The 543593-nt window shown below is 44.4% G+C and overlaps 1 protein-coding gene across 1 annotated transcript; it reads right to left on the minus strand.

The window, feature by feature from the left end:
• Window positions 1-80924: 80924 nt before the first annotated feature.
• Window positions 80925-438560, minus strand: LOC309889652 (netrin receptor DCC; the record flags this gene model as incomplete). Its single annotated transcript, XM_082782596.1, has 29 exons — window positions 80925-81014; window positions 81619-81761; window positions 90136-90348; window positions 95022-95177; window positions 97786-97902; window positions 100426-100652; window positions 106062-106224; window positions 107733-107798; window positions 115235-115267; window positions 119635-119829; window positions 122519-122626; window positions 124613-124751; window positions 128347-128585; window positions 132347-132442; window positions 145912-146106; window positions 150074-150184; window positions 152462-152603; window positions 184776-184825; window positions 190162-190300; window positions 190779-190927; window positions 201331-201485; window positions 206853-207009; window positions 238671-238791; window positions 240621-240775; window positions 288403-288539; window positions 288916-289066; window positions 299547-299831; window positions 333784-334104; window positions 438476-438560. 29 exons carry the CDS (start codon window positions 438558-438560, stop codon window positions 80925-80927), a joined length of 4338 nt encoding a protein of 1445 aa, XP_082638722.1.
• Window positions 438561-543593: the final 105033 nt, after the last annotated feature.

The following is a 543593-nucleotide window of genomic DNA, read 5'->3' on the forward strand; positions in this document are numbered from 1 at the left end:
ATCAGCCCAGGTAAGGGCAAAGGGTGTGAGCACTCACCTGGGAAGCTACAGCCAGGACAGAGCCTCGGGAAACCCGTATGGATGATTTTAGCCCGTACTCATTCCTTATGACTGCAGCTTAAAACAGAAGCATCGATTCCTGGCCCAGGACTCATTTTAGTCTCTGAATAATTACATTCACATTTGTCTCTGGGGAAAATTCATAGTAAAAAGTAAGCCCAAGCTTCTCCCCATCAACAATGACTTCTTCTCCAAGGTTTCCATCGAAGGAAAGGCCCTCAGATTCGCATCCTCAAATCCCGAGATCAGCAGTTCAGCAGGCCATTTAGCATGGCTCTATTTTCACGAAGGATCCCAAATCGCTGGCAGTTTTATGGCCCTCAATCCTGCTTATTTCAATCCTGAAGCTCTGTCAGCTCCTGTTAAACGTCAAAGAGTTGCCAGTTTAGCAAGAACTAGTTTTACGATGCCTTCTTGCTTCCCGGCATCCTCTTAATCCATCTCCAACCACTGCAGTGGCCCACATCTGTCATTCCTGGTAATTTAGTCGTTTTATGGAGAGAAAGCTTGCAACCTTGTTGGCCTCCAGCCAAAGCACCTTGCTGGTTGTGCAAGGAGAGGTGGCAGGCTGGCTCAGCACCTGACGCCGAAATCGCCGCTGGGGGTGAGGAGGTGGGGTGCTGTGTCATATTCCCACCCATCCTGTCACCTCTGAACGAGTAATAACGAGGGTAGAGGTCTCTCAGTCCTCAAAATGCCGCTGTGAGGTTGGGATCGCAGACGAAATTGGGTGTGCTGCCTGTTCCCGGGCACTTTGCCACCACGCTGGGTCCCTCCAGCTCCAGCAGCCTCCTTCCCGTCTGCGCTGCTGGCACGTGCTGCTTTCTGCCAAAGAGGAGAAATCAAAATAATCTATTAAGTATTTAATGGAGAGATTACTGTGCTGGGGGTCCAGAAGGAGCAGCGTTTGGCTGTTACGATTAAAATCACTAGTGATAACTTCCATCCTTAACACAGCTCACATCTGCAGCTACCGGAGAAAATGAAGCACTTGGGTGCTGAGCAAGGTCAGGAAGCGAAGAAAAGCCCTACAACTTGTCTTCTGACCTACCTAGGGCTTCTTAGGGCTGCAGGTTGGCACCGTGGCGCCCTAAACACTGGCTTTGCACCCACCTGAGAGCTCAGCTCCAGCTCCCGGCCCCGCTGCAGGGCTCCCCGTGGGCACTGCCGTCCGCATTCGGTCCCAGCACTGACCGAATTCATCCTTGGCGAACGAATGAAGCAGCACCCTACAAGGGCTTCACCACGCCGGGAAGTTTGCCAACAGACCGGCAATAGACTAATTATTTCCCAAAAAAGTTATTCCGCTGCAAGCCCCCTGTGGAAATTTGTTCCAGATTGTAATGATTATTTTTTTTTTATTATTATTATTTTTTCAAATTTAGCTCAATCCACCTCCAGATGGGGAAAAATTAATGATTTCAGATTGAGAGAGTTCACGCAGGGGTAGATACCAAAATAACTCGTAGGGAACAATTATTCCGACACATCTATTTGGGGAAATTTCCCAGAGCAGCACAACACGGGGAGCGCGAGTGGTACCCGGGTGAGCGCAGAGCACACGGAGCCTCCCGGGGACAGCTGGACACCACATTTTGGAGGGACAAAACAAACACAGATCTATATTATTTTTTCCCTTAGTAGAAGAATGAAGTTACAATGAAAAGATTAAAATGAGAACATGAAAAATATAAGGAAAAAAAAATACGAAAGGAAGCAGGACAGGTTCCTGGGGAGAATTTTTATCACCACATTTATAAACACGGTGTCAGTGCTTTGCATTTCCAAGAAAAAAAAAAAAAAACAATTTCCAATATCTCTCATTCTGTGAGTCTCAAGCAAGATGTAATGAATATAATAAAATGTTTTGCGCCGAACCTGATGTTTGCTCAGGACTCGCAGTTAAGCTCATGCCATCGGAAACTCTTTGTTCCCGGCACAGATTAATGGGAAGCGTTTATTTGCAGGGAAAAATCCTGTAGAATTTTTATAATCTATAAACGGTTTTATAGAGGTTTAATCAATAAATGTGACTGCAGTTTTTGTAATGCCGTGCTGTAAAATATAATTTTTTAAAACGACACTTTATGTACGCCCAAAAATATTTTTTTCAATTCAAACCCTGGAAGCCTTTCAGGGATGTCTTTAGCAGGCAGTTTTTTAAACCCCCAAATTCAGTGTTTAGCAGAGGACTTAAACCCTTCCATTTTAAGCTGTTGCAAGCTTCTGGAACTTCAAAAATAAAGCTCGAATGTCACAGATTTACTGTCACCAACGCAGAGCCTCCAAAGAAGTGCTCTGGCAGTACCTTGGCCGTGGGTCCCAGCCGGACACCCCCGTCCTGATGCAGGAGCTTTGCATCCCTGAGGGGCCTGAAACAAGTCAGGCATTGAAAAATCTGCAGGGCTGTTGTCCCCGCAACTGTTTTCACTGCGTGGTTTTGTAGAGACCGTAATTCTGCGTGACAGTTTGAATTCCAGCACTGGATCATATAGGCTTGTCTCTATTTAAAGCTACACAAAGTGTTCTTTTTCAATTTATTTATTTGTTTTTCTGACCCTGTCTCCTTCCTTCAGCATTCACAGCCTGATTTTATCCTTCAGTGCATTTTCCAGCCTGGACCTCCGTGTGGATGCCATGCGTTTGCTGTCTTTTGTCCTATTAAAACCGACACCAGAGAGCACACTTTTCCACAATTACGTCTCACCTTGGGTTTTCTGAGGTTAAATCCGGCTGCCATGTCCATGGAGCCACTCGCTGACGGGATCTGTCTGCATACATCCGAGGGATGAATCTGTCCCCGAAATGAGTGAGCGCAAAGAAACTGCGTGAGAGTGTTTTATTAATGAGCCCTCCGATTTCTTGCTCATTTTTATACCTGGAGTTCACGACCGGGAAAGTTATGGGGCAATAACTATCGAATTATTAAAAACGAAACGAGCTTGTGCAGTGGGCTTATTTTACAGCGTAGCTTAGGGACAGGAGAACCGTACAGCTTTATAAGGTTACAGACTTCAAAGTGCTTTAGAACTTCTCTGAAAGTTTTACTGTTTCATAAAAGGAGGAGAATGCAAAAAATTTCTCTGCAGAGACACGTGGCTGTCTAACTGAAGAGCTGGGCATGTCTCTGCTGTTTAAAGAGAAAAAAGAAAGAAAAGAGGGGATAAAAAAAAAGAGAAGGTGTCGTCTGTAATGGGAACAAGATCAGTCCCTTTCTCTTCTGGTTTGACTGTGAAGATTCTGCTCCTACCACAGTATCTTGCACGTTGGCCAGCTGAATATTTAATTCTTTTGTCATGAAAAGCCCTTTGAGATGGCAGTCCATCGGCTCCTCCTTCTTATGTCATGGGATTGAGTCGTCAAGGGCTGAACTACTGAGTTTCCTGAAGTCATGTCAACGTTTTATGTTTTTTTTTTATTTTATTTTATTTTTCAATTTCTCTCCCTGGATTTGTGCTTTCGAAAGCCACCGCTAGGAGGAAGATCAGGGCTATTCATTTCTCGGTGAAACAGGCACTGAGGCGCAGGGGTTCAGTGACTACTTTTTTTTTTTCAAGCACAGGCTTTAACTTTTGCTCCGAACAGTCTGAAGCTATTTTTTTTTCCTGAGAATCTGCGCAATTCGATTGCAGTGTGTTTGTCTGGCCGAAATACCATTCGTCGGATGCTCAAAATGAGCATCTCTATCTGTTAACATTCACTACTACCAGCAACGGAATAAAATCTTGCTTTGAATGATTTATTTGCATACATTTGTTCTCGTTATTTGTCTGGCTGGGTTTGAAACATTCCTCCTACCAGCGAGGAACGGTTTATGCAGCAGCTCCCGGGCTCGGATGCTATCTTGATGGACAACCAAGCTGCTGCTTTCAAAAGACAGCCTGAATCAGGATTTACAAAATGATGAGTGTCACAACTTGCAGTAAGAGGAAGAAAGAGGCTTTTTTTTTTTTTTTTTTCCCTAGAAAGCCAGCACTGGGAGAAGGAACTAAAGGATTATAAGGGAACTTTTTTTCACATGAGCAGCCTTACCAGAAAACAAAAATAAAAGACAGAAAAAAATAACAGAGTAAACAAAAGCAGAAGCTTGTACGTAAGGTTTAGAAGCACCTGGAAGCACAAAGCAATTTTCATGTAGGCAGCGAAAGGCAGAGACCTGCACAGGCCCCTGCTGGTGACTGGCTGGCTTTGAAAGCTACAACGATCAGTTTAGGCAAAGGCTCCTGTCAGTCTCGCACAGAGGCCGTAAATCTGAAAAAAAAAAAAAAAAGAGGAGCTGACTCTTACTCAAATCAAGTCTCAGAGCTCCCCGTCTTCTGCAAACGTCTTCCCATCAGCAGCAGTTCAGCAGGCACGCGTTCCTCTAAGTAGGTGGTACTGGCTGATAAGATAGCAGGCAAGAAGCTATTTTCTGATTTAAAGATTGTTTATCTCCCCTGACAGTTTTCGTGGCAGTTGTGAAAGTTTTAACAAGGTGTTTGGCATAGCTGCTGGAATTTGGATTGTACGGGGGCAGATAAAGACTGCTGAACGCTACAAATCTGAAATAACTGCTCGCAGTTTTGAGCTTTTGGCTAGCGCTCGTCCTCAAGTGCCCGCTCTGAATAAATGTGAATTTATCCTGAGCCAGCTGTGAGAACGAGTGAGGAGGGGATCGTGGGGAGTGGTACCAAACGGCATCGTGTCCCTCCTCTAGGTGTCTGTGTGCTTTCTGCTTCATTTATGTCGAAACCCCCGAAATTAAGGCACTGGGTGACCTTGCGGGTTTCTTACCAACCCCCTGCTGATGTTGAGCAGTTAATTCAGGAGAAGGGGGCAAGGTTGCTGAAGTGTCACGAAGGCAGAGGTGTGTCAGCTGAAGACAAGGGGTAACTTCATAATTTTGTGTACCTCAAAACAATATCCATGAGAAAAAGCAACCACGTCGTTACTGCTGGTCTGGATTTGACACCAGGGATCTGACTCCTGTGGCCAAGTCTTGGTATTGATATAAAAGTGTCAGTGGCCAAGGTATGCAGCCAAAAAGAAGTTAAAAAAGCCAATAAATGTCAGCGGTGGAGCGCTGGGGACCCAGTGGGTCCCACTGAGTTAGTACCTCGTGGAATTGATCGTCTGATCTGGAAGACTGAGACTAGCACCCATCGCTTTTACAGCACGTAGAGGTGTTTACAAACAGAAGTGGGATAAATTCTGCAGGCAACAGCAAAGGATCTCACCAGGGAAGAGTCACAAATAGGTACATTTGTGTTTAAAACAGCGTAATTTGCTCTCTCCTCTACTTGCTATTCCTTTCAGCTCCCTTAAACAATAAGGGCCCCTTAGACTATTTTCTGGATTGGCAAGGACATTCATTATCTCCTCTGGCAGAATACCCCTTTCTCTGTCGCACACTTGATTACGCTGCAAGTTCAGCCTCCCGCGGGGGCTGATTTTTATGCTAGTGGACAGGAGTGAGAGCAAATGTTGTGTATCACGGGTCTGGACTAGGAGCACATAATGGGAAGCCTGCCTAGTCCCTGGTTTGCACAGCTTGGGGACTTAAGGCTGCTCCATTAACTTATTATACCGCTGAATGCTTTGTGCCAAAAGCTATTACTAGTTCGTTCCTATTTATGTAATGCGTTCACATTTTCATAATTAGGACGCTGTCTATTCAAACTCATCAGTCTATTCGCGGTATTTATAGGCCAACCGGTATCACAATGTGAAAACCGTGTCTTGCATCTTGTACCTTCGCAGTGCTATTAAACGGCACGCAGCGACACGATTGGTACCCATTCATCTCTGCCAGAGCAGCTCCTCTGTACCTGAGGTTATTTCTCGGGGTTTTGCCATCCTTCCTAATTGTTCCTTCTTCTTTATTGTGCTTCTGTCATCAAAGACACCGGCTGAAGGAGTGCAGCCCTTGTCCATGCGGCACTCATTTCATCCTCTGATGTCTCTGTTAGTGCCTCTGTTTTCTCCTAGCAGTCATGGAAGACAACACCAGACTTAAATGCCAAAGAAAATAGCAATAGATAAAAATAAATAAATAAATAATAAATAAATAAATAAATAAAACCCTCCTGGATTCCTTGCATCTCACTGGGTTGCCCTCCCAAAAGACATTTGGGTGGTTAAGTCCTATAAAGATGAGGGGGACTTCCTCGAGATGACGTTTTCACCATCTGTGCTGTCCTTTCAGGCTTTTCTGTCCAGCTGAATGATGCATGTATTTAAAATATCTGTAATTTACTCCCGTTTCAGTAGGACCAGGACTCATCTGGACACAAATGATTTCTTGATATTGTTCCTAAACATTAAGTCAACAGTGATTATCTTGACTGAAAGACGAAGACAGGCTGAAGACAGAAAAGAACAGAACGAACACAGGCGCTGTATCTGAAGGAAAAGCTAATTTGTTTTTATGTTATTGTTCAAAAGAATGACTTGGAAGCCATTTAACAGTAGCCTCGAACTGGTTTCATATATCACACATCTGATTTTATCCTTTCTAAGTGAACGCAGTTGTTCTCAGCAGGATTACGTACCAAGCTGGTGAAAGAATATTCAATAACGATCACAGGGGAGCATCTGAGGGGCTTGGGGGGAAGACAGGGAATATTCAGTTTAATTACATTTGTTCAATCCCACAAAGACAGCGGGAGCTTAGCACATGGGTTAAATACTCCAGAAACTTTCCTTCATTAAGGTAAGCGACTTCGCGAGGATGCTCTGGGATTACAGAACTACAGGGCAAGTAAGAACCAGGGCCGGATCCTAAGTAGATGATATTTTCAATAAATTTTCTGTAAAGACAACCCTAAACAATAAATGAAAGGCACAAGACAGAGTCGCAGTAATTCACTTCGTATCCCATGTGTTTTGTGGCTTCCTCAAGGCTTCTTAATTGTTCTGGTATTGAATAGCAAAGTCTCTTTAGCACAGAGGAGTAGAGTATTTCATAATGAGCAAGTTCTCCAAATTAGTGCTTTTAGCCCACGTCAGAAAGCCAGCCACCACGGGTTGACTGCAGGAAAAAATGAGCAAAGAGCAGCAGCAAAAAATGGCACGAGGAAATTCGCTATAATCAACTTGATGTGAATTATTGATGGGGAATAATAATGTCAGCATTAGCTATATTAAGGCAAGGGCTTTTGCCGTGGAGAGAAATGAAGACGTGGATTTTTTTTTTTTTCCTAATGCACCAGAAAGTATACATTATTAACAAATGTATAAATGTCTGAAAATCTGTTATTAACAACTGTATCACCGTGGTGGTGTGATCTGATCCCCAGCCCCCTGCCTGGGACACCGCAGCGATCTCACAGCGCGACCGCCGGGAATTTTACCTGAGTTTCTTTCAAGTAGACATTTAAATTGCCTTTCGGTTAAGAGTGGGTCTACTACAATCCCACTCTATCAAAAAATAGATTGGGATAAATGAGTAATGAAGTTGTTCTGGTTAGAAGAACGGATTTGAAATGCGTTTTCTGGAGGATGCCATCTGAGGTGAGCAGGCCCTGAGCTCACCTTCGCCTCAGCTCCATCCTCCGGGGGGGTTTGCTCCACGTTTACTGCTGACTGGACTTAAACTCCTCCGGATTTGCCTTTTCAATGCTTGCTTGTCCCAGCATGAGGTGTTTTTGACCTGAATTTTAATCCACGTTTTGAGCTGAATTACCTGAAGAACCCACGGCTCTCTTCACAGAGAACAAAAACACCCTCAAAGATCAGAGCCTGGAACAAAATAAGATGCCAATAGCCTTGAAATGGATAAATATATTAATTATGAATTCATATATGCCAAATACACCACACACAGGTTTGGGGAGCCAAATTTTTCACTGAATCAGCTGAAAAACAGAGGAATTTTTCAGAACTTCAGTCAGGCCTGTTCTTTGTTAATCTATTTTCAGCTGTATAACTGTCACAGGGAGTCCTGCCTCCTCAGCACATGCCCTGGTGACTTCTAGCAGTCACATCACCTAGCCTGAAGTTATCTATGTCACATTTAGGTTACAGATTAAGGTACTTTGTGCCTTTTTAGCCATTCTGCAGAATCTGGTCTTCTAGCTGTTACCACAGACAGCTACGGGGATCCCTTAGGCCTTGTGTCATGCCTACCTCCATTTTGGGCGTCTCTAATACACCAGAGCACACCAAACAGCAAAAATTACCACCAGAAGAGCAGCTGAACAAACACAAATTGAAAATCAAAATGGAGCAAACACCATCAGCTCTTCTGCTGCCAGGAACTGGCATGAAACTGAGCCGAAACAGCTCCCCAGGCTCCAGTGAACTCAGTCCCCATTGAGGACTGTGAAAGTTTGGATACCTCACTGCCACACAGGTAGGTATTTAGGCATCTTCATCCGTAAATTGAAATCAGCTTCGAATTATTATTCACTTCTATTGTCAGAAATTTACTCATAATAGTGCTAGCAAGAAATAGTGATGAAACATAACCATTAGAGTGCATTATGCCAAGCGAATGAATACAAACAAGGGCTGCTATGAGCTTCGTGCTCACAATTTTAGTCTTCAGGGGCATTCCTCCACACCTGGTATGCTCACGTAGCTGTACAAATGGGTAAGACACAGGTTACAGTCACTTTGCACTTTTGCCTGCCTTTATTTGCTAGTGCAAGCGACTCGCGCTAACTGAAGACCCAAATTAAATCAAGGACAATAGGAGTTTTCAAAGCAAAGAAGCATGATGACTAATTAAGCCATTGTACCTCTCTTAGTCATTCATTTTAATAATCAATGCACTTATCTTTAACACACAGAAAGCATTCACAGCTTTGTTCATTTGTTGTCATTATGCGCTGGAACCAGAATTCATTGCTTGCCAAACCCAAAAAAGATGTTACTGATTTTAATGGGTGCCAAATCATGAGTCACTTACAAAGACAAATGATTATAGAGAAGAAAACACTGATACAGCCGCCTCCCTGGCATCATAAGGCATTTGAGACTGGCATAAAACACATCAGGATGTTCCTTATCCTCTGTCTTTGGCCCATGATGTTGAGAAATGGAAAACTTTGGCTCTTCTTGAGCAAAATCACCTGCAGCAGCTGCAGGGTACGATAACCTCACAGCTCAAAAGCCTCAGGTATGTCTGAATTTGGTTTAGGCAAATGATTATTGCTGTCAGACTAATTCACCAGATGACGTAACTGGTCATCAATTTGTTTTAGCAATAATACATTTCTTCCACGGATAACGCTGTAGATCATATCTATATCACCCTGGCCACTTGAGTAAACAACATTGACTTTTGGGTGCTCAAATTCTTGAGCACAGCCTCGCAGTGAAGTTGTGCTGGGCTGCCGGTTTTCCTTGTTGTTGTTTTTTTAACTAGAACAATATTTTAGAGTGATTTTCTTCTTATTTACAGGACGCAGCCGATGATAATGCTGTAAATATCGTAACGGGTAACTCAGAAGACGCAGGCAGCTCTATAAACCAGGCATGCTTTATTACTGCCTTGCTGAGAACGTTGTGCCCGGATTCGGAGGCGGATTTCCAGGTTGGCTGTACGTGAGTTAATGCATGCAGTCAGGTTTCCCCAGGGAGATTTAGTTGGGAAGACATCTAATATTTGACCCGCGTTCGGGCAATTCTGAAGAAGCACCAGGTGTGCATTCACGGCCGTCAACATATAAATATTTTATGCACATCGATGGTCCAAGCAGAGCATCGTGGTTCGCATCTTTCCCTGCTAGGAACTAGTTTGTCCTCCTGCTGCATCACCGTGCAGCTGAGTACATCATTTGTGGCACAGATGTTCTTTAAGGAGAACGGCTTTTTTTTTCTGTTTGCAAACTGTATGCAAAGATGCAGCAATTTTCTCCAAAATAACTGCTACAGAGGATTATCCCACCCCACAATTTGATGGAAAATTAAGTGTCATTCATGTTGGAAATACGTGGCGTGATACAAAGTAAGTTGTCCTTCTGCAAATAGTGTCCAAAAGTTGATCCCCCTCCTTTCCACTATTAATTCTTGAGGTCAAGGCTCCAGAAATCAGTTTGCATGCGGTCTGCTAAGCAGATGATTAAAGCTGCTCTGCTCGGACACTCCAGGTCACGGAGCATTGTTCTGTTATCTCGTTTCAGGAGAATAAGCCTGGCTCCCAAAAATGGAGCCGAAAGAAGAGCAAGAAAAAGAGATGGAGCTTTAAGTTTGATCAAAGTGGAAAGTTGAATTTGGGTTATAAAGGAGAGAATGATGGGCTTGGAGAAAATGCAGAGCAAAGCAGAAAAAAAAATAGGGGGAAAATATATTGCTAGCTATTTGTCTAGTTTATTTTATGAGCTTGGACAGTAATTCTCTTTAACTATGGTTTCGAGAACAGCTTGCCAGGAAACTAATAGACCCCAACATTTTCGACGTATTTACTCACCACAATATTTAAAACATTCACTCTATTAAAGTTCTTTGGTTAAAGGACTTTTTCCCAAGCAGCTTTATTAGTAATTAAAGGACAGAGTACTTTGTGAGGTTTGGGGTTTGATTTCTAAATGGCCTTCTACACAAGAAAAAGAAATAGTTAATTATAAAAATCGGATCTCCTGCTGCCCTTTCACTTCGAGTAAAGGTTGGAGGAACAAGGGCTGTTGTGTAGGAAAAAGTCTGAAACAAGTTCCTTCCCTTTTCACTTTTCCTTATTAATTGTATCCATTCACATATCTGGAAGTAATTACAGACAAAGGAGAGGAATCAATGAATTTAAATAATAACTATTAACTTTCTCACTAGGTACATTAATTTCATGACAAGTCATTTGCCTATGATAATTAGCTTGGTGATACTGATGTACTTTCTTAATAAATCACGGAAAATAAATGGACTCGAAAGTTACATTATTTCAAACCAGAAATAAGGTTTAGGCCGTAAATGGTGAAAAATGGGGCTTCTGCCAGAGCTGTGGGAATGAGGACACGGTAAAATATTAATAGGGAGAATTTTATACTGGTCCTTGAGGGTCTTGGTGTGACATTAATGTTTGGGAGAAAACAGGACCGTGTTCATCTGGCCTTGTTCAATTGCAGTCATCTTCTTCGAGCCTCCTTCCTGGGGTTTTCCAGAGCCAGAGGTGGTTTTAAAACCTGCAGGAGGAAAATCTGCTCCCCGCTCGCATCGAGCATCCCACAAAGCACAGCCAGGTACTGCAGGAGGGGCGTCGACTGGAGATGAAAGCGGCCAGAAAATAAATATAATGCAGGTAAGGGAAAGCTGGGAGAAGCAGAAAGTTCTTGTGCCCCTATTTCATTAAAAGGAAAGTTTTTCAGGTAATAGCCAAGGTTTGGGGTCGATCAAATGTGCCTGAATCAGAACTTCCTCACCTAACAAGAGGTTGGCAGGTGTTTTTTTTTTTTTTTGTCTGTTTTACTTTTCCCTAGGTTATTTTTGGCTTGTCTCTACAAGGGCTATTTATAAATTATGCAGTTCCCATGCCCTAAGGAAAGCTTATGGGCTAGAAGTGTCTTTGCTGAATTTTGCATGGCTTTTGCATTTAATTTTTTTTTTTTTTTTTGCCTCCGTGAGATCCATGAATAAAAACAGGAAAAAATGGAAACAGACATTTAGGGCCTGTGAACAACCCTATTTACCCAGCTTCAGTTCACCCTTTTCTGCTTGATACCAGTACACTGGTATCTTCTCTTAAAATTAAGAAGCAGCTTTTTTTGCATCCTTTCTGAAATCCACCCCCTCCCTTTTATTCATTCATTCATTCATTCATTCATTCATTTATTTCTATTTTAACCCATCAGGGCTGGAAAGCAGTCTTGAGGAACAGCTCGATGTGAGCAAAGGCTGCCGAGGAGGAGAACTGGAAGGGGACATCACGAGGACAGGTGTCAGTCAGGGAGAAAATACCAGGCAGCCAAGCAAAAAGGCTGGGGAAGAGATCTAATTTGCAGAAGACGCTGCTGAGGGTGTACAAGGCAACACGAAAAACAACGTATTGATTTGTCAGCCGGGGCAGCAATTGTTACAGATCAGAGCACGGCGTCCGGTGTGGCACGAAGAAGGATAAAACAAGGAGGGCAAGCGCAAAACATGATGTACTGGGAAGCTGCGTTGCATTTTGGTTGTGTCTGAACATGTTTTGCAAAGCCACGTCTGGCTTAGGAAGCTCAAATTGAAATGGGCAATTGCTTTTCTTTTTCTTTTTCTTTTTTTTTTTTTTTTTAATTTTTAAATTTTTAATGCTACTGCTGGATTTAGGCTAGACGCTTACGAGCTTTTCTGCTGTGGAGAAGCTCGGAACTATCTTTTTTTTTTTTTAGAAAACGACAGAGAACGGGTTGTGAATCTAAAGCAAATACTGGATTCAAAACGCAAGATAATCAGCAGAATATATTGTATAATAAATGTGCAGTAGGCAAGGAGTCAGTGGGATCCGAATGAAAGTCAAACTCTGATTCTGGCCTGATCCAACAGAAAGCTGGATTGTAAACTTCAGCAGTGCCCATCTCTCCACGTCCCTTAATGCTGCAGTCAACAGAATTCGTGATGTTTTGAACAGTTGCCCTGTACCTAGCAGTTCTGTTTCTAGGATGCTTTAAATTTCAAGTGTTTTGAGCACAATGCTCACGCCTAACCCCAAAGCACGACAGAGACAAAGCAGAAAACAGCAATTCAGACAACCAGCCTGACTCGACTGAGCCAAAAAACTAACAGAGCTGGGAAAACGAAGTCTCTCGATGCTTAGATATAAGGTCCAGCAGGCTGTATTTTCTCCTGCTCAGAAGTTGTTGCTTTTGTTTTAAGGAATCTGAATTAATGTCTTCTGTCAGGCCGAAAGAAATGAGGCTGGGAGCACCTCCAGTTGGTACATAAATAACGGCGATGGTGCTCAGATGCAGCTTACTGCAGGCTCATCCACTATTCTGCGAGCACTTCGGTGTTTAGTTTATCGTTGCTGCTGCTTTTTTACTGCAGCCAATATCCTACTGCCTGGATGCGGGGTGCGAGTTAATTGACACCGAAAAGGTGGCGTGTCAGGGGAATAAAATTAAACAAGGAAGAGGAAAAGAAGAACTTTCCCTTCGGAGAGCCGAGCAGTAAAGGCTTTATGGAAGAAAAGTGAAAAAAAATTCAGGCCACCTGAATTTGCACAGCTCCCAAACAGCTTCAAATGGGGTTACAGGAGGCTGTCATTACGGCTCCTGATTACAGCCTCTTCAGTCACCCAATGCAGCCGTGGCTTGCTGTTCCCTCGTTCTTCCTTCACGGAAAGGTCTCAGCGAGTGAAATTGCAAATAAATGACTTTCATTAACGGCATTCTCTCGTCGTAACCTGTTGAGAACAACCCTGACGGGGCAGGCTTTTTGGAGACAACATAGCCCTGATCCCAAACCGGCTCTGGATGTGACACGGGCAGCCTCAGCCTCGCTGTTTATTTCAACAAACTCTTGATGTGACAGCCTCTTACAGCTGACATTTTTGGCGCCTGTGTGCGCGTGGATGGTGAGGTGAGAGCTGTCAAAATGCATCAGTTGAAAGAGAAATCCAACTTCCCCTGTTTCTGAAACCTCTGTTTTTCTTTCCTCTCTCTGTATGTTACAGAGGAGTCAGGCTGGCCCTGTTTTATGGGAAGAAGATTGCACGATACGCATCTGTTTTGAGAAGTTTACATTCAGACATAAAAAATCCAGGCGGGATTTTTTTTTTTCCTATTTCTCTTTATTAAATTTTATTAAACTGCCTCAACAGTTACCATGCCAAGAGAAAGGAAACACAAGCAAAGACGTCACTACCTATGGACTTCAGCATCAGGCCCTGTAAAATTTTCAGGCACCATAAAATTTTCTGTGGATCACTGTTTATTATTGCTAGAAGCCTCTCTTCCATTTAGTTGCGATGATCCTGGCTCACACCTTGCCATGTTTATATTGCATTTCTGCCTGTTTCAGAAAAATCCAATTAATAACGATAGGCTATATATGAGTTTACGAATAAACTGACATGAAAAATGTGTGTAATGAGTCATTTAGGTCCGTGGCACTTCCCTGGATTAATAATCCAAATGGCTGAATTAAGATTTATGGAATGAAACCTTAAGGGACCTCTCACTGTCATTTTTGGTAAATAATTTTCTTTAAAGCCGTACGAATAAACATTTATATTTTTTTTTTGCATACTAAAACCTAATAGGTCCTAAGAAACCATTACACTCATCTGTGAAATAATATGCATGTTTAAATGCATCTAAATACATTTTTAATGTATTCTTGCTATTCCAAGAGAGACCATAATGTCCCTTGTGCAGCAATAACGGTTTATTATGTCGATTTTCATGCACACAAGCTTTTTTTTTCTTTTCTTTTTCTTTTTTTTTTCTTTTACCTAGTACAAAAGCACTAAGACATTAACCCATAAAATCTACCCTCAAACAAAATTACAGATTTCAACTAATCCTACAAAAGAGAGGAAATTAAGACTACAAAAATACTGTTTTTTTTTTTTTTTTATCCCCGGCTCAGCTCATTTTGGTTGTAATTAAAGTAAGCCTAGCTCCATGAGCTGGGATCACTCGTGGAGGTTACAGATTAGAGAAGACGTTGTTAGCTCTGATGAGGACTATTAGGATCTTAGATTCTACATTGACACCAGTGCTAGGCCATGATGTTGTGGTCATACTGGGAGCTCCTGGCCTCAGGCAGAGCCCGAAGAAACATCCTGGTCCTCCTTCAGAGGTTCTGGAGCTGAAGGATCTTCAGGGAGGATCCCACCAGAAGGATCTGATCTCCTTATGGGATGGAGACTTAACTCAGCACCCCTCAGAGGTCTGCCTTGTCACCGTGTGGGTGACTGAGCACTGGAACGGGTTGCCCAGAGAGGTTTGGGTTTCCCCTCCATGGATCATCTCCAAAAACCACCTGGTCATGGTCCTAGGTGGCCTTGCTCCTGCACAGGTCCCTTCTAACCTCAATCATTCAGCATCTCTGCGATTTTCTGGGGTCAGTGGTGACGTTCAAGGCCGATGTTCAATTTTACAATCTCCTGTCACTCATTACTTGCTAAGCGGTGTCTTAATTGCAACCATGGTCTATCAAGCTATGAAATAACAATTCTTCTGGTCAACCACCCAACCGCCTTCCCCAGATCTGCCACAGCTGGGCATAAAAAGGTGAGAAAAAGGCAATAGTACATTTATCCAGGAAAACATGAGGTATTATAAGTGTTGTGGTGGATGGTGTGAAAGACTGACATTACACCAAATGTGTGTGGCAAAGATGTTGTTTCTATGCACGTTGGTGGCTGTTTATATGCAGACTGAGGGAAAAGCAGACATAATATAAAGCCCAAAGGCCTCCTCGTGCTTTTTATAAACTGGAAACACATTCGGCAGGTGGGTACTGCCCATGGAGACCCACACAGCCGGGTGCCGACCCGGCCAAAAGGTCACCCCCCCCCCCCCCCCCGGGCCGCCATTGCGGTGCGGGCGGCGGTCACGTCGCGCACGTCGCCTGCCCCATAGCAACAGCGCGCGATTGGCCGCTGGCGGAGGCGGGAGGCTCGCGCCCTGTGATTGGCTGCGGCTCGGCGCGCGCCCGGCCGCACTCCGCCCCTCCCGCCTCTCAGCGGTTCAGTCGCCGCCGGACGGCGGCGGGGACGGACGCGGGTTTCTGCGCTCCGCTGTACCGCGGGGTCCAGCCGCTACGGGCCCCACGCCGATATAGAAATCCAAACGATGAAAGGGAAAGGAAAAACATATGCCTGTGCCGTTTAATGTGCCTGTGAGCAACAATGAGAAGTCAGGAGAGAGGAGCAGCTACAGGTGGCAATAAGAGCTCTGAAGCGCAGCGTATGCAGCTTGAAAGTGAGCATGGTTCTGTATCAAAGGCACTGTTGCCCCATGTCTCAGCTGCTGAACGTATATGCGGAAAGATGCCGCCATGCAATGCTCTGCTCAGGCAGACCCTGCTGAAGGAAGAAGGGCTGCTGTGTGCAAATGGGCAGGAGAGCAAAGGCTGGATCTGTATTCTCCTGAGGCCTCTCATGATCATAATTGAGATGATCTGGGAGAAGGGGATGATGTGGAAGTGACTGCATTCGTCCTAATACTGGAGCAAACACCAGATGCTCTTACCTCATGAGCAGGTTTTGCCTCCTTGGCATTGACAAGGTCACTCCTTGTGACAAAAGGCTGAGAGCTTGGACATCCTGGCCTGAAGGCTTGAGGGAGCCACATCAGTGTCCGTAAATACCTGCAGGGAGCACAGAGCAGGGCTCTTGCTGGTGCCTGTGCCAGGCGCAGAGGCAGAGCCCTGGGGCTCCTCAGGGAGGTCTCCAACAGCAGCATGGACGTGGAGCTGGGCACTCTGCTGGGACAGGGCAGGGACCCAGTGGACCCAGAGTTCCTCCCAATGCCAAGCAGCCAGTGAGATAGAGCAGCCAGCAGAGATTGAGCCTAAGAACGGATGGCCTAAATTCTCCATAAAGGGAAGAAGGAGCAAATCTTCCCCATGGATGAGGGTCAACGTTAAGAATTGGGGCTGAGGGCTCTCCTAGAAGCCTTACACCCCTGCCAGCAGACGCTGGGCAGCTCTGAAGCCACTTTTCCACAGTGAATAAACTGTGCAAGCCCCATTCTGCAGCAGTTGCCGTCTCTGTGCCCTTACAGCACAGGCAGGCTGCAAGTAACTCGGGGTTTTGTAGAAGGAGGGCGGCTGCTGCTGTTCCTCAAAGGCCTTTTTAGTGCCGCAAGAATGGGAGGGAGGGAGGGGTGGGAGCCCAGTCTGGCTGTTCCCAGTAACTTACTGGAACGTGAAGGGTCTGGGTGGGGTACTGGGTGGGGGGAGAGCGTCTGTGCCCCTAATTAAGAGACACCAGCAGGGGCATTAGGGGAAAAGAGGGGTCTCCAGCTAATGAAAGGATCCTAGCTGGGTGGAAAGAACGACTGAACCCTATTTGAGGGGTTGGGGAAGGGAAGGCGGGAGGGCAGAGGGTCCGTGCTGTTATTTAAGGGGTCCCGGTAGGGGTTCTGGGTGGGTGGGGGGTGCTCTGTTCCTTTATGGGATGTGGTAAGGGGTGCTGGGTGGGCAGGGGGGCTCTGTGCCTTTATGGGATCTGGTAAGGGGTGCTGGGAGGGCAGGGGGTCCCTGCTGCTACCTGAGGGGTGTCTGGGCAGGGAGGTGGGCTTCTGGGTTTGAGCTGCTTCCAGAAGGGTGTGGAATTAAGGGATCTGGTGGGGTGGTGGGAGGAAAAGGGGTCCAAGCAATTTGTGGGATCCGGGCAGGGGAGGTGGGAGGGCAGAGGGTGGGTGCTGATAATTATGGGATCCCAGCAGGGTGGGCTCTGCCACTGCTGGGATCTCAAAAACTCCGTGGGTGGAGGTGGGGGTGGGTGGGCTCTGCTTGAGGGAGGTTGGGAGAGGGTTTGAGGGTAAAAGTGAGGGAAGGGGGAGGAAGAAAAAGCCAGGAGGGGATGGAAGGGGAGGGAAAAATATGGGAAATCCTCCTTGTTTGCTATCATAAATACAGGAGGAATGTTGTGGAGGAATGGACTTGGACGACCCGATTGTCAAAACACAGAAAATACTTTAAAAACTTATTTTTTTCTGCTGCAAATGATACCATTTCCAGTTCCCAGGAAACGCTTCACTTCCAAAGAGGATGCAGCAACCTGAGAACAATTTGCAGCACGTGTTTTTTATTTGAGTTAGGAGTTTATCTTATTTCTTTTTAACTTACTTAAGTATATTTAACCCAAATTTGATCACGTATATATCTGTATACATATATATGGGTATAAAACCTGTATATGTTGTATACAGAACTATTTCTCTTGATGAAAACCAAAAAAAAAAAAGAAAAAAACAACCAAAAAAAATTCCCAAACCCTCATCTCTCCCCTCCTCAGCCACTCCGAAGGAAAAGGGCTGGAAGAGGAGGAAAGGAGAGATGGGCGGATGGGATATTCGGCTGGATTAAAGGAGATTGCTCGCTCCAGACGGGTTATTAATTCCCTCGAGTGGTTCTGCGCATGCCGTAAACCACGAGAGGAGCCGAGCTCAAGAGCTCAGAGCTCAAAAAAATCCTCATTTTTCATGTCTTGGAGTTCTTTATCCTGTCATACTTAATGGTTTAAATTTCCAGGTCTTTCTTATCGATAAAAAGTAGAACGCTGCCCTGCCCCACACCGAGAGCATTCTCTCATTTTGGCTGCAGATGCGCCCTCCTCCAAAGCAATTTTTCTCTGCCAGTTCTAATTTTGCAGCTCCAGCCCGCTCTGCAGCAAGTAAACAGGGCTATTTTGATAAAGAAAATAATTAGCTCCCATTGCTAATTATGCTAATCCTCTTCTAGGGTGGTCACAGAACGAAAAAAAAGGCTTTGGACAGTTTTGTGCTTCCCATGTGGGTTGTGCAAAGCCATGATGGTATTTCCCTTTTTGATATTGAAGATAATGTTCTTAAAAATATTAAAAAATATTAAAAAATATATAAAAAAAATATAAAAAAATCTTTCTAATCAGACATAGAGAATTGAAACCAATCTTCAGGGTGATGAAAACTCCCAGCTGGATGCGTTTCAGCCTGGGAACACAGGCGTGGAGGCACGAAGTGGCGTTGCCCATATGATGGGTGTCCTTTGGTTCATCTCAACGTTTGAAGGCGACTGAAAAATGAACCTTCTGTCAAAGGTATTTCATCGAAATCACCCAGGGAGATTAAAAAAAAAAGCTGAAATCTGTGTTAGAACTAAACCAGCACTTCGGAGAGGCCGAAACTCCAAGATGTTCTCCTGTGTCCTGGCTCTGGCAGCAAGAATTGATCTGGCACTCCATCGTCTCACACGACAGACCCGGAGGAGGATTTTCCAAGAGGATCTGCTGGGGAGCAGTCAGGTAAATTAGAAAAGATTGCTTGTCCTGATCTGTGTGTAACAAATATCATGCTCTTGCCTGATATCAGAGTTTCTTTTAAAAAAACAGGTTCTCGAAGAGTTTAATGAGTTAAAATTTTGCAGATTGCTTATGTTTCACAGCACAAAATGTTACTGTTTTCCTCGCTCACTTCATCGCTAGAATTATTAGTATTGATTGTGACTTTTATGTGGGTTTCAAGCAGTGCGGGCGTTTTTGTGTTCACTTGCCTCCTAACTGACCATACCAAGAGCCTTGCTCTTTGCCTCAGTTATTCTCAGACGAAAATCTTTAGATTAGAGCTGGAATTGTTACCTGCTTTGGCTTTTATCCATGGGAAATATAATCTGGGAAACGGGTGCTGGGGGCTTTATTTTGAAGAGATGAACTAAAATAAAACCGAGCTTTCGTTCTGGCCACAAACATCAGTCTCTCATGCTCGCAGAGCCACTGCTGGGACTTCTCTGCTCGGCCTGACCTGCTGCATCACAGGTCTTTGCAGAACAAAACCTGCAGAATTTGAAAAACAAACACTCACAGGCCGTCAGGAGTTTATTTTAACTCACTGCTGGGAGGAAAGGAACAACTGGAAGGCCCTTCTGCAAATATCAGGCTCTTCTTCCACATTTGTTTTGCAGCCGTGTACTCCCTGCTAACTTTGGGGTAGATGAGCTGGGTGGAACAAAGACATAAGGGTTTAATTAACTGGGAATAACAACAAGGGGAATTGCAAGACAGTAATTAACAGCATATCCAAAGTAACTAAGAACGACAAACACAATTGGTAAAACATTTCCAGTTTATTTAATACAATCCACAGATGTAGAGGAGGTGCTCTGAAACCTAATTGCTCAAGTCCAGACACAAATTTCAAGACTATTTAGATGTGGAAACAAAAGCTGCACAGTTTTCCGTTTGTTAGGAGGGATAAAGTGCTTCTAGATAATTCCTTAGCTCTGTAATTTCTATTTTTCATCAGGATGGTGCTCTTTAAAAGGCTGGTATATTTTTTTGAAGATACCTCGCCTGAGCTGATGCTCAGATACCCAACTCCCAGTTTAATCTTCTTTTAGGACCCAAACTGAATTTCAACCTGTGAATCATATCAAAAAAGAACCAGGATCCTTTCCTAGCATCTCCCAACAGGGAGGATTTGGAAGGAGGCTTACGAATAGAAATTCATCATTCTCCCTTGTTGATCCCTGTGCTAACCAGCTGCGGAAGCAGGCCGTGATTTATTGTGATCTGAATCCTACCTGGGTGCCAAGGAATGTTCCCAATTTGGTTCCAGGTCCCACGAGCACGTTAGCAGATCTGTGCTAACGTCATGCTTTTATTTTCTGCTTTACTTACCTAGTGTGACAGGCAGAGGATGTAAAGAACAAATGTGTGTTATTTAAATGCTCTGATCCTTTGAGTGATATTGCCTAAAGATGAGTGGGGAACATTATTCTGCCTCTCCTGATTGCATTTTACTTTCTCAAACGTACTGCACAATCCCGAAGCAGTATTTATTATTTGGAAAGAATGCGATTTGGAGTGGTAATGAGTCAGCTGCTTTGTTGCACTTCTAACGTCTTAACTAGATTCAGGGAGAGAAAGGAGGTGACCAAAACAAACATCAGATGACCCAGGCTGCGATCCAGCAGTTTGACTGACTTCAAAGCACGGGGCGACTCGGAATCTAAACTTCAAACCAGCGTAGACATTCCCTAGATTCAAAGCCCAGATCAACAAACACACGAGCCAGTAAGTTCGAGCTTGAATCCCTCAGGCTGTATCTACACTGTGTAGAATCAAGACATGAAACAGCAAGGCATAAATCCTCTTTGCATGGAGGCCCTTCCTTTCTCATGCCTTCTTTTTTCCTTTATTTTGCTGATTAAACTTCTTTTTCACCTTTGAAAAACAAACCAGTTACAGATTTTAGGCATTTTTTTTAATACACACACATGCAATCAGCCTCACCCGGATGATTGCTCAACATTTTCAGAAATCCCTGCTACGGAGTGGTTCAGTTTTGACTGCCTCCCTAAGTAAGTTTGGCAGTTTCAGCTGAAGATGGTTTCCTTTCCTGCCTCGTCCAAAATGGGAAACGGCATTTCTCTCTCCTGTTTGGTGTTTTCCACAGTAAATAAAGAAAAACAGAGGAGCTTCTTATTACTTGTCAGTTTTAAAAATTTAGGTACTGACTTGCATTCACGTCAGCTTCTCTCTCTGTAGTAGAGGAGTACAGTCAATAGCTTTTTCGCCAGGTTTTGAAAAGATAATTTCAAGTGATTTAAAGAGCCTTGAGGTTTCATCTGAGAATAAACGCAACATTATTGTTGGAGATATTGAAGGGAATAAACTAAAAGTGGAGATTTTGAGGTAGATCTTCTTACGAGGACAGAATGACAATACAGGTCCCAGTAGAACATATTTGCGATCCTAACTTTTTCAAAGTGTCTGTTCCAAAACGTTACCCCTCTTATTTTCAGAGGGATTCCTCCTTCCCATTAGCCGAGGAACATTATCGTTAGCATCCAGATAGCCATTTAGTTCGAGGAACATCGTTTAAATTAATAACGCGTATTGGAGCTCACTTTTTGAAGAGAGGTCAAAGGCTTGGAAAAGTTTTTTGTGGAAAAAGAGGCGAGAGGTTGTTCTAGGCAGGTAAATCATCAGTTCGCTTATGTGTTATGCTAGTGATGACTACTTTTGTGGCATAATGATGAGTTTCAGACCATGCTGATGGTACTGAAGGTCTCAGAAATTAAAATACGCAGTCCAGAGTTAGATTTTTCATGTCCTTATTGAATCGTGGCACCCCAAACTGCACACAGCAGTTGAGGTGAGGAGTCCACGTCTCACCCCAATCTACAGAACTCAATTAAAAAGCTAAATTGCCCAAATTCCCCGTTACATATGCACCAGGAAGCTAAGAGTGCTCAAAAACACTCTGGTCTTTGGCAAGTGGTGTAGAGCAGCGTGCTCCTATGCTGTGAAACTTTGGCCTCCAAAACAGGCCGACTTCATGCAAGCTGGATGTTGGGAAGCGTCCTTGGCTGGTGCTAACTGCCCGCCTCGCCTGGAAATTTGGGGGGAAAAACTGCTAGTTGGCAGAGCTGAGCCAGGGACCGTGCCAAGAGTTAACCATATGGGCGATTCAATTCCTGTGCCTGGAGACATTTAATTTCCTGGAACAGGCACAGGCGCAGGGAGTTCAGTGGTTCCAGATCCCAGTAACCCTCTGTGAGCATGCAGGGCTGTAAAAAGGGCTGGGAAACGTTGCTAATTATCCCGAAGTACAGATGCTTGTTTGCACAATTTTGCAGAGACACTGCTGATAATGGAAATAAAATTTTATTTTCGACTTTTATAGGTCAGTGCTCCAAATATATATACACTTCTGGGCATGGAATTTATAGAGTTATATAAAATATGTACAAATAAAAGCCTACTAAGATGAAATCAGTTGTGCTTAGACGACCACACGTTTCAGTGGCTTTTCGTCCACTGAAATGGAAGCAATGTCCTTTTTCGGGAAGGATTGTATTTTATTATTTTAATTTTGATTAATACCTGAAATATTTAATCTTGCATCATCGTACAGAAGGCTCAGACATGGTGTGAAAAGTTTGCTTGGGCAGCTATGTGAGGTAATAGCTGTTTAGGCAAAAATGTAGAAGGATTAGGATGGTTCTGCTTTTCCCTTTGATGGGAATTGAAAGGTATTTTAAAGCAGGGACTGTGTTCATTATTTGTCACCGCCGAGTCTCCCACGGGGGAAGAAAGCAAAAAAAAAAATGGAAATTTAGTAGTGAATTTGGTATGTATCTACCTAGCTTACCCAGGAAAATAATGTACTTATGGTAAGTAACCAGAAGGCACAACACTTCAGCTTTGTGCACAGACTGCCTTGTTACACATTTAGACATGGGAGTGCCTGGAAAATACTGTTCAAACTTTTTTTTTTCAGCGGGAATTTATACATGGTAGTGAGCCTCTGGAATTGTTGTGTCCATCTGCTGTTCTCTGCACTGAATTGCAGGGGAATGCCCACAGAATTACAAGCAGCCCATGGCTCTCTTTATCTTCACTCTTTTTTTTTTTTTACACCATATCAAGTCCCGGGTAACTGGGGGGAAAGGTGTAAGCAGTGAAGGAACAGAGCTTTGTATTTATGATCCTGATTTACCAATCCTAACCTTTTTTTTTCTCTCTCTGGAACGTTTTGCAAGCATAACCCACCAAAACGCACATTGCCTGCTCTTAACAAGTGGGTTTTGCTGGAGAGACAGAATCAGAAATGGGCTTTTCTGTGCAGCCTCAACACAGTGGCTGTTAAGAAATTGTAGTAGTGGCAAGTGGCAAGTGGCAAGAGCAGCATTGTAAAAGCAAGAAAATCCTGTGTACTGCAGAAAAGTGAAATAAAAAAGCAAGAGACTCCCGTGAACTGCAGAATATTGCAAAAACATGCTGGATAACTTTTTAAGATTTACAATTGAGCTCGTTTAATCTGACTTCGGGCATATTGGGTGTTTAAATTTTGTCTCATCACACTCATTGTTTCACGGTCAGGCTGAAGAAACAGGCACATAAAGAGGATGGAGCAGCTGGAGATGTCCACTCGCTTTGCCCTCTGGCAGCACACATTTCTTCCCAGTGATTTTAATACAAGCAGAACTTACACTTAGTTCTGACTTTTGGCCTGACGTTCAATTACTCTTTCTCCAGAGACGTAAGAACAATATTCAAATCTGGAAGAAGGCAGAAAAACCATTTCCAGCGCGAGTTAAATATTTGCTTTTTGATTTTATGCTTTCAGTGAGGTTTTCAAATTCCTTTTGGATTTTTTTAAGCTACCTTCCCATTAATGTATTAGACAATGATTATTTAAATTCCTACAGACGGATTGATGATGTTGCCAGTACCTAAGAACGAGTGGTTTATGGCTAGGGATATTTCCTGCTAGATGTAAATAAAAATCCAAAGCTTTTTTAATACAGTTGCAATTGGTCTGCAGAAAATTTGCATGTAATTTTCTTTGTAAATAATGGCAATCCACACAAATTGCCTGCAAAGATGACTCAGAGGTTTTTAGCTGAGAGTAAACGTGTTCTGAAAGTTTCTCCTTAGGTACCAAGGAGGTATTTTCCTCCATCAGGTGGCAGCAGTCCAGGCTTTGCCCATAACCCGTAACCCAGGATCTCAGGATCACGTTCCCCAGCACAGGAGGCTTCTTTGTAGGATTTTCCTTTTCCTTCAGGGTTTTTCCTGCTGATTTTTTTTTCCAGCATGATTTTTCTGTATCAGAATATCCCATAACACATTTGTATGCCAGCATCACAGCGAGAACCTTACCTCCCTGCATCGTCACGCCAACGGGACTCCCTTCTCCTTTCCTCTGTGGCACTGCTGTCATGTTTGATATCCAGGAGAGACAGATGTGTGGCTTTACAAGCGATAAATGAAGGCATAAATTAAGTTTATTAGACTTGTCATCACATTGGGAAGTCAGCCTTCAGCTTCTGCATTGGCACGAGACGGAGTGAAAATTGCCTATGGCAAGATGAGTCTGGGAAACAGTCATAAAATAAATGGTCAAAATCCTAATATAAAGGATTAAAAAAATCCTAGCAAAGGTATGGAGGATGAAACATCGACAACTCCTCCTCAAGAAAATGATTTCATTTTAGGTGGGAGATTAGGTGACCTGGCATCCTTTTAAGATTTTACCTTCTGTGGTTGTGTGGTTCCTCCTGCAGATGAGATCTCTGCAGGTGACAAGCACTCCCTGGGTACAAGCTGTGCTGAACTAAGAAAGCAAACATTTTCCTCACCCCATTGCTATTTTACAGCGACTTTTAGGGAATCTCTGGCTTTGTTCTGGGATTTTGTTACCCACAGAGCTTTAACGTCATGTTGCACTACAACCTTCTACCGACTCAATCTCATAATGAGAATTAAAAAGGAAAAGATTTCAGAAATGTTTGTAGTTCCATGTTTTTTTTCACCAGGTTCCTGATCCTTGACATGGTACTGGGCTGCAATTTCAGATCAGATGAAAAAAATAATAATAAATTAAAAAAAACAAAGCCAAACAAACCCAACAACAGCAGTAAACCCTCACAGTGAAAAGCCCAGCTAGCATCTTCTTTATCAGCAGTGATTTTACTGAATTTCATCATTCTCTTGCTGAATTTCTTTCAGTGATGCTTGAAACCTGGTTTCTTGCTAGTTGATTATTCGGAACAGTATTAACAGTGTGTTTCAGTATTTTTAGGTGAAAGCTGTGACTACTAGGGAAGCCTTCCTTTTGTGATGCCCGGGTTTAGCAGGGGACTGGAAAAATTATTTTATATAAAACCTGCTCCTGGATTTATCCCCTGTGCAAGGCATTTAAGAACAAACCAAAGCCATCTTCAGCTGCGTGTGGATGTGTTGCAGATCTACAAAAGCTCCATTTTCTGCCCGAGGTGCTTCGTAGATCCGTTCTCTGTCGCTGTTTTACGAGGCGTCACCTTTTGCATTATTTCTTTTTCCTTCTCTCTGAACACGGTAAACGTTTTCAAACAAGAAGGTAGACGCTGAACAACGGTTGATGAATAATAACAAATTCTCTGAACGCCTCGGTTTGCATGGGAATTAGTGCTGGTGTGGTCCACTCAGCAGCAGCAGCACTCTCAAAGATCTGTGCAAAGTTTCATTAATATGCAGGCTCACAAATGGCAAATAAAAGAGCAGAAGAGCGTTCAAAAGACTAACCAAGAGAAATACGAACCAGTGTGCCTGAATAACATGTTTACCATGCCCATTTCTCTGATATTTAAGCATCTTAAAGACATGTCCACAATTGTGCAAGAGCATCCTGCCTTCAAAACCTTTCGAGACCTGCAGCAGCATGGTTCCTACATAAGAAGCTCGGGAAATGCCAGAGGAAACATCAATTTCTTTCAGTGTTAGACAACACCTTAACAGTCCCTCCTGCCTGGAGCTGCTAGAAAGAAGCCCTCGGCAGTACATGATAGCTCTATTGATCCAGTAAAATTCAGCAGCGGTGCCACGTGTACATATTTACACCTTTTCCTCCACTATTTGCACATAAATGGCAACCTTTCTGATTTGTATACCATTCTTCTGCCATTTCCTAGAGCCTACAATAGGCCAAGTCAACGAGCAAGTTACATAAAAAAGGAAAATGTACTTGTAGGACTCAAGCCAGGAAGTCAGAGATGTTATTCTTAGATTCATACATCTTTAAAGTCAGAGTTTTTGGAGTATTTAATTCCAAAGAGAACTGGATGGCTTGATAATAGTAAAATACTTCATGTTTAGTTTTTTTTAAAAGGAGTTTATTATGATATTCCTGAACACATTTAGTGGAAACAATTGAGAAAACATAAATTTCCTATAAAAAAAAAAAAGCATCCTGCACTTCTCTAAGATAATTTAAGGAAACACTACTCATGTTGCTCATTATAAGTAAAACTGCTTTACAAAAAAGACCAGGGGATATCCCTCTTTCCTTGTAGCTTGCCCTGGCTGGATGTTGGTGATCTCTAACTCTGGGCAGCTCCCCTGCTTGTTGCAAATTAACAAATGAACTCTCTTCCAGGTTCTGAAAGGCAAAATATTTCTTCCTAGATCCTCAGGAGTCCAAGAAGTAGCGGTGCTGGTAGCCCACCATGCAGTGCAGTGAGGATTTCTGTCTCCAGATCAGATTCTCAGTAGGCAAAACTGACAAAACCCAGAAGAAACTGGGAACTTTTGTCTCACTTCACAGGTTGGTCTGCCATGGGCTTTGTGGAAACAACCCACAAAGCTGCCAAAAGGCTGAGTTGGGATTTTAATCTTTGTTTTATTGAGACTCGGCTGAAACACCAGCGACAGCATAACACCAACATCCACACGGGTTGGGAGCTGTGCCTTCGGAAGTTTTAGCAGACGAAATACTAAAAATGCTGGGGGCTTACCAAGAAGAAACAAATAATTAGCGTGGCGTGTGCGCCGATGTAAATTTACATGAGGGAGACAGAGATAAGACTGCAAGCTACTCTGCCGTTGCTCAGAAGTAGCCTAACGCTGATACATTTTAAAAGCTTTGGCTGAATTCCTGCATCCTCCTGCCAGCACAGCTTCTTCCAATAAAACCAGAAATCTAATATTTTTTTTCAGAGGTCAGCGAGGCTTCCTAACACCTTTATCTCTCGTAGGCATGTCTTAAGTCCATGCGGTGTTTCTAAATAACCTGTTATTTTTTTTAATTACGACTTAGTTATGATTTTCCTTGGCACAGACGAATGTGGAGCTCGTGTAAGACAACCAGACAGCAGAGTGTAAGCACAATACAGCAGAGAAAAGACACAAAAAGACGTGCATTTCCAAGTACCAGCACTCCAGCGATGTATTTCAGTGTAAAGGCATCAGAATGTGGTCGGAAAATGGAAGGTATATATGATGTGAAGTGTCCTGATGAAATCCTAGGTGGAAGCATTAGTTACAACTCAGCATCTGCCACATCCACAGTAGGCATGAGATGTTCCTGGGGGATGCTCATGCAGCCACTTTGGTATGTCAAGGAGCTGGAAAGCACTTTGTTTTTAATGAGCGTGCTCCTCTCTCAGTGTCACGAGGCCAGACATTTCCAGATAATGCATTTCCAGATAATTTCCAGTGGTATTTTTGGTAACGGTTCTAGGTACAACCTTTAGGACATAGTGATTTTCGTTATGTCAAATGATAAGTCTCAACAACTATTAAATTATATAAGTGTGCCACGCTAAATGCTTGCACTGAAAAGAGCTGCAAGGCCTCAACTGCAGAGCCCAGCAGGAGGAAAGGACCTCAGGGGATCTCCATCCAACCTCCTCCTCCAAGCAGGGTCAACGCTGGACTCAGCCCGAGGTGCTCAGGGCTTTCTGACCCCAGCCAGGTCTTGATTATGATCCGTTTCGTACAGATAACACGCAGGGAGCCGCCTCGTGAGCTGGTAAAGGGATAAATGGGATAAAAGCACGGGCTGGCAGATGAAGTAGTGCCTATTTAAGGAGTGTATGTACCGATTCTCCTTCCCCCTATATCTCTTATAGGGTTTGGTGCCAGCCTCCCGCTGTTAGTATTATTTAAATGCTTTCTGGAGGTGAGATAATAACTTTTCCTTTATGCATGCCTGAAGAATCTGAAGCGCCGAGGTAGTGATAGCCGGTATAACTTAATTTCAAAAGTAATTAACGAGGCTGCATTTTAATGAGCCTTTTTATACAGTGTTGTGAACTGGGCTGTTTCATGATGCCATTGTTCTCGGATTGCCGGAGGAAAAAAAAGAAAAAAAAAAAGGAAGCAGAATCTGGAAAAATTAATTTAAGAACAGCAGCAGCCCAAAGAAGAACCAATCTCTACATCAGTTTTGCATTTATTTTATCCTCGCAGGTAATGTTGGAAGCAAAAAGGCAATTCTTCCAAAGTTCTGGTACAGAAAGGATTCATGAGGCTGTAAATTCCTGCCCTAGTCTTCTAACTCATCAGCCTCCTTTCTTTCTGGAGTGGTTTAGGATTCCGTTTCTCACTGTCTTTTCAGGAATGCCAAACAGGGTCTAAGCAGAAAGAATGGTGTCTATAATGAGTAAGCAAGGCTTTATTATTATTATTTTTTTTTCTGTGGCGTGATTTGGTTTCTACATCAACTCATTTCAGAATATTAACGGCCCGTTGTAACTCACAGATAACACCAGGAGAGGGAAGAAGGTGTGGGGGAAGAGGTTATGCATACTAAGGTGGAAATTTAATGAATACCATTAGGGGCTGCGTCTGTTTAACGAACTTTTCCTCCTGACTGTATTTCTCCCAGCTCTCAGAGACAATTAGCTCGAAAAAAGCCTTCAGATGAGCTGATTTTTGAAGGAAAGTGCTCCACGTAGCAGCCTCCAGCAGCCCGTGGAAAAGGAACAACCAAATTGTGTTTATTTAGCACCTGGCACAACAAAGCTATCCCTGGGCACTCGACACCAACATGTTCTGAAACGTCTCCAGTCTCAGCACGCTTCATCTAATGCATCACATAAAGGAAAGAGTGGAGTAAGTGCCTCCTACACTGGAAAAACAGGACCAAAAAAATTAAAAATCACAGGGTTAGAAACAACAACCAGGATGCAATTATTTCTTTCATTCACATAAACACCAAGGAACTCCCTTCTGCACACAGAGAACAAATTACGAGGTTACTGAATCAGTGAAGCGTAACATTATTTGGAAGCAGGGCCATTCCAAGCTTGGGAGGGTCACTGGGGTAATTTTGGGGGCAACGTTTAGTGACTCGCAGAAATATTTGGTCGTTAGCTCAGGCTACTGGGCAGGAGAAATAAGGGAATGGCCTTTCTGCTCAGTAACAGGGCCGTTTTGATGTTGTGTGCTCAGCACTGATTAGCTTCTAATACCAGCAACAGTTAAAATACTGCTGAAATACAAGTACAATGACATTTTTTTTTTCTGTTTTGGAAAGATTTTAGCTTTGCGCTGTTACGACAGATGGCTATTTTAATTCTCCAGCGATAGTTCAGCTGGGTTAAATTTGTTTACGCTGCGATATTCTGTACCATACCTACAATTAACGTGGCAGCAGCATCTCGGAGCATCGGTCATGGATCGGGACCAAAAGGGCCGAGCCCTCTGAACACCCAAACAAATGTTTGCAGCCTAAATATAGGAGCCAGCAGATGGAGAGAGGCAGTCAGGAAATCACAAGGAAAGCACGAGACAACACAAACACTGCTGAGCTCAACACACCAGTAGCCTGAGCAGCATTATTTTACTTTAGTGGCTTGTTTCATTCATTCAGTGTTTAAATAAGTTGTTAGCATTTCTCTTGCTGTCTTGTTTTCCAGTATTAAGTGGATTTATATGTCCTCCTCAGACTTTCTGAGAAAGAAAGTGGCCATACACTGAGGGAGTCACCCTGAAGTTGATGGAAATGATTTGGGGCAGCAGGTGGGGATTTTCTTCTATAGACCTGAAGGATTTAGGAAGCATTCCGTCCTATTCTCTCCTACTGTTGTGTCTATTTTTCACTTCTGAAAAATATTTACGGCCCCAAATGGAAGCGTTTCACATTTATCCTGCCCTAAAGCTTTTTCTGTAACTGCTGCCACGTAACACCAAGGCAGAAGAGAGGCTGGAGCCCATGAGCTGCGGCTGAGGACTTCTCCAAAGAGATTGAACCTGACTTTCTGGCATGCTGCCCTACCTTTTTATATGAGAAGCAGAGTCTTTCAGGGCACAAAAGGATATAAAGCGAGCGTTTAAGGTAAAAATCAAGCCACTGGGCTAACACCACAATTTCCTGTTCTTTCGAGAAAAAGCCTAAAAAATATTGTTTCATCTCACATCGTTCCCTTTTTTAGACCTCTAGCTTTAGCCATATTTTGCTTTCAATTTCAATTTTATGTCATTTTTAAAGAGATGTGTGTACTCTTCATTGCATCTTAGTTATTTTTCCCAGCTGATTCTTCCTTTCTTCCTCCCAGCTGACATTCAGATGCACGCAGATTGTAATAATGCTTTGTTATCACTCATTAATCAGCAGGTCAGACCCAACAGCCTGTTTTTCTTGGGCTTAGTCCTCCTGTAAGAAGCAATAACAGCGATGCAGATCTTCTGTCAAGCTATTACCGTAGGAATAAACAATAAATACACTTGGGATGTCAGAGATGGTCTTTCAGTGGCTAAACTGGACACATTTATTTAAATGTGAATGATTTAGCTTTTTCTAAAGAAAAAATTATTTGAAAAGTCTATTTCTTATAATAGAAAATGACTACTTACTGTTTCCTCTCTTACTGTAAGCTGTTATCATGCTTTCTTGGTTCTTCTTTTGCTTTTTTTTGGAACATTTCCTAAGGAATTTTGTTCCAACACAAAACCTTTTCACCTTTGGTGTACACAGGATCCTTAATAGGTTTCAAACTAAGGCCCTAAGACTACAGCAGGAGATGACCAAGCCATCAGGGAATTTTCCTCATGAATTTCATCGCAAGTTCAGGTACTAAAGTGAGATCATAACACAAGGAGAACCAGGAGATACAAAAGGACTGTAAAAGCAGGAGGCAGCTCCAGGGATCCATCGAGATGCAATGGAAATGGGGCATGGAAGGACATTTTCCACCCACAGATGCACTTTCCGGGCTAGTAAAGAAGCTCTTTACAAAAGTGCCTGGTAATTCCGGGCTGCAATCTGGCTTCCTGAGCATCTCTGAAAGTCAAGAGATTCCCTCCAGTCTCTGAAAAACAGGTCCCAGGTGAGCTATCTCAAGGTCACTAACTAAAATCACTGCTATCTCTTGGCTGATCCATGTTTCCTGCTTCACTTCTCATTACCCTTCACCCTTTTCTCATCCGTTCTCTTTTTTTAACTTTCTTTCTGTTCATCATTTTCTACTCCAACATCTTTTACTCAGTCTTTAGCCTTTCCCTAGGACAGGAACCCAGCTGATTGCAATGGGAAATCAGCTTTTCAAACTTTTTTGTGCTTGTCGGGATGTGAAATGACACATTTTTTCCTACCCTTGCTCGTGTTATGTCACTGCTGGTAGATATTTGACATTACCCTGGTGCATCACTATTAAAAATCCTTTACATTGGTGTCTAAGCCATCTCAACACTTCTTAGGTGAAGGGAAGGAAATAACTGCAGCATCTTGCAGTCTTTGGTGGTTTAATTCGTGATGAATTTGGGCATTTTAACGGCAGGCAGCCGAATTCCAGACAGAACAGAAATGGAAACGGCGAAGGGCCGTGGCTCCTGCTTAATGAGGTCGTGAATTTTCCTTCTCCAAAATGTTTGCTTAGTAATTTCATTAAAGGAAAATAAAGGAACTTCAGACTTTGACTAACATCTGGCAACGAGAGAGAGGAGGAAAAAAAAAAAAGCAGAATTCATTAGTGGCTAGCGCTGATTAGTACTTATAAATAATTTGTGCCTCCCCAAACAAATCCAGCATTTCCTGCCTGAAGATCTTAGGCACTCAAAGACGGATTTAATTTACACCTTCATTTAAAGCTAGCCACAAGATGCAAAAATAACAGTTACACAGCCTAACCTGGGTATTGCCACCATCAATTTGTATACAACCCTAATATAAACAACAAAAAAACACTTATTTAAAATAAATAAAAACCATTTTCCTTTAGTCAATGCACGCTTTATTTTTTTAGGAATCTGAAATAGGAAAACTGTTTTTTTCCCCTTTTTTCATTTTTTTTTTTTTCTTTTTTGAATCTTAGAACCACTCAGATTTTATGTTTCGATACCACAGACAGGAGTAATGCACTCACTGTGGCCCAGACAATCAGTCATCACGAGCTATTCTTTGTTTCATTCAAAGGCTCCTATCAACTACTGCACCCTCTTGCAGCGAGCATTACATAAGTCCCCTTATTATTTGCCAAGGAATTGCAACAAGCAAGGTACTCAGCTAATTAGACATTTCTCCCTTTTGCTTTTGACATTTCCATCAACTTGAAAATTTGCAGACTAGATTACTGAGAGAATTTTAAATGAATACTGGAGTGATTAAGCAGGGAAGATGAATACTAATGCATCTCAAACTGGGTTAGCGCCGTAATGAATTTAACATATCTGGTTTTAAAGTGGACTAATTAACAATTAAGTCTCAAGTGAAACTTATTTATATCTGTGTTTAAAAAAAAAAATAATAAAATACCCCAGCCCCCCACCTGCTTAGTTTGGGAGAGGGAAACTTCTCAGCCTGCTGCTTGGCAGGATGCAGCTCCTGCAGATTTTCACCTTCTCAGATATTTCTCCTTCCAAGGTATCCACAGGGATGCGCAAAGCCTTCCACAGCCCTTTTTCCCCAAGAAATGGGTATCCTAAATGAGGGATGGTAAGAACATAATGACAGACAGCCTGTTACATGTGGCTTCTTTTTTTATTTTTCCCTTTATTCTTTTTTCCTTTTCCTTTTTTCTTTTTTCTTCTTTTATTCATTTATTCCTTTTTTTTTTTTTTTTTTTTTTTTCTCTTTTTCTCTTCTCCAGCTGAAGTAAAACAGAAAGGGATGGGACTGCTACCCCCTTTGGGCTAAAACATCTCTGACAGGTGAAAATTGCGGCGTCCCGAAGGGGATTAGCGCAGCATTAACTTACTTGTCAAATACAAATGTCAGGTTAATTTTGTTCCTAGCTCGATATTCAGAAAATACACGCTTTTCTTCCAACATCTCTAGAAAGGTTCCTCTGTGTGTATTTTAATTACAGTGGAAATGGATCTAGCTGTATCCTGGAGTGCGTGTGTGTGTATGAAGTCCTCTTAAATAAATATCTTCTATTCAACACCTTATTTACAGACTTGAAGGCTTGCAAGAACCACATCAGTTCCTAGCCTACCTGTTTAGAAAACAGGCCTGAAAACTTCACCAACAAATTTTCTGTAAGTAGATAGAGTGCTGAAAACTTTGCAGACACACTGCTGCTGCCTGGAAGCTCATGATAAGGGAAGAGGTAACATATCTCCCTAGCCCAAGCCCAGGAAAACCCTGAAATCAGTATAAATGATGGGTTAGAAAGGAAACAGAGTAAATACGTTGTAAATTTTCTATTTTTTTTCAACGCTAAGATTGTGGTTTGGAGGTGGGTGAAGAAATTTAGTTCAAATAAAATGCACCCAAGCCACTGCAGCTGGAATTTTACTGGGATTTGTATGTAGATAAAGTCTTTTACAAATTTGTGTGTGCATATAACCCCCCTACAAATACTATCTCTGCATAATATATATCATATATAAAAACCTAAACATTAAGGGCTATAAAGTACATTTAATTTACTATCTGAGCAGGCGAATATTTGGGGAGTAAAAAAAATTGTCAAAATGTCAGGAGAAAAGAAACAAAGGTAAAATAGGAGAAAATAGGATCTTAGACAAATGCTGGATGTTTTCTCGTGTTCCAAGTAAAGCAAAGGGCTTTGGAGCTATCTAGTCTTCAGCTGATCTGAAAGGTATTTCCCACCTTTTAAATGCAGGTGTTCTGATTTGGATCAGATTTCTGTAATTTACCCTTTTCAGTCCTTCGTGGGACTGTTTTAATTATAAAATCACGTAGTTCACTTCTGTAATAACCAGGCTTTCTTCCCTCAGCTAGCAACGTATTTCCTTTTTGTGTATCATCAAGGGTTTTGTCATTTCATTTTAAATTTTGTTTAATTAAACCAGCTCTATTTGTCAATTTGCATACGTTATTATATCTAAGAACAGGAATTATGTCGAGTTAGAAAGCAAATTTATTTACTTTCAGAGAAGTCTTCCTCTGGCACTGCACATTCCCCACATTACATGTCAAAAATAAATATATCCAGGATATTCAGAATGGATTAATTGTATCTTACGAGGCTACCTTTTTATTTTTTTCCCTTACGTGGGCTCACATCCTAATAAAAATCATTTGCCATCTTTAGTCAGATATTAAAAGTCATTTAAAATCAACTGAAAACCGCTCGACTTGTCAGGCACCTATAAATGAAGACAAATGATGCAGAGAAAAACCCCACAACTGCTCTATTATCTGAAATGTTATGGAAATATTATTTGCAGAAGTAATTAATGAAGATATGACAACTGCTGAAATCATTTTTCTTTGTTCAACTGCTCCAAAATAAAAAGAAACCGCCTATTCGGAGCTTCAACTGACCAGTGTGTGCGTGCAAAGACAAAGAGGAAGGAAAGGGAATAAATATAAGGCTAGAGAAGGTTGGAAACATCCCAGCAAAGTGCCACCTGGACTAAACACCAAAGCTGGGGCCATAACTATTCACATTATTAATACCATTGTCCTTTTTCAGTCTTGTTTGCAGCCCAGGATTGTTTGTCACTCAGGCCAGGAACATCTTCTTTCTGATCTGCAGCTCCTCACACCCAGGACGTGCCCAAATCCTGCCAGTTATTTCTGCAGAACATCTCTTGGATCCTCGATCAACCCATCTTCATCCTGTATCTCGATTACTGAAGCACCCTGCCTTTATTCAAGCCCCTTACAAAGAACATTTTCCCTCTCCGTCACCTGAACCATCAAAGCTCTTGGTATTTTTCCTTCCTTAACCTGTGAAATGGGGAAAATGAGGAGGGAAGGGAGTTTTCCTGGGATGTAGTGGAGAGCAGTCATGCCCAGAGCCAGCAGGTAAGTCAGGATGCACCACAGCTCCTGGCTGATTTATCTCCTCGCTGCAGGTGCAACCAATTCCTTGGTCTGGGGGTAGCAAGGAGCAGCCTGGAAATCACAGCACACGTTTTTCTGCCATCTGCTGAAGCACTGGACATGGCCCATGCCCAAGATTGGTGTTTTATTTAATAATTTTCCTACTATGTGAGGATTTACCAATCATTTCCACTGTCCTTTCTTCCTTTATTCATGTGGAAAGTTGCAACCATGTCTGGTTTTATAAATAAAAATTTATTTTCTTTCCTTTTTCTTTTCAATCTCCATCTTTGGACATACTCAAAATGATTTTCCCTAAGCAACCCCATCTAATTTTAAAGTTGCCCCTGCTTGGAGAGTGTGATCCGTCACTAGGTGATCTTCAGAGGTCCTTCCAACAGAAAATTTTATATAAAATACTGCATAATAATATATAATTTAATTTAAGATTCTCAACAAGAAGAAACATTTTCATGAATAGCAAATCAGGTTACATCAAAGAGCTGGAGTGCCACACTTCTGTTTGATAAAATATTTGGGCATCAGATTTAAACTGTAATGCTCCAGGGCACGTTTTTTAAAAATCCTGATCAATTTTAGTTCTTAACTGATAATACTTGGTAGGTCTTGACCAGGCACTGGAGCTTGTCAGTGGATTTCTGCATGAGGAAAAGTGGTTTATGTGCTCAAAACTATATATAAATGTATATATATATATATATTTTTTTTAGTTTTAGTTTTTTTCAGGGGCGAAATCCAGATTTTCCCCAAGGCTCCTGGATTCATTCTTCGGTTGCTATGACTGAAATGTGGGAATTAAGGCGCATCCTTACAGCTGAACAAGACTGACATCATTAGGAGTTCAGACTTTGCTGCTGCTGGCAAAACAATGTGCGTTTGATTTTAACTTTATTCCAGCCACAATATTTGTAGATGAAGATTTTCAAAGAAACCTAAAAGTTAGGATCCTAAAACACACAGAATCCCATCAGAATTTTTATCTGTATTATTTTGAAAATCTCAGCTTAAATCATTGTTTTTTAAAACTGCCCTACACGGTTCCTTTGATAAATAATTAAAACGTAAAAAGTGTTCATTGTTTCAGAACCACGATTTCAAATTTGGATTTATAAAGGGGAGAACTTAGTGAAATGGCTCGTTCAACTTTCTGGCTCTGATTGCCTTTAGCACATGTCATTTCTGGGAATATTGTGCTTCTTAATGATGCATGCTATCTGCTTTACCGTCCCAGACTTTAATTCTGGGGCAGCGCTCACATTTTCAACCGATTCAGCAGAAAAAAAAAATCTTCTTACTGTGGAATTTTCTCGGCCAAGTTGCCCGAAGGTCACCTTGGATATTGATTAAAGCTCTCTCTCCTCTTCTCATCTTAGGTCTTCACTGGAATAATCGTGGCCCCTTGAAAAAATAACCCTAAGGAAGATCCATGGAAAGAAAAAAAATGCTGTGAGCTTCTCCCTATCACTCCTGAATGGCAGATACCAAAAAGAACCTGTTATTTCCCACTGGGAACTCTAGAAGGTGGCTCCAGAAATTTTGGTGGAAAAAAAATGACATTTCTCTATTCCTTTGCTCACCAAAACCAGACATTGGTCTGCGTTTAAGTGAGTGTGATGAAGAAATACCTATTAAATTGGAAAGGCCTCCTCCAGCCAGCTTGGAAATCCTGAACTGTTCACTCACAGCTATACCTCTGACAATTATTTCCCTGCTGTCCACAGCCATAAATATGGATAAGGTCAGTAATCCAAGGACATCGTAAATAATACTGAGATTTCTTATTGGTGACACTCGATTCTTGCTGATTCACTGATTTTTTTTGTGGCTCTTCGCTTTGGTTGTCCTATTTGTGCTAAATTAGAGAAGTTTGGGGGCACTTGAGGCTATTAAGTGAAAATATGTTCTCGCAGAAAATACGGATATTATGTCCATGCCATTTTGTCACATGGCAGTAGAACACCAAATCCATCTGATGATCTTATGGGTCTTTTCCAACCTAAATAATTCTCTGATCTTGTATGACACAGCAGCACGGAACAACCTCAAACATCAGTATGTAAGGTGACAAGCTCCTGTCTGCGGTGACATTTTTCTTAATGTACATCCAGAACGGAATGGGAACGTTGTTGAAACATTTTCAACATCCTCATTTAGCAAATAGCTGGAGGCAGATGAACCAGCTATTATCTGCCACTGAACGAAGGCTGCAAGATGAAACAAAAATAGCCTGTCGGGGTTCCAGGCATACATTTCCTATTGTGTTTGTGCTCAGCAGCAGCAGAGAAAAACCACAGATGCCACGCTAGCATTTTGTAATCAGCTAATGGACATCAATAATATATAGCCATCAGAAACCTGTCTTGAATATGCCTGGGATATGCATAGGGAGGTAGAGCATCGTGTGTCTAAGTTCAGCAGGCATTCCTGGCCAAATCACCAGTTCTGGATATCCTGTAGGGATGGAATTTGTTGTGGAGCTGAATTGGTTGATTTGTGATTTATCTATCATTATTTATCCATCATCATTTACCTTTTATCATTGACATTTTATCTTTTTTTTTTGTGCCTTAGGAAAAAAAAAAAAAAGGCGTGTGGATGCAAACCGAAAGCCAGGGATTTTGTTTAAATGAGAATGCAATTTCAAGCTCAACAGATTCCTTTTTTTTTTTTTCATACACAGCTAATTGCCTGTAAACCATCAACATTTAAGAACTGCGTTTTCAGGACAGCTGGACCACTGGAAGATTTGGAAATATAACCTGAAGCAAAGCAGCTAAACTTGAGGAATCTCTGCACATAAATTGCGGGTATGTAGGGGAAGGGGCTGCTTTTCATTAAAGCAGCTAGTGTAGTGTACTATTCAAACACACACAAACCATGCACACATATACACTCTGCACAGATGCTGTATGATGTGATATGTCTCAATATTACACGTGGGGAAGGGATCCACAGGTGTCTTCGAGCCCACAGGACCACCCAAAAAGCTCTTCTTGGAGGCCAACAGGGATAAAGTGACAGGACCTGGCCCACGTGTGAGCAAGAGGGATGCTGACGGCGGTCTGAACATGCTTTTTAGTCTAATAAATCACATTTAGGAGCCTGTGCTTCTGAAAGATCAGATGCCATTAATTCTATGACATAATTTAAAGGAGGTTAAAGGGAAATTAAATTTCACTGAATAATGACGGTCGGTTCTTGCATAAAAGCAGCTTCATTTATGGATGGCGGATTAACTGCATTAAGGAATCAATCCTTAGTTGATTTGCCTTAGCTTTACCTTGTGTTCCTGTGTACCTTCATTTATTTTAGCAAGTAGTAGCTGTCATCAGACCGGGCCGAGATGCAAATTCAGGGCGCTAAGAGGAAGCTTGGATTTTCAACTCAACCAAACACCAACCCTTCTGCTTCTGTCTCAGCCCTGCTTTTGCAGCAGCAAAATGAGCAGAGATCCATGTTTCATGGATCCATATTTCATTCTTCCCTTGTCCAAGCCAATTCGGTGTCTCCAGACCTGACTGGCATGCCAAGCAACCTCTGCTTCCCATCCCCAACAGCGCCAGCTAAAAGAATTCCCCAGTGCAAGGTTACCGCCGGTTTCTTGACCTAAATTCATTCAATCCTCCTCCGTGTGCCACCCCAGAAGGTCACAGTTTGTATTGGCAGAGGACATATTGTATATATTCAAAAGGAGCCTGGGATCACAGAAAAACCCCGGAGATTACAGAGGCTTTTTTACGTCCTGAACAAAGATTCAGCGGCACACTCGCAGGAGGTTGGTACCTCGGTGGTCAGGGGACTGTAGCAAAATGCAGAACAATTTTTTTTTTTAAATATCACGACTGGAAGGGAACCAAATCAGACATCTGGCTTTCAACAAGTACAAAAATAGCCTTGTTTAAAGTCTTTTCAATATTTAATTTTTATATATATATATATATATATATATATATTTTTTTTTCCCCCCTTTTCTTGTACCAGCTTCAGTTCTTCAGTTGGTAGTAACCTGAAAATCCTTTATTTGCTTCTATTTTCTCGTGAGTTTGTTTTCTTGTTTGTTTTTTACCTGGGCCAGATTCTGTATTTCTGTCATGATTTCAGAATAATCAGGAGGACTCGTTCCAGCTTTACACTAAATTACAACTAAATGTTAGCCAAGGGAGAAGAGATGCTTTGGGGTTTGTTCTCATTTTTTTTTCACCTATAAAAGACCCTGTAATTCTTCATGTTTTTTTCTTTCACTTTGGTCTGCATCTTGCTCTGCAGATCTTGAAATCCCTTCCTCCTTTGCATAGTGCCTAGACAATATAATAAAAACTAATAAGCATCCACACGGATATTTAAGGCTTTCCCTGGTGAGCCATGACAGTTAGAGAAGTTTTATGTGGAAGAGAAAGAAACTAACAAAAACAGACTGCAGCTTTTTGAATACATAGAATTTGTTTTTTGTTTTTTACCTGGGTAAATCACCTGATTTTGAGTCATTTTTTAGCACCTAAAGCTTTCAGGACCTAAGAACATAAAGTACTAATTACCAATAATTGTATTTATAAGTACATAAAGCACCAGTTACCAAGGGGCAGGTGTCTTTTTATTTTATTTTATGTAGACATTTGGAAATAAAAAATTAGATTAAAACAATCCTCATCATTTCATTTACACGTGAACACCAAAAGCACCAAATGAAGATGGTTATTGGAGCCAAATGGGTGATACAGGTTTAATTCAGCTTGTTAATGGATTAATTCAGCTCCTTTTTAATCAGAAAGGCTTTCACCATTTCCCTCTCCAAAGCAGCTTTCCAACGGCAGGTTTATTGCAGGAAGAACCCATCAGTGGCAGGAAAGAACATGGCACCGAACAGAATTTCTCAGAGATTTCAAGAGGAAAAAGTCTGCCTGTGACATTTTAATGGGACATACACGCAGCAATGGGTGAGTTTTAAAAAATTGAATTCATTTACTCCAAATCGAGTCTCGTCCGCACCCAGATCTAGAAGCTTATCCACTCTACCTTGGACTTTGGTACAAACAAATGTCCTCTGAAACTTCTGCTTCACGAAGAGGTTTGGAGATGATTAACTTTTATTGGTATTGTTTTATCCTAACCAAGCCTTCCGTCCCTAAATATTAATCTCAGAGCTTTTTATACGGTTGCTACTCAAGTGAATATTTCATTACAAAGTCCCTTTAGCAACACAGAGAGGAACTGAGAGCTGAGCTCCCTCTTTGTGCCTAACCAACTCCTTCTGCTGCAGAATCTTATTAGCAAACCCCTGGAGGAGCAGCTCTTGTTTGTCTTGGGAAGAAAAACAAAGTTCTTGTACACTCAGCGATAACGCTTTAGTTACATGCCTCATTTTATGAAGGGCATTATCTCTAATACGTGTCATTTCGGGACGACTGGAATATTCATTTGGTTTGATGGTGATAAATGAGTTGTAGAAAGTGACAAAGGTTGGCGATTGCTTTGTTGATCTAACCACGTTCCAAATCCGCTGAACTAAGAAAAAAAAAATCCATCCAGTTTGATGAGGAAATAAAAAGAGCACAACCTGATGAGTATCTAAATGGACTAAAATGAATTTACCAAACTAAACCAGCTCAAGTGTGCAGCTTAGGCAAGAGGCCACATAAAATGCGCGATGCTTTCATTGTGCTTTCTGCTCAATTATAAGATCTGGAAGCTAAATGGGACCATAAATAAATAAATAAATAAATAAATAAATGTTACAAATGCACATCCAGTGGAAAAGAGAGGGACTTTTTGAGGACAAACATACCCAAACCCCTGGGGATGATTTGATAGAAAGGTGTATCAGGAGGATAACAGTAGTAGATTTTGTTCAACCTAATATTTAATCAAGGCAAGAGGAGGACTGTGTGAGCAAGGAGCATCAGACAGGTTATCTACATCGAGAAAAAGGACAAAAAATGACGTGCTCCATTATTATGGGGACAGGTCCATTAAACCGTAATAGTATGCGATGCTGCTGAGCAAATATTGGAGAATAAATGAACATAGGAAGACAAGTGGATAAGAGGGCTTTGAAAAATGCAGTGTAGCTTTTCGGGGACAGAGAATCTGGAAAAGAAACAGCAGATTTGCTGTCAGTAAAAACTGAGTTATTCATTTTTTCATTAATTTATTAATAATGTTTATTAATCTATTATTATTCTATATTTAATGTATTAAAGTGTTTGGCTCAGTGCCACATAAAGACAGCTTTAGGAAAGCAGGAGAAGAATAAGAAATTTTGTGCTTTTCTTTAAACAACAGCACTGAAATAGAAGAGAAACTTGGCAAAACCGTCAGTGATTCATAATTTTGGTTTTGGTGGGCATCTATAATAAATTTAAATGTGAAGAATGAAGACGAGTGGGCAAATTGTGCTGCTGGAACTGAATTCCCCGAGCAAGGACAGGTCTCAGTGCCATGTGCACACCGTAATGCTTTGTGACAGCAACATAAATGATGGTTGAACGCCGATTTTCCACTTTCAGCCAGTGAAATGATCACATTATAGTTATTATAACTAACTCCCTTCACTATATTCTCATTGTTTGGCACCATCAGCTGTTGTCCCCCGTCTAACATGTATTGGTTTAGTTCTGCTCTTAATGCTTCTAATGCTGGATAATTTGCCATTTTCCTAGGCAATCTCTTGAAGTCCTCAACAGTTGCTTACTCATCATCTCACGCTCTATCTGTTTTGCAGAAAATTTGGAGGAAAGGGAGCTGTCTCAACCATGAAGCAGCCCGATCGCTTCCTCAGCAGCCCACTTCACCCGATCCGAAGAAAAAAATGGGTGAGTATTCTTAATAATTAAAAAAAAAAATGACATTCCTTTAAACAATGTCACCAACTTTATTATACTGAATTGGCATTCACAGTCAATTAGCTACCTAGAGAAAAAAAAAATCTTTAGTTTTAACTGGAATCTGCTTGCGTTGAGAAGGAGAGAGGCAGGACACGAGCTCGTTGGGTAGCTAATGCTGAAGGTTTGCTGCAAGAATAAGTCTTGTGAAAAGCTTTTATCCATCTGCTTAGAGTCTAAGTCCACCCAATAAAAGCTATAGCTTCAGATTCTTCTGTATTTAGGACCTTGGCTGCTGGTGACGTGCTAAATTCAGGAGCCTAAGCCCCGTTAATGCTCCTATGCCCAAGGTCTGTATTCCTTGCACACCCACAGGTAAAATCCTTGTTGGTATTAAGTTTTTGCAGATGAATTTAATGCTTGATGGACATATAGCAGGTAAGCATTAGGTGCCACATCACATCATATTGCAGGGATTTTCCTTCCATCTGATTTCTTCAAGCAACCCGTCCATGAACTGAGATTCGAGAGCTAAAAGGCATGCTCAGCTGTCAGCTTTTAGCCTGGCTCCGTGCACATGTTGCTCCAACTCTCAATTATTTGCTAATCTAGAAGACCTACGAAGGAGGTGGATCTGACCTTTGAAAATAATCCTCTTAAACGGGACTGTGAAGACGGGATGTGAACTCGACTTCCTTGACCCGACTTCATCAGCGAACGCTGATTCATTGAAATTGAAGCGTTTTGCTGAAAATAGAGCAGTTTCGATGGAAATTTCCCTGATTCCCAGGCAGGAGCCTGGGGGAACTGGCTGCTTTTAGAGCAGCTCTGCTCTCCCTCACTCCAAGACACCCACACCTTGCAGGTAGATCCTTCCTGAGCCAACCAGCTTCAGTGGGAACTGCCCCTTGAGATAACCCTTTAATTTTGCTAACAGCTTTCTCCGTATGGCTACCGCATGATTATTTTAACACTTTCTCTGTACAGTCTCACCCCAGATTCTTCTAACAAACGCCTTGTAACTCGTGTGACCTTTCCTAGCGATACATCACCGGTGACTGTATTAATGATATTTTATCGGCAGGGAGAGATTTAGCATGGCAAACTGTCTGCAGAATTTAGTGCAGGGTGTTTTCCGTCCAAGTAGATGGCAAGACTGGACCCAAATTATGCCCACGTACACATGGAATATATGAGAAATCTTAAAGGCGTTTGGATTCATTCAGGGAAGGCGAACCCTGCCCTGATTAAAGTGCAATAAAGCAGCAATTACTGTTGCCACTCCTTGGAAAAGGGGAAAAAGTCTTTGCTGGAAGAGCAGGTTTAGAGGAAAATTGACCAGTTGCGAGTTAGTTGCCAAGAGCTGGGTCTGAAATCAACCCCTGTCCGTGCTGTGCCTTCCTGCCTCTCCCCTTTTCTCTCTCGAAGAGGCCATCAAGGCTGGCAAAGAGCAGGACTTGACCACTCACCTAATCAAATCAGCGAGCACAAAAAAGGTCAGAGCTGTTGTGGGAGAGCGTTGGCTTTCACAGGCTGTCACCGAAGGAGCCACAGAACATCACCTAGGAGCTCCTGGAACATTACGGAGGGAATTCAGCCCAAATCTGAGAGGGAAATCTGAATCGCCTCTTTGCTCCGGGTGCTGCCAGGTGGTGTTTGTTCCTTCCTGACTATTTTTCCAAAATCTCTGTTGAAATTAAAGCCGCCTGGCTCTTTTCCACAAACTGCTGGCATCACCAAATGTCCATCCCGGGCTACCCCGTCTTCCACCTTCTTGGGGTGGAAGCTTTTATCAGACAGCTTGTGGATAATATCGAGGGCTGGAGTGGCTCCTCGTAGCCTGTTAGCCTGCACTAACATTTTTCTCCATCAACAGCTCCTTGACTAGGCTGTGACTTGAATTTCAAAGAGCCCGGTGACTGTGCTGTTTGCTTTGCCGAGATGGTTTTATTAGCGCTGCAGGATAAGGGGTAGGGTCTTCAGAGGAATTTTTTTTTGCCATCCAGTCTGGACGAGTGGAGCTGATCGAGGAAGGAGCACTTCTGGGCTCCCTCGTTTGCTGTTCGGAGTCCTGAGGTTCAGTTCATTCGTCAAGTTTGAATTACCAAAGATGTTTTTCCTGTCATTTCGACATAATTTTGCTATTGCAGGCAGCTCCATCTCTCCCTGACTTCTTTCCCCTGCAAATAGCCCTGGGAGGACAGGTCCCAGCCCCTTGCTTGGGTTTTTTTCTGCAAGACCAAGAGATGAGATCTGTGGAGAGAGCTTGCCGTGTGATGTGGCGTGGCTCTGGAGCACCACGTTGAATTTTAGCCCGGATCCCTCCCTTCCTTTCTCAAACAACAAGATTTTAAGTTCCTCTTCCCTCAGTGTCTTTGATCCCTTAACATCTGCCCGGGAGAAAAGGGGTGAAAAAGCAATTTGCTACACACGCCCAGGCTTTGAAAAAAACACACACACATCGCATTTGGGATTTATTCAAATAAACCACAACATCAGAAATAAATGTAAGGCTCCGGAATTCACTTTGCATGATTAATACTTTTGAATATTTCCGTTTAACTTCCCAAGGAATGAGAACCTTTAGTTTCCTGCTCGATAGCCGCTGCGCGATGAAAGATGCTGAAATTGGATGTTACAGGTCATGGAATTGTATTTATGTACCCATTTCATGCTTCAGAAAGCTGCCCGCTTCAAATGTAAGCCTTGATTAGGGGAAAATGCTGCCTATCAAAATAAATAAATAAAGGGGCTGCTCTTCCTCTCCCTGGCAGAGACGTGGACGTGGAGGCAAAGGAGGAGAGGGAGCATCTAAATGCCAGCTGGGGTCTTTAATTTATCCCCATTTTCGCTGCTGCTACAAACTTTTACGGAGGCTGAGCCTTTTGGGGATGATTTTAGGGCTCTGTAAGTATGCGTGGTGCTTGTGAAATGGGATGGAGAAATATCTGACTTTCTGTCAAACCTCTCTGAAGTATTTCCTAGGGTCCGAGTTGGCAGCACGTCGCCGTAATATCAGCCATGTCTTCGTTCGATCACACTTGCTGTGCTTTTTTTTCCCCAATTTTGCGTGATTTCAGGGTCCTGAAAATTCATTTGGAGCAAGAATGTCAAACCAGGCGGTTATTTCAGCAAAATCACGCCACTTTTGAGGCATGATCACCTTTACTTTAAAACTTATTTTTGTCTTAGGAACGACATCTTTGGAAACGATCGCATACAAAGGCCTTAAAGGGAGGTAAAAAATGCTAAAATACAAAATCAGCCGAAAACTTAACAGCAATACTTCACAGCTTGCTCGTCGGCATATGGATGAGGAGGAACAATGTGTGAAGAGCCTGGCTCATTCTTTCCAGAAGAGGTTTACCCAGAGAGACCCGCCGGCACCGTCCGGAATCCCTAATGCAATCAGCATCCTCAGCCCTGCCTTTCAGCCTGCTTCTGGAAGTGGGATAAACTCAGAAAGCAATTTTTTTCCCTCTGATAGCAGTCCGAAACTCTCCTTTAGAAGGATCCCAGCACTATTTAGTGACTGTGGATTGAGCTTTCCTGGCTGGTGTCCCCCGTGTCCTGTGATGCTCAAGGTCTTGCTTTGCTGGGAGGTGCTGGTGCTGGTGCCAGGGGAGCTTTTTGCCAAAAAAAAATGGATTTTAATGTGAGAGGTTTCTTTTAATGTTCCTTTCTCTTCTGAAAACCGTAAGGGCTCTGAAGAAAAACGATGCCACACAGTGTTGAAACGGGAAAAAAAATGACTTCTGTATCTACTTGGGTTATGCGTCTGCTATTATTCACCACGTAGCTTCATCACCGTCTCATCTTGCCCAAAAAAGTGATCTACCGCCTCTCTGATTCATTTCTGAATCAAGAATCACTTATAAAAAAGAAAAGAAGGGATATAACAAGGGCGTTCAGAATAGGAAACAAAACGCTGTAGTATCTGATGCCTAGCAAGAACTTCCCCTTGAAATTATGATGATTCTTCTCCTTTTAGGTAACAGAAACAGTCCCGTTGGTGTCTCAAGGCTGGAAACCTCAAAGAAATGACAAATTCCAAATCTCCAGGCAGGGATGAGCAAGAAAGATAATTTTTGCAATAATTTAGAGCCCTGTTTAAGAAGCATCTTGCCAAAAATCTTGTATTTGAGGGGCGGGCATGCTGTGATGGAAAGGGAAAAGGTGACTTCTTGCTTCTTACTGTGCTCATCCCTGTGGCTCGCTTTTGTCCCTGCTTTTTCCTTTGGCCTGCTCAGGCTGTGTTTCAGAAGCCCACGAGCATTTCCATCCCAAACTATTGGAAGAAGTTACAGGAGATGGGGTTTCTTGTTATTTCTGAGACACGGATAGCAACCCTGAGGCTACCCCTCCACTGTGTGGATTATCGTGGTGGTGGTTATTCAAAAAAAGGCCTCACCTCCTGCATCACCAGAAATTCTTTGCCTCGCCCATCACCTTCACCAATTAATATTTCCAGCGCCTGCCAAAAAGTTAGAGTAACTCCACCGTCGCTTAGGAAATTAATTAACTGCTTCTTGTTATTAACAACTTCTATGTTGGTCGAGTCTCGAAGCTTGACTGGGACCGTGGATTAATTCTCCATCACGTTGAGTACAGGGGGAAACGATGGTGCTGTCACGAGGAATTTATAGTTTGGATCATCTGAGCATGCATTGTACTCTAAAGCCATTTTTCAGTTGTGCCCTTCGTTACTGCTCAATAAGAGGCATTTAAGAGCAATAACACCCCATCGCCAGGAACAAAGTTAATAGGGGTGATGAATGATCTTCTGATTGCATCTTCTGAATTTATGATGTGGAAGAAACTCTCCGCCGAAGCATGTTGATAGAGATGACATGTTTTCCTTCCAAACGCCACCCGCAGTAGTTCCGCACCTTCCAGAGCTGTGTGGACTCCGAAAAATGCAGCTGGGTGCTTGAGTGATGCGTACGATTGTCAGGCTGCGCTTCTTGGGCAAACCCATTACAGCAAATCCACAGGACGGCACCAAAAATGATGAATGGATGAGCTGGTTATTTATGAGCCAAGTGCACCAGAAGATAAATATCCGCGTGGGAGCTTGATTAAATGGTGTCTAAACAGTGGAAGTGGAGGATGATGTATCTCCGGAAGGAGGGGCTGCATGGAAATGAAGAGGTGATATTGTCTTCGGTGTAGCGTTTAGAGGGACAATAAATGGATGTGGTGCTGGGCTCTGTGTGACGAGGAAGTGGAAATGAAGTAGCGTGGAGTAGCTGCTTTGTGAGTGGCACTGTGTCCTTTATGATCCGGGAAGGGATGGACTAGCACGAAATGGTTGTGTCCCCTTCCCTCCCCCGTGGTAGAGCAAATCGGAGATGTTTGGGGCTCTGCCACTTTACAGGGATTACGGTAGGTGATGTGAAGACAATTAACTTAAAAGGCTAAATCATGGCTAGTCAAGTCGTGGATAACTTGTCTTTCAAAATACTGAAACGTGGATTAACCAAAGAACTGTGGTTTGCACTATATAAAATACGTACTGCCCTTGCCTCCTAACTAAATGTTTATTTTCTCCTTTCCTTTGCACTGAGTAGGTTGGTCTTGATCATGAGACTGCTAATAAAAAACCTGTGGCAGCTTGAAGGCATGGACAAGGTGCTCGTAGATGGCCCAGGAATTTAAAAAGAGAACAAAAACTTGAAAAAAAAACCCTGAACTCTTCTGCCTTTGTGGCTTTGTTGGAGTTGGCACAGAATATGTCCCGCACCAGAGCCAAGTGGCCTGCTTGTGCCATCCGACAAGGTGCTGGGAGGTGGAGTAGGAAACTGTGAATTTCCCCGCAACGGCTCACCCAGGCCCGATTTTCTCATTAACCCTTCTTACTGGACACCTTTACCTCTGAACTCTCTTAAATTCAGTAGCTCACACAGCAGATATTTAAAGCCCTTTTGTGCAGCTGGCTTAATCCGTAGCCACAGTGACCCAGTGGCTATTTATTATTATTTTATTTTATTTTTTCTAGAGCCATGAAGTCAGTCTTTATTCACATTTTCACAGAGCTGAGTGCTACAGATTTATTTTCGTTTCCTTTTACATCATTTTTTTTTTTTCTCCCTCACTCCAGATTCTCTTGCAGAAAGCATCCTGAGTGACATAACGCTGCCACGAGGTGAGGATCTTACACACAGCTGCGTGCACTCTGCACTGTAATGCAGCCCCGCTGTCAACAGACTGCAGTGTCTGCTCAGGTTCGGGCCGTGTGGTTACACTGCACAGCCCTTAGAAATAAATAAAATGATAAAGAAAGAAAGAAAGATGTGAAATAGCGTGCCTGACTGGGATTTTTGCCAGGGCATTACCAGCATAATCACAAAATGGCCCCATGAAGCTGCTGGTGAGCGTAACCTGGTTGGGAGTGCTGTCCTGCTCAGGTATTCTAAATTATTGACTGAAGGTTTCGAGACGTGAGGAATTTTGGCCTAAAAGATGATTTTTAGAAAGTTATAACTGCTGAATGAGAGTGCTTAGGAGGAAATTGTCGCCTCGGTTTGTGCTTGATGGCAACAACTTAGTTACCTGTGAGGTTCCTACAAGGGATGGCACCTAATTTTTGCAGGAGAACAGCAGAATGTGTCCTTTAAAACCTCAGTTTGGTAGAACCGACCTCTTTTTAGGCTCAAATTAGTGAGAATTTATATAGGAAAGAAAGTTATTGCAAGAGGTGAACTGGGAAGGAAGTAATAAAAAATAATGTGGTAAAAATCACATTTCTTACAACCGACACAAGCTTAGCAAACAGAAGGATTATTGACATAGTACGGAGGTTTAGAGATTGATATTCTATTTCCATCCCGGATGCATTTTCTGTTTAAAATTAAATTTTGATTTGCCTGCGGTTGATTTGATTTGAAACCAGCTTAGGAAAAAAAAAAAACAAAAAACTTTGACTTTGTAAACAGAAACCCAGCTGGTTCAGGTGCTAACCACAGCCATGAACGGAGAGGATCTTTTCTTTTGGAAACAAAATTTCTCCGTTCTTCTCAGGTGAAAGGATGGCCTGGTGGTGAATCTCTCTGCACAAAATGAAAATTGGGCTGAATCTGATGAACTGGAAAATAAACGGGCTTCATCCTGAGTGCCCAGAGGCCTGCAGTGCGTTAGGCTCCTCACCTTATGCCCAGTCGTGACCCCCCACGTGAAAACACTTTACAGAGGCTTCGAAAACCATCACGGGAGATGGGGAAGAAAGACATTCAGATCCCAATTCACCTTTTTTTATAGATAAAGGAAGAATTCAGAGCATCAGGCTACAGGAACATACCCGTTGCTATGGGGGTGGGAGTAGGCCTCGAGGCCCTGCTCTTGCACTGAAGCGAGGCACCACAGAGCAGGAGCCCGCTCCAGCGTGAGGTAACAAAAGGATTATAACTCATTGCCTTGTGGTTAAAACACCACAAAAAAAAGCATCCCTGCCTTCTGGCTTCATCCTTCATGTTTATGTTTGCTGGAGGGCAGTCCCTGAAGAACGGTGTGGACTCACCTCAGCCAAATCGGGGCTGGAAACCTAGCGTATTTTACTTCATGCTTTCTGACAGGCTCGGGAATTTAATTTTTTCCCTTTCTATGGTTCTGGCTTTAGAGATGAGATCCAGGAGATGCCTCCCAGAGCAGGCTGGAGCTGCTTTACAGCTCAGGGGCTTCCATCTTTCCCTGCACATCGTGCAGGAGCTCAGCTGCCTGCCGCAGGCTTGGGTTTCCACTCCGGGGGCCCAAGCCTTTGGAAGTTATTCAAAAGATTTTGATCGTTCCTGGCCCTGACGGCTTTGCAGCCGAAAATCCGGGGAGATAATAGGTGAACAAACTGTTCTCTGCAGTAAAGCTCCTGCTTCCTTTCGTGTCCCACTGCACACACGCACAGCAAACAACCAGGACAGCGAGGAGGGTTACCAGGGGATGCTGTTCTTGCAGGGCGTTTAATATTGTATGAAAACCCTCTGTTCCCCATCATATTTTGCAGCAGAACACATTAAGGGCTTTTATCCATTCCCTTATATTCCTCCAAATATTATTCTTGATGGTTATGCCTAGTTTAAGTCTAAAAGAGTTAGCAGAGAAGCTTTAATATTATTTAAACAGATTACTCAATTTCAATCGTAAAAACAAAATCAGTGCAAAGGATAAATCCTAGAACTGAAACTAAACTCATATATAATTCCAGGTCGTCCTGGGACAGTGGTGGAAATAGGATCTTTGTGAACCCAGGAGGAAATGCAAGGACGCGAGGTCTTTACAGGAGCAATTTGCATCGGTACCACTTGATCCAAAGCCAGGTAAATGCGAAGGGAAGTCATTAAACTTTGAATTACAGCCCAGTGAATGCGGTTCTTATGCAGAGGTCTCTTTTCCTACTAAAAATTTACTGATTTCCTAAACTAACTAGGACTTACCCAGCATGATTACCAGATTATTGCTATAATTGTGTCAATAATTTAAGGCATTTACATTGAATTGCCAATTAACAAGATAGCCAAACTGTCAAAGACGTGAAATTATGAGTTTAGCACACGAAATTCATGGTTAACTCCTGCAAATGCTGACTGGGAAGGTGCAGAAGAGATGACTTTTCCTTAGCGACCTTGTAATCGAAATATAGACTCTTCTGGGTTCCTGTACTAGTGGGTATGGGGTTGGCTCCCTTCCCAGATGAAGCACTGCTCTCGGGAGATCCGGGTTTGATTTCTGCTCCTATCCCTGCTTTGCCAAGTGCTATTGGCTAAGTAATTTCACCTCTCTGACCCTCATTTTTTGTGTGTGTCTGTGAAAACTGGAATAACAATAGTACCGATACTGATTGCGGTTATTAATCATCTGGGTTCTTGGGATGGCAAACCTTGTAAGAAGGGGCTCCAGTGAGATTTATGATAAAATTCACTTAGAGCTTGAATTAGGAAATTAGTAAGTGCGACTTCAACGGAATGTTCTCATTCATTTGAACATAAAGAAATACCTGAATGTCATTATTTTTTTCTTTAATAGAAAACCCACAAACAAAAGCGGAAGGAAGAAGTAGAGCCAGCTTGCTCCCAGCCAGCCTAGGGAACGTGTTGTGAAAAAAGTTGTGTCTGTTGGCACTCAAATGCAAGCAGGTTTTCTTGACAGCCAGCTGCCTTTGTTGGGATGGGTGCTGTGCTTAAGGATCGTAGCCTCCTAAAGCCTTGAGAGGTGGAAAATTCAGCCTTTCTTCTGCATTTCTCTATATTTCAGGCTGCAGTTTTGCTGGCATCACCTGTACCTGTACTAACACACGTTTCACCGGAGGATGCTCCTTTTCAGCAGGTTGTGTGCTGGAAGTTCTGGGTTACGAGCTTCACGGAAGAAATGAGCGGGTATGGAAGTAGCAAATGTCAAAAGAAAAGCCTCAAAAATGCATTTTGACACATACCATGTGATTTTGAAGTAGTTATCTCTATCTTACCACTCTACTTGGTGCTCGGTCCTTGGCAAATTTTCCAGCACTTGCTGGAAGCTCAGTTTCTTTCGGAATCTGTCTGCCTCCGTTTGATTTAAATAGAGCTGCACCTCGTTGTTCATCACTGTTGCAAACTCACTCTTTAAAGTTCACAAGAGAGCTGCCATTCGTCAGGAGCTCCGCTCTTCATCAGGATCCCGAATGCGCCCGTTAGGCTTAGGATAGGAAAAAAAAAAACCCTTAAATGACCTAAATTACAGGACCGAGAGCCAGGAAATTATTAAGCAAGCTGTCCTGTTGATTAATGGGAAAAAAAAGAGTTCTTGTCACAATCAGATAGGTCAGCTGATGGGCAGAAAAGATATGGGGATGGCTGAGCAAGCTATTTCTCTCCCCAAAACCAATGTCAAATAATACGGCATTATTATATTCACCTTTCAGAAAGCTTCATGCATTTTACCAGCCATGCAACATCTGGTTTTGAAAACATCATGTGTTTGTTGCAGAGAGTTATATTCCTATTTTTCATCCTCAGTGTGCTTCTGTGGGTTTGCCACACCTGCAGAGAAATAGTGCTCACTGAAAGGAAATACTTTCAGAGCAGCAAAATCGCAACTTCCAAAGACAGACAGCTACAAGTCGAATTAAATTGATCATTAAGGCTTTAATCAGGGGTTTTTACAACAGCGTACAGTTTCAGTAGCACAACACGTGCTGTACCCTTGGTCAGAAGAAAAGCCATCATAGATTAATGCTGAGCAAGGCACTCTCTGCATTGCCACCTCCCGAGGGAGAAGGAAACGAGGATCTTTGCAAACTTTGCCAAGCTGGTAGGGGAAAGTGATGAGAAAGTTCACAGTTCAGGCAGCAAAATCTAATTAGCCGCAAACCTCATCTCTCAAGCACTCAGGCAGCTTCGAGATGATTCAAGGGCACTACTGCTGCTGAGTGTCAGGAGGAGCACTTCTGGCAAAAAAAAATAGCTCCGTGCCAAGTGTTTCTCCCCAGGAAGAGGACCTTGGCTGGTGTTTGGCTCAGGAAACGCATAGGGTTAAACAGGATGAGCTTGCAGAAAGCCTCCAAAGAGAAAGTTTCCAGTTCCGGAGAAGAATACGTAATTCTCATGACTTTGATCGAAGCAACTGAGGCAGAATTTTGCTTCCTGAATGCTCTTGAATGAAAAAGTTGGCTTGGGCCTTTACATTTTCCGATTTTTTTATTTTTAGATTTTATTTTCAGATGTAAATGATACACATTGAGAGAGAGAACATCTCCTGGCAGTACCTGAGGTGGCTATACCAGCTCTGCGTGGCCATGCTGAGATTCATTAGATACTTTCCTGTAAAACAACCTGCAAACCCTTTGAACCAAAGGTGCTGCTGTGCATCAAAGCTGAATTGTTAAGATATCTGCTGGAATGGGGATGGTTTGCTGCGACTGCCATCAGAAATGTGAGCAAATCTTCTGGGAGGCATTCTGAAATGGTCCATTTAATTCTCAAATATCCCGTACCATCTAGAGCAGTGCCTGGGGAATTGCTGGCTCCGCTTTTCAGAAACTAGGTCTGCTTGTGTGCTCAGCTCTTCAGAAAGAAGCGACAGGCATCTTGCGGCGCTGGGGCTAAAGAGTAGATCTGTGCAGCAGCACAGAAGTTGTTAAACAGAGTGATTTCTTTAAAGGCAGTGGTGGTGGTGCTCAATATCCTGAACTACAGTAATGCAGTAGCCTGAAAATGTGACTTCTTGCAGATGGAGTACCATGAGATAGCCAGGAAAAGGAAAAGGAAAAGGAAAAGGAAAAGGAAAAGGAAAAGGAAAAGGAAAAAGGAAAGGAAAAGAAAAAGAAAGAAAAAGAAAAAGAAAAAGAGAGAGAAAGAAAAAGAAAAAGAAAAAGAAAAAGAAAAAGAGAAAAAGAAAAAGAAAAAGAAAAAGAGAAAAAGAAAAAGAAAAAGAAAAAGAAAGAGTAAAAGAAAAAGAAAAAGAGAGAGAAAGAAAAAGGAAAAGAAAAAGAAAAAGAAAAAGAAAAAGAAAAAGAAAAAGAAAAAGAAAAAGAAAAAGAAAAAGAAAAAGAAAAAAAAGAAAAAGAAAGAAAAAAAAGCAGACTAGGTCCTCTAAGTAAATCAAGTTCACTTCTGCAGTTAAAAAAAAAAAAGAGAAAAAAAAAGAGAAGAGAAATCTAAGTGCATCAATGAGAAATGCCCCAAAAAAGGTGTAAAAAGGGGATAAAAAGATTTGGATGGGATAAACAAGTAAGTGTCACCGGTAAGAAGACATCTTAGCACCAGCTAAGAGACTTTCAGGTGTCACAAAGAGGTGTTTTAAGCATTACAATGCACTGAAGAAAAGCCTGGTCTTTGTTAAGTAGGTGGTACAGCAGCAAAACAGCAGAAATTTTTATATAAAATTAAAATTCAATGTCTTTACATTTATTTGTTTGTTTGTTTGAAGGTCTGCAACCATTACTGAACGTGCTTACGTGCTTCCTTATGGGTGACATCAATTCCTTGCTGCGCTGGAGTTAAATAGGTGCCGGCTAATGAGTTATTGATCATTTGATGGAAAGTGAGGGGTTGAAGAGACTGACATCGTGGAAGGATAACCCTCTGCCTGCTGAATTGACGGAGCCATCACTCACGGGGTTATCAAAGTCAGATATCAAAAAAAACCCTTCCTGGGTCATTTAATCTGCCTGCCCATATATAAATATGGCTGGTCCAGGAAAAGGATAAAAAAATGTTTGTAAAGTTGAAATGTTCCATGTGAACGCGTATGTTTGGAGGAAGAAATAAATAAATAGGCAAAACTGAAAGGAAATGGTTATATTTGACTTTCTCGTTCTGTTTTCCATTCCGACTTCTGTTTTGTTACCACACTGACCTTGTAAAAATGAGTATGTTGATTTCACAGAAAAACCTAATTTTCATTCTGTCGTTGCAGTGCTCTGAATTCGGGCGGTTTGCAATCTGCATTATGACAATCTTATTTCACCTTTGGAAAAAAAAAAAAAAAAAAAAGCGCAGAAGTGCAGCACATCTCTCTGAAAACAGAGTTATTATTTTTCTAGTCAGGGCCACTTAAAAACTCTCTGTCCAATCTCTTTTTAAAGTCCTTTTCCAATGGGAGAGACTAGGTTTTTAACCACAAGAACATTTTGAAGAAGAAGCTCACGTGTGTAAGGAGCTGCAGACGTTCCCTACTGAATAACCGATGTGATTTTCTATTCGTTTTGCTGGTTAGTCTATAGCTCCTGTGCTGACATGTAATTCATATAGGAATTCATATAGGAAGCCTGAGTACCTCTTATTTCAAGAAAAACAGGCGTTTCTAGCACTGGGATTTTCGTGCCCTTGCAGAACACCTAGAACCAGTGCAGATGCAGGTGCTTAAAAATCAAGAGGGCTAAATACGAGGAACAAAACTCACTATTATTTTAAAATAAGATCTGGAGGGTAAGTCCTTCTGCTCAATGCCTGGAGAGGCACAGGAGAGCAGGGAGGCTCTGAAGAGAGGTTTGGGATCGGCAGCAGACCCCCCAACCCGTCCCATTTTGTTCAGCTCCTTGGAACAAAACACGAGCTGCTCCAGGCTGCTGAAAACGTCGTTTTCCAGCTTTTTAAAAGGATTTATCTGCGATGTCCAATTAAAGTATACGGTCGTAAAAAGGCAGTTTGAGGGAGGTGATGCCTAATTCTCGTGCACATTTAGTTTTGCTTTTGTTTGAATGGGTGACTGATAGAAAACAGTTCCGTGAGCTCGTTTCCAACTCAAATCACCTCTAGGTGTTTTTTTGAAATATAAGCCCCTACCAGAGGATGTGCCCAGGTTTTTAAACGGAGTGGAGCATTTGGGAAAGGAGGAGAGTGGTCTCAAATTAGCCTACTGAAAGATTAAATGGAAAAAGAAATTCAAATTAAGAAGGAAAAAAAAAAAAGTTAAAAATCAGGAGTTCATTTAAGCTTGCCCGCAGGCAGTTTTCTCTTGGGGGTGTGTTATTCCAAAAGGCAATCTAGAGAGAAACACGAGCTGCTCTTCAACATTTCCTTTAGTGCAGGACGTGAGATAAACATGTGTTTGCCTGAGACTATCAGCTTGAATTTTCTTTTTCTCTTAAAATGATCCTTGATTCTAGATGTAAAGATGTAAAAGATGTAAAGAGATGTAAAGAAATAAATATAACTAAAAGATGTAAAGAGAAGTAAAGAAATAAATATAACTAAAATGATTTTTGACCAATGTAGATGATTCTCAGTCAATACTGTCAATTCCAGGTGGAACTGAAGCCTGGGTCTGACCCATCCCAATCCACTGCTGCCAATGACAAGATCTTTATGCAGTAACTTCAGTCACTGCTGGCTCTAAACTCATGGCCAGGAAGAAAAATCTCTCTTTCTCTCTTTTAACTACACAGGTAATACAGAGCAAATATGCTTCTAACTCCATTAAGTGCCTATTTACCTACCTAGAGGAAATAAATTCAGGTCTAGGGTCAGCTGTGATAGGTAGTTGAAGAGTTATTTTTGCTCACGCTTGGTTATCTCACCTATGGGTTTAGCATAAACCTGTATCTCTCCTGTTCTTCATAATAAGATGATTTTGTCAGGGCCAAGAGCATAAATAAAACAATTTGTGTGCTGCGCTTGGGATGTCCCGGTGAAACAAACGCAAGTGTATTTATATATATTTTTTTTCTGTTAAAATCACGTTTGGAAATATCAAAAAGCCTTTTTTTCTGGCTCGTTTATTAAGCCAAGTGGGAAATAATCACCTCGGAGCACTCGTTTTTGAGTCCGAGTCCCTCGGAAGGGCCCTCGTGGTTATTTGTGTTGTTGTTATCAGCTTAACGAGCTGATTGTGTTTGCCTAGCTGGAGCTTTGAACGTTATCAGTCTTGAAACCTAGGAAGGCTCACTGCTCTGAGGGTACGTGAGGCTGGCTGGTGAATGTTTCATCACGAAAGAAGGGCTCTGTCTGCCCCACACCCTTCGTTTTCAAGCAGGGGAATAACTTGTGTCCATTAAAGAGGCATAAATTTGTATATCTGAGGAAAAGACACTCACCTTGCTGAAGGCCTTGGGTTGGTAGGCAAACATTTCTGTGGATTATTTGAAATTTGGGTAGCAAAGTCGTCCTTACACAAGAAGATCATGCTAAGGTGAATCTTTCCGAACTGTTAACTTTTCCTTTTTCCCCTAAAAAAAAATAAATGCGTTAGCTGGTTCAGAGCACAAAACACTTAACAGAGGGCTACATCAAACCCTGTGAACTGTGCGTGCCACCAGCCTGAGAAATAAACCCAACTTTATAGCCCCAGAAAAAATAAGGTCCTTTCCAGGCAGGTGAGGGGTATTTTACCAAAGTGTTAACTGCACAGGAGAGTACAACTGAGGGCAGGAGTGCTCTGCCTGCTATTACACTTCTCAAGAGCACATTAGAAGGGGATGCATCTCTGCTATCATGACACAGGAGAGCCCGTCCCACGTCTGGAGCAGAGATGAGGCAGAGCCCAGGCGATGCTCTCCTGCTCGCCTTTCTCCTAAGAACGGCAGGTGAGACGGTGCTAAAAGCCTTTTGAAGTGCTTTGGTAGGCATCTTCTGCTTCTTCCTCACCTCCAGGGCCGTGACCCTGTCAGGGAAGGAAATTAGATTTGTTTGACATGGTTTGTTCCTCAGAACAACACGGTAGCTGTCTCCTTGTTCCTCTCCTAAGTGTTTGGCAAAATGTTGCAGCCCCGACCGTGCCCACGGCACCTTACAAAACAACCAGGTTTTCTGATGTTTTCTGAGGCCAGAAAGCATCGGAAAGCCCTGGCCATCCCAAAGGATTCCTGACCCAACACGTGTGATTAATACCCTGCTTTTCCCAGCTGATGCAGAGAATCACGAGCAGCTGCTGCTCTTGACCAAAAATAATAATAATAATAAAAAAATAAAAAAAAATGCAGTGGCTCATTTAGGAAAATAACCTTTTATTTCCTTTTTCCTGCACGGCCGCTGCTGAAGGAATTAACCTTGATCCATCGGCTCTTTGCTGGAGTTTCTGCAGAGTCACACCTGCCATTTCCGTGCAAGGTCCACGCAGACTCTGTCCGAGGATTAATCATAAATTCATCCCCCCAAACCTAACGTCTAGCACTTGGCACACTCTGGATTCCAGCTGGAATTAAGACTTGAGCAGCTCGAGTGGCGATGACGGATGGTCTCCTCTTGTTAGTAAACATTTCCAGTATTTCAGACCTCCCTGCAGCCCTTCACGTTGTCAGCCGTGAGATATTGCCTCCCACTTGAAAGAGTGCCAGCGAAGCTTTAGGGATGGCCGTCGTCCCTCCACGAGGGACACCCACAAAGGACAGGCCTAGGAAAATATATCTCCGGCGTTATGCCTCTCATCCCTGAAGCCCATGAAGGTCACTTTCTCCCCAGTCCTGTTCAATACCGGTCTGTAGAAAGGTAGCTTGATCAAAAAGGTCAGTTCAGCCCAAGAATTGATCTTTCTGTCTGATCACAAGGTGTCAGCTAAAAACCTGAAACAATTTCTGGCCTCTCTGTTTGCCAAGAAATGCCACCTCACCTTGTACCTACCCCTCTCACCCCTTTTCTGAACCTCAGCCATGCGTCATTCGAGCTATCAGTCATTCATAAACTGATTAAGAAGGACGTGCTTAGACATCAATAAGAAAATACCTCAGCCTGGGTGCTTCAACAATTCTCTGAAGCCTTCTGAAGCAAGGGCAAGACCTCAGTCTTGATCTTTAACTTCCATAATGGTCTGGGTTCAAGATGCTAAAGGATCTGCTGATGTTCCTAGGTGAGGACTGAGAATGATCAGCTAACTTCTCGGGTCTTTCTTTTCTTCTGTCCTTTCTTCAGGACTTTTCAAGCATCAAGTCCACTCCTTTGACCTGCCTGCCATAATACCAACACCAGCCGGTGTCTACAGTTCAAAACCAAGTCTCACCGACACTGAATACTCAATTAAATAAAGTTTTTTACCCTTTATTCCCTCTTGAGGAGAAGGTGAGGGAGGCAATGACACAGGCAATGCCATCAGCAGGACATCAGCAAGACTCCCCAGGTACTCCCATGAGGAGAACGGTGTGTAATTACTGCTTCTTGATGAAAATTCATCTAAAATACATTAACATTTACCTCAGCTTTTGACTGCAAGAGGCTGCTGCATCACTGTATGGCCTCTTTGTAAAACCTCAAACCATCAGCTCGTCTCCCAGAGGCCGGGCGTTGCAGCAGATGGTGAGACCGAATGTCAGGCTGAGGAATCGCCCGTGAAACTTTTTACTGCTGATTGCCACAAATGGGCTTCGATGAAGCCCAGAGGAGACAAGGAGATTGCTGTGTCATGAGACTCTACAGGATTTTTACCCAAGAACCTTCCCATAAAAAGTGCACGTCAAGGGGGATCTACAAAGGCAGGGCAGTATGTTGTAAAATAGGCCTCTCACAGTTTTAAAGGAAAATAAATTATTTGTCAATGTAATAAATTGCTGCAGCTTAGTCACTGCGATATACTGGGTGTTTTGTATTAAATCATTATAATTTCACTGCAATAGCTCTTGCCTTATCGAAATATTTCGGTGAATCCGGTGCTCTGGCTGCTTCTGATACGGGGTAAGAGCTCTGGCACGTAGCTCAATCCATCAGCATTTCCATCTTGCCAAAGGGATAAATATTCGAAACAACCACAGAGAAAACACCACAAAACACAGCATCTCAAAGGCTTAAGCCTTTATATAAGGACATGTAGAAAATATGATAGATTTACTTCACAGGGGGCATGGAGCGAGCGGTGTGGGGAAGGAGGAAATGGGGGATGGCCGTGGGTGGCAGATACTTGGATGGAGGGGCCGGGGAGCCCTTTATGATCTGTTTCCCAATATCCCTGCCAACTTTTTGGACGTGCCATTGCCACCTTCCAGGTAGGTAAGATGAGGCCTAGACAGAGTCAGCATAAGCGGCTTGCCCAAGGTCACAGAGGGAGTGACTGACAGAGCTGAAAATAGGCCCCGGGAGCCCTAATTACCAGCTCTCTGTTCCAGCCACTAACTAGCAATCAGGAATGATTATGCAGCGAAGGCTCCCGTGTCTTACCAGAGGGTTCATTCCGCCCTAGCACCTTGCTGTGAGCCGACGTGTGGTGGTGCAGGGAGAACATCAGCCTTCTGGAAGCCCCTCGTTCGATCAGATTTTTAGCAGAAGGCCTCGAGGGTTGGCCCTTCCCTGCAAGAAACACCACCATGAAGCTGCAGCATCCCCTTTAACTCTCCCCTGGTTCTGTAGGACCGCTCCTTTCCTCTCATTTTCCTAAATACACTCAAACGATTTCCTTGCACATTGCCCAGCAATCCACATCTAAGCGTGAGGTTCCTGTGCTAGCCCGCCGGCACCGCCTCCCTCCCTTTCTCACACAGAAAGGTTGCAAAAACCACTATAAAAATTATATTATCTGATTCCCACTTATTTTTTGACAGGATTTTCAGAGTCAGAAGCTGTTCCTTATGCTACGATTCCAACCTTCGATGTATCTGCTAGTATTAGTGGATTGATGGCTTTCGAGCTGTCCGAGTACTACAATCGATACTGGTGAAGGAATGGGTTGGGTAACCATGCCAACACAACTTTCATGCAAGACTGGAGGGCAGGTTGGTTTCTCAAACATTGAAAGGGAAGGTAATTAAGGCTGATGCTGACGAGACACACAGACAAACGAGAAATCGCTGCAAGTCGTCTGGAAATCTTTTCAACGGAGAAATAAGGGGAATGCTGCAAATGAAATTAATTCCGGGGATAACGCTGTGAAAAGCGTCGCCTTTCTCGAGCAGTCGCCAGGAAAGTTTTCTTCCTCAGTTGTGCATATTTGGGTAAATGGTGGTTTTCTTTTAGTTACATAGATATCTGGATTTTCCAAGGGTTGTTTCCTACCCAGCTGATTTTACGTGTGGATCAAAACCTTTTATTATTGTTATTTCTATCCCATAGTTCAGACAGAGCCCATCGCCCGAATAAAGATATCATAGTCGAGCCCAAGGATGTCAAACTTACATCCAGCATCTTGCCTATGAAACCTGGTCAATCTCTTTCCTGTACCCTTCTCGGTGGCTTTCTTTGCCAATTAAAATTCATTCACTGAGCTCATTTGCCTGGGATTTCTTTTCTTCCCTCTGGGTTTCGGGAGCTTGTTGGACTCGGAGCCCTTTGTTCTAGGCACCTCACATGTCTTTTTCTAATTTCTCTAATTTCTCATGCTCAGCGTTGTAATTGCCTGATCATGTACGCTATCTTCTCCGAGCAAGCTCAGAGGAAAATTTAAGTAGGCATTTTTAAAATTTTAATTAATTTGTTAAATGAACACAGCTCTAACTAACACCCTTCTTCTAATTCTGAGTTGTGCCAAGCACAGTTTTGGTTTTACCCTCCTAAACCCAGGCTGTGGATGGCAAAGGCGCATCCATCCCACCTCTTATTCACTCTTATTGACTCAGATTAGGAGTCAGACAGCTCGGTCTTTGCTTTCCCCAGTGATCAATATAAGAGGAACAAGTGGAAAGAGGAAGGCTGGAGGATAACCCACGTAACAGGGGTATCTGTCCTACCCAGAGGTTTGTCCTCAAATGGGAGTTCACGTCCCCTCTAAAAAGCCAATTGGCCTTGAATGACTATAGACCAAAATTAAACCTTTCTTTCCTTCTTTTGCAAGCTATGAAAAAGCAAACAGCCTTCCCATAAAATTAATGGGAGGGAAAACACTCAGCTGCTTTTAAAATGAAGCTCGAATAACGTGGCAGAGACAGCCTTGTTCAGCTGCCTAAAAGAAGAGGTAGCCGGGCAATGAGATTACTTTTATAATTTCGTGTTTCTCTGCTCGCAGCTGATTGCCTGACTTGATAGTTTAACAGTTTAGCTGGATTAGCGTCTAAAGAGCGAGCGGATTTATTAATTTTCATACAGCAGCTGTACTCGTCGTTTCCACTTGTTAAAAAAAAAAAAAAAGCATGATAAAGACTTCATTTTTAATAACGTGTGTTACTAATATCACCACTAAAACACCCGATACCGGGGTGGGAGTTACAACACAAGCTTTTGCTACCTGTATGTATTTATCTATTGATTTAAAAGGGAAGGTAAGGGCCCAGCAGAGCGAGCTGCTATGAATTTGGGTGCTTGAATTTCAGGGGGTGGAAGGCTCTCTGCCGTGGGAACCTTTGCTTTCTGTCCCTTTGCCTCGTTCCCCAGGTCAAACGCTGCCTGCTCGCCGTATTGCCATCAAAATGCAAAACGCACAAAGGACACCGAAGGATAAATCTCCAGCTCAATTTGGCAGGAGGCAGGCCAGCCTGTGCGCTGGGGACTGCTGCTGGTCTGAGGCAGGGAAAGTTAATGGTTCTGGGCTGTTAATATTAATGGTTACGTCTTTATCTGCTTCCCCCGCTGACTTTCCCTCCGTGTTTCAGCCCTGGAAATCGGGCTGTGTTTGAGTTACTTTCATGAGCGACGGAAAATGGAAGATGCTAAAAGAAATCACAGCTTCCGTGGATTTTATCCTGTTTTATAGTCTCTTATTTATGACTCCCCATATATCACCAAAACCTCTCTTTCTTCACAGACCGGTTTGTATTAGCCACATGGGCTGCCGGCTGCCTTGCTTTCCTACGTCTGAATTGGTGTTTCAAGATGAAAGAGAGGACAGAAAAGGGAAAGAAGATGAAAAGAAGAAGGTCTGTAGTAACAAAAAGAGTCTGCCTGGGAGTGGGAAAGACTGGGATGGGGAGGAGAGGTTTGACGTCTTCATTTGCCACAGCCAGGGCTTCAGGAGGGGTTTGAGCCCTCCCAGCCCTCTAAAAAGATCTCCAATAGATCCAAAAAAAAAAAAAAATCAAAAAAATTATTGCTTTTCTTCCATATGTCTTGGTGATAAATGAACTTAGCTTTTCAATGCTATATATAAATTTGGAGTAGCTGCAGAGGTACCAGCAGTGCTGCGTTTACGAGCATCTCCCCCAGGATTAGCACTACCTGCAGGCCAAACAGAGGGGAGATGTGGCAGTGGGCTGATGCCCGAGGAGCAATCTGCCGTGCCAAGGGTCTAAACTTCTTTTCTGGGTTAATGTGGTCAGGCTGTGCAGTGGTAAAAGCATTGTAGGGCCAGATCTCCGCTGACTCAGGCGAATCTACGCATTTACAAGGTGTGTTTGGATACAGCAGAGGCAAAATAAAGTCCTCTAGGGATGGTAGGTCCTCCATCAGTTAATTGACTGGCTCGTTTCAGCCAAGCAACGACAAATAGCTAACTTTTTTTTTAATGAAAATGAAATAACAAAGTACTAATGTCATTGGAAATGAATGTCGTAGCTGGTAATGATCTCCTGCTGCAAGTGTCAAGTCATTTATGGAAAATAAAGAGAGAAAAGAGGCAGGGAAATGGGTTGTTACACTTCATAAGTGACCTTCATCTGGCTCCAAACTCCAGCCCGGGAATGTTGTTACCAATCTACCAGTGAATAGATAAAGAAAATGCAGAGAATCAAATGTAAATGAAGAAATGGAAAAATGAAGCAATTGCAGGCGTGATGGTAGAGATTTGACAACGTGGTCTGAAAGCTCTCAAGTCATTCAAAAGAGACAAGGTGACTGCAGTGGCTATGACATCAAGACCTGCAAAAGAATTTTACTCCAACAGGCTTAGGGGAATTAAGACAAATTCTGGGACAAATATGTGGTAAAACCATATTTTTCTTTCATGAAAGCTAATGCACAGACCATGCCATCGGTATGCTAAAGGAATTTTTCCTCTGGTGTTTGACGAACAGGGCCAGAAACAAAATGTCTGATTTTTATTATTATTATTATTATTTTCCCTTCATTTCTTCCTTCTGCAACTTCTGGTAACTTCAGGAAAGGAGGATGCAAAACTGCTGCAAGGGGTATTGATTTAATTGAGATTTTCAGTTTCAAGGTTTTATCTTTTCCATGTTAATGTTTACTAAAGACCGTGCCAGAGATTAATCGTGATGGATGATTCTTGCAAGGTTTTCAAAATCATTTTATTTATGTTTAAAAAATGATTCAGAAGGCTTGCCAACAACTTGTCTGAATCATTTACTTGGGCTTGGAGCAAATTTAAATCTAAGTTCCTTCAGAGGCCTGCAGTCCCACCCTGTCTTCACATCCAAGCGAACAAGCAAAAAATATATTCCACAGGGAACAAATACACAATTAATTTATAGAACACGAAGCATTTTGCATGAGTGGAAACACAACCCCTTTTTTCCTGAGGATTGTTTTCTTCTTTCTTTTCTTTTCCTGTTTTTTTTTTTTTTTTTTCCTTTTTTTTCCTTTATTTTTTTTTTCTTTTTCCTTTTGCAACACCAGCCAAAAAAAAAAAAAAAAAAAAAAAGGCATGAAGATTATAAACTTCTCCACTGACTTTCATAGTTCCTTAGACTAATTTTATACTCATTACTGAAAAACCATTTGGTAGCAATGATTTTTGAGTCCTTACCAACGTGGGTTACCTTGCCTGTGGAAGCCATTACCAATTTTAATGGCTGTTAGGCACCTACATATTTTGCCACGAGGTTTAAACCCTTGTGTTTTATCCCCAGACTCATGTGAGTTTAATTCACTTGAACTTCATACCTGTCAGAGTGCTGAATTCAGGTTATGTGTGTGTGCCAGGAATGCCCCGGTGACTGTTTCAAAAGTGTAATTGCATTTTTGTCCTTGGGAAAACAGGTGTTGTGAAATCATTAATATTATTTATGAATAGCGTGATATATTAATATTAATTTCCAAAAAGCTTTGCAGTCTTCAGGAGCTGCCCTCAGCTTTGGAGTAAGCACAGCACAAAAGACACCCCTAAAAACATGGGAAACTGCCTCATGTCGGGATCTGAAGTTCTCTCAGACCATTTAAAAGCTTTCAATAACTGACCCAAGAATCAGCTTCTACTCACTGATCAGTCCTGAGTTTAACTCTTGGAAGCATTTTAGGCAAATCTGGGTAAAGAAAGAAAGAAAGAAAAGCTTAAAAATTGTGTAACGTTAGCTGTAGTGTTATCAGCCAACTTAGGTGCTTTTGCATTTAGAGTATAAGTACATTAATTTGCAAAAGGCTCAAATACTAGTGACAAGTACCACGCAACTGCATAAATTGCATTATAAATGATAAATAATAACGTATACAATACAGATTACTATGGTAATGCTGTGGGATCTAACAACTCTTGCTTTTCCTTCCCAAAGACTTGCTGAAACTCGCATTTGCTACTTGCCATAACCATTTTTCACCCTGCTTCTGTAGAGTTTTGTGTTTGTCCTCTCTTCCTTCCATCAGTCCATCTTTCCTTCTTCCCGTATTAGCTGTTAAGGAATTAAGGTCATCATCAATCACCACCAAACGGGAGATTTGATTGAGTTTTGGGGGCTGCTTTGTGTATTGCAGTGGAATAAGATGCAAGGCATTAACACAAATGTTTAAATAAATGCTGAACTGGGATAAGACTCCACTCTAGCTTTTCTCTTTAATGCAAACATAAAATTAAATGAATCATCAAATATGGAGGTAGATCAGTTTCTCCTAAGCAGTCTCTGTAGGGAAACCACTTAAAGTCCTATCACGGTAAAAAATAAATGATAGTCTAAGCAAAACAAACAAGCTCTCCTTAAGATGAGGTAAGGGGGAAAAAAAAAGCTTTAAATGAGTAAAACAAGGGTTCTTAGATCACTTCAATTATCCCATAAGAAATGTAGTGTCTTTGCAATATAATTTACTTCAACTTGAAATGCCCTTTATGTTTCCAGGATGCGTGCAGCAGCAATCATAGGAGGAGGGAAGGTGAATACCTGGCTGTTATCTGTCAGCAATGGGTGCTGACATTTACATCTATGGCAAAGGCCGAAAAGGTGAATCCTGGAAACGTACCTGAAGTATTTACTGGTGCGACTTACACCAAACTATCATTCACGTGCTTCCTGGAAATACAAATTGGACCATATGATCTTTATCTGGATGTCCTTTATCACCCGAGCACCTCAAAGCTCCACAGCTGGGCCTGCAGGGCCCCATGAATGCGCCCAGCAGGCCTCAGGGGCACGTCAGAAGAAGGCCAGGCTTCCTTTTTTCCTACAACCATGACAAGATTGTTTGTTTTTATATGTTTCAGAGGGGTTATTTTTAATTGTTTGTGGCGATTTGTGAGAAACGGAGCACTGTGTGCCCCGGATACGTTGTTAGTGTTATCACAAATCTGCTTTTAAAAGGCCAAGGGAATCCTGGCTGTCATATCTTCATCTGTCATATGGGTGCTGCTTCATACGGAGCAGCCAAAAGTGAGCCAGGTCAGAGGTTTTGGGCTTGGAACAGCTTTTTTTTTGCAACTTTCAGAAGCCCTTCTGGCTCTTCCCTTCCGTCAGGTCTCTGTGTGGCTGGACCCACATGTTCCCACATCAAACCAGCTTCATCTTTCATCCTCACGATACTTTCGGGCTTTTTTTTTTTTTTATTTTTCCCTCACTAAATCAGAGCACGAGCAACTTCTACTCGACCTTCACAAAAGCTGAACTTTCCGTGCATCTCTGAGCTCAAACGGAGCCAAGGAGGCATTGACGATGTCGGTCACGCTCCTCCCCTGGCTGTCTCAGCCTCTTTCTCTCGGCTCATTTTAAAAATTCCTTTTCTGGTGCTCGAGGGCCGGGTTGTCTCTCACCTCGGCTTTCATCCTAGGATGTGACTTATACATAGATTTAATTTTGCATGCCGGAGAAACCTGTTCACTTCAAAGTTAAACACAGCAACAGGCTGTTTGCTGGATCAAGGCCTACATTTACCTTGTCTTGCTCTGTCTGCCCGTTTCCACAATTACTGCCGCTCCTCATTTACCTTTGCAAAGTACTCATGAAAGAACTCTGAACCACAGTCTCTCCTAATCAAAGCTAATGGCAAAGCCGATCCTAACTTCAGCAGAAGAAGGCTCAAGACTTTCGGTCCAAGACTTGAAACAGGAACTTGATTTCCTCCTTGAAGTGTGTACTTTAGCCATCAGCTGCCCGGAGTGGGAATTCAGGAGATTTCAGTCTCTGCCAAGATGCTCAGCTCATGTAAAAGTTAAAAATCGCTGTCTGATTGTGGAGTTCTCACACTTTAAAGTTTCTTCTTTCTTTGCTTCTACAAAACACCTACACCCAGGTCATAATTTTTGGCGTGTCAGGCTATGAGAGTGTTTTTTTTATTTTTTTCACCATGCACTTATCATCATCCACAGTGCAATCAAGCATGCGGTTCCTAATTTTAAGGCACATTTCGAAATGATGAGTTGTTGTTAGGAGCACAGCACTGGTCATTAAAATTTAACGTGCATTTATGAGAGTTATTTCAGGCACGGACCTCGTGGAAGACCTTGGCAAGAAGCTGCAGCCAGCTCCTGCCCAGACCTCACTCAGCTTTCTGCCACGTTCAGCCCCTTCACTTCCAAAAAGAAACACGGGGAGTCCCTGGCCAGGGGCAATTCCAAAGTCTTTCACTGCCAGCAAACATATTTGGCTGCTTTTTCTAGTGAATGAGCTTCAGAAGCTGCAGTCAAGTCACCTCTGTGCCCTTGGAGGAGATGGGCAAAGCACAGGGAGGCTCTGCTGGAGCAGGGATGTCCTTGTGGGATGTGGGGTGGAAGAATGAGGGGGAGAGACCTGTCAGATGGACAGAAGGGCACGAAAACCTGGTTTTACATCGACCATAGGGAAAAGCTACATGAGCACCTCATGTGCAATGAATGCAGCCTCAGATGTTAAGTGCTCGGGAGGCAAAATAACGCACGTCAGCTGTTTCTCTATTTACATGCAGAAAAAGTTCCCCCTCCAAACCCATTTGTTTGACACTTCACTGCTCCGAAACGCGATTTTTTTGCAAATTCCTTCGTGGTTTCGTTTGAAGGTGCTCGTGCTCTCGGCGGAAGATCACAGATGGCTGCGGCGCCGCTCCTCGTGCAGTTTGCTTCATTCTCATTCCTCAGCCTGCTACCAGCGATCAGCTGCACAAGGACACACCTGTGGCTGGGCACAGCGTGTTCGGCACGCCAGCACCTCCGGGGAAAGCCCTGGCAAGGAAACGGATGGGAAAGCGGGGTTGTTGTGCTCTCAGTAACCCAAAGCACGTGCCTGCAAATATCCGAAGCCAGAAGGAGAAATTATGTTGGAAAAAGTTGGTGCAGGATAAGAGAGGTGATGGGAGCGACTGTAAGAGCTGCTGCCAGAGCCACAGATGAGAGAAGGGGGACTGTCAGTGAGATAAAAGAAAGAAGAGCACCAAGGACTCGGTTACAGCTTTGCAGCTTGGGCTGAGAGACAACTCAGCATCCCCGAAGCAGAGCCGACAGCTGATCACTCGTTTGGTTTTGTTTTGCTTTGTTTCTTTTGCTTTTCAGTTCAGGCGCCGAAAGTGTGGAAAAAATATTTGGGGTTTGGATCAAAACGAATACAGTTCTCACAGGCTAAAAAAAAAATAATAAAAAAAGGAAATAAAACGCTTTCATCACAATAAAATGTGAATACGGTCTGGGAAGCCATCTGTTTCGTATCCGAGGCACTCCTGAAATACCGAAAGAAATGAGGGACTCGGTTCACACACCTGCAGGTGTTGGAGTCTTTGGAGTAATGGCAGTTGATGTTTTCCTTCGCATGGCAAAGCTGGGCTCAAAACTGCTGCTGGGACCCTACAGCATGAGGCAGGGAGCGTGGTTTGGGGTTGGAAGACAAGTTGAGGTCTGCCTTGGCCTCTGGCAAATAGCTGCTACCGTACATCTTTCAGGGCTGTTATGAAAGAGCCAGGCAAGGAAGAAAACCTGTTACAGCATTTGAAAACAAAGAACGAACAAAGGCATCCATATTAACAATATCCTTTATTACTTTTGGCTTTAAAGAGTGAGTCTTTTTTTAAAAAAAAGATCTTGTTTGATAGCCTCTTTTGGATGGCACTCCAGATGGGAAATAAAAAAAGTTTCCGGAGAGAAGCTGAAGTGCTTGTTATGGGTCTTGTTGAAGTCCTGCGCTGCTCCCCTGCATACCAAGCAAGGCTAATGAATGCAAAAAAAAAAAGAGGAGTAGAAATACCAGCAAAAATCGAAAATATTTGTGTCTGTTATCACCAAAACAGAGGCTTTTTATTAATAGGGAACTTTCTGAGCATGCACGCGGCATTATTTTCCACTCAGCTTCTCCGAAAAGACCGAGCTTGCTTAAATCCTCTAAGATTTGGTTACTACACTCAGGTGCCTTTGCAAATCCCGGTTTTATTTAACAGTGTGGTGAGTTTTCTAATTTCCTCGGCCTGCTCTGCCTCACGCATTAGCACCCTGGCAGGGAGAGGGGCTGTCTGCTTGTCTAGCAGGGGAAACCATCGGGTTTCGCCTGAAGACAAGGCTTTGTTTCACGGGGCTTATGAAAGTGTTACACGTCTCGTCACACCCGAGTCCCGCTGGGAGTTATGAAATGAAAATCCAAAAGACCATGAACAGCCTCATCCTCCCCTCGTAACTAAAACCGAGCGGATTAGTCCAAAACACGTTCCTGGCAAATTTGGGCTATCTGAAGCGCCAGGTGCAGTGCGGATGCCTGCATTTGATGCAAAGGCACAACCGTGCTGGATTGGCACTGAACAGCTGAGGCTGTACCCAAACCTGGCCAAGGTTTGTGCTGAAATCCAGACCTGGCTGCTCTCCCGGAGGGAGGCGACAAGCACACATCCATCCCTTTGCAGGCATTTAGTCTCGCTACTCCGAAACGCAGCCAGGTAATAAAAGTGATGCATGAACCACTGCATAAGTCAGCGATTGGTGCAATATAGAAAGTCAAAGTACATGTATAAAATAATCCCTTCAGCCCTTAAAGCGGCGTCAAATCCCTCCTTGGCTGGAGAGCCCTTTCTAGAACTGTGAAAGATTTTCTGGCTACTTTATTTTAAATGGAGATGTCTTTGGGAGAGCTTCCCTGAGGTTGGAGGAAAAAAAAAAAAAAGAAAGAAAGAAAAAAGTTAAAGACAGGGAATCAAAGACCCAGCAGATAATACTGCAAAGACCTGTTATCCATATGGCTCCGAGTTGCAGTCAATTTTCTTCTTTAATAGGATTATTTCTTTGTCAGATATTTATATTCTGCTGCATGGAAAGTTTATAGAACATGCAGCATTGATATATTAGCGCCAAGCAGATTTATTCAGTTAGCTGCTCAAATACTCGTTGTAGCCCTGCTGGGAAGGGAAGCTTTTTCTCAACTTAATAGTTTTTTTCCTTATCAGATATTCATTTAAATGGTTTGCCTATAAATACAGGACATGCCGAGACATGGATGCTATAAATATTTTACAAGATTCAGCCTTGCATTATGCATTCCTTTAGCCGGACATTAATGTACTGCAGCTACTACAGCCAATTTTGAACAAAAAAAAAACCACAATAACTCTAGTTATTGATAATAAAAAGTTCACTGTGGTTTCAGAGAAGCCCCTCATGCTCAGCCTTTGCCGTGCTTATGCTGAATATTAGCCCAGGCTTTAAGAACTGATGTTTTTTCCCCCCACTTTCAGAAAGTTTTCGATAGTTGGCATGAATTGAATTAAACTTTTAAAATATTTTTTTTTTTTTTTTTTTGGTAGCTTTTTAATTTAATTAAATGGAATGAAACGTCGTAAATTGGAAGAAGGGAATTTAATCAAAGCTATATTAATATTTGTCTGATAGAAAAACGGCTTGATATCTGAGGAAAATGGGGACAGCTGACAGGAAAGGGGACGACGGCCCGAGGGGCAGTGTTTAAATCCTTTATTTTCTTGTATGTAAATCACATAAATCATTCCATCAACCTTTCGGTGGAATACACAGAAATACCTTTTTAATTAGTGTTTCTGGCTCTGTAGCACACTGTCGGCATTGCCAGGTGGCTGTTTTGGGCAGCCTCACATCACCGTAGGTCTCACTGGTGGCTGCTTTGGATGGTGAGAGATAACACAGAGATGTTTCCAGCCCCAGTAAATCCATTTTTTCCAACTGTATCTCAAGACTCCAAAACAAGGACAAAGAGAAACAGCTCTTACAATGCAAAAATAACTCTCTCCGTAACAAGTTTTATCTTTTTTTTTTTTTTTTCTCATCAGTGCTAAGGTTTTGTCTCTTGCCCTCTTTTTTAATGAACGCGGCAAATATGCACAGTTCTGAATAATGAAATTGTGGGGAAAAAAAAAATCGCAGAGGAAAAGTGTAATGATTCAGGCAAGACCCTATTATCTTCATCCAATTTCATTAGTGGCTACAGAAAGCTGTTTCCACTTACTCAGGCTTTCTTTTTTTTAATGAAACTTGGTGAGCTGGAAAGTTAAATGCCCGTGTTTACAAACACTGATCAAAGGCACCTAATTTTGGAGACGGTCTCGTGCCCCGACCCTGCGAGCTGTTGGCTTCCTGGGCTCCAGTGTCTCATGTGAATGCCCTGGGTGCCCACCCCTGGCCCCACTTTTGTCCCTATGGGTCAGAAAAGCAGCAGAGCTGCTGACAGCCATGCCCCAAAATAGGGCACAGAGTCCAGAGTCCATCCTCCTGGTCACAATATTTAATACGATGCTGAGAACGGGGCTTGCTTGGCTGATCTGGTGCCCGGGGTAAGGACGAAATGTAGCGTGATCCACCCCGGCAGCATCCACAAAAATCACCCTGCAAAAAGAGGACGTGGTTAATGGGCATTGCCAAGGCTGGGGAAATTTTAATGCAGCCGTTTCGGGAGCTCAGACACGTTATTTGTCGAAGCTGGGAAACAAATCCAGCTCTTCCAAGCCCTTTCCTGAGGGCAGCCTTTTCTCTGCAAACCAGAGCAGGGCTCACTCTTTATTTTTCAGACGCTACAAACAAACTCGGGGGTGAAATCACTCACTCAGGATGTCAAAGAGCAGGATGCGAAGCCAGCGGGCAGAAAGTCTGCTTGTCAAGCTGAGAACCATTTGTGCATTTTGCATGAAACCCCGTGGATAAAACAAGTTTTTTAACTGGCATCACGGTTTGTGGGGCTCACTGCTCTTTGGGACAGGGGTTCAAGCCACCTCCATGCACAAAGCTGCTCTGACAGTCAAAAAGGACAAAGCCTCTGCTGCCGTTCTGATTATTTTAATCCATGAAATTAGTCTTTTGCTCGTTTTTCTCTCAGCTCTCCTCATCCCTTCCTCACGAGGAGCCCCCTGCCAAGTCTGAGTGGTGCTGCTCGCAGTCGGAGTGTGGATGACACCTCTTGTAAGGCCATTTCGCAAATTACTTGATTTCAGCATTGGAATATTTATTTCCTGATTTTTTCCAACATAAAAACGTCCTCTATTGCGGCATTAAGATAAGTGCGATGACATTACCTGGCTTAACTCTGCAGGGGCAATAAATAACAGCCCGGCTCTTTCCAATTGCTTATTATTTTTCCTTAATTTCAACCTAATATCAACCTGAGACAGTTCTGCAGCTACTCTGCATTCCTTTTATTACCCCCTCACCTCCACAAATATATCTGCTAATGGGATTTTGGGCATTACCATAACGCACAGCCCTACTCGAGACCTTAACTCTGCTGAGGGACGTCTGAGGTTGAACCTCAGCCCTCTGTCCTTGCCCAGCGATCACCCCCAGCACCATCTATCTGATGAAAATCACTTTTGGCACACCAGTGCCATACGAATCAGTGGCAGAGTCATCCCCATGCCCAGCAGCGAGGCTTCAAAAGGAGACGAAAAAAAAAAAGGGGTCTCCATAAAGTCAACGTCAGCCCGTGGATGAAGATGGAGCACCTCGAGCATCCCTCGGTGCTGCTGCAGGGCACGAGGGTGATCGATCCCCGCTGCGCTACTGGTTGCTGATGTGGTGCTGGCATGTTTTAAACTATTCAGGAGCAGATATTTTGGAGAAACAGATGATGACTTCACCATTCTCTAGGCCTCTCGTTTGAAAAAATGACCTGCAAGGAAAATAAATGAAGGTGTTGGGCCTCTTTTGTTTTGTTGTGCCGCACCAAGACAGACTTGGTTTGAATTAAAGGGCATGGAAACGTAGTCCTTTCGGGTACACTTTTTCCCCCTAGATATCTTGTAAGACTGGAGAGTGCCTCTGTGAAGGAGAACACCTTGTGTTTTTGGGAGATAAAAGCTGCCTCCAAGCTGCTGTGCCGTGGGTGGGTTGGCCCGGGGGGTCGCCCAGGCCCTCCCCACGGTGCCGTGATTTTTGAAGTCAGGCCGTGGTTTCTTCCTGCAGTGCTTAATGACGTCTCCGTTGCCTTGTTCCCAGGTTTTTCAGCGCTAACGAAGTCCTGGAAGGCAGGAAAGCAGTAGGGCAACATCCTTCCTCGCGCAGGCAAACACACAGGGCCTTGCTTCGGCACACAGGTCGAGGAGCTGGGGGTTCGCTTGCGCGCTCCAGATTTATAGAAAATAGTGGGAAAAAAATGAAAAATATAGAAAAAGAAATGGGAGACCTGAGAGAAAAAATAAGGCAAAATCCTAAGTCATTCTTTCATTTTCTTTAACTTTTATTAGCTTCTATTTACTAGCTGAATTGTATATATATATTTTTATTTTTTTATTTTTTTTCCTCACAGGACCATGAAGAAATCATAGATAGTTTTGATCACTCTGTCCCAGCAGGTGTGGGTGTGGGATATTAGGGGTCCTGGATCATCTCCAGCCATTTACCTGGGCTTCTGGGGGCACACTGGAGGCCCAAGCTGGATGCTGAGGAGAGCACCGCTGAGCCCTGCCCACCACCTCCACCCCAAGGGATGGCTGGTCAGCTCAGGACGAAGCCCAGGCATCAGCAGAAGTGTTAGGTGAAGCAGTAAAACCCAACAAAACGGGGGCTGTTTGCTTTATTTCAGCTCGGTTGCTAAATAGGGAGCGTCTGCCTGGGGCAGCAGCGCAGGCAGGCGTAGCGGAGCATATTGATTTCAGGCTGCTGGCAGGCTGCATTGCAATTCCACAACGGAGCCAAAAACCTGGTTTCTTCCCAAGCTGGGGTGAAACATGAAAAATTCATAGCTTTCTCAAAAAGGAAATATTGTGAAGGTATTTGATTTACTCACATTATGTTTCAGCAAAGTCGGAACATTTCCTTCTGAGTTTTATGCCTGGGCTTTTGCATTGTAATATCAGCTGGAACATATGTAGCTTTAAAGCAGGATACACAAAAAAAAAGTCAAAATATTTATAGCCCAGGCAAATACTTCACCACACTGAAGCAAGACTGCAATAAAACATTGTGATAATTTCCTGACCATATTCCATAAAATGCATTATGTTGCAGTGAAATACCGGGATGTCCTCAAATCAACAGTTTCTGGTGTTCGAAAGGAAAATAAAAGACTGATTTTATGCTGGGCTTTGTAAACCAAGCTGTGGCTCAGGGTTTTAGCAGAAAGGAGCCTGGCATGGCCAAAAAGCTCTGCCTGCCCCAGGTAAGACCACACAGCCCCAGAGCACACACCCTATGTGGAAATTACTCCTGAAAAACCCTAAAGACACCAGCTTTCAGGCCAAAACCACCATTGATACGGCAGTCAGTTTGACTTAAAGTGAAACATTTAACAACACTTTCTTCTAAACCTGCCACTGATTTATATTCCCCCTGCTAACATTATTTTGTTAAATGAAAAGCTCAAATAGATGTAATTTATTAGCCCCAAGAGGGGCTGGCATCTTTTTGTGCACGAAGCAAAATATTCCCACCTGACCAATAAAATACCGAACCGTGATAAATTTATTCGAATGCCACCATTTTAAATTCAAAATTAAGCCTCAATGCACGCAATTCATCACGTGTTGGTTTACCCTACAGCCATATTTCTCTGTGCTTAAACGTGGTATACTATGAAGGTCTCCCATTAATCCCCACTGACAACCCCAAATAGAGTTTTTCAAGGACTCTGGTACAAAAATAATCCCTTAGATTTTCCTCCCGGATCCTCACATGGGACAAGGACCCACCTTGCTCAAATTGGGGTGCAGCAAGTGGGAGCCCCAGGAGCTCATGCTCGCCTGGGAGGAGGAGGCAAGGCCCACTGAGGGGTCAACTTTGTCTCTTTTATGAGGTGTTTGAGGGGCATTTTCCCTTCCTACAGAGCAGAACTGAACATTTAGGAAGTGCCTTAAGGAGAAAAGTCCCCAAAGTTTACATCTGGGGCCTTTGAACAGTTTTCTTAGCTTTCAATTTGGCCAACGAGCCTGGATCAGATCCCACCCGCCTCTGTCGCTCTTTCCTTTGCAGATGTAAAAGACTGTCAGGTTTTGACCTGCTTCAAAAGCAGGATTAATACCGCTAGCTAACTCCATTTTGTAATAATAACATGAGATAATTTCTTATTTCTCTGTATGTCTTAGTCTTCAGACACAAAAATCTCTCCACTCGTTGATGTGATGATTTGTTACCTGCCACTGCTTGTAGTTGAGAAGAAAATGTAGTTTCATATTAAAAATACTTGTGCCAAGAACATAAAAAAGGCTTTAGTGTTCATTAAGTAGTATTAGTTTTTAGAAAGAAACATAAAATCCGCGTCCCCATAAAACGTGCTGTTTTCTTTGGACAAGGCCTTGAAAGTGCAAAGAGCAGCGGAAGAAGAGAAATTTCTTTCACTGAGTCTCATTTAGTTATACAGCCCTGAAAGTTGAGAATGATGGCACTCAGACACAAAATATCACACATTACCATTAATTCTGCAAATTAGAAAAGAAAGAAAAGAATTAGAAAGAAAAGCTTTGTGTGAAGGAAGAAATACGGGTGCATCAGGGAGTTTGCCATGAACACAAGCAGTGCTCCTGACGCACGCAGGGCCTGCAGCGAGTGGTGGGCATCGGGTTCAAGGCAAAGCAAAAAGTTTCCTCAGAACAAGGACTTGTCCCTGCTTCCCCTAATCAAAGGAGAAGCCACCTACTAGTGCCCACGTGAGGGCTGTTGGCACAAAGTACATAAAAATGTCCTTTCCCTGCTAGGCCTCACCGAGGCCTGCTCACGGCGCAGCCTCGGGGAAGCATTTTGGGTCAGCGCCTCTTTTGGCTGGGGCCGGTCTGATTTGCCTTACAAAAACCCAATTTCCCATTTCCAGTTTTCATTCAGGGGAACTCATTCTGTTGGCAGCAGCAGACCGATGCCCCTGCCACACAAAAGCCTGTTTACTGTGGTGGGTTTCCTCTGAGGTTTAACTTCTTGCTCAAGAAGCAATTAAATCACTTCTCTAGGTGCCTCTTTGAGAGCAAACCTTACGTAATAAAACTCTAACTTGTCAGTAGGAGCCCCTCTAATGACACATCCATAAAACCCAGACCAAAACGCTTGCAACAAGCTCTCCCTGCCTCTTGCTGCCCAGGCTGGGAGGTTTCTAAATGCCATCGAACAACCAGATGCCCACGAGGGATTTGAAGCAGAGCAGGGATAGCCGTGGAAATCCACTTGTTGAGCACTTAGAGCTTGACAATGATGTGCTTGAGGTTGCTCATGTCCCTTTTGGTGTCACCTAGCAGCATTTCGGATAGCTTTAAAGGCTGGTTGTGTCCTGCGATTACTTTAATACTAAGCCACGATGCCTGTGAGGGGCAGGGCACCGGGGGATAGCTGGTGCTGGCACTTCTGGCGTAGAGCAACCAGCTGGGAAACAGCAGCAGGAACTGGGTGCGATGGGCGGTGGGGGTGCAGAAACAAATCCCAAACCCAGCTGTTCATTACGGCTGGAAAATAGCTTGCGAAATGACCCAGCTGGAAGGGCGTCTTGGAAGCCCATCACAGGCAGCTCGGGGACGTGGAAAGCGCTGGGCAGCCCACCCAGTCCTGCGGAGCTGCCACTGCAGCTGCTTCAGCACTCTGCATGCTGGTGACAGTAAAAAGCCAAGGCCTGAAGGTTTTTTTGTCTAGCCAGTATGGGGCCAGTTCCTAAGAGTGAGAAAGTGTCTACCTACAGAGCTGTTTGCATGGTGGTACTGTGTCTTTCTGTGCAAGATTTCCTCTCTGGTGGTGTCTTCCCCACACTGACACAACCCCTGTGGCATCCAGAACGTACCCAAATATTCACTTTAAATTGCCCCCAAGCTGCAAACTGCATTTACACAAGGCTCAGGAGGCAGCAATGAAGCAGGGAAGGATCCAGCAGAGGCAGGGGGCTGTGGCATTGCCCTGCGGTGTGGGCACCGATGCCCGGTGCTTGCTAGGCAATGGACCAGACCAAGAGAGGGAAATTGTATCAAAACTTTATTTATTAAACAAAAAAATGCACCATTGGAATAACATTTCTATAAAAAATGAATTATGAGACTGTTCTACAGTGCATTACAAAACCCCCTTTTTCTTCATGTAGTAGTATACAAGATTGTGTGTAGAAACAGTCTTTTTTTTTAAACCGTAAGCAAGTTCCCTTTCTCATAGAACAAGATTTACACTTAAATATTGCAGTCACTATTCTAATTTGGTTAACAATGCTAGAGTCTGACAATTTAAAGAAACTGTTTATCGGCTCAAAATGCCATCTTTAGGCCTTTTGTAACAACAAGAGTTTTTCTTCTCTCTCTTTTTTTTTTTTTTTTTTTTTTTTTTTTTAAACTAAGGCTAGTTAAAGCTGTAGTATTACCCATTTCTATCAGAGAAACAAATCACTAGTTTGCTAAGAAGTTTTGAATTACCTTGCGAAGCCCTTTAAACGGCGAGTTTCACCAGTGTCAGAGCATTTAATTAGCAGGCTGGGCTTCCCAGCTAATTAACTTAGGAGTTCGGGTGTGCATGACAGCCACGGTGACGATGCTCAACCCGCCCGATGGCTCCGGCTCAGGGTGAGCGACGCGGTGCCAGAGCCCGGCACGCGGGGCCGTGGGCACACTGCAGCTTTAACAGCCTGCTTTAGGTTTTCCAGCCAGGTATCCCTCGTCCCATAAATTATCCCAAAGCAAACATTCGAAATAATAAATTAAATATTACTTATAAAAAGGTCCTCCCTCCCTCCCACCCCCTCCCCGCCCCAAACCGCCCCGTCCCCAACGTGGTGGCAACTCGCAAATGTAGGAATCGCCAGGTCTATTTTACAATAATAAAAACAGCATTGTTCCTTCTGCCGGCCTTGCTTCCTCGCACCTCCGAGGACGTCTACAGCATACGGCGGAGCCCGTGGGCTTGTGCCACCTCGCGACGTGTGGGCTGTGTGTCGTGTTCTCCAGCCAACAAAGATCAGGATGAGGATGCGTTCGATGCTTTTTTTTTTTTTTTTTTTGCTGAGAAGTTGAAAAAAAAACAGGTTGTGGAACCTCCGGGAATCCAGTTCGACACCAGGACACTTAGTAGCTAATGGGGAAACGAAGATGAAGGGAAAAGCTGAAGGGAAAAGCGATCGCTGATCACCAATGAAGTGGCTTTGATTGCTTAAAAATGAGAAAAAATAAATAACGAAGCTTGGTTCCTCCAGTTTCCAAGGTATCCATTCCAGGAATGAGATCGAGGGGTTGCAGCTCGGCCACCTTCTGCTTGCCGTTCGCCCTGCTTGCAGAGCTCTTCCCTTCCCTGCACCTATTTGTGGATTTAATGCCCAACTGGGTGATGCTGCTGGCTTTGACCCTACCAACACCTGCACTTTTTGTACCAAGGGTGCTTCTAAATGCCCCTGGGGTAAAGCCCAAGCCGTGTGCTTGGTCCCTGAGAAGGGACACCCGATGGCCAGCCCCGAATCGTGATGTAACCAACGTGACATGCAAGAAATCAGCCTTCCCCTGCCAAAAAAATAAACAGCTTCACAAAGGGGCTGAAACTTCTCAACCAGAAGTGAACACCGAAGCAGTTGGCAGACAAATACACGGAGCTGGGGAGCCCTGAGCCTTTGGAGCCATTGATATTGCTCCAAGTTTTAGGTCTAGGAGGACCAAAATAATAAAAAAAAAAATAAATCTTTTTTGCCTGCTAACTCATTTGTTTTTCACCTGTTCACGGCAGCCCCATTGCACTAATTAGCTAATGATCTCCCCTGCTCCCGTTGAGCTTCACGAGGCTGTCAAGCCTCGCCAGATTTCTCATTGCATTGCTCCGGGAGTGGCCACGGCTGAGACAGTCCCGGGCTGTAAGGATTCTGACAGCTGAGGAACGTGTCGAAAGCCAAAGCCGAGCTCACTGCAAATAAACAGAGCATCAGCAAAATACAACGCAAGAGTTTTGTGTTAAAACACTCATTTGGGGCTGGCAAGTAACATAGTTCACATGTAGGATGAGGTGCTTGCTAATGAGCTTTTCAGCCCTTAGGCATCCTATGAAAATCAGCCTAAAAATCACCTTCAAAAATGCTTGGGACCACCTCCAAGGCTCCTTGGGATGACTACCACCCACCTTTAGGGTCATGGAGCTCAGCGGAGGTCAAGGGCTCCGCTAAAACAGGCAAAGAAAAACACAATTTCTGAACGTTGATGTTCGTATATGGGAGAATTTAGTTTTACTGAGATATGCGGAACTTAGTTTGAAATTTCTTGCTCATTTATTCAAAAAAAAATGAGGGGAGAGGAGTTGTTGGGCCTTGCTCGGGCTGAGCTGATCGGGTTGTCCCTTCCCAGGGGCGGCGTACACGAAGACCACTTTTGGCACGGAGTTTATTGATTTAAACGGGCCAAGTCTGGAAATCGATATGCTTCGAACCGTCAGCAGCTCCAGATCAACCTGCAGACTTTGAGGGCCTTTGGTGCCGATGCCTGAACTAAACAGAAAGGATGATCGATACCAAAGCATTCAAAGAAAGCGCCTGGACACCGCAAGGGTTGTGTCCAAAGCAAACCAAACCCGGTTTGCAAACCTGATGGTGGCTCACCAGGCAGTTTGGGGTTGTTAGACACCAAACTTGGGGATTAATGTCCCATAATTTAAGTCCCGGGGGCTGTTTCTGCTCCCAGATAGCCCGCTGCAAGCCCAGGGTAGCAGGTATTTTCTAAAGGATCAGGGAGAGTCAGATCCAGCCTCATGTTCCCACTTCAGACAACGTCAATCTCTGCAAATATCGAAGGGGAGCTACTCAAAAGCCGCATGAAGCCCTCTTTTCTCTGAGTTAAAACGGAGGTAGTGGTTTCGTAGGTCCCAACAGCTGAGCTGGGTTTTCAGCACTGAAAATTTGTGCCGTTTCTTTTCACTCCAGTCTTTTTGGCAACAAATCTCAGAGCTGGAAAGCTCAGCTGCCCGTACGGACGGGATTTCCCTACTCCCCAGAAAGATTTCCTTAAAATCTTAGCAAATTGAATAACAAGGCGTTTTTAAGGAGCTTTTTGTCACAAACACAACTGGAGTTCCTAATGAAGCATTCGAATTCCTCCTTGACATCTGATTTTCCTTTACAGCACGGGGCCGTAGAAAATAATCTGAATTATTACTTCTGTTGCAGTGCCATTTTACTCAAAATATTTTATTCGGAGATTCACATTTAATTACCCACCTAATAAAAGGAGCTATTAGGTTGTAAAGATCCTATCCTTTCCATGCTCTTTTAAAATTATGACCCACTCAAGCTTGAAATCAAAGGCAGAGCTGAATGGAATAATTCATCTGAAACCCTCTTATTGGGTTTTGCAGCCTCCTAACTGATAAATATGCAAATCGGCTCCCTTTTGGTGATTCAGCTGCATAAACAGGGATTAGCTCTGAATGCAGCCGAAAATTTTGCAAGAAAATGTGTGTGCACACAAAATTTACTCCATTCAGCCCGTTGTCAATAAGCAGCTCGAGAAGCACGGGGCCCAGAGGGAGAGGGGATCGCCGAAGACTTCCCCGTGGCCTGCTGCTCACCGCTCCTCGCTTGCTTTGCTCCCGGAGCCCGTCTCAAGCAGGAAAGGTGGTTTTGGGGAAAGCTTCCCAATTCCTCGGGCGATCTCCAAAGGCTTGCTAACGTGGCTGCGTTTTTCCAGCAGCTCGTGCGGGACGAGGGGCCGCAGTGATAAAATAAATGAGCGTGTTTTGCCTTCTCGTTCGTGCTGTTGGGAAAAGCTCTGAGGTTTTGGCGTGGTGGCGTGGTCATTTGCTGCAGGTCTTTCTGTAGTCAGTAATTACGCAGGAAAAACAGACGAGTGACCTACGACGCTGCCTGCTTAATGGCACGGTCTACGCTTCAAACCAGACTGGCGTGAGGTAAGACTAGAGCTATACGAAAAAGCTACGGACCTCTACGGAGTAAAACAGGAGTTAGTCAGGACAACTTGGGCTCTACGAAGACTAGGAGATCAAAACGAGCGATCCAGCGGCATCAGCGGTGATGGCCTCGTTCGTCTTGCCACGCTTTCATCACGTCAAGATGCCAGCTCTACAGTTCTGTAACACTTCCATCACTATCCTTTTTTATTTTTTATTTTTTCTTCTTCTTCTTCTTTTTATCTTTCCTCCGAGGACTTTGCAGGAACCTTCCTGGCGCTGAAGGAGTGGTAACCGGGCAGGCGACGACGTTATGGGGTCATGTAGGCGGGTGGTGTGCGTGAAATCCTGGTATGCTGCAGTGCTCCTGGATCGTTACCTGTCCCCTCGCCAGCTCCTAGAAGGCTGAGCCTGTGATAGCGTTGAGCTGCTTCATCAGCCCCTCCAAACTGGCCATCTGTTCGCTCAGATCGTCCTGTTCGTAAACCTGCAGGTGCACAAACACACAAAAATAAGCGGGAGTGATACACAACATATATTTAGAATATTGTGTGTTTTTTTTTCCCCTTATTCCTTTTTTTTTTTGCACCGTTTCGTCTCCTGGATCACGCGAGACCTTTCTCTCGGAGAGCCCTAATAGGAGCGAAAAGCTTATTCTAATTTCCCCATCTCTTCCGTTTCACTTATCTGCTTCTTCGGGGTTATTTTTTTCTCGCCATTATCGCTATTACTGTATCCTCCTTCTTCCTGCCAAAATTATTTCCTCCCCTTATCGCCGTTCTCCCCCCTTTCCCTCTCCTATCTCCAGCAGCTCAGGAGAGGCTGTGCGAGCTGTCCCGTGGCTGCTATTAGCAGGGAATTTAAGTGCTTCTCCCCTTTCTCACGCACTCCAAAGTCCATTAAAGTCCCCGAAAAAAAAGTTTTACTGGCTCACCACAACTTTTTACAGCCCTCCTAATAGCTCTCCGCTGCAGCCTGCTGCCCGAGGTGAATTTTTCACTATCAGTGAAAAATTAACGTGTGGGTAGGGGATTAGGGAAGACATGGTGATGAGCTTGGCCATCAGGCTGGCTCTCCAAGGTGCTGCTTACGTTTGAGGAGTCTTCCGTCTGCTTGTGGCCTTCCTCTGACACCTCCGGGGCCGTGGGCACCGAGACAGGCAGCAGGGGGGACCTCGCTTTCCCTGCCAAGCCGAGGGATGCTGTTTTAACCTGAGCCTTGGGAAGGTTAGGCCCTGAAAGGAGGAAAAAAAAAAGGCACGTTAAGAAGATATCTCTATGAAAAAGGGGACAATTTTTGCTTCGAAATCCCTCGGGGCAAGCGCCGGCCTCCAGGCGGGTCACGGAGCAAGCCTGAAAAAAAAATGTAGTTCATCTCTCCCTGAAAAAAAAAGTTTTTTACTGACTTTTTATTCCAGCTCAGGAGGAGAAAAAGAAAAATCAAAAGAGATTACTGACGGGAAGGGACTCCCCAAGTCACCTTGCAAAACCCAAGTGAGATGGGGTATTCAAACAACGCATCGTGGATTTAAGGCTGAATATGGGGACATTTCAAGCATGCCTGCTCCTCCTAAAGTTCTGGCTTAAAAGAAGGAACAAAAAAATCATAAATAACAAACCCTAATAGGACAGCTTTTTTCTTAATATCTCCTCCACCGTGATCTTCAGCCAGTTCCCTGTCCTTTTTCTATTGAGCTCTCTTGTGTTCTATTTCTTTGCCCTTTTTCTGTTGTATTCTGTTTGTAAATGAATAGTTCCTTAATTTATTTATGAAATATTGCCATTTTTCTCTTGCTGTGGCCAGTCCAGCTGGCTCTGGAAGCACCCAGCCGCCGTACAACACCGAACCACCTTCCCCTCAATCCCAAATTGAAAAACCCGTTCCTTTTCCCTTCCTCCTGCCTGATGAGCTCTGTTTTCTTATAGATCGTTAACAGGTCATTAAAGCAAAGCTTCTGAGCCAGGACTGGAGCTACCTGGAGAATTCCCCCAGCAGGTGGAGGCTGTGGATGGAGCAGCGTTGGGCTCCCCAGATCCCAACAAATCACCGCGGCCGTGACAGCCTCCTGCTCCTTCCAGCCCAAGTATGTAGCCAGGAGACAAGAGCTGTAGATTAACCTGCCTCTGTTTCAAATAATTGTGCTTTTCTTAATTAGTTTAAGGCAGCCAAAGCCCCGTGGAGCAGAAGAGAGGGCCAAATGCCTCCCTAAATCGAGCTGCCGGTGGCATGTTCATGAAGAGAGAGCCCCAGCAAACAAGGGCAGGAACACGGAGGGACTCACAAACCATTTCTTTCAGGCTGAGAATCTCCGATAATTTCATAGCTGGAGCTAGGGAAGTGTGAAAGCTTAATATGAGCTAAAAGAGATCACCACCGAGATACACTCACCTCTTCCAGCTCCAGTTTAATCGCTAAAAAAAAAAAAACAAACACGTAATAGCTGGCCCTTCAAACTTCTCTATCTCCAAGTAAGCAGGGAAGAAGCAGCTATCCCCAGAGATTCAATCTCCTAAGTGGTGCACATTCAAATCAGTTTTTTTAAAGGAATGTTTCTCACCTCTATTTCTTAATAAAAAGGCTTATTTCCAAGGTATGGTATCCATCTCCCATCCTTTTTGCCCTCTTAATGCCCTGTTACCTCCAATATATATATCTTTATATACATATAAATAAATAAGTAGGCTTTTCTGATGCTTCCCATCGCAGCCTGCTTGGTTTTCATGGGCTCGTGGAGAAGCAAATATTTGCTGTGACGGTGAGGAGCTCAAGTGAAATGCAGCCTGCGTTTCAATCATACTCCTGTAAATCCTGCGGTAAAAGCCACGTTTCTCATACGCGACTCATTATTTGCAGTAATTGGACTTAAAGACCCTCTTTTTCTGCACCAAAGGCAGATGTTCTCTCCTGGATCTTGCTAATGAGAAGCCATAAGAATGATGAATACGTTCAGTTTGGGCGTCTCTTTGCCCTTTAGCTCGCGAAAGCAACAGGTGAATCGTGCTGTTTGTCACTAAAATGACGCAGAGACGATTTGCCTTGTGCGGAGCCGGGTAGTTCAAGTTCTCCAGCAAGTGTTTTACAGCAGTGTTTCTAATTCATAATTAGAAGAGTCAGCCCAAAAGAGGCGGTTTGCTAAACCTATTTATTTGTGCACGTCAGGCCAAGAGGTACGACGATGGACATGAAGTAAAACCAAGAGAGCATCCATCCTCTCGATAGCGATACCTTGGGAGGGCTGCTTGGCATTCCCTCAATGAGAGGTTAGGAAAATGAAGATGAATGCAGAACTCGAAAGGAGCTATTTTATGGAGAAATGGCAAGAAATTGGGCATGATGGAAAAGGGTTGGAGTTAAAGATGAGTGCTGGTGGAGTTCCTCAAGATGATGGAGTTCAAAATGACTTCTGGTGAGGTTCCTCAAGATCTTCATTTAGGAGCAAAACTTGTTTATGCATTTTATGTATATTTTATGTACCACAACTTAGTTTTGGTACATAAAATGGGCGTGTGATTATGATATCTATTACTATAGAAGGTCAGAAATACAGCTGGAGCTGTAATAACACAAGGAGAACTGCACAGACCTTTCTGCCAAGCTTCTGCTCTGGTGTCCTTCCCCAGCAAGGGGCCTGGATGAATTGTCTTTCAGAAGATCCCCTCGCTCTTTTTTGGCTGCACAGTGAGCTTCCAAGGCTGGCACGGAGCAGCCACCCATTCATTAGGAGCCTAAAATTATCTGAGAACGAGTCATCTCTCTGAAAGAGAAGAATGGGGAAGCTTTGCTGCAAATTCTGCTGCCTCTGATCGCAGGAAATGAGGGAAGAGAAAAGCCTGCACGCCTCTCAACACAAGCTTGCAAGTGCCTCGGAGAAACCAACTGTGATCTTCAGAGGTATGAGAGAAGAAAATTTGGGTAGAAACAAGGTAAATAGCAATGCCATCCTACAAAGTGTTGTCAAACTGGTTGTTTTTATTGCTCTAGGTTTTTCAGCAAAGCAAACAGTGTTTTGGGTCAGGCAAGGTCTTTGCCTGAGATCTGGAGATCTGCAGCTGAAGATCACTCGGTCTGCAGAGGCAGCTGAAAATGGAGCGTAGCAGAGATTTCTTTTGGTATCTCACGGCAATTTTTCTCTGCGCACTGACCCCTTTTAGTGTGGCTCTGCACTCCTGTCAATCCTTAATGCCCTTTGTCCTCGTGAGTCTTCCATCCCAAATGCCAAAACCCTTATCAGCCGCCAGCACAACAACAGGGATTTCAAAGTGGCCAAAAGGAAAGGAGAGACGAAAATCTCTTTTTCAGCCCTTGATCACAGCGAGCCTTTGTTTCTCTCTCGGCCAGCACGCCTGAACTCCATCTTCCAGAAGAGGAGCCCCACGAGGCTGAGCATCCTGGAGGCGGCCAAGGTTTCTGAGTCTTACTGGAAATCCCAAAGTGTGTGGATTTTGTGCGTGTGTGCAAAAACTGACTCCTGAGCATAGCGGAAATTTCCTATTTCATGGAAAGCTTTCTGAGCTTGGTTCGCCAGTGGTTTACAGACTGCCTAAACCCTCTGCTCCTGCTCACGTTTTTATTTAGAAGGAGGAGCCACTTTTCAGGCATTTCTGGGGCTATTCAACAAATGGCTTAAATACCTTTTTCAAAGCCTCCAAGTCCTGTTATAGTCTTTTTCTACCCTGCTGTTGTCCATCCTGGATATATATTGGGGTGCAGATAGGACTTTAATTTCGTAAGAACTGAGGATTTTTGGAGAACGAAGAGATCCAAGATGTGTCCTGTACAACGGGACCATAAAAGTCCAAAATCAGAAATCAGGAGGGTAAGGTCAGACATGTAATTAAATAAGGATAATCTTTTCTTGCTCCCACGTCTCATACCTTTACCACTTTTTTTTTTCTAACCAGCACCTTTCCACCTATAAAAAAGTGTCAGTTTAAATGACTTAGAAGTTGAAACATAAAGATGAGACCAATATATATAACGGGGCTGGCTTGTTTCTCCGTGACAGAGTGCTCCCATTTAAGTAACACGGCGCCTCTCAGGAGAACAGAGTACGTAACCGTATGAAAAATACGAAGCCTTCGCTGTTTTACATTATAGCTGGGGAAAAAAAAAATATATTTTTCATCGTGAAATTGAGTTTCTGCAAATGACTTTTGAGGTGATAATCAATAGAGGCTCGGCTCATTCCACAAGGGAAATTGTTCTAAAAAGAGACAAAGTTTAATTTAGGAATCTCTGAGAGTCGGAGAAATAAAGCGAAAGGGGAAATAAAACACAGAAAGAGAAAGGAGTCATTTAATCACTCGCAAAAATACAGTACCGAGCAAGTACGGGGACTGCCTACTGGGGAGGTTTTTGAAGTAGCACTGATGAATTTCACACCTTTTTACGTGCCAGGGCTTCAAAACAGGTACATAAACTGTGACTGTGGAAAGGGCATTTCAAGAGAAAACCAACACAGGCGGCTCAGATACGTGGAAACACGGCAGGGATTTGGTACAATGCTCTTTTGTCTTCTCAAATGCTCTTCGTGGTTGTTTTTTTTAAAATCTATTTGCTAGAAATAATAACAGGATAAGTAACTTTTAGGGTAAAACTGACCTGTTGGCTGGAAGAAGTATTCTTTCAGGATTTACATTATTTTTTTTTATTTTTTTTTATTTTTTTTTAGGGAATTCAATGCTGTGTTCCATTGAAATGGGTCATTTCTACCAAAGGGGAACCAGTTCACTTACCCAGACCAGCACCTCCATCCTGACTTCACTTTACACCTTCCAGTTGCCCTGTCAATTTTAATGAGACAACTCAGGTGGCTGGAGTTATCCCTGTGCTAATTAAACTTCACTGCACCGGGGCCAGGTTCCTCTAATAGACAGGGCTGACCCTTTTATGACACTTCTTTGTCACTTGAATGGAGAAAGCTTGTTTTCATGGAAAACAACACGGAGGACAAAGCATTCGAGAATCGAAGGGGTGGGAGGTAAAGGCTGAAGGAATAAAAGAGTGATTTGCTTTTGAATCTGGAAGTTGAGAGTACAAAAAAGCACTAAGATTTCAGAATAAAATGTGCAAGAATTAGTCATTCCCATATTTTCCATGAATCCATAGGCCGTGTTTACTGTACAGTGTGCTGGAGAGTGCATAACCTCGGATATTTACACTTTAAAATAAGAAGAAAGTTCTGTTCATGCAAGAGCAAGCCCATGAAATATAACAGCATTATTCCTATATTCACTTTTCTAGGGATAACTGTAACTTCAGTATCTACTGAGGCCCCAAACACTTGCTTTGTGAGGAACAAAGGATTTTTTATTATTTTTTTTTTTTCCCAAGGAGGCAAAGATAAAGTGATGAGAATTTGGATTTCCAGCTATGCTTTTTTTTTTTTTTTTTTTTTTTTTTTTTGTGAAGTAGCAATAGAAAAAGAAAAAAAAAAAGCACTTTTATAGTCTCACAAAAGGCAAAGGAGCTTGAAAAGGTTGAAGTTACAGCACGGTGACACCATATCAAAACCACCACTTCGGGGGCAGCGTTTCCCATCACTTGCTTCTGGGGAAGAAAAATGACATCCTCATTCAGGCGCATTTAAAGTGCAGCTGATCAGAAAGACCTAAAAGGAATTTTCATTTGTGAGTGGGGAAAAAAAATAAAAATCTTTCCCGTCCATTTGGGGGATTTATGTCGTATCTATAATGCAATGAGCTCGACACTCCATCAAACATTTTCTATTTAACCTGAAAGGGGACTGAGTCAAATCCCTTCGATGGCTGTGAATATGATTAGCAGCGAGGAGTGAGGGCAGCCTCAGTGGGGATTGGAAAGATCACGGACGTAGTCTCACGCCTTCCGAATAAGTGTTAGGAACCTCAAGTGCCTGCTCACCAAGCCGTGACGAAAAGGTGAGATCTCCTATAAAATATCAATAGGAAGGGCTTAATGCAAAGAGTTCAGATTGATGGGGATCAAGGAAAAAATTAGGGGGAAAAAAAGAAGAAAAATGGCAAATTTTAGCTTCAGATTTTGCTAAAGCCATGACCCAACACCGGGAGCGCGGCCTTTTTAATATTTATTCCTACCCTTGTGGCCAAATCCCCCAGAACTGAATAATGATGCCTGTATGTCTTTTTTTTTATGAACCAGATGATATAGTTTAACGGCTAATTATACAGAGATATACTGAACAGATAAAATATCAGAGGCGATACCCCCCTTTTAGCAGCAGGTCAATCAAAGCCAAGAAAGAGCTCATCTATTCCCTGGGCCAGATCCAAAACCTAATTTCAACTCTAATATTGCCCGAGGATTGGTGAGAGATACCAGCTCTAGGGCTGTCGTCTGAATATTCCTCCCTCAACCTTGTCAGTCAACAGCTGTCAAAAATTCGTGCCTCACGCTTCCAAAACCCAAAATCACCATGGCTGATGGAGAAAGGTCCTCTTAACTTCAGGTTCCTGCTTTCTGAAGTCTTTGCTGGAAATCTCTGCAGCCCTCTCTTGCTTTTTCCCCTTCTGAATTCTGCAGGCTTGTTCCATTCATTCCATATTGTCTGAAGGGCTACGACACCTGATTGACACTTATTTAAAAAATAGGACAGCAAAGCAAAGAGTAGTTCAATAGATTTAAGTCATGATGAATCCATTCCTTATGGCCCGACTGCTTCATTTACACAGGACGTGTTAAAACGTCTCGAGACCAAGAAAAACGTAGGGGGAACGTAATTAATTCTATCTATCAGGTTGAGAAAGGAAGAGTTATTCCAACATGGAAATTGCTAAGAACCTTAAATCACGAGCTTTGGGAAGTCACAAAACATCTGCAGAATTTCCCTTTCATGGTATTTATATGGCCGAGCTATCGGGCTAATGGAAGCATCAAATACACAGAATGTGAAATGAAACGTTGGTTTTTGACATCTTTTTTTAATGCTTTCTCTCTTCACTTCCTTTCAGTTGTCCGGCTGAATTTAAAAGGTGGCTGACCTCCCAATTTAAGTGAAAAGAAGCAAGAGTTTGAGAGCAGTGGGATTCAGGAGTGGGTACCGCTGGAGCAATCCAGTTGTGAGTGAGGACCAGCATCACTTCTGCACACCCCACTGCCCAGGGGCACCAACAGAAGCCAACATTCACCAAACTTTTCTAAAAAGAGTTGCTAAAGGAGCCAACATCAGTCTGGCTAATGATTATGAGGACAAGTGCATTGGGAAAAGCAAGAGAAGCCACACAGAGAGAAAAATACATAGCCCCCGACACCACAAAATAGCCGGGGGGAGAGCAGAAATAAAGTTATACACAAATCTAAATGCTAGAAATTGTGATTTTGCTATAAGGGTGGATACAGTAGTCTTAATGCCATATATAACCCAGCCACTTGTTTTCATCTGCATGACGGAGGCCAGCACAACAGAATATTTCACTGCTTTAGCATTTGCTCTATTTGTTTTTCATGGCTTTCTGGCCAAGCGTCGCCACGTTCAGCGCTTAATTTTGCCTAATAACAAAGTCCTGCATCTGCTTACGTGTGATTACTGACCTAAACCAAGGCAATTTTCTTTTTCAGGATGACAGGGCTCTGTGAAAATTAGTAACAAGCCCCATATTTATCCTTTTTTTTTTTTACCTCTCCCGGGATTCAAAGGTAAACTCGGGTTGACTCCCAGTCCAACACGATCCTTTGGAGGTACCTGTGCTTTGCTGGTGTAAGACAAGTAGAGAAAATGCTACATAAAAATGAATGGACTCTATTATATATAAAAAATAATTCCCAGTTCTAGTTGGCAAAAGCAGTTCTCCAACACGTAAGGATTTATCTCCTTCTGCCTGCTGTCAGAAACTGGATTACTCGCTGATGGATAGCAGGTGCTTCCAGTAAAAATGTAGGGATTTTTGGGGGGTAACTTGCTTGTTGCAAACGCTGAACTGCCATATGCTGTGTGGTAAGAAAGCCACGCTCAGAAAGCACTATCAGAATGGAAAAAAAGAGAAGCTGAAATCTCAGAGGTCGCCTGAGCCAAACTGGAGATCATCCAAGGTAAAGGAGGAGGGTAAACAGTTAAAATGAGATGCCAGTCTGAAAATCCTTTTTATTTTCCTAAACTTCACGCAAAAGTGGCAATATTTTAGTAGCTTTTTATTTATTTATTAATTATAATTTCCTTTCTCTTCCTTCCATGCTTTTTTTTTTTTTTTTTTTTTTTTTTAATTTTTGAGTGGTTTGCACACTGGAGAGGATTGCAGTCAGTCCCTTCCCAGCATACATAAACAGTCCTTTCATTATCAAAAAGGCGAGCCTCTGAACAACTCAAGCAGTTGGCATTGGTTCAAGTCACTGTAGCACAACAGGAGACTGGAAACAAGACCGAATGATTAATCTGGCATCTCATTTAATTCATTTTTATCACTTGCTTGTTAGCTCTGATTTTGAGCTATTGCCTCGTCCTGAATTTTTATTCCAGGTCGTCAGAATGAGTTATTGGATTATTATCATAAAAAACGTGTATATATTCATTTTCCACCCTGTAAGCATTTCTTCCAGGTATGGGACAGCTTCGTGCTGCTTGTTTTTTTCGGTCCTGAATTGAAAGCAAGTGGGAGCAGAGCCCAGCCCCTTACCTGTTTGAGACAGAAGCGGCGTGTAAGGGACTTTCGGTTCTATTGCACTCATGGGCGGAGGTAGCAAGGGGTTGGCGAAGCTGCGGAGCGGGTGCGTGGGGCGCACGCAGGCGGTGGGGATGGTCCTGCTCGGGGCGTCCTCGTTGCTGGAGTGCTCAGGCTGCGTCGGTGGTAGCAAGGAGGGTTGCTGCGGGGCTGGTCCTTCGTTTACAGCTGCATCGGTTAAGAAAAAACAAAACAAAAAAAAAAAACAACAGTTATCGAAGTATTTTTTAGGTAGCGTTTCCTACTTTTACGGTCATTTGCAGCAGAAGGTACGGCATCGCCCTCCGCCCTCCGCCGAGCGGCAAGAAACGCGTAAACATTTTCATCCCAAGTTATTGGCAGCTGAATTAAAAAACCAGATGTTCCTCAGAGCGGCCAGGTGCCATTTAAAGCAAAATATATCTTCCTTTAAAAAAAAAACAACCAACAACAAGCGTGGTGTTTTCATCTCCTTCTCCCTTTCCCCTCCATGCGCTTTTAAGTATTAAAAACCAATAAAAACGTAAATCTATCATGTGGAGATGGAAACAAGCTATGACTGTGGAGACTCATTACGTTCAGCATGACAGTGCAGCTCCAGTCATAGTGGAGGGAAGATAGACTCAAAGAAAGGACTTAATTAATTTCCACATAACCAACGTTGTTTTTCCTTGAGACAGCTGTAATGTTTAGTGTGCCAAAGCCCCAGGTTGCTGTTTTATCAGCCTAGATTCAAAATCAATTCTTCAGAGGTTTCAATGTGCCACGTCGACCTTCTAATATCAAGCCCAGCCTCCCGATTTTCTGCGGAGTGTCTGAAAAGAGGCTTTCAGCCTCAACTTTTCTCATTTTCTCTTTTTCGGACCCTTCCCAAGCTCTTACCCCACTCTCCTTCTTGTACCCCAAGGAGAAGGATTGAAAAAAAATGTTTCCTCTTGGCCAGAGCATCTGCAAGCCCTGCCATTATTTACAAGCAGAACGGGAAGGGAGCAAATTGTTTAGTGAAGAGCACGATCACAGCAGGACCGTGTTTAATTTGAAGGTGTTGTGGCTTTGTCCGACGTCTCCACAGTACCTGGATGGCTCACAGCACCCCACTTAATCCTGCAGCTTGTGTCAGGAAACAGGAATCTAAGAAAAGCTCAACCTTTTCGCGAAGAAAACAACCTTCTTGACTCACAGATAGCCGAATTAGTTATTACACCGGGACCCGAAATACTCCAGAGGATCGGGGTTCTTTCAGAGCCTGCTGCAACAACCAGAGCTCGTTGTGTAAATAACATGCAATTACACAGCCAAGTCAAATCTCGAGGCAGTTTTGTAATAATTAATGTCAAAGTATATAAGTAATTACTACCTACTAAGTGGCAAAGCAGTTTTGAGAAATGAAAATGAGGATTTTTCCTCTTTTTCCACGGCCCTGCTGCCTGTTCCTATGGCAATCGCGCAGACAGCCCCGGCGATATCGAACCCCACAGAAAGCAAACCGATTGCAGGATCAGACCAAGGTCAAAATCATCTACACTTTGTGAAAGTTTGGCCGACGGTGGTTCATTTTCCTTCTTTCCACCTTCAAGGCTTTTTGCATAATGAAGCCATTACCTAGCTCTGCTTCGCTTTCCTTCCTTGCCCGGCAGACCTCTCTCTGTTTTCTTCTCGGAGGGCAAACATTCCCCATAAAGCAGCCAGAGATTTAAGGATAACTTGCAGCAGGGCAGGGCAGGAATGTCGGTTTAACCCCTTTCCACCCTTGCTCACTGCCCACACATTCAAGAAGACGTCAAAACGTCCTGGTGCTGAGGCTACCATGGCCGTTATGCTCTTCTCTCCCTTTTCCCACTCAAGGAAGATGCAAGCGAGACTCACGGAGGTATCCACCCCAGCTCACAACACTTTCTGGAGCAAATCCTTTGCCTGAAGTGAAAACAAAGCCTTTTGTTGTTGTTCGTAGCCTCAAAATGTCCTTCCAGATGTTTGTCAAAGTCTGAGCTACCCCGTGGAGCCCAGCACTGTTCACTGCAGCCTTTAAGAACAGATATTTGGGGAAGCTCTCGTCCTGCTTGAAGAGACGAGGGAAAATAGATGCTTACTGCTACTCACCACCAAAAACTGAAGGTAAGTGGTCTAATGAAGGTGTTTCATGCTCGAGAAGACTTTTTTTTTATATATAATTTATTTAAATTGCAAGCAGAGAACTCTGGAGGAGTCTGGAGGAGAAGACAAGCCACGGGAAGGACTGCTGAACAGACAACAGTCACTTTATTATGGCTCAGCCATTTTTTATGTTATATTTAGCAATTGCATGTTATGGCTGGCACTGTCATCAGCTGTCATCAAGCAGGCAAGCCAGCTATTACTCAAGGCTGGCTCTGGCTGGGGCCTGACTCTCCTTTTCGTTTTATTTACTTCCCTCTCCGGCAGAAAATTTATCCCGAAGATAAGTTGCGGCACTTGCATCTTCAGGTCAACGAGATGAAGCCTTCGAAACCAGAAAAAAAGCCTTCCAAAAAAGGGTGTTCAAGCATGGCAGGATGCAAAGCAACACCCCTGCTAATGGCCTTGCACATGATTTATTCAGCAAGTGCTACGTCTTGATCAATAGGGTGCTTGGCCATGGAGGACCACAGGCAGGGAATTATTGCAGAGGGTTTTGTGTGTTTTGTGTTTGTTTTTTTTTTTTTTTTTTTTTCTGACACAGATGCAATTGGTCAACCATCGAGCGAGTTTTTCACCGAGGGGTAAAACAAATGAAAAAGCTCTCTGAAAATATATGGAAAAGTCTCTTTCACTGCTATTTTCTCCCCCAAAACCCCGCTCGATCATATTAAAACAACAAGAATGTAGTGTCACTGGAAAACAAACATGATTTTCCATGTGCCTCTGCTTCATGGCTGTGCTGTGGTGTAAGGCATAGCGAGGGAAGCGAATATTTCATTTGGGGGCACTCACTGTGATCGGAGAGCTCTGGAAGTCAAGGGCCTTTGCTAGCAGGACGACCGCAACAGCTATAACAGATTGTCATTTTACATTTAATGGGCTTTGATAATGTTCAAAATGCCACGCAGGCCTGATTACCCAGACCTCGATCAGCTGAAACCAGCCATTAGACAAACAAGGCGATGTGTGTCCAGCAGTTTTGAATTATTTAATGGGAAATTGCCTGAACTTTTGTGCATTAGCAACCTTTTGGTCAACTCCCAGGCACGCTGCACCTCAAAGACTTGGGCAAACCTATGCGTGTCCATGCAGAACAGGCAGGATTTCGGCCATTTCTGGTTTGAAAAATCCTCATTTAGACGTGTGAAGCTCCTGGCTGGCTCAGGCAGAAGCTGTGGCTTTGGGGCTGTGCAAAAACAGTGGGTGCTCAGCTGATCCCCGAGCAGCCACGTCCCAGGCAGCATTTTCTTACCCTGTGACATGTAAGATTTCCCTAGCTCTTTTTCTGGCTGTGTATCACACTTCCAGCATTTTTCTCCAAGTCATTTCAGAAACAGACCCCAAAAATCATTTTTTTTTTCCTGTTTTTTCCTTCCATCTCCATGATTAGGCAAGCAACAGGTAGTTTTTTGTTTTTTTGTTTTTTTTTTTTTTTTTTCAACGTCTAATGTATATCATGCAAGGAACTGAATCTCCTTTGTTTCTGTGCGCTGCATTTCTGGAGGATTTGGTGCTGATTTAAGCAGCAAATCAAGACCTGATTATAGCAGTGAGGCCCTCCAGAGGAAATTGCCAACCGGCTCTGAAGGGATCTCAGCAAGCCCATTGAAGAGAGAGGGAACGACGTTGGGGTGATGAGCAGGACACCTGAACCCACTTTTTACCTACAATCCTAGGATTTCAATCATCGGTTCCCCGAGGACCTGTCTGAACCGACTGAAAGCAACAGGCAAGCAGAAGGGGAAATCAGTCCTTTCAAAATGAATCCCCCGCGGACGGGCAGCGCGGACTCTGTGCGATGCGAAAGAAGACGCGTAGCAGATTGACATTAATCTGTCAATAATTTGGGCTTGGTATGCAGTCGAGGTGAGGGAGAATTAGAAGGGAACAGGAGCCCTCCAGCTGTAATTAGTATGCCGGAGCACGCCGCCGAGGTTGGAACAAAGACCAGCTGGCTGCCGCCTGCGGGAGAGGCTTGCGAGGAGCTCGTGGAGGTGAGGCTGGGTCCCAGACCACGCTAAGGGGATGTGGGAACACCCAAGCCCCAAATCTATTCCTGCACGGGGGCAGGATATGAACAAACAGGAGCAAATCTGAATATACAGCTCAGTCTCGGGAAGAAACGAGTGATGTCAGGCGAGATAACAGCATTCAAATGCATAAAAGGTAGCTGCAAAAGGAAGAAAATTATTTTTTTTTTCCCCCTGTGCCAGCTACGATCCAAACAAGAACCAGCTGCCTTACATTTTAGGATGTTAGACATTATGAAAACGTTCCTGGCAGCGAGGGCAGCTAAGCCTGGGAAGACACTGTGTGGAGAGGTCGTGTAAGTGCTGCTGAGGATGATTTTAATGCACGGTGCTACTGGATCTGCCCTGGGATGGAGAAGAGCTCTTGAAGCCTCAGTTTGCCTGGGAATATCGTTATGAATAAAGCAAAGGCAATTAAAATAGAGTGAAACAGGCCTGCAGAGAGGACAGGGTCGGATCAGAGACGCAATGATGTTTAATTTTAATGGGAGTTGGAGTTCAGCACAGATTTTAAGTCACAACAGCCAACTGCTGCCACCAGACCGGGCTTATCCCAGCTCCCACGATGAACCCAAAAAGGGAAACAGTGGGATTTGCGTTGGCTAGACCTCACCCATCCTACCCAGAGAGGAAACTATGTCCGAGCAGTGTGATAACAAAGCAAAATGAACTCACTTCTTCCTGCTCCAAAGGTCCTGTCCACAGCCAGGGTGGGGAAAGGCACCGGCCGCAGGGTGAACTGGGGGTGTGGGTATCCGCAGGTGGGGGACGGCAGGATCCCGGGGTACTGGGCGCTTTCCAGGGTGGGCACAGGGATGGCACTGACCACAGCTGAAAGGGAAGAAGAGAAAGAAGATGAAATGAGTGCTTTCAGAACAGCATTGCAATTCCTTCTTGCTCCATCCAGGACTTTCCTTTTTAAAATAACAGAGGATTACTATTTACTATTCCTTGCTGCACTCCATTGCAAAGAACCTGGGGGAAAGGTAACAGCAAATATTTTCAATAAATCCGTGCGATTTTGAGCTGATCTGACAACAAATCTGTCCTGCCGTAGCCTGTCAGCAATTGGAGTTACACTTCATATCGATTGTACTAAGGCATAAGAAACAGAATCTCCCTGACCAAATCAAGGAGCTCCCTCAACACCATTTACATTTACCGTGTACTGTGTCATGTAAAGACACGGCACCCAGGACGAGCTTGCAGAAATGACAAAGTAGGAAATTCAGAATTGCACTCAAGCTCTCCAGAAGCTGCCAAAGCAACAGAGTCGTCATTTTCATGTTTTCTTGGAAAAAAAAAAAAGAATTGCTGTGGGTTTTTTTTTCAGATTTAAGGAGGGAGGGAAAGAGAATCCTCTCCCCAAAACATGGCAGAGCAATGCGGCGCTGGCCAGGGCTTAATTAAACATCAGGGGAGGGCAGGACTGATGGTGTGAAGCCCGGAGAGCTCCTCACCCCTGATGTTCTTCCTCTCCACATGCCAGCTTTGGTGTTTGTGCCTGCATTTCAGCAGCTTTACATCCATCAAAGGTATCACCAAAGCCTCATCAGCATTATCAGCTTTAGGCTCCTTCCACCTCGGTAAGCAAAGGCCCATTGTGGAGGATATTTGTTTTTAAAGACTGTAAATAGTGATTATCAAAACCAGGTGAATACTTCCAGATTTGGTATTTAAGGTTTTACAGGATCCATTTTTTACTGTCGCTTCCTCAATCTTCTTCATCGCTCGCTGCTGACAATTTCTTTCAGTGGCAGGCAAACGGCGAGAAATTAATTAAAGCATCTAATCTGACAAAGCCTCGGTTTCGTTTTCTGGGGAAGGAGACACATTCAGCACAACTCAGCCTGCACAAATGCACAAGTAAGGCTTTCAGAAAGCGGCGTTTAATTATTTGCAAACAATCATAATATTTGGTCGCCGCCGATTCGACTGACGTTGTCGTTGACGTTCCTCAGAAAACATCATTTGAGTGAAAAAAAATAAAGAAATGTATTTAAGAGGACTTTTATCTGAATGCTGTAGGAGGGTGTTGACCTGACTTTTGGTTAACTGTGACCATCGTAATTAGGACTGATGTGGTTCTGATTTTGTTTGCACTGCTCTAAATCCACCCATATTCCTGGACTGCTGCCCTCCTTCTCGCCAGGTCAAGTTAGGAGGAATCCCACTGAAGAAAAAAAAAAAAAGGAAAATTGCCTAATTGTGGAATTAGGCTGGTTACAAGATGGGAATATTTCCCAGGGGGGGCTGAGCTCTCTCCCCCAGCCCAGCAGTCCTTCTTCCACCCCCCAAAGATGCTGCCGTTTGGCAATATGTCATGCCCAAGGTGTGAAGAAGTGAATTCAATCTCTCCCCAGACCCCTAGGATTTATCCCTGCAAGGCCCAGGTTTAGCAGCATGACCCGAATCACACCCATAAGGAACACAAATTAAAGGAACTGCTACCAGTTCCCCCTGAATAATTTACTGAGCAAAGCCATTGTAAGTTATTCCCTCTCCTCTCCTTCATTGTGTTCCTTGTTGTGTTTTTTATTTTTTTTTTAACATATAATTTGTGATGGTGCTTTTCCTGAGCACCTGCAGCTAGGTATTTACATTTAACCATCGGAGCTACAAAGAGATTTTGTGATTAAATGGATTTCTGGCAACATGGTTTCATTTTTCCCAGCTCCAGTTATTAACCCAGATACGCCAATTTCCAGATATTTTTATTTGGATGTATTTTATGAGGTCAAAGGTAGAACTTCTAGCTAAAACCTGGGAGATACCGGCCACCAGAGAAGTAAAGCAAAAACTTCACTTTGGAAATTTTAATAAGTTCTGCAGGATGGGACAAGCTTTCTGGTGCTCTCCAGCCTTCCTGCCTCTCTCATGCACTTTGTTGCTTTGAAAAAAAAAATTAATTTTATCTCTGATGTTCATTCAATGCTGCGGTCACCAGAAGTTAATGCCTATTAAAAATTCTGCTTTATAAGAGAGTGAGAAAAAGCATATGGTGTTGTGGCCAGCTCCGAGAGACAAAAGGAAATATCAGAGCAACCGTGCTAATGTCCAGCTGCTTCAAAGTACGGATAATAATATCACACTTTGCATCAGTGCATTGCAAAGCCTTCTGCTCTGCCAGCTTGAACTCTTGCTCCTATTTCTTTTCAAGGCAGGCAGAGGGATTTATCCACCGCTAGCCACCCGGTAAAAATAGAAACAAGGATTCTTCAGGCTTAGCCAGCGCTGAGTCAAGCAGATGCCTGATTTCTGACTTTCCTCCAGAGTTTTGCCAGGATTTTTATTTTGGGGGATGGAGGAAACGTGGTTACTGCCATTTTACTTGCGAGGTGTAGCTAGATCACAGCCAGCAGCTCGCAGGAGATGTTTGGATGGGTGAGCAGGGCCACGAAGATGTGGAAAGGGGTGAGGGGAAGGTGCTGGTACTCACGAGGGTTGGTGGGTTGGGAATCCATCGGGATCATGAGCTTGGCACGGGTGGCTCTGCGGGCGGCGAGCGAGCGCTCTAAGGTGGACATGCTGCTGCCAACATCTTCTGTCTCAGCAGCTGGGGAAAAAAAAAAAACACACACAAAAGCTTAGTTGAAAATCTGACAAACGAATGTCTTCACCTCCTTCCCAGCAGTGAGATCACTGGATGGTTTTTTTTTAGGATTCTGTTATTTCAGCCAATCGTTAAAATATCGCCACCTGCAAAGAGCCACGCGGAGTATTTGGGTTGCCTTTTTCTGAGTAAAATTGTTGGTTGCAGTTTGCTGTCAAAGAATTAAGATATCGTTGCTCCTTTCCCAGCCCCTCCACGATTTAATTTTCTTTTGCTTTGGAAATTATCCACGATCACTTCATAAAAAAAAAAAAAAAAAAACGCGGTATTTTTCTTGCAACTTCCCTGTTACAAACTTAGCTTCAAATTCAAGTCTCAAGACCTGAAATAGAGAAGTAGGATACGATAAATCAGGGATGTACAAATCCAGGCGGCCACGAATTGGTCCTTGAAACACATCTAAAGGATGAAAACGACGTCTGCTGTGACGTGCCACCTATCCCCATGTGCTGATTGCCCATACTCCAGACCCTGGGATGTGTGGTGGCTCTTCCAGCCTCTCGATTTCTCCTCCCACAGCAAGATCCAGGCAGAGTTTTTCCTTGCCATGGTTGCTGGAGTCCAGGCGATGATGACATGGAGCTGTCAGGGCAAACGAGGTGAATATTGTGCCTGTGATCCAGGAGCAGCCAGCGCATCTATCTCGCTCAGCGAGCTGAGACACGCTGCCTCGTGGGGCACCTCTGCCTACGTCTCATCTAATTCAGAGGCGGCTCAGCGTGCCCGTGTCACTCAGACACTCTGTTTACGCGTTGAAATATGGATGCTCTAATTTAGTCCCATTAATACGGGCTACTCGAGGCGCCCAACGATTCTCGAGAATATACTTGTCAGGAGGAAAATGCGCTGGGAGCTGGAAGTTCAGAGGAGTAATTTGCAGCGAAATAAAAGCTGCATTTCTCCCTTCCTACCTTGTCTCACATGAGCCTCATATTAATGTTACTTAATGTTCTGTGATTCTCTGATTCCACTTCTGCAATTTTAATAAACCATGGGCGAAATCCATTTATTACTGTCACGCCGGGAAGCTTAATACCCGCTCCGACTACTCGCTGCTGATGTTCCCAAGTAAAAACACATCCCGTCTAAAAAGAAACAAACAAACACAAAAAAGATCTGCACAAAAAGATTATTATTATTATTATTTTTTTTTTCCCTGATGACTTTTCTCTAAATTTCAGGCCTGCAATGCTGAATCTGCTCTCCATGGCCATTAGGGGACCTAATTGCTAGTGAAAAGCCAGGGACTGCATTGCTGAGCTGTGTGGTACACTTTGAGAAGAGACATAAAAACGTTTATTTATGGGCCAAGGTGTTCACACGTAAAATATCTCGCCTGGCCTTTGTCATTAACTTGCTCATACGCCGTGCTGACTTCCTACCACTCGATTTTAAGTCAACGGCGCTCTCAAATTGATCTTTCTGGGCCTTGGATCAGGTCTCCTGATCAACAGCAGTGTCTGGCTAGGCAGAGAGAAACTTCTGGTTATGTTTTTACAGCATCTGACATAACAAGGCCCTCTACATTCAAAACAATACAAATCATCGTCCCAATTATCTTGATAAACAGAAAGCTATCAGCCCTGAGCAGAATGTCAAAAAAAAAAAAATAATAATAATTAGATCCATTAAGCAACATGAAAACTCTTTTTTTTTAAACTTTTCCTTCCTTTCCAGACTAGAAAAAAAAAGAGAAAAACATCAGAAGCAGCTGAAAAAGTCACCTTCGTTATTTACAGCCCCAACAGATACCGTGGCATTATTGCGCTCCGTCGCCCACGAGCGATGCGTTCACGATGAACTCAAGAGAAATATGTTGATGTTTTCCAACTTGCCGTGCTTTGCCCTCCGCCCCTGCCTGTACGCACCACCTGCCTCTCCCCAGACTTCCTATTTATTACGGCGGAAGAAATGTTATTAGCTGAAGCCAAATCTGTGATGTGGGGTGTGTGCTGAGGTTAAAAAACAGGAGGGGGAAACTTCACCGAAACCGCTTATTTCTTCGAGAATGTCCTTCCTCACATCTGGAAGCTTTCTCAGCCTTGCTGCCCCAAGCTCTCCTCCTGGGGCTGTTGCTGACCTTCTCCGTGATCGCGTTCTCCCTCTGCTTCAGTTTTCATTTCTTTTTCTCCTTCCCTTTTTCCCCCCCTGTGTTTCCTGGAATCCGAACTGAACTACAGCTGGCTTCCAGTTGAGTTTCGGGATTTAAAAAAAAAAAAGAAAATGTGTAGAAATATATAAAAAAGACAGGTTTTCCGCAAACATCATCCGTGAAAAGAATTTTTCACAGCCTCTATCAGGTTTCTCATTGTCTGATTTCTTACAAAAGCATCCTCAGCTACTAAAGCAACAGTGAAATGATTTATAGCACCAGAAAGGGAGAAAAAAATGGGAATATGTGGAATAGAAATGCCCCAAATCTAGAAAGTGAGTGAAAATCAGTGTATTCGTGTGGGTGCTCCTCACCGGGCTGTGGGGTGCTCTTGGTGCCCAGCTGCGTTTCGGACTGGCTGTGGCTGACGGGGGTGATGTCCTGGCAGCTCTGCATGGGCGAGTCCCTCCCCGCGGGGTCGGAGCCCGTCGGCTTCTCCATGTTCTTCATCTCCATCTCCTCGTGGTGGATCCACAGATCCGGGGGCCTCAGGTCCTTCTGGCTGCCCTTCCTTTTGCTGGCGCTGTGGGTCGCACGTTTCCTGCAGCAAAGGAAAATGAAAAGGGTCACGTTAGGGACGTGTTTCCTCTTTGTGAGGCCACAAGGATAGGTCCGGAGTGGCCTCTGCTTGTGGGCATCTCCTAGAGAAGCCCTCTAGATGTGTCCTTCAAAGGTGTAGGTGACATGGAAGACCCCACGTGGCCACTCGCCAAGTGCCCTGCACGAAGCACCAAGGGCTCACGGACAGCACGTGTTCAACAGAGGGGTGAAAGAGGGTGAAAAAGAGGGAAAAAGTGGAATTTTCTCCATGGGAAGAGCCTGGGCTCCCTAGCTATTATTCCACCAGGACAAAAGCTCGAGGAGCTTTTTGACTTTACGAATCAATTTCTATCTTTTGCTTGACTGTCTCAGCCTGATCTGGAAAGCAAAAGGTAGGCGGCACAACTACCTGCATTAAAAAACAAAAAGGGTTTTGCCTTCAAGACGAGGGCCGAACACATCCTGCGATGTAAATGAGGCCAAGGGCAGTCCTGCCCCATCACCAGAAGCCCCTGGCGACGATGTTTTGGCTTCAGCAGAAAAATCTCAGTCCTCAACAGCCGCCCCGAGGAGCAGACCTCGCTCGGGTCCTTGGGAGCAAGGCGCTTTTTGTTTACAGCCCTACGAAATCAGACTCCCGGTCTCCGGCCGTAATTAGCTTTTCGTGCTCGGCCTGCTATTTTCTAATTGCCAAAAGGTAATTATTGAAAATGACAGCGTCGGGCCGAACGAGGAGGGAACGTTGCACTTTGGCCCCCCGGGGGAGAAGGACAGCTCGTTAATACCCGCTTGGACAGATCCCGGTGGCATCCTGATTAACACCTGCAAGAATAATTACGACGGTCTTCACTCAAAGCTTAATGTACGTCCAGCTCGAAATTAAAAAGTAAACTTGTTCTTTCAATGTCATTCAAAAAAAAAAAAAAAGAAAAAAAGCCCTTAATTTTGTTTCTATATACAGAACTGCTTTCTTCACTTCGGGATACAGCCATTTCGTTGTCACTTCCAATTGAACATAATTCATTTCTCCAGGCTGGAGCTAGACAAGGGAAAATTCAGCCCCAAACTAATTTTGGTGCACAACAGTAAATAGGGGGGGTTATAATGAATGTGTCATTCCAAGCATAGCTACAAAACTGCTACGGCAATGATATCATTTAAAAATATATGCAGTGATCTAGCTCGGCTTGCATTGTTTGTTGTGTTTTTTTTTTTGTTCTTTCCTGGCAAATTATTGATGCTCTGACAGCCCACGAGCAGCAAATTGAAGCGGAGCCAGGAAGGCAGATGAAAAGGTCATCAATAACAAATGAAAATAAATCATCCCCAGGAAGGTTTTGTTTGTGCAACGCGAAAGTTGAGGCTCCTCTGAAAACGCGTCTACCCCCCGATCCCAGGGGGAGGCAGAAACCTTGCAGTGATGGAAGCATCCACATCGCCTTCAAACCTTGGCTGAAAACCACCAGAAACTGGTGCTTTGGAAGTTGAAGGTTTACAGCAGGCTTCAAATTTAGCCCGTTACCCATTTTCAAGGAGTCTGGAAGCGAAAACGTGATCTCAGGTGGCCGCCTTTCTCTTGCTGTTCAATTATTTCGCAACGCGAAACGCACCCAGCTCGCATGCCACGATACGTATTTCTCTCCTAAGGATAGATGTAAAAATAGAGATCGGTTCTGCCCTTAAAATATAGCCCGTGCTCGTGCAATTTTGAATGATGGTAGCAGGACTTAAGCTCTGCTTTCAAAAGAAATCAACTCGCTGCAGGGAAAACTCTTTCTAGTTGTCTGTTTCCATAGGCTCCAGCACAGCAATGCCTGGGCAGGGACTTCAGTCGTCGTACAGCACACTCACACAGCTAAAAAGTGACAATACACACATTAAAAAAGATGATTTGCCAGTAATACCGAGTGAGATTGCTCTTCATTTTGTGATTAATGTCAGAGAAAGAAGTTAAGTTTACAACAACTCCATTTAGTTTAATTTTTTAACGGTTTAGGACCTTCCCTCTGGGAATATCTCGGGAATAAACTGTTATTTAGAAATAAACCGAAAAAAATAAATCCAGAAATAAGCTGAAATTAACCGTTCTCAAACCAAAACCAAGCTTAACCGATGAGGCCAGCCAGCAGCAGCAGCACGGCCGGTAACTCATTAGCATCAGCCCTTCGGATGGGATGTGATGTTTGGACCCCTGCAGGCGAACAGCTTTTAGTGTCTGATTCGGGCCAATTATAGGACCGGGTGCTGAGCCGTGCGGTAGGCAGGGTTTCCATCCCCCTGCAGCTAGAGACAAATGCATCTAAAGGATGCCCAGCAAGGCCTTTTCCAATTCACCTCGTTTGCCCTGCTAGGGCTGTAACTGCTCTAAGTCTAAGGCTGCCTTTTACCTTTCGGGCCGTATTAAAGGAAAGTCAACCGGTGTAAAAATCCTATTAAAAAAAGAAAGAAAAGAAAAACAACGCATCAACAAATCGGGAATACAAAACTGTTCTTTCTCCCTAAATCTAAATCTCCCTCACTGTTTTCGAGTGGAACATCATTTCCTTTTGGCCTCTTTATTTCCTGTTAGGTGGCCTGAAAACCTCAGACCAGTCTCTCCCATCACCCGGCTCCATCACCCTCTGTCCCCGTTAAAATCTCACCCCGTGCCACCGCTGCGAGCAGGACCCACATCCCAGGGGAACAAACCGAGGCTCTTCAGGGGCTGCCAGCTCAATCCCATTTAACTTCAGGGTGGTGACACTTTGTTTAATATCCTCCCAACCCCGTACGCATAATTCTACGGGACTCAAAGCAGTCTTAGCTTGTTTTTTGTCATCTCTTTTTATGTTGCTCCCTGCCCACCATACTAATTGGTTGGGCACTTGTTCAAGACTGCATTTCACGTTTAATTGTTTAAATCTCCACAACCTGCAGCCCAGGCTCAGACAAGATGTCCACCCTCATCTTTTCTCCTACGCCGTACCCTAATGGCACCGGTCCGTGGGCTAATTGTTGTGACGTGTTTGACAAGTTTCCCATCTCATAAAACCTGAAAAATGTTCCTGGGAGAAGCAGGTACTGCAGTTTGAGAGCATATTGCATAAAGCGATTTCATCCTTTAAGATTCAACCAGGATTCACGAGCCTTGACCTGCCATGCCCAGGCCAGGAGGGTATTTGGGGACAGGCTGATGGGTGACCCCATTGCCCACCCTCCAAATAACCACATCAGCAGACACACGTGCTGGGGAGGATGTAATTACGGTGAAGGGATGAATCTCAGTTACTGCAGGAGCCCTTACTCACGACTAAATTATTGCACCTGGATCTTTACCCGGTTTTTCCGCCCCTGTTTTTTTTTCCCCGTGTCAAATTGCCGCAGGGTTTGTGCATATTTCATGCTTCCCTCGGTGCCAGAGACAGAAAATACACGCTAAGCCACCTAGGGCAGTTCGCAAGTTGTTCTCTATAATATGCTTTATTGTGCTTTGTTCAGCCAACTTTTAATTAACTGCAGAAATACGACTTTCTTCCACCGAAGGCTTACGGGAGATTATTCCATCACCTGCAAGTTTTCGCTCTGGGGAAGCACTGCATTATCCAACAGGACTTGGCCTTTCCCCTCACGGCACTCCTTTTGTTCAGCGGTGATTTTATAATAAGAACCAGCTGCCAAGAAAAGCTGCTGCCCAAACTCTGGGTGTCACAGGATGCAGCTCTCCAGGCAGGTCAGAAACAAATTCACGCCAACAAACTCTGTTCCGAAGAAGCTCAGTTTTTTTTTCTTTTTTTTTTTTTTTTTTTTTTCTTCCTGCTGCTCCAAAGTTCAGATCCATCTTTTCACATTTATTGCACTCCTTTTTCCTCATTTTCGGGTCAGGAATGGCTGGCGTAGGGTCACTTGGGGCAGATCCACCCCTGGAGATGCTCAGAAGTTACACAGCAAATGCAAGTTTGCCACCTTCATATTTTTTAATTAAAAAGAGAGGAATAAATGCCTTCAAATTGGAAGTCTTCTGATATCTTTGGAGAAGATAAATCTCTGAACACTCCCGTTCCTCCCATGGAGCTACCAAGGAGGTCGAGGCTGATTAATTCAGACCTGGGTATGTAAGTTTTGACGCTGGACAGATGAACCTCTCTATTTGTTTGTCCCTCTTGCCAATTCCCTCCTCCTTTTAAGAAACCCAGGAGAGCTTTGGCCTGGATTTGGCGAACACCACTCAACGGACGCATTTCCATTGCCTTCGAATGATGGCCTGATTTCCAGGTGTTAAAATTCACAACAGAAGCCAATTGTAAAATCAGCTCAGCATTCAGCTACCCGAGCCCTCCTAGAAGCAAGGGCCTTTATTTTTCTGCCTCCATGAGAGCTTTCGTAGTTAAAAAGTCGATGCTCAAGTATCCATCTTCACAGAAAACACTTTGCCCAGTGACTGTCAAACACCTCCAGCTGCCGTCTGCCTGTGCTCAACAAGCTTGAGGCTAATTTTGGCATATGTGGGAGCCCTCCTGTCCCCCCCTTCTTTCATAGCATCACCCTTCTTTAAGCATCCACGCAAATCAATGTCATAAATTTGTTCTTGCTCTTGAGAAAAAACACAACAACACACCATTCTTGTGGCTAAACTATGTTTAAACTTCACTTTCTCATTGCCAGTATCTCACAAGAGTAGAATAATGAACCTTTTTGCTGAGTATTTTTCAATAAATTCAATGTATCAAACCCAGCTCTGTTTCGAAGCCACTCACCCCACCTCCAATTTCTCAGGAAACCTAAAAAAAGACACTGTTGTGCTTTACACTGCTTCCCTTTTTTTAGCATTTTAGAAGAATCCTAAAGATTTTTCTCTGTAATTTTCTATTTTTTTTTTTTTTTCCCAAGTATTTAAGAATTATCTCGAGAAAGAATTGTTACTGCATTTTCCTGGAAGACTTCTGGCGACAGCCTGTCTGGGGAGGAGAGCATCCTCCCAAAGGTTACCGAGTGAGCAGGACTCTCTGTGGTCCTCAGCCGTGCAGGTGCAGAGCTGCGGAGCCAGAAAGTCTGATAGCATCGCCAGGCACAGACAAACACTTTTTTTTTTCCCTTTAAATCAATGGGATTGATTCTTTCCTGTGTCTGAATTATACTTGGCAATGTAAACAACAGAGAGATGTGCCTGACAGGCTGATTTCTCCAGGCTGACCACAGCAGGGGTGCTTATTCTTTCACCATGCAACCTGGGGGCAGGGAATATTCGCCACTCTTGAGTGATCTCCAGCTTTCCCAAGCCCATACCTCCAAAAACTACAAAAGACCCATCCCCAAAATGCGCTTTGGTCCCCAAATCCCCCTCTCTTTTATACAAAGGTCGTTGCCTGCATCTACTTTGAAGCATAACGGGTGTAATTCCCTTCTCCTTCTGCCCTGAGATTTGCAAACGTACTTTCTCTGCTGTGCCGAGGAGCGCCTGGTGCAGATGACGGCCACCACCACCACCACCACCACGGTGATGACGCCGACGGTGACGACGATGATGACGAGGAGGTTGCTGTTCTTCTGGGGCGTGACGCTGCCGTGGGGAGGGTGCATCTGCCCGATGGGGGGCTCTGCAAGGACAGAAAGGACAACGGCGGGTGGTTAGCGGTGGGTTTATTCCTCTCCCTCTTTAGGAGCCGCCCATAAAACACAACAAGATGCAAAGCCTTTTGGGTGGCACCACGTCGTCTTAAAACCTTTGGTTTCAATGCAGCTGCAAGACTGGGATTGAGGATGCCACCACTTCTAGCATCAAGTCCCGGTCAAACTGACTTCAAGCACAGCTCCCTCGCTTCTATTTTTCCCCGTTACGTAGGGAAAAGCCCATTTTATGCTTTTATAATAATTCTGGATTTTTGTGTCTCTATTGACAGGGTCATCTGTTACAGACACCCACACAGAACAGCGAGGGATGCGTTTGCTCTGTCTGCTAAGGGGGTTTTATAGGCACTCTATAAGCCTACAAACTCACAAATCCCCCAAACCCTCTCCGCTTCAGCTGAAAGAATCTAAATCTTCACCAGGATCGGTGCAAGGGGATGCAAAGAGAAGAGCTGTGCCGCTGCACGTCAAGGATTTCACAAGAAAAGTAGCTCGGGAGTTGTCTGATGGCGTCATCCCCGCAGCCTCCCACGTACAAACCAAACAATGTGTGTGTGGGGGGGTTCATTTTGCCTTTGCCTGAATGAGACAGGAAAAAAAAGGCAAATCTTTCCAAGTAACAGCTTTAGATAGTGATAGATGTAATTTAATTGCAATATTCTGCCCTAATGTCATTTGTTTTCTGCCCTAATGTCCTTTCTTTAGTTACGTTAAGTTATTTCAGTTAAGTTATTGAAATAATTTGCCTTTTCTCCTGGCTTTTTTTCAGGCAACTGAATATGACAAGCAGCTGCAAGTGGCATCTTTTTGGCTTTACAATGGCCTAGTACAGAAATCCCAAAGATTTGGCTTTCTTTTTCATTTCCATGCTGACTAAAAGGCACTGAAAGAAGACATCACATAAAACAATACAGTGAATATCAAGGAAAACAACAAATCTTCTTTCCCTACCCTTTACTGCAGGTCCTGGAAGTTCTCTTTACAGCTCTAAAGTCCCTTTTCCTATAATTATGATGAAGTATTTTATATTTTATATATATAAGGAACAGCAGGAGCTAAGCCCACAGCAAACTAGGACAGGAGAAGGTAAGGACTCTTAGCATTCCTTCCTTGTCTTGGCTGAAGAAAATAATCAGTCTGAGTTAATCAGCTATGTGCCTTGTAATTATTTTGTATTTGGAACCTCACTTGGTACCGCATTTCAGGGAACTGTGCCTGTTGTTTCATTCAATAACGGGAGGTGACAAGGCTTTGTTAGGTACTGGAGGTGGGCTCGGGAATATAAAGTCATTGATTGTGCACCTCCACCCCAGCTGGCAATGATTAGGTCCAGTTAATTAGCCTTAATCCACGGGGTTTACCCTTGTTTCTTCCCATCTTAGGGCAGAACTAATTAATAAAGAAATGCTGTTTTCCAGAGAAAGATGAAATGGAAATGCGAGAATGTAAAATGTCATCGGAGGGAGCCTGCATTTACCGTTCAGGCTGCTTCTGTCAATCAGGTTGGTGTCCACCGACCAGTAGGAGCCATCGCCGTGACGACCTGTTGATGGAAAAAATGATGGAAATGTAACTCCACAACTGTTGCACTGTTTCTGCTTCTCAAAATTGCCTATTTTCTAACTCCTAAGATTAAAAAAAAAAAAAAAAAAAAAAAAAAAGAAGAAGAAGGAATATGATTATTATTCTAAAAATGGTTTGGCTGCTGAGGGAATAGTTGCACTCCAAATTAATGTAGTAAAATTTCAGGTGTTCGTCTTTTCACCTCCTTAATTTTGTCCCTTCTCCTTCCAATGACCACCATCTCCATCCGATCTCTTGGGACATTCAGCCCCAAAAAAACCAACATTTTCTCACTTTCCTGCAGTTGTTTGTTGCTGCTGCGCACCGTTAAACAACTGCCATAATTCCCCTCCAGAGGTACTCGTGTTTCTGTGGGCTGTGAAGGAATTGATGTGCATAACTTTGTCTACCAATTTGGCAAGTATTTTGTGATGAATGGCCCTAAATAAATGTAAGATGATTATCATCAGAAGAGACTTCAGCGTAATCATCTTTTCAATCAGCGTAATTGCACAGCTACAACAACTTGATCCCGAGAAAACAAGGTTGCAAAATGTTTAGCTGTAAAAGCAGGCAAAATAGAGATAAATGTAAGATATATAGTAATTCTGTTTACCACAATGACACTCTACAGCAGTCATAGTCACCGTACTACACTGCTACCTGTGAATACGTTGTGACACCGGGGTTATATTGTGCTTAGGAACCTGGGTATCTCAACGGGAGGCTGCTAAACATTGCTATTTCTGCTACTTAGCCCACACTGACAGATCTTAGAGGGAGCTTAACACATTCAAAAATTCAATCTGGATATTGGGAACTTCAAAAAAAAAAAAAAACAACTAACCTGCACGCCTGACTCCAAGTTCAGTACTTTTTGAATTAGTAGAAGAGCACTTTTCAAGGCATTATGCATCACATTTTTATTGTATAAATATTTGCGTGAACAGCTGCCCGTATCAGTTTTCCTGTTTTTTTCTGAATTTAAGGACTGTGTTCCTGGGGAAAAGCAGCACTCGGTGTGATGGGTGTCCTGGAGAGCTCACCCTGTCCGAGACCCTGCCCTGTGAAGGGACCAGCAATGGAGACACAGCAACCTCTCAACCAGGCTACACTGAGCATATCCAGGAGGGCTTGGGGGCTAGAAACATTTCCAAAATTCTTTAAAGATTGAATTTAGGTTAATTCAGCTTTGTTCTGCTACTAAGACATTATTTGGAATAAAATGCTTTGGAATAACACGCCCTGTGCTTAGAGTTGCCATCACTCTCCATGGCACCAGTGGGCTTCCCATCTGCTGGAAGACAAGTCCAAAACTCCACTGAATTCGGATGTAAACCCTCCATGCCAACCAGAAAGACACTTATAAGGTCAAAATAAATCAACAGGTATGTCTAGATCTCTCTTTTTTTGGTCAGACCATGGACTAACTCTTTGACTTCCACCATTTTCCAGTGGAGCTTTTTTCCTTCATGTTACTCCAGGTTTTTGGAAAAAAACATTTAAAATCTCAACTAATGAGCTGCTTTTTCCAGAACTGCCTTTTCACTGGAGGTTAAACAATCTTCAAACTTGCTTTTCCTACTTTTTTTAAATGAGTTTTAGCATGCTTTCTGAGGTACTAAAACCTAAATCCATTTGATCCTACATATTCTTTCTCATCTCTCACTCCTCCATTTCACTTCTGTCTTTCAAATGTTTCAGTGACTCGAGTTTTTTCTTCTGAAAAAACAAGTGCTTTTTCCATTACCATTATATTCAATAACCATTTCAACTTGATCATGTCAAGGCAAAAAAAAAAATAAATCAAGATGTCTGTGACCACAACAGATCTTCATCCTCCCAGGTCTCCAGCACCTGGAAAGGGGTCAGAAATTCTTTTGGGATAATAGCATAAATCTTTTTCCTCTTGCATTTTGCCATAAACAGTCCAAAAATACTGAGAAAATAAGCTGAGCAATGTTCTCGTATGAGAAAGCAGAGACTAATCAATGTTTCCTGCCTCCCCAGGTATCCCTTGAAGAATTTATTCCTGAAGAGGGACATCAGGCCAGCCTGGGATGTGCAATGCTGCGGGGGCATTGGGAAAACCTGTTTTTGAAGGCCCCTGTCTCCCCCTGTTGACCACACTATGTGGCAGACCTCCAGACATTCAGCTTTGAGCACTGAAGTTCTGCATCCGTCATCATTTAAACAACTCAGAGCACGAGGGGTTGTGTCTTCTTGTCTTCCCATCCACAGCCAGCACCAGGTAATGAAGGAGACAACACATTGTGCTAGAGAGAGCTGAAAAGCTCGAAGAAGGCAGAAATATTTTTAAGTTTGCTTTTCAGCATGTATAAGCTGGCAGACTTCTGGGAAGGACCCTGGGGTTTGGGCAGAAAGGCACGATTAGATGAACAGATACCACATTTCCTCTTGAATTTCTAGTTCTGCTTTTTCAAGGTGCCTCCTGAGGTAGCTGTCTCAGCGATGTCTCAGCATAGCAGGAAATGCAACCATTATGCAGGAATAACCCTCCTTATAATTTCAAACATGTCTTCTGAGATCCCTCCTTGCAGATGCTTTCCATGTTTTTGACCTTAAGAAAGTTTTTGGTTTTGTTTTTCTTTCTTTCTTTCCTCAGAAGAGGTTCTTCTGATAAATGGGATACTTTTTATTGCTTCTCCTAGTAGCAAAGAGCATTGCAGACTGCTGCATTATTTGTTTAGGAAGCAGCTCTTTGAAAAAAGATCTGAATAGCTCATCCTTTCACTGATGCTACTCCCAGAGTTTGCAAAATAGCTTCAGAGCCAAAAGCCCAAGGCCGTCAAAGGAAATAGAGGCAAACTGAACACCTTCTGCTGTCACTGCGTGAGACAGCGCGGCTTTTCGGGGGCTGGTATCAGGCTATAAATGTACTGGCAGCTGTTTTCACACAGGAAAACACATGAAAAATGCACATTAAGAGTTTCCAGCCCACCACCACCGAGCACAGGAAGGTTTCAAGCAGGTGAAGAGCAACACGGCTGCCCAAGTCCAGCACGGTGGAGACTGAACTACAGACAGCCAAATTCCACGCTTGACTGGACTGCGCTTCAAACTGCCTTGCTCTGAGAGTTGAAACAATTAGTGTGCTGTTTACTCATGAGATGAAGAGCACCGAGGTGTAAAACTGCAGGTATGCCACCACACAACTGGCCTTCGGTCCCTCTTCAGGAGAGCCAAATCCCCCAAAGTCCCCGCACCGCCTGGGAACCCTGCAACGGGCCTTCAGGCCGGGTGCAGGACAATGCAGGCCTCCATTTTCCTTGGGATTTGGAAACACAGCTGTAGATTTGTAGATTTTCTTGGGATTTGGAAACACAACTGACTGTCATGATCTTCTCCATGGACTTTTTGTGGAGCTTGGTATGGCCACAGGCCCTGCTCCGGGCATGGGGAGCTGGAGACCTCCTGTAGGCCTCACCATGGCGCCAAGTGCTGAAGCTCAATCTTAAATCTCCAGTTTATGGTTATAAAGAGGAACGTCATATATATAAAAAACTCATGTCTATATTCCATACGTACATTCCATTCCATACACAATTCATCTGGATAGTTTATAACGGTCCATTTCATGGAAAACAGCTTTTTTGGAAAACAATAGAACAATCAAAATATACTGAAATTTCCTAAGATAATAAAAAATATTTGTTCAAAATTGGGTATGTTTCCTTTTATCAGAATTTCCAGGGGATGCTATGAAGCAGCTGTAGTCCAAAGGCAGAAATCAGCTTTTTGCTCTTTCACAGATCTAATTCCGATGGCCACACATTACTGTTTACAAGTCCTATATTGACAAAATTGGGACTAAATTTAATATGGGTTTATCAAATGAAAACTGGGGCAAGATAAAACAGAGTGAATTAATCTCTTCTTCACCCAGTTTGCCTCTAAATTCCAGATCAAAATCATAAACAGAGTTTGTAAGACTTAAGGAAGCCTCGACAATAGCTCCTAAGAAAGCAGCTGGCCTTCTCCTACATACACAAAATTTGTGATAAAAATTCTCTCTTGAGCATCTGAAACTGTAATTTTATGCTTGCTTTCATATTACCACTTCTGCTGCCTTTACGATGGCCAAAAACTGTTGAAGTTCTCCCCAGATTGTGCTCTCTGCCCCATCTCCTTTACCTCATGCAAGCCCCTCAAGGCTGCACTGCCTCATGTCCTGAAACCCCGGGGTTTTTGCCCCAAACCCCTCACTTGTCCCACAGCCTCCAACTCTGCTCTGCTGCCACAGAAGTGCCTTTTTCTCTCTGAACTTCACAGCCACGTGCCGGTGTCGGAGATGGATGACCTACCAGAGTTAATTCGTGTCACTCAATACGAATTGCATTTGTGGCAGAGACGGCCCCCAAGGGCCTTGTCCAAAGCACGGAGTAATTTAAAAGGCTATCGCTGACTTCAGTGAGCGTTGCTTCAGACCCTGGATGATTAAAGAATTAGCTTTGATTATTTCTGAGGCAAACGAGCTTTTAGGAAATTTGACTTTGTTTATCTCGCTGCTCGCAGTACAGTTACAGTGAGACCTGGCCCCGGTGACTCGTCTTTAATAGAGTTGCCTGCAGATCGAGTGAGGGCCTCGGACTTTCTCTTATAAGAATTCATCACGGAGGTCGTTTAAAAGTGGAAGCTGAATTTAGATATCAACAAGCCTAGGAAACAAACCACAAAAGGCTGAGAATTCCTTCTTCTATACTACAGCCCTAAAGAACTGCAATGAATTTTATTTCACCTACCCAGACAAAAGGCAGTATTTATGTACAGGTAACACCAAGAGGGACTGATCATGTTTAACTCATGTTGTGCATGCTTGCTATCTGCTAAACACCCAGCAAGAAGGTTTAATTTTTGTCACTTAAATGGCCAGGAGGCGGTTTTCCTGCAGGGAGAGGGCAGGGTGACTGGAGGTAGATGGGGTTGAGCACCCAGGGCACAGTTTCTATCACCTTAATTTTGCTCCCCACTAATCCTACTGCTTTCCCAATTATAGAAAGCCATTGTAGCTTTCATACCTATAGGTATCTATAAGTGCAGTATCTATAAGAAGCACGATAACAGCTATTTTGCTATTGTAATCAACCATGAGCTATCCAGCATGCATTTAGTAACCACCCTACACGCTGAAGGCTGTGTATCATTTTGTATCTCGAAATGATCTTTAAAAAATGCAGAAACAGGTCTTAACATTACTTTATCTAACCACCGTGACACCATGTAATTTATTATTTTCAAGTGAATAACAAATCACGGTTGTATTTTAAGCACGATGCAGGCTGAGACTCTGAGCAGCTGGCTGGGAGAGGAAGAGCTCCCCCCAAATGTTTAAAGCAATGAACTGGAGCTTCTGCAGGCTGCACCCTTCTGCAGGCTTTGAGACTTTAGCAAGGGTCACAGCTTCCCCAGAGGAGCAGGATGCACAAAAGGGAAATGGCCCAGAACTCCTTCTCTGCAGTCACTCGAGGAATTTGTGCTCACTTGCCATATGCAGAGTTAACCTGTCATGCTTATTCACTTCTCCCCATTAATTACACCGCAGCACACGAAGGGACAGGCAGGTGTCTCTGCAGAGAATCTGATTTCGTTAATCCCCGTGGCGGAAGTAAGATCACACTTCTGTGGAACAGAAAAATGCTTTGCCACATTTTCTGTATTTTTCTACCCACAAGCAGAACGCTGAGCATCCGAAAACCTCTGACTTTTCTGCAGCATTACAGGGAATGAAGCAAGCAGAAAGTCAGGAGCGAGGCACTGCTTCTACTGACACCAGTTTCATGGGCAGAAGATTTGGGGCAAGTATAGAGAAATAATGGAAGATGGATATAAGAGTGGCTGTGCTACAATAGCTGCACAAAGCTATGGTGCTGTGACAGCGAGGGCAGAGCTGGGAGCTCAGAGGCTGCCTGCCAGAGGCTCTTTTTTGAGGCTTTGCCTCTCGAAATCACAACCAGCTGCGACGGGAGATGCTCCATGTGTTGTGCCACAAGGTCATTAAATAGCACTCAAGCAGCAGTACAGATATGATGAAAGAGGGAAAAACTAAAACAAACACAACAAACTCAATTTTCCATCTAGCCTTCCTTTTTCCCCCATTTTATAAAAAAGTGATGCTCTTTCAATCCTGCTTTACCAGGTGATACTTTGTGCTGAAGCCTCTCCTAAGTTTTCTGAGCCTGCCTGAATATATTTTAAATGCAAATTCGAGAAAAATATATTGATAATTTACTTTCAGGCTTCTTTGCAACCTAACACATTTACCTTTTAAAAGCAGTTTTTATCTATTCAAAGCTGACATTTTCAATTTGTGTGTGCTGTGGTGCAATAAATCATACCGAGCAAAACCAGCTTTTAATTTTATAATTTAGATACTTCTTTCTGCCTTTACGGAGAAGATTATGTGCTGAAATTAGACATCGAATTTCCCAAATTGGCTGAGAGTGGGTCTCGCCTGCAGGGATGTGCTGCCTTCTTGTACTGCAGGTGGTACCTGGTACATGGTGAAACCCTCGTGAAGAAATAGGGTAACTCCCATGGGTGTTCCAGCTTGAAGCCCTAAATAATGCTCTTGTTTCCACCAGGAATTTCCATGTTTCAAATTAATGTAATTCATTAAATCGGGGTATGATGGCAGCTGGTAAGTGAAGCTAGGATTTGAGGTTGACCTCTCACTTTGCCTTCGACACAAACCTAAAGCGAGAGTTCAAACCAAACGCACCTCCCAGCATCACCTCTGAGTTCTCCCAAAGTCCCCGTGACCATTTCCTTGGGCAGATGTCACAGAAATGTATGATCTTCTGGGTATAATTGAAATAAATACTTACGAATAAACAGGTCTAGAGTAAAAAATGAAAAATATCCCAGCAACACACTTTCCAAGTACTGAAAAGGGGATAGGAGCAGAGGAGTTGTGACTAATCAGACACATTCATATTTGGCAAACATAATGATAATGCCTTGAAAAGTTGACTAAACTTTGCGATTATTAAACGAGAGCTGCTGTTTTGAGGGTAAAGATGATTTATGATTTCTCACCGTGAGCCTTCTGAACTTTAATCTATAACCCACAAAAGGGTGCAGGAAGAGCCGGGGAATTATGCCGAGCTTAATTATATTTAACGTGAATTATTCAGAAGTGCAGCAGAGAGACTAAAAATTTATTTCATACAAAGCAGCTTGACATTTTAATTGGTCCTTCAGAAAAGAGACAAAACAATTTCCTCTCCCGAAAATTTACATCTTCCCCATCAAAGCAGCAGCCTCAGCCGAGCAGAACTTCATTAACAAGATTAATTAGCGCGCCGGCGCCTGCCTCCTCAGGTGTGCAGCCCAGGTGAAAGGCGGCGGCGCGGCGGGGATGCCGGGAATGAAGGCGACAGATTGAGGGCACCGTACCTTGGTCATTGGCCATTTTGTCGGGGTGCTCAACTGCAAGAAAGAGACAACGTCGTTAGAGCCGGGCCGCTGGCGAAGGGAAAACCCCAGAGTAAAGCATCCCCAAGCAGGCAGCGCAGGGGGGAAGGAGGTTTTTTTAGCCTTCCCTTTTCTCAAAGAGCCCCTGGAGAACTAAAGAGGACAAACGCAGGTCGCACCGTGCTCCACGTCAAATATTTGCACAAAGTTTTCACAAAGGTGAAAAGTTGCCCCCGGTATTTTCTCGTTCTCTCGTTCTTTGATATGCCACCATGATCTGGGAAGTTTAATTAAGCAAGAAGGGAAAAAGAGGGAGAGAGAGGCAGAGAAGAGAAACTCCGGTTCTTTGAATAATTATGGCCAAATCACCTGCAAGCTGAACGCTCAGCTTGACGCATATTATCATTGTTTCAGCCTTCTACAAAAGACTTTAAAAGTATTTACATGTTTTTGCATAATAACCATAAAAGATAGCGTGATCTGAAGTGTGCTCGACAAGACTTCACATTTCAATAGATACATTAAAAGCCTTCCTGTTTCAGCTTCCCTTGGATACATGAAGAGCTACGAGCATTAACCGGTCCTCTGCTTAATGAATATGAGAGAATGAAATGCAGGAAATTGGGGGAAAAAATGTCATTTGGTGCATGAAGCTGCAAGTTTGATCATGACCACCTGCAGGTGCAGGGCATGCTGAACCCCTTGCTGCTAAAAACATCTATGAAACCTCTGCTAGATCGTGGTTTTGTTTTAGGGAACGATGAAGGTGCTGAACTAGCAGCAGTTTACACCCAACCTGTCCCCCAGACGGCCACATCCATATTCTCCAGGCCTGTGGAAGGGGGAAGAGCTCCTTCAATGACCCCCAAACCCGTTAGAGGGCACTGCAGGGCTGGGAATGGTGCCCCACAGGCCCATGGGCAGCCCCTGAGGTTTTGGGGCTCCGGCACACATGGTACAGTGGCAAGGCTTAACCTGGTGCCTTGCAGAAGAATCAAATTTTCCTTCCTGACCTTAGCATGAAGGGATCGTCTGAGAGTGTGAAGCTCAGGCTGTGCCCTCCTTCTCCCTCTCTCCCCCTTTCCATTTGTCCCTTTACATCCGACCGAGGTTTTTATTCACTTTTATTTTATTTTATTTTATTGGTGCACTGACAGGCAGCTTGGCCAGCGGACACGGATCGGAGCAACGCTGCGTGTGATTCCGATAAGCAGAATGCTGTTTCATTTTCTTTAATTAAAGCAGCTCAGCCTGTTTGTAAATGCTGGCCGGAATCCAGAAGAGGTGCAGCTCAGCAGAAGAAAGCACACCTACACTCAGCAAGCGCGCCTCTAAGATTTCCTTGTTTCTGCAACAGAGGAGAACACTCAACTGACAAATTAGTTGAAAGACCGAAGAAATCCTCCCTCCTCTCTGCCTGCCACGGGTTCATTCATTCCCCCTGCAGCTATCACATCTCATTGGGCAGTGGCAAAGAAATTTCGGGTTGTGTTTGCTTATTTCTACTTAGTGAATTTCTGAAAATGATTCGTTTATGCACCATCAAGCAATGTAACACCGAGACAGTCTCTGTTCTCTGCCACAGACGTGTGTATGTGCGGATAATATTTATTGAAATTATCCAGGTATTTTCTCACGAAGGAGTAAGAAAAATCCCAGTAATGACTTCAAGTTTGGGCCCAAGTCACCTAGTCAGAAAGCTGTGGGGTGTTTCATCACATTTTATCCATCTTCCAGGCTCCTTATAATGTTTGCATCAGACTCTTCATGCATGCAGTGATAAATTTAGCCAGCCAGAGCATAAAAAAGCAGATCCTTGAGTGATGTAAACTGTCACAGATTGATTGAAGTTCACGGTGTGACGACGATTTCCATATGCTAAGGATTTGCCATTTGCCTGTGTATTATCATCAGTGGAGCCGAGGTGGAAGAACATAAACTCATTGCTCCATGGGAGCGTTATTTACTACTAAACATACCTATTTCTCACAGCCCACTACGTTTTCATTAGTAAAGGGAAGTCACTACAAATACTTACATGGCAATGGCCTGGTTTCCTTGGAGGAACGTTATAACATATGAAATCAGACGCTGGGTGACTTAGTGGCTCTTTGATGCTTTTTTCGTTCTTCACAGCTTAAAACTTTCTCTGATCAGGACATATATTTGCCATCAGAGCACACATTACCATATGGCGCCTACACCTCTTCTGTTAATAATCATTAAGGGCAGGAAACCAACGTTTCTGCATAAATCAGAACGCACTCAAGACTTCAGAAAGTCTTTTCACCTCAAGTGCAGAGAAATATTTGTCAAAAAAATACCAAACAGCTGAATATTATTGAACATGACATGTTTAGGGTGGTTATCATTAAATATTCATGGCAGGGTATTAGACATAGTCCTTGTAGGCAATTACGAGATGTAACAAATGTATAAATTCATCTTTTTGGTATCTGTTGATGCTGTCTGATCCAGAATTCATTTCCCAAATGAGTTTTATGGTACTTTGTGTAAACATTACAAAGTAGGGGGTATCTAGTACATTAATCTTTCAGTTTACTTAGATATCCGAGTCTCTATATCTTTTGATATCTCATTAATCTGTGGTTATTATATTTTGATGCCTCGACTCAGCCTAACAGCCTTCTGCTTGGCACAAATCGTGAGCATGAAATTAAGTTGGCACCATCCGCCTGATGGAGATGAAGCACCCACAAAGTGCTATCTCTTCACATTTCATGGCAGTGGAGAATGAATAATCACGATCTTACCCGTAATTCATTCAAAGGGAAACACGACTTGGACAAGGAAGTCCTGCAAACCTGGGCTGGCTGCGATAAGCTCCGAACAAATTGGTACAATTTTTTCTTTTTCTTTTTCTTTTTCTTTTTTTTTTTTCTTTCTGACTTGTGCTAATTCATGAAAACTGTTGTATGAGCCTTTTCACTCCCGGCCTGAATGGTCGGCAGCACGCTTCATAGACACGGATAGCAGCGAAGCAGAAAGGGCAAGCTCTCTGCCAGGGCTGCCGAGGACACTGCCTCATTCATCCAAATCCCTCCTTCATGGGAAGTGCCAGGCACCCGCTGGACACGGAGGTTCCCCTCCTCCTTCCATCAGGGGCGGCAGGAAAAGGCAGTTTGCTGTTCGCGTAAAGGGCTGCTGAAAGATGAACTCGAATATGAGCTCTTGCCCAACAGGAAAATAAAAATAAAAATAAAAATAAAAGGAGCGATGGAGGGATTGCACGTCACCCCTTTTGTTCGGTCATTTCGCTTAGCTTTTATACAGTCTGCGTTAAATGAAGTCACTTATAACTGATTAAAAAGAGGTTTGAGCTTGAATGCTAATTCCCAGGCTTTTGTGTACAGCTTTCATTCTGAATTTCCCTCTAACCCTGACTTTGCAGGTCCAGCCTAAATCCACTTCCAATTCCCTTCTGCCAAGATGTTATTTTTATGTGCAAACCCCTGGATTTCCTCCAGCAGATAGAGCGCTGAAGTGCTCTCTCACACGCCACGCTTCTTTCCTGGAACAGGTTTGCTGTTTATGCCATTCGACTTTTTCATTAATTATACCTCTTTTCAGCAGTAATTTCATACCTTTGTGCAAATCAGTGAGTGACAGTTAAAATAGAAGGAGCAGAGCTGCTGCAAACATCCCGCTCCCCCCTCACAGCAATGTTGCTTACACCTTCATATCGAATCATTTCTGGGGAGATGATGTCAGGCCTTCACAGCTAGGCAGCAGGGAGGACAGAAGAGGAATATCTCACTGTGCTAATTAAAAATTGAGCCGGGTACGAGTCCTTTGCTCTCATAAACACAGTGGCCCGGTTAAAACATGCACCAGCCAAAAAAAATGGGTGCCCCTGCTTTGCCGGTCACTAACGGGGAGAGATCCAGCAGTAATTTCTGTTGTTAATAGCAGGCACTGAAAAATATCTGGGACAATTTTCCCCATGTGAAGTCAGATTGCATCTCAGTTTGCTGAGATTTTTTAATTATAATCGTGCGTGAGACTGCTCTGTTGATAGGAGTGAGTCATTGCCAGCTCCTACAGTCACCTGAGGATCCCAAAAGAAAAGGTAGGTCCCTGGAGAAATCCAGGCACATCCAATTAGCTCTACCACTGATGGCTGGAAGTTAGGTGGTGTCAGAGCGCTCTCCCCAAGCTGATTGAATTTAAAACTATGGTTACTGACTCATTATGTGGTTTACTCTTGTCAACTACCATATGCAGCGGTTGGCTTTCATCTCTCAATAATAGTTTCAAGTAGTAGGAGTTCTTCTGGCTGCCGTGGAATTAATTGCAAAGCTCCCACGGAGCCAGAAGAACACTGGAGCTATCATTAATATCAGGATGAGATAGATCCAAACCTTTCAGCGTCCGGAAGAAAACGGGATCAGAGAGAGGCCCCACACCCTTGGCGTTGCGGGCTTGGATTCGGAAGTAGTAGACGGTGTCCAGGCTGAGATCCAGGATCTGGTGGGTGAGCCGGTCACCGCTGATGGACTCCATCACCCAGTCGTCGATGGGAGCATTCTTGTCCAGGGTGTAGAAGAGGATGTAAGCTGAAAAAAAACCAGCCTCTTGGTTAGTGCTTCAAGCGACGTGCTTCCTCTGCAACGTCCGTGGAAAATGTAGATTGATTAAAAACTACTATTTTCTCTTTAAAAGCAGCAACAGTGGGTGTCTGATCAAAATAGCTTCAAAGGAGGCTGTGACAATTAATTCGTATTTGTCTATTTTTACTCCAAAACAACAATTACGGCATTCTCTGCAAGAGATACGGGTTGAACAAATATAAAAATAGGTAGCACACACTAAACGGCTCTGTTATGAGCACATTTCTCGAATACAGGTGCACCATTCAGTCTGATAAATGCCATAAACCATACAATGTAAGTCTTTAGGGTTTCAGTGCTGAAATAAAATGAAATGGCTTTAATGATGCACATCAAGTACTGGGTGCTCACGGGAAGCCATGTAATATTTCCTGGCACATCTAGGGGAAGTATTTTTGGGAAAAGAATGAAGAACTCAAACTCAGACTTTGGGTAACTGGGGCATTGCAATTACTGTTTAGGATTGAATAAAACTTTAAATTTTTAGGATTTAGGGAGTAGAAATAGCAGTGTTAGGAAACAACGGAAGTTTGTAGGAAGAACCTTCTTGGCAAATGATATTCTGGAGATAAATATCTTTGTTTTCTTTCTTTTTTCCTTCTTTTCCCCTCTTTTGTCCATGGCACTCTAGTAGCATGCCAAGACATACGATCTGAGCTTGGTCTTATGTGCCAGCACCAAAGGAGTGGGCTTCTGGAGGGCGGAGAGCCCAGGTGAATCTTCTGGACTTCATTTTGTTGCTTGGGATCCAAGGTTACTTAAAAAACGGTGTAAAGTTTATCATCACTATTCCTCTATTTTATTTTTTCTGAAATAAAGATGCTTTTCGAAGCTCTCATCCCACAGCAATGGTTATGCTGGTCAGGGACAAATGGCACCAGGATGGAAACGATAAGATTTTGTGTATTTTTTATTTATTTTTTTTTCTTCTTTGCTTGTTTACATCATGGGGTATTATTTATAGACTTGTAGTTTGTGGTTACTAAGCAGTTTCACTGATCATGGTATTTGCTTTGATATAATAGCCAAGTTTCTCAAACTAACGCAAAAATATAGCTCAAACATTTCTAGGGATGAAGGTATGGCTGTTAGACATTTCTACTCTCTGCAAGGAGTTGTTTCCTCTCCTTGAAAAGTCTACGAAAAACTTAGGCACAGATGCTGTAAAAAATCTTTATGAGAGTCGTTCTTCAACCAAGCACTACAAGAAAGAAACTTGTGCTTGGATGTCGAGGGACCCCAGCTACTCTCAGGTCTGAATGCTGCTTTTGATGGAAAAACTCCACAAAAGTTGCTACCACCAAACCATTTCACAATTTAAAAGTCAGGAAAGCTTTTTCTTTATTTATTATTTTTGCCTTTTAGCCAGTGGGGATTCAGGACCGTTAGCACTCATGTGTTGTCCAGCAGAATCATCAGTTACCCTCTCTAAGGACCGAACTGGGTTAATGTAAACAGAGCCATTTCCTCAAAACATCCTCCCTTCAGATACGGTCACAGCCGATAAATTTTGGATAATGGAGGCTGAAATTATAAGATAATAATCATAATATGGAGGCTGAAATTATACACAGCTATGCGAGTCTAACCTGAGAATCCGTATTGCTTGGCAACGTCCGAAGAGAAATAGATCCTGATTTTATTGGTAATATAAAGTGGGATGCTTCCCTGGTGTAACTCACCCTCCTCTGATGCCAAGGAAGCCCTGCTGAGTTACAACTGGTGAAAATCTGACCCAGTGCTCCTCACATCTAATTGCTCGCACAGGGCATCGTGCCGAAGCCTTCTCGCTCTTACATTTATATTTCTCAGTGCTTCAGGAGTGTGTAGCTGGGTTATTGGTAGTAACGCACACTTTCCTCCACGTGAAAATGCGTTCTAGAGCTGGTGTAAACCGATTGTTTGTGGTAATGAGGCCATAATGTGCACATTTTTGTAGTTGAACAATATTTCTCCCAATAATTATATGCCTCTGAGATGTCTATTAACAGCCTAAAGTGATCATTTAAATGCAAAATCTCAGATAGAACTCTACTGTATTTTTCACCCTAAATTAACGTTAAAGGCTTCTAATGGATGTCTTAATTAGGCACTAAGGTTATACGCAACATTTTGGAAAATAAAATCTGTCACGGTGAAGCATCCATTAAGTTCAGTTCTTGTCAGTCAATATTAAGTAATTTTTTTTTCCTGATCATCATCGCCTTAAATTGTTATTGTAAAGTGAAATATCTACCAATAAATTCTCCCATTGTGTGCTGAAACAGGCAACCTACCATTAGGTATATTATGTATCACATTATTGCCAAACAAAGTACTTATTATTAGTCATTTCTAATTATCACTGAGCAGCATGTACCACAAAACCTTTGCTGAGAGGGCTGCATTTTTAACTTAAATCACTGTTCTTAGCATTTAAATGAATATTTACATCCTGCAAGTGATCTTGCAGTGTCTCTAACGTTGCCTCGACTCCTAGACCAAGTTGGCTGATAAAAGTAAGAGAAAATAATATCAGATCAGATAGGATTCTGGGAAAAAAACAGATGTTTCTACTAAAAATAGGGGAGTGAAAGCAACATACAATCAGAACAGTAAAAGAAAAAGGAGAGTAGAGGGTAATGCAAATGTGTACCAGTAATTTTCCCATTGGCTTCTAATGGTGGCTGCCAGCTGACAATGACGGCTCGGGGCTTCCCTTCCCGTGTAATGACTGTCAAGTCCTTGGGTGCAGAGGTTGGAGCTGAAAAGAATGAAAAAAAATTGAAAGCAATGGAATGAAAATAACGAACACTGAGCAGATGGTCTCACAACGTTTGCATCGGTTGAATTTTTCAAAAACGAGATCCAAAACCAACTAAGAAATACATCCATTGGAAAAAAAAAAACTGCTGTCATTGATAAATTATTAAGCAGGTGACTGATCACCTGTTGTTTGCTGGAAGAGTCTTTCTCACCATGAAGTAGACAAGCCATAGATCTTAGATCTAGATCACAGCTCTTAGAGAGGTCTCTTAAACCGATGCAATGCCCAGCAAGATGCAAACTCCCTCATCACTAAAGAAGACTGCATTATTATTGTCACCAAGATTATTATTACTAATATTTATTATTAATATTACGATTTCTATCATTAATACTATTATGTTCTAAGAGGGTTGTGTTGTATTTAAAGGGAATTTGGCTCGCAGACAGGGACACAGGGTCTGCAATTTAAAAACAGAGGACTAGAAGAAACGTCTTGGACCACCTTGCTATGCCAGGGAATTTGCAAGAAACAACCTTTTCTGTAAACTAGCCTCATTTGATTTTCAAAGCAAAATTTTCCTTCTCTTTACTTTTGCTATGTTTGCTTTGCAATATTCTCCATATAAATGATTCTATTTCTCCCTAAATGCATCCATCAACCTGTGTGGAAACAACGTCTTTCTCTTAAATACTGTTTTCCTTTCTCTGGTATTAACTTCCTTGACATGCTTTCACGGACTAATTCTTTCCCTTTTCAGGCTTTTTGTCATTTAGGAGGTTAAACTAGTAAAGCTTGTTCTTAAAGCCTCCTCCCATAGCATAGGTTTTCCATTCTGGTTTTCGCCACGTGAGTCCCTTTGAGTGGCTGAAGCTGAGCTCTGCTTTCAGCAGATTGTGAACAGAAGATATCATGAGAAAAATCAAAGCTTTAGATGTTTCCCTTAGCACTCATTAACACCCCTCGCATCAGCAAGACTTGTGTAGGCAGAGCTGGGGATGGATCTTGGCTCTGAGAGTTGCTTTTGAATTATGGGCATAGCAATTCTCTATAGCCTGTGGTAGTAATCTCTAGTGGATTCTGTATCGATGCTGATATGTACATTCTTTAATATCATTACAGGAAATTCAACATGCGGCATGGGTACAAAATAGGCAATAAAGATCAGCAGTGCAGGATGCCCTTAATTAACAGAGCCGCTCCATCAAGCTCAGATAATTGCATTGCGATCACATGGGAAAATCTAAGGACACATATATTCCCTCTGATTTTCCCTTTGTTAATTAACTGGCGTGTACTGTGGTTTTCATTAAAAAAAAAGAAAACACACACACACACACAAAAAAAACAACAAAAAACAAAAACCAGATCAATATTTACCAGCAGACTTCATTTGGTGGCTGCTGGTAGAAGCTGGTTTATATGGGTACCTAGAGTCTGTTGAAGACAACTACTCAACCTAAGGAAAAAATTGCATTCTGAATGGCCCTCTGGTTGCTTAGTTATAACCCAGCCATTTAGCTCTTGAATCAAGAAGGTCCTGTGTTAGATAGAAGCAGTCTTTGAGCCCTTTTTACTAAAAGGACAAGGTGGGAACTCGTAAACTTGAGACAAAGTCATGAAGAACTTCCTAAATCAAAATTTTAAAGGGGTAAAATTATTATCTAAGAATAACAGAGTGCTCCAAACTTGTTCTCACCTGATCTTAGGTTTCTTTGAAAAGTGGAAACTGTTTTAAATCATAAAAGTCACAGATAATCTTTGTATTATGGGGCAAAATATTAGACACAGGTACTATCGTCTGAACTTCTTGCAATGACACCGAGTCACGCAGTGGAATGGCTGCTCTGCTTTGCTACCCATGAAAAAAAAAAATGAGGAAATGCAGTGAATTTTGTAGGTACACTGAACTTGGACAGGGCTTTTGAGGGCGTATAAATGAAAGGAAAAAATTGAAACCCCTTTCAGGAGCTCCTGCCGTACCTGCTTCGTAGGTGGTGGCGTGGGCAGTCATGCTCCAGGTGCTGGACCGCCGCCCTTTGGTGACCATGACAGAGAACTCGTACATGGTGTTAGGCTTCAGGCCGATGACGGTGTGACTCAGGGCTGTCGTATCTGCTGACTGCAAAGAGACGGAGCAAACGACGTCTTTAAAGCAACTCTCATTGCTGGTAGCTAAGCAAAACACAAATTACAATGGATTTTTTTTTTTTTTTCCAAGCAAAATAGCTCTGTTGCTGCTGCATACCTTAATGGGAGTATTTTTAGGACCATAAATATGATACTAAACTTTCTGCCTATAATTTAAGCAGTTAAATAAATTATTGTGATGCTTTCTCCCTTTCTTTTCCCAGACAAAGCAATTTGCAATGCATTTTTTTTTTCAAATGCAAATTGAAAGCTAACGCAGTGTCCTTCATCTGTGCCCATATGAGGAAAAAAATAGGAACATTTCCACGACTTAAATGTTCATTTCCAGCCTCTTTGATGTGTTCCTTCCGAAAAAGAAAGAAGAAAAAAAAGTTTTTTAATATCTGATGATTTGTAGTGGAGGCTCCGAAAGCATTTTTACCACTTGAATGGACCTGACTAAGGGTTCCCAGGTACCGTGGGGAACGCATATTTATAATATCAAGAGGACCCTTGCATAAAGATTAATTTTTACATTCAGAAAACACACTTTTGTTTGGTTAGATACAGTATTTTCATGCATTAGATTGTATTTGAAAGATATGTCTGGCCTGCCTCACTGTGATATGTGCTGAACAACTAAACGTTGATGTCGATGTGAATATTATATTGTTCATTTATACCTGATCGATTTAGCTTTATCCCTCAGCATGCAGTAAGGACCAATTTGAGCCAAACTGCACCGGTATCAAAGGAGACAAGTGAGGAGAATATTATAGGACATACGGTGGCAACTGAAGAAAATCAATTCCCACGTCTTTCAAGCTCCAGAGCCTGGTGTGCAGCCCTCGAGCGTCAACAATTTACAGTACAGTGAGTTACAGGTGCATGCTTTTAGATGTTTATACACCTATGGACCTCAAGTTTACTGATTAAGACAACCTAGGAATGCCTTTGCATCAGAAAACCGCCTTGCTGCTCACATCTGAGCAGCAGCTGATCTTGCTGGCAGACCTCAGCAACGGCATTCTGCTGCTAATCACCAAATGGGATGTTTCCAAAATAAATTGACCTTCGCTAACGATGCTGTGTCGAGTTTCCAGCGTGCTGCAGAATAAAGTACTAAGATTTAAGGGGAAAGTGGGAAAAAATTTACTTTGCAGAGACATTGAGGAACGCCCTACGTATGCCTGCATGGCAGGCTGTTTTAGCACATGTGCTCTGCCAGATGTTTTGCATGCTACTTAATAGGAAGACTAATTGCAATACCAGATTTTATCATCGTCATACTCAATTAAAATCCCCAGTCCTTGGAAATCAGCAGTTTTGCAACTTCTTCGGAGGAAGGGCTTAATTCAGCAGAGAATCCCCTTCTCTAAGACCTGCTGAAGCAAAGACTGTACTAATACAATCAAAAACTACTTAGCCAAACTACTCAGCTACTTGCCAAAGATGGCAAAATTGAGCTGCTAGACTTTACAAAAATTATTCTTCAGCTAAAAGCTGGATTGCAATAAAGGGAAGAATAATTTCCCCCTCCAGGGAAGATTTTGGAAGAAACGATTTATGACATAAAATGCTGTTCAGCATCACTGAGGGTAACTAATTCTGATAACTAACACCACAAAAGTGCTCTGACAGTAAACACGACCAGGAAAAAATCACACAGAAGAAACTGTAGGAGTTGAACCCATTGCTGGACAAAATAATCTTTCGTGGAACACAGCGATGTTGGGTTCTTTTTTTTTGGAAAAGAAAGTTATTTGTCTCCAGCTGAGCGTTTTTCTTTGGATATTTCACTCGGTGCTAACTATTAGCATTTCGGTACTCCTCTGAACTTAATATCATATTGAGATGAAGGCAGCATAACTGGAAAAAGTGCCTTAGCAATTCCATGCTCTGCCTTTTTGGGATGGTTTGTACAAAGTAAAGTTGGCGGGGCAAAGTTACAATTTACAAATTTCAATGGAAAAGGTTAAAACCTTCTTTACATTACATTTGGTACACATTTTTGAAGCGACGGAAGCTTTTAATGGGCAAGTTTGAAAAGAATTGCATATTCAGTAGCAACACATCGGCAAATGGGATCTTTTTGTGAGCCTGATCTGAAGCCCTTTGAAAAAAAAAATGGAAGGTTTCCCCACTGTTTTCAAAGAACATAATGGGCTTTATCTCGTTTCCTTGAAAAACGTGGCTATTTCTGAGCGAGCAGACCTTCTGCAAGATTTTTTATTGTTTATGCTTGGGGGTGATTGAACTGGAAAAAGGGAGTCAGCCTGGCCCTGAATTTGTCATTTGTTACGACCACATGAGCCCACAAAATGATGGTTGTAAGCGGGTCTCATCATTATGCCAGCACCTGAGGTTGCCAGAAGTATGGCAGTAGATGTACCACGATGGCATGGGCAGATCCTTGCAAAGACGGGCAAAGATTTTACAAAGCTTTGGCTTGCAAAGCTTTAAAAGCTTTGCAAAGCTTTAAAAGCTTTGCATAGGCCAGTCCCTGCAGCAAAATACAGCTGCCCTGAGTTTTCCCTCAGCCAACAGAAATCCCACTCAGAAAAGGGATTGAAGGTATGAAGGTATGAAGGTATTTTTATTTATTTATTTTTTTACTATCATTCCTACTTTTTCTAAAAGTTATCCGAGAGAGATCTTGAGATTGGAGTTCATAAGTTGTGTATGTACCCTGAACCAACGCAGAGAGCCATCCTTGGGATTTTGGAAAAGCCAGCCTGCATTTGGACAAATAATTCAGGCAATAATCGGAGGAGCCTCAGGGCTGTACAGAACATCACCCGTTCTACAGTCCTAATAAAAACAACTTACGTGAGGTTGCTTTTGGTAGGACACAACAGTAAAAAATGGGGCATCCACTTGCAGTATGAAAATATATTCGTAGTAAACTCGCTATGGATCAAAATGATCCTCTAGGCAAGAGGAGACAACCGTTATTGTAGGGTATGGGACAAAGGACACGCTTATTATGGGGAAGGTGGATGTTATACGAGGTGCAATATATAAGCGTGTGGAAAGGAAAAGCGAGCAAACAGAACAACCTAAAATCTGTGCTTATTGCTTTCCATTCCCGGTGTCTCTGTTTCTCTTTGCTAAACTGCACCCCTTTTGGTAGTGTTTTCATTAGGACTGGGAAATAAATCCTCGTACAGAAAGTAGCATACCTCTGCTGCTGCCGTATCCGTTCAGACTGAGAAGTTTTCCTGTAAAGAAATCTCCAGTTTTGGTGTTTGGGGATATGGGTGGAATTGCCATACAGGGTGGGAGGTATCGCAATTGGTATTTTTTCATATTCACCGTGCTATCACACCTACGGCTAATTTATACCCGGTCGGTAAAGATTCAAGATCATAACTCTCATCAATTAGCACATAGAATTAATGTATGCTATTTTCATCCACCTAAATCCGCGGGTTTTGAGCAAGCAGTAGTTACTCATGCAAATCTCCTGCTGATTGAAAGGGGAATCTTGGTTGAGGAAAGCTCGTAAAAAAACAATTCCAAGGCTCTGCAAATGAAATACGAACGGATGAAACAGTTCCCGAATTGGTAACGTGCCGAAACTTCACCTTGTATTTAGCATTTGTAGAGTAGCTGGTTCTCCATCGGACCGTGTAGAAGCGGACCTCCGTCGTCTTTTGGTTCTTCGGGACAGAGTTGTCTGCCCAGATGACCCTCACCGCGTCGTGGGTCAGCGCAACAGCCTGCACACCTACTGGTGGGAGCATGGGGGTGGAGATATCTGGGACTGACGTGGGGAAATCATCAAGCAAAGGATAAAAATCAACTTCTAATGGATCGATGGGGTCTGGGTCCATACATCACCAAATGAGCATTCCAAAATAAATGGATAGGTAAGTCAAACGGAAAAAGATAAAATAAAATAAAACGAAACAAAACACAAACAAGCCACCAAGGGGCACACAGCACGATGGGTTAAATGCATGGCATTAATGAGGAGGAGGAACATGAGGGGAACAGAAAGAGAAGCATTAAAGCAAAATGAAAACGCAGCAGCAACGTTTCAGTTTCATTACTCTCACAAAACCAGCGGCAACAGCAATTTTTCACCATTTGTTTAAGTACTTCCACGCACACTGTGTTTTCTTCACATGAGATTAAGACAACGAGCAGCCTCTTTTTTTTCCCACTGATTTACATTTTTCTTAAAAAATTGAATCATGTTACGATACGTTCTTGGAAACACCTCCAAAGCGGAGTGTCGTCTACAAACCTGATTTATAGACACGACTTCACCTCACGTGCGTAGGAGTTACCTACGTTTTTCCTCCTTGGCTGCCTCTTTCAGGCTCTTTTGTTGTGTTAGGCTCTGGAAGGGAACGTGGTCTATGTTGGTTCAACGTTTCTTAGGCAAAACGGACCATCCTAATTCCACTGCTGAAGCGAAGAGCTTGGAGTTGTTGGTTTAATACCGCCAGCATAAAAATGTGTGCTTCTAGGTATGGATATGTGGGTTATCTTCAAGTAGACTTCTTCTTCCATGTATCTGTGATTGTGTAGCCTTTGAGGAGCAAGAGAGTGAGCATCCTGGGCATGACCTAACAGCGTGGCATGGATTATCATATTCTGGATGATTAAATTAGAGAGGCCGTTGCATATTTCCTTTCCAAAAGTTCAGCCCTCGGTTTGGCTCTAGTGATGCTCCTGCTTCTGGATTCACTTGGGCTCCGTTTCAGGAGGAAGGAAGAATTCATCTCAGAAATGAGACACGTGAGTATGAGTCTTCTTCCAAAGAGGTATATTTATCCACTCCAACTGTTGTCTCCGTACTTGAGCTATTGAGGACAGACAGCAGCAGCTCAGCACCCTCCCTCCTTGTGCTTATGGCATCGCCCCTTGATGCAAACAAGACTCACCGCTGTAAAAATGCCAACATCTTTCTTCTGGGGCTCCCACTGGAGCTACAGACCACATCTCCTCAGCCTAAACATGTTCATCCTTGTCCAAGTGCCAGGTTTAAGCACCTGTGGACAACTTCAGGCCTTTCTTTTTCAACTGTATGCTTCATTATTTAACAGCCGTGATTTTTCTAAATATCATTTCAAACGGCAGTGGGTAAAACACAGCACACACACAAAAAAAAAAGGCTGTATTTTTTTTTTCCCCTAAAAATAATGTGCTAATTAATTAATCAAAGTATAAGTGACTCTTAGTATTTCCTCCCTGACAATTGCTACAGTTTGTCTGCTCCATGTGCATTTCCAGCTCCTGACACCCTTTGATCACTTGTGTTTTATGATTTTGTAATTTATTATTCACAACTTCGGGATGCCACAGCCTTTGGAAGGAAAAACAGAGGAGACAAGGATGTTTAAAATGTATGATAAGCCATTAGTTCAACCTGCTGCTTTTGTAGCTTCTTTCATCAAAAGCTTCTTGATAAGAAGCAGGCACTGAAGGAAATGAAACAATCTGGTGTTGTGTGATCCAAACCCCAAGCCCATGTTCCACGAGGGCAGAAATGGGCAGCTGAACCTTTTTTTTTTAAAATGTATTATTATTTTTGTCCAGTCTCAGTGAATTGAGCTTCTCTAAGGTTGAAAGCGAAGAGTTTCTTTGTCTGAAGTGAAGTTTTCCAAAAGGAAGTGCCTGTAAATTTTGTAAGGTGAGCAGTTTTTGTTCCCATGTTGTGTTTTTTTTTTTTTTTTTCATGATGGAAGTTAACATGACTGGTGCCGAGTTCCTATTTTAGCAAATACTGCACTTCCTTTCTCCGCTCAATACTGAAAACTTAAGGGCTGTTGTAGAGGAGATTATGAAAAGAGGCTGGCTTTAGCAAAATAAATGGTCAGACTCAATCAAAATAATTTGGTTGTTGAAACATGTCATCACTGACCTGAGGAGGAGGGAAATATCTGTAATCCACTGGCGGCTGAAAATAGGTCCCTAAATACTTCCCCCCTTTTCCACCGAAGTTTCATTCGCTTGTATTTACGCAGGGACATCTGTCATTTGGAAATTGCAATCTCTGGACGGAAAATAGTTTTTCTCCCTCTCTTTGGAGATTTGATTTGTGAATATTACACGTTACGTAAGTCGGGCAGACCCCGAGGTACGTGCACGCATGCTAAGTGCCCACGCAAACACACGGGGTCTTGGTTCTTGCTTGCACCCTCCTGTGCTTTCCTGCTTTGCTGGAAGCAAAACTTTTTGAGATGCTCTTCCACAAGTCGCCCAGGCTCCCAGGGGTTTTATCTGCCCAGCAGGAGGCTCAGATATGTGCCCAGTGATGAGAAAAGCTCCTCAAAGAGGATCATCGCAGATAACCCAAGCCTGAATTACCTTTTTTACACCTGGATATCCTTGAATTTACAAGAGGTTACACACACGCATGAAATCAAACCCCACAGGCCAGATGGGTCGTTTGTAAATGGAGTCAGACAAGGAACGAGAAAACTTAAAAATTAAAGTCTCCGTGGACCCCGAGGCAAACTCACTGGAAAGAAGATGTTACAAGACACATGTTGTTGGCATGCTCAGCAAGAATGACCTCTGTAGATTCCAGACAAGAAGTGAAATTAATAATTTTGAGCCAGAAGCTCTCTGACACTTACTATATCAAAGTCATTTTTATGGTTACCCTTGATTTTATAATGAATCTCTTTTTTTTTTCTTTCTTTTTTTTTTTTTTTCTTGCTGACTTTCCAAGATTTCTTATGGGAATACTTCACAAAACTGCATGCTGGAAGCCGTTTTTCCTTGCAGAGCCACCGAGCAGCCATTTGGGTTCTTTCTTCCTCGCGGCACACCCACGCCATCGTCAGTGACCGGGTTGCTCTCAGTGACACAGCTCCCCTTCCAGGCAGCTCTGAACACCGCGGGTGGGCCACGAGAAAAAAAAAAATCACCAAATGATGGTGTCAATCCAGAGGAAAAACATTATTATTTTTTTTTTTCTCGATTCTGTTCTTTTAATCCTTTTTTTTTCCTGTGGATAAAACCCATGAGGCAGTCCAGAAGTTGTACAAAACAGTTCTGCTCCTGTAATTTTGTTATTGTCCCAACATCATAATTGTGAATAGAGCTGCCTAAAAGCACTCTGCTCAGCTACTGCTGGGAAATTCCTTCTGTGAGCCTTGTCCTGTCCTGTAAATCAGCATCTTCACCTTTTCTAACCCCTTTGTCTGCTTCTGTAAACGTGCATGATAGGAATGTGCTTGTTTTGCGTTGTTTTTTAACTAATTCATTTTCACTTGAACTACTTTAAGGAGGAAGGAAACAAAAGCAATTCCATCTGGGCTGAATTCAGCACAGCAACCCCTATCTCTCCATTTCCAAAAGCTTTGGGAGTCATGCTTCTCCCAGGCCAAACCGTACCAAAGAGCAAGCACTTGTGAGCATCCCATTAAAAATATAAAGCCAATTTCTGGGAAGGGTAAATTATTCATTCTGTCCGTGTCATTACGATAAAGAAGAAAACGAAGCTGATTTGTTCTAGCAGGGATTTGGAGGTCGCAGAGCTCTTTTTTTTCCCGTTGCCTTGCCCCAAATCGTTTTGCCTATGGCGGAATTTGCTGTGGAGGAGATCGAGAGCATTTCCCGACTCACCTGTCATCGACCTGGTGGTGGCACTTTCGTACAGAGGCACTCCTTCGCCGGCGTTGTTAAAGGCCTTCAAGGAAATCACGTAGTGGGAGCTCGGCTCTGCAGGAGAAAACAGATAAGGCAAAACAAAACACACGCTGTTAAAGTCAGGCCTGGCAGGCAGGACGGACGAGCGCTTTCCTGAAAAAGAAGAAAAAAAGACAACAAAGTTAAGCCAACGTCTGTGCAAGAGAAAGATGGGATCCGCAGTGAGTGTGCCGGTCAGAAACAGCTCAGAAATTGCCATTTTACCACTTTTTATCTCACTGGGAACCCCCCACTCTATGCTGTGGACGGGAGGGGTTTAACACAGATCAATTTTGGGGTGCGCTGTGAAATGAGCAGCTCAGGTCCGCGTTGCTTCTGGATACAATTTCCTAAGGAAAACGAGACTATCTATTTTCCTGACTTTTTCCATGCAAATTGCTTCATCCCTCTTTCTATTTTTTTTCCTAAAGAAGTTAATTCTAGCTGTGCAAAAGACAATTACGGAAGATATCAGCCTGAACACATCGGGCTCTCCAACACCTGCCAAACAGGGCACCTGCCTTCACCAAGTCCTCTACTGGAAAATAAGAAATGTTGTTACGTGAGGAGGCATTTATTAATGTGACATTGCAAAAGCCCTGCTGCAGAATTACATATTTCATCTGCATTAACGCCAAACGAGCCCAGCGTGATTAATATTATTACAGCGCACCTGAAATGAGTAAATAATCTTTAAGTACTTACTGCATATTGTTACTAATGTCTTTCCCACCCACGTATTTTGTACTTAATTTAATGGCCAGCAGAAACAGTGACATACTCACTTAATATTCAGGCGGCTTCTTTGCTTCTGTCACGAAAGAGCTAAACTTTAAAAAATGCCAAACAAATGACGGGTGCATTAATAAATCCTTGCGCTAAGTATCGTATGGGTATGAATTCAGTTCGTATCCCCTGCAATATCATTAGTCACGAGGAAATTATTTTGCATTCACGGAGACGGAGTATATATATTTTCATACGGTTTCCACTCCATATTAGCATCCTGCTTTTAATTTCTGATTTAAGTGGTGCAACTCTCCGGGCTCCACACGAAGATTTATTTATTGCGACATGCCGAGATTATTTATCTGAGCGTTTAATAACGTTACATTCGGTTGTTTCTGCTTAAGAAAAAGCATTTCACGTGCTCAGTCTAGACAGATGTGGTCACTACCAGTCTTCCTTCTGTCCCTGACCCAACTTCTGTGGCTTTTTAGGAGTTTTCAACGCTGTCGGGCAGAGTCACACAAGTGGTTCGTACGGACCATTCACTATCGTATACTTTGGTGAATGTAGGAAAGTACGCCAAAAGATGAAGCTTTAGGATTTGGAGATGTACCAGGTATTTGCTGACAGTTACTACAGCAAGGCAAATTTTGCACTGTAGTTTTTTTTCTAACTACTTGGTAACCTTTGAAAATAAACGTGCCTCACCATGGTCCTATCCATTTCCTATTTTCATACCAATTTTATGGAAGCCATCAGCTCTCTGAAGAGTACATATGACAAAAGACAATGGAATTAGTCTTATTTTTTGCAGCTTTCTCCAAGTTTGGCACATTAAGGCTGTTCCTATAGGAATCAAAGAGGCAAGCACCTCTGAAGGACGATGCTAAGACAAGAATTTCAGTAAGATCGGATGAATCAGCCTCTACGGGTTGGTTTACATCTCCACTGATTATGTTGAGAGCACAGACATCTGGACTTCATTTGGCTTAAATTTTAAATAATGAGCCATTAGTCGGAAAAGCGTGTCACCTTGAACATCGATGGTTTAAACGTGAAAAATTGCTCGTGAAACCTGATTCGAGAAATTACTGTCAAAAGCCCCAAAACATGTAACTGTCACATTTAATCAACATACGTCGTGAATTCCCGATAATGAAGAAGCCAAAGGAGTGACTTATGGCTAATTTGATGATGAAAGATGTACTCACGCAAATTGACAAACTGGGTGGAAAACTGTGATAAATTCCTGGAAAATTTTAAAATAAAGACCATATAGCACATCCTTCATTACAATTACCTGAACAGCACAATATATAGTCCATCAAACGTTATCAGTGGAACAGACTGACATTTGATATATGTTTATAACTAGGTTGGCTAAGGTTACATCTGCAAAAATGAGCTCAGATTGGGACGAGGATGCAATCTGCAGCTTTCTGTTAAAAAAACGTGAAAAATTCAGGTGGCTAATTTGAGCTGCTGCTAACTGGAGCAATAAATAATTGCATGAGTCTCTTCTTAGATAAGAGGGAAAAAAAGGCAATTTGCTATGGCACAGGGTTTGAACACAGTATTAGAGTTTGTTGTTTAATCCAATACAACCACAAAAAAAGTGAAAAAGCATTAGTATTATCACATAGAAAGTTGCTTTTTGAACACCATTATATATTTGTCATACTTACGGGGTCATTCTGATGCTCTCTGGAAAAGTGCCCCTGACTGGAACGGGAGTTCAAATGAGGAAAGGTTTTTAGTATAAACCTACTAACAAGAGCAGCAGCTAATGGAACAGAAAGGCTGCTGGCACTCCTGGCAGCTACAACGCTGAAGAAACGATGACAGAGAAAGGCTCTAGAGATGATAATTGCACGAATCTCAGAATAAATTCGCATTTTTTTCTCAACTGGTTCTTATTCATTGCAGTGGGGAATGCAACCGAGTAACAATGCTACTACCATTTGTATTAGCTATTCTGGAGCAGGAGAAGGAGAGAATTATATGCATTTTTATTTTTTTTTTTCCTAGCACATGAAATCTCTTCTTGCCTTTGAAGGAACAGAGCGAAGAATTCAGCTTTAATCAGAGCATCAGGAAAGGATCCATCATGTCAATGTTGGTGCGGAACATGCTCTGCAAATAAAGCTGCGTTGTGCGGTTCAACTTTAAAAAGAAAAAGGCAAAAGAAGTCCAAACTAAGCATGAACAAAATCAATTTCCTCTGATGGATGTTGCTAGTGGAAAGAACATAATCAACGAATAGCAACCTGCTGAAGATACTGCCGTTATTTTCTTCTTAAAGAACAGAAAATTGCGACATCTCTGCATCCATTACACGGGGTCTTTTGACAAATGTTTTCACGTGGAATTTAATTTTCTCTTTAAACTATAAATATAAAGTGAATGTTCGATAACCAGATGTGAACTCTTTGCCAGGAAAACACCATGCCTTGAACTACGGTGTTGTGAAGAGGGCAGTGCACTTGGCTGCTTTTCCAGATCGGCTCCTTTATCTCTCAAATAAAAAATCATTCTCAGTTCTGCTCATTCCCTATTATAACAATTACCTGACACAAGGGACCGGCAGAGTGCTCTGCAGATTAGTATCCTGGGAGAGCTGAAGCTCAGGCAGAGTCTCCTGATCGTCATGAAGACGTTGCTCACCCCATCACACCACTTAGAGCTGCTGCCTTGCGCTGAACAACAGCTGAAGTCCTTCTAATTTAATGGAGCCGATAAAAGAACAATAAAGGTTACTTAGATGTTCAATAATCTTCTCCCAACACCTTTGTCAGCGTCTTTCGTGATCCATACAGAGAGGGAGGCACAAAGGGAAGTAGCAATTCATTTAGATCTGCTCCCTTTTACTCCGCTTGAGCATCAGGATGAACCCACGAATATAGTAGAATAGCATCCTTATGGTGCCAGAGCTTGCTTAAGAAGAAAACCACCACCTTCTGCTTTTTTATTTCATTTTTTTTTCCTTCCATTACTAAGCTGGTTTCAACTGTAGGCTACAGGAAGCTACCCTTGGGATGGCTGAGCCAGTAGGAAGGGATCCTTCATGAGAAACAGCTGTAGGCTCCCCGTAGACAAAGTGGAAACAAAGATATCTTGTCCAAACAGATGGGGTCTGACAATACCCTGTAGTACAGGGACTTGGAGGGGGTTGTACCAAGAGGAATTCCTGTAGGTTATTGGGAAAATATATATATATATATACATAAGGGTTGTTGAGAAGTGAGGCGGTGGTCTAGATGAGGTTGAAAGCAGAGTAACTCCTGCAGGAATTGCCCTTCTGAAAGAGAAAAGGTCTTCAAGAGAATTACATCTATGCCCTGCATGTCATGTCACTGCCACTGGTGCTGAGCAACCCTCTAAGGGGCAGTCATTGCAAATTATCTCGAGAAGCAAGCGAAGATCAGCCTAATTTACTCCTGTCTGGGTTTGCAAAAACATCGCGCTCGGTAATCAATAGTACCAGTATCAGCTCCAAGACCTGGTAACACTCGCTTATTGCCAGGAAAAGGTAATCTGTCGATAGGACAAATGTCAAATTGAAGTATAAACTCTGCACACCGGGGCTATTGGATTCCAGGAAACCGAGAGGGAAAAGTGCTGCCAACATCACAGCCAGAGATAGTGCTGTTTTTCTCTAACCTCAACCCAAAAGATATTTGGCCTCTTCTGTGCAGAAACTACCCTCAAGCAATGCATTACACCATCTTCCAGAAAAAGAGAGAGGTGCCTTGAGTCTCATTTTGCAAATATCCGTGGGTTTCTAATGCACCCAATGGCCAGTAGATTAAATCCCATTAAAAGAAACCGTCAGGAAGATGTATTCCACTTCTTGGACAACACACAATTCCCCTTGAGAGCAACGCTTGGGAGCAGATTTTAGCACAAGCTAGGAAAATTACATCCATCCTTTAAAAAAAAAGAAATCTTTAAATCATCTTAGCAGTCTTTAATGGTATTAATAAATTTAAGTATTTCACTAGAATAGACTCTCATGGTGACGTTCTCCAAAGGGCTCTCTTCTATGTCGTCTGCTAGAGCAAAATAGTTTGGTTTTATTCCTTCTAGGCACTCTGTAGGACAGCAACAGCTTCATTTTAGTGGTGGATCAGGAGCTACCCCTCCGATATTACTTTGAGGACTGTGTCAGGTCATTTGGAAAGGAGTTACCATCAGAAAGGCTAAAATGGATAATAAAGAGCTTGGGTATTGCCTTCAATAAAACAAGAGCCCTACCAGTGAATTATCTTTTTGCAGCAAAACAGAGTTGGCCTGGATTTTCATCTTCTGGTAAACTGAGCAATCCATAAAAATAGCGAAAAACTTTGTTCATTTCAAGTAAATTCACCAAATGCTGTCAAATTCAAGTATGCACTTCCCACGGTGATAGAGAATGGGGCTTGTAACTTCTTTATGAATAGAAAGCACAAAATATAAGTTTTTAAATTTGGCACATTTCCTTTAGTCTTTTGCCTATGAGCTATATGAAGCAGAGGCTCGCAGTATGTTTCTACATTAAGCAGACAATTAAACCCTGATCTCATCTTGAACTTGTGGGCACTTCCGTAGCACAAATAATGAAGACCTGTTAATACTCTGACGTGGTTAAAATATCAATTCGAGTTAATCTGGAATTGTCCCCGAGGAGCAGAGTTCTGCCAGTCTGCTTCACAGAGATGAGGGATGAGGGACAGAGGGGGTCCTACACATCTCCATTTCAAACAATTCTCGGTAAATCAGTCCCCAAAGCCAACATGTACCTACCCCAAGTCCAGGCAGAGCTGTGGGAGCTCACCGTGCCACGATGACCTGGGGAGCACCAACCTCCAGAGCATCACACCAGCCTTCTGCAGCCCCGCTATTTTGGGGGAGCCTGGGCATTTACAGATTGCTCGGGCTCATTCGGGAAACATTTAACTTCGAAAACACCAGGGAAAGTGTTTAATGGAGCAAGGAGAATTTATAATGAGAATCTGTTAAGTGCTTTTATTTGAAAGCAGTTCAGGAGACGCGCCTCAAATCCATATTTACGGTTGTTTTTAAGAAGTCACCTAGTCATACATTATGCCCGCTTCCTGATTTCGCTTGTGAGCGCTGTCCTGTGTGCATTATAACAAAGTGTGCAGGGTTTTTTTCAAAGCAAAGGCTGTAATTTGAGCATGCTTAGAAATAGGTCTTGTCTCCTGTGGAGATATGAACCTTTACAACCCCCATGGTGCGTTGCAAGCTCAGTGCATTCAGTGTCGGTGCGGATGCTGAACAACAAAAAAAATCCCAATGCGTATCCCAGACATTTGTTATTGACGTTACAAATGCAGGCGGACTCGGGGAAAGTGAAGTAGTGTAGCAGAAAATGAAGTGTAAGACATATGGAGAAATGAATAAAAAATGAACGGCCGTGACTCCAGATGCCTTCTGACACCAGAAGAAATGCCATTAATGCACCAGTCGGGTTAACCAGAGGGTGGGCAAGATTTCTTCAGGCACCCAGACACAAAAAAATAACAATGAAAGTTGCACTGGGAGGAGAGGTTTGTTTCCCTTGCAACAAATGAGTCTTTAGTCCAAGCAAACGTGGATCTATGAATCTGGGTCACTTGGCTGGTTTCTTCTCCTTGGCATCCCCTGATGATACCAGTAATGCTCAAGAAGACAAGGTTCAGCATTGTATCTGTCCTTGTTCGTGAAAACTGAGATTGTAACAAAGATTTTGGTTTTTTATTTTCTTTTCTGTTGATAAATGAATATAAACAAAAATTTATTTTTGGCTATTTGTATAATTTCTATTCCAATTTGGCACGAAGAGTTGTTCTTAAGCTTTGCGTTCTTTACCATAAGTAGAAATAGAGAGCTTATTCCAGCATTATTATATACAGAATATTCCATCCCATCTACTGTTAATGGGCCCTAAACATTTTGTCAGGGAAGCCAGTTTAGCTATTTATTATAACTGGAGGATGACAGCGTAAATAAACCAAAATACCTTGAGGAAAGTCAGCCGAAGCAGAGGAGTGGATTCCTACACGGAGATATACGGCTGCAATTCACTTGTGCCCAGAGGATTAACTTGAGGATGCTCTTAAAATCTACACAATTTGTGATTTGGGGGAGTTATGGCAGATCTGCGTGTAATGTAAATAGAGCACGGATCTCAAAGCGACCCTTTTGCTCGCCAGTAATTTCTGGCGAAGCAAAACAAAGTCAGGGAGGAATGAGAGAAAATTGATGCATGAAGTATTTGGGCAAATGGCAGGATTCCTTAAATGACAGTCGGTTTTGAAAGGCAAGAAAGAAAATGAACAGTCCCCGGAGTCTCAAAGTGCCTTTCCTTGTTAGCGTTGTGTTTTAATGCAAGCTATGAGGGAAACCGTGAGATGCACAAAATTTAACAGATTTTTGTTTGATTTTCACCACTCCATTTTGTATTAAAAAATGCGAAGGGAAGAAAACAACCCCAAACTACATTAAAAAGCTTTTTTGTTCCCTTTCATGTCTTTGTTATAATCCGCAACTGTCATCTGCAAAGATTAAAGAAAATGAAGAACCTTCTTTCTTTCCCTTTCCAATAAACCCAAATGCTTTTTTTTTTGTTGTTGCCTTGCCTATGCATGAGGGTCAAATTTAATCTGATCTGCACTTAAAATGAAGGTGGATTTGACGGAATCCTTAGTATCCCTACCAATATGTTTGTTAAAATAGAAAATTTAGATCTAAGAGCTTTGCTTTCATTTCTTGTACTTTGTCATTGTTGGGTTGCGGGGTTTGGGTTTTTTTGTAGTTTAGATGAATGTGGCAGGCTGAAGGGATTGTGATGGTTTTATTCTCAGCACCCGATGTGAACTAGGCTTGGAGGACAAGGGCATATCAGCACGTCCATCCTTGTCCCTTCATGCTGCCACCACCATGGGACATGGGGTGACGAGGACATCCCATCATCGGGGAGCTGCTGGGAGCCAGTGTGCTGGCACAGGCTGAAAAACGACGCCTATGAGAGATAGGAAAGTGCACTATAAAACGACTTCTCTGCATGAGTTTTTATTAAGTTCATATTATTTATACGGCAGTTCTAATTCTCCAAACTACTAATTAAGCAGAAATTGCTCCCATCCATTAAATTTGCTCTTCGGAGCTTAAAAATTTCAGATGTGCGTAGCTCCGGGCTTTATGGGAGGAGAGGGAGGAACTTTTAAAAAGTCTTTGCTAGACGTGCTGTACATTCTGCACTTTGCTTTCATTGCTGGGCCGGGAGGATCAAAGGTTCAAGTTTAAAAGGGCCCTGAAAATAAGACTTCAAGATGTGCGCGCTCCAGCTTCCCAATCAAACTCTTTCAAGAGGGTGCATATGAATTCCTGCACGCTCGGGGAGATCAATGGCACTTTTTCTTAGGTCACAGAAAGGCAGCCGTGCTTAAAAACCCTTTATAAAATGATTCTCACATAGAGAAGTGGGGAAGGACGGGATGTGCTCTAAGGTGGAAAGTCTACGTTTCTGGAAAACTTGTGAATTTGCTCCTTTCTCATCATATTTTATCGGAATAGCTGTAAAACAGTCATTTTTATACACTTGTTCTTGGAAAGGTTTAGGGCATTTTACAGATGGACTAATGTTATGGATGCCATATGGATACCCTACTGTTAGTAGTAGGATGCTACTAACTAGAGGATAACTCTCCTGTTTCCATCCAAAGGTTTTTCAAAGCATTTTTACTCTTGGGGCATCACGGCGTTGGCACACAAGCAGAGGCCACCCAGCGCAAGGAGGTCCAGGGTTGCTTACTTCTATCCATTATCACTGTCATTTATTAAAATATTCCACAGTGAGTTATCAAAACATCCCAGAATGATATAATAACGTTGTCAGCCTATCGGAATATGCTATTCTAAAGTTACCGTGCTTTATTTTTTCAATATATTAATTAAAAATAGAGCTTTACGACCTACTAAAAGGTTTATGTAAATTATTACAGCTGGTGTTTTGTTTCAGATACTCCGGCCTTTATGTTTGCAGAATCGGTAAATGGAAATCTCCTTGGCGTGCCTCTTCCCTTTTCATTTAAGCATTTATTTCATGAGCAAGCTTTAATACAAAGCTCCATGGAGATGAGCCCTGCCGGTTCATTGCTACATGTACCGTCTTCTGAGTTGGATCAGCACAGAAATCGTTACTTCTTCCGTGTAAAAGATCAGAATTGGCACCCGTGACTTCTTCAATATCGTTAAAACACAACCATTAATCAGCCAATAACCTTTCCATTTAAAATCGCAAGCAACAAATAACAAAAAAAAAAAGTAATAAATAAATAAATGGATGAAGTGGTTCTCCAGAAATGCGTCTCCTCGTTAGAATTATTCATTTGAAAGTCAGTCGGGCACTGATTTTTCTGTCACAGAAAAGGTTGAATAAGAGCAGGGGACGCTTGCTGCTGAAATTTATGAGACCGACATCAAATATCTTTCATACGCTGCAGAAAGAAAACACAACAAATCCTTCACTGACAAAGCTGAAGTCTCTGTGTATTCTTCGATTCTTCTGTGCCCGCGGTGAGTGTGTCTCCCAGGCAATATGACCACTCAGTCATGAGAAAATCACCCTATTTAATTCATTCCAGGGAGAAAGTGTAACCTCTACATACTCGTATTCAAGATGATCATCAGACAGAATAAAGTTCTCAATCACTATTATGAAAGGCTGAGCACTTTTCTTCATGTTTTTCAAGTGATTTATTCAGCAGCTCAAGTGTGCTACTCAGACAACTGCTCTAACAGCCCGGGTGCAGGCTGAGCCGGTTCTTAGAAAAGTTTTGCATGATGGAAGTAATCAATTAAGTACCCCAAATATGATGCAAAGCTGCCACACGAAGTGTGCGTATCAGTATGATTATCAAGAGGGAAGGAATTAAGAAGCAGGCCACTCTGTAAGCGAGTAGGTCTCCATCCTTCCCTAACGAGGGATCTACTTAAGCAGGTCTCCCGTTGCATCCAAGCCCTGTACTTTCATGCAGAGATTTAAAATGAAAATTGAAATTTAGGATTACGGAGGTGCAGTGAAGTATCTAATAGGATTTCTAAAGGAACTGATATCTGTCTTCCATCCAACAGCTCTGAGCACTAGGCGTAACTAGTACTAAGCGTTCTTTGTCAATCATTAGCAGCAGATTGAAGGTGCAAATATATTTGGCATTTCATAATTAGCTCCAGGATGGATGCATAACCACGCACACCATGGCCAAGTTACAGCTATGGGCGTCTGCAGTTGTCAACAGGGAGAAGAAAGGATGAGAAGATGGAGCTCTTGGGTGGACTGAACCACCCCTGGTGTCGTCTTTTCATGCTTGCTGGACTAGAGATGCAACGTGGATGATGTGGCTCACCTGAAGTGGAGTAAAATAAATACTCAGAGTGCAGGCCAGAGAGTTTGTCCTTAGTTCTCTTTGATCACAAAGGTCTCAGGAGTGAACGTGGACGTGCCATGGCCACAAGGAAAGCCACCAGCTGACTGCAGAGAAGATGATAAGTCCTTGGCTTAAAGCATGGGCTACGTTTTGTTTCTGATTCTGCCCCAACCTCTCTGTATGATACTAGGAAGTGATTTTGGATTGGAAATAACCGCAGAATTTAGCACAAGAATACATACTATAGCAAATTACTGTATTTCCAGAAATTTCTAGCAATTGTACTGCTAAAAGCAGGTGGCCAACAATGCCCCGCGGCTGCACAAACAAGTTAGGGAAGGGGGGAACAAAACCCATACAAATATCAGCATTATATATTGAACAAGCAGGGATTGCTACAGCAACCATATTGCAAATCTAGGGCAGGAAGAGGCAGACAAAGAGGGATCACTAAGGCAGGAATTTCCAGGGCAACCACATTGCAAATGCTGGAAGGGGAATAGGGCCGACGAGGCAGTGCCACGGGGGCTGCTAACTTCAGCTTTCAACATCCGTGTACATCCTACTTGCCAATCTCTCAACTGTAAGATCTTCGGGAAGATATCCAGGTGGTGCTTTTGTGCAGTGCTGAACACTGAGAAAACCAAACAAAACCCCACACAAAGCCTGTTGCCAGGAAAAAGAGTGGGGATACGTGTACGAGCCCATATCGTGGTGCGAGGCATTTTGCATCCTTGCATGAGTTTTAACCAGGGAGTTCTTCCCCATCATTTCTCTCAGGTCTACGGGAGATGCTTATGGAAGGAAATTAATGCCTGACACGGACACGGGGTATTTGGTTTATGCATGTGTGTGTGAAAACGGTGACTGTGAATGCGAGTCGGCCAGGCTTTCTGAAAGGGAGCTGATGGCAGACAAACCTGATTGCTCCTTAATGCAGGTACCTGCCAGTCTAACATATGAATGATACATAGGTTTGCAGAGCGTTTCAAAATTGCATACCGAAGAAAAATAAAAAGGACTGCAGTGAACTTTGGGAAGATGCAAAGGCCCAGTTTTTTCAGCGACATGCATCATTCGGCTGAAGTGGAGCATCCTCTCCCCCATCTCTGTCTAACAAGACCAAGGAGAGCCAAGAGGAAGCAAACACTAAAAGCCACGAGGATCAAAAGTCTTCAGTGGAGAGAGAAAAACGCAACGAAGTTCATCATTTATTTAGGTATCTAACTTTGTTGTTGCTTTTGCATATCACTTTTAAGATAACGCCTACCTCTCCTGCATAGGTGTCACAGCTGTAACTGGGGAGAGGAGCCAACAAAACCTCCAGGGAGTATTTTTCCTCCCTACCTGTCAGCAGAACATCTTAATTCATAACCTTATTGAAAACAGTATTTTTATTAGGAAAATAATCCCTTCTCATCATTTCATGTAATTTTTTGTAATGGTTTCTAATAAAGCCGGTGAATAATGCAGGAAGTGTTGGCAACTGCTCTGATTTTTTAAAAGCTTTCTCTGGGCCCTTGGTCACATCCCTCTGGGGTTCGTTTTCTGTGGATATTGAAATGATGGAATTTAATTAGTGCAATTATTCATGGAAATTGATTTTCAAAGTTGTACATGTGAACGCTCTGAGAAGTTGAATTTAAAATTTGCACATCGGGATTTGTGGCCAAAGTGCTCGCGTCCGCAGCCAGTCAGGGACCAGATGCCTGTGACTTGTCTGGACAATGGCAATCAAGTTCCACTGCTCACAGGCTGAATATTTAAATCAACCCCCAAAAAATCTACAGTGAAAAGATACTTGCCACTTGAATAACTTTTGTAAAACTTCAGGCTGCTGGAAGATTTTTGGCCAAAAAAAAAAAAAAGGCAAAAACAACAGCAACAACAAAAAAATACCTCGATTTCGGTAACCAAATTATTTATAAGTAAATGTTTGTTACACTCAACACAGTTCCTTGACACTTGCTAGATCTCTGAGTGCAACTTCTCTAAGTGTATTACTGAAATATCCTCCCTGCCCTGCTGGGCTTTCTATGTACTTCTGCCTGCCAGCGCAGCCAAGAATATTGGAAAACTTTTAATCCACAGAAACAGTTTTAATAAGTGAAATATACCACGAGCTTTCCACAGTGCCGAGTACTGTTAGCCTAGTAGAAGGCTCTTGTATCTGCAAGTGCTTCTTAGCAGACCTTCCACTTGATGGCAGCGGCTATCAGAGGTCTAAGAAGTAAACAAATTCACAAATAGATTTGTGTATAGAAAACCAAACTCCAAAGCTTCATAAAACCCGTGGCATTTCTCCAGCTGTTAATCAGGATACTTTCAGGGAGAGTTGACCATCAGGAGCTCCAGCAGGCTGGGCTCTGTAGGCATCTCCTCAACCTTTGCCAAAGCACATTGGTCTGGGTAGTTCTCTCCATATAATTTCTTTCTTTTTTTTTTTTTTTTTTCTGTAGATGAATATTTGGGGCAGTTTATGGCTCTCTGCAAAAACATTAACCATAAAATACACCACTGAACATAGAGGAAGTGTTTCACGGGGGAACAATTAAAACATTTTATTCCAGTCTATTTCCCGAGTTCCCCCAAGGAAACAGCAGAAGCATTGGCTGATGCAGTTTCATGGTGCTATAAAGTACAAATAGCAAAGGGAAGTGACCCCAGATATCAAAGAGTTTCGGCCTTATAGAATTAAGATAAAAAAACATAGCTGTGCCCCCCTAATGCACCAAGTTAATGAATATTCCCATAATACCTGATCATCCCAGGATTACGGAGCAGAAAACTTACCGCTTCTCCCTGAAATAAAAATGCTAAAGAAGCAACAACAAGGAAACGATTAAACTTTCAGCCTTCCTTTAAACTTTGAACTGTTTTCCCAGTGCTAGGAGAACGGTCCATCACCAGTGGAAGGATCCAGGTCCCTGTGTATCACGGTCAGAATTTAGATGAGCTGTCACAGAGGCTGTGCCATGAATAATGAACAAGCCCCTCTCCTGCCACCGTTTTGACAGACACAAAATAGGAGTTTTCTGATTGCCATTCAACTCAAACATGGGGGACCAGCCTGGGGAGAAACATCTTCAGATCCAGCTCTCCGCGCGAGTGGGAGTCGGCATTAGGAGCACGAGACACGACCTACTTGAATAAAGTTAGCATTTGATCAAGGAAATTTGATATGTTTGAGAGTGTCCAGCGGTTTAAAGGCGAAACCAAACCCGAATTGCAGAGCACAGGCAGCCTAAGAAAACACCATATGGAGGAAGCACCAGTGACAGCCTGAAAATAAACTTACCAGCTAGCATAATCTCAGAGGAAGCTCTTTTTTTTCTGCTACTACGAACGAAAACGATTACTTACCCAAATTTTCAATGGAATAGTAACGTTGTTTATTGTCCACCCGCACGGTCTCAGCGTATGGGCTGCCCACGCCGTAGCCGATGATGTACCCGCGGACGACAATGTTGGGGTTGAGCGGCGGAGTCCAGCTCATGACGATGCTCGTGGTCAAAGGTCTGACGTGGAGAGAGCTTGGCTGGTCAGGAACCTGAGATTCTGGGATTCAAACACAAAGAAATGAATTAACATTCTAAGGAAGTTTTACTATTCACGCGGGTTGAGTTTAAAACGTTAAAAAATGAATCAAAATGGTAATTGAAATGAAAACAACAGGCACACACACACACACAAAACGACCAGATGCCTCGGTTACATGCAGAGCTTACATGCAACTTCATTTCTGAGCTACATCCCTCCCTTCCAAGAGCCCATTTTTAAGAGAATCTCCTAGAGCTTTCCACTTTTAATATAAATGTACATGTACAAGAGAGATTTGGAACTACACACACAGGTTAAAAAAAAAGATGACCTGCACAAGAACTTCCTATAGGACAACTTTTATCTTCCCTGGTCTATTTGCAGGATCCTGACAGCTCATTGCACGAGTCCTCCTGTGCTCACTCATCATTTAACAAAAAGGTTGACTTTGTTAGCGACGTGCTAGGATATTCTGGCAATAATCTATCTCTTTGCCATGAAAACAAGCAGGGAATTTGAACTCTTGGACATGCCTCTCTTACTCTGAAGCCACTTTAAACAACACATCGACGTTCCCGACATGAAATAATGGACTGAGATGTTTTATTTGCAGGTACGCTCGGGTAAAATTCATTTCTTTAAGTAGCAATTAATCACTTGGAGCCTATTTGGCAGCCTGTTGCCTTCTCTGAGCCCGATTTTACTTTAAAGGTGAGGTAAATGCCTTTTGTTTGAGTTTACTCCCAGCTACCATATCACAAGTCTCCTCAGAGGAGCTGCACAGTAGCTTGTCTTTTTGAGAGCAGAAAAGAGACAAGTTACTATTTTCCCCCCAATAAAAAGGCTTGCAATATAATAGCAAAAAGCTCGTAGGCAACAAGGACGGGGTGAGGAAACAGCAAAAACCATCAAACGACGTAAACTCCAACAAAAGACACCTCCCGATTGTGAAGCATTCCCACTGTAAACCTTGGAAAAGGCAATAAAAAGGAAGAATTAACACTTTGCAATAACGTGTGTGCGTCCTTGGCGCTTTATGTGCCTTCAGATGACTGCTGATGAAGGCTTTAGGGGAGCCTGAAAACCTGGTGGATCTTCAGGAGGTCTCCTTAGTACGTTACCGGTCTGAAAAACCCAGTCCCTTTAGAAAGCCTTTGCCTTCAACTTCTTAACATTGCAAAGCACGGATCTCGGTTAAAGGTTGACGAAAAGCTCACTGCAACGTAGCTACTCACAAAAAGAAGAAACAGCCTGCGCCCAGAGTGTCCCTGTGAGCCGGGTAGAGATGCCATTTACCCCCCAAGTCCGTTCCCAAACTTTGTTTCAGCACAGAACCAAAAGTTACTGAACAGAGCTGGTTGCAAAGCAAGCGACGGAAACGAGCCCCGAGGATAAAAATATTAATTTAAGGAATGAAAATTTTCTTGAAATGAAAAGTTAAGATAAAGTAGCAATACTGCAATTCCTTAAGCATCCTGAAAGTACGAATTCCCAGGCAACAAAGGACATCAAATTATTCAAAGGACCTACAAACGATATTTTTTCCATCGGACGCGGTGCAGAGATTTTCACCGCAGCACAGACACCACCACCTAACCACGGGGTTAAAACCACATCATTCAAACATTCCATGTTATTCGTTTCAAGCGATTCAAATACGCGATTTGTGCATTTCAGAGCAAAATCACGACCTCTGCTTTCCAAAAGCAAAAGGCCATTTCACTTCTCATCCCCTTCTTGGGACGTAAGCCTCTGAAATGAAGCTGGAGCGAACATTTTGGAACCATTTTTCAAATACTAAAGCTTCATAAACACACAGCTACTTTTTGAAAATGCATAATTTTTCTGCATAAATCCTTTTAATTACATTTTAAATAATTTTATTTTAAACCTTTTCTGGAAAAGAGGCGATTTTCTCATTCTGAAACAGTTCCAAACTTTAGAACAACCCAAAGTTGATTCAGAATTAACTTTTTTTTCCCCATAATCAGGTCTTATGTTAGACATAACATGCAGGAAGCACCTTAATCCATCAATTCATCAGGAACTGGACCACCCAGCCTCTGCATGCTCTGCTGATCCAGTGTACCAGCACTCGGATACCCAGGATTAAAAATCCTATAGAAACACGTTTCATATTCCTGCTTTCTTTTTGAGGCTATTTCCTTGCCGTTCTAGGTCAATGCAGTTACTTTTGGTTCTTCTGGGCTTCAAGAAATACTTCTGAGAAGTGTTTTTCAGCTCCCATTCTCCTCCTTCAAGTGCCGAATCAGCTCTTCATCCTAAATCACAAAGGAGCTAAATTTTCTCAGACTTTCGTGGATGTGTATTTTACCGAGTCCGGGTAGTTTTCCCCCGTCCCGTTTCGTTCAGATGTTTCCCCAATCCCTTTTCAGTACAAATTGCAGCCTGAGAGCAGTCTGGCTTGTCATGCTCTTAAAGCACTAATTTAGAGCTGAAGCTAAACTATATCGCTTATCTAATATGTGTAACAGCTTCCATCTGTTCGGTGCAGTAATCAGAAACCAAGCATCATAAACCCATTTTCCTGGAGGATACCTTCACAAAGTTGATCAGAGATTCTCTTGCATCCTTGCTCCAGCTATTTAAATCCGACCCTTTGGGGAACGCATTGCTTTCAATTTCTATTTTTTTTTTCTTTCTCCTATTTCTTTGTAAAGTACGAAATGTGAGGCTGAAAATAAATATTTAAAACCATCCCAGCTGTCAGCAAAGGCACGCGAGCTTTCTAGGGAACCTTGAAGAAGCGGCGATGTTTGGATTTCTAATCACTTGAACAAAACACACTAATTAAAACGAATATCCATCGGGAGCTGGCGCCGTTCGCCAGGATGCTGCTCGTCTTCGTGCTGCTGACGCCAAGCAGGCTTCCAGAGAAAGCAGGAGAAGCTTGCAGGAGCCACAGCAGCTGAGAAGGACTTGCAGACAGCAAGCTGGGCTCCAGCGCTTCCCTTCTTAGCTGCCACTTGCAGGACTCTGCGTAACTCCTGCAAAAAGTGGATTTATCCCCAAGGTTTAGCATTTTTTTGCATTTGGACATGGGGAAAGGACACGAAGCAGGAATCCTTCGAGTTGATTTTGAGATCGTAAGGAAACCCATCGAGTCAAAAGAAAGCTGATATCGAGCGCAACGGTGCATTTAAACTAATTATTTATTTATTCTTTCATCCTGCTTGCCTTTGATCCTTTCGAGGTGACTTATTTTGTTTTAAAAATCATAGCAATTTGCACCAGTTTCATTTTCTCTTCATCTCCTTTCTACTGCATCTCTGCTTCTTGCGGATTGTAGTTTTGCCATGATTTCCATCTGTCAGCTTCTTTGTTCCATTTTGTTTTGCACTTTGCTTAATTTTTCAGGTAAGACTTTCTCATTACTCTCCATTTATTCCTCCACTTCTTCAAATATCCCCATCATTTTTATCTACCCCTTTCATTTCTGTGTTTTCCTTCCCTTTTGTGTCAGCATCTGCGCTGATTTACAAAGCCCACGGTTTTCAGGTATCTGCATCTCATCAGCTTTCACTAATTATTCAGCTTCGCTGCCAGCCTGCGTTTCTAAAATCTGCAGATAAAGGCTAAGAAAGAGTATTCGACATATCTCAATATTTGCTTGGAGAATTATTAGGATTGCTGGCATCGTTTTCGTCGGTCCTTTGATTACGTTTATGGTTTATGAAGTTCCAGATCCACTTCACAGCGTTATTTTAAGTGGCCACGATGCTCGGGAGCTACATTCTGGCACAGAATTGCGATCCCAAAGGCTGCTGACTCCTTGGTCGTGGTGGTAACAGAGAAACACAGCACAAGACATGAGAGATCCGAGAGCAGAAGAAAACATTTATGGGTGGATGTTTCCAGGTGAGGCCCTGGAATGCCACCCCAACCTCGTGCTAGAAGACAAGGGCTGTGAAACCCCTCAGCTGGAAAGCTTTTGGAGACAAGAGCTTTTAAGAGATGCATTTACCATCGAGATCATTCTCGGGTGTTTCTGCCGTGTACCAGTCCGAGGGCGGCCCGGTCCCGTTCACTGTCATGGCAGCCACCTGGAAACTGTACTGGCTTCCTTTCTCCAGTCCTGGCAAACAAACAAACAAAACAAATGAAATCGTAAGGAAAGAAGATGAAAACCAAACCATTTGTGACTTTACCCAACGCAGGGACAGCCTGGTTGGGGATGGCGCTGCAAGGCGCTGGGGAAAAAAAAGGGATTTTGACCAAAAGGAGAGGTTTTAAAAAATAAATGCAAGCTGCACTGGCCCGTGACTAGGCAGGGCTCTAATTCCCATCCATTGAGCTCATGGGTACAAAATGAACAAAGTCCAATTAGTGGGAAACTGAAGAATTGTTTTACACAGCGAAGCCACTAATTGCACATTTCACAAAAACAGCTCTCCCTGCTTCCCAAACGCACAAAACTCCAGCTAACTCTCTCCTTACGCATAAAATCTGCAGGCTAGGAGCTAGGTTAGCAACCGAACAGCGTTTTGCTTGCCGGTGCTCCTGATTAACTTCAGAGCATGCAGTCCAGGAAAAAAAAACACAATACAACCCTAAATCTTTCCAATATTATGAAATAAGGATGAATTCCCAAACAGATGTTTTCCTTTGTGGTTAAAGCCATCAGAAAACAATCGCTGCAGCACGGCTCGATGCGCCACAGGACCTCCAAGGCCCTACGGTGGGGATATACGTTTACCTTTCTGCCTTGCCTATACTGACCACAGAAATGCACAGGAAAAAAAAAGAAACATCCCATTTAATTGCAGACGTTCTCCAGAGAAGAACGCTTGTAATTAAAACGAGCGCTTTAACATTTAGCTGACGTGACTCTCAAATTGCTAGCAGCTATTTGAGAGGCTGCATTGTGACTCGAAACTCCTGTGCTGTTGCAGATGTTCTTATTATCCCGCAAAGCACCTGCCTACCAAGCAGGATGGCAGCGAAGATCTAAAGCGTGGCCGTGTTAATATTTAAAAGGCCCATTTAGAAGAGGCACGCGGCTCTGGCAATCACACTATATGCATGCAGAAGGTAATAATGAGGCCGGGATGTATTTTTTAACTGCCTTCCCAAGCCCAAATTGCCACGTTTTGGGAAGCAAAGCACTTTGTTTTCCACTGCATAGAGGTGAGTGGTGGATGGGGCAGGTGGGAGGGCTGGGGGCTGTGGTCCCACGGGACTCTGCAGCCCTCCAGACCCAAAATAATTCATGTGAAGGAGCTCGAGGTGTGGGGATCTACCACAACAGAGATTAATGTGCTGTGCTCCCAGCCCAGCAGACAACGGCCGTGACCTCCCGCTGCCTTTCCACCTCGCCAGCCCTGGGGATGGGGAACGTCAGAGGTCTGTGCCTTTGCTCTGGGACTTGGACTTTATTTCTGCTTTATTAGCCAGGAAATTTTTCCTTGCCAGCTTGGCTAAAGACCTCGGTATGCGATCTCTCCCCAGAAACTACGAGTTTCTCGTTCAGCTGTTAGTCACCAGCCTCCACAAATCATCCCGCAGGCACCGGGGCCAGCAGCGTAGGTAAGACAACCACGTTGAGGGTTCAATATTTAATGTCTCCCTCATTCAAAATAAATAAATAAAAAGTTGGGCTTTTGCTTTTTATTTGATCTTGAAACGAAATCCTGCTTTTCCTTCCAAAATGGTAAGCGAACATTTCCATTCTGAAGTATGCGATCCAGAAATAATTCTCATTCTCACCGATTGCACTTTATATGTGAAAGTAAACATAAAACAGGTGATTTGAGGTGAAGGCACGGTTATAAAGATGCCACGGACTTTGACAAAGTTTAATTTTTCTCCCTTGCTGCTTTTTACGTCTGGGCATAATGCAAGAACGCAAGTGAAATTCATTTTCAGCTCCTGGAATTCACTGTTACCCCTACAGCACTCACCTGGCTACTTCCATTCATTGCAATTACAGTTTTGTTATGATCCACCGTTGCACTTTTTATTCTGTGAGGAGGCATTTGCCCTCTAAAATCTTCAAATAGAAACCGAGGAAATCGATATTTTTGCACCCGTAGGAAAATTGGGGATGTTTACGGAGTGGTGTAAAAAAAATATCTGAGGCTGAAGCTATTGGACACGAGGAATTTGGCCTCAAATTCACTGATGATAATAATAAAATCCAGGAGACAAATATATGAAAAAAAAAGTAAAAATAAGGAAAAAATTGGGTTAAAAAAAAAAAAAACAACCATAATATAAAGACTGTCTTTGTACAACACAATAAATGCTACCTGCCAGCAAAGAAATCAATGTTCCCTTGAAGTGAAAGTATATTTTATTCCCAAAGCATTTAATTCATCAAAACCTTGCAAGGTTGTACCATGTGAACACTGACCTGTGAACAAGTACCAGAGGTTGTTTGGCTCCAGTGTTTCAATCTCACCCCTGCGGGTAGTCTTTCTGTGTCGGATTTTATAGCCCGTAATAAATCCATTTTGAGTGCCTGGTGGTGGAGGCAACCAGCTAACTTTGATACTCTGTAAAAAAGAAGAGATATTACTGCTGAATTTTATTTTATTTTTTTTTTTCTTCAAGGAAATGACAAAAGTAAAGCAGAATGAAGTAAGGAAAAAGAAATGAAAATGGCTTTTTTTTTTTTTTTTTAAACCGACTTTCATTCAAGTTTTTATTTTTGAGGAGACAAAATCAAATCGGAAAAGATTCAAGTGATGGCATGAAGAAAACTATGCACTTGCCCGCAGTGGATGGCTATAGAGATAATGGATTTATATGCTACATTTTCTTCTTTTTTGGGAAATTTTCATTTCAACAGGCCACTAGAATACCCATGGTACTATAAAGGTTGAGCAGACACTGCGACTCGTTTCACTTTCCAGCCCAAAGTGCCAAAATCTCATCTTTTTGCCCGTAGCACTCATCACCCTGAGCATTTCTAAGAGTTTTGTGCCATTTCAGTCCCTCCGATGGCCACGGAGATGTGACTGCCCCCTCGCCACATCCGTGTAAAGCCAGTTAAACCTCCTGGGCAAAAACTTATCGCCGATCCCAACTCGTATGAGAATTTAATCCGAATCAGAGCTTTTAATCAGGATCAATCACTAATTTTGTTCTAACTTTGCTTGTCTTGATTGTACGGGGGATCATTCCTCAACACGCCGTGCACCAGCTCAGCAATGCCAATGCCTCTCTTCCCTTCACCCTCTACCACATCAGTTGCTCATCACAAAGGTGCCTTTCTCCTACTCTAACAACTTCATTTCTTCAGGAGCCTTTGCTGAGGGACCTTATCGAAAGCCTTTAGGAAACCCCAGAGAATGATATCAACCGGATCTCCCTGCCCACGCGCTCCGTGATTCCTTCAAGGACTTTAATGGGGAAGCGAAGCAGGACTTCCCTCCACAAAAGCCGTATTGATTCCTCTCCGTCATATCACGTCCATCCGTGTGTCTCTTCATTCTCTTCTTTACTAGAGCTTCTATCAGTTTGCCCAGGAAAAGCACTCGATTTACCGGGCCGGACTGATAAGAGAGCTGATATTGTACATCAACCTTTTTTTCTCCTAAAACAATCTGGGTACCAGCACTTCCCTGCAAGTCTCCGGTCCTTTGAGGGTTTCACCCACCAGGATATCAGGTCTTCACCGTGTGAAGGGTTTCTGATGGAGCAAGGCCTCGAAATTATCTCTGCACCGGCTCTTACAGCACCTCATTATGCATTTTTAGACAAAGAGAAAAGCTGACCACATCACAGTGGATAGTTTTTGACCAAACACAATTTATTACCATTATTGAGTTGCTTAGGCCCTGCATAAATACGTTATAGCACATACCAAATTAATTATTGCAATAGAAAAAAATCAATGTTGCCCATATATTGCCCCGTGATTTATGGTTACAATCAATTATACATTTCAAAATCAATACCTCGGGTTTTCAGCGCCGAGTGAAATAACGCGGGGGTTCTTCCATTAGGGCAGAGCAAACTCCGTTTTTCAATTGCGAGAGTGATTGTTTTGAAAACAGATCTGGTCGCTTTGCATATTGAAATTGCCCCCATATAAAACGTTTATGGGGGAATGCGAGCATGCCAAGAGCGCCTTTAAAACATTTCTGCTGACAGCTCCGAGGACGCCGTTGGGTAACTCGTTTGCTACCGGCAATGCGTGGAAGAGTGAAAGCAGAACCACCCTAAAGTTATTTCCCCTTGGACCTGGGGCATCCTGAAAAGCTGGAGATGATAAGAAGTATGTATGGAGAAGAAACAAGAAGAGGAGGGGCAGAAATGCTTTCAGGGACCTTCCACACGGCTCACGCAGGTTGCAGGAAGGATTTGTAGATTGACAAATAAATCTTTCTTCTGATTAGGAGAAAAGGGGGGTTCTTTCCAGACCCACCCAAAGCTGTCACTGCAACAGCAACAGTTCACTTCACCTCAACTTGGTCTCCATGGCCACCACGGTGATGCTTTTTATCAATAGTGCTTAACACGTGCCCCTTTGATCCGGGAAAATCGATGAGTAACGTGCTGCCGGGCTCCTTGTTCTTTCTTCTGCTTCGAAAAGAGCAGGAATGGTGAGAGCTCTAATCCTTCCCACTTTAGCCAAGGGGCGACTCACAGAAAGGAAATATTTCCTTCCTATTCCATCGGGATCCCCTTGCAGGTGGTGCTTTGCAGGCTGCAGACCACACAGCTTTCAGTTCATCTCTCCCCGATCAACTGTATCTGATGAACCTTTTCAGAGAGAATAGATATTGGCGCAACGTTTTTCCACGTTTTCACGTTTTTGCCATGTTTTCATGATTATTTACGCCAAACCAGTATAAAAAAAAAAAGAAGGATTATCTCTACCTCGATCAGAAATGTGGAGCATCATTAATCTTATCAAATCAACATTTCTGGATGTGCAAAGACCATTTGTCTATCTTGGTCCGTGAACCTCTGGACGTAAATGCTCGTTAAGAATTAGAGGGGCTGCTGTGAACGTAGGCGGATTAAGCATCCAGAACACACTTACCTCGCTGTGAAAAGCTGGAAAAAGTTCAAAAAGGAATAACTCAATGACTTCATGCAACAACAGAACGGGTTATTAGTCTCCATGTATGGCTAGCAGCAAGAAATTTTTCAGTCCAAACGCGACCCATGCACGAGCTGGGATTTGAAACGAATTTCCTGAGCAAGGCGGCAGAGTTGGGAGCCAGTTGTGTCCTCTTTTTGGAGAGCTTGGAAACCAAGCATTATCTCCCAAATCGGGTATGTTTTGAAAGACAGACGGGACTCACGAAGGGACTTAAAAAAAGACTGGATTTAAAAAAAAAAACACAGCAAATCCTCAGGTGTGCTTTCGAGCGAGGCTAGCGCTTCAGGCTTTGAGCAAACATGGAAATCGATGTCTCATTTGTGCAATAAGACGAGCTAAGCCTGGCATAACTGCAAAATAATAGATTTCAGCAAGAAACGAAGCATCCTGAGGTGAAGTAAAGGGTGCTTAATGTACTGCCACTTCGCTAGGTGTGAGCTCTCTCTTCAAAGAGCAGGCGAATTCCTGGGAAATGCTTGTTATATACCACACACGCGGCACAGGAGCTGATTATCTTTATCTGGACAGTCAAAAGCATTTACGAGTCAGACCTATGGAGCCTACAGAGATCCCAGATGATGATGATGAAATGAGGGTGTCTTGATTTGAAAGGCATTATTTTTATTCGTACAGGAGGCAGCGGGCAAGGAAAGAAGGAGGAGAGCCCTTCACAGCATGCACTGTGACCTCCCAAAGTCCTGCTAGAAACATCTGAAGGCACCGGTGGGCAAAGACAACAGGGTTTTTCACGTGATGGTTTGCAAGCTGAGGAGCAGAAAGGATGAGGCTTGGATCCTTTTTTTATTTCCAATCAGTTCGGCTCTTTTAAGTCCTTTGCTGCACTGCTTCCCAGCAGCGTGAATCCTCGCCTTTGATCCCACGCCTTCGGGTGCAGCCCTGGACTTGGCCAGGCTCAGAAAGAGCTGCTGGGAGTAGGTAGGAGATTGGAAATGACCCCGTCTCCAACACATCCCCTTCCCCTGAAGGAGAGGAGAAGGGGCTGAAGGTGAGAGCTGTGTTTCTCCCACCCCACCGCATCCATCCCAGCACCCTGGGCATCCTCGCTCCTCCACCTCCCGCAGGTGAGGGCTCTCACCGTTCAACCAAGCCAGGAGCTGCAAATTAATTTACAAATACTCCCTGAAGCTGGTGGTGGTTGCCTTGACTACGAGCAGTTGTAAAGTTCCCAACCATGGTGTTTCATAAAACCACTCTCATTCCCAAGAGAAGATAATGAGAAAAAAAAATATGGGAGGACTGCTAAGGTATGAAGACCTTTCCAGCCAGTATCATCTTCTCCGGGTATTTCTCTTCTGAGCTACGTCTCCAAACAGATATTTTATTAAAACTGCATGATCAAATACTTAAAACCACTTGATTGCCACATTCTTAAAAAAAAAAAAAGAAAAAAAAAGAAAGAAAGAAAGAAAAAAGGTGATAGCAAAGAAGATATCCCAGTGAAAGAAAATTAAGGATAAAAAATGCCTCTGGGTGTCTTCGCTAACTTGAAAAGAAAAAGAGGATGAAACACAACCAAATACAAGGCTTAGACAAATCAGACACCTTGGGCAGAGGCTTATGATGGCAAAGGAACAAAACAAACAGAAAATGGTGAGCTTTGACAACAAATAATGGAAAAAAAAATCAGAATTTTCTCTCTTCAAATGTAGAAAACTTCTAAGGCAAAGCGGCTTCCAAGATTTTGTTCTATATATTTAAAAATCACCATGTACAGTGCAAATGTGTGCTTTTTATGCGAGTGATGTGGAATGCCAAACTGGGTTTGGGTTCCAAATGGGGTTGTTCAGGCTGGAGAAGGCTCTGGAGAGACCCTACAGCAGCCTGCCAGTACCTCAAGGGGGCTGCAGGAAAGCTGGGGAGGGACTTTTTGTTAGGGGATGCAGTGATAAGGCAAGGGGGAATGGGTTTAAACTAAAAGAGGGGAGGTTTAGGTTAGATATTAGGAAGAAATTCTTTACTCTGAGGGCTGTGCAGCACTGGAGCAGGTTGTCCAAAGAAGTTGTGGATGCCCCATCCCTGGAGGTGTTCAAGGCCAGGCTGGATGGGGCTTTGGGCATCCTGGTTTAGTGGGATGTGTCCCTGACCATGGCAGGGAGAAGAATTAGATGATCTTGAAGATCCCTTCCAACCCAGTCCATTCCGTGATTCTAAACACTAAACAGGGCAGCATTTTTCTTTTCATTAATGGGAAGTGCTGAGACCAATAACTTTCCCATTTAAAACAATTTCAGTATTTAAAAAATGTGAGATTCCTCTCAGGTAGCAGAATTAATTGACTTAACCCACCAGTTGTTGGTGAAAAAGGAACATCCAAAGCAAACAACCCCAGTACCTGGCCAGGGGATTGCTCGTTTTCTCCCCATGGCACAGGAGAGCTGGCCTAACCATGAGCATCTCACTTCTAGAAGTCAAAATTAGGACAGGAGAATCTGGCTTTCAGTTTCTCCTTGCATTAACTAAGCAGTAAAGGGTGATAACTTTTCCTATTTAAGGCATTGTTAGACATTGTAGGCCCTTTTAGACATTTCATTTGAAAATTCAAACCAGCTTGTAAGAACTTTGTACCTCTGTTTGAAAACAAAACCCTCTGAAGTCACTAAGAGATGCCACTTACTTGAAATGCTCTTTATTTGTAAAGAACATTATACTCGTGAAGATTTTCAAAGCTTTGGCTTCTCATTCAGAGTCAGAATGCTAGGCTTTCATTAAGGAAGAAAAAAAAAAACCTGCAATAGGAAAATCCATCTAGCATGTTTTCAGAGCTGTAGCAATACATTTCTTTTAACTCATTCTTGTGCTGATGACACGGTTATTTACAAGAAGCTGTCGTACATTGGCTCAGCCGATAAAACCACTTCGGAGCTGTTGCATTTTTTTTCAGCTAAGCACAAGGAATGGCGAATATTGCAGTAAATTCATCTTCCTCCATCCCAACACCTGCTAAACATCATAAACTTGCAAAGGGTCGCAGTCAGCTGCAAGAAAACCAACTGGAACTTTACAGGTCCAGGGATCAAAGCAACTATCAATACTTCAATCAGGTTTTCAATTACAAATGTCTTTAATTGATTAGCACTTAGCAGCACCTGTAGTTGGCTATCACTTTAATTACTGAGTATACTGATGCTGATTACTTAGACGATATCAGCCTGAGAGCCTCATGATTAAGAGTTTATAAAGCAAAGGGCACAATAATTTCAAATTAATTAGGCTATTAAGATTCAGATTAAAATCAAAATCTCCAGAATATTTTAAAAAATTCCACTTTAAATAATGTTAATGCCTGCTCCCTTGCTGCCTTGTGCTGAGAGATCTGTGCCTGCAAATCACTCAAATGCAGCCAGCTCCCTCTTACTCCGAGGAAAATACCTTCCTGGAGGTGATCTCAGGGTTGAAAAGGCACCAAAAGTGCAGCTGGCTTCATGTGTGCACAATTGGGAGTTAAAATGCCCAGCAGAGGTCCTGTGCCCATAACTGGAGCTCCAGATTCTCTCTAAGCTTTAACTCTGATTTTCTGTATATTTTTTTTATGAAGCCTCTTATACTCTCCTTTTTGCAGTTCCAACGTTTTCATAATAATAATACTAAAATTATAACTGCAGTAGAGGTGCACGAGTCTCAGTGTGAATGCAGGTTACTGCAGTAAGGTGGCATGGGAGTGCAGGCTGTACCTGCTTCTCTTAATGTACTATTAACCTGGAGGGTGTCTCTTGGGCCCCTTAGGTATAAATCATACAGATCCTTCCCCAGCAGAAATGCTCAGATTTAAAGGGCTAAGTCGGTCAGATAAAATACACTATTTTGGGTATAGAGCTGAGTGAGTTGCTAAAAAGACCCACCTGGTGCTCCTCAGCGTGCCTGGTGCACTGGAACAGCTCCCCAAGCCCAAGTAAGAGCACTGAGAGAGGGCTGGAAAGCAAACAAATGGCCACAAAGCTCCTGTTGAACCACTCGAAGATGGAAGACGATGCCAAATAATCCCTTTTAAAAGACCGGGAAACAATAAGATATGGAAATGTCCGCAAAAGGAAAGAAAGAATGCCAGATATTGCTGGGGTTGGCAATTTTTGTGTCTGAAGAGTAATGCTGTGGATTGCACATTTCAAAACCAGCACCCAAATGGATTGATTTCTAATTAAGGTTACAGTGAGACTTCCCAAGTCTCCTTCTCCTCTCTCCTTGAAGAACATTGCTGCTTCCAGTTGGTTTTCACGGGAATTATAGAGGTACTAAAGGGTGACAGAGGTCGGAGAAAGCAGGGCTTGAGCAATGGGCTATAACCAAACCTCATCTTCACTTCTGTGTTATTTCCTCTTTCTCGTGTGTGACTTGGGCAGAGGATGGTGGGAAAGATCCTCACTGCTTTGCAAATTATTTTTCTTCATGTTCATGACAAATATTCCTTGTTTCTAGTCCTTACTTCTCAGAAACTGCCTGTTTCAGCTGCCCCTGCCACCTCCCTGGCTGTGGCCTGCTCCGCACAGGAGCACCTCAAACATTAGTAGTGCCCTTCAGGATCCAGAGCACACCTCGCTCACTCATTTAAAACCAGGTTACAGATAAGCTGTGACATAAACAGGAGCAGCAGGGAAAGAAGTTTAGCTTCATCCCCTCAACATACTGCACTATCATACTCCCCCTGCCCGCCAGGCCGCGTTCCTGTGTGGGGCGGCCCAGGCTGCCCAGAGAGGGGTTGGGGGCTTCTTGGGGACATCTCCAGGCTGGTCCTGGGGCTGGGCACCCTGCTTGGGGGACCCTGCTGGGACAGAGGCACCCTGACGAGTCTATGAGTCTGGATCCAGGAGCAGAATCCCGGATACGGACTTCTGAAGCCCTTTCTGAAGAGATGCAGAAAGCAGGAATGGGAAGGGACATTGCGACGTGTCCGTGTGGTGCTTAGTTGCTTTCCTTTCCTTTTAGCCACAAAAAGCATACTTCGAGAAACTCCTTCTTAAGTTTTGCTGACAAAACTCCCTTTCTTAAGTTTCTTTGACAACATCCCCGAGTTGCATGCATTTTTTTGTGTGCGCTCTATGGAAAAATGGCACTTTGAAGTCTCTCAAAGCTTTGTTACAGCTTCTTATTCACAGAAAAGTGTTACTTTTCCTTTTGATTATACAAACATATCGCCTGTCACCGAGGTTTGGCCCTGAATGCTAATAAAAAGTGTTTTCGCGAAGCTGTGTTTTAATGATCATGCAGCCATGAATTTTATCACTGCCTTTTCATGAGAAGACCTGAAAGACAAATATATTCTGACCTTGGATCCAATTAAGTCACTGGAAAAAGTTCAAATGTAATGGTAAGGGATGGTTCTGTCCCCATTCGCAAGTTACTTATCAAAGAGCTGGCCGAGGAGTGCTGGTGATAGCAAGACGTAATTGAAAACCAAAATGGAGTGCCACGACCCTCAGGTACGCTTTCAAATTCAATCAAATACTTGTCAAAACAAATTGTCAGCTCCCAAGTCTCTACTCTCACCTCCCGCATGCTGTACTTACGTGCTGTGACACCTACAAGGGAATATTTACTTCTTTGTTCAGTATCTTGAGGCCAGGAGGCGTCCCATGGGACCTGCACCAACGCCCTGGGCATGAGGCTCCTCACACCGTGGTCCTATACCAGAGAGCGGCCAGGGAGCAGGGGGCTTCTCCCATGTAGAGCAAAGTTATCTAAACAGAGGGGCAATTCTCATGGTTCACATCCCCAGAAGCTTCAAAACGAGAATGTAAAATCTGACATTTCACGAGAAACGAAGGCGCCCTGGCATTTTCCCTCGGGTAAATCAGAACCCTTCATCTGTCCCCGACACCGAGGGCAATCCCGCTCCAGGGTCCCGTTCCTCAGCCTGTGTTTATTATCTTAGCATTTTGAAGCCTGCCCACTGCTTAATTCCTCCCCGTTTCATACCCCAGGGCTTCTCATATTCATGGCTTCTGATTGTGCTCTCGGTTTTCCAAGTCTCTAAAACGCTGGCTGAAACACAAAGGTTGTCCAGGTAGCACATCTTGCCTTAAACACCTCCAGCTCCAGCCAGCTGTGAAAATACATAATCTCCAGTAATTATTTCTGTTTTCGCTTCTACGTTTTTAGCTTAATTATGTTTCCTTTTAAAAATTGAAGCACCGGAGGTCCCTGTAATTATCACGGGACACAGACACACCGAATTTATCTGGGAAAGGTAAATGGCTAGAAGTCACTAGACAACCTAACACACTACATTGATTTTTAGGATTAATAGGAACATAAGCCTTTAAATTTTGCACCCATTGGCATCTGTTTAATTAAAGACTTTTCTTTCCCTGTGGTCATTCAATAACGCTGAGATGGGCTCCAGAAAACATCGACTCAGATGTAAAAACGTGTTTTCTATTTTCTATCTCTAAAAAAAGGAGTTAACAACTCTCTTCTTTGATGTTGGGTTATTTTTTTGAACTTGGGAGAAACAACCCTTAAAACAAAGCAATTACAGTTATAGGTGCTTATATTTATATGTATGTAAGCCATACTCTGATGCTTGAAAGTATATTTTCTATGTTAATGGCAAAAAGCCATGCATGCCACCAAAGAGCAACGTTCCAGTAAACCAGTCCAGAATTTGCACAGAACCATGCCAGTGACCAGCTGGGTTTCCCCAGGGTCTCTGCAGGCGCTCTGAGCTTTCTGGTGCGCACATCATGCTCCTTCAGCTGGTTTCTGTCTGCACTGTGCAAGCCCAACCTCCTCTGCTGATACGAGCACAGACCGATACGTCACCGTCCATCGAACATACAGCTCTTCATGTCACGCTTTCCCTGAAAAGATGTAGGATTTCTAACGAGCACTTGGCTTAAGAGACCTGCCACCGGCCATTTTCAGCCACCATCACAGCTGCTGCTGGGTTACTTTCAGTACAATTTCTCTCCCTACAAAAATCAGACCGAATTTGCGGAATTCAATGAGACCCAGAAAAGATACCGGGCAGCTCTAAGCTGAAGGCAAATCTGTTCGGCTTGAAGAGCTTATTTGGAAGACCTCCTGTTCGATGATATAAAGGACCACAGAAGGATATTCCTCTACGGTGAAGGACACTGGATCGAATCCAGCCCCAACTGTTGTTTACTACTAGAGCAAAGAAGTTTCACTTTGCTATAAATCTGTTGCTGGACGCTCAGAGCTGGGTTCATCCCGGTTAATGTAGGTATAAAACTGAAGCATCCCAGTGCTTGGTCAGAGAAGGACATCTCATCCCTCTGAAGCACCCTTCAGGAGGTGCCTGCCCCTCATCGATAGCACAAGCAGGGCGATCTATTTCCATGAGTAAATCAAGTGCCTAAATTTACATGGTATGGATCCAGATCAGCGCCAGGCACTCCATTAATCTGACATGAATCCGAGCTATGTCGGAAGAGACGTAAATACCAAAATACTTTATGATAGAGTGGAAAGAGACAGAAATGTCAATGAATCATAGAACGGTTTAGGTTGGAAGGGACCTCTGGAGATCAGCTGGTCCCACCCCCACGCAGTTATTTAATGCTTATTCAGCTCATATATACTTTTATACACCCTCCGGCTGCTATTTTTGTTATCTCCCTGCAGACCACAGCAGGCAGCCCCTCTGCCCTCACCCTGCCTATTATGGGCTGTGCGACCCCTCCGAGTTAATCCTTGTCTGAATGGGATACAGGGGAAATCTGGTTCTGCCTGACCTTGAGAGATGGGATGGTACTGTTCAGTTTAACACGCAAAAAAATGGTTTATTGAGGTACGTTTTGGAGGCTTTATCGGATTTCCAAGGAAGAGGGAGACGTGCACAACACAGCCAGAATGAGCAAGCAGCCAAACTTCGATTACAGCCCTGCCACCCAGTGCCACTACATTAAAAAAGTTATTTTGCTTTCAGGAGATTTAATATCATAGCGTTACCCATAAAGGAAGGTACAATAGAGTTGTCAAGAAAAATGAGAAATAATCCCAGCTACGGGCCTGGCCAAAGCCAGGTCGGGCTGTGCTGAAGCACAGCAAAGAGACGCATCCAGTGACCCAGCAGCCTTGCACCCCATTGCTGCTCTGTGAATAGCTAATAAATACAGCACATTTTCCACATGCATTTCAGAAAATAACCCGGCACACTAACAGTGGGGTGGATTCCCACCTGACGATCAAAATTAGCCATCGCAGTTGGGAAGTTCGCTCAAGAAAAAGCTCAGAATAGCAGAGGTAGCACTTCTGGCAGTTTGGACCCTTGCGGGCATATACTTTCAAAGAAAAAGCTGCAGTGTAAGAATTATGAAGACAGTGATGTATTTGAGTCCTGTCTGCTCTCATTATCCCGGGCACGGTTTTTCTGCCCTGGAGGGAGAACAAATTGAACAAGAATTCAAAGTTTCCGAAATTTCCCAAGTAACTTTATGGCGCCGCGCACAACGCACTTGCTCCCTAAGTAAATTAAGCGGCTGGTTTCAAAGCCAGTGCGTTTTATTACAGCAGACTGCCATGACATTTGCCCTTCAGGGAGGAAATCCTGCAGGAAACCTCACCATTACTTCACAGATACCATTTAGGATCTGGAAGGGGGAAAACCCTGGCAGCAGCCCCTTAAACTTTACCATCACACCTCGTCCTATACAGTTTTCCTCAGCTCTTGCTAAGACGGAGGACCAATGTGTATAAAAAGACAGAGCAAAGTAGCAGGAATTGCAGTCACGATTAATAAAGATCCCGTTTGATGCTAGTGTGCTCTGGTGAGCAAAATGCTGGTTTCTTTTTTTATTATTATTATTATTTTCTTTACCATATTTTATTTGCAAGAGGTACATGACTGCTTGGGTACCATCCAGCACATAAGAGGAAAATTTTGCTTCATTATATCACATTACATTGCTCATTTGCTTCAATTTTCTTTGTCATGAGCTTATAGGAGGAAGAAAGCAACCATTAAAAAAATTAGAAACCTTTCCTCATGAAAAAAAAAAAACGGGTTCGGCGATTTTCCAGCCTGAGTAAATTACACCAGATGTCAACTCTTAGAAATGCCGGGCTGTCATTATTATGACACAAATAAGCATTTCGGTCAGCTGTTTTTATCAGCTGGGAAAACAAGCTACGAGGCAAGATCAGCAGTCAACATAAAATGGTGTCCAAAAATCCTGCCAACATTACTAAATTGCATAGCTCCGTCTTGCCATGCAGGTGAAGTCGTTCATACCCCCCAGACGAACCCCCAGAGACACAACAAGAGCAGTTGGGGCTTAATACAGGACTTTACAAGCGTGGATTTCAACAGTTTTAATGGCCTCGTCAACTGGCAAACCCGTCTCAAGTGCAGAACTGTCCAAATGGCAAAACCCGGAGCTCTATTTCACCTCCTCGTTGCTCCTCACCTGCGTGAGGAAGGCGCAGTGCCATGCATAGCACGTACCAGAAGGGTGAAGCTTTGCCAAAGGTTGGTAATTCTGGTTATAGGGCTTTGTTTCCTATTCAGAGCTGCTCAACAGTGCTGAGAACAAATAACAGCCACATTCCTCATCTCCGTGCCTTTGGCGTGCTGAGGATACCCACGCATGATTTGGGAACCCCATCACGTGCAGGATACGCCCCAGAAATGCTTCTTCTCCTGGTGAATGCTCCATGAACTCTATTTCAATGCCTCACTCAGGTAAAAGAAGCAAGTGCTGGGTATTGCTGCATGGAAATGAAATTTTACTGAGGACAAAATAAGGCAATAAAGAAGGAATTTGTACAACTAAACATTCATAGCCTAGCTCAGAAGTATATTAGAGTGTACACAAAAATATAGGAAACAGCTTAATTAATCAATACGGAGTATGTGAACAGATTTGGAGATATTTAGTTACCCAAACAGGGTTTACTACGCAGTGCAGATTTAGTGAATCCAAGTGCTTCAGCTGTTGCTGCAGATGATGACAGAGCCTCCTCATCCTCCAGCCAAGGTGGGAGATACCCAGCATCATTTGGATTTGTTGTTCAAATGATAACATGCTAAATAAACACTGAGCCGTGTATTTTTCCATTTTAGGATTTCTGCAAACTACTGCTGCTTTGAAAAAGTGGTTTTCTATAGGTATCAAATTTTACATACCACATTTTTCTTCAGCATCTGAAGAAACATCGTGGTTAGTAAACAGTACACAGCATTCTGCTCCGCATCTCCTGATCCAAAGCCCCCTAAAGTCAAGAAGATATTTTCTCTTTTGGTTTCAGTAGATGCTGGATTAGGCCCATAAATTGTATTAATCCTAAAATCACCAGCATTTATTCTTTCATCAAATGCTAAATTTGTACGTCGATGCACCGGTGTGCATCAACACCTCAAAGGTCACTTAGAAGGCAGGGGACAAATCCATTCCTTATAAGTCTCAGATAGTGTCACAACAACCTCAGTGAATGGGAAAAAAACAAACATATATATAAATTATTTCTCTCCCAGTGCCACCTTTTTTTTTCTTTTTTTTCTTTTTTTTTCTTTTTTTTTAGAGATCCACCAAAATAATCTGAAGAGCGTTGGAGAATATCACTTGAGCATAAATACAGATTTTCATCAGACTCTTTCTGAATTCGCTGTGAAAGATAACATTAAGCTTGTGAAAAGAGTTAATTATGCATTAAAAGGGCACGCCGGGAGTTAAGGCTACCTTCAAAATTCTGAAGCAAAGCTAATTCTGGCATGAATGATTCCATAAATATCATGCAGTTTAAGCCCAGAAATAGGCTGTTTTATAATTGGTTTATTCTCTGGAGACGTTTCTGGGGATTTTAAAGATGGGAGCACACATTCTGTTGGCTGCGGGGGAGCTATGGGATCCAAATGTGGGGTTTAGGGAGCCAATTTTGGTTTTACTTTTTTGTTTCCAAACACCACCCCCTTAGACACCAATCCCATTAGGCAAGGCTATGTTTATAACATAAAAAATCTTTTATGACTTCTCTTTGTATTGATTCTGCAACACAAATTAACAAGAAACGTTGTTCTCACTGCTTTATACATGTTTTCAACAAGGAATAAGGAAAAAAAAACACACACAGAAAAGCAAGAAAACCCTTAGGTTGTATATAATTAAGACAAAAAGTCATAAAAAATCATTAAATGAAAAAAGAAAAAAGAAAGAAAGAAACCTCAGGTAATGATTTTCATTTAGACTGAGAAATCTTCCAACCGTTCTGGCTGCACAGAAAGACCTCGAGGAAGGAAGAGCAAATTTACAGCTGTCTTCAGGTGCCTTCGTGCTGCCAGCACGCCAAAAACACCTGCTGCAGGAGTAGGAACCCGATAAGAAAACTCCTGGAAACGGTTGTGTTTTATTTTCCAGTTCTTTAGCAGTTGTACAGGGCCCCACATCAAGTCAGGCTGCCATGGGGAGGGCTCGGTGATGGAGAAGGGGCTGGGAGGGTGCTGGGGGCAGGAGACCCACCACGGGCACCCAAAACGTGGCACCACCAGCAAGGGGCTTCCAGCTCAGCACCTTTATTAGCACTTTAGAAATGTTTAAAACTTCTTGAAACATCTGCAAGAAGTCAGTGCCCTGGCTGCCTTCAACACCCAGGCCAAATTTTCTAGGCTTTCAGACCTTCAGACCTGATTCTTTGTGCTCCTCACAGTTTTCAAAGTGCCTCTCCTAACAGATTTTATGAAACCACAGCATCATTCAGGCTGCAAAGACCTCTAAGATCATCTAACCTAGTCCCTTTTGTCCCCTTGCATCCCATTTTCCTCTCTATTTTGCTCCTTTTAATGAAGGGTTCAGGTTAGCCAGCTCTGCAGTCAAACCAAAGCTGCTGCCTCTGACTGGATCTGGCCCCAAAGCATCAATAAGAGCAGCAGTCATATTTTTTCCTTCCAACTTTCCATCCCAGCTGAAGCCTGTCCTGAGGATGACATTTCTGCTGAGACCAACTGTTCGCTAATGGACTCTATCCTTTTTTATTTTGTCTCCAAAAAAAAAAAAAATTGCATTTCTAGTGGAAATTACTCGAAGAACAGTCCATAAAGGGTAATTGCCTTTTTTTTTTTTTTTTTTCCAAAGGTGATCCACGCAGCCTGCCCGTTCATTGTCGTTTCACAGGGATCCTACGACCAGAGAAATGCTCGCCTTTATTTTTGAAGGAAAGGGAAAAATAGCAAACAGCTTGATCCTTATACCTAGGGTGATATAGGGTATTATTCCACTTACAGTTACATTTTTTTCTATTTACGGACAAAAGATGTAAGCTCATTTTTTTTGACTTAAAAAATCAAATGAATGCTGCTACTGAAACATTCTTTCTGCACAGATCCTGGGATGGGGAGGAAGGAAAGACTTTAACATTTACAAATCCAGCGCGACCATAGCCAAATACGTCATATTCCTGAATACGGCTCATTCTCACTTAAAATCACCCCTGAACAGAAGGATGAAACTGAAGGAAATCCCCATCCACTCCGTGGAGCACAGGGACTTGATAAAAACACCCAGACATCCCAATTGCTTTGGTTTTGCTCTAATGAACTCTAACCGCAGGCTGTGATGAAGATGTACGATCCCTTGGGCTGCATGCAAGTATGAACTACTCCAGGCTCCAAATCCTTACTCCTGCTGCTTTTTCTCAGCTACCAAGACAACATTCAAAGCAAAACGTTGCTCAAAATACTTGAAATCTTTTACAGGACAGTGAAAATGCAGTCAGCAGCTTTGTGGGATAACTGTTGTGTTTTTGTTGTTTTTTTTTTTTTTTTCTCCGTATCTGCAATCTCCCTCCCATTCCTGGCACTCTGGGACTTATTCAGAAGACACTGGGGCCACTTGAACTGACCCATAAAAATATATGTTTCCACCAGTTAACTCTTTCAATAAATGCCATTAGTTATGCCACTTTTTGACAGACGAACTGCCTCCATCCCCTAGGAACTTTCCCACCCAGCACTTAACCTCTTAAATATTAGGCCGAACGAAAAACTCGACAGCTTCAGAAAGTGCCGAAAATCTGAATCCCAATTTGACACCACAAGGTATTTCCTTAGAATAAAAGTATAAATCTAGATGTCAATAAGTTCACAAAACTCAGAAAAAAAAAAGAAGAAATCAGATTTTACAGAGGCAGTGGAAGCTCTCAGCCAGGCCAAAGGGAGCGTGGAGGAGCAGGCCTCATGGCGACCCAAGCATGAGGTGCTGGCTTTTCTTTACTTCACAACAACTATTTCTGTTTCTGGAACACAAAGGAGCCTTCTCCAGATGAAACAGGCCTCCTCGAGGTCCAAGCACCTCTAATGAAGGTGCGTCCTCTCTTGAAATGTTGCCAAGGAAGAATGGGAATATCTTCACTTTCATGGCGCTGGATCTGCCAGGCCAATACAGATGTGACAACACTGCTTTCATCGCCAGTGTGTAAGATGATTTTGATAAAAAATAGGTGTTTTCAGGGATTCCCTGGCATCAGAACAACCGTTTCTTTTACCAGGACATTGGACGTGCCCCGTCACGTTTCCTTTTCCCTGCTCACATCTGCCACAGGCCCTGATGGTGCAGCAGCGGCAGGCGACGTGCTGTGCAAGACAATCAGCAAAACCACCTCCGTGACCAACCTGCTCACTCACCAGAGACACTAAGTAAAGTTCAAGCACTGGCAACACTATTTACTGAGCTGCAGAACGGATGACAGTGTATAATATTGTCTATTATTCCAGATAAGAAAAGGATGAGAAGCAGTAAATCAGGCAGGATACAGGGTCCAGCTACGGCGGGAATTATCAGTGAGGTGAAATATTTTGGTTTGTAAATATCTTAACACAAATCCACACCGAAAGGCGGTAAGAAGTGCCAGAAATCCTTGTGATCGCTGTTATATTGGTGTTTTGTCACAGTGGGTAGCACGACAAGGTCTTGAGCCTGTGTTTGTACACGCCTGGAGTTCACAGTAATGCAGGTAATAACAACAGCAAGTGCGGTGATGTAACTTTTATTTTGCATGCCTGGTCTAATGAATATCTGTCCCTGGGGTGCTCAGCACACATATACTGGGGGGAGAGAAGAGCATAAAGTGTACACAACTGTAAATGTCAATGGCAAGGCAGCGCTCGCAATGGCACCCAGGGGCATAACGAGAAGTGGCGGAATAACATTAAGAAAGGGAAAATTTAGGGTTTTTCCTGAAAGACAGATAGTGATACCAGTGAGTTGTGTGCGAGGGACACTCGAGCAATCCCCCAGCTAATGCGGTGGGAAAACACCACCACTTAAAACACTTTACAAGTACCTGGGGGCAGTGGGGAGGAGCAAAAACCAACCCAAACCCATAAAACTGGCTGCTGGGAACGGCGGTACATTAGCAGAGTGGCACCAGAGGACACAACAACTCCTTCCAGCTCTAATTTCAGTCATTTCATAGGGCAAACCTTGACCCAGAAATTATTTGCTGATTCACCATGACCGCCAAAACAACCCTCTTATATCCAAGCAGTTAACCTCAGCTACAAGTCCCTTGTACTCTGGCACAGCTGAGTATGTAACTTCATCACCAAAAGCACAAATAAAGATCCTCCTGCCACATTTATTGCTATGTTTTTCTGACTTTTTTTTCTTTAAAAGGTCAATATGAAAAAAAAAATATCTTGAATTCTACCAATTAAAATGCAACAGTGAAAAGACCTAAGGATAATAAACCAACAGGATGCTATTTTTATTGATGCTACCTATTTCTTTGCAATTATTTGAGTACAAGAAATGTTATTTCATTAACTGTCCTGGGTATATATTCTGCAAGACGCTGCTGTTTTGTTTCTGGCCGCCTGGTCTATGCTGACAAATGGACAGAATTATCGAGCTTATGGGGAGAGAGACATTATTTTAAGGGATGGAGGGGCAACATGCCTCCTTCACCCCGGTCCGAGGCAATGGCTATCACCATCGCTCTTAAATTAATCGCAGCAGCTGAGCCAGGTCAGCAGTGACCCCAGCTAAGAGCCAGGGAACGCACACCATTCATTACAGACACACTTGCAACCAAGGGTGAATAAGGGAATATTTTCTCTTGGTGTTTTCTCCTGGACCAGCAGAACAAAGCCGTAACTTGTAATCACGGGCGCAGAATCTGGGAGAGCAAATGGGCTGGAATAGAGACATAAACCATGCAGAATGTGCGGGGACAGAGGACCTGCACCTCTGCATCGAAACTCGCTGTAATTACAGCTCTCCTGCTCCTGGAAGGCAAAATCAATACGGAGTTAATGGGGCTGCGATCCTGCCCACGCAGCAGAGGGGAGGAGAGCCGTGGCCATGCCGATATGCACCCTACAGCCCAGCAGAGTGATGCTGGGGTGACTTCCCCAGGCCACAACAGCCCCAAGGAATGGGAAATCCTAGGGAAAACCATAGGAGGTGTGACACAGAGCTGGCTGCCACGTGCTGTCCCTGCTTTGGGAACACCCTTTTTCCAGATATGGGGGTTGCCTGGCACTAATCTCCAATCTTTCCATCTTAGCACCGGCTTTCGACTCACTTCTTGTGTTTGTTTTCAGCTGCCTTTTTGATTTTTCACTCTAAATTGTTACAGAACAGGATGCGTTTGCGCGTTTCTTTTATGCAACGCACTAAAATGTTGCTGAATAGCAAACACTCCTTCACTTGCTTGGCTTATAAATGAAAAATAAAAGCATAAAACAGTGAGGGACGGGTCTCTGTGAAGGCAGAAGACCCATTTTTCAAAAGCTGGTGGACGCAACCACCAGCCAGAGGGCTGTGTAACCCCGTGCAGTGAAACTACAGTTTTCACACTGGTGAAAATGGACATTTTTGAGCCTTTTGGGAACCCAAACACTGAGAAATGGAAACCCCAATCCACCGATATGTGTCCATCCCTGCCAGAAAGCTCCTATTTAGTTTTTTTATTTGCATGCATTCTTCTTAACAGCGATTAAAAATAATAATAATCACGGAAAATGTCAAAAAATCCCATAAATCTGTACACCCCACTGCCAAGCTGCAGAAGGGAAATTTGTGTTCACTAATGGCACTGGGCCAATATAGCTGCGGATGGTAAAAGACCATATTGCCCACGTATCTCTGCATAAGAGGCAATTAAAATATGATGGTAGGAAATGCTAAAGAAAATGAGGGAAGCGCAAGCACTTGTTGTGCTTTATTTTTTTTTATATACGAAATAATACAATAAAAATAAAACCCAATTAAAAAAAAAACTCTGCCAATGCTGCAAAAATCTTATGGCTCATTACAAGCCATCGGAAATCGAAGGCAGACAGACACCCAAATTATCTCCCAGCTTGAACCAAGTGTGCTCAGACTGAGTCCTGGAATGAATGACTTCTGGGTTTATGCCAGGCTACAGCTGGATCCCGCCTCGGTAAACTTTTACAAGCCATTCCAAAATTTCTCGTGGCTCATTTTGTCGTGCATCAGCGGAGGAAAAGGTCCTTGCCCTAATGAAATAGGTGTTCGCAATAAATGCTCAGCAGCTGGTTATATGACTGGACACATCACTTAGCTCCTTCCATATGCTCTTATTTCCCTATGTGAGTGGATAAAAGACCTTCAGAGGTTTGGGGAGCAGGGGAATGTGCAAAATTATATTTGCCATAGAACCTCCCTAAAATTAAATATGATTTTCTGCCTCTATTTCCGTACCCGTTTCTTTCTTATCTCGAGTATTTTTGAACTGCCAGTCACTCGAACCATCCTGACTTCCAGAGTTTAGATGCAAAACCATAAAATATCGAGCTCAGTGAAAAGAAATTAATGAGTGTTTTCTTTTTCAAGGGTATTCTCTGGCGAATAGCACCAGCTAACCGACTGTGTGCCGGGCAAATTGCTGGCTGGGGTGATTAAATCAGAGCTTCTCAGAAGCAACGTGCCTGTCAGACTTCATCGAATTTGGTTACGTTAACACAGTTTTACTTTCTTAAAATGTAATTAGCAATAAATTCAATGAGAGGCTTCGATAACATCGTTCAAAATAAATAGGAAATGAGAAAACGCCGGGAGGGACAAGAAGGTGCTGCGGGCAAAGCGCACCAGGGGGAGGAAAGCACACCAACCCAGCAGGTTTTTGGTGTTTTTTAAACATTTTATAATTAAATATATATATAAAAATCATGTATAAATAGGTATATATGTATAAATATGTCTGTATAATTCAAAGGAAAAGCCATGTAAGGTTTTTTTCTAAAAAGACCCCGTGAAATGCTGCAAAGAGCACCGAAGGCTGCATTGCTCCGCGGGGGCAAGCGGTGCTCAGAGCAGCCAGGAAAAGTCTCCCCTTGTCCTCTAGGACTTCCAGGACTTTAGGAACACGACTTATTCATAAGCTTTTAACTAGTCTTAGGATTAGAGGCCCCTGCATTTGACCGAGCCAACTTAATTCTCTTGTGTCTGTAAGGAAATGTTCTCGGGGTGTCCACGGGATTGGCTTCCCGCAATTAATCCCGATTCTTGGCTAATTCTAAAATCTTATTAAGCCCAGAAGGGGGCTGGCGGGACAGCTGCCTGGCAGCATCCGTCACAGCAAGGGTCTGAGGGACATCCCCAGCCTGGGCTGCAACCCACAGCTTCCCTCTGCTGCCTGCAGCCTGCCTTTACTGCAGCAAACCCACCCCAAAAATAAATAAGAACAGCAGATGTTGGTGCTTCAGCACAATGATGTTTGGACTCTTTTTTTTTTTTTTTTTTACAAGCATATTTAGGCTCTGCACTCGACTGCAGCACGTAGCAGCTCCGACGAGGTTTTTAAACAGCTGGAAACTTCAGAAAACTTCAGTAGGGATGCTGGATATAATGAACACTTAAGCGGAGCTGCAGAAAACCCGTGCTGAAAATAAACTCATGAATATGCAGGAGATCGACTAAAGTTTGTTGCGGGATATTGGGGGGAGCAGTTATGCTTAAATAGCAGGTAAAGAAGCAGAGAGCAAGCAAAAAGAGTGAGGTTTTTGGTTAAAAGCAACATGTTTGATGCTGGAGTCACTGGAGGAGCAACGACTCCTCGAGCAAAGGCAGCGAAACCTCTGAACCGAAGGATGCTGAAGCAGTGGGACCTGGGGGACCGAATTACCTGTGGGACTGGGGAAGACATCAGCCTTGGGCGAAAAGGCTCCAAAAATGTCCACGGGAAATTTCCACTGCTTCTTTTTAGTCCCTATCAGGAGACAGAGCTCCCCAGTTTTCCTCCTGGGCTTTCCACGGCACCAGCAACTTGCAAACGCCGATGAAATGAATTTATACGTTCATTTACCCGTTTATTTTCACAGCACCCTCGTGGAAGGGATGACGTTATCCCCTTCTTCCACTCGAGTGGGAAAGATTAAGCTCTGCTACTTTGGGGTGCCCCCTTTCAGAGAGGAAACCTGGCAGTTTTAGGGGAGTTCATCAAAGGTCGGCTGCTAGACGGCACAATTAAATGGAAATAACTCATGAGCCCCTGGATGCATCCTGTGAATAATGATTTAGAGGATTAGAGTTATTTCTTGCACAAACCTGCCTCTTGGAATAAAAAGCAGGGGATGTATTTATGCATTTATTTATGCGTTCCCCCTCCAAAAAAGCCACAGGGCCAAAAACACCGGTGGCATCCAAAACTCGGGCAAGCCAACCCTGGCTGGCTGCTGAAAGAAACCGTGCAGAAGAGGTGTTTGGGGACACGGGGATGAAAAGGAAGCCTCGCACTCGGAGCCAGCTTAGGAGGCTCTCTATTACACCTGAAATGCTATTGGTAATTTCTCGCTCTGTTTATTTGCTCCCCCAAAATTGACTGTGGAAGAGGCGTGTGGCTGCGCAGGGAATCGTATCGGTGCCGTGGGACGGGAGCAGGCTGTGCTAAAGAGCTGCACGGCTCCTGGCGGCTGCAGGATGAGATGCTGAGGACAGGCAGCAGCGCTCGGGGACTGTCTGACATGCAAATAATAATAAAACGCCAGTGTACAGACACCGCCGTGGACTGTCATTGCCTGGCGGCTGATAGGGGATGAGAGGAAGCATGGAGCTGAGGAGCGAGCTTGGTCCTGCTTCGCGGTCTGAATATTGTCATAAAAAATGTCATTCCCCTCTTCCAGCTCCTCGAAGATGAAGATTTATGAAAAAGAAGACCACTTCAGCAGCCCCAGGCTGCTTATCGATGGGTTGAGGACAGCGGAAAGTAAAAGGAATGATTTTGAAGTGGGAAGTTTCCATCATTAAATGAAGGACCGCTGAGCTCTCATGTGGGTGCAGGAGTTTCAAGGAGGCTCATGCTTCACCAAAACCACAACTTTATATCTGACAGCATCTGCGTGGAGGTTGAATGCCCTTGCATTTATGTACATGAACCTTACAGCTTTCATTAACCCGTCTTTGCTCTCAAAACAGGTGAAACCCCTGCTCTCGATGCTGCTTCTCATCCTGCTCACCCAGGATCTGTGATGCTCTGGGATCACGCTGCCCACCTCCCGATGCTGTAGCACAAATCCTGCGGCACAGACCCTCACACCCCATACCCAAAGCATCCTTACTTTGCTCTCAGCGAGTTCACACAGCGCTGGATGCTGCTCCTCACCTCCTCCAGTGTGTTTCTCTCACTTGGACTTGCCCGGGTTCGCCTTCTCTGCATCATTTGTGTCTTCAGCTCCGACACCACTGCTACTCCCTTTTACAACCCTGCTGTTCTTTTCTTTTCCTTTATTTATTTATTTTTATTTTTTTTTTTTAATTGCAAGATGTTCCCCAGTCAAAACAATTCCAGGAGAGGCATTAGAGCACGGAGGACTAAATAACAAAGAAAACCACGGAAAGCCACGTGCGATGCAATCTGGCAGCGCTGCAAAATTAAAACAGAGCGAGGCAGAACTGGAGATGAGTGAATTATTTACAGCGAGCAATTTGTCTTCCTGTCTGCTTGCGGACAAGGAACTGGCTTGTTTCCTCCGGCTCATTCAAGAGATGGGAACAAAACGGTACTTTGGGATTCCCTGCTACAGGCTAAAAGGCTGATAGAAATTCAACCTACGGGTCACCTAGGATTACGTCTGCTTCTTATTGAACAAGTATGGAAGCATTTTGATGGTGAAAATTTGGATAATCTGGTTTCATCCAGCAATGCCCATGGTTTGGGGCTTTGGCATTGCGTACCCTGTGCAGCTGGCTCCCATCAGGGCACAGTAAATAACAGAAATAACAGAAATAATATAAATATCGTTGTGCTCCTAGGCAGAATGAGCGCTTTGAACCATCTTGTTCTCAGTGAATAGGAGGAATAGAGAAGAAACTTGGAAATTGTTGCACTTGCTGGCTCCAACGTGTGATTCTGGAAGGCCCTGAAATCCGTAATTCAAGGCCAAATCGTACCGGCGATCAGAAAACTGACAAACATATTTTGAAGACGCTTAGGTAACTTCAAAATGAAATCGGGCTTCAGCAAGCTACGAATTTGGGGAACGGAAAGTAGGGCACTGCCACAGACAGCTGGAGCAAACCCACAGCATTGAAACCTCCGCTCCATAAACCAGCGGGGATTAAAGCGCAGACCTGCCAGTTCTCAACCCAAAGCATCCCCTCTTTCTATTAAGTTTTGATATTTTTTTTTTACAAGCAGCTCTGCCACATTCAGATGTTTCCTCTGGTATTAAGAAACAATGCTGTGCTTATCAGGACTACCGCGACGCCAGCAATTTGCAAGGAACGTGTTTATAAATGCACCGACTGTTTACCCCAACACATCAAATTAAGGGGAAATATATTTAGGAACAGATTTGTGCTGCTTTGGCTGGTGTGATTATAAATTATTTTGTCAGCCTCGCTGCCTAATTGCTAAAGGATAAGGATCTCTTAAGGGAAAAAGCAAATATTAGAACAAGCGGAGAGCAGGCTTAGTGCCTGGGAAGCACATGAGTGTGAACCAGCCCCTCGATCTCTGGCTCACCCTCGCCATCATCACAGTGTTTTTTGGAGAAATCTTCTCTTTCTGTTTCTTCTTTCCAGCCCGATGAGTCAACGTGGGGCTTTGCACAAAGAGAAACAGGAGGGAGCCTTTCAAGGCTGGGCTTTCACTGTGTAAATCTCCGATTTGGAAGAAAACCATCGTTCAGTCACTCATCCAAAGGAGATATTACAGGTCAGAAGTATTTTTTTCCTGCTAGAAATGCAAATCAGGCAACTTCCTTCTTTCAGTGTGCATTAAACACCCTTTGTCTTTTCACTTCGGTTGCAGCATTTGATGGCCAAATGCTTGGTCATGGCAGGTCGGCGCCCGCGGGGAAAATTACTGTTTAGCATCACCCTAAACCAAAGGTAAATACAGCTGTACACACCTCAATAAATAAAAAAATAATAAATAAATAATAAAAACCAATCTCCTTTGACTGAATCCATCGCTCTGTGCATGTCATATGCCACGGGCTGATTTTTCAACCTGCATTGACGTTAGGCACAACCGCACAGAGCATTGAGAGTACCTCTCCCCAGTCCTTTACCAGATTATACAGAAGTTAAAAAAAAAAAAAAGTCAACTGAAATATTCATGATTCAGCAAAATCACTGATTTTTTTATTTTTTTTAATATCCTGCAACTTATTTTTTGCTCAAAATTTAGAAATGGAGTCTGTTCTTCTTGGTTTTTATTTAATATTAGTGCCTTCTTTATACCATGGTTCTTAAGCACGTCCAAACCATAGATGTAGAGTTAAATATAAAAAGATAAAACGCCATGTAAAGACATCATGCCCTTTAGGTGAAGATGGACTGCATGAAACCAACCTCATCCCGGAGCAGAGCTAAAAGCTTCAAAAGTTGCACGTGCAGAAGCGCAAAGCATTACCACGATAGTGCTGCAAATATTGCTCATATTAGAAGGGAGATGGGTATTTTAAGCTGAGATCTTTCTTTCCAAAGCAAAGCAGAGTTTATGTTTTCTTGCACAGGGACAGGAACCTACAAATATTTTGGCTCCTTCCCCTTAGGTCCCATTGCGCCGGGGCATGGCAGCAGCCGGTATCGGCTCCCTGTGGCCACCCGCAACCTTGCCTTTCTCCTTCCCCGGCTCTTTATGGCTTCTCTCAGAGATACCCGGGAACACAGAGCTCTACTAATCAGTGTCATAGCTCGTTAATTTGGTTTATTGGTCTCTGGGTAAGCCTCGCATGCTGCACCGTTCGGCAGGCGCCGAGTCTTTATCATTAAGAGATAACTGCCCAGAGCTCCCGCTCGGCGTGTTGCCTGCTGCATTAAGTGGCTTAATAGTACTGCTAAATTTATCCTAAATGAAAAGGTGGCCGGAACATTCATCACCTCGAACAAGGTTTAATCAAATCCCATAACATAATGAACCTGCCCAGGTTTGACACCGTAACCTTTGAGGGTTTCTGTGCGCTCAGCGGCAAGGTATCAGACGGGGACGATGCTCTTCAGTTCTCACACTACTCAAGATAAATAGCTGGAAAAAGCTCTTGGAACTTGTGCCACGCAAGTATTTTGACGGCCACAATTACAGTGCTTCCCTGATAACGACACATCTTCCAGCTTCATTAGTTCAAGGGATATTTACGGAGAGAATGACCCCCAAACAGTTCTGGTCTCAGAAATGCGGATAATTAATATTAAGAGAAAGTATCGATCCATGAGCCATCAGAAACTTTTCTGCTCTTAAAGGTTAAGCTCAGAGCTTGTTTCTATCCTTCCCTAATAAGTAATACATTTAAAGGTTAAAGATCTCTTGCTTGACGGTCTTCTCCTTAAGTAGTATCTTTAAAGGTTACTAGCATTGTTTCTAGAGGACACTTCACTAAATAGTGGCGACAGTCACTTTGATTTTACCTTTGCTTCTTCTAAACCACTCAGTATCGATTCCGACACGAGATGCTCCTGGACATCATTCATATTTACTTTCCCAACTTAGATAAATTCTCTGAACGTTCATCATAGTTTCAGAAACAACGCTATTTTACCCTACGTTGCTCCATCTGGCAAGAGAAGAAAAAACAATTTTATCTTTCCTCCAATCTCACTTTCCAGTATACGCAGCTCATCTTTCCCTGCTGCCATAACATTTACATATATCTGAAGAGTTCCAGCCTCCACGGTGCTTTACAAACATTAGCTAATTACAGAAATTACCACGTTTTTCACACTTGGCAAATATCATGTTAAAATCCAGCTCAACCACCCTGCTGGCTCTTCAGCCTTGCCGTACAGAAACGTCACCAGGCAGCGTGCTGGAGTTAGCAGAGGAAAGCTTCTCCTGATTTTTTTTTATACTCATCAATTCAGCCATCATCCCTGCTGGAAGGAGAGGTTTGGGGGATGGCAGCTTGTTTGACTGTCTGGCTTAGCTCTATCACCTTGATTTTCCCCCAAAACCACCACCAGAAGGACAGTTTCGGTATGCAGAAGTGCCTCAATTAGCAATTTTGTTCGTATTTTGGTAGCAGTGCTCTCAGCGAGTCGATACCCGGGAAGGATGCTCAGCATCCCAGCAGGACGGGGGACAGCAACATCCCCTTGCCAGCACCTTGCGCACCCTGCTGCTTTCTTAGGTAGATTTAAGCTTAGTTGGTGAGAAAATGGATAATTACCATACTCGTTTGGGAGAAAAATGCCTCCTGTGCCAGCTAAATGTCTGACATATGATGATGAAAGGCTCTAAGCAGGATAGATGGCACCTACTTGAAACAGTCTGTCCAGCCTTAAAAGAAACATCCTTGCTTCTATTGCTTCGTCATAAAGGGCCCAATCCATCCTCATCCTTCAGGGAGCCTGCGGCGCTGCACCGGCGTGATGTACAGCTCAGCAACAATTCCTGCGAAGCTTTGGATGCATTTATGGCACATTTTAATGTACGTTTAGCAGCAGAGCAATTTTAAGCAGCTAAGCTAAATGCAGCCTGACAGAATGGTTGATCTCCGGGGCTGTGCACCGCTTGTCTGCAGCGCAAAGCAGCCTTCAGACCCAGATGCTAAGGAAAGAAAAAAGTATATTTTTTTTTTCCAGTGGCAGCATCTGGCTCCGGTGTGTCACGGAGCATCCCAAGGCAAGTGTCTTCCAGTCTGCATCCTCCTCCGCAGCAGCAGAAAACAATTTGGGGATCAAAATTGGAGTGAGGAGGAGAGGAACGAGTAACATCTTACCCTAAAATGATGAAAGCTTTGTGCCACAGGTTGCTGAAGAGCTGATAGTTTGGTGATGACGTTAATTTGGGGACCATTCAACATCATTTAAGATTCCATCTGAGCAGCAAACCTTTGTGTAGGTGATGGAAAAGTTCAGACACGAGGTTTGTTTTCTTTAGGTCCCAGGTTAACGTAAAGCATCCCATACAAGAGCGCCTATAGAGCAGGCAGTCGGATGCCTAACTTCGATTGTCTAAGTCTTTTGCATAAAATTATTAAGAAAAGGGACAGAAAAATTGCATAAAAAAAATCAGTCTGATAGAAAAAGTACAGGTAGCCCAGAAGGATCCATCTATTAGGACATTTAGTGGCACTCAGCACCTTAGGCGCCGTTCTCCATTACAAAATGTTAACGAGTTTGAAGACGATTAAAAACGGAGCTCGCTGATGGGATGCTGACCGCATTGTGCCCTTGTCTGGGCTCCTCACAACATCAGGCTCAGCCACGAATCCAGCTCAGCCATCGGGGTCCAGCACCGCAGCCCCCTGGACATCCCTCCGCAACCCCACAGCCAGACTTCCTCTAAAATCAGGCAATTTTTGTCCCCATTTTTGTCCAACTTCAACACCACCCTGCAGCCCTGAGCGGTCCAAGTGGCCATGAATATGCAGCATCTCCAGAAGCCACGGTTGCGAGGTGCTTAAGCAGTGTGAAATTAAATGATTTGTTCGGGGCGGAGGTCCTGCTACCCGCCAGCCTACCCCTTTTGACAGCAAGAGACGCTCGCCGTAGCTGCAGAGAGTTCAAGGTGTTGCGTATTACAAAGATTTTGCTAGGAATAATTGACCACATGAGGCAAGAAGCAGGGAAGAGTTTTGCTCGGTGAATGTTAAACACAATTATTCAGCGTAACGAGCTAAGGATAATAGGAAAGAGCTGCAAATGTGGTATTCAAGGGTACAACCCACGGCTAGCACTCGCTTAAGCCAAATTCTCCTTTGTTAAATTTGAAACAAAAGCCTCTCTTTTCCTACCGCAAGCCAGTGATGAAGACAATGAAGAATCTTCTTCCCCCAGTTTATTTATGGCACTTCCAAAAACCTCATAAACGTCAGAGATGTTGGGTAGCAAACATTACAGGGCATGACGACAATGAACTTTTTATTTATAAAGACAAAGATGCGCACCCACGAAACGATAGAAAAAAGAGATTTGTTAGCATTCTCCTAATCTTCACACCAGGTTTCCATACAAAGCCTCTTCTACAGGATAATTGACGGGAGTTTTATATAAAATAGTGACTTTCTGGGCACTTCTTGTGATGTCCTCACCTGCACTCTCCCTCCACCGCTGCTCCGTGGGCCCGCTTTGTCAACGAAATGAAACATGGCACAAAATAGCGACTTCAAGCAGTGCTTTGGGATCACACTTGTTCTCTTTAACAAGTGTTGTTTTTTTTTTTTTTACAGAAAGGTTTTCTTTTAGAAGACAAAAAGGTTGGCAATTTGTTTAGCTTGAAACTGCAAGTCTTGGACTTTTTTGTTTTCCAGCCGCCTGCTGTGGAAATGGTCCCCTTCTTTGACCTCTGCTGACGAAGGTTTGGTAATTGTCCCATTGTTTTTGAGCAATGTGCTCCATGTTTTTTCTAGAAGGAGAAGCTGTAGGTGCAGGTATTTCTTTGACAAAACTCTATTAAGCGTTGGACGCGTCCTTCTCCTTAGCAAAGAAGGCTATTTTCAAACGAAATAAACTAGAAATGAGTCTCTTATTAGGAACAAGCCACACGTTAGTAAAAAGAGAGGGCAAAAAAGGGCATTTTCAGCTTTCATGTTGAATCAGGTTCATGCCCAGAATTTAATGGCAACAGACATATGCACACCTACGTGCGTATCCTTCCCATCACTGCTCTTTCTTTTGGCCAAACTGGACGCTACACATAATTAATTCATAGGAAAAGAAAATTGGGAATCATGTAGAAAGCTTTGAAAGAAGATTTCTTCCTGAAATAACTCTTGGTTGCTCGCTACCAAGAGGCCAGCAGTGGTTATTTCTAATAACCAGCCAGCGGTGATTACGAGCCCCCATGCCTTTTGCCGGTTTCTCAGATCAAATTCTCCTCTTAATTGTCTCAGCCACGTCTGCGTTGCGATTTACAGTGAAATCTCTTTTAGGCAGGGAACTGTATTTCTGTCCCAGTCCTCACCGTTATCAATTCTGATCTGACTGAGGTCTCCAGTCCCAGAGCCCCATCAATATTAAGCAATAATCACGGTAATAGTAATTCACGTCGAGCATCTTCCATTTGCTTGGCCGTCTCCGTCATGTTATTAAATTAATAGATCTGCCAGCACCAAAGAAAAATAGCAGCGAGACAGAAATCTTATTAAACCGGAGATAAAAATTTAAACAATTCTGCAAACGACCAAAGCAAAGTCTTGGGTCTCTTCTGTGCACGGCTCAAACCCGGTTAGCAAACCATGACGGCTGGTTATTTGTTTTGATTGCATCAGTCCGTGCTTTTTAAGCGTTTAATTGAATTAATTCTCAGCAAGGGCTGCCAAGAGAAGAAAAACAAGAAGACGGGCAAGACAAAGACTGCAGAAGTGCAACAGGAGGCTGGGTTATCACAACCTTTTACAAAGGTGAGAAACTGCGTACTTCGCCTCGTTAGGAGTCACATTAAAAAAAAAAAAAAAGGGAAATAGCATTTCAGGGCACGATCTTTGAAGATGGTTCTGCTTGAAAGAAAACTTTTTATTCCTTGAGATTTAGTGAGCTTAGCTCATTTCTGCTATATTTGCTGTTTCTGGTTGCCTAGATGTAGATATTTCAACTCTATTCCCATCTTACAAGGATTTTATGTGGTATGTGGGTATGGGCACTTCCCTACATCGTCCCTACCTGCAGGATGCGGTCCAGGAGAGCGCAGAACAATTCCACATCACTTTTTCTTTCCCGTAAAGATCCACGATACACCCTTCAAACACCTTTTTACACAGCTGTCAGCCTGCGAGCTTTTAAAACTGATACTCTCCATCAACAGTGGGTGCTTTGGAAAGCCATAGATCTCCTGAGCAGAGGATGAATTTTGGAGCAGAGGCTCACAGTAGACTCTTTTACCCCACCTGTACAAAATAACTCTACCTGTAAGTGCAAATAACCCAATAATACATCCCAAGGTGGGAGCATCCATGCCCCATCCCATGCAGCATCGTAACCCGTGTCTTATTTTCTATTTTTGTTCAAAGTGCTTCAAAATGGAAACGCTCAGCCTAAAAGGTCACTAACCATGATCAACTGCTCGGTGACATTTTACCTTGAGAGTAAGGAAGGAAAAAGTAAACACGAAGCTTTGGAACAAGATGCGCCAAGACGACAATGCCCTTTGGGCACTGCTTGTAAGACAAAAGTAACTGCAGCAGAGGGAATTTTGAAATAAATAAATAAAGATCCAGAAGGTTTGATGTCATGAAAGCAAGCAGGGAAGAAAAAGATCAGCCTGACAGGTACTCAGTGGTCCCGACGGATCGGAGATCCTATAAATGTTTCTTAAATTGCGGTTTATCCTAGTCAGTGAGCTTTGGGCTCCTGCTTTTGGGCAGCTGTGCAAATGGATGTGGTGAAGATAACGTCCTAGGGGACGTGCTGATAAGACACAGATGGGTGGGAATTGCACCTTTCTTTCACATGCTGAAATTTGAGCTTTGCAATGTCCTAACGAGCCAGTGAAAATCAATGAAATGAGCTCCAAAACAAGAGCTTCTGCAGTGCCGGTAAATGTGAGGAGTAAATAAAAAGGAGCAATCTCACCCATCTCTCCGAAAGCATTCAGAAGTAGCACTCATCAAGCACGAAGCGCAATTAACACCTATTATGTACAATATTATCTTACGAAAGAATATTAGCCCACTCCATCATGGAAATGGTACAGGTTTTTCTAAGAAGGGAATTACGGCATTGAAATGAAACAAATGAACGCTTCCGAAGAAAATTGAGATGTGCTCATCGGAATAAGCAAGACGACAACAGACCTACCTGCACGTGGTGCGTATAACCCCATCAGTAAGATATTTCTTCCCCACCCCTCCTTTCCCTCAGGACCAGCTCTGCTTCTCGTTATTCCCAGAGATTTTTCTGTTTAATCATGCCACAGTTACATCTATTACAGACGTTAATCTGCAATCAGGGAACAGCTTCTGCTGTTCTCTCCTCAGTTGAAGTGGCACTCCTGTTGCTGAAGCCTCTCTGAAAAAAAATCACTGCTTCTCTTTCGAACATTTTTGGGGTGTTTCAGGGCTTATTTTAATGAGATCTTGAAAGGAAATGAGGCTTTTCATTCCCACGTGCATGGGAATATGTGGTGTGTCCACCTGAGGAGTTCACCAATACATTTTTGATGCTTCTCCCCACTTCCCTTAAATGCCATGAAGTCTCACATTGTTGAATATGACATGGAGAAAGAAGGAGTTGGGTTGAGAATGACCCAGTTGGTGTCCCCACATAGGGAAAACCTACAGCACTGGTAAACTTGTTATAGGACAGGAGAATCCGTGCGGGATCTGCACAGCAGGAAAGCTCCAAGGTGCCGTGGCTCTGCAGCAGGATCAAAATTCACTTTTTGAATCCTATTTATACATTAGACAAAGCTGTTTTATAAAATTATTCACATTGCTGGTCACACACAGCTCCATTTTGCATAGGAAAATACCACAGCACCTGATTGCCTTTTATCTTTTTCTCACATGAACCTCCAAGAGATCAGAATACATGGTTTTGTTCATGGTTTTGCTACGATTCACTGATTTTCAGTTAGTAATATACGAGTTTTTTCTTGCCTTTGTTTCTGTCTCCTCATGCCAATGCTGAAATATGGCACGGAAATGTTTTAAAAAAACAACACGGAGTTTTTCTTCTAATGAGATTTCACCCGAGACGCTTTTGTGCGAGTCAATGCACACAGGTAAGCATGCAAGAAAGCAAAAATAAATCCTCGCAGAACTCCTTAAGATCGCAAAAACGGTATTTTGATCCTTTCAGGTATGGCCACCCTGACCTTTTTTGCCCTTTACAGTGACACAGGACAAGTTGCAATGGCAATCCCAAGGAGGGATTGCCCAGGGGGAACAGAAAACCTTTTGGTAGACACACTTTTACTCAGAGAACCACATTCCTTAATGATGCTCAGTAACACAGCTCCAAGTACACCAGAATAACACCCAAAAAGCCACAGAGGAGCAAATTCCTCCTTGATTCTTAGCATTGACAGCACCCCAGGCTAATCTCATTCATCGACTACCACCCACCTCTGCTGGACTGATGCTGTAGTAGGGCTTTTTTTTCCTAATTAAGAAGTTTTGGAGCATAGGTGACATTTGGGCCTGTGGAAAGGAAAAGCGGAACGCCTCCCAAAATCAAATTCAGCCTCAGAGGAGGGATGAGATGCAGATGGTGGAGATGCAGAGCCTACCAAAAGCAGGGACACCTGCACGCAGGATCACCGGCCACGAGATGCTGAGCACGGGCAGACTTACCCTGGAGTTGACCACTTCCAAGGAGACGTTCTGGGGCATCGCACTGGGCACTGAAAGGGAAGAGAAACAGAGAAGTGGGACAAGGTGCCATCAATAGCCAAATCCCAACAAGCTACACCCAATATTTCTCCCGTCGGACAGAAAGGAGCATGTTTTTTTCCATGTGGTTTATAATCTGCTCACAAGCATGCACATCATCCAGGTGGCACTTCAGAGGTCCCCTAGGGAGAGAAAAAACCAACTGCATCTGCTCATTCCTTCTCGTTTGTGATAGACCTATTAGCAAACCCTTTAAACAGCCATTCAGCGGGTTCCCTGCAGTGACACCGACTACTTGAATTCATTTCTTTGTTAGCATCTCGGTCGAAAAAGGGTAGGAGCAGGGCAGAATTTTTTCTGGTATTTATTCATCAAGGTAAGTGCATTTTGAGGACGCATCACACGCAGACTGACCGGACGCCCCTCTCACTGCTACCTTGCTTGTAGAAGGATGCTAGGAGGGAAAAAGGGCATTTTTTCTCCAGATATTACTTAAAAAGCAGCGTTTTCCATTAAGGCTGCAATGTGACAAAACAGCCATTCAGGTCATCCGCAACCAAGTACTTCCTGACAAATTTCTTCCTGTTTTCCACTCTGCATATATCTCTTTCCAATCTGCTCGTACAAGACCAGTTCAAATGTATATTCATTCCTTCAGCAGATGGCCAATATTAATTCAACTGCTGAGGAGCCAAGAGCTTTACAAATATGTTCTTAGTTGTGATGCATCAGCTCCCTGACATGCACCTCAAGCTTTATTTCCCTTCTAGAGAAATATTGCCTGCCTAAGTTGGCCCTGAATTTGCAAAAAAAAAAGAACTGAAAAAGGCCCATGGTAAATACCCAATTTAAGAAGAGTTGGCAGCCTGATGCATTAGGGCAAATGAGAGAAAATGATTTTTCAGTGTACAGTTATGAATACATCAAGCCAAAGCTGTGCTCTTTAAACCATTTTTATGTGACGTTAACAAGAGCACTCGGGCAAAATTATTGTTTCAGCTGCCCGTGTTTAAATTGGTTCAGCAAAGATCTACACCAATGATCTCAGACCTGAAGCATCTCAGAGATCGAATGAATTAATTTTGTTTATTTAAACGGCGTTAAGAAGTGTTTGGTTTATTGTCGACAGCTACCTGAATGGGAGAAAGACTTCTGGTTGTAGGGAATAATTTAATAGGTAAAGACCTGCGAGCTGGAAGCCGTGTAGAAAGGGGACATAGTTTTCATCTTCAGTGAAAAATGGAGGAGAGTGGCACCTTTAGCACCAAGCAAAACGTGGACATGACTCATTTTGTAACTTGCTTTGGCCAAAACTTCTGGGACTGAGGAGAGAATGAATGGGTGAAAGCCAACGTATTATATCGAGGGCACGATGGGGACCACCTTGAAGCATCCTCAGTGCACAGGATTGATCATGCATTTGAATGATGCATTTGAATCACAATAGCCTGAAAATTCATTGTCTGGGGGCAATGGTACAGCAAAGTGAGCAGCTGTGATGGCACAGCAAAGGGTGGCTGAGCCACCTTTCCTCTTCGTTGCTGACTTTTATGTTTTATGGCCGCTACGCATTATTCTCCTACCAGATAAACTTATCTTCATTTTTCCTTTTCCATTATTTGTTTGTCTTTATTTTTCTGATTATTTCTCTTTGGCGCACACTTGTCATATTACCCAATTTTGTTGCACTCGTACATAATTGATGCACGCTTTATCTTTCCTGCCAGATCTTTGATCAATAAGAGAAATAAATCCAGCCCTGACCCAGCATCAAACTCAATCCCTTCCACGGCAATGCCGGGCGTCTTCATTCCTTGTTTTCCACTCTGAGTTTTCTGCTTTACTAAATGGGAGACCCCGATTTAATGTCTGGGGTTGCACAACCATCAGCCAATTCCCCTGGCAAACCAAGCGCTGGAGAGATTACAATTACGTCCTCTGCTTTTCCTTCTTGATCGAATAAAGCAATCGGATGCACCTGGTAAAACTTTTGTGGATGATTCCCAGCTTGATGATGCCGAGAAATTAGAGCAGAACTCATTTCATCGATACGCAATGAGCAGAGACGGATGCATCCAGGGATAAATTCAGCCCCTTCGTCTTGGCACGAAGCTGGGTGAGATGAGCCTCACTGCTGGTGATGGGAAGAACATTTATATGCAAAGCACTGAGTTTTGGTACTTCTAACTGGTAGAAATAATAATAATAAGAAGAAAAAGAATGGTTCAGTTGGAAGAGCCCTTCAAAGCTCATCAAGTCCATGGGTGGACTTGGTGAGCGGTCATTTTAGGGCCAGCCAAAATTGATGAGGGCATTGTCCGAATGCCTCCTGATCATGATGGGCTTGGGACATCCATCCAGAACCCCTCCAGGAAGATGGGCTATAAATTTTGTTTAAACCAAGTACTCGGGAAGCATGAAAGAAGACCGGCTGCCAATTGCCGGAATTAAATGCATTTTGATAAATTCACGAGCACGATAGCTCGGAGCATTTCTGAGATGGCACACGGCTCGGCCAAACCTTATCGGAGCTGTATTTTAAACAGAAAACTCAGCAGCACTGAAGATACAGTCTGCTCCTTGATCTGGTGAATCCTGTCTGGGGTCCATAGCTCCTGCAGCGGGGTTGCCACACTCAGTTCCTTTGACTGGGGTTTTTTTCTCAGATAATAGATTACATCCCAGAGCTTCAGAGGAAATGTCTGCGTACAGATGTGCAGGATCCAACGGCACGGGCTTTTTTTTTCTTGTGGTGAAGCTACAGACCGTATCATACGCTGTACAGCCAAGGACTGGGATGGAAAAAATAACTTGAGCAAGCACACTCGCTTTCCCAAGAGGAAAGAAGGCTTAAAAACGATTCTGGTCCTTTTACAAGATGAAAGGAAGCAGCCCAATCCCAAAGACTTCTCTACCAGTGAGTGGGGAGCAGAAACTAACACTGTTTTAGAAAGTGATGTGGATATGGGGAACTGCGGGCTTTCTCCTCCTTTTATCGCTCACCAATAAACCAGGATGGATTAATGGCTTCTCCTCTCCTCTCTGTAGGTTGATAGCTGCACACAAGTTATTTCTTGCTGTTTTATGGGGCAGAAAAGGCCTTAACCCTGGGAAAGGTCTTTTTTTTTTTTTTTTTTTTTAACCATAAAAGAAGGAATTGCAGGAAGGTTTGGACTTGTGCTCTCCATTCCCTCATCTCCTTCCGTACAATGAGATGCTGGGACTACCACAGTAAGAAGGATGAAAAGAAATCCTGGAGGCATTTTCTCTTCTTTTATACCTGCTCCTAACCCTTTTTTTTCCCCCTTTCTGCACATCCCCTCCTGAGAGGGGGGTTTGTTTTGTGGGAAAAGCTTTAAAACAAAACCAGAATTAACAGATTCTTGCTTAATTGCAATTACCCTGGGATACCCCAGGTTTCAAATGTCATTTGGATATCGAGAATGAGTTATTGGTAGAGAAAGAGCCCAGGAAGAGCCTCCTCTTTAGCAGTGATTTTTGTTCGCAGACAGGTGAAGTGTTTGAAACACTTGCGGAGGATAATTTCCAGCCTCATGAATAACAATCTTTTCCCTTTCTCACTTATGATGACATTTAAAACCAAAGTGGAGTACAGGGCCGCAGTTCTACACTTCACGGCGTGAATTAAATCTGCATACATTATGCAAAATATTCATTTTTCACTTGTTTTCCTTTTGTTTTTATAATTATAAGTGTGAAGTAATTTATTCTGCCAAGATCCAGCCCGTATTAACAGGGGAAACTGAATTAACCGGGGAGACAGAAGCAGCACTTGAAAAAATAGTGCAGAGGTGTCAAATATAAAATAACGGTGCCAAACGAGCTGGGGGCTCGTGGATGGATCCCACTGAAGACAGAGCCTGGAGTAAGGCAGATTAAAATAGCATTGTCTTGGGGGTTTCCCCTACACCTTGTCACCTGCGTGGCCTGGGGACTGTGCTGCAGCCACCTCAAAGAAATGCAGGAGCTTCTCCAGAGCACGATATCCCTCTCATCTGCTGTTTTTCTCCAGGGTTTATATAGCTTCTGCTCCTGCTGCCCAGAAACTCATATTGATTTTTTCAGCTGCTCAGCTGTGGAGAAGCGTTCAGAAGCAAAGGAGTTCGCCAGACAGACAGAAAATCGCCACTCCTAACCTCAGACTAAATTTTTCAGCTGGTTTGGGTAGGATAACCAGGGAGAGATACAGCATTCGTAATAAAATTAGGTAGAAAGTGGTAAATATAAACATTTTTCCACAAAGATGACCTTGAGTTAGTGATCCAACCCCAGGGCAAGCCAACTGGAACTCCCCTACCTTCCTTTAGCAGCACGGGGGAAAAATAAGTTGTCAGAATTGTTATCAGAACTTAAACCATTTATAAATTTCACCACAAAAGCTCGGTTGACACCTCTTGGATCATCTTTAAACAAAGCGTTGGCATGGAGAAAAATCCCTCCGGCTGTGGGGCTCAGTGGGGAACTGTTCCTGAAGCACCGGCACCCTCCCGTCTCTGCTCTCTCTTCTGCTTTCCGGGCTCTCTTCTCCCCTTCATTTATTCCTCCTTCCCCCAGCAAATATCAGCTATTCTCTTTTAACCGTAAGGGCTGTATTTCCTCTTAAAACCAGAGAGAACTGCCTGGCAGCAAAAATATCTATTTGGAAAAGTCAGCCTGATGGAGATCCTTCTTGGGCTTTGCATGCACCCACCCCACTGAATTTTATTATTATTTTTTTTGTCCTTTTTAGGTTTTTACACCTTTGTGGCCAAAGTGACTTTGATATAAGTGACTTTGTAACTCCTGCTTTGGCTAGGTCCACGAATCAGACTCAGTGTCTTCACCAGGAGTAAGGTAGGTGTAAACTCTTGTGTTGGCCAACACAACTAAGTGCTTCCTAATGCAAAACCCAACTTGATGTACCTCCCCTGTGTGTCCTGGGAGCCTGGGGAGGATAGCAGGGAAGCTGCTGTGACCGAGCAGAGGGTGAAGCACGGGCACATCTGCTGCCCCACCACATAACATGCAAGGAAAAGGCAGGCAGTTGTGTCCTCCAATGCCATTGCAATGAAATAGCTACAGGAAATATCCACACCTATGCTCGAGTTAGAGAGAAAATAGAGCTGTGCAGCATCCTCATTATTAGATGTAGGTATAATGAAGTGAACCAATTATCCCTGGAGATGAGCATTAGCTCAGAGCACTGCAGGCAGGTTATGAATCTCTGGTTTCCGTCCTGCACGCTGAATAACTAAATTGCTTCATTACTGTTTCTTCCTCAACGTAGAGAAAAAAAGCACCACAACCTCAGCCCAGCAACCCTTTGGGTCTTTCTTTCTCCACTTACCATCCGAAAGCGTGGTGACGGTGACATCCTCGGTGGAGACGCCAGGGCCGTAGCGGTTGTAGGCCAGGAAGCGCAGCGTGTACTCGGTGAACTTCTTCAGCCCCTCGAGCCGGTAGGAGAGCCCCTCCACCTCCACGTTCTGAGCACACACAGACAGCAAGAGGTCACCAGGAGCAACGCGAACACGGGTGAGCAGTTTGGGGACCGATATGCTGCTCTTTGAGAAGCTAAACCTTTATTTAAGATGGAATAAAGGGCAAATTCTAGCAGAAGAGGTTGTTACAGGCATGCATCCGCAACAGGAACTTTTACTATGAGCAGCTGTCAGTCTCATGAGAGGATGTGCCGTTTCTAGGCTGGATTTGCATTATTTTACCCTCCTACAATAAACCTGGAAGAAGTTACACGAAGCAACTAAACCCACGTATTCTACAACGATCACACGTACAACCTGCTACCAACATCTTGATGGCTTAGCACAATGTAAAGGGGGAATTCTAATGGGTCTTTAAACAGGATTTAACATTTTGTTGCAATTTCAGAGCAAATAGAAGAGGGCTTTCACCAGCATGAAACAGTTTCTGCAGCCCAGGCTGGATTCCCCCCTTCCCACTCACCTGCTCCCTTCCCGTCGCTGTCTCCGTACAGAAGAGCCTGTAGCCTTGCACGGGGCCGTTGGCGTAGGCAGGGGGATCCCAGGACACGAGGATGGAGGTAGGTGAAGTGGACACAGCCCGCAGGTTTTCCACCGGCCCTGGCACTTGCACTGCACGGGAAGGAAAGGACTGAGTGAGATCTCCGCTCCCGTGCTGCTCTCAGCCCCCACATGAGGCGTGACCCTCAAAACTTAGACAGTAAGAGATGAAAGGGAGGCCAAACCCACGAAAAATAACACCAGAACAAGGTGACAATGTTCATGCAGGTGAGGGAAGACACCCAGAGCAGCCCCACGGACAGGAGCCCACGGGTCTGGCCTGGCTGGGCACAAACACATAATGACAATATGTGACAAATAATGACAATATAAGTGTTGACACAAATAATGACAATCAAAGTGTTGAAATACCTGGTCCTTGAAACTGATATTTAATTCATTTAAGCTGGTAACTGTAGAAGTTTGCAATAGTTTTAGCTCTAAATAGAGATCATTTGAAATGCAAAGTGTGCCTTAACACCAGATTGTGGTGGGTGAAGAAACACAGAAGTCCTCAAATGCCAACCCCAAACAATCCCTTGCCATTGTTCAAGGAACAATAGCGGGTCACCTTTTGTTATGCAGACTGTCTCTTAAAGTGCTCCAATTTCTCTCTGCATGCAAATTATGGCACATTAACTACATCACACTCAGCTTGAATTAGTTCTTAAAACAAAAGAGCTGAAAATCTTAATAAACTCCTACAAGCACCAGCAGTCCTCCTCCTGAACATCAGCCACCACGGGTCTCCGTTGGACCAAATCCCAGTGGCGAAGGAAGGTTTTGAGGAGAGAATCCCTCCAGTTTATCTGTGCCTTCACCTTGAACTCCAGCAAAATCGGAAGAAAAACGAGCGATAATCATGGCCAAAATGCAAAGGTAGAGCAGGAGGTTACTGCTGAACACCTTCAGCACCAAATAGCATCTTTTTACTTTCAACAGAGCGCGTGCCGTAGCACAAAATAAACTCCCCGGCTATTGTGCGCACGGCACGGCACCCGCACGCCTTTGATCACATGCAATTCCATCTTTAAATGTTAACATTTGAAATATTTTGTATTTTCTTCCCCCGGCTTTCCCTTTTCATTCCATCTCATGTTTCCGACAGGCGTTGTAACGTGCTTAAGGTCTCGATATTTGCAGCGCACACAAAGCATTTCGTAATCTTCCCTGATCCCTTCCGACAAGCAGTCATCTGGAGAAAATTGGCATTAGGTTTTCAATCTTTTCCTAAATTCTGATTTTGCTAAGTAGCAGAGAGGCTCTAGAACCACTTTACGTCCCATTAAAATGAGACATTAAATCGTATTTCTTCTGAAGTTGGTCTTTTACAACTAACAGCGTCCTTTCTCTGAAAAAAAAAAAAAAAAAGAAGAAAGCAAGGAAGGCTGGCAGAGGAACAGCATATTTTCTGTTACCATGAGTTCCACGTAAACACTTCAATATATTTCCAAAAGCACTGTTTCTCTGAGAATGCCCTCCTGCTCCCATAAAAGATGGGTTCAGTAGCTCAGACTTTTTCATAAACACGAGCAACAACAACAGCTTGGAACGATTTTGCTGCTGCTCTCCCGACTGCCAGTTTTGGGGTTATTTGGGGGAATTGCTCCCATTCAGGAGTCCATAAAAAAGCAAATAGTTCATGTGCACTTGGCAATACTTTGAGTGCCTCCAGAGAAGGGCCGTAACTCCATCCCTCCTCCCATCCTACAGAGCACAAGTGCTGCACATCCACGTCCCGGCCCGGCTGCTGAAACCCCACTCATGTGGGGTGAGCTGGAATCCTCTGGCAGGAGAAATGACACTCAGAGGCATACCTACAATGGCAAAGCTCAGTCAATGTGGCTCGTTTTTGGGGTCAGAAGAGCTGGGGGAGCTGAAGAGGACTTCAGAGCTCGGGGAGGGACACTAGCAGTCTTGGCCACTTGTAGGCTTTCAGACCTCTAGTGACCCTGCTTTGTTGTAGGGTCAGAAAGAACTGGTATCCCTTTTACAGTCAACTGCTTCTTGAATCCAATTTCTGCTCTCAGGAGCCTTCGCTTCTCTTGCACAGTTTTCCTCTTTGCTGTCATTCGCTTAAAATTTTGATGATAATAGTTATTAAGATCCAGGAAAGATACCAGTGCCTAAAATAGAAATGTGGGCAGCTACGTCAAAAATTGCTTGGCAACTGCCTAAACATGTTTAATATCCCTCTCAGACCTGAATTTTTGGGCTCATGCCCAGGTCCCACTGGAGACCGGAGAGAAGAGCAGCTGAACTCCTCAAGGAGCCCTCTGGCAGGTACAGGATCAAGTAGTAACCCCCAAGACCATTGGTTTGAGGTCTAGAAGATGATATTGAACTTCTTTTGGAGCTACTGGTGGGCTCCAGCCTTGAGCTCTAAGTATTGATGCAGAATTACACACGGCAGCCTTGGGACGAGAAAGTAGAGCCCTAAACATCACCTTCAAGTCGAATCCCCCAAATACAAGCTGAAAGCTCACAGTCCTGCTTGTTTTATTTATTTTTTCCTCCCTCTTTCTCTCTCTGGTCCCAGAGATCTTGACCTTTGCTGCCACAGCCCGAGCCAACTTCTATTCTCTTCATTGGGATTTCACAAGTATCATTCCTTAGTGGAGTAAAACTCAAGTTGCAATGAACAATCCTTTTGTAAAAACTTCTTGGCTTGCTTTCCCTTGTTGCAGATCAGCAATTTTCTTTTTCTTTTTACTGCTCATGCAGTAACTTTGCTGGATTATCACAGACGACAATATGTTAGAGGAAAAGCAGGATGAGATTCACAGCGCGTTTGTTCTTTAGGACATGTTCAGTGAGAAGGGTTAGGCAACAGACCTAGGAACTCGTCATTATTTCCACTCTTCCCATACAAACTCTCAGATTTCGGTGCTTCCTGACCATTACAAGCACCCTCAGATGAGTTGTAAGGGAGCAATCACCAATGTTTTATATCTAAACCACCTGCATGGGATGTCTAAGTGCCATGGGATGCTCTGTCATTCATTAAAACCCTATGAGAAGAGATAATTAAACCAGAGGGAACCTAAAAGATGTTTTTCCTTACTTAGTCCCACGGAAATAAATAAGAGAAGACCTTGTTTTAAGAGGCTGGATGCTTCTGCAGGAGAGCCACGAGCCCTTGTGCAGAGGAAGAAGCTGGTTTATACTGGGGAAAACATCTCTCCATGAGTTAAAACTTATCAAGAGATCACTACTGTAAATAAGAAACCCAAAGAAATATGGGATACAAAAACACAGACTAAAATAACGCCATCAACCAAGTAACAGCCTGCAGTCAGTGAGATAAATTAATTTAGAAAACATGCTTTTGTTACAAAATGTGTTTCTGGGTGTCCAAACATGCCCCGCTTTTGTTCCGAGGTCTGAAAACTGGAAGGAAAACCCTTCTGAATGGAGGAGCGTTCAGCTGGAGGCCCCGCTATGCACTTAAGGGGAATGATAGCATCCGCAGAAATCAAAAGCAACTCCTATTGACTTCAACAGGGCCCAAAATTCAACCTTTTATTTTGAGAAACTGCCCAGAAAGATAGGTTACGGCAATCCTGGCTCTGGCTCAGGCTTCCAGAGGGAGCTTGGATAAATAATTTAATGCTTTTATGCTTCATTTTCCTGCCCATAAAGTGGCATAATAATATATCTCCTACCCATTCTTTATCTTACCTCTTTAGACTGCAAGATTTCTGGGGCAGGAAGAAAAGTCCAGATGAAATAAAGATAAAAATTCTCTGCTCCTTCTCCGCAAATCAGTCAAAGAGAAGTACGTCACTTGGCATCGTGTGTCTCAGCAGATCTGGAGCAGAATTACGACACACTTCTAGGCAGAGAAGCTTATTATATATGAAAATAAATGATTAGATGACAACTGGTGGGTTCTTCTTCATACCAACAACCTCCATGAACCACAAAAGGCAGGGAGCATGCCGTGTAGAGAGACCTCGGCCATGGAGAATCCTTCTTCTCGTTTAGAGCCCTTGGAGTATTTTCACTGAGCTGGATTATTTTGGGTAAACACGGTTTTCAGAGAAATCAAAACATTGGGAAGACGCGGTGACAGCTTTCGCTTCTCGCAAGGAAAACGAAACAAAATATTGCCATGGCGCTGAAACACCCGGTAATATTTCCAAAACAGAAAAATGCCTTTCCGAAATATTTCTCAGCGGCTTTCACATGACTTCAGTGTAAGCTTTTCATGAGCTTTACATGCAGGATGACAGGATGAAATATATCGGTTCATTAGGGCAATGAAAAAGGAAAACAATCAAAAAAATACTTCAAAATACAGCCAGCATTTTGTTGACTATTTGTATGAAGACGACAGCTTCATAATTTCCTGTGAACCATGAGCCTCCAGTCTTTTTCCTACTCTTCCTCTACTCACCCTATATTTAAATTGATGTTTTAATCCCATTTTAAAACCTCCTGCTAAGAGGAACACCTGAAGCTTTGGGTTTCACCCAACAGAGACCGTTATTGCCTCTGCCTTAAAACTTCTTCACCCCTACAGTTTTGGAGCAACTGGGAGATTGGGAGAAAAGGCAAAACCGCTGCAGCTTCCTTTGGGAAACAAATTTCAACTTGTGGATTTGGTCGGATGGGAGGAGACGGGAAGGAAGAGAACACAGATGGCACCACACGCTCTGCTCCATGAGGATGTAAGCACAGAGAAAGAGAAAAGGTTTTAACTTCTTTCACGAGTAATTTCTAAATGGACACCAAGACTTAAAGAAAGTCTCAGAAAGAGGATGCAATGTCAATTAAATTCGGTTTTAATTGCAGTGTTTCATATAGCAATGCAACTTTCCAATGAGACCGAAGCTTTTCAAAGGGGGCAGCAGAGGTGGTCAGAAAAAAAGCACCCAAAACCCACCCAAAAATAAAAAAATAAAATAAATGACTGCATTATTTCGGGGAGGTGAGAATCAATCTGAGCTTCAAGAAAAATGTTCAGAATATTTCTTCTCTTCTTTGATGCTTTTTCCAAAAGTCTTTAGGAAGCTGTACAATCCCAGTTTTCATTTTTCTCTTATTTCATCCCTCTTTATATCCCTCTCTTGTTAAAAAAACACTCATAATCAGCCTCCCCACAACGCACGGGACCCACATTCTCAGCAGAGAGGCGTGGACGGAGTCGCTGAGCCTGCCTTAAGGTACCGCATTGTGTTCCCCAAGGGAAATGAGAAATTCAAGGGAAAACGGAAAAGATGCAAAACAAAAGTCATGACATTAAAGCTAAGCAGATTCTGAAGAATAAAATACCAGGAGATGGTCTTCAATCTCAATTATCAGTACTAACAACCTCTAACAAGCAGTTCTTCTTCAAGTTTATTCATACCCCGAGAGCCAAACCTGTCCCCGAAGCACAGGCACGGCCCCGAAGGGGGCAGGGGGTGGACAAGGAGTACAAGAGCGGTGGCAGGAGCGATGCTTGCCGTGGGAGAAAGCTTCAGCTTCCCCGCGAAATAAATATTTATCATTTCCATCTTATTTGAAATGATCGCCGGGTTGAAACAAACAAAAACAAGGCAGGGAGCAGAGGACAAAATTCATACTGCAGCCACGTCTGTGGGATTGAAGCGTGTATTTTCCAGCACCCGAGGCAGCACTGAGGCCAGCAGGGAGGTCGGAGGCATTACCTGGACCAGTGCTGGGGACAAACCAAGTGTCCTAAGGGCCAGGCTAGAACGAGACCAGAGCTGCAAAGTGAAGCACGTACCTAGAGCAAAGACCCGGAGCTGTCAGACCCCCAGCGAGTAAAAAGAAACCTATTTCAAACACGTTCCCTGCCTGTGATGCTTACTAGGGGGAAAAACGAGCAGCAAATAAAAACAAGGGCCTGAATGAGCTCTAATTGCAAAGTGGTTTCAAATTCAGGAACTGCAGCCAGAAGCCAAGCTTCACTCCCAGGAAAAAAAAAAATAAAGGGAAAAAAAAAAAGATTTAAAGGCCTTGGGAGAAATAAGTGGATGGAAAGCTAGACACATGAGTCAAAGAGACAGAAAAACAGACGCCACCATCTTCTCCTTCATGCCTGCCCAACATTTAGCAAGGAAGACACATTCCATTAAAATTTCAAGCAATCGAAAACCTCTCCCCCCCTTCCCCAGCCCTCCCCGTAAATTACTCATAAAATTAAAGAACCATGTAAGAACGGCGTAAAGTTACCCCGGGGTGCATTTTACGGAGCCATTACGGAAGGATACACACAAATGAGGGGGATATTAATGACTCCGCACAACACATTTTTCAGCGCTGCTTCCCCCTTTCATCCAACGACGAGAAAAATTCCCTGCCGAAGCAATCCACCGGAGATGCTGGCTTTTTTTTTTTACCTGCCCTGACCCTTTCACATGCTGATAAACATCTCCCGTGTCTCGTGGCGGTGATGCTGTCCAAACCTCAAGGGGCCATTCGTTGTTGGCCATTCGTTATTCGGGGCTCTGTTGGGTACACCCGAAATTTGGCAGGGTGAGGACACCGCCTCGGACAGAGACGAGTTTTTCCTTTCCAGTAATAAATGTGGTGTTGTTGGGAGCTGATGGATGGGGAGCAGGAGCCTCTTGTCCTCCGTTCATCACCGTGACAGCCAGTGTGGGCTGGAGCTCAGGAGGCTCCCGACGGAGCCCAAGGGCTCCCTCGTTAAATGGGACTAGCCGCAGGGCTTATAAAAATTATTCAGTTTTTATTTCATCAGTACACAAAGGCCTGAAAAAAACAACTGCTGTTGACTAGCACGAAATGATTTAGCATCATTTAGAGCGACAATGTTATCGGCACCGTGACAAATCGATGCCCAAAACCAGTTGACATGGCTCTAGCACCCTCTGAAACACTCAACACCCGACAGCAGCAGGGTCCGGCCCTATTTGGGGACCCCGAGAGGTATCAAAAACGGATGGGTCTGATGCAAGACATCAGAAAGTTCAATTACTCCAGCACATACAAACTTAATTTGTGTGGGTCAACATATATGGAACCGATTGTGCCTGATAAAATTGTCATCCGCGTGCACTTTAAAGACAACGCTGCCTTCCCTTGCTTTTCATGTCAAATCTCATTGCGTTCACATTAATGATCTTTTAATTTGCTATGCGGTTTTGACATTTCTCTGACAAACGCACGTTACAAGAGACTGCGAGTGGAATTTTGTTCGTGTCCTTTCAACGTTTCCTGTGCAACTAATGTCTTCGAAGGATATTTGGATATTGTCTCCGCTGCGAAACTTGGAGTGAGAAGAAGAAAACCAACTTGAGTAGCTTCTGGTGCAATTGCTTTAACATGGTATCAATGGCAGGTTTTGTCTTTTGAGACAAAAAACTTAGGTGCAGCCAGCCAGGGATTAAATAATATATGTATCTTCCCCATCATAATCACAAAAAATGACAAGCTCTTCTGACAAAGGGACTGATTTCTGAGGCTGCATGCACCAGCCCCCAGTGGGAATTAAAAGTCATTAGTGTCAGCTTCTCTGGAAACCTGGATGCTGAGTGAAGTAACTCGGAAAGACATTGATGAACTCTAAGAGCTTACGAACTCTACCCTCGGTGTTTGCCTCCCCTTAGTAATATTCATGTGTGCTGTATGATAACCTTACACTGATCAGGTTGGCTCTGTAGCTAGTCAAGTCCGTCCACGCATCCATCTGAGCCCAACACGTGGATGTCCACCTGCTCTAAGTCAGCTAAAAGTTTAAATATCGGTTTAAACAAAGTACTGGTTGGCCATGTAAAAACAGAGCTATCCAGTCTAAACATTGATTTGGGTACCGATGGTCGCTCAGTGATGAAAAAGCCCTGAAATGCCTTGACTTTCTGCTGCTCCTTCTCTTGGACCACACAGAAAACGTTGAAGTCCCTGAAACTCGCCCTGGCCCACGTTGAAAGACACACACATATCCCGAGGATTTCCTGTGCTCACATCCACCTTCCCCTCATTTATCATCTCTGAAATACTGGTTTCCAACCCAGCTGCCAGGCAATTTCTTTCCTATAACTACGCTTACCTCTTTCTAATGAAAACAGGAACCTGCTGTGATACCATCTCCCATTGTGAACCTAAAACCTGACACTCCCCAGAGCCTGCAGTTATCACTCCCAAATAACCCTAGGACAACTGCTGATCGTAGTCCCTCTTCCTCTTGGCTTCAAGATGGGTGGGAGGATCCAAAGTGGAGGTCTACAAATGCATCGAGCCCGGATTCTGGCCACAAAACCACGCTGGTTTGGGACCAGAAACCTTCACCCAAATGGAGAGGGAGAGCCCAGGAGCATTTAATGCTGCCCCACTCAGATAAAAGGCCTCCTAACTGAGGGTTTCTGTGAAAGATGGGGAGGAAAAGGTTTAATCTTTGGCCAAGTGGCTGCTCTATGCAGAAGACAAGAAGGTGGGGGCTCGCCTCCAGGGGCAACCACGGGGTCTGAGATCTGCTCCCACAGGAGGTGGCAGACATACAGGTGGGCTTCTGCAAGTAGGTATAAGCAAACCTCAGAAATCAGTAGTTAGGCCTCAGAAAGATGCCGTTATTAATTGTCCTTCACGAAGCTGCCCGGGTAGAAGTTGAGATGTCAGCTCACGCTAAATTGATTTCCCTGGGATGGAGATGATAAGGCTGCAGAGATGCCTCCGCGTTTCTTTGGGGCACACCAACATGCCTCCCTATTCATCTTCTCTTCCAGCAGCTAACACACACATCACGGAGACGCAGATTTATTAGGAAGCGGCCTTTAATTCCTCAGGGATGTGAAAAGCCGTGAGCTGGTCCCGCAGCGGGGAACCCCTTTCAAACCTCCGATGGACATTTTCAATCCCCCGTGCAAGAATAGATGCCTTTCTTTATTCTCTACTTCCAAGCTGCTTTAACAGCATCTTGAGGAGGCAAAATAATAACTCACAAAGTCTCCACATGTGGTATGAAAAGATTAGACATGGCTTAAGCAGGCAGGGATTTAAATCCGGGCCGATAATACTGTAGTGAAATTATATACCATAAAGGCAAGGAAAAAGGGGTTGCAGTTTACAACAAAAAAAAAAAGGAAAAAGGGGAAAAAAAAAAGGTTTAATCTGGGGACAAAAACCTTCATATAAATCCAGCACGTATATTGTGGATGATTATTTCAAAAAGCTGGGACTTGTTCTGTTGATCTTTTAAACTGATTACCGAGCAAATGTATGCACTTTTAGAAACAGGCACTGACAGACATGAATTTCAGATGTCCTTTTTCATGAGCTTTTTTCTTCTTTAACAATGCCAGATTGCATAATACTTCGGATATTTTCAAATAATGTGGAAATTCAATTTCGGGGCAGCCATGTAATTTATTGTACAATAGTTACAGCGTGTTCTAAAAGACAGCCACACCGAGGCTGACTGCCTCCCAGGACCAGAGAGAGTTGTTTCAAAAATGATAAGATAATTTGGTCACCGGTGAAAAGCGAACAGAAAAATGGAAAGCAATATTTCCTCCACGCTCTAACTTGACACTTTAGAGGAATCTTGAAGTTATTAAATAGGAAAAGATATTCCATACGTCTACGCTTGGTGTTAAACAGAGCGGGTAACTCCGGGCTGTGGCAGCATCAGTCAGTAACAGCAGGGGGAAGCGGTGCCTGCTTTTCACCTGGGCTTTGCAAAGAGCAAGATTTCCCCAGTGAAATCTTATTTTCCTTCTGTAAATATACGTATGCGTAATGCAAACATTTACAGGATCGTGTGTACGTGCACCTGCACGTGTTTTAACAGAGAGAAATTGCTGATAGTTAAACGATGCTGATGCTTATTTGCTTAAAATTTGCTTATTACTTTCTAAAAACTCAGATTCCTAAACTGACTTTCAAGCATTATTTACCCAAAAAGGGCTGAAATACAACTCTGGTTATGTTTGCACACAGCAATTGCATAATTGGAAAGAAATGCAATAAACAGCAAAGCAGTCTCAGAGCAGGTGCTGAAGTGGTTCCTGCACCCATCTCTATTTGAATGGGAGATGCTCTGGTCCCCAGATGCTAAGAACTGGTTATCAACACCATTTTTTTTTAATAACTCCTCTAAACAATGATTTTTGCTGTGGGAGGGCTAAAGTCACATTGCTTTCTCTGCAATAGCCCTTCTTGGACTTTCCAAGGGAGAAAAACTGCCATAGGATAAACTCAATAAATTCCTCTTCTTTCTGGAGACCAGGAAATACTTACAGATGAGACATGCAGAATGTGAAAAGGCAGAACTGAAAGCTTCCAAGTACTCCAAAACTTAATAAAACATACTTAGAGGTGAATGTTAACTAATGGAAAGTACTCATTTTTAAATACAAATACCAAAGCCTACATTTCAGCATCATTTACACCGTGATATGACAGACGATGGGACGTGTGAGCATCAAAGCTGCAACTCAAAACTGTGACAGAAGATGGGACGTGTGACACCAAGGCAGAATTGTGGCCCCGACCCTGACCCCACTCACACTCGGGCTGCGTGGCCACCTTGACGGGCTGCGAGCTCTCGCCGGGTCCCCACTCGTTGAAGGCCACCACACGGAAGGTGTAGGTCTCCTCCGGTCGCAGGTTGCCCACGGTGAGCTGGAGAGTCCCGGACTGCGACGTGTTGACCGCCCGTTCCCTGCAACGACAACAAAACCAACTTGAAAATGCATTTTGGGTACTTCTTTCTGCAGCCGGTAGCTTGCAAGGTGTGATTACTTATCAAATTTCGGTTCAGAGCTTGTTTGTCTGTAAGGTTTCTTTTGATTTCTGCTTTCAAAAACCTAATTCAAGTAATGGTGCCTACTGGGAATGTGGCAAGCGCTACAAAAGGCTTGTATTTTAGCACTTCAGAAGTCATATGGCATGTTGGTCCTTTGCCTTTTTTAATAAAACAGCAAAGTAATATTGATGGAAAAACAATCTGCAAAGGGAAGCGGGTAAAAATGATTTCCTAAGGATAGCGTGCCTGAATACTTCTCTGTGACAGTGGCACCTGTGGTATATGAAATTCTGGAAAATTGTATGGTTTGTAGCATTGATTTGGTAAGTCTTTTACTACCTTAGTAAGAAATTAAAAATAAGTGCAAAATACAGTGCAATTGGCACCCACATCACCACGGAGCATCCCTGAGCTCAGCCAAACCTGCGTTTTATTTAGGCTGAGGGTGCTGAGCCAGCACCAAACTCTGATCCTGTGCAGTTTGGGATGTAGGTGTGAAGTGTTACGACGAGAAAACTCTGACAAAGCCCGTTTTGTATCTGGATTTGTATCTGAAGAGTCCTGGGGATGCCATTCCTCTTCTCAGAGCTGCCCTTGGTGCATCACAAACCAGCCTCAGTCCTTCGGAGACATCAAAGCGAGTGCTTTGGAATTAGCCTCTGATGATGGCTGCATCTCCATGGGCAATCTCAGCAGCTTCAGTGCTCATCTTCTGTTGGTGATGGTCCCAAATCCCACTGGTGACAGACCACGCCACCCCTAGATAAACATGAGTCCACGTGAAGCTTGGCTGCTCCTGCTGGAAATAGCACCCAGGCGGGCAGTAGTTGGAGGTCTCCATCGCCCACTCCATCTCACAGCATTCACTCATCGTTTCCAAGGCTAATTAGCTCGAGTCCAATTCTAATTAGCTCCAGTCCAATTCTAATTAGCTCAGGTCTGTGCCTAGGTAATCTGATGTCTTCCAGTTCGGGAGCAGCAATGAAAAGTAGAAGCTCAGGGGAGCAGCCTTCAGCTGAAAAACCACACAAGTTTCCCTGTTCCTAGCCAGCAAGTGCTTTCTCTCCATGCACCTCAGGAGAGCACTGAGCAAATTAAACCTTTCCATGTTTTATTTCCCATAATTTCAGTTTTCTAGCTGAAACAAGAGCGTTTTCCAAGCACAACAAGAGAAACTGAGAGGCACGCTCATCTGACTGCTTTTCTACCCCAGATCAGTGCTCTGAGGCTGCCTCTTGTATTCCCTCAAAATGCAAACATTTTTGTTTCCCTTGCTTCATTTCTATACGTCAAGATCCTGTAACTTCAAACCAGTAAGAACTGGACTGCAATAAAAAAGTGAATGTTCCCAATCCGCCCGAGTAGGGACCGAAAAAATAACCAAGCAAAAACCCCAGGGCTGAGACCAAGACAATGGGGCAGTGCAGGAATTCCCTAAAAAGCACAAACGTCCTCGAGCCAGGCACCTTTACACTTGGGGTTCTCTTTTTCAAGCCTGTCTTGGCCATAAATTACGGGCTAAAAATAAAAGCCCTTGACTAAAGTCATTCGTGTCCTTGTAAAATGGAGGCCTCGACATGTAATTTCCAGTGACTGAGGATCATGTTACATTACAGTATCAGCATGTAAAAAAAGATAATTACAGTCCCCATATATCTCCTAGGTGTGTAACAAATGCTTTTATAATGTTTCAAACACCTAATTAGTTACTTCGAGTAAGACAAGTCATGTTAATGCTCCTTGCTGTGAAATGAATACTATTAATTTTAAAACGGGTGGACTTCCACCACCTTGAGCTCTTTTTTTTTCATCCCCTACTATCGTTTTCCCAGGAAATAACACAAAGTCCTTGATTATAACAAGCAAAACCTCCGAACTAATGTAAACAGTTCATCTGGGACTGATATTTTAGACCTTAAGCTGAATTCTAAAGATAGGCTCTAATCAAATAGAAGTTTTTGCATTCAATTAAGTGGTCCCTTGATTCATTTCTTCGCTCTGCGCCATGCAGGCAGTGAGTTGGGGAGCTCCGTTGGCTGCTCGTGACTACCTGTGCATTCATTAATTTGGCGTTGAAAACAAATTGTAGTGAACGTTCAACTGGAAACAAAGCAGCTCCCCATCTTGCAAGAGCCCTTCATCGAAGGAAGTTCGTGTTATGTCGGAATCCCGTTGATTGCCAGGAGCGTTTTCCTCCTCCTTTTCTGTTAGGATCAAGGCATCCCAGTTCATTCATTTTATTTATTCATTTATGTTTGCAAACATTCAGTTAAAGAAGGATGGCTACAAATCAGAACCCATTATTTAAACCAACGTGCCGTTTCCAAGGTTGCAATAAAACACTGAACACTATTTTGGGGCCTTGTGTCTCCTCTAAAATGTCAAACAGGAATCTATTATTGTATAGATATATTATTGTATAAATATTTCTCTCTTATAAATCATTTTTTAATTTAAAGCTTTAATTTTTAATTTTAAACATAGCACGTAAATTCTCACCGAGGTGGCAGAATTCATTCAATACTCCGGACAGGCAATTAAATATGGCTTGAGACTACATGCGAGGGGTTATTTTTTGTTCTATGGCTACAAGATCAAAAATAAACAATGCCTCTTTCCTTGTGATGACTAACACACACAAATATCAAATGCCCGTGTGAATCAATGCTCACTCGGTACAGAAGCAAAGCAGCGAAGATGGATGAGAAGAGCAAACAAACAATTAGGCTGAGAGTGGGTCTGAACAACAAAAAGAGACCAAAATTACCAAAATTCAAAACGAAATATTGGATCAGGCCAATTTTGCAAATGTTCTCAAGGAAAAGTTGCAACTCCGAAGTCGTTTTGTAATTAACTGGTGGCCACATCCAGATGCAAACACTTTCGGTTTTGAGGAAGTTTATAGATGAATATATTTAATATATGATTATATATATAATTTCGGTGTTTTCCACCTGAAGATGACCTCTAGCAACAAAAAATGTAATCTGAAGTTCAGTATGGATGGATGAGATGTGGGCAGCACCACTCCCAAGAGCTCACCAGTGCAATGGGAAACACAGCAAGAAGGCAGAGATTTACCTCTTCCATTGCAGAACTTGACAAGCATTTTTAATCTTTCAATCGACCTTATTATTTGGGTATGAAAGAGTTTGTTTTCGGGGAGCTTATAATGTCAAGTGAAAGGTAAAAGAGCTCCTTTCTCTCCCGAAACTGCTCTCCATCAGGGCAGGATGGATTTTTATATTACGTCTATGTGTGTACCTTGCAGAGCTACATCCATTGAAATTCATGCATTATATTCTAATACCATATTTAAACAGAAAAGAAGAACAATAAAATGTGTGCTTCGGTTATGTATCTGCTAACAGATCCTATACATGAAAAAATATTTGTTCCTTTTTTGTCAGTAGTCTGCTATTACCAGCAAGTGGTACGGAGTATATCACTTTTTAATCTGAACTTTTTCTCAACCCAGCAACTTTCCTGAGTGCAGAGGTATTGGTTGGCTGTTTATTTCCTAATAGATTTCAGGTTTGTTTTATCCTTTCCTCAGAACCCTGCCTTTTACCTTTAAGTGCTCTTTCCAGTCATCCTTATCTGCAAGAAAAACCATTTGATCCCCCGCCGGATGCCTGGCAGAGCACGAAGATTAAAGAGCATCCCGTCAGAAGGGCCCTGGTGATTACAGCACAGCAATAAGCACAATCGCTTCCAAAAGTGGCTTCTTTCAAAGGGCTGAGCCAAAGAGCCCTTACGGTGGAGTTCAAAACACAGGGGACAACTTCTTTGGATTGTCCCCAAAGCCACCGTGTGTGCTGGTGCTGCCTCCTGCCACGCAAATCGTCACGGGGTGAGCTCCTTATTCCAGACTTGCAGTAATTTCTCTGACAATTCCTTTGCATCCCTGAGGTTAATGTCAAACCCATTTGTATTTTATCTTTAAAAAAAAAAAAAAAGAATAATAGCTCTTTTAGAAAAATAACATGTAAACAATGAAGTCAAAGAGCTCAAAAATTCCACGGAAGCTTTCGAAGAAAAAAGACACTGATTTCATCCTGCTATTCTTTATTATTCTTTTCATCCTGCTATTTCTTTATTTTAACACAGGGCCCTCAGTCTTCTGCAGGAGGCTCTTGAAAAAGGTGTGGATCTTGTTGGGAATTGGCCTAATGCCTCTCGCTGGTACTCAATACTTCGAGCAGCACCACCAATTCTGGAAGAAAATTACTTTTCATGCAAGGGAATCCAGGGGTGGGGCTCCTTTTACATCTTCAGTAATTCCAAACACACCAACGAGTCCCAAAGGTTTTTAAAAAAGTAAAGAAATGGGAATCCCCTTGCACAGCACACGTCCTATCCCACTGTGACCAGCACTGATGGGTACAGACAAATATTAGGACCCAGTTGTACAAAATAATTGATGCTGCCACGTGAATCCTCGTTTGGTACCCAAACTGGGAGGGACACAGGGACAGCTGAGCATCCTCAGCTTTACACACACAAGTACCAGTCGCCAGCCAGCAGTGAAATAAAGGATGGGATACTCGAAGCGAGTTCTTCGGAGTGATTGCACAGGAAGGGAAAAGCACAAGGTTCTTCTCAGGCATCAAATAATTTTTGTACGGAAAATAAAACCCAAGTAACTACGCATTACCTGTTCGAGTGTGACATGAGCATATATCATGAGGATTCAGGAAAAAGAGCAAATAATCTCTAGTGCCGTTATACCAAAAGAGCTATCTGCTGGGCAGCAATCAGCCGTGGCCGGAACAGCCCAGGCTGGCCTGCTGCACTCACAATCATGTTAAAATCTTCATTGTCCTCTCCCCAACTGTTTTTGAGACCTTGCAGTGCTCTAAAAGCATCCTCCTCTCGAGTTGATTAGGGCTCAACAAATTCGCCTCCGCTGGGGATGCAAACAACACTTGAGCCCGTGGCTTCAGGGGAAGATGAAAGGTAAAACATGGAGCTAACAATACTTTATTTTAGATGGCCGAGTGATAGCCGGAGGGGTAGGATCCATGGACATCACTGTCATCCAAAACAGTCCCTCGTAGCAAGACGACAAGTCTTGTTATATAAACGTTGATGTGTCGTCTACAAAAATAGACCGCAACAAAAGGCACCGCCGGCCTCAAAACATTGGGTTCGATTTGTTTCGTTTCCACACGCGGACAGAGGGAAGAACACAAGGTTAAGAATCTTTTGCAAGACGATGGTAAGGAGCTCAGGGCTGTCCTCAACAAGGGACAGTCCCCTGGGCTGCAAGAGGACACCTACCTGTTGATGCCTTCCCTGGAGAAGAAGACCGTGTACGCCTGGATGCTGCCTCGGGCTTCGGCGGGTGGGCGCCAGCTGAGACGGACAAATCGGCTGGAGACCAAGACAGGGACCACATCTCGGGGGGCAGAGGGGAGGACACTGGAGCTTAGGACAGCTGGAGGGGAAGGAGAGGACACAGTCAGAGAGGCCGGTGGCACAGAGGTGGCGGGGCTGGCGGGAGGCGCCGTGGAGGGCACGGCTGAGGTGGCACGAAACAAAGGGCCAAGGTGGCACGGAATAAGTGTGAATAAATAAGAAGGGATGAAAGAAAGAGGGAAAAAGAAAAAAAAAAAAAAAGAAAAAAAAAACTAACAGTAAAATCACACCTTAAGACACGGCATCCTCAACCAAACAGCAACATGGAAAACTCAAGTCAGCTACTTCCTCAGGATACTTGAAAATTATTTCTTGTCCGTGTGATCACAGCGTCTGATATATTCATTGCTTCGCTCCTATTTCAGTGCTCTTGTCTTGTACGCCCCAAGCAGCATAAGTATTTAACCTCATAAACATGCAATAACTGGCCGCTCAAAGCCTCAAGCCTCCAAACCTTTGGTCTGGGAAAAGCAGAAACTAAGTAGGGTGTTTCAGCACCCGATTTATTAGGTAATCGCATCGAAGTGGGATAAAGCAAGAAGGAAAGAAACATTTTTTTACCTAGAAAAGTGTTCTGTCTACAAGCAAAATCCAGAAATGAATAAACTGCAGGCTCAAGCAGTAGAATTCATTTTTAGAAGAGCACCTTTTGGAGCATTTAAGGGTTTGGTTGTTGCCCACCAAGTCCACATGAAAGCCGGCCAACCAAATTTTCATCATTGGTATCAAACCAAAAGCATTTTTTTTCCATTATTACAAGCCTATTTTGGACCAACACCCATGCAGATACTGTAAACTCTATTAGTAGCATTAATCTACTGTGAGATCATTAACGGTGGTTTATTACCTAAACAGCTTATGAAGAATAGCTTTCTGTGAAAAGCACGACGCTCACTAAATACCGGCACAGCGTTTCCTTATACTGTCCCTAAATTGTTTTTTTAAGAGCAATTAATACCGTTATTATTAATAACAAATATTATTACCCCTTACTTATGGAGATCAATCCCAAACCGGAGGGAATTAAGAAATTTCCCAGGGGCATTTCCAGAGTAATGAGGTGTTGAAAGAAAGTATTAAGCCCTAGCCTCAGCTCTTTTGGCTGTGAAGTTGCGATCCATTACTTGCACTGAGATTGTGTTTAGTGTCCTTAGTCATGGGCCACTGCTCTAAATAATGTGCAAACACAAGACTAAAGTATAATCTGTGTACATTTATAGGAGAAAGAGACACAACTACTTCGCTGCACGGTCAGAGCGAGGAGATTTGGGCTTCTGGTCTGTTCCGTATGTTGACTCGTGTCTTGGAAGCGCATTGGCTTCTAATGAGCTGTGTTGGGTAAACATCTCTAGAGAAGTATCAAGGGCAAGATCTGGGGAAAAAAAAAGATACAGAGAAACCTGCAAGGCTTTTTCGGTGGAATTTTTGTGCTTAGATTCAGAAAACTGCCCTGTTATTAGCAATTTTGGCATCTAAGACCTTGTAGAAACCCTCAAGTTCCCCTAAAAACCACCCCAGTATGCAATTCCTCCATCGAGGAGCCATCCTCGTGGCAAAGCACAGCAGTCTTTCACCAAAGTCTCTTCCACCAAAGGTGGTTTGGCGTTCAGAAACTTGAGCTACAATCAGCCCAAGTCTTGACATTTCGGTGACTCTACACATGATGGGTGTCTAAGCTCCCCCGGTAGAAAACGGGGAGATGATGGAGCCTAAAAAGCTACTCAAACCATGAAAAGGCATCTACCTTTAAAACTTCTGAATAAATATCTTAAATCTGGAGGTGAATCCATAACCACCTCATGCACATGGATGCTGTGGTGGCTGACCTGCCAGGTGCCCATTTAAATAGTAGGAAAAAAATTAGGGGAAAAGCAGCAAGATTGGGACTATAGCTCTAGCCCACCGAGTACTTATTTTACTTTGGCTTTCAGTAAACTCTGTAGAGCTATCACTGACAAAAGCAATTTCCCTTTTATCGTTGCTAGCAGTGAATAGTAAACATATATTGTACAATATAGGAAGACATATAACCTGGAATTATCTCAGCAAGCAATATCTGAAATCCTTCAGTCTTTCATGTGACTACACAAGATCAATCCACCACTGCTTAAACCATCTACATCCCAGTTTGACAGGGGCTGATTTTAGCCCGATGTGGTTTGAATTAACTCCTTATGAGGTACATCTCTCTCTGCTCTCATGGCAGTGTGAACAATCACCTATCTCTGTACAAAGCGAGCACGAAATCAGACTGCTCCCATTCATTTTCCACAGGTGCAAATGACTCAAGAACCTACAGAGAAGGCCTGAATATAGCCCAATAGGCTCTGATTTCTGTGTTTCCTTTACGAAGCCACATGAAGCATCTCAAATTATGAACCAAATCTCCCACTATTTTTAATCCAGAATCAGCTGTGAGTATTGTGACCTTATTATTACTTTGCCTGTAGGATGCATGCTTGCACTGGGTCCTACTGGTAGCATCTTGAAAAAGCAAACATTTTTAGAGACTGTAGAAATGGAGGTTCTTGCTTACAGCTTTTAGTGTTGAAAAGAGATCAATTATAAAACACGCTTTCACAGTTTTTGGTTTTAAATAGACGTGGACACGTCTGCACACAGGTAGGGAGACGTCCTGGCAGAAGCATCCTTCTCCCCTTAAAATGGTGTCTTTAGAGACCAGCAAAAGCTTTTGGGGGATACACAAGAAGAGATGATGAATGAATGGCAAAAAGCTTTGAAATCATATCCCACAATGGATTTGGTATCAAAAGATGTAACGTCATTACTGCCAAGCAAAGGTGGGAATAGGTGATGTGAGTTTATTCACGAGCTTCTCCTGGTAAGAGAGACATGGGTGCAAATCCTATAAATCCAAGAATGAATGAATGAATGAATGAACGAATAAATAAATAAAATAAATAAATGATTTCAGTGCAGTGCTTCTGGGACCTTTATGTAGTGCTACATCCCAGACCTCAGCCTAGTTTTTATATCTCTGTACCAAAAAGACTTGTTTGCCTCTCTTGCAAAACTACCAAATTGAAAGAAAAAAAGAGAAAAACAATTGTTTCAGAAGAAAAATAAGCTGAAAAGTGGCTGTGTGTTCAGAAACTGTTGGTCTTGTTTTTCAGCTGCCAATTACGACTTTGATCTAAAAATTATCCTGGTAATCTGCACCGAGGACCAAGTCCTGAACTACTTAAAGTGAATTTGACTTTTCTGCTCTTAAAGCAATTAAAATTTGCATGCTTTTAATTACTCATGTTTAATTCACATCCAAAATTGGAGCCTGTTACACATATGCCATATTGCCACACCCCTGCCTTAACAAATATAATCATTTTTCAGGTCATAAATTAATACACAGAGAGATTAGCAAGCTGAGCTATGTATAGGATCTGCCTATACCTCACAGCAAGTGGTTAATTCTCATGACGCTATCCATTTAGCAATTTTTTTTTTAATTGCAACCTTAGCTAAGCCAAGACTTTTGCAGTCACTTGCCACTGATTTAACACTTGCAGTATGCTAAAATAAGAACACGCACTATAGGCTATCCATACTTTTAAAACGCTGTCAATTAGAGCTTGTTGGTAAGATTTGAAACTCGATATTTTTTTCAGGAAAAGCGAGAAACCTACCGCACTTAAACCCTTCAACTTCCTGCTGCAAATCACACTTTCCTTAAACAGGCCACGTACCCTGGTGCCAAAATACGACTTTTCAAGACATCCAATGGAAGTTTTCAGCCAAAGAGGCTACATCAAAATATCTGTCATGCTTTCTAACAGCTTTTTCAATTCATCGGTTTGCTATTTTCAATACAGATATGAAGGGTTTATATACATATATTTATTTCCATTTAAAAAGACAACATTTTTGCTGAATGCATTTAAGCATAAATGGAACGTTCATGTTTTATGTTAAGCACTTCATTTCAGGGCAGCGAGATGTTTTATTCATGCAAAAATATAAACTTTCGGACTAATTCAAGTCTCCTCCCAACAGCTTCCTTGTGTTTAGCACTTTAAGGCGGTTATTCATACAGCATGAATTGCAAGTGTAAGAATATAAAACTCTTTTCATCCTCAGGATTAAATGGAAAAGTTATTTACGGGGAATTTTAATGCCACAAATAACATCAAACCTGTCCTTATGGTCTAGTGGTGCTCAGTACAGCCCAGTCAATATAATCTTTTGTGGCACTCTTGCACTGAGGGAATTCATTATTTTTTTTCCAGCACCTCTCTGACCCATCTTTCACGGTTTTCTCTACGGAAGGTGTAAGTTATGTCTGAGAAAAACCTCCCTGCAGGAGTATCTGTAACCAGAGAGATGCTGTGGATGTAACACCTAGGAACTGAAAAAGTGAGGCGTTCTTCCAGTGAAATTGGCTTACATAAGAAGATCTGTAATAGATACCAATTCGGGGAGAGTCATCATCTTTTAGAACACAGACACTTGGGAAAGAATTGTTCCCATTTCACTTTCCAGAATATGCCCGTTTATTTTAATGGGACCGCGCCATTAAATCGCGTCACTGCAGGCAGCTGGGGAAGTTTAGGGGCTGACAACAATTTCTGGACAAAGCCTCTGAGGCGGTTCCTGAGCCACGGCTGGGATTAAAACCAGTTCTTAATTTCTCTTCTTCCTCCAAAAAAAAAAAAAAAAAAAAAATCAATATTCATTTACATCAAGGAAAGAAATAGAACGACTCTAAACAAAAACAGCAATCGCGGCTGTAGAGCATGAGTTGCCTAATTTTCCTTTGCACCAGTTACCAGACAAACAGGAATTTGTATTAAATTGGTAACACATCACTAATTGTTTCTAATTAAACAGGCTGCACCAGAGCTGCAGATGAGAGGAGATAGAGTTTTGCACCATTTTATCCCAGGGAGATTTATCTGGATGAACTCAACGTCAACGCAACCCCTGGTGGGTTAGGACAGCAACCAGGATCTGAGAGGGGAAGGCAAGGAAAAATTGCCTTTTCATATGGATGATCACATCTAAATCCCAGTGCTAACCTCTATCAGGAGGATGTTCCCTGCGAAAGCCCTGGGACATGGATCTGGGAGCTCTCATCGCCCCAGATTAAGCAACTAAATCACGAAGCGGTGAAGCAGAGAATACGAACTGCGATGAGTCCCCGTGTTTTGGCCTGCCCATTAAGTAATTAAATTTTGATCTTGAGTCTAACAGCCGGGAGAAAAGCAGGCGTTGAATCGGATGACCTTTAGGGAGATGTGCAAGAGGTATAATTTGCTGTCTCAAATATCTATCAGATCGGACACGTTACCGGTCACTCATTACTTACGGCCAAACAAAACGCTCTTTTCCGCACAAACAACTCCTCTATTACCTTTCTAGGGACCATTTACAAAATTTGGCCTTTCCAGTTTTCATTCAACTGATTAACCATGCAACACGGTTTCAAAGCATCGCATTCAGCAGCATTTCTTCGGGCTCTGTGTATAAATCTATCCTCCAAAAGCAGGCAGAGCTCGCGTCTGCCCAGCTCGTACATGACTGCACGCATCTCCGTTGGATTTGTTCACACACGTTGGGTTTTACCAACGACACCGAGCACATGCCGGAGCGTCAGGGTACATCGGCATATGCTTCAAAATTTTCAGCCCATCTGCAGTGATGCTGATTTCCCAACTAAAAGATCTGTCCTCGCTGCCATACAAACTTCCTCCCTTCTGGCTTCTCGCGCAGCTCTTCATTATCGCTCGGTGCCGTAACGATGTTCTTCGAAGCAAGTCATGCGGTACTAATTTTTATTATGCCTCTTTTATGACATTACGAACCTCGCTATAAATCACCGAGGTTCATGGGTGTCAACAACACCGGGTGGTGTTGTAAGGGGAGCTCTCTCCTGACTCAGCACCTCCCAGGATCAGCCCAGCGGCGCTTTCGAAGCAGTGTGTTGAAAATGGAAAATAGTTAGAGGCTTAGGAGACGTCGAGAGTTGCACCCTATAATCGTGTTGGAAGCCTCTCCGTGCCCCTGACACTACGTGAGGGAAAGGGGAGGGCTGGGGACGTTAGAGGTGGATGCTGCCAACTCCTCTCTGACATACAACCCCCATTTCACTGCCCTTTACAAAGCTTTGGGGTAAATTCAGCCAACAACAGCACACAGCGCAAGCCCATTGCTCATACATCCTAGACCTACCGGAATTTCACTCACATCGGGTTTGTCAGTGCTACAGAAGGGAGCTTTTAATGAGATGAGATTGAGTAGGGATGTGCTGAAGATCCTCAGGATCCTCTTCTTCCATGGGAGAGAAACTCCTTTCCTCTTACAGACTATAAAACTGCTATTCACGTGCACAAGAAAAAAAAAAAAAAGTCAAAAAAATCAGTCTTAATGGCTGCTTACGTAGTCAACAGATCTTATTAACTAACTGACACTGTGCACGAATATAATAAATATTTTAAAAATCCAGGGCTGGGATCAGCTCGGTTGTTCTGTTGCTCTCCCCCTGGGTGCCGTGAGGGCATCACGGTGCGGGTGACATCTGTCATCACCAATTAGTCACCAGGAGAAACGAGGGGGGGCGGCTGTTGATTGCGAGCAATTCAATCACCCGCGAACGCTCCCCCAGGAGCCGCTGGTCAGTTCATCTAGTCTCCGAGCCACCGAACGATAGCTGCCGCCCTCAGAAAAAGCAGAAAGAAAGCAAAGGGTTTTAAGGCAGCCGAGGGACTCGGAAGGCATTTCGTGGTCAAATACTGACGGTGCTAAACGGCAAACATAAATGGAGCCATCATCTACGGTACTCAACATGCAGCAAGGGACCAGGAGCGTGTTCATTATTTTTGCAAGTGAACTCAGCGCTGCAGTGGTTATTTCTAGGAAGGACTGGGCCAGAGGCTCGAAGGTCGGCTATTTTTTTAATTTATTTTGGCAAAAGTTTAACTGGCTTTAAAACCGAGCCCTGAGCAATTCACGAATTTAATATAAAGTTGAATAATACTTTTAGCTGAAGACCAAAAATGAAAAGGGGAGAACTTCGAAAGCACGAGAACATTTCAGTCATTTTGAGCAAGAAGCACTTCTTTTAGGAAGTGTTCTGGTATAGCTTTCTGATCTTCCATTTTGAAATATCTTGCCATTTTCAAAGGAAGGTGGCATAACTTTAATTATATTTGAGCCAAAATTGCCCCCCTGGGCCAAAATTGCACCCCAATTTTGTGTGAGCATGGAGCACCTCCTGGTGGACCATAATGTGCTGCTGAATTTGAAGTTTGCGTACTCTGATTTTGGAGACTTTCCAGGGAGGCAGACAACGTACTCACACTTTGAGTTGTCGATCTTCAAGCCCCATCTCTAAATCTCTTGTTTAGCCCAAGTTTTCTTCACAGAGGCACGTGGCCATCCAAGTCCAACATTATGACCAACGAGACCTTCAAGGTCTTCAGTCAAATTTTATGTAAGCTTATAAGAAAGATCTCTGAACTACACTGACTTACCCCACTCCATAAGGCTTTGCTGATGGATGGACACAAGACTTGAAGTTTTGATGTCAAGTCACTTGAAGCTTCAGCACACGCCTGGCTGCTCTTCCAGGGATGGAAGCCCCTCACCAAACCCAGCCCAGGCTGATGGCAGGATTTAAACATCTGCTGATGCCTTCAATATTTGGGCCAAACCCTTTGCTTTCAGAAAAAAAAATAAAAAATGGGACCAAACAGGTCCCATGTGGCAAGGAGGTACTTTATAACTGATTTAATAATAATAATTCCAAGGCAAGATTCAGAGCTAAGAATCCTACAAAAAATAAAGCAACAAACTGCTTCGGCATTGCTTTTTTTCTCTGTAGCATTTCCCTTAATTTGGCTAACCGAGGTACTTGCTCTGTATTTCAGTTCTTATGTTTTGGATTCCTAGGAACCTAATTTTTCTCAAACATGATACAATAAATTAGCCATTTTCTGTAGCTCAGGCTTCCACCAGGCACATTAGCCTTTTATAATTCCTAATTTTTATTATCGTTATTCAGCTCTCAGTGTTACTCAAAGGTTTAGCAGAAGGCGGCATATGTTTCCTTATTTGCTCTGTGGATTATTTATCAAAACTAATGACACTAGCATGAATCTGGGGGGCAGCCACGCATAGCTAATGGGGATGCTTTCAAGGCGAGACTTTCTGCACCTTTCCTCCTCATCTGAGAAGTGAAGAATTATAAGCTAAGTGCCTACACGGTTGTGCAGCAGTTCGTATTTTCTGGTAATGAGCACAAGAGGAAAGAGCTTCTTCTCTGAAGAACTTCTCTAAAATCCCCACAAGTAGTCTTCCCAATTGACGCACCTCCACCGGCAGCAAAACCGTGGCATCATGTTGTGGTTGCTGGCAGCTCGCGAGCTCCAAAAAATCCAAGTGAGCGTCCTTGCTGGTACACGATGGGAACAGTTTCAAGGCAACAAGCCCATTCCCAGAGCAATTAGCAAACCTGAGGTCATTGGGACCAGCCTGGGATTCTGTGAGCTGCAAAAATTGGCCTCTGCCACCTCTTGGCTAGGCGAAAACTAAGATAACTCACTCGTTAGTTCATCTTTGGTCTTCATTGAGACAGTATTTGTCTGAAAGGGAGCCAGCTCTGACCTGCACCAAAACCATCTGAATTTCAATCAGATAGCCCAAGGCGGTGATGGAAAAAGAAGAAAAACGGCTGTGTAACAAACGCTTTTTGCCTGGCTTATGGGTGCCCATTTCCAAAGATGAGAGAAACGTCTGACTGCACGTTTCCTGGAATGCAGAAAGCGAGATTTTAAATAATCTGGATCAGCCCACACCAGGTCGAAAGAGCTAACGGTGTGCCTCACAACCCTGTAGTTTTGGGGCCAAAAGCACCACCTGCTCTTTCTCCTCGCACAGAAATTTCCTACGGTTTCCAGATCTACTAGCAGGGCTGGGGGGAGATGGGAAGGGTGAGGTCTGTTGTGTTGGGGGGAAGAGGGAGCCAGAAAATAATTCAATTTCCATCGGAAATTATTCATAGCAAAACAGCTTTACTATAAATGTGAAAAAAAAAAAAAAAAGAAAAAGAAAATAAAAAGTCCTGCTCCTGGCTTATGCTTACCCAAAGCATCCTCTCTGTTAAAGGCACGTCTAAGGCACCAGATCCAGCATTTCTTTCCCCAAAAGGCCACACTGATGCAATGCACATAGCAGGAGACAGGCAGAGGGAGGAGGACAGAAGGACAGCCCCGCAGAGGTGCCAGCACTGCTGTGCTCCAGCATGTAACAGCCACCAAAGCAGTCGGTGTCCTGGCGAGGGGACCCAACCAGGACTCAAAGGACAGATGGATACCAGGAAGGCAAAACACCAAAGGGCTTCTTGTCATCTGCCTTCCGCGGTCCATCGGCCTTGAGAAGTGAACTTGCAGCGGCTGCTACACTGCAGAGATGAACACTGACCCTAACTGGTCCTGAGTATGGACTGAACTCAATTTATCCATCGATTTAGGGCTTTAGGAGCAATTTCCGTACTCCTGCAACCAAGGTTTTCAGTCCTAGATCAAAGCCTGTGCGAGACCATCTTCCATGGCAGTTTTTACCATTTTATATTTTTAAGGAAAGAAAACAACAGCCATGCTATCTGCCCGTCCTTTAAAGCCTCTGTGGCATCCGTCATCTTTTGGCCAATTCTAACCGAAATCCAGACGAGATTATGGAGCTCAAAAAAAATGAAATATTGAGCATTTAATCAAAGTCAATGCCTGGATGTGGTGTCCCAGGCTTCAAAGGGAATTCAGTGACTCTCTTCTGCCTTACGTACGGGTTTGGCCAACGTCAGCCTTGCATCAAGTACCCAAAATGTGCTCACATAGTTGCCTCTGCTCTGGGGGCAGACAATTGATGGCTATTACTGCATTTCTTCATGGTGGGGCATGAAATTTAGGGGATGAGGGGTCAGGAAAGGACCCCAGTGGGGATTATTGCAGGTCCAAGGCATGAACGTGAAGGATGCAAGTCTGTAGGAAAGCAGGCTTCATCAGCTACATCGCCCCCAGAGCAATCGCTCCAAAGAAAATTAGTAATTAAGAGGATTCCCAGCCAGAGAATTCATACCTACAATCTCTAATAAACCCATTAGAAAGCTCGGTGGCAGATCACAGGAATCAAAGTCGGAGATGGCAGGGTTGTGTCCTTCCTAAAAACCATCTCCCCACCTAAGCCAGGCGGAAAAGCAGCAATCGGATGGGTTGAATACTAATTCCGAGACCATTATCAGAGTAGAAAGCACTGAAGAAAAAAAAAAAAAAACACAAACACATATTTCTTCAGATACGTTTTCTCTATAATATTGAATTTATAGATAAAAGCAAGCAAGCAGCAGAACTAATCTGTACATTAATGAAACTCACCATGCCCTGCTAGAAGAGCGGTTACTCTGAGACAACAGGATATTTATAGCCGTGTGCAGTGATACTAATAGTTTTGTTAACATTATCTACTTTGCCATAGACTTAAAAAGAATTAGACATAATGGTGGTAGTTACAGTAGCATCTTAAAAATTGCTGGCTTTCTACCATTCTAATTCCCTCTTCAATCACCTGTAATTTCCAACCTTCTCCTCACCTATTAGATCGCAATTTCTCAGCAGAGAACCACCCACCAGCATTTGGTGAGGGGAAGGATACGGGGGATCGAACGGGAGAAATATTTTACTCGGTACAGGGGAAAAAAAAATCATTTTGAAGCTATTTGCTTTACACGGGAGCTAAAATTTGATCTGGAAATAATTCTACTGAATAGCCACACGGGGCATTCAGAGGAAATTCTTTGGGTTAAAGTCATGAATTCTTGCAGAAAAAATTTCCGCAAGAAATTTGGTCCTGCTGCACCCCCGGCTCTCAAAAAAATAAAAATAAAAAAATGGGGAAATTGGGAAAATTGAAGAAAACCCTGAGATACCTGCAATGCCTGGACAGGGTTGACAAATGCTGGGAAGCTGAGCAGCTCTACCATGCTGAGTTAGAGAAGTTTGCCGTTTGGTGCTTTAAGCTGAATCAACAGAATTCTTATCAAATTGACAAATATTAATATATAATTCAGTTTTCTAGTACAGTTAATTTTTATTTTTTTTTAAGAAGGCGACACAATCCTCTTCCCCCAGCTCTGTTCCTGGGAGAACATAATCACAGCACTTCGGTTTGAAATGTTGCTTGCTTTTTCTCCTTGATAACGTTTGCAAAAAAAAAAAAAAAAAAAAAAAAAACAGTATTTCTTAGAAAAAAAATATGGAGGACTAAAGAAAAAAATCTTTTTGAAATATTAAATGCAGTTTTATTTTGAACTGAAATGATAAAAAAGCTGCTGTGGCTGGGGTTACAGCTCCTCATCATACAAGGAGACAGACTTAAAGGGAGTTTATAATTGTCAGGGAGCTTTAAATAATTGAACAGTAAGACACAGCATGGGAGGGCGTGTTTTTATTGTGTAATAATCTCAGGATTCATTATTCATAATAATTATGATTATTAGTCTTGCAAGTTTTCTACTGCGTCCTTTGAAAATTACAAGACTGATTGTACGAGCTCAGAGAATTTGGAATAACACAGTTAATTTGCTTTTAGTTTATTACATTCCCCTGCATTAAGTTTGGTACCAGAGGGAATAGCCCTCTAACACACAAAAGCAGTGAGAAGAAACTATTTAAAAAAATAGAAAAATTAAGACCTCTAGAGCTGAGTTTCAAACAGCCCGTGTAGGAATGCCTGGGCACCTCCTCGCCCTGAAGCCAAGGGCAAACTCCTCGTTGCTTTTGAAGGTACAGATTAGGCCCATGTGAATACATAAAGAATTAAAAATTACAGGAAAGCATCTGATGTCGGAGGGATGAATTATGATCGCCTTATTCACACTGAGCTGTGCTTACACCCCGAACGCTTTGATATCAGCGAGGCTCTCCGTGCTCTCCGTTATTACTCAGAGCCAGGCAGAAGTGGTTTTCCTGTCTTGAGAAGAAATTTGAGATAAAAGAGCGAGAGAAACGTCTCTGCATTCGGATGAGCCTGAGACCTTTAGTCGTTTTTCAAGGAAAAAAGGGAGAAGGAGCTGGAGAGGATGCTTCATTGGACCCCCCCCAAAGCCTACCCATCATGGCACGCAACCGGTCTTGGATGCAACGATAACAGGAGACACCGGTGTAGATGGGAATCTGCTAAATACAGCATTACAATGGGAAAAGTTGAAACAAGGCAACGGAACAAAACATGATGAAGTCAGTTCTAGCACAAGAAAAGTTTTTTTCCAGCTGAGGTATTTCCAGCTGCAGTTCAGATGACAGAAAAAAATAAATAATTTTTTCCCCACAGCACTTATGAAAGATGATTCACCAAAGATTGCAGTCAGATGTAAACAATCACCAGCCCCCGTCAGCGGAGTTATTTTCCAGCTATTCACTGATGGGAAAATGGAGCTAAATATTTCACCGCCAGCTCTTTTCCAGCACAGGCTGCAAGGAGCCCGAAGCAGAACTGTTTGTGCCACCAAAATCTCCGACCTCTCCAAGTAACTCGCTTCCACGGCACAAGTCGGTGCATCAGAGAAGCCGTCTGAGCTGTCCACCCATTCATGGACATTTATGTTTAGGCAGGGCTTGAAATTTTAAAGGCTGAAACTTCATTTTGCATCATGAAAAAGGGCCCGGCACCACGGAGAGGAAACCTGCCCATTTTTCTTCCCCCTGTCTTTCCACAAGCTGCATGGAAATCCTCCGCTTGAATAACTAGGGGAATAATGGACTCTTCTTTACATAAAGATTTCGTACTTCTGAGAAGAGATTTTTTGCTTCTCAAATGATACAAAGGTTTTCATGTTTTATTTACACAGAGAAACAAATTACTCTGAGACTTTAAAGTGGGATGAGGTTGGGGGTTTTTGTTTAGTTTTGTTTGAAGGAGAAAGAAACAACAGAAAACTTCAGAATATCTATTTTTTTTTTTTTTTTACAGATCTTGCTGAACATACTGAATTCTATGACTCCCTGCAATATAGGGGCTATAATATAAATCAGGAATTTTTATTTGATAAAAATGTGGTTGATAAAGAATACTGGAAGTGCTACTAGCATATAAAGCTATGCTAATGAAAATACGAAACAGCAAGAAAAGTAGTGGAAACAAATCATTTTTTACACACACAAAAAAATAAATAGAAAGAAACACATTTAATGCAGAGAAAGGAAGAAACATTAAAATGAAAAAAAAAAAAAAGCAACAGCCAACTTCCTAAAAACTCACGAGTCCTTGACATTGTGGTGACAAAGTCATCACGGTATTGGTGATAGGGGTGATATTGTCCACAAAGAGTATGGCCATGTAAGCATGAATATCAAAAAGCCTCTGTACAAAGACTGGAGGTGAAGGAATAGATGAGGAAAAAATAGAAAAGATCATTCTTCTTGGACCTTCGTACAAAGAGCTGGTAATTGATTGCTATGCCAAGACCTGAGGAGCTGAAGAACCACAAGATATGTCTTTGGGGTATTCCTGACCCAGACATAAGCTTTTATCGTGTGTTATAATAAAAAAATATACCACGTCGTGCTCAGAAATGTCAGGTGAGCAGCTAGTAACCTTCAGGAGCAGACAAGTTGTCTCGTTGAACTGGGAGCCTGCAAAAATAAAGGCAAGGAGCACGCACCAGAGATGAGATGCTCCACTGGAAGTCATCTCCTGGGAAAGGGCCGCGTCTGTCGGCTTCAGGCAGTAAGTAGCCTTAGGAAATTGGAATTGGGTTCTCTGAAAATAGCACTGCTTGAAAGAGAGGAATAGATCTGATCTCGGATGGTGAGGAAGACACTAGCCCTGAAGCTTCCTTAAGACAGGGAAGAGTGGGAGGAAAAATGTCAAATAACGAGAGAAAATTCCATCTTGGTGGCTATTACAGGCATGGAAGATCACCCCCTGGAGCATGAGGAAGCTCCTAAGGCTTGAGAAATCTTCCCAAAACCAAAGTTTCCCATCAGAAAAGAAATTTTATGAAATCAAAACCTAAGCACAGAAGCCATTTCATGTGTTTGTCCTTCTTCAAGGCCTGCCGAGGTACTCCCCAACACAAGGCCTTGTGAAGACCCGTAACTTCGGCAGGAGCTGGCTCTCTGGGGAACACACGACGGTGCTGGCAAACTTTTGCTCTTCTCCCACGTGTTAACCATCTTCTACAGAGCAGAAAACAGCCAGTTTCTCATTAGAAGAGGTAGTGTTTTCCAACAGGGCACTGCCAAGGTTTGAAACACGCCCTACCAAGTGGTGCCGTTAACGCACACTTAGCTGAAAGTCATCAAACCCACATGAAAATGATTATATTATGGCTTGTAAATACCACCAAGGGCATAGGACAATGCAAACTCTATACTCACTGTGTTTTTTATTGTGGTTCTGAAGCAGTCTGGTTCATAGAAAGCCTAACGCCACGTTGCAAAGGGCCTAATCCTACAAAAACCTCAACCTACGCAAAGCACCATAGAGCTGCATTACCACAATGTCCCTGTCTGCAGAAAACAGTACAGGTGAAGGAAGCTCTAGCTTTTTTTTTTTTTCCCAGTTCTGGCAAATTATTAGACACAAACTGGGGAGGTGAAGGGCTAGCAAGCTGAGGAATAGTGAACGATCCGCGTACAGGGTAAAAAAAAACCCTAAACCATCATACTGGTCACAGGCAGAGCAAGGACCAGACAGAAGAGAGAGAAGGATAAAAACTAAGCGATGAATTCTCCAATGGCACAAAAAGAGAGGCATAAAGCAAGGTTTTGCATTTCCCTTGTCAGCATGGACACATCCTGAGAGCTGAATAGGGTCTGGATTTACCAGCAGTCCCACCAAGCCCAGCTCAAATTTGCCTTGGATACCATTTGTTACCCTCAGGTAAGTCATAGTGGCCTGCATTCAGCTCTCTTGAGGATAAGAATGTAAAATATTTGCTCCTTTTTCCTTAGGAATGGAAATGCAGGAGAGAATAACACCCGCATCCGCAGAGCTGCAACTGGCTGGGTTTCTGTGGTGGTCCCTAAATGAAAAGTTAGTGGTTTAAATTCATATATTCAAATAAAGTTAAAGAAGAAAAAAAAAAAGAAAAAAAAAAGAAGAAGTCTGGCTAAATGCAAAACACTCCTTTAAACAGTATACCATTTTCTGCTTTACAGATTGTGCTTTCTTTCTCGGGTCATTGGGGTAATGTAAGAAATGGCAGGCAGACAAACTGCCTCCGGCACAACTCAGGAGTACACCAAAGAGTACATTCAAACAGTGGTCACACTAGAATAATTCTCCCAAGGCTGGCAGGATGGTAAAAAAAAAGCCAAAGCGTTAGAATAGAAATTGGCAGGAACTGATAAGAAAATAATCTACCTAGAGCAGAAAAGCCATTCCATTTTCCAACCCCCAAAAATTCATGCAAAACTGGGAAGACAAAGCAAAAACCCGCTGCCCTCTACCACCCCAGGGCTGGGAACGAGGACGTACAACTCGTTGAAAGTGGAAGACGACAGCTTCGATACTCAAATGTAGATGGGATTAAGAGGAGTCATGGTGGGTGGGTGTGCAGGGGGGCTATGGACAGCTTTTTAAGGGTCTGCTTGCAATCTGTTTTATATCGAATGTTAAAAAAAAATAAAAATGAAGTAAAGATAATTTATAAGGTTATCAGAAAAAAAAGACAAAATACTATTTTTCTACACTTTCCTAACTCCACGCTCCATGTGACCAAGCCAATAAAACACAGACAAAAATGCACAGGTGTTTTTAGGTACTTTCACCAAGGAATCTCAACACGGAACGGGATTTTCATGAGTTGGGAAGGAGCAGCTGAGTGCCGGCCGTACACAACAAAACAGCCAAAACCTACCTTTTCTCTGCCCAGCAGAGGTTAGAAACTGGGCAGTATCATGGGAGAGCCGGCTCAGCCTAGCGCTTGCTGATGTCCTAGAGCTGCCATGTCTGATGCTTTAAAAGCTGTTTCCTTCACAACCTCCACTCTTAGGATAATTGCATACGCTCAAGCGGTAGGTCAGGGGGGACGCTGTCGTCCCATACGTGCCAAGTTGAAGAAAATTAATTTCATTCCCCAAAGAAAGGAAGCACTGGCAAGATTGACGTTAAACAATATTGATTCTGTGGCACCAGGGTCCTGGAAGCAGAGCCAAAACAAACAAGCCTACTTTGGGATCCAGCATCCATAATGCATCAACCAGCCCGGACGGATCCGAAACGGCTCAGCAGAGGACATGGCTCTTTTCCCTTTTCTTGTTACACCAAAAAAAGAAAAAAGAAAAAAAAAAAAAAGGAAAAAAAAAAAAAAGATGCACAATGCTCCCAGTAAAAAATCAAAATAAGTCATGTGGAGAGCAGAATACAGCCCGATAGTTTTAACGAAAAAGGAAATGCTAGGAAAAGACTCATGCATATCTGATGCTGAGTGAAAGCCAGGGTGTGACTAACATATTGGAAAAATTATTAAAGAGTGTTTTCCTCTTTGTACAGAGACTGCCCCCAGCAAATTCTGTCAAGGTCGCCAAGACCTTGCATTATAGCTTCTGTAGAGGAGCATCTGTCTGCAAACCGACTTGCAAATGTACCTGTGCATCTCCCTGCGTGTATTTTTTTTTTTTTTAATTTAAACATTTAGTAGGATTTATTTGTTTCAATAGTTTCCTTCTGCTAGCATCAGCTCTATCTTCTCCCCCTCCATCACTCGGTAGATTTCCATACTAGAAGAGTTTTCTATAATGGCATCTTCAGCGCCGCATTTAAAAAAATAATAATCATATAGATGAGAGTACCCTACACTTCATTAAACGTGACAATCACATCCCTTCCTACTGCTGGTCTCACTGAAGGCATCCTGTGTAATTCAGCTACCTACACTCTCTTCAATCTATCAACACGAACAACGAATTTTGTTGTATTGCAGGAAGAGCAACACATGCCTTCTTGCCTCCCCACCAAGGCTGCTGGAAAGAGAAAAACTTCCCCCCCAACCTGTACCACCCTTCCTCTCCCAAACCCCAAACTACCTGCATGAATTTTAATTCTACTCCCAAGGAAAACAGAAATTTCTACAAATTCAGAATTTTCTTCATTCTTTTGCTGAATGTTTGCCTTTCCCTTTAGAAATAGTAGCGTGAAGTATTCCTCTGGGCTCATTTCATTTGAACGTAATTTCATTTTTGCCAATTAGATGAAAATTAAAATTGAATCAACTCAGTAAAACGTTTTGTGATACTCCCTCACCAGACAGCCATCTATCCTTTTTTTTGGGGCCAACCTAACCAAAATCCCCCAGATTTCAGCATCGCACCCCTGCAATGACGTAACACCGGACTCACGAAGTACAAGGCTATTTATCTTGGCTTCCCACACAGGAATAACAAAATAGATTAATTTAATTCCTATAGTATACACAGCACTGTATTTCGATGATTTGGGTCTAGCTGGAAGGTATCTCGGAGAAAGCCAACAAAAGTTGAAAAAAGCCACCCAACGCTGATGGGAGACGTAGCCTCGGTGGTGCAATGGGGAGACACCACAGCATTATTAATTAATTAATTAATTAACCCTCTTCATAGCACTCACAAGGGTTTGTCTGAATGCACTGTTTCTCCTCTGTCCTTTTTGCTTTCACCAGATGTTGCCAACTTCCTTATTCCTTTTTTAATCCTTACTCCTTTATTCCTGCGTGCGTTATTTCATAATTGCCTCGAGTTAAAACATACCGTTGGAATAGGCTTAGCTTGCTCCGATGGCCAAATCACGCTGTGTATCCATCTCAAACCCATTTCACTCCGGTGATAAGCAGCTCATATTTATTTTCAGGTCATCACTCTTAGGCATTGAACAGCATCCGTCCCAGTGACAACCTCCACCCAACCCAAGACACCCAACCAAGAGACTATTCCCCTGTCATTAAAGTATCAAGAGCTACTTGATTTTAATCCATTAAACATGTGCTGTATTGACAGTGAATGGTGTTTATGTTTTTAACAAGAGCACCAGGCAGCTTTTTTCTTTTCCTTCCTAGCACGTCCCCCTTCCCTTCCGAAGCTGACCGCATCCATGTTAGCAGAAGAAGCTTACTTCTTAAAAATAATTCTTCATGTCTTGCTTTAAATGATTCATCTTTGGTCTTTCTTAATTCTGTCAAGCCAGCTACTCAACCTGAGGATTTCCTAGCTGATTAATTACGCGGTATCTATTTAATTATGAACTTCGTCTTGCAGTAAGACCACAATCGTACATTCTTTTCCCAATTTCACCCTTTCTTTCCCAGACTCAGAGACCTGTCAGGGTGGGCAAGGAGCCCTGGGTGCCCCTCATCTCCCCTGTCCCAGCAGGGTCCCCAACCCCACTGCCCAACCCTCAACTCTATCTACCAGGACAGCTGTTTGCATGCAAGCAACTGTAGCAGGCTGCCAGGGAGATCCTCGGGGCCCTGCAAACCCTAAATGTCCCCCCCAAAAACCCTCAAATGACCCAGAGAAGCCAAGGGTCCTCATTTATGGAGTGTGAATGGTTCATCTGAGTGTGCAACGGGAATCACAAGAACTGAATGACTAATTTTTAGTCAAGATAAAATTTGTACGATGGAGTAAACCACTCAATATGCGAAAAAAATTGCGTGTGGTTTTGTATAACCATATAAATATGTTATACAGACATTATCCAGATTGAAATAGAAGCAACTGGTGGAGATGTCCGATCTCAGCCTGTTGCACAAGCACATTCAACAAGTCCTGATGCAATAAATGCAAGGCAACATATGATATGGGATAGCCAGGATATCCAAAGACGTTTCTGGCTCAGTGCAAAGTCTAAATTTTCACTGAGGTGGGAAACCATCGAAAAACAGTCCTGGTGAGGGGCTAAGGAGGCACGTTGGCCAAGATGGTGCAAGGGGAGGAAGGGCAGGGATGGGAGGTGGGGATGGGTGATGGGCACAGCCCGCCCACTTGGTGCCCGGGTCCAAAAGTCAAGTTTCATTGCTCAAGAGCTCAATCCCTGCTACGTACCCATATGAAACTCAAGGCTAAAACGCACTGCTCTCCAGCAGGAGGGCGTATTGTAGCTCATTTCTTAGCCTGTTTAAGTGCAGGGTGATGTGAATACGCTCCCCGTATCGCATTGCCTTTAAAATCCATCTCGTGAAAGCTTCTGGTGTGTCCGTACGCAGCGAGCGCGGCTCCTGGCGATGCATTCTCATCCTTACACCCGACATCTTTTCTTATTAGCCATTCTCCCGGGCTGAATTCGCCCCGTTGCCAAGGCGACCGGCAGGAAGCAAAAAATCTTTCATCTGGGAGGGGACGATGGCGATGGATGAGGGAGTTTGAGCAAGGTCAGGCGTTTACCGCTGAATACAAATCTGTCACGCCTAATAGATGAAGCTCTTTAGTTTCCGAGCTACTCAGGCTGCTCCCAGCATCCAAGGAGAAAATAAAAAGACACTCAAGCATGAATGCCAATCAGCTCGTGCTGGCAACAATGATGTATATACATGTGCCACAGCAGCTGTACCAGGCTTGGCCACGGATGAAAGGAGAAATTAAATAGGTGTCAATAATTAGAGAAGGTCAGGATCTCAATCCCTGAATACTAAATATATTTTAATAACGTTGGCTGGGGAAGCAGAGAAGTTATTAAACCAGGAGGCTCAAGAGGCCCCGACCCGGAGCACAATGGGATGCGGCGGCGGAAAAGGCGTCACGGGGGAGCGCAGCGGGGCACGGAGAGACCCCAAAAACAATGGGGCACTAAACGTGTGCTTAGCAAATGCAGCTCTTGTGCCTGGGCTGGCCAAGCTGCAGACAAGGGGAACAAAGTGAGGGCTGGAGCCGGAGGATTTGCAGAAGCCTGGGCAGGCTGTGCTGAAGGAGAGCAAGAAATTTGGTTTAGAGCAGGCACAAAATAAATGTTTTGGTGGAAAACAGGCAGTGGGCAGGCATCACCCCATTAAACCTTTGCTACAAGGACAGCATTTGACCTAAAGCCTTGTGTCCAAGGCAGTGAAAAGCTCACTCAGGTGGCCGTGTGTTGCTCCAGAGACAGAATAAACCACAGCTTCTCCACCCTGGTCCATAGCCACATCCGAAATCCTCAGCATGGACCGCTCCTGCCCAAACCATTTCCTCCAAAAGGACGTGCTGGAGTAAGGGTTGCACAGCTTAGCACCCAAACCGATTCGTTTTCCCCCATCCCGCGCTGAGGATGAACAAAACCAGACAAAATGACTAAGTCCGTGGCTAAACTGAACCCACTTTGGGGGAGAAAGCTGTATTTTGCTTGCTTATCTGCAGATTTCAACAAAAAGCTCCTCCTTGCGTGCTGAAGGCAAGGCTTAATGGGATTTCAATGCTGAAAGCCACGGAGCAACCACAGCAGTGCAAGCACACAAGATTACATATGCAACATTAAGTTTTAAAATGGCTTTAGATTTCCCTGAAAAAGCCTGATTTCAAGTTGGCATTGCAAAAAACGCCTTCAACGTGCTGAAAAAATGTCTTAATTTGGAGGTATCAGCAGGTTGGGTTTGCGTTTTGGTTTTTTTTTTTTACTACTGTAAGGCAATTACACAGGAAGATAGATGTCAGAAAGCCAGCTCAGTACTAAAACCTTGCAAAAACACAAACATAATAAGCCGGCTTCTCATCTCGCACATCATAGTTTAATTCCAAACGAGTTGTTCTGACGTTGAGCAGCTTCCCACCCAAAGAAGTCAAGGCAGAAATGAGATGAATTCTTCCTGGTAGACGGGGCTTACGTTGTCACCGAGCTCTGAGAAAGAAGAAAACCAAAAAGTCCTGAGACCAGGTGAAAAAAGGAGCAGGCTCACAGCATCTTTCTTACCCCATTACCACCGTTTTTGGTTTCTTCTTTCACTTCTCGGGGAATTTCACTTCTGTCCATCCATCTGCCGTCAGGCACCAATGGACTCCTGGTAGATGTTCAGCAAAAATCTGCTTTTAGGGACATTTCGTGATAGAGATGCCAGGACTTTTCCCACTCCTGCTTGCATATTTGCAAGCTGGGATCATGTGTCTTCTGTTCTTCTAAATTAAAACCTTCCAGTTCCCTCCGTCTCCTCTTGATGAAGCTCTGATCATTTCCCTGACTTTCCTGTGAATCTCGGCGCTTCTCCCACCACAATCTGGCTTTTTCAGCCAAAGCTGTTTTAAGGAAGATTCGTCTTAATTTATGATTTTTAGCTATGTACTTTTATCTGGTCACGGGTAATAGAAATTGGCTTCGCTTTTATTATTTCATCACCTGGCTTGAAAAATGATAACATTTAACAGCTATAACACAGGCAAAGACTTTCCTTCGTGCTTCTGGGCTCCAGGTCTGGGTGGGAACTAAAGGGTGTTCCCTCCAGCCTTGGTGTCCGGGGCCATACCCCAAATATTGCCCATGGCAAAGTACCACCACTGGAGGGGATCTATCAACATCATCCTAATTAAGTTATTAAATTCAGCAGGTTTCATCTGCCTCCCCCTCAGCAATTATTTCCCATACAGAAAAAATGGACCTGAATCTCCATCGTAGGCGACGTAGGGTCGGGCTCTGCACCAGTCCATGCAAACCAGCGTGCCACGGCCCTAAATGCTCTATTTCTTGTAGCGATTTCTTGCACCCATCCTCACCTGATTCCTGGGCTTTTTACCCAATTCCTGTTTCTTTTGTAGCTGCGACAGATGCTTCCAAACTCCTGTCCTTTCTGCCACACCGCGAGATTAGCAAAATGTTGCTTTATTCAACCGAAACCGTCAGCGGAGATGTTTTAAATGACAACAACTGGGAACAGCTGCTGTTACCTGGAGGAAAGATCCTGAGGTTTTGGCAGGGAAAATCCTGCCAACTGTTTCTGGAATGAAACTGTTAATATCTCCGAACAGCTCAGAAATCCACCATAATACACTAAATTACAAACAACGGGGGGAAGAAAACGAGAAACCCGAAAGCGAAAACAAACAAGAAGGTAAACAAAGACTACCTAAGCTTTCTTTAATCCCGCTTTAAAAAAGAATCAGTTATTATGAGCCGCAAAGAAAAGTCTTTGTAATCCTTGTTAGACTCTTCTACAGGGAGCCAGCCGTGCTGTGCAGACACAAAACCCTCCGAGCCACAGCCCTGTGCCAAGGAGGCGAGCGCACGCGCGGCACCGCGGCGCTTCTCTCGGTAGCCTACCTTGGAAAAGTAGCTGACCAAAAGGGGTTTCCAAAATATAAATACCAACCCAGTTGCCTGCCCTTAATTTCAGCAGAATTACTGAGATCGATGCAAGAGGGTTGAAAATTTGATTTCTTTAACATCAGGCCAAGGCACGGCTCTTCACCACGGCTCTGCTCCCGCGAGATGGATTTAGTCCCAGGCAGCCGCCGTAAATCAGGAACGCGGCCACCTGAGGTCAATGTGGCTAAGCCAAAATCTATATATGCAGGAGATAATTTAGAGCCCGGAATAGCTGACACTACAATAGTTTGTGTCCAGCACTCCTCAAGCAGGGGATGCTCAGGTCTGGCTGGGAGCGAGGGTCCTGCTTTGCTCCAGCGGACACAGCGAGGGCTCCCGATGTATGCTAAGGTTTTTTGGGGTGCCCAGTATAGAGGGAAGTAACTGTTGTCCTAAAAATAATCTTTTCCATGCTCAAACTGCATTTTTTTGTGTGCTGTGAATGCTTTTAGAGGCATCCCTTCCCTCTTTGGCAGGGCGTTGGGAAACCAACTGGAGAAACGTGTGAATTTCTCGAACCTAATCTTTGCTCTGACTGATGTTTCTCTCCGCAGACAGGAGCCCCGTGAATAGGAAATGAAAGGGAGTGGGAACACCTTTCACCCCCAAATCCACGAGGGATTTGGCCACTCCCTTGGGATTATTGGTCCAAATCCCATTAGGCAGAAGGCAGCAGTGCCGTGCGCTGGCTGCAGCTGCGATTCGGGGGCAAGGATGCTAATTCCATTAAAGAACCTGCAGAAGGTAGACCCATGACAAAGAACCAGAAATCCTTCTGAGTGAATAAAGATAATGTTATGAAGTTAAAATGAAAATATTAAATGGGCTGAAGGGGATAATGTCCTGAATGTGAAATTAAGTGTTTGCTTGCAAAGGATGGTCCTGGCCGGAGCCAGGCTGCCAGCTCTGCGCTGCCGTGCACGCAGCCAGCAGGGCTCACTTCCACCCCATCATTTCCTCGGACCTCTTCAAAATTAACTTCTGCCCTGGCGAGGCGAGTGACAGAGGCTGCGGAAATCAATTCTCATCTCCACTCCGCTGCTGGGAGGTCGCTGACTTGTGCAGATCTGTCACCGCGCTGATGCAACCGCAGCTGAGAGGAGGTACGTTGGAGGCAAACAGGACCTTGAAAGAATCGTGGTTGAGAGGCCCTTGTATCAGAAACCCTCCGTGCAGTAGCCTGAGCAGGGCACGGCGATTTTGCAGCACTGATAGCACCGTTTCAGCCATCCAGAGGAGGAAAATTCTGCTTTTTCCTACAGGAGGGGCTGGCGCGTTGAATTTTGACAGCACCAATTTCAGCCTCCGTGGTCCAGGACAGGTACCTTTTGATGGCTGCTCACCTCGGCCCTCTATTCCTCCGAGAATCGGGGTGTTTTCGGAACAAATAACACCTCTCTGCTTTCAAGCCAGCCCTCCCCGGCTCAATCTTCCCCTTCCAGGGAAAGCAACAGCAAGGCGAGAGCGCTGCTGAATATAAATAGGAGCAAAGCACATTATAATTACAAATCTGGCTATCCAATGTGCAGCTCTAAACCCTGAAATGATAGGCTGACACTGTCATCCCAGCCCAGACACCAATTACAATTACATCTAACCGAGGCCACTGAGCCAGACAGGGGAAGGGGCAGATGAAAGATGCACCTTGGCGGGGATCCGGCTCCTCGACTCCCAAGAAATTGCCTTCTGCAAATTATTAGCGAGTCGCTTGAGCTAAATAATTAAGGCTTTTATTTATTTTTTTCTCCCTTATTACTCTCTGATCTGCCAGGTGTAAATAACCCCACGGAGAAAACCCTAATAGGTCTGAATCAGCATCAGAACCCAAAGGGAAAAAGCATCCTGCCCCCGAGCTGGTGCTGGGCGGTGTTTTGATCTTAACAGACTCTCCGCTCCTAAATTCAGCCCCAAAATCGATTGGTGAGCTCATTACATAAATCCATATTCAACTATTTGGTCTACATTTAACACTACAACAAGGGTAGGCAGGGCAAATTAAATGGATTTCCTTCCAAGTGGCACAGAGCCCGAGTTTCTCCTTCTTCTTTGAATCCTCTCCCACCCATCTTTCGCCACGCTGGAAAAAAAATAATTCACTTTTTGCACACCTACAAGGGATGACAACGCTTACAGCCTTTTATGATCGGAGGTGTAGGTGCTAATGGGATCGATGCAGCTGTCTCCGGAGAGATATTGGCAGCAGGTTTTGGTATCTCATGCACGTGCCCTGTACTCCTTTTAGAAGTACATTTCCAGCAGATACAGGTGACACGCGGTATAGGAAAGGCATCACTCAACACGAGCAAAGGACGCGCTCGCCTGGCTGCTCATTTTCTCCTAAATACAGCTGCCAAGCTTCAGCGACTGGCTCGGAAAGCAGCTTCCAGGAATTTCCAGAATATGCCCCCTAACTTCTCAAATTAAGGGGATACAAAGGATATTTGAGGATAATCCCGGACCCTGTCGCATCCACGGCGATGGCAAGGACACCGTGGCACTGCACAGCCTGTCCAACCCTCAACACTAATTCTGAGGATGAACAGGTCCAAATAAACTCTACCCTAAATCAGTACTTCGTAAAAATCAGGTACCGTTGGTCCTGAGCATGAATAAAAGCAAAAACCAATATAATACCTTGCATCTTCCTAAATAGGGCCACGTGTAAGACATGTTTGGGGGTTGTTTTCCCTGAATCTTTCCATCAGGAAGCGAAGATACGAAGTTAATATCGCTGACAAATATGCCCGGAGATTAATTTGATGTTTCTCCCATAAAGCAAACACGTCCAGCTGTTTCTTCCCCTTTCTTATCGTCGATCAAACGGCAGCTCAGCAAATAGGTTTCTGCCGCGAAGGTGACAAGGTGGTGCACCACGTATAAAAACTCATCAGCGCTCAGGACTGCAGACAATGCATCTCCTGACCTTATTACTGGCAAGCTCTGCAGTCTAACTTCATCTGTGTTTCTAAAGGAAGATGTTACGGTTAGGGAACAATCAGCGCCTGGGAAAAGGGGGGAAAGAGTTGACCGAGCGAGGAGTTAAGTTAGAAATTCAGCTTGGGAAATGGCAGGTGAGGGCTGAAGTTGGTCACCCAACCATACGTGGTCAAATGAACAAGCCTACAAGGACACGGGCCATAAATATCTTCAATTCCTACCCAGTATCCAGCTGCAGAACGCAAAAACACTCTGTGTTTTAAAATGTAGGTATCTTTAGGACACCTTAGATAACCAGGAAAATTGAACTCATTTGAGCGGAAGGCACCCAAGCGAATTACGGGGAGGTCTGCAGTCAAACCTGGGCACACCAGGGTCAGACAAACAGTTTCAGCACTCGTTTGTCTTTCCTCCAATAATTTCCCAACTCCTTCTTTAGAGACGGTTTAAAGGAAGAAAATCTTTGCCTACATAACCTACAAAATCCAATTGAGCCCCATGGCAAACAACCCTCCGAGCATGCACAGGGCCATGGACCTCCACGAACGGCCGGGACTTCTGACACCAGTGCTGCCACCTCTACTTCCAGTAAAACTATAATCCCTGTTTATACACACAAATAGGTTCCTACAAGCTCTAAGGAGCCTGAAAGTTCATAACCGAGGACAGGCAGCCACCCCAAAAGCCTTGGGAAGCCCCAGCCAGGGGCACAAAGAGTTGCACCCAGGTGGCAGCACGCTCCCGAAGCCCTGTGCAACTTCGCTGACCTCACCTCAACCAGGAGCTTCTCCAGAATTTGACTCGGAGCCTTTTATGGATTATTTTTTTCCAACAGCTTTATCTGAATGTGTAATAGGTTGCGTTGCTCTCGGTGAAAACATAAAGTGCTGAGGTTACGCAAACCCGAAAGAGCGGCTCTTGAACGAGCTCTTCACAAAAACCTGTTTTCTCTGCGCTCAAATTGCTACGAAAAAAAAATGAAGCTTTTAGGGACGTAAACCCAGTCATTCATATAACACTCGTGAAGACCAAAAGGTTTCCTTTTACAGGTTAAAATAATAAAAAAATTCAAAAACTAGGAACACTTGCAGTAAGAGTTCCGATACGAAGCTATCATACTAATTACATTCAATTGTCTGGAAACTCATACAAGCCTAGAAATTACATCACTTCCACATTTCAAACATCGCCCTTCAGTTCTGCTTCCCTGCCAAATTAAATTCTGACACATCTTGAAGTTTGGGAACTAATTGTGCAGTTATTTATTCTATCTCGTGATTCTTCTGACATTACCACGTAAAGTTAATATACGGTAAGTGATATTTTCATTAACACCACTTAAATGTTAATTGCCTTCCAGTTTCCCGGGACTATTATTTATCAACACATATCCTGTTCTAGAAACACAAAATCATGGGAAGGCTGGCTTGGAAACTGTAAACAGCTCTATAGGAAATTATTACTCCTCTGCCTGTTATTCAGATTATCCTAAATCAATTTTAATACACAGCTGTGTTTGTGACAATAGCTCTTCCTCCCTTATATGCAAGAAATTTCACAGTGTTTTCTGAAAAAATCTGTCATGTCTTTACAGACTCTTTGTGCTTGGATCACTCTTTTGTTCTGTGTTCTTTTTAATTTTTAAAGAAAACACGAGAACGTTTGTAAATGATTCAGGAAACACAAATGTTCGTGTGTATCTGACTGCCACCTTGGAACTAAGATGTATTTTACGTATTTTTAGGACAAGATCAAGCATCCCCTACCTGCATTAGCTGTGTCCGAAGCTTGCCTTTAAGAACAGATCTCTGTCTGCTCACACCTGAGCATTTCTTACAACACTGGTCCCTACATCCAGAACCTTTCTGGTCCAAAACAGAAAATAAAACCAAAAAAATAAAATGAAGAAAACTCTGGATATAATGCTCCCTGCCTGATTTCCGCTGTGCAATTCTTGAATCCGTTACGGTAGAACATTTCCAAAAAATTCACTTAAATCCAAAGAAAGCAGAACCAGAAACAAACTCAGGAACTCAACCAATCCTTTCCAACATCCCGTGGCAGGGTTAAAAATACCCCTGTTATTCCTGGAAAACGTTTGCCTACCTTGTTCATGAAGACCTGCAGAAGGAGCAATTCTAAATATCTTCCAAGACAATCCCTTGCAGAGCTTTGGTCAGTCTTCTGGGCACCTCTAGGATGGCCTTTCTACACCTTTTTTTTTATTTTAAACCAGAAAGATATTCTGCTGATTTCGTATTTTTGCTTATGTCTGCGATAAATCCCCAGTAAGGTGTCATAATGTTATGGCAAAGACCACCGTAAAAGCATATAAACCAAATTTATTCTTACCATTATCATGATTATTACTGCTTATGCAGTGCAATAAACGCGAGCGGCTTACCAGTTGTGCATACTAAAACAAGGAGGTTAAGGCTCTTGTCTCAGCACAAAACCACACGATGTTGGTTCAGGAGGTCATTCTCCTTCCCAACCCCGAGCCTCGTGCAGGTCCTTAGGTGCTTTTGTTGTTTTGCTGCCAGAGGTTTCCCCTGTAGCATCTCTTTGGCCAACCAGCCTAATAAATAAGCCTTCAGAAAATAGATTTCGCATGCCGGCAGAGTTGCCGTTCTCCGGGTTAGGAAAAAAAAAAAAAAAAAAAGCAATATTTATATGTATATCCACACATTCGATTTTGAAATTTGCAAGTGGAGTCTTGAAATAGCCCCTCGCGTCTTCCTCCACGGCACGGAGGAGCCCTGGGAAATTTGCTAGTTCTAATTCAGGGCATCGAGGGCAGACTGGAGAGGCAGCACGTAGCAGCTTCCCACGCTACGGCAGGACCAGGATTATTAGCACGAAGATACACCTGCCTAACATCTTCCCAGAAAATCCATTCATTACTTTTTTCACTCATTTTTCCCGATATTCAAAACCCTGCTTTTATATTTCACCTTAGTTTTAAGACTAACCTCAAGCAAGACTAACGTACGCTGTTTGGCTCTTCCAACAAACCTGCAAAGACTAAAAATCTGAATTTTAATGGCAAAATTAGCTCCATTTCTTAACACGTAGATAGATTTTGATTTCTTAAGGAGGAAGTGAGACTTAGAATAAAGGGAAATGATGCCTCGCAGAATGGTTTTCTAATAGGAATTCAGGGAAAATGATTTCTGAAGATTGATTCATCCCTGTTTCTTTGTCAAGGAAAAGTAATTTACAAGTTTCCCAACCTAAGTCTTATTATACAACAAATGCAAACTCCTCGCGAAGATCTTGCACATGCAAAACTGTTACATCTGCCAGCTGCTAAGCCGAAAACGTGTGACGAGAAGCGGCCGCACAACTCGGAAGCAGAGGAATTAAAAAGGAAAAGGATGTGATGGAAATGAGAAACTGAACCACACACAGCTGAGCACAAGCAGGGGTGTTCAGAGCTCGTTGGAGCTCACCCCTTGAGGATCTTTCCAAGAGTTTCAGCCCTCTGCACCCTCTCCATCTCCCTACAATGTCCAATTTGGGACATGCTCAAACATTACAATGCCAAGAGCCAAGGCTGATTTACAGCATTTTTACCAGACTCTGAGCGAGGGCATCTTCCTAAGCTGCGGATTTGTCTAGCGAGGAATTTACTGCAGAAACACAGCTAATAATTATCCCATTGTATACACGCGTTGATGATTTCAGGGCTGTCTTTATCTGATCTTTCACCTGCTAGAATAAAACAATCCCTCCATACGTCCTCTGAATATCTGAAGGATGAGGAGCTGCTGGCGTAAAGCTAATAACTGCCTGGAAGTTCCTTATAGGAAGATTTTCCTCGGGGATCTTCTCTTCAGCTGAAGTTATGCGTGTCCATCATTCACCACCACGCTGCTCTCTGCTCATTTTCTAGGTGTGCAAATAACAGGTTTTATACAGTTATAAAAATAAGGCAGCCAACGGAGATCTCTTTCAGCTGCTTTGTCTTGCTGAGAACCGGCTTGCCAGTACTTGTACCAGGAGTCCGTATTGTAGGGTTTGTTCCTTTACCTGCTTAATAGGATCACGCATGCCTGGAGGTCCAGAGCAATTGTTCTTTGGCAGGGTCACGAGGCAGAAATAGAGGCCAGCAGGTAGCCAAGTGGCTTGAGAAACCCAGGATGTGATGGTGGAAGATTACGAGAGAAGAGAAATCCTTTGATATCTCTTATTTACTGCTTTGCTTTTTAAAGAAATAAGCATTTAAAGCTGCAGTTTATAAATTTATTATCAACTGGTGAGCAGTCTCTTGCTTGGAGTATGGCATTAAGGCCGTTAATGGGAAAAAAAGGGAACAGAAGAAGAAATGCTGCCTGATGCGTGGATCGCAACCCATCCACCATCACTTCTTTCACCCTAGTTCGTAACAATCTGCTGAGTACAGCATCTCTCCAGCCACGAGCTCAGCTAAGGACAGAGATTTTACATTTCTGGCTTTTTGTAGTCTAAGCACAACACCTACCCGAAGAGTTTGGAGCATCCTCCAGCCACGTCTGGAGGAGTGAAAGCCAAGGCTATTATCTGCGGGAGCTCGCAGCCCGTTTGGCTTTCACTTCTCATTTCTGTGTTGGCTAATTCCAATTTAGCAGCACAGCATTTACAAGGGACGTGCTCGGTCTCAGTCGGAGCTCGTTTCTTCTTGCTTTAAGGCCAACTCACGTGCTGCTCCTCCGGGTCCTACAGTTAACGGTGGTCAAAACGGAGGCTGTCAACCTACACGTCTGCATAATAATGATGGCGTGGACTGATTACATCCTTTTACTCGTGTTAAACTTCCAATATCCCCCAAGATAACATACAGAACACAGTTAGCTCTCAGCATGGTCCAAATTATTGGAGCAGCCTCCCAGAAAAAGCCACACCACCAAGCTGGGTCATCGCCAGCCCCCACCAGAGCCCTCGCTGAGCAGAGCAGAAATATTTCCCCCAGCCCCACCACTTCATCTGCATTTGTAGCTGGCTCCTGCACCAGCTGTGCATGCTGGCCCCCCCTTCACCTCCGAGGAATTGGAGTGGCATTGTTTGAAGAGCTGATTAAACAGCCAGGAAAAAGTAATCCATCACTTAAAAAAGGGAAACGGAGACAGTTTGCAACTGCGTCCTGGAGCTCTTTAGTATCTGCTCTTCATTTTCTTCGATTTTAATCCAATGCCCAGCATCATAAAGTCAAACACAGGGTATAAAATTAACTGACAGCACTTCATGACGAGGTAGGAGCGGCGCTGAGTTAAACCCAGTTTTGCTTTGGCTGATCCTAGAGCCAGATTAAACCCCCCTACAGTAGGAGACGGCCGGTTTCCTTCAGTTGTTCGTGCATGCAAATATCATTCGAGTGCATGAGCTGAATGCCAGATTCAGCTTGAAAGAAAACAAAGAAAATAAAAAGCAAAGGCAAAACAATCCTGCATCTCCCCACGGCGACATCTGAAGGGGAAACAGGTTGGTTTTGAACAGGATGATGCCTCGCTGATCCCTGCTGTCCTTCCTCAATATCACACAGGCATTTTTTCCGCCCGTGAAATCTAGTTTCTAAGTGCTTTCTCATTTTCACCTTTGTCCCTAAGGGAAGATAACCTCATCAGCACCTCTGGTGACTGCACAGAGACGAGGGAAACGCTCATCTGGCAGGATCCTGCAAAGGCAGGGCTCTCCCACCAAGCTACATCACTCCATGACTGCAAAGATTCTGCTCTTCCCAGGCCAAATCAGGGAACGAAGGATGCTTCTGCACGTTCCCATGCCCTCAGCTTCCTGGCATCGTCTTTGAGAAGCAGCAAGTGCATCCTGCAGCCCGGAGCGGGTCATTAATCATTTACAACCCAGAAACTGTGAAAGGTTTTTAACCACGTTTTACAAGGCGTCTGGTTTAAGATGAAGACATCTTTCTGCTGGCTTAAAAAAAACATAAAGGAGTAAACCAAAACACCTATGCTGCTGTATAATGCTGTCCATACAACCAAACGACTATTAATTTCAGAGCAACAGAGCAGCATTTGTCTTTCTAGTACATAGACACAAACCTTATGATCTCAGTGGTTGGCTGCGCTCGATAGCCCCGTGCCAAAATGTTTTTTCTTTCCCTTTCCTCAAGACAAAACCTTCTCCAAAAGCTTAACACAACTAGATATATAATCCCTTAATGCTTATGGACTGTTTCATTCCATCACCTCACCCACTTATGACCATCTTCTCCTATTTCAGGAGGACAAAGCTCCCCTACAGACGGTGAGGCATCGCCGTTGGCTCTTCGTGCAGGTTTAGCTGGCCTCCAGAGTCAGCTCTAGGACAAGGCCAGCATCTGTAATTGCCTCAGTGAACAAAATGTCTCAAAGTATCTGAGAGCTTGGACACACTTTTAACTACAGCCAGCCAGCTGGAGAAGTAAAAGGGAATAAAGAATAGTAGCTGCTCGCTTGGGATTTTTATGTTAATAGCATTAATTACATCTGCAATTCTGTGTCCTTTGCATCTTACCAGGCTCTGGGATGATTAGCTGTGCACTGGCCTGTGCGTTTCCAGCTTCATTTTCAGCTACACACTGATAAAATCCTTCATCTGACTTTACCAAGCCCAGAATCCGCAAGTTGCTGCCACCCTAGAGAAATACAGAAAATGGAAAGAAAGGAAGAGAATTAATTAGAAAAACACCAGCCAACGTGAACGAGGATTACAAAACCTTCACGGAACAGCTGTTCTGTGAAACAAAGGCACTGTGCACGCAATCTCAACCCCAGATCACATAGGCATCTAAGGACAAGGTCTGTAACAACGAGAATCTTCATCAGAAATCTCTCAACACGTGATATTTTGCATTTTGTTTGAGGGAAGGTGCCTATGGTCTTGAGGTTGGACTCACTTTGTTGTCCATCCAACACCTTTCTCAAAGCTTAGGCTCCAAAATTACAGCCAACCACTTGGTTAGTGATCTGAATTTTGTCTTGGCCCTTAGCCGCAGGGAAGATTTAAAAGAACTTTCAACTTCTGTGTCTTTGAACAAATGCTGTGCTGAAGGTCAAACCCTCCTGATGGCTCGAGGCCTGGAGATCCTCAAGAAAAGGTCACTCTGCGCTTACTCCATTTGAAAGAGATTTAGCTTTTAACTTCTGTTAGCACAAGCAGAAACCGATTATCTTGGTTAAAAATAAAAAAAAAAAAAAAGGAGTGAGGGGTGTGCTCTGGCTGAAACGTGCCTTCTATTAACAACAATTTAAAAGTGAGACAGTTTTCCACCACCACATAACCATGACTGCAACAGAGCTGTCCTTTTCCTTGGAAGCTTAATGCTTCTGGCTGCTTTCTAATGAGCAATGATGTATAATAATCAAAAAAAGTTGAACTTACTATTGCATATGGCAGAGTGTATCTATCGTGCATGAACACCACATTAAAACTGTTGTGTTTTTTTTTTTGTTTTTTTTTTGTTTTTTTTTTTTTGGTAATTAAAAGATGTTATTGGTTACAAGCTGAAAAATTAGAAAGCACTGAACCAAGCCATGAACAAGTCACATCTCGTGGCCTATGGACATCTTCACTGTCACTGAGATTTTGGGGGCTCTTTTCCAATATTTCAGCTCATTTACAAGTGGCACTGCTTTCAGGAGATCAATGCTTTTGGAAAACTCAGCATAAACTAAGCTTATATTACAGCTGCATTTAAACTAAAAGGGGTGGGAGTCCTGCATGGGGATGTTACTTTGGGGAGAATGTGCAAAAATTCTCTTTAAAAATCTAATTATATCAAGAAGCTATTCTCATTATTAACCCCTTTTGATTTATATAAAATCACTGTAAGAAATAATTCCTCTCATCAACCAAGCCATAAGTTGGACAAAGTATTTCCTGAAACGAATCTGAAACTATTGTAGGGAGACTCAAAAGGTGAAAATTACCAAGAAAAGCATCTTTTGCTCATGTAACTCTGTGGAGCACCACCAATGTGTTCCCTAATGCTTGTTCTGGTACCCTGAAACCTTAAAGATCTGTACTTAAAAGGAGAAACTAAAATTTGTCTTCATCAGTGAACCTTTGCACTCGACCATAGCCATCGTTTGTCATTCCTAACAATCTCGTGAGTCTGACTTCCTTGGAGAAGAGATCTAGTATTTCTGTTCCAAGGCCAATAGTTAGTAAGGAAGTCGTTAGCACTTGGCAAACGATATTATTAACAATAATTTAGATTGGGATCACAAACTGTTACATCTCTCCAAAAAGAAGTGTTTAAATCTCCCTAAATCTGGGACACGGCATCAACAAATTTGCTATAACATCTCGCTGCAATGCTCCTTCTTCGCACTAGGAGGCACAATAAATTTTGTTTGGGAAAGCTTCCAAGTTTGCAAAGGCAATGATTGGGTCAAGTATCAGAACACATTTCCCAACTTGATAAAAAATCTCAACCATTAAAAAAAAAAACTAGAAAATTACCACTATCTGAAAATAGTCGCTAGGAATGACCACTTCTCCATTCTTGATCCACTCCACCGTAGGGATGGGCTTGCCAGACACAGCGCATTCAAACTCGATGTCCATGCTCTCGTAGGCATAAAGATTTGACGGGCGAACTAAAAACCATGGTGGAACTACAAAAAGAGGTGGGGGGAAAAATGAAAGCGGCGATGAGTAAATACAAGTAAAGGTTTAGCAAGTAAATAATTTCAATAAGCCTTCAGAAATATCAGAAATAGGTAGAAAACACATCTGTAATTCAAATTCTTCTCTTCAACCTTTAACAAGCAAACACTAGGGAAAACGTTTATTCTAGGGAGAGCACTTAATGGTTGCTTTTAATATTCATTTCTAGCTTTTTTGTTCATTTTTTTTGGGCCAAAAGAAAGAATTTGAACTTCAATTTACAAAACATGCAAGTTGTTTTCCAGTGCGCACAACCCGAAATTTTATAAAAGTAACTTGATCGTAGGAAATTAAATAAATAAAAATAATATTTAAAAAATCTCTAGGAAGGAGGGTAATTAAATCTCATTCATTTCAAAGGATTGGATGCCAACTGCTAACTTAACAAAGACTGTAAGTCAACGTATGGAGAGGTACGTAAAGGGATAAGACAAGTTCATTGGCAAGCGACACAGAATTAGGAGCATTTAGAGACATTTTCATCTAAACCAGGACTTCTGACCGAGTTTAATAGAAGATGAAGAGATAATCAATAACTAGGAAATCCGTCCCCAGTGATGGAAGAAGAAAAAAATAGTTATCTTTGCTGAGAAGGAATACTTATTAAGCCAGCAATTATCTGTTGCCTTGCATTACTGTAATGTATTCACAGCTTTTCAGTATGCTATACGATATGCTAATTTAATTTCATCATTATTGTAACACTAGCACAATAGAAATTAGCAAGTTGAGGAAAACCACTCATAACGTCACCGTCCTGATGAGCCCACTCGCCTCGCATCCAACTGAAGAGCACCCACCAAAAAAAAAAATATATCAGCATTCCCACCAGCTTTCCCAGGGGAACGATGGTTTTGAACATCCATAGTCCTCGGGAAGCCAGAAAGGATTAAATTTCCAAGTACCATCCACGACTTATCATTTCAGACAGAAAATCCAATTGTGTTTCTTGAGCCATCCTTCCTGCTGTCTGCTTATAATATTTATAAAGCCGTAATATTCAAACCCCCCCCTCTAAATTAAAAGAAGGTGAAGATTATAAAATCAATTGCGCAGAAGCTAAAGAAATGTTACAGTCGAGGCTGCCCTTGCATCCCTAATTCGGACGCCAGGTTTGCAAGGATTACAGCACGCTCCCCAGTTAAACCATCAAATTCTGCAGCCTCCCAGGGCTCTCTGCTGTAAGTATTTTAGGATCTGATTTCCAGCTTCCTATTTAGTACACAGCTTCACGCTTTCTAGGCTTCAAACTCTTCCGTGCAAACAAAACGATGAGTTTCCAGTAGGGTTTTCTCTGGTTCCTATTTTGGCATGATCCACGCGCTTCCTTAATCTCGTAGTGCTCTGCCAGCCTCACAAATCAAGAGAGGAAATCCAAGGTACAGCTTAAAGGACACAAGAACTCCCCCCAGTTTTTCTGGATGAGTTAGAGCAGTCTCCATTGAGACTAACATCTTCCAGTTGTCCACCGGACCTTAAAATCTCATGGGGCAAGCAGAACATGAGTCAACCCAACCATCTACAACAAGAGAAGCGTCGTGCAAGTGACCAAAGCGTTATCTTGATGTGCTCTTCACAGCTGCATTTAACAACCTTACCCACAAAACTCTGCCTGCAATCACTTACTTGCCCTTATTGGCATTACGGTTTCCAGCTTGGGTAATAAACGACAGCAGAGTCCTTGAGATGCCATCTCTTTAATCATATGCTCCCGACAAATCCTTGGAGGGCTCTCCAAACTTGTGTCCACAACAATGTAGGAGTATTTTGGAGAAAATTTGATTATTTTATTTAAAAACTGTACAAAACGCATAAAAACAAGATCAAAATAAGACTGCAAGGCTATCGTGTCAGCTATTTCTTAATTTCTAGCAATTGCTTCTGCTTTGGAGCTAAGTTATCTACACAAACAAGCACGAGCCCTGGGCCCCTCAGCATTGCTCCCATGTCAAATCTTCCCTGGTTCTCTTTCAGATCAGCCTTATTTTCCATGCACCTAACAGTTTTGGATACCTAGAAGCTCCCAATCCGGTTCGGATCAACTCCAGTGTGCACAAATTAAACCTGAAGAGCTGTCCTGATTAACTCAGCTGCCTAATTTCCTACTGAAGAGGCTCCCACGGAGGTGCGTGCGCAGGTCAGGAAGGCTCTGCCTGCTTTTGGGGGGGCACAACAGGTTCAAGACCCCACAGCCACAGGAGCATGCAAGAAATTCTGCAGGTTTTTCAGAAAAAAAAAAAAAAAAGCATCACTGATAGGGAAACACCGGTAATGAGGATGACGATTGAGATTATTATTTTTTTAAATAACATTAGATACACTAGAGACATACAAAAAGACACAGCGGCAGAGCTGAGAATAATCAGCGTTGAATAGCTCGGTTCAAGGGAAAGCAAACAAGCTGTTTGTGTAACAAAGAGCTGAATTAAAAATTAAGAAGCAAGCGAATTCACATGCTCATTTTTAGCTTCTTTCCACCAGTATATTTTATTCAATAAGCTCACACCAAACCCCCCGCTATCTACGCAGTTTACAAACCCCGCAATTTTTCAGAGCTCTGACAAAACCATAAACTACTCAATCTTCATTAGAATGGTTTATTGCCGTGTCACCAGAAGCCTGTAATTAATTTAGAGGCTTGTAATTCACAGATTCCTGCCAGTTCTTCTTTCTGACGCACACATTCACGGACCCTGACCCGAAGGTTTGCCCTCCCTCCACCAGCATGGGGTCACTGCTGCTCCCCTCCCCATTTTTTAAAAAATAATAATTGTTGGCATTTTTCTAGACAGAACAAATGCATTTAATAATTACCGTGTGTTCACAAACCTTTTATGCAGTGGATAAGATGTATTATTTTCAAAGGACATCATCCCAGCTTCCATAAAGCAAATCAGACAGCACGAAACACAGGTAGACGCTACAAATAAGGACACCCCGACATGCCAAAGCAGACAGATGTAACACATTCAGACTCCTGCTCTATATACGTTATGCATACATATAAAACGCCAAGCACCATAAATACACGTGCCATAAATATTTTATGGATCAATAAATGCCAAGCGCTGCCGCGTTCGCTCTCTTCTTTTGCTCCGTGCTGAATATTTCAAAGGCCCGCGTACGTGGGGGAGGTTGGTGAGTTGGGCTGGAAAGGCAATGAAAATGCTTGCTTGTTGCTCGTGTTCCTTCTAATTATATCGTGGCAATATAAAGGCAACTTGAAGAAACCGCAGGCATTTTTTTTCCCACCAGAAAACTTACGAGCTTTCAGAGAAGTTTTTATATATATATATATATTTTTAGAAGGTTTCTGTGAATGGGTGGAAAGCTCGAGTTCAGCGAGATTTCAGCAGCCTTGCGCTACAGTATCCTTATATCGTCCTTTGCCCCGTTGAAACCTTAAAACCTATCCTCAGGCAAAAATAAGTTAAAATGGAAACTCAGAAGGCTCCATTTTTAGACCTCATCAGAATGAAAACACTTTTCAAAGCGCTCGTTTTCCTTATCTCACATCAACCCAGCCATATAAAAAATGCCCCGGTCTCAGGCTGAGGATATTTAATGCTGCGTGCTGTACCAAAAAAAAATTGAAGTAAAAATAAAACCCAAAATGTTAATCAGACATGTAAAAGATGTCCACGAGATTTGGGGTTTTAATAGAATACCAGGGGACCCCAACAGCTCCGAGGGGCTCTGACAGAAGCCAGCGATGGTGCAAAAAACTGCTGGAGGTTCTGGGGTCTCGAGCCTTGCTTCAAACAAATGGGATTTCCCCTCCCAGGAGCACAAGAGGCTGCATTTATTCAGAAGAATGTCAAAGATTGGTCGTAATGAGCCTGTAGAAGAGACGTGGGGACTAATCGAGCCCTTGCCGGCAGCAACAGCTAGCGTGGAGCGTTGGGTGTTGGGCTGACCTCCCCATTTCTAGAAATACCTTTTGCGAGATGACAGCTGATCTTGCGACAAGAGGAAGCAATTTTAACTCAGAAATGTCAGCGTTTTCTAATGCGAAGCGTCTTCCCTTTGCATGTTTGAATAAGGAATGTGGTCCTACTGACCCAAGAAAGATAACTGCTGTCAGCGAGTGCCCAACCCTGTCAGCCTGCAGAACGGGAAGACTTTCAATTGCGTGTGCTTAAAGGGAGCCTTTGTCATCTCCTATATCCCAATCCTTCCAAAAGGGCCCTCGTATTTTTCACTGCTAGCTTGCACAAGCCATGGGCTTAAAATAAAGCCCGAAACTATTTCAACAGGTCACAAAAAAAGGGCCTACGAATGCTCTTATAATATACAAGAGCTCTTTGGAAAGAGTACGAGGCAATAAATAAATAGATACCTAATAATGTGTCTTCAAAAACTAGATTAAAATTCCCATCTTCTTCTTTCTTGCCACAGCTCGGTACCCTTGTCTGACTCTATGCTCTGCACCTGACGTTCAGGAAGGCGATATGATATCAATACATCTCCCCTCAGACCAGCCTTGAAGAAATAAAAGAAAAACGACGCTGTTAGTCTATGTAAAACTTCATTCTTCACCTAAATAAAGGCATGGCTTGTCTTCTTTAATGATTTAGATTATCGTCATGCTTCTTTAGTTCTCCACGCGAAGGTCAGCTCCTATCGTTACTACAAAAAAATCACAACAGCGGCAGCTCGCGGTTCCCAAGAGGAAAAGAATTGAGCCACCAAAAAGTCGAGCGATACATCACCGTGGTCAGGCATGCATGAAAGAGGTGGAGAAGGTGTGCAGGCAACTCGTGCAGCTCCGTCAGGGCGTTGTAGTCAAACCCTTCCCTTCTCTGTTTTCTATTACATGACGACGTGCATCTCTCTTGGTATTGAGTCTGCTAGGTACTGGAGGGCAGAAAACATCTCCGATTTTTCTTTGTGAGCAGAGAACCATCAGTTTTAGCCAAGTAAAAAGCTGCTAATCTGCTGTGCTCTCTAACAAAATAATAATTTAATGAAGAGACTGATTTTTATTGCCTACATTACTAAATGCTCCCCTATCAATGAGCACGCTGATGAGACACTTAGAGAAAAACACAATTTCAGTTTTATAAATACTTAATATATATAAACGCAACTGAAACCATACTTACTGTATTAAAATACACCAGAAAATGCAGTGAAAAGCAAAGCATAGCATTGCTCCCACTTGTTCCCAAAGGCAGAAATCCTTCTGCAACGCTACAATGACCTGCACTACACTTGAAGGTAAAATTCTTGATCTTATCTAAATAAACCTAGCGATTTTCTCATTGATTTGTAGGCGCAAGCCCCTCACCCCAGCACAGGAGAAAAGGTGACACTAATATATGAGGAAAATACGGTGTTGTCTCCGTGTTGGTTCCAATTTTGTTTTCTTTTGTTGCCCAAACCCCTCCCCACTGATGAATAAGTTTGACATGGAAAGACGACTTCTTCCCCCTTAAAACGTTGTTTTATATATGACCACTGAATGAAAAACCCCAAAATGAACCAAAACATCCTTGTCCCTTCTAATAGGTACAAATGTTGACCCATGCCCAACTGGAGGCCACAGAATATTATTTATTTAATAATAAACGTGGCTTTTATGTGATGTACCGATAACAGACAGCCCGCGATGAGAAAACTAAGGTCACAGATATCTGTCACTTTCTAAATACCTAAAGATTTTATTTTATTGCTGCCTTTATGACTTATGGTGCAGACAGCAGCTATTGACCACCTACCATCTGGCCCGGGAACAAACGAGCATTTCATAATTGTGTATTGGGGCAAACTTTATCTTCGGATGCATTAACGTTATTTCTGTCAACTCCTGTAAAACAGCAGCACACGCAGCACAGAGGAGGCTAAGGGCTAATACAATACTGACAATTAGCTCAGGTTTTAGTAAACAGCATGAAAAAATCTGGAAAAAAAAAAACTGCAGGAAGAGCTGAATTATCTCTATTTACTTATTTATAAGTATTTTGTCTGTTCGCCTAAGGGTAGCCCAAATGGGCATTAAGTTAATGGGAAAACAAGGCTCCGAAAAATACACTTTTTCTTTGCCTTTAAAGAAAGGGAAGGATACAATGGCTCTGAATTAATTCAAGATAACTACTTGAACTATTAATTCAAGATAATTGAGTACCAACCTGTCTCATCATAAAAAAAAACAAACATCTCAAGACCTCACCACCAACTTTCCTCTTCTGTATCTGTACGAGACGCAAAATTTCAACTTTCATAACCCAGTTATAAGATGTTTTTGTGGTTAGACAGGCAAATAAGGGCAGGATGATGGCTCTCCAGATCTCTGTGGTGTGTTGAGGACCAGTGAACGCTCTTTCCTGGAGCTCTTTGCTGAGATTCGGGCTGACACCAGCAAGCACCACGCTTCCAGGCTCGGTAATTGCAACGATAATGCATTTCATTTTGGGATCTCAAAGCAATTTGTAGGCATTAAATAATTCACAAGCATTTTACAGATAGATACACACACACGCGGAGTAAATGACTCGCTCAAGGTCATGTAAAGTATCAGTGACAGATAATTAAAAGCCAGTGTAATTAATAGATGTCCCTGGGAGATTTGTGTATATCTAAGACTCCCTCCCCTCCATAGCCGGCACCGACAGCCACCTCTCCGCACACGGATTTCCCAGGTTTATTTTGGGACTTTCTGGGCCCCAAAGTACAAGAGAGACCTGGGCGTACTGGAAAGAGCCCAGCAAAGGGCTATGAAAGCTGTGAGCATGAGAGGAAGAAGGAAGAAATAAAACTACAACATCTTGGGAGATGCTCTCACCTTTAGGTGCTCTCAGGAGGTGCCTTCAAAACTTCTGGCTGATGCAGTGTTTCAATTCATCAGCACATTTTCCTAACAAAACTAGCACGAATTGAAGTTTTTATATCAGTAGAGGTCATCGGATTTCCTGAGCAACTCAGTCAAGTCCACACATGGACAGAACATAGGCCTGTGCCTGTCCAGCCTCATTGACACATCCCAAAACCATGAGAAAAAAAAACATTCTCGCATTGAGCACCTCTTCAATGCTTGGAGTGAAAAAAAAATCGAAGAAATAATGATAATAATAATAAAAAAAAGTCTGGTAGCCCATCTTTGTTTTCCTTTCTTCATTCTCTTGGTCTCCTAACCACTTTCTCTTATCAAAAAATAATATCACCAACCGATCACACATCGATACCCTTTACACAGGTGTTCCAGCAAGTTTATGGAACATTTATGGAACAACCCAAAATGTACAGAAAGCTGTTTACCCACTCAAATCCCACACTGCCTTGTTTGCCCGACAGCCCCTGAAATCTTGGGGGGAGGTGTTTGGCTGGAAAAAGTCCAATATTAAAGAACGGCAAACCTTTGTCACGCTCCAAGAGGAGCATATTGAGGAAGCGTGCTGAAAAGGTAGTTTATTTTTTGAGATCTCTATCTGTATGGCCTCAATCACCTTCTTATCACATTGTCTTGTGGGAGAAGAAAATGAGAAACAGAGGAGCAAATAGATGAAACAGAATATGTATTATAATGATATGCAATATTGGACACATTACTGCAGCCTGTTTCGATGCTTACTATACTTTCATTTACCCAACAAGTTAATGGGAGGACCCTTATTTCATTTATTCCTACTAAATATCAACTTTCAAGCTGTCTCATTCAAACAAAATCGTTAACACAGACTGAGGTCAGAAGCTCAAAAGATGCATCCTGGAAAATAAAGATTTGGGCCACTAGTGAAAGGACAAGGAATGTAGACATCATTACTAAGAAGTAATTAAAAGTCCTCCCTTCCATTAAAAAAAAAAAAACAGAAAGATGGATGAGAAATTGCTCATTTCCGAGCCCCCAGGTAAAGCACAGGATAGTAGCAGCCTGCAGGGTGTGATGCCAGGGCTCTAATTTACACATTTCAGTCCTTGTCTCCCTTGTTGGATGCTTTTGGTTCAAAAAAACAAGGATGCTTTTGGTGCAAACCTCCCTCTCCATGCACTGCCCTGGCACAGGATGACCTCTGGTCTCAGCACCAGAATTTGAGCATGGAGATGAAAGGACCCAAAGCAGCTACAGGCGCTCCAGGACACTCATGCCGTGGCAGAGGGGGTTGAATTTGATCAAACAGAAAAGAAGCAGCACGCTCTAATTTGATTAACACGCCAAAGCGGCAAATGATTTTTAAGTAATCCAAGGTCACCGAGGATAAAAGGCAGGGAGGTATCCACGCAGCGCTCACCCGAACAGAAATCAAGGAGCTGTCGTCTCAGTAGCAGCCACGTCACCTGCTCCAGGACCCACGAGCGCAGCTTTTTGTTTGCCATTCACCTCCAGAAGGGCAGCGCTAAAGCAGCTGGCAGCTGATCTAGCCTGACCTTGCATATAAACCAGAGTGAAACTTCTGTGAATTAATTCATTTTTGGATTACTGCGTATATTTTAGGAATCTCATTCAGTTTTTCCTAGAGATACAAACCACACCACGAACTTCGGTACCTTGTTCCATTACTTACTCTTGTTTTCTTAAATATTATCTTGCTTCTAGTCTAAACTTGTCCTTTTTCAACTCTGGATGTTCTTCATTTCGTTGTCAGGTAGACTGTAAGGCTCTTTATTATTGTATTTCTGCTCTTGGCACAGACACCTACAGACCATGATCAAAGAAATAAAAGGGGCTCTTTCATCTTCAGCATCTTTTCCTATCCTTTAACCAATGTCACGGTTCACCTTGGATGCCTGGATCACTTAAATCTCCTTCCTGAACCGTGGATGCAGTTCTTCTGCAGTGTTTTTCCCCCGTGCTAGGTGTGGACGTGCTAGGTTTATTCAAAGGTCTTGTTTTTACCAAAATCCACAATCGCACACCAATTTCTGCTGCTGCAAGTGCTGGGTGTGGTGCTCAGCTGGTCAGCCTTGACTCTCAGCACTTCCCCAGTCTGTATTTTCCAGCAAAGCCCCCAGTCTGTACAGGGTACATATCCACATGCCCAGCTCAAGTTCTCCTGCTTGGGATCAATCCTGCTCTTGCAAAGCAACGTGTTTGTGTGAGCTGTGAATGTGGTCTGTGCTTTTTTTTTTTTTTTCCAGGTTATGGGTCAAAATATTAGAAAAACGTGTTAAAATATTAAAAAAAAAAAACATGTTAAAGCATTCAAAAACCACGTTATCTGATGTGGCTGCCGGGGTGAGCATCCCCAACCCAGCCCCATGTGCCTTTCCAAACCTCACCTCCAGCCTTCCACGACGTTCGACTATTTCCACATTTACTTTCAAGACATTTTTAATTCAGACATTTCAAACAGTTCTTTCAAAGTTCTCAAATTCAATACATTTAGACAGGCTGATTTGAGATGAGACGTTTGAAAACGTCTATTTTAGGTACTCAGCGAATTTCCTGCTCTGCTGTTTAACTCTCGCTGAAGCTCCTTTGATGCCCTGCTGTGCTCTGAATGCATCATCCACCTTCTCCCCCTGGTCCCAGGGAATATTGTCCTATATTCTGTCTATATGGACCTCATTGTCCTATAATCTGTCTATATGGACTTTACCATCCCAACAGAGCTTTCAGGGCTAACGTGCTCTGAAAGTTAAGTTAGGGAAGGGGCTGACTTTTCCCCTTGGATTTTCCTGCGTGACCTACCTCCAGATACTCTAGGACAGAGATGTCAATATGCATGATAACGCCTCACATCAAACATTTTTTATGTCTTTGTACAACTAACACCTCTAAAATGTTGGCACATTTTACTATTTTGACCCTTTATTGTCTCTTAGCTCAAACTCTGCAAGTCTAAGCATGTGATTACATCAGGAAATAATAATTACAGCTCACCTCATCTGCAATTTGGCCTTTTGTTGCGGCTCTCCAAGCTGGCTGTGCACCAAGGAGCTCCATGAAGTCCTTGCATCTACCAGGTAAGCTGAATTTTGTCTCCACGTGTGAAGCCAGCCTGCAGCTGCACCTATTTCTGGGGCTGAGTGAGGTTACAGGAGTGGTGTTAACTCAAGCCAACTCAAACAGGACATCCCGCAGCCAGAGCTATCCTGAGCACGAGCAGGATGAAAGCACCTGCAACACCTTTTTCACAAGGAGAGCGTTGAAGATCCTGAACGAATGTCAACAGGAGGAACGAAACTCCCCCACGCAGTTATCTCCTACCTCCAGATACAATATTTACAAGCAGCGCAATATCATTTTTGCAGCTCTTGTGTTCTCAGCAGTTGACAGAAGGAATAAAAGCTATCATCTCTAACCCTAAGGTCCCACCGGCATGATCCCAAACCTGCAGGCTCCGACTGTATTACCGGGATTAGTCTTTACTACTCTAAGTAATGCTCTTGACCCCTCTTTAATAATATATATTTCATTTTCTCTGCTCAAACAGAGCAAGGATTCACGGGCTGGGAGTCAAACTCACCTTGGCACACAAAGCAGGGCTCCTTTCCTTGAGGGTTTGCGCAGGATCTAACATACTAAAAAGCCAGGCTCTGTGCTGAGCAAGGAATTTCCCCCACTGAGCATCCTTTTGAAGAAACTTTATTATTTTCCAAAGGAAAAAAACACCTTTAAGGCAGGACAACAGGGAGGCACTGGGCTGCTTCTTTCATCCTGCAGGCAATTGCTCAACCCTTAATTTATGCACAAGGCTAAATTCTCATCTTCTTCAGTACTCGGCTGCTGAGATACGATACCGATCACTCTGACAGCTGTCACTCCTCCCATCAGCACCTCACATATTTAGCTGTTAAAGGGAAAAATTGGCTGGCACGCAAATAAAAAGGCTTATCCTGCAACAAAGAGGTTAAAGCTTTGCCCCTGGAAGGACTCAGGAATTTAACAAACGTACGGGAGAGAAAAAGGAAAGCTGAAAAAGGAAATATTAGGAAAAACAGTGCGGGTTTTAGGTGTATCAATCAAAATCTCTTGCACTTTGGGGGATGTAAGGAACACAATTTATCACCGTGATGCGTGTTGAGAACACAAAACCATTGCCTCTGCCGGGTAGGAGCAAAACTGCAAGAAACCTCAGCAGCAACCAATTTTTCAACTAAAACTCACAGAGCTGTGCACAGAAACTCCACAGTTCAGGCTCTGCATGCCTCTCCCAAGGGCAAACCCGTTAAGTAGCAGCAATGGGTTTGCCTTTCTCCTTTTCTATTCCTATTTTTCCCCCTCTCTTAATGACTTCCATCAGAATTTGTATTATCAGTAGGCACTGCATGCACGCTTGGCAGCAATCCACAGCTTCACTCCTCTACGAAAACGAACATCTACTGAAAAGACTTCTTCTCAAAGACTCATAGAATATCCCAAATTGGAAGGGACCCATAAGGATCATCGAGTCCGATTCCTGGCAAAAGGAGTTAGCTTGCTTTTTACCTTGCTTTTCGTCTTCATCCTCTTTAAAGTTTAATCTTCTTCCCTTTTTCTTTTTTTTTAAAGAAACTAAAACGTTTCAAGAAAAAAAAAAAAAAAAAGGTATGGATGAACAGAAAACATGTCGAAGGCCAAAAACCTAGGAGAGAAAATAATGTTGAGGAGCTTTTGCACTGGAATTTAAAAGCTGAGATGAAGGAGAAAAAGCAGCCGATGCTCATGACCATACAAAGCTTTACAACTCTCAGAGGGGATTTGCTATTTTCGCCGGAAAACCCTGATGCCCAACTTCCAGTAGGGGGAAAAAAAAGACAGGTTGGGTTAAAAAACGAGCGGATATGAACTCACATAAATTGCAGGTTGGGTTTGTAGCAAGTTTTTAATAAAGCCTGGGAAATCTTTCACTGTTGATCGGTATTCGTGATACAATGGTAATCCGTGATACAACGGCAGCAATTTCATCAGTTCTCCATCCGAAATATTTTTGTTTTAACACATTATTATTATTTTTAACGATTTTCTGGCTGACTTCCAGTATCGGAATTAGGGACCAAACTAACTCCACTACTCTTCCCCTAACAGAGCATCTCCTCCTCTGCCAGCCCCGGGCAGCGTGGAGCTCATACAAACATCAGCTCTGCTCTCCCGTGACCTTAATGATTGATATTCCTTTCTGCTGATGGATCTCAATAACATCTTTGCCGTTTGACTCTATCAGAAAGCTAAAATGATGGCCTCAAGGATTTTCCTATTATAGTCACATGTATTCTGTAGCTTGGTTCATTGCCTCCAGACTTAGTTCCCATTTGTCTATATTAGCCTGTATGTTTTCATGTAATTTTCCCAATAACCATGAAACCTAAAAACCTCCTGAATGCGGCTGCATTATTTCTCATTAGACACAAAATTGAAATAGATGACAAAGCAAGTTCCAAACCGGAGTGGAGAACATAATAAGCCACAAAAATCTTGTGTAAGACCCTAATTTCGACTCATTACTCAAGCTGTGATATAATCAGATGTTTAATTACTTCTCTCTCCATCCATTTTATTGAGTATATGGAAGTATCTTTATATATTAAATGTATAAGTCATTTTACTTGGGAATCTCTATTTTCATTACTTTCTCATGTAGCATTGCCCACCCCAAACAGGATTCATGAGCTCTTGGGTAAGATTGTCCTAATGGGATTACTTTCCAGTCCAATGGGAAAAATACTGGGAGTATTTCACTTATTTTTATTACAAAAGAGGAAAAAAAAAACCATGGGACAAAGCCAGTCTTCTACTTTCTTTTCACCCAGGGAATGTAAAATGCTACATATATTTGATTTTAATTGCATTGTCACAGATTTAGGAAGTAAGGTAGGGAAGAAAACCACCAACCTCATCAAACATTTGTCCAGGAAAATGTGTTTTCGACAAACATCAAGAGCCATTTACCATCTGATCCTCATCCCCACAACACTGAATATTCTGCAGTTGTGCTGCTTAAAGGAAATTTCAGCAATGATGGGCTGAAACGACCACAAGTGAACCCAACTCCTCCTCTTGGGGTGTGCGGAATGACTGCCAGGCACGCAGGATCGCGAGCAGGTTGGCATCCCTCGAGTCGGAGAAAATACGCGACCTTTAACGCGTCATTCGCCTTTGACAATCTCATCCGAGAAGCACACACGTTTCGAATGTGCAAACATTCAAATGTGTTTGTTTTGCAGCAGAAATGCTGAGTCTGTCTTATCAATACAGGATGCTAAGGAGCTTAAATACCCCGTAGCCAACATTGAGGCAATCCCTTGCCTCTTCCAGCTCTCCGCTTTAATAAATTCACCGATGCTTTCTCTCATCTGGCGTATCCTTAAGCAGATGGCTCCGCTCCACCCTACCCACTCTGGAAGATTTGCTTTCATGAAACAATCTCGCAAAATGATTTCATTTGCATACATCATGCCAATTTCTCAAACACCATAAACACGGGAGCCAAAAAGTAAATCTCCACCTTCGGTTTCAACCTCTGAAGGGAAAGATGATGAAGACTGTTCCACAGGGATGGTCCTACAAGCACAGTAAAATTATTTATACCAAAACTGGGAAACCCCAAACAAACCTCAGCTGAATAGAGAAGAATATGAAGAGTTAAAAGGGAAAATCTTTTCACTGATTGTGGAAACTGCACAATGCAATGGCAGCCAGGAATTCGTGGGTGGTTTTTCTCCTGGTTGACATCCACTGGGCAAGCATGCTTGCCCCTAGGATGTGAAACGTTCAGATTAAGTTAAGGAACCCACCTTTTATGCACGTTTTTTTTTTTACATATTTCATTATATATAGCAACCCTCAATTCTTGAGGACCTTTTGTAACCACGGTGATGCTTTTTTAGATGGAGTCTAGCTGAATATTTCTTTGCTCCCCCAAATCAATGCTATTCACCACCGACACACGGTAAAAGCAGCATTAGGGAACCCTGTGAATCAGTTCTCTTCGGGATTTTCAAGACAGAACCGGGGAAACCATTTTTCCCTTTACCTAAGCAAAAGGTTAGGCTTTGATATTAAATGACCTTTTGGCAGTCATTGTCTTCATCAAACAGAAACAGTATTTACCATGGATGGGAGACTGTCGAGAACCTGCTCTGCTTCACTAGCGGGCTGTAAGCTGCAAGGAGAGGAAATCCACAACCTGCTGGATTGAAAACCTCAACGTGATATTTAACTACTGAACGGCTGGGATTTGTGGGCATCTCCTCTCGGCAGCTACGAGCACTGCTCATGGAAATCCCACGTTTATTTGGCCGTGTGAGCCACATCGCTCCTGCTGCAGGACTCATCGATGAATCGAGCCAGGGCTTCAGAAGCCAAACGAGTTTAATTCTTACCCATCTGGGTGCGTGGTTCAGCATGCTCTCTGCAATTACTGGGGAATCCATAGCTTAGCTCTATTAAACTCCATTTTATCGGGCATTTGTTGCTTCAGTTTGTATATATTGATTCTTTTTTTTTTTTTTTTGGAATAAAGTGATTTCAAAATACATGTCATGAAAGCGCTGTAAAATCAGAGCACGATATTATTCTTGTTAATGTCTGCAGTCCAAGAAGGCAGGCAGACCCATAATATTTTCTATTTCAATACCCTGACAGTCTTAAATACTGTATAGATCAAACCACTACGAGTACGGGAGGATTAACTCTTTCCAGACCCAACCTTACAGAGCACATGCTCACGAATAAATTTACGGTGTTTATCCTAGTTATAGAACTGGAAAACTGTACCCAGAAAACTGAAGCTCTCAGTTAGGACATCACTGTATAGGAAAGTAATTCCAGATGCCTGAACGAAGCAAGACTATCACTAAAATAATTTAAAAGCTCTGTTTTTAAAGTCTTGGCACCCCTAAGCCCAGTTCAGCAATATAATTCCTGTAAAATACTTTCAAGTTTTGCTTGTGTGTCCTGCCATCACAGCTCGTCTCAATCAGTGGAGCTGCTCACACAGCATTAGGACACTTTCCGCTGTGAGTAAATGGCTCACAATCTGGCTATTAATTTGAAAGGAGCGTGCACATTAATTTATTACAATAATACTTTGCACTTTTATGGCGGTTTTCCATTTAAGAGTCACAAAGTACTTTGGAAAGAAAAAAAAAAAAAAAACTAATAAATTAAAATCTCACCGTGCTCCTCTGAGATAGCTATTATTAACCACATTACACACAGGGGAGAAAGAATCACAGAAATGCTAAATGAATTATCCAGGGTTGGATGAGACGACGGTAACGGAGCTCAAAGGAAAAAGTAGATTTCCCAGATGTTCAGCTCATGCCGAACAACGCTTCCTCTCAGAAGCTGTGGGCAAATCCCAGAGAAACCCAAACAGATGTGAGTAACTCCTGCATCCCAGAGAATCAGCTGGGATTTTGTCTTCTTATCACTGAACCTACAAGATCAGCTAAAGCTTTACTAAGGTCAGGACTGGGACTTCCTCAAGGATGATGGGCAGCCCAGGAAAGAAATGCTTAGAGTACCAAACAAATGGTTTTTGAGTAATAGCCATAAGAAGGGCTCCACGTTAACGGGAGCTGCATTGCACAGCTAAAATTAATGGTTCTGGAGTAAAAACCCAATAGCAACAATACTGGTCAAAGTGCTGCTGTCATCTATGAGTCAAAAACCTACTCTAAGCAAAGTTTTTCTTAATTAAATGCACTGGCACGCATCCCACAGCCACATAATGAGGATATGAAAATCCACTAAACTCTTGCAGTAAGTTTCGGATCTCGACCATCAGCAACTTGTGTTGTTAAGGGATTGTGACCACTGATAACATTTTCAAGTAAAACCCAAGATGCAGTTCACCTCTGATTCAAGTGCCTAAAAAAAAAAAAAAATCAACTAAAACAGTAAGGATATAATTTGGTCTACCATACTTAGAGCATAATTGAGAAAAATTAAGTTCCATATTCCAACTATTTTGATAGCCAGCCATACTTCAAAGGAAAAAAGCACATTATGCAAAAAATGCCTCTAACAGTAAGATGAAGCCTGCAATTTGGGACGCAACTGAAGAAACTTCAGATGACAGAGGAAAGGGTTTGTTCTTAAGATTTACCCCAGTGGCAATGGCACGGAAGGATGGGCATGGAGCAGCCCATCCCACAGCCATATTTATTACTTATTTCTCTGTTTTATCAGCAGCTGGACACACATTTTCAACAAGAACCTGCACCCAATTATCATTAGATTGTGGCGAACGGTACAAAACACCACCTCCTCCTCCATTAAAGCAGAGAAACCTTTCCGAAAAGATCTGGCTGTTCACCCTAGGGGACAACAAGTGCTGTGACCTCGAGGTTTCACCACCCCAGCACCACCTCGTGCAGAGCTGCAGTGCAAAGGGCTGGCACCCCGAGCCCAGGTGTCCTCCACCAGCCTTTCATCCTCCTAATGACTCCTGCCTGAAAATCATTTGCTGCTTCTGAAAGGTATTTCCTACCTGTGGCAATTTATTCCACCGCAAGAAGAAATCATTAAGCTATCAGAAGCCACTGCTTTTAAAGCAATCAAATTTTCATGAACCAGGAATTACAACTTCAGGTGCTAGATAAGCTGCATGGGCAAATAAATGTGGAAAGCATCAAGCCTCATCCTGAATTGTTAAGTATAAAAACAAGAAAATGTCGAACATAAAATGAGAATTGTTCCTAAATAGAATGCTTATTGAAGATTTTTCAGAGGAATGAGTAGTTCTTTAAGTGGCAAGTTATTGGTTTCCTGCAGATTAGATGTTATACAATCAAATTGAATTATTGAAACGCCTTCCATCTATCCACCAATCTATTTACATCAAATATACCATGTTATTTTTCATACTGTGATCCCAGCCTTCACAGGAATTCTTTCGAAAATGATTTTAGCACATTTTCTTCATAACGGTGACATTTTTACAGGCATTTAATATATGGGATCCAGCCTATTAATGTATTTATCCTGTTTCGCCACGGTTATTAAATCTTTAAAGCCACAGTTTTTCGTTGTTATGACAGGGGAATAAAAGCACAACACCAGAAAAAAAAAATAGATGAGCTGCTGGCATGCACTTAAGGGCATCCTGAAAGATACTGGGGTGGTCTGATGGCTCACCAAAGGCTCGCCGAAATCCTTGATATCCCGTGCAGCTACAAGAACTTGCTCGCTCTGTGACCTCAGGCAACATGTTTAACATCCAGAGGTCTCAAAAAGACTCAATATGAGCTCTTAGTACGCCGTGGTGGCTTAAAAAAGCTCGTGTAAGCCTTAGATGTTTAAAAAGAAGGACATCAAGGAGATGGAAGGGACTGATCTTGCCTGACTACACAGCCTAAGGCTGCTACCACAGCACCATGCCTGGTGCCTGTGTTGAGGTAGACAGCGATACCCGACCACGGGAGCACAAAGAAAGGACACAAAACTGACCCAGGAGCCACACGCTGTGAGATTCAACATGCTCAATGTCTTCAGTTGACTGAAACGGCTGAGAGGTGGCCGCTTTGCTGGGAAGAGACTGAATTTAAAAGCCCGTTTCAGGGCCTGTCACCCTGCCGGGCCCAGCTTACTGCTGCACAACATGGCCGATCTCCTCAGGAGGAGCTGGGGCAAGAAGGCTCGTAGCTGGTTTCATCCCCCATGTCGAGCACCACATCAATCCAGGCCACCCTGCCATGTCGGCAGGCCTAGGCTAAGGCTCTTTGCTTTCTGTCAAAGCAAGCTCAGGCCCGAATCGAGTCCATTAAACACCAAGCTTTAAATGCCACGGCAATAAGGAGGGGGAAGGAGCGCGGTGCCAGCAGGCCAGGAGGGTCGAAACGGTGCTCAGGGTTCGACTTTATGACTGATCAGTAACACATCCATGTCCAAACATTGCTTGAAAAGGACAAATCTAATCCCACAGCTGCTAGTTACCCACTTGGGGGCATTTACAATTCCTTTTTCTGCTGCTAGGGGAGTGCTACGCAGACTTACTTCACCTGAAACGAAGCAAGTGTGAAAGATTTTATTCATTCAGCAGCAATAATTAGATGTCAAGGCTGCATTTATTCCACTAGCTCATGCAAAAGAGACATTCACTTATTTTGTCAGAGTTGAGGATATTGTTCATTAATGCCCATCCCATTTGTTTAAATGCTTACAGAGCAATAACGAGTGCTGTGAAGTGCATGCTGCTCCATAGCCCCCAAAATACTTCAAGACAAAAAAACTAACAAAGCCGTAACCGCCTTATTAGACATCTCTTCGTAACAATAATTAAATACACCAAACTCGTGACGAAAATGTTATTACTCTCTAAGAAAACCCCATAAACCTGCTGTTACAGTAAATCAAGAGAACTTATCTGATTAGACAGGGGGGTCGTTGCATTCGATTTAGACAAACCCATCGTAGCATAAAAGCAGCCCAGGGATGAATTAGATTTTTACTAAAGATTAATTGCCACATTAACAAAAGAAAACCAAACCAGTATGAGGCAATATCCCATAATTGGGCCTAATCACTTTCTAAGCAAATTTTAAATGGTAATACTTGATATATTTGATTAAGAAAACATCTGTCACGTTCTTTAAAGAGATGTTCCTCTGGCCTCGTTGCATCTTCCCACCAGAGACATCACCACCACCACAGGGAAGCTCAAACAATCCCAACAACACCAACATCTGAAGATCTTCATCTGGTAACAGGAATATAAGGACAAAACTGCTCCCCGACAGCATTTTTGAAGGATTGCACGTATTTCCCTTTCCTCATTAAAATAAGCCCAATACAAAACAACCCAACTTCTCTTGCCCTTAGAGTCCGTGTGTAAATCATATTGGTTTAAGACCGGATTGCTGTCAGATTGCGATAGTAATATCACTGTAAAGGTGCACCTTGATGATGACTTTGATTTTCTTTTACTTTAATATCTCCTTGTAGCTCTAGAGCCCGTAGTATCAAAAGGTGATAAAAGAACAAATGAAACTGTTAGAGCAGTGTCTGTAAATGTCTCTTGCCATCCATACAGGAGAGAAATGTGTTATCATGACAATCCCATCTCTGTTTTTATTGTACTCTGGGTAATTTGGGGAATTTCATGCATAAGGTGAAAGAAATCATTTTACCACATTAATGCACAGTTCCAAGAGATTTTACTAACAGGAAACGAAGAGCAGAAAATTTACGATTACTCTGTACCTCCATTACTCTTTCCCATGGCCTTTAAATCAAAGCTTTGCTGTCATGCACTGAGGGGGAGTGGCAGGAAGACCAAAGCAGGGACAATCTTGGGGACACATTTCCTCTCTGGACCATTCTGTGCCAAGGACCGGCGCGTTTTTAACCCCAGGGAATAAGCAAAGCTTCCACAGAAGCGGCACAGTAATTCCCAAATCAAATCGTCCGGGATGATGGATGAGTGAAGATAGAAACAAAACAAAAACAAATGGCAGCTTGCCAGCACTGACAAAAAGGGAATTTCCTCCCAGCCTAGCCTCTGGCTTTGAAGATCAGACACACCAGTATAACAGTGATCATACTCAGGCTGGAAATGGAAAGCCAGCTGCACTAAGATTGCTTTTTAATTTGGGGTTTCTGGAAAAAATCAGCCAGAAAGTAAATATCAGCCTCATCAACACCTTTCCTACAGGCAGGATCTAACTTCTTGTGCATCCAAAGAGCAAGAGCAGCGATGACAGGCGACACGCTGCCCTTCTCTGCTCTCATCCTGCCCCTGCCTTCACCCGGGGAAGGGCATGAGATCCTGATCATCCCCTCTCAAAGATCCCTGCTGCTTCCCGTCCTGGCCAAGAACGATGTCGGCTCCTGCCAGGAGCATTTTCCGGATGCAAAATTCCCATTTGGCAGCGCTGCGTGTTAGAAACCTAATTTAAATTTCTTGCAAATCTAATCTCTTCCATCTCGTACATCAGCCCAGAGACAGTTTTACAGCAGTGGGTTTGTTGTCATTCTTCCCAAACTGCACTGTCCCCGCTCTCCTTTAAAAATATACAGAAAAACTCACAAGCGGTGTCAAGTTGGGGGCCTGCCTCTCTTTCAGCAGCCTCCACTTTGAAGACTATCAGCTAAAGCAGATTCCCAAATTCATTTTCTCCTTTGGAATCATATTTCACAGCTTCCACCCATCGGTCTTTTTTGAACCAACTCCTCGGTGTCTTGATGGATTCTTTCGTGAAGTTTCCAGCCCTTACCAGGTGATGGAGCAGGCTCTTGATCCAACTGACAGCTCGCAGCAAACAAATTGATGGCCTCAGGTGGGAACGCTGTACCTGCCTTCTGCATATTCAGCCCATGCCATCCGCTTTTGACCTTAGGGAAGATTTGCTCTCATATTTTTCAGTGTCAATTCTCCCCATTACCCCGGCAACCTTCCAGCTTTCAATGATTGCGTCCGTGTCTCTGGTACCCCAAGATTAACACGCAGTCTGATCTCGCTGCCTCTTTGTGAGCAGGCAGCCAAGGCGCAACACGCTCTTATCACAAATATCTTGGGGTTTTTTTTTTGGACATCCACACATTAGGATGGTAAAGCAAACCTTACCTCTACCCATGCTCACTTCTGGAGTCTTGTAACCATCCTATATATCCCACGAAGCGCATCCTAGGAATTAGGATGGCAGTGATGTATACATCCAGCCTGACGGTATGGTGATGTGAAAACCTAAATAATTCCTCCAGCTCTCCGGGGTCATCAGCATTTGTTAGGGCACAGCACAGAAACCTTGCCCTGCCCTGCCTGAACCAAACCAGCCGCCAGACATTTCTTGATGGGGCCCACGACTTCAAACACTTCTTCAGCAGAGCTGACAAGGTTGGAGCAGCTCGCTGGTGTAACCTAGCTGCTACGGGGCAGCCTTGCCAGAGGTCCTCTAACATCATTTCTCTGAACCACAAAACAGCTTTTACACATGAACTGCTCTACTTTTGGTACTCTGGGTGTCAAAGTCATTAGAGGAGCCTGACATCTACTAAAGGGAACTGCACGTAGTGCAAAGATTTGTTTCTTTATTTCACATCTTCCTGGCATAGTCCTCTGCGCGCTGTTCTTTCCTTGAGGCTCAAATATTTTTTATTTCAATCGGAAAAACAACTCCCTTAACCTTGCTCGGGCCTTTCCTCCTTTAACTCAGCCCTCGAACAGCGTTAGAAGAGATTGATGTCATCCTCTCAGGCTAAGCAATCCCAGGATGTAAGTGATACGAAGGAAACTTTCAAGCCGCCTCCGCTTGGTTCTGATTTGGGAAATTAGAGGGGCCGGAGCACGCTCTGGGATAACTCCAGTCTACAGTTACTAGCAGAACCCTATTTGTAAACTTTAATCAAAGCCCACAGATGCCTTACTTCAGATCTTAATTTGTAGGACCTCGGAGGCTGACGATCAGTTTTCACCCATGGGTATCCCATGCAGTGTGTCCTGAAAAGGTCTCCGGGGCTCAAATGACAGCCAGGAGATAATAGGGCACGGGAAGGCAGACTCATTCTTCTCCTTAGCAGAAGGAAAATACAAACAGAAACGGACCCGAAATAACTCTGAAATAACTCAAACCCAACCTATTTTCAAATAGGATTTTTTTTCCCCCCTTTCCTAGGGCATTTTACTTCATGTGAAAGAGTGAAAACGGTGAAAGTTTGGAATTAAGAAGCGGAACCAGAGCGCATCGGTGCTGCAACGGCGACGTGGGAGTTGCCAACACGAGAGGAGCCTGACACCAACCCCTAGTTTGGAAATAACACCTATTGAAGCGCAGGAAGATAGAAACGAGGATTTCAGCGTGAAGCCTTAAACACATTAAAATAATATCTAACCAGCAGTTATTTCAAACTGTGCTTCTCTTTCAGATAGGCACACATCCGCCTCTCTGAAATCATGTGTTGAGTAATAAAACGGAGTCAGATTCACCAGCGGGAAATCTTTGGCTTTGTTATTGGAGAAATATCTCTCGAAGAAAGGAGAGGGCACAGCTCCAGCACCCCGGCAATCCCAAGAAGCAGAATTGGGGAGGTGAAGCTCCTCGCTGCCCGCCCCTGGACCTTGGCACCAGCTCCTGCCACCACGTAGCAGAGGCAATCAGAGCCTATTCTCCACGAAGCACTCGAAGAGGCACTTGTTAGGAGATGGAAAAAGCGATCACGCTGCTTCACCAAGGAGCAGGCGGCTCTCCGGAGAAATAAGGAGAGCAGCGTGAACACCGGCAGCTCCGCTGCACTGAGGGATGTCCCTGCAGTCGTTCATCGGAGGGGCTCAGCAGAGTGCTGAGAGCTAACCCAGCGGTGCCTAGGATAATAATTCTCCAAAAAACAACAGAAAAACAACAGAAAAGAACAAATCCAAGTACCTGCTTCGCCTTCCGAAAAGCACAAAAGCAAGCTGTCGCTGAAGGCAGTGGTCGCGCTGATCGAGGGATGGCATTTGTCCTCTTGTTGGGTCACCAGCCACAACTGGCAATATTTTTTAGAAACAGAGGGAATCGATCACAGGAGCAGGAGGAAAGACAAAGGGAAGAGCCCACCTTGCCCTATCCATCCTCTGTCCTGGCCCACTGGGTCCAGCCATGCACCTACGGAGCGGGACAGCCCCAGTTGAGCTTCCCCTTCCCTTCGTTGCCACCAGGAGGATCAGCAGCCAACTGCAGCAGACATAGAAGAGCAAAAACCATCTCCTGAGTCACCAAAGCCACTCTGCGGAGGGATAGCAGGCAGCCAGAGTGCTTTTCTGCAGGGTTTGAGATGTGCATTAAGTGCCAGGGAGCGCTGGGACAAAAAGCTTTCATTATTCTGTTGCTAGCTCTTTTCCGGCCTCTTCCATCCCAACGTAGCACCTTTCTAAATAACAGCTGCAAACAGAAACAGGCATAAAAAAAAAAAAAAAGCATAAAAGCCATTTTCTTCTCACTTCTGGATATTTACCGAATGCTTACAGAGATGAGGTGATTCTGTCAGATGCTCCGGTCTTTTATCTTCGTTTCAGGTGCTAAAACCTTAACCAGACGCAAAACCTTCCCCGATCTCCCTCCTCCTGACTGACATTCATTTGTGATTTGGCCATTGCTCACGGGAAAAGACATCACTCTACAGGTGAATTTGTCTTTCTGAGGGCAAGCGGAGAGATTCCTCCTTTGGATTTTGTCTGCCAGGCACTGAGATTCAGCGTTTCCTACAAGCAACACCATTTACAAGCACCATTTCTTTCCCCTAGGTCTGGGGAAAGGTTCATTAACCCTAGCCAAAAAAAACACAGTGCTAAGTTTATTAGCGTGGTCATGATGAGCATAATTATCATTTGAGTTTGAGCTTTCCATGAAATAAACCATTCCTCTCAGCCCTTCTCTGCTGTCCCAGGCCATCCTCTTCCAGCAGCGATATCTCCTGATTATCCCTCATGGCAGCATGAACGACTTGAAAACCTTCCTTTTAAAGAACCTAGCTTTTTTTTTAAATTTTTAAATTTTAATTTTTAAATTACAAAAGAAATAAGAACTTACTGCCCTTCTTCAAGAAAGGAGCTTGTGCATATATCTCTCTATTAAACCACTTTCATTTCTGGATGGTCATTTCTGGATGGCCACCAGAAAGCTGAGCTGAAATACCTCCTTGCACAACTTTTATCTTTCCTTTTTTAATCGTCTATATCTTAAGAAAAAGGCATTTTTTCTTGTTTTTGCTTTTCATAGAGCAGGATCTGATGATCACTGATGAATAAATTTTGAAGTGCTACCAGCTGATGGAGACCACAACCTTTTCACTGCACCTTCCATAGGCAAGGGGTGGGATTCTTCTTTATTCTTCTTTTCTGACCTTAAATTTCTGTGTGTTTATGAGATGCCCTCGATAAGAACAGTTACTCTGCTCACTGCAATTAGGGCTGTGTAAAAGCAAGCTGGGATTTCAGGGGTTTCACTTCCCACATCACAAAAGCAGAAACCCCAAAGCTGCGTCCTGCTGAATGTGCAGGATGGATCCTTGTCCTTGGCCCCCTCTGTTTAACAGCCCATTCAACCATCTATCGATGATTTTCTTGCAATAATCCTGCCCAAATATAAAACTGAAGATTAATTTGCATCATTTCTAGTGAAAACATTTTTAAATGACTGGTTAAGAGTTCTCATAATGCCAAGGGAATCCTTGGAAATCCCCTAGGAAGCCATCCTAGGGAATGCCAGCTCACTACAGCACAGGTTCAGACTGGAGGTGCTAAAAACATCTGAAAACATCAATTTAATGTCGATTTACTGTTTCTTTTTGTATTTTTTTTTTCATATGCAGACTCCAGAGGCTGAGCTCTTGACTTCTCAGCAGCTCCAGGTCTGCAGCTGCCTCAGATGAACCCTGGATTACACAGCTTCAGAGCCACGCTCTCCCTTCCCTCCCACCCCACCTGCTATCCAAATCATAAGCCACCCATGGCACTACGATTATTTCTTCCGCCAATAAAGGTCTCCTTTTTTCCTTTTTTTTTTCAGCCTCGGGAGTCTTTTCTCGGGCTCTCAGCTGGAATGAATGGATAATAGCAGCTCTGACACATTAAAACGCACGCCTCGCACGGGATGGAACAATGCCTAGGTGCGCCGCTGCTGCTATGGACTCGAGTTTCATTTCTCCACTCGATTTCCCCGCAGCAACGAGCTCGAGTCCCCCCATTATTATGCTGTGAAGCAGATTCCAGCTGGGCTGGCACCATCTCCATCGAAAAAACCACTTGGGCAGCTCATATGTTGGCTGTCTCCTTCCATCAGTGGGGCTGGAGGGATCTGTCCGACACCGTGAGGTTCCCTCCTGAAAGGAGCCACATGCCTGTCCTTCAACCCAGAGCTAAAACGTCGTGAAAAACACAAAAACTGCACTATTCACATGCAGGGTGGATGCACGCAGCCTTCCCGTACGCGGGGGTTTTAGGAATTAAATCCATCAATGAGGGGAAATGGAGATAAACACATAATAGCAGCCTCAGACTTACGGCTTGTCATTAAGGCGAGGCACTCTGCAAATTAGTCATTCCCCCCCTCCCTCCCTCCAGAGGGATTTTCATTAATAAGAGCAATAATCTGCATAGTAAAAATAAAATAAAATGGGAATTATAAATGGCAACAGGGCTATAGTTATTATAGCTACAGCTATCACTATAAAAATTGCATTTATTTATGCATCCAGCATGGCTAGCGTTATAGGATCTTTAAAAAGGAACACCAATTAAAGGTATTTAATATATAGAGAGAGATAAAATTAAACCATCCTCCTCCTGCTCTACAGCATCCTGCTCTATTTTTCTGGGACAAAAAATTCATTCTTGACATTAAGAGCTGGAGGTCACTCTGGGGAAAAAAAGCCTGTGTGTTCAAAAATTAAATACACCGAGAAGGAAAAACACTGCCCACGTGAAATTTAAGGAGACTTTTCTCTTAAATTTAAGGAGACTTTTCTCTTTTTCCTAGGAGAATCAGACACAAGGAGAAAGCTTTTTTCAACAGGGAATCCTCACCCTTTCTGGGACGAGCCTGAACTTGTGGTGGCAGCCTTTGGCTGCAGACTCTGCTGGCGTTATAATACAAAACTACATTCATCAAACCCACCAAAATGAAAATGGAATGGCTTGCACCTCCTCAATGCTGGAAAGCTTTAATTAAAGCTTAAAAAATTAAAACAAAAACATTTTGCGCTTTTTAATCAATTTCCTTCCCTCCGAGTTGTACCCTGGATATCACTGGTAAAAAAAAGAAATGAATGTAATTAAAACCTTGATTCAATTCCATAGACTGTATCCGTGGGTTTTTTTTCTTGCTGCTGTGTCAGATCTAAAAGATGGAGGTGTGATGAGACGGAAAACCAGAGCTCACACTTTTCTTGAGCCTTAAAACATCCTTCTCCATCGTCTTTATATTCTATGAATGCTCCGATAAAAATGTGTGAAAGCAAAATACAGCAACAGTTTAGACTTCTATGTATTTTTTGTTGTTTTATGGACCCCAAAGGATATCCAACGAGTGATGCACAAGAAAATAAGGCATAGGTTTAGCCTGTCCCGTTGGCTGACATTTTTGGGGTATAGGGTTGATGCTTTTGGGGTGTAGGGGTGCATGCTTTGTCACCTTACCCTTATGAGAACAAGAGGACAAGAGCTGATGGGAAAGGGCTTCTGGAAACCCGAACAGACTGCCTGCAGCCTTCAGGGAGACAAGAACGAAGATCACCACTTCCAGACACACTCTACAACAGCATTTTACAACAGGGCTGCTTCCCCTTTCCGTGACTGCATGAGCTGCTGCACACTGCTCTCTTTTTTTTCCTTTTTTTTTTTATTTCCTGGGCTCCAGGTGGCTGAAACCTGCCAGCAACCAGGGGCTCCCCACGAGGCATCCGCCAGATCAAAACCTGAGCAGAGCAGAAGCCGTCGAGTCCTCCAGAGCATCCAGGGAGTGTGCTGTCACTCAGCCTCTGCTTCGAAGGGAAATTTGCTTTTCCCTTGGCAAGGCTCAAGGCTCCGTCAGCGGAGCGGAGTAGCTGGTGCTCGCTGTCATTTAATGCACGACAGCACTCCAAAAACATAAAAGTTACTACGCGGAGGAATTCCCGAATCGTTTAGGTTCTTGCTTCCTGCGAGGACGTCTGCAAGCTTCAGCTAGAAAATGGCAAACGACAAGTTTTGATACGGGGTAAGTGAAGGATGCTAAGCCCGTGAGCTGTAGGGTACCTCGTGATATCCCAACTGAATTATCCTGCGAGGAGGAATAGTAAAATACAATGCTAGAGAAAGCTGAAGGTGAAGTACGTGGTACAAACCAGATGTTTGCAGTCTTCTGTAATTTTAGCAAGTGCAGAAAAAGATAAACCAAAGGGAAAAATACGTCTATATTTTCTTTTCCTCTCCAGCGGTGTACTACAGCTATTCCCTAAACCGAAAACAAAATAAAAACTCACCAACATCAACTCATATTCAAGAGGCTGCTAAAAGCTCCGAGCTGCCATCCAGGCTAAGCTTTTAAAACAAAACGCCTGCTCTTATTTTTAGCTTCCTCTACAATTCCAGCGTGTTCGCAGCGAGCATCAAGTCTTGTCGGAAGCAGACGATAAAAAGCAAGCAAAACACCAGGAGGACCGGGGAAACGTTGCTCTGAACATTAAGGAACGGTCAATCTTCAACCCATATCTTCACCTTCTGTTATCAAACAGCTTACAAAGGCTAATAATCTTCTTGGAAGTTATCCAACTCTGTTCATAACCACCCAAAGTAACATAGCCCTGAGAATCCCTTCCTTGGTATTAGGTCTAAACCCAAAGGGCCACAACAGGTAGAAGGAGTAGATTTTATGTGAGTCTTAAATTCAGGAGTAGACAATGACAAAATTACTGCTTGGTGCTTTGCTCCTTGCTGGTGCTTGCGAGAATCTGGGTACATATTCAGAAAACGAACAGGTAGCAAAAAAAAAAGTCCCATCGATTTTTCCCGTTATTCCCCAGAATGAAGCAGCGACAGATTTTCGTCTCATGCATTAAAACCTAGATAAGCCCTGACAACACATCATAGACAGAATTTCGATCTGAAGCCTTGTCACACACAAGCAATACGTTGATTGCTCTCAGCAGCAATTCCTGTGCCATCATTGATCAAGATGCGAGATCATAACGCGTCTTCTGATGCTAAGCAAACACTAATTTTATTTGCTGTCCCACTACCGAGGTCAGACACAACTCCAGCATCTTGTACACGAGCACAAGGCTTGTGACCTTCCCAATAATGAGCTCACAGCTCTGTTCCACTTTGCACCCATCAGCAGAAGTTGTTTCATCAAGGAATTTTCATTTTTGGGACCCAACATGCAACCTCTCGAAGGAAGAGAGATGATCACTCAAAGGAGAAGGGAAAAACCAGGCTACAGACATAATATTTTTATCTGGTCCATCCAGTCTCATGGTATTCCTTTGTGTTGACTTCTATGTTCCCTAGCACATATCACAAAACAATTACCTTTGGCTCTGGGAACATTTATTTTTAATCGTTCCTTATCAAGCCAGATGAGAAAAGACACCTATCCTTGGGGACATAAAAGTAATTTAATTCTATGTATTAGCAAATCTTTCCCTCATTCTGTGATCTTAGGATGAAAGAAGAAAGAAAATTATCAAAAGAAAGAAAAATAACAAATAGAGGATTTAAAGCAACTAAGAGCTGCTTTCTTTTAAAGGATCAGAGAAGATCCTGTTATTACACCCAGCAGGGTCTACCTCATACACTAGATTATTTGGTCAACTTTGGGCTTGAGTTTTTTGCCCAAACTAACGTTAATGGATGTCTTAAAAGGAAAGCGAGGCTAAATGGAACCGCCAGATCACTTAACATCTAAAGAAACCAAACGAAAAGACTGAAAAGCTGTTTTGAAATGTATGCAACAAGTCAGAAAGAGAAGAATTACAAAGATTAACTGAATGTCCTGGCACCTTTGTTGCCACCACAGGACTAAGTGGGAAATATTTTGGGGATAGAACGACGCAGATGAAGACCCCATTGTGCAGAAGGCTGGAAATAAATAATAATAACCCTGCATTTAATTTTAAAAGACAACCCATTGTAATTAAAGATGAGGATAACGCAGCCCAAGCAATGACGTCCATAGGTGGTTTGGACAATCGCCTTCAGATTTGGCTTCTGCCTTTGGGCTTCACTTGGGAGAAACGCACGGTGATGTTAATTAGTACCACGCTGCTGATGAACCGGTCACGTTTCACGCTAACGACTTCAAAAATGAGCAGGAAGCCAGATTTCGAAACCACATCAAAATTAAGTTCCTCCCGGATTAGCTGTTTAAGACCAAAGGCAAGGAAGGTCAGAACTCGGGAGTTTAGAAGTCGGAAAACTTATTTGGTTAATTGCAAAGAAATATAACTTTAAAGCCAAAAATGCACAACATGACCCCCAACTCCCCATTTTATTTTTATTTTTATTTTCTTTTTATTTTTAAGAAGGGAATAATCTACATGGAGATTAGAAAAATCTCTGGGATTGCCAATGCCTTCTTTTTTGCCTTAACACAGCGCTCCACCGATCCAAATGAATACGATCTAGGCATTTCTAGGGCAGCCATAAGGAGCGAACACATGGCGGAAGTTTTTTGCCAGCTTCTCAAACCTTCATCTGTTCCTTTTCAAGAGCAGCCCACAAAGCACACATGCAGTGCGATGTACGTGTGGCAGGGGACCCTTATTTAACATGTTCACAGTTTGATCCGTAGTGACAACAGAGTCCTGTTTGCACGATTCCCTCGTCCTCTGGAGGAAGAGGAGTTGATCTGCGCCATACACGGCTTTCACTTGTGTCACTTTCTGCAGGGCAACCGAAAAATTCATTGGTTTTGCCTCCAAAAATGTATTATTTTATGCCACGGATCACGTACCAGAGCTGGAAGGCTCTGCAGTCTCCCAAGTTTGTCTTTATTCCCAGCTGGGTGGAGAGGAGAGGACCTCCACCGTTGCGCAAATGCAACAGGAGTCGGCAGAGACCATGGCCATGAATTTTAGAGTTTGTCTTTTCTAAAAATAAAAAATAAAAATAACGCTCCTACAAGCATCAGAGCAGCTCTTGGCAGGATGAGGACTTTACAAACTAGGCCTCAAAAATTTCAGTCATCTGCCCAAGCTTTACAATTTACTGTTAGGCTTTCAAATCAATGGGTGGACAGAGCACGTACGCGTGCCTTACCTTTTGCTGGATCCTTGGTATTGTTTCTCTAGAGAATATTTGTAGCCTTACAACACATTTTAAATAAACAACTTGCTCAGTGGGGGTAGCTTTAGCTCCTGCGATTTGATAGGGAGCAAACAAAACCAGCCTGGTTCTGCTCATTGGACTGTTTGAAAATATAGCACAGGAGGCAGTGAAAAACGACCAGTCATTTCTTTTCTCCTGACTGATACAGATCTTATTTATTCTCCCTTGTAATGTGTGAATGCTGCGCCGTGCCCTATTTTGTCTTCTGCCTCAATTAAAATGTAAATTTCTGCAGCCCGTCTCTGTAATTCCAAACTGCTCCAGGCAGGGGAATTTTAACTGCTTTTAATAAAACCAACTACAGATGCTGCAATAAGATTCCTTTCAGACATTTGAAATCTATATTTTTAATAGTGTCCTGGGTATAGCACAGTTATGTCACTGCTTTGGACTTTCCCATTAAAAGCAGGATGTGGAAAGACCACGCATGACCCAATAAATAATGGGCAAAATCCCAGCTAGCAACACTCATACACCCCCAAATACACATATCCATCTCCCACCTCAAGAATTATGCACATTACTTGCTGCTTCTTTTACTTTCAGAAGGTGCAATACACTTTGGGGTTAGTTTGGGTACTAGAGCTTGCAATCTTTACACTCTCAAAGCTTTTTTTTACCAGCCAGGATCCACCACAGATCTCTGACAAATTGAGAATCCACAAACCTGCAGCCATAAGAAGTTGCCCTGGATATTCCTCATTTTTTTTCTTTCTACCTCTCATATAACTTCTGCAATGCTGTGAGGTTCATCCTGTTGAGTTAAGGTATTTAAAAGTTAAGAGTTGCTCTCAATTTTATAATATGCACTCTTGAAAGGCTTATGTCCAACGGTGATAGATATAGGTGGGTAGTTAGGACTGCAAACTCAATCCTAACTCAGAATAAACCCCTACCCCATCACACATCCAGGATAAAATCCTTACACCAACAAATCCTGGACATCTGGATTTGCACCTTCCATGATGCATGCAATACGTGGTGTGTATAGAAGTGGTCACATAGAAACACTAGAGCTACAAAAAGTCCCATTCACTAAAAAAATAAAAATAAAATAAGATTGAACGCCAAACAGGAACAGAAGTCACAACAATCCATATGGATCGATCAGATTTGCCCCAGTCAAAATCCTACAAAGGAAGCCCCAAAACACTTAAGTTAACCAACAGAGAGACCTACAGCATGTAAGCCTTATGCACTTTGTCAGCATTACTCGTTAAACATGGTAAAGTCAGATAATAAAAGCTGAAAATTTGGAAACCTGATTTCCAGCTGGGATGCTCTGAAATGACAAACTGGAGACAAGGGAGCTTGTAAGCGAGGTGCTGCTTTCAGCCCCCACCTGCACTTTGCAGGGCACACGGGGCCTTCCTGGCATCTCCCCCCATCCAGGCTGGAAAACATTTTTAGTTTCGAATTGAGAAGTGAAGCTCATCTGTTTTCTTAGTCAAAGAAACGACAAAGCAGGAACTGCCAGTATTGAAATTTTAAAAATTAAGGAGAAAAAGAACTCAACCAAGCAACATTCGAGGGTCTGAAATCTCTCCTTTACCAATCTCAGATTCAAATGAGCTGACGAGGATGAATCTGCATCATGTTGGTATTTGTAGTTCCAAATCAAGAGGGAAACAGCCGAGAATGTAAATCTAGGCATAGCAGATGTTTGTCCACTTCCCCGAAAGATATCCTTGCTTTGCAGTCACCCTGGTCAAAGAGCAGTGCTCAAATTGCAAGCCTAGCCAGGGGATGATTTGTGCAGGACCTGTAGGATACCTGTACTGACCTGGAGTAAAAGCCAACAGCCAGGCACACGAAGCGAGGAAATCCTAGCACAGCACCTTGCTGGTTTGAATCCAGATCGTTTTTGTTAATAAACAACTTTTTTTTTATTTATTTTTAACAGATTGAGACTTCCAAGCATTCATTTCAATAGCACCACGTGCTGCGGAGCTCCAGTACACTGTTGCAAAAGGTTACCTGGTAGGTATGATTTATAGAGAAAAGCAGTGGTGAATTTTCCAGCACAAACACAAAGGACCTTTATCCAAGGTGTAAAACACACGGGAGAAAAGAAGACACACAAAGCACTCGTCTCGGAGAGGCTCAGCTAAAAAAGAAAAAGTGAAAAAGCTCTTCCGCAAAGAAAATATTTTTTCTGTATCTTTGTTATTACAGAAGTGTTTTTTTCTCAAGTCTAATAAATACCAGAAAAAAATATGACCTTCAATTATTATATTAGAAAAAAAAGTAATCATCTTATTTGAAAAGGTCAAGGACTTGCTAATTAGCTTTAATTTCATTAGAACAGGCTGAGGCTCTTGAACCAAAAATAGAGCATTAAAAAATTAATAAAGGGCTCCTTTGTGAAGTTTGCGGGTATTATATTTGAAATCTAGGTAGCATACCACTGTGCTGGTGGTGGTTTTTTTTGTTATGGTTGTTTTGGTTTGTGGTGTGTTTTTTTTTTTATACCCAGATATTTTGGCAATCAATTCTCTTGATGTTGAGACAGAAAGGATGAAATGCTGTTCTGTAAGAGAAAAGCTGTAGTACTCCTCCCACTTTTTTTTCTATCTATTGATTTAGAATTAAACCCAACATTGATTTACAAAATTCATTTTTGCTCAATGAACTTATGTTTTCATATACTGAAAAGTATATGTACTGAAGGCTCAGGAGAGCACAGAACCCCTCAGAAGCTGGCTCACAGAAGATGCGGGCATCCCTTCTGGCCTGATATTTCCGTGTTTCTAATAAACTACAAAATGGTTTATTTGAATTGCTGCCTTTTGTGGGGAGTTATTTCATATAAGAAAAGTTTCAGACGAGGTGAAGCAGGCACGCCAAACTGGGGCTTGGACATTGCTGCTGCCCTGGACAGGAGCACCCTTGATGCCCTCACATGACAATATTACCTGAAATAAAAGTGCCTGAAACAGTAAATCAAAATCTTGAAGTTTCACCACCAGTGAAAATAAATATATGAAAAATAAAAATTATTTAAAACAAAATTGCATCAAATGTGCAAGTATCCATTGGTCCAGAAAGAGAGAATAACTGCAGCCTGGTAGCTGGGGCTACAAGATCCAGGTCCTACTCCAGTTAAGAAATAATTTTACATAAAGAACTGAAAATATTCTGCAGAAAACGGAGAAGTCTGTGTGCTGACCTATGAGGTCAGATGAACATTTTCTTGTTCTTATTTTCTGGCCCCAGGCTCCTGTGTTTATCACTGCTGAGCAGCCTGGTTTCAGGAAGATGGAGAACACCCAACATTCTCATAGCAAATAAGTTTTGAGCATATGGGATCACATATTCAAACTCCCAAGCAGGATGTCTTAAAGGAAGGCATACCATAAGGAAGAAATACCTCACATTTAAAAGAAAAAAGAAAAAAAACTATCCTAGCACCAAATAAGGATGCAATATAGTAAAGATAAGATTAAAGCTAAATCAGGAGGCCAGAAAACCCTTTCATGTAGGCAATTGGTATAGATATCTTTATCCTTGCTTCTCCAGAAAGGAAAAATTATTTAATTTAATAATAAATAATCTCCCAGGGGTTGAAGAAAGCAGTGGTCAGCAGAGATCCGTATACAGGGCATAATTCCTCTTTTCTCTCCCTGAAGCGAAAGAAGGCAAGAAAAACATCCTCCCTTTCCCCATCAGCACACTGAAGACAAGGACAAGGCTTCATTGTCACTTAACTCTTGGGGAACAAGGTGGTGATGTCTCTTCTTTGACTAACCAGCCCATTTAGGACCCGTTCTGATTTACTGATTTACCTGACACCGTGGAGTAGAGAGAAACAGCCCCGTGAATTATTATCTGAGCTGCAGGACTGATGGGCAGGGGAGAGCAATGGATAAGCCTCAGCGTTTAGCACAGCCCTGCTTGCAAATCCTTTCCGTCCCTGGCTGAACTGCTCCTTCTTCCTCCTGGTTTTGTTTTGAATGCAGATGAAGCAAAGTTAACAGTCTGCTGCCCCACATAGAAGAGATATACGGCCAAAGAGACATTCAGCACTGCACTCAATGATGCATTTGAAGATAATGGGGCACAACAAAGACACAGAGCAGACTTAACTACAGACGCTGAATAAATATCACTGCTGCTTCTAAGAAGAGCTTCGCAGGGCCAAAGGCAAACACAAAGGATGCTGCGTGAAGGGGAATGGGAAAACAGAAAAGAAAGGGGAAGGAATAGAGGCTAAGCTAGGTTGTGGCTTCCTCTTTTTATTATTTTTTTTTCTTTAAATCAGAGAGACCCTCACAAAGACACATTTATAAGCTGCTCAGAATTGTTATCCTTCTCTTCTGAAGATAAGGACTTAAACCTTGCAGGTCTGATAGAAACAAGACTCCTGCTGGCTGCAGGGGAGATTTCTGGTAGCGTAAAACCACAGGGATGTGTGCAATCTCTCAGGTGACTTCCCTCAAATATTTTCTGTGTCCTCTGGAATCAGCCAAACCGTGCCTCTTCTACGGCTGGGAAGTCACTAGGAAATGGAGGAATTTGGATATCCCCTGCATTAAAGTGACTCCTTTAATGTCCAATGAGACTGAGCCCACTGGGTTTCTGGGCAGGCAGTGGGGGAGAAAAGTGTTAAAGCAACCTCATAAAGCAACTAATCAATCGGGATGGGAAAGCTCTTTGAGGGAAGACTGCGAGGACACGTAACAATAGCTGTGAAAAAAAAAAAAAAGGTCTGAAACAGCTCTGCTAAAAATTGAGTGTAATACAGAAAATTGTTTTTCTGAGTAGAAGCTGAGAGAGCACACTGAAGAAATGTCTCTGGGAACAAAAACACCAAATAACATCTTCCCCCCTTCCGAAGGCAGGGAAAAAGTAAGAGTGGGGCCTACCCCATCTACATTTCACAGTAATAACAGTATTTGCATAACAGTCCTAGATGGTTGGCATACATATGCTCACAGAATGACTTTATTTTACAAGTATGACTTGTATGCAGTGCTTAATAAGGCCTTTTAGGGCTAATAAGGCCTTTCCTGGATGTGAAGCCTTCCCGGGCTTCCCAATAGCATCCCAGGGTTGGGAAACAACACAAACCCAAACCCAGGATGAGATTTAAGTCCTTTGGGCAACCCGCTGACCCCACAAAAGGGAAGGCCACGGAGGCCTGAGGCGGCTGGGCCTAGTGCCCACGGTGGACAGGTCACCCCGCGGTAGGACTGCAAGGCCCAAACCACCAACACCAGCACCCAAATTTAACCACCAGAGCTGAAGGAAAGAACCATCACTACCCTTATTCCCCTCGTTCTCCACAGCGCTATTGTCAAAACCGATCGATTTTTGCTTTAGAAGCTGGTTCCTGTGTTTTCGGTTTAAGTAATAAAAGAAAATCCAAAGCCTCACTGGGAAACTGCTAAATCTCCTCGTACTTGTCAGTTGAGCTCTTCCATCATAAACACCAGAGCAAGGTGCAGGCAAATCAATTTATAAGTCTAAGAAATTATTTCCTACATGCCCAATATTATACAGGCCCATATGAAACACGCTTAGTCTCCTAAATCACTTGATGCATTAATTTCATTTTCAAAAGTCCTGGCTTAAAAAAACACGTATTTGATCAACTGTTCGATTTTATTTTGCCCTTTCAAAGGAAAAATAATGTTATCTAAATCATTGTTTTTGTGAAAGCAGAAATTTCAATTATTAGGTCTTTCACTTGATAAATGTAATCATGTCTGTGACAACATTGTATGAAAACATACTGTGGGCAAGGCTGTCTCTCTGTGCCAGCTCTACCTGCCAAATTCATTTATAAATATGGATTACAGTATCAAACCAAATTGTATCATTAACTCAGAGGTCACGGCCGTTTTATATAATCTTACAAACCGAGGTCCTACATGGAACAAATCTATTTGCCTTCAAATATGAAGTCTGCTATACCTGATAGTGTGCTTAGCTAGCTGTGCTCTCCGAGATGATGTAAAGACCCTCCATCCTCAACGCACAGGCACTCATTTTATCACTGTCCTAGATAGCCATGGAGAAATATTTGTCTTTTTTATGACAGAACCAAAGAGAAACTCCCAGCTTGTTTGGCAACCAGAACTCAACAGGCAATTCACCTGATGCTCACAGCTGAAAAAGAAACAAGAAATATTAGACTAGGACATCAGCACAGGCAAGCTGTCCCCATTAAACGCTGACTGATAGCCTTCAGGACAGGAACTGCTTAAAGCTGGGAATTTTCTCAGTGTGCTGTATTTTTATTTTTTAGAAGTTATTTTTTAGGAGAATGCACCCAAAACAAGGCTACAACAGACAGCAGGCACTGTGGCACAGCATCTGCAGAAGGAACTGCAGCCAGCCCTTTGGGGACAGATCTGTGTGCAGCAGTTTAGTTTAACCCTTTATCCAGCTGGGTCATTCTTTTCTAGTCCTTTCCTACTGGCATCATTAAAAAAAAATAAATAAATCTGTGATAAACAAGCTACTTGTACAGCAGAGGAGGAGAGAGTGGGGAAATAATTAAAATCATTAGTGTTTACTGAAAAAAAATCAAGTGTGGAAGCTATTTCTAGCCCTCAAATCATCAGTGACTTCCAGCCACGCTCTTCCATTTGAAATTTTATTCGTCTCTGGCTTCCACGACTCTGTTCTCACCCAGGTCCCACTGTCTTTCTAATTATTTCCGAAATGCATCTTCCTGACACTGCTCCTAACCTCCCTGTGACACACGAGCTTGCCCTCGACACGGCTCTGGCAGCATTTGCATAATGCTTCACACCGGGGCAGCGATGCAGCCTCCGGCCCCAGACCTGGGCTCAAAGATCACCTCTTGTTCCACCCCAGACATCTGTCTGCAAAAGCAAATAGCGTTGCCCGTGGAGAACAGTTATTATAGCATCCCCACTTGTAAAATAAGTGGCATCTTAGACTTCTCCAAGGCTTTTACCTGGAGAAAGCAGCACGGAGCAGTGTCTCGCCTGAGGTCTCAGCAGTCACTCTGTGTAGGTGGGCACTGAAAAGAGACTTGGAGTTGAAGCTTCCTGAGAGCTATAAGGCACAGGAACAGTCTGGATAGAGCTGCAGTCCTATGAGTTTGCATGTAATAAAAATTAAGCTTTCTTCTGAAACAGCTTTGGTTTGCCTCGTGGTTCAGAAAGTGATCTCAGACCAGAAGTTGTGAGATGCCTAGCAGGGGCCAGCTTCATCTTACAGCTACCTCCAGAGCCTCTCCTCCCTCAAATGAGGTTTTTCTTCATAAACTGATCTCAGAAAATGGGATTACTTCTGTTTCTTTAAAGGGAATAAATTGTTAACTTCAAAAAGTAAAACTTTTTGCACAAAATAGGCAACGCTTCTTCAGTTATCCATGCAAATCGGTGGGAAGAAGAATGGAAAGATGGAAGTTAAGCAAAGATTTTGAAAAGGTCACTGAAAAAAATAGCTTCAGGTTAAAGAGTGCCTTCACTAGATGGATGTTTGTGCAATGTCACACAAGAACAAACAATCTTCCATGCTACAAACCAGCATGAATTAGAGATGGAAGATTTAGGCAAATGATACACAGCTAGGAACATTAACAAAAAAAAAAAAAGACTGTGATGAGCCAACTGAGCAAAAAAGCTATTGGAAAAATATTCAAAGCACTATTTTTAAAAGATGCACTCATCAAGAGCATTTCATGTAACTGAGTTTAAAAGTTCATTTGCTTTAAGTATCAAAAGCATCCGCACCATGAACGAATACATTTTTCCATTATTTAAAGATTGTGGGGGAGAAAAATATATACAGCCACTGGTTAGTCCCCATGCTAAGCTAACTGAGTTGCAGCCTCTAGGATTTCTCCATTTGGAATAAAAATATTAACTAAAATTATTTTTTTTTTTTAATGAAGCTATTAATAAATGATTCAGACTTCAAACGGATCCTGTTTTGTGAAGACCTACATTTTAAGCTGCTGAGCACAGAAGTCCAGCTCTTTTTTTTTTTTTTTGAGCAATAAGCAACTTACAAAAGGAACAATCGAAAGTTAAGCACAAAGAAATTAAAATTAGCCTAACAAAAGAGAGCCCTGCTCACAGCGCCGTAAGAAAACAGGACTGCTTATGTAAAACTTAAGTCAAATTTGGTGGAAGAAATAACAAAAATGGAGATTATTGGATGGATCTATTTTGAGGACGTTATTCTGGAAGGAAGACTAACTCATTTGACCCCTGGTTCCAACCAGCACCAGCGTGTTTGCCTTCTCTCCAGCTCCAAAACAATGCTACAACAAGCTGGGAGCCTGAAAACAACCCTAAACACCTGGGGACACAGCTCATCCCCAAACAGCACCCAAAATCCACGTCTTCTGTGCCCAACAGTGCTGTTCCTTGCCTGTCTGTCCTCACCTCGGTGGGATTTCTCTTTCATCCTTAAACCTTCACCCTCGTGCTATCCTGCCTTCAGAGATCTGACTCGGCCAAGCAGCCGATCTTTTCTAAGGCTGCTTTGAAAGAAGCAGCTCAAATAAACGCTTTAAAAATAGCTTGACACTTGGACGAGGGTCCCCAAGGATGGATAGAGCAACATAGCCCTACCCCGAGAGGGCGTGAGCACAGGTCAGAACCACAAAGCAAAGCCACGCTTTCTATTTTTGCTGTGCTTGTCCTTTCTGCACACGGTTTTCTATCAGGATTAGAGGAGAAGAGCTGACAACTGCAATGAGAGCTCCTCCCCATCTCAATTTTCTCTCTCTCTTTTTTTTTTTTTTTTTTTCTCTCCCAAAACTGCATGCAAATAACAGAGAACTTTAAGAGCTCAATACCAACTTCTCCACCCCGTTTCTCTTCTGGCCAAATCCATTTACACCGTTTCATGCTATCACGACATTTACTGGCCACATTTAAGAGCCAGCTGTGTACAGGAGGGAGATTTGGACCAGGAGCCAGAAATTCACCTGTAGAAGTGTGCAGGTGGGGTCTGGCAAATGGACAGAGAAAGTTTCAGACCCTGAACCAGGAGTCTGAACAGTTTTCCACTGGATTAACTTGTGCACAAGCAGAAATTCTGTTCTCCATATGAACAAAAAGTTCATAATTTCTTATACATAAGGAGGTGGCTTAAAAACACTCATCGTTATCTCCAATTGGCCTGCAGCTATGCTTTAATTAGATAAATTGTAATAAAGAGTTGCTCGCAAACCCCATACTGTGCATATCTAATACACCTACAAGGCTTAAAAGGGAATAAAAAATAGATGTTGGCCATACACTAGTCCTTCAAAACCAACTACAAAGTTATTTAAAGCACGTTAGCTGTGGCACCCCATGGTACGCAGTCCTCAACACCACTCTGCTGCTGGGGAAATAGTCAGTGAGGCTGGTTTTTCATGGAAGTTTTAAGCCGGTGTATATCTGTAAATAAAATACGATCACCACACAGTGTCTGTCCACAGATATTCTCCACCGGAGAGCTTCACACCTTCCGCAGCCTCTCAACAGCACGGGCCCGTGTTACATGAAGCCTCTGCAATAAGATCCAAAATTGCAGAAAGAACAGGAATAATCCCCCGTTAACCTCGTAACTATACATCTAAATATACTTATGATAAAGAACTCGTTCTCTTATTGAACGTCTCCCTTGGGCGGCGCAGGAAGAAGGAATCGTGTTATTTCAAAAGCTGCAATTATTTAGCAGTCACACCAAAGTCGGTGCCAGCTTGTTTATGCAGCTCCGATGAACGATGATGCAGCCGGGGCCTAAATTGAGTTCGCCGTTTCCTTTCCCCCGGCATAGCAAACTGTTTGTCTAAGCTAATAAATGTGCGTATTAACCCAGGCACCTCGCAGGAAGCCTGCTGCGTGCCCCGCTCAATACGCTCTAGTTAAACTAATCGGAGCCATTTACTCTTTTTAAGACTTTCAAGAGCCTCTCCCCTTTCAACTGGGATATAACACAAAGCGGCTTTAGGAATCGTGAAGAAGTGCAAAAGCTGGGAAAAGCCACAGCAAGAGCACTCGGTATGTTTATTACGAGTAAAGGACATTTTTCAGTCTTGGACACTGTCCTGGTTTTTAATAGCTGATTTTTGGCAGGTGCATTAATTTGTGTTAACTACGTAGTTTAATGGGAAGCACTCCATAACTAAGCGGAGTTCACCACGCGTTTCATTCAGGACCTTGTACAATGATTAATCAAACTGATGGCCAATCGCTCATCACACCAAATCAAAAGCAGAGCCAGAAGGCGAGCAGAACAAAAAAGGTCTAACGCCACCTATTTATCTCGTGTTATAAATGGAGAACGTGGGGAAGCACAAGAGCATGTAAGCAGAGTGATTTCTCAGTACCTTTCAGTCTGATTTTCATCACCTCATATCAACAACAGAATAATTTTGTTGGTGGAGGGGGAAAATGAATTTGTGAGATGCTGCAGCTTTAAGGTCAGAGTCCAGGGGGAAGTTTTGCAGGTATCAGAAATGTTCAAATACAGATTTATTTTTTTTTGTTGTTACTAAGTAATGGCATTAATATGCTTTGCAATGAGATCTGCATGTTTGGGCTGGCGTGTAGGAAGTACCAGGATGACTTACGCTCAAGCACTTTGCTGCACAAAGTCTTCTGGAGAGCTCTGCAATAGAGAGCAAATCACTCCAAGGGCAAAGAGAAAGCACTTCTTTTGTCACAATTATATTCACGCTGTTCTTCATTTATAGCACGAGAGATAAAAGGCTGAAGTAACCCAGCTACGAGCTCTTCTCTCCCATTGAATCACAAACTAGAAAGAGCTGAACACCCGACGGTCAGGTGAAGCACTGAGCACCACTCCTCTCACAGGAACCTTTCTGCTTAAAACAGTTAAAAGAGAAAAAAAAAAATAATAATAATAATAAAGCTTTTCTTTTAAAAAAGCAAGCTGCTTAAAATGTTTGCAGACATCTGTTGTTTTTACTTCTCAAATTCAGCCAGCAATATGGAGAAACTCATTTCATTTTTGTGCCTTCCCTGCTGGTCCTTTTCCATTTTGGGGGAAGTATGTAATATGCTCTCCTTCTTGGAAAGAGCACGGTGCTAAACAGTGCTAATATATTTCTTATAGTACAGCATTATGAAAGATTTCTAGCACTGCAACTAGCTGAGGAGCTGCACAGTGAGAGAACATGGACCTCTTTCCTGGGCTGTGCTCTCGTCTTTTCCTGCTGGATGCTCGTAAAACAGTAAGCTAATCAATATTTAAATGCAAATACATTTAAAATTATGCAGCAATTGGTTATAAAATAATGCTAATGCTTTGGAAAAATCAGAAATTCATAAATTAAAGGAATTGGGGGGGGCTTGTTTGTTTTGGTTTTATTTCCCTCACCCAAAATAGGACAAAATGAATACTTCAGTGCCCAGACCTCATTGATGGTCAAACTGATCCACAACAGCTAAACATTTTTGTTTTTTTAAACCCATGAAGACTTTACACCAAATCCACATCGACAGCAGCTCTTGCACACACACAACTCATGGTTCTACTTAAAAACAAACTCAAGGTCCTACTGAAAAACAAGCCAAGGAGCAAGCAAGAGTGTATACGAAGCAAGAAAAATACTTTACAGATGTCTCAAGTAGGTATCTGGGACAACAAACCTGTCGGCCTGGGGAGCATCTGTGTTGGTGCAATGCTGTTTTGAAGACTTACACTGGTAGGACTGTGCTCAGCACATCTCTTGGTGGCCCTGGGAGAAGTCAGAACATGGCCATAGCAATGGCTGACCCACCAAATGAATGTTTTAAAAATCAGACTCTGCACAAACCCAGCATAGTTACCTTTCTATCATTCATCCTCTTTCAAATTCAAAGGGATTTGTGTAGGAATATTTTCCCCTGAACCTGTAGATCATCCCAAGATACAGCAATTTTCCTGGGATCACCCAGGGGTATCACAGAGCTTGTTAGGCATATTTAGTTTTAATAGAATGGAATTGAAACACCATTATCAGAAACTGGCAACAGTTAAGTTGCACTCAAGTGCTTCTTACGAGTGGCACGTGCTGAATAAGTATTTGGCACTCGTGATGTATGGACAAGAATTAAGTTTTCAGAAGGGTCTGAATTGGGCACTCAACCCCCATTGCATTCATTGCTGTACCATTACCAGGATGAGATTCCCTTTACCTGCAAGTTGGCATCCGCCTTATTATTCACAGATTCCATTCAAGGAAAAGACACTTAAAGAAAATGACGCCAAGTCTTCATTCCATCTACAAATCTGTAAATCCTGAAGTTATTCTCCAATAGGAAGCTCCACAGATTAATATAATCTTTCCAAGTGAAAAAAAAAAATCATTTCATCAGCTTTATATCTGCGTCAGAGACTTTAGCACTCGCACCTGCTCAAATATTTTGTCTTTCTCGACGGCACTCAAGTCGTGCCATGAGATTTTTGATTCATTGAGGGTGCTGGATGAGCCAGTCGTGCTGCTCAGGCTGCTTGGCTGCCTGGTTTTATGTAGTTTAAGGTTAAAATCATCCATCAGAATGTCAGGCATGTTCCTATGTACCAGGAAAACTGCAAATATCTCTTTGCAAAACGCTGCTGATTCCAATCCTTGCACTGACTCAGCACTGCTCCAGAGAGGCCAGGAATTTAGTTATGCATATGCTATCTTGTAGCCCTTCTTCAAGTGTCCTATTAATAAAATACTCTTCACACATCCGTCTCAGCAAGGACAGCTCCTCTCCCCTTCCATCCCTTGAATCTGTTGCCACGCTTATGTTTTTCCTCTCTTCGTTTGCACTCCTCCAGAAGGCAGAACAAATCTGAGATCAAGAGCAACGGGAATTTACAGTAAAAAAAACCTGTCAGAGCTCAGACTGCTTTCCCAGGGGGGAACCTGGGGTATTCTGTGGTGTTTTGCAGTTTACTGTTTGTGCCAGCACAGCCCCCCGGTAGTGCCAAGAATTCATCATTTCTGTCAGAGGGTTGCACAGCTCTGCTGGTACTGTGATATTTCCTTTCCTGAACATACAAAACCTTTGAATGAAGCAGCTAATAGCCTGGATCCAGTCTCAGAACATCTCCATAACATTATTTTACTGGTTACGGGGTCTCAAATTTCTCTCATTGGTACTGTACGACCATACCATCCGCCCCATTAGCACGACGCAACAGTAGGTAAATGATTTCCAATAGAAATGTTTTGGCCCCAGATCCGTAAAATTCATTCTAAACCCTGTCCAAATTCATTTTTTGCCTGGATGGAAAAATCTTACTGCCTCCGTGAAACCACTGAACGCCATCGATTATATAATACATTCGAAAAATCCTTTAAATAAAGTGGGAGTGAACACTGAAAGAGTTGATTTTATTGATCCATCTCCTCCAGCACCTTCACCGTCGAAAGGCTGGGTACATTTCTATCTATAAATCCCTTATTTCCAGAGTTTGGATCGCCTATCCCACATCAACCCACTGAAAAGAAGTCCCTTGGCATGGCCAAATTGCAATATTTGATTTTTATATTCTAAGGTCACACTACCCCTAATGTTTTCATATCATATGAGAACAAGATATGTTTCATCAGCCTTCTGGAAAAGGGTGTCAGGACATCTTAGACATTTAGGTTGACTTGTTGGCTCGACAGAGGAGCTGTAGGGACAGATAACCACTGTTGCCATGCCACAGACTCAAAATCAGACCTGCGAGAAATATAAAGGATAGTATCAATGTTTTAGATTTACACTTTTTTTATGGATTAAAACTATAAAAATGAATGGGAGAGATTGGGTTTTACATTCATATTTCTCATTTTTGCCTGCCAAAAACCATCATGGGACTGTCACAGATTACTGTGCCAGCTCACATATACATATGTCCTGTTCCAGAAATAAAAATTAACTCAGACCAAGGAATAATTAGTCTATATTGCATTTAATTTCTCCAACAAGATAGCAAGACCTGAACAAGTTTAACCCATTTGACAGTGCCAGGCCACGAAGGAACAGAGCCCCAAATCGGTTTTCTAGGGTTCACCAGCTTTGGTAGAGCTGATGCAGCACCTAACCCAGTGAAGATCCAGCTGCTCCTCTGAAGTTTATCATAGCAGGTGGTCTGCTATAGTTCAGAAATTATTTTACAATGGGTACAGGGCTGGATTTGACTGAATATTAGCAGTAGCCTCTAACGGGTTTTGTAAATCTTGCAGTACTCGTGCATTTGTGCAACGTTACCTTAAGCTGCACTCAAAGTATGAGGAGGTTACTCATTTTTCAGGCTCTCACCGCTCTGTCAAACCACATTATGGTGATGCAGGCTTCCTTCTCAATGCTGCTCTCTACCTAAATGATTCACACACAAGAACACGATCCATGCCCGCTTTATTCACTGCTTCCCACGACCTTGATCTCCCAATATCCATTTTGGCGCTGGAATTTATGCAGCAGAGCTCAAAGTAAAACAAGAAAAAACGGATTTGACTGAGATGCAGAGTGCTTACAATCGTTCATTCTTGTCAAAAAGACCTAGGTGATTTCATAAGCCACTTCTCACGCGGCAGCAAACCTTACTTTTGATGTAGCTTTTCTTCCGCGGTGGCGAAACGAAACCAGTGCTAAAAACACTTCATATTAAAAACTCCCTCGTGGAAGGCATTTGTATAGATGACTGCAGTTTGGAAGTATTTTTTGAGTTGCTTATACCTTATACATATGGATGCTTAGTAAAATTTAGCAATACTTTTTCCTCCAAACACCATGCCAGGCCCATTTTTTTTTCCTTCAGTAGATGCTGTGCTCTTCCCCTACCGTACTGGCACAGCTATAAGAGCAGCTCGCTCGTTGATGCAATCAAAGGACCATCCAAACAGTAAGGAGGAAGAAAAGAAATGAAGTTCATAGACATTCAGATCTCATCATACAACTTTATGACCATCTACAAAAATGATTTTTACAGAATTCAGTTCAGAAACTCCACCAGGACCTGAAATCCCAGACGTTGGACCCACTACCAAAGTGGGCTGAGTATGCAGAAATAGGATGTAGACAAGTTTTTCCTACATTTATGACACTTTGAGAGCTTTTAGGCCATGGAGGTAGGGTTTTTTCTCTGCCAAGAACAACAGACTTTCAAGTCTTGCTCAACAAAACATGGAAAAAGCCATCAAAACCCCTTCTGAGGACAAAAGAGTGTAAAAATAAAAAAAGGCACTTCTCAAAGTTAGAAAATACACAGAAAGGAATTTAGTTGAGCCCCGTTCATACATCTAATCTTCAAACATTTGTCTAAACTCTAAATTCCCTAAAGCTACTGAGCATGTAGATGATTTATATATTAAAAAAGGTAATCTGCACCAGACCTTTTAATATTCAGTACGCAGGGCGACGCGGCTAAAATATTGCCAAAAGGCCATGCTACAAAATCACGATTTAGCAAAATTTCTCAGCTCGCCTTGCAAATTCATTTACATCTTGCGATGTTAGGCCTACGTCCAACACAGGAGTTATTTTTAGCTTTTGAAAAGAAAAAAGGGATTCCATTGTGCAGTACTCTCCATTCCTTACAAACAGCCTCATTACTTTAAAGATCAAAAGCATCTTGCCACCATGTGATGTAACTAACTTTGATCTGACGCCGTCTACCCAGCTAGACTTCAGAAGAGATAATTATGGGACTTGATTTGCTTTTTTTTCAAGCACTGCAAATGTCTTGCTTATCCCTCTTCGCACTCCAAATGCTTCAACAATTAAAGGATTACATCAATATTAAAAAATGCAAGTTTGGCAACAAAACGCAGATCAGCGATTTACAGTTTGTTAACTAAACGAGCGTATTAACTCTAAGAAAACATATCTCCATTTGTATCTAGCAAAAAAAAATAAAAGTATGAATTTGTTATGCTGTTTACGAGATACAATTACATGAGAAACTTGGTACGTTTGAGAGTTTCCTACTGGTAAGGATGGATTCAACAAATAAATAGATTTGTAGCCCTGCTATATTGCTCTGGAAAAACAGATACCAGGGGATTGTCATCATCATCTGCTGAGTTTTAGCCACTTAATAACATTGGAGTCCTTTGAACAGTTGCTGTTATTAATGCAAACATACATGAACACGACGCTTCGTTTTCAGCTGCCTGTCACAAATGAATGATTTACTCATGAAAACAAGAAATGCACATAAATATTGTGCCTTTTTTATCTGCTCTGAATTTGTAAATTCCTTGGTAACATATGTGAAAAGGAACTTAGAGAAAAAAAAATCAACACAGCTCATAGCAACTGCTTCTTTTATATAATACAAACACGGAGTACACTTGAATTGTGTCGTGGCAATGCAGTTTTGGCTTCCTCTTGAGATTGCAAAGAGTCGGCAATTGTGGCATCTTTCATCCTCGTGCACTTCTAGTTTCATTCTTAGTACTATCTTGCCATTATGTTCCCTCCTTTTAACGTTTTTCGTTTTTGTATTCAACCTTCCAGTCATGTCATATTGCCATCACATACCTCTCAGAATGTGCAAGAAAATGTATGCGCTTTTAATTTCTACATGACACTTACAGAAAAAGGCATAATGCAGGTAGAGCCAGATGCATTACACACCAAATGCAGGCAGGAATAAATTTTTCAACAGGTATACAAAGGACCTAGGTGCAAATTTCCTATTAATTTTTACGTGAATCACATGGCCAGAAACAATCTGTGCAAGAATCAACACGATGATCATCCAGCCACAGTTGCTCTTACCAACAGATACCGCTATTGATGCTGATCCTCTATCATTGGGGAGAAATATTAATCTAATTTCTACTTCCCAATCAACTCTTAGTCACCCAACTGCACTCTGCATTTGAAATAAGACATCTTTCAGTTAGACAAGTACATTGCCCAAGAAGTCACCTGCCTTTTTAGTATAATTCCTTATAATGAAAACAATTTCCCAAGTTGAACTTCTGCAATAATAAATCCACATTTTTATTTTCACCCAGTAAAACAATGTATTCCGCTAATGTACCCAAAGAAACAGAACTGAACCCTCCATCATCAGCAATTACTATATTTTATTACAGCTAGATAAAAGGATATTGTTGTACAAGCACTGAATATCCTATAATCCAAATTAAGGCAGTATTCACTAATGAAAGTATTTTTATGCATAAGCTTTAAAGTCTGAATATAAAATGAAGAGCACATTGAAATACATTATTGTTTGACTAAGAATTAGCTACGTAATATTTTAGATCTGACTGAACAACACTGAGGTACTCTGCTACTGCTCAAGTGTTTAAATGAAGAAAATAGAAAAAAGGCAGCTCACAAATTTAAATGTTTCTTATTTCGTTAATGTTTGCCATGAAGAAGGGATGTGTGATTTGAGATATCAGAGAAAGCAGGTTCAGTCAGGAGGGTGCTTCCATAAAATTTAACAAGAACCCTCAGACCGTCGCTGCTGAGTGAGGACTTCCACAAGTGTAACTTTTGATATTTTAGTGGAAATACTCTAACATACATTGACTTTTCTTACCTTAATATATTGACAGTCATCCACACACCCTGAAGGACCAGCCCTGTTTCTCTGATCCTAATAATATTGCAGAACCACGCAGGAAAAGAGGGCACGTTTGGTGAGCAGCTACAGACCTGATTTTCACCCATTGTACTTCTCACTTGCTCATCAGTGACATGCATTTTAATAGAAGAAATAAGGCTTCAGGAAGCAGAAACAGAAGGAAAGACCGTTTACAAAACACCGTAGCAGTTAGCATCCAATACCATAGGATATTCAGCAACAAGCTTATGGGACACAGTGGATATATCCAAAGATTTACAGGATTTGGTTTCCATAGGTGTGAAATCCTGATCAAGGTAGAGAAGGAATTTTGCAATTTGCAATTACTTGGAATTACGGAAATTAAGTCATTGTGAAAAAGGCAACGATTAGAAACATTCTTGGAGAAGCAAAGCAGGAGCAGTTCATGGACTCACCCATCACTGACAGTTCCGCAGAGCCGCTGCTGTTCTCGTTCTTGTAGGTGACGACGCATGTGTATGTCCCTGAATCATCATCGGTCACGTTTGATATGAGTAAGTTACTGCCAGCCAGTAATGAATACTTCTTGGACCTGAAACATCGATATTGTATGTTTGCAGGGTGTTAAGATGGGATCTCTACCCAGCAAAACACACATCGTAAATTATTCCGCAAGTAATTCCCAGCTGCGATTTTTGCTGTTAATAACTTTACACCTCCATTTTAAATACCAGCCTAGTAATCCATTGTAGCAGGCGACATTTATGATCAAATTCCACCCTCAGATTTGGCGTGGAGATTAATTACATGGGCAGGTTAAAAAAAAAACTGGTCCAGTGTCATTCATATTTAGGAGAAAATTTCACGGCCTCCAAGTCTACCCCACTGAACTTCAAGTATTAACGGTTTCGCCTTTAATTTGCTCAAGGTAAATGTTATGATATGAAAGGCACAAAGGGGTGAGGTACCTGATGGGGAGCACTTCTTCTCCTCGCAGCCACGTGAAGGTGGGAGGGGGGTACCCAGAGACACAGCACTCCAAAACAGCATCCTTCCCTTCCATGGCCATCACGTTGGACGGGCGCTGCAGGAAAAATTGTTGCCTGTGCAGACCTGGATCTACGAGAGCAAAAGAGGTAGTTAAGTTAAAAAAAAAAAAAAAAAAAAAAAAAAAAAAAAGACACATTCTTTTTGTTGGGGAATATATAAACCAGCTGATCAATAATGGCCCCAAGAGACCACACTTTTCACAGATTCTTACTGATGGAAAAAAATAGAAAATCATAGTAGAGACATAAAAAGCGTATCAAATCACAATCCTAGAGCCACTTACGGGTTGAACCAAGGGAGCAATTTGCAGGCGGAACAATACCAGCTTTCAGCAAGGTGAGAATGGACTGTTTATAGCCTGGTATTAAAGCCAGGTCTCGGAAAGCCACAGGAAGAGGCACAGCCGCGGCAGGAAAAGAGAGAGAGATATGTGAGGTTATAAGTGGTCCGGGATTAATGACGCCGTTTTGGAGTTGGAAGAGGGAAGTTCATAAATATGGCGAGGAGAGAGGAGGAAAGCTTCAAGTGAAGGAAAACAGAATATAAAGGAAGAACTTGAAAAGCCTGAACTGAAAAGGAATTAGGAGAAAGATCAGTGCCCCAAGTTATCCTTTGCCTTACAGCGGGTGTCCACATGGACACGCCATGTGTCTGAGGCTGGCTCAGCTGGCCTTAAACACTTACTTGTATAAAACCAAGCCAAATTCAAGGTGCACGGCTTAGGGTGAGCCAAATCTCTCCGTCAGCACCAACCAGACAGTTTTTAAGACACCCACACTCAGGTAATGAGCTGGCCGACCCCAAATCCCACCCGCGGTGTCTGAAATACCAGCAAGCAGAGCCATACGCTGAGGAGATCTGCTGGGTTTGTTTGCTTTTACATGAGTCTGTTCTTCCTCTAAAAAAAAAAAAAAAAGCTTTCATTTTCTTATCGCAGATGTTGAAGCAAATGTGCTGGCCCACAGCCATTAAACATTACTCCTTGTTTCTGACACAAACATAAAAATTACACAATATAAATGAATATTCCTACCAAAATTAACAGCTACCAGATCTTCCAAAATCATCTCGAAGTAATTAACTGCTTCTCCCGGAGAAGTAGGAAGAAGCAGTAAGGAATTTGTTATGGATTTACTACAGCAGATCTCAACTTCGTATCGGAACCAGATGGACGAGCAGTTTCCAGCCATCCGAATTACAACTGGTGCAGAAGTTAGCACACAAAATTCAATAGCTTCAATCTGTGAAGAGATCCCAGCTGACGTCCTGGTTTTTGCTAGGATAGAGTTGATTTTCCTCCTAGTAGTTGCTATGGTGCTAGCTGAAAAGCCACACAGATACTTGGGGAAAGCATCCAAAGATGTCCTTTCCTTTGGGCACGCCTTGTGGATGCAGACATCCGCAATTTCTTCTCAAAGAACCAAACTCTTGAACAATGGTTTGGTGTTAATGCTAAAAGAGTCATCGCCAAAAGGTCTGTGGAGCACAGGCTGCGAGCTTCGGCACGAGGTACAGCATCATTTGTACGATCTCCATCCACTTACTCTTGGAAACGGGGTTAAAAATATCACTGAACGTGTACTGGGTAAACCCTGGGAAAATATGGATTAATGGCACGACAGCTACTTCAGGATTTGGTTGAGTTGTCTGATAAAACTAACGACTGCTCCACCAGTACAACCTGTTATTTCCAGCTCATTACAAAGGGTCTATCAAGTGATATTTCTCTATTAGAAAGGATGGAAAAATGAGTAAGATTTTAAGATTAAATGGTCATTAAATCTTTTCTCTTCTACAGCACAGGCCACGGACTTACACCCAGCCTGAGCTCAGAAGTACATTTGAATAAAGTGTGTTCTTCGAGAGGGCATCCAGCCTTGATTATCAAGATATCCAAGTTCTCGTTATGCCCTAATCCAGCTGATTAAAGAGCACTTAGTATATTCTTCCTGACAAGGTACTCAGAGCCCATAATCAAGCCCACACAATCAGCCAGCTATGGGCCAGCTTCAGCGAAGGACAAAGTGCTCCGCTGGAGTCATTGACTTCATTCCAGCCACAATTTCATCTCTGATGCACGATTGCGTTGTTCATGGCCTGAACCCAACGCCACGATGCCCCTATCACCAGGGACGTGCCAGGACACCTCTTGGTCGTCTTCTTACAAAGCTGCTCTCGCTACACTCCAAAAACTGTTAGTGAAGCACTTGATTCATCTTGTTCACCCCAATCTGCAAAACTGCTTCACCATTTGGTTTTGGTTCGTTGTTGCTGTTTTGAAACCCAAAGGCTTTCTCCTATCTTGGTGCCGCTCCCCAGAACCCAATTTCCAGATCAGGGCATCACAAAGACCTGCTCCCAGCCTGCAGAGAGCCCATCGCGTTGCCGGCATTTAATCCTGTTGATTTTAGCATATTTCTACACGTTAGTGTTTAAAACTGAACAGATCTACCTAAAACTAATTACGAAGCAGTGAGCTGGAAGAACTTATTTCCCCGAAAACCACGCGTAAACCTCTCGTTTCCTATATAGCATTTTTCCTGAGCACACAATGAGGAGTAACGAGGTGCCACCACATATCCACATTTTCCATGCTCGTTAAATTGGTGACATAGTTGAAATTTGGAACTACAAATAGGATTTGCAAATGTGTGTGTGATTTTGATTATCCCCATTACCCTGATAGCGGAGCCTAATGCACTATTTGGAAAGAAAAAAACACTCATCTTCACAAAGCCTTGTTAGGGTAAGTCGTTTTATCTCCTTTTTATAGATGGTTAATGAAGTAACTGAGATGTTTTGTGATGCAACTGCAGACCTACGCGCATTCAGCAACATGGAAAGGTCCTGAATTAATTTTTTCCCTCTTTGTGTCAAAGGCATGGCTTCTGTTACACTATCAGCATTAGTCCTTCACTGCTCACTCCCAACAAAACTTCAGATTTGTGCCAATAGGCAGTGATAAGGGTTGAGGATGTATTTATTCTCACACCAAACCGTTCTAAAGTAAACGGATCTCCCATGCAACTCATTTCCATCTTCTAAGAAAAATGAAATTGCAAGGAACTCACTTGGATTCAGCTCTGCAGATAGAGCTGTCCAGCACACAAGGAGAAAAAGACATTTATATTGCAGTATTTTAGCTATGCAGTGTATTAAAAAAGTACTTCCATAAAAAACGTTGCATATTGTTGTACAGCATCTGACTCTGCGAAGCTATTTGGTGCTATGAGGGCATTTGTAAATATTCTGTTGACAAAAATCTCCCATCGTGTCGTACCCACGCAATTTTTCCGAGCGAATTTGGATAATATTGGACTGGGCCAGTCGGGTTTTTACGTTTATTGCAGCAGTTTTGATATTGCAAATGGCCGAAGTGAGCTGCCTTTAATGTGACACTGATGTGACGGAAGAGCTCTAAGTGTTCGTAGTCGCATTGCTAAATTCGATTAAACCAGATAAAGATTTAGACCAACTAAAACCCAATTTTGCTCTCTGCTGTCAGCGAAGAAAGGCCGGCGAAATTCCCCGACCCGATCTCCCCGTCATGCCTAGAGGCTGAACACTTAATCCCGACGAGAAAGCAAGGGTTATGGGCGAGCAGTGTTAGAGAAATCTGTCATTAACGTGATACCGATCTCTCAATATACAGAATGCATTAAAATGTATAACCAGAATGCAGCCACTACTTGGAGATTTTGCTTTTTTTTTTATTTTTTTGCCTCCACCTCCCAACCCCCTCTCGCATTTCCCCGCTCCATCCTTTCTGCCCTCCCCAAGCAAGGCAAATCTGGCTCGGAAGAGCTGTAGGATGCGACGCGACCAAGAAAATATAAGAAATAAGGACGCAACGATTGTAACATCAGCGCTGCCGTGCATCAGGGTGTGAAGGCATTCTTCTTACTGAAGGAACTTCAAAATACATTAACTAAAGCGCAAGGAGAAATGTGCCAAGTCGCTGCTGGAACACAAGACCGTACATCAGGGGTCCTGTTCGCAGCTTTAACGATGACTTCTTGCGCGACGCTCCCTTTGCTCAACCATAATGAAGACAAAAATATTTACAGCCCTTTCCTTGTTCCTAGGTAAAAGGATAACGTAAGATTTATTACTCTGGGAGTAGACAGGGGACTCGGGTGTTGTGTATTTACAAGACAAAAGCAGGAAGCTTTCTCTCTCGCCATTAAAGTTTTAGAGGCCAAATTGAAGCAGAAGGAAGTACTCCACAACTGCACGAGCAGAGCTGAGACAAAAAAAAAAAAAAGAAAGGACACATTTACACTCTTGCTATCAGCTGAGCAACACAACTTTGGCCGACATTGCTTTAGAGCTCCATCATCCTCGAGAAGCAAAGACGTGAGCAATTAAAAAGCAGTGGTTTGATCCCAGTAGATAAACGAATTCAGAGAGGAACCTAATAAGATTTTAGAAGTGACCCTCTGAATATTAGGAATGTAACTCAAGAGGAGAGCCAGCCCCTCTCCCAGCAGCATTTCACCCTAGTTCTGCCGAAAACCCAAGATGAACCTCCAAGACGTTCAACTTGATTTCCTAGAGAAGAGGCACAGCAGAAATCCCCCCCAGAACTCATGGCAATGCTAATCACCAACAAAAAAGTGATGTTTTTCATTGGTTTTCGTACACTGATATAGACTTTGATTGCATTGAGCATTATTTTGTCTCTCAAAGATGACGGGCTGATGGTCCATCAGCCACTCCATGATTCATTTGTTTTTAGTATCTCTCGCTCCCTTCGTTTTCTCCTAGGCCTCGGGAATCTTCAGTATTCAAAATTTACGGTCAACAATTAATGATCCAGAGAATCTCCCTGCTCCCTCGGGAGCTACTTTTTATCTGGATACAGCGACCTAAATATATCTGAGGCACAAGCTTTAAGACCCACCAGACAGTCCTGGAATAAAAACCAACTTTTGGCATTTTTAAACATAAGGAATATTTTTGACTAACCAATGCCATAAGTACAAACCTTTTTCCAAAACTGGTTTAGAAAATAAAAGCTTTCTTACCTTGCAGGTACAAGTATGGAAGCAAGTTCCACCTCTTCCACCCATTTATAATGAACTCATAACAATATTTTTTGGTTATATTTGAAGAACATTTGTACCCTGAGCATTCCTAATTCAATATCTTTCCCATCTCCCATTCCTTCAACTCTCCAAAAACCCTATTTTTTAGATCGTAGTTACTGTTATCAGGTTATTTGCTCCAGTGTTTAGGTGTTTTGAACTTTTTTGTAACCACGCTGCTGGTGGTGTGAATAGGGCTTTAATCAAAACTGCCTTTTGCTTCGTGTGTTTTAGGAAAATCCCGAATAAACGCTAAATACACCCACAATAACCATACAAATTATTCCACTTGAATTCTCTCTGCCTGCTAATTTAACTCCTGCACGGGGGGAACAATTTTGGTTTAAAAGAGAGCTTGACAAAAGGCAGTGGCTATTAAAGATTTGTCTGTGTTTCACTGGCAAATTAGGCTAATGGCCGGAGAAGAAAGCAAAGTGTTTCGTGCAATTAAATACAACAAGCTGGAAGTTCATAAAATGACAAAACCCCTAAATCGCCTCCAAAGGTCTAAATCACTACCTCTGATGATGGAGATGTATAATAGTTATAGTCGCTAATGGTTTATTAGCATTAATCAATTTCCTGTATTAAAAACAATCTCGTGTCACTCTGCAGTATAAAAAATCTCAGCAAAGGCTGTTCCAACACTAAAAGGGGAATTCTGTGTTTGGGTTCCTTCGTGAAATGTGTTTTTAGAGCAGAATTTTTGGTAAATTTAGGTAAATTAGTGAACTACCTTGTTCTTGGCTGCGTACCAAGCTTGCAAGCCAACTTGTGGCCCACTAGTTAACAGTATCAGCACCCTCAATCTAGTTTAATGCCATTAATTGTATACCAAAAATCTTCCAGTGACACCTTATGCCTCCAAATACGTCCAGAAACACATTACAAAATACTCTTCAGACCCCTTATTCAACTCTAAATTTATGCTTCAAGCATCACAAGCGCTAAAACCGATCCCACTTCGAACGATCACTGAAATCTGCGTGTTTTTAATAAATAAAGCCACTATTCTGGCAGCTAGCCTAGGAACGATGAGCAGACCACACTTCTTGAGTAGATATTATTGTTCTTGTGACTGCACTGATCTGGAGATCGGCTTCTAAGAGGGTACACACTGACTGTAACTGTCTCCATCTGCTTGTTCTTTTTTTCTTGTAACTAGGGAAGTTGCTCTAACGTGGGAAATTTGACATTTGGATGCTTTTGGTAATAAAAATAAGCAGAGTAATCGCAACAGTGCTAAGTGAGGCAGAACGGGCTGGTGCAGGTGGGATATGGATATGCTCAGCATTCAAAGGGCTCTCTCCTAACAACAGGAAAATGAACCCTTCATCAGCCACGATACCAATCGAGCAGCACAAGCGATGCCCACGCCTGGTCCACAGCTCAGGACGAGGCACTTGAGCCATTTGTTCCTTGGTTTGAAAGCAGGAGAAGCAGCTACCAGCATCCAGCCTGCCCAGCTGCTGAGCACACACCAAGTTTTACCATCAATTCCTGCTCTCAACCCTTATCACAAGCTCTCTTGAAGCAAATCCAACCTTGATTTAAATGCAGCTGATGGGAAATCCATCACGTACTTAAGCAAAACCAGTAATAGCTGCTGGAATTAAGTGTTTGAGTTCCTTATGCTTGCAAGAATATAGTTGCTGGTTTCCAGTCATTAGTTATTTATATGGCTTGTAAAAAACAGCAGGTTAAAGAGCCCTTTTCACCCCAAATATGTACTTACAGATTGCAATAACAGCAATTCTATAAAGATGTCCTGGACAAAGTACAAATTTCCCACGTGTTTACCAAAAGGCAGGCTATGGAAAATAAATACCATAATTCTTTCCTGAACTATTATTAATCAGCACTCACTCCCTCAGCTGCTGCCTCGAGCGGGAAGCTCTTATTTAGGTGGTATTCACGTAGCAGAAATCCTTCCCAAAGCAGCCTGGGCTCTAACAGAGGCTTTACACACTGGCATGCCCATAAATGAGTGTGCAAATACACGTGGTGTGAATTCAGGGCAAGGCATTTATGCAGGAAACGAGCACTGGACAACATAAGGATGAAAATGGTTAGATTAAAAAAAATAAAATCCATACATTGAGTATTTTATTTGGCCACATCTCCTGGAAATCTGTTTTCATCGAAAGAATAAAAAGTGTTAAGCGTTAGCTGCTGAGGTTATGTGTAAATACGGGAAAGGATTGACTTAGGCAATTATTGGCAGTTAGAGAGCGTACGGCCAGACAGCCTGGGTACGAATGAGAAAAATCTTGATTTTTGCACAGCCTCACGGTACTGTAGAAGAAACCGAGGCTTTGACAAAATTGCGTGCTTGAATTCAAGCAGACCGTCCTCAAAATTAAAGCTAAAAGCTATCAAACAATGGAATTGAGCATACCCCACTCCTCTCCTTTCCCATCTGGACGTTTACTAAATAGGATGTCCCCAGCTACGACGCCTCCTGCATGTATGTGACTACCCAAATTTAAGCTAAGAGAGTGTTACAAGACCAACCTCTCCTTCCTAATTCCGTCTCGAGACCTTGAGGGATCCATTTCAATCCGTCCTCATTGCTGCTCTACCCTTCTCTCCTCAGAAGCACAACGGTGAGGAAGGAGCTCCAGCAACCCAACTCAATTTGCATTAAAAACGAAGGAATTACACGATATTGTTATTGTTATCTTGAGCTGCAGCTCAGCAGACAAGCTCAGAGAGAGAGAAGGAACGTCCCCGCCAGACAATAGCACGGTGGCAGATTGCTTTGATGGCTCCTGATAAGCGCAGGATTATTATTTATAAATAGAGAACGACTGGCTTTCAGGCACCAAACTGCTCAACTTCTCCTTTTCAAACATCATTTGTATTTCTGAAGTGTACAGACCTCCCAAAGAAACTTGCTAATTAATTTACAGAAGCAAGGAATTTGGCTATAATTTAATTCCTTAGCCCTGCTTTGTATAAGATCTTTTGCTTTTTTTTTTTTTTTGCCTTTTTTTTTTTTTTGGTACAGTACTATTGTTCCCTCTAAATTAATTAGGTAAGCGTATGCGGTTATTTGAATGCGTACTTCCTCATTTTTTCCAGTACTTGCTGAAACTTTCCACTTGGGACTAAGCTTTTCGATCTCAAAGAAAAGAAAGCTTCTGTAAAAAAAGGTGAAAACATGCATTTGAAATGAATGTGATTCTCCGAGCAGCATTACCTTGTGCCAGGATCCCAGTGGGACCATTCCTACCTGCAGGCATCCCTTTCTTTTTGTTTTCTGTCCCCATCCTGTTGAGGAGCAGCTGGGTGGGATGCCAGCAGCCAGCCAAGCCTAACCACCACAAGCTACTTCTCTTTGGTAGCAGAGGTTGAAGGCTTTATCACTCTTTAGTTTACAAGGGGAAAGAAACAACAGGCTTGAGTCAGGTAAGGTGAATTTTAATCCTTCTCCTGCCCCCAGGAGAGCAGTAATCCCTTCATCTGAACATTTTGTTTTGCTAACCTCTATCACATCGCATGACAAATGTTTCTACCACGAGGAAGTCCGGCTATTTCCAGACCCACCACAACGTCAAATCAAATCCTTAAGCCACAGGCACTCCGACTGAAAAGAAAAAAAAAAAAAAAAAAAAAAGATTGCTTTCATGTCTATCCCTCGTTTTCTCTTCCATTTCGTTTGGAAGGTGTAAAGAAGATCATAAATTATTTGCCAGGATCGCAGCCAGTTTTGCCACACGTCCTTACAGAGGTGCTGTGTTTTCACAGCATCTCTCATCTCTGATCTTGCGATCACAGATCATAACCACCAGCAGAGGAGAAGGCACATTTTAAAAATACAGAGAGGGGATGTACTACCTAAGCCTTTTTCTTTTGCTACCTTGCCTTTTGAAAGAAAGTTTTGTTGTTGTTGTTTTTGCGCTAAGCAGGGAAAAAAAAAACACTGCCTTCGCTAATTACAGAAGAGGAAAGCTGCAGCTGAAGATAGATTTCTGCCAACGAGTGAAAACAGGAGAGGCTGAATTAGCAGCAAAGTATCAGAGAGCTCTGAACCATCAAAGCGTGCACACGAGAACCAAATTCCCAAGAGGCTCAATAAGATCTGAATTTTTTGTTTCAGGAACACCACTCATTTCTTATAAGAGCTGCTGTCTGTTCCCATTATCCTGAAATGAGGCCTTGTGCTGCTTGCCCTAAGCCAAAGTCTGACGGACTCCACTGGCTCCTTGTTAGATATTTTCCTCATTATTTGTTCCAGTGTTTTTCTGCTATAAAATTCAAACGTGCTGGGAAGAGACAAACGAATGTGAATTCCCCCTCTCCCCTCCCCAGGCAGCGTGAGAGGCCATTTAGCCTCTCAGAAAGTTAACAGCCAGAGCTGTGAAAAGGAAGAAGCACCGATCCATCCACAAATGATCAGGAATACAGACGGATGGCAAAATAACACTCTGAAGCTGAGACAGCTGAAAGAACTCTTCCAGCTTTTCTGTGACACACAAAGCTCTGTGGCAGTCTTAATTTCAGCCAAGAAAACTGGAGAAATAAGATTCACGGGCAGGGAACTTAATTGACATTAATGACTGCAGAAGTAGTGATGTCTCAGTGCTGCCCCATACGTAGGGAACAGCACACGGCTCTGAGGCTCATGGTGATCCTGGAAGCATTTTGACTTTTCCACCACCTCTCATTTAGTGAGAACTATTTAGCAAGAAATTATGCAAGCCGTTTGCTCAGGAGAAGCATCTCAAACAATTTCTGAAAATGCAGCATCCCTGCCCGATTTCATTAGCGGTTACACATTAGCAGGCAGATCTAGAAAGGAAGGAGATTTTGAAGGAATGCCTTCTTCAGACCGCTCTTTTGATGCCCAGTTCTTGGTGAAATACCGCAGTGGTAACCATCCCATTTAACTGATGGATTCATTAGATGGAACAGCAAGGTGCTGCTCACTTGGCTGAGTTTATAACACTGGCTGACACAGTTAAACTGTGTTAGCTCCCAAACTGCAGTCTGTGAAGCTTGGCAGATCTTATCAGGGCTGAAGTATCCAAGTAACCCAGCTTTGAGTAGGTAAATTTGGCAGCTAGTCCCGACAGATTGCTTTTCTAGTCACTGGAGAAAGAGGACCTCTTTCAGTGAGTATTTGGGGACAGTAACTTTTGGGTAATCTGTGAGGTAGGAATTACTCATCTCTCTCTATTAACCATATAAAAAGACCAGCTTCATATACATCTAAATGAGGTACCTAAAGTTAGGCAATGTGAATATTTCCCTACAGTGTCAGCTCCTTACCTTTGCATCACGCTGCTTCTAACGGGCTCCAAACTCTTCCATGTAATGAAGAACATGGAAGCTTGTAGAAGGAATTAGAAATTGGGATAAATCAGCCTAGCTGCCCCCGGAGGAGTGACTGCAGCTTGAGAACCAAAGGACATAATCAGACAAGTGAAAAAAGTCAAGTAAAAGTGTGCAGCTCTTACCTGACAACACTCTGACTTCTGCATCATTCCCGGTCCTTGAACTGGCTGGGTTTTTTGCCAGGCACCTGTAGATCCCACTGTCCCCAGGCTGAATCCTGCTGATTTGTAAAGCTCCAGAGGGCAAGACGGCCACCCGTGCGTCGGCCGGGCTCAGGAATAAATCCTCCTGGTTTCGCTGCCAGTGCACCACGGGCATGGGCTCCCCGACGACTTCGCACTTGAGCAGGATCGTGTCTCCCGCAAAAGCCGTGACCGATTCCGTCTGGGAAAGAAACCTCAGCGGTCCTGCAAACACAAGCAAAAGAAGCAGTTAGATAGCCGCTGAAAATAGAAGTCCTTTGCTGTTTCCATGTCGATTTGGATTCTGGTAACATTCCAGACTTCAAAATAAAAATAAAAATAAAAAATTGTGATGTTCTGAAAACTACTCGGAGATTGCTGTAATGGCTGGGTGACTAACACCTTCCTTTGTAAATTATACTCATTAACGGCAAAGAAAAGATGTGTTAAAGAGCAACAAATTGCATCTGTTACTAACAAACCCACTCAGGAACAACTTGAAGGAAGTACAGACGCTATCGTGCAACACAAACCTCTCAGAAAAGCATTCAAAGGAGGGCACAACTGAACCTACACGGGGTTAGAAAAATGTTGCAGTCTCATCTTTCTGCATTTCTCCTCGCCCTTCCCTCTGAAGAAGAGGAAAAATGATCTGAAATTTCTTCTCTTGAAGAAATCCTTTAGGTCACAGTCAAATACTTCAAAGAGGGAAGGGCCTGTGTCTGCTTTCCTAAGAAACGTTTTTGTCTTACAAGGGGAAGAGAGCAGAGCTAGGAGCTTTAATTGCCTAACTCCCAAACACCCCAGCCTTAATCCTGTAGAAACATGATGGCCACATCCTTCACGTGCTACAGAGGGAAAAAAAAAAAAAAACAACAGGACACAGACTGCAAGATATAAAGCACCAGTGAGAGGCAACCCCAAGGCCAGGCCAGCGTGAGGCCTAAAGTGCAGGCGCCGCTATGGGAATTTGGCCTAGTAAATGCAGGCCCTTGGAGAAGTATGCACAAACATACATTTGAAGGAAGAGAAAACTTAAAACAAGACACTCAAAGCAACTGAAAAATATAGAGGAAACGAGCATCTTTCAGATTATGAAGGCTTTCACGAGGTGTTTGTCCAAAGGCGCTGTTAAACTAAGGAAGCAGAGGAGGAAGGACCTGAGTTTCCTGACATGAAATTGGCACTCGGGCATTCAAAGGCATTATACTAGGGAATAACAGCACAAGGGAAGACCAGGAGCTTCATTTCGTGGTTCAGACACCCGTCTTGGGGTCCCCCACCAGGTCTCAGTGTTCCCATCCCACAGAGCACCCCCAAGGCTGCCACATCTCAACATGGGCACAGTGCTCCCAGGAGCTGAGGCAGGGGGATTCCCCACAAACAGGTTCAGGAAAGGTTTCCTGAGGGATTTCTCCACATAACCAGGAGCCTACATTGCTTCTTTACTGCAGGGTGGTGCTCCCAAATAGCTGTGTGTATTCAAGGATAACTGGTGGGAGCTGGACCTGCCCTTGGTAGACCCACTGATCCCCATCTGTGCAAGCTCTGCCACCCTCGTGCACGTCCCCATGCCAGCAAAGATGCTGCTTCCCACCTGGCCACAAGCACCGATACAAACACAAAAGCCTTACACCCCCAGCAGAGCTGATATAATCTAGAAAAATGCAAACATTCAACGCTTTCGGCATTTTACCTGAAAAAGTTGGAAGAGACAGTGTGAACAGCGAGGGAAGACTGTTGAAAACTACAGATTTTCCTGGAGGAAAAACATCTAAATTTAACGGTGTACTGTAAAAACTAGGACTAAAACAGTTGTCATAATAGAGGAACCCCCCTACATCCTGCCCCAGAAATCCATGCAATAATCCCAACAGCTTTTCAGGCAAGGAAAACAACAGCATTACTTCTAGCACAGACAGACCAACTCCTCACATGGATTCGTGGTGTAACTTTTTATTTCTCTCATTTTATTTCTCTCTAGCAGTGTTCCCAGCAGTCCCAAACCTGCCGTGCCCCTGCACGTTGCCCTGTTGCTGCACCATCTCCCGTTCTGCGGTGTCACAACATCTCCACGTTTTAAAAATTCATAACATCTGTGCATAGCAAATCAGGATGTCACCAAAACCTTCTTGCTGTGTCTCAAAGAAAAGCACCAGCCACCTTTTTTTCCGTGGTTACGTTCAGGACTCATTCATCTCTTTGCAGGACCACAGTATACAAGACCTTAAAACCATCTCTGGGTCTTCGCAGGTCTCCTGGCTGATGCTGATTCATTCTCAGACTGTTTTTGAAGCTACGCAGATGTTTGGGTTGTTGGGAGCTGGCTCGGGGGAACAGAGCAGCAAATCCCTTCTGAGAAAGTCACTTTCCGAGACAGGCTCCAGAATTAAACATCACAGATTCACGGGGATGTTTCGCTCTTGTAGCCAAAGGGTCGCAGATGCACCTCGCTGCATTACACCCAAACCTACTTAAGAAACCTAATTGAAAGCAGCACCCAGCTCTGATTTACCATGCAATCTGGTTGGCAGCTTATCAGGATCCCCATCTTTCCTTACAGAAGACCCAATTATTAAGCAATTAAAGTTCATTTAATAAAAAGGCTTATCATTTGGGGGACAGACCTCAGGCTCTGGTGCATGTTTAGCTATTAAATATTCAGCAATTTAATAGCACTCAGCACAATCCCCCAGAGAAGAACTGCTTTAAATGCTTTGTTTGTTTCAAATTAAAGTCTGCAAGGTTACTTAACATCAAGACAAGACCTTTTTTCACTTTCAATTCGCACAATAGCTGAAGGGCAGGAAACCAAGGTAATGAAAAAGAGCGATTTCCTTCTGCTTGCTTCAGAAAACGCGAGAGAGAAAGCATGGGTGAGCGAATCTAGAAATGTAAATATTTTAGGAACTGCTAATTCACTCTTCCACAGGCTGGTTTCCAAAGGAAGGAAAAAAAAAAAAAAAAAAAAAAAGAAAAGAAAAAGCTGCTACGCTTTTGTTACTCAATGTCCTCTCGTATTTGCTAGCTCCAATTTACAATTCTAAAAAGTTTTGCAGGGTGATGTTCAGCAGAAGCAATAAACCAAGGTGTAGATGCTTCACTAAATAACCTAAGTAGAAATGTGGTCTGGTTTGTTTGCAGAAGCACACGCTAAATAAATGGCTCCCCTTTGTATAGAAGCAGCATAACCCAAACTGATGGAGAACTGGGCGCTCAGATTCCCAATTTGGAAGATGCGATTTGGAAGAATCCCCCTTGCATTCATCTGCTTGGGTAACCCAGGGGAATTACCAGCCAGGGGGAATTACCTAAATGAGGTGACTCGGTTAGTTTGTAGGTATGAATACCCAGATGGGATTAATTAAGAGCTCATGGCCACTGCAAACAAAGTAGGAGGATTATTATTTTATTATTTCTAATATAAGTCAGCATACTGACTATGCAGAGCATATTTAGAAGCTGGATAAACCCAGGATGCACAGCTGAGCTGAAGTCTGGACCTCAAACATACCTCTGCAGAAGCCATAGAGAGACAAGGATTTATTTTAAACACAATCAGCCTAATGTTTTTCCCGAGGCCTGCTGTAAAGGTGCACTCCATTTATAATTTGTCTGTTTGTGCATGCCCACACCTCCTCCATCCTACTCGAGCTGCAGACTGATGCTGCAGCAGCCCCTTCCTTCCCTGTTTGGCTGCCCAGTATCGATCACTGCTAAGCTTTCAGTCCTCAGATACTTACGTATGCCTAACTCCTAGCGCGCTGTCAAATTTCATGTATACCACCCAACAACTTCAGCTAATTTTGAGGTAACTAGCACAATTACTTCACCCGGTAATGTTATTTGAAAGCTAGACATCTCTCAGCTATTTGGAGTGCAACAGGATTGTTAAATCAAAGCGAGTATGCCTCAGCGAATATAACGTCAGTGTCGGCAAAATGAGTTTTGATTGTGATTTATGACACGCGTGCAGGATTGCCTTGATTTCTTACGACCGTGGAGACTCGCGTAAGCAGAGCTAACTAGAAGTTAACGTGGCTGTTGGAAAGTAAATGAATTATAGGTAATGACAGTATAGACAGAAGGGTCAGCACCACGCATCAACCGATAAAACTGTTCCAGCAAGAAATATTCAAAGGGCGTACCCACGAAAAGCGATTATAAGTAGCTAAGAAGGATCAGAGAAGCAGAACACCGCAGCATCCTCGGAAACAAACCCCCTACTGCCCTAATTTGCTCCCTGACCCCATGTTATTCCTGCAGAAAGCCAGCAGAAACCCGCTCACGAGGGCTGTCACAGCCCCGTGGAGATGCCCTGATGCAGACAAGGAGCTGACTCTTAAGATGCACATTAAAAGACTGCGAGGTAGCAGAGCCACAGAAACTGGCAACCCACTTATAAAATGGGGCAGCTTCTGAATGAAAAAAAATAAATCTTTAGGCTTTTTAGCCACTTCTGAAAACGCTACAGTCATTGACTTACATACATCCCCGCAGCCCTCCTGGGAGCAGGATAATTTAGTTGATCTCGGATAGCAGCATAGCTCTGCAGAGAAACTCTCTGCTGGGTCAACTTATTAAAAAAAAAAAGTCAAGGAAACAAGGCAGAGGTTTTAGAACTGACTTTAAGCATAATAGTGATACATATGTAAACATTATAAATTAAATAATTACCTAAAAATGTAATAATTTGGTAATATTACCTGTAAATAACCATGTAGTGCATAGATATAAGAGAATTTAGGGGAGAGCTTGAACTCAAAGACTTAAACCGTGTTGCAACCCTGATGCTATTTAGCCACGGGTCTCCTAGCATCCTCCCTTTCTGAGGAGCTTTTAATCCTGGTGGTTTCGTGTTATATCACACCCCTATTAGTGCCAAGAGAGCCTCCACATCTCCTCTTAAACCACATGGACAGCAAAATCAGAAGCCACCTCTTCCTCCATCAGCCCTACCCTCACATGGACACCTTCATATAGGTGCTGATGAACTCCGAGAGCAGATGAGAGAAACCACAAATCTTAGGTTCTGAACATCCCACAAGCAAAGGAAGAAAATTTCACTTTTCCTAGCATGGAGGCCCATCAGAGGTCTCCTCCAGCACGGCAATTTTCTCCTAGAGTACAGCTCATTACAAATATTACAGCCCCGATTCTTGGCAGCAGCCTAAATCCACCAAGAAAAGAGAGCTGGAGGGAAATGGAGCCAGGATCTGCCCTTTGATGCCTCTTCCCCATCACAGAAAATAAATGAACTTATTATTCGGCAAAAAGACTTCTCCCTAACCCACGTTACCGATGTCAGATCAGATTATCAAACCTGCAAGAGTTTTAAAATCTAATTTACTTGGCACCTTTTATGCCGGATTGCTTGCTGCCTCCGCTCAGCATAACGCACGGAAACAATCTATTTTTGCCGTCCACATATTTACGCTGTAGGGGGTTTTCATCAAGGATTCGACGCCTCGATGGTCGGTTCTACTTCATCTTTCTGCAGGTCTCTCTTTTGACTCCAAGCACCAGAACAAATCCGTTGTGTCTGCATGCCCCGCACGTGCAGGGTATATTCGCAACAACCAACGTTTCCATTTTAACCGAATCGTTAAAGTGCGACCCTCAGGATTGCTTTTCTCTTCGTTCCGCGGATTTGTCAGCATTTTCGGAGTTTGCGAGAGCAAAACTTGGCGTTCTTCAAGATCACTGCTCAAAATGATGACCTTCGGCTAGCTAAAGGCAAAACGTGGACCTGCACACGTCCAGCTCCTTAAGGCAGCTCCCCACTCATTGAGTTGGATCCGATTCATCTCAAGAATTCCTATAAAACACAGCCAGACTCAGACTTTTGGCTGATTTCTCCAAGAGATTTGGGGGAAGCCATAGTAGCTATTTGAAGCTGTTCATATTTATGAACAAGTTGCCACGATAGAAAATCTCTGGGAGTCTAACTCCCAGTCATTCCCAGCAGTGAAATACACCTTCATGGGCAAAAGATACACCACCCTAAATTTGTATATCCTCCCCCGACAAGCCCACGGACTGCTCTGCCCTGCTAATACCGAAATCAGAGGGTGTAAATCTCCTCGTCTTCCTGCCGGCGCTCGTGGCCTGCAGCCAGCCAGCAGAGCAGGCTTCCAGCCAACCGCCTAGAAAAAATCATCAAATTTGCTCCTCAAACAGGAAATAAGCAGGAAGAAAATAGCTCTTTTTTTAGTGCTGAAGGATCTTATAAAGGGGCCGTATTTCAAAATCTCTAATTAAAACGATAAAAAAAAAAAAGAAGGAGGCTCTCGTTTGCGTGCTGTGCATGGGGAATTTGATGGCGTTAGCATCACCCTGGCCATTATATTTAAGAGCTGGTGCCTGGCTTCCAAAAACCACTGCAGAGCAGGATGAGGAAGCTCTGGCTGGACCAGCAACCCCTTGGTGTTACAGTCTCTAAACAGAACATGAAATTTTTGGGAGATGCCTCTTTAAAGACCACCACAGGCATCTCTACGGCACAAACCCTACCCACCGCGTCTGAATCCAGACGTCTGCTCTGAGCTGCAGCTTTAGGAAATCTCCAAAGCCTGATGTAACAAGAGCAGTGGTTTGGTCTTCCATGATAGCCGCAGATGTTTCTGATGTGACAGACCAGACCTGACATACCAAAGGTCAAGCTGTTCGGAGAGCAGGGAGAGGACTGCTACCATGAATAACAGATTCTGTCTAGGCAGCAGAGAAAATGTTGATGTATGTTCCCTTCTCTCCCTTAATTCAGCTCAGGGACGGACTTATCCCTGTGTTTTGGAAAAATAGAACATATATGAATTACTACTAACACAATCCACAGCAAAAAGCTTTTCCTTTGTTCCCCTCTCCACCAACTATCCATGGAAGATCGCATCAATTTCAACGCTTCAGCCCTTCGGTTTAATGGCTCGGGGTCCTGCTATCTGCTTAAAGATCAATTAAAACTCCCAATTGTCAAGCAAAACTCCTTCTCGACAGCCTTTCAGCTCATTTGTGCTGAAGACCAAACTTTCTCAAGGACTTCCTGGAGTCTGAATAGAAAGCTTTTGGCTCCTCAAGGGTGGGCTGGGAGCCTCCTACATCATTACCGAAGGTGAGGCCAACAGGACATTCAACTCAAAGCCACAGGACGTGAAGAAGCTCAACCCTTAATAGGTTTCCCTTTTATAGTAGGTTTAGCTTTTTTTTTAATTGCTTTTTTTTTTTTTTTAATTTGTCCTTTAAGACAAATTGCAACAGCATATAACCCGTATTGGGAAAAGCATCGCACATTACAGAGCTGAGCGCTTCGGAGGCAGATTGTTATTTTACCATTAGAGGAAGCGATATTTCTGTAAAATAATCGATTCCTCATATGCCCGTGGCATTTATTTATGGGACATCTATTTACATGCACTTCCACACTTCAGGATTCAGCCCCCACCCTCTTTCCCAAGTCATTAACTAGCAAAATTATTAACACCCCTACCCCTGAGAAACTGGTGACTTCTTTGGGAAGGAAACTAAAACCAGCTGGCAATTCGGGCCTGGCAGATTTACTAATTTATCTCTGGGCCAGCGAGGCATTTGAACCACGTGGCACCTTTTTACGAGACAAATTTGGTAAAAGCATGTCCAAGGCCAGCCCTGAAATACTGCGCAATAAATGAATTAACTGAGCACGGCGGCCGTTAAAGCGCATTTCTACGCGGGCAGCCGCAAACACCGACTCGAGAAATGCAGCCCCAATCGACGTTTTATTGAACATTAGCAGGCAACCCTAAATCACCAGCCGTAGCAGGGTAGAAGCAACCATTTAGCAGCAGTGGTGTTTGTGAGCGAGCAATTCCCGGGGGCCTCGGTGGCTGTTGCAGCTCGGTTGTTCCCGTTATTACGCGCAAACGCCTGCACGATTATTACAATGCACGTTATTTGCCTGAATTTCCCCTATTTCGTTCTACAACTTGAAGAATTGGCCACACTGCAAGCTCAGGCCCTGAGCCATGTCCGCATCCTATCCACATCCTAATTCACTGGACCATCAGTCTGGATAACATCATCTTCTCCGTTGACCTGACCCCAACAGCAAAGCAAAAGCCTCCTCTACCTCCTCCTGTCCTGCCTGGCCACCAAGAGCTCTCCTCGTCCCCATCCATGCAACAAAACTCCTCTGCTCGATGCCAGGTAAATCAGCTTGTTGGATCCTGCGTTGAAAGGAAGGCAAAGAACTCACACAACCAGGCACAGAAATTGGTCTTTAAACGTTTTTCAAGCTCAAACCTGCCGTTCCTCGCCAAAGCGGGTCTGTTTGCTGCGGGCAAAACACGAGCAGCAAGCTGGAGCTCTGCAGATCCGTTTGCCTCGAGAACAAGCAACAGACAATTTAGCCACATGCTAGAAAAAAAAAATCAGAAACAGCACGAGGAAAGTAGCATTAAAATTATACCCGAAGAAAGCGTCTAAGGCTATGGCAGACCGCAGCGTAATCCAGTCCCTGGTGCCTTCCCCCACTTTCATGCGAGCTTTATCTTCCACTGGCACGTGTCCTCGAGCACAGCATCCTCTCCCTTCCCTTTCCGCGGGGACCGTGTAAGGACTAGCAAGGTGACACTGGAATTAACTGTGCATGCCATTTATTTCAGCTCCCAAAGCCACGGAGCAAACAGGAGCGAGCACCACCTGCGATGCGCCCAGATAACAAGGAGGGGATTTCGCCAGAGGATGGATCGAGGCCACTGCATCCTCGGTTCTCCTGGCACCAGGAGAAGCCACTGGTTAGCCTTAAGTCTTGCACGCAAGGATTCAAACCCAACTTTAAGTACAAATTCTGAATAACTTGAGTGCTGATGACTTTAACACAAGAAAAAATGATGATAACAGCAAGCCGAGTCCATTAAAACGCGGCAATCCGCCGGCGTTGTTCTAGTTGAATGCTACAGCGCTGGCACGCCTTACCACAAATCCAAGAGAAATCAGCAGTAGCCTTCGGCACCAATGAGGAACTTAAATATTTTATCACGGAGCATCTCTGAGTTTGCTGTTTTATCAGCAGTGCGGGATAGTTACGTAAATTCAAGCCGCCCCGGAGAATTTCTGTTGTTTTCTGCAGCTGTCCCCATCTCCCCTCCCTCTTTACGCCCTCGTAGCAAGCGCTGGATGTGCCACGTTTGCATTTCTGGGCTCCGTGTCCAAGCTAGACGAGGATATATCGCGGTGGTACCCGAGGTACTTAGTGCACAATAAGGGAAGATGCCCTCGGGTGCAGCTCGGATGGCCCTGTCAGCTCGGAGGAGGAAACTATGAGATGTGGAAAGCAGCTTTGCCTTTCTTCCCCAAAGTGGGAATGTCAGCATTTTGGAAGGAGCCGCTCAAAACCCGACCTTTGAACATCAAAAAATGTGTTAAGTGCAAATAAATCAGGGAGAAAAGAGGCCAAGAGCAGTTAAAAGGCACGGCAGCAGCTTTTTAGCTTCCGCAGGTAACGCAGGGTGCGTGCACACGAGGCTATTTATCCACTGATCTTAAAAATAATTTAGAAAGTGTTAATTGAATCACGAAGCTTTGCAATTTTCCCCCGCGAGGAAAAAGCAGAAGCAGCATTGATATTACGTGAGAGGCACTGGGGAATTTTCCTTTCAGCGTGATGGTTTCACCACTGATTTTCTCCCAATCTGTACCTGAAATTTGGAAACTGGGAGACGACGACCCAGGAGCTGAGGTTTGGTGGTATCACGGAGCAGCTTCCAACCTGCTGAGCATCACAGCTCAGGGCTGGTGTAAAACCTCCTTGGACACTCCGATTTAAAGGATCTCCGTTCAGACACCGTGAGCAGACCCAGCTGGTGCTGAGTTCCTGATGGGGGCTCTCAGGTCGGGATGCTGGCGCCACCTGAGGCCGGCCACACATTTTATTTCAAGGCAGAGACCCACGGATCCCTACCTGCTGGGTAACCCCAAGATAACCATCGCCAAACCCCCAAATCTAGCAGCACCAGCTCCAGGAACCCCTAAATTCACGAGTAAGAAAGAAATGACTTCAAGAAAGTCACCCCGTGCCACCTCCCGAGGAAGGGCACTGCCTGACACTCAGGGCATCTTATCTCCATCCTGAAACCAAAGGAAAAAAAAGAAAGAAAAAAAAACAGATTAGATTTTCTGGGCAAGCTGCTTAGCTCCCTGGGTAGCTCCCTATTCCATCACCGCTGAACAACCGTGCCTACTGTGCAACAATTTACCCGCAATTAAGAGCCAGAAACAAGCTGATACGGTCCTGCTGTTTGCTGGCATCTGCAAGCGTGCGGGCAGCCACGCTCCAGAAAAGCAGAGGGAGGAGGGAAGCGCGCCTCCAGCTTGCTCTCACCAGCAGTCCTCGAACCGAGGAGGGTTGAAGCTCCAGAATAAAAAGAAAGAAATTAAATAAAACAACATTTGAAGTAAGTGCGGCTTCTTTTTCAGCTTCTTTTTCACCCCGAATGGTTACAAAACTGAAGTTTATGGAACTTAACCTCTGGTTTATTACTTTTAGGGAGTGATTTTCACTTTCCATCACAGTCTACCTTGATCATCTGCAGGAAGCTGATCTGGCTCAACACCTTCAAACATGTTTTGCATTGCAATAGACTGCCTCGATCATCCTAAAATCCCAGAAGAGATATGCAAAAGCAGCACTGCGTGGCTCTGGACCACACGATGGATAAACCCAATCGTATACTTCAACTTCCAGGCCTGAATCCACACCTCCAGCTATCCATAACCTGGGTTAGGGACCTCTTCCCTACCAGCTTTCTCCCCATCACGATGTTTTACAACTGCATCAAACTCGAAAATCTGAACAAATTCTTCCCCCTCCCGCAAAAAAATCAAAAGCTAATATTTTATTTCCTTCCAAAGGCATCTAATTATATCGAATTATGCATTACTTTAAGCAAGGATTTAGCCATTTGTAGTCATTGTTTCGTTCTCTAAATAAAAGATCATTTTCTTATTGGTACTGCTCTGGCTCATTAGACCTCTAATCACCTTCCTTTGTCTCAAAGACATCTGGTAACCTTTCTGATGGCTTTACTGGTTATATTTCCTACCCTGATCCTAATAGGAGACTCGGGGAGCCCTGGGGGCTGTACACACAGCACCCCCGAAGTGTTTGGCATCCCCTCCAGGCAGCATTTCCCTAGGGAGCTGGGCATCACCAGGTAGGGACCACTGAACGACCAAAGCCAACGGGAGCTCGAAAACAAACAGCACCTCGTTACATCCCTGCTAATACCTCTGATTGCCCAGGACATCAGCCATATGTCATATTTGTGGCTCCTGAAGACTCTGGCGCTCGGTTTAATTATCCGCTATATCACCGAAGTGTCTAGCAAGAACACTGCCTCCATCCAGCTTCCATCTTCTTAATGCCTCCGAGCACATCGGCGCCAGGACATTGGGAGCTCTGCCTTCCAGGTTTAAAGGCTTTAAGAGGCAGCAAATCACGCGCTGAAGCCTTGGCAGGGGCGTCCGTTAAGCTTATGATATCTATTATTCCCAAAAAAAAAAACAAACGCAGAGCACTGCAGGGTAATTTTGTTAGCGTCGTCATCGCGGCAGAACTTTGCGAGGAGTCACTAAAAGCAGCTTTACAACTCCATCTGTATCAATAAACACATCTGTACATCATCCGGCTTCAGATTATCGCCAGAACTTCGCGGCGGAGGTTTATTTGTTTTGCCCACAGCCTCTTTATGTCCCTATAGCTATTTACAGCAGAACATTGTTCCCCACACCCTGCTTCCTCTGGCGGCTTTATATTTAAATTAGCATTCCTTGGGAATGGGAAACAGAATATATGATTCAAATCCTGCAGGGGGGTCGAATCCTGAGCTTTTAAGAGGAGAGCCACGCTGCAGAAATCAGTGCAGCCACTCCCAGGAGCCGAGTTTCCAGCATCCTTTATACAGACTGAAGATACCTTCATCCCTTCGGTCTCGCCGAAGTCACTGCAGCGAGGATTAATGCTTTATAGAAACAAAGCAGCAAAATATCTGAGGCAGCACTGTAAACGCTAGCTTCACGGTTTTGGAGGTAATTGATTCATTTTCTCTAAGCCCATGAAATCCACCCTTAGTAGCGGAAGGTGTTAAGAGTAGAGAAAAATGTATTTGGGATTAAGTTGTGTGAGTTATCTTCCTCCTTGGTGAATGAGGATGTCTTTACCTTGTGCCCCACGGGGATTTTTAGCAACTGCTGGCCAAGGATTAGAGACCAACCATCAAGAAATGGGTTTCCTCCACCAGTGATATTCCCTGAAAGCCTGGGAGACGTCACAGGGCACTGGGAGAGGTTGTTCTCTGCTCGGGTACGATCCAGCCCATCACCTTGGAGAAGGCTCACAGCTACTGACTGCACCACCAGAAGACGTGGATCCACAGCTCAACACATTTCATGCAACCAGAAGTAACACACACTCGCTTTAAACACAAAGCCAAACAGCTCATTCATTAACTTTAATGAATATTCCAAGGCAATTAAGATTAAACTCCCCCTCACCGTTCCCCAACAGATCAAGCTGTCGGTTTCTTTTCAAACAAACCCGCACTGAAGGCAAAAATAAAAGCCAACTCCAGTTAAATAAAGAAAAGGAGGGTTCGAGGTAGCAATTTCAAGCACCTGAAACGGCTCCAGTGTTTAACGTAGGTAAGTATCAACAGATAATCCAAGTAGGGGCTGAAAAAAAAAAAAAAAAAAAACAAAAAAAAAAAAACAGGAAAAGAGGCAAATAAAAAGTTTGGATCAAAATACTTAAGTGTAGAAAAACTTGAAATTTTAATAAGTCATTATAACAATTATCTGTGCGTCCCAGTCCTGGGGCCATCCAACATCCGTGGCTCGATTCTCAGCCACAAACCAGCCAAAGACACTGCCTTCCCCATAATCAGCAGAAATTATGAGTAAATAAAACACCCCACGGGCTTGGTTTCATGCAGTCCCCCTCCCGTTCACAGGCACGCTTCCTTCAAGATTATTATTTAGTGTTTCGGTCTCGTTTCCTCTGACGATGCCAACAAGTGTATTTACTTCCCAAATCAAACACAGATGTCACGCGACAAAGGCATTTGGTGAGCAAAACGACTGTGCAAACAGATGTTTGTTTCTCAGCGACTTGTGCTGATTAATAAATTGTCCAGAATCACTCCTTTTTTTTTTTTAAACCAGAACAATAAGACCAACAGTCATGCTTTCTATCAATTTTAAAGGCTTCTTTAAAAAAAATGGGAGAAATGCAATTTTAGACTAATTTACCATCTTACCAAATCACCAGTTTTATGGAACAGCCAAAGAGTGTCAATGCTTTCTGTAAACAGCATCTTACATTTATTAAATGGATGTTTTGAGACCTAAATAGCTCTTTACAGAAAATATTAAAAACTTGGGATGTTGAAAGACCCGAAGTCATCTTCATTAGGTTTTGGAGCTCCTGGGTACTGCATAGACAAAAGAATGATTTGTTAGAAGCCTCTTCACAAGCCAATAGGTTGGGGAAATCGGAAGAATTTAATTTAGAAAGATATGGGTATGAACTAGAAGCTAAATTGGATCTTCTAAAGAACGCCATTCAATAGCAAGGAGCCCGACATCAAGTACATATCTGGCTGGGGGCTCAGGGCTTACTCTGCCTCGTCATTTTAATGTGATGGATCAAGTCCTAATTTGATGAAGATGTGAACTTGTGCTGAACTTCAGTTATCAAATCTCAGAAGTTTACTGTACTCAAGGGACGAGAGCTGTTTCAACGCAAGGATCCCTTTTTTTTTCCCCCCCCCGGCTTGTACATATCTATGCCCTTCCTGCTTAGCACAAAATTGTCTACTTGCTCTTGGTAATTGACTATTTATTGCCCACACATTAGGCAAAATAAAAGAGCATATTTCTGGAGTCATCCTAATGAAACGGCTCCTCTTTAAAGGCATTTACTAAAAAAAAAAGAGATTCCTGAAAGATTACTGATGCAGTCTTAAAGCCATCGTTCGGCCGTGAGTGAGCGGTTAAAATATTATTTGGAACGTAATTTCCAAACAGATTTTGAAATTAATTTTAAGACTACTTCTATTTAGGAATTACAGAAGTAGCGAGCACCTCGATTAATTATCAGCCCTCCCCGAGAACTGGGAGTACCGCCAGATTTGGAAGAAACACAGCTACACTCGGGCACAAAACACAACCTAAAACCCTTCCTCGGTGACCCATCTCAAAGATCCCTTCTTGTAATGCAAGTTTAAACACAAAACTAAACCCCAGGTGTCCCACAGCCCTGTTCAGACCTTTAGGAAAGGAGCAAACAGGGATGGCAAACGAAAAGGGCTTCCCAGTGCCTCATCAAGGTATAAGAGCACCATTTATGAGCTAATGCGCTAAAAGCAATATAGTACATTGCCTGTAATGCTTCTGGTGATTTAAACGTCAGTCACAGTATTCAACTCATTTAGATTTAAGTGTATTATTTTGTTCAGTCATTAGGAAAACGTTCGCACGAGCTGCTTTATGCTCGTGCTTACCAGATTTAATAACTACCGCAGACGGCATCGCTCCATAGCCGCACCATTTCTCTCAGGGGTAAAAAGGCACCGTCAGACTACTCGGTAAAACACACGTAAGGAACGAGACAGACTAAATCTATAATTATATTTTTAAGCCTTAACAGGAGGTGCACGTGGATCTTTAGCCCCAAGTGTCAAGGCGCAGGTACTTGTGCACGGCGAAGTTGCACACTGAAGGACAAAAAAAATACCGTGCATCATACAACATACAACATAAAAATACCATGCCATACAACAGGACTGCCCCAAATGGGGCTTTTCCTTGAGTATTAAGCTCCACAGAACAAAATATAATAGGAAACTAAATGAAACAGTACCTCATCTTGGCTTGGAAGGCAAGGTAAGACAGCCCCACCTCTCAACTAAGTCCATTTTTCTCTTGCACTGAGATTTAGGAAAGTAGCTCACAATGTCAACACTCATTGATTATTTAGGATTAGTTAAGGCTGGAACCAGTAGATGATTAAACTACAACCTGATTTTAATTTAAGTTTTTTCCCAGATTTTTATTTCAGATTTCAGATAAACCAGTGAACAAGCATGCTTTCCTTACCCTCTTCACATACAATTTTTGATATCATTTTAATCAAATTCCTTAACATCCTACGGCTCTTCCTAGTTTTTGCCTCAGTAAATGAGTCACTAGTATCACTAACAAGAGGAAGCCAAGCCTAATGATGGTTTAACGATGGTTTTGATTTCCTTTCCACGATCAAGGCCTGCTTGGTGATATTAAAATACAACATTTGCATGATTTGAATGAAAATATTTTGATGGAAATATGTGCACGTACACACACACAAATACACAACCTCCTGAGACATACAACCAGCATTTCTGGGGTACGAATGCTGTCACATATTGCAAAAGATTTCCCTCTACATGTCTAAAAGTGATATTTCGGAGGAGTTCAGCAACTCTTGATGCGAGCCACGGTCCTTTTGGCTGTACTCGCACTGCTGTCGACGTGCCCTCTGCCTTAAGAAAGCTGGAAGATAAACACAAGCATGAAAGCCCCAGATATTTTTATGTCAATGCTCACTTTCCTGCACCTCCAGAATTGGTGAAGAGCTCATTAGAAAGCAAGTCTGGGTGCTCTGACCACTATTGACAACATCAGTTCCCTTCAAAGGACCTGCAGCCAGAGCAGCAGCGTTGAACTTCCCACCCTCTTCTGAATTCCCAAATAAAATAACAAAGAAATTAAAAAGCAAATCTAAGGCTCAGATTAAAAGCTCTAATATTTATATTAATTCAAATGCCTTCGCTGGGGATAATGCTGGAAAGCACGCAGGCAGAAAGGAAGAGCCAGATGCACCTAGCACAGCATCCAAGACCCACGCTAGAAGAATAAAAAAATAAATAAATAAAAAACCTGCTCAAAAATTAATGCAGAATCAAGCCTCAAAGTAACAAGTAGCATCCAAAAGCGACTGGGTATAAAAAGCACTTGTAAGCCCCTCTACGTTTCTTTCACTTTAATGAGTGGGATATAATATATATGGCAGCTATTTAGGGCTGCTCCCCATCTTGGCTCCATAAATTGATTTCTTACAGCTTCAATGAATCACAAAGAAGAAATCTGAAGGATGAGAGAGTAGGGCTTCATAAAGCCATTCCTTTAATAAAGTGTTGTGTAAAAATATAGGAGGGACATTAAAAGTATCAGAGCCGAGAATTACATGAGCTGGCGAAAGCAGGGGGGAAATCTGGGAAGACAGAGGTGAGATTTTCTGATCTGCCCTCTGCAGAGGGTGCTGTACCTTGGGGCACCAGAGCAAAGGGGGACATAGGGAGAAGGGTAGGAGGTGAGAGGATGGAGCCAGCCCTTCGGGAGGGCGAGCGCTGTGTGAAATTGGGAAAAGTTTGGAAGAAAAGACCTGGATGCAGAGAACAGACAGGGTCAAAAATGATGCTTTTGTGGTGTTTGCAGTAAGGCTGATAGGTCAGGCAGCAGGCCAATATGTTAAGTAACATCAAGTTTTGGCTCTTTTCAGGATAATTCAACCAAAGATGAGGCTATTTGTTAACATTTAACCAGATGCCACCACCTGATTCATAGCGGATTGATCAGGAATCACCAGCACGTGCAGCAAGGAGCAGGAGGCAGCACCCAAAACCAGGGTACATGCACCAAGTGCTTCGTTTTTCACAGCTTCACTTTATGAATGAGTTTCAAATTCAAAGCAATCCGTGCTGGAAAGGCTTCCTCCTACACAGTAGGAAACAGCCTCCGAGTTTAATAAGCTGTATTTTGAAAGTTTTAATTGAACGACTGTATTTATTATTTTTTTCCCCACCAGATGGTCTGTATCCAACACTCCAGGCTATTTTGAAGTTTCCATCGGCGTGGCAGCACGATTTATTATTCATTTTCAACACAGAAGCGTTTTGGTCAAGCTCTCCTTGAAGTGATACTTACAATGGCCCTAGAAAACACCGAGGGCTGGTAGCATCCTCCAGTTACTCCTGAAACACGAGGAACGTGGAGCAGCTGATTGGGAAATGCAGGGAGAGGCTTTGCAGATGGTTACGAGCAGCTGGTTCAACCGCAAGACTTCAGTAGTCAAAGAGCTGATTAACTATTCATTAAAGAGTCGTTAACCATTCATTAACCCTTTGTGAAGTATTCATGCACAGAAACTTCCTATTATGCATCCCTAGCATCTCCCTTTGTAGTAAGTTTGTTTATAGCCCCGAGCAGCTCCCAGCACTGTCCTCTTGCTGTTTTTTTAGCTTTTTATTTTATTTTATTTTATTTTTGCTGGTTTTCTGCTTTTTTTTGCTGGTTTTCAGCCATTCTGTGAGCAGCCAAACCAGGCTTCAGTGCCCACGCACTCCACCAAAGTGCCTGCGTCTTACCCGACATCATGTACTCGAAGAAGGACAGACACCCTGGCTGTCAGCTGACAATATTTTGGGGTTTTGGGGACATTTTTGCAGCTCTTAAACTCGACTCGTGGCAATACGGAGCTAGCTCCCACCTCACAACAGGTCTTGAGTCCCTGTAGGCGTCCTGGGAACCGAGGAAGAGATGCATAAGGACAAAATAAAATAAAAGATTAAAACATCTGAGATTATTCCCATTTCCTGGGGATGATCTGGAGGATCTCACTGCTAATTTCTTTGGCATCTTCCAGTAAACGTTACCATGAAAGTCCCACTCTCTGGCTCCACGTATTTGCCCCTAGGAGCGTAAGAGCTGCTCTCGCTAGCACTCCCACTGGGTTACAACTCCTCTCTCCGTCCCTGGCTGCATCACAAAGGTTATCTGGATGAACAACACTTCCTTCCAATGGATTACACACCAAAAAAATTAAGGCTTCTTTCCAGCATCCCCCACCTGCTTGCCTTTGCATCGAAGCCTTGCTTCAAAAACACGCTGGCTGCCAGCAATGCCAGGCCAACTTAATGAGAATTAGGGCTCAAAACTCCACCGTGGTTGACCTCTTCTTGAACAGTACGTGGCCAAGTGAGTTCACGTGTGAGCTCCTGTGTTTCCAGCAAATATTTGCCTGCTTAGGATGAAAGTAGGATGAAAGAGGGCAGGGGATTCACCTTACTCCAGACAAAGACTAAAATGTAGGTCTCAGCAAGATCTCTGGCAACCTCTAGGTTTTTGGGGCTGCCCCAGGCGCAGATAACCCTAAATTTTCTTGCATCAAATTAATCAGAAGTCCACCAGCACACTGGTCTATTAAAAAAAAAAATTGTGTTTCATAGTGATATTTAAACTCCTGTTATAATAAAAAAGAGGAACAGGAGCAAAGCTTCCTGTTGTTACAAAGATATTTAATATATTCTGCTTGTCCTCGAATAAAAAGGGATTCTAAAACACCCAGAACAGCCAAGTCTGCCCAGTGTTTGGGAGACCAAAGTGGGAAAATAGGGAAAATACCCTGGGTGGCATCCCTTCCTGCAACATCACACAATCAGAAAATGGTTTGGGTTGGAAAGGACCTTGAAGCTCATCTAATTCCACCCCCTGCCATGGGCAGGGACACGTCCCACCAGTCCAGGCTGCTCAAAACCCCATCCAGCCTGGCCTTGGGCATCCTAAGGACATGAAAAAGGAGATGCGAGCTACCTACACGAAGGCAGAAAAAAACCCGCTTGGTCTGTCCCATTACCAAGGACTGGCACATGATAAACAGGGAAAAGCTTTGGGGAAATTGGGACTGCTGCCTGATAAACAATATCATCTTTAGGGAAGCGGAGGTGTCACCGATTTTCCCTAAATAAATTATTCAGCGGGTTTCTGACAGCAAAAAGACACCCGTGCTCTTACAAATAGGTTTTAAATTCCCTGCTGAGCTCCCCCGCAGGTGAGCGGAGGGGCTGTTGTCATACAGGGCTAATATCCCACTCGCAGAAATCATATAAAGCCTCGTCAAATCTCCTCCTGGGGACCTGAGAAGTTGAAAGCCAGGAAGGCAGCCTCGGAGGGAGCGCTTCATTTCCCTCGTACGATCCTAAATAAATTTCCCTGTCTGTAACTCGGATATTAGAGCTCAGACAGAGCCCTGTTAGCACTCACAGCCTCGTGGGCATCAACCATGGCCACTCACATCTGCTGAATCCTTTTTCCCTCTCCCACCGAGGCTGAGGCCACCGCATCCAAAGTCACCCTCCAAAAAAAACAAGCACGGTGAAGACAGAAGGAAGCTTTCAGGAAAGGGGCTGCAGGATTTGTCTTCAAATAAATAAATAGGGACTGAAAGAGAGAGCTCTAAAAGGCTGATACCAGTTAATATGATTATTTTATCAGCCCTGCTGATTAGGGCTGGAGAGCAGAGGCTCCGTAACCCCAAGTTGCCCCGCTACGGGGAAAAGTCTCAGCCTTTTTGCATCTTTTAGCCGATGCGAGGCGCTTCCATTTGTTATTTATTGCCTGTAAAGCTGAGCACACACGCCCCAAGCCACCCCTAATTAATGGCTTACTTCTGCCTCGCTGAAGTGTCTCGCTGGTCCAAAATCTGCTGCATCCTCCCCAACAGCCAGAGACAGCATATGTGTTTTCGTAAGCCGAGCGCTGCACTTGATAATACGCTCTAAAAAGATCTGATTTGTGTTATTTTCATCTGAAAAACTTCAAGCCGAGACAAGAGAAAAGAAAATCTGGCTAGGAAGCATAAAAATCCTCGTAATTAAACAGGTCGGCCCTCTGTTCCGACACACCTGGTAGGAAGATACCAGATGTCTGCAGGTAAACACCAAGTGGGTCTTCATCTTTTTCCCTTTAAATCAACGTAATTGCTTTCAATAGAAGTCACCCATTAACAAACCTCAGCTAGAAATGTCTCCTAGCACATTTAACCCAGGCCCAAATCCCGTTTTTAACCCACAGCCGATTGATTCTTCTCCTCCCTTCCCCAAAAGCTTTCAAACCTGTCGTCCCCATTCAACAAATCCCGGTTGTAGAAGGAAAACCCTGGAAATTTCAAGGACAACGACAGCTTCCGAGAGCACAACGAGTGCCAGAGGAGCTGGAAAAGCTGCGGGTTGAGCTGGTGAACCCAAACACAGGTACCACGGCGGGGAGGGAAGCAGATGTGCTCGGAAAGTTGATGCTCCTCCTACTCTTCCCACTGAATCCCAAGGACACGGCACATAGCACAGTCAGAAAAATGAGGAAAAGTAATATATACAACAAAGGAGTAGGAAAACGGGGAGCTGGAGATGGCCAAGCATGGTGGATGACTGATCTGGAGTCTAAAATTTTGGGTCATGGTCTAAAATTTTGGGTAGACCTGTGCGGTGCCGGGAGTAGGACTTGATGATGCTCATGGGTCCCTTCCAACTTGGGATATTCTACGAGTCGGTTCATAGACAAAGACAAAGGGATATGGTCATTTTGGGGAGGTGATGACTACTGTAATATAGAAAAATAGTTTTGCAGAAGCTAACAGTTGTGAATCATGCAAGAAAGAAAGGGAACGTGGACGGTGGGATGAGCCAAAGCATTTAGGTGATGAGTACGGGACTAAAGAGACGACAATCACAACAACGAGGGCAAGATGGCAAAGGACAGAGGAAGAGGTGAGTTGGCAGCTTCCCCCCGTATGAATATATGAATAATCCCAATGATACCATTTACACACGTGAAAAGGCAAAAAAAGTACATTTTATAGGATTTGAGTCTTAAAGCAGGAGTTACCACTTCGCCTGCAGCAAACCCTTTCAAAGTAGCTGCACGAACATCTGCCAAGCCGTGCTGCGATGAGTTTGCATTTTGCCATTTCCCATCTTGCAGGACACCCACAGCAGTGCTTCACCAGCATCCTCATCGTTAAACCATGTTAAAAAGGGCCTTACAACATTTGAAATAATCATAGCACTTCCACAACGTTTGCCAATTTGTAGAAGAGAAATGAGAAGAGGATTTTGTGCCTGTTAGTAAATGCTTGTGACTCTTTTGCAGTGCTGTTTCCTACAGATTTCATCCCACTACCAATTTCCCCTGATACTGTCATCACCCGGGGTTTGATGCCAACGTGTCAAGCAACGTTCCTATCAATATTCCTTTTTGCAGCACAAGTCCCAGGGCCTCCGGGCTGTGACATTAATACGAGGGAACGGAAAGTCACCGGAATAATTCACCGCCGCCTTCTTGGATTTGTATATCAAAGGCACCGAGGCTTACTCCAGTCTGTTCTTAGTAACAAGCACAGAAAGAGGAGGTGGCACTGGCAGAAGTCGGGTAGGTTTGAGCAGCTGGAGCACAGGGACTTCATTCTCTAGGTATTTTTTTTATATATATTATTTTTACCCGAACTGCCGTTGCTTTCACACAGCGTATATTAGCCACAATCCTACTGTCAAACACAATATTTTAAGCTGTCCAGTACCAGTCGTTGCCTATTTTAGCTAACACACACACCGTAAGTGACACAGCAGCGATGGTGATTGACCGAGGGATGAATTATGATTAAGGAAAGCAAGCTGGTTTTGTTGTTAACCCAAGAAGTGAATGAAAGCCGAAGCCCGCTGAAAAATGAAGCAGGCAAAAATGGAAATACGCTGCCAATAACTCTGATCAAACAAACCATATTTCCCCACGCTGTTACTTGTTGAAAGCATTCAGAAAATTATTTAGTTGGGCTTGAGCATTCAGAATTTCCCCCTCCTTTCAAAGGCACAAAGCGTTGCTCTAGACTTAGGTCTCCTCATCTACTTCAGCCCAGCTCAATCTTCAGCTATGTTTTACACTTATAAACTAACAATATTATAGGGCAAAAAAGCCTCATGTGGCCTACAGCCTCGATGTTTACTTAAATATTTCTCTTTTACATAACCAGGAGCATTGTCCAAGTTTCGTGGTTCTCCAGAGCTGCCTGGAACAACGTGAGTAACCCGGGCTGGATAAAAATCTTACCATCAAAACCTTCCCTTAGACAACTACAGCTTTGGCTAAATACATATTCCTCCTGTGAATAAGAACCATTTTTTTAGAAGAGATACTAAAACCTTTCACAACTTTCATAAGAAACTAGACGCCTGTAAAGCAAAACGCTTCGCTGAGCATTCACTTGACAGTAAAAAATAATAATAATAATAAAATTTCAGTATTTCCAGATGAGGTTTTATTCCACCCAAAAAATAAAGCTACCTATCGGCGTGGGGAAAACCACAAAGGTTGTGCTCGGGGTCCCAACCCAGCAGGCGAGAGATGGGAACGAGCAAAGGCAAAGCACAGCTCCTCCCCAGCACGGAGGATGTGTCTGGTCTGCTGCTGCTTTGTAATTTACACTTGGGTTTTATTACCTCACTCCGAGAAATACTTGATGAAACACCTTGGCTCTAAGACGGATTCTCTCTGCAGCTCCTGAAAAGGGTTATTTGGGAAGCCGGGGGATGGGAGCTCCATAATAAAAACTAAGAACAAAAAAAATTAATGAAGCTCTCGAGGAAGATTTTCATCTGGAAATGTGAACCATCGAGTGACCCTACCAAAGACCTTGAACCGCACTAAAGTAACCGCAAATCATTTGTGTTTGCTAAACCTCATTAATGAATGACATTACTAAATTAAAATTCGTGAAGACTACTTGGGGACAACATTGAGCAGGTGAATAGCTATGGCAGGAGCTTGATTACACTGATCATTTTTCCTTGTACATACAGCATTATATTACTACTGTCAGTTTAAGGCACTCGTGGCTATTTTCTTTCCATTGCAAGAAGCATCACTTTTAGACCAGAAAACCAGAGCGCCCTCCATCCCTCTTTACACAAAGGGAATATTTAAGTATATTTTTAATTCTCTGCTCAAACAGTTGACTGAAAGATTCAGAAATTGTATTCCAAATCTCATATTTGTTCCTGGAAGATAAATTCAAGACCTGAGAGTATCAATTTCTCCCAATCCCCTTTATTCAGGGGGGATGAAGTGACACTGATGCTTCACGAACACCTCTTGGCTTGGAGGCACGTGGCCGATGCCCAGCAGTAGGCAATGCTTGGAGTCGAGATCCAAAATTTGGGAAAGCAGAGGATTAAGCTTCTCACTCAGCCTCTCTTTAGGGGCTCACGTGGACTCCAGAGACAAGACCGATGCATCTTCATCCCTTCTCCTCTTCCTCATTATATATTGGGATGGGCCATGAGATGATTTATCCTTTTTTTTTTTTCCTTCCCTAAAACTATGCATTGCCAAACTGCTCCACAGGCTCTGCCCCAAGCAGAGTGCCCACATCACATATGTTGGGAGATGGAGAAGCTCTTGGCCTTTGTCTTATCCAGCTGTGTAAGGATTTGCTTCCTCCAGTTCATCCTCTTTGTGATCAGAAGGGAAGTATGAACCGGGAGATGAACCATGCCGACACATAAGACAAGGCCAAAAATCTCACACCCTTTAAGAAAGAGTTGGTGAAAGGAGTTTTACAAAGCTGCCCACACCACTACACTTCAGATTCATTTATCTTACTAGCAACAAGCTACTCAGCACTTAATTTGAACTGTTTTAGGAACACGAGACGTACTGAGTAGCTTTGCACGCACAAAGCTATCACTGAAGGTCGTATATTCATTTGTGAAGGTGTGCATTGGATTTCCCACTCAAATATTCTCCCTTGCAAATACTCTCCTTCGAAAACATCCTATTACTTGTCCTGTAGCAGTGCTTTGGAGCTTTATGGATGGGTGAATCAAACATAAGTGTTATGTGCTGCACACAGAACAAAATATGCTCCAAGAGGCCAGCGAGGACGAGGACAGCTCCACTCCAACAGGAATATTTGGAGAAGTTTTGGAGAAGTCCACGGCTGCAATCCACAGATATAGTTTTAACTGGATCCTCCTACAAAGAAATTGTTTCTCACCGTGAGCCCTTTCAGGCCTCTTGTTGCTGTCTGCTATTCATGGTTTACTGGCTGGTTTTAAAATGAAAGTCGTAAAATGAAGCTGCTGAAGAACACCTGCAAACACGGGACTGCCGGGTTATGAAGTGCTGGGTCCTGCTTGAAGACACACCAAAAAGTGTTAAAGCTCAGGGTACGAATACAGAGGATTAGAGGAAACCAAAGAGATGGAGAGAGGATGCAAATGCTTCAACTCTTTTCCTTAAGAGAATTTGACTGGACTGTTCCTGACTGCAAACAGCACAGAAACATTTTCTTCTGAATCTCGGAAACCCTCAACAGAAAAGACCAATTGCGATGGAAATAAATTCATTTCCATCAGCTGTGGAGGCTGCCGCTGCCGTGTTTCATAAACTACAAACTTAATGTTTGATTACAGTCTAACACGCCAGTGAAACAAGTCTGCCTTCACCAAGCAAAACAGCTGCTCAGCAGCTCCAACCCCGTTTTAAAGCAGCGGCTTCTGGAAACGAAGCTCTTCGAGTTCTTGTTTTCTCTTTTGCTGCCTTAAATTCAGTTGTGTCTGCTCTTACCAGCTGCAGGAAGGCTGGAACAATTGCATCTCCGATTCCAAAGCCAGACGACACATAAAAGGCATTCAAGCAGATTTCATCTTTTAGGGGCAATTTCACCGCTTTTTGCTCTCCGGCTAAAAATTGCTTAACGTCTCAGGAGAGCAATGCAGGAAAAGGGACGTGCCGCTCGCAGCCAGGTAAACAGACGCTTGAAGGGTCCAGAGAGCTGTAAGGTTCTTGTAGGGCTGGGTGTTCCTGGAAACATCTTAAGTATTTTAAACATTTCATGTGTTTCTCATTAAATAGCTAATAATGTGATATTGCACACACTTTCCAACCATTGAAGGGCTCTGTCTGCATTCAATACAGATAAAACTAGGCAAAAGAAAGAGTTGAAGAAGGTTATGTCCCTAATCCACCCCACAAAAATAACCACAATATTGTTTCCATGTCTTCCATTATTCACTTCAGAAATTGAGATAAATCTGACTTTTTTATTTATATAGAGAAGCCAAAATTATGATTATTCTTTACTCAATAACTCCACGTCCTCAGTACCTTCGGGTTCCCTCCTCACCCTCCCAGGACCTGATTTCTCCTGGCCAAGGCACTGTTCCCACCCCAAGCCGCTCAACGTTTTGGGGCAGGACTCTCAATCTTTGCCGTTTATGCAATTTTTCTCTGCTTGAGCACAGCACCTGAGTCAATGAGTTTGAGTTTTGAGTTTTAGACTCTGCTCTTTGTCCATCCCCAGAGCTTCACGTTCAGGGATGCAGAGGGAATGGAAATGTGTTACAGAGCACTATAAAGGTGTCTAAGTCAGCTTTAAACGGGCTAAGGAGGGAAATAAAAGGAGAAAAACAAGCCAGCCTGGAAATTGAAAGACCCCTGCTGAACTTTTGATTTTGTTACTTACTCTATGACCTGCAGCATGACTCTCCCTTGATTTTCCTCCTCTAAGATCTAACCGCAGCCACTAGCAATGAGAAAAAAGTGACTCAAACGATGTGTTGAAAGTTTTATGCAAGATGGCAAGCAGAGCACTGAGGTAGAGAGGCAACGTCCCTAGTCAAAACCCCTAGTTAAGTTAGCAAAACCACATTATTTTCCAAGCCTCTGAAATATTCATTTCTGACTCCGGGTCTCGGACGCCAGACACCAGCCCAGGTGAGCTTTTAGAGCTGAATTATAAAGCCGGGAAAATGGAGTTCATAATGGAAACGCAGCTCCAGCTCCACTAGTGGGAATCACTCTAATAAAATGACTGCCATCACTCACCTCGTTTTACCAGATTTTATTGCTGTAGAGAAAATTAAGCAACTTAACATCTTGCTCTCCGCTAAATTGCCTTTTTTCTCCCCTCCCAGACTTTTTTGCTGTGCCCTTTGTGATAGCATTTCCTTGTAAACATCCTCATTTTTGTCTACATATTAGCACACACACACACATTTAGTGGCTTACATTAGGATTTTATTTCTTGTCTCTGCAGTGTTTAACTTCCTATCAGGCCACTTTATTCTGAATCTTATTCAAATTAAAGCAGGGCTATTATGCGAGGCACAAAAGTTCAATTTGAGTAAAATCTGGGCAGGATTTTCTTTTTTGCATGAAAACAACGGCATAATAAATGCTAATCATTATAATCTTTTCAACGTGAAAGCCTTTCAAGAGGAGTTTTGCATTCCCGAATATAAAACACGCTTCCAATTTACATTCTAAAGGTTTGCATTGAAGCGGAGATTCGAGGTGGAGGAGACCTCCGTGTCAGCCATTCAATCCCCCTGTCAGCGCTGGATTGTATCTTCTGCTGGTAAATATGGAATAAGAAGGTTTAAGAATTAGATGGTTTAGCTTGCAAACCCATCATCATCCAGCATCAATCACGGCGTGCGGAGAAATTTGGAGAGCGGCGTTTCCGCACCGCCCTACGTCAATCAAACCCCAAACCAGAGCGCTCATCGCCTACCTCTCGGTCAGATACCACCAGCTAGGGCGGAGAGAAACCTGACCCCTTTTAATTAAATCGCTTGGATGAGGTGTTTTATGAGACTTGAGGGTTGGCTCGGCTAATTTCCATCTCTTCCCCCTGCGGTGACACGGCGGCGTCGCGACCGACCTATTTCTCATTTGCCCAACAGAGGTCACCAAGGACAAATGAGAGGGTTGTAAACAGCTCCTCTCATCTTATTAAACATCGCTTCGGAAACGTGTATGGATTTTGAGTAAGCAAGGTCAAGGAACCATTAGAAAGGTTAAACTGGAAACAAGAGAGCACACAAAGTGGTCACAAGATTGTTTCAAGCCAGAAAATTAAATTAACCTGAGGAAATCCCCAAAGGTGCCTACATCTTTGTTACTTTTATTAGGGGAAAAAGCAAATCAAGAAATGGGGGAAGTCCTGTTGAAAAAATGCACCAGCTACTTGGAAAGCCTTACAACTTTCGGTGCTCCCCTCTCAATCCTGAACATGTTCAATATTTTGTGGTCCTGTGCCAAAAATCGTGGGACACCAAAAACTTTGGGACCCGCTCAAGCAAATGAAGTGGTATTGATGGCTAAGCTGTCACCAGAAAACATGCTCCAGTCCCACAGCTTAGCATATCCAAGAGCTTTTCTGATTATATCCCAAAGCTTTTCTTCTTTGGCTCACCCAGCTCTGAACACCGAGTGGATGCTCCTCAAGATAACCTCAGCTCCGGAGCCCAGACGAGGAAGATGATGAAATTTCAGACACTCCTCCTCAGCAGACACAGATATTCGGCACGCCAGCTCCTACTAATCTCCCTCTTTGGCATTAAATTCTCCCCATTCACTGCAAATGATACTTAAGATCCAATTCATCACTATAAATGCTCTTCCCAGAGCCAGGTCTCTAATATTCAGGATGAGCAATTTAAGGCTGGGTTCACCATGAACTCATTCCATCCAACCACCCCAAACTACATGACATCAGGTTCGAAATATAAGCAGAAGATTATACTGAACTGCTCGTGGTTAAGAAAATCACATGCTTCCAGTGTAGGCAAAGTATTTCCAGAGAAATAGCTTTGTTCTTCTATCACCTTAGAAGATAAAAATACAGCTACAAAAATTCTTCGTGGTTTTTCTTAGGAAAACGTCCTGATTACTTATTTCAAATTAGAAATGAATGCAAGAGGTCTACATTTGAACCCTTTTGGGGTTATTATTGCATTTTGAGGTTATTATTATTATTGCATCACACATTACCTGGAAGAACAGTGTCAAGAACCTCCCCAGAACATAATATTGCTGAAGTACATGCAAATATCCTTCATTTTTCCTGATACCTTGTGCCATAAGACACTGAATGTTGCTATTGGAAGAGCGTGTATAATCTGGACATCCCACTAAGGAGCAAGAACAGCAAGAAGTTTGGTAAGACAAGGTGTGTGTCAATTTAAATTTATTTATTTTTTAGCCCAGAAAAGGTAAGGGGATGAGGGATCTGAGCAAGGTGGTCAACACGCTTTTGAAACACAATTTGAAGCACAGGCACTGCGTCTTGGAGGGAAGAATAAAGATGTCAAGGAGAAGACACCCAAAACTATAATTTTCATGAAAAATAGGCACAAAGCACTTGAAAACAGAGGATATAACAGGTAGCAAGGAGGGCCAGAGGCACTCGGTGCAATGGTTTGAGCCATATTTGACCCAGAGCAGGATATAGTCCGCTGTCCTCAGGCAGAGTTTTGGTTCACAACAGCCAAAATAAAGGGAAGGGGATGCTCTTAAAGTAGGGATACCTCCAGCAAGCCAAACACGAAGCTGACAGTGCCAGGAGGTAAATGCAGGTAGGTCCTTCGGTTATCAGAGTAAGGACATTACACCCTACAGCACCCTCATCCGCTGCAATAAAGGACAAAGCCACAAAGCCATGATACTCCTTAAGCTGGGGCTTAATTTCCCCAAAATCACCCTGACAGATCCATTAGGCTGTAGGACACGGTCCTAAGGGAGGCTGTGGCACTCCCATCACTTCGGGCTTGCAAAAGCAGAGCAGACAGATGATCGGCAGATACCGAGAGGGAAGAAACCTTTCCTGGAAGGTAAGCTGGCACGATGATGTACAGGCTGATCTCCATCCCCAGCACCAATGATCTATTACAGCCCATTATTTTAATTCACTCCAACCTCGTGCCCTCGCTAACCGAGGCTGCTCCTTCCTCAATCCAATCTCCTCAAGCACAATGTAAGTAAATCTCTGCCAGGCGCTCAAGACAAAAGCAGAAGCTTTTTCCTAAATGAAATCTGCTAATTAAAACCGGGTTTCTATTAGCAGCGTGAGGGTAGGAAGAGCAAGAATTGCTGCGGCATGCAATCCTGCCAAGCATTGCTCAACAGAGTACAGTGCAGGAAAGCCTCCCTCTGTCGTCACCCGCAGCTGAGTGTTGCTCAAAAACCATGCTCAAGCCCTATTATTTTGGAACGACACTGCTACAGTTTGATAAACTCACAAAACAATGAATGAAGGGCCAGCATGTTGAGAACAAACTTATGATTTTAGCTGCTAAATGTCAAATCTCCCTTTCCACGAGCAAAATAATCGCTGGCTCACTGATGGCCATCAATTGCAAAGGTCCCGTTTTATCTCGGCTATTCAGATTTCCAAAGTACCAAGCATGAAAATATGGGATTTGCAGGAAAAGTTCCCCACACAGACGAATAGATAAGGTTTTTTTTTAATTATGTTAAATGCTCATTAATTACTCTTCCTCCTGGCAGAAGCTGTACCTAAGAACAGTGTGCATGGATCCGGGTCAGGAGGCGCATGACTGAAGCGGTCCTGGGGAAGTTGCTGCTCCTGAAAGTAATTTCCAAGTCAACAAAAAAAATAATTTTCTAAGCTCAAAGAGGTTCTGCTCATTATTGTGTTGGTGTTCAGGCACTTAGACATAAGACAGAGTATTAGCAAAGACATACATCTTCAGACATGACCTACTACTCCACTGCTTTAACCCCAGTGAAGCACAATCAGTAGAGCCATTCCCAACGCCCATGGAGGGAGCAGGGAATCAAGTCTGTGTAATGAAAAGGTGTAGCATCAGAAAGGTTATTTTCTTAGCAGGGAGAAAAATAATACAGAGTTGGAATAAGAAAAGCTAGCAACAACCAGATCTGGGTATTAAGCAAACATCACGGGGGCTGTTGGATGTGGTTCTCTGCCCTCATCTCCAAATGACACCTAAAGCCACTGGATTCGCAGTAAATCAGGAGCCATAAAGCCTCTCCAAATAATTTATAGCAAAATAAAACACATTCGGGTGTTTGGAATATCTTTATCTTTGAATATTTAAGCAGCACTTCTGTTCAAAGTGAAGGCTGAGCAAAATAACCGGTTGCACACCATGCCTAGATGATACTGCAGTTAAACTATAACACCAACTTGATTTCTTCATTTTTAGCCATTTGGGCCCACCTTCTATCTTATTCTTCACCCAAGAGGTTTGGATTACTAAGCCTCTAGATATGCTGGCTGTTGTTTTGATCTGTGTTGGTTATCTCCCTGCTCCCACTTTTTAAAGTAGGTGCATCTTCTGCAGGGGAAAAAAAAAAAAAAAAAAATCAGGACTTAGAGCAGCACGTGAAGAGTCAAATATTTACCTGATCTCTGCTATTTCCTCTTAGCTTTATGAAGAAAGCACTAATGAGCTTCAATGGAACGACAGAGCATATATTTGTACCAAGTGGTGGATGTAGATTTTACAAATACGGAACATTAAACAGGGATAGGAGGGAGCGAGCACTCAAATCGTCCACTCTATTAGGCAAAAAACCCACACCACCATTAAGCAAACGCACAGAGCAGTCCCAAAGGCGTTTGTTGGTCTGCCATGTGGCACACATAGATATGAAAATCAGGTAGTGTTAAACACCAAGCATCAATTTCAATAGAGTTCCGATACTCTCTGCACTATTACACATTGTATATGTTAAGTGTGCATTGAAATAAAGTATAAAAGACAAAATCCCGTTGACCAGAAGTCCATCAATGTCCATTTTGCCAATTACACTGTCAAGAGGTTACATTTTTAATTCATTTTTTCTAACTGTATTGTCTGACTCGGCTTTTTTTTTTTTCAACTTAAATTAAGTTTTCGGAGCTCTAAAATTGGTTTTCAAGGGAAACAGCTTTAGTTTTGTTCACCACTTATTACGGTTGATGAATTTATATAAAATAGCCCCAAATCTCCCGTGATTCTGGTAGGAATAAACTGATTAAGTCAGTATTGGCTGATTTCAGTTTATAAATGAAGTTATACCTCCCAACTGGGGATTTCTGAAACTCATTTTCCCCTACTATAGAAAAAGTGACTCTCAGTTTCAGGGAACGACAAGTATGCAACACTTCAGACATTTTATTTACTCTGCACAACGAAGAGTTTCCTAAATTTCAGCATTAACGGGTTTCATGTGTTTATCCCATCCTCGAAGTGATACCTCTCGCATCACTAAATGATTTTTCATCCTCAGTTTATTAAATTCCCAAAACACGGGTAGGCAATAGTACCTAGTATTGTATTTCATGTTTACTCCGCTTAGATTCGAGTGAGATTAAGAACTTCTCCATATGCTCCTCCAGGGAGGCTCCACGTTTGCCATTTATCATCTTTAAACGGCAGAACAGAGCCTTTGTTATCTTATTAAATGAACTCTAACTAGGTGGGTTTCCTTCCTCCCCCAGGTAAACCTCTGATTTCTGCCAGGACCCGATCAATGGCAACACACCCACCGAAGGAATAAAACACTGAAAGTCTATGTGGGTGAAGGAGAACAAATCACTTGAAGAATAAACTCATTAAATGGCATTTAAATGTACAAATGCTACACTTGTGACTCAAGAATTTACTGACATACAGATCACACCATATAAAAGTAACCTCGGGTTTCTCATTTAGTTTACCTCTGGTCTTTTAGAAGATGATGAACACCAAAACCTGTGAGAGCCTCATCCCGCAGCTCTATAAATAGAGGCATAACACGTGGGCAGCGTTGTTTCTATCTGAAATCCTACCAATTAGGGTAAATACCAATGATCAGCAGTCTGTTAAATTGGGACTTTTAATAAGATGCTGAGTAGGAAGCAGCTCTTAGTTTCTCTCCATTGCTCTCATCTCTGTCTCAGCTAAGAGCTCTTGCACAGCTGGAGCATGCCGAGGCCATAAAGACCTTCAAGAAGTTCTTTGAAACAGTGCATTTTCCCCCAATACATGGCGAGCTTCATGCATAAAATCCTTGTCTTATGAAAACTGCTTTTAATTTGCTATGTTTTCTTTACTGAAAGCACTTCAAGCCATGAAAGTAGAAGGGGAAAGGTTTTTAAAGGGCAATATACTTCCAGTACCCCCGAGCATCCTGCTCCAAGTGAAGTTGACTGTCACCTGTTAGCTGTGACTGCTTTATTGACTGGTAATGCTTTAAAAAACATGGTGAAATCATGCTCGGTGCAAAAAGATATATGCCCCTTATGCATACCAATGGTTTGGGGATTTTAACCTCAAAAGACAAATGTGTTCTGTTGCTAACCAGCACGTGAAGTGTTTAAAATGCTGCGGACAGACCCGTGATTGAGAAGTGACACCAAGATTAGATTGTAATTCAACGAGTGAATCTCTTCCTAAAGCCTACCTGAAATATTAAAGCTTGTGATCTCTCCTTTGAAGCCTCGCAAGAATGAAATGTTGCATAGACAAAGGAGACAGCGAAATGAGGAGGGTGCCCTGTTGCCATGAACACAACCTCCCATTCATCAAGACGGCGCAATCAAACACATCGTGGCTTTCGGATGAGACCATCAAGCTGTCCAGAAAGTCTGTTTAGCAGCAACACATCATCATAGGATTCAGTTTACAAGTGTTATAACACCCTAAGCTTGACCTAGTCCCAATCCTCTCTGGGAAAGCAGCCTTTTCTGAAAAGATGAAGCTTATTTACTGTGCCAAGCAATGATTAACACAGCCTACTGTAGTGCGAGACCTCCGCTCGTCCTCTTGCCCTCGTTCCCTTCCTGTCATGTTTCCATCTGCCAGTACCTTAAGTCAACGATGCTCTGCCAACGTTGCACATTGACTCCCTCAAAAAAAAAAAAGACAAGAAAAAAAAGCACACATTCTGCTCACTCGGGAATGCACGTCCTTCGGAGATCAAAATACCTTTTCAACTTCTGCTTGAAGAACTTGCTGCCAATTTTAAATGCCATGAATTACTCTACCTTATATGATTCTGGTTTTTTTTATTTTATTCACAAAATCAGAATCAGGGAGATTGGAAGGTGACAAGCTTGCCTACTCCAACCCTCTGCAGAAATCAGGCTCTGCTGGGTTGCGTCCAACTGGGTCTTGAACATCTCCCCAGATGGAGACTCCGCAACTTGGCCACTCAACCCATTCCACTGCTGAATTACCCCTAGAGGGGAAAAGAGTACGTGTTTAAGGAAGCTTCCCATATTTTAGTTTGTGCAGTCTCTTTGCACTCTTTCCCATTAGAAGTTCTCCCAGTTTGAGCCCAACTGGTCCTGAATGGAGGAAGCCCACCTGTCCCTCTTCCAAACTACCCATCACCACAAGAATATTAGATCAGGATCTGCCAAACAAAGCAACACTCTTCTATAAAGAGCTCCAAATTAGTGAGCTGGGCACAGCCCCGTATGTGTGTTCACTTCAAAAGAGTAATTGGAGGGATTTTGGCAGTGGTTGCCAACAGCCAGATTAAGGCCAGATGGCATCCTCGGTTGGCAAGGAGAGCCCTACTTCTCAAAGGCCAGCTCTGCAGACTCCATCCAAGGAGGGATAGAGAGTGGAATAATCCATTTCTTCATGTATTTGGGGCTCTCCAGCTCTTTGGAGAAGTATTACTCCAGCATGGGTGTACATACACAGCTGAGGATGGCAGGTTCAGAGCACACTTCTGGAGTATTGTGGAGGACTCAGAAAACTGGTGGGAAGGAGGTAGAAGAGAGTTAAGACTCTCATTGCCCATTTTAATCAGATATCGTGAGAAAACACATCTTTCCTAGATGGTAAGAGACTTAAGAGGAACAGAAACTGCTTTTCTTTCTAAGAGACCTCGAGACTGGAAAAGACACCGAGTTACGAGGGACACACTGGAGAGACCGGCCAAGAGGAGAGCTGTCTGGACTCCCTTCCCAGCATAAATGTTTAGGAAACTACTGGATAGAAAACTTCTGCAGAGCTCCTGGACTGAACTGGATTAAACTTCAGCCTCAACTTTTCTTTAGTGTAAGCACAAGCATCACCTCCAAGCAACGCACTCGAACAAGCTCATCGCTCGCCTGCACATCATATGCCACAAATATATCAATCCCTTCTCAGCAGCAAGTAATTTCCATCTTTTTTTTTTTTCCAGGGTTGCTGATTGTCAACCTTAAAAATTCATGCACACAACACCCTACAAGAATCCAGCATTTGTTGCGACCCTCAATTCATTGGAAAAATTTCCAACTGCAGAGATCTCCTCCGTTTTGAAGAGGAATACACAGCAACAAAAAGTTCATTAGAAATGTTTAAACAAGAATAACACCTTGTCAGAAATAAATTACTGTTGCAGGAGCGTCATATCTACCTTTACCTCTTTTGATGAGGTGGAAAACGTAGTTCAATTGGTTTCTCTCTGCATTTTTTACTCTTTAAATACCAAATTCTCAGCGTTTCCTGCAATCCGGAATGTAGGAAATAGGAAGTTTCTTCCTTACCTGCTACCATGACCTTCGCTGTCCGACTGATGATGGCTCCGATGCCTTCCAGAGATGCTTCACACTGATAGAGCCCCTCGTCCGGCTTGTGGTGCCTGGAGTGGACTATGTTTTGTATCAAGAGCGAGCCGTTGGCCAGCTGCTGTCTCCTTTCGTCTACCGCCAGGTTCAAGAAGACGGCGTCTTTCTTCCACTTGATGACCGGAGCTCCTCGGTCAGATTCTGCCCCACAGTTCAACAGCACATTGCTTCCACGCATGGTGACAGCATCTGAAGGCTCCGTTACAAACCTCAATGACGTAAAAGGCTTAATCTGGGAACCTAAAAGAGCAAAAACAGAAGGCGGAGTAAATATGGGTTACTCACTTGTACATAGAGAACGTAAGACGGTTTCTTTGCAAATTTGTTTTGGGACGAAAATACCTTTATCACTGCAAACACAGCATGGGTAGATAAATAGATCTTTTACATGAAAAATAATTATATTTAAACATGAAGACAAAAGGGGAAAAACTGTACAAGTGCCTATACAGCCAAGTTGAAGACAAATCCACCACGCCTGTTGAATTTTATTTGGAGAACTTAATTGCCTACGCAACTTGCTCTGGCCACAGGTACCAAGATACATTTCAGTACAGCAAGCACAAAAGTTGTGGTAGCCCTTTTTCTTGAAGACCTTTTTCTTGAAGAATTGAGGGGAGACCATGCACAGGTACATCCTGACCACCCATCAGAAATACCAAGACCTTGAACCTCATGGATCTCCTCCCACCTTGCTAGAACAACACTCTCCACCCTACCCAGTAGCCCAACCATTGCCTTCCAGTAAGCCCAAGAAAAACTATGAGGTTATTCCTTTCTGCTGAGGAGGAGAAATTCATTAACAAGCTGAAGAACACGTGGACGCAATGGCATCAAAGGGCACAGAGCAGAACAGAAAGCAGCCCTTCTTCAAACTCAGCAGAGAAAAGATACAAAAACAAAAACAAAAACAAAAACAAAAAACTTTGTTTGCTACAAAAAGATGGTTTTATAAATTTGTTGAAAGCTTTTGTTCAAGTAATGCATAACCATGCAAAAACTACTGACATTTTCTTTACAGAAATCAATTTTATTGTCAATGTATCTATAACATATATATTCAAGAAGACTGGTATCTAATTTTTTCTTTAAAGACAGCCTTCAAAAATTAATAAAATATAGCTAAAAAGCAAGAGTTGCTCTCAGCTTGTAGAGCATTTCAGACACTTTATCAATAGCACCATACAACCTAAACTCAGAACACGTTGTCTCTTAACAGCAAGATATCGAATCAGAATATGATTTGTCTTTCATCTCCGTGCTCTGATCCCGATTTCTGGAGGAAGCACAGAGTTAGACCCCAAAAAAGTTAGACCTGTGCTACTTGCACACTAGCACAGGGCACTTTTGCCATTAAAAAAATCTATGAGATATATTTGCAACGCACAAAAGTGTGATTTTTTACAAAGGATTTTTTTCCTTCCCATTCTCCCAAAGACAACCAAGTCCCATTTGTAAATCCCAGCTCCTCGTTGGGCGTTTTATTGATGTCACCAACACATAATACAGTTTAACACAGCTGTTTATGACGGCGTGCTAATGATTTTATGTGGCTATTATCACAAGTAAATAATCCACTTCTGCGGAAGAAACGGGGTTACGACAGCTTCCAGAGCAGCAAACACAGAAGTTAAACAAAGATTAACTTTCTTTTCATGCAATTACCCTTGCAGTTCAGTTGCAATTTCAGCTATTCACATCCTTTGCAAAAGGCATATTTAGCCCAAATTGCTTTACTACAAGGGAAGTAACAGCTTGAATAAACTGGAAAGCTTTCTGAGTGCGAGTTAAAATTCAAATATTCCTGGAAATGTTATTCCTAGAGAGAGAAGCAACTGTGACATGTCAAAAAAAAAAAAAATGGGAGAAAATGACCATATATTTTCAGAACCAATTACTTGGAAATCTAGGCAGGATGAGAATATAATGGCCACATTTTTTGCAGTCTTGAGGTGCTGAAATAGAAAGGTGGAATAGCAGGTGAAGATTCCCTCACCATCTATTTGCGTATTTGAAGTATTTTTGAAGTATTAGCCCGGAGAAAGCCCAGGTGCAGTGGATCCTGGGTCCCTTTTCTCCTGTGTAAGACTTCCCTGCCCTAGCAGCTCCAGGGTTTCAGTTCGTGCTGAAAGAGCAGCTGCTGTAAGCTACCAACCTCTTTCCTAAACAGAGCAGGGGACTCGTTTTCAAACAGAGATGCTAAACCTGCAATTTAATCCTCATCGCAATAGCTCGACTGAAACAGAAGGCAAGGAGGGAAGAAGCAAGCAAGCAGCCAGGCTGGAGAAATAGGAGATGAAGAGCTGATATAAAATTTGCTGTGAAGCATTCCAGTTTTCCCTATTTCCAAGTTTTGCTCTTGGTGGGAGAGAGTCTCTAACTTTACCTGGGACACCTCACCTTCCCTGGGATGCTGCCCAGGCTCTTTTGTCTCTGAAAGACTTGAAAAGTCAGAACAACGGAGGGCAGTGCTCTTAGAACTGCTTTATCTGGTGTAGTAGATGCATTCACCTTCTACGTGCATGCTCCCAGCCGTTGTTTGAGGTCCAGCACTGACCTGTTTGAAGAAAACACATTTGTGGGAAATTAAGAGTGCTACAAGCCTGAGACTGCTGAAACCAATGGGACTTGGGCACATCAGTGCTTCCTTCTTCCTCTGCCTTCACAGAAGGATGATGAATACAGATTGATGACATCTACAGCTTAACTACAGACTTCAAGGGAAAGCCTGAAAAGATGAAACACCTCCTGCACAAAGCGGCTGTGTCAGCAGCTCCAGGCACATCCACGGCAAGCCAGCCTGCAGCGTTACTCCGAGATCTGAAGCTCTGAGGGTCAAGGAGAGAGCCCTCGGCAATAGCTCGCGTGTCCTTGAGCCAAAAAAAAAGGAGAAAACTTGAAGATAAAGTCCCCATCCTTGGCCCCTCGCTGCTTCAGCTATCAAGATATTACCCTACACCATGACCTGCTTTGTGATACGGGTATGAAACTAATGGGCTTCTCACCCTGACAGGTAACATCACAGCGACGGCGAGGTTATCCCTTCTCCAGGCCACGGAGGAAATTAACATTTAAAAGATGGGGTTTGATGCGCTTCTTAATCACTGCCTGCCTTTGAATCCTCCCTCCCTTTGCCGTTCCACCTCTGTGAAATGTAATCTTCCAGGGTGGGTTTTTTTTTCCCCCCCCCCCTCCTTCGTGTTCTGCATCGCTTGCTTCCATTACGGAGAGGGAAGAGATGTCACAGCTGCAAAAGCAGTTGACCAGGCCACCCCCGGAGCTTTCTTCTTCTTTTTTCAAATAAACATTAAGAAATAAGACTTTCGAGCACGGACCATTTGAGATGGGCGAACGCAGCAATACCCCCCAGCCCAAACTCAGAGTCAGCAGCTGAAATAAGTCCATTACACTGAAGAGGATTTATGTACACTCAGTACACATTTTCGCAGAGTGTTTTTCTTAAATCTGCAGGAAATTAGCTTAATGGCCAGGCTAATAAGCGTGTATTTACATGCTTAGGTAATGCAGACAATACAGCATAAAACTATCAAGTTCTGGTACCACTAAATACACTAATACAATGCTAAATATAATAAAGATCTCCTGTTTTAATGCTTTTATCATGACTTAATGTTTTTATTATGACTTATGATGTGCCTGCAGTGGTGCTGAATATTTCATCTCAGCTCCGAAGAGTTTTGGAAACCGAGCCTCATGCCTGCATTTGGTGTTTGGATGGAAAAATCAAATATCACCGCAAGGAATTTACAGTGCAAGAGCATGTAGTACAAGGAAGCATTGCTCAATTTTTATATAAACATCCCGTTTTCTATAAAAGTGGATGTACACGTGACTGTCGCTGTTCCAAGTCATTCAATTTTTAAATGGTGCCGTCGCAGGATTTGGGGCTGTACCAAATAAAAGCGCTTAAAACCACAACCCTAACTCCTCCAAAGGTGTTGAATCATTAGGGATGCTTACCTGGCTGTTCCATTTTCACTCAAAAGCTTTAGTTGGATTACAAATATGGCTTTAAGTGAGCTATCACTATGGGTAACACATCTACACCACCTTAATCCCACTAGTTGGGGGTCAGACTCCTTTCAGCTGAGCCATAAAAGAGAAGGCAGAGGGCAAGAGCACAACTACTCGGACTATGGGATGAAGAAAAGATCAAGTATTTTGGCCTCTGCCTGACCTTATAGACTAGTTTGGGCATTAGAAACACTATTTAGGCTACCTGAAGCTGAGTAAGCACTGAGCACACCCACACTTTGCTTACTTGGCTCATGTACAAGGTGAGATTCCCTCCGGGGCAGCCTGGGGATGAGGCAGAGCTGGGTCCCTGGCGCTGGGTGAAGGGGATGAAGGCAAGCTGGTCCCCTCCAACCTGCCTCAGAAAAGCACAAACAACTCTTTCAAGAGAGAAACTCTCCAGCGATATCGTTTCTTAAAGCATAAGTTGCTTACAGGCTTCGTAATGAAGAGATTCGTTCTACAATCATCTTGACAGCTCTTTTTTTTTTTTTTTATTTCCTTGTAAAAAATCAGACAAGCCAGCCAACTGTGCAAACTCCTACTCAGCGCAGGAACTTGCAGCCACCTACTTTGCTGAAGAGACTGAAAAGCAGACCTCAGAAGTAATAAATTGCATTGCTGGAACTCTACGAGACACCACGATCTCAGTTGCTTTCAACATCCTTCCACAGCAGGATAAAAAAAGCATCTGCCTTGAAGAAAGCTGGTGGCATCAGCCACTTGTTTCTGTATTTTGGCTGAAAATGAGGATTTACCTGCAGGAGCAGGGCTCATTTTGTGCAATGAGGTGCACAGATGTGCCCTACGAGCACATGGAAGAGCTCTTACCTGGATCCTATGGCCTCACCATAAAAAGATCTCAATGCCTACAGGAAACCTAAGCAGAGCCCTGTATTTTCTTCCAGCACAGGGGAGAGGATTGGATTTTTATTTTGAGCCTCCAGAGAAGAGGCTGAATGGTTAATTGCACCAGGGCAATTTTTCCCTCCATGGTTTTGTTTCAAATGCTTTAATTACGCTATCAGACTATCGTGTTATTTGCCGGGTTTCCTTCCTTCTCCCCAAAATATGGCACTACTTCCCATTTTAATGCTCCCACACTTAATGAACTTTAAGATTAAGGGAGCAGACAACACCAAGTCCAGGAGGAGAGCAGCATTTTAGGGTGCTTAAAAGCATCATTACCAGCTCGGAAGCTATTTTGAACAATCCCAGTTAATTATGGGATTCCAGTGGAGGACTCCAGTAGGTTCGTTCCCCAAGGTGTGCCCGAACACCGGTGCCTAGCTGGTTTCCACTAAAATGAAACAAAAGTGGATTAAATCACCTAATTAAAGAATACGGAGGGGATTAAAACACGGAAGGGATTAAAGGATACGGAGGGGATGATGAGATGGGGCAGAGCAGCAAGGAACCTGAGAGAACTGGCATAAGAAATCCCCCAGGCAGTGGTGGAGGAAGAGTCAAGATGCAGGGAAGAAAAAAAAAAAAAAAGAGGGGAAAAATAAAAATCAATCCAGGACTGAATCCAAGCCAAGCAGAAAGGGGCTAAGAGGGGAGAGTCGGGTGGAATACAAACAAGGGAAGGCCCACAGATCTGGCTTTTACCAGCCTTTGTGGAAAAAAAGTCAGACTGCCAAAGGGCCACGAGCCAGCAGAAGAGATGCTCGTGCTTAGGGCAAGGCAATAGCTGGAGAGGGCAAGGACACGAACGCACGTTAAAGGGAAAAAGAAATCAGGTGAGAAGGAATAAAGGAGGATGAAAAGAACAACCAGATCCCGGGTTAAAACATCAAGAGAGCAAATCAGCTGCTGGAAAAGGAAATCCCTTGGAAGAGCTCTGAGCCTAGAGACAGGAGGAGGAAAAACAAAACCAGCATTTCTATAGCTTGATATTTTTTTTGGGGGGGGGAGATGTATTTAGAGAGGAAAAAAAGGACTGAGCAACAGGGAGAAAAACCTGGAAACAGAATCCATGGATGGGAATGGTGCTAAATTTAAAAATGTGCCATCTCCGAGCAGCCTCCAGCACAAATCCCGGGGCTTCGGCACACGTGGCAGGGCTCGGAAGAAGCCACTTCTTGGGAAGACAAAACATTTAGACAGGGGGCTTTTTGTTTTCATATTTGTTCCTCTCTTAAACGCATCCCTCCTTCCTTGGAGGCCATTTAGCAATGCAATAAATTAATTTGTACTTCAGAGCGAACTCTTTAATCCTTTTTTGTTCTCTCCCCTCCCCATGAAACGCGCGCTAGCGAATTTGCATGCATTAGCATAATGAAACATTAATTACACAGCATTTTGGATAGGACGAGCCGCAAAGCTTCAATCAATCTCGGGAACTTGCAGCGGGAAGGTGAAAAGCAGCGGCCAGACTTATCGGGACGGCAGAAGAGACACAAACACATCAACGGTGCCTGTTGAGGGGGTGATTTAAACGCGGCTGCTGAACCCAAAAAGCCTTCCGAAAATTACAAAGGAAGCAATCAATTATGTTAATGAGTGCAGACAAATTGTACTCCCCTGGTTTTGTGCGAAACCAGAGCTGTGTTTGCACCAGGGATGAGCAGGAGCGATCTGGCACATCCATCCTAGGGGGCAGGTCATCTCCTTCAGCACCTTACGGGCTGTAGGTGCCAAGAACAATGCACGTGCACCCTCCAACAACCTCCCATGACTTCAGGAGGCTGCTTCTGGTCTTCCTGATCTCCTCATCTGCAGCCTTTTTGAGCGCCGTCAGCACCCCAGGCACTACTGCTGAGCCTTGGGGTGCCCCTTTGGGGCCAGCCCCCAGGTTTGGAAAGCATGGGTGCACCTTATACCCAGGGCTGCCCATACATAAAACAAGCCAGCACCCAGAAAAACAAGCCAGCACCCAGGAGAGGTGACAGTGGGACAGTCGTGCCCTTCCATCCATCGCCACGCATGCAATATCTTCGTTATACCACTCCCTCTGCTCCCATTTACAGCTCCTCATTCAACCCTTGAAATTAACCCCCCCACACACACATTTTTACTTGGTAAAATGCTTCCAGGAACACCTGAATGGTGCTCATTAAGGAAACAAACTGCGGTGCTACGATAATGGATGGGAGCGTTAAAGAAACAAATGGTGACTTCGCAGCAGATCCGGAGCCCTTCCCTCTCCGCACAATGAAAACGCTCCGAGCCGAGCCGACCGTGTGCCCTGAATGCATTTCAGCTGCTGGAAAACCCAAAAGAATTAAGATTAAAAAAAAAAAAAAGTCTAATCTGAGCATAATCTGAGTCATAAAACATTCTTCAGCAATCAAGGCTGCTGTAGTGAGGAATGGCCAATGAATAACAAACCGCTCCCATCGCGCTCCCTTAATGCATCAGCCTTTCCAGCAGAAACAAACGCTCCATTTTCTTTCATAATAAATCACGGCTTCCTCGTTGTACTTGCTTTTAACTCCCTATCTCTCAACCACAGCAAGAGAAGAACGGAGGGGGCTGGACTAGACCACATCTTGAGGTCCTTTCCAACCTCAACTACTCCATGAATCTGACCAAAGACGGAAAAGCCAAAACTGCCAAACCCTAGGAACGACAAACCTTGGTGAAGTTATTTATTTTTAAGTCATTAGCTATAAAATCAACCCCTTCTCTAGGATTTTGTCATATACCACAAGCCCAAGACGTTGGATTTTCCTCCAATTGAGCATAATTTAAGAATATCCCAAAAACCTCACTTTTGGGTCTTGTATCAACACTGGAAGACCGATTTTTGTTTCCCGAGCATCTTAACTGACGTTTGAGTTATGCATGCTTTGGAGAAGATAGAGCCTAATATACAGGAGGTCAGGTTTCGACTCTGACAGTGACGTTACGTTGATTTATATCCACCAAGATGTTGGACCTAAATTTTTAAGCCTACCTCACGACACGATGGCAATCTTCACTCGAGGACCTCAACGCGAGAAGACGGGCTCTTGTGGAAGATCGATATTCAGAGGGCAGTCGGGAAGAGCCAATGAAAAAAATATTAGTTTTCAATCGTGTTTCAAAAGATATCATAGAGGCACGTCCGAATAACAGCCAAAGCTGTCAATACGAATTCCCTTGCAGGATGGAGAGCTTTTATGGGGAAATTGGCTTTCTGCAACCCCCACGCACTAAGCAGGATTTCTCATCACACCTGTCCTTCGAGCAGAGGTGTCAACGAAAAATGTTTCTATCTTCAAAGCCCAAGCCTCATTCTCTACCAGCCACCAAATACCAATTAAATGAGAGTTTCCTAACGAGGAGGAAAAAAGGAATTACCTCAGCAATTTCTGTTCATTGAACACTCATCTGCACGATGCAGTCTGCCAGCAAAGACCAAGAAATTGCTCTCACGTGAGACTGGGAAGGGGATAAGAAATATATAGATAGCAGAATTGCTACATGGAAAGCTCAATTCTTTAGTCCCAAGATATATTTAACAACTTAAAAAGTCAGGGCACGAAATTTAACCACCTGTAACTAAAACATTGCACAATAACGACAACTTTTGGTCAACTTTTTTTTGGATTTGCTTGCTCCACATAAAAAAAAAAACCACCCTGACGTCTTACTCCAAGCCCTCCAACTTCTCATAATAAAGCTGTTTGAAGAAGTTTGCCAGTTCCGAGGGAAAACAGAAGGAGCGGTCCAACATGATATTATTCACTTGAATGAGTTTCCAAATTGCAGTGCCTAAGATCGCAAGCGCGGAGTTGTAACGACACGGGAGCCCCTCGGAAATAATTTCGGCTCTGAATATTGCCATACGGTTCTGTTCATCTCAGCGAAGGAAACCTACTCATGTGGATAATGCCATGCAGATGGGGCAGTGGCTTTGGGGCCTTTTGCCAAGGCCATGCCTGCTCTTAGGCACCCCTGCAGCTAAATGCCTTCTGATTGCAAGCACTTTGAGGAGAAAAATCAAGCTACCTACCAAAAATACTTGCATCCCTTAGATACGGGCTCAGACTTTTGCTTCAGCCACACCTGCGTCCTATTTCTGTTTCAGGTTCTTGGGAAAGAAAACTTCTGGAAAACTTAAAATCAAGCCAGGCAAGGGTTCAATTCACACAATTTCAGGGAGAAAAAATGCTGTTTAAGGTGCACCTTAGTCTGTAAACCACACGTTGAACAGAAAGAAGGCTTCTGGAAATAGTAGTGATGCAAAATATTTCTTTGTATTTGTTAAAGTTGGGTATTTTAAGTCTTTCTCCACAGCCTTTGGAGACTCAGCTCCCCATATTCCTCAGCTGCTACACGTAAATAAAAGCCTGCAGTACTGGAGGTCCTGGGCTTCCTGTAAAAGGGAAATTGGGAGACAAAATACACGAACTTGGGGTACTGCAATAGGAGCACGTGAATAAAATCACCTGCTGTAGAAAGAACAAAGGTTGGGAGCAAGCATTTTAATTCAAATTGCCGAAGCTTGCGTAGATAAACAGCATTTGATAATTCAGTGAGGTGCTAAAGGGGTTTTCTCTCCCAAATGGCCCATTTCCACCAATTATGCCAATTAATTAGAAAAAAAAGGACGGAATAGAGGTGCTTTGGTTTCTCCGTGAACAAGGATCAGAAGAAAAGAAAGCCACTTACGTTAACAAGCAGCCCTCAAATCTCCCTGGCTGCCAGTCCGTGTAACGTTCATCCCCTACAAATCCCCTACAAAACTAAGCTGTCGCCCCTTTGGGTTAAACATGGACGCGGCCACGTTAAAAAGAGTATGAAGAAGATTTTCACCCTCTTCAACTTGACCACCCGTAACGATTTCCAATAACTATTCTGCCCTTAAAGTCAGAAGGGTACTCACTTCAAAAGCCAGCAGATATCACGCCTCATTTTTAACTTAATGATGGGATCAGAAAGAAACAACTACGAAGAACAGATCTTCCACCACAATTAAGCAGAAGTATCCCTAAATTAAGCAGAAGCATCGTTAAAAAAAAAAAAAAAAAAAAAAAAAAAAAAAAAAAAAAGAGGGCACGTAGCTTGCTAGGAGCTCAGGGTCTGATGCTGTAGCAACTAAGGGCATCTCATTTCTCTTTTTATAGTCAGTAAAACGACTATTTTTCAGAGTATTGTATGGCAGTTTCCATCATCTTCAAAGATTTTGGCAACAGTCATCATATAGTATTGATTTTTGGCCAAGCCTCAACTTTTTATAACTGTACCTAGGGTGGAGACGCAAGTGTGCATCCCCCGAAATAGATGGGAATTTAATCCAGGCGGCCTTTGTGTTCCCTTCCTCCAAACTACAGGTTTTAGTCCTCCTATTTATTCTAACCCTGGCTTTTGGGGAAAAAAACACAACTTGATTGGGGCCAAAAATCAATTCAATATTTTCTCTTTTTGTGAAGTCAGACACTAAAAAAGCTAACCATACATTCAGCTTGGATGCGTCTCCTGCTTTTCTCATCACTCTGGTCCTTTCTGTATTGTACTCTACTGATGATTTCAGCTCTCATGCAAGCTATAAAAAAATACTAGTTACTAAAATACTTTCCGTATTGATTTGTCTTGCTGGATTTTATTTTTTTTTCGAGTTTAAAGCCAAACAAAAGCAACCAGCAGAAGCAGGGTAAGCAAACAGAAGGAAGACAGCGAACCAGAACAAACCTTATTTTGAGACATCCCCTTGGATAGTGATGCTCTGTCTGCACCCAGCAGGCTCAACATGGCCTGGAGACACAGAGGGGACACTCCAAGTCACTGCCCAACTCCAGACCTTGTGGGTTCATGTCACAGTGAACCAAGGAACACTGATTTTTTGATAGAATCAGAAAAAAGTGGGTTTGAAGGTGAATATTCCTCCCTTTCCTTCATCAGCTGCTACAGGTAATAAATCAGTTGTTTTCCAAACAAGATGCACAGGGTCACTGCCATCATAACACACTTGTTTTCATTGCACAGAACCTTGTTTTTAGTAGGAAAATATACCTAATAACAAAAGCTGTTATTTGAAAGCCATAGTAAAAATATTTTCAAGTTAAACCTCAAAGTAACACAGTCTCTTAGGTCAGAAAATTCAGCCCCAAAACAGCAAAAACTCAAGGAAGAGAATCCAGAAAAGTAGCTGTTGATCACAATTTGCACCACCAAAATGCTTGTTTGTAATGATTGAGGTTTTTTTTTTATCAGATATAAATATGCAAACACATCTGTTCGGCGCAGTTGAGGCTGAAGTGCTTTCACCCCTCCAACAGCTGCATGTTTGAGCCCTCCCCACCACCACCGCTGTAATTAATGTGCACATTCCCAGGCCATTTTTCCCAAACTTCTGATTTTTTTCTATTATTTTCTGCAGCATTGTTGATTTTTTCCCCCCAGAAAACAGCACTAGAGGTACCTTTGAGCGCATAAGCCGCCGATGTCATTCATTCACAGCCCTGCCAGAGCCTCTCTAGTAAATATTTCAGCAGGCAAACATTGAGGAAAGATGTAAAGTAATATAGTGCTCTTGTCATTGCCAGGAACTGTTATGAGTCAGTGCTTAGAGGCTTTTTATTTTTTTTCTTTGAAAGACATGATATAGATCAGAAGAAACGGCTGGAGCTGGATTAGATATTTCACTAGGCAGACACTGAATTGAAAGCCAGAGCAGGACAGTTATGAGATGCTAACCCAAACCACTATCTGCCTCGGGGTACTAAATCCCATTTGGAAATTACCATCGGTCTTTACACTAAATCCCATTTTAAGAGCATTCGGAGCTGAAAACTTCAAATATATTGCGGTTATATAGCGGCTATTAGTAATGCACGCCATACAGCTTTATGAAGTGTTAATAAACTCAATAATAAAAATATATTAATATACAGCGAATTCTTAATTATGAAACACAATTAGAGGTCATTTGTTTGCTTTTAATCACGCTGAGTAATTGGCTGCCTTGCTTCCCACTGGTGCATTTATCATTCTTTAGGCAAGCGGCTTCAGCGTAATTTATGGCCAGTAAGGTTTTACACCTGCTTCACACCTACGTGGACATCCCTGAGAGATACAGGAGCAATTTGGGCTCCCCAGGAACGAAACAGCACCGCCTGGCAGAGTTTGACACCCACTTTTACCCAGGGGCACGGCCGGAGAAAGCAGCTCCCAACATCTGGGCTGATTGAGCGAGGTGACCCGCAAGACAACACGACGGGAGGATTTACGGCAGGATTTGAAAGCCATCCAGCAAAATGGAGATGCTGATGGGCCACAGCTACCTGAAAAGACAGCCTGCGATTTACAGTGGTTAAGAGCAGTCGGATATTATTCACTGTAATGCACTTCTGAGTGCAGGGTTTCTGTATGATGCTACCACGGAGCTGGAGTTTCACCACTCACTACAGAACCGAGCACAATTTCTGCAGCAAGGCAAACAGCAAAACCTTTTCGGTGGCTAAATCCACATGGAATTTATTTAGTGCTGGCTACAAGCTTGCTTCTGAGACACGTTCAGGAGTCCACGGATAACTGAGCATCCTGCCAAACACGCTGACCGCTGAACCTCCGGATCTCTATCACGCGGCTGCGAGAAGAGAGACGGGAGAAAGCTGAACCCGCGAGCCCTAGGTCAGGCAGAAAATGACAGATGAGAGAAATCTCCAGGGCGGGAGGAGAAAATGAAGTGCCAGAAGTGGTCACTTAACAAATGAGAAGTTGTCAAGCGAAACAGCTCCGCGGATCTTTTAAGCAAAATGTTTTGAAATTACAGCTTGAGCGTGTCACTGGCTCGGCAGGGCAGGTGGAGTCGGTAAGAGTAAGCTCTGCCCTGCTACACCAGGAGGTTTTAGGACTAATTAAGAGGTCTACTTAAGTAGATAAGCAGATAACTGAAGAAGCTTTATCAGTCCTCACTCTGGGCTTCTGTGAAAGCCACCCTGATATAGGAGGAGTCCCCAAAATTAGGCTTCTCCTGGGGAGAAGGCTTGGAGCTCAGAGCCATGGTGACCGACTGCTTGAGAGGTGACAGCGCTTTATTGAATATCAGAAAGACACCAGCTCTTGCTAAATTGCAGGTTTTCTTCTCAATAATTAACACCGAGTGATACAGGGAGCACAGCATCACCAGGACAGGCTGAAGAACGGGGCTTGCTGATTGACCGAGAGGGGAAAAGAAATCTGGAATTGTGCTTACAGTTCAGATGCTTTTATTGACTAAATAACTGCTACTTTTCAGCTTCAGAAGCATAAAACGCTCAATAATATTTTTTTGAAGAGTCGCATGAATATTTGAAGAGGTTTGAATTAAAACTGGAGGCCGGACCCTAATGTTTTTCTGGCCCACCCATACAACCTCCCCAAGCCTAGAGCAGAAACATCGCTCCAAAGCCTATATTTTCTTGGGAAAAAAAGCAGTAAATGGTCACTTTGCTCAGTATTTCTGAAAAACACAGCTTTAGTACCTCTATAAGCAAACAAAAAGGTTCTTTTTCAAGTGATGCAATCTTAAAGTACCTTAGTTTGAAAAAAAGGAAGAGCTGCCTGTTCTAGGCCTGCAGCCCTAGAATTAATTCTCTATTAGAGTCTGAGGATTACTTTTGCTTTATTACTTAAGAACTATGTATTTACCCAGTCTTAAGCAGCCATTAGTCCTCTTAATTAAGTACAACGAAGACACATGAACTGCTAAGGCAACAAGTGTCCAAATAAGTCCACAGCACATTGCTTTACGGATATGTAGGACGCGTTAACCGTGGCACATTTGAGGACAGGCATTACGGAAATGTGATTTCTCTGTGAGGAAATTCTCTTTGTAATTAAAGAGGCTGAAAACTGCCGCGGCCTACTGAGCGACGAGCCCGTTTCATGCTAACCAGGCTGTTAGGCAGCAGTCACAGCCAGCAGCGAGATGCCATCCCACGAAATTCAGCTGTCCTCAGACGGGTTTCTCTGCGACTTCTCCCCAGAACATCCAACTTTACGCATCAAAGCGCATCTGGAAAGGCAAGTGGCAGATGCCAGGCTTCAGCATCAAAAAAAAAGACAACACGACTGTTAAGTCCTTACCAGCTGGCTCTTGATACTGAAAACTCCTCCCCAGAAGAGTAAGGCCTGGACCAGCTTCACCTGCAGGCATCAGCACCCCAAAAACCAAGCTCAGGTGCTCCCACATCCCTCAGCAGCATCCTCACAGGGAGGAGAACAGACATGAAAAAGCCTCAGATACACACCATCACGTTCAAGGACTCAGAGCTATGAAAACCCAGTGTCTGAAGACCTCTTGGTTTTGGTTTTTGCCAGCAAACAGGTGTCAGAGGCATCTAACCATGAAGATATATGGATATAATATGGCCATGCCAAAAAAAGAAAAAAGCAGTCTTAAAAAAAGCCCTGCAGAGATTAATATTTTCTGTTCGCTGCTTAAGAGATTAGATTCCATTTAAGATAGTATAAAACTTGCAACTTCTTAAAACAAATCCTTATCAACCGGCGGATAATAAATGCTTCCAGAGCCATCGCATCTGAGATACCACAAAACGCAGCACAAAGCAAAGCCCTTCTTTCATGAGCTGATCAGGGAGTAAGCTTTATGTTGTTTGGGGACCAGTTTGAAAAAGAGGAGGCTACTGTGTCCTCTAACTTGTGTTTTAGTCTGCAGCATTTCAGAGAAGCAACAGGAGGCGTCCCAGCTCCAGGCCAGGTGGGCAGGTGCAGCCCTATAGCTAGCAGAGATCCCCTAAAGAAGACTGTTTCCTGATTTCTGTATTTTTTTAAAGGAACTTACCCTATCCCACCAGCCCTGCTCATGAGATGCTGCTGGTCAAGCAGAGGCAAGAGTAAAACGGACAAAAAAATCCTTCAGGTTTGTCTTGGACTAAGAGTTTGCGGCAGGATGAAGCAACATTGCTCATCTAGCTACGGGAAAGGGGAAAAAGCAAAATATTTTCAAGCATTTTCAAACTGTTCTTTGTAAAATAGAGGTCTAGCCACCTTGGGAGAGATCGAAGCCAGAGGTATCCAGCAGCAAATGGGCTGAGGCAGGTGGCAGATAACTCGGCTCCCGCACATCTGTAGTGTACAAGTGGCTTCACTGAAGGATGTAACAGCCTCGTATCAAACGCAGCTTTAAAGTGGCAAACCTTATAGAGGAATACACTGAAACTCGCTGATCAAAGAGCAGACAAAGAGAAAAAGGAGACTGATTTTGTGCTTTCCTGCATTCCCGTAGCACAAGGAATCATTATCGCCTCGTCTGCCAGCCAGCACCCGCGACTCCCCAGCTCCCGCTCGCCGCCGTGCTGCCGCTTCAGGCTCCTTCAAACGCCAGGAGATTCCCGACTCACACCCCATAAGGAGCTCGAGACAACTGTGTGTGCATTGATTCCCATTTTGCAGCACCTTGATCTCACTGCTGGCTCCCCAGCAACATCCATGCACCACTGGAAGCTGCGGGACCAAGTTCTCCTTCCTCTCCCGGGGCTGGATTTTCATCCTGCTTACACCCGCAGATCTGCGACGAGCTCAGGAAGGGGTTGAAGCTCTGGGACTAAACAGCATGCCTTCAGATTAAAAAGATTAGTAAAGATCTGCAAATACAGCTGATGTATTCATTTTTCAATAACTGAGCTGAGATTTGACTCAAAACAAGCAGTCCGTCTTCATTCGTGCGGTACGGCCAGCAGACACAGGCCGCATTTGAGAAATAGAAGAGTGATTTATCTGATCAATAATCACTTTATTTTCAAAATCATAGCTCAGGGGAACGAATGGGAAGCTGTCATCAGCACCTGAAATAAGATATACTGCCTGCATCTCCAGGCAGTAGAGACTGCTTTCTAAACCAACTCTTATTTATCGCAGATGAATGCCCGAGCCGTTAAATGGGAAACACCATCTCCTACCTGGCTCACCCGCTTCTCCTGAGCTTCAAATCAACCAAACGGGCAAGTTTGCAGAACAGCTGCCAAGGAACCTTGCTTCAGCAGCCTTGACTAATGTCAAACAAAATGTCAGAGCCTCCAGAACCGCTCTTGGCAACGCGCAAGATGGAAGCCGTCCAAAATCCAAGCAGCTGAACGCACGGCACAATGGGACTGATGCATTGCATATTGAGTCGTGTCAATGATTACATGTAATTGTATCATTACCTAGAGTGAAATTAATGGAAGTCACTATTCAGGGGGAAAAAAAGAGAAATTAGCTTGTGAAGGAGCGTAATGAAAGATTTAAGTTGAGGAAGAAAATCAGCCCCATTTTTTAAATTACTATTTATAGTGCCAGCAAACACACCACCCAAACCATGCTTGTCACTTGGGCATGAAGACTTGCAGCCTCCTTCAAACCAGCATTACTCTGAAGTCAAGCATGAATAGCCAGCATTCACCCTGAGATCCAAAAATAGAAAAAATACAAAATCTTGGTCAACAACTTTGTAGGATTCATGAGAAAAAACAGCACGTAGATGATCTTTAACAAGTTGTATTCAATTGCTGGTCGAGCATCACACAGCAAAGGGAATTTCATCACCCAAAAATACAACTGCATGGGGTTTCACGGATCAAAGCTACTCGGTAATTGGTCAACAGAAGCTTGAAATTGATTATTAAAAGAAAAACGCTCTGCTACTGTTGAGGAAAAAAAAGATGAACTTGACATAGTTATCATACAACAGGTCCTATATGAATGATGCAACTTACTTATGGCTCTGAAATAAGTTTGAGCAAGTCCAAGCAAACCATTTTATCTTAACTAAGTTTAAATTATTGCATTATTTCTTACCTATAAGCTCAGGTTCAAGACATTCAAGAGCTCTGCTTCTTCCACACTTACTGATTGGGCATGAGCAGCATTCAGGTAGCAGCACTCAGCTTCACACAAGTCCCTTACAACTTTCAAAGCCCTCCCCCCAAGGCAAAACGAGTTGGAAGCACACCTCGTGTGGCTTTTAAATGTAATGAGGCAACAGGAACTTGTCTGAAGGCCTTCCAAGGCACACCGAGCCAGCTGGAGTCTTCCCTAAGAGCTGTGCACAGACTTCTTGATGTGCCCAATCATTTCTGGAAATAACCTAGACACGCTGCCACTTTCCCCCCCCCCTCAAGAGCAACCTCTTGGATGAACAGAAAAGTTTAAGCATCCTGTACACCGCCAACAGCATTGCTCAACAGTTTCATAGCCTGTTGCTGTGAATAGCCAAAAAAATTTTACCCAGTTTTGATATAAAATGCTTTCTGACATGAATTTTGTCCAAATTGGCATACCCTGCGGTTTTTGGTTGCAGTAAAATGAGCTTTCACCTGATTTTGATACGAAGCCATGAGTCAACTCACTTTTGAGGCTTTTACTAAGCCTCAAAGAGCACAAGATTTTATAGAACCAGATTTTATAACTTGAGTTCACAGCATAATTGAGTTGGTAAGGTGCTTGCAAAACTAGGCAGATTCTTGTACTCAGATGTTTAAATTAATATCAAACCATCGTCTTTTAAACTACTACAGTAAAAAAAAAAAAAAGTCATCCAGTGGTTCATGGAATCATAAAGTCATTACATTGGAAAAAGTCATCAAGATCATCAAGTCCAAACATCAACCTGACCTACCAAGTCCTATCACTACACCACGTCCCACACCGAAGACATATCCAGGTTGAAAGCATGGTTTTTCTAGGCTTAATTATCACTTGAAAAAGCGATTTTAATAACCAAAACCCTTGCGTACGTGAAAAAACATCGCTCATCCGCTGCAGAAATTCCTAAATACAGAAGTCAACCTGGAAAGGAAACGTGAATAATGACGACAGCTCATCAAGCAAAGTGGCACTGAAGGAATCACCCAAGTGGACTCCATGCTATAAACTACTTGCTCCACACCTAAAACATTTATTTTAAAACAAGGGGTGGGGATCAAAATGTTCTAAAAACTGATTACCACTTTCAAGCAGGGCTCCAAGTGCTAGAACACGCTCTTCTTTTCCCTCGCTCCCATAAATAATTTTAAGGGAAACTGTGAAGCCCTGCGGTAAAACTAATATTTTAAAAAAGTTTTATCCCCTGCTAAGTTCCCAAATTTCTCTGCTGACCCCATTTTTCTTAGGTCTGTATTGATTTTCCAATTAAAAATTTATCAGGACTCAAGGAAGTAATAAAGCAGCCGGTGCCACCGTGGGAGACCCAGAGATGAAAAAATAACCTCGGTTTCGGAGCCGGCGATGGGTTAGAGCTAGCATGAGGAAGAAATGCATAAAGTATCCAAAAGGAGGCAACAAAATTGGTTCATCACAAAAAAAAACGAGAAAGGAGAGGGAGGAGGAAGCAGAAGACAATCAATGGAGTTGGATTTCTAGCGAAAAGGTTAATGAAATCTTCTGCTGACTTTTACTTTGGGAGTCCCTTTTCCTAATGTAAATATATCAAGTGCCCTTTTCGGAGGCTCGAGGCGCACGAGTACCTGGTGCATACCAAAACACCCCACAATAAATCATCGCTTCACTTTCTGAAAGGCAAAGTGGTACAACTGCCTAGCAGTTGACCCGCAAATAAATCTCAACAGCCAGATATATCCATTTCTTCCTGGCACCGTAACTAACCTGGATGCATTTTTTTTTCTCCCCTTTAAGAAAAAAAATGAACCTTATAAAAGAATTCTGGCTATCAAAAAGGATCTGCACGCACAAAGCTGTTCGGAGAGCAGCCAAGTTACTTCCCCAAAGCTTAAAAAACACAGTTTTATAAATCAGAGGAAATAATGAACTTGCACAGTATCATCTCAAAGGTCAAGAGCAACATCACAAGAGCAGTGCTGTCTCCAGCCGTCCTTTCAGGCGAGCCTCAGCCTTTGCATGCTTATAACCGATGGGTAAAAAAAGATTTAAAGTTACCCCACGTTGATCTGGAACAGACACCGGGGTACAGCACTTGAGGGGTGGAAATCCACACACAACACCCGCACCCACAGAAGTGATTCTGGTGATTGAAGAACAAGAAAACCCCAAACCCAGCCTCCCATTTGTTTTGGCTACCTCCGGTAACAGCTCAATCCTCATTGCTCTTCTTGATTTTGAAAATTAGAGTCCTCCTGCTACTAAAATAATCGTGCACGGAGCTGGAAGAGGTGTGGGGCAGGAGGTGGGAAAAGAAAGAGGAAAATGATTGCACTTTTTTAAGCAACATGCCAACAGCCACAGGTTTTCACATGCTTGAATAGGAACCTCTCACGTGGAAAATCAAAACTGAGGGATGCGGTTTCTTCACAGAGCTGATCTTTCCTTCTCTCGCCAGACACACACAAACGCATACGGCTAGCCAAACAGCATTACAAGGTGCTTTGGTCAGCCTCAAAAATGGATCGTAACATCTTCATCTTCCAAAGAGGCAGGAAAGAAAGTATTTGGGGTTTTTCAGTGATGATTTAAGGCAGTGAAGCAGCAGGGGAGCTGGATTCCCAGCCCCTGTGCTGGTGTTGCTCTGGGAAAGATGGAGAGGAGGCGCAAGAGCCACAATTGTAACACATTGATAGACTATATTCCTCCAAAATCAAGCAGGCTTAAGCACCCCATACATCTCCCACCACCTAGAGCTTGCTCACATGTTTGTGTAGGAAAATTTGTGTAGGAAAACATTGTAGACCCAGCACAAGACAGCTCAGTCTTCAAGATGATCTGTTCTCGTGTTTCTTTTTGGACATGCCCATACCATGGAGGAGTGAGCACAGGAGATTTTCCAATAACTTTCCAAATAAAACATTTATTAGAGCAAATATTATTCTGCTGGGTTTATACGATAAGAAAAAATACTCTCGGTGTTCCCACTTCATTTCTTTCTTTCCATTAAGAGGTATTTTTTTTTTCTTCCCTCTTTGATGACCCTGCTTACAAGAGCTAAATGCTGGTCCTGGAATGACAGATAGCATTGAGAAGGGGATGTCATAAGGTTTCAAAAGAAGACAGATCAGAAATCATACTTGCATATCCCATAGAACAAAGCCAAGCGATTCATCAGAAGGAATCAAGAAGGATCACTCACACCTTGTTCTTAAAATTGGTCATAGCCAGTGGGTTCATTATTAGTGGTAAGAGCTGTTTTCCCCAAAATTAGCCTTCAATGACCTAAGATCAGAAAGATGTTGAGAAAAAGGCTCATGGTTTGTCCATCTTACTCACCTTATTTTACAGAAATGCATCATACAGCCCAAAATACATTTTTTTCCTTAAAAAAACAGCAGTTACCTGACCCTGGTTATCTAAATCCTCCCCAGCAGGGGTCACTGAATAACAAATATGAAATAAAACAAAGGCACGGACAGTTCATCTTCCAATATGTCCTCGCCGCCTCTTAATCTGATGCTTACGTAGTTTCCCCTCCAAATCTAGAATTCCTCACGCGAAAGCCATTAGGGAAATTAGGAGTTAAACCTGACACATCCAGCTCCATCACACATGCATCATTAACACAACTTATACAAATTCCAGATCAGCAGGTGTCCATCACATCCCGCATAATAAATCCAATTTAACCTTCGGAACAAGAAATTACGAGAAGAGCCATTATCTAGTTTTGCTTTTCCTTCTTCGGAGGATCACAAAAAAAAAAAAAAAGCAGAGTCTCAGCTGGTGTAAATTAGCATAGCTGTACACTTTGGCCCAAGACTTCAGACTTATGCAAATATTTACCATCTGGGGATCTGACCCAATCCCTCAAAAATAAAGGCAAAATTGACTCGTGGTGTTAGCTACCTAAATATAAAGCTCAACGTTCCCGAAGATCAGAGGAACATTTGCAGAAAAATCAGGGTATTTTTAAGAGGTGCTTTAACTTTTATATCAGCTCTTAGCAAATAAGCATCAGCAGCGTCGCCACCTCCCATCTGCAACGTGTGCCCCTCGCTCTCTCTCAGCCAGAATTTCAACATTTGCTTCATCTTCCCAAAACAAGCCCAAAAAAAATCAAGTGGGAAACTTTCTGCTCGGTAAATCACATTTAAGCTTTGCATTAAAGAGGAAAAACGAGGTGTTTCTCCGTGAGAGTGCTCGAGAGCCAACGTTTCTCTTCGCTTTTCTAATAAAAATGCACTTCTGAGTCGCATTGTTGGAGCTGAAGTGGTGCCCATTGTTTCCTCACTAGCTCTATCAAGGGCTCCTGACAGATGACCCATGCAAGGCTCGCTCCTTTGTCTTCCACCCTCTTATCACCCTTAATTTTTTCCCCCTGAAAAGGGGCAATCTGCTTGGCCTCCAGCCTCCTCCTCCTCTCGGGGTAGCAGTTGGCGAGCCAGGGGTCTCCTCCTACACCCCCTTGGCTTTTTATGCAGAGCGTGTCTGCCTCCCAATTATCCCAGGAGAACTTGTGCATAAATTAGTCGAGATTGTTACCGAAGCTGTCAGGCAGAAATTGTTCTGATTTGCCACAACTGTCAAGCCGAGGGAGGGGGGCTCGGCGGTAAGCTTTGACACGCCGCCGCCACCGCTGCTCAAAGGAGGGATGGATGCAAATGCTGCCTCCTGCCAGGGGGTTGTCCTGACGACTCCTGGCCATGCCGGCGAGATAATAACCCACGCACATACCCGCTGCTGCCTTAGAGACCGCCGTCAGCTAGCAGAACCGTCTTCTGGAATCAGAATTGTCTTCTAGAAGAGGAATTAAATCGTAATAAACTGGTGTCTGGACAAAGATTGGCTAACCAGTTCTGTCCTCGAAGCAGATCTAAGATCTAGCTTGGAGCAACTGCACCTACACCACATCCCATGCCATTTAATGCGAGTTTGGCATTCCCCATGGGGGTAAAGTTCAGCCTAGACACTGATTTACAATAGAAAACAAGAAAACCAAGAAAAGAAACCAAGCCCTATATTGCACAAAGCTGACTCGAAGAGTCTACAAGTTACAAAACCTCAGAAGACAAACGTTGCACTCCTAGTTATAAAATTGTGTTGAAAGCAGTCGTTTCCCATTTGTACATGTATACATACAGCCACACCGGGGTGTTGCATCCTGCTACCACTTAGCTAGCCTGAAAAGAGCTGCACCAGCACTGCGAGTTACCAGCAATACACAGCCAGCCATCAGCACGCTGAGGGAACAGAAGAAAAAAGGTTAAAAAGAGCAATTTGGGGCCAAGGACAGAAAAAAGTGGCCTTGAAATGTTTTTCTAATTGGAAACCAGAAAACATCACCCATCTGCAAGAAGAACCCCTCCCCAGCACAAGAAATTGTTGCATTTTCCTTCCTGCTAAAACATGAAGTTTCCGAAGGCAAATCAAGAAGCATTTCCAAAATGCTGGATGTAGGGTGGATCACCCCTTAACCTTTATGAGCAGCTATTACACTAATAAATAGTTTTATTATGAACCCACAGGCACAAAGGGCCAACTCCAAAAAGTGGCAAAAGGTTAACTTGTTCCTCACCCTTTATACACAGAGCACTATACAGGTATCTAACATCTTGCAGTCTTGACATGATTTCAGAAGGAAAAAAGAACAGAATAAGATCACCAGTATCAAAAGATGCCCTGACATTACAGGACGAAACCTTTTCATTTTCTTTTTTGCTTCCCGTAGACTTACGTTTCACATTATCAGCACATGAACATATTGCTTTGCACGTGCCCCAACTCCAGAAAACTTAATTTCCTGATAAATGACTTCCCATTTTCTTCTGCTGCCACCTCATTGATTCCTCCTCTCCCCATTAAGTCACCTTCTCCAGCACCAGCTGCCACCCAAAGCCTCAACACGTTTTGCTTGGGAGCAACCAGTCCCCAAAGCCACATCGAGTGGACATGTTGCTGCTGTCCCCAACACATCTAAAACGCACATATACAGCTCTTCTGTACTCAGATATTGATTTTTTTATTAATTATGTAGAAACTTGACACTTCTTGAACACCCATCTCTTTGCCAAGAGCAGCTGCAGTTGGAAGACATGGAAAAATTGGCATGGAGAAGGACTTGTAGACATGCAGAAGAGTGAAATTAGTCCTGCACTGTAGGAAGACTGAAAAAAATTGAGAAAGCACCTTTATAGAAGATGCTTAATGATTTCAGAAAATCCTGAAGGTTATCAAAATTCCTCAAAGCATTATACTAGCTTCAATATTTTAACACCTTCAAATCAAGACCTTCATGAAATGAAAACTCCACGTGCTGCACAGCTTGCTCCAGCAGCCTGGCCACCTCCCAAATACATCCATGGGAATACTGATATTTCCATTTACTGATGCTTAATACAATGAAAGTAGACCAAATTTTCTTAATTTAACCTACAAAACCCTCAAAACTAACACTAGTTTAGTTTACATCTCCTCTTTCTGAGGAGTACCCCACTGATGTGGATGAAGTGGAAGTGCTCAAAATGATTCCGACTCCTTTTCTTGTCCTGTTTCCCTCCCCATCCCCTTCCAAAAAGGAGAATTAGCCACTATTTTACTCCTTGTAATCACAATGAACGATTCTAGACTGGAAGTTTGAAGTCCAGAGCCTCCGCTTACAGACATTAGGAAATAATATCACCCAAAATCTCTTTTCTTTACTGTGAGAACACCTTGCCCTAGTGATATTGGCTTATTATTTAGTGTTGCTATCAGGCACGCGAACCTAAATGCCAGCAAGGTGTTTGACACCAGGCTTCTTTGGGGAAATTTGTCCTGCTCAATGGAAGCCAATTTCCCCAAGATCAAAGCTTCCAACATGCCACGAGGATTCTGCTGTCCCATCCTGAAGCTGCGGAAGAATATTAATTAGGATTTGCACTGCCAAATGTCAGGGAAAAGAGACCAATTAAGCACTTGAACCCACCTCCTCCAAAGGAGGTTTTATAAAGACGGGCTTTTGATTAGGAACCAGTTTTATTTTTCCACTAATTAAAGTTTCTTATGAGTTGTGTTGGGTTAAGGAGTTACTTGTGCATATACCTATGTTATTACCAACACATTTAATTTTATAGAACGTCTTGGACGATGCCTTTGCCAGTCCCTGCTCCAAAGGGGCTAACCCACAAGTTGTCTGCCTGTCCCACTCACTCAAAGCTACCCCAATGAGCTGCTTAAATCCCATTTCTGTGTTCACACACTGTTTCTGGAATAGCCCCAGGGCCTTAAACAAATTCAAGAGGTATTCTTGGCTCAACCATGGGCTCTGAAATGTAACTTGTGCTGTGGGGACAGGGCTGCCATCAGGCATTTTTGCTCAGAGCACGTCCAGCCCCGCATCCCAGCTCCAATTCGGTTTTCGGGGCTACGAACCGCAGAGGTAATTTGTGCTCTGAGACACCCTGCTGAGAAAAGATGATTTAATGGAAGAGCTCGCCCCGGCTGACGTCTCGCTGGGGTGAGGCAAAGGCTAACGAGAAGGCTGTCTGAAGGATCAAACCTCAGCCTCACAGCTTGCAGGGAGCCACCTCGACTGGAGAGCCTGCTAGCAGCAGGAAACATGCAAATCACCCCGATGCCAGAGCCAGGAGAGATACAGTTGTAAGGGATATTCTAGCTTCATTTCTCCATAGCCACCTTCAAATCCATCCCCTGACTCCCTTAGCTCTGCAGTCAGATGGAATAAAGGATGGAAGACGATTCCTCCAAGCCTCAATTTGGGCAGCATTAAAAGTGCTGCCCAAGAGGCTGGCCAACATCAAGAGCTGCCACCCAGCAGCAGAATCCCACCGTGCCAAAGGACAAGGCTCCTAGGGGACGCGGCCACAGATCCACGCTGCTGGAGGAAGCTTTTCAACAGGACTGCACCTCGCTGCCTGCCTCAGGGAGCCAGCTGCTTTCCCAGGCACGTAGTCGCTCACCCGTCCATCCCAAGGATCGATAGTGGATTTATGAAGCCCGCACGAAGCAGGGTTTTCTTCTGCTCAAAAGCAAGAACAAAGCCATTTTTTTTTTTTCAGGCTCCTCTCAGCAACCTGGAAGCTTAGGGGGAAAGAAAAAAAAAAAAAAAAGAGAAGCGGGATGACAGCAAGAGTACATTAAATACTAAAGAGAAGAGAGGGCAATGAATTTTGTGGCCAAGCGTGGCTGCCTTCCAGCGCAGCACGGAGATTTTCAGCAGCCAGCTGTAAGGGAATAAGTAAAAGAGCAGAAGGAAGAGCTGCTGCTTCTCGGGTGGAAGGGGTTCCAGGATTCATAACCCCTCTGTATCAGAAATTGAAGGATACAGCTCTAAATTCAGCCCAAACCCCTCCCTTTGTTCCACAGCTAATTGAGAGGCCAACCTGGTAACAACATAAGGTGGGAAAAAGGGAGAAGGATTCATCCCTCCTCCCTTCCCAAAGGACCCGTGGTGGTCACAAGTCAAATATTTTGCTTTTTGGCTGCATGTGACAAGCCAAACACTCCAGGTATTTAAGAGATGGCAGATTTGATTCATGCACACCTACAGCTCACAGGAGATGAGGTTCAGCTCCTCGACGCGATGCCAGCACTCAATTAAACAACAGAAGCCACCTAAACTCCCTGTACCTTTGAGCAGGGTTAATTCCCCATCACCGGGCATTATCTTGCAGATAGACAATAATCCTGCAATACGAAACAGCTCGTGAGACAGGGAGCCAAAACCAACGTAATGCCACATGCCAACAAACAGAAGAGGGGAGATCTGCTCTTGGCAGCATCCCTCGCACAGGTTCTGGTTGCAACCCAACGAAGATCACTGCATGAATTGGACTGGGTCTTCATCTACCAGCTCTCCACAAGCAGATATCCATGCAGGTACGTCAGCCAGCCTTAGAATAAATATCAGATGATCCAAATAACAGCAGCCAGCCCCTGGATGCCTTCCAGACTTCCACAGGCATCTGCTCCCCAAATGCGCAGCAACCAGGGCTGCACAACTCAGCACAGCTTCAATATTTGGTACAATTAATACGCAATTAAACTTCATATCGTTACAGTTGTGTTCTCAGAGGTGTTTTCTAACTGCTGTAACATCAACAAATCCCTTTTTTCCCCTAGAATGTGGCTTAGTGACTGGTATCACCATGCACTGGTATCACCATATCACCTCTGCTAGTTACGCTATAAATTACTATAAAAGCAGCTAAAAAACACCCTGATATATTTATTTCTCTCTCCACACACTCTCCCTGAGCAGTGAGCACATCCCTACAAGTACCAGGGGTTTTCATACAGGCTGCTCAAACCCTCGCACACGAGAGCATTGCCTCCTCCCTGCGTGCCAGGGGGTGGGCAGAGCTCCCGGGGAGCCTGCCAGGGATTTAATTAGGATGCAGAGCAGACAGAGCAGCCCCTCGGTGGCTCTTCCCTTGTTTATTTAGAGCTGCGACTTCGCAGCCTGTGGCTTGGTTTGGTGGTTAGGTTTTTCTGTCGTTCCCCCCCTCCCCAAAAAAAAACTCCCATTTGCATGATGATGTGCGCTGCGCAACTCCACCAGCACCATCTCCGAAGACTTTCTGCACTTAAACTAATGGCCCATGTCATACATCAACGCGAATAGCAATGAAGAGGTGTCAGGAAGATCTCAGTTTTGAGGCCTTTTGTTCTACGGGACTGATTTATGAGGCAGTTATCTAATAAAAAGCTCTTACCAGCTTTCAGACGACCACGGAAGTGTTGTCTATTCCGACCCGACCCCCTTTCTTTAATGGATAACTTGGACTCGGCGCTCATCAACTCCTTCCCATGACTGATTCCCCGGCCATTCTGCATTTCCTGGGCTGCATAGCTGCAGAAATCCCCAATATTTTGCAGAAACTCCCAGCCTTCTGCAGAAATCCCCAGCATTTTGCAGACTGAATTCTGTTCCAGTTATCATAACTTAATCAGGAGTCAAATACCTAAAATATTGGACTCTATGTCAGCAGACAGAGGGCATTCAGCCTGAGGATGCTCTGTAGTTTCACAGCAAATCTGAGGCCATGTAAATGGTCCTTAATCCCCTTTCAGTTCAGGCTCAGCTATGTGGTTCCTCCTTGCATTTACCAGGGGTTGATGTTATGAGTAGAGTCTCTGCTAACGAGCTAGGGAACAAATAAAAGACCAAAAGCTTCCCCAGTCAAAAGAAAAGCTTGATTTAAGGCATTACAGCTAATCTAGCACAACACCCATAGCAAAACAGAGGCATTAAAGACTCAGCTCTTTCAGGATTGTGGCTATAATCAAATTGTATTGGTGACATCTCACGCTTTTATTTCAGAATTACTGCTCTCGGTTTACCACCGCCCTAAATCTCACCAGAACCAGGCCTTTCAGTGGCTTCCCAGACACGTTTATTGCGGGGATGGCATCAAAAGCTTCAATACACCAAAGTTTAAAGACATAGAAACCAGAAGCACAGATCCCAAACTACGGAGTTCAACAGGCTCCAAGCAGGATTTGCTTCTGTAATCAACAGAAAAACGAGCTCAAGTTGCAAGGACTTCTACCTGAATTCCCCAAACGTTTATAAAGCCAGCTCTGGAAGCTGTCTTAGGTGGAAATAATGGCTTAATATTAATAATGCTGCTTTATCCCGACAAGAGGCTGAGCAAATAACCCGGCCTTCCCTGGGAAATCAAATGGAAAATCAAACCTGCTTCTGTACCCGTTTTTGGGAGCCCCGCGAAGAATTAAGGTTATTTAAAGAGCCTCGGAGAGAAACCTTCCAAAATGGCAAGGGTCATTGCAGAGGAAGACCTGTTGCTAGGAGACCCTGATGAAAATCAAAACAGCCTTTATGTTGGTTATTTGGAAGAAAAAAAAATCGCAAGTGTCCAACAAGGAACGCACTCAGCCGACAAGGACTGAAGTTGTTAGCATCCCGTTAGGCTTCGATGCTTAACGGAGGTTAAAATCTAGAGCTGGAATAATCAGGAGCCAGGTATTCCTGATTTAAATGCCTCGTCCTGCAGCCATTCAGCAGGACCTCAGCATCCAAATGAGGGATTTAGCCTTGGAGCTCCACCAGCTGATGCCCAGATTTTGGGTCCCAGAGGTCCGACTTTCAGCCAGCATCAGCACCCACGCCAGCGGTTCCTTCAGCTCCGGAGACAGCTCTCCAGATGATGATACTTCCACTTTAGGACTATTTCTTCTCTAACCACGTGGCACATCATCACTGAACACTCACGTAACCTATTTAAACGAGACACAGGCTGGGGAGCAGAGAAGAGCTCCCATTTTCCTCCTTCCGAGTGAGTTTTCCCCGGTTTTGTGCTCCAGATGATCCAAGCCTTGTTTTACCCAAGAAAAAAAAAACACGAGGTTTCATCATTTCATCACCTAACAGCACTGCTGAACGAGCTTTAATTTATAGCTGTGAGTACAGCCTTAAAAAAAACCCTAGGTAGCTGGTTGAGAGGCAAAAAGGAGGGACGTGGGTTAATGGAAAGAGGCGAGGGTTCAACCGCTCAGCACGGTGCGCTCACCCTTTTGGAGTGCTTCAATTCCCCTACAGAGCCCGGGAAATTTATTCCTGCAGTTGTGCATGGAGGATTTAAGGCTGGCAGCTTTGTATTTACGGCCTGTTGCAAAAAAAATCAACATCAGTAGCTTTGCTGCAGAGGTGCTTAAGGTGCTTTGCTTGAGAAAATAGAGATTTTTTTAATTAGAACAAAAATAAAATCTGAAATGTTACACAAAGACACCTGAAAGTTTTTTTTGTATGGTTACTGAAGTGCTTCAAGGTCACATTTGTTGTATAAATAAGTGAACTTCTTACTCTCCCAGTATAATATATAAGATTTAATTCAATTCGTGTGATTTCTGCGCACGCATTGTATTAAATCCATGCAACCAAGAAATAAATGCAGAGTGCTGGGTTTTAAAAGAGCTGTATCACCTGGGATGGTTTTGAAACACTACTGGATTTCAACATGCTCTTTAGCATTAGGAATTCAGCATTTATGGACTTACTAGCTTCTGGTACTTTCTCCACCTTCTTTTTTCCCTCAATTATTTCGCCCTCAAGTCCCTGAGAGCTGGAAGAAGTCCACTGCAGCCCTCGTTGCCAGCCCACAAATCAATGCAGGAGCCGTGTTTGCCATTTTGAAACCAAGCAATAACATCCTGCTAGTAAGCAAACAACGGTGGCAAAGACAAATTACAATGACAATATTGGATGGGACTTTTAAAAAAGGATGCTAGAACCGGAGATGCCTGAGCTAATTCAAAAAGGGTTCCTAAACCTCCTGGGTTCCTTATTTTTACAATTCTTTTCTTATTTCACACACAGCAAACTCTGCTCTGACAAGCAGGTCCCAAAGGCTGGTCCCAGGCTCAGGGGAGCAAAAAGAGGAGCTGGAAACAAATCCCAGCAGAAGGTGGGAAGCTTTGCTGTCAGGAGATGGTTCTTCTAACCCCAACAGAGCTCACTGGTTGCAATTCCAGATGCTCATCACAAAATCTTACAAGAAAAAACCCCGAAAGACAGTACAGCTTCCCTGGTTCAGGGGTTATTTTTGCAGTTTGATGCTTTGCTTTGCAGAGGGAAGGGTGCTTGGTTGGGAGAGGGCTGGATGCTGCTTTTTCAAGGCTTCAGCTAGGTTTTTACACACTTCAGAAGTCACTGGAGAGCAGCAGGGCTCGCTCAGCAGCTTTCTGCTGCCGTGCCAAAACATCGATGCCTACTAACACAAGAGGTATTAATTCATTCCCCTTGGCTGGCCATGCCGGGCACTGCAACGCTCTTTTAAAACCCGCAGTGACAGCAAGGAAGTCACATCCTCATAGCCCAGCAGAGGCGTTATTCATATGGGGAATTGTTTTTAAGTCTTGTCTCCTCGTATCAGGTACATCCTTCTCTTTGTAAGCACATTAGGGCATGCACCAGGAGCCAAGGAGTTATGTGTTTTCTTACCACAAGGGGAAAAAGGCATAAGTAGATTTAAAAAAATGTAATTTTATTACCTTTCTTGAGGATTTCTGTCTAGGCATGTTGGGTACAGATTGAAATCTTCTAGCAGAGCACGAGCTGTGTTGCCAGCGTATGTACTGAGCATCCTCACCTCTTACATGGCAGTCTCATTTGTTGGCATCATGATGCAGTGAATCATGCATGTCCCAGCCCATCTTTGTCACCCCAAAACCTTCCCATTTAGATTTAGATCCCAGCAAGGATGCTGTAATGGGATTTCCCATGTTCCAGTTTGTTCCCATTACGACAGACTCCAGCTTTGGCTTCAACTCTCCCATCCTACATCGCACCAAGCCCAAAGACAAACACTCCAACTTACTTTCTACACGTTATCCATAGAAAAATCCAACAATTCTTTCATCTTCTGTTACAAACCTTACCTTGCCATCAAGATTTAACAGCCAGATCAGCTGCAGGATGACTGAAACCCCCTTGGTTTGTCCCAAGACTGGGGGCAGGATGGATGGATGAGAACTGGGGTTTGTCTTTTGGACGACACCAGCTCTCCGGAGTTGAAACGTTTCAGCTATTACCTTTAGGAAAACGTCCTCACCGTAATTTTTCTGTCAATTACTGCAGGGCTGATTGAATTTAAGAGGCAAAGCTTGAGCCAGCCGGTAATGGGCAGCTGCTTTAAGGAGCACCAAGTGTTTAACATACCCACAAGCACACGTCCATCACCTCCGCGCAGCTCCAGAGAAGCAAATCGTGCAGGAACACACCTCCCATGAAAGCTGGGCTATTTTTTTCCCCCACTGAAAACTTTGTCAGATGTAAATACGAGATGAAATACCTGGAATTGCATATGCATTACTGTACTTCGCAGCTTGCCCACGTCACATGGGAATTGCCTGACAGACCCAAGAGTGAACTAATGGGAAGAAAACCCCCTCCAGACCCCCACTTTCCTTTCAATTCCTCCCTCTTCCTGCCCTTATTCTTCCAAATCCTCTTTTTTTCTTTCATTCTGCCGCAATTGCCCCAAAATACAGCAAGGACACGAGACGGTGCCAGCTCTAAAATAAAAAAAAACCCTCCCTGGGACGAAGCCGTATACATAATTTATGGTGCGTGCTGTTGCAGAAAGCCTCGTGCACAGCCCCGCATTTTGATATTAAATGGACCTGATTAGTTGGGTACTTCATCAAACCCCAGTCAGCAATAATCAGCTAATAAAAGTTTAACGACGTATGGCCCCGAAGTTGCACCACCGTGATTTTGCTCCCTTACATCAATAAAGACAACACAGAAGGGATTCTCTCCAGGGTAGCCTAAGGAAGTTATTATTAACTACTATGTGTGTTGCAAAGATTTCTCCAAATTAAAAGCAGCTTAAAAGAGAAGAGTGCTAAATTTAAGCTTGCAGTTTCCACGTTAAGCTAATTTCAACGAAAATAAAAGGGTTTGAACCTAATTGACTCTGGAAAGTTCCTGCTTTAAGGTGTCACTGAGCTCTTTGGCTCTTCGATTCTTTTTATTTTTTTAAGTGGGGAATGTTTCATGCTTCCCCCAGTCCTCAGAGATGTCCGCAGGTAACATTAAAAGCCTACATAAAATCTCCAAAGAGAGCACCTTTAAAAACCTTTAAGTTCAAATATAAATGTTTTTAAGTGCTCTGCCCCAGGAGGGGTTTTGAAATCTCTCCCTCGGCTAATATTAAAATTCCAGCCTTACCAATGGACGCAGCCATTTAACCACTCGAGTGCCTTCGGATGTCTAACAGAAACCCTGGGAATTGACATTTATTCAACCTAAGAACACACAATTTGGGTTTTTTCCCCCCCCTCCCTGCTCTTACCGCTTTGGAGATCACAGCAGGGGATCCCTCGGAAACAGGTTGCCGCTGGCATGTGCCAAACTGCACTCAGCGAAGGATTTGGCATTTCGAGTGACAATTTAGTTGCCGGGCAATTTGCATAATGCCACACGCAGCCCGGGATCCGTGTCAAAACACAAAAGGCTCCCTAACCTTTCTGGAGCATCAGGAAGCATTGCAAGACCCGAATCAGGAGAGGCAACCAGGCTGAGATGGAGTCACCTCCAAAAAATCAGAGCTTTTTATAAATATTACCTAGAATAATAATACATAAATATCATATATAATAAGTATTGTATAAAATAATGTATGAATATTGCATATAACATATATATTACACATAATATATGTTATATATTACATATAATCATATATTATATGTAATTATGTATAGTAATACATAAAAATTTATATAAAATTAAAACAGTCCCATATTGCTCAGACCAACAGATCCCTTCTGTGTGTTTCTCAGCTAGCAGAAAACCCCAATTTAAGAGATTTGTAGGAAAAAAACATGATTTAAGAGATTTGTAGAAGAAAACCCCGATTTAAGAGATTTGTAGGGATCCATTCTCTATTCTCTTACCTATCGAAGCTATCGAAGGCACCCTTTGAAGACTTTGAAGAGCTCCAGACAAACCTATGGGCACAGAGGGTGGCTCAAGCAGGACTGCTTTATAATCCTTCCAACTTCAAAGGAGCAGAATTACTCGATTAAAATGCTTGGTGAAAGGAATAAAATAAAACATCCATACGCATGCTATATAATTAGAGGTGGGTGATTAGTAAAAAGTCAATTCAGCATTTTTGCAATGTATTTTGCTGGCAGCTGGTGTAAGAGCACCAACTATTTATTTTGCTCTAAGTTTTAACCTACAGCAAGACTCCAAAATCAGCTTTAAAATCTGCATTTCTCTGAAGTCTAATCCACCCGAGGGGGAAAACCTATCCCTCGAGTCCCCTGGAAGTGAGGGATTGATCAGGGGGCTGTAATAACCTTGCACCTTGTGCATCTCATTCACTGCACTGGGTCATTTAAACTTGGCTCCCATTTAGGATCAGTGCATCCTACAACAAATATCCCTCCTTCAGCCCTCCCAGATAACATTAAAGAACGTTAAAGGATGGGTTCACAAAGCATTTTCATCCAAAGCAGGTGGAAATGATGCTACCCAGGCACCTCGTCTTCCCCTCCACCCAGTTCACAAGGGCTGGAAGTGTCACACGAGCAAGCTACAGAGCCAACAAAGCCCCTCTGGCTGTGGCTTTGACCACATTTGGGGTCAGAGAGGATTTCAGAGCACACATCTTCCACTAAGGGCAGCCAGCAGCCACGGCACAAGGCTGGGAAGCGCTTTCCAAGCAGCCTTCAGCAATAAACACCCTCAAATACTCCAGCCTCCCACGTAACATCAAGCCATCCATCCTTTTTTTGTGCAAATTACAGGTTAGGACCACTCCGAGTCCGCATTAGGCAACGCACAAATGCCCTTTTAAAGGGGGAGGAGATTCCCGTCACCGGCTCCCAAGCACAAGGCGACAGTGTAAATAAAGGAGTTAAAATAAAGGAGTTCCTCTAAATTACAGTGGTGTCACTGGAGGCAAACGTGAGTACCTATTGTTATATTAAGTGTGAAGGGAGCATTTGGAGATCAGGGAGAAAAAAAAAAAGGATGATTTCGGTTTAACAGCAATTACCTATCCTTAGTTTTTCAGCTCCTTGAGCCAGATTCCTGCCACCTGGCCATAAATCTTTGGGGTTTTAATTATGAAACACATGCTTAAGACTCACATTTCTCCCCCCATATATACTCGGATAGTTTTGTCACTAAATTATTTAACACAATGCGTTTGGAAACACGTCAAAGATGCCATGAAGCTATTTCCTGGGCCGATACCATGAAGCACTGCAGGAGCTATACACGTAATTCAGGAGGCTTGTGACAAATCCTGCCAAAGGGAACAGCTGAAAAAGTATTTAATTTGAAGAAGAGCCATCAAATTAAACCTATAGCCAGCAACAGTCCTCTCTGTGAACACTGCACAGCCCAGGCTATTCATGCCCTTGTATTCCTGTGGGCTACTGGATCATTCAGATGCCTTTGAAGAGTATGAGGGGAAAAACTTTAATTAAAAAAAATAAAAAAAAACAGACTCACGTGGCAATATTTCCCATACAAGACTTGAAAACTGCTGGTTTGGTCAACCTATTCTGGTTGTTTTACTGTTGTGATCATATAGAGACCTTCGCGGATGATGGAGCCAGCCCTGGTCAAGGCAGGAGAGCACCACATTAAACATCAGATGTGTCTAATCAAATTAAAAATCCTTTCTGCCTCGCACAGCTTTCAGGCTGAACAGAAACAAAATGCAGAGACGCACCGTCATCCTAAATGTCATCCTGCTTTTAAAGGCAGACAGTTTGCTAAAATAATCTGTCACAAGCTCAAATAGACCGAGTTCACCATTTAATTCCTTACCTGTTCTAAGAACCCTTCCTTTCTGAATCAGAGACAAGGAAAAGATGAACAGAAAGCTAAGCCCTGCGATAAAGCAGTCTCAAAACCACGAATTTGCAGAATCAGCATTTCCTTCAAGACATTAATTGTACCAGGAAAAAACTGTTTTCCATCTTTTTGATCTGGTCTGCCATACAGAGAGCACAGCCAGCCCCATTTCTCAGCACCTAGACCTGCTGCAAACGCAAATTCCCCTCCCAAACCCAACTGTGGCAGCCCAGAACTTCACCAGGGATTAAGGTCAGATAGTGTTTCAGCGAGGAGCTATTTCATAAGGCTGAGCTCGGACTCCAAAACCAGTAAGTGTTATATATGGGTGAAAAAAAGGACAGATGGAAAATTCTGCGTTTCAGGTGACATTTCGCAGGAGTTCAGTTGAAATCCGTTGTTGTTATGCTTGGGAAATGAAAAGGGCAACAGAGAGCGGCGTGGTTAAGCAGGGATCTAGAGATTAGCATAATCAATCACGAAGCTTTACTGGAAATATGAACCACTCCTCAAAGGGTACGGAGGATCTTTGGAATCGGAGGCGCGGCGCTGTGAGCATCCTCAGGACAAAGAAGCGAAGGGGCCCAGCTCCAGGGGAAAAGGGCTTGCAGATTTTCTTCCCACGAGGCATGCTGAAGGGCAGGAGCACCTGAGGCAGCAGCCAGACTCACTCAGGGGATGTTCACAGGTTACTGCTTCGTTCAGAGTCCTTTGACCTCAAGGACTTCAAAGTTGTCCAGAGAAAACAGCCCTCGCTCACTACGACACCTGCCAATGACCCCACAAGCAGTAAGGGAGAAGTCCAAAGAACTAAATGGAAAGATGCCATTGTTATGGGAACACTTATGTTTTGTTTCATCAACTTATTTGCCTTGATTGCTTTGGTTTTTGATTCAAGTGTTCTCACTCCCCGGGCATTTTTGCACTGTCCCTCCTGCAACGCAACTGAAGTTACAAATGGAGCCTCCCGGACACCAAATACAAATGAGAAAGGGAAAAAAGGATTGAATTAACATTCAATAAATTAACCACCCTGAAAAAAAGATGTTTAAGCTTTTAACTCATCAGATGTATTCCTGGCTTATACTTGTGTTTTTAGAGATTCAGTAAAACAAGCCAAAAAAAATGGAAATAAAAGTAAGAATTTTCCTACTCCTCAGTTTTGGGAGCCCTGGTCTTTCAGCACAAAGGCATTCAAAGTTAATAAAATGGAAACTAAGAGTTTATTTTACAATGGTGAAAGATATCCAATGACACTGGAGATCACGCTCCAAAGAATAAGTAGCAAAGATGTTTAAATACCTAGAGATTTTATCCAAAGCAGGTTAAATATTGTTGTTTCAAGAGGTATTTTCTATCTATTTAGATTTCTTCAGGCTTAAAATTCAAGGTTTTACCTCCTAGCTCTCCCAAAATAAACTTCAGGAGCTTTTCATAACAAAGCTGATATTAAAAACTGACACCTCCTTTGGCTGAAGGTACATCAAATTGGAAGAAACAAAGACATGAAGGAGACATCCAGTACGTATTCCATTTCTTCATGCAGCCACAAGTTTTCAGAGATCAAATCTGCAGATATAAATAATAGTAGGCAAAAAGCAAAGCCTTTTGCTGAAAAGCAAAAGGGTTTGAAGGAGGACAGGTGGCTTAGGAAGCCCACAAGACACCCTCCTGCTGCAGGAGTCACCTGGCAGTGTTAACACCCTCCAGCAGAAGCCAGCTTTGAGAGAGGAGCGAAGGACGAGCAAATGGAGATATCCTGTGCCCCCACGTGGCATCTGGGGCAGGAACCAAGCCCATCATTAGCCCGGCAGCACACAAGCAGCTGCTAAGAGATTATTTCAGATCTCCATGGTTATTAATCCCATCACAAAAGCAAAGGGGTCAAGCTCGTCGCACGCCGGCAGCGTTTCGGGAGCTCCGGAACAAAGAGGCTGAGCAAAAAGCAGTCCTGCCCTCCGAGCCCTCGTCCTTTAAGATCCCAGGGTAAAGACCACTGGCATCTCCAGGCTTTCCAACAGCACCATACTAATGTTTCTCATCTCTTTTCAAGACCTGAGGCTTCGCTACCCTTCGAGATTTTCACTTTCACACTTCCTTTGTTAGAAAAGTGTTTTTCATCTGAAGCCATCGCGCCAAAGACCTTGAGTCTGCCTTTTAAGAGAGGCTCAGGAGCGAAGGGAGCTGTTTCCTACCACCCCATCCCCAAGCATTTTTCACCTCGGAAAATACATAAAAAAAGGGAAATAGAAGCATCAAATGATATTTAGGTCAAGAGGAACCTTCCCAGTTTTAATTAGAGGCTGTGAGTCTCCACCAAGTCATTTGGCTCTTGCTGGGATTGATGAGGATGCGCTCATTGAACGGAGTTTGCACCACTTAAAAATGCTTTACTGGGAGTTAAATACTTATGATTTACTACGTGGATTTAGGCTTAGGGACATCCCCTCTCCCAAAATGTTTGGGGACTAGAAGAGGATGCAACACGTTTGCTGCCAGTTTGAGCAAAAGCACGAAGTTGAAGCACAGAGGTTGGTGTTACTGGTTTGGTGGATATTGAAGGAGCCCTAACCTACCTGGTGTTTGCTTCCACCTTCCTGGTTAGTTCAGGTCCTCCCTGACTTCATAAACCTTAAAAAAAAAAAGGTTTTCCAAAGGGAATATGATTATTGAACTGCTGAACTTGAGAAAGCGATTTTTTTTGGACAAGAAAAAGGCGAAGAAAAATGAAAATGAAACGTTGCCTAAGAGGAAAAGGAGAAAGCATGGCCAGGAAAAAAAAAAAAAAAAAAAAAAAAAACTGTAAATACAGTATCCTTGAATAACCTTGTTAGGAAATTGCATAAAATAAGCCAATGTATGTAATCCTGTTACAACCCGTTCGCTTACAGGCTTTATGCACAGAGGAGCTGTGTAATGAGATTAAAGCCCAAACAAACACGCCTGGCTGCGGCTCGCCGAGTTGGATGGTTTTATTAAGAAAAAAAAAAAAACTAAAACAAAAGGCCTTAAATGGACAAACAGCGCGTTATCTACTGTTAAAGTCGAGAGCAATTAGGCAGGAACAGTGTGTGGTAAAAAACAAAGTGGGGTTTCCTTTATTTCTGTCCTTTCAATAGCCACGCCGCTAACTAAGCTTTAAGGAAGATTTTATGGGGTCTGGAGCTGAGACTGCCAGCCTGCTGGGACCATCTCCTTCGGGATCCCCATCGCACAAGGCCCTCCAAGTCCTCTATTTAGGATGCTGACCACCCTAAGGTCACGAGCTGCGTTGTTTTCTGCACTTAATTACCCAACAGCTATCACACCAACTTCAAACCTACAGTTTTTTGAGTTATTCCTCAATCCTGTCACCTTGGGATGTCATATATCGTTCCTCAAACCTCCTCCCTGCTCAGGAAAACCCAATATCCTGCCAAAATAAATGGGTTTTCCTACTCCCATGCTAAGTCACCAGCCCTGGCAAAGCAGCACATCCCATCCCTTGCCTCACCCAACACCTGCAGACACTGCAGTGGTTCTGCCATCTGTATTTCACTTTTAGACCTACCACGCTGTGATAACAACCCAAGAAGACCTGGATTTCTGAGGTCCCAAAAGTCAAGCACCTCCCCACGAGCATCGCTCCTTCCCATAAACTTTAACCCTTTTTCCATTAGGGTCTGGAAGGGACCGAAGGCAAAAATCCAGAGTTACAAAGCCAGCTCTCATTAAATAACCCTGAAGAGCAGTTGGTTTTGAAGCTCTTCTTCCCCTCGCTACTCGTTTTACCTGACATCCATCAATATATTTGTGCAGTAAATATTCCCCACAGCCCAGTGGAAACAGAGTCTCGCAGATCATCACGGAGCTGCTCCGACCTAGTTCTTATTTTGGTCTAAAGTATTCGGAAAGAATGCAAAAGCAATTAACTAGCAGCAGCCACAGCCTCTCGTCAACCGAGATTCACTCTGGGCAGGGCCATTCGAGATCTCAGCAGTTGCCTCTCTTCCATTTATCGCGACCGGCCTGCCCTGCTGCTGAACATTTTGGAGGGCAGAATTTATTCCCGGCATAAACCGGGGGAATGCTCTCAATATTGCTTGGTAATAGTACCATAAAGCATGCTTGTGGCTTTGTAAAACAGCTCCGAGGCATTATTATATCGAGCCCAACTATATTAAACTAAGTTTAGCCATCTTTTTGTGACTCGAAGTTATAAAGAGATGTAAAGGAGCAAGATGAGAGTAAATAATTCGGGTTTTTATCTCTCTAAGTCAGCTTGACTTGCATCACATTCTGCTCTTTGCTGGGTAACTTCATCTTTGTCCTTCAGCCTCTAGTCCTGAGCTGAAAGTAAGCAAGTGATATGCGCTGGAGAAAACATTAAATAGCATTTATGGATAAAAAAAGCACTGCCACCACCTCCTCAGTGGGCTGCAGAAAGCCTGCTGCACTCCAAACCCATTTGCAAGGGGAAAAAAAAGAGTTCAAAAGCCATGCTAAGAGCATCATCGTGGACACGGAGCTCTGGCTGGAGATAGGCAGTTGCTGATAGCAAGCATCCCTAAATGAAAAGAAAGGCTGCAGAAATAAATGTGACAGCAAGGTTTAATTCTGACCTGCACCTCGGGTCAGGATTTGAGACTCGCTCCAGATCAGCCACACGGTAGAGAAGCTCTAGGGCCATGAGGTCAACAGCATTAAACCTTCTACGATCTCCTACGAAGACCAGGGCTACACGAAACCCTACCGAATGAGCCCAGCTTCTCTGGGTTTGGCCCACGAAGGCAACAGGTGAAAATCCTCAGCAACACCACGCTGGTGCACAGGCAGCTTTAATCCTCATTTGAAGCACGCAGGCATCCCACAGATCAACTCGCCCGCGCCACGGCCAAGATAATCCTTCATTTGAGCTGCTTATCGGAGATCCACCCCGCTGTTTGGATAGGAGGATTTAGCTCTTAAGGGACTATTCTTCGAGATAGCGAGCCGCTCCCAATGGATACTCGGCCTCCTCGGCTCTTTAACGAAGTGGAGCTGCTCAGAGCCTGGCACCAGCACAGCAGGACCACGCAGGATGAGGAGCACGGGGTGCCCGGCGTTGAGGGCAGCCTAAAAATGAGCCACTTCAGCAACCCACAGCTCTGCCCAAGGAGACACTTCAGCATAAAAGGCAGAATTTAAAAAAAATAAATAAAGGCAAGAGTATTTTCACAGCATAACATAAAACATTCTTAATATTCATGGGAGAAAAACACGGAAAAATACAAAGGTACCAAGTCCAAATCCATCTCTTCCCCATAAAACGAGCTTCAAACTCAGCCCTACCCGTTCACGTTTCCCTTTAAGGTCTTCCAATTTTTATCAAGTACTTCAATTTGAGGAATTCCCTGAAATGCAGTTGCCACCCAGCTTCTGCATCCTGAAACTTGACCAAATCCTGAGGGATTCAAGCAACCCATTCGGTTGTTTTTTCCCTCGTGCCCACCGATGTTTAATAACCAAGAGTGCTGCTTCTGAACGTCGAGCGGTGTCGTTCCGATGTTTTATGCCTTTGCCTAGAACAGCAAAATCCTAAGCACAGCCATGAATTTCACTGAAATTCATATGCTGTTATTAAATGTTGACTTCTATGCAAATCACTACTTGTTGCCAAACAGTAAGCAAACGCATCAAAGAAGATCATTTAGAAAATCAGCTCCGAAGATGAAAAAGCCCTGGAAGAGCAGTTTTTAGGACTGGGCACTGAAGTTCCTGGTCTCAACAAACAGCCTTTATTTATTTGCACTGCGCTGCCAGGCAATTTGCTTCAAGCCTCTGCAGGAGCCTGTTTTGTCAGCTCTAAAATTAAAGCGATAATGGAAGTCCAGGCAAAGTAATTAAAGCTTTACATGAAGATTAATAATAAAAATACCTGCTCATTACCAACATCTAGATAGTACTTAGTAAGCTGTAGGGCCACATTTGAGGAGCATTTTCCCCAAACTGACCCAACTTTTCAGGTGCAATAGTTACAAGGAGACAATTTTGAAGTGCATTTGGTGTTTCAGCATGACATTAAAAATAAAATGAGGATGACCTTCCTCGGCCACGCTGCCTCGGTTAAATGCTTCCAGACGTGGTGTGGTGCTGGGCTTCAGGTCTTTGGGCAGCTATGTTCATCAGATTTAAGTCCCTTGGGGCTTTAAACACCACCCGAGCACCATATGATGCTGATCAAATTGCATGTAGCCCCCTCCTAATCAATAGGAAAACGCAGTTTGGAGGGTAATTACCATACCTGAAGCATAATTACAACTCTATATCCCATATAAGGCACGTTTCCAGATATACATTGGGGTATTTTGAGTAAAAGTCAGCACGATTACTACAATAAACTGCTCCAAGGAACTGCTGGAGCCCTGACCTCAGCTGGCAACCTCCCTCATCCCACAGAGGAGACCTAGGCAACAGCATCGATCCCATTTCTGAAGGGTACCGCAGCAGGCTGGATTAAAATTTAACTACTCCCATTATCCCTAATCAATTAAGTCTTTAATCACGTAACGCTCGCTGTATGACATCCCAAATCAAGTCAAGGGAAGATCTGGAGGCAGGGGGCAAACGAGATTCTGACAAAGCACGGCCAGGAAGCAGTCGGTTAAAAATACATATCCCTTTGGGCCGGTGGCTCTGCAGTTTTGACCCTGTTTTATGGCATTTCATCCATTTCCTATTGAGTTGGGCTCACGATTACTCTCATCTTACATTTACTATGTCCTTTTGTTGTCTTCGCTGCTCACTGATATTTCAAGTAGAGAGTTGAGCACGCAGAAAGCAGCAAAAAGTTGGATGGACCGTAAGTTATGGTTACAATCTCCTTCTGGTTGAGAAATATCTCACGCAGGCGCTGGAAGTTATTAGAAGAAACTTGTCATTAGCTTGTACAACATTAGTTATTTTAAGGCAGCCCGCGCCGATGACAATTTGAGCTATCGCGCTACAAAGCCTACACGGCGAGCAGCACGTTTTCACTAAACAAACTCATTATTTTGAGTGGCACCGTGCTTCCCTGCACCTAACAAGCTCCATTTGATCACGCCAACAAAAAAACCTGAGCAGTGCTATCTGCCTCGTCAACGCTGACAGCTTAAGCTTCGGTTCAGCATAGCTGCAAGCGGGGACCAAATTAAAAATTCTGCTGAAAACAAGCTTCTCCTTCCTCAGATGCTCATAAACTGATGGGTAAAGGAAGAGTTGTATATAAAATACCATGCAGGTTGGTAAACTTGGAGGGAATAAGGAAGAGGGAAGCGTTACTGTTCTGCATGAGGTGTGTTCTGCCACTTTGAGGATGGTGTTTCCTCGGCCCAACTCTTACCTGGAAGAGGAATTCCTTCCTCTTGAAATGGGAAATGTTTCCTTTGGTTCTGAGTTCTGCTCTTCTGGGTTTAAGTTGTTTTCTTTCGGGAACAGGAAATTAAGTGCACGCTACGTTGCTTGCGGAGCCAGCCAGAAGCCAGCTTCCTTCTCCCCAGGACCTGCACGTACATTTGATGCAAACAATCCCATTTTCACACGCATCCTTTGACAAGGAAAAGGTGTTTCACCTCTATACATCTGTTTTATTGTGATCTAACCCGAACCCTGGGCCAAATTCCCTACAGCCACACACAAACAAACCCCATGCTTCTGGGGATGCAAGCTCAAGAAACTCAGTACCCTTCCCAGGAAGCAATTTTAGCTCCATCTAAATTGTCCCACGTTGTTGTCCCATGCTGTCTGTGGTGCCTCCGTGCTGATATAAATTTTTGTGTTTAATTGAATAAGGTAGGAGATATTTTAGCAGGGAGAGGGAACAGGATCCTTGCTTGTTACGGCCACCAAATTAAATTCCATTCCCCATCACGCCATCACAATTTGTTTTGATTTCAAGTCAACAAGGTAACTATCTACCCTTACCCCACGAAAAGAGAGAACGTTTAGCAGGAGTGAGTGCAAAATGCAACCCAGAGGATTTATCACTCATCCACAAAGCCACGAGAGCAGAATTTGATCCCGATTCTCACCCCACAGAAGCTGGAAACGCTGCGGCCGTGCCAGTTCTTCCAGGCACCCCAGCCCATAGGGTTTTTTAAACACGCTTCTCCCCATTTTAAAACCCTGAGTTGTGTTTGCCAGTGAGGAGGAGTGCGGAGAACAAGATTGAGTAAACATCCTAATTGGTGTGATCGCATATTTTCCGCGTTGTGAGAAGTGACAGCGGTAATATTGACCGATCGCTGCCAGCTGACAGCAAAATGTCAAGGCAGCCTCGGAACAATATCTTTCATAATGAACCAACTCTGAATACAAAGGCGAGCAGGGAAAAGCAGAAATCAAGTGCGAATGAGGGAGTATAAACACTTCTGATTAAGGGCCAATAGCACCAGCTGGAGCAGGCAGCCTAACAGGACTGCCAGAGCAGAGGGGTCAGCTCCACCGGTGACGGGCTTGGCAGCACAGCCTCGTTAACGGCGAGACGAAACCTCATTTGCTCCCAAATTTCTGAGGATGTTTCGCAGGCATCCGCGGCAAATTGGTGCTAGTGGATGAAATTGCATTTAGCCCCGATTTCCTGGCACCCGGCCCCAAACAAGCCCTGACCATGCCGATCGGGATCACTGTGGGCCAGCAAAGCGCACAGGAGAGTCTGAGGCTCGAAGGCAAAACTGAGGCAAGCAACACTGAAAGGACTGGGACAGCTTCCCAAAAAAGCCCTCCTGCAGGGGCTTCCCTCACCATATGCCACCCACCTCAAGAATTATTCTTCAGCAAGGAGGGAATAGCTGAACACCAAACTCTCCAGCTCCACTCCAAAGCAGAATTGTCAGCAATACCATTCCTATAATCACAGAATCACAGAATTTTCTAGGTTGGAAGAGACCTCAAGGTCATGGAGTCCAACCTCCAACCTAACGCTAACAGCCCTCCACTAAACCATATCCCTAAGCTCTACATCTAAATGTCTTTTGAAGACTTCCAGGGATGGTGACTCCACCACTTCCCTGGGCAGCCTGTTCCAGTGCCTCACAACCCTTTCAGTGAAGAAGTTCTTCCTAACATCTAACCTAAAACTCCCCTGGCTCAACTTAAGCCCATTCCCCCTCGTCCTGTCACCACGCACGTGGGAGAACAGGCCAACCCCCACCTCGCTACAGCCTCCCTTGAGGTACCTAAAAAGAGCGATAAGGTCACCCCTGAGCCTCCTCTTCTCCAGGCTGAACAAGCCCAGCTCCCTCAGCCGCTCCTCGTAGGATTTGTTCTCCAGGCCCCTCACCAGCTTCGTCGCCCTTCTCTGCACCCGCTCAAGCACCTCGATGTCCTTCTTGTAGCGAGGGGCCCAAAACTGAACACAGTACTTGAGGTGCGGCCTCACCAGAGCTGAGTACAGGGGGACGATCACCTCCCTAGCCCTGCTGGTGAAGGTGCTAGAGACCTACTTAAGTCTTCCTTAAGTAGGTCTCAGACAGCTAAAAATTTAAATGCATTAATATTTTGTATTATTTTATATTATTAACTTCACAAATATACCTGAATATATAATATACCTTCACCAATAATCTCATTTTAACATCAAATGCTTGACTTCTGGTCTCCAAAGGGCTCTCTCCAACACCCAACCTCCACAACTCTGCCTTGCATTTATGCTTCAGAGCTTAAAAACCCAGGCAGGGCTTTAACGAATGAGTATATCAGAATTAAAGGACTGTTTGCCAGTAAAGTGGTTGTGAACTAACAGCCAACTCTCTCCTCTTCTTCTTACTGCAACGCCAAATGAGGTAAAATTGGACTCCGCAGTCTCGGTGGAGATTTTCATCAGCTTTAATTTAGAACCTGAACCGCAGTCAATGGGCAGATCCTCAGCTGATAGCAACAGGGATGGCTCCACTGCATATCAATTCTTAAGGCAGTGGAGGTCTACAAATAAAAACAGATCGGGCTGTGATTACCTGAAGCACGCTGGCAAGTGTGGAGCAGATCCTGCCTCCGCAGCCCTCTCCCAGGACAAGCAGCCTGGCAGATGCTCAGGCTGCACAAGAGGAATTCTTTTTTTCCCCCAGATGTTATGGAAAACCTAAAGTTTGATGACCAATATTCATATTTCATGGTCTCTAACCTGGAAAGAGGCCACACCTGAGTGCTGCCAGGAGCCTACCTGCAATAAAACCCTTTGTGATGCTTCACTTTCTCTCCTTCATTCTTCCCCCTAGCCCACCTGCAAAGTTATTAACTTATTAATTTACTTGAAGGGTCCTGAAAAGTGCGAGATTCTCTTTTTAAGACATTTAAACATCAATTTTCCAGACCCTGATATTACACATAGCCACCTGTTTTCCAACGCTTTTTGAAATAAAAACCTGCAGAGCTCTAAGAAAAATTGCTCCCCCTATTTATAGCAGACCCGACTTGAGAAAAAACAAGTTCTGCCAGCATATAAAGCTGCTTTCCTTTTAAGTGCACACTCTCTCTATTAAAGGAATGAGTAAATAATTGGTGAACCAAGTCGGGGAATGACTGACTCCTGATTATAAAGGGTAATTTATACTTCTTAGCACTTTTGTTTCATTCACTGAGAAGTCTATTAATGACTGGAATCAGCTGTGCATTATATTAAGGAAACAAGTGAGCAGCACCAACAGCATTAAATATATTTTTACACTTGTTGGCTCCATGTTTTCTCATTGGTACAGTTGTTCCTGCAGCCTCGTGAGGGAGATTTATGCCGGTGATTATTTGAATTTATCTCGAATCCTGGAAAAAAACAAGCAAGTCATGCAGCTGCACACAGACCCTTTCATAATAAGCCCTGTAGCTCTGTAAATACATTCTCTTGGGCACAAAACCTTAGATTTCTAAGCTACTATTTGCATCCTCTTACCAAAAAGACTCGAACTGGAGGCTTGTTTGCTCTTACAAGCCTGGCAGAGCATCTGAGGAGCGCAGCAACTTATTCATCTCCTCCTAACAGTGGTAGAAAAGTTAGATCAGAAGCCTTCACTGCGAGCATTTCTAATGTAAAAATACTTCTGGATGAGCATTTGCAACTGGAAAGAGCTTCGTTGGGTATACTCTGGATTAAAACAGAGCTGGGGAAGCGAGGAAAATTGTACTGAGGGTAAAGACAGAAGCTGCCAGCGCTCTCCAAATCACTCCAAGCTGGTAGGGGGGTTGAAACACAGACAGAAAAACTTCACGCTGCTCACAGCAAAGCAAGGATCCAGGTTGCACCTGCCCGGAGGCAGACACAAGGGACAGAGACCGGGATAAGTGAGCTGAGCTGTTTTAATCAGGGCACTGAGATCAATTAATTGGAGCAAGGATTAAGGAAAAAAATGAATGTGTAATTTATTAGAGAGACAGTCTTGGTGGCTTAGTCTCCGGACAGGGAATTGAATGTCTTTCCACGTACTCCAGTGAGAGTCTTAAGTAACTCTGAATCGGTCAATAAATACCCATTTAAAAATAATAAATGGTGGTGCACAAGGAAGCCGTGCCCCCTGGCTACAGGGCTGTGAGTTCAAATACCAGCTTTTCCGCTGTGACACTGAACAACTCACTTATCCCCTATCCCCCACCTACCATAATTAAAACAGGGGAAAAAAAATCATTTACTCATCCTGTCCTCTTCTCCAACACACATTTAGACAGCAAGCTCTTCCAGGCAGGGACTCCCTCCCATGAATTACACACTTTGTAGGACCACAGACACTTCGGTTTGGGATGTGGATGCACAACCAGCGGCCTGAGCTGTGCTAGGGCAATGCACAGCCCTGCAGGATGGACTTGTTCTGTTGTTTCTTTCCTTTCCCCCCTTCACCAACTCCATAATCTCAGAGGAAAACCCCTGGATTTGCTATTACACTCTGAAACAGAGTTTATATGGGTTTGAAAAAGAAATAAATCAGCTCCTGCAGCTCAATGTACCTTTTCCTGAAAGGTCAGGGAGATTTAGACTCTCAATTTTTGTCTTCTTTGCTAAATTACAGCAAAAAAACAGAGCTTAAGCATAAACCAAGAGATTATTAGAAAAGATATAAAAAAAATCAAACCTCTGAACTTCTGTTTGGTGTTTGTGTCCACACTCAAGCCACATATAACATGGTCAGGTGATTTTTCTTGCTCTTTTCCCCCCCCCCAATCTGTCTAAAGGCATCATACTGCATGCCCTGAATCCAAACAGCCCTCCACCACAGGAGGACTCAATTCCAGGCCTGAGCTTTGATTTCATCTGGAAATTAAACAAGCAGGTAGCAAAACGTATTACAGGTAGCCAAATACATTATCAAGTGATGCATGGCCTTGCCCAGCTCCGCAGGCAAGCCTCGACACCGACAGCTCATTTGTATATAGCATTTAAAAGGATTAAGCAGCACGAAGGGATCCCACTTTGGAAACAGATTTGTTCTGTCTGGTCACCGGCACTCCAATCTCCTCGTTAAAAGGTTCAGCACATTTCTATTTGCTCCTCCATTTCTGGCCCTCTGCAAATATTATGAAATGGTTTAATGCCACGTGCGAGCTCCTAACGCTTTCTCTGCCTTCGCCGAGATAGTCTTTAATTAGTCAATAATTGCTTGAAGGCGCCAATTGATTGGCATTATAAACACAGGAAAATGAAAACGGCCCTTTTATTTCCGAGCTGTATTTAAGGTTTAGGAGGACGTTCGCAGCATATCATTAAGGAGAACGGAGCAAAGTAGCCTACAAAGCCCATTTAAGAAGCATGACTAAACACCACGCCACCCCGCCTGACTTTTCAGATCCGGGGAGTGACAAGCAGCAAATGAGGATTACGCACGTGCAGCTCCGAGAACCATCAAAATACCGCAGCCCTCCTCGTCTCACCCCATTCAGCGCACCCTGACAGGCAGCTGCAAACGCTCAGCAGGTTTTCGGTGTCATTTCTGGAGAGATTTATGTTCTCCCCAGCTCCAGAAAGCTAGATGTTCATTTTATGAAAGCAGGAATACTTTTCATCTGCAGCTCCGTTGCTGCGAACGCATCCATCTCTTGTCGGAGCCTAACGAAAAACATTTTAAGCTGGTATTTCTGTCAGGCCACATTCATTTTTTTCCCCCAACTCCCCTTTTCTTTTCTTTTTTTTTTGCCTCCTGGGGAAAGCACACCAGCTGAACAGCTCTTCCACTCATCACTGATAAGAGACACCCCCTGACATATTTAAACACCGAGATCTTGCTGCTCACTAGCATTCATTATTACTTCCAGGAGGCAGGTGCCCAAGTTTTAAACAGAAAGAAGGATTTACACAATTATCCGTCACACCTGCGGATAAAATATTTTGTACTCTGCTCAGGTTTAGATGCCTACCTATGAAAACCAACATCTTTATCGAGGAAAACCTTTGTTTGAAGTCAACTGCAATCTGTCCAGGCTTCAAGACTGATCAGGCAGGCAATTTCTGCCCAAAACCTCCACACAACACCTGAGAGGCTCCCACAGTTGTAAACCTGGAGTGGAAGGCTTGCAGAAGTAGGAATAATGTTGATTTTTATCCTCTCCCCCAGCCTAAATTAAATCATGAGCTGGAAACTGTTGCTCAGTGGTAGTTTAAGGAAGACAAAACAGAGGACGGATGCTGCACAGCGCTGGTGATAGAAACATTTTTATACCGTGTTTACCTGTAAGCAATTCAGCTCCAAAGCAAGTCAATACCAATAAGAGGATATTGTTTAAATTCACACAGGCTCAGAGGCCAACAAGAAACCCATCAGCACACAGCTGGTATCACACAGCTCACTGACATACCACTACCTATATCCTTTATCTTCTTTTACATTTTTTTTTTTTTAAGTATTGCATATTAGACTGCAATATCATTCATTGAAACCCTCCAGAATAACTTAACAAGACCTTCCTAATGAGGACAATTAGCAATCCTACTGACAGCACAAGGCATCCTTTCACAAGGCAATGCTTGCACACCCCATGCAGGTATCAGACCTGTCTTGGGCTTGTTACCCCACACAGATCTTTTCCTACAAGCTGACCATGAAGGGAACTTCCCAGTAAGTTTACTTTTACCCAGCACATTTACTTTTACCCAGCACATTTACCTCCCAATTTTTACCAGAGGAAGGTTCCCTTGTCATAGCCACCTCAGTCACGTCCCCTTCGTCATATGTCAAGCCATCCCCTTTGTCATATATCATACCACCTCAGTCATATCCCCTTTCATCACAACTAACACAATAAGTCACAGTAAAAAAAAAAAAAAAAAAACACAGAATAAAAGCAGTTTCACATTATCTTGTGCCTTTACAAGCAGCACCAGGGCCCAGCCAACGTCCTCTCCCCTGCACATCTCATAGAGCAACAAGAAGGCTTTCCTTCATCAGGCTACAGCGAGGCATTAGGGAAATCAGAGAGCAGCATTTCAATTAAATTAGAAATGTTTCCGATTTGGGGAAGAAGCAGTGGTTTATTTTGTGATAAATTAATAAAACTAGCTAATGTTTTAAAATGGCTATCCTGCTCTTGGCCAGATTATTTCTAATGGGGTTTCTGTGATATGGCTGTGATGGGGTTATGTTGTTCGAATCCTTCAAGGTAACTCAGATGTCCTAAACACATTTTCTTAATTTCTTTCACCTACTACCTCCCAGTTTTACTATCTGGTAGGCACCCTATGATAAAGACTGAGAGTCGGTCCTCTCTGTAATGAAGCCATCTCCTAGGTGGCTGTAACAAAAATTCAGAGCGAGAAAAATGTAATGACAATCTAATAAATAGAAAAGGATGAACGTGTTTTGCTTTCATCTCTAGCCAAAGACATTTCTCACTTTCCCACCCTAGCACATATCCTAATGAAATATCCCTCCTGGTTACAGTACCGAGTTTTGGCCTTGGAAGCCCACGTTCTCCTTCGAGATTTTTGGAGTGACCCCGTGCCAACCTCCGTGACCTTCGCGTGCTCCGGCTTCTCTCATCTCTCACACGACAATAATTCTCACTCTTCATCTTGCAGGAGGATTTTGCTGTTTAATCAGAGCCGCCTTGCAGAATTTTAATACGAGTCTCAATTCCCCGGTGGTTTATCGCTCGGCAGGATTGCTAGGCTGCATTCGTAGTGGGTACCACCGACTGTATACAGTTTTTAATTGAAAATCATTGTCACTGTTCTGCCTCTGTCCTCCTGTTTTTAAAGACCAAACTGAGCAAAGGGGCATAGCATAAACAAGGATTATGTCAGCATCCGCAGGGACTGCAGCTGTGCCAGCATGTTGACGGGAAGTCAAAAAGACCTATCTGGGGGAAAACAGCATTTGTGCACGAATAATTTCAATTTCTGTCTTTGAGCGTCTCAAAAGACTTCATCACTACCTCAGACCAACTCAAAAGACATTGCTGAGGCACAGATACCTTTTCTATTGCAATTTATACTCTCATATATTTGTACTTATACCCGGCATGTCAGAATAACCCAATGATAAATGAAACATGATTACACTTATTTTGTGGGAAGAACTGCAGCATGAACTGAAATTCCAGACCCTTAAAGGAACCAAGGACAATTGTACCTAAGTACATTTAAAAGCTGAAGTTGCACACACACACAAAAAAAAAGCCTCAAACTTTTTCTGTTCCTATAAACACTTGTTTGTAGGAACCTCACTTACAAGCAGAGACACCCCATCACTGAGCAGTAAGGACAGAAGAGGAGTCTCGAGCACTTGGTTTAGCTTTATGCATTCCCTTTAACAGGTAAGCACCTCCATGCGGCAAGTTTCCCACGTATTTCCAGGTAGGATTAATCACCCTTTCATCACATTTCTGATGATGGAGAAGCACAGGCACTGAATCAAAGCCAAAGTCAGATGAGACCAATCCCACCGCAACTGATTTAACCAAGGACTCACAAAATACACCTGGTAGAATCAGGAACTAAATGCCCAGATTAGCAGCTACTCAGGCAACATTTTTTCTTTAAACTCTGGATTTCCTGAATTTCCTTTCTTTCTGAATTTCCTTTAAAGGAAATCTATACCTGAGAGGAAACTGAAACTGGGAAATCTACAGAGCTGCAGGGCTAACACGCCTCTAACACGGCACTTACATAGTGGTTGTTTCTCGAGCATCTTTTTGAGTCAAAGCTCCCCATCCCTGTTCAGTCCTCTTGTTTCCTTGTTCTGTCCCCAAATTAATTCTGAGCCGTAATTACTACCCCGTTTGTGCATCAATAATGACTTGGGTAAGTTGTAATTGATTGTCTGCACCAACCTGAGAGAGCGCAGCCCTTGGAGCCCGGGCTCCAGAAGATGAGTTAGGGATGCTTTTCTGCCTTCCTCTATGAACTGCTGAGTATGTGCAGCCTGAAGGGTTTCTTAAGGATTTAGCTCAAACAGTAAATATTAAATAAAGCCGTTGTAATGACAGTGCACGTTAGGTAGTGAATCAGAAAACACAGCGATAGACACAAAGCTGTAAAACCCAGTTTTTAATGTCACCTTGTCAAGGAACTATCCGTGCTGCTTCACCGACTGCTGTTCTCCTCTTTTTTTTTCCCTTGCTGTTTTAAAAGTATCAAGCGTTGTGTAATAAGAACAGAGTGAAAGGGATCATCCTTTAACTCGGGCTTGGCTCTGAGAACGGAGACACTATTTTAGGTTCGGCTACAAATTCCCCGCACGATATTGGACAAGCTATTTACGTTTGCCATGGATCATCTTCCCCAGGCATGAAAGAGAGATCACGATGCTTTCACATCTCAGTTTTTAAGCGGTGTGCAGCTCACTCATTCATGTCAACAACACCTGCTCTTTCTAAGGGGTTGGTACTGGTTTGGATTTGGATGCAGAGATGTATCCCATGCAGATTAACACGGGGTGCACAGTGGTAGGTACTCACCAGCTCTGTTTTTGTAGCCCCTAAGTGGGTGTATTTCAGGTGGTGTTTGTTTTCACATAGATGTTATCCTTCTAAAGTAAAATAAATACACTTCCTTTTATCTACACGGACAAATTTCACTTTGTGAATGCAAGCCTGGCCTCTGTAAAGAACATTTTTTGCAGGACACCTGTCTTTGAGCTGCCCACCTGTGGAAAAGGTAAGGTTTGGCTTCAAAACTCTTTAAAGAAAGCTAAAGTAATAACTATGTTGTGAAATGCACTATTATTTTTTTTATATTTATTTTCTCCCACAATACGCGACGTATAAAACTTCTGGAAACGTTTGATTGCTAGGACACAACTGAAAATCGAGAGGAAATCTTCAACAGCAAATTTCGTTTTGGTTTTCCTGCAGAGGATGCCACTTGCACAAAGGACCTCATCTTTGGAAAATCAAAGGGCCTCATCTTTGGACCTCACTTAGAAATCCTTATCGAAATTCAACGGACATTATTAAACAGAAGGAGGGAGGGAAGGAAGGAAATTAAATGTTTTTCATGACTTGCGTTGGCTCGAAACCAACCGCTGATACAAGAGCTTTGGACCTTTTATAAAATTAGGATGGGATGGCAGGACTGATATGAGGCATGATGTGTTTTTCTTTCCCAAGAGAGACTCGACAAGCTGGGATTCCTGGAAGATGGACAACGGTGTGGGAGGATCTACTAAAAACCGATAAATTCGGAGCAGTTAAATAATGATTATTCGCCGTGTCACGAGCGCAAGAACCGAGAGGTCCCAGTGAAATAACTGCTGAATTATTTACATAAATAAACGGAGTAATTTGGATGTGCAATGCGTAATTAAATTCTGGAACTCTAGGATGTTACGGAGCCAAACGGTTCAGAAGGAGATGAGATGAATACAGAGGGAAGATGTGGTGATGCTACTGAACATGACAGAGATGGAAAGCAGCATTTAGCACTCCCCATGTGCCAACTGGCAAGGGTGGGAGGACACAGCAATCCAAGACCATCCTAAATTTGTTTCTTCTTTAATTGTCCAGTGCTTCCAGCTCTAGGAAAGAAGCTACCTAGACAGTTGTTGTGTTTGGTTTTTTTTATCCAATTAAATTTCTGGCCTTCTTACAGCCATCTTCAACTTACAGCTGACTATAAAACAAGTAATGATTTACTTTCCCTTCCACTTTTATTACCAGCATTCGTAAGGCGGAGACATGTATCTGGCTCACTGGATGTATTTTTTCTGGAAATTACAGCAACCAAAAAGGACCAGATTGACTCTGCTGGACCTCAGATTTGGTTTCTTATAACTGCGTTTCAATGCAAGGCAAACAGCTGCAGAAATAGCATCCCCAACATTACATCCCCAACACTACATCCCCAATAACATCCCCAACAAGCTGTAACAAGGGGAGACCCAAATTCCACCTCCAAACGCACCAGCCACGCATTTCATTTTTGTTATTCACTGCCCAAAAAGAGAAAAAAGATCTGTGATTTTCTCCTAAAGAAGAGGAGGTCCAGATAAAGCAAAAGTTAATAAGAATTTTCCAAGCCTACAGCCTTAAATCTCAACATTGGAGCAAATTTCACACAGCAACTTCAGTCTGTACTACTTTAGAAAGAATGACCGTATGGAGAACTGCAACTTCCTAATTTTTAATATGAATATTCTACCCCGAAAACTATTAAAGTACATCTCAAACAAATAGGAAGAAGAAATGAATGAGGAAAGCATGTCATTTCACAGAATTAGTGCAGATAAGCTCAGTTTAAAATCAGTGATTGATACCAAAGCCCAACGGTGGCTAACACAAATAATATAAGAGGCAAAGACAGTGTTTGCATCAGCACAAATATCAACTATTATTACCAAAAAAACCCACATTACTAGTGTGGAGAGGTTCATCTCGATGTACTCATTGAGAAGGTGGAGTATTTGCCAGTAGGACTGCTCAAACAGTAGGGTACACTGTCAGCAAATTGTGGCTCTTCACTGATTTATCGTCCGCTCTGTCGCAACCTACATCAGAGAAGTAAAAACTTGAGTCGACTTCTTGACAGCAAAGGACAAGATGACTGACTACCAGTTGGTATCTTTAAACACAGCGAGCCACGGCAGAAAAAATAAAGCAACAGAGTTGTTGAGGTGAATTCATCCCCTACTCCCAGGGCTTTGGAGTGCTGAAAGTTTTATAGCGGGGAGATATCCTAAATCTAGGGAAGCACTGACTCGCTGCCTGAGATTTATCTCCGTGAGATTTCTCGCTAAACCTAAAGCTGTCCGGTTTGATAATTCACTCCCTTGGATTCTTGAACTCTTCCACGTTTCAGATTTTTAGAAACTACGGCTGTGCCTCACAATTTATGAAGGAGGTTGGGTATGAGTTGAAATGATGCGGAGGGAAAAAAAAAAAAAAAAAAAAAAAAAAAAAAAAAAAAAAAAAGATGTTGGAAAGAATTACTGCTAAAAAACTAAATTGACTTGGAAACCTTACAGATGTTGTGAATTCTGCTGCAGCCAATATGATTTTGCTTGAGGAACTCGATTTCCACATCGCCCTCAATACAGCTTCTACTGGCTTAGAGGTGCATTTTTTTCCCTATAAAATATCAGTGCTACCTTTCAGTGCCTGTAATTAATTTCAGATACAGGCTGCAATAGTTGCTTTGCAAGCCGATATAACCATTATTGATACTCCCCAGAAGCCTACAGAAAAATGGAGAAGAAAGGATTTTATTATCTCTGAAAGAGTTTTCAACTTAAAAAAAAAAATCCATTTTGCTTCAGGGGGGAAAAAAAAGAATAAAAATAAAACATAATCTGTCAAAGATAGGCTTTGAAGGTGCAAAAGTCTCTATGAATTCTCAAAGTAACCACTGTAGTTGAGGTGCTTTGCTAGGGCTGGGGAAACCCAACTCTGAGAACTTATTTCGAGTTAGGAGGAAAGGGGTTGTACCTAAAAAAAAATCACCTCCCAGGTCAAGCCACGACAGACTCGGTGATGTTCCTCTTTCTGCTTCTGCGCAGAAATATGAACAATGCAAGAAATATGAAACTTTTTCCCCCCAAAAAAAAAAAGATTCAATGAAAAATGCCGCAAACACTTCAACTCACAAAAACGAGGAAAGAAGAATCACAGCCCTGAACACACGCAAAAGGCACAATGGTGAACATGAATACAGAATAAACATAACAAAGTTAACCCTGGATCAAAAAAAAAATCTTCCTAAATTTCAATATGTGCTGCCTTATTGAAAATATTACATGTGGATGTTCTCACTGGAGTACGGCTGGCAATGATACAATGAGAAAGTGAGAACAGAATAAATCCAGTTCCAAGAATTTTAATAAGAAACGTGTTTACCTGGGAGCTTATTACGCATGGGAGAAGGAGAAAATGCATGAATTAAAAACATACAGCTGCTAAGTGGATCGGTGACATCCATTATTTATTTATACTCTAGGGCAACAGGATGCTAGGTTACCATATGCAGGGTTCTCCCCACGTGGGCATGACCCTTGATTTGTGTCCCCAGAAAAGATCCTGCTCCTTCAACTGATCTTTCCTAACAGTTCACTAATTGATGATGCATACTGTATATAATTAGCCTTTCATGTCATAGCCCATGAAGTACAAATGCAGTCATTCCCGTTGAAAAATCCCAAACGGTGAATGCCATCTTAACCCGTTCTTAGACCACGACTACAAAATAATTATCTCTACAAGACAGCAATTTCTGCAGAATACCAGTGCTACCAAACACTCTGTAGTTTGTTTTTTGTTGTTGTTGTTGTCGTTGTTTTAATTTTTTTAGGATTTTGTATTTTGTTTTGTTTGAAATGAGTTAGGAAAATATTAGGACTGTGTTAATCGGGGAGCTGAAGTGCCAACAGTTTAAGTCAACATCCCGATGAAGCACAGAGAACTGATTTCCCTGACTTCTAATCCCGCATTCACCTCAGTTTTACCCAGTGACTCATAATAATCACTAAATTCAATGGTATAGGAAACAGATAATTATGTCTTTGCACTCTTGTCTCTTATATGTAACAGGATAAATACATCTTTGATCAGGCCCAAATCTGGAAATAGAGTAAAAATGTTCAGATCCCTAAAATGCCTACTGAAGTCACGCACTGCTATGGGCAACCTTACCTTTCCTTCAGCTTCCAATTATTGCTGATGCTTCTTAGGAGGGATGTTTGCTTTCCACCAACAAGCAGAAAGATGCCTGCAGAAAAACTTCTGCTGGGTTGGGGTAGGTGTTTTACAACGTCAAATGCAAAGGAACAGGAAAATGAGAACGAGCGCTACGCCTCAACCCTGTTGTTGCTCCAACACATATTTGGAATGCAAGATTTGACTTCTTTGGTAGAAATTTTCAAGGTGCTTAATGAGCTACTAACAATCAACTTCTGTTTCAAAATAGCTTTTAAAAATGAAAAACTTGTTAAAATGTAAGATGTGAGAATTCTTAATGCATTTCCAGAATTAGGTGGTCATAATAAACTGAATGCTCACTTCAAGAACCATGGAGCAATTAATAGAGCGTTGTTATTAATTACTTTTTTTGCATGCTTTTTACCACAAAGAATCAATACGCTTGGACAGACATTCCCCTCCGAAACACCAAAGGGCAGAATTGTTTACGGCTTGTTTGCCATTAAAATTTCATGCCGAAGCAACAAACTACGGCACCATTTAAAATCAATTTGATGCTTGGCATTGCACTTCTCTTCACTTCTGGTACAGGAACATTCCTATTGTATGTGTAGCTACTGTTCTGTGTCACCAAGCACGACGAGCAGGGATTTCAATGTAAGTACCATTTAAAATGTGCTCTGAGTATCCTAAAAGCACAACTAGGGATCTAAGGTAAAGGATGCGCAGTCATTGTTCTCTTGGATTAGTCAATGCACACAACTGGAGGCTCATCGTTAGCCTGTAATATTTTATGAACTGAATTGCTTAAATAAATGTGCTTGGTAAGTAGCAATCAAATTAGCAGAGTCCAAGCTGATGTGCCAGGGAAAGCTTATTTAAAACCACCAAAACCGAAGACGGTTTAACTGGTAGAGCCCTACGGGTAGCACGTAATATTCAGTACGATTTGTGTTGAGTTACACTGCTCGTTCTTTCTAGTTTGCTATTTCTCTAAACCCAAATTAGTATAACCTGTTAGAGACTGTTCAGGAAGGAGGCGTTGGGCAATAAGAAGATGAAAAAAGTAGTGCAAGAAGAAGAAGAAAACGAAGTATAATGCTGCAATTCTGCCCAACGCTATAAAATATCTGATTTATTGCACAGCTCATGCTCAGATCCAAAATGACCTGCTCAGTGCATGGCATTGAACTCTTACTGCTGGAAGAACGGTCCCAATAGCCCATCAGTAAGCACCTCCACGAGACCTCCTTCTTCTGCCCATTTCAGGAATCATCGTACATGACAAGATGATTGCACGACAGGAGCTTTCAGTCACTGAGCTTCACATCATTTTGCATAATAGAATCATAAAATGAAGGAATGGCTTCGATGTTTTAAGTCTTGTACTCTAAAACAGACAAAGGAAAGGATTTCAGAGGCAGAGAAAGCACCAACCTCAGCCTCCAGGGTACAGGAGTGGACAAACTCCCAGCGGGCTGCCCAAAATCACTTGGTCCCACGTCTCCTTTGGCCTCTTGACAACACAGACAACTTTGAGCAAGAGCAAACAGCTACAGAATGGAAAGTCAACTTAAATTAAGAGGGTAAAATCAGATGAATTTCTAAATTTTTGTAGTCCTGAAGAAGATCTCCTCCCGGGCTAACATAAACTTATTATTTTAACCTATTAAACGTGAGCCAATTCTACCTAAATATGTATGGTAAAGCTCCAAGTACATGGAAAAGACGTAAGAAGCAATCCTTTTTTTTTTCCTATTTCTTTTTCATTTTACTGATCAGAATGAATGATTTTTTTTTCTTCTTCGTTAATACAAGACAAAGGTAGAGGTCTTGTATTCGTCCAGATGTTTTTCTACACACCATGAAATTCCAGCGTGCCGTGCCTCGAAAACCAAGTGATACATTATCAGAAAATGCCACAGCTTCATCCCTATTGTTATCTAATTTTTACAGATCACATTTGTCAGCAAACAGACAAATTCAGGCAGTAAGACCTTCTGATTTCAGTATTCAAATGAAGAGGAAAGCCTGACCAGCACTGCTACAGCGGTTGCCAATTTTTAACGCCCACAATGAATTGGAAATTAGACACAGCGAAAAAACACCCCACAGCCATGCAGATAGATCAGATCGTCCCGTGCCCTCTATTCCTATGGATCTGACTGCTTCAAGTCATCAAGAACAGGTGAAATAATACAGAAATTTCAATTCCTGGTAGCGCGGCCGTCCATTTCAATAGCAGGGAAATCACATTTTGAGCTCTCCTGTCTTTACGGGAACGATTCCTATATTCTTTTTAAGACTCCATTGTCATGTTATCTTTGCATTCCTGTCATTCAGGACTCGTGCTCTTCACTCTGTATAGGAGACGAAGTCCCATTTCGGCTAATCATCTTACACAATATGATAAGCTAAACACAGAGAACAAATATTTCCTGAAGGGGTGAAATAACTCTCAGCGAAAGAATAATCTCACTCGCTAAATTTAATTGAGCACTTTATCTTCCCTACAGATCATCCCCTGGAATCCTAAGTATTTATTTTCCTCCAGCACCCCCTGTAACTAAAACCCCCAGGAACGTTTTGTTTCATTTCAGTCTCAAATCCAGTAGAATTAATCAGTTTTAAAAACATTAGCGATGGAAGCGGTTTATCAAAGATATCGGCCCCAAACTTAATTTTGCAAGATTTTCTGTACGGTATTTTCACGGATTACGCATATGGGATCGTCGTGCTTCTTTACATCGAACTTGAACTCTAATTTTTTGGATAGCGACATTTAAAAGATGCCAGACAACAGCACAGGAAAATGTGAAGAAATAAGAGGCTTCATTAGGGATCACCTGTAACTATTACTTATCCCTATAAAGGGTAAGAATGAAGAGTGAAAAGATGCTCTGTGCCACTTATTTCTTCAATCGTGATACTTCTGAAATGATAATTTTAAAAAAATAATGAAGAATCAGCATTTTTTCTCTCCGACCTCTCAGATAAAGGCGAGAAAGCAGAAGGGGAGGCAGTGTCGGGGCTGAAGGCACTGACTGGCCTGGAGATGTGTTACCCTGTGACAACCAGAGCTTATCACAGTGGGGGGACTTCAGTAGGAGCCGAGCATCTTGAAATGAGGGGTTGAAAAAAAAAAAGGAAGGAAATGCCAAAGAAAATGATCTGAAAATGGGAGAGAACGACCTATTATCGCTTTTTTTTTTTATATATCACACCATTGAGGAGGACTCAGACTAGCTGTCAAAAAGCTTTCTTTGCTGAAAGAAACTAACAGGGGGTCCTGAGAGTCTCATGGGACAGCAAGTGACAGAAGAAAGAGAAGGATGGCATAAAACGCAAAGGACAAAGAAGCAGAGAGAAAGGTCTGATACGGTTAAGGGTGTCAGGCAGCAAGAAGACATGTACATCCCCGGGGAAAAGAAGCGAACGCAGAGCTCTAAGTAAGAGCAGCAGGAAAAAAAAAACCTCAGTATCTTGAGACTGCAGCATCTGCCTCGTAGAAAAAGTGTTTCCTATGCTACATCTCCTGTATCTGCTCCCCAAAAGTCTGCATGTATTTGGGGTTCTCTTTTCTGAGTCCCCCAGCCTTGCTTCAAGTCCAGGGAGTTATGTTTGGGTTGGGGTAAGGGATGGAAACCCTTCTCCAAGCCCTTCCCCCTTGTTCATAGGCACACAGAAAATCTAAATATATATATATAAATTATTAATATGGGTTCTTTTTCTGGCATTAAGTAAAAAACACGTTTTCCCTGTACTTCACAAAGTTGTTGGCCAAGATGGGTGCGTTGACATAGGTAGCACGGTGCGACCAAAGAATGAACAACATGAACAACGTTTTTGAACCTCCAGAGCAAGAAAACCTCAATATTACAAGCATGGTTTTGAGTGGTTTTGGAGCGAAGTCCATGTTTTTAGCTCGGCAGAAACTAAGGCAAACAGGAGGCTTATGTTTTTCCCACTCCCGCACTCTATCAGGTCACTTTGCTTTGTAAATACAGCATTTTTCATGAAAAAAAATAAATAAATAAATAAAAAGGAAGCCACGGTACAGCCCAGCAGTCCTGGATATACAACCAGTAATACACTGGTTGGAAAGATGATGAGTGATTTTAAGGAAAAAAAATGCACAGTAGTGAGACCAGTATTAGGATTCCTGGGCATCTTGTCCCTGCTGTGACCCATTGTGTCGCCTCTGTGCTAGATGCCTGGCTTTCACATGAAAATCAAGGTGCTGCTCACACAAAACAGGCCTGAAAATAGATTTTCACACCTCCCAAAGCAGTATGAAAAGTCAGTTTCCTTCTTGCTCCAAATACCAATATATTTATGCATTGAAGGTACCTGGAAGCCCTTAGCTGGAATTTGGTATGCGAGGTCAAAATACTCTTTTGTAACACCAAAAAAAAAAAAAAAAAAATACAAAAAAGCCCTCACCATATTTAGGTGATGCATTAACAAATGTCGTGTTGCCATATCCAAGACACAAGATCAATGCTTATTATTAAAAAAAAAAAAGCACCAATGGAAAGCTCTTTTCCAACAAGACTGGAAGTAAGGGGAGAGAGGCCGACAAAACATTCCATGGAGACTCATGATTGATTGCAGAATTGCAATCCTGATTTGATTTCCTTTAAATAGTGATATTACAGCTTTAATCAAGATCGAATCAAATGACAAATAATAAATCACAGAGCAGAGCTCCCACCTGAATAAATATGTGACCTGAGGGGGGAGAGTGGAAGAACTGTTGAAGATACTGAGAAGGTTTCAAAGTCGTAACGCTCGTCATCCTTCAGCAGCCATAGCAAATGGATCGTGATGCAATATTCAGCTTCCGAGCAGTCCCAGAACACCAAAACTTTGCTAAGCTGAGCTTTTCACTTTTTCTCTCCTTCTGGATGCATTCCCGGGGCAATCTGGTGACTTACTTGGGTTGCATGGAAACTCACAGGTTGGGTAGGTCACCACCGCCGCCACATCCAGGATTGAAAATGAGGAGCCTTCTTCAGCTTTTCTCTGTTGTCAATAATATCTTTTTCAGTCCAAATCAAAAGCAAGAGCAAACAATTGCAAATAATGTCTAATTACAGCAGTGCCTTTTACCCAAGGATCTCTGTTAATCGAAATTGTGCCCTGCTCCTGTGGCACACGTGTTAGTAAGCCAAATCACAAATGAGCAAGTACAGCTGTGAAAAGAATGACAAAGAACCACTTCTTAAAATATATATATAAATATAAATCAATAGGAAATTGCTTCCTTAAATTCTCAGTTGAGGATGGAGACCTGCACGACGAGAGTTTAAAATCCATGACTTTGCACATCAGTGCAATCACGATCTGAGCTTCCTCAGCTGCCCCCCTTTTCTAAAACCAAACAAGGGTTTCTAAACTCTTCTCAACCAAACACTGGGGTGTTTCAGGTCACATCTCTCTTGAACAGCCCACCAACAAGCCCTGGAGGTGCAAATCCCAGTGGACTTGCACGTGGGAGAAGGTTTCTGCCAACTGTGCAATTGCCCGTAGGCGATGCAGACCCCATGAAGAGCTCGGTTCACTTGGAGCAAAAGGAAAACCTTACTTTGCAAGGTGTAATTGCACTATTTACAAATCTGTTTGAGCATGAAGGATAGGAAAAACTACTGACTTTACTGTATTGTCCTGATTCTCATACAATACAAATAGACTTGTATATGCCAAGTACAAGAAAGATTTGCAAGAGTAAAACAACCTTCTCTTAAATGGTAAGAGAAAACCCCGAGGTGGCTCTGGTTCTTTCCACCATCCTGGTTTTCCTTATTTTCTAAGTCTACCCATCTTTCACAAAGCCCCTCCAGGCAATGAAGACAAAGAACCACTTTCACAGTGGAAAAAGCCTAGAAAGAAGGACTGGGCACTAATATATGATTTTTTGACATCTCAGCTAGCCAAGAGCAGAGCAGAATTAAGATCTCCACAAATGTCTCTTGAAGAACAAAGTTGGTGAAGGAGAACAATTTTTTATTATTTTTTTTTTTATGACTTCCCGTATTCAAAGCACTGCATGAAAGTTAGGGATGGGAGCCTTCAAGCTTGCAGACTTCTCATTAATTCCTATTAATTCCTCCAGCATCTTTGAAAACCCCTTCTTAATTCATTCCCCCGTCGGCCAGATGGAAGAGGGGTGAGCTGAGCGCATTTCACAGCTAGCAGCCCACGGCGGAGAGGTGAAGTGACACGGAGTTGCCTTATGACCTTTTTTTTTTGTATAAATTCATCTTCCCGGGCTTCTTTCATGTCTCCATTCCGTGTGACAGCGCCGGCACATCTCCAAAGCACCCCGGAGCTCCTAAGGGAAGGCTCTCATTTGTATGTTATCTTTGGCGGTGTATGAATAAATAAAAAATAGGGGCGATTAATAATGAATGCCGAGTTTGTATTTCCAGCAGCCTCCATTTTTGTTTGCAAACTTTCACAACAGGATGCATGCTCGGGATGCGATTTATTTATTACAGAGGAGAAAAAGGCGTTCCCCCACCTTTTTTTTTTTTTTTGCCGTGACCACGTCCCAGGTCTTAGGAGGCTTGACGGATTTGCCTTGAAATCTCCCAGCATAATCAAGTCTGAATAAACATCAAACGTGGGCATTTCAAATCCAAGGAGGATTGTCTTGGGAAGAGACGCGCTTGCAAACCCAAGAGACAAGATCAGAGTGGAGCCTTCCAACTGCAGCTAGAGGCACTGGGGTTTTTTCATCAGTGGTCCAGGGTACAAAATCCCAGTGGTAAGCATCCAGTGCCAAATGCCAGCTCTAAAGGGGAAATGGCTGCCTCTCCGTGCACAGCTCTCCCCAAATATGCATTTTAATTGCCCAAGGGACTCTGTGGGGTCGCTCCAAGACCCCAAACCCTAAAAGTTTTGGGCCGCTTGCGTTTTCCAGAAGACAAAGACCATCGTGGTGAGGTAGGATTGCTCAAGGAGAAGCCTCCTTAATTTTAAACGGCAGAGGATATCCTAATAGGGTTTCCCCCTGCACAGGGCTTTGCGAGGCACATGGCTCTTTGGGAAACCCTACCAAAGACCACCAAGAGCCACCCAGCCCCACTGTGCCCCTGGGCAGCCCCACACGTGTGGGGCCGAGCTCTGGAGCCGGTATTGCTCATGCCGTGATAAAGCGTGGAAATAACCACTAATTAATATGGCTTAACGGGGAGAAAGATAAAGTCCTTTCTCCCCGAAATGTCAAATGTCTTCTTTCTTTACCTTCTGTTCTGCACAAACAATTTATCCAGCAGGCTTCTTCCCCTAGCAATTGTTGCTGCCACCAAAATCCCCAGCCCAGCACCCAACGCACAACATCCTTAGTGGAAACAGCAAGAGCAGGGCAAAATGATCTGATGCTTCCCCTCTCGTACCCCAACACCTACCCTCCAAGCATTTTTTTCTTGAAGATTTCTGAAGAAGTTTCCTTAAAGTCCTGACCACTTTTTCCCATGCTAGTTTAAAGGGACATTTTCAGCAGCACTTTCTCTTTTCTTCTCCTCTAGAAGCAGTTTTCCCTTCTATTTGTGTAGCAAACAGATTATTTTCTTCCATTCTGTCTGAATTAGCCTAGTTCTTTGACTTAATTCCAACTTTTCAAAGTCACCTGCGTCTAAACAAACACCTATTTGCCTGTACCCCCTACCCGATGATGACAAGTGCAGTCCTGGGGATCCATAAGAGCTGACAGCTGCTGAGGAGACGACAAAGAAAGCTCAAAGTATTTTACAGTCACTTCAAACTATGTGCATAACAACCCCAAGAAATAATAACCCTCACCACAAATAATACAGGATCCAGACTCACGCTGGTCTCGATGCAAACCTTTAAACTAACGAAGAAAAGGAAAAATCTGTTGGCAATGCGTCGCCATGCACCTTCTGGTAAGGTTGGTCTCTGTCCAACGTCCTCCAGGGATAAACATGGGCTTCGTCAAAGACTTTGATGCTCAAAAAGGTGAAGACAACCACGATGAGCTCCAGTTCTGTAAGGGGTAGCCTTCAGACCACCAAGGAGATGACTTTATCATGCCTAGGTAGACAGCAGTCATGCGGGTTGGTTGTACGATTTCATTTTTGGCTAAAGGAAGGTGGCATCAGGAAGGGCCGGTCACTTTTTTATACATACCCAGAGATCCACGTGCACACATACATATGCTACAAGTACCGTAAGCATTTTCATTTCTTTCCCCAAATCAAAATATTTGTCCTGCATCTTCCTCTGCTGCCTACCAGGCGTGCGGTATCGGCGGTGCGGGCTGGGTGCCGCCTTCGGCCGTGTGTTCAGCACAGTCGTGCGTTTAATTAGTTACACATGTAAGAATTAATATACCCATTTAACCACTCCTGAACTCCAGTTTTTCCTACCACATCTATTTTCATTCCCATCGCTACCAAACGCTGCAACAAACAATGGAATAATACCCCATCGATTAAGCATAATTAAGCTTAATAATTGCTTAAACTTGTCATCCATAAATCATGGCCAATAAACCATTATGAACCAATTCATCATTAGTGGCATCACTAAGTATGTTTATTTATAGAGTATTTATAGAAAACCTAATCACGTGGTGGAAAAGATTAATAAGGGCAGGCTGGCGAAGGCAGGGGCAGGGGAGAGGTGCTGTGCAAGAGTAGGGACAAATAACCCTAACACCCCTCCTGCAACCAACACGTATTTAATTTTCAAGACATTCGGGGCCAGAAGATATATGAGAATCCAGTCAAGGCATTGAGGAGAAATTGTAGCTTCTAAAGACTTGGAAGCAAACAAATAAAATCCCTAAACTTAGATCTGATACTAGGTAGTTGTATGGCAGCAAAGGTCTCTAAAGGACACTGCTGCTCCCCCAAAAGCACCAGGGCCCAATTTAACATCAATAATTAATATTTCCAAAGAAACTACGAAAAATCAAGCTCTACAATATCACTGAAAGAAGAGGCAAATCAAAGAGATGCCTGACCAGGTCCTTGGCAAATCCTATTAAGGATTTCCCATCTTAAACACCCACTTATGTTTTACCTTTTTTTTTTTGGTAACCTCTAGCCTCTCAACTTGTTCCTACCTATGGGTATTTTATAGGAACATCCTAAGAGGTTTAGAACATGAAAGCCTAAGTGGAGACAGATTAGAAAGCCAAAGAAATGTACGTATGTTAATGTGATTGACTTTTTTAATAGACTTTTGAGTTTAAAAAATTAAACTCCTGCTTGGGAACTGAGCTCTATGAACAAAGCAATCCATCCATTGATCCAAAGGTTCACAAGGCTACTCATCTTCAAATTAAAGCAGCAAAGTAATGAATCGCAATAACGTGTACCTGATGCTGGTGTTCATTTCAGAGTAGCCTGTCCTATGCACGGATTTCTTACCATATTTACGTCCCGCTACCTTATCACCTAAAAACATTTCACTACGGTCCTAGCCAATTATTTGATTAACACGGCATTTCCTCAAGAACTTCGTCATGAGAAAGAAATGCAAAAAACAGGCTTTAAAAACGAGTCCACTATTCTGCAAGCTTTCCAGCTCTTCTCCCATTAGACCACAAATGCTTTGTTACATTTTTCAGTAACCTGTTGTTTCCAAAGACGCCTTTCTATTTTTCATGAGAGCAAACTAGATCCTACTTCCCAGAAAGACCAACGCCACCGTGTTTTGCTTTCAATGTACCAAATTCACAGTCTTCAAAACAAATAATTCTGCATTCTTGCTCAAATTGCAGAGAACTGCAATTAGCCCCATAACGAGGGGAAGGAACACCCTACAGAAGTCAGGCAAAAGAGCTGCCACCAAGCACCGAGCCCGCTTCCATCGTGATAGACGCACGACAAAAGAAAGCTCCCAGCAGTGACAAATTCCAGGGTCAACCCCTTCACAGATACCTGGCTTATAAATCAGGCATCTGACATCTGCTAAAGCTGGGGCAGAAGGCTGCTGCACCCACGACCCTACTCATTACTCATGATTTGGGCTAAAAACACAACAGCCATCAAATAAAAGCCGCATTCCCGTTCACCGTACTCCCTACGTCCTTGATATTATCAATAAATAAACTCCAGAAATATAAATGTTAGTTACTGATGCTGTGCCAGAAAGCTGCCAGTGTTGTGGAAATTACCGGGAGCATATGTTAATGCATAATTCACCGTTTGCAACAGGGCTTTGTTGAAAAATTGATGAAAATTCATGAAAGAACCCTTCCAGCTGAAGTTGCGCAATAAACACGTAGCCGGCGGCGCTCGCGATGTGATGGTAATCGCCCAGATTTACCCTCCGCACATTTTATACCTGTGGACACCACGCATTAAAACTTGAATCGTCCTCAAAACCAAAGATTGAATCAGTCCACAGCAGTCGGGGTGTGTAAGCAAGCGGGCGTTCACATTGGTGTCGCGTGCGTAAATCCCTACTGCGATGCAAAACGCTCCTGATTTTTACAGGTGTTTTCCACCTTTGCCATGCACTAATCATCTTCAGAAACACACGTTTTTCTACCAGAAGAGCTACTTTTCACTATGCCCATAGTTTACAATACGCAGCTATAGGCCAGCATTTCTCTTTTGCCACGTTCAGCCAACTCCTCGCAAAACCGAGCCCCCAGAGTAGCTGCGTTCAGAGACGCGGGTGGTTTTGGAAGTCCCTTTACAATTTCTTTGCTGAAAGTTGGCAACGGAACTGGTATTTTTTTTATGACACGTCCTGCTGCCAATGCAGGCAGTTAGAAATGAATGATTATTCACACTAATGGCATAGTAGTGCTCCAGAGGCCAGGTGCCTACAGAGACATTGTGTCTACCTGCGAGAGCTTCAAATCCAAGAGAACAATGCAGTTTTATTTCTTTTAGGCACGTTAGGGGATAAAAACAACTTCTTGGAGTGGTTAAAAAGCTGAGGTGGGGCTTCCTTGGATTTTTCCACTCTTACTTGCGCTCTTTGATAGGAAAACGAGCAGAAAACACACGGTGCATCTCGACTTGATGCCGAAATTCATCTGCAACAATTGCAAGCCCGTGTCTCGAAGCTGTTCCCATCGACAGGTTGAAGCTGCATGATACCAGAGGTGACGGCATTACCACCGAGACCCATTTAGAGGGAAAAAGGCACGCATTTTTCTTTCTCTGCCTGTCTCTCTCTGATGGCTTCTGTCCATCACGGTTCACTAGAAGTTCTTCATCCCCAAATCACGCCTCCCTCGGCTGCCAGGCAGCCCCCAGCCGGCATGGCAATTAGCCAGATGTCAGCAGCCCTATTATCTCCATTCCTCCCTTCTACATTATTTAGGCACTGCGCGATGAGAGAGAATTACAGCAGAGGGATCCCACCAGGGCTCCGCTTTAGAAACCTGCACGGAGCCTGAAGGAGGGCCAGGAGGGAGACCGGAGCGATGCAGGAGCCAATGCTCCTTCCCTTATGGAGAAGATTATGAAAAGAGGAGATTATGAAAGCATAGCAAAGAGTTATTTTTCTTTGTCACACGTCCCTGCAGCTCTGTATACAGATTTCTTTTTTTTTTTTTTCCTTCTGCAATGCTGGCACCAAATATTAACATCCGATAACGGGAGGGCGACAGGCTGCACAGAAGCAAGGTGTCATATACGAAACAGAAAATACACTAGGAACTCTTTTGCTGCAGAAAACAAAATATCCCATGCAGATCTTGACTTTTGATCCCCAAGGGTTACGGTTTTCCAGTCCTGATAGTTTGGGTTTTAAAACTCCAGCCTCGCTCGGCTGGGAGGGAGCTCCACCGTATCCTAAAGACAAAGGCAAACTTTCCAGCTTTGCCCAGAAAACATGCTCAGGCGAGGGTTTTCTCATGCATATAAGCACAGGGGCATGCTAGTTAGTATTTCTGGGTCATCATTTGGGTCATTGATTAATCAGTACGGATGTCCAGACGGGTAATTAATCAGTGGCTTGAGCAAAAGACGGACTGCAGACAGAAAGCAAATATGACAGCAGCACTCCGTAAATGCTCAGGCTATGATTAATATCTGAAAAGTGACTCCATTAAAGTGCCTTTCCCCTCATTTTCCTTCTCATCTGGAGGCTTTTAGAGACAAAGAGTCTTCGCTTTTGCCACCGACACCCTGCACACCACCAGTGGCTTAAAATAAAGATGCCCTGTGCCTCGTTGTGCGCTCCACGGCGGGACCCCAAGTGTTTTATCAACGTTAACGGACTGAACCTCGAGCCAGTCCTGGTCACATAGGGAAGTTGAGGAAGAGAGCAATGAAGTGGCTCCTTCCCATTGACCGGGCACGGCCACCACCACAGGGACAGCAGGGACATGGGGACACAACCATGGGGCTCCTGGCCATATATAATCCATTGCCAAGGCTGCCCAAGCACCCTGGAGGAGCTGGAGATGAGTATTTTGCTAGTGATCAGACCTAAAACCGACCTAAAACTCTACCAGGTGTCCTTAGCTTGGTCGTGATGTTAGCTTTTACTGCAAACACGTCTACCAAACACGCAGACGAATGCTTGCTAAGGACACCTTCACCCCATTAGAAACGCGGGACTGAGAAGTAAACCAGGGGGGAAATAACTGTGGGATCCCCTCTGCGGGCTTGCTGTGCCTTGTACCTGCTGGTCAGCCACGTGCTCAGTGCTCCCACTGCTCCACCAGCTTGGTATTTGCAAACAGTGAGCACGCACACGTGCCTCGCTCTGTTTTGGAGATGCAGAAGCGACAGGGAAGACAACAGCTCGTCTCCCGGCTTCTCGCTTACCAGGTTTTGACACATTTGATGCGAGTAATTAGTTAAACCCGGCCGGTTCGTATTAACAGGAAGACAGCTGAGCTGCGATCGAAAACATTATTAAACAAGGCGGTTGTTTCTCGGCGTACCTGGGCTGTGGACAGCTTTAATTTCGCTGCCATGTTATGTGCTATGACAAGCAGGCAGTGCTTAGAGATGGACAGGCAGAGGGGTGGGAGTCCCAAGCTTGTTAGAAGCTCTGGCATGGGCAAATGGCTAAAATCTTGCTAAAATTCCCGAATCTCTTGGCCACAGCACCTTACAGGGTGCTGATGGAGAAGCTTGAGGTCGTGGAGTTAGAGACAACTGAGTAAATGCAAAGTCCAGGGATTTTAACCATAAGACAGCGTTTCCAGCTAAAAAAAATGCTTCAGATACATGCTGCATGGATATATCTGTTCACAACAGGCTTAAAAACCGGGCATGGCCCCGCAGAGGCCCCTCATCTTTAACCCTCCCAGCTGGGCGAGCTGCAATCCAGCTGCCGGCGCCGCCCCGCTCGGCATCTGGTACCTGCCCCGATCGATGGGGAGCGTGATGGGACCGGGCTTTGAATGCAATTATCCCAAATATCCACGGTTCCCGTGCAACAGCTGTCACGTCGCATTACCTACGCGTTTGGCCGCCACTGCTTGTCGCTGAATATTTCATTGGGAAGCGGTGGGGAGGGCGAGAAGGTCCAGGGATGGCCAGGGAGCAGAATGGGACTTGCTCTCTTAATGTTACCCTGCCACCAGAAAGTTCTGTTTGTCCCGAGGACGAAGTTCCCTAAGATCAGCTGGAAACCCAACGAGCACACAGGGTGACATTAACTGGGACGCGATCAGCTATTTTCTTTTTCTTTTTTTCTTTTTCTTATTTTTCTTATTTCTCTTTTCCTTTACGTTAAGGGCCAGCGTGTCCTGCACAAAACGATAAACCCAATGAATTAAAGAGGGAGAAGCAAATTCCTACATAACGAATCACATCCTCATTTGCTAATCCCTTACTACCTGGGCGGGGATCCTCCGTCCGGAGCCTTCAAAAGCTTAAATGAATTACAAAATTCACGCATTTTGCATGGGCGAGGAGCGTTGCTCACGGGTGTGTTCCCCAGGCACCAGGGGCGCACGTAGGATGGAGAAATAAAAAGTTGTGCTGTCCTTCTGAGTCCCAGGGAGACGGGCAGAGGGTTCACCACCGCCGCCTTTCCGCAGGGCAAAAAGCCCCCCAGGCACGAGGATGGTTTGGGATCTTTTCACCCCAAAGCTTGGACACACACATCACCCCCCCAGCCCCGAGCATCCTCACCCCAGCAGCTCAGGGCCGGCCAGGAGGAAGGCATGAATTCCTTTTGCCCCTTGAATTGCATCCTCCTGAAGTGTAATTCATGCATTTCTCTTAAAGCTGCCCCAAATGGTCAGCTTTGGCCGGGATTTCACAAACAGCCCAACTCCTGTTACCATTCCCGAGGCCAGCCTTTATTCCTACTGAACTTTGAGGCCCCTTTATTATCGTCTTCAGAGGCAGCAGAGAGCATAATTATGTCCAGGCCAGCTCCCAGCATCAGCTGCCATCCTCCAGCTCCCTCTTTGATGCATCAAAAGCATCCGAACAATCGCAGCCGGGCTTTGGAGGGGAGAAGGTTTTCATCACCGAGCTGACATGCGCGACCTTAAGGGAAGTCTTCCGAGCGAACCGACTGCGAGTAAATATTGGAATTTAAAGGGATGAGAAACAGCCAGGGTGTTGCCTGTCAGAGCCCCAAAGGGCACGCAATAAATGGCGAGGGGACGGCCGCCCGGGCTCATTGAAATGCAGGCGCCGGGCGGGGAAATTTCGCATGCACGGCTTTCTCCCTCTCCGCTGCCTCCTTAACAGATGTCGGTGAATCGGATCTGCAGGGTGGGTGAAATGAAGTGCAAACACCACTGAAAAAAAAAAATAATAAGAAGAAAAGAAAACAGGGAGAGGCTGGAGGGGAGGCTGAGCACTGCCCTGAGGCTCTGGCAGGTCCCCACGAGCATCACCACGAGCATCCTCTGGTCCCCAACACACCCTGGGCAGAGCAGGCGGCTGCAACCCCCCACCATCATGCATCTCACCCTTTGGCCTATGCTGTCTGTATTTTTTAGAGCAACATTTCAAAAAAATCCCTAAATAAAAGGAGCCTTCCCTTGCAGGAGCACTGTGCCCCGTAACTCGGTCGCTTTTCAGCAGCGCAGCCCCGCGGAGGCTCCCTGCTGCGGGCAGGCACGGTCCAGGCAGACGCAGCCGAAAGCAAATTTGGGTTTAGGTTTCCCATCAGCTCGTCAGGAGATGTTCTGAAATCGGATTGCCACGCAGCAGGGAAAGGAGAGCATCTCCTACCTACGCAGCTCTGAGACTCGAAGCCCCCGGCGGTATTTCTGCCGCGCAGCCTTGAAATACGGGGACGCGCTCATTCGCCCAGGGATGCTGGCACTTGAATTATTCAGTGTTGTGTCGAAAAATCAGCACAGGGCTCCAGGCAAGACCAGCTGATTCCCTTCTTGGCCTGCTTCTCTCCTGGCTGCCTCGTACCGAGTTTCTTCTGGCCCAGCAGGACACCTGCCTGCTCCGTTTCACAGCTCTTGTATCCCTCGGTGACTCTCTCCCCTCCTCCTCCCTGCACTCAAATCCCTTAAAAGGGTAAGAAATTGTACCTGGAGTAATTAACGGGGAAAGCTGAAGGCTACCGGATACTTTACAAACCATAAATGTTAATCGAGTTTAATTTCAAACGTGGTTTTGGCTATAAAATAAGACGAATCCTCCCAGGCGAGCAAAGGAGGTGCCACTGCTGGCTGAATTTCATCTCCCCCCAAAACCAAAGAGAAAACCCGGCCATTTTTTAACAAAAAATGAATCATGTTGAGCTCGCAAGCCTCGCGTTGAAACCGCAGAGCCTTTCTTAATGAGCTCCTACGCCGCTGATGGCCTGAGCGAGAGATTCACCGTTCGTGGCATTCACTTCCCTCCCACTGCTTTTAGGCTGTAAAATTGCACTTAGTGGTGCTCAGCCTAAGAGCACCACCCAGGGAGGCATCTACAGAAGGATATAACCCTCCCAAATCGCTCTCCCGGCCCCGTATTTACTGCTTCCTAACCCAACTGGTGGTTTAGCACCGCTGCTGTATTTTCCCGGCGATTAACGGATCCGACAACGCGCCACGAAAACCAGCTTTGTGGTGGGAAATCTGTCATAAATCAATGTGATTAGGGCACATCGCATGGATTGAAGAGGTCTGGTGCTTCCAGGAGGTTTCCAGTCCCCTCAGCAGGCTCAGGAGCTCTCCCTGCCCCAGCACAGCCCCAAGCCCTGAATGATGGGCGCAGCCACCAACAGGTCAAGGGGCTTCCAGCCTCAGGCAAGAGGCACGATTTCCATACGTGCTGGTTTCCCTGCTCGTTTCAACAGAAATGTGCTTCCTGCAGGGCTGAGAAACGTGGTTGAACTCACGGCAGGTGAATTTGGGAACAGATGTCCACGTGTCTCAGCCTCCTGCACCGCTCCTGAGGCAAAAGACCCGCTTCTCGCAGCCAAACCTTCCTGATAGGGGCACAAATGATCGTAAATCCGCAAGGCTTACACTTTCTAATCCTATCAAGAGATATCAAGAATAATTCTGACACAACTCAGGAGGTCCTAGCTCAAAGCCTTCAACACACTTGGCTATTTTCAGGAAAATCCACGCACGAACCTATAGCACTTCCCATATGATGCTCTCCACGAGCACCGAAACTCAGAAAAGCCCCAATTTTGGTGAACATGACCTACTCCTCTTTGTCTTTTCTGCCTCTGGTGGAACGTCAGCCGTGCCATTTTTCAACCTTGTTAAAAGCTGCTGTTATATAAATTGCTCGGTCTATTAGTATATCTTAATTACAGCATCTCGAGCCGCTCTCAGCCTCTTGCGGGGCAAAATTGCCATGATTTATACTGTACTAACAATGATATTTTTGCATTAGTAAGCAATTAAGGGACTAAACAGCACCCACGGGAAGTCGAGGAGATCTTGGAAGGACCCCCATCACTCTGAGTTATATCTGGTCTAATTGTATTTACAGAAACTTTTCCGAAAGAAGAATACCTTGTCAAAATATTTGCCGTGTTCGGAATGAAGGGGCATGGAGAAAGCAGCATTAACAGCTCGGATTTACGATGAAAGGGAGTCATAAAAGGGGCAGAAATGGCCTCGGAGAAGGTCACCGAGGGAAGATGATCGCAGGGGTTTCGATTTGTCGGAGAGGATTGCTGGAAAATACGGGCTGCTTCCAGGCTGCTAGGGATGGAGGGATGAGGGGTGTCAGCGGTACAGGATATATTTTTAATGTTATTACAGCCATGTGGCTGGATGTAGGAGATCCAGCGATGCTCTGGTTGTGGTGTATGCTTGTCGGGCCAAAGTGTGAGCTCCTGGTCCTGCTGCCTTGGCTCCGTGAGCCTCCCCATCCCATCCCACCTCCGTCACCCCCTTGGAAAGCAGACCGTCCTTCTCTTTTCCCCTGGGATTTCCATGGGATCAAGGGCAGCATTTTTAGGATTATTCAAAAAGAGAAGTATGCTCTTACCCAAGAGGTTAACGAGGTTTTAAAAACGCTCTGCTCGGCTTCTTCTGGTACAAGTGTAAAACAAGCCATTCCCACTGATGGTACAAATGTCACCTCTTGCATGAATTACGAGGCACGCACCTTCCGAGCAGCAATAAAATGGTTTTTCTACAGCACACCTCTCCAGATCAACTGTATTTGTCCACTTCCCTCTGTTGTCTTATGAACCTTTGAGCAGAAATCCTACAGCAGCAGTCAAGACCTTTAAAGGTGGCCTAATGGCGTGCAAGAGTTCAGGGCATCCCAATTCTTCTTAATTAGGATTTTCGCTCCCGCCGCGGTAGAGGTGCGGCCACGATGAGAAACTGGTTTTAATTATCGAAAGTTGCCCATCGAATTTAATTAGAGCCGTGCGGTCGGAGCCCCACACCTCACTCGAAAAAAAAAAAAAAAAAAAAAAAAATTAGAGCTATTGGTTTCCTAAATGAATCGCAGTAAATATTGCTGCTGAAAGGAAATTCTTCCACAGAAGAAGCGATGACCCTCGTAACTCAGCATGCAAATCGCAAAGAAAAAGCAATACCCCCTTCCCTCATCAATCTTACATATCCTAAGAGGCAGAGTGATGTTATTTCTGGCTACCAACAGCTACGGAAAATATAATGGACCGACACAGGTGATGTTACAGCAACAGCGCCGAGAGCCTCATTAATAAAAAGGAACAAAATAAAAAAGTGAACGATGTAAAACTTAATAGCTCTGTTGCAGAACGGGGAAACAGGGCATCAATAAATAATCTGGCCGGGCTCTCACTGATGATTTGGGTTGGAAGAGATTTCTGGCAGAGCAGTAAATCCACGTCCCGGCTCTGTCGATGGGCAATGGGTTGGGTGAGCCTCTTGATCTGAGCTCCTGACTTTGCAGCATCTCCCAGCAGATAGGGAAGCCACGGTTATCCCAACACACCACTTGCAACCGGTGTGAATCTGATCCTGAAAACTTCCCTTTAATTTTTGTTTTTTCTAGGTGCACAAAATCATGAATCTGAACACTCACGCGGGTTCATCAACAGATGAACGGGGAATGCAATTAGGATTTTTACAGTCCACGTCACCACTCAATTGGATGTCCCTTTGAAATGTTGGAGATCCGAGGAAATCATGAATGCATTCAACCCATTTTAAAGCGGCCCCGCCAGTGCTGCAATGCATAAATTCACATTGACATGCACAGGGTATCTGTACTTCTGATTTCCCAGCTAAATGGGACACCTAACTCCTGGCTGCTCTTAAATATACGAGCAGCATACGCAAGCACAACAAATGCATGGGCAGAATAAGTATGTATCTGGCATCTATTTGGCAATGCAGCCTTGCAAAATTGCCTGTTCTTCTGAAAATCAGCTACGGATCCGGAAAAGCTTTAGGAACGGGTGTATTTCTACCGCATCTGTATCTCCTGGGGGTCAAAATAGGTGGACAGAAGAGAAGACAGCATGAGCTCCAGCTGAGTGGCCAGCAACTGGAGATGAAAAACCAACTCTGGTTTCTCATGAGCTCAGCAAATGGTGCATGGCACCATCAAGACAGAGTCGATACAGCCTTCTCCAGTGGCTTGATGTATTTAAACAGACTGAATATCTAACGTGGAAACAGATTTTGTATGAAGTCTCTCTTTTTCTGGTCCTTTGCCAGGCGATAAAGATAATTAACTCCTGGGTGACTTCACGATCTCACCTCCAGCACAAACATAATCCTGATGATGCCCTCGATTACCAAACAGTTCTCACCTGGCCAGTGGTCCATCAGCTACCATTCAGGGTCCAGAGCCCCCAGCTAAGCCTTGATCCCACTGCAGATACAGAAAACCCTGATCTGTCAGGCTACAAGAGCCGGGTGTAGCATCACTGGGCACGGGACGAGTGTCTCTTATACATATAAGAGACACAATATCTCAATTACACATAATTTTTCTATTAAAAATGCTTTTCATATGGTAGTGTGAATGCATTAATATCAGCACGGCTCACTAGAAGGTGTCAATCTCAAATGAAACTCCTGCTGGAGAAGATTCAAGTCCAAGTCAATGTGCATGGACAACGTGGGAAGGAAAGACTCCGGAAATCATCCCTGGCTATCAACACAGCTGAGATACCACAAACATTGGGGCTTTTTATATTCAGCATCAACGGCGCCGGGTCCCAAGCTCCTAGACAGAAATCTCTTAAATATGGAGCATCTGTGGATATCGTGCGGCATAAATCGACGCAGCTTAGCCAAGAGTCTTATCAACGAGGCTACCAAGAGATTTCCTCATTTCTAGTAAGTCTAGAAATAAGAAAGAAAAAAAAAAACACCAATTTTTGTACTTGTCAGAGCTTCTGGACAGAAGCTGAAAATGAGAAGATGAATAGGGTGAAATAGAATATAAAATAAAAGAAAATAGAAAGGATAAACTGGAAAACCCCAAAGTCCGATTGCTCTTTATGATTATTTGAAGGTCTATTCTCTTCCTAGATGTTGCGAGGAATTTGGAGATGCCAACGGCTAGCGTTTAAGCCTGTTGAGCATCATTTTAAATCCCTCCCATTTCCTCTGCGGCCCTGGAACAAGAAGACCCGTGGCAGGTGACGACTCACATTTTTGGCAGGCAGAATCTCCGAAGGATTTTGATTGCTCTGTTTTCCTTTAATGAGAGGGCAAACAGAGAAGACAAAGGTCAAGAGAGGTATATAACCCAGAGAAACTGGGAAAGTTGGTAAAATTACAAGAAAAATGCTGTTGTGGTCATATAGGAATGGAAAGCTTGGAAGCTCTTGGAAGAATGAGCTCCTCCAGCCGCTGTCCCTCAGATGTTTACTTTGTGTTGAGGTTAAATGCCCTGTTTCACCCCAAATTACGTATTTCATTACACATTTAATTCGTTTAACCTTTATGTTTAACATGTTTTCCACTGTCGCGCCACTTCCAAGGAGCTTCTTAGAATTAAGGTAACCTCAGACTTAGAATTAAGGTGACCTCAGACTAAGAAAGCGAGTAAAAAACTGAACCAAACTATAAATCTTAAGTGCCAAAGTTACCAAATGATCCTTTAGCTCTGGTGCTGATGCTACAAGAAAATTCACCTCGCCCCTCTGGAGCTGAAGAAGCCCCGTTTTGGGGGCAGGTATTTGGGGAGGTTTTTCTGAGTTTTGGTGTCCTGCAGGAGGTTGTATGCAAGCAAAGAGGCTCCCAAAGAGGCTGTGTCCTCCCTCAGGTTGGCATCGGTTCCTTCCCATCCTGGCTGAGCAGGAATTGTGCCAGGAGACCAGGAGAGCATCTCTGGAGGCTGAGGTTCCTGCAATATTTGCGTTGTTTCTACAAGATAACATGGCGGGGATGAAAACCTGCTTTAAAAGTGAACTTTGCATTAATGATCCTGAGATGGAAAACGGGCAGCGTTCATTAAAGGAAGGAGTTATAATAACTGTTGATCAGCGCCAACCACTATTTACTACTACGCCTTTTGTTTTCCGCTCTAATTAAAACCTCCAGCGGTTTTCCTATTAATACACCGAGGCTGACTGCTAATGACTGTTTTCATTCTGCATGCAATTAGCAGAAAGCAAAAATGATATTCCATAGGACGGATTTCTTTTCAACAACAAAACCAAAGGGAATGAAAACCCGCACCAGCTCTCAGTGACGGCTACAACCTTGACCGTGAACTCCTGATTCAAATTGGGCTTGTTTCTTTTTCATTTAAAGTGGTGTAACGTGAAATGAATCGCTTTTATTTCCCCCCACTAAGCTGTCAGCCCTGCCAAAGATTGAATCAGATTAGCCCGAAATGATCTTAGCATCATTGCAAAGGTCGTAACCGCGTGGCTTCCTCGGATAAAACTCTTCTATCGCTTCCCGAAGTCGAGGAAGAGGTCAGAGATGAATATAAGCTGGTTTGAGACAGCTGAAGGTTTCAATAAGGAGAAGCTTTCCCTCCAGTGCCAAGGACACGTCCCTTACTCCAGGTTTACAAAGACCTAAGGGAGAAAGATTCACATCCAAGCAAAAATAAAAGGGCTGCAGGGACAACCCTAAATCAAGGCCATGAGTGTCCCCACCACTACGGTCTTGGTCTTTGCTTTCAGGAGCTGCTAGAGCAGCTCGAACGAGCTATGAGTTACTCCAAGTATAACAGGAGTTTGAGCTACTGGAGAGCCCTTGCACTAAGAAAAGGCCAAGTGTTACCCCCAAGATGCACAAAGCTCCCCAGCATCCTTTATCAAACATTTATCAGAAATTTAATTTCTCCAAACCTGGTTTATCTCCCTGCCTCCCACTCGTTTGCAAAGGCTAAAAGACACTCTGTGTTTTCAGAGGGAACCAGCCAGGCTTTTTTTAGCAGTGGCAATAACTGTGCTGCCTCCTGTAAATAAAACCACGAGGCTTTTTTTGCACGCGTGGACTAAATCCCCAAATCTGCTGAGCCCGAGCAGAACAGCTTTGTGGGTTTGTTGGTGCCCACCGAGCCCATTTTGGCCACCTTATTGCAAGAGAACTGCGATTAAAACATCTCTGGAAGCACCCACGGCTGGCGTGCTTTCGGTTTCACTCTCAGCGGATGCCTTTTTAAGTTCAGGCGATGAATTTTTTATCCTTTAGGACTGGCACCTGATCTCCGGTCCTCCTCCAGCTAGCTGAGCTCTGCGGCTGCTGATCCGGGCCGCGAGATTAGCCCTGCTTAGTTCAGCTCCCGTTTGTTGGAACAAGCCTGGTGGGGAGAGAAGAAACCTCAATTTGCATGTTAATGAGAGCCTAAGCGGCTTGAAGCCATTCATGCCGGCGTCCAGCTCCAATTAGCTGAAGGATTTCCATGCTCGGTTTGAAGAGTGGAGCAGTCCCGTGGAGGGAAGAGCACTTTGTGTAGTCCAAAGGACTGGTCGGGAAGTGTGTGCTTGACTTCCTAATCCTCCCTCGTCTCGTAACAACTGCTAAACCACCCGGTCGGTACTTAGGGCTGACAAAAAGGACCCCCAGAGCCTGTTGGCCCATTTTAGGGTAAAGGAGGACATAAATAAAGAGAACAACTCTACTTGCCTTTCCCTTTCCGAAAGCGTTACGATCCTGCTAAATAACTCAAGGGGCGATTAAAAAGGATGAGCCCAGCAGCCCGAACGGAGCCACTCCAACAACCAACAGATGCTTCTTTTTGTCCCCAAAAGCACCCTGTGGCTTCTTCAGGGAGCCATTGTCTCGGCCAGCTCCCCTAGGACCGCTTCCCCACCTCCCTCCTCCCACGACAAGGCTCGTCCTTTGTGCGCGCCCGGCTGCCGGCAGATGCGGGGTCCTGAGCCCGGAGACCCCCCGAGCATCCCCACCGACCACCGGCCTCCTCCCCGTGCTTTTTGCCCCCCAGACACAGCTCGGGGCCTCTCCGTGCAGCAGGGATGTAAATCCTGGTGGTTAGGAAATTAGGGAAAACGGGATCGTTTCCTAGGATATCAAATGCTTTTCTTTATGTGCCGTATCTATAAAGATATATACGTCGCTTGAATGAGCAGAGACCTAAATCCATTCCTTTTACACCCCAAAAAGTTTAAAAAAAAACTGCTTTGCTATTTACTGGTGAATTTAGCTGTAGGAACACTAAAACATGGGTGGTTAAGAGGCAGCTAACAAAAGATAATGGCTTATGTCCTTCCATATACACAGTGCTGCGGAGTTAATATCCCACTGCTCACATTGGGAAATACCCACTAATGTTTCGAGCGTTAGGTAAAATGCTGATTTATGGCCTAGCGAGCTGCCTCTGTGTTTTTCCCTTCCCGTGGTGGGTTTTAAGAAAGTACAAATAAGGTTCTGCACATCTGGACCCCGAGGGACTCGCAGGGGCGCCCACCGCTGCTCCCCGTGCCCTAATGCTGCCCCTCCTTGACCAAACGGGTGATGCCCCGGGGGCTGAGCAATTATGGCATCGACCGGGGGGCCTCTGGCACCAGGGAGCAGCAGCCAGGAGCTGCCTGTCTGCCAGATGCCCGAAATTCACGGGGTGCCCCATTAATCAAAGGACATCTGCCCTCCCGCTTCCCCGGCAGCTCGGCGGCCCCTTGCTCCCCCGGGGCCAGCGTGTCCGTCCCTAATTGACTCTGCCCCCGAATCCGCTTTCTTACCATTATGTGGGAGGGGGCTGTTTCGCCCAGGGACAAGGCCAACGCCGCAAATTCATTTCCACATCTGAACAGATTGTTTGAATGAAGCCACGGACGCAGCCGAGCGCTCCGCTGGAGTTTTCCCAAGAGCTCAGACAAATCTGACCCCGTACATCCATCTGCATGCAGCCTGAAGTATATAGGGAGTACACAGGGAGCCCACACAGCCAAGTCTCACCTTCAGGATTCATCAGCTGAACCCTTACCGGAGAATTTCTGCAGGGTTTTGAACATCTGGAAAGACTCAAAACTTCTGCGGCGTCTGCTGAATAAAAGCCCCTATGCAACAGCGTACGCATGCAATTGTCTGAAACGTTATAAATTACAAAAATGGGGATCCTGACAACTGAACGCTTCTGCCAAAAGATAAACTGAAATCAGATCTAAGTAATAGAGCTTAAAAAAAAAAAAAAAGTCTGCCTTAGCTAGGATATATTGCTGGTATCACTCACTCAAGTACAAGCTTTGCTGTGGTTCAGAGGAGGCTGAAATTATCCAAGCTCCCTCTCCTACCTGATCCCATTCTGTTCGACCCCGAAATTGGGAAGTAATACCTTGTTAAGGGAAATGGGATCTTGTTTTCTGAATGCTAGCATAGAGAAAGAAATTAGGAAAGTTTGATTTTGTACAATCCTTTTTTCTTTCCTCTAAAAATAATACCAGTAAGCCCGCATGCATATATTTCTACTTGAAACAAAAAAATGAGATTCATGGGAAGATCTTGTGCATACAAATTGGAAGGAGACAGTGCGTTGGGAAGAAAAAAATTAAGGAAACCAAAGATTTCTCTTTGAGCCCCTTTCTGGGGTATTTCTGGAATTGGACACGGGTAAGACAAGGGAAATTACCATTAGCATTGCATACAAATCAGGAAACGCGTTGTGTCTCTTCTTGAACCTTCCTCCTCTCGCACGCCTTTTTATTCTCCTCGTATCTTGCCTTACTTACTGTTCATTCATTTTTCATGGCTTTCCTTGCCATGCCCTCATGCAGATTTAGCTGCTTTCAGCCTGTGGTATTTTAAATCTCCCTTCTTACAATGTTCCCTGCAGCGTGTTTACCCTCCGCAGCCTCGTCTTTCCCTCCGTACTTTGCTCCTGAGCCTCCACCACGCCGTTGGGGCTCCTCAACTGGAGAACGAAAGCTCAGCTGGAGAACCAAAGCAAGCAACCAGCTCACGAGCAACGGATTCTTATGGTTTGAAATGAAAATCAATTAAAACTGATTAATTTAATGCAATAAATGCATTCGTTCGCGGATCAATCACGACCGCAGAATTTCACCTGGCTCCTTCAACTCCTTCACGAGCTCAGCTCGGACGATTCAAACTCCTTCCCCTCCAGTGGGACACATTTCTGGCACATCAGCCCCACAGGTTTTGATGGAGACCATTAATAAACCCAGGAGGAGCATTAATTAAAGACAACTCCAAATGATGAAAACACAAAGCCATTCTTTGTCCCTCCATCACCGTGCAGGAATGACGGGTGCAGTTGAAGAGGCGAAGTCTTCCCTAATGATTTCGTGCAAAACCTTCCCGTGGCGAGACAGATTATCGCGGACTTGCTTATTAATTAGGCAAGCGTTTCTGCAGCCCTGAATAAACTTCGCAGGAAGGAAAGGAGCTTGTTATGCCATTCTGTTCATTCTGCACAAAAAAAAATAATAAATAAATAAAAAGTCCCACCTGTCCCTATCCCACATGCATGCCCCAGCCATTAGACTTGAAATAGCAGCTAATTACATCAAAAATCAACTGCTAATTATGCCACACGACAACATTTCACCTGCAGAAGCCCGTGGCTCCCCAGGAAGAAGCAGCTCTTTTGCTCCCGTCTATGGTGTCTCGTGGGGAAGGCTGCTGAGCCCTCGCTCCCCAACCCAATGATGAACGTTAACACAACAAGGTGATGGTGAAGAAGCTCTGGATAAACATGAGGGCACATCTCGTCATCCTTCTCATTTAATGATGCTCTTGTAACCCACCTCACGGGCACCAGCTCCTTCTCCAACCTCTCCCACCATGCTCAGGAGGAGAGGGGATGCTCGGAGCCACCTCCAGGGCTGAGGCTTCAGCCGATGCCGAGCAATCAAATGTCCCCTTTTATTATTACTTAATAAATAAATAAATATAAATCGACCACGCAAAACTAAAATAAATTGCAAAGTAGCCCTGAAGTGGGCATGGCAAACCTTAACAAGCTAGGAAAGGGCTTGGATGCTCTTCGTCTTTCCTACCCATCTCCTCCAGCAAAAGATAGTTGGGGTTTTCTGCCTTCTATGTGAAGTTTGTTGGACGTTTTGGGGACTTCCCCGTGCCCTGAAGTGTTGGTGGGATGGGGAGAGGGGCTCTGGGAGCCATCTGAAAGGAATTGCTTCAATTTCCATTTTCCTCTGCGACGCGCCGCTCTGTCCGACCCAAGGTCTCCTGGCTAGCAAGCAGTACAGCTCGGCCCGGTGGCTAACATCATGTATTCACAAAATGTCACACATCTGGTGGAAAATAATGTTTCCATTCTTGTCGGCGCGTTAACAAATTGCACTAATCACTGCTTTAGGGCTAGGAAGAGATTGCGCGTCGAATGAAACCACCATGAAATAAATATTTCATGACACCACCCCTGTGCCTCCTACATTTCATTTCAGCTCTACTAGAGTTAATTTCTTCCCGGTTAGCCAAAAAAAATACAAAATCCATCAGTCCCTTGGGTCTCAAAGACAAACCTCTGATGTCCTGAACCTGCGTATGAGTTGTTTCAAGTGAGGCATGGCTCCGAAAAGCCCCTTGAGCTTCTCCTGCGGGATTAAGAGATTTATTTCCTCACCTCCACGAGTAAGGAAGGCCTCGGTGAGGACAAAAAAGCCTTCAGTCCACCCCTTCCACCACCCAATCCAGCACAGATTTATCTAAAAGTATTCTAAAAGTCACTACAAGTATTGTGACATGGGGATTTCAACATATTTTTACATTTCTAGCGCTTCCTTGTCCATTTTGATTACCTACTTGCCTCACCTGACTTTCTACTTTTATTAATTTTTCCCCTCATTTTCAACTCTTTTCTACCTTCTTTATCTCAGATATGCTGCCAGATTTACAAAGCATCTGGTCACAGGGCCTAATAACCCATCATAAAATATCTCATCAGTTCCAACAAAGCCGGAGAGATGATATACAAAATGATAAAGCTACCTAAATCCTCCCAGAGTTTTTTTTTTGGGGGGGAAAGGAGACCACAGGGAAGCACAAATGGGTGGAATCCCAACTCAAATCGAGTTTCCTACCCGCACCACACCGCTCCGGATATGAGCAGAAATGAAAGAAATAAGAGAAATATTGCCAAGCATCCCCCCAGTTATTACTCTTGGCATTATGATCGCTGCTGTGTTGGCATCCCACAACTTGCTGCGCACATTTGCTGCTCAAAGGGCTCTGTCCTGAGGTAAAATCCCGAATTTAAGCTTCCTCTGACCAAAAGGAGCTTTTCAACAGGAGCTCCACTGCTTTGGTCCAGCTCCACAATTTATTTTAGGTCCAATTTTCATGTGCGTGAGAAGTTTAGGGAGAGCGAGCGTGTTTTACGTTACTAAAAATATAATAGAAAATCTGGAAAAAACAGGCTTGGGTTTCATTTTGTCTTACTATTTCATGCGAGCTGGTGAAATTACTGTAGAAAATAACTATATTGCTATTGACAGCTGGCTCAGAATGGAACTGATGCACTGGGATCTCTTTTCCTTCACCCCGAATCACTTTCCTGGCATCACTTGCGTGTCACGAGGTGGCAGATAATAGCCAAGGCTGGCAAGTAGCTGACAGTATCTGCCCATGTATCTTTAAAGGAAAAAGCAACGAGGGGAGATAAGATGCTAACACAACGTTACACGTCCGTTTGTGTTTTTTTTTTTCTGGTTTTGCTATGTCCGTTTGCTTCTCGAGCCGCTTCGAGCCGCCGCCTCGCCGTAACATCTCCAACCACCCATGGTGTCTTTTTAATTGAGATGAACTCTAAATGTGTTAAAAGAAAATACCAATTGCAGCACAGAAATGGAGTCAACACATCAAAACCAGCTTCATCTCAAAGCACGCGTGTTAGCCCTTCACCGGTGCAATCACGAGCACGAGGAAGATATCCATGGTCAGGCTGCAGAAAGCAGTATGTTTAAACCATGTCATAATAGGAAGAAAGAGTAATAAAGAATCAAGGCAGGCTATAATTTTCTTGCCCCGTGTCCCTGTCAATACTTCATTATTTTTTATTCTTTAAAAAGGGTAATTTTCAGGGGGGAGAAAGTCTTTCGTGGAAGGACTCAGCTTCCTCCGAAATAAGGCTTTTCAAACCAATGGGAGAATCTTACATCCCAAAAAAGCAAAAAAAAAAAAGACATTTTTTTACAGATCTCATCATCACAGCCTCCGAGCACGAATGCAGTTTTTTCCACTTTCTTCCAAATTTCGAAACAAAATTTGGCAACGTGAAGAAGAGTTAAGATAAATTTCAAGCTTTTACCAGCCTTTCCTTGGTAGGGGCTCATGCAGCTGCTGCTAAGGACTCGCTCCTTCAAAATTCCTCAAATGTCTTGCCCTACTACTTGTACTGCTGTAGTAATGTTAATTTAGGTTGTGTATTTCCATGTGCAGGCATTTGCTCTCCTCCCGTTAACTCACTGCAATCAGCTTTGCCTAACGAGCCATCATCTAGCAGGGATTTGTTCAAAACCCCATTATTTATTCAGAAATGATAATGGTCGCGCCAAAACATTCACATCCAGTTCCACCAAAGCTTGAACCAAGCCATTATTTAGTCAACCACACTTAGATGGGATAGATTATTGCATTTAAACAACGCTCTAGCATCAAAGAGTGAAAAGCTCAAGATGGTTTAATTGGGTTTCCCAATAAATGGGGGACTCAGCATAAAAGCTCATATTCCTGGGCTTTTTGGGGTGTATCTCTGTGTGTTTGGGGGTTGTTGGGATAAAATGCACGTTGCTTTTAGCTGATTGCAATCAACCTGGCAGTGCAGCTCTCAGCTCAACAGGCAGCCATCAAATATTTTTAGCAGCACCGTAAAGAGTGGTCAGGAGTTCAAAATAAAGCCCATAAAGAATCCTTTGATGGATATACAAGATGCCTCATAAATATATGATCTGAGGTTCGGGAACACATAAATCAGAGGAAAAAAAATAATTTAATGTTATCTGTTATTTTAGAGGGGGGAAAAAAAAAACACAACAAGTGTTTTAACCTTTCTCTCGCGGGGTTAACAAACGTAATTCACTGTAATATCAAATGTAAAGAAAGATGCATAAAACATAAGATTAGAAGGCTTTGCGAAAAGCCAGATCTTTCATTTAATTCTTTTATCTCAGCCCTTGGTAAGTCGAAGTAAAGGAAGGCTGCCGGGGCTGTTAGCAACAATTCATGAATCTTTTCTCTGCCCAAATCAAGCGCTCCTCACTCCAAGCCCGGATTTTGGAGAGCCTCCTTTCTCACTCTGGCTTTTCATTTTGCCTCTTTGTGGTTCGTTTCCAGAGCTCTCCGGGTGAGAGCTGCCATTGCCGATCCGCTACGAGGGAATTAATAAATGCCCTCATTAAAACAACATCTCACTGTGGTGCCACGGCGCAGGGATGCACGAAGCCCGCCCTGTGCCCGAACACCGACCCGTGTATCACCAAGAGCAAACAAACCATGAACTTTGATCATAATATAACCCTGCTTAGCTGGAGCATTGCCATTTAATAGGCTAAAATTAGGGTAAAGGCTTATTTACACCAAAATCAATCCACTGCATCAATGGGTCCAGCTCCACGTTACAGTGTAACTTTCACAAAGGGCACCAACACGTTAAAAATAAATCCAGTTTTTCTTTGCTTTCTTTTTTTTTTTCATTTTTTTCTTGACACATCTGGAGCTTTTGTTCCTTATTAACCACTCTTCTCCTCCCAGGTTGAAAACCCAGGCAGACTTCGTTTCGTGTTTCTAAGGTCAAGGAAGGAGAAGGAGCACAAAATCAAGAGGAAAAGGCCCTTTTAGGAAAGAACTTGGCTTCATTGATTCCTTTGGTGGCTTGCAGGTGCTCCCTTCTGACTCTGCAGGGTTTTATAAGAGTTTCTTGGGACAAATTGACATCGGGTACTCACAGCCCTCGCTGTGACTCCCAGGACAAGGCTCTGCTGCCCCACAATGTGCTGAGCAGCTCCCCAGGATAATTTATAATTTCCATACGACCAGATTAGGCAGCTCCTACAGGTACCTCTTGGTGGTTTCTATCAGCAAACACTTTAAAACAGCTCGAAGGCGCTCTCGGGGTTTCTTCTAGCTAAAAGAAATGATTTCTTGGACAGAAATGGGCAGGTTTTAGTGAAGGAAGGGGAGCCCCAGCACAGCCAGCATCCCCTGGGCACGTAACGAGGCAGGAGGGGAGAGCATTACTGCCTGGGACAGCCAGGCCTGAATTGGATGGCACACCACAAAGGCACCTGAAAAAAAAAAAAAAAAAAACAGGGAAAAAAACCTGCGCTGACAGGTAGGGAGGAGCAGATGAAATGGACCAAATTCCCTCTGTATCTTTATTATTCCCTCTGCTCTTTATTATTCGACGAAGCTGTTTGATTCTTGGGAGCAGTTCACATCCCTACCCCAACAAAGGACCGGGTTTAGCCTGGCAAAGAAAAAGGCAAGCCTCTGATTTGTATTATCCCCGGATCTCCTTTTGACAGAGCTCCTCGGGTGGCGGTGCGAGCAGCGCATTGAAAGCTGCAGGAGAAAGGGTGGGCTGGGGGGCCGGGACGGCAATCAGAGGTGGGAAAATGGAATAGCTTTCATACCTCGCAGAGACAGTACCTCTCGTTTTAGATAATGTGTCTACAGAAGCCCAAATAAGCTGGATCACGGGGAAATGGCAAGCATCAACCTCGAAAGAAAGCGTTGCCCAAGAGGAGGCAGGCAGCGAGCGGATTGCTGTCATTACGGCGATGAATGGGAACTTCCCTCCAACGCCAGAGGTGCAGGGCTGAGAACAACTCACTCTGCAGAATCCCAGGGAAAAGCTTTGCTGGCATCACGGCGCTCGGAAGCTGCTCCGGCCTCTCCTATGATCCTACCTAGCGGGAGCAAGGAGATGGAGAGAACGGGGACGCGCCAGTCCGGGGCTTTTCTCTTCTTTTCCACCTGTTGGAAAAGAGCAGAGAAACAAATCTTTCCCCAGCCAGGAGAGCAATGGATGCTCTGCAAAACAGCCTTGCGAAGCAGAGATGTTTTTTCCCACCAAGAGAGACGCAGGGATGGAGAGCAGAGTTTGGAGAAGGACCCCGAGCAGAGCAGCAATCGGCTGGCAGACAACTGTCGGAGCAGCGATTGGAGACGTGGGCAGGGGAAGCAGGTTAGCAGATTAGAGAAAAAGCCTTGAAAAGCATCAACGTTGCTACTTGACACCGAGATGACGACGGAAAAGGTCAGACAGTCCCTTTTCGGAGCTCAGCCTGGAGAGGAGTGGGTGGGATGAGCCGGGGCAGTGCCCAACAGCAGCCAAAATAATCCAAGTTGCCAAGGCAAAGCTGCTCAGGGGCGGGTGGGAAGGGGTAACACAGGGTCCCTGCAAAACCTGGAAGCATTTGGAGGAAAAACGCAATGCTGGGCAGTCTATGGTATTATTATAGATAATAATAGCTTTAAAAAGCTTTTAGTTTTTTCCCATTCAAAGGGAAATGTGTGCGTTAGGCTAGTAAGGTACGCCACGCACCTGAAATCTGGGGCTGGATAGAAAACGTCCCGATGATGCGCCAAGGAGGCAGAGAGAGAAAAGGATCCTAAATATCCTGGCAGGGAGAGAAAAGGATCCTAAATATCCCACCGTAACCCCAAAAACACCAGGCAAGATGAGCACAAAGTGCCACACCAAGCCCTGAACACCGTGAGGAGCAGGTCCTGCGGCACCAAAGAGCCAGGGGGAGCAGCTTGGGCAGCAGGGGTGAATTGAGGCTTGTGATCCAGCCTCAGAAGGAGTCACTGTCTGTGTAGCAGCCCCATCCAAATTCGCTGACGCCCTTCCAAAAACAAGCAGCAGGAGACAAGGGCAGAGATTGTGCACGGCTCGGAGCTGTCAGATGCAAGGGAGGGGGAAGCTGAAAAGCATCCTTGTGATCCCGGCGAGCCACGGCCAGCCTTTCTGCGAGCCTTTCCGTGACAGCTAGCATCATCGGGGACGTGATGGAATGGAATAAAGTGGAGACACCCTCGAAGGAGTCGATGCACAAGGCTAACAATTAGTAATTTTCAGCAGGCAGCAAAGCGGCGCTCACGGGACAAATGAGTCACACGTAGCCATCCAAGCACCACCAGGGACAGAAAAGAGGCAGTAGCTCCTCGATCTCCTATTTATCAGGATGCAAAATACATTACAGAGGAAGAGGAGTGTCCAAAGACGCCGTTTCTCAGCCAAATAGGCAATTGGAAAATGAAGATGTGGAATATAAAGTACGTCCGTACAGCCCTATAGCTAGTTGGGATGTAGCACCCAAATCAGTGCAACATCCCCTGTGTTCTCTTCTCTGGCTGGAAAAACATTGAGGTTGTGGTCTGAGGGATGGGAAACCACCCCATTGAAGCAAAACCATACCACTGAAGAGCAACGGAGAAGGAATTAAAGAAAAGAAAACTGTTTGACAGTTACACGACTTTATTATGACCCTTTCTGATGACCCCAATGGATCTAGAAGAAAAGAATGGATAAATAAAATAAATAAATAAAATCAAAGCCTCCGATGCTCCAACCAGAGCCTTTTCCTTCCACAAATGTATACGCCCGACCAGGAAGAGCAGAGGGAAAAAAGAAAAAAAAAAAAACAAAACCCACAACCTTTTCAGCATCTCAGACAATGTAGACTCCCAAGACCCTGCCAAATTCATCTTCCCTATCAGCCTCCAACAACACCTTGATAGTTTTCTCTCCCCTGGTTGCAGCTGTTCTGGAAATCTTTGCAGGAGAAAGCTCTTTCCTTGAGAGGAAACACTGCAGAAAACACGATAGAGACAAGACTTCCTTCTGTCTGTCAAGTTTAAATGCCCTTAAAGATCTTGTGAACTTCACTGTAGGCAGTGCTTGAATTTAAATGCCAAGTGCAAACGCTGTCTGGAATGTATATCTCAGGCAAACAAAGGAGAAAATACTTTTGGCAAGGGTGTCCAGAGCTGTCTGGTTAAATAAGCACCTCAGGACAAGAATTAATAAGATAAGTCCCCATTTTGCAGATGGACCAGCAATGAAAGTGCTCTTGCAGAGGTCAAAAAGTGGAGAGCTGAGACCGAAACAGCTAAAAACTGAGTGAGTGAGATGTCAAAGAGGAAATGAGAAGTATTTTTAGACACATAAATAACCTGCCAGGTTTGGCGCTTCTTTTTCTTGCTGTGTAATAGTTTATATAGCTGGAACATCATAAAACGAGCTGGTGAGAGCTCAGCCCCAGCCTCAGCTCCTCGGGTTGGCAATTAGGGCATCCTCACAGCAGGACAGAGCCAGGTCTTCGCATCCTTTCCAGCAGGAGAAGGCAGCTGAACCTCAGCTTGAAGCATCCAAAGCGAGCACTCTACTGAGATATTTGGGGAAAAAATCTTCCTCCAGGTGTTTTTGGTGTTGTTTGTGGGTTTTTTTTGCCTTTTTATGGCAATGGTTTTTGTGTTGACTCTTCCACTTGGAGCGCAACTGAAGGTTGAAGGGAAACGAAATGTTGACTTGACCGTTGCTTGTCCCAACTCTTGTTGAGTCCCACATCCTTCTACATCATCAAAGCGGGCTGAAAAATCAGGTATTTATGGAAGGAGTGACATCCACAGGACGACAAGATCATTTCCAACTGGCACCTTTACTTCCTTTATTATCCGGGGTGTTTCTGAAGCTCTTTTTGTTTTTGAGAAGAAAAAAAAGAATAGTAAAATAACTCAAAGTAAGGAAGCAAAGCTTATCTGCAGGCTAGCTGAGGTTTATTTTCCCCGCCAATTTTGCTAAATACAAAAGGCACCCGAAGCCAAAACGAGGAACGGCGGAGAGCTGTTTAATTAAAGCAATTTCTGCCGAGATGAGGCCCGCACAATGACTCCACTAAATAAGGCTCGGGGTGTTAGCGAGCAGAAAAAGGAGCTGGCTAATAACTATGCGGGGAGGCACGCTCAGTTGTGGGAAGGCTCGGGGAAGGCTGACGGTCTGTGGATAGAGGACAAAAGATAAGCGAACGTGGATAAAAAAGAGAGATAAGGAAGGTAGCGTTGAAAATGCAAGGCCAAGGAAGAAGTAAAGATGTGTGCCAAGGCACGAGGAGAGACAATTGAGCCACAGGGACGTGACCGGAATGAGCAGCAGGGAGATTTGTAGAGGGTTTTTCTCCTGGTTCCAGATCAGCAGTGTGAAAGATTACTCTGTTTGTCTCCTAAGACGTGAAGGAAATCCTTCAGCCAGCTTCCCTTGAAAAGAAGATTCACGGCGAGAGCATCGAGGAGCAGTGGGAGCCGGGCGCTGGATGGAGGTCAGGGATTAAAGCAGCTGGGGGATGGAGGGGACGCTCCCAAAAGGGACTTGCTCCTTTCTGGGCTGGAATTATTCATTTTTTAAAGATAAATTACCCACTCACAGCTGGTGGCTGCCTACAATATGATCCACGTCTTGTCTTGTTGTACCTTGCTGTGTTGCTACACCAGTAGAGGTGTTCAGCGCTCCCGTTGGCGAACATAGCTCTGGGATCCTCAAACAGTTGGAGGAGAAGTAATCAATTGAGGTGTGGAGAGGTAATCAATCGAGGTGTGGAGAGGTAATCAATTGAGGTGTCCTGATCCCAAGGATGGATGGGCCAACAGGCACACAACACCCCAGACCCGTGGCCCCAAGCTCAACCACCACTCCCTTGGCCAAGGCAACGCACCCGTAGCTTCCCCAAGCTTTTGCCTGAAACCAAGAGCTCTTTGATTAAAACAAGCCCCAAATTAGCTGCTGACGTGCACCAGCCACCGAGAATTGGACTCGTATCACAGATCTAATCTAAAGGAAAAGCCCAAAGCACGCTTCAAGAGCACGGTCGTACTCCGCCGGCAATTTCAGAGCTGAACGCCAGACAGAGCTGAGAGCGAAATGAGATTCATTCCTTAATTTTTAATGTAAGAAAATCAATGGGCGTCAGCCAATGAAAAGAAAAGCCTCGGAAAGAGCTCAATAAGCAGCACTCGTTTTAATGAAGGTACCGAGAAACACCATCAGAAAGTGCAGAAGGAAGGGAACCAAAACAGAAATTACGCAATGACAGCGCAAACAGGAGTTATAGAAAAAGTTGTGAATTTTTGTGTTCCCATCCTTAAGGCTGTGACCAAGTCACTGCTCCTCGGGGACTGCACCTGGGACTGCAGAAGCTGCCAGCATGATTACAAAACCAACCCTTACATCGATCTCTGGCCTTCTGGCCCCAAAAGTCCCCGCAGCCTGCGTAAAACCAGGGCACGCTTGGGGGCTTGGTGGGCAGGAGAGGTGCAGGAGCAAAATTCGAACAAATCAATCTATAAAAGAACTTCAAACAAAGCAATCTATAAACAACGTGTGTATACAAACACAAGACGCTGCTGCTTCTTATGGGGATCAGAGGGCAAATTTAAAACAAATCCCGGATCCCGAGGAGGAGATGCCTGAGCACCCCAGAGCTGCCGTCGGAGAGAAGCACGAGGTGCCCGCGGATGAGCTTGCATAAACTGGGATTCTAAAAAAAGCCCCAATCCCCTCAATTCAGCCAGGTTTAATTGATCGCTGCTCTTGGGAGAGGGCTCGGAAAAAATGAAAGCTGGCTTTATCTAAATCCGGCCTCATTTTGGTGGGGCGTGTTTATATATCAAAGCCACTGGTCCGGAGGATTTTTGCTCGACTCTTGAGAAATTTCAGGATTTGATCCTGAACTCCGGGTAGGGAATTAACTTGCAGCCCGAATCGTTTCATGCAAAAGCGATACGAAGCGGGTGCAGGACAGCAAAGCCACAACGGGAGGAGGCTGCGGAGAGGCGGCTTTCCCTCGTTTCCCATCACAGTGCTAATAGTAAATATTTATTTAATTATTTGCATCTGCATAACATGTCTCTATCTCCTCCCACTCTCAATCGTTCCGTAGAGCAACAGGTTTTTTCCTCCTTGGAAGTCCAAGCTGTCTAAAAACATCACATGTCAAAGAAAAAAAAAATGGGAAGTGAACAAACTGACCTCATGGTAGCATTCAGAGCTAATTCAATAGCTTAATCCCAGACTTTGGTGCTTATCAGGGTATATTCTTCTGTTTTATAAAGAAAACTGTGACTTCACATCCATGTTTTTGTGATGATTTTGGTTTGTGTAACAGATGGACCCGGCAGTAGCTTTGTTATCTTCTTTGTTTCTCTCTCTTCCTGGGCTTTATCTGCGTACTTTGAAAGCAAACCACAGCATATTAATATTTCTGGGTCTCTCTCCGTGCATATTCATGACCTCCGAGCTACGCCTCGTGTTTTGTCCTCTGTATTTACCGAGCTGGGCTTGCGAGCCTCCCATTAACATGACAATGTTGAAAAATATTTGTGCTCGTTACAGAACCACACAAGTCATTATCTTGTTTGGATACAGCTCAGTCTTATTCGATACTTACTACAGTTTTAATCCTATTTTTTTCCCAAGCTGATTGAAATTTGGCTGTTGTGGGCTCCTACCTCTATCTTTTAGGGGTGATGCTCGTCCCTCCTCATGCCCATGAGCGCGGCGCCGTGCTATCGGGCAGAAATGTTTGAGGTTTTGGTCTCTTCCAGCTCGACTTTCCATTTCAAAGCACGACGTGCTGTGCGTTGTTCTGTCTCTCCAAATCACCGTCGGGTTATCACTTCACAGATCGTTTTCCCTCCTGGAGATCCCGAGACATCATCGCAGGTAATGGATGCGGTCCAAAGCAAAGAACGGGGGAGCTCTGAGATCACCCAGCCACCAGCCATCCCAACTGGAAATATTCAGATGCTGGATGCCTTTTTTTTATTATTTTTTTACAGCAGATGAGATGACATTTGGGGAAAAAAAAAAAACTTAAAGACAGCCACGGGTCCAGATGGCTGGGAACCAACAGCAAGGATGAAAAACCCGACAGATCTGCAGGGGAAGAAAGGCAGGGGAGAAGGAAAGGCGAAGGGAGCCTGTCGTGTTCAGCAAGTCAAGCACCATAAATCCAAGATCATCACCTTAAAGCACACGTTTACTCTCGTATTTGTAAGCAGATGATGGAAGTAGCAGAAATATCAAGCTCCAAAGCGAGCCGACCGGTAGCCTCGTCTCACTGTGAAATATAAACCGGGGGAATGTCAAGAGCAATTAGCGGCTGCACTTCTCAGGCAAGACAAAACGGGAGAATTTTACAGGGCTCCCATAATTAGAGTTAATAAAAACGAATATACAATTCCCCGGGGGGCTGTGGGTGACACGAGTTTCTCTAGCCTCAACCTACCGACGCCCTCCTGGGTTGCACGGTGCTCGTTGGGTTAACACACTTCCATCTAATGACCTTAAAACAACCCTAGAAAGGGAAGGGAAACTGTTAGGCAAGCAGTGAGTCCATCAAGAAGGAGACAATATAGACAATCAGGAAGGAATCAACGTCTCACATTGGATTTCAAGGAGAAAATGCAAAGAAAGAAAGGAGGAGAAAAGGAAAAACGTAGTGCCAAGCTTCTCGGTCCTGGTTTCCTTCCCCTGCCCTAAGCAGCACAATCCCTCCTGTCCCCATGCTCTGGGAAACCCCTAACCCAGGATATCTTTCCAATTTTCAGTTCTAATGCTGCTATCATTGCTAGAAAGCACTCAGATCTCTGATTTTGATACAGGCTCAAGTGAGAAACCTCCTGCAGCTGAGTCTGCTGCCTGGGAAGCTTCATACGCGAGCGCAGCGGGATCACGGCGGTGCAAGATGCTCCACGTGGGCACATCCACCCCACAGCCCATGGAAGAGCCACCCAGAACCGTGTTCAGCGGTGTTTTGGCAGAGTCCTCTCAATAAATGAATGAAAACAGACAGAAAGAAAGGCAAACCAAGCTCGTTCTTGGCAAACCCTAGTCCTCCTCCTCACGGTGGGCTCCTCGCGCCGCGTGCCGTGGGTCAGCACCTGCCTTGTAGGGCTGGGACGCGCCGTGCTGAGAGCCACGGGGTGCCCCCACCCCGCATCTGAGCCGCGGGGGGCACGGGTCCGCTCGCCTGCACTTGCCTCTTATCAACTCCTTTCTTCTTTTCCTTTTTTGTCTTTTTGTTTGATGGCGCTTAAAAAAAAAAAAGAAACAAAAAAAAAAACGAAGGGCGATATCAAACGGAACAGACCTTTCAAAAGGGTTTGATGACAGCAGCCTGCTGAGTCCTTTTTCAACGCAATTATTTTATGCGGGACTAAATCAGAGATAAAAGTCAGCTCTGCCAATAGGGCTTAAATCCCTTCTGTGCAGAACAAGCCCTGGAATTACTCCTGCTTGGGACCAACTCGTGGCCGGCAGCACCGGCGGCGAGCCCTGTGACCATGCGCCCCGCAGAGCCCAGCCCGTCAAAACCCAAAAACCAAACCCAAAACTTGGCGGCTTCACCCCACCAAGGACACGGAGGAGCCAAGGGGTGAGGAGAGGAGCATCACCAGGCCCCCACAGCCATGAAACACGTTCAGATTCAGGGCTCACATTTCTCCCTACTTGCTTTTGCGGCGCTGCTCGCAAAGACAGCAAAAATGGGGCACTTCTGAGAGCTCCTGTTACATCCGAGCGCTCAGGCAGCCGAGGATGCACCAGCACTTCTTAATTTACTCTTCAGCTGCAGCTGAAATCCTCTTCTGTCAGGCAGGTTTTCCACGTAAAACCCCATTTGTACCGGTTTCTGGGCACCTTGCCACCGCCGCTAGATTATTCCCAAACAAGCCCGCGCGCGCACACACGTAATCAGGAGCTGCAATCACATATTTAATCAGCAACGGATTAGGTAACCTTTACAAAGTTCAAGAGGCAGACTGAAATAAAGAACTACCACACCTAAAAACAAACCAAAAAAAAAAGGTGTTATAAAGGGTTGAACGGGCTCGGCAGTAGGGATGCAAACTCGGGGCTCCTCCCGGGCTGCCCATCTCCTAATATTGAGTTCCACGTCTCGGATGTAACCCCCCAAAGTCACAGATTTGCTGTTAACAGGGAAATAACTGCGAAGCACCAGTATTTCTCTGCCTCATCAAGAGGGAAAGTTCACAAAAGTCAGTTCATTTTGTAATAAAAGCCAGACCTGGTATTCTCCAGCAGTTTTCCAGCTTCATGGGCTTTCCAGGTACCGGCTCTGATTAATTCCAGAGGGTCCTTGCCGTTGAGTGAATGATTATTATTCACACGGCAGGGTGAAGTAAGTCATCAAGGCTAGGCTTTTCAATCTCTAGTGTCCAAATTTTGGATAAACCGAGGAGTGCAGACGTCTGGCAGCTCCTCTTTAAAAAGCAAGCTGCTTTTTAATAGGAACCACGGTGCCCATCACAGCCTGTGCTTTCCGGACAGCGTGATACGAGCAAACCAAGCTAGGAGCCCCGACCATCTGGGTTAGCCCGAATAACAGCCTGGACTGATCCTTAAATTCCTGGGGCAGAACGAATCCAAATGTTGTCACAAGATTAGGAGACTCTGCTCCTTTCTGGGCTGCAGCCACTCATCCCTACCTGTCCAGGAGGAGCAGGACCGGCTGCCAACATTGTTCTACCAAAAAAAAAGACCCGAATTTAATGCTACCTGTGTCTGCTTCCCATATTCCTCATTTTTTTTCCAGCCTTCCGACACGTTTGGCATATCGTTGGGGTATCCACGGCAGTTATTTGTAAGAACAGCCCTATAATTTTTAAGGCAGTCTCATTAACACGAAGCTGGGAGAGAGACGAGTCAAAATAGAGAACATGAAACACCCCATAGATAACTTCCAATATTTTATCACTGTACACTGCTGCCTTTGAGGAGCACCATGCCCAATAAAAGAAAACACCCAGGAAAAATCAGAGCAATCCATTTGGGCTTAAAATGCATGATCCTGCAAAGGAACTGGCAGCAAGATCTGCCCACGATATGATGTTGAAGGCAACCCAGCTGACCCAACATGCTCTGGACTGGTGTGAAGCAAGAATACAAAAAGACACCTCAATATACATATACATATAGATTATTTTTAAGGACTATGTTCAACCTGGATGGAAAATTTCTCACCGAGGTGTAAGCTGAGGCCAATATTTATTCCAGCTGTAGTTCAAAGGAGTGAGTTTGTATCCAAAACGGTTCAGTGGGGAGACATGGAGAGCACGGCATCTACATTTCCTTGCCCTTTGCTCCTGAAACCCACAGGTTTCAGCTTGGCAAGATAGGAAATGAGAAGAATATAAAGAGGGACGGGACATTTACGTGACCTGAGAGGAATTTCGGAATTGCAGTCATGAAAGTGAAGAGCAAATATCGAGAGCCTCACATTCTCACTGACGGCCATGGGAGGAGAGATCGCCGCTCTTCCAGACTGGTTTCATCCCTGTTCTTGTGCCGAATGCCAATAAACTAATAAATAAATAAATAGATAAGTGGATAAAATCCATCTCCATTGTTTTTCCATTTGATTTCCTGAGAGTTCACTGCCAGACAGCACAAGGCATCGAGTGCAAACGCTGTCCCCGCGCCCGTTTTCACAGGTAGGATGACAAAACCACAATATTTTTCTAACACGCTCCGAGTCCTCTGCATATTGACTGTCTTATCGAGTGATGGCAAGAGGAACAACTTCACTCCCTGAAGCGAGAGCTCACCTGGATTTTCTCCCCTCCTGTTGGGTCCGAAATATCGGGACTAGAACAACGTCACCTCCCCGGATTTGGTTTCATTTGGTGTCATTGAATTGGCTTCGCTGCAATTCATCGCGCCGCGGAAATTCTTCCTTTTAACTAAAAGCTTTCCATAACCCTTTGCTTTTAAATGATAAAAGCTGAGGAAAATGCCTAGTTTTAGCTCGCGAGATACGGGATAAATCATCGCGTGGGTCAATGCTTGCTAATTGCCCATGACTAAGTCCCAATTTAATGTGGACCGACAGAGGGGTTTCTAAATAATAATGCCTTCTCGCTCGCTGCCATAAAACACACATTAAAGAGGCCTTCTTTTCGGAGAGCAGGTGCTGAGGCTAAGCGCTGACAAAAAGGCACTTCTGGGGTGTGAAACACGTTATTGAATTAGCAGTGAATGCATTAGTTAGGTCCGGGCTATGTTTAAGACGTCTCCAGCCATGCAAGAGCCTCCTCGCCCCTACAGCCCGTCTTTGGGGTGAGAACCTCATCGGCCACCCGCCAACTGTAATCAGGGGTAGAAAGGCACGTGAAGAAGGATGAGGGTCGTGGGACGTTGGGAAGTTCAAAGGAAGGAGGAAAAATGATGGGAACACCGGATGCTTGGAGAAGGGAAAAGAACGGGTCTGCTCGCAGCGGGACAGGGTCAGGGCCCCAGCGCCCTCGCTGCAGGTCCTCGGGGAGATAAGATCCATGCCAGGCAGGTTTAATCTCTCCTCCAGGTAGTAAACGAGCCTTTCATAAAGCCCAATGCCCCCAAAAGGCCATTGAGAGAAATGAAAACCCAACTTTTAAGGCTGCTAAGCCAAAGCAACGCCCTTATCTATCACATCACCTAGGAGCCCCGCGCCACTAAAGCCAGGGAAATGAATAGTTAATGACCCCATAAATCTTAGGCTGCCACATAAACATAAACACATTTTTTCTTGTCATGTCCGAGGGAATAAATGTTTTATCACACCTTAACTCTGCCACATTGAATTATTCCCCCGTCCCTATTACTATTTTAAGGCAAGTACGCCGGTCCCCCGAAGAGGCTCTGAGTTACCCGGTTATTTATTTGTGAACGGATGGTTCGTCTTCGTCGAAGTGCTCCTGTGGAGACTTCGGGATGTCAAATATGAGACTAAAGAGAAATTTGTCTGACAGAAGGGACTGGAAGTTGGAACAGAGGGCGAGCGAGTCGTTTCGGGGTGAGCCAGCGGAGAAGAGCCCAGGGCCACGGACAACTTGGGTGGAAGGACCCAAGACTTGGGGCTGGGACCCCTCTGCTGTAAAACCCCATGGTCAGACCAGCAAGGAATACCTACAGATGGGTGTTACAGTGAAACAGGGAGAAAAACACACCTGTGGGTTTCTTAGGATGGTTCGCGGGGTCTCCACCAGTTGACCATGCTCCTTTCACGGTCAAGGGTTGGCCATAAAGGAAGAAAGGATGAGTATGAGCTCCCAGCAGCCAGAAGTGGCCTTCAGGACCCTATTTCCCTGACGGTGGAAAAGGGAAAGGGAGAAATAACCGCTGTGAGATGTCCAGGTCTGCCTGGAAAGGGCTCGCTCCTGTATCTCCCGTATCTCGTAACTCACCTCCGCCTTCGGGGCACGTCACGTGCGGCTTCCCGAGGCTGCAGCGAGAAAATTCCCCCGGCTTTGTGCAACTCTTTGAAATCTGACTGAAGACTATTATTGAAGTGCAAAATATAATTACAGTGAAGATCAGCAGGCAGAATGGTGCCGGGGAAAGGGGTGTGACATTGCTCGACAATTAGGCAGAAACGCAGGAGAAATGGATTGTAAATAAAAAAAGGGGAAAAAAAAAAGAAAGAAAAGGATAAATTCAACAAAAAAAAAAAATAAAATCGTTTTAGAGAATGCTCGGTATTGTTGTTAAACCAGCAAAGTGGAGTTGATGCTAGCCACTAATTCAGGGCAATACCTGGACCCTTTGCTCGATGTCTTTATCTGCAAAATACAGGCTAGGGTCTGTTTCTGAATTTCTGAGAGGCACAAGGTAGCAATAGGACAGCTGGGTTTGATTTACTGTCACACACCCTTTGAAAATTCCCCTAAAGTACTTTCTGTTCTTTGTGTGAAAGAGCTGCTGCCGAGACACAAAGTGTTATTATTATTATGATTATTGCTCAGAGTGTTTCAAAGCCGGTACAATAAAAGTTTGGGCTGGCAAACCACTTCCCAGCAAAGCAAGCACGAACATCAGCAGCTCATGGCTTGTCCAAGGACTCCCTGGGGTCTCGCACACCCCTTGGGATCTCCAGCTCTCCAAACTCACCCTTTTCTCCCTTTTCTGGAAGTTTTGGCGAGGTTTCCAAGGAGCGCAGGGCGCCGTGCAGGGCTCCAAGCCACTCGATGAAGTCCAACCCAGTTAGCTCCCGTGCCGCGAGGTTCCCTGACCGCGCCGCCCTATCGATCAGGCCGTCTGCAAACGCTGCCTCATTTATTTAGGGTTTGATTTGAGCAGCTGGAGCGTGCCCGAAAGGTCACTCGTTTTGCTCCGTTCCTAGCGAACAACGCCCCGCTTCCATTCCTACCGGTTCCAGATCGATGCTGCTCTCCTCGCCCCTCCCGAGCCGGCTTGAATTTTCTATCAAAGAGGCTAAAACGGGGCTGACGCTCCCCACCCCTGGCTGTTTTTCTAAATTACTTCTCCAGCAAACTGCAGAGGACTTCACCTCCTCTGGGGATGCGGAAATCAGGCCGAGGAAGCAGCACCAAATTCCAGCCGGTGCAGTCACAGCTGCAGAGGTGGGAAGCGGAGGCACTGATCCTGCAAGGTCTTTGGGATTAGGGAGGAGATTTAGGGACCTAAGCACTACAGAATCACAGAGCATCCCGAAAAAATAATAAAAAACCTCCTGAATACCTTGGCAAAGCTGGAATGTTACTTGAATCTTCCAGCAACCCCACTAATCGCGTGGCACCGGGTCCCAGCCCTTCACGCACGAGGTCCCACAACATTGCAAGGCAGGGAAACCTCACCCAGTGATCTGGGACTTTACTTCACCATTATCTGATGGCGTTTTAAATGATGGAAAAATGGCTTAAAGTCACAATCTTACTTTAGGAAACGGTTCTACATCCCGTTTATCTCATCACGTGGGTAAGCCTCAGCCTCAGCCCGAAATCACCCGCACCCGAGGTGTTTCTCGCGGCGTTCCCAGCCTTTCTTTCCTCTCCTCGTTGCTTTTTTTTCTGCACACGCCTTGCCTTCTTGACAAGCTGGAAAGCCACCCAGAGCTCCCCTGGCTTTGCAAGTTCCTAGCCACAGCCTGACGGTGCTCCTGGAGGCTGCTGGTGCCACTTTTAATCCTCTCCATCGCCCGTCCACGCAAGCAGGTGGCTTTGCAAAAGAGCTGGCTGCGTCCTGCCCTGCTCTCCGGGGAAAAACCTGGGGAGAAAAGGAGCTGGAGGATGTCAATCATGCTTCCAACATCTGTCCCCATCCCGGGTGCTCTTTATAAGCTGATCCAAAGTAATAACAGCAGAAAGCACAAGGTATGTGAGCTGATTTTGAATGCATCTCTCTCCTTTTCTTTCCCTTGCTTAGTGTTTATCACCTTCCAAATTCAGCCTTTAAAAAAAAAAAATTGCATTCATCTCACCCAGAAGAGAGAAATGTATTCTCTTCATAACACTTTGTTCTCAGCAGAAAATCAACTTTAGCTTGATTGTCAGGCAGAAATAAAGCTCGGAGACTAAAAGCCGAAAAGGAGAAGGTTTTGTGCAGCCACAGCTGGAATTTGTTTTAAGTAAGAGAGCAATATTCAGGTTTGGCTTACAAAATCTGAGCACAATATGACACGGCCCACGAGGAAAGGAAACCTGCCCTGCCCTGCCTGACTTCCCTCAGTTGGAAAACACCTTCCCGGCCTTCATTAATGCCCAAATTTCTGCCCAATTAAACCACGAACCCAAACACCCCGCGGCAACACACCGGCCGAGGGGAAAAAAAATCATTTTAGAGGCTCTAAAATATCCCTTTGGTGCTTACCCCGGAGGAATCGGGAAGGAGATGCTCGGCGGTTTGCAGCGATCTGTAAATACTCCGGTTTCATTTGCGTTTTTTACGGGTATGAAACTTGCAGTATTTAAATCCAAGCTGAGGAGCAGAGGGCATGAATATTGCATCGGGTACGGCCTCGGTTTAATAGGGCTTAAGGAGAGGGGAAGGTCCGAGTGAGCTCCCCGAGTGAGGCTTGGAGCAGAAATAGGAGAAGTTGAATCACGTGAGAACCTCTCACACCAAAAAAAGGACCCTTTAGTTGTGAAATTCAAGTCCTCCATCACTTGCCTTCCTCGTTGCCACATCTTGGATGGAAAATACTTTGGGTTTAGGGAAATATTGGGAACTTTCTGCCAGCCTCTGGTTTTCCTCTGCCCCTTTTTTCTGACGTTCGTGCACAAAAATCAACCTCAGGTGCCTCCATGCCTCCAGTGGTAACCCTGAACCTGATTTTGCTCGGGACTCAACCAAAATATATGGGGAAAAACAGACTTCCCTTCTTAAACCAGCTCCTGGAACGACCCAAAGCTACCAAACGGATCCCAAAATCCACGCAGCCAACAAGATGTTGGCGTCCCTCTAGCTCGGGCACGAGAAGCTGGGGAAAAAGCTCGTCTGCCACGTGCTCTGGGGTTGAAGATGCAGAAGAGCATCACCTTTTGGCTTTAATTCATTCATTTGTAGCTCCAAATTTCATTTGCCATTCACCTGGGCAGAGAAAAGCCAAGCCACTCCCCCTTTCCTTCTCCAGCCGAGTGTTTTGGGCCTTGAGGAAAATGATGGTTGCAGGCCAGAAAAAAAAAGGTTTTACAGTAAATGCTGAATGTGTTTCATATTCACTCCTTGCTGATATTTTTGTCCTGGAAAAATATATATATATTTTTTGGAGTTTTGCTCACAGCAGGCCAGAGCTTTCCCGTCCTTCGGCTTCTCCAGATGACAAAGTAAGAGAAGAGGAGCCCGCGGTTGCAGCAGGCGATGGCACGTACCTTTCCTCTGCTATTGATTGCTCATTTGCAGGACTTCACTTGAGAATAACGAGCGACCCAGGACTAGAAGCGTGGCCGATCCATTACGCCGTCCTCCTCATCACTCAGCGCCAAACCTGGGAGAAATGCAGCCCGCCACGCTGGCGTAAGATCCACGGGGCAACACCATGGTTTAATTCGCAGGGAATACGTTCTCCTTTCAAAGGTTTTTTCTCCTCTAGAAGTCAAAGCTTGCCTCGTCCTCACTTCATCCCACGGCAATTTTCCGATCGTTCGTTAAAAACGCATTAATGGCACGGAAAGCGCCTGATTTCCCTCTGCTTGGACGTGAAAATAGAAGAGGTCAGGGGGCCAAAAGTTGGCAGGAGGGCACACCGCCGATGTATCCCTTTAAAATCAGTCCCTGGGTGCTGTTAATTACAACAACTTACAGCAGAAGACATCGCATTTTGACTTTAAAAGTTATTTTTACTGAAACCACCTCAATTTCTGATTCGCACGAGGCCAAAGAATATTATGATCACCTTACCCCTACCAATAACAAGCCAACCTTTGGTTTAACATCTGAGAAGAGGAATAGGTATTTCGGGACACTTTTGGGGCAGGAAAGATAAGGAAAAGATAAATAATCTTACGGCAGAGCACTTCGGATTTCCATTTTTCAACAAAACTGTTCCTACAAGGGGTCCTTAGCATCAAACCTCGATGCGCAAAACCAACTCGCAACGCGGTGGCCGCGCCGAGGGATTTGGGATTTGGGATTTGGGCTCGGAGCCGGCGTGCCCGTTTCGAGAGGCAAGCTGAAGTTTTTGCTCCGAATTTGCTTCTTTGAAGCTCGGGAGAGTTGCTGCACTTTGGAAAGGGTTGGCTGAGCACGAAGCTCTACTCGCAACCCGGAGCGGCCGCCGTCCGTGCCGTGATCCCTCCCGTTGCCTGCAATCAAGTCCTGCTAACGATGTGATTCAATTAGGCACAAATCAAGAGCTGGCTGATACTTTTCACAACGCAACTCCGGCTCCCGACCAATTCCCTACCCAGATGGAAGAGCTTGATAGAGTTACTGGTAACAGAATATCCCCCTCTGGAGGGATGTTAACAACCCTTTTAATATCAATACACCTGCCGGAGCAAAGCTACGAGCTTGCAGGGAACTGTGCAAGCACGCGAGGAATGCAAACAATTCCCAAAAAATCAAGTTGAGGGGGATTTGGGTGATGCAAACACGGAAGCCAGCAAGGATTTACTCAGGTCGGGAATCCTTTTCTCCCTTTTTCTAACTGTTTACATCGTGAAACTTTGATGGATTGAGACAAAACGGGAGTTATTCTGCAGAAAAAAATTGATTTATTCTGGTTTAGAGGGTCGCGTGGGCAGCTGGTTACCTGTTTGCCTCCCGAATCTCTCCGCCCGATGACCTTTATTTCGGATTAATGAGACCGACGAACGAATAACGTTTGCAGGAGAGATCCCGGGGACACCGCCGTGCCCGACAGCCCCCACCCCAAGCCAATTTGGTTCTCCTAACACCCACCTGCTGTCGCAGCAGCAAGTCCAGCAGTCCTATATTATTATAAGTCCTATAAAAAAGCACTACCAGCCCTTCAGACCCCAATATCTGCCACCAGGACGACGCCAATGAGAACCCCAATGAGGAAGAGGGTCCCACCACGACTCGGGGTCTTCAGCACAGGGAAGGTTTTAGGGGCTTGTAAGGGCTGGGATCGAAGTTTTAGGGGCTTGTAACTCCCTTGAGGAAGGGGCAAAGTAATTCCCACAAAGACGCCCTCCCTTCAGCTCCTCTGTTTGCCAACCGACGTTTTCCTGCAACTCCAGGCCGCGATTTCAAAGAGTTTTCGACCTCTTTTGACCACCTCGGAGCATTTGTAAGAAGTCAGAAGTTGCACCTCACTTGCTTTCCGGGCTTCCCTTACAGGAGAAAACCCCAAAAGAGCAGATCCCAAATGCCCGAGGCTCCCCACCCCGATAAAACAAAGGGTTCCCGAGCATCTTGCACCTTGCAGCAGAGCCCAAACTTGCTTTTCATCCTCAGAAGTGGCAACAGAAATGGGTAATTTTAAGGGAATGGGGCCAAAAGAACCAACTTGTTGGCTCCTTTAGAGGTCTGCTTGCCCCTACACCTGCCCGTGGCGCGGCAAATCCTTGCATTACGGCGAGTTTTGGTTTGGTGAGATGCTAAAACATCGAGCGAGGGCAAACTTTTTGAGGTTTACTCACATTTAGTGAAGTCCCTAGGCCTCTTCCAGCGCTGCTCTATCCCTGAGCCGGCTTCCCGCAGCAGCACGCGGGGACCCCAACGTTGCGGAGCTGCTTTAGCTCGTCAAAAAAACCCTTTTAAAAATCGGGCCAGGCCCTCTAAAGGACGCCTGGAGAAAAACCCACGTGCGGAGCAACTGAGGAAGGGCTCCGAGAGTTACTTGAGCTGCCAGCAGCCTGCTGGTGGGAAGGGGCCAGCCCAGGTGGCACGCAAGGGGATGCGAAATCCTAAAACCGAGCTCGAGGCGGGCTGGAGGATGCCCGGATTTCAGGTTATATGGCAGGAGGCATCCCATGGGTTTTGCTCTCCCTGTTCGAGCAGCACGGCTGCGATACTTCCCGACCTCTGCATCCTGGGGGAGGGAAATTCAGAGCCTGGGGCAGCTCCAGGATCGGGGCACGGAGCGGGAGAGGCGGTGGCCCCGTTGTGCAGCCTCCCGGGAGCCCTTTGTTAGCAGGACGGGCTCCCTGCGGGTTTGGGGCCGGCTCGGGGGCCAACTTTCCCCTTTTTGCAGCTCGCTCAGCCCCAAAAGAGGGATTTGGGGCGCAGGGCCAAGACGCCAGGCTGCAGAAGGAGCGCACCTGCGTGCCGGAGGTGGGCTGGGAGCTGCGCAACCCCTTTTCCTTCGCCGCGGCCCCAAACAATGCCGGGGCACGGCGGTGGCGTTGCTCCATCCCCTATCTCCGTTGCTCCATCCCCTTCTCCGTGGCTCCATCCCCTCCTCCGGCAGCAGAGGAACCTGCAAGCCCGTGTGGGGTGGCGAGGAGGAAGAGCAGCGCCACGGTTCCCGGCTGGGAAAGCGGGCGGCACCCCGCTCCGACCCTATAAACCCACCTCTCCCCGGCTGGGGAAGGCGCTGGGGCGCACGCACCCCAAAGAAAACCCTCCTGAAGTCCCCCAAAATCACGACAGGCAAAGGATTCGTCCATCAGGGTGAGGCAGGCAGCGCCTCCGGGGGGGATCGCCGACCCCATAAGGCTGCCAACCTGCTCAGCACCCCCCCGCACCCCACAAAAACCCCGCTGGGCGCGGGGGGGAGTCGGTGCCCATTGTTCCCACTGCGGGAGCTCAAGGGGGGTTTTGTGCTCGCCACGAGCTTTTTCCCCCCTTCCTGGGTCGGATTTGGGGGAAATCGAAGCGTTTTAAGGCGCCCCCACACACACAACACCACCACCGCCACCAGCGGGCTCTCCCCCGGCCGCACTTTCTCAGTCCCGAGCGCTTTTGGGGCTCCCGGTTCCCTTCTCCTCCTTCCTCCGGGAGGGAGGCGAGCCCTTCCTGCAGCCCCTCCGCCACGTTTCCCCCTGCCCCTGCCCCAATTTGCCATTTTTCCCCCAAAAATAAAAAAAAAAAGGGAGAGGTGCAGCCCCGAAACAACCGCAGGGACCCGGAGCCGCTTTGCGCATCTCTGCGCTCGCCTCCTCGCCAACTCACCGCCGCCTTCATCATCCCCTCCTCGCTCCTTTCGCTTTTCTTTTTTTTTATTTTTTTTGGCCTCCCGGCTCTCCAAAAAAAAAAAAAAACCCTTCCAGGATCCCCAAAAAGCCGCCGGTGGAGGGGATAGGAGAAGGCAGGCGGCACACGCGCGGCGCTGCCACCTCCTGCCACGCTTCTCCACCGCTCCCCTTCGCTCCCGGCGTTGTCCTTTTCTTCCCCGGTGCCCCGGCTCCTCTCCGGGTGGCGGCCGGGTGGGGGGGGGCTCGGAGGGCTGAAACAGAAGGGAAAAATGGGGAGAAGGGGAGCCGAGGAGGAGGCTCGGACTTACCCAAAACGCCAGGATTGAGGCTCGCCAGGGCGCAGAGGAGAAAAGCCAGCTTGGGTACCCAGGCGCAGCCGAGGCTCCTCTCCATATTTCAGCAGCAGGAGCTCGGGGTCCCGAGCAAGCGAGGCGAGCTCGCCCGAGCCCCCCACCCCCCCACCCCCCCCGGCCTTTTTTTTGGGGCTCAGAGGAAGGGAAAAGGGAAAGCGAGGGGCAGGGGAAAAAGTTGCAGCCAGTCCGGGAGCCTGGCAGGGGCACTACCTCGAGGAAAAAACCTTCGCAAGGGTCCTCCCACCGCCGGCGAGCCAGAAGGAGCCGGGTCCTGCTTGGAGAGGCGGCCGGAGCGCATCGGCGGGGCGGCGGCGGCTGCTCCGTGTCCGCCGGGGGGAAAAAAAAGGGGGAAAAGGGGGAAAGGGTTTGGGATATGGGGTGGGCGATCCCCCCCCCAACCCCTCCCGGAGGGGTTGAGCCTTTGGGGTGGAAGCTTTTGGAGGGGTCTCTCCCCGGGGGGTGAGCCTAGAGGGTGAGCCTAGAGGGTGATGCTTGGGGATGGTCCTTGGGGATGCTCCTTGGGGATGCTCCTTGGGGGTGATCCTGTAGGGTGATCCTGTAGGGTGATCCTGTAGGGTGATCCTGGGGGGGTGATCCTGGAGGTGATCCTCGAGGCTGATCCCGGGGGTTGATCCTGGAGGACGATCCTGGCGGATTTGCTCGGAGATGCTCCCGAGGGATGACGCCGGGGGGGGGGGGGGGGGGGGGATTTTATTGGGATGCTCCTTAGGGGATGCTCCTTATGGGGTCGCCGGAGCTAAGAGCCGAGGGGAACGGGAAGGAGCCGGAGGCGCCTCGCCGGCTCCGGGCGCTGCCCGAGGGCCCGGGTGGGGCCGCTATGGGGTGGGTTGGGGCTGGGGCTGGGGTTGGGGCTGGGGCTGGGGCTGGGGACGGGCCCGGCCCCGCCGCGCTCGGCAGCGGCCGCCGCAGCGCCCCGGAGGGGAGCGGGGGCGCCCTCTGGGGGCCGCCCGGGGAAGGGCGGAGGGAGTTATAGGGGGGGTTATGGGGTGGTTTTAGGGTTTGGGGGGTTATGGGGGATCTGGGGGGGTTAGGGGGTGGGTTAGGGGTTTGGGAAAGGGGCTGCGTTAAGGGCGTGGGGAGGGGGCTGGGTTTTGGGGGCTGGGGTTGAGGGCTGGGTTGAGGAAGTCAGTTAGGGGGGTGGGTTTAGGGGCTGGGTTAGGGGTCCGGGTTTAGGGTCTGGGTTAGGGGTCCGGGGTCTAGGTTTAGGGTCTGGGTTTATGATCTGGGATTAGGATCTCAGTTAGGGGTCTGGGGTTAGGATCTGGGTTTAGGATTTGGGTTAGGGGTCAGGGTTTAGGATCTGGGTTTAGGATCTCAGTTAGGGGTCTGGGTTTAGGACCTGGGTTAGGGGTCTGGGTTTAGGATCTCGGTTAGGGGTCCGGGTTAGGGGTCTGGGTTTAGGATCCGGGTTAGGGGTCTGGGTTTAGGATTTGGGTTAGGGGTCCGGGTTTCGGATCTGGGTTAGGGGTCAGGGTTTAGGATATGGATTAAGAGTCTGGGTTTAGGATCTGGGTTTAGGATCTTGGTTAGGGGTCTGGGTTTAGGATTTCAGTTAGGGGTCTAGGTTTAGGATCTCAGTTATGGGTCTGGGTTTAGGATATGGATTAAGAGTCTGGGTTTAGGATCTCAGTTAGGGGTCTGGGTTTAGGATATGGATTAAGGGTCTGGCTTTAGGATCTGGGTTAGGGGTCTCAGTTAGGGGTCAATGTTTAGGGTCTGTCTTAGGGGTCTGGGTTGGTTAGGGGTCAATGTTTAGGATCTGGGTTTAGGATCTGGGTTAGGGGTCTGGGTTTAGGACCTGGGTTAGGGGTCCAGGTTTAGGATCTCGGTTAGGGGTCTGGGTTAAGGGTCTGGTTTGGTTAGGGGTCTGGGTTTAGGATCCAGGTTAGGGGTCGGGGTCTAGGTTTAGAGTCTGGGTTTCTGATCTGGGATTAGGATCTCAGTTAGGGGTCTGGGTTTAGGATCTGGGTTTAGGATTTGGGTTAGAGGTCAGGGTTTAGGATCTGGGTTAGGGGTCAGGGTTTAGGATATGGATTAAGAGTCTGGGTTTAGGATCTGGGTTTAGGATCTTGGTTAGGGGTCTGGGTTTAGGATATGGATTAAGAGTCTGGGTTTAGGATCTCAGTTAGGGGTCGGGGCTTAGGATCTGGGTTTAGGATATGGATTAAGGGTCCGGGTTTAGGATATGGATTAAGGGTCTGGCTTTAGGATCTGGGTTAGGGGTCCGGGTTTAGGATCTAGGTTAGGGGTCTCAGTTAGGGGTCAATGTTTAGGGTCTGTCTTAGGGGTCTGGGTTGGTTAGGGGTCAATGTTTAGGACCTGGGTTTAGGATCTGGGTTAGGGGTCCAGGTTTAGGATCTTGGTTAGGGGTCTGGGTTAGGGGTCTGGTTTGGTTAGGGGTCCGGGTTTAGGATCCAGGTTAGGGGTCCGGGATCTAGGTTTAGGGTCTGGGTTTATGATCTGGGTTTAGGATTTGGGTTAGGGGTCCCGGTTTAGGATCTTGGTTAGGGGTCTGGGTTAGGGGTCTGGTTTGGTTAGGGGTCCGGGTTTAGGATCCAGGTTAGGGGTCCGGGATCTAGGTTTAGGGTCTGGGTTTATGATCTGGGTTTAGGATTTGGGTTAGGGGTCCCGGTTTAGGATCTCAGTTTAGGATTTGGGTTAGGGGTCTGGGTTTAGGATCAATATTTAGGATCTGGGTTAGGGGTCTGGCTTTAGGATCTCAGTTAGGGGTCTGGGTTTAGGATATGGATTAAGAGTCTGGGTTTAGGATCTCAGTTAGGGGTCTGGGTTTAGGATATGGATTAAGGGTCTGGCTTTAGGATCTGGGTTAGGGGTCTCAGTTAGGGGTCAATGTTTACGGTCTGTCTTAGGGGTCTGGGTTGGTTAGGGGTCAATGTTTAGGACCTGGGTTTAGGATCTGGGTTTAGGATCTCAGTTAGGGGTCTAGGTTTGGGGTCTGTGTTAGGGGTCTGGGTTTAGGGTCTGGGTTTAGGATCTGGGTTTAGGATCTTGGTTAGGGGTCTGGGTTTAGGGTCTGGGTTACGGGTCTGGGTTTAGGACCTGGGTTAGGGGTCTGGGTTTAGGATCTCGGTTAGGGGTCCGGGTTAGGGGTCTGGGTTTAGGATCCGGGTTAGGGGTCTGGGTTTAGGATCCGGGTTAGGGGTCTGGGTTTAGGATTTGGGTTAGGGGTCTGGGTTTAGGATCTGGATTAGGGGTATGGTTTTAGGATCTGGGTTTAGGATCTTGGTTAGGGGTCTGGGTTTAGGATCCGGGTTAGGGGTCTGGGTTTAGGATTTGGGTTAGGGGTCCGGGTTTAGGATCTGGGTTAGGGGTCCGGGTTAGGGGTCTGGGTTTAGGATCCGGGTTAGGGGTCTGGGTTTAGGATCCGGGTTAGGGGTCTGGGTTTAGGATTTGGGTTAGGGGTCCGGGTTTAGGATCTGGGTTAGGGGTCAGGGTTTAGGATATGGATTAAGAGTCTGGGTTTAGGATCTGGGTTTAGGATCTTGGTTAGGGGTCTGGGTTTAGGATTTCAGTTAGGGGTCTAGGTTTAGGATCTCAGTTATGGGTCTGGGTTTAGGATATGGATTAAGAGTCTGGGTTTAGGATCTCAGTTAGGGGTCTGGGTTTAGGATATGGATTAAGGGTCTGGCTTTAGGATCTGGGTTAGGGGTCTCAGTTAGGGGTCAATGTTTAGGGTCTGTCTTAGGGGTCTGGGTTGGTTAGGGGTCAATGTTTAGGATCTGGGTTTAGGATCTGGGTTAGGGGTCTGGGTTTAGGACCTGGGTTAGGGGTCCAGGTTTAGGATCTCGGTTAGGGGTCTGGGTTAAGGGTCTGGTTTGGTTAGGGGTCTGGGTTTAGGATCCAGGTTAGGGGTCGGGGTCTAGGTTTAGAGTCTGGGTTTCTGATCTGGGATTAGGATCTCAGTTAGGGGTCTGGGTTTAGGATCTGGGTTTAGGATTTGGGTTAGAGGTCAGGGTTTAGGATCTGGGTTTAGGATTTGGGGTAGGGTTCTGGCTTTAGGATCTCAGTTAGGGGTCTGGGTTTAGCATCTCAGTTAGGGGTCTGGCTTTAGGATATGGATTAAGAGTCTGGGTTTAGGATCTCAGTTAGGGGTCGGGGCTTAGGATCTGGGTTTAGGATATGGATTAAGGGTCCGGGTTTAGGATATGGATTAAGGGTCTGGCTTTAGGATCTGGGTTAGGGGTCTGGGTTTAGGATCTAGGTTAGGGGTCTCAGTTAGGGGTCAATGTTTAGGGTCTGTCTTAGGGGTCTGGGTTGGTTAGGGGTCAATGTTTAGGACCTGGGTTTAGGATCTGGGTTAGGGGTCCAGCTTTAGGATCTTGGTTAGGGGTCTGGTTTGGTTAGGGGTCCGGGTTTAGGATCCAGGTTAGGGGTCCGGGATCTAGGTTTAGGGTCTGGGTTTATGATCTGGGTTTAGGATTTGGGTTAGGGGTCCCGGTTTAGGATCTTGGTTAGGGGTCTGGGTTAGGGGTCTGGTTTGGTTAGGGGTCCGGGTTTAGGATCCAGGTTAGGGGTCCGGGATCTAGGTTTAGGGTCTGGGTTTATGATCTGGGTTTAGGATTTGGGTTAGGGGTCCCGGTTTAGGATCTCAGTTTAGGATTTGGGTTAGGGGTCTGGGTTTAGGATCAATATTTAGGATCTGGGTTAGGGGTCTGGCTTTAGGATCTCAGTTAGGGGTCTGGGTTTAGGATATGGATTAAGAGTCTGGGTTTAGGATCTCAGTTAGGGGTCTGGGTTTAGGATATGGATTAAGGGTCTGGCTTTAGGATCTGGGTTAGGGGTCTCAGTTAGGGGTCAATGTTTACGGTCTGTCTTAGGGGTCTGGGTTGGTTAGGGGTCAATGTTTAGGATCTGGGTTTAGGATCTCGGTTAGGGGTCTGGGTTAAGGGTCTGGTTTGGTTAGGGGTCTGGGTTTAGGATCCAGGTTAGGGGTCGGGGTCTAGGTTTAGAGTCTGGGTTTCTGATCTGGGATTAGGATCTCAGTTAGGGGTCTGGGTTTAGGATCTGGGTTTAGGATTTGGGTTAGAGGTCAGGGTTTAGGATCTGGGTTTAGGATTTGGGGTAGGGGTCTGGCTTTAGGATCTCAGTTAGGGGTCTGGCTTTAGCATCTCAGTTAGGGGTCTGGCTTTAGGATATGGATTAAGAGTCTGGGTTTAGGATCTCAGTTAGGGGTCGGGGCTTAGGATCTGGGTTTAGGATATGGATTAAGGGTCCGGGTTTAGGATATGGATTAAGGGTCTGGCTTTAGGATCTGGGTTAGGGGTCCGGGTTTAGGATCTAGGTTAGGGGTCTCAGTTAGGGGTCAATGTTTAGGGTCTGTCTTAGGGGTCTGGGTTGGTTAGGGGTCAATGTTTAGGACCTGGGTTTAGGATCTGGGTTAGGGGTCCCGGTTTAGGATCTTGGTTAGGGGTCTGGGTTAGGGGTCTGGTTTGGTTAGGGGTCCGGGTTTAGGATCCAGGTTAGGGGTCCGGGATCTAGGTTTAGGGTCTGGGTTTAGGATCTGGGTTTAGGATTTAGGTTAGGGGTCCTGGTTTAGGATCTCAGTTTAGGATTTGGGTTAGGGGTCTGTGTTTAGGATCAATGTTTAGGATCTGGGTTAGGGGTCTGGCTTTAGGATCTCAGTTAGGGGTCTGGCTTTAGGATATGGATTAAGAGTCTGGGTTTAGGATCTCAGTTAGGGGTCGGGGCTTAGGATCTGGGTTTAGGATATGGATTAAGCGTTCGGGTTTAGGATCTGGGTTAGGGGTCTGAGTTTAGGATCTGGGTTAAGGGTCTGGCTTTAGGATATGGGTTAGGGGTCCGGGTTTAAGATCTGCGTTAGGGGTCTCAGTTAGGGGTCAATGTTTAGGGTCTGTCTTAGGGGTCTGGGTTGGTTAGGGGGTCAATGTTTAGGACCTGGGTTTAGGATCTGGGTTAGGGGTCTGGGTTTAGGACCTGGGTTAGGGGTCCAGGTTTAGGATCTCGGTTAGGGGTCTGGGTTAGGGGTCTATGTTTAGGGTCTGTCTTAGGGGTCTGGGTTGGTTAGGGGGTCAATGTTTAGGACCTGGGTTTAGGATCTGGGTTAGGGGTCTGGGTTTAGGATCTGGGTTAGGGGTCCAGGTTTAGGATCCAGGTTAGGGGTCCGGGGTCTAGGTTTACGATCTGGGATTAGGATCTCAGTTAGGGGTCAGGGTTTAGGATCTGGGTTTAGGATTTGGGTTAGGGGTCAGGGTTTAGGATTTGGGTTAGGGGTCTGGGTTTAGGGTCAATGTTTAGGATCTGGGTTAGGAGTCTGGCTTTAGGATCTCAGTTAGGGGTCTGGGTTTAGGATTTGGGTTAGGGGTCAGGGTTTAGGATTTGGGTTAGGGGTCTGGGTTTAGGATCTGGGTTTAGGATTTGGGTTAGGGGTCAGGGTTTAGGATCTCAGTTAGGGGTCGGGGCTTAGGATCTGGGTTTAGGATATGGGTTAGGGGTCAGGGTTTAGGATATGGATTAAGGGTCTGGCTTTAGGATCTGGGTTAGGGGTCCGGGTTTAGGATATAGGTTAGGGGTCTCAGTTAGGGGTCAATGTTTAGGGTCTGTCTTAGGGGTCTGGGTTGGTTAGGGGTCAATGTTTAGGACCTGGGTTTAGGATCTGGGTTAGGGGTCTGAGTTTAGGACCTGGGTTAGGGGTCCAGGTTTAGGATATGGGTTAGCGGTCCGGGTTTAGGATCCAGGTTAGGGGTCCAGGATCTAGGTTTAGGGTCTGGGTTTATGATCTGGGTTTAGGATTTCAGTTAGGGGTCAGGCTTTAGGATCTCGGTTTAGGATTTGGGGTAGAGGTCTGGGTTTAGGATCAATATTTAGGATCTTGGTTAGGGGTCTGGCTTTAGGATCTCAGTTAGGGGTGTGGGTTTAGCATCTCAGTTAGGGGTCTGGGTTTAGGATTTGGATTAAGTGTCTGGGTTTAGGATCTCAGTTAGGGGTCAGGGTTTAGGATCTGGGTTTAGGATATGGATTAAGAATCCGGGTTTAGGATCTGGGTTAGGGGTCGGGGCTTAGGATATGGATTAAGAGTAGAGTCTGGGTTTAGGATATGGATTAAGGGTCTGGCTTTAGGATCTGGGTTAGGGGTCCGGATTTAGGATCTGGGTTAGGGGTCTCAGTTAGGGGTCAATGTTTAGGGTCTGTCTTAGGGGTCTGGGTTGGTTAGGGGGTCAATGTTTAGGACCCAGGTTTAGGATCTGGGTTAGGGGTCTCGGTTTAGGACCTGGGTTAGGGGTCTGGGTTAGGGGTCTGGTTTGGTTAGGGGTCTGGGTTTAGGATCCAGGTTAGGGGTCCGGGGTCTAGGTTTAGAGTCTGGGTTTATGATCTGGGATTAGGATCTCAGTTAGGGGTCTGGGTTTAGGATCTGGGTTTAGGATTTGGGTTAGGGGTCAGGGTTTAGGATTTGGGTTAGGGGTCCGGGTTTAGGATCTGGGTTTAGGATCTGGGTTAGGGGTCTGGCTTTAGGATCTGGGTTTAGGATTTGGGTTAGGGGTCAGGGTTTAGGATTTGGGTTAGGGGTCTGGGTTTAGGATTAATGTTTAGGATCTGTGTTAGGGGTCTGGCTTTGGGATCTCAGTTTGGGGTCTGGCTTTAGGATCTCAGTTAGGGGTCTGGGTTTAGTGGGCTTGGTTTGGGATTCTGGGTTGGTTAAAGGGTCTGGGGGTCTGGAGTAGGGGGGTTTGGTTTGGGGTCTGGTTTGGTTAGGGGTCTGGGTTTAGGATCCAGGTTAGGGGTCGGGGTCTAGGTTTAGAGTCTGGGTTTCTGATCTGGGATTAGGATCTCAGTTAGGGGTCTGGGTTTAGGATCTGGGTTTAGGATTTGGGTTAGAGGTCAGGGTTTAGGATCTGGGTTTAGGATTTGGGGTAGGGGTCTGGCTTTAGGATCTCAGTTAGGGGTCTGGCTTTAGCATCTCAGTTAGGGGTCTGGCTTTAGGATATGGATTAAGAGTCTGGGTTTAGGATCTCAGTTAGGGGTCGGGGCTTAGGATCTGGGTTTAGGATATGGATTAAGGGTCCGGGTTTAGGATATGGATTAAGGGTCTGGCTTTAGGATCTGGGTTAGGGGTCCGGGTTTAGGATCTAGGTTAGGGGTCTCAGTTAGGGGTCAATGTTTAGGGTCTGTCTTAGGGGTCTGGGTTGGTTAGGGGTCAATGTTTAGGACCTGGGTTTAGGATCTGGGTTAGGGGTCCCGGTTTAGGATCTTGGTTAGGGGTCTGGGTTAGGGGTCTGGTTTGGTTAGGGGTCCGGGTTTAGGATCCAGGTTAGGGGTCCGGGATCTAGGTTTAGGGTCTGGGTTTAGGATCTGGGTTTAGGATTTAGGTTAGGGGTCCCGGTTTAGGATCTCAGTTTAGGATTTGGGTTAGGGGTCTGTGTTTAGGATCAATGTTTAGGATCTGGGTTAGGGGTCTGGCTTTAGGATCTCAGTTAGGGGTCTGGCTTTAGGATATGGATTAAGAGTCTGGGTTTAGGATCTCAGTTAGGGGTCGGGGCTTAGGATCTGGGTTTAGGATATGGATTAAGCGTTCGGGTTTAGGATCTGGGTTAGGGGTCTGAGTTTAGGATCTGGGTTAAGGGTCTGGCTTTAGGATATGGGTTAGGGGTCCGGGTTTAAGATCTGCGTTAGGGGTCTCAGTTAGGGGTCAATGTTTAGGGTCTGTCTTAGGGGTCTGGGTTGGTTAGGGGGTCAATGTTTAGGACCTGGGTTTAGGATCTGGGTTAGGGGTCTGGGTTTAGGACCTGGGTTAGGGGTCCAGGTTTAGGATCTCGGTTAGGGGTCTGGGTTAGGGGTCTATGTTTAGGGTCTGTCTTAGGGGTCTGGGTTGGTTAGGGGGTCAATGTTTAGGACCTGGGTTTAGGATCTGGGTTAGGGGTCTGGGTTTAGGATCTGGGTTAGGGGTCCAGGTTTAGGATCCAGGTTAGGGGTCCGGGGTCTAGGTTTACGATCTGGGATTAGGATCTCAGTTAGGGGTCAGGGTTTAGGATCTGGGTTTAGGATTTGGGTTAGGGGTCAGGGTTTAGGATTTGGGTTAGGGGTCTGGGTTTAGGGTCAATGTTTAGGATCTGGGTTAGGAGTCTGGCTTTAGGATCTCAGTTAGGGGTCTGGGTTTAGGATTTGGGTTAGGGGTCAGGGTTTAGGATTTGGGTTAGGGGTCTGGGTTTAGGATCTGGGTTTAGGATTTGGGTTAGGGGTCAGGGTTTAGGATCTCAGTTAGGGGTCGGGGCTTAGGATCTGGGTTTAGGATATGGGTTAGGGGTCAGGGTTTAGGATATGGATTAAGGGTCTGGCTTTAGGATCTGGGTTAGGGGTCCGGGTTTAGGATATAGGTTAGGGGTCTCAGTTAGGGGTCAATGTTTAGGGTCTGTCTTAGGGGTCTGGGTTGGTTAGGGGTCAATGTTTAGGACCTGGGTTTAGGATCTGGGTTAGGGGTCTGAGTTTAGGACCTGGGTTAGGGGTCCAGGTTTAGGATATGGGTTAGCGGTCCGGGTTTAGGATCCAGGTTAGGGGTCCAGGATCTAGGTTTAGGGTCTGGGTTTATGATCTGGGTTTAGGATTTGGGTTAGGGGTCAGGCTTTAGGATCTCGGTTTAGGATTTGGGGTAGAGGTCTGGGTTTAGGATCAATATTTAGGATCTTGGTTAGGGGTCTGGCTTTAGGATCTCAGTTAGGGGTGTGGGTTTAGCATCTCAGTTAGGGGTCTGGGTTTAGGATTTGGATTAAGTGTCTGGGTTTAGGATCTCAGTTAGGGGTCAGGGTTTAGGATCTGGGTTTAGGATATGGATTAAGAATCCGGGTTTAGGATCTGGGTTAGGGGTCGGGGCTTAGGATATGGATTAAGAGTAGAGTCTGGGTTTAGGATATGGATTAAGGGTCTGGCTTTAGGATCTGGGTTAGGGGTCCGGATTTAGGATCTGGGTTAGGGGTCTCAGTTAGGGGTCAATGTTTAGGGTCTGTCTTAGGGGTCTGGGTTGGTTAGGGGGTCAATGTTTAGGACCCAGGTTTAGGATCTGGGTTAGGGGTCTCGGTTTAGGACCTGGGTTAGGGGTCTGGGTTAGGGGTCTGGTTTGGTTAGGGGTCTGGGTTTAGGATCCAGGTTAGGGGTCCGGGGTCTAGGTTTAGAGTCTGGGTTTATGATCTGGGATTAGGATCTCAGTTAGGGGTCTGGGTTTAGGATCTGGGTTTAGGATTTGGGTTAGGGGTCAGGGTTTAGGATTTGGGTTAGGGGTCCGGGTTTAGGATCTGGGTTTAGGATCTGGGTTAGGGGTCTGGCTTTAGGATCTGGGTTTAGGATTTGGGTTAGGGGTCAGGGTTTAGGATTTGGGTTAGGGGTCTGGGTTTAGGATTAATGTTTAGGATCTGTGTTAGGGGTCTGGCTTTGGGATCTCAGTTTGGGGTCTGGCTTTAGGATCTCAGTTAGGGGTCTGGGTTTAGTGGGCTTGGTTTGGGATTCTGGGTTGGTTAAAGGGTCTGGGGGTCTGGAGTAGGGGGGTTTGGTTTGGGGTCTGGTTTGGTTAGGGGTCTGGGTTTAGGATCCAGGTTAGGGGTCGGGGTCTAGGTTTAGAGTCTGGGTTTCTGATCTGGGATTAGGATCTCAGTTAGGGGTCTGGGTTTAGGATCTGGGTTTAGGATTTGGGTTAGAGGTCAGGGTTTAGGATCTGGGTTTAGGATTTGGGGTAGGGGTCTGGCTTTAGGATCTCAGTTAGGGGTCTGGCTTTAGCATCTCAGTTAGGGGTCTGGCTTTAGGATATGGATTAAGAGTCTGGGTTTAGGATCTCAGTTAGGGGTCGGGGCTTAGGATCTGGGTTTAGGATATGGATTAAGGGTCCGGGTTTAGGATATGGATTAAGGGTCTGGCTTTAGGATCTGGGTTAGGGGTCCGGGTTTAGGATCTAGGTTAGGGGTCTCAGTTAGGGGTCAATGTTTAGGGTCTGTCTTAGGGGTCTGGGTTGGTTAGGGGTCAATGTTTAGGACCTGGGTTTAGGATCTGGGTTAGGGGTCCCGGTTTAGGATCTTGGTTAGGGGTCTGGGTTAGGGGTCTGGTTTGGTTAGGGGTCCGGGTTTAGGATCCAGGTTAGGGGTCCGGGATCTAGGTTTAGGGTCTGGGTTTAGGATCTGGGTTTAGGATTTAGGTTAGGGGTCCCGGTTTAGGATCTCAGTTTAGGATTTGGGTTAGGGGTCTGTGTTTAGGATCAATGTTTAGGATCTGGGTTAGGGGTCTGGCTTTAGGATCTCAGTTAGGGGTCTGGCTTTAGGATATGGATTAAGAGTCTGGGTTTAGGATCTCAGTTAGGGGTCGGGGCTTAGGATCTGGGTTTAGGATATGGATTAAGCGTTCGGGTTTAGGATCTGGGTTAGGGGTCTGAGTTTAGGATCTGGGTTAAGGGTCTGGCTTTAGGATATGGGTTAGGGGTCCGGGTTTAAGATCTGCGTTAGGGGTCTCAGTTAGGGGTCAATGTTTAGGGTCTGTCTTAGGGGTCTGGGTTGGTTAGGGGGTCAATGTTTAGGACCTGGGTTTAGGATCTGGGTTAGGGGTCTGGGTTTAGGACCTGGGTTAGGGGTCCAGGTTTAGGATCTCGGTTAGGGGTCTGGGTTAGGGGTCTATGTTTAGGGTCTGTCTTAGGGGTCTGGGTTGGTTAGGGGGTCAATGTTTAGGACCTGGGTTTAGGATCTGGGTTAGGGGTCTGGGTTTAGGATCTGGGTTAGGGGTCCAGGTTTAGGATCCAGGTTAGGGGTCCGGGGTCTAGGTTTACGATCTGGGATTAGGATCTCAGTTAGGGGTCAGGGTTTAGGATCTGGGTTTAGGATTTGGGTTAGGGGTCAGGGTTTAGGATTTGGGTTAGGGGTCTGGGTTTAGGGTCAATGTTTAGGATCTGGGTTAGGAGTCTGGCTTTAGGATCTCAGTTAGGGGTCGGGGCTTAGGATCTGGGTTTAGGATATGGATTAAGCGTTCGGGTTTAGGATCTGGGTTAGGGGTCTGAGTTTAGGATCTGGGTTAAGGGTCTGGCTTTAGGATATGGGTTAGGGGTCCGGGTTTAAGATCTGCGTTAGGGGTCTCAGTTAGGGGTCAATGTTTAGGGTCTGTCTTAGGGGTCTGGGTTGGTTAGGGGGTCAATGTTTAGGACCTGGGTTTAGGATCTGGGTTAGGGGTCTGGGTTTAGGACCTGGGTTAGGGGTCCAGGTTTAGGATCTCGGTTAGGGGTCTGGGTTAGGGGTCTATGTTTAGGGTCTGTCTTAGGGGTCTGGGTTGGTTAGGGGGTCAATGTTTAGGACCTGGGTTTAGGATCTGGGTTAGGGGTCTGGGTTTAGGATCTGGGTTAGGGGTCCAGGTTTAGGATCCAGGTTAGGGGTCCGGGGTCTAGGTTTACGATCTGGGATTAGGATCTCAGTTAGGGGTCAGGGTTTAGGATCTGGGTTTAGGATTTGGGTTAGGGGTCAGGGTTTAGGATTTGGGTTAGGGGTCTGGGTTTAGGGTCAATGTTTAGGATCTGGGTTAGGAGTCTGGCTTTAGGATCTCAGTTAGGGGTCTGGGTTTAGGATTTGGGTTAGGGGTCAGGGTTTAGGATTTGGGTTAGGGGTCTGGGTTTAGGATCTGGGTTTAGGATTTGGGTTAGGGGTCAGGGTTTAGGATCTCAGTTAGGGGTCGGGGCTTAGGATCTGGGTTTAGGATATGGGTTAGGGGTCAGGGTTTAGGATATGGATTAAGGGTCTGGCTTTAGGATCTGGGTTAGGGGTCCGGGTTTAGGATATAGGTTAGGGGTCTCAGTTAGGGGTCAATGTTTAGGGTCTGTCTTAGGGGTCTGGGTTGGTTAGGGGTCAATGTTTAGGACCTGGGTTTAGGATCTGGGTTAGGGGTCTGAGTTTAGGACCTGGGTTAGGGGTCCAGGTTTAGGATATGGGTTAGCGGTCCGGGTTTAGGATCCAGGTTAGGGGTCCAGGATCTAGGTTTAGGGTCTGGGTTTATGATCTGGGTTTAGGATTTGGGTTAGGGGTCAGGCTTTAGGATCTCGGTTTAGGATTTGGGGTAGAGGTCTGGGTTTAGGATCAATATTTAGGATCTTGGTTAGGGGTCTGGCTTTAGGATCTCAGTTAGGGGTGTGGGTTTAGCATCTCAGTTAGGGGTCTGGGTTTAGGATTTGGATTAAGTGTCTGGGTTTAGGATCTCAGTTAGGGGTCAGGGTTTAGGATCTGGGTTTAGGATATGGATTAAGAATCCGGGTTTAGGATCTGGGTTAGGGGTCGGGGCTTAGGATATGGATTAAGAGTAGAGTCTGGGTTTAGGATATGGATTAAGGGTCTGGCTTTAGGATCTGGGTTAGGGGTCCGGATTTAGGATCTGGGTTAGGGGTCTCAGTTAGGGGTCAATGTTTAGGGTCTGTCTTAGGGGTCTGGGTTGGTTAGGGGGTCAATGTTTAGGACCCAGGTTTAGGATCTGGGTTAGGGGTCTCGGTTTAGGACCTGGGTTAGGGGTCTGGGTTAGGGGTCTGGTTTGGTTAGGGGTCTGGGTTTAGGATCCAGGTTAGGGGTCCGGGGTCTAGGTTTAGAGTCTGGGTTTATGATCTGGGATTAGGATCTCAGTTAGGGGTCTGGGTTTAGGATCTGGGTTTAGGATTTGGGTTAGGGGTCAGGGTTTAGGATTTGGGTTAGGGGTCCGGGTTTAGGATCTGGGTTTAGGATCTGGGTTAGGGGTCTGGCTTTAGGATCTGGGTTTAGGATTTGGGTTAGGGGTCAGGGTTTAGGATTTGGGTTAGGGGTCTGGGTTTAGGATTAATGTTTAGGATCTGTGTTAGGGGTCTGGCTTTGGGATCTCAGTTTGGGGTCTGGCTTTAGGATCTCAGTTAGGGGTCTGGGTTTAGTGGGCTTGGTTTGGGATTCTGGGTTGGTTAAAGGGTCTGGGGGTCTGGAGTAGGGGGGTTTGGTTTGGGGTCTGGGTTGGTTAGGGGTCAGGGTTTAGGATCTGTGTTAGGGGTCTGGGTCAGGAGGGTTGGTTTGGGGTCTGGGTTTAGGATTTGGGTTTGGGATTAAGGCTGGAATCGCCCGTGGGTTGAAATAAGGGCTCCCAGGCTCCTGAAGGATAGGCCAAGAGGACGGGGCTGCCCGAGGGGCCGTGGAGGTGGCTGTGACTCCTCCTGAGAATGAATTTTGCACGAGGTGGAGCAGCTCCCGCGTCCCATAAAGCATCTCAGCCCCTAAGGGAAAAAAAAAAGAGGCCCCAAATCCCAGGCCAAATCCTACAGCTCCGCCATCTTCCTCTCGGGATTCTGGCTTCCCGATCCGGTCCCTCTTTTTGAGGGAATTCCCATCAGATGTTCCTCCGGTGCAGCGCGTCCTCTGATGGCTTGCCCAAGGTGTTTCTTCACTTAAAGTGGTTTTGAAGCCTCCTGGAAAGACTTTTTTATATAAATAACACATCTTTTCCCCAAACCGACCTTTTTTTCCCCATTTTAGATCAACCTTTCGTTATTAAGACAGCCCTGGGAGCCGGGACGTGGGGCTTCTGAAACTCCTTCTGCTTGACTTTCGGAAAAAGCCTCCGAAAAGAAGGTTTGAAGAGGCTTGAAACGGCCAAAAAAAAAAAATCTGCAAACTGAACAACACCATCGGCAGAAATGAGAGCCTAAAACCTACCTAAAACCTTTGTCTCAGCTCTCCTTTCATCCCATTAATCCATTTTTTCTTGCAAAACGCCGTGCCAGCATGAATCCCTCGCATGGATTTCATCTAATTACTATTATGCTTTCACTACACTTCTCCGGTGCTCGAGCAAGGGGGTATTTTCGAAATCACGTAGATTTTCCAATCAGCTGCCTTTGAATGCCAGCACCCGGGCCTTTTTCTCCGTGGGAAACGATTATAATACCTGTCCTAACGAGCAGAATGACACCGTCCGAGATTTTCCTTCAGGTCTGAGATGTCTTGAGGCAGCAAATCGCCCTTTAGACATCAGAGCGGATTCCGCTCTTACCACTAAAACTAGCAAGAGGCTTTCAGATGCTAATTATATTCTGTCTTCGGGACCAAATCCTGACAAAATAGAGCAGGACTAGGAGGCTAGATGAGGCTAGGGCTCATGTAGACCTCAACTCACCACCTCTTTGGTCCATAATTAGGCAAGAGAAAGTTGAAATGGGGAAAAAAAGTTAGGGAGAGTAGGCTGAAGAAGCCAAGGGAAGGCGAGCACATCAGGGATTATTTTTATATGAAATACGAGCGTGATTACACGACCTGGTCGCTTGAGGTAACAGAGAGCTGGGTTTTAAGAAGTTCTCCCCCTCACCAAGCTGCAATCTGCCAAGAAAGCAGCGTTAAAACTTCAAGCATCACCTCTCCATCACGTTTATCTCCGGCGTTTCGGGAGCAGCGACAATGAAAGCCAACGGCAGGGGAATGGTGGATGAGGCTTTGGGCCACACGGAGTCGATTTTTTGACCCGAGAGCAGCGAGAGTTGAGTGACCTTCTTTCCGTAAAAGGAAGCCAGCAATTAAACGAAATGGCATCGCAGCAGAGCCGTAATTTGTAATTTTAGGAGCCGCGCCGGGGAAGGACTCGGCGGGTCAGGGAACAATGGAAGGGCCCTGCCTCGGTCACCTCCAGTTCATCCGTCACCTCCGTAATGAGCAGCACAGAGCCGGAGCAAGGGGAAGGAGAAGAAAAAGCTGCTTTGGAAGGTACAACTTTTTAAATTCCTAGTGAGGAAGGAGCAGCGCGGGTCCAAAATCTGCAAATTGTTAAATCCGCACGTGTTATTTGTCCTCGATTCATCTCGCTTTGCCTTCCAGCCTGTGACTTTTGACCCTTCAGCCCTACCTACGTGTCTGAGACGACGAAGACTGGCGGCTGCCTCCCAGCACGGATGCACGCCAAAGCCAAGCAGGAAGATAAAACCGGCAGAATAAGGCAAAAGCTGCTTTTTTTGCCAAAAAAAACGGTCAAACAAACAGCATCAAACTGGCTGGTAGTGTTTTGGTGCGGTTTATTCCTTTTTATATGACGTTTAGGAATCTGTCTTTCTGCATGATTCAGTGTCTTCACCGGAGCTGGGAGCTCCTCCATTTTATTTATTTTTTTTTTCACTAAAACCCGCTTTTTAAAATCCTATCACCAAATTGGAACGAAGCTTGGGCCGATTTCCCTGCCTCTGGTCATGCTAATCCGTGTCTGGATGTATTGCTAATTCATCAGAGCCAGAGATGGCTCTGCCCGGAGGGTCACAGATCTCCTCCTAAACACGGATTTTTTTTCTTTTGCCTTGGGTGCAGAACAGATTGCACCAAAGGGCACCGTTTCCCAACCATTTCCCAGAACAGGAATTTACCAACTCCCTTAGAGGTACATTTAACATTCTCTCCTATCCTCAACGTGCAGTAATTTATTTTTTTTTTTTTTTTGGAACAAAGTGGGAACGTTTCCAACGAGTCTGCAAAACATATGCTTGTTTGCCCGGTGGTATTACCCTGCCCACTTGGATCCTGGAAATGAGAAAAAGCTTTTGTCTAAAACGGGAAAAAGAAACCAACTCCCTTCTGTCGGCACGGGGAGGTTTGTCGTGGGTGGCTGGCGAACAGTTTTGTTTGAAGCCCCTAGTTAAAAATATTGGCAAGGCCACCTTTGTGCTGTATGGATCCCGGTAATGAGATATTTTAGAAATACGGAGAAAGGAAGGGATTTGCTTTGCAAAATTATAGGTAGCAGAGCCGCGAGGACTTTTATCAGCTGCCAGGAAGAAAACCGGCGTGGGTTCGGTTTTGGAGCCCCTCCAACTTTACTGTTTGGCCCTTCGAGTGTTTTGTTGCTTTTTAGGACACTCCATTGTGCTGTCTGTAAGACAAATACGGGGAGCCCTGTGACAGCGTATGGTGTGTAGGAGAGAGTAAATGGCTGCACAATGTTTCCTGGTGAGGTTTCTCTACTAATTACTGCTTTTTTTTCCTCCTTTTCTCCAACTGCATTGTTCCGGGATAATGAAAATTTCCCCCTTGCAAAAGTTTGCGTGACGGTTTCTTTTCCAACAACGCCGGAAAATATCTATTTTAGAGCTATAATTATCCAGGCTCAATGAGTGCAAAAGAAAAAGTTCGGTTTCACTTCTCTGCAATTCCAACTTTCGGCACTCCAAGTGGAAAGTATTGTTGTGTAATTTGCTCTTTAAAACTAAGAAGAAAGAAGGGAAAGGAGAGTTGCCAGGAGCAAAAGCATGTTTGACGAATATAGTGTCTGGTAGCGTTTGCAGGCTGTTACCTCGATGGGACCTGAAGGGTTCGGGATTATGATCCAACAACTGGAAACCACCAAGAAAGGTGGGAAGAGAGCTTGGATCGCCTTGTTGGAGGCTGTCGCCGGCTCACCAATATTTCTGTGCTCCTGTAAAAGAAGTCTTGACATAATAATGTGCTCTCAGCCAGCTGCTTGCTTGCACTTCAGCTGGTGAGAAGAGTTTGCGTCTTATTTATCTACCTAAGGAAACCAGCAAATAAAGCAGAATTGGGTCTGTTATATATGGCGTGGTCATTCGTGTCGAGAAAATGGTTGATATTAATAAAGAAGGGGGAGATTTGCGAGTGTGGCCATGGGGGTTGGAAAAGGCCTCTTAACGACGAGGCCTTTCTTGAGGGCAGGCTCCCCTTCTCTCCACAGCAATTCTTTTCAAAATAACTTTTCATTAGTCAAACAACTTTGTATGTAACAACAACAGCAAACACCCAGAAACATCCATGCCTTAACGGCTGGAGAACAAGAAACCGGAGACTGCCTGGAGTCTCCTGAATCACCCATCTTTGTTCCCTCTAAACTCTTTTATATTCCTGATGGCCTCCTCGTTAAGAGTCTGATGTTATCTCAACCACGGGGCTTGCCAACCCCCATGGCCACATTCCCAAATCTCCCCCTTCTTTATTAATATCCACCATTTTCTCGACACAAATTACCACTCCATATGTAACATACTTATGTATAGGCATACTCGGGTTTAGTATGTAAAGCAATTTTCTGTATATTTACAATGTTTAATGTTCGTGTGTGCGTGTTGGTGGAGCGTAGACTCCCCCACACACCCAGCGTTGTTTACTTGCCTTTTATACCTTTTATAGCTTTTATACCTTTTATAAATATTTCTTTTATAAATATTACAAAATTCAGATTGAGTTGAGACTTCATTTATAACATTCCCCACACCAAACACCTCCAGCTCCCTCAGCCCTCCCAGGACTCCTGCCCCAGGCCCCTCACCCCTTTTAATGCTCCTCCACTGGCAGCAGCAGGCTGCTGCCACCCATGGCTCTGAACACCCATGGCTATGAACAGACCCTCCCTTGGGGTCACCACAGCCTTTTTGTTGAAGATCACGGCAAAAACAGTGGTCACGGACACTACTAGCACACAGGTCGGACTCAAACGCTGGTCCATAGCAGGCAGCAAGGAGCCGCCGCCATCCCAGGGGCTTCTCCTGCCCCGAGGCCCCAGCACCGCCCGGCTGATTCCTGCACCCTTCCCTGGCTCCAGCAGCTTTTGAGCAGTGCCCTGTGACACCAGGGGCTCCCCACTTTAGTGTAAAATGTTGTCTGGGCCTCCTCTACCCTTTCACATTTGTCTTTTAATCCTGTAAACGATAAGCGGTGCCTCAATCCCCTCCTGGCACCACGGGGCTCCAAGGCGAACGCCTCACAAACACAGCTGCTCTTAGCAAGAAGTTCAATTCAGCGATTTGGGAGCTGACTAGTCCCGTTTATTAGCAAACCCTACCCACTCAAAGTTTGTTCTGAGACGTTTGAAAATAGCTTTACGTCCTCATCAAGCACCACATAATTTCAGGCCGCTCTCTCTTGAGCTGTCTGTTCTGTTCTTCCAGCACATGCTAAAGACGGAAAGGTTAATACCAGAGGTTACTGCAAACTAAATAGAAAATAGATTGAGTAACACTTTAATATATTGAATGCAATAAAAGACAGTGCAGTAACTTGGATGCTTTAACTACTCTGGGAGTAACACCCCCAGACACCAAGTTGATGATGATTTCTCTGTGCCTTATTCCAGTCTCTGACACTGCACACCAAGCAGTCACTGCCCTGGGACAGGGTTTTTGCTCTCTTTGGCCTACCAATCTTGTCACAAAGTGATGTGGAAAGACATAAATTTGCCCTCCTTTTTACCAGCAGGGCATATAAAATCCTGTGTTGCTCCCACTGACTGGAGCGCTCCGCTACCACAGCCCCTCACAGGGGCTGAGATGCTGGGGCTCTAGGAGAAGACAGATGAGCATGGACTTGGATGAGGAGAAGAAAACCAAATGTTCACACCAGCCAGGGCCTCGGCCATAGGGAGAGCCAGCTCTTTCTGCTTCACACAGCGCTTACACCAATAATGTCCCTACAGACATTGAATTGCTCAGACCTGAGAGAACAGGGACTGCGTTAGCAGCTTCACAGGAAAAAGAAGGGGTTTGTTTGGCTTTACACAGCACCTGATGCTCCGACAGGGAGACAGGAACAACAATTTGCAGCCTCAGACCCTGAAGTCTTGGTGGAGAAGCACTCTGCTGCTCACATCAACACCAGCAGCTCATGGGGAGGCACAGGACCATGCACCCAGTGCCAAACCTAACAAGGAGGCCTTGGGATGCAGCCCACACACAGCAAAGAAATTCATGAAAATCCCATTATTTCAGAAAAGGGGAATTTTTTCTAGGATCTTTGTTTCATTTTGTTCCCTTCTTTTATTGATTTTTGTGTGCATTAGTATGCATTTTTATTTTACCTGGCAGTAGAGAAGCAAGGATTCCTACCAAAGATGAAAACTTTTTGCTCTTTTTTAGTGGAGAAGATGAATCCCTGGGCTTGGGAAGTGCTTTCACACCCCTGGACTGGAGCCCTGGTGTGGTTTGAACCAGCCCTGCCCCAGCTTGACAGCAGGCACCATTTTCCAACCCCTTCCACAATGCTTTCATTAATCTGAGTATTTGCATGTGCATATTTTGGGGCATCTAATGGAACAAATGGTAACTTAAAAAACACATTGGAAACTGTTCGCTGGCACCTCCTGAATTTCCTAACGAGCCAAGCCTCCCTTTGCTTTTATCCCATGTGGGATTCGAAACTGAAGCTCAGCTTTAATTCTTTTTTAAGCAGGATGAGAGATTGCATGGGTGGGTGCCCCCCAGCCCCCTGCAACACTGGTTTCCCTATGCATGCACATGCACGCTCCTGTAATGCTGCGGGCCTGCGAGCTAATGCAAATTATTAATTGCCCATTCCCTGTTTTGCATGCCCACGTCTGGCAGACTAGAGGCCACAGTAAAAGCATAAAGCAAAGAAGATGAAAGGTGCCCGTTGATTACTGCTCAGAAGCGAACAGGCTGCTGATCAGTGGGACCGTAATACCTCATAAAGATGATAATGATTCTTCCCCCCTCCTTTTTCCGTCCTCATAAACAAGCTCGATTCCATCAGGTTGCACGAAGAACAATGAGCAAACGTAATCAAAATGCCAATATGTTTGCATTAAGACTGGAATGAGCAGTGACATACCTGCACCGTCTCATCTCTGTCTCTTCTGCCCTGGGGTAAAGAGAAAGATATATCTCTTTTCAAAAAACTAAAAAAAAAATATATAAAAAAAGATTTAGAAAAAAATGAAGAAGAGGAGTAAAAGCATTCATTTATTTGTGGTTTCTTCTTACCAGTGGCTTGATGCCCAGGCCAACAGGGAATTAGAGAAGAATGTCTCCTATGTGTTGCTGTGGCCAGCTTACCGTGGTCCATATACAATTTTTTGAGAACTTCTTTTGATTTTAATCATTTCCATGGAGAAAGCAATGCATTACTTTGCAAACCAGATTTCAGTGCACATGGAAAATCCTTCCTCGGGCTCCGAGCTGCTCTGAACGCTGGCAAAAGGCACCCGAGTCCTCTCTCCCCTCTCTTGCCAAGGCAAGTCCTGGAACCTCGTCCTGGGCTCGCCCTCCTAATGCCTCGCTAAGCCTTGTTACGCTGCCTTTACACTCTAGTGATGTTGCGAATATCCTTCTTTAAACCCATTGCCCAGCGCTGGACATGATATTTCAAATGAGGTTTTACAAAGGCTTTGTGGAATGAACCCATTCTCTCCCCTGATTTTAACTAATCCCCTTGCTTATTCGCCGTAAGACCTGATTAGCTCCTCTTGCATCTGCCACACACTTGGATCTTTACCTCCTAATTATCACACGCTTTTCTCCCGAAGTCTCCTTCCTTTGCTGGCACTGCACATCTGCCACACAAAGCAAGTTTGCCTTCCCTTGGAGCCACCTCACCTCACCTGCACGTGTGCTGCATTTCCTAGGACTGTGTCCCAGATCTGAAAGCCTTCCTAAAAACATGACAGAGTAAAAGTGTTTCCAACGTGAACTCATCAATGCCGTTTTGTCTTCCTGAGCCTGCAGACAGCCTACACCAATAATTCATTCCCTTCAGCGCCACCTCACTTATCCCAATCATTTGTTGACTTCAAAGCTTAAATATGGTGATTTAAAGGTCACCACTCGTAGCTAGTCACTTAACCATAATTTTAGCAGAATTTATTCTGTTAACGTCCTTCTTTTCCAGCTCAAATTGCCTCCCCAGAGGTCAAAAACCCCATCTGTCTCTCCCCTTCCAAAACCTCCAGCTGTGATTCCACCGTGATAAATTGTCAATACAAACATTTTTGGCACACGGAGTATGCTGAAGTGTTGGGCACGGTAAAAACGGATATGATTGAGGGCTCTACAGCACTGATTATGTTATCCAGTTGTCTGTTTAGTCCGGATGGAAATATCGTGTTTATATCTAAATAAAACTACCCTGCAATTTCCAGCGAGTGGCGGCGTTCGGGCTCGCATCGCCACGGCTCTCAGGTTTCTGTCCCATAGCCTGTAGGGTCGGTTCTCCTTACTTTTATATGCCCTGTACCAAAGAGAAGTCTTTTTTTGGGTTACATATGCACGTAAATATGTCTATACACATTCACAACCCTTATGATGAGAGACAATGATGATGGAGAGTGCCAAAACGAAACGATTTTGGACTAGAATAAATGAAATTAGCTTTGGGCATGGCTTTGGGGATAGCAACTCTGCGTCCTCCCCTGTGCCGCCAGCCAGGAAGGGTGCTGGAAAAGTGCTGAGGATGCAAACAAAAGCCTCAAACCTAATTAGAGAATAGGAGGAAAAGCTGCAACAATCTCGCTCATCAGCAAGAAGATGAAGGGGTAAACGAGGATGGCTACAGAGGACTCTAAATTAATAGAGGACTTCTCAGTTTAGCACGCAGTATGTGGTGACAGGAACCAGCAGCTGGAAGTTTTAGCCATAAAAAGCGTTTCAACCTGTAGTAGGGTGCAAGTTTTTAAGGGCGACAGCAAATGCAAGGGGGATCTTGGCTTACAAAAAGTCCCGCTGGCTTTGTAGCGTGCTAGATAATAATCCCAGCTCTTAAAAAACTGTTGAAAGTTCGGAAAATATTCCGGATACAGCAGGATTTCTTTGGTTTCTTCCTTTCTATCCCTTGTTTGCATCAATTTCCTGAATCCTGACAGCCATCAGATAGCCAAGAGAGGCTTTTTATTTTCCTCAGGCAACCGTAGAAAAAAAAAAATCACATTTCTTAAAAAAAAACAATCTTGTAGTAGTATATTATGAGGGAAAAGAGATCACAGCTAGGCTCAGACTATTCGTGAGTTTTGCTGCAGGAGATTTGGCCCCCTCTCCCTACCAAAGTCCTGTGTCCCTGCTCTAATTTAATGCAAGAATTCTGAAAAAAAATAAAATAATAATTAAAAACATTATTTTAAAGCCACTGGCGGCTGCATGGCACCTGTTTCTGTTCAGATATACTCATAAAAGAGAAAAAAAAAAAAAAAAAAAAACACGGCAATAACTTGAGGTCAAAATAGAGTTAAGTATCGCAGCAGGAGAGGGAAGGAATAAATCCCAAAAGATCGGGTTCATTTTAGCGGACAGTTTTATTTATGTGCTGCAATGACCACTTGCAAACCCAGTACTGATGGAAGACCGCGAGGTTGTAGCGCTCCCCTAACAAGGTGTGATTTAAGGACAAATTTTATTTTTCCCGAGGAAAGTTGCTATTTTTAGTGTCCTCATCGCCCCACACTGAGTTAAATCGTTTGATTTATTCCCCAAATTCCTTATAGGAACCACAAGCAGCCTCGAGTACCAGGAGCTGTAAGGATTCATTCGAGGCTGGGCCTGCCTACAACAGAAACCCAAAAAGAAATCCCTCTTCCACCTCATCTCAGAATAAAGCAAGTCCCTTCTTGTAAGAGGGTCCCCAAAGCTGGACCGAAGGTCTCTGTCAGATCTCTGGGTTGTCTCAGCGTGCATTAAACATGCAAAATATGCTTCATCTACCACCAGGGATTGTTTTTGGGAGGGAATAGATCGCTTTTCACTAATTCTGTTAAAAGCCTACGGAGTCCTGAGTTGGATCCCAAGGCTTGCCATAATAATCCTTTGCATATCTCGCCCTCGCCGCTGTCAAGTCCTGGATTCTTCACAAATATAAGCAAATCCCCGAAAGTTTGCCAAAAGCACGGCACTGAGCGCCCCTAAGGGGGAACTTTTACATCTCTGAGCCTGGCAGCGAGTCCTCGGCCTCGAAGCACAAGGATTGAGCCTCGCAAATTTTATCCTCCCTAAGCTGGCAGTGTTACTCACGTGAAAAACTCCTCCATCAAGTCTGTTTTCGATTGAAGTCTCGTTTCTGATCTGATTACCTTAAAAAGAGAGTGAATGAAACGTGTTGAGGGCAGGATTTACTGATGGGGAAAACTGGGAGGCTCCAAACCAGCACATTCTGTGCTCTAAACGGAGACAGGAGCAGGGACCTTCGTGTACTGCCAGGATAAGAAAGTTGCTATCCTTCAAAATCAAAGTCACGGGCTTTTTTCTCGTTACAGGCAACAGATAATACCATCAAAGCCTAAAATAGCGTCAAAAGTATTGCTCTGGGGCTAGTTCGTAAGCAACGCGCCGCAATAACAAATGAAATGTGTATAAATATATATAAAAAAACAGAACATTTGCAGAAGATCAAGACGATGGGAATGAAAAGAATACAGATCCTCAACAGAGGGTGGCTGCAATGACAGCTAAAGGACAGCAAGAGCTTGAGGTTTGGGAGGAATTTGATCACTCTTCTTAACTTCTGGATGGTGTCAGGAGAGAATTTGCTTCCACGAGACGGCGATGAGACAGGAGGAGGAGGCTGCAGAGAAAAATACTCGTGAGAGCAAGATGCTGGCATGGGAAATTGGGTTTTTGCCCCGGATCTCTGCGCTTGAGACAGGCAGGGAACCAACCTGGATGAGCAAAGCGTCGTGTCTTAGATGCACCCCGAGTGGCTCGTGGACTCCTGGAGCTCCTTTGCGCTCAGCAATCACGCCGGGAGGAGAGACAGAAGCAAGCTGGGAGGAAAAACAGAAAGAAACAGAACTTTTTCACCAGCCTGCTATTTTTTTTCAGGAATTTTAACGACAGATGCAGCGTGCTGAGGCTCCGACTTCCTTCGGAGATTGCTTCTCCAGAGAGAAGCTGCTGAAACAGCTGCCTTGGGAATATTATTCTGCTTTAAGCAGCCTCGGATCTGAAGAGCTAGGAATGTATTGTAATCGTTTTGGAAGAAAATATCCATTTAGCAACTTACAGAGCTAATTTGCTAGAAGTCTCATACCTATTTCTTACGTTTTCCCCCCAGCCTTTTGCTTCCTGCAAGTGAGAGAGTTGCAACCTTGTTCGTGCACGGTCCATCTGCTCCCGTACCTGAAAGTGCCGTCATCCCCTTTCTGTGACATCCCCGTCTTTTCTTCCCTGCCGCCCTCGTCTCAAAAGCAGGATTACGACTTCAGGTGGGGGAAATCAGCGGCGGCAGCGGCAGATGGGCCCTTAAGGAACAAAGATCACAAAGATCCTCTTCTCATGCAAATGGGCCAACGGGGAAGAAATGAAGAGGACGATATGATTCTGGACCAGCGTAATCTGGATGACAGCATAACATTTTTTCAACCCATCTGGAGGGGTAAAACCGAGTCGGGTAAGAACAAAGTCAGGGAAAAAAAAAAAAATCTGAATTTTTCAAAAGGAGTTATCCTAATTTATACGAGACGGGAGTACAATGGGCTATGGTAAATATTACTGATCACCAGCAGAATTATCACTTGGAAATTATTCATCCCACGGAGCTGAGATAGATTCAGGATGAAGCCCCTTTCCAGCAGCCATGGCTTTGTAGTTCACTCGGAGACAAAGTCTGGACTCCACTACCAGCTTTATGGTGCGAGTCCACGTCCTTAGCCATTAAATTATGGTTTGTCACCTTTACAAGCTCAGCAATCTGCCTACTTCATTTTTCTGACTCAACTCACCCCAGTCTGCTTCAGTGTCTCTTTTTGCAGCCTGAAGAGCCGTTCTATCTTCATTTTGCTGCTCTCATTCGAGGGGAAAAAAAATAATCCTTTGCATTCGTTTCAGCCGGTCCGGTGACTCATCCGAGCTCAGCCCGGGTTCTGTGTTCCTCGTGCACCAAAAGCAGCTCTTTCCTCCAGCCCTGCCTGTCTGCTGCTCCTCTTTGAGTGGGTTTTGTGTTTTAGAAAAAGCCTCGAGAAGGCTTCCAGATGCTGGCACTCACAAAGGTAATTACCCAGGTTGCGGGGTGGCTTTGGCCAGCTCGCCAAGCTGATGGCACATCACTTATTTCCAGCAGCCACTCAGGCTACTTCTTCCCCCTCCATTTTCCAACTCAAGCAACGTATTTCTCTGGAGGAGCCTCAACCCTTACCAAAGTCTCACCCCTCAAAACCTGGCAGATCCAGGGTGCAGCACCTCCAACCCTTCCAGGCCGTCCTTCTGCTTCCAGCACGCGGCATTTTTGGGATGCTTCAGGCTCGTTGGCTCATCTCCACCGAGCTGTCACGGTATTTTCAGGATTCTGATCTGTCGCAGTGCTGACAAGGTGCTCGCGTTTCTTTTTATACATAAATAAGTGTGTGCTCGTTTATTTTGCCGTCTGTGAAGACTTGCGGCCCATGTGCTGTCAATCTAAATTAGATCGGCGAAGAACATTTTGTCATGGAAAATAAAGCGATAAAGTGGAGCTGCGCGGGGAGACGGCAATTGTGGATTCTGTCGAGCAGCTGTTTTGTGTTAGGGGGTGACTTCTCCAGGATTATCATTCACCACCTGTGGAGGAAACAGTTGCCTAACACCCCTGAAGAAGGAGGGTTATCTCTGAAGAAAGGAGGAAGACGTTTAGGGCAATGGTGACCTGAAATGGCTGTCGTAAGCCCTGGTAGTCTCCAGAATGAGAAAACAGCTCAGAAATGATCTATAGGTGCAAAGCTCACCCAGAGGGTTCAGTTTCTGTACACTTTGGAGGTCGTGTTCTCAAGGCATTGTACAGTGCTGGGGGTTTTTAGGATGTCTTGGGTTTATGGGGCAAGGATTTGGTGGGGGGGGGCCTCTGCTAGCAGAGCCCCGGCTCCAAAAGGGACCCACCGCTGAGCCACGAGTGATGCTGGGAAAGCAGACGTAAGAAAAGGGGGAAAAAGGAAGAAAAATGGGGCACAACAGCAGCTGAGAGAGAGGAGCGAGATGGGAGAGACCCAGCCCTGCAGCCCTCAAGGTCAAGGTGGAGGAGGTGGATGGAGCAGACAACAGGCAGGCACTTACCCCGCTGCCCTGATGTCCAGGTCACAACGTGTTCCCAAGTTTTTTTTATGGTCTTATGAGCCAGGACAAACACACTTGAAGCTTCAAATCTGTCACAAATCAGAACTGGCATGCCCCAGACAGGTTTTACAGTGAGCCAGGGAGGAGAGAAAAAAAAAATATCTTGTATCCTGCAGAAACACTGAAGTGTTTTCCTAGAACAGAAGGGAACTGGTGAAGAATTAATTGTCCTTTTGGAGCTCACTAAAAATACGGTAAGGCTCGTCTCACTCGATTAAAAAAAAAAGAAATACCTTTTAGCTCAATGAATTTTCAGCACGGAGGAGAAAGTTCAAATGCAGGCAAAAACATTCACTTAGGAATTTCCCTTCTTGATCATGCTATACCCTGATTATTGACAATCTATTTTGTCCCAGAGTGAGCAGATAGAAACAAAGACACTTGCAGAGTAAGATGTTTCTTTAGAAGCGGGCTGTCTTTGTTCCGCCGTGTGTCCTCGGCACAAAATAACCCCAATTCTTCCATCAGCTGAAAAGGGATTAGCGCTTTACCCCAGCAGCCTTCAAAGAGGATCTCTACACTTTGGTGAGACTCCCAGATTTTCCTCAAAGGGCTGTTAAATGGTCCTGCGTGACCTCTATATTACACGTGCCGTAGGATTCCAGGCTGCTGCCATAATAAGTGCCGTAATTCCCCTTTGAACCAGATGTTCAAGAAAGCATCGCGACCTCACAGACCAAAACACCGCAGCCTGAGTGAGCCAGTAGCATTCTGAAGGTTTTGTCGTGTTTTTTTTTTCCCATTTTTCCCTTGATGGGTACAATGAGATAGAGGAGTTTTCAATAACGTTTTTGTATGCTCCGCGACTCCATGTGAGAGACACTTTCATATTACGAGCTCTTCAATATTTATGAGATGTAATACATACCCGGTTAAGAATAGCAGGGCCCAAAAAAAAAGAAGCCACCAAACGATGCCAAGGTTTTGCTTTACCCTAAAGCGCTGCCTTTTGACAGCGAAAGGAGGAGGCAGGGAAAGAAGTTGGCATCGCAGGACACAAAGCCAACCTTGGCGCAGCAGTTAACCTAGGGTGTCAGACCATAAACGTGGGCTTTTTGTAGGCTTCGTTACATCCATCCCCTTCGTTTGTGCAGCTGACCTGAAAAATGACCACGGCCTTTTGATGCCTTGTTTCCACCGTGCAGCTTTTCCGATGGGTAGGTGTTGCAAATACACGTTTACTCAAGGCTTTGCATTCAGCTGGTTTCTGGAGAAGCACACGTGGGAGTATCGTTAGAGCGTGTGTTTTCCCTTTTAACTTCTCTCCTCCTGACAATACGGGATTTTGACACGGAATCTCTGCAATATGTATCTCAGAGAAACTGCAGCAAATGACTTCTGGGTGAAGCCAGGCACAGGGTTTTTTAAAAAAAAACTCTTCCACGTTGTACCTTGGAGTCTCTTTTGTGCAGGTGGCTTGGGTTCAGCCCCACACGAGGAACCTGAAGGGCTCACCACAGCTTAGGAGCTTGGATCCTGTGCCCTGTTTCTGTTTCTTCTCTCCTGCCCAGATGTCAGAGGAGCTGTCGGTTTTAGAAGAGGGAAGCCCTGGCAATGTCAGTGAGCTCCCCGGTATGCCCTGAATAACTTCCAATCCCCTTTACTCCAATAACGTGAAAAAACGGGAAGAATGTGATCTACTGCAAAGGTTTATGTCCTCAGCTCTTCCCTACAGCCCAATGTTGCTGCCTCTGCTCGTGTCAGAGCATCTCCTCACCTTGCAAAGCTCCGGCTCGCACAGCGACTTGCTGCTCCAGAAGGCTGACAGTCTTCTTAGTTTGGTCATCAGTAGGATTAACAAAGCAAAGTCCGGTCTTCTGCAGGCTGAAAACTTCAAAATGTGGAAGTTTATAAACAATTCTGTGGTTATTTTATTCAAAGTTAAGTTGGAGAGACAAAGGGAAAGGCTATTCTTGAGGAGCACACCCATACCAACATAGCCAGCGACTATTCAAAAAAAAGCACAAAAAATAGCTCAATAATTGCAGTCACGAATACAAAAAGCAAAATAACCCATGAAGTAACGCTTCTAGGGAACAAGGTAATATTTAGACAGCACCGAGAAGGACAAGCCAGAAAAAAAAAAATAATAATCTGTCAGTTATTCATCAACATTAATTGAATTCACTGATGTTTCTCCTACACAGTCTTTAGCCCAGCGAGCAGAAAGGTCAGAGAGGCTGGAGGTCATCTCTTGACACATGAAAAAAATCTATTGCGTTGTGGTTTCCTTCTTCCAAGCAAACTCCTAGGAGCCCGAGTCACCTCTGAATGATTATTTAATGCTCCGAAAGATTTACTAGTCAGCAGGCACTAATGGGCCCTGTTTTTATGGATGGCCTACGAGAGCGGCAGCGACGGGGAGGTGCAGAAAAGGGAGGAATGAGTTGTAAAAAGAAAAATGAGTTTTAAAAAGAAAATAATCCCATTTAACCTTGGATGTAGTGCCATTTCTGCAGCGTATTCCTCTCAGGCAGATAAAATTTGCTGTGCAAATACAAGTTATTTAACCTGGACGTAGACTGCCGGGCAGGTGCTTCATTTCGACACTGGCACGACTGCATTTGGAGCTCTGAATGTTAAAGAAAGGTAAATAGATTCTGATCTTAATTACCGTAGCTAATTGGGCTCCGCTGACATCAGTGAAAAGACTTTTTGCCCTGATAAAGTCAATTTGAAGAGCCCAGAATAGCACCAATGTGAAAATTTCCTTTCCATCATGTTAAGGGACGTGTTGTGGCCTGGGACGACCAAGGAGTGGCTTTGAACTTCAGCAGCTACCACGCACTCACCTTGCTGCCTAAAACCCTCAGGAAGGGGAAAGAAATCCCACTGCTGAAGAAGAAACTCAGAATTATCAGAGCAAAGTTTGCAGCTCAGAAGAATCTGTACGTACCCAGTTCAGCTGTAGATACCCATATTTCAAGCGATAGCTTTTCTATTCACCCTCAAACTTTTCCTTCCTCTTTTTTCTTTCTTTTTCTTTCTTGTCCTTGCACGTTTTACTCCAGCTCCTAATCCTGCTTGCCTTTGCCCCCCTGCTCCTGCACATCTTTTCCCTTCCCCACCACCCGACAGCTTCCTACCGGGCAAGGGACACTCGTCCCCTGTCAAGCTCTCATCCCAAATCTGGACCGAGATCCACAGCCCAAAAACGTCCCATGTGTTGGGCCTCCCCTAATCATCTTTGCTCTTTGTTACGGCTCCTCTACCACATGCAGTTTAGCTGACAAAAGGGAACATCATACATGCAAATGGATTTTGCACACTCAGTAGAGTCATTGTTTGCTCTGCTCGTGGAGCTGCCCGGCCCCTGAACCGACCAGAGACCTTTCTTATTTATTTTTTTTGCATCTTGTTTCATACTCCTCTTGGTTTTTAAGCATCGTGGAGTTGCCTTCCTCTTTCTAGGATTCACATCTAGCCACGGCCAGCCTCTCTTCAGACCAAAATCTTATTTTTTTCCAACATGGTGCAGGCATCTCACGTTGCTCTTATTCCTCCCCCGGTCACGCACCTTCCAGATAAATTTCCTTGGGTTTCACGCACGCTATCCATCACGTTTCTCTTAAACGTTTCAAACACAAGAAGGTTTTCCTAAAGGATCAACACTCAGAGACCTTTCGGTTCGATAATAGAAACTACTCTGGGTGCACACGACAGAGGAAAAACCAAGAAACACCAGACAAAGCACTAAGGAACATCACGTGGGAAAAAATGATAGCGTTAATGCATCAGAAAAGGACTTCCACGGTTTCTTTATCTGTATTATCTGCAAGTGTTACAGAAGAATATGATGCCTAATCACCAGAGGTTGAAAATCAATCTGTCCTCTTTCAGGAGGAAGCAAAGGGGAAAACACGATGAAGGAAGACATTGAACCACAAACAGAGAGCTAAGTCAAAGTATTTTAGTATTTCCATGCACTGTTACAAGTCCATCTTTCTGACACTGAATTTCGGTGAGGAAGGGGAGTAACACCTGATAGATCTCTGGAGACCAACCTGAGCTAGCAGTTGCTGGGTCTACAGCCAGCTGGTCTTCCATCACTGCTAAATTTGGGGAAGGGGAGGATAATGGTTGAAGAACATCAAAATATTTCACCTCGGGTGGCTCAGCTGCCGTACACCAGGCTCAGTATTTACAAGTAACAAAGGATGGTTCAAGCTCTGCCACTGTTGAGCACAGCAGATGAAACTAAATTATAATTTGGGGGTTCAGAAAACAGCCCGATGAGTCCTTTCAGAAAACGAGTTTACTGGTGAAGAGTTTGGGTTTTATTTTTAATAAACTTACATTTTTAGTAGGCTTACATGATCTGTTTTCACATGAAGCAGTGGTTATTACTAGCAAACGAGGTGGAAGGGGGGATCCGACGGCACCACCTGGCAGACCTAAGGTCCCTGCTCAGCCCCAGGGTGCTCAGTGTGGTGCCCTTTGTGCAAGGGAAAACACCAAAGGCAGCAGCTGTGCCCCTCGCTCGCCCCAAAGGCTGGCACGTGGTGGGACTCGGCCCTGAAGTACCTTCCCAAGGCCTTGCTCCTAGGAAAAAGGGCACTAAGGAGCAGGAGAGCGCTGTGATAAGTTAAAACGGACATAATATTTTAGGGATGATGGAGTTAATGCCAAATGTTTGGCAGCCAGGCTCTGTTTGAGCACCTTTTACCCCCCAGCAGTGGCAGCTCCGGGCTGCAGTAGGTGAGGACTAGCTTGCCATATGCTCCCTTTGGCTGTCGTTCAACCCCTTAATCTCTGCAGTGATTAGCAGCAAACAATGAGCCCTGGCGGTGACCCGTTTCATCGTGGTTACTGAATACATTTTGATCCTGCTGACGAGTCAAGCGGGGTCCAAACTTGTACCTCGAGCACAAACCCCGCTAAGCTTGCTGCTTTCGGCCGAGTCTCCGGGCTTTGAGTTGCGTAAAGGGTAGAAAAAAAGAACACGACTGCACGTGGGGCTTGGTGAAACACAGCACATGCTTGTTACACACCCCGAAAGAGTCAGGGGAGAGCAGAACCCTTATAAAACCAGTATTAGGGCTGAGGCCAGATGAAGATTTCCAGCATTTTAGGAACCTAAATAAAAGGCAGATATTCCGAGGTTCCCTCTGCGACACGTTAAATGCCAGCCGGCGTCGACGCCGCGGTGAGGCTGGCTTGGAGCAATTAACCCAGCGCAGCCCCGTAGTTTGAAATCCAGGTGGTTAATATTCTCGCCCTATTTTAAGCCCTTTTGACATTCCTTTCAAGCTGTTCCAAGTGCACTGAGCTCTTTTTGCTGGCGTGTCTGCACTATCAGCTGCGCGAAGTGCTGTTAAGTTGAAAATAACTTTTAGAACAGGTAGGAAACCCTCTAGCAAAATCCATTTTGCTTTAATCCTCTTATTTCCTTTCCTCGCCAGCGTCCCCACCTGTTGTTTCTCCCGTGCTTTGCCAATGAACTGGCAAGGTTCAGCTTTGCAAGGGGAGGAAGACTGACTGCTTGTCAGAGGTGTTAAGTTTAACATGGTTGTTAAGGACTCTATTACCCAAAACAGTCAGAACTACCAGAAAAAAATAACTTTGGGAAGTTCGAGGTGAAAATTAAATGTTTTATTCACCTGACTACTTCTCTGCAATGTTTCTCACAGCATCCATTTCCAGGAGGAAGCCCCCAACATGTTCCTCCCTGGCCTGCTCCAATGCTTTTCGTTTTTTTCAGTTGCAGTCGTGAACATTTTTGCAGTAAACTGCAAAAAAAAAGAGAGAAGCCACAGCATTAATGAGTACAATTTTATACAAATTCAAGGAGTCAGACACGACTAGAAAAAAAAGAGGCTGGTTTAGTCAGTCGCCCACCAGCCTTGCCACGTTACGTCGCACCCACCGCCACCATCCTCAGGTTTGTGCCGTGCCTCCGGAGTGAAATAAGCACAAGAGTCCCTCCTACACACGCCAGCAACCATTATAAATTCCCACCCGTGTAAAGAAAGAGCAGCTCCACTTGTTAATTAACATTTCTTCATAAATACCAGAAGTGGCTAAGAGGAAAGGGCTTCATTCCCTGACAGAAGCACGAAGGGAAGACAATATTTAACGCCTTCGGCACGCGACTTGCTCTCCGAAGCGCCCTGCCAGCTTTGCTTCCTCCCTTCATTAACTTCATTTTCCAAAAGTCATTTTACAAATATGTTAATTCACTTCATTACAGAGCCCGTCAGAAACGCAGGCAGGTCTGGGCACGTTGCATCTACACCGAAATCCCACGGCAAGGAGATAAAGAAACTTGCACTCACGTTAAAAGGGAAAGAAAACCTCCAGAGGGAAATCAACCTTTGGGAAAAGGGCTGGAAAATAAGACACGAGAAGGAAATTCATTCCTGTTTTTCCTTCTCGCAGCAAATAGCACCCAGTACTCCAGATGTTCCTCCAGAAAATCATTTTGATGGTCTAGGTGAGAGAGGGTTTGGGAAAATCTCCAAGTTCCCTCTTCTGAAACCAAAGAGGAAGGGAATGGTGTGCGTAGTGAAATCATCACATGAGAAACACTGCTAAAAACCAAAGGCAGAAGGAAAATAGCCTGGTTGAAGTCAGGTCAGACCCGGAATTATTTACAAAATCCACGTAACGTGGTTTTATGTGCTGTTTCTCATCGCCGATCCCAGCACGAGATGCTTCCCCCATCGGCACCACGATCACAAGCCTGGGACGCGTCCCTAGCTGTGTGCTTAAAATCACGTTTTTCTGCCAGCTTTACACCTGCCACAAGGCTGCACACTGCAGCAGCACACCCCAGAGCAGGCTGCTCTTGTACCTAAATCCCTCCTTTTCGCTTTCCTTGGGGCTCCATTTAAATTCACCATCCTTCCCCCTCGGGCTATTTTACTCCTCGACTTCATTAGGAAGCACTTTCAGCCCTCCTCCTACATTTGGGGCAGCTCTGGGGCGAGCTATTCACCAGGCAGGGACTTTTCCCCGAGGTTGACCACCCTCCTTCCTGGCAGGGGCACGTGCCAATCCTACACAATGCCCTCGTGCACGATGCGCTCTGTTTTTCCTACCTATAACCAGCGGCCACGCCGCATACAATCCTATTAACGTGGGGGGACTCGTTATTGCCACCCTTAATCAGTCACTCTGGGAGCAATTACGGGACAAGGAGCAATGGAAACCTACCTCGCTGGCTCTGTCAGAGATGCCGGGACATGATCGAGAGCTGAAATGGGATGAGAAATTTCCCTAGGCGTTCTGCACCTGGGCTTTGATTCCCGCTGCTATCCCCACCAGCAAGAACCTTTCCGAATCTGCTTAAGCCGTGCCGGTCATCGATTTCGGCCGCGTTTAGCCACGAGGGATGGGATTTAAGCAGTGCTTAAGGATGCTCCAAGTGGGCAGCAGGGCTCCTCTTCCTCGTGTCAAAGGCAGCGATCATTTGGGGTCTACCTGGGAAGTCTTCTGGAAGCTCAGCTTTATCTGACGGTTCACACGCAGCTGGGGGCTTTGCCCTCACCTCCCCATTGTTAGCATCGTGGTGGCTAATTAGGCCAGTGTCTAATTGCCCCGTCCTTACCTGCAGGTCACAGCTGAAGACGCTGCTGTTAACCCAGGACACCTCAGAGGCCGCTCAACTGCAGAGTCGTCAGGAGCACTGTCTGGGGAGGCAAGGCTCATGAAAAGGAAGAAAAAGCTCAGCTTTCTGAGCAAAATGAACGGGAGAGAGGGAAGATTAACGTTTCTGTCACCGTGCAGCAGCGTCGCAGCATCTCCCTCGTAGCCGCAGCTGCGCGGCTCAACATCTGCTACATCTGCACGCCGGGTACCGGATCCACACACGCTGCTTGCGCCACGCAGCACCTGTCTCATCTGAAAGGAATAAAGCAGACAACGTAATTAAAAATGTGCCTTCGTTTCACGCGCAGCTCAAGCGCAACGAAAGTAATCTGAGCAAAACAAATACCAGGCAACTAATAGCCTCACCTGGAAGCCGAGTCACGGCTGAATTAAACACGAGTTGACAGCACCGCGATGGTCTTTCAAGCTCTAATCGGAAGCGGGCTTGGAACAGCTGCACCTCGACGAGGGCATTTTCTGCAAGCAGCCACTGCACAGCTCCATCAGTTGAAAGCAAAACCCTCCCAAAGCATCGAAGGAAGGGGACGAGGGCCCTGACAACAGCTGGTGGCGAGCACATTGTGGTGGTTCTCAGCCATTCTTCGCCTCTTTTGAGCCGCGCAGAAATTGCTCCCGCTCCAGAGCCATCGTGGCAGGTGCTGGAGCTGGTGCTCGTGACACAGAAAAAGTATTTAAGATTTATATTCTACCTTGAGAAACTCACGGCTCTGCAGGTGAAACCTCTGAGGGAGGTTCCTGATGGTAAGAGGGATGCTCGGGGCTGGACGCGCACCGGGGTGGCCCCAAGGAAAGAGCATCCTGCAAGAAGCTCGGTGCCCTCCACCCCACGGTGCAAACGCAGCCAAAACGGGGGAAAAAAAGCAGCAAATGGCTGCAGTCAAGATGCTGAGCTGAGTGCAGCAAGGCAGGCGACCTGCTGGGTTAAAAGCCCATCGCCACGCAGCCACTTCCCAGGCGTGAAGCCCCTGCACCAAGGCAGCAGATTGTCCTCACCGCCTCTACCCGTGCCACCGTCCCCTAAAAGGACAGCAGTGATCCAGAAACGTGCTCCTGCCCACAGCAGCTTGCTAGGATTAGGCAGATTTTCGGTAGCATATCGGACTGACAGCTCCTACAGGTGGATATCTTCAAGCTGCTTGCAACCGTGTTTCCCTCTGCAGGCAAAAGTAAAAACAAATCTGCTCATATCTCCAAACAGAGACCTCAAATTCCTCTCTGAGTTGTTTTTATCTTACCTCCCTTTCCAGTTAAAAAACAAAAACAAGTGACATTTGAAATTTTTTAAAAAAATAATTTATAATTTATTTTTTTACAAAATAAATCAAATTCCAAGGCTCCAGTAATGACTTTTTAGGGGAAAAACCATACTGTGTTCCGGACTAAAAACTTCACCCATCTGCAAACGCTCGTGCTCCAAGAAATGAGGAAAAAGAAGGAAAAGTTTCTGCTGAAGGGAACCTAGAAGGAAAAATTACAGGCTTTGTTCACGGCGTGTTTCCAGCCCTGCAGACAAAGGGAGATGCCCGTCTGCAGCCAGGGAAGGAGCCCAAAGGCTCTGGGGAGGGCTGCGAAACTCCAGCCCGCGCCGGGGAGGCCTCGGCACAGCTCCCGTAATAACTCCTTCCCCTAAACGAGTTTGCAACTCGGCGCTTATCGGCTAAATTAAGCATTAATGAAAAATAGAACAATTTGTTTTCGGATTCTCCAGGTTTCCAGTAATAAAGATTGCTAATGCTTCATTTTGGGGCACTGGTTGGCTAATTTAAACTTTTTTTTTCTCATTACGCAGACAATTCATTTAATTCGAAGAGGCCAGGTTCTTCCTAATTTTATTAGCGTTTGGCCCTTCTCCAGCTCGTCTTAATCAAAACGCTCATTATTTTTTTCTTTTTTTTTTTTATTTTTTTTCCCTGCCTGTTGAAGCTAATCTCGCTATTATATGGCTGCTAAATTGGGAGCAGAAGGGAGAGTTTTGTTGCTACCAACCAGCTGCATCGCCCCGCGCATCCCTGCTGCTCCGGGAGAGTTTGTGCTGAGCAAACCGAGGAGCTTTGCTTCCAAAGGGGGACAGCTGTCAGTGCTTTTCCCTTTTTGAGGAGTTTTTTTTTGCACTTTGATTGCTTTCTAAGCATTGCTTTGGACACTGGCAACTCGGCAACCTCGCAGCTGAAACGAAGTCAGGAGTAATGGGGGGCAGGAAAAGTCCTGCAAGGAGAGGAATCGAGGAGCCAAACTTCGCCAGGATACACGAAGAGCTGAAACAAGAGATGATGAATGTTTTGATAAGAGATAGGAACTGAAAAATAAGAGAACTGATACATTTATTATAAGGTCTTGCCAACAAACGTTGACAAAATCCCAGCGGATTGATGGTGACAAGGCCAGCTCCAACTCAACCGTGGATCAGGTGGGGGGCCCCTTCTGCAGAGCTGGCTCCTGCTTTCATTAATGCCTGCAGTAATTAAATCAGGAGCCTTCTTATTAAAACGCGAATAATAAACCGAGCTACAAGGAGCTGCGAGTCTTTTTTTTTGCAGAGTGGGGTTGGAAATCGAAATGACTTTGTCGGGTTGCGTTAAGAGGGCTGAAAAAGGAACGGGCTGCAACTCAAAAGGGCAGTGGGAGCACAACACGTGGAGAAAAACAGAGTTGTGATAATGGGATAAGGAATTAGAAACTAGATACTTGCTCTCCAGAAAAGGATCCACGGGATCTCCAGAAAGGATCTCCAGAAAGGGCTCTCCAGAAAGGGATCCAAGAAGGTCGCCGGCCAAACAGGGGTTGGTTTCTGCTGCTAGGAAAAGAGTAAATAACAGTGAAATAACTTAAATTGGGGCATGCTGATTAAGACAACTGAAAAAGGCAGCAACGAATGGAGGTCTAGAAGATGCAGCCCATAACCAAAGCACAGGAGAACCGAGGGAGTTTATTCCAGAAGAGGGAAATCTGCCAAAAAACATCGTAACTCTCCAAATGTGGCAAATGCTGATGCACAGGACGAGGGGCTCAGCCTCTTTTCCCTGGCTCTCTGCAGATAGTTTATGAAGTAACAGGCTTAAGTGACAGACCTAGAGATGCAAGATTTAGATTACACATCAGGAAAAAACTTTCTTAACGGTGAGGGCGGTTAAGAATAAGCATACACTGCTTTCCCCTCGTCCTCTGGGACTCCCCTCTCCACTTACAATTTCTGAAGATAGCTGCTTATCAGGAATCCTCGCAAACAGAGCCAGCCATTAAATGCATTTCCATTTCCTCAGCTCGTGCAAAATCCCATTCAGCCTGTGCCTAAACCCAGCCTTAAAAGCCTCCGCCAGCAGATCCCACGGCCTGGTGAAGCAAACACCATTTTTATTGAGCAAACCGCCCGATTCTTGCGGCCGCTCTTTAAATATTTAAAAATCCTACGAGGAAAATACTCTTTGAGCGCTCGGTTTGCACTTCTGAGAGGAAAACAAGGTTCGCAGCAGAAAGTAAAAACAAACTGAGAAGGGTGTAGCAAGCTGAACACGGGTTTTGCAGTCAATTTGGTACCTTTACAGCAGTGTTGGTGTGAAGATGAGGTACATCAGAGTGCGATAGATGTATCCCAGCCTCTTCTTTTGCTTTGGGTTTAGGACTCTTGAAGGAAGCACCCAGGCTGCAGGGAGGGATCCTTGGATGCTCCAGGGATCCTGCAGGATCGAAATCCCCCAGCAGCAGCGTTTTCAGACAAACGGCTTGGGAGAGAGAGGATATAATTAAGAGGAACACAGAGTGGTATAGGGAAATAGATCCATTTATTATGTGTGTGTGTGTGTGTAAGTAGAAGGATAAATAACTAACACTGTAATTACAGAGCAAGAAACAACTGAGGAGACAGCATTCTGCAACAAAAAATAAAATAAAATATCTGAAAGCTTCACTGGGGCGTAGAAGAAAGGGAAAACACTGAGTCCCTACTCCCGTTTTTAAGGGGCTGCCACTGCCCGATACCCAGGGAGGCACGGCAGAAGGCAGATCCTGCCCCATTTTGCAGCACTCGGGTATTTTTGGAGAGGTTTTTGTGCTGGCGAACAAGCTAAGCTCCAAACGCACCCACTTAGGCAGCGTCCCGTGCTCTGATAAATCTCGCTGCAAAACGCTTGATGCTGAAATAAAAGCCCTGGGTCACAGTGCAGGAGCTCTCGCGGAGGTCGCTTTGCTCGCAGACCGGGTCAGGCCTGTGCCTTGACGTCTTTAACATCCAAACCTTCCTTTTTGACCAGCCTCCAGAAGCCTCTCTCTCATTCAGCCGCTTGCTAACGCGTGAAGAAAGTAGAGGAAGGGATGCAAATTCCTCATAATTTACCGAGAAACGTTCCTACCAAGAGATACAACAAACCCAAAGGAATAGCAGTTGTGCTTTCGTTTTGTTCTGAAATTAATCCGGTTCTGGACTCATTAGCTGGTTTCCACGAAGCTCTGCTTTGGTAGTTCACCGCTATCATTTTTTAAAATAGTTTTCTGCCGTTTTTTAAATAGTTTTGTAAAAGTAAATTGATTGCTGGAATAGAGTGAGCTGTGCTTTTCCCCACGTCTCTTTAAGTCTCACCTCCGTGCCCGTGTTTCTGAGGAGTTGGGCATCCCCTGGGTGCTTCACAGGGCTTTTCTTTCCCTTTCCTACTTCTTCTTCCAGTCTTAACTACATGGAAGTTCCTCGATTCACAGCTTTGCTCGACAGATGCTCTTTCCACAGCCCCTGTACGCAGCCACGGAGGCCTTTGAAGTAGCATTGCCCCCTTGCATCGCTCGCAGAAACAGCCAAAATTCACCATCACCGGGTACAACCCTCAGGGAGGGGATTTGGGGAAGGATTTCTGGCAGACCACTTAAAACACTGCACCTCCTTCACAAGAATTTGCCCCAACTCTTGATTATTTTTTTTTTTTGAAGGAATGCATTACGAGGCCAACAACCAAAAACTTCGGGAAACGAGAGCCATGCAAGCTAAAACATTTCTTTTAGCTCACTGCCAGCTCCGAGTGACTCCCTGAAGAATTTTCTTTTACAGCACAGCTTAAAACCGCAGGATTCACATTAAAAAGAGCAGCCCAACAGGAGGTTATGGGGCTGTTCTGTGGCTTGTAGACATGGGAAGCGCTCAAATGTTCTTCGTATGCACCAAAAGCAGCTCCAGCAGCATTTATCTTGCTCTGACATTGGTGCAAGGAGCAGGAAAAATGAACGTGCCACCATCAGCACGGGACGCAGGCGTGTGGCATCACTGCAAGCATAAAAGCAGGCAACGTTTTTGGCTTTTTTTAATAAAAAATCAGCTTATTTTGTGCCTCTGCAGCGCAGCTGTTACCAAGGTACCTGAGCTCTGTCCCCTGCTCTCGCGGTTCCCTGCTCCAGGGCACAGCATCCAGGCAGGGCTGGCTTTTTCTGTACTTACAAATCATTATCCTTGCACCCACGGAGAGCTGCTGATGCGCACCTGCTGGCAGCCTGACCTCGGCGAGATGCTTTCAATTCATTAACGGGCCCAACAGCCAGCCTAATATTTTACAGGGAAAAAAAAAATAAAAAATAAATAAATAAAAACAACACAACACAACATTTCTTTCGACTTATGGCTGTCGTGCTTTTGGGACCTCTGACCCAAGCCACATGCGGGCTGAGTTTGTTTGCTGGCTATTGTGCTCCAACTCCCCCGATTTTTTTGTTCAGGCTCACGTTTAGCCAGCATCACCCAAGCGAAGGAGCCGTTTCTGCTCCCAGAAGTTTTGGGGTTTTCTTCCAAGCCCCGCACTTGGCATGCTTGTTTGTGTAGGGTGCAGATATCCTGAATAAACCACACCCGGCACCAAAACCTGCTTGGCCCTGCCCTGCCTTCAGAGGGGCAGCTCCCCTTCGGCTGTATTATTTGCAAGTTTTTACCACATTAACTAGATAATTTCAGCTCTGCGTGCGTAGCTTTGTAACCGGACAGATAATAACCTTTTGTCACACTTGGGTAAGATTAGGACTTATTATTAGATTAGATAACATTCAAAAATGCTGCGTTTCGGGGGGTTCCTTTGTGCCTGGCAGAACATTTTGAGGGCAACTCGTTATTTTAGCTTGAATTCAATGAATGAAAAAGGGATTTTTTTTTTTCCTCTCCTTTTTATTTCCAAAGATTATGCCTCTCCCAACCCAACGCAACTCACAGCCAGTAGTCGGGGCTAATCCTAATTAACGCTCCCATTAAGGAGGGCAGCCTCAGAGCCCGTATTTTCCTGGGATCTCTGCAAGCGACAAGAAAACAGCAACACGGTTAAAATGTTCCAGCGAAGAGCACCATAAAAAAAAAAATAATAATAAATAAATAAATACGAAGCGAAACAGCAAAAAGAGTTTAACTCGACAATTAAATCCGGTGTTTGCTGCTTGTTTCCATTTTTCCCTTCCCCACCTCCGCCGGAGAAAACAAATACTGCAACTGCTGTTAATTAAAGATGTCTTTAACAACAAACGTGCCAAATCAGCCACTTTGCACATAGCAGGGCATGAACTCTATTCTTCGCAGGCAGCAAATTGCGCCACCCAATAAGTAGCATTAAAATGGTAATGCTCGCTAGCCGGGCCCTTAATTGGCTGAATCAGAGAGCCAGGAGCATGCTTGTGCAATCAAGAGACCCCTGGCTGGCCTAAACGCTGAGTTTTAAACAGATGTCTTCAAAAGAAAAGGGGAGGGAGAAGCCGAGGGAAGGGAGTATGAAAGGGTTTTGCGAATAGGCTAATCTCGGCCTCTGTATGCATAACATGCAGAAAGAAAATATTCTCCCCCAAAGCTGCTTTGAAGTCTTTTGACCTGGACGGCGGATCACAGGTGGCAGCTTCTGCAGGCGCCCTTCTGCTAAAGGAAAGCTACGTTCACAGCCAAATCTTTCAACCTTTTTCTGGCTGCAGAGCTGATAACACATGTTAAGTTTGGTGCTGGACTCTCTAACGCTGCTCGTATTAAAGAATAATTTTCCCAAATGACTCCCGTCAGAAAAACTTCTCCTATCTACACATCAATTTCAGTTCCATGTGCAGTGGAAATTAACTGGACCTGGCAGCTTAGCTGGTGAGAAGTCTTGCGTTTCTTCCTCATATCCCCAAAATAAAACCTTTTTCTTTTTATGCCTTCCCAGACTCGGTGGAAGAGAACCAGATTGCAGTGTTGGATGTGGGAGGTAGGCAGTAGACAGAAAACAAAAAGATGAGCAGAAACCTTTCGTGGTGAAGAGAAAAACGTTCACTGAATACCAGCTTCAGGGAAAAAAATGCCAAATCTGATGCTATCCGTGAGTGTTGAGCAAACCATCCGCGAGCCCCGTGGGTTGGGGAACAACAGCTCCTGTTGGGGAAAAAAAAAAAGCACAGTCATTGGAGTCGTTCAGAGCAAAAAAGCTTCGAGTACAGTACTGGAAAAATGCTCTCAAAGACATAAAGGTGTTACATTAGCACTTCTTAGCCCGATATTGCAGGAATGGTGGAGGTTTGGGAGCAGAAGGATGGTCACGGGTTGGTTTTTCTCTTGCTAAATCAGACTGAGCTGACCACAGAGCTGAAAATCAGCTGGTTCTGGAGTGCAAGCGATCAGGCCTTGATTACATTTATTATGGGAAAGGGACGGGTAGGCTAAGCCATAATTACACGTCCGCAGAGCTCTGAAAGGGCCAATTTCAGAGCTCAAAACAATTATAAGCCAAATCAGCGAAGAGAAAGAGTACGTACGTAGTAAGCATTCTCTGTTATCTTATCCATTTATTTCATAAAAACTGGATGCCCAACAAATCAGTTCATAACAGAAGGGGAAAACAACGCCATCACGAAACAGAAATAGAGACGCCAGTCTTCCTGAATGGGAAAGCAACTAAAGCAAGCATTTTTTTTAATTATCATTTAAAAACTCAAGGGGAAGCTAATGGTAATTAATATGTGACAGCATCTAGGAACTGTGGAGCACAGATAAGGGAAGCGGAAGGACAATAAAAAGAAGTCTGTGATCGATGTAATTGAAACAATCTGGGGTGTTATTCTTTTCAAAGACACCACCTACATCTTCCTAGCAAATGAATCCATTTAGTGGATTTATCCATATTAGTATAGCCCATTACTGAACACGAGTGGTAGAATTGATAATAGAAGAAGGCAGCGGTGTTCAACAAATGCTCACATCCCGCACCTGGGAACGAGCCAGCAGACATATGGCTATCAGAGGGTGCAATACACAGCATCATCACGGGTATTTTTGGAGTGGAGAAACATCAACTATGAGAGATGACACCGTATTACCCTAATTTCATCTTTTATTAACGCCCGTCAGCAGGATTTGGGAGAAACTAGGGTTTGTTTTGCAGAGTACCTCGCCAGCAGGTCTGTTGGGAGGTGACAGCAGCCTTCTAAAACGTTTCATTTTGTAGCCTGCAAGGGCTGATTAGGTAAGGAGTAGAATGTACACGCAAAAAAAAAAGCAGTTTAGGTCAGGCTAAATGGATTAAAGTCATACCTGAGATAGGAAATGTTCCAGCAAAGCAGGCGCCTTCCCCCTGCAGCTCCACATGAGCCAGGAACATAGCGTGCAGTGGTTTAGGGCTCTGGAAAAAAAATAATAAATAAAATTGAAGAGTCAGGAACTCTAGTTTCGAGTAGCATCAGAAATAAGAGAGCAGTAAATAGGAAGGGTGAAGAGAAAAACAGCATCTAATCGAGATCATTTGGTAAGCTGTGCCTTGCTGGGCGACACGTATTTCGCATCGCAGCACGGCCAAAGCAGCCGGGACGCGGTGAGAAGGCGCAGGAAAACCTGGGCTGAGGTTTGCAGATAGCAAAGCAAAGTCACCGGGCAGATATCAGGCACTGGACAGTCAGGGATTTGAGTCTGAGTCAAGTCAGAGCCACAGGCTCTGAGGAATAAGGATGATGCGGCAGGGATGGCAAGCAAACGGGCCGTGAGAGCGTTACAGACACGACACAGCACGCAGAGCACCAAAATCCCATTTCCCCAGCCCTCTGCCGAGACGTGGAGATCCGCTGCCTGGTGATGGATACCTTCATTTTGCCCGCTAATGCCCGCATTCGTCTCGACACCGGTTCTTGCCTCCCTCAAGGAAAGCCAAAATGGGAAAAGGCTTTGAAAGCTCGGAGATGCCGCTCTGCCTTCCTCACCTAGCGGGCGTATTTACGGCGTAATCCAAAGGAATAATTACTCCAAATGGTGGAACATCTCTCCCCGCGATCAGCGTGACTGCAGGGAGCTACAATCGATGCTGGAAAATATACGTCCTGGTATTTATCACGGGACAGTCCATTGAGCACTAAAAAAAAAACCACAAAACTGTGTTTCCCACCTTCTTACCTCATTTCCAAGGTGGAGCTGGGTTTGCATTGGAAATCTGACGGCGTCTTCTCCCAAAGAAATGGCTTTTTAGATTATTAACAGCCAAAGCGTGATACCGGGATCGACTCCAGCCTCTGAGAAGCGCAAAGAAAGCTATGAAAGTGTTTACAGTAACAGGGAAACCTTTGGAAATCAGTAATTGCTCTATTTGTTTTTCTGCGTGCGCCCGGCCGATACCAGCCAGGGGAAGCTTAATCACGAGTCGCTCTCTTTATTTGCAAATTATCAGCGCTCCTCAGCGCCGGGGGTTCCCGCAGAAAGAGGTTTGTCTGCCCCAATTAGAAATCCCCCAAGAACGCTCATTTCCAGAACGGCTGCATCAAATATTAATTACTGGCGGTCGGAGTAAACGAACAGAAGCTCGTAAATTTACAAATTCAATTACCACGAGCCGTCGATGACTTTTTTTTTTTAATTTTTTTTTATTTAATTGCTATGGATTGCCCCTCTCGACACGGTAATGAAATTAATAGGAGACGCTGGGAATCGATAGCTACCGATTCATCGATTCGGAGCAGTGCTTACGAAGACTCTTTAACCTCCCCGGCATCGTTATTTATTGTGTTATAAAGCAAGAGGCGAAGAGATGCAGGACATAGTTGGGAGCGCCTCGAAGGTGCCTGGCTGCTATACGAAGCTCAAGGTGTGGCAATGTGGGATTTCTGCATATAGAGAGAGTAGCTCACCCTTGAAGGTGATTAATTATCCTCCTCGTTAATATTTGAGCGAGCTCTTCTCACCAGTGGAGCAAACAGCCATCCTTCATGGGTGATCTGCTTTATTTATTCAACGAGGAGTATTAAAAACACGAAATTTCAGCCCAGATTACCTGGTGGGTGCCGCTCGGTGCCTATGGAAAACGTGTGTTGTTTCTGTATTTCAATATTTGCACGTGTGCACAGACTTTCTAGGGATCTGCAGGCTGACGTCTGAGATTCAGAAAGCGGTGGGAGTAGCAAGCTGGATGCCAACAGCATGCAGTATTTTCGTGCTAACAGTAGCTGCCTTGTCTGAAGCACTTCATTACAGCCCGAAGCTGTCTCTAGCCTGCTGTAAAGGAATGCTGCGGAAATAAAACACCTTCGGATGAAAAAGTAACACCAGTTACGTTCACAGATCACAGAGGAGAAAAGGCTTGAGCAAGACACAAGCCCTGCCCACAGACCCGACCGCAACCTGCTGATTTTGCTGTTCAGCATCGTGCTGGACCCTGGGGACGCACAACCCTTCGTGGAGGGAACGGCACCGGGTGCAGAGCATCGTCCCCATCGTGGCAAGAGGCCAAGAGGGAGACAAAATCCCCCCAAAATCCCCTCTGCCCTGCAGCAAGGCTGGTCACTGCCACATCCCAAATATCTGTGGGGTTTGTGACCGCTCAGCCTGGACTGCTGGTGCACGGTGCCATGAAATGCTCCTGAGATGGCCACGGCCACCTGTGGCACCACGGGACATACCTCTAAGAGCAGCCACCCCGCAAAAATCCAGCTGTGAGCCCAAATTTAGCTTTCAGAGCAGCTGCAGACATCCAGGAGGGAGATGCGAGCCTTCCAGCAACCCCCATGCTGCAGGGCAAGGTCATCAGATGAATTCGGAGAGCTTGGGAAGGTCGAGAGTTTCCTCTCCTCTCTCGTCTTGACCTGTTTATGAGGAGAAAAAAGAAAGGCATTTCAGCATCCTAAGCGTTGTCAAATTTGCAAGGAAAAGCTTTGAAATACGCAGGCTTTTTTTTTTATGGAACACATTTTCTGGTGTTTAAACAAAGCAACAAAACCCCAAGCCAAATTATGGCTAACGGTGAAGCAGTAATTGCAGCAATAAATAGAATATCCGGAAAACTACAGCAGCCTGAAAACATTTACCCCAGCTGACAACGGCTGGGACAATTCGGCTCGGGGTAAGCAACATCATTTCTGGTTTTATTATTACGTAGAGACTCCGGCGAAGTCAAGTTGTCACACGCATCCATAAAAATATACGGGGAGCTAAGATCCTTCAGGGAGATTTTTTTTACCTCCATCGAATAAACCTCCTGCTGCACGTTGCTGTCCTCTTTACCTGGTCACGAGCTGCAGCAGCTTCCCAAGCCCTCCCAGCTCCTGCAGCAGCCTCTGGGAAACCACAAACTTACTGATTAAGCTACAATTAGAGATGGCTCACGGTTGCTCGTGCTTCTGTTGTGATAACGGGGTGTGGCACTCTGCAATATGTCACACTTGGAAGGATCTTCACGATGCTGCTGAAGGTTTTTCGTAGCCTTATGGCACCGGGTTAGGGATGAGAACGTCCCAAGGGTGCGGGGAGGAGCACGGTGCTTCAGGCCAGGTACCCCCCTGTGGATTTGAGAGGTCCTGAGAGCTGAGCCCCTACTCCCACAGAGGTTTTTCGGTCCCCACATTCCCTGTGGGGTCAGATATCTGAGCCACCAGCATCGTGGCACCCCCCTTTTGTGCCGAAATCCTTTTTGGGCATCATCCCAGTACTTGCCCAAAGTGCTTCTCGTTTGCATTCACGAGAGAAACTCCGGAGCCCGGGGAGATCCAGCACGAATGTTACATTTCTCAGCCCCTATCTTCCTCCTAACAGCACTGAGGAATCAATCAGTAAATATTTGTACAGCACCTTAAAAATGCAAAAACACCACTTTAATGCTAACTACCATCATATCCAAAGATGAGCGTTGAAACTGCTACATTATTCCTGAAAATTGGTCTTTTTTTTTTTTTTTTCCCCTATTTCAGATGTTAAAAACGCTTGTTCCTTCAGCGATTTAAAGCATTTTTTTTTAAACATTTGTATCATAATGGAGTGCTTGACTATTTTTTTTGATCTTGATCTCCTTCTTCATCTCAGCTGGCTTTATTACAGCACAACAGAATGAGAGAGAATTGCAATACAAAGTAATTCACCCAAAAAAAAATATATGATTATATTATCAACGAGAAAGCACGCGCTGCCTTCACCCCCTAAGCAAAATTTCTACACGTTCAGAGGGACAAAAGAGTTAAATTTAAGGCGCATGACCTTGAAGCAAACATCTCTTGCCCAGAATACTTTAAAAGGGGAGGTATATCCATCCTCGCAAGCATTTACAACAAGTCTAGTTCATGACACTGGGCGTGAGCGTCTAAAAATAGCATTACAGGTTTGACATCCACCACAAGGTGAACCCGAGTCTAAAATGAATCCAGACATGAAGTGCTGGAAGTAAATACTCCCAGACAAAAGCCCTGAATTCCTGCAGGTGTGAAGGGAGTCCCAGGCACAGTCCTGACGTTACCACCCCCTCGTTTTTCGCTGAAAATAACATCAGCGCTGTGCACGTCGGTTGCTCCAGCGTGGTTCTTGTTCGAAGCAGGTCGTGATCAGTGTAGCAGGGCCTTATCCTATAAAAACACTCGGGTTCAGCCTGAAAACAAAGCAGAAAATTGGCCCAAGGTGGGAAACGTGAAGCGTGATATAGCGAGAGCGTTTGCTTGAACTGCCAAACTTTTGTTGTGACCCATAAGAGTGCTTTTAAGATACTGCGTTTAATTCGAGTTTTATGGCACCTGTGGAAAACATGCTCTGAACACATCTAACGCTGACTTTCTCCTTCCCTCCTCTCCATTTTCTTGCTTTATGGCTTCTCCCTGCCTTCACCTCCCCGCTTCTGAAAGATTAAAGCAATGACTCTGATGTGACGAGCACAAAATGCTGCGATGCATAAGGAAGGGAGCTCAAAAACCTCACCTTCAAGGGGAGAAACCTTTCTCCAGCTTATTTCGGAGGCGTTACGAAATAATGGTCAGCCTCCACAACAGGCCGGGGGACTGCCACAAAGCCCTCTGCCTCCTGGCTTTATTTTTGAAGCTTTCTGAGGTCGTTTGGTAAAGGAGGAGCGTGGAAAAGCTTTGAGAAATGGGATCTGACAACGGGGGGCTGGTGTGTGGTCACGAATGCCAAACCTTGCCTCGCTGACCCAGAAATGTGCCAGAGGAGAGAGGAGCAGCTGGGACCGTTGGGGTGATGGAGCCAAGAGGGCGAACCAGCTGCGGCAGGGACAGCAGGAAAGCAGGGGCTGGCGTGGACAAATCCAAGAAGCTTTCAGCTGAGGAGAAAGCACAGAAACAAAGCATCTTGGCTGTGGCATCCCAAAAAATGGTCTCGCTGCACGGCGCTGGGGCACCACACATCCCACCTCCTTGCTCACCTCACCTCTGTCACCACTTCGAGGAACCGTATTCCAAAACGAATCTTATTTGGGTTATTTTCTCCTTCTTTTTTTTTTTTTTTTTGACTGTCGTGAAGCAATCTGGCTACGCGACGAGTTTTCGGAGTAACGGAAGGATTTACAAATCTATTTAAGGATTACGTATATATATTTATACACACACACACACACATTATACATGGGAAAAAAAAACCTCATGCAGCACCATCCAGTCTGCTCTGAAGAAAAATTAACTCCAACCCAACCAGGCCTGATACAACACTATATATACATGCCCATTATACACATATAGTGCTATAATTGATATATTTTAGGTATTTTAGATGTATGTATGCATGTACACAGCTTGTACAAAGACCACGGAGAAAGGCAGGTTCTCTGGAAGGTGAAAACTATCTTTTCTGACAACCAACCTGAAAGCTGAGCTTCCTAGGCTCCTGGTTGACATGAATCATGCGCCTGAAGTGGATGAATATTTAAGCAATATTCCCTGAAGCACAGCTGCCCTCCTGGGATGAGAGGATTTCGACAGGCTGCATGGGTAAATAAGGGCCCAAACCCTCTAAAATGATACCAAATACCTTTTAATCGGAAAAATAAAAAGCTCAGCGTGCGGAAATTCAAGAAGAGGAGAGCAGAGTGCTCCTTAGGCAGGGGTGGCAAGGAGCAAGCGAGATCCACCTTCATCTCCACTGCCTGCTGAGGGGAGGAGAGCACCCACAAAGTCAGGAGAGCTCTCCATCAGAGCTGCCACGGCTCAGCGCCACTTCCAGAGCCTCGGAGAGCTCACCAGCGTGGCGACCAGCACCCTTTTCCGCAAGCCAAGCGCTCAATTAGGAGCTATAGATTTCCAATGAATTTTCCTGAGCCTCCAGGAGTGACTGAAAGCCACCTCTCGCGTGATAGCCGCATTGCGGAGCTTCTCGGAGAGGCCAAGCCCCCTCCAGATAACAAAGGAGCCGGCGTGGCAGGTTAAATGACTGATTCCCCTCCTGGTAAAACACATCTGTGGGTGAGATGTGCTTCCCCAGGGGCACTAACACCACCTGAGACAGCCATCCCCAAACAAACCAGTTCGTGCTGTTCCCTTTTCACAGCCCCACGCTGCTCCGAGCAGCTGCCTGTGGCCGTCCCCACCAGATCTTCACCCCCAAATCCGCCTTCTGCTGCCCTCCAGCACCTCCCCAAACCCCAAAACCACGCCAGCGAAGCCCCAGCAACACCTTATCATCGACCTTTCGCACGCTACAATCCTCAAACCCGCTCGAGGTTAAAAACAAGGGACGCTTAACGCTGAGGGATGCACGCGTGCGGTTGGGGTTGGGCTCGCTCCCCCTAAAAAAAAAAAAAAATAAATAAAGACAGACAGTAAAATATGTAGTGATAAGCACAAGTTTGTCCATGTCTCCCACAGTTATTAAGCAATATAAAAAGAGAGAGATGTTTCCAGGCTGAAGCACGGTTTATCGCTGTCTGTTGTGTGGCGGAGTGGCAGTGCTCCCGTTTATGGCGTTTTCTCTGGTTTTATTAAATACCCCGAAGACAGGATTATTCGTTTCCTCACAGCTTTTATGCCGTGCTCGTGGCTACACTACCCGAGTTCTTCACGGATATTATTTAGTTTTACAGCGGCCGAGGAGGCTGTTAAGGGCTCAGCTTCACCAAGGAGGGAGATGAAGCTGAAAAAAATCCCCGTTATTTTGGGGTGTAGCCCAAGTTGGTTTTATTTTTGAGACGGTTTTTTGAAATATCCCAGTATCACAGAGCACCTTGGGTGCCCGAATCAAGGCTCCTGCAAGCTATAGGTCCTGAAACGGGGCACCCCAAGGAGATCCTGCAGTCCTAAATCACGACGGACACCCTAAAATGGATAAATTTCCCATAAAAGACAAGTTTTAAACAATTTTCCCATTGAATGCGGCAGCAGCAGGGCCCAGCTCAACCTGTCTGAGGCAGCCCCACCTCACGCACACAGCTATCCGTTTATTTGCTCCTGCCCCATTGCTTTTGTAGGGCCCCATGAGCCAGGGAGACGGGAACCCAGGGGAGAAAGAGCGAGGTGGCCCCGCAGAGCCAGGGATTTCACCCCGCTGCGTGCTGCGGAGACATCCAGGCAGCTGCAGAGCAGCTTTCTGCTCCTGACATCCCCACATTTATTTCTCAGTCAGCGGAGAGAAGCAGGCACTTGTAGGGAGTGATTCATTTGACCCTTGCTAGATGGTCTGCTATTATCTTAACAAGCTCTCCGCCGGCTCTGAAGGGACCCTGGGGAACCCTATAGATTTCTGCCGCGAGTGCCATGATCTACACCAGGGGTAGCCAGCCTAACTAGCAGCCTGGACGATTTATAAGCCGCCAAAAAGCGACGGATCACGTTCTAGGGATGCCTGCTTCGCTCTGTTACAGAGGGAGACCGCACAGCAAAATTTGAGGGGGCTAGGAGGAGCGGAGGAGACGAGCCAAAAGCTTTCATCCCGTTGTTTTCGAGCAAGAAGCCACCTTCGTCCTCTGGAAAACACCAGCTCCTGGGTGAGACAACGGCAGAATCAGGCTCCTGGCTCTCAAGCACGAAACCTTCGGAGGCTCCAGCTGCTGAATCCTCCTGCGTTAGCACGTCAGCATGTGGGCTGATCCCCGGGGAAAGCTTTGTACCTACATCCAAAAGACAAGCAACAAAGCATATTTGCTTTAAGGTGCACAGAAACAAAACCCTAATAATAATCTGCAGCTGGTCAGTATACGGACTGGTTATTTTTTCCCCCAAATAAAAGGGCGATTCTCCAAAGCCAAAGTCACTCCTGCTTAAATAGTCATTAAACTCCAGTCTGCAGCACATTAGGCTGAAGAGTTCTGGCAATCAGCTGAAGATTGATGAAATTACGTGCAATTACAAGACGATTTTTGTAAAACGAACCAGTGAGTTCATCTCATGAGTAATCTCAGCCGTATGCCGCTCAAGTCATTCTTTCCTCCTGAACTCGCTGCCCTCGCATTAAAAGGAGAAAGACAAAACAGCCAAACGTTGATATATCGATGACAGTCAACCATTCTCTCGCCTTTTAGCTCCTGCAGGCAGGAGGAAATCTTGCCTTTGGCTCATTCCTGCTTGCTCCAAGCTTCCCCCTACCACGATGCAAACCTGCGCTGGCCAGGACCTTCTGCTGGCTGCACACTTCAGTTGGACTAAAAATAAAAGAGATCATTAAAAAAGGAGGCCTTGCCTAACGTTTTCCTTCATTAACACAACCCGAGGACTGAAAACTGTCACATATTCGTTCCCTGTCCTTTGTTGTTCATCAGGACGGGAAGGAATTTCACAGATGGGCTCGGGCGCGCTCGCAAAACGTGGGAGGTAACAGGGTGACTCGGTGGCACGAGCAAACAGAAAACCCGAAATCGTTTCTGCGCGTGGCAACGTACAAAACGCACCTCCGAGTCACGGGGAAGCTCTCCGAGCAAAGCCACAAAATGATTAAGCATTCGCCACGGGGAGCTCAGCAGTAGATAAACATGTTTTGACTGCGGGATGACTACGGCGAACCCGCAGGTCAGCCACAACCAGAGCTGGGGAAACCCTGCAATGAAATTCCACGAGTGCTCGCTTGGGTTTGTAAACAAAGACCTCTTCGGCTCTTCTCTGGGAATGTTCTTACCGAGTTTTCTTTTTTTAAACCCTCAGAGGAAGTCATTTCCCTTTTTTCCTTCCCCCTAGGAGGCTGTCCTTCTGTTCCCAAATGTTCTGGGTTGTCCCAAATGTTCCAGGTTGATACTCACACCACAGGAAAATCCTTTCCACCATTGAAGCCCAGAAGCAAGCTCCGATACCGCTGTCCGATGCTCGGCCCACGGCCCCCTTGCCAGCCCCAGGACGATTCCCCACAAGGACTCTATTTGTTCCCTAATTCCAGAGGTTTCAGCCTAAATTGTTGGTTTTGTTTTCTTTTTTTTGGATGCTCCTACTTCCTAGCATTCAAATGTCATCGTCCCCTCGCAAATTACAAAGGAGGTGCCCTGTGGCGAGCACCCCACTTCCTACAATTATTCGAGGCCGGCTGAGAGCTTATTTCAAACCATTTCACCGCTCAGGTTGGCGCCACCTCATTTATCACGAGAGCCCTTTATTCTTAATGGAGGCCACAACTTCATCCTGAGCCCTCGTCAACGAGGCTGCAGGTGAAAGCCAACTGGGGACAAATTAGGGATGGTGTTATTACAAAACACCCCGTGGCCCCGAGCCGTGCCGCTGGGGTTTCAGCAGGAGCAGCGATGGGTTTTTGTTAGCATTCCTGGCAAACTTTGCATCCACCAGACGAGAAGTCTGGAGTTTTAAGCAGCTATTCCCATTTAAAATCATAAATGGGATTAAACTGGTGCGAGATGAAGTAATATTCTTATTAGGGAGTGGATTAAGACAGGGTGCAGGGCTGGGATTTTGTGGGTTAGCTGGCGTTATTTCCTGGTCCCTGGGGATATGCACACGCACGGACACAGGGGCAGCAGCTGGTCGGGGGGTGGATGCTTGCTCACGATGAATTACAGAAAGCGGCTGTTGTCAACCTGTAAATTTGGAAGAAAAAAAGAAAAAGAAAATCAACCTCGTGTCAGCAAGAAACACGTGCTGCAGGGTCAATCACTGGCATACACTTCCTCCACGTTAAAACCAATCCCAGAGAGGCTCAGCCTTTGGGAAAGAAGGAAATCCTTACCCGTTAGAGCAAAGCAGGGACTTGGATGTAGCATCCACGGCCGACGGGGCTGCGTGTTTGGAAATCGCTGCTCTGCGTTTCCTCACGACCTCAGCACGGTTTTTGCAAAGCCCTTCTCCCAGGAGGCCGCAGATCAGATGTGGCATCCGACTTTCCGCGAGGTTTCTGCTTTCCTTCCCCCGTTTTCCAGCTGGGTTAACTAGGCAGGAGGAGGTCAAGCACTTTACAGAAATTCATACAAAAAAGTGTCAGCGTCACAATCAAAAGCCAGGAGCCTCCAAACACCTGCTCTTTTGCTGTCACTATCCCCGGTGTTTCCTTAGTTTTAGGTTTCTTTGCCTTCTATTATCACCATGCTTCTGTTTCTTAGCGCTCAGCAACTGTTTCCTCACTTCTTCCCGAGGCCCAAAATGGCATTTAGCCCACAAGTCTCCCGATCCTTACTGCTGTCCCGCATTGCCTTTGCCTAATGAAGAGAAATAAATGAAAAATATATGAGAAGTTTTCCTTGCAGAGGTGCGAGTGGCATCGTACAGGATTTCTCCTTTCAGATTGGGATGAAACAAAAAAACAGAAAGCAGTGCCTTTCAGATACACCCTCAGAGGGACGAAAATGATTAAAAAAAAGCCACCAGCAACTCTACTTAATTCTTTAAACAGTACCAGAACTGTGCCGTGCCCAGGGAAGTAATGAACTGAAAGTGTGTCTAGACACAGAATGCTCCCCTGATTAGTATTAACTATTCACATTTAAGTAAAGACAAATAAAATGCTAACCGCTGCCCCTCTACTGTGGCTTTGCCATCTACCTGCAAACGCTGTTCATCACTCACAGGCTGTCTCACGGCTCATTTTAACAATAATTGCTTATCAGGCCAAAAGCAATCAGCAGAAGGCCCGATAATAGGGAGCAAGGACAATAACAGCACAATGAATTGGGTTTAAATAGGGCCTTTCCTTTCAAAGGAAACCCCTCATTTCTCCCCAGGCACTTCAGCGCCAAGCCCGCAGCTCGCACCGCGCTATTTTATGAGCTCATCAAATAGTTCCCCTTGCTGGCTTTGCACTTTGCAAAGAAATTTGTCATCGGGACCTTTCTGGTCCACGGGGGCTGCAGCTGAAGGCCAGCTGGGCGCAGAGCAGAATTGGGAGGCAGGACCTAGCACAGATGAGGCAGCTTGGCCTGGGGCCGGAGGGGATGAGGCCCTGGGGATGCACCAGCCCCAAGCACAGCTTCTCATTCACACAAAGCTTTATTTATTTATTTATTTTAAACCTTCTTCTCTTGTGCCGATCCATAACCGGTGACTTCAGCTGCTGGCTGGCACCCAGGGAGCAGCCAGCCCTGGATATGGGCTCCCTGCTGCCCCTCCTGCTTTGCTTGCATGCTCACAGCAGCACCGTGGTGAAGATCTCGGCTTCGAAGCGCAACCTCCGTCCTGATGAACTCCACGAGAAGACACGAGGCAGCTTTTCAGAGGCTTCCCTCTGCTCATGTCACACTGCTTTCCTGCTGAATTGTTTCAAATGGTTCTGTTTTAATAAAACACACAAAGCCAATAGTACCCAGAGCAAAACTAAAAGAGAGGGAGAAAAAGCAGAAGCTAAAATTTCTCTTGACAAGTCTCCAAACCATGGCATACACAAATACCAAGCTTCTTCTACTTGTAATCCCTGATGCTCAGAGCACACCTGCCCATCAGTGACCCAGAAATGTCATCTTCTCTCCATCACAGCCTTCCCAAAAATCCAACCCAGGAATATTTGCACAAGCTTGGCCCAACTAGGCTTATCTGGAGGCTGAGGGGGGAATTTCCATGTTATTTACAGTACTAAGCATCAGGGAAATCCCAGTTACAACCGGGAGCTGGCAGAAACCCACACTTACAACTACGTTCAGTGCTGCACAGGCACTGAATGCTGTTCAGAGACCAAGTTATCTCCTCGCTTCATAAATAGGAGCCACCCTCTCTACCACTAGCAATGGTGCTAAGCTGGGAAGTTACAAAACAGACTGCTGGAAATGCCAAAAAGCTACTCGCTAAATGCTAGAGGCACACGAGTGGATAGTAAATGCTTAGAGTTATCAGTAATAATCTCAGTGCATCATGAATATATTTGTTACACTGTGCATAAAAAAAAAAAGAAAACAGTTCGTACTTCTTCATTATATCCCAGCAGCAAGGTAATGAATCCATTAGGGTATTATTATTTGGAAGACAAGTAATTGGCCACGTAAGCCTGCACTCTGCTATTCAAAACTATTGAGGGTGAACTTTTTCATAGTCCTTTGACATTTGTTTTTTTAAAGGGCCATAGAAATCCAAAACGTACGAAAATTGTGGTCTCAACCGACGATTTGAATAAACTATCATCAAATCGATATTGAATTCATCCCTCCAAAGATGCATTAGAGAAGATCATAGGTTGTGCTAGTAAATTCAGCTTTTAACCTTGGGGAGAGGCACACGACCTCACATCAATTCTGCAGTGTTATTCAGAGAGACAGTAACAAGATGAAACAAAATACCCTGTGGATTTAACTTACAATACAAACCCAATGTACCTTCGCATGATCATATAGTGTTCCTCCCAAAAGAAAAAATTCAATATTCTGATAAAGTTATCTCATAAAAAAAAGATGTATCACAGCCCAAAACTTTTTTTAGGCTTTAAAGCACGTACCAGGGAGTGGTTAGTCATTTTTTTCTATGCTCCTGAAAGCTGCAACCAAGAGAGATGGTACATTTACCCGACGTGCTACAAGACAGAGCAAATTGCCCATGCTGTGCTCTCCAGTAGATGTTCTTCGGTTTATGCCAACCAGAATTGGTGTTTATTCCTGATGCACACCCCACGTAGCACAGGTGCCCTGGAACAACACCTGAAAAAAGAAGGATCCTCTGGTAACAAAGGCTTCAACCACCAGGTTTAGAGACTTCAGATTCCAAAATACAGATTCCAACCCCCATGCCACCAGGGATTTGTGGCCAGGCATCGAGGAAGGTGTAGATTTTATCCACTGAGATGACCCAAGGGACAACAGATTTCTCTCGAAGCATCTTTAGATGGCTGCATTTTTTTGGGAAGCGCTCATTAGAGTCATAATAAGCAGAAAGCTCATCTGGCTATTAACCAAAAATAATTTAGCTCTGACTTGCTAAAATGTTTTAAAAAATTAACATAGGTTATTTATCTCAAAGATTTCTTTCTGAAGGCAAAGGAAAGTTCAAAACGCTTTTATGGTTATTTAAGTGTTAAGTAACATGCTCAGTTTGGACACAATTAACATTTCACTTCTTTAACAAAATAAACCCAAGCTTACAAAATTTTGATTTAGTGTGTTTCCAATCACGTATTTCAACATCACAAATATTTAAAGGGAGCTTTACAAAACCCCAACATGGTTATTTTAAATCCACTTCCAGGCTTCAGAAGCAGCCTTTAAAACCCGAAGCACGGAACCACCAAGCCCAAACAACGAGCATAACCAGCATCCTGCAGCAAACCCCCAAAGCACCCTTTTCCAACACCATTTTTGTGGAAAACACTGGGAAAGGAGACCACGACAAGGGGCGAGCGCCGCCTGCGAGGCGCAGTTACCTGGGGCGAAGGCCCCGCGCGCAGCATGGCGGCGGCGTGCCCATGGCCGCCCTTTGTGATTGAAATGAGAGCCAGGGCCTCCCGCCGGGCCTCCCCCTCCCCAGCCGGCCTTGATGAGGAGCACACGGCCCCGCTTTTATGAACACCTGTGTCTAAAGCCCACAAATAATTAGCTTAGCCTCCCTATTTCCCTCCAATAATGGTGTAATTTGCCATGCCTTTCAGCCCCGGGACAGCTGGTGCTATTGAAAAATCACCTCAGGATTAGGCCGTAACTCCCCGGCCTCCCTCTTTGGGGGCTTCTCACATCTCCATGGCAACACACTTAGGCTGCAAATTATCACCTCTAATGATAACTAGGAAAGTCTATCTTATTTTATTCCGCTTATGTCCGTCATAAAATATAACGGGTGACAACTGCCAAGTAGCTGGGGCGTATCCTCACCTTGCCCAGGAGCTTGGTTTTTGGTGGTATTTCGCCAGTCCCTGTGTTTAAGGCTGGAAAACAGCCGTGTGGCTTTGGGGGGCCGTCACCCCTAGTGGCACAGGGACAAGGGACAGTCACGGGGCTCCCTGAGCCATGTAATCCCTGTACAAAGCCCTCCAACAGGGTCCTGGGTGTCATTTGGTGCCATGCTGATGAAGGGTGCTGCGTGGCAAAGCCTCAGCTGTAACACATCGTAAGCATCCTCCTTAAAGAAAAGAAGCTCCTTTCCCTCTGTGCCTCTTGTCGACCAGAATTAGAGAAGATGGAGGTAGCCCAAATCTCACCATGGTGTGGGGAAAGGTTAAGATTTACATGAAAATGCGATTTTTCACCCCTTGGTTTGATGCTATAAGCAGGAAGGGTGAGAACCCTTCCCTCCCCAGCAGAGAGGCTGCTGAGTAAACCAACACAGCTCAGCCACGACACTGAGCATCTCTCTACACCTTGGTGAGGGTTTATGTGTATGTTTGACCATGCTGGTCCCACCAGAGGTTTTGCCCAGAGGTAAAACTTGGCTGCAGTACAAAACATCACCCTTCCAGCTGCGAGCATCACTGGGTCAAGGCAGGGGAAAGCTAGATGTGCAGAGAAGTGTTATCGGCACCTTTGTACCAAATGACAGCAAAGGCACAGCGAGAGTTGGAGCATCAAAGCCAGCTCTGGCAAAGCAAATTCAGAGCCAAGCTTTTCTAAACCCTTGCGTGTGCGTTTGTAGCCAGATCATTTATATTTATCCTCAAAGAGTCCCAGTGTTCTCCCCCCCATGTTCACAGCCTCTGCCCAGGGTTTGGCCTGTGCAGCCACATCATCTGCACACCAAAAAAAAAGGACAACAGGGCACCGAGCAGATCTGAGCAGTGATGGGGAGGTGGAGGGGAGGCGGTGCAAAAGGGCAAGACATGCTCAGGCACGAAGGAGAAATAGAGAGATTATCAGGGAAGTCAGGTGCTTAAATTCACGTCACCCCCCTGACCGGAGCTGACATGACAGTCGGTTCATGCAAGCCAGTGACCTTGGCTGCACTACAAGGGTGTTGTTTTCTCAGGGATGAAATGTCCCCGCATAATTTCCGTAGTGCATTGGGGTGAAATTGGTGAACATCTGACAGGCGGAGCTTCTCAGTTTTTTTTCTTCTTTGTGTTTACATTGCTCATGTTCCCAGTGAAAACTGTTTTCAGTCAAAGGCTTTAGGACCTGTCTCACCTCAGGAAAAAGCAGCTCTTTAGGAAAGCTGTCCTCGTGCCAGCATGGGGAGGATTCCCTTGGAGAGCTGCCCACGTGCAGCCAGGCAGCAACACCACGATGGGGAGGCATTTATGGCCCCCCCAGCACCCTTTGGACTCCCAGAGCCAATATGTAGGGTGCTCTAAGTCACTCTTTGGAGCAAGACCGCTGGTGTATCTCCTCAGCCTGGCATCCTACAGACACTGACCTTCCTCCTCCTCACTGGGCTCGGCTGGATCAAGTATCCTCCCACACTGCAGTTGCAGTCTGGCCCTACTCCCTTCAGGTTATTATTAAGCCTGCCCACATCCTATAAAGACCACAGGAGTCATCCTCGTGAAGAGCTAAAAGAAACTCTCCACCGACTGTTAGCAAGCCAACACCTAGGATACACGGCTAAGCAGCTCTAGGTCTATTCACTAGACCGCAAACTATGAACTGACTGGCTTAAAGAGGGGTTTTGAAGTGGATTTTCTTCTCTCCCACTGCAAGACATGTAACAATCAATATTTGAAGAAATATGTTCCAAACACAAGTTGTTTGAAAGCGGAGTTCTAGAAAACACCTTAAAGCCAGCTCCAATCCGGAGCTCCAGGACTGTTACTCATCCCCATTTCTTGGTGCTAGGAGGGTGAATCACAGGCAGCACTTGGCACTTCCCTTCAGAATTTGATAGTTTTTATCTGCTTTTACAAAACTTGATAAGACATCCGTAGAACATTTAATTTGATTTTCCTTCTTATCTGATCGGCTCAGGAGGGCGTGAGCTTTCTCCTTGGGGGAGCTAAACGACCTCTTAGCAGGGCATCCTGCAGCATCTTTCTGTGCCTCTTCCTCCACCTCAGCTCTTTGGGGAAGGTTTGGTCTTTGGAGAAACCAAAGGAGGAGGGAGGAAGGTTGGAGGGAAAGCATCAGTCCAGATATGGCTGAGATGAAAAAGGAGGAGAGAATGGATAGGAGAAGGACTTGGAGAAGGACCACTCAGCCTCAGTGAAGTCTGGGGCTTTGCTAGTGGTTTTAAGTGACCCTCAGCTACAAGAAAATGTGAAGAGCCATTTCTGTAAAAGCCAGAGTCCAATTCTAGATGAGCTTTTAGCTTAAAAAAGCTAAACCAGAAACACGCACGTATTCTTGCAGGCTGCCGGGAAAATATGCTTCAGAGAAATTGTGCCATGCCCAAACTCCATTTAGCTGTTAGCAGATATATCTAAAATACATACAATTAACAGGCTTGAGCATCTGGGAAGACCAAATGGCTTTAAAATATACTATATTGTTGCTACACTCATATCAAAAGCACTCTAAAATAAAATAGACCCTCCACAAGTCAACCTTTGAGCCAAAGCAGCCTCCCTAGTCTGGGAATCATAATGCCACGGTGGCTTTATGGTGTCTTCGGTCCACGTTTGGGCATCCCCTTCTCTCCTGGCAGAGTGTTTTGTCTTTTGATGGTGATCTTCCCCACCCGAGCACCACAATCGTTGAGCTGAGATTCAGGACAACCCAATATTTCAAACAGTGAATTTCTGTAGATCCTATTTCATTTAAAATTTATGTACTGCTTTAATCTGAAAATTATCCTGAAAGTGAACCCCTGCCCTTAGGGTAGAGCCCAGCTGCTTGCTTGGGCTCTGCCCTGGGTGAACCAGACCTACCGGCACAAATCCTCTGGTATCTTCATGCCTGGCTAGGATGAATCTTCCCCTCTTCAGGTTTGAAACCCAAGGATATCTGCGTCCCAGGAAAGGCGGAGAAGAAGGATGTGGAGCTAAAGCCCCGGCGCTGACTTTCCGCAAGGCTTGCCTCCAGACCTAACAAACAAAAATGAACAAAAATTTACACGTGTCAAGAAAGGTGGAGGAGGCGATGAGCCGAGTTTGTGGCTCCCTCCCACGCCCAGCCTGAGCAGTCCTGTCACACAGGGGAAGGGAGGCAGATGGAGAGACAACAACACAAACTTGAACAGGAAAAAAATATTTTAAAAAAATAAAAAATACAGCACTAAAGGCCCATCCCTCCCTTCTCCTTCAAACCCAATCAGCTGGAGAATGGGTCTGGGCTATCTGTATTTACGTTTCACATGAGTTGTGGCAGAGAAACTGCCCCTAAGTTTATATGATGCCCAATTTAAGCACTCTGCTACCCAACAGATACACCGACAGCGGGTGTATCGTCTGCTCTACGTCAAATTATAGCAAAACAAGTTAAGAGGGGCTTCAAATCATCTCATCTACTTGCCCTTGTGATGGTTAGGAATCCATCCTATTTTCTGGCACACCAGTGGTTTGTCTTGGTTTGTCTTCAGTCCAGCTAAGACAACGCAGATGTAGCCTCATGTCCAGGCATGGAAATGCTTGATTTCCCTTAAAATTTCTCCTGAAACTGTATGAGCAAGCAAGAATGAGGGAAACTTAATAAAAAATGGCCTGGCATTTGAGGTACTCTCCTAGGAAATGAGAGGAGGTTAAAATTCATCTTCCAGATCAGCCCCTTGTATACTTAACGGTCGTCTAAAGACACATTTTTATCTCGCGTTCCTTCCTAATTTATTTATTTATTTTTTTTCCCCTAAGCGTTTAATGAGTGTTAATTGATTTTCACACCACCCCTGCAGCACCGCGCAGCCAGCTCGCGTCGCAGCGCTGCCACCTCCGCAGACCTCCGCCACCGCCAGGACCGAAGGCATCACCTGCAGCGCTCTCCGGCGTGTGACCTTCCTGCTTTGAAGCCGTTCCCACCTTTCTCCATGCCTAGAAACGTTTTTTTTTACCAGCCAGTAATAACAGTCTTGTGCCATCGCTCGGCTCCGAGAGCTCAGACTTTAAAGAAACGTACTCGATAGCTATTTTTTTTTATTTTTTTATTTCTTTTTCTGATTGTTGACGTGTTTTACAGAAAGCTCTCGCATTCCCCATGGCTTGGAGACATCAAAAGGCAGGCAGGTCTGCGTTCAGCCGTGAATTACACGACTCTGATAGCCCAGCAGTCGGGGCATCGCCTCCTCTCAGCTCGTCCTGCTGCCTCCCACGGCTGCCTGGAGCAAAAAAACCTCAGCACACACCACGGGGAGATTGGAGGGCAACCCCGTTGGTTCATTCCCACTTAGATATAGCTCACGTAAGCGACTGATTGTAGAGATCAATGCTCATTCCTCGAACCAGGCATTTTATTTGCTCTTCCCTATGCACCTGAGCCTGTTTCCTTCGCCTCTGCCTTCGCATGGCGCTGCCTGTTTTGGCAGCAAATCCTCCAAAAACCTCATCTCTTGTTGCCTGTGTATAAAACAACCCACAGCACACGGATCACAGACTGTTAAAACTCCTGCTAATCCGACCCTAATGATATTCTTAGCCGCAGGTCCCTTATTAATGGCAGATTTGGTGGCTGGAAGGAGTTTCCAAAGCAGCTTGTTGATTGCTGACCCAGGAATTAATGAGCCTACCTACTTATCACCCATCCTGTTCTCATTTTTACCTGTATTTGCTCAGTTTAGTGCACTCACTTTTCTGTGGGGAAAGTGGTACCCAATACCCCAAGCAGCAGAGCAGCAGCCAGGCTCCAAGGTTTCTCCCCCGGTTCTCTGCAACCAGCCTGCTGTTTGGCTTTGAACAACTAATTTATCCTTTCTGTCTGCTTTTTTTTTTAATTAATTTATTTTTTTTTCTCAGCTATCTTTCTGTAAACAGGACAGATGGTTTAAACGGACTTTCAGAAAACCTTTGACAACTCCCTCATGAGATGCTATTAAGGAAGCTAAGTAGACATGGGGCGAAAGGTAAAGTATTGTCATAGAAACTAGCTAAAAGACAGAAACCACAGAGTATGAATGCATGTTCAATTTTTTAATCTAACCAAAAGCTGCCAGCAGAACTCTCCTGATATGCTCTAAGAGGAAAAAAAAATAAAAGAGTCTATTGGAAAAGCCAGATTCAAGACAAAATAAAATAAAACTTTGCGTGTTATTTGGCAAGAGGGTATTCTTGTGTGTCTGCATATGTGTTTGTATGTGTGTGTGTGTAGGTTTTGTGTTGTGTACTTTGGTGTTTGCCTCCTGAAAATCAGCAGGATGCTTTACTGTAGGTCATACACACAAAACTGAATGAGAACAGGACAAATTATCGCCAGGAAACAGTCCCCAGGAAACTCAAGAGCAAACGGTCATTAATTTCCAACGAGAGCAAAGCATGTGAAGTCATCGTAATGAGGTGCTCGTTGGCTCCTGGAAAATTAATTAGAAACCCTCACAACGCATCAAGAAATCCCCTGGCCCGTCCCCACGTGCCCAGGTGAGACCAGGTCTGCAGGACCCACATGCTGGAGGATGAGCAGTGGAGGAGCACATCATCAGGAATGAATTTCTGCACAACTCCACTAGATGAGAATTTCCCTATCGCAGCTACTTTAATCTCTTTGATCTAATAAATAAATTATAATGCAACGCAGACTGGATATTGCGGGGTGTGATTGAAATAGCCCGTGGAATAGCAACGCCATAAAAATCGAAGTAAAACTGCCACTGTGATTGCCGGTGCATTTTTCCTAAGGTTTCTTTGTGGTGAGTGATCTCCAAATTCTTCTTTATTTGGGACCAGAAATAAGCAATCCGATGGCAACAGCTCCATTTAACCCCAAATATTTAAGTTCCATAAAAGAAACCGAAAGAATTAAAGAGGGAACGAGGTGAATGTAAGTGAGGATGGGGAATTTTCTGGCGAATATAGCGTTGGAAAACCTGATCTATATTATCCACACATCTTGCTAGGCTTGCTATAACCATTATTCCAGAAAACTCCTAGATAATTAAGTGGAAGTCGGTGTAATGTACAGGCAGGTAGAGTGTTTTGACAAATAAATGGGGTAGGAAATAACTCTGGAAGTGCTCGAGCACCACCCAGAAAGCCACGGCTTGCCATCAGCTGGGAAGCTGCTGTTCACGTTTTTCGACTGAGACAGTCCCAAAGAGGAAAGAGAGGCTTCTTGAGAGAGAGGAGGGGAAAAGAGAAGAGCCAGAGACACAAATGAGCCGATATGCAACAGAAATAAGGATTTAATTAAGAGCAAGTGCAAGGGGACAGGGAGCAAATCTCAAAGTGGCACGAGATGTGGCCGGGAGCCTAGACCCAGGAACGTCGGTGTAGTTGGCACATCAACTGCTGGGTCAAACGCTGGAGATATTCCCCTCAACTCATGTAGGCTGCCTTAGAAATCCGAGCAGTGTGAAGCCAGGCTCGTAATTCAAGCTCCTTGTGTAGTCGGCGGAGAGAGCAGGGTAGCTCCAGGCAGGGGCATCCCCGAGAGCCAAAGTTCAACGGTATAAATACGCTGCTAACTACGCGCTGCTCTTTGCACTGACCTTCTCCTGATAGCAGGGATCCCAACACCAAAGCAGCTGCCATATCCGCTTTGCTGTGCTCTGCACAGAGCTGCAATCAGGTCAGCTTTAGCCTGAAAAGTCCTAAATTTTTTTCTTATTAACACCATGAAGAGCATCGCCCGTTTAGATGCTGGACACGGATTTCTCTAAATTATTCTTTAGGCGTCAAGATTCTTCTTTAGACATCAAAATATAACCTCCCACATAACCCTTTATAATTTATAATACGTAAATATGATACAAAGCTATAGAAGGAATGCATTTAACCTGTAGCAAAGCTCATGATTATTAAAGGATTCCCATCCAATTAAAACTGGGCAAAAAGGAGCAGCCACAGTTTCATTTTTTTCACCCGAAGAGGACCAATTTCTCAAAGTTTTGCAACCACCCCAATTACACCTTCCCCAAAAGGCGCCGTGCCACAAATGACACTGAAAGCACTGCTTGTAAAATTTCAGTAACTGACGGAAAAGGAAATAGTAGGGTCTTTTCAGACTTGTTTTCCGAAGCCTTTTCAAAGTTAAAGCTTTTTAAGCATTTTGAGAAAGGCGAGGAACACTTCACAGCAGGCAAAACTTTTTTCACCGTAGAGATTGTGGTGAGGGGAGGTGGGATTAATTTTTTTTTCTCTTTTTTTTTTTTTTTTCCCCCAAAAAATAGAGCCTTTTTCCAATGGAAAGAAAAGATGGGCACAAAGCACTACCAAGGGCTGTGCTGGAGTCAATAAGAGTGTACTCGTCCACTCGACAAAGAGCCTTATTTTTACGTCACTCCTCTTCTCAGCTTGTCGTCGAGTGTTCATTAAAGTTGGCTGAAAAAAAAAAAAAAAAAAAAAAAAAAAAAAAAAAAAAAAACAAGAATTCTGTTTGTGCAGAAGAAAAAAAAAAAAAAGAAGTTTGAAGACGTGTAATTCTTCAAACTGAGCCGGGAGAGATGCGAAGCCCATTTTCCTGGGGTTTTTCATTCCGTGCAACTTTCCTCTTGGTGGCTCCTCCAGCCTTGAAGAAGGGTTGAAGTCCGATGCTGTCCTCTTCCATCCTTCAGCTGGGCTCTTCTCCTCCAACTCCTCCCACCAAAGAGGGGCAAAAGCCATTAGGGTTGGCAGACAGGGACACGCAGTGGGATTTTCAGTGGGATTTTCTAAATTCGGGTGATTTTCGTAGGAAATCCACGTCCAGAAAACGCGTCTGTTCAGGAAGAAAACTAAGGCTTTGTTGGTTTTTTTTTTTTTTGTATTTTTGTTCATTAGTTAGCTTTATAGAGCAACGAAATGATGGGACACAGCTGGAAAACTGTTATACCTTTATCCAAGTCAGGATCTTATCAGGAGGTCTCTTATATCTGAGAGATTTGCCCCAAACATCTGGTTAATGACAACGTTGACCCAAGATTTCCATGCTGAAGACTCTCTGCTGAAAAGCTCTAAGTATTTTTATATCTAAATGAAAAAAAAATAAATCAAGGAAGAGCCCTTTAAAATTGCCTCACCCGCTGTTGTATCAGCTCCCCCTTTCCAACCTCGTTTCTGTGATCTCGTTCCTGGGAAATTTGTCTCTGGTTGAAATCGTTTCCCTTTTACCCGAAGTTCTCCATCTGAATGCAGAAACACCCGCGCTGCTCTTTATTTATGCAAAACATACCATTCATGTTTATATTCTCTTTATGCTTCCCAAATCAAAAAAGTATTTCAGAAAAAAAAATAAAACCGAAAAAAAAAAACTACTCGGGGTTGCTAAGTGACAATGACATTTACAAAACCTGCACTGCACTTCAAGGTAAGGATATAATGATAGTAGTTAAGGCCATGCTAAATTTTATGACGAGCAAACAAACCCATTGTTCTCATCAAGTTTAATGAAACCGCCTCGACTCCATTCCTGGGTTTTAGGGGCATTTTCACCCGCGATGCCGAGGGACTGGGATCCAGCTGGGAACACCGTGCTCCAAAACCCTGATGGAGAGACCACAGTTTACAAAATAAAGATGGACATTTTTTTCCTGCTTGAGTTATGCTCGAATTTCGCACCTTGTTTTAAACGTTTTCTTTTTTTTATGGCCATGCTCTGACATGACTAATTCATTGCCTGGCTCCGCCACGAGACAAGAGCGATCGCTTCCTTCGGAGCTACGCTTCCCCGAGCTGGAAGCTGCTGGCTCCCAGCACATCACGGCCTCACTAAAATCCAAAAGCTCACGGAAAAACACCTGGAAGGGACCTCTGGACATCCCACATCTTGTTCCTGCCTCTCGTGGGCAGCACGAGGCAGTCAGTGGCAGCCCTAGAAACCAGAGGCCACCTCCCCAGGGCTGTGTTTTATCCGAACAATAAATAACCCTCAAGCCAACTTATAAAAAAGGAGAAATACATTTTAAAAAGGCTCAAACTAAACCTGTGAATTTTCCAACAGTGGGTATTTTGGGCAACAAATTCCCCCCATTTCACTATCATCTATTTATTTGAATTAATTTATAGGGTTTTTCCGAGCCAAATCCCGTTGGATGACCACACGGATGGCCTTACGTAAAGAGAGCCGTGCCTTTATTTTGGAAACAAACAAAAAAATATATATATAAAGTTCCTTTCCCTACAGCTCTTAATAGTATTTCGGTGTAAAATTCGCATCTGTGTTCAAACAAAGGCAGGCAGGGAATTTGAGCGAGCCGAATATTTTCTCCCCGAGGAGAGCTGTTTCGGCTTGTCACCTTTATTATTTCCCCACGCTTCATAATTCAGGTATTGCTGCCGCTCGTAACGAGCACAACCCTGATTGATCATCTCTGCTAATTTTAGAAACGATCCCGAATGCAGCGTGGCTGGGACTAATTGATGTTTCCTCGCGGTAATGACGAGCTTGCCACCGAGCCCGCGGGCTGCCTGCTCCTGGGTCAGGCAGCAGGCAAAACCCCAAAAAGGCAAAACACCCCATTGTGATGCCAGGCAGCTTTTTGGGGCCAGCAAAAACACGCAGATGTGGTTAAGGACACCTGGGAGCCACCAGCAGCATCCTGTCATCAAAAAGTAGCCCCGAACTGCGGCACGCCAGCACTTTGCTCTATTAAAGAGGTGCAGGATGCACCCAACTCTCCCACCTCGTGGACCGGCTGGGTCTGCAAACCTCATTAACGCTAATTAGAAAGCGGGATTGGGAGCAAACTGCCCCCCAAATGGATTTATCCGACAGGTTTGGGGATGTGTTGGTGAGCTGCATGAGCAACAGGTTAACAAATGAGCATGGGGATGCTCAGGCGAGGAATTCCTGACCTCCCTTCACCCGGGATGCTGCAGCTGTAAAATAAAAGCCCAGGAGCTTGGGTTCCTCCAGATCTCGAGCCCGGCTGACCCTAGGTCTGAGCAAACAGCAGCGGGGACAGGGGATTTATGTTGGCTCCACCAAAGACCTTGCTCGGTGCGGGCGCAGCCGTTTCAGACGGAATATTTCTTCCTGATGTTAGACCCCGACTCAGTCACACAGCAGGTGGTGTCTGAAATTAAAACCGAGGGAGAAAGATGCGGAGAGGGTTTCCCTCGTGCTCGAGAGGCTGCTTATTTTTTTTCACGTTTTAAATTTCGGCGATTTTCTGCGTGAGCTGCTGAGCATCCTCCCCTGCGGAGAGGGCAGGGGCAAGAGGCAGAATCCTTGCTGCCAGCTCCGTCCCCTCGCTGTCACTTTCTCATCATTTGACCTCCGATGACGGGGTTAGAAGAATCGATTATGAAGTGAAGTCGCCCTGCTTTGGGGAATTAAGCTCCTTAAGAGGGTTGAAGGGATTGATTATCCCCTGTCAGCGAACCCAGCATCGGGTTTTCCCCATGTGGAGGGAGGAAGGCTCGCTTCTGCTGGGGATTTAAGTCCTGACTGTGATAACAGGGTGCACCTCCGAGGTTTGGGAACATTTGGGAACAGGCTCCTAAAGCATCATAGCCAAGGGACCTCAGGATGGAGCTCATAGCACCATTAACTCCAGTCCTGGCTCCCATGTTCCAGCATCCTCAGCTGCAACAGGCTCAAACGTGTATTTTATTTGCAGCGTTGGATTTCAGGAGGCAAAAACCATCCTCTTATCGCCTAAAGCTGCGACGAGGGCATTCGCATCGCCTGTTTTAGCTCTCTAATTTACGAGCATGAAACAGGCACCTCGCTGCCCTATCCGTGAGGTCCTGTAACATGATTCAAGGCACTCACCTCCATTCATCATCCCACAAGCACCGTGGCTCTCCAAACAGCTCTCTCCATGTAGCCACTTAATTAAGGGAGATGACAGGTATGTGCCAGAACCCACATCTGGATTTAAACCAGATCATTCGGCAGCTTGCATTTCCAACAGCCACGTCTGCTTCAGGCTGAGACGAATGAAGCCCCAAAGTCTTCTCCAAGGAAAGTTAAAGGACCGCATGTGAAGACTGAGGGATGGTGTTAGTGGGTTTTAATCTGAACCCACGTTCGGACTGTGTAGCTGGTTGTGTATCGGGCACAAAGTGCATTTTTGGGTGGCCTCTGCAGGGTCATCCAAACCCGCTCAAATCCTCTAATTAATAGAGTCCTCCAAGTCCTTTGGACATCTTTTAATTTAAGCTGCTACCTTAAGAGAAAAAGAGACCCACGGGACACCAGCCTACAGGCTTAACGTGGTCCTAATACCCCAAAATACCCCTAATACTCCCAGCTCACCTGGGCAAAGGAAAGACAGGACGTTTCATCCCTGTTTTCCCAAGGCTTTGAACAAGGCTAGCTGAAGATAAGTTTGTTCCCTCATATTCTGCAGCATCACATCATCAGATAAGGGATTTTTTGTGTCGTCTACAAGTGCTTTTTTTTTTTTTTTTTGCACGTCTCCCTTCCCTGCGCCGGGCGCTGCTGCTGGTGAGTCAGAGGCTGGATGAAATTAAAGCACCGGGGAAGGCTCCCTTAGCAAGGGACCTCATTTAAGCCACATAAAGTATGGCCGGAGCGCTGGCAGCACAACGAGCTTATTCAATAAAATAATTGCTTTTGGCAAAAGCCCGGTAATAACATCACTTCTGCGCAAATGTGTTTGTAGAGCCGTCTCCGTAGATGACTCCCTCTCCGTCACGGGATAATCGGCTGAGAGAGATCAGGATGCTCGTGGCTCACCGCTTCTGCTCCCCTGGCAGCGGAGACCAGGCAGAGGACAAGCAATAGATGGCTTGGGACCATCCCGCATCCTTCTCACGGGGAAGGAAAGCAGTCCCCGTACTCATTCCAGGACTGAAAGCTAATTCCAGCTTTACCTCGGCTCTCATTTTCTCAGCCAGTACCAATTCTTTTATATTCCGGCGCTTCCCTTCTTATTCCTTATGTTATTACAAGCAGCAGAATTACAGCTCACTGCATCTTAACTCCCACATTTGTACCCCTCGGCTTCTTTGTAGACTTCCCCAGTGTTTCTAGCTTGCAGACGTTTGTCTTCTCTGCCGAGTTCCCTGGGTGAAATACTGTTTTCCCTCTGCAACCACTGAGATATAAGGGAAATTAAAAGATGTTCAGAATTTATACTCCGAGCAAAGCTGACTGAGTAATCATTATTATGACTCTGCCGAGGCAAAAAGATATTTCCGAATAGATATAGTTCAGGATTAACCTGAATTGAAAGTACTTCTGCTCTCTCCAAAATAACACAGAAAATGCTCTGAAACTTTCTCATCTCTTTTTCTTTCTTTCTTTTTTTTTGTGGTTGAGCAAAGCATTTCTTCAGACAAAGACAGGATGTCTAGGTCCTCCTATGGGGATTATCCTTTAAGTGTTTAGTCCAAACATACGAGGATTGGAAGCATCTTTGAAAACAAACTCAACTGAAATGAACAATTCAGTCAAGCTGTAATTAAACCACCTTGGGGTTGGTTTGCAGATCTGGTTGTGACTCCACCTGATAAGCCCCTGCAGCAGCAGGAAGAGTGCAGGGGCAGGACACAAAAAGATGGGATTTCCCCCTTGGGTCATGCTCATAACATTGAGATGGGGGCACACAACACCTGAAATAGCGGGTTTTGAGACTTCAGACAATCCCCCCAGCTTCCTTTCCTTAGACATTCGTCTGACTGGCTTCAGACCCACTCAGCTCCCCGTTAAGAAAGGAGCCAGGTATTTAGCAGAAAGTGTTTTCTTCTCCAGATCAATAGTAACAAGAAACACAGAAACCGCACTTCTACTCCAAAACCTGACCATGAAAAGAAAAGAAAAACTATAGAAAGAGGTAACAAAACCTCGTAGCTTTGTTCCTCTCCATTATGTTGTTAGCAAAGAGCAGCAGAGAAAAATAACTATAGAAACCAACACCAAGTAGTCTAAGAAGTTTTCCCAGCGCAAACATAGCCACATAAAAGCACTGAAACATCTTCAAGTGCAAAGACACGTCCACCTTCCATGTTTTCAAAGGGAAGTTCACTTTTAGCTGCTCAAGTGTCCTTGGGTAATTACTGTTTTGTGTTAATATCAATTAATACCATTTTGAACGCATAGCAATTAATATATTGAGTCGAGTACGGTTGAGTCATTTAAAAAGAGCACGTGCGACACTTCAGAAAGCACCTCTTACCAAAGTTTCATGGTATACCACATGCAAAAGGAGCTTCCTAAAACATTTTTTTTTGCCTGCTTAAGCAAGTTTCTCTCCCAGGAGATTTATGTGCACCTCTCACACCCCACTGACCCCAAGCTCCTTACACAAAAGGTAGATGGATACGTCCTAGAGAGCTCTGGGAGTCTTCAGTTTCAGGGAGGCATCTCAGAAATGTCTAAAAGCCACACAAAAATGGCTTTCCAGATATTTCTTGGAGGCTGGGTGCTGGGCAGGGGTACAAAGAACAGGCAGATTTTGTGGAAGGACACCAGGGACAGTAACAAGACCTGCAGCCTCAGAAATGCTGCACCACCACCAGCTTCAGTTCTCCAAATTAGGTGCATTTAGCAGGATGCCCAGCTCCTCCACTGAGAAATTGCTTTCTCCACTTGGACATTAATTCTTCCTTCACTCCCAGCGAAGGAGGAATACTTATTTATTGGTCTCTTGAGCAACTTCTACATTCCATTTACCGCTGTTCGATAGAAATAAATCTCATATTTGACTACCAGTAGCCAAAGACTACAATTGTCCTACTACAGCAATACCTAAGAATTTATTTACTGAAGTATGCATAAGCCTAAATTCCCAGAGGCTTGAAAACCAGCTGGAGAGAGATTAATTACAACTGGGTAAAAGCCCTGTAGTGCTAACATGCTTCTGGAAGCAAGATACTGAGGTATAGATGCCTGGTATTTGCATTCCTCCGTGTTTGGAGAGCACTGGTGAGCAAGAGCCCTTTCTTCAACAACACAGATATTGAAAATCCCCCCAGCTTCACTGATGAGCCTTTTAAAGGTCTGTTGCACTTGCCTAAAATAAACAGATCCTGCATTAAATTGGCCCTTTCGAGATCAATTGCAGGCAGGAGCTGGTACAAATCATAGCCCAGCTGAACAGAGAGAAGAGCATCTATTGACAGTGCTCACTCAATACCTGCACGGCCTGGCTGGAGCCCATAAATCCTTTTGGCATCCCTTTGACAAAGGCTCTTTCAGAGCAAGCACTATTAGTTTCCCAAATAGAGCAATCTCTCAATTGTTCCCAAAACAAAGATTCATCCGAGACTGTCAGAAGAGAAAGCCTCTTTGAATTAGTCATTCCCCCTTGTTTGGTTTCTCCCACACGTACAGATTCCTCCAAACTCTCTCCTTCCTCTCCACCCTAAGCACAAATGAAAGACAAACCTACTTAAATCCACCTTATAACCCAGAAATAAGCACTGACTATTGCAGGGAAGCTTGGACCGGCAAATAACCCAGCAATCTGATAAGCAGCCTCTTACACCAACACTACCCCACGGCCAGCAAGCTTAAGCCTGATGTAAAAGATATTTCTTAGGGTCCATCACTGTGATAGACACTTCAACAGAAAGCCCAGCCTCATCTACTGCCTGCAGCAGAGATCCCTTGGGCTGGACCCTCCATTTAGCTCCATCACCTTGGGCTGGGGTGGACCAGGCCCATCAAGACCAGGCCCAGCAGTACCAGCCCCATCTCACCTAGGGCACCACAAACAACCTCCCTAGAGTACAATCAGCTCAAAATAGAAATCATGGAGCACACGACACATATACACACAGCTGGGAGTGGGCAGGAGGTCTCAGCTGGAGGGAGGGTGCTCCCTCTGGCTGCCTCTCCACAGATGATGCAGCCTGTGGTAAATGAGCTGTGGTGGGGCCTGTGCTGCCACCTGAGCTCTGCACGCCGGTTTTAAATCTCTTCCGATGGGTCCATCAGTGTTCAGGTGGCACTGCTGAATTCCCCCCTAGCATTTTTTTTAACTTCTGGCAGCACCTGCTGCTTTGGCCTTGTCGGGGAGAAAAGGTTAAGGAGTAACCAGAAGGTGCCTGTGCAGCATCCAGCCCCTGAGCTGATTCTCCACCGGTGAATCATTTAACAGAGCAACAGGCTAGGAGGGCAGAGGAACAAAAAGAGAAACAAAAATAAATAAATAAATAAATAAAATAAAAAAACGAAAGGAAGAAAAAAATCCAGAGCTGCACAGCCTGTGTCCTTTGTGCATCAAAGTGAATTCTGCTGCCTCAGAAGATCTGGAGGCTGACCTGGTGGCACGGGGCAGGGTACCTGAAAACCTGGATTTGCTGAGAGACTGGGAAATTTGGGAGAAAGGGACTATGCAGTCGCAGCATGTTGAAATTTTCAGTGAGTTTCTAATGCAAGATTGAATGACAGGATGCTCTCTGGCCCTCTGCCACCCTTCCAGCCCGAGGTAGGGTTAGGCAGGTCCTCCTGGAGCAGCCTCTGCCAAAATCCCTCTGCACCCAAGATGGCAAAGCACCTCCTGCTTCCCCACAGCACCTTGTGGTCAATCTTCTGCTAAAAGCTGAGGGGAAAAATAATAATTCATCCCCCCAGGGCACCATCATGGTATTGTGCACTGATCTGGGGGCGCTTGGCTTCAAATCCTCAACAGTGTTGTGTTGGCAGAGACAGCATGGGCTGGTTTGGGATGGATTCGTGCTGCTTCAGACCTCTGGCCCTAAAACGTGGTGTCTTAAAAAAAAAAAAAAAAAAAAAAAAAAAACAACTAAAAATGTGGTGCCTTGCTTTACCGAGCCCTTGGTGCTGCTGCATCTCCACAGGACACTGAACCATGCCATTGAAACCCATGCTGAAGGTGTTCCTGTTTCTCTCAATCCCTTCTTTGCTGTCTGAGGGACATTATTTATCACAGCTCAAGAAACAACGCCAACTTTAAGGCTTTTACTGGCTCTTTTGCCCTGTTACAGACAGGCATTTCATCTTTCCTTCCTAGCATCTTCCTCTCTGCCAGCAAATTGAATCCTGAAGCCCGGGGAAGTGACCTTCCTCTTCTTGCTTAAACAGCAAAGCAACAATTCACCCAGGCTTTCAGCAGCATCAATCTCCTTGCTCACAACCGTCCGTGTCTTAAATGTCACAGGGATGCTTCACCTCGTGTGTTCCCCTGAAACCTTTGCAGTGTCCCTGGGACCATACTGGGTTTGGGATTGCTTCAGGTGACAGCGTAAGCTGCCGTGTCTGTGGGTGCAGAGGGGCTCAGCACCCTAGGGCAGTGGCTGAGCTGTCCCACAAGGTGTTCCTTTGCCCACCCTGAGCCCTGGCTGGAGGCTGTGCTCCACCACTGCGACAGTGGGAGGCTTTTTGTGTGTGCTTTGATGCTCTTTGGCTTGCTCACAGTGCAAAACAGCCTCACTGTGACTAAGAGCAAGGTTGTATCACCTCATCCCCTCTCTCCTCTGCTGCTTTCCTGCTTGTTCTCCTTGCTGCTTTCACACACAGGTTGCTGCCGGCGTGATTTGTGCCTCCCTGCCCATCACTCTCCCCAGGACCATTGCATAATTATTTTTTAGCTGGATCTCTCCCTTATTGGAACAGGTTGGGTTTGTCCCACCATCCTTTTGCAGCGTGACACAAGCCTGAATCCCATCCGCCACCAGCATTATGACAAAACCATCGCTGGAAGGGGCAAGGAGCTGATGCTGAGCACACCAAGGCAGGAGTGAAGAAGCACGCCGGGAGTATTGAACCTACTGGGAGCTTCAGCTGCATGCCACAAGACAAAGCACCTCTGTCATCTGCCCTTTTTTTGTTCCCACAAGCCCTTATTTACTCACAAAAAGTATCCCTTTATCCTGACTTTGTCACTCTGATTATTCCTTAGCGCTGGCAAGAACCGCGAGTGCCACCGGGCCCTACACGAAGACGTGTAGCAGCCGGAGAGGAAGCAATTTTTCTTAATAATCAGCCATGTATCCCCAAATTGTTGTCAGGATCTGGAATGGAAATTGCCAGGCTGTAATCGATAAAGTGCAAGGGAAACGAGAACTATTTTAAGATGCATTTTTTTAAAGGAAAGAAACCACGGTCAGTGCGGAGCTGAACAGTGCCGCTTGGGAGAGCAGTCAAACCACAGCAGGATGAAAACAAGTGACAGGAACAGCTTTGTGTAATTTTAGATTCACGCAGCAGATCAATGAGAAGAAGGAAAGCTGGTTTGCAACCAGAGGTGATTTGTGGATAGGGAAAGAAAACGATGCCAATAGAAATACAGGAGAGGTGGAAAAGGAAGGCAGGCTCGTGGGATCCTACCCAAAAGTGGCCATTCTGGGGGGAAAAAGAGGAAATTCCTGTCCCTAAGAATTGAGCAGGAGTCAGCCTGGCACAGATGTAGGTATGCCCACGTGGCTTGCCCTGCCTGATGCTCTGATATAATGTTTCCTTGGGATTTCTTCCCTTAAAACTAGCCCTATTATAGGTTTCAGGTTACTCTTCATGCACTTTGGATCCCGGGTGATGTTCTGATAAATTTCTGGGTCGCTGTGGACAAAACCCAAACTCTTTCACAGACAGAGGTGGGCAGGGAGGTCTGAGGTGGGTGGAGGAGATGGAAGTTTGGAAATTGTTGTTTGAGGGATGCTTTTTATAACGCCCTGCCTATCCAGGCATCGTCATGTCCTCTTGCTGATGCATTGTCACCGAGATGCTGGGGCAGCAAGTGTGGGCAAACCCAGGGCACCTTCACCTCCTTTGGAAGCTGAATCCATCTTGTACATGGCTTTTCACCTGCCCTTTCAACCAGCTGAGGAAAAAGTGCATTTTTCTTCTGTGTCCTTGGTCAAGGGCCCGTGACTCCAACCCCCCGAAACACCCAACCACCTGCGTCAGAAACCTTGCGGGCTTAATTGATTTGATTTCGTTGGCTGGCAAACTTTTCAATGTTCCGTCTGAACGCATGCTGGGCCAGTATATAAACTTAATAAAAGGATGACTCAGGGTTTTCTAATTCCTAAATGGCTTGCTAGGGAAAAGTCACGAGGTACTTTGAAAGTAATGCTCTGTATAGCACCTGGCGAGCAGACCTGCAGTCTCTAAAGGAAAAAAGAATTACCACCGTGGGCACAACGCTGTTACCCATCAAATATTACACTTAATATTTTGTTTTCTGACGACGACATCGTGCCACACGCCTCACCAGTCCTCCCGATCAGCAGCTGGGTTTTGAGCACAAAATAACCCCCGTGAGGCTGCAGGTGAGCACGCAGGAGCCGGTGATGCTTTAGGTTTAACAGGGGCAAAGAGCAAAAATAATAATGTGGCATCTCAGGAGCATTTCTGAACCTCCCAGCTCGGTTTGGTGTTGGCTGGTCCCCTTGCTGAGAGGGTAGCACAAGCTCCTGGCCCATTAGTTACCCCAATTCAAAGCGATCCGAAGCGCAGAGCAAAACATCACGAGCCCCTCAAATTGATGTCCCCAATTAACAGCCTGGAGAAACACATAAAGGTTTATTTTGGTGTTCTTTTTCCGAGCCATTAAGAGTCAAATTTTAGCCAGAAAGAAAGAATTGCTCCAAGGTCACCCTGGACAAAAGTTGTCACTGCAAAACCCGAGCGCTTTCCTGCTTGGTTCAGAGCAGAGGAAGCAGATGTTGCGGCGTTTAATCTCTCCTGAAAGATTCATTTGAATTACTGGATGACCCAATGCCACAACAGCTAATTACCTCACAGTCTTGGCTGTATCCATCTTCATATCCTAGTGAGGTAAGAAAGAGTGATTATCCGCATTTTACTGATGAGAAAATGAAGTGCTGCAGCAGTAAGTGATTTGCCCGAGGTCGCGTAAGAGAAGCATAAAAAGACAGGACCCAAAGCCCAGAGTTTTTGGGGTGTCCTGTGGGGCAAACAGTCCACCACTGCCCACTGCAATACAGCATATCATGAAATATCCCTCCTTGTTTATGGTTTTGGGTTGGGTTGGGTTGGTTTTCCATTTCTAAATATGGAGATGTTTGACGCCGCCTTGGGAGGCAGCTGGCATTGGCTGCCCCGTAGAGATGTCACTTATTTTGTCTTCGACACGTATAAAACTGGCTGAAAGGATGTGGTCACGCTCTACAAATGAAGGAGAAGTCTGACATAAGCCACATGTTGTTGAAGGTGGGACTATTTATCCCAAAGCCATTGCTTCAAGTAGAGAGTAGATTTATTTTTTTTTCATGGGGTCAAAAATGGGATCCCAACTTGGACATCCTGGAGCACATTTGGGCTGAACCCTATGTTTTAGCTGCCCTTTTCACAGCTTCTCATTCAGACAACTCCAGGTTTGTAGCACACGAGGCACGTTCGGTGTTCACTCCTCCTCTTGTTCACGTACCTTGTAAAACCTGCCATCAAGCGGAGCTCCCGGCGCTGTTATCAACACGAATACTAACTGGAGAAATAAACCCCCCGGAGAGACGTGCATATGGCTTAGCGAGCTATTGATCACGGTTTCCCAAATCTGTGTTCGCAGGCTGTACCTTCAGCCGTGCTCGCAGCTCCGCCAATTAGGGAGGGAAAGGAGGAGCGGGGGTGATGCGGAGCAGATTTTGTCAGCGCTTTGCCGGGTTTTCATTCCGAGTGACAGGAGCGTGCCTATTCCTCTGACAAAACAGCAATTAAAAAAACAAAAGCAAAAAAAAAAAAAAAAACACACACAAACCTACAGCCTTGTTTCCAGCCCCAACAGATGTCCTTCAAACGTTCGTCTAAACAAATATTGCAAGGGTTATTGCAAAATGTTATGAACTCCTATATGGGAGTATGAAATGTTACGCTGAGTGCTCGCAATTAAGAAACGTGGGGAAATATGGTCAATAAACCATCTCAGTGTATAAACAATTAAAAAAAACGAGACTTGTTTGGGATGAACCTAGAGAAAAATAATAGAAGTCTTCTCTTATATATGCCATGATCTCTTTTTATGCGTAATAAACCGATGTTTACACAGGGAAGGATGAAAGGTTTTGCTCAGGGTTTGACTTTGTTGTCTTTTAGGGTCAGGACGGAGCAATGCCCAGGCATGGGGGGATCACCTTTTTCAGGTGGGTCTGTGCCAGGACGTGTGGGGTGCAGCTGGGTGGCATTTTCCAGGGAAATTCTTGGGGTCAAAGGAGCCTTGTTCATCCAAAGCAGCAGTAATCATTGCAAAAGAGCTGTTTGCAGCAAATTCCTGGCACAAAAGCTTTGCGGTGGTGAAAGTCTTTTTACACTATCTGTCAAATGAAATGCCATTTTTCAATTTAACCCTATTATGATGCTTTAAAAATGTTTTTTTCGAACTGACTGAAGAGAAGCAGGCTGAGTAACGCAGACTGATGGCTTTCACTTAAACTGCCAGTTTTTTGCAAAAAAAATCAACTTCTTTCCATACTTACCGCAGGAAAACATTCAAAACCTGAGCATTTTCTGGAACGGAAGGATTGCTCTTCATTTCTAGTAACCGTCACACTTACCACACTCTTTTTGTCTTCATGTTCATACCCAAAACTCATCTCAAAAGCCACCCCAGATAAGCAGCTCACAGAGACAGAATCATTAAGGTTGGGAAAAAAAATGAGCAGCCCCTGTTGTAGGTTGTTCTCGAGGCTCTCCTATTAAAAACTAATTTTTAATTGGGGTAGGGGGCGGCTGGCCGCATGCTGCTAGGCCAAACGCTGGCCATAAATGTTGTATTCATACACTACGCCGTAGCTTTCGGTCCCACCTCCAAGAGCCAAATTGCTGAAGAACGCAAGCTCCCTTGTTATGAAATGTAGACATTTCGAGATGAGGAAAACTCTTGGATAAAGCAAAAATAACCCTGGGGGTGCGGATGGGGGTTTTTGTATGGAATTCAGGCCTGGAGGATGCTCAGCCTCCAGGCTGGCAGGGATAACGGGCTCGGTTTTGGGGACATGGGGAGCGCGTTGGTGCGGCACGATGAGCCCCGTGCCCTAACTCTAACACAATTTTGCACCTTGGGGAGCCTCCAGTGACATTTAGCAGCCTTTGAACATCCCGTGCACGGGAGCAGGAGTAAAAGGATTGGGGAGGAAAATGTCACCATCTGAGGCTGCCGTGGGCCTCAGCGCAAGGAGGCAGCCCAGGCGCCGCTTGAATATTTCCCAACTATTTACGGCACGCTGGATTGAATTTATCATCGTGGCATTAAATCCAGCCCTGCACCGGGCGAGGCAGAAGGTTCAAAAATGCCTCTGGTGGATTTAGAGCCTTAAACCACGATGCCTATGAAAAATTGTAGCTTCACAGGCGTCTGCATGCAGATGTGCTGAGGGAAACTTCATCAATGGGTGAAGTTGCTGCTCCCAACCCTCCGCCCGCACGGGAAACCCACATCCATTTCGTTGCTGCTTGTTGCAATGACAGGAATTAGAGCCGAAGTAATTCTCTCTCGTGCAGAGGCAGGAGATGTATGGAAGTTACGGGAGAAATAGAATCTCCCAAAGAAGAATTAGTTTAATAAGAAAGGGAAAAGCAGCAAGAAAAACGTAGCGAACTCTCCATTTCCCATCTGGTTTTCCATCCACAGGATATTCCGAGCCCAGGATGTTCCCCCCAGCAGATATTTATCCCGTACAAACAACCTGTCTGCTTTAAGCCAACACGAGTAAACCTAGAAATGACTTAATCCCATTTCCTTGCTCTCTCCCCACCCGCATTTATTCTGCACCCCTCGTGCCTACGGCCCCGGGGCCTCTCGTTCAGCGTGTTTGTTATGAATGGTCTCTGCAGCAATGCTGAAATAATTATCAGCATTATCAACGGCATTAATAATAATAAAGCACCGCTCACGCTGTTCATTAACGGTTATTAATTATTAACAGCAGCGAAGCGCCGTGTTTTCTCAGCCCCCGCTTTCTCCACAGCCCGGTGCAAAACTAAAATGAAGTCGCTGTGATTTATGGGGGTGAATTTAGCAGCTTTTTCCCACTTGATTTGACCGCGATATAAATCAGCGGCCAAGCTTTCTGCTCGGGAGCGAATTACTTGTTAGCAGAATAAATATGCACAGAGCTTTTCTACTTCTTTTTAGTTAGCTGAAACATCCCAGAAGCGCACAGCGATGGGTTTCGGTGTTGTTTTTTCATTTCTATCCATCCAGGATCCTTTTAAAAAATATTTCTCTTTTCCTGGTGCTGGGGGCATACAGGCATGGGGACGGGAATGATCTGAGGGGTGCTGGTGGGCACCAGAGAGGCACAACATTTCTCCTGGGGTGGCATTCCTGCCGGGACATTTATGAGGTCTCAGGCTCGTGGATGGGGATATTTCCGAGCAGAATTAGCCAAAAGCCAGCCCCGCAAGCACAGCAGCAGCAGGAAAGCAACGAGAGATATTTGATGCCTGACGTGCCCGAAAGAGAGGTGGTGTTTTGCAGATGACACTCTAACGGGAACCCCGGTGTGAATCAGCAAGAACATATGTTTTTGATGATAGCAACTTAAATGAGTCTTTAATCTGTAAAAAAGGAGAAGGGAAAAAGAAAACTGACCCTCTTCTTGCCAAGAAACCCCGTTGGAAGAGCCAGCCTAAAATAACAATCGGGAGAAATCCAATGCATATTTTAAAATGTAATAATGAATTGAGTTTTCTCCTTTAATCTTCTCCAAATAATGGGGAAAATTGTACATGGCAACTATGAAATGAAATATTGACTATTCGCTTCCGACAAAGTGGTAATTTCTTCTGTTTGTCACCAAAGATCTAGGGACCACGTCCCCATCCGGGGATGTCTGTCAAATTACAGGAGAAGGCTACCCCTGACCTTTACTGTAAAATAAACCTTTATTAGGAGCAGGGAGGGGACTGCATCTTGGCAAAGATGAGGACTCACTCAAGCACACCGTGAACATGGCACTTGGGAAGGGTTTTACTTGAGTGCAGGTTAAAAAAAATAAATAAAGACAAACATTTATTTAATAGCATCTAATGTCTTTCCAAACGACTTGTGGATGAAGCCAGGAGCACGACGCAGTTCTACACAGGTTTCTGCTCTTTCTGAGGCTTTTGGCACAGGAAAAGAAAAAAAAAAAAAAGGGAGGTCAGCAAGTTAACAGATAACACGTGTTCCACTTGGACAGGCCATCAAAAAGCTAATTTTTCTTGGTCACGTTGCAACCTACCCTCTATAACTTGTTACGCACCTAAATGATGGAAAGCACCGCACAGATTCATAAAATACTTTGCGGAGAGTAAAACAGATCTAATAGACCTATTTCTCATTAAAAAGGTCAACGCAGTGAACATCTGATGCTGTAGAGATGTCGGATTCAATTTAGCAGGTCAAGCTTCACTAATCCGATGCCCGGATTGGTCTGAATTCACTCCTGAGGGAAAAAAATAAAAAATAAAGGAGGCAATTTTCCCACAAAGTGCCCAAATTCTGTCCTCCAGCCCTCTGTTTTCACGGGGAGCCCCCAGCACGTCGATCTAGCACGGCTACAAAATGCTCTCCTGGCCAACAGGTTGATGGCATTGCTCGGAAAAAAATGCGTAGTGCATATGTCTACGTCTGTAGTTTCACAAATACATAGGTATGGATCGATAGGTATAAATTTATACAGGTTTATGGTGTATTTTTACAGATCTAAACCTGTATTTTTATAGGTATGTACAGATGTATGTGACACAGATGGGGACTTTAGGAACTTGAGAGCCCTTTGTTCAGGAATGGAGATTGGGAAGGGGAAAAGTTTAGGGATAGATTTGGGGATGGAGATGGAGATGGAGACGGAGATGATGGAGATGGAAATGGAGATGGAGATGGAGACGGAGACGGAGATGGAGACGGAGATGATGGAGATGGAGATGGAGATGGAGATGGAGATGGAGATGGAGATGGAGATGGAGATGGAGATGGAGATGGAGATGGAGATGGAGATGGAGATGGAGATGGAGATGGAGATGGAGATGGAGATGGAGATGGGGACAGGGACATGGACAGGGACAGAGAAGTGACCTCCACTGGTGCTGTAGGGCGGCAGCGGGGCCGAGCAGCCTCCTCCAGCACTTTCACCCTGCGAGATTTTGACCTTTCGTGTCCAGCTGGTTTTTAATACAAATATTTTCTGGTACGTATGGCGGGGTAACATTTCTGAAAGGTCAGCATGGAAATGAAGCTTCTATCCAAGACAGCCTTCTGTAAGTGAACCAAAACAGATCTCCCTGTAGGAATTTTCCACCTTAATGATTCTCTTTTCGGGAGCAGAGCGAGGCCGATGTCTGAGCCCTGCCCGGGGAGGCCGTGCAGGATGCGGATCCAGGGGGTAAAGGGATGTTCTAGTTAGCCTCACCCTTCGCCTAATTTGCTAAAAATTAAAAATAAGAAGACAAAAATGTTTCCCTTAAATTATAGATTCAGAGAGAGAGGGTTCAGAAGCCAAGGATGGTGGTGGATCCTCGGTGAGCATCCCTGCTGGAGCCGGGGCTCTCATGGTCCTGGCAAGCAGCTCCGAGGGCGAGGGTGCTGGGACAGATCCCTCTGAGGAACCGGGAGATCTCCGTGCTTGATATGAGAGCCTGAGCTCTGACTTGCTAGAGATTTTGAAGGAGCTTCAAAGGAAAATGTCATTTCCACAAATCCGGGAAGGAAACAAAGGCGGTTAATCTCCCTTCGGGGCGCGGAGGAAGATTACCCAGTTATTTAACACGGATTTTGGCACACGAAGACATTCGGGCTTTAATAAATAAATAAATGAGTGAATAAATAAATGAATAATGAAAATAAATAAATAAATAAATAAAGCAAAAATAAATAAAACAAACAAAACCAGCCGTGTCGCATCTTAAACCCAAAGAGTCATCAGCAGCAACAATTAAAAGTGCTGCAGCCGGAGTCAAGCTCCGCTTGCAGCCCGGGCTTCTCGTCCCACGGGGGTATTGATTGGGAGAATCAATTTTGCATATAAATTAAATAATAATAATAATAAAAAAAAGGCGCAATCATTAAAGCGTGTAAGATTTAGTGAGAAGGGCAGAGCTGCTGGGTTGTGCAAAGAGCCCGTGACAGCGGGAGGCTCCGTGATGGGTTGGGATGAGAGGATCGCAACCACAACTTAAAAATTAAAATAAAAGCCAACACGCCAGGCTAAACTATTGCACACATGGATGCTTTTTCTGTCCCCAAAGTGATAGCTCCAGCTCTGGGGATCCCACCGGGTCCTACCCCATAAATTCGGAGCAGCGCGGCTGGCGGGATGATAGAATTAAAACCCGACAGTCCCAGCTTCGATGTGTTTTTTTTTGTTTTTTTTTTTTTAATAAAACCTCTCTGGCAGACAGCGTAATGAAGAGAGCCGCCTTATTAAAAATTAAATAGAAACGGCAAATTATCGCTGAGCCATTTTACAAACACACATTAAACACTCCGGCAAACAGTGTATTAATAAAACTCGCCGGCGCTCGGCACAGTAAGTGAAAGTAATGTTAACAGCAAAAGTAAATAAGTTTTTTTCCCCCCCATTTTATGTAGAAACAAGGAACTGATGAAATTACGGCCGAATGAGTTACAAGCCTAGATAAGAAGCACGGCTTCGGGTTATTAGATCCATAGGGCAGACACAATTTTGGTCGTTTTGGCCTGGACGTGAAGGGGGAGCAGTGGTGGATCCCCAAACCTTGACCTCGTGGAGAGATTCGGAGCCTCCTTGGGGATGTTCAGACCCCATTAGGATGTGTCACCTGCTGTAGGTGGCCCTGCTGGAGCAGAGGTGGGACTGGAGGGTGCCCCCGACCTCGATCTCCTGTCCCTCTGTGATTCCCTTCATTAGGTTGGTTTTGGGGAGCCGTCGTTTTGTTTGATGAACCATTTTGTGCTTCTTTCTGGATCAAATCATGGGCTTCACTGGGATGAAGGTAAAATCTTGCAAGTGACCTGGCACGAGGCTGGAAAAGAATATCATCATCATCGTCATCATCATCGTCATCATCATCGTTATCACCATCATCGTTACCATCCTCGTTGTCATCACCATCATTATTATTAGTGCTATTACTGTCAGGCTGTAAGAGAACATCAGATTTCGCCCAGGTTTGTGATGCACAGAGCTTCAGACAGCCCAGATATGATGGATGCCTGCGGATACCTATTTACCCGGCTCAGAGAATTACCTCTAGAAAAGAGGATCTTCACAGGGACCGGGTTCATCTAATCCAACTCAGGCTGTTAAGCGGAGCTATCTCCTCATATCACAGAGAAAATAAACTGTAAATCTAGTTTCCAGTGGTGCTACAGTCACAATCCCTTCCTCGCTTTCCGACGCGGGCTCGGTAAGTGACAAGCTCTGAGGCAGGCATTAAAGCAGCATTTCTCAGAAATGCAAAGTCACATCAGGAGAAAACCACATCATTATTTTTTTAGTTTTTTTTTCCCCCAGAAAAGACTTTAAAGGCCTTACAGGAGTTCATGGCGAGCGGTGAGCGCGCTCCAGCCCTGCCCCAAAAGTTGGTGTGTCAGCGGTTTTCATTTCCAGACGAACGCCCTCACGCTGCGAAGACCGGGCCAGAAATAAGAGAGGAGGAAAGAAAGAGCTGCCCGTGCTGGTAAAGCAAAGAAGAAACGGGAAACAGTGGGCTGGATCTGATGGGCTGCCATTTTCGGGTGGAATAATCAGTAAATCGTTAACAATTTTTTAATTGTGCCATCGTTCCCCTGCAGCCATGGGGCATTCCCATGAAGATATAACCACAGCATGGCGCATCCCTTAAATACTTCTGCCTATACCTAGGTTACACCTAGATTTATATCCAGATTTTTTATAAAAAAACATTTTTCTCCTTCTATTTCATTTTTTCAGCCCCAAAATCACCAGGCCAGCAAAACCGCTGCTGGGCACCCCGGGTTACACAGCGACATGAGGGAAGGGAGAGCACAAAAACATCGCGGACTTGATGCCAATAACACGGGTACCAAAAGGCTCACCAGAGCAACCTCGTTGCCCAGAAATGTTTTAAAATATTTGGGATAAATAACAGACCTGCTAATGTCTGCAGATCTCCGGGATATCTGATCTGAATCCTTCTGAAGGTGAAATCCCCCCACCAGCCCCGTGCGGTGGCGCTGGGTGCGCAGGTTGGGCGCAGGATGCAAGGGGACCCCAAGCAGCTGCCACCAACCCCAAGCAGCTGCCACCAACCCCAACTCCAAATACAATTTCACAGCTCCCAGCCCTGCTCCAGATCGGGAAAAATAACCAGGTTTTCCCATTGAAAAGGTTGGGAAAACACAAGCAGGCCGGGCTCGGCTCAGGAGGACGCGTGTTTTTGTGGGGTTTCTCCATGGCCCCACAGCAGAGCCTCTCCCCCTACACAATAAATGATTCCCGGGCGATACACGAGCCATCCTGCTCTGCCCATACCTATAAATTAAAAGCTGTGGCAGGCAATGTTCCTGGCTGCCACCGCTGCTAAATTATGAACCCGCTCCCTGGCACGGCTTTTGGCTCAGCCCTTTGAGCAACGTCCTGGATGACACCTGGGGACGGGCACTGCGGCCCCTCACGGCCGCACTGGGGCAGTAACAGGATCAACTTTTCCCTTTTCCTTCCCTCCAGCATCCCCCAAAAGCCTTCTGGAAGCAGCAGGGATGTGCCCGGGGCAGGGGAAGGAGGAGGTAGGTGGCTGCACCCTTTTGGGTGCAGCATCACTTCCTAACGAGACCACCGCACGTAAAATGCCCCAAATCCAACCACCTTCACCTCTGAGCTGCGTTAAAAATGCAGCTACCTCCTCTTTGGTGAACAATTATCTCATTCAATGGCTTGATTCACTGATGTCTTAATGACAGCCTCCCCCGTTGTTGTTTTTTTTAATGTTTAAAATCTGAAATAAACGAGCCCTGTCAGGCTGAAAATTCTGGGTAGGTGCTGGTGGCTGTTTTCAATAAATAATGATGAGAAGTTTCAATTTACCCATCATCTGGCAGATCGCGTGACGAGGTTGTCATCTCCTTTCAAGCTTCAAACTCCATTCCTAGCCATGCCGGTAATGTCATTAAATATTGTGGCAGAGGCACCAAAGTTGCTTCACGAAAGCAAATCTCGCTCCAGAAGTAAATGGAGGGGCTGAAGGCAAGGCACGGCCACGGGAGGATGGGGTAGCATGTCGGTGAAGCCCCACATCCCAAAAAAAATCCCAAAACACCATGCCAAGGGATGCTGCGAGCACCCACGGGGTGAAGCCTGGTCTCCCGGCGTCCCCCAGCGCACACCCTGCACCCCGCAGCACCTCCCAGTCACCCGTCCCATCCAAGAAACCCATTTCTCCCCAGCTCTGCTCTGTATTTCCCCCTGATGTTAGATTACAGTCATTTTCCCCACTTAGACCACATTCTGCTCCATTAAAGCTGCCTCGCCGCACACCCAGCCCGGGCGGCGAGGCAGCACGGCCACCCCGCGCAGCCCTCCTTAGCTCTGCTTTCCTCCAGGCAGCTTTAAAAAAAATAAAAAAATAACAATAATAAAAAAAAAAATCTCGTCAGATCATCTCAAAAGCTTCATCAGATTCCTATTGTCCACATAATCCAAATGGTTTCAAAAGCAAACCGCTACCTGCTGGTAGCCGGAGTGGCTGCCAGTTACCAGATGTCTGGCTTTTGTTGTCGATAACTGGTGTCGTTTTTCGTTGTTGTTGGTTTTTTTTTTTTTTTTTTTTTTTGCACAAAAACGAGAACGGTTTTGATCCGGCAGCACGAGATGCGCCACGGATCGATTCATGGCCAAAAAAAAAAAAAAAATAAGGGCCTCTTTAAGGCCGTCTGCGCCGACGGAAATTTCGTCGGAGTGGCATGATTGGCTCTATTTAATGTAAACCTGCTTTCATACCCCCAAATTCAAAGAATGCTCCCTGCTTTGCATTTCAAAAAGAATCTCCGTGTTTATGAAATCACTTTTGAGTCGCAATTACAGTTATTTGTCTCTGGGATACACAACATGTAATTGGGTCAACATTGTTAATGAGCTAGTAGCATTATTGTTAATGAGCTACCAGTGTTGGTTGCAGTGTTTCATCCCCAGCAGGCAGCAAATACAATATGTTAAGATAGATAATTATGGTAATGTGACGAATACCCACAGACCAAAGAAGTCATTAAAAATATGAAACAAAGAGGTTAAGTGAGACAATTGCATGAGGGCACGGCAGGGTTGGTGGAGAGGAGCCCTTCCTTTCGTGAACGGGGGGCTGGCATGGCACGATTTCACGTGGCATGGCTGGAGACCTGCCCGTTGACTTGTGTAAGCCCATAATTTTATGGGTTTTATTTCATTTTTGCATTTGAAATGTATATATATGGGCATATCTGGGCCCAAACACTTCTCATGGAGCCCCAAAACGTGCAGCTGGTGAGAATGAATGACATACGAAAGGGTTTTGGCTCACGTATGTCAGGTCAGAAGAGGGAAGCAAACATTTTCTACGGGGAGGAAAAATCTTCAGGGTCTGAAAATGCAGGGGCAAAAAGTCAGACGGGTCCCCGAGGGTTTTCTTGAAGTCAGAGAGAAGCAGGAGTTAATCTGTCGTCTCCTCAAATGTGCGTTTGGAGGGCCCGAAAATAAAGTAGCACAATGTAGTGCTTCAGCTTCATTCAGCACGACAAGTGACAATGATTGATGAAAAAATAACCAGTCATGAGAAATAATTGAATTGTGAAAAATGGGAAGCGGTTTTTGAGGAATTAATGAAGAATAATGGAAATGATTGAGTTTTGAAATAATTAAAAAATATTAATGGAAAATAATCCGGATGTGCAGATGGTTATAACTGAGAGCATCTGGGGAGAAATGCTATTTATTTGGCAGGGGCTAAATACCAAGGAATTTAAACCAAAGCTCTCTTCCCCTGCATGTATATTTTAGCTGGGAGCTTTCAGCCAGGCCCGCAAACAAAACCTCACGGTTTTGCTGGGAGCTCCAGCCAGGGATGAAACATCCAAATTTTTTCCCAAAAAAAATCAAAATGAAGAAACTCGGGAACTTTTGGTCTCTGAAGGAGATGCCAGAAGCTTCAGCCTGCAATCCCCAAATGTTTTAATTGCTGCAGAATTACGCTACGGGACAGCCCGCTGCTCCCTCAGCCCCTGCAGGCAGCTCACCCGGCCTCATTTACCGTCCTTATCCATGGGGTTGTCCTGGTGGGAAGTCGCTGATCACAAGACCTCCTCGCCTTAAAGACAATAGGATTTGGTCCCGAATTAACACACCAAACTGCAGGGCCGCCCGTGGGCTGCTTGTTATTTTGCTGACTATGCAATGGGGTCGGTCTTTGCCTCCCCTTTGAGTGCTTTCCCTCTCTTCCCAAGGTGAGATTTCCAAGATTTAAATGCAGCCTTTCATTTCGCTTTTCGATCAATTCCCTGGAGCTCATATGGCATCTTCGGTTTCCTACGGATACATCATTAGTGCCTTCAAAAAATTCATTTCTTTCCAAGGCCTTTTTTTTTTCACCCAAAAAAAAAAAAAAAGTGAGCCTTACCAGAGGATAAAAATAGATGCACTTTGGAGAGACTGGGTCTGAAACATCAGTTGTTGGAGTAATGAGTCTAATTTCTCGCCAAAGCAGGGAAAGAACAATCAAAAATTGTGAAGAAAATAAAAATAAATAAATAAATAAATAAATAAAATAAAACAGGAAAAAATACAATGTGGGTTTTTCCAAAAGAAGATCATGCCAATCCAGCCTAATATTGTCCTCTGCTAGAACAAATTATTTCCGAAACAATAACAGCAGGGCAGAAACTGCCACCAAAGGCTCTTAGAAAAAATAAAGGGTCTCGGATGTAAGTGGGAAGTTTTTGCCAATGGGGCCACACTGGAAGAGAGGGTGGAGGCTAAAGCTGGACCTGGAGGAAAGCCAGCCTGCAACTGCTCCTGCTCTTTTTGTGTTTATTTTAATGAGCTTAATAGAAAAAAATAGAAGTGCAATGATGATTTTTAGTGCTTAGTTGGGAAAATTCAACAATATGGAGAAGGTTCAGCGTATTAGAAATGAGGAACGGGGAAAAAGAAGTTGTAAATTAATAGCACAGAGTGAAAAATGATGCTTCTGGGCATTAACCACAGGAATTTCTGCTGAAACAGGAAAATCAAAATGCCTACCTTGTCCAACGTGTTAGGATCTGATTGACTCTTTTTGCAGCTGGGTCACACTTTTGAGCTATAAAACACATTGGGAAGACCCCAAGGCCCATGAAACAGGTAATTTGCACAGCATTTTTAATTTTGGGAAGCTTTCTGCCATGGGAAGAAAGAGTGGTGGGACCGTGGTGGAAGGTCACCGGCCCTCCTAGGGCAGGTGAGGTGGGGTAGGGCAAAACCAAGCCTTGAGAAAAAAGGACGTATTTATAAGTGGATGCTGAAAAACACAGTTTAGTCATCACAGGGGCGTATCGGGACGTGTCTGACCAATTTCTGCAATTACGCAGCAAAAAGAGGTAATCAGACAGGAAAAATGAGCACTTGGGCTCAGGGCTGCTGAAGGAAGAAAGCGATGTAGAGATGCTGTAAGTTCATAAAGGCTCCTGATTTTCGAACAAATTTAAGTATCAAAGGACCTGTTTTCTGGCTCAGCCTTTTAGTAAGATTAGTGGAGAAAAGAAACCCAGCTAGCTTTGAGGAATAGCCCGATCAATTCACAAAGCAGTCTGTGCAGCACTGCTTGCTGATACAGGAGTGGACTCAAGCGGTATTTTCCAGTCCTTTATCTTAGGTCCGCACAACCCTATGTAAAAACATTTAATTTGGGGTTGGAAACAAAGCTAAAGGAAAGTTCGAGGCACAGGAGAGGGAAAGGAGAAGTCTAAAAATAAATAATTCCCCTGCTCAATAATTCAGTGGCTCATCTTTGCCAAGTCCTGAAGCACTTTTAGAAAGAACTCAAAAACACCTTCCCATTCATCTCCTGCAAACTCTTGTTTATGGTTCATAACCAAATCTAAATATGCACAAACACTCTGCAGGAGGCTTGAAAAGGACTCCCCACCATGGACATTTGTTAGGTGGCAAAAGCAACCAGGCCTTCAGGCACTGATGGCTGCTTTTGTGATCTCAGGATCTCCCCAGGTCTGTGTCCTCCAGCATCCCCACAGGTTCACGGCTGAGGAGGGACAAAATGGGGGGAAAACAGGGCAGAATGGGTCCTTGGTGACATCTTCAGGATCTTGTCCAGCTGTACAAGATCGTCCTTTCTGCGATTAGGGGTGCCCGTGGCGCACCTTTCATCTCCGCAGCCTCAGAGATGTTCTTAATGGACCAAGTTTCAGCTCCACAAAATCCTCTCCTATTAAATCTAATTTAAATGCATAAGTTAAGACTCCTAAATAGACATATTACAGAGATTTAAAAAGACAGTTAATGCATGTTAAGTATAATCAATTCCGGGGGATGAATAGTAATATGTTTTAGGAATCACAGCATAATAGATTAAGATACATAGCCTATTACTGATCTAATAATTAAAAGACAATTACAGCCTATTTAAACCTGGGTAAAATGTGTCAGAAAACAAGGCTTTCACTTTAAACTTAGATATAAAGGTATACAGTAATTTAAGTGCTATCATTTCAGTGCAAATCAAAGGAGTCTTGTTTTCGGGAACCGTGGAGTTATTCCCTCTGAGGCACCCAAACTCTCTCAGGCAAACATTAGGGTACGTACCCAATGCTGATCCTTCAAAATGTGGGAACAGCAAGCGTGGTGTAAGTGTACATCTCATCACCTTGGTGCTAAAAAAATTCACGTACCCAATATAAGCTGCCCATCGAGATTTGCTACAGCGTGAAAAATCTGAGTAAATAATTACAAGAGAGTGGCTTGAGGAAATTGTGTTTACACGGCAGGGTCTCACCTGGCCCGAAGACCCAGCGATGATGACTGTCCAAAAAGTCATCTCTCTTTTGGGCTGTGTATGGTTTTTGCTTTATCCAGAGGCCCCTTCCAACCTCAAAGACTAAGTGATTTTGTGAAAAGCAAGCCCAACACACGGGATATTGCACCCAGCTCTGGTGCTGACCACATTCAGAATTACACGAAGGCCAAAACCTCGTCTGTGCCATCAGAGCAGAGGCCCAAACCCATGGGTTTTGTCGTGATGAGCGTTGAGCAGCTCCTGGCTGGAACTGGGGCAGTGCCAGATAAACCCCTTTATGGGGTGCTGGGGTGGCTGCAAATCAGGACAGCAGCTCCAGGACTTGAAATGTTTTCACTTGCAAGCCCAAACCGAGGGCTGGATGCTGTCTTGAGTGCTAACCAGGCTGTTTTTAGCCACAATTTTCCCCCTACGAGGGCGGGTGAATCGTGTGGTATCGGTGGTACAGGCCCCACTGCGGCCATCGGAAGCAAGGCCCTGCTCTTCCCTGGGGGACACACAAATCCCTTCGGGCAGGCTGAAAGGGCTGCCACAAAAAAAATAAGTGTCCCCAGCTGTCCCCAGGTCTCACAAGGAGCCAGCAGAAGCTGTTTCCACTCCCAGTGGGCTGTCCCTGCCTGCAGAGGGGATTTTTGCCCCCCCATAGGGCCGCTCTCACCCCTTGCCCCCACAGCCATGCAATACAGCGTTGAGAAAGATATGTAATTTTTCTGCTTTTCTCCCTAAAAATAAAATAACCAGCCATGAAGTGTAGGCCTGGAGACAGAGGAACCCAACAGGAAGCTCCTGCTTCGGAGCCATCATCACAGCCTCTCAAAACATCCACATCCCAGGTGTAATTCACAGTCCATACAGCATCCAGCTTTAAATAAATAAATAAATAAATATAAAAATAAAAAAACATCAGATGAACAAAACCAGCAGGCAATTAGAAAACCCAATTTACGTCCCGTGTCAGGGCAGGTGCCCCACATCAGCCCCAAGCCCCCAGCTCTGCCCTGCTCCCCATCCCATCCCTCCCAGCACGCGGCTCCTCGCAGGAGGAGAAGCTGTGAAACCACAATGCTGGCTCCTGGAGAGCTTTTTTTTGTGACCGAGCCATCCTGTCGAGAACATTCACCCCAAATTTGTCAGAAGCTCTCGGCTGCTAATTGAGGGAAGCAGAAATCTGTTTGCCGGAGCTCCACGAGCAGCAAAAGATGTCAGATAAATTATTCATCGCAAATTACTCACTTGGCTCATGTTGGGAAATTACTTGTTTTCACAAAGCCTGCATCAGATTAATCCCTTATTTATTTCATTTATTTGGAAGGCTTCCGCTGGAAAAGGGGATATGAATAACAAGATTGGGGAAGGAAGAAAGTTTTTCAATAGTTTCTGCAGCTAACCTGGGGGTGGCCAGTGCCCACCTGGTGCCCTGAACATCATCCAGAAGGATGTCTGTGAGGGGCAGGGCCTCCGTTTTGGTCCTATTTACTACAGATCAGGGAATAAATACACCTGCACCCCCCAGGGTACAGTCCCTGAAATCATTTGGGAAATATGCAGCATCCCATCGCCTGCTCAGCTCTGTGCTTGCTCAGGGCTTCCCTTCGCCGGGGATTTCACCAGTAATTCAGCATTATAATAAGCTGGTCGCATCCAAAGGGCATGCTGGAAACACGTGTTAAAGGAGCTACTGTGAAAATTAGGCTAGCAGAGCTTGCTTTCAAGGTGCAGCTGCTCCCAGAGATTAGTTATGGCACCAAAAAAACAGCATTTTTTTTTTTTTTAAGATTCTCTCAGCCTGAGACACTTTCATCCAAGCTTTTTTTTTTTTTCTTTTTTTTTTTTTTTTAACGATTTCCAAGTCATTTTATCCGCAGAGCTGGGGCTCCAGCATTGTTACAGCGTTCACTTGAGATTCAGAGACAGCTTTTGAGTGCCTGCCCTCCTCAGCAGTAACTCCTCCAGCCTGCCACCGTCGCCGCCACTCCTGAGAACAGATTTGCAACCTGCTGCTCCCCTTCCTTTCAGGTGCGTGGGGGAGAGAAATTAGCTGTATCTCACTGTCAGGAGACACCCGAGGAGCTGCAGCGTCGCGGTTATATAAAGAAACCTGATACAAAGCCACTCTGGTTCTGCGGGTAAGCCTGCTATAAATACACCGGATAAATTACACGGGGCAGTCTGACGTCTCGGTCGTGCCGTGCCGGGGACCGTGCTGGAAAAAGTTGGCTGGTGAGGGGATGGCAGCTGCCCTCTGCAAATAAGCAGGTCCTCCCTGTGTCCCTGCACGCACATTTATGATGCTTGTCCTGCTGCTGCAGTCTGAAACCTCTCCTTGCCAGCCCGAGCAGCTGGATGGAGATGGAGCGCCCAGGCTTGGTGGCCCAGCCTGGAGACATGCGGCCGTCGTGGCTGTCCCCATGCCCTCAGCCACCTGCTCTCAGAGCTGTCCAGCTGTAATTAAAGGTTTGTCAGCCCGGCCAGCAGCGTTACGGCTCTGCAAAGCAGGCAGCTGGGGTGGGAGAGCTGGGCTCAGCGCTGCAGCAATTAATATTTGGTGAGGTGGGAGGACGCCAAAGACAAAGAGCCACGTCCACATCCAAATCCACATCCAAATCCACATCCACATCCACATCCAAATCCACATCCAAATCCACATCCAAATCCACATCCAAATCCACGTCCACCCTGGACTTGTGTCCAGAAGGAGCCACGACCAGCAGGTCTGGACCCGCAGAGCTAAACCCTTAATCATGGGAAGCACCAATCCTGCTCGGGTCGTGCACACAAGGTGCACATGTGGGAAAGGCTGGAAATTACCAAGTTAGAGTCTAAAACTTGAACTGGATTAAAAAACGTGCCCCAGAAATGTAAGAATTCTACCCGACTCTGTTCCTAGTAGCTTCACACAGACAAAAAATCCGAATTCGGTCCAGTTTGGGTTTTAGATGGCTGAGCAAAGAGCAGCAGCGTGGGTGTTTCTGGCACCTACAGGCTGCGGACTGGGCCGAGGTGCCTCAAGTAAAGTTGCCTTGTGGATGTTTGGTAGCTCTAGTCCTAATATTGCCTCAGCTCTTTGTCAGTTCCTAAAGATCTCACCTTTCCCAATGTTTATCTCGGTGGCCCCGAGCAGATTTTAGCGCGGCGTTAATTGCCAGGAAGCATATTAGCTATCAGCCTTCTCTGCCCAGGCGATGAGTGCCTTTCCCTGGCACTGCACGATTAGCTCGAGAAGCGATCGGGGATATTCCTCAAAGCCAAGACTCGCATGAAAATTAAACATCCTAATCGAGTGGGGTGAAGTTCCTCCAGATTTGCGGGGAAATAACGCAGAGGAGGCTCCTGCTGGATAAAATTTAAGACGAGGGGGGTTTCCTTCACATCTCCCAACACACTTTTACACCAAGCCAACAGCCTTTAGAGGCTGCACAACACTGGATGCCTCTCGCCTTGATCTCCTGGTGTTCCCATGGCATTTGCTTTTCCTTTTTCCTCTACTATGGTGATATTAAAGATGTGCTTGCACACACGACTTGCTCCAAGCCCTGTATTCACACTTCCTGGCCTAGTGGCAAATTCAGGAGCAGACCTGGCCCATCGAGAGAGGTTTGGCAGCAGGCGAGCCCCGAGCGGCTCCAGCTCTCCGCAGCCTCAGCATCTTTTCCCCGGGCTCCGGCTGCCACGGTGGGCATTAATCGAATAAGCGTTAATTTTCCACCGAGGACCATCTGCTGAGCACCAGCTCACGAATTTCTTTCAGAAACCAGGGCAATAGCACCATCTAGCAGAGCAGCCCAAAAAGTGCTGGAGGGACTCTGCCCGCGTTGAGGGGCGCCGAGGCTGGGCGAAGGCAAGGGAATAAATAAATTTTTGGATGGGACCAGTGCCAACCACGCACACCGGCGTCCCCAGGTGCGAGCCTCAAACACCTGGCTCACAGAAATTTGCCATTTCTTTGACATCTTTCAAACCTCCTCCGGCTCCTCTGTGCCAGGCCCCAATTTCTCAGCATCGCTCCGGGAGAGCGAAGCAGCCGATAAGCAGCAGATAAGGGCTACAATTTCAGCAGAGGGAATCCTTTGGAAAAAATAAAATTAAAAATGAATCAAATAAAAACTGTTTTCTGAACTTTTTCTCCGTCCCTTATTTTTCTAAGAAGGAAAGGTTTCTTCCTCATTGGCCTCATTTAAGACCCCAGTGTAACATTTGCTGCCTAATACCATTATCAGGGGGAGATTAATGCTAATATTCCCCACTTTACTCTCCTGTAAAGTAGCTGGGATCTGGTTTTCTCTGTGAAGCTCTGTGAAAAGCAGGAACTGAGAAAATGTGCATCCCGGCCTTGTAATGAATGGAAATTTATACTTGCCAATCTCTTTCTTCTGTTTGTTTTTCGCTCCTCACACGGGGAAAATAATGGTATTCTCGTGTCTGGCAAACATCAGGCTCTGTGCTGTCCCTTGTAATTCCTTTTCTGATATTACTCATGCCATGAGATGAAGTCTTTGTTGATTTTATGCTGAAAGAAACTAGTGATGGCTTAAGCTGACCTCTCTGTTTTTCAGGGTTGATCAATTCTTCGCTTGAATCCCAGATTGCAGTCCAATTACGGAGTTTGTCTTCGGAAAATATGAAGCTCCAGCTCCGACCAAATCCCATCACAACCCCGGAAAGGATGCTCCCTGTGTTAATTACCCTCCCAGCAGGGTACGTGCCTCCCCTGCCTCGTCTGAAATTGTTGGCTTCAAGCTTTGTCTTCTAGGGAGCTCGCTGATTTTTAAGGAACATCCTTGCCTTTAGAGGACGTGTTTTCCTGGAAAGATTGTAACTAGCTCCAGATTTATTTCAGAAAAACTGAGTAGACTTTCTTCTGCTGGGGTACAAACCACCTTTCCAGGGGTTTTTGGTCCTCTGATCCTCTCTGGCACATCAGGGATTTGCAGACCAGCTCAGATCAACAAGCGTGGTAAACAAAATGGATTTCCTTTCTCCAAAGCATCCCGAGATTCATGATTTGGAGAGATGAGGCAAGCTGAACACGTATTTCAAAAGAATCTTTCAAAGCAAGGATATCGAAACCCTTCGTTTCCAACCTTTTCATCCTAAAGAAAACATCTCAGAAGCCCTCAGACTGCGATGTTTTGTCCTGGTTTCCCGGAGTGAGACAAATGCAATTTGTTCCGAGCCATCTGAACATGAAATTGCATTTCCCTAACCTGAAATGCCTTTAGTCCAGGAGCTGGAGGCCTCATCCAAGCGGGCTCAAGAGTGAGGATGTCCTGTATGAGCACGGGACACCTGGTGGAGCACAAAGTTTGCCCTTTTGATGCTATATGGAGGTTGTGCCAGTCTCATCCTCCTCGATTTACATCCCAGGATGAATATACCCCATGTTTTATGGAAAGGCCGGTTGTTCTGCTTGCCTTCACAAGACATAAGGTTTTATTACATCGTAGGAAATTTAATAAACCCCCAAAAACCATCCTCCAGGGAAGAATTCAAGCTAGAACCGTCACCTTCATTTTCCAGTCCCCTATGCTACAGAAATGAGCCTTACCATTGAGGGGAACAAAACACAGAATGAAATGATTTCAACGAGGAATCCAACTGAGCCGTAACGACTTCAAATGTCAGGTCTATGAAATCTCCGTGCTGCCACCTTTCCTGGGCAGACCTGCTGCCTTGGGATGTCTCTAGCACAGCTCCGATCCCGTCTCTATTTCAGGATTTTTTTAATTTTGGTTGGAAAATGTGTTTTATTCTTCCACCGCCCAAATAGCACGGCTATTTCAAGGCTGTCTATACGATTTTCCAAAGAGGCCGTTTTTATATTCGAGCAGATTGCATCTGCTCCGAGGGAGGCGCTGGGTTACTAGAAATAGGAGACAAAACTAGTGCTCACACCCAGATTTTCCCCAATTTGCCACGAAGAGCATATGGCAGAGAAGTACCAGCAGTTCCCAGAATGGCAACGAGAGTGCCTAAATACGAGAAGTTTTGCTGGGACGACCCAGAAATGATTTTTCACTTGTACATCTGTTGCCCTGTGTGCTGAGCTTCACAACCGCTGCGGTCTCAAGCTTGCAGATGCCCTTCTCCCATTGAAAGGGAATGGCAAAACAGCTTCACCCACTCCCTTTCCATGTCCCATAGGTCTTCTGGGACCTCCAAAAGAATTAAAAGAAGACCTTGAGGTGCCCAAAACAGCTTATGTCTCCATGACACATAGAAAAGCCAGCAAGACCCCAATAGGGAGTGATGGAAAACGTCTGCAAGGAGCTGTCAAGTACCAAACAGCAATCTGTCATACAAAAAAAAATAAAAAATGGTTAAAGATCAACCATCCTTCTCCTTTCTTGTGTCAGAAACCGCCCAGGCGTTGCACTGACTGGTATTGACATTTCACTCTGCTCGTATCTCGTGTTAGAGCAGCACATTTAAGCTCCCGTAGATAAGGTTGGGTTAACACCACCATTAAAAGCTCCCCCCGCTCTTTCCCTGGAGGGTGTGAAAGGCTTTCAGCCTTCCTCTAAATACTTACTCAGGGATGAAAGTTGGCAGAAGTTGTTTTTTTTTCCATTTACAAGTGTTTTCCTCAGCATAAATTTGACCGTTTCGTTTAGCGAAAACCCCAAACTACGGAAACTTTTCAGGTGTTCCACGGATTTTCTTGTGAAAATCCTCTTCCCCAATTTCCCATTAAAACCATCACAACCCAGATGAAGACCAACGCTTCTATCACACTCCCATCACTTCTCAGTTCATCCTCACGAAGCCACAGGCTCCAAATAATTCGGATATTGCTTCTTGGAGATCCATCTGCCACTCAAATCTCATCAATTCCCTTTTGCTTTTCTCACTGGTCAGGGGTATATCCGAACCTACTCCCAAATTCATCATTATTTGCCCCACTTTCCCCTCCTCTGTGCTTTCACAGGTTGCCTGTTAAGCTCAAAGGATTTGAGGGCACTCGGCAGAAAGTTCTTCCTCGACTCACTTTTTCCTCCTTTGATTTCCATTCACTTAACATCCACAGGGTTATAAAGCTTCGGGTGATGCAACCTTTAAAAGTCCCCAAATGATGCGGCAGTGGTCAAGGCCATTTTCCTCCCCGCACAAAGGAAGCATTGCTGCAACCGGACCAGTTCAGCTGATGGATTTCAGACCAGTCATCACCTCTTTGTCTATTGAAATGGGGTCAATATTCAATTATCTGGAGCTCGCTACACGGTTTCTGCATTAGGAAAGCCTCATATTTCAAGATTTCTAAGGACGCTTTGTAACCGAGTGCCTCTGAGGCACAGCTAGTGTTCCCGGGTTGAAGTGGCATAAGAAAATGCAGATTAAATTCCTCTCCTCTGGACGGAGACCAAGAGCAGAGTTCACCCGGCAGCTCGCCCCGCAGCTGATGTAGGGATCTGTGCCATTTACCCCATCCTGGGGCTGCTGCCACCCGTCCCGGCATACAGCACGTCAAAAGATGATATTTTAAGCAGAAATTCAGAGCAGTCGGTGATGCTTTAAGAGCTGAACGTGTCTCAAAATATCCTTATTCCCCATCCAGTCCCTAAAAACAAATGGTTTGAGTAGTGCCCGGCCGGGTGACCCACCACAACTCAACTTCTCGACCAAGTCCACGAGGTTTCCTTACAGACGTGGGCACAGCCAGTCCCTGCTCACACCAAAAAACTTTACAAGAAAGGTTTACCAGAAGGCATTTTGATGCCTTTCTCGCTGCTCTGGGTTTGGCTCAGGACCCTCTCCAATGCCTTCTCCATTGGGGCAGTCAACAGAAAACCCCGTTGTCTTGTCCCCTCTTTTTCAGCTGCATTAGTCCCGGGTTATTTGGGATAAAAAAAAAAAAGGAGTGCTACCCAAAAACCTGCAATCCCTGCACCAGAAAACCCAAATCTTTTTATTCCCTCTGCTCAGGGCTGGTGGTGCCCCCAGCCCTCTTCCTCCACGTGCTCCTTGCAAATCTTTTCAGCCAAACAATTACTCAGCAACTATTTATCTTTCCCACTCACGGATGGAAAACTTTCAGAGGTACTCTTATCAGGAAAAAAGATAAACTTTCCAGGCACCAGGCAGAAAGGGGTCTTTTAAAAAGATACTGGAAAATTACTCATGCTGGCTTACGGGGGCCAGATCCTCAGCTCCTACCTGGAGCAAGAAGAAGCCTCCTTTCCAGAAGCTTCCCCAGGTGAGCAGGCTTTTTTTTGGCCAGTCTTCTTTTAGGTTTCATATCATTACTCTCATTATCAGTTATCTTTAGGGAAAGGGTGAGAAAATGGATTATTTTTTTGCCTGGGCCACCAAGTTTCCAGAAAAGCTTGTGATGCCTCAACATCCTCAATATCCCTCGATGTTGGATATCCTCAATATCCAGCAAAGCACATGAGAACTTAAATGCACAAGAAAAGCAAAAGAGAGCTTTTTTTTTTCCATTTTTTCACAGCACATTTTGAGTTTTTCCATGGCTCCTTATTTTGGTGTAGGGACCACTCATGCTGTCCCTTTCCATGCACGTCTCTAACTCCAGAGGGCAAGCACAGAGGTTCACGAGCATCCAGATGCATTGAACCCAAAGGAAACACGGGGTTATTGCCCAAGAAACACCACCAGGCTCCCTTCCCACCAGTTTTTGGGTTGGAAAAGTAGATAACGGCTCCTCCAAGCTCCATGGCTTGCAGGAAGGCAGCCACCCCCCGGGGTGGTGAGCGGCGCCTTGGGTTACGCTGGGACCGGGGGAAATAACAAGCCCCAAAGCTTGAAAGATGAGCAGTGGCTTAGGTTGTGCCGGGACTGGGGGAAATAACAAGCCCCAAAGCGTGAAAAAACATTCGGGAGCTGGAGAAAAGACAAATGGAGCTCCATGAAAATCGGACAGGAGAGCGCTGTTGCGCTCAATTATCCCCTTCAAAGCCACGATGGCATATTTGTATTACACTTATTAACGTCTTCCTCTCCGCTAAAAAAATCGCACCCTGTCCACAGGGTATTAATAGCTTAATGCCTGTTTTTGTTGCTAAGTATGATCGTTTTTAATTCAGCTTCTTTATTTCACTGGCGTGCCATCTAAATCACTCCGCCAAGCGCTTGCCCTGGCTGTTTCTTTGCTGTGTATTTAAGCCAGCAGCCACGGATGGAAAAATAAATAAAATAAAATAAAATAAATAAATAAATAACAGCCTTTCCAGTTGCTTTTTAAGTAATTCAATCCTCAGCCCCAAGTTAAATCGATTAGAGCCGTGGTGCTGGGATCTGTCACACAGGCTCGCGTAACTCCAAGGGGTTTTTTTGTCTTTTTGCTCAGGGTGGTGGCACCACCAGCCAGCGATTCCCAGGGTGAAAACTGTCCTCCCTGACCGTCACTAGCAGGGTGAAAAGGCAAATACAAGTTCAAGAAGTTTGGCCTTTTCCACTGAGTTTCTCATTTGCATCGCCCTGGGCGCTATCCCTGATGCTCAGCAATCCCCAAAGCCAAAACACCTGGCTGAGCTGTCCTTTGTCCTTTGACTTGCAACATTTATATATATATTCCATGGCAAAATCATCTGTACAGCCCCAAAAAAACAGCCCGAAGAGCCTGAGCACCCAATGAGCAGAGCGGGCTTTAATTTTGGGGGAAGAACCGGGCGTTACGAGAGTTTGCGTTTCTTCTTCACAGCCTGACCCCAGCTCTGCCCAGAGGGATTGAGAGCTGACAGCCCTGAAAAATAAATAAATAAATGAATTAATTAATTAATTAATAGATAAATAAATAAATAAAGGTCTGTTAAACGTCAGTTGTTGTGTCGGATTTGGGGGGGAAACCCATAAAAACGTTCCCGTTTGCCATAAACTGGCAAAAAAACTTGACGGCGCATTTCCGTCAACGATTGCGGCTCCGTGGAAGGAGTTATTGAAGCGAAACTGTAAATGATTTCCGTGTATAATATCCGTAATATCCCTTTCCATTAAATATTTCTGCATCACACCAGCAGTTTCAAGCGAAGGAGTAAGCAAACACGCCTCGTGCGTATAACGCATTCCCATTAAGTGCATCCATAAAGTAGAGATTTTTGTGATGATTATAGTGATTTTTCCTTATTATAGTGATTTTTTTTCCTTCGGAAAAGCCCCATAAGCATTTTTAATCCATTCCGGCTCGTGGCAGCACCTATTTACGTTTACGGCAATCCTGAATTTTATTTTGCACGAATTTTTATTCTCCCCATCCGGGGGGAAAACAGGCCCAAAAAGATGCCTTGTGGGGAGCCCGGGAAGCAGGAATCTGGCCCGTTTTGCATATTTTTGGCCATTTTCCCAGGGAAATGAGTCATGCGGTTCGTCTGTCGGGTCCCTCCTCCACCTCCCCGCGGAGCTGGAAGGTTTGGGTGGCGTTCGTGGCAGCGCTGGATCCAAATCCATTCCCTCTTTGTTATTCTTTTTTGAGCACGGATCAAACCGGGACGCCCCCGTGCCTCCTGTGTGGCCTCCTCTCTGCCTCGTTTGCCTTCCAGCAGTACCACGCAGAGCTACCGTAGGATAAAAAAATTAAAAAATAAAGTTCGCACCTCCCATCGTCTTCAGCTTTTTTTGCAAATTCTCTTTTGTTCCTGGCAGAGGAGTGAATGACAGAGCGCTCTGTCAAAGTGTCAAATTGCCGGTTCCTTTCTTTTCATTTGAAAACTTAAGCTATATTTTATTTTATTGTTTTGTTTAACCCCCCTCTTCGCCTTTTCCGAACCAAATAGCACAAAGGATGGCACGCAATTGTAACCTTTGGTGCTTGGAAAAGAAAAAAAACTCCCAGGCTCCAGCAAGAGCCCAGAAAAATCTCCGCGGTCTCTGCTCCGGAGCCTCAGCATCATCCCTGAGCAACGCTCCGAATTGAGGGCTTAGACCAAAAATGGGGGGTATTTCTGACCTCCTTTCCCATTTCTCAGGGATTCGGCCCCAAAGGGACACCTTGGAGGGTCAAGGTACCCGGCATCAACCTGGTGGCACGTAAAGGACCAGAAACACCTTTTTCAATGGGTTGTTTTGATACTATTATCAAAATATTTGGAGATTTTGGGGAGAAACGCTCATAATTTCAGGTTTCCCTAATAAAATCGGTGTATTTATGGGAGGAAGGGCCCGGAGCAGCTTTATTGTGGCCGGTTTTGCTGAGTGAGCAAGGAGGCGATGCTTAACCTGCACGATGACGCCCGCTCCTCCTGCAGTTACCGGGGTCTGCAGTTTGGTGGCGGAGGCAATCGATGAGTCTTGGCGTGAGATTTATCGTGTCCAGGAGGGCAGCGAGCGCCTTCCCCGCGTGCACGTCGAGCCCAGCGAGCTCGGTGAGCAAAGAAATAAGGCCGAGGTGAAAAACCAAAAATTAAAGTTTTTAATTACAAAGCGGCTGCCCGCTCGCTGCTCGCCCGATCCGCACGGAAGCAGCGGGTTAAAAAGCTGGGTAAAAGGTTACGTTTGCTTCATTAAAAAAAAAAAAAATCAGGAGCCAGGTTTTGTCCTTGATGTGCTCTTGCTCCACTTTCTTTCATCAGCTCGGGCTTCGGGAGAGTTACAGGATGTCACCCACGGAGGATGCCGAGAAGTAGGTGCTTAAAAAAAGTTACCAATTAAAGCGCCCTTCGCCGGCGCTGCTCTCATTTCTGCACGTTCAAAACCTGGGGAAAAAAAAAAGAAAAAGATAAAAAGTGATGATTTTCTGCCGGATTTATTCAGCTCCCGGCAAAGAAGCCGGCAAGTTTGGGATGTTCTCCCTCCTCAAAGCTCGAAAGCGATGTAAATAAGTCGGGGTGAAACCCATTTTGGCAAAAACTCCCTGCCCAGGAGAGATGGAGATGCATAAAATATAACAATGTTTGCCACGTCCAGGACGTGGCACAGGCACCCCAATTTATAGCCCGTGCTCCAAATTAAAATCCAATCAAGCTCTTACAAAGGCTGCCGGAGGAGGCGCAGGCAGCACGGAGGGACCACGACATCTGCCGAGCACGCAGCCAGGTGCAGTCCCTTTGCCCCACCAAAAAAAAAAAAAGCTCATTTTCATCACGGATTAGCAGTGTCAGGTGTTTCCAGCACTCCCCTGCTCAATTCCAGTCCTTGCAAGGCATAAAACACGCCAGGAGGACGATATTTCTGGCCCTAAACCCCAGAAGACCCTGTTTAGGAATAGGATGTGATGCTGCGCGACGCGGGTGTCTGCGAGGGTTAATTAACGTGTCCGAAGAGCCCGTGATATAAAACAGCCATAAAATAGCTGTGGTATTGAAAATATCGGAAAAAAAAATTAATAAAATCACATCGAGTCGATCCCACAGCTCTGTCCACTCGATGGCAAAACTCTTGGGGAGCGGACGAGCGCCCAGAGGCAGCGATGCCCCCGCGGCAGACGCGGGGAAGGGCCAGCAGCAGATGCCTGCGAGGAGCTTGCCAAGCAGCGGCGCCCGATGTCACAGCCCGGCGGGGGACAGGAGACAAAAAGACGTCTGTGGAAGGCCACCGAGCCGTGACAGGGAGCACAAGGCACGGCCGGGGACGGCGGGACCCGCACCACGCCGCTCGCGAGCTCTTGAGGAAAGTCAGCCGTACGCCAACCGTGCAGCTGGGGGCGGCCAAAACCTTGCTTCGTTCTAGGGAACCAGGAAAAAATAACTAAAAATATAGATTTTTTTAACAATAATCCCGTTTCTCTTTTATCTGCAGGTGATGCTTGAATCCAGAAGCGAGCCTGCTGCCGTTCAAGTATGGTTTTTAAAAGGCTCAGCCGTGCCAAAAAAAAGAAATAAATATTTCACACATCTCAATATTTCCTCATCTCTTCCCTGGTTCTTTCTCGTTTTTAGTGAAGCGCTTCAGTCGTCACCATGAAGCAGCAGAAGACCTTTCTATTTCCTTTCTATTTCCTTTCTATTTCCTTTTTTTTTTTATGATTTCTTCATGCCTGTCAACCACAGCTTTGCACCCGCTGTCTCCGTTTGGGACCGTCTTTAGTGGAGGACGCCGAATGAGTAAAAGCCTAATCAGGCAAAACAAGCAAAATTTCAGTAAAACACTGAAAAAAACCTACCGAGGCATAATTCCTTTCCTTTATTAGTGAGAAGAGGTGGTTGATTTCCACAGATGTTTTTCAGTGACCACCGTCGAGCGTGTAATTCTCGGGATTTAGCTCAAAATCCTGCATGGAGGCGCAAATATCCTCACTCACCTCTCACCGACTGCCTAAATTCTCCTCAGCAGAGACGAGCCACTCAACACGGGGTCCCCTAAATATATTAATGAATAACATTTGGCTCAAATCTGTATTTTAAAGCCTTTAAATCAAGCTAAAAGCAGGAGAAATGCTACCACGGGTGCTGGCACCCGCCGGTGACCGGCCGGTGTCTGCAGGGACAGCAGCAGGCCCACTTCCCACCTCCAGCTGGAAAACCTCAATATATTTGTAGGATTTCATCCAGCTTCGGCTACAAACAACCCCTTTTCCACCCTCGCTGGGGGTTTTATCCGTGCCAGGCATCGTGGTGGCGACCCACGCGGGGAGGATGCTCGTGGATGCGCCCCGGCCGGCCGGGCACGTGCCCAAAATCCCCAGCAGAGAGCGAATTACATAAAGCCAAATTCCTGGCGTGACTCGGCTGCCTTGCCAACCCCGCTGCCCCCGAGAGCCGCAACAATTAGTCCACTGTTGGTTCGTGAGATTAAAGCCAGCGAGGTGTAAAGCAGCAGCTGGGGCGCCGAGCGCCAGGCATCATTTCGCTGCCGCAGCCCAGACCCCAACGCTGGGCTCCTGGCTGGGTCTGGGGATGTTTTCTTAATTCCCCGGGGGTGGAGGAGATCCCTGCCTGCTCTTCAGCTGCACGGGGACGAATCCATGGCTTTAGGGATCGGCAGGGTCCCTCCTCCACAAAGGCAATGGATTTGAAGACACGTTTCCCTTTTATAACCCCACTAAAACTCCCTCCTTACGCAACAAGCTCACTGGGGGACCGGTGTATGAGAAAGGATTATTTCAGAATTACAGACCTAGAGCCCGCAGCCTTGCCTTTCCCTTCCCTTCCCTTCCCTTCCCTTCCTTTCCTTTCCTTTCCTTTCCTTTCCTTTCCTTTCCTTTCCTTTCCTTTCCTTTCCTTTCCTTTCCTTTCCTTTCCTTTCCTTTCCTTTCCTTTCTCAACGTCTCCGGCTCCAGAAAGTCTCCAAAAAAATGTGCTTGGGAAGAACTTTTTAAAGCTTTAACAAAAAAAAAAAAAAAAAATGAAGCTCGGGAGAAATTGGACCACCTGAAAAGCATCCTTGCTGGTGGGATATATTTATTAGTCACCTCGCTCCCCGCAGAAGGTGGTGGCAGCACTGGTAGTCCAGTGCTTAAAATAGGCTGAGCGCTGCGCAGACACCCGGGGCTGAGCTAAACCTCCATCTGAGGCGCTGGGATAAAAACGGGGTTTGGTTGAACGAAATCTGCCAGATTCGGGCCAAAAACACGACGTGATGCGAGGGACTTGGGCTCGAGCTCTTCGGGAGCAGGGCTCTTTTCGAGATGAAGGACCAGACTGCGCATCCCCAGGATGCCAGGGGCATGGCGACAATAAATCTGCTTCTTTTTCTACCCTGTGGTGGGCGAGAAAGAGCCAAGCAGCAGGGTTTTTGCCCCGTGGAGGTGTCCCAGGCTGTGCTGCTTCCTCTATTTCTTGGCATCGTGGCCCTTCACATCGCCTCCACCACCTCCTTTATTCACCTTTCTACAAGCACTTGAAGGAATGTGCGTGTTCGGGCATCTATCTGGAAAAAAAAAAGGACATTTTTTCACGGAAATATCCGCATTTGCAAGCATCCAAGCATTTCACAACGCCTTAAAGGCTGCAAAGCTGCCCAGCACGGAAAGGAAGCGGTCCCGTGTGACAGAAATCACACCCACAACGAATAATCAGCCTTAGTAATCCACGCGCTTCATCAGCGGATATTAATTGGTGTATAAATAGGATAAAAAAATAAAAAAATAAAAAGTCAAGGCTCTGCTGTTTATAAAAACCACCAAAATCAACCCACGGTGGGGACACAAAAGTAAAAGGAACACGGAGCTATCTCAGCGATTCCTTTGCCACAAGACACCATCTGCCTGCCAGGCAGAATCCCAGTACACGCTCAGGAGGAAACCAGTTTGCTTGCTGGCCCCGTAACTGGTACAAAAGGAGAGGGTTTGGGCCAAATGGCTTTCATCTTTACAGCAAAAGCCAGCTAGAGGGGAGCAGGGCAAAGCTCTGCCCTAAAAGCCGACCCCCTCTGCTAGCACCGTGAACAACACCGGCATCTCCTCCAGCTTCTAACCAGACTGGGATTTTTCCCGACGACCTTTTTTCGGGATAACATCCTTAAGGAACAGCTCTCCCGAATGAAAGCTCCCTCTGGAGCATCCAGCGAGGCAAACTCGTCG

The sequence above is a fragment of the Aythya marila genome, assembly GCF_965140915.1.
Source record: "Aythya marila genome assembly, chromosome: Z".
Classification (NCBI taxonomy): Eukaryota; Metazoa; Chordata; class Aves; order Anseriformes; family Anatidae; genus Aythya; species Aythya marila.